Genomic DNA, 550012 nt, shown 5'->3' with positions numbered 1-550012 from the left:
ATGGCCCTAGGACAAAAATGCTGTAACAGTTGGTGATATCCAAACTATCTCTTAGGATCGTTATCAGCTGGGTGGAGCCGTCCCTCATTTAGGCCCAGAAACAACAAGTCCTGGAAGCAGAGTAAAAGTCCCCAGCTATGTGGCTGAGTGGAAGGTTAAACAGCAGGGAGGTAGCAATGTTAATGCCTGGAAATGTGGGGAGCAGCAATGGCTTGGGTTGGGGTGGGAATGTGAACAACTGATCTCATAAGAGAGCAAAGACAGAAATGAGTGGATGAAAGGAGGGTGGATCAGAAGGACTCAGGTTGGTTTGTGATCTGTCAATACAAAGATAGAATCTGAAGATGTAGCATCAGCTGAAATCACCAAAAAGTAAAGTGACGGAGCTAAGATCTTGTTAATTAAGAGATTAGAATACTGCAAACATAAAGCACCAAGTTCATCTAGAGCCTAGCTCATTTCCAGCCTTCATTGATGTTCATGAGATTACAGTATATATTCTGTCCTGAGAGATGTTTAATCAGCTCTTTTGTTCAAATGATTTAAGCACTATGCTGTCCCTACTCATCAACCTTTGTACAAGATTAATCCTGTAAGCTGCTTCACCTGGGAGAGAATCTTGGGGATGCAAACTAGATGGACTATCATCTTGGGGATCTGGATTTCTTATTAGAAAACATGAACAACAAAACTAAAATCCATGCTGGACCCAGAATGGCTCTGTATTTATTGCTGTGCAGCTTTATGCCTGGCTTTTCAGTCACATGTCTGACATCCCAGAAAGATCCTTGGCCCAGGCTTTATACAGAAAAACAGAATTCATACTTTGCATCTAGATCAATGTTACTGTAACATCATCCCTGTGGGCAAAGGCAAACAGGTTTTTGAACACTGGGTGAGCTGCAGGAAACTAATCTCTAAGTCCTCAGCAATTGCAAAGCAATGTGACTTAGCCTAATTTTCTTTCACTGTAGGCTGAGCTTATATAGATATTATAAAGTTCGTATATTGGAAAAGCAAGGTTATGAGGTTCACAAGTAATACAACCTGAACTAGCGTAAAAGAGGACTACTAAACCTCTGCTACTGCAAAGATATACCCATAAAGCCAAAGAGCAGGATTTAAAAATCTCTCATCACATTACAAAACAGAGTAATCACTCCTTGAAGTGAGTAATAGAAGATGTTGCCTCTTGCAATCCTGGTTCAGCACAGCAGAGAACAAGGTGTTTGGTAGCAGCTAGAAATGCAAAGGTGAAATTTATTTTACACAAATTGGCAAACTCCAGAATAACTCCAGCTTCTTTGTATGGATCACTGTACACTGTTTCTTCCAAAACAAAAGCCTTTTTAGTGGATCAAGAATTACATTGGGAATGGTTCAAAGCAGGGGAGGTTTGGACTGGACATTAGGAAGCATTTCTTTACCAAGACGGGTTGTTGATGCCCCAAGCCTGTCAGTTTTTAAGGCCATTTGGACAGGCTTTAACTTTTGGTCAGCCCTGAAGTGGTCAGGCAGTTGGACTAGATGATAATTGTAAGTCCCTTTCAACTGAATTACTCCTATTCTATTCTATTCTATTCTATTCTATTCTATTCTATTCTATTCTATTCTATTCCTATTCTACATCACTGATTTCACAACAGACAAAACAAAAAACACTGTTGCTTGTCAGTCTAAAAAAAGTATGTAAAATCCCTTTGGTGTACAATGTGCTCTTTCTCCGGATTTCTTTCCTCAAATCCATCCCAGGAAAAATCACCAAACACAAGTCCACAGAATTAGGAGAAATGCTACAGAGAGGCTAGTTTCCAATGGGCAGGGACAGATATTTGTGAAACGTTTGAGCATAATGTTGCCCAACACAATGTGTTGCAGGTTCATAACTGTAAGTTTTAGCTTCTCCACTAGGGATAAATAATAGCCACGCAGTATACCCAGAGAAAAGATGTGTGTACAAGTTACAGTATAATCAAAAAGCCAGGCTTTTGCCTATAACCATTCATACTACTCAGTAATATTGAGCCTACATGTCTGCTTTAGATCAGACAAAGGGATTCATATATGCCATGTCTCATCCCTTCTGCTGCTGTATCATTTTTTTCTAACTCAACTCTGGGAATTTTAGTCCCACAGAGTAAAATCTGCTTGCATTGTATAGGAGATTTTCCACTAAGGTTGGGGTCCTCTGCTTCCAGGAGGAAGCTCAGGGCACTGAGCACGCATGGTTCATACAGTGTAAGGAGGAGAAATGGGCAAGCATCACTCCCAGTGCATGCAACTCACTGCATTAATGGTGCCTTTTGTGGAAAATCTCACATGCTTCTTTCCTTGTGCATCTGCTGAAGAAAATAAATGCAATTCCTTGGTGTCAAAATGTGGTAGTTAGACTGAATGTTGGTAGACAAAGCTCTCCTTACCCAAATCCAATGCAAGCACCACACAAATAACCAAAAGTACAGGAAAATCAGCAATGCGGATCTACTTGTTTTATCGGTCTTTCTAGTCAAAGGGTCCTGCCACTAACCGCAGATCACTATAACTACAGCCCCTGTGCACACAGAGAAGACTAATCTCATGCTGTGGTAAATCCAGGGACATTTGGGCTGAAACAAGATACAGGGTAGTATGTTCATGCTACAGGGATCAGAAGGTCAGCTGGCATTAGCAGCTTCTTAGGAACTGCTGTCTCTCAGGCTAGAGCTGGGTCAGGCTCTGCTGCTCTGCAGTTAGTGAAGCTCTGAGCATTCAACAGGCCAAGCAAAGCTGATTAAAAGTAAGGAAGAGTTGGGGGAGAGCAGAGAGATGAGAGGACAAGTGAGAAGAACATAGTCAATTCTGGTGCAAAGGAAATTTCCTGCTGGCTTTAGCCCCAATGGTAGCCATGGTCCTAGTGTTCAAGAGAGGATACAGTGGACAGAGGCAGCAGGAGACAAATATTAAGAAAAAGGAATGGTTGCCACTGAGAGAAATGTTTATTTTGGTCTACTTTTTGCACTAATTACATCAACTAAATCATCTTTATCTGAGTTTTTTTGTGTAATGATGTTAAGGGCTCTTTCCAATAAGAGTTTAAAAGCTTCCTGGTTCTAAGGTGTTGGAGGGTCAAAGGCAGATTGTCAGATTTGGTCCAAATGAATCCAACAATCTCAAGACAGTCTTCCAAAAGCTCAGCATTAGGGCAAATACTAGGATAATTTTTTTTTTCCAATTACATCTGATGCAACATTGCTGGGTTCCTCCGCCTATCTTGCCTATACTCTGGAAACACATCTATCAGTGTAACAGAAACAGGTAGAAAGAAATTACTTTGCAAGACTGAAGCAATTACAAGAAATGGGAACAGACTTGCCTTTGTCTCTCCCAGAAATGTACGGCAACTTTATGGCTATTTCCATTATCTTCAGAGTTTCAACCTTTAAGGACATCACTGAAAGTACTCTGGACAGCACAATGATCTCTGTTGACTTTGCACGTTGCAGTCCCTGTGGCTGCTCATTGCAAAGGGAAGCCATGAGCCCACCAGAAGCCCTGGACTGGTGCTCATGTCCTCCATCAGTGCATGGAAGCATTTTGTTCCTCTACCCGCAACGAGGCTCTGCAGACAGTATCTCCACTGGAAAGATATGTGGTGACTGAACTGGTGGCTAGAGAGACCCAAAAGAAGGGTAAAACCCCTAAATATCACTTAAGTCTGCTGTTCTGCATCCTCCTGATCTGACCGCAGGCACAAGCATCCTGTGACCTTCACCGTTTTCTCTAATTTAAAAGTCAAAATGGAAATCTTTTCATAAATGCTGGTGAAAGAGAAATATCACTAAAAAAATCCTCAAAAATAATGCTTTGTGATATAGCACACTTTACCAGTTTTAAGAGAAATTATAAATAATCCAGTGAGATTTCTGCTAAATTACACATTAATTTTCATTTATATTTAGGAAAAACAAACTAGCTTGCTGTGTTCTGTACATAATACCTGAAATTTGTACAAAACAGTGGTGGCATCTTTTCGATCAGTGCTAAGATCAATGTCAGCCTTGTCTGGCTGCCTTGATGGTTTAACTTTCATTCCCAGGTGGACTTTTGGGGGATGATTCTAGGAGCCAGATGTTTTGAAACTCTTCCATGCTCCGATATGTTTAAACCCCACCACTTGTGGTTCTTCTTTCCAGAGAAAAAGAATAAGCCACTTCCTGGAGCAAATCAGTTATCTTAAAATGCTCAAGAAATGCTAAGAGCAATAAGACAGACTGGCAACATACTGCTTGATGCTTTAATAGAAAACATTTATTAAAAAAAAATCATTTGAGGATGTGACTTAATTGGCATATATGCAAATTTGCAGTTCCCTGTGACCTAAGACTCCATGCCAAGAACAATCTTAAGGCTGGTTTTAGTTATTCCTGTCTATGACTTATCTTCTCCACTTTTACCTAGCTGGAATAGCCAGTGGTCAAGTTAAATTTCTTCTCTACTCATCAGATATTGCTTGCAGCAAGAACATGAAGATCTTAAAGAACAAAAAGCTGGCATCGCAAGATCACAAACCAGGTCACAGGATATTATGTGATAGATGCAGCGTTGCCTGCTCTGAGTCAAGCTGCAGGGGTCCCGTAGAAAAGGAGGAAGCAAGCAATACTACCTGCACACTGCCTGTCCCCTGTGAAGGAGCCCTGAGTCAGGCACAGCAGGTCACAGCTCACAGCCCTGCTGGAAGCAGAAGGGGAGGGAAGAGCAGTTCGGCACTGCATGAAAGGCAGGTAACACATCAAGAGGAGAAGAGGTGGGAGCCACTGAACTGCACCTCTACATCCAAAGCAGGAGTTTGACAGGCTCATCTACTTCTGGGAGAATCTCTGCACAGCGGACAATGACGCTTTCTCCTTTCATAGCACAAGCAAGAAAGAAACAACGTGTCAAAATATGGCCTATTACTGCTAAGTGTCTGTACGCACTGAAGACCAATATTACCCCACTTACACATAATCATGGTCTGCATATGGAGGCTGTTAGTTACCCTAAGACATGATGAGAAAGCATGGCTTACACTGGACACTTTGCCTGTACAACATGAAATCTCTTCTTTTGGGGGGAAGGGAGAGAGAAGCAGAGGGTTTTACTTCAGCTACAGGTTGTGGGAATGCTATGCTAGAGAACAAAATGGCACAAAATTATTTTTTTCTCTTATTTTTATGAAGTAGGCAACCAACTGAAAGCGGTGTACTGATGCAGATACAGAACCAGTAACACTGAGAGTAAACTCATGCCAAGTAATTTGAATCCAACTACAAGACAAAATTTTACAGATTGAATAATTAGCAGAAAATTCCACTTTCTTTTCTCACAGAAAGTAAAGTAGGTAATCTGCTTAAAGGCAGGGATGCATGCTCCTAGACATTTGTGTAGAACCTAGTGTATTTGAGGAGCTTCATGCCATAATAAGGAACTGCCATTTGGTGAGGAATGTGGCACATTATTGTTGATTGTTCATTATTTATTTCTGTTTATACATTCTAGTAAGGTACAGGTGGGCAAAAGGTTCTAGGTAAAATAAAACAACTTAGAATACTGACCTTTTATTCATATGATCTGTAGTGAGTTCTCCATGAGAGTGGAAATCCATCTGCAGCAGATAGATTACTGAAATTTCTAGCCCTTTATAAAAATGGCACAAAGCCTTCTCATTATATCTATTCATGTTTAATTGCAAGCAAGCATGTTGTTTGTGCTTATCAGAAAGGATGACTATTTTTGTTATCTTGGTCTTTAAAATTAAATTCCCTCTTCTAAAGCATCATATTGGAAAAGCTCTAGGACAAATTATTGTACTGGAAGTTTTTAGGACAGTAAAATTATTACAGGCTATTTCAAACTTATTTTTGCAATTGTTCCAACCAAACTAATTTCTATCATTTGAATGATTGTGTATTCAACCAAAGCAGAAAATGCTGACTAGTTTCACATTGATATTGAACTGTAATATCATTGCTGCCTTAACTGGGTTTTCTCCAATTAATTCCTCAAGGCAATGTTTTCCTCACGATGTAAAAAGTATTTTAAACTACCAATTCATACCACCAGAGGGCAATGTAATAAGGTTGATTTTACAAGGTACTAGAAAGTGGGCTCTAAACGAAACCATCTTGCATTTAAAGCATTCAAATTTTATAAATATAAATATTAAAAAACATTTTTACAAAACTCAAAATACATTATCTCATTTCTTCAACATTTTCATCATTCTAATTTTCATAGAAAACAAGAAATGGGATTTTTACTTTCATATACCAAAGAAAAAATACCAAGGAGCAATGAGAACATGTGAAAGAAGGCATTCTGAAGAAAATGACAAAAACAGAACAATGCATCAATTCGTTTTGTTCTGACGCTCTGAATTTGTACTCTGAGGTGGTGTGGGATGCTGGGGGTCTAGAACAAGACAGAACTATGATCTCTTCAGTACATTTTCAGGCAGAGAAAGGTGTTTAACTAACTGGGTAAACTTCAGTTAATTTTGAACATCTGCTGATGTGCAACAGTCAGCGCATGATGCCTTTACTACTGCTGGCATGAAATCTATATACAGAATCTCTTCCAATCATGTATATGCAAATACTGCCTTGTAGAAGAACCCCAGAACTGTGTTTATGGTAGAGCTGACTATTCAGTTAAATCTAAGGAAGCTGATGATTAAACTACTGATCAAAGGGGGTGGGGGGCAAGGGGCAGAGGGGAGGGGGGCAGGGAGAACTACAGAGAAACTGATAGCTAAAAAAGAGTAGACAATTTCAGAGGTTATATTTCTTCTTACAAAATTGAGAGTGGACTCTTCATTTCATGTCATTTGCCTGCAGAGTATTTGGCTTTCCACTTTAGGTTTTAAATAAAACTCAGACTTGAGTAACAAAGAAAGGCCATTTAGAGCATAGAAGGTGCTTCTAAGCAAGACAAAATTACTATAATCCAGAAAACAGGATTTTATGCAGAACCAGTATCTAGACAGTATTGATGTCTATTTAGGATCACCCAGGTCAATGAGGACAGGAAGACATTTACCTCAAGACCCATGACACTAGGAAGTTCTAGGCTTCTTACATTGAAACCACAGGGGTAACAGCCTAGGAACAAAAGCCCCACTTAAGAGTTCTTCAAAGTTTGAGATTGTTTAGTTCCAAAAGGAACTGACTGCTTTCCCAGATATGAAAACTGTTACAGAAATTAAACTCTCCCTGGTTTCAGTATGGTAACATTTATACTAATGTAATTAAGAAGGCCCAAAGACCACACTGAAACTTAAGAAACTGTAACTTGCAGGTATGCAGTATAAAATGAACAAAGCAAGATACAGGAATAGTATGTTATCAGTGATGATGGAAGGCACATTCCATTCATGGGTTTGCAGGGTTCCCAAAACCTGGGAAATCAGCTACGTTTTATAAACATCACATATAGTAAGTGCTTATTTTGTACAGACAGACAGGAGTTTCTAGAAAATGGCTTGTCAATCACAAGAAAGATAGGTAATTAAAATGACTGCAAGCTTTGTGCAGTGGAAGTGTGCTCACCAGAGAGAATCAGAAGAGAAATAGCTCAGAAGGCAACAGAACTGCAGCAGTGCTAATACTTTGCTTTTAGATTTTATCTAAAAAAAGTTGGGAAAATACCTGAGAAAATGAAGGGGTAGGATCTGATTTAGCCTGGCCACACCATGAATTAAAGACTTAGAAACAGAAATCCACATCTGCAACAACCTGATTTGCTCCCCAGACAATGTTTACTACTTATCTTGTTAAAAGCACTGTTTTCACGTGAGACTCTTACTTTCCTGTTACTGAGACAGGCTAATTCTACTCAAAGCAGAGCCTACTGGGCTCTTAATTACACTGAGAGGTGAGTGTTTTCAATGCTGCTATGTTACATTTAGTGTGTTGTGCTTTGTAATCTGAAACTGCCTTTTGCACAAGCTGAATTCACATCCATCAGGAGGTTCTCCTTAGCCATTAGTTGTAATACATGCCCACTGCATATTCCAGTCTTCTGTGGGAGCAGCACAGGTGCATTCGGCTTCTAAAGGGGTCATCGATACTCAGAATCTGCCTAGGCTTCAGCAGATTTGCACAAAACTTGCACGCACTAATACCATGTTCAAGAAAGGAAATATATAGGCAAAATAGAGCCAAGATACATCTTTGGGACACATTGCAATGAGAAACTGCTGACACATCCAGCTGCTTTCTCACTTAACCATCAGGCCCCACTAGTGATGGTTTCACGAGCAATGTAGTGGCACTGGCAGCAACTAAGTCCTTTGTCCTGGACAAAATACACTACTTACATTAATTCTCAAATGCAAAACCAAGTCATTCTATGGCAAGACACAGAACAGTTATGAAAGATCAGAATTGTGCTAGATGGTGCTTAAAATGAGCATTGAAGGCCAAAATGGTACTGAAGCATTATGCTTTGGTTTCTTTCATGTCAGAAAGTTGGCAATGCTCTCTTACCTCTGGGGTGCAGTATTGGACAGTTAAAGTAGACTGGAATCCTCATAACACAATAGAGCAGAACAGATGCTCCTTCTAAGTGTTGTTGATTTTGCATTAGTCAAGTTTGACAGGTGCTGCTTTTTATTATTTTTTAAGTCTGTTTGGAGGATAAAACTGTAAAACTATTTACAGTTTCTCAACCTGAAGCACTCAATTCTCCTGAAGTATGTGTTAGGTTTCCTATAGCCTGGACACCTAGGCATAAGTAAAGATATACACAGTAGACAGTTAATACATAAATGTGGTCTGGACCTTACATCATTGTGTGTTTTTTCCATATAAACAGTCCCTCACCTGGATGGAAAAGTTAGTCACAAAAGTACAGGATTTACTAGCTATAAATACAGGCACAGTTCTGTCACATATAAGAACAGTTCTTCCCAAAAGTCAGCCTGGCAGTAAAGAGTTCCAGTCATATCACCAGCATGAATAGAGGAGAGTCCCACCAAGATGGATTACGTGTTGGTAACAGAAAAACTGTCGGGACAGCAGGAAAGGAAAATTAGCCAACACTTAGAGCCATATACAAACATTGCATATTTATGGCTCCGAGTTTAGAAATTTCCCAGGCACTGACTCAACTGTCACCTAAATGGTGCTGACCTGAGGTGAGCTATGCATGACACCCAGCAGTTAATACGACTGCAGAGGTAGCTCAAACTTGAGTTTACGTACCTCTCTGGACTGCACTTCAAATCAGAGAACAACTCAGAAAAATTATAATAACTGAACCAGAAGTACAAATAGCAGGACCAGGAATACACAAGTCTTCAGCTGCTTTTTCACTTTGGAGTCCAATTCTTAATAAGATTTATGTCTAATTTTGAAATCCTATTTTTATAAATAATAAATCCTAAACTAGGAGCCTTTCCCAGATTCTTCTCCCCAAAACTAGTATTATAAATCTACAAAGATACTCTACCTGCAGCCCTAAGGATGAGTTAACTCAGATTTTAACTCCTTTGCTTGAGGTACCAGTTGGTGTGTAAGTCCCTTAGTATTGCTTACTCCTCCCAATCTCTTCTTATAATCTTGGCAGAATAGCCACATCTGCCATGGGACTGACCCTAAAGGCTACTTGAGTACGAGTTTAAGAACTACACTTTTAAGGCTCTCCAATGCTGTTAATTTAGCTTAATTACACTTGGACAACCTGACTGTACCTATTCGTTCTCAAATCTCTCTCCCAGTCCTAGCCTTAGAACTTCATGATGCAGAGTTGCATTGTTGTAATCATGAATGATACGAAAGAAACAGGAATTGGAAAGAGATGACACTCAATGACCTCCAGGCAAAGACATCTTTGTGTGGAATCTGTCACATAGGCCTGGTCTATAGACCTCTCTGTTCAGAACATTACATAAAGAGAAGAGTGGAGGAATGAAAAAATTATCCAGATCACTGTTCCTTCTAAAATGACACATTTTCTAGCAGAACCTCTCTGATGTAATAGCTTTGAGCTCTGCAGTGTAATAGCATATCTCTTTGTTACTTTTCATTAGCATACAACAGCAGCAAGCCCCGGCATTTGATATTTCAGGTAGTATTGCTCTGTACATGCCTACAAGCTCAGAAGCTTCTCCTATAAATGTTTCCAGCACATTTACACTGCTGCAGTAAAGTACAAACAATCGGATTCCCCTTCCCCAAATCAGTTTTGCAAACTTTTCATTATTTAATATTTTTAATGAGAAATTGCTGACCTAAATGGAATCCCAGATTATGGGTTTTATAAAACTTAATATTACAAACTCTAGCAGAGTGTTTCAAGGTATTTTTTATTCCAAATGGAATAACAGTGTGTTAAAGAAGACAAACAATCCCTGCAGGGTTTGCAATCCATGCAACGGATTTTTTTAAAGTACATGGTTTCTGAGGAATTAAGCTATATCCAAAACAGAACAAGCAAGATACAAAAACTCCGTTCAGTTCTGATCTTCTAAGTAACATAGTTAAAGGAATGTTTTGCACCTTCCAGTTTTAAAATTTCACCTGTGCCTAAAATAACTCTCAAAAGTCAATCAGTGGCAATAACTTGAAAAGTAGGAAAGTAGATGTGACCAACATAACAGATCCTTTTGCTTATCTAGAATAAGGTGGAAAAGAAATGTGGGGCTCCTATTTAGCATTCTTGCTTCATTCTCCTTCTGTTATCTTAGTGTTTTCTCAGCTTAGCCCTTAATTAGTCCTTAGACAAACTCATCCTGAATATGAGCCTCAGGCTGCAACACAGACATAAACACAGTAATGAGCTTTTTGGTCAACCTCTTTGCAGGGGTAACAAGGCTGTCCAGCTTCCTCTCATGGCAGGTAATAGAAAATCTTTGGTGCCACAGCAAAGATTTGTGATTTGAAAACTGAATTCTGAATAGCTGAATTATGCCCAGAAGCTATATGAGCTTCTAGGCCACCTGAGCAGAAAACTAGACCACTACCTTCGAGAATTGCTGGGGTCTTGCTACAAAACTGCTTTTATTGCTAAGCATTTTAGAACAACCTGTTAGTATCAAGGAACTATTTAATTTCTTTTGCTTATCATTGAAAATGGACATTCTAGCACCCTTTTTAAGGTTTAAACATTCGAGTCAGCATCCTAAGAAACACTGGAAAAACTTCCTAGCAACACATCCTGCCACTGTGGTAATGTGCAGGAACACTGAATAGTGAGCTGTCACTATGCAACAGGATGGTATTTTTCTGTAGTTGCAAGAGATTTCCTCTTCATAGCATAAAGGAAATATTTAGCTCTGTCTAGAAAAAATAATTCTGTAAAGTGTAGCAGAAAGGGATATACAGTCTGTATGAGAGTGAGGGAGAGGGAGAAAGTACAGAAAAGGTTTGCCTGAGGTCTCAGAATTTCTAAGGTTAATCCTGTCTGAAGACTCATGTGATGTGTGGTAGCCAATGCCTGTTTTTTAATAGATTTTTTTATTTAGAACCCAGAAGAAAGAGATGCTAAGCTTTAGTCAGGTTCAGCTACATGGCCAAGCCTGCTTACAGCACATGCTAATGTAAACACTTGGATTTCATACAGATAGTTTCTCATTCAGAATAATAGGATTTTGAAACTACTACAAAGATGTTGCAAATCCTTCACCTGCCCAACCTGCATATATTTTCCCACTTTTCATATTGTACACTTAAGAACATTTTCATTACTATTTTTCTACAGTGCCAACAAGAGCCATATGCCTTTTTATAGTTGTAAATTACAGCCTTAATTTTCACCTGTGCTTGTTTAAATCCCACAGTGAAGAGAAAAGGATAGAGAGAATGGAAATATTTCTTCTAGATATGCTAAGTAACAAAGAGTGACAATTAGACGTAGCTTACAGGTAGCACTCGTATGTCCTGACAACATCCACTGCACAAACAAAGTATACACTGGACTCCACAAGTTAACAGAGCTGAGAAGCAGCTTAAATACCAAACAGCATGAATTTGCATTAAAAGTTCAAAGTGTAGCCATGCTGTGAATGTGTATTAGGGAAAGACTCTTACTAGGCAAAGGAAGGCTTTTCTAGTACTCTGGAAAGTAAGGTCTTGTGCATATTTAAATAGGGTTTTTTTAGACACTATGAGTGTGTAAACAGGTCGGTTTAGATACTATGAGTCCACATTCATCTTAGTATGTTTTAAGATACAAGGAAAGTCTTACAAAAGTCCACATACTGAACTTATAAATAGCACAATGAATGATGCATTAGATTCACTCTCCTGGCACTGGGGTTGCATGACCAAAGCAAAAACTTCTCTACAGTTGGAAATACATCAAGCCTGTGTCTCAGCACAGTGAAGGGACCAGGGTAATACACTACTTCCAAAAGTTCTGGCAGAAAAGCACAAAAGCACTCCACAAGCTGCAATGTATAGATCCTCTAGGTACTAACCAAGTTCTACCCTTTTCCTACCCAGGCACAGGATTTGGCTATGAAATGTGGTCAGAACTATTCAGCTTTCACTGTTTAAATGTCACCTCTTCCTTAGTGAAGGACCTTCTTTCACAGAGAAATTTTTCCTTCTTTGACTAAAAAGACCCTGGTTACCCAGATTCCCTAATCCACTTTGATCCTGGCAGGTCTACTAGCTTCCCCACCTTCTCTGTGGTTGACATGCAGTCCTGCTTTTCTTCCCTCCCAAATCCTTAGATGATAAGACTGCAATGATACTGATCTATGCTGGTGACCCAGCACAGCTACTAGACGAATGTTGCTCTGTGTCATCAAGTAGAGGCCAACTAAGAAAAGGCAGAGGCAGGAGAAATTAGAGCTTATTATAAAAACACACTATCAAAGTGAATAAAAAATACCAAAGTCAACAGACGAAATTTTATTTAGAGGAATGTAAAATGTAGATTATATCCAAGACACAGATGTGAATTCAGTTGGCTGGACTAGTATTTTAAACTAATTACCAAGTTATTTAGCAACACTGAAGCATTGTAGAGCAAGGCTGTCAAAAGGAGATTAGAATTAATGGAAAATAAAGCTCAGGAAAAAAATCCAAATGCCCCACATTTCCTTTTCCTGCAGAAGAACCTCCAGAAACTGATGGCTTAGTATATTTTTTGACCAGCCCTAGAGAGAAATCAGTAGTTTTAGCTCTCTTATGAATATATTGTCCATTTCTGTTCTTATCACAAATTGTCCTTGCTGCTTTTATGACCTTTTACATACATAAATACAGTAGCTATAAAAATATTCTTCACAGCACATGCAGATGCAGCTGTATAAACAGCTGTGGTACTTGCAGGTGCAAATACAGATGGTGACAACACAAATGACTTCGCATAAAGGATAAGGATCCATTTCCCAGACGCTGCCTAGCCAGCCAGCCCACTTTCCATTGTTTCTAATGTTCTTTCAGTGGATACGGTGTATATGTCCTCCCTGTCCTCATTTGCTTTCTTTGCTAAGTTGAATAATAAAAATCATAAATCTCAGTCTGAACTTCACTATACCTCAGGTTTGACAGGACAGCTTCATTTCTGACCTTTCTGTCTACACCTCAGGGACGGTCTATCCATTATGCTTCTGAGGAAGTCTGACTTCTACACTGAGTCAGCAGGATGGCTATTTAATCAGTCAAGTACCTCCAAAGAGTCAATTCACTCTAGAGCAGCTTGTGGATCATCTCTGCCTGTGAACAGTCTGCAACAGACCAAAGTGTAGCAGTCATGCTGCATTCCAAGTAAAATAAAGACCCTTTGCTCTGTTCAGAACGCATAGACACTGGTTGCAATTAGCCAGCGGAAAATTTCTTTGCTAAGCGTGACTGAACAAAAAGGCACAACAGGGATGAAGTACAGGCCAAACAAGTTTATAGTCACGCCATTGGTTTGCAGAAAAATATCCTACATTTGATAGGCACAGCTTTCTGCTCCCATTAATGATTGTTCAAGCTGCAATATGCTCTTCAATGTAAGTAATTCCTCAAATCACAAGTAGCACTAATTCTTTCCACATCTCTTGGCATCTCTTGTAGGCTTCTCCTGTCATTACAGAGTTCCCTCAGCTCCCCCATGCCTCTGACGTCTGGACTGAATCACTTCAGGTGATTCTGCACTGAATGCATTTTAGGACACTAAAGACATAAATCCACAATGGGCATGACTGAGTGTTTACTACATGAGGGTTTATAAGGAGCAGAAGTTACACCAGCTTTTCAACTGGTTATGCCCTGCTACAATGGTTTCCTCTTTGCTTCCACATTGAAGTTCTGGTTTATAAAGTCCTAGACACAGTCGAAAGAGATCACCTGTCACTGATCTGCATGATAATTAAGGTCAGATAGAACCTTACAATAATTTGCTATTCAGATAAAGAAGGGTGCTGTTATTTATTTATCCTCTGCAAAGTAAAAGACTTCCACTTACAATATAAGCTCCTTCTAAATCGACTAACAGCTTTTGTTGATAACTCAGTGTTGATAAACTCAGTGAAAGACTTTTCCTTTGTTCCTCAGGAGATCATCTTTTGCAGATGCAGGGGCAGGAACTGATTTGGAGAAGACTGATCTTTTCTTTTGACTTTAGAAAAGGGCAAATGTATGGGTGATTTACTTAGATTTCTGTACCCTTTCCTGAAACAAAGGAATAAAAATACATTTTATAAAATCATTAAACAAAAATATTTTCAGATTATAGGCTGATAACATTTTTTTTTAATGTAGTGGAAACTCCTTTAATTACATATCCTTTAGGATCTCTTGGAACAACTAAGTTGCAGTGTGCAGTGTTCCGCAGATTTTATGTTGCTTTTATTACTCTGCATGACATTTGGGTTTTTTTTTTTCCAGACTGCTATTATCTGTTCTAGGTATCTAGTGTTTAATTCAAATCATAATAATAATTAACTAAAAAAGACTCATGTGCATTTTCAGTACTGAGCAGAAAGGCAAATTGGAAAACAGACATTTGCACACATAAAACCACCTGTTACCCTGACCATATCTGACAATCTGAAGTTTGGTACCTCCATCTTCATACCAGCAGCACCTGGGAAACCTGAACTGTCCCCTTTAGTGATCAAGCATCTTGAATCGGTTTTGAGTGATGCTTGCTAGCTGTGGCACAGAGCAGCATGGATCTCCTTAGTCAAAATGAGCAAAGCAAAGGAAGGAGAGGCCTAATTGGGAGCACCTGCATGAAAATGACTGTCTGGAGCACAGGGTAACACCAGGATTTATCTTTACAAACGCACACTATTTAGTCTGTATAATATGCATGTACACACAGACAATAGCAAAATTATGATTCAGCTGTATGTCATTGACCAGGTAGCTTGTTACAGTTCAGAGGACTTTATAAAGTCAGTGATGCAACCATCTTTGGCACAAGAGATAAAAACATCTCCTGCCTAACTATTATAGCTTGTCAGTAAACAACACTTCTATTGATCCACTAACTGCAGTGGACTCTGAGTAGTTACGGTCTTCCAAGTTATTGATCTGCAAACCAAATGTTGTCAAAGTGGACTTTGACACAATTGACTGCAGCAAGTGCTGCTTATCAGCTTCAGTTATTAGTTTGCTAAGTAGAAAGAGATATTCTGATTTTGCCTGTGTCACTCAGAGGCCTGAATAGTGCCATTAACTTTTGTTAGAGTAGTTGGTTTCTGTTTAAATTCGGCAAGGGCTTGAGAGGGTGTTCAACGTAGAAACAGGAGACGTGTCATCTCTGCTCCGCTTTACTGCATCTCACTCTGCTGACTCATTTCCATCCTCTCTACTTTCATTTGTAAACTAAGTGCAAACATCCCAAGATTTTTAAGGCCAAAGGGAGTGTTACATTAATCCCAGTGGTGTGTGTTTGACTAAGCATATCTTCCACATAATTAATTATATCATTTTATTCATCATGCTCTAAGATCTATGGCTGAAAAACGCTATATAAGAGCTACTGTAATTACAGAAAAATTCTATTAAATCAAGAAAGGTAGAATTAAACTGAAAGCCCTTGATGATGTCATCTGTCTTATCCCACTAACATTTTACTTTAGTTTTTCCAAAGTTAAATATCTCTTTGAATATAGAGGTATATAAGATTTGGGTACTGAATGAGGTCTATGGCCAACACAGTAAAGCAAATATTAAAGAACTACATTTATAATAATTTGAATTATTACAAACTGAATAGCAGATAGTAATTTTCAGATATTCTCATCCTGTTCTATCAGATCCTTAAAAAATTTTGAATAATTTTTTGCAAATATTAATTTTACTTTTAATCTAGTATTAGTAAACAACAGAATGCTTATTTTCATGTTTTCTTATTCTCATCTCTTTAAAGAAAAAATGGTCCCCATTTTCTTCTAGAAGGTCTAGAGGTCCATCTGACATCCAGTCACATAACCCAATGTATGAAGACAGGCCCATTTCTAAGCTCTGCTTCCGAAACTTTCTCATGTGTGATTCATTTTACAACAATAAATGTTCCATACAGCTATAATGCTAGTGAATTAATTCCTACTAATTTTCTCTTATCTCTCTTGAAAAATGTTGATGGAATAGTCATGCTGTAATAGGTGGTTTAGAATCTCCATAATATCTTTAAGAATAATTAATTTTATTAAATCTTTGGTTTGAAATTAACTAAGATCCAGATTCTTCCACCCTTCCTCATGAATGCCATTGGAGTCATATATAATAATAAAACAATGTTTAGTTGGGAGCTAACTAGATGAACAGGAAGTTCATTTAAAGTTTTTTCAGCTTGTAATGTAACTTCAGCAGTTTTTAAGTGAGATGCCTGAATTTCTATAGCAACTTCTTTCAACATTTTTTTCTGCAAGAGACAGGGGAGAAGGAAAGAGAAGAAGAAAATACTGAATTCAAAGTTATGCATGCCTTGGACCTCCCTATTTTTAATACTTCAGAGGTAATAAGCAAACTTACAGTTTGATAAGATTTAAAGCATCAGTATCAGCTTGTAATATTTTATGAGGATCCGTTAGTACTCTATCATAAGTGATAAATTTCCTTCGTGCTATTTAAAATTAGTCATTTTTTATCTAGTCAAGCTACAGAATGGTTTAGCAAACTCAGATAGAATACAATAGCACCTAAAAATTAACCCTACTAAGTAAATCAATGAATATTTATTATAGACTATGTAATATTAATGTAACTTATGAAATAGAAACAAAAAAACCCAAGCTATTGAAATATGTAAGCAAAAGCTGATAAACTTAAACCCCTCCTCAGAGCTTAATTATCTCAAGTTCAGACTGATGAAAGGGGTCTGAAAAATTCCAAAAAGCAGCTCAAGCAGTAAACACTGAAATCAAGCAATAAACACTGTGGAACACTTCGTAAATGATTCAGTCACATAGTCAGGTCCTGACTCCGGGTCCTGATGTCTCAGTGCCTGTGCCTTCAGGGGCTGGATGGGATGTGTAGGTTCACTGTTTACCACCTCAGGGCAGGGAGCGAGGAGGGGGGGGGGTGCCTGAGGAGGGGTGGGGAGCCGGTAGGACATGTTGTATATCACTCATCAAAAGCAAACAACTTCAAACAACCACGCTCTTCGGCATTATCTATATTCAGGAGGCAAGGAACTAAGCTAATTTACACTGACGATTTGGTCTGATATGGCTTTTATAAAGCTAGCAAAGGAAAAATGAAAAGTTTTCAGCAGCCAGTTCCAGATTATCTTCCCTGATCACTATGGAAGAAAGAAATATACATTTCTTTCCATGCTGTCTTTGTAACTGCATTGTCAGCCTGTTGCAGAAGATAACAATGCCACAGTCCTTGCATTCTGGTAAAACCACCTCACTCTAGCTACGATGAAAGAGACAACACTGGTAGGAAAACCCATCAATAAACTGTTGTCTCCAGTCAAGATTGAGAGGGTTAGTTTGCGCTGCAGCTCAGTGTGCCAAGGATGTGTAGTATTAGAAATTGCTCATATGGTCTGTATTCCCACCTGTGATGTCTGGTGGGACTTCCTGATCACAGCATTGTCTTAGTTTAGTGTGAGATCTTCAGCACCAACGATTCAGAGTGTTATTTTCAGTAAACAATCACCAGAACCTGAGCTAACTCCTACCCTTTGCATCTGTGTCCTTTTTCCCTAAGGATGTCAAATCTCTTATGCACCAAACATCTCCACTCTTAGTACTGAAACAAGTTTGTAAAGCTAGCTGACAAGATTGTTATCCTAAGTCAAGTGTTGGGAATGAGTCATTTCACACTGAAATAAAATGTTTACGTATTTCTTTAACCATATTGTTTTCATACGTTACACCTGGTACTTGTTTTGGTCCTTGCAGCTCTATGCTATAGAAGTAAAAACCACTAAAAAGACACTCTCTTCAGACCTCCACTCAGATATTAAACATATATGGTAGATGCAGCTGAATCAGTTTATTTTGTACTACAGGTCAAGGTAATTTATTTACATTCCTTCTTCAGTATTACTGAAGCTTTGCTCACTCCTCTTTTCAGAGCTTTTTTTGTCTCCTTGAAATTCAGTGACTTCTCTCATATTGCCTCAAGTGCTTGGAAAAATCTTACTTCCCATGTGGAAGAATTCTCCCCCTCTCTTTCAATATACATCTTAAATCTTACCTCTCTTTTCCCCAGAGTGATAGGAAAAGAGCCATTTCTATTCTGGTTTGCAAAAGCCAACTAGCTTTTAGGAGAGAAGAGACTGCCATTTCCTCCCAAACCTGACTCTTCAGCAGAAAAGTATTGTTCTTTGTTTCACACCTTTCACAGCCTGGAATTGGAAGGAGTCATAGTAAGGATATTAGAATTGGCGAAAATATTTCTTTGCTGCCCTATATATTTCTCAGTAATGTGTAAGACATTCTCTGCATAGCCTGTGAAAGTGCAGGGTAGCTGCAATCACAGTAACAAACACACACACTGTGGCGCCTCTGTTAATGTTCTTCTTTTCATCCAGGTATACCTCTTTTTTTCAAGTCTGCAGGAAACAACACTTAGCGTCGTGAAAGGATTCTGTACTGCATCTCCTGTTTCGAAGTGGAAGGCTATAGTGGCCCTTCAGTTACAGGTCCCACAGCTAGCTTCCCTGAGGCAGGCTGACAGCATTCTTTCCATCTGGAACCTTCAGAGTGTAGTAATATCTGAATCCCACATTCATTTCCAATATGCCTATCCATAACTCAATATATATTTTTTACTTCTTTCTGTTTACAGTAAAAATGCACATAAAGCTCCTCTAAATATATTAACAAGATGGTATGTGGAGCACATTATACCATAAAATCATAGTAATCACAGATTAGAAAAGAATTTTTATGTTCAATGGGAAGAAAAAGAAGCAGCAAAGCAGGAAGGAGCATAGAGTAGAAGAAAATAAGGGGAAGAAGAGGAGAAAATGCTTCAGTCATGAATGCAAGACAAAAGCAATAACATCTATAATCAAATTATTATACCATTAATTTGTCATCTATACAATGTTTTGTCATACAAAGTAGTTTCACTTTGTGTTGTGATCTCTTCTTCCAGGCTTTTTCCCCATTTTCATTATCTCAATATTTTCCATTCATAATGCTTATAGCTATCTATGCTGGATACTGACATAACATCAGTTACACCTGTTTTAACTCAAAACAACCTCCCTCTTTTCTTCCAGAGCTTCTACTTCATTCTTCACATTCTTGCTGCAGGAATCTCTTACTCTTCTAGCAGCCTAAGACTCTCCAAAGACTCTCCCTTCTGACTGCACTGTTTGTAACACAGGCCTTAATCCAGCAAAGTAAAAATAAATACAGTCTGTGATGAATAAGTTAAAGTACATGGAGTTAACTATGTACATTGGTTTCCACTGATTCAGACCTTGCCATATGGTGTCAATATTCAAGACATTATTGCATAGATATTCGCATTCTTCTCCAAAATTCAAATGTAGAAATTGCACATGACTGTTCTTCTGAAAATCTGACCCTACTACAAGTGTATATTTCAAAGTTCAATTTATCATATTTACATAACAGAAGTGGTACAGAAGAGGTGGTGTAATTCTGCAGGTATTTTTATTCTCATGAATCTCTAGTTCTCAATTTTTCACTCAGGTGTATAAAAAAGATAAGTTAAAATGTGAAAATTACTTTTATTATTAGGACTCATAAAAACTAGCAGATTGAAACAACTCACAGATTTTTCCTGTTGCTCCTAAAATATTTTAACTATATAGTCTAATGATATGTCCAACAGATGCATTCAACTATCTAAAGTCCATATTCTCCTGTTCAGACTTCAACTAAATCATGAAATCTTTATTATGCTAGTAAGGAATGATGAATTGTACCTAAAAACACATCAGTTTCACATATTTACTAATTCTACATTAGCACAGAGCAAATATTGAGATAGTCCCAAGATAACAATGAGAGTTAATCTGTTAAACATAGTTTACAGTGCAGTGGAGATCTGTATTACTCTACTGGAAAGAGCAGGAATGCAAAGTGCCCTTTCCACCCCCATCTACAAAAAGGCTGCAACTTTACTTGGCATTTTCATGAGCCGCCCAAAGCAGGGAGAAGTCCTGAGCCATTCTTTCCTCCCCTCTTGTGTAAAACAGAACCTAGCTCCAAGAAAGCACCTGAAGATTTGGTTTCCTAGGAAAGGTACTTTAGCTTCCATTACAGCTGGTAGAAAGAAACGCCTTCCAGTCGTTTTTCAACTCACAAGAAAATTATTAAATAGGTCAACTTTTAAAAGAAAATAAATTGTGTCTTTGAAATAAAATAATAATAATAAATAGAATAAAATGTTGATAGATATTCCATTAAAAAATCCTATTTTTTTCTAAAAGCATATATGGTTTTGCTCTGATACTCAGAGGAAAAAAATATCTCTAAAAAACCAAATCACCTAAGACTTACGAGAAGCTTGTAATTGTGCAGAGGAAGCTTTGTCTATGAACACTGAGTATTAATCTTAGATCTAATCCTATAGAATAGCCTATTAGTATCAAGCAGGATGTTTAAATACTTTCCAATTTCCCTCTTAACAGGATTATCTATCAAGATTACATTTTATCTCTTTCATTATTCACTCTGGTGATGAAACTGCCTTCCTTTCCTATCACAAATGACCTGCAAATATCCGGCCTGGTCAGTGGTGATCAACAGTATGTCATTTCATTGTGTGCAGATGGTAGCAGTGTCTGGAGGAAGAAATTTCACTGCTAACTCTCCCGAGAATAGTGTATTAAAGTGTTGCCTTTGTGGAGGGCTGATGTGGATGTGGTAGACCACTTACCATTTAAATAAATGTTGACATCCTCCAAGTTGTTAAATAAATCATAAATTGAGTTCAAAATTATGGGAGTGTGTGATTCGTACAAACTGGTACTATAATAAACCATGGTTGTGAAAAAGAAAAAGCAGCAGTCAACACTCTATTTGTAGAAACAATATGTCATTTCTGTAACTGCTCCTGTGCACTATGCTATTTTTGTAAACACCTTAACCAAGAAAATTTGCAGGATGCTCTTAATATATTCAAAATGCAGAAATGCTTCCCCACCCTGCTGTCATAGTGTCCTGGTATCCAGAGGGAAGGCATCAGGCAAAGAATAACCTTCTTCAAGAACATTAGCAATTTCTACTGAACAGTTAAAAAATAAGGTGGAAAATTAAGTTGACACTCTGAAGTGCAAACATGACAAAAGGGAGAGGTGCCATATTCAACCACTACCATTGCAAGCAAAAAGTGAGTTAGAGTATTCGCAGTAAGTACCTTATAGCCCAGAATAGTGTCTATGTTCTTTCACTGAATTTTCTTCACTACAGTGTAGATCCCATTTAAATAAATGCAAAATTGTATTTTCACCTTTAAAAAATACAAAACAAACAAGAGGCATTACTAATGACAGTAGATCTTGATGGCTACCATGTATCTCAGCAGGATCAGCTATATCTGTAGATAAACCACTTACGGTATATAAAGGCAAAATTGGGTACTAAAAGGATGACTTTGATGTTCATTAAATCCTCTGAACAAGACACTGACAATGAAAATGACCCTCCTGTTTGTGAGGAATGGCTCACTGCTGTAAAAGTATTGTAGTGGTAATTCTAAAAGCACATTTCTAACACAGAAATGTGCAAGTCAGACTGATTTCCTGAATCCTTCACAAGAGACTGGGTGTGCCTGTTCAGAAGAGCGTGAACTTATATTGTAATAAATAATTAGCAGCACACCTTGAGAACAGAAAATCCTCCTTTCAGTGATACAGTAGTTTTCCAAATCTTGTCAGAAGGGATAAGAATCCATTAGAAAAACCAGTCCAAAGACCCAAACCATTCACTGTTACAGAAAATTTCTGACTTGTCTATCTAACTCTGACAGAAATTAAGTTGTTTGTGAGTGTAACATAGCCTTACATCAATTTCCTGGAAACTGAAATATTAATACTGCTTTGTACACAATGCCGTCACAGGGAGCAATTTCACCTCAATAGCCCAGTACACTTCTCTGCTTCCAGATGCTTGGAAATTTTTCTGTTGAGCAACTATGTACAATTTCTTTCTTAAGATCTTCAGATTGGATCATTATGTGTTTTTCCTTTAAGATTTTCAAATTTTGCTCTAAAAACTTGGAGGTCTTGAGTTACACCCCCTTCAGAATCCTGTTCAAGCAGTTCCTTGCTTTCACTATTTGTAGTTAGTTGAATATATGACTCAGAAGTTCCGGTCCATGCTTGCTTTTCACATTTAACAATCAATTATGTAATGGCAGTATAATTTTCTGAAATGTAGATAATGCCTTACACAAATGTAATGGAACTCCCAATGACCACAGATCCAAGAAGCCACTTGAAAACATAACAATTGCCAGTTTTCCTGTTTCAGCCATTTTTTTCCATTTTACTCAGTGCTCGGCAAACACAAACAATTTGATGATCTTACAAAAAGGACTTCCATGCTGCATGTGCTTACAATGATTAAGATTATATGATTAATTTCAAAAAATATTCAGAATACACTGCTGTTGTTAATTTTTAAAAGTATAGTTCTTCCAGTGTTTCTCTTCCTCACCTCATTCACCTCACTCTGTACACTCAGTCCAAGGAATTTTGAGCAAAACATTTCGTTTTACTGAATATTGGATTAATTAACCAAAATAAGTTAATTAGTATCATGAAGCTTTTATAATCTCTCATTTTCCACGTGTACAATACAATTCACCTTCCTCCTGTGCCTTTGTTACTAAGCACCTCTCAAATTAATCTCATTCAGTCCTGTCTGGCATTTGCTTCTCTTAATTTACAAGTTCTTTCCTTTCATACTTAGCAGAGCATTACACAGCCCAGCGTTGTCATCAAGCTCATCAAATATCAAGAACTCACTGATACTTACTTTCACCCTGAAGGTCTCAGATCAGTGTGCCTTGCTACTCAGGCCATACTGAAGGAAAGTCACATAAATAGAAACAGAGTGAAGAAAATTCCAGTCTGTGTTTTTTTATGTAACTGATGCTGCCAAAACTCTTTGCTTGCATGCACAGCTGAAAATCTCTCCATGAACCATTTTCATGATGTAATGCTCATATTTAAGGACATTACTCTGGTCTATAATAATTCTTAGCTTATCTGGTTTTATCATAATGATTGTCCAGTAACCTAGCAGCATATTTGTTTAATAGCAATCTCATTATTTGGCAAACACAAAGGTGTTTTCATTTCTTGCTGCCACATGAAAATCATGTAATTCATTTCTTGGTGCTATTTAAAAGTAATTTAATTCATAATTCTTTTTACATCCTATTGGGATCCTTGTCAATAGGAGATACCATCTATAATGTATGCTAGTTTACTAAAGTCACCCAGTCCTTAAAGATTATTTTTTGCATCCTGTATAGGGCAACTAGGCAAGTTCTAGGTCTGTTGGATAATACCAGGATAATACTGTACGCTTCAACCTAACGCCCCAGCCTTTCCACTCAAAAGTGTGGGATTTCTCCATTGAAGTCAGGTCAAATCCCTTTGAGATGCAGGTGCCTTTGTGTTACTGTATAAAACAACCCATTTCTTCCTGCGGAACTGTAATCTTCTCATCTCTGCTTATTTTTTGTGGCTGGGTGCCTGTCAGGAAATGCAGGCTATAATTTTATGCATGTCTTGAGCCAAATAAGTCAGCAATGCTGCCAAACAAGCAGTCTTAACTTCTCATTGTTCCCACCTCTGCAACATTTTCTTTGTCCTGGCACAAGTGTTTTCCCAGCCACAAGTGAAACACCTGCCAAAACCAGCACAGGCAAAAAGTCTGATAGGGTTCACTGGCTGCATGAACACCTGCGCTAGAACGGACAGGGGGCTGATAGCAGCAGTGACTTAGGAGAGCAGGACAACTTTGTTTTGGCAATGCTGGCGTACACCAACTTAAACCACCTACCTCAGTTTCAGTTAGTGTTTTTCTGGAGTCACAAACCACTCTTCAGGTAAACTTTCTACACCTGTCAAGAAATCCAACCAAGATATCATTGCTGCAGGCTTATCAGAGCTTTGTCCTATTGCTCAGTAACAATGGTTCTGCAATTCTTGGAAAACCATGGAGAAAAGCAGGTAGTTTATGCATTTGTTCCTTTTACTAAAAGGAGGACACAACCAGCCTTTTGCCTGATGTCACTGATTTGTGTTGTGATCTCTTTGTCTCTTAATGAAAAATGTTTGTCCTTGTATCCAGTCATCTTTCTTTCGTATCCTATTTTAATTAGATGAACCCCTCATTTTTTATAGCTTACAGAATTTTTACTATCCTTGCAAGTATTTGTTATTTCCAAATTCATGTCCATCTTTCCTATATATTATACTTCTACATAATACCTAAGTCTCACAGGAAACTTCACTCAAAACAATTAGTAAGATTTCATCCCCTTCAGCATTTCAGAAATGCAGTTTTCGATTCATTCTGTCTGTATGCATTTCCATTTTGAGAAACCATTTTCTTTCAAAAATCTTAAGGGGTTTTAAATATCAAATAATTTAATTGTTGTAAGAGATCAGGGCAGGAGGGGTCAACATCTACTTTCTGAGGCTACTGCTACTCACGCTTCCTTATACCATTTGGGTGGGAATCATGAGCAGCTAGCACCCTTGAGTATATGGAAGCTTGTCTCTGCCGTAGCATATATGTATGAGGGTACCTTAGACATGTCCAGGTTTGATTCCATCTTTGGAATTTGGATATTTTGGATATTGTTGATTCCAACAGCCACTATATTCTTTCTACACTGGTGCTTCAGCTACATGCATTTAGCTCTAAGATTTCTGGGAACAGGCATGAGGCTCCCTGTGCTTCACCAACTAGAGCTGATTCTCAATATACTGTTGGAAAACTTGTCTCTTCATCCTACATCTCTTAATTGAAGTGATTTCAGCTCATCTATATATTTAGCTGAAAACAAATAGCTTCTAACTTTCTGTGTGAGACCTCCTCTGTGAGATACCACACTTGCTGGTCCTTGCTGCATCTTTACAGCTTAGCTATGAACGTTGAACAGATTGAGAACTTTCTGCTACTTCAGATGCTCCTCTGGAAAATAGATTTGATAGTTGAGACCAGTGGATTGTGGCAGGCGATCTAACATAAAATCCCTAGTTAGACTGAACTTAAACTGGTGTGCTCTAATCTCCTTGGACTGTCCTGACTGGCCAACAGCAACCTGCTGCATAGGAGGGTTGCCAGGATCGTGTCTCTTGAATAGGATTGCATTTGGGATGCTATAAGTGATGTTTAAGAAAATGCATTAAATCTAGGCTCCTGGCAGACCAGAGGCTGGCTCTAGACTAGCCAATCCCTCTGACAGTGAAAAGATGACAATGTGGACTTCTGTGGTTTGGCAACAAGGGTCCTTCCCTTATACCCTTGATTTCCTTGGTGTCAGCTACCTATGACACCCTTTGGACTTTGGACTGTCAGAAGTTCAAGTTCAGCTCCTTGCTGAATATCTCATACAACTTACCATACAATTGGCAGGTAAGCTGAGTTCTTGTCTTCTTTGTAGACACAATACATGAGAGTGTATGACTGTGTATCATATCAGTGTATGAAACAACAAGTTTCCTGAACTTGATATTTGCCAGTTTATGTGAAGATGCTTAACTTCAACCCAGTATCTTCATATTATTGCCTTGGAGCTTTCCCAGCAGTAGACACCTGTATCTAGGCACAGTCCAGGCAAACATTAATCACACGTCAGGTCTCATAAGTTGTACCACTTTGTGCCAGCACTATAGCTCCTCACAGATGCAGGTTATAAATAACTGCTTTGAGGACTGCTAGGCACAGTCTTTTACACACCCCTCTGGAAGATGTGGCCTGCAGATGTGGAGAAGTGGTAAGAACATGGGGACTTGGACATCTAGCAGCCCACAAGGCCTGCAGAGTCAAATTTGCTGAGGACCGTGTGAATAATAAGCAGAGCAATAGAAAACAAGCACATGCTACCTTCTTGTCCCCATCTAGGTTTCTGCAGCCAGGGACCCATTTAATTCCCCTCAGAATAGTGTACTTGGGACCTTAAAAAAGAAACTCTCACAAGTATTACAGATGTCACCCTGAGAGACATGCTGTCCTGGTTTCAGCTAGGATAGAGTTAATTTTCTTCCTAGTAGCTGGTACAGTGCTGTGTTCTGGAGTTAGGATGAGAATAATGTTGACAACACACCGATGTTTTAGTTGTTGCTGGGCAGTGCTTACACTAGTCAAGGACTTTTCCAGCCTCTCATGCTCTGCCGAGTGCACAAGAATCTGAGAGGGGAGGGGGCACAGCCCAGACAGCTGATCCAAACTGGCCAAAGGGATATTCCATACCATGTGACATCATGCTCAGTATACTAACTGGGAGGAGCTGGCCAGGGGGACAGCAATCACAGCTCAGGGGCTGACAGCTTTGGTTGGTGGGTGGTGAGTGGTTGCATCACTTGGTTTTTCCCCTGGAATTTGCTCCTCTCTCTCATTGTTTTCCCTTCCATTACATTATTATTATTATCACCATCATCATCATCATCATCATCATTATTATTATTAAAATTATCATTATAATATCTTATAATAGTATATAATTAATATAATACTATTAAATTGTTCTTATCTCAACCCACGAGTTTTCTTCTGGCCCTCCTGATTCTCTCCCCCATCCCACAGGGGTTGGGGGGAGTGAGCATGCGGCTGCGTGGTGCTGAGTTGCTGAGTGGGCTTAAACCACAACGCATGCTCAAGGCCTCATAAGAAATTGTTAGCAGACACAGGAATAGTCCTTCGAACCAGGATCAGTTCTTTCTCTAGATACCCATTCATCTTTTCTTTGTGGCCTACTTAACCAGCAGAATGCCTTCTAGTCACTTGGTGGGTGAGGAAACTATGACAAACTTCCTTCCACTGCACTGCCAGCTCCTGCTCTGATAGTGCAAATGTCAACAAATGTCACACCAATTAAAACTTTGTAGATTGTATGCACTATAGTGTAACTGAATCAGAGGTTATCAATGTCTGTAAATATTAGTCGAAGAGCCAAGTCCAGATATCTTTAATAGGATTTCTGTAGGAGCATGAGAAAATTAATATTTTTAGTAATATTTTGTCTGAAATTGAGCATAGTGCCTGACTGCAAAAGGGAAAGGGGGAGGGAGATATGAAATATCTTGGATATAGCACATGAAGAATGATGAAAAATGTATAAATGTAACAATAAATGACAAAGAGTACGACTACCTAACAGATACCTTCATTAATTTCTAATATTGGTGAACTAGTTCCAAATACAGAAAAATGAGTCATTCATGGGAAAACAGCTATCCATGTAAACTGGCTGAGAATGCCAAGAAGTTTCCCGTGTTCCATTAGTAAGCTGTGTTTCCTAAGAGAATGATAATGAAGCCTGTATCTTGTAAGCATTTTTATAAGCTCTCAAATAACTTACAGTATACTATTTAAATGTAGATTGCCTTTTTACAGTATGACTTGTGAACAAAGAAAAATTACTGGCCTTTTGATACCATAGGAATTCACTAAAGGGACAATCCTATTAAAGCAGGTTGTCATTATTTTATAAGCTTCTTCTCCCCCCAACATTCTTTAAAAGAAACAGTGACATAATATAAAGTATATTTTAATCACGCCATCTAATTAAAAGGAAGAGTAAATCACTTAAAAACCACATGCAAAGCGTCTTTACCCATGGAACAAAAAAGAGTAATTAGCAATAAAATAGGATAGTGCCATTTTGACAGACTAATGGAGTACAGGGGACTCATGGAATGCTTCTCCCATTGGAATGCATGACAAAGGCAGAATCTTTCAAAGTCGTTACAGGGAAATTCAAAGATAATTTAGTTAGTTATTTAATTTTGTCATATAACAACTTTGAAACTGCCTTTGTCCCCAGTTCAGATGTATTTTTTGAAAGAGATTTCTTTTGTACTTGTACAAGTCTCAGAGATGCAGAAATGCATGGATCCCTGTTCAGTTCTACCAATTTACAGCAATAACTGCTTAAGATGAATAAAGCTTCAGCACTGAAAATTGCTGGGTACATCTCAGGGACATCTACAGAAAAATGACAGCTTCACAGAGACCACAACCACAGTCCAGGCATTAAAGAGATGGTGGTGCTCTTTTAAAAGTATAATTTCAAATTCAGTATTAATATATATCTTCTCATACATTTATCAAGCTCCACTTTCAAAAGAGACAGGTTACTCACTACTGCTTCAACTATTAGAAAGCTGCCATGAAACTTCATGTCCTTAATGGTTATAAACCTCTGAATTTTCCCCTATTTAGTTCATTTTACTTAAATATGGGAGGCCAGTCTTGCTTAGAGTGGCCTAGATTATGGCTTATAAGTGACTTTTATTTGTATAGTAATTATTCCTGATTGCTGTAAGGGATGCTTTATCTGATCCAAGGCAGGCTAACTATTGTCTTTTTCAGGGGTGTAATACATAGTCATAACCAACTTTTACATCCCTCTTTTTTATAATCTCAAATCAGTGAATCTTAAAAGTTTGTCAATCATTTTTGCTATCAGACTTTGTAAGTAAGTTCTCCCATCAGCACTCTCTGACTTTTTGTAACACTAGCAGGCATAGAAATATTAAGCAAGAAAAATCCAAGGAAACAAAAAAAGCAAGAACACTCATCATTTTAGAACTTTATCCTTTAATTGTCTTATTTGTCCCAAACAATATTCTTCAGTCCCTACATACCATGGTGGCAGTGTAGTTATTCTAGTGTTAACTTTATATTGTAGTTCAAATTCACTGCTGACATATGCCCATTCCTGAACAACATGATATGCTGAAGATGAGCTTTTTTGGAAAGTTTCAGATTAACTGAGCAGGTATTTGAAAAAAAAAAAACAAGTATGTAAAAAGTGAAACATTTTTCACTGCTCCTAAAGCCATACTTCAGCAAGTCATCTTCACTTACTAAATCTATCCCATTTTATTTGTCTATCTTCTCTGGGGGAAAAAAATGTCCCTTTGTTTAGGCAATAAAATCTGGAAATATTTGCCATAATTTTTTAAATGTCTTAAAACCATGTAAGCTATCTATTGAGTTTAAAGTCTTTGCTGCCTCTGATGACAAGATGTGTCTTTTTGTCCAATAACAAGAAATCTACAAGGATCATCAAAAGAATTTACAAAATCAGGAGTGATGTCGAACAAATTTCTTAAGTCTGAAATATGGGAGTACTACAGAGCATTAAGCAAAAATGTGCAGTTACACCACAGAGTCAAATCAGACTGACTGACTGCATTTAGAAACACCATGCACAGAAACATAAGAAGGAAATACTAGTCATGTTTTAGAATAGTGAAAGATAAAGTACTTTTAATTAATTGAAAGTTCTTTTCAGGTTACAGGCAGGTGGACCTGCCTCACAACTTTATCACCTACACATCAATTTTATAGTAGTTAAAGCTTATTACAGGTTTCTTGCTTAATGGTACATACTAGGTATTTTTTCCTGGAAACGTCTTTAGAAGAACTAAATAAGTGCTGTGAGAAATCTGAGAGGGAACTGATTTAGAAATTAGTAGCTGCAGAATCTACAAACATCTTCAATTTAGATCCTCTACTCAGAGTCTCCCACAGATTTTATTGCACAGGCCCTCTGCTTTTCAAACGGGTAGTCCAGGATGTCCCACATCATCCCAAATATCATAAGCATATTTAGATGCAATTTCCCTTGAACTTTGGAATTGAGAATGTCCTACAAATATTGTTAAATATTATTTTCAGACGTTAATGATTACACCCATAGTTTGAAAATGTTAATAAGTTTTTTCCTCTCTTAGAACACACGAAATATTTCTTTTCAATCACAATAAAATGAGGCTCCTACAAAAGATTCATTCCTCCTTGTGCAAGTCAGGCATTTTCTTACAAACTGGCTTAAAGATATCACCCACAATATTCTGCAGATGTTAAAAGAGTTCTGGCAAAACCCTACCATTAGTTCTAACGAGACTGAATGCACGTGTACATATATGTTGGATGCTTTATGTATGTATGTGCATATAGACAGAACTGCAATGAATTACAATTTACGAGATAAATATATCTAGAATCTTCAAAGTAAATGGTGAAGATCCAGGTGCTAGAAGCTTGACAAGCACTGTTCTCATATGTAACCCTACTTTATCATACTAGAATACATCTATCACAGTTTCAGTGCAAACCACAAGCTGTGATTAACCACTCTGAAAACACAGTTACACACACTGGCTTTACAAAGCCACATCCTGATTCCTGACTGGGACACCCACGAATTAATTCTCAACCCTGCTCAGCTGGGACATAGTAACAAATCACACACCAATGAATGACACGTGCAAACACCAGCTGCAGGAAATGGGAAAGACAGGACAGAGGAAAGAAAAAGCTAATATAACCCCACATAAGAACTGGGGATGAGAAGAATTACTGACAGAAAACCAAAATGACAGTTTCAAAATACTCCACCTCCAGATAAGGCTCTTCGGCAGATGTTTGTGGTCCCCTCAAACATTTTGCTTTGCTGTTTTGGAGGAAACAAGTTAGCTCGAACTTCTCAGTAGCTATGAAATCAAAGGCCTGTATTGATTTCTGCGCAGCAGCTGCTGCTCCAAAGTGCTGTATTTGGCAAACAGCAAACATAAATGGTAAATATTTTTAAAATGGGAGGTGACCATTACTTATAGACTTACCATTTTCATTTTCTTTCTCCCAAATGAAATGATGATTCACTATGATAGCTATAAGTGCAACAGTCAGATATTTGATGTAATTCTCAGGTGGATCAAAGGCAAAAAGCAATCTTATTCTCACAGTTTATTGCTGTATTCCTTGTAATTAACTCCTCCTTATCACATATAGATATCGAACACAAATGTAAACCGACATTCCCTTATGTGGTATAAATAAGTAACATTATTCCATATAAATACCACAATTTAGAACACACAGCAGAGTTAGCCTAATGTGATTAAAATAAGCAAACTGAACCTCTCAAGGGCTCTTGAGCTTTAACAGTCTGCCTCTCTTCAATGTGTCAAATGATCCCACTCCTAACTATACCTACCTTATACCCTAGCAGATCCTAAAGAAACAAATCTAAGCAAGCAAACAACTGTAAAGAAGCAAAGCACGGAATTTTGTTATCACAGAAGTTGGTTATCAATCCAACTGTGGACCATCAAAATTATGCAGTAAAGCTCAAGGTGGACTTTTTTTCAGAATCAGGGAGAAGGAGATCAGCATAGTTTGCATCACATCTAATTTTTGCAACCTATTTCTCACTGCTGGTGTAGGTTCCCTGCTGTTCATGAAATGTCCGATACTTGCCTCTTTATGAATGAAGATGAAAGAGACATCACTGAGCCGATGTCTGAGGAGGAGTAGAATGGAGAATAGGTATTCTGCACCCACAGAACAGCACTTAAAAAGCAGTTTGCCATTGTTCACATTAGCAGGATTTAGCTTGGATTATAATTGGTAATGATGCAATTATAATGAAGGGAAGAATACTGAAAGGGTGTTGTTCTGTGGCCAGAATAAATAAAAAAGAAAAGAAATAATAATTGATACTAATTTTGCAAATGTGCTTGCGTATGAAAGCATGTTGGGTAGCAGTAACAGAAAAGGGTAGCTGATTAATTTTGGGTCTCCTTTTGCTTGACTGCATATCTTATCTGTAATATTAGTGATGTAAACACACCCAGAAGTCCCCTATCTTTCCACTGCTTTAGTTTAAAACATGGCACTTAACCAGATTTTATGTTTTATCTCCTGCTACATGTTTATCCTGGTTTCAGCTGGGATAGAGTTAAATTTCTTTGTAGTAGCTAGTATGGGGCTATGTTTTGGATTTGTGCTGGAAACAGTGGTGATAATGAGGAGATGTTTGGGCTGTTGCTAAGTAGCGCTTACACTGGTCAAGGACTTTTTCAGCTCCCCATGCTCTGCCGGGTGCACAAGAAGGTGGGAGGGGAGGGGGCACAGCTAAGAGGTGGATTCAAACTGGCCAGAGGGATATTCCATACCATATGACGTCATGCTCAGTATATAAAGCTGGGGGAAGAAGAAGGAAGGGGGGACGTTTGGAGCGATGGCATTTGTCTTCCCAAGTCACTGTTACACGTGATGGAGCCCTGCTGCCCTGGAGATGGCTGAACGCCTGCCTGCCCATGGGAAGGAGTGAATGAATTCCTTGTTTTGCTGTGCTTCCCCGCGCAGCTTTTGCTTTACCTATTGAACTGTCTTTATCTCAACCCATGAGTTCCCTCACTTTTGCTCTTCCGATTCTCTCCCCCGTCCCACCAGGGGGGAGTGAGCGAGCGGCTGCGTGGGGCTTGGTTGCTGACTGGGGCTAAACCACAGCAATGGTGAATCAACTTACTTATGAAATACAAAACCTAGTAATGTAAACATATTATTCTTCAGCAACCAATCATAAAGTGTATGTTTAAGTTTTCTCATACAGGTTCCCTACTGATTTGTAAAACTTCTCAGATTAAATCACTGGTGTTTCTCCTGTACAGCAGAAAGTATAAATGCACAGCATTTCAGCCAATCCACCAAAGAAGAGTGTTCCTTCCCAAAATGGCAGTACTTTATCATCCCAATTCTTTTCCAAAAGAATAACTGATATTGAGAAGTCACAGCATTCTTTTCATAGCTAAGACTGATAACCAGGTTACTCTTCTACCACTTTGGTTTAGTAGTATTGTAACCTGCACTGGTATTTTCCCTCTGCCTAGAAATTACAAGATGTACAGTGAATATAAAGTAGGATCTTCCTTTGAACTTTGACAGAGAGCTGTCATACTTTTTTAATGCAGAACAACAGAAAATTACTAAAATGGTTTTATTTTGTTTCACACTTCTTTGACCCTAGATCAAAGATAACTTTTTACTGGTCCATCATACTTCCCATAGGTTTTGTTTCTTTGTAAACGCATATGCCGGCTACATATAAAAAATCCTATGAACAAATTTTGCTGCTCAAAAATTATTGACCCTGTTCTGTTTCTATTGGTATCAGCAATTATTTTGCCATTGATTTAAGAATATATATAATTACATTCTGTGCAATTACATAGATATTGTGCCTCCTCCTTAAATCTCTTCAGCAGTTTCCATTTCAGCCATATTACATGACTTTCTCAGCCATAATCAGCAGCTTCAATGCTGAACTCTGCCTAATCTTGTCCGATTAGAAAGCCAATGCTCTGTTCTGGTGATAGGATTTATTGTGTTCAAGATTTCATCACGTGAGTGTCTAATGATAATTTCTCCTTTCAATTCTTAAGGTGAAGACCTTTTTACTGCCTGCATCATCAAATACAAGAAGAAACACTTACTAACTGCCTTCTAAATTTTCATGCAGCTGATGAATAGAATTATTTTCTTCTTGATAACAATTTCCTCCGCTGAATTACAGGCCCAGCTACAGGATCTTCAGAAACACCATTATTTGCTAATTTGTATGAGAGATTCTCATAATTGTAAATATCATTGATTTCTCAACAGTATTTCAAAGGACTAAGGTATTTAGAAGATATTAATATTGCCAGTAAATATTTTTTAATGTCACTTTCTTAGCTTACAGAATAAAGATAGTAACACAATGCAATATGTAGTAAGATTTATATTAAAATTATACAAAGTTAAAACTTTCTATCCTACTTGTTTTAGAAGAACTTCTACAAGAAACATCCTACCACATCAGAACAGCTGTCACTCAAAAAATGTGACAATCTATAACATTCTACTTGACTATATATCCTGTTAGGAAGAGTATGCAAGTCTTCAGTGGCATTCAACACAAAGCCGTATTCATAATCAACTAGTACCTTGGTATCCTAAATGTGTTCTTAGGGCCCTAACTTGTATCACTGAAGTTCATGGAGTTTTAGTCATTCTGGTTTGCTTGAGCAGGATCAGAAGCTGTCACAGAGTTTTAGCTCGAAGACAATGGTCTGTCATTATATTTACCTGAAGTTCATTAAATGTTTTGAAATTTTTGACATTAGTATGTTACCAGTGAAAAGTTGGGTAATCAGGGAATATACCTAAACTTCCAGACTGAAAATCGACTTAGTAATTTTAGTGAGGCTAACCCAAATTTATATGAAGATAAACATGTTTATTATTTTTCTTATTCAGGGACAATATTTGCTTTTCCCAGCCTGTAACTTAAAGTGCTTCTCATGTGTGTTATTCTTAATTACCTCAGTCTCCCTAGTTACCCTGCAGTAACTGCTGTAAGAATGGGGAACATTGTTTTGTTATGGTTGTATACAGCATTTCCCAATATGGGAGGGTAGGAAGGAAAGGGACTGACCTGCAACAAAACCAGTAAGCAGTAACTGCAGGAAACTTCAAACTGTTATGTAGAGGTGAAGTGTTGCTATACCCTTACTTTTGGGTCTTTCCCCAAAAGAAAGGGATTCTGGTTTTAGCTTATATTTGAAAAATCATACTTTCTTGAATCAGATGATATTGTCTTTAAAAATAAAAAGGTCATTTCTCTTTTCAGAAGGTGGTCCTGAAGAAATCAATTTCTCAGAAAAAGGTGGTAGAAAAAAGTTAATCCTTTCAAACAATACAAATTCAATTTAATTTGCAGTAAACTCCTTATAAAATATAATAAAATAACTACAGTAAAATTACATTATTGATAAAGAAAAACACAGGAGACAAAGGAAGTATGAGAGCTTTATTAGCCAAGGCATTTGCAAGACATTATCAGTGCTGGCAGTGGATGTCCAATAAAAAAAATATCTGAATTTCTGAACAGATAATATAATCTTTCTGTGTCCAAGCATTGAATTTTGCTTTGTAGAACAATATAGCTTTCATTCACTCCCTGCTGCTTTGTAATATTCATAGTATGTGTAATGTTATGAAACAATAAGGAAAGGCCAAGGACAAACAGAAGGCTTTAAAGTGAGATTTAGTTTTCTGTGGGACAATGCACTGTCACCACTGACATCTCCTCTCTCAAACATGCAAGAATTACTGCGAAGAGAATAAGATCAGAGCAGCCAAGGGAATAAAAACAAATGATGGATACAACATTTGGGCCACGGGAGGGGATCGTTATATAGATTCCAAAAAATTAGTACTCTACAAACATATAAGAGAATTAAATAAACTGGTATGGTCAGTCTCCACAACTAGTTTGTTTCCCAAAATTTAGGAAGGGCTTTTTTTAAGGATTGTTTTAAAGGAAGAACTGTAAGGTTGAAAATAAGAGATAATTATGGAATGAATAAGGACGGCAGCAGAAGCAGAGGTTATATGAATCCACAGATTTAAGCTGTAGTTCAGAGGACAAATAAACAAATATAAACAATGGAGATACTGAATGATAGAACTTTGGGGAATCGATGTCTCAAAAGTATCGTTAATATATGGTCACAGATGAGTGAGAGTAGGGATATAAGAGACCAGAACATTAATTTCTGAAGCACTTTTTAGCAGAAACCTTCATAATATAGCAATCAGAGAAAGCAACAGGGATTAAATAATGATAAGCTGTACTCAACTGGAATGGTTATGTACAAAGAGCACATATTTAGATCTCTCTTATGAAATATGGAGATACAAAGTGAATCACTGCAGCAAAAAATTATGTTTTTTATAAATTAGTGGGAATGAAAGAGATAAAGAGATGTTTTCACTCTCACACTTTTACATTTATCACAAGATTACATGAGAAGTTACATTAGGTCAAGCTGGCCAGCCTTTGAATCGGAGAACTGTCAGGAATATATTTGCTGCAGATACGGTTTATGTTTTCTGTGACATCTCTGTTTCATTTGCACTTAAAGCAAATCCTATCATTAAGAACAGACTGACACCTTCTTTTTGTGATTTTATCAAATTGTATCCTGAGTAGTAAAATGACTTCTACCAAAATTCTTCCTGCAGTTTTTGATGCATGATACAATCATCTTTATTCCCATATTAAAGATACCTAAGGAGCATTACTTCATTTAGTTACATTGTCACATTTCACCCTAAAGGTGACCATATTCATGGCCACTGAACTTATATCTTGTCTATTCATAACAAGAAAAGTATTTTCTGGTTTAATGGTGTTAAATGAAAGCTATATATGATTATAAATGCACACCTCAACTGCCAAAGACTGCCAGATTTAATGAATGGAAAAAGAATCACAGGACAAATTGTTGTTATAATAATGCATGGAACGCTCCTGCAATTAAGGCTGGGTTGACTTTCTATTTCAAAGCCCACTCTACAGCCTGTAATATTCCAACACGCTAAAATAGCCTGGAGCTTTGTGAATAGTATACTATTGGTAAAGATGGAATATTTCTTTTTTTCTTTTCTAAAAAGTGTATAGATTTCTGCTTCTTCCTACTAAGTTGAAAATAATCTTCCCTTGTTTTGAACTTACATTGAAGAAGTAACATTTTCAAGCAGCTAACAGACGGAGCCATTTCACTATATTAAAAATGATAGTATTTGTACATTTGGAAAACCATTATTGGGCATAGAGAGTAATTACTTTCTGTAACCTCATTTGTCATGACATTGCTTCCATCATTTATCTTCAAGGGATTTAGTTTCCCATCCCACAATCCCAATGATGTCACGTACTGGGATGACACTACAGTAACAGAAGGAAAACACGCCATCTTCATTTCCATAGTACTTTTTATGCCAAAATCACTTCAACACACTTTAAAAATACAGTCATCAAACCTAGAAATCTGTTTCATACATAAAAAAACCAGTATTTAAGGCGGTTGTCCTTTGGCATCGTATGTGTTAGTGGAATTAATCTTTTAAATGTGATGAAGTGAAAAAAGTGATGATGGTGAAAATTAATTGATCTTGCATGAGCTACAAGCTTGTGAGTACACACCTGTGGAACACAAGGAATTTGGGAGCTGAAGTAATTTCCTCCTCTCAGTTCAAAGCCTTCTAGTCTCCTCTTTCCCAGTGACTGCCTGTCACACCTTTTTTCTCAAAGCAGCCAGAATTATTGCAAAGATGAAGAGGAAAATGTTGGAGTAGTACTTTCAGACAAAGTTTAACATCAGCTAAGCATCACTAAATTAATTTTTACAGCATTAGGGGAAAAAAGATTAAATACCCAACTCCTCATTCAGGCATTTTCTAAAATACAGCCTTCCTTTTGCCTCTCATTACAGGAGACCACAATTTTTTGTAAACTACTATGTCAGTTGCTTATATCCAACAGTAATAGTTCCTTCAGATACAAACACTTCAAAGAATTAAACAAGTGCTGTCTGTGTTAGCAAGTAGCAGAGGGCAATAGGAGTCAATTTGTGCAGTGAAATCAGTGCTGAGGACCAATGTCCTGTCTGCCTGTATTGCGGGCCTTGGTCCCATGAACTGAATGACCATCAGTGGTGAGACTGCATTGGGTGCACTGGCATGCACGTGCTGCTTCAGCGTTTTCTGAGACTCTTTTGCAATGCAGACCAAAGCTGAGTGAGATAGTTGCTTCAAAACTAAAAAACTAATGAAGACGCACCTTTAATTAATTTGATGATGTTAAGTGAATATTGAATGAACAGCATTGCCTAATGATAGAATAGTGTTGCAGAAAGCAGTTTTTTAGAAAAACACCACCTTAAAGGAAAGGTATGGTGGATATTGAGAAAATCAGGAGATGAGGAGGGGAAATAAAACCTGATAAGATTTACCAAGATTTACTTTTAAATGTGTGTCACTTTTCTACAGGGAAACTAATTCTTTTTGTATGCAAGTTTAGGACTTACATATTAATTTGAATCAAATTTAATTAAGTGCTAGTGCACCCAACTTGCTAACCTTATCCCTGGAAAAACACTGAAGACACCCCAAAAGGAACATGATTAGGTAAGTTCTCAGACCAGAAATTCAAATCATATAAGGCATGAATTGAAGTCCTACTGAAACCAACAAGTTATCTCTTTTCTTGTTTACTGTTATTATCTGGGTTATCTACCACCCAACAGACTTGATCATGGTCCTAAATAATGAGCAAAAATAAAGCCATTACCTGTTTCAAGAAGAACACAGTACCACCTTCAAATACAAGGAAATTAAATAGATAAGGTGCATGCACGGAAAGGGACAACAAAGTAGCAGCTAAACAAGAAAGTTATGTAAAATTATATATATAACTGTTGCTAAAAATGAGCACAATGTAGTCACTGTAAGCATCATGGGAAAAGATTTGGAAAAGAATTGTGAAACAAATTATTTCATTGTTTTTGTCACAAGAGTTTTTCCCAATCACAAGGACAAGAGGAGGGAATGCAAAATGGATGCTGTCTGGAGTAGATGTTTGTTGGGCAGAAGAGATGTGAATGTTGCTGGGGTGAAGACTGAAATTAGCCTTCCTATACATTTGTAACACAGTGGAGCTGGACAGGTGCTAGTAATAAAACCTCTAGAGGACAGGCAGTGGTTGATTTTACTGTAATAATTAAAAACTGAATGTACATGACATGAGAACAGTGACCATTTATTTCACTTTGGAAAATGCAATAGAACTGTGTAGTTCTGTAATCCTCTAGAAAATGTTTCTTCCTGTGCTTCTTCAAGGTGCATCCTCTACATTTCTGAAAAGTAAAATACAAAATAACTTAAATATAGCTACTTAGTCATTTGCTTCAACTGGTCACTGTAGGCACAAACCCCCTGCAACAAATATACAAAGAAATAAAATCAGATCAGTCTGGGTTTCCCTTGATGATCACCCTTCCTTGGAAAATGTTAAACAGCAGAAAAAAAATCATGCACTTGCAAAAAGTGAATTTCCATTCTGGAGATGACCCCTGTACTCTTTGTCTTTCCTAATATTACAAACGTACAAAGGCTGTGTTATACAAACTAAGAGCAAAATTGAAATAGCTTGTTGGAATAAAAGCTGCTTATTTAAGCCATGCTGACTTCTTTAGAGCCTACCTCTATTTCCTTTTAAGTGCATACGAAACTCTTACTGAGAGAATTGGATTTTAGGTCAGGCCCCTTATCATCCCTGAATAATTCACCAAGCAAATGCATCAAATAGACAGAGCAAAACTAAACCACAACCGTAATACATACCTTAACTAAAACACAGAAGACACTGAAATGTGTTATTTGAAATGGAGTCCCCCAACATACACACGAGAAGAAAGCAGACTATCCTGTGCGAGCTACTTTCAATGTTTATGCAGGGAAGTCATCATCACCGCCATTGGATATAAAATCTACAATCCCTGATAACCTTGGACAATTTCAGCTTTGCTTACGTCATTAAACCATCATAGCTATCACACCACTCTTATAATATCTGAATTATAGCTCATGAATACTAAAATAAATATAATAACAAAGCAGAAATTATCAAAAGCAAATCAATTAATCAAAAGCAATTTTTGATAGCAAACTCCTTACTGTTTTCAACTTGAGAAAGATTTGTATCATCTATGAGTTGCTGTAGTCTGTGGAAAAAAACCCAAACAAACAATAAAAAGTTAAAAGAATAGAATTTCTATTCACTAATGTGCATAGTGTTAATGGCCAAAGAGCTTCTTGACTGCAGTTCCATACTTTAAATTGTTTAATATTGTTTAATACCTTAAATGTAGTACCACAGTCAAGACCAGCCTCAAGAGAGCCACTGTGATGGCTAGGGATCAGACCTACAAGTGACACTCTGCAGCTATTGCCTAATGCAGATTCATTAGAAATAAATAATTTCACAATAAATATAATCTGAAGGGTTTTAAATCAAATCAGACCTCCTTGAGAAAGAATTTTGGCTTTACCTCTCTTATATTAGTGTGGATCTACAGGAAATACTTTCAATACAAATCCCATTAGCTCCAGAATACAATGACTTATTACAAAATACATGTTCATCATCAATGTCTCAGTAGAGAGATGAAATTTTACATTCTTTCTTGCAAATTTACATTTCAGCCAGAACCTGAAAATGCAGGTCTCTTGTTTTTAAAACCACAATGCAAATCTCTACCTGCATTAATAGAGGATAATCAGCCAGACAAAAACCCTGTTTATTTACCTTGTCACTACTCTGTGACAGCTGACTTCATTCTGTAAAGTAGATATAAAATCTAAGAACCATAAAGAACTGAAAGCAAACTCATTTAGCCCATTCTTTTGCCCAATGACAAGATCTACTCTATTCACAGCACCTATCCAGGCCATCTACTTCATCTACTTGTATTTAACTACCTGAGTGTGAAAATACTGATGCCTTTTTTTTTTTTTTTTATGCTTAACATAAATCTTCCTTCCTGCAAACTGAGCTGTTACTTCTTGTCCCGTCCAGAGCAAACACTGGCATTCCCTTGCCATTTTCAGATACACTTTGCATATTTGAACACAGTTCTGAGACCTTCCTTAAGCCTTCCTTCCTTTAGCTGAACAACCTGAACTCATTCAGAGTTATCAGGTGGATCATGTTTTCCAGCAGGTTATTCTCAATGATCCTTTGTAGATTTTCTCCAGTCATCCAAAACTTTCTTGAAATATAGGGATCAAAACTGAACAAAACACTTCACTTTAGGGTTTATCAGTTTCAAATACAGTGCACATATTCATTTATCTTACTGATTATATTCTTACTTAAGCATCTAAATATTGTGCTTGATTATTGGACAGGAGCATGCCAGTGCTGATAGATATTCAGGATAGCTACTACTACTCCCTAATTTTACCTTACAAATTTGTCATTGTCCACCCTGCATTTTTCATTTTATCATCCCAACCCCCTTCACTTTGAAATAGTTCTCATTTATGCCCTTAATATCTTTTTTCTAAGTCTCTGATGGCATTCTTGAGCTCTTTTTCCCATTAGAATCCTTTCCTATGGGATTTTGTTTATTAAAGTTATTTTTATTCTCTTCCTAGGAATCATGAATTCTATAATTTTGCTACCACAGTCATCAATGTTGCTTTTCACCTTCAAATTCTCAAATAACTCTATACCCATGATTTCAATGTCAGATGCACTTCACCCTGTTTTCCTTCTTACTGTGGCAATAAAAATTTTGGCCAATGTGTTCCAAGAACTCGTTCATACTTTGCACCCTGCTACATGCTGTACTTCTACCAAAGTTCAGCCTATTGAAATGATTTAATCCACGTCATCACCTTGGAGTGATATTTTATATTTTACTAACCACGAAAGCAACTTTATTATTTTTCTCTTTTATTGCACTGTGGACTTTAAACAGGTTTATCTCCTGACAGATTCTGCTTCTCAGAGCAATCATGTATGCCTCAATATACAGAGCAGTATCATACTTCTCTTCTTCTGTCTGTCCTTCCTAATAAGGTTTAACATTCTATATTTATACTTCAATCATGAGACAACCTATAAAGTTACTGTTATGCCAAACAGATCACAATCTTGATAAGGTAATAAGATTTCCAGCTCTTCATTTTGATATTTCTTGTGTAAGTATACCTTACTAGAAGAAATGACTTAATGTGGTGGTTTGTAAATAAAATACAAACTCAGTCCTATTTGTATTAAATTTAATTTAATTAATCTTGGACAGTTAGTTTTTATCTGATTAATTTGTTTTTGTTCTCATTGAGCAAATGGGTGCTTTACTGCCTAGGTTTTCAAACAGCAAAATGTTAGCATGCTTTTTAAACCTGGCAAACTCATAACACTAAATCAAATTATCCACATTAACAAATATATTAATATTACGGGTAATAGAACTTCTTTAAAATGAGAAAATGTCTGATGCAGTCTTAGATCCACAGTTTTCCAACAGCTAAATAATGCCAGGAAGATGTCAAGCTACGGTAATGTTATTAGCCTATTACCAAATACCTATCCAAGCATCAAAATATATTTATATTATTATGACATTGTTACTTAGGGAAAAAATTATTTTGAATTTATTTCATAGACCTGTAATACTAAAATATATCAGGAACAATGGATGGACTGGCTGGTACAATTTCAAAAGTCTCCTTATATTTTCATTTAGTTTCCCCTAAGATAATTTACAGCCAAATAAGAAAACCTTTAAAGCTCATTGTTTCTTTTTGAGAGTTCCTTTAATTGCTGTTTTAGTAAGATATTTAATAATATAATTTAGAATGTATATTTTGTGGGAAGTGCACCTTAATTTGAATATGATTTTAATATATTGTTCATTTCAATATATTTATTTGTATGTCTTGTTCAATGAATCATTTATGAACATTCTAGGAAGTAAATAATATGATTTGGTAATAATAGCACAGTACATCTGTTAGGTCTGAAGCAATAGCTACTTAGAGTCTTAGGGAAACTTAGGATAATTAAATGGTTGCAGAATTGTAAGCAGGAAATTTCTCTGAAAATCCACATTTCATTCCATCAGATTCCCTAGCAGTATATGCAGTTAGCCAGTGAAACAGAAAGTAAAGCAGTATATTAGCATTTAACAGGCTGTTTTGTTGACCAGACCACAAAGGAATCACATTGTCCATAGTAGCTACCAAAATGTAACAATACAATTTCCAAATAAGCTTTTCCTGGGTAGAAGACACAGCATGTTGTTCTTCCAGATTCTGAGGGCTGTTCATCACTGCAGGTACACAATGTGCAGATGAAACTTTGCTCCAGATGAGGCTGTACTACTCCCACTGAGCATACAAGATACATCTTTGCAGGAGAGCAGGCATAACCATTACCATTAACCTCCACTGAGATTTTACTGGGGGGAAGCTTTCTTCGTTATTTTGATGTGATTAGATAAGAGTCATGGTATGGAAACCACCTAAATGGCAACACCTTTGGATATGTCCTGGCCATGGACCTAGTATCTGCAGTCTTATCCATTTGGGGCATAGCACAGACTTTAAATGATGCTTTAAGACAACTATAAACAGTTTTTACCCTTTCCTGTGACACCTTCTATTATGAAAATGCATCTGCTATGAATTATATTAGCAGAAACTGACACAATTTAAGACTGTACACAAATCCTAAAAAAGTTTATTTGAAAGAGTATGTTTCTTTGAAAAAATGGAAATCTCATACTGAACACAAAAGTAACTGTTGCTCCACTACCAGGTTTCAATACTATAATAGACTGTAGAAGTAAGATTTGTCTGGCATACTAACATCTACAGATTAGTCCTCCAAAATCAAAACAATAACCTGCTAAATAAATCTGGGTTTTCTCCTTAATATCCTTATGCGGGCCTTCAAGGTCAACAGATATCAGATCCCCCCACAATGAAATGTTCACAAACTAGTAAGAGAAAACAAAATATGCTGCATTTTTAAACTTCTGAGGAAAAAAATAGGGAACTGTTGTGGTTTAGCCTGCAACTCAGCCCCTCACAGCCGCTCGCTCACTCCCCCACCGGTGGGATGGGGCAGAGAATCAGAAGGGTAACGCTCCTGGGTTGGGATAAGAACAATTTAAATAATATTAAAATAAATAAATAAAAATAAAAATGCAATGGAAAGGAAAACAATGAGAGACATGAAACGGGGGGAGGGGGGCGGGAGGGGAATGAACCACCAAAACAACATGCACATGACGCAGCCACTCACCGCTTACTGCCCGCCAACCCGACACCACCAGTCCCCAAGCTGCAACTCCCCCATCAACATACTGGTCATGGTGTGTGCTGGTTTCAGCTGGGATAGAGTTAAATTTATTTGTAGTAGCTAGTATGGGGCTATGTTTTGGATTTGTGCTGGAAACAGTGGTGATAATGAGGAGATGTTTGGGCTGTTGCTAAGTAGCGCTTACACTGGTCAAGGACTTTTTCAGCTCCCCATGCTCTGCTGGGTGCACAAGGAGCTGGGAAGGGGCACAGCCGGGACAGCTGACCCCAACTGACCAATGGGATATTCCATACCATATGACGTCATGCTCAGTATATAAAGCTGGGGGAAGAAGAAGGAAGGGGGGACGTTTGGAGCGATGGCATTTGTCTTCCCAAGTCACTGTTACACGTGATGGAGCCCTGCTGCCCTGGAGATGGCTGAACGCCTGCCTGCCCATGGGAAGGAGTGAATGAATTCCTTGTTTTGCTGTGCTTCCCCGCGCAGCTTTTGCTTTACCTATTGAACTGTCTTTATCTCAACCCATGAGTTGCCTCACTTTTGCTCTTCCGATTCTCTCCCCCGTCCCACCAGGGGGGAGTGAGCGAGCGGCTGCGTGGGGCTTGGCTGCTGACTGGGGCTGAACCACGACATGGTGTCACATGGCATGGAAGGAACCTGCCATTGGCCAGTCGGGGTCAGCTGCCCCGGCCGTGGCCCCGCCCCTCCCAGCCTCCTGCCCTCGCTGCAGAGCATGGAAACCTGGAAAGGTCCCTGACCACCACAGGCACTGCAGTGAAGAGAATTAACCCCTTCTCAGCCAAAACCAGCACAGGAACAAACAGCATAATGTGATAAGGATTGAACTGAAGTGCTCCGTTGTTCTACTTTCCTGTTCTTTATCATTCAGCCCTTCTTCCCTTGGCTGTTTATCTAAACTGTAAACTATTTTGGGTGAGGGGGTGTTTTGTGAGTCTCACATATGTCAGTAAACATTGCTGGCTAACTAATTCTGCACTAACAAGTAACTATTATAAACAACAACAAGTATATTCTCTTTCATACAAATTCACTAGATTTCTTAAAAATCAAGAATGAGGATTAGAAAACTGATTCCATACTTCAACCTAGAAAACTAGAAATTAGCTGAGACTAAGTGGATGAATGAGCCAGATCCCAGGAGTTAAGGAAGAGATGTTGATAGTGCCAACAGTGGCAAGGAGCATTGAAAGGACAGAGACGAAGCTCATGTTAAAGGACTGGAAGGCACATAAAGCATTGAAAATCAGACACGAGTGAACCACTGCAGCATGAATACAGCTCTCATTCACAAAGCTGATTGCTTCTGACTAAAAAAAATACATTATATAGCTCCCAGATACTTGAAATTACCCAAGCCAAAATGCTGTTGGGAAGAAAATTCCAAGCTTTACAGTAACACTGTAAAACTGACAACAGTGACTGGGTCTGAAACAAGAGGTGTCCTTTCTCCAGTGTCCAGTCCAGCAATATCACAGAGAGCCAATGACACAGTCATTTTACAGACTCCTCTGTATGCAGCGTAATCCATTTCTTCTTTTTAAATGGAAAAATCTAATATGTGAAGGCTACCCAAAGTACTAGTAAATAAGTGATTTGGTTCAAAATGGAAATAAAGAATATGTGTGTGTTTCTCACTGAAGATACTGCATAATAAATAGATTATCAGATCCCATGAATGGGTCTAAAATTGATTTTGTGCACAATTACATCTACTGAGTCTACTTAACAGAAGCACAATAGGGAGGTTGTTCATTCATGCAAATAGAGAGCTAGATGTAAAACAGAATAGACACTGTATGAGAATAATTAGTTCATAGTTGTATTTATTGAATTTGTAAGAATACATTAAGAAAGTACAATTCACATTTGCCAGTCTTAAAAATCAGGACTTAAATCACATTGCAGAAGAGCATAAACTTGGTTTTAGTCCTGAGTGGCAGTATTCCTATCTGTTATTATAAATATCCTCATTTCAAATATCATGTAGATTAGTAAATTTGCCTTTAAATGCCATTGGCTAAGGCTCAGTTCTCAGTGCATTTCTGTAAAATTTTGTGCAAAGCTGTTATTTCCATCGCTGTAATTGAAATTGTTACCTGCTTTATTTCAAGATACAATTCTAAATAATTTTGCTTTTTTCACATTGTAAAACTCCCATAATTCCCATATCACAACTTAATCATCATCAAATGAAATTGTTATTATCAATTTGCCCAGTATACCTGGAATCTTTATTATTCAATGTACCTATATACCATATGTTATTTTTTCATGGGTGTAGCCTGCATCTCAGACAACCCGCACCCTTTTAGAAGTACCAGGTCTTGAGAATAAGCACTTAGAGAGGAGAAGAAGCTACAGGAAAACTGCTGTGGTGTAAATCCTGTGTAAGCAGCCCACACTTACAAAACTGCTCAAGTGGAGAGGATATTTGCCTGTTTATTTTAAAGAAACTGAAGTTCCACATGTGAGAAAGAAGCATGAGACTTTGAATTGTTACCAGTTACCTTCCATATGTACAATTACTTTCCCACAGCTCTGTAACATCCAGTTGCCTAATGTTTGTATCATGTATTTTTGATACAAGCATGTGCTGTACTAAATACATTCATAGCTCCAACTTCTGCTGCTGCCTTTGCATACACAAGTCCCTGTACAAAAAGCAGTTCCACACACAGCTCGCTCTGATGTAATTAAGGACTTCCACAGAATCATTTATGCTGTATGGATTGATAGATTGCCATGTCCTGAATTAAGCCGTTCTTTTTGAGTTGGGCAAAAGATTGACTGATGCCATTTATAATGTCAAATTTCTAAAATATATCTTCCTTCAAAGTGTCCTAATAAGTTTTGCAGATTAGTATTATCACCACACATATTTACATATTAATTATTCAAACTCAAGCACCTCCTCTCTCCTGATGTTCATCCTTCTTTATGATCCTAGCACAGACTACGCTTTCTACAAAACGGGAAAGTTTGCTTGAGAGTACTTTTAATTGTCTGCTTGCATCTAAGAGACTATAGATGAGCGTGAAGACGTCACTTTTTGCCGGCTGCCCGTCACAGAGGGAAGCGGAGCCGTTCCTTTATCACCACCTAGCGGGGAAGGGGCGCGCGGAGCGCGCGGGGGCGCCTGCCGGGCCCGCACGACGCCCGCTGCCCGCCACTTCCCACTGACACGCACGGGTGGGCAGGGAAGCGGGCTCCTGGCTGCATGCCCTAACAGACGGATTTCATATTATCTGCATTATCTGAATCTTTATGTCCCGAGAACAATTAACTCTGTGGTGGGTGGCCCTGGCTGGACACCAGGTGCCCACTAAAGCCGCGCTATGGCTCCCCTCCTCAGCGGACGGGAGAGAAAATACCACGAAAGGCTCGTGGGTCGAGGGAGAGATCGCTCAACAGTTACTGTCATGGGAAAAAGACACTCGACTTGGGGAAATTAACTAATTTATCAACAATCAAATTGGAGTAGGGTAATGAGAAATAAATCCAAGTCTTAAAACACCTTCCCGCCGCCCCTCCCTTCTTCCCGGGCTCAACTTCACTCACAATTTTCTCTACCTCCTCCCCCCGAGTGGCGTAGGGGGACGGGGAATGGGGGCTGTGGTCAGTTCATCGGTCAGTTCATCACATGCTGACTCTGCTGCTCCTTCCTCCTCAGGGGGGGACTCCTCACTGCTCCAGCGTGGGTCCCCCGCAAGGTCACAAGTCCTGCCAGCAAACCTGCTCCAGCGTGGGCTCCTCTCCCCACGGGTCCACAGGTCCTGCCAGGAGCCTGCTTCTTCATGGGCTTCCTACAGGGTAAGAGCCTCCTTTGGACACCCACCTGCTGTGGTGTGGGGTCCTCCGCGGGCTGCAGGTGGATATCTGCTCCACCACTAACCTCCATGGGCTCCATGTTTTGGATCGAAACAATCAGTGTATTTTTGAATACCATAAATCCCATGCTTGGATGTTAGAAGCAAGAAACTGTTCCCTATCTGCTATTCAGAGTAAACTTTCACTACAAACAATGGGATTCTTGTCAATTAACGAGCCACAAATCTGTTGAGATTATTTTAGAGAAATAAAACAACTGGACATAATTTGCTCAACCCTCTTTGCTGAAACAAAGAAAAAAAGGACACTCTTAGGAAAACATGTCTTTGGGGTAAAAATTCAAATAGAGGAAGACTTCTAACACTTCCTTTCCTTTTTGCAACTTCAAAGCTATAACTCTTAACAGAGTGGTAAAGAAAAAACTGGGTTCCAGTTTTTTTACAAATTTTATATCCAAATTTTATATCCAATAGGGCTTAAATGTAAAAGCTATATTGATATTTCCAGGCACAATAGAGGGACAAGGTAATTATTCAGAAAATTTTACTGGGGCTGGGGTATTTTGGTATACGTGCCTCCAAACTAGATTTCAACTATTAAAGGGTGTAATTTCTCTCTTCACATGTCAATGTAGAGTTCTTTTTCTGACCTAGCTATTTATTTCCATACCTAAATACATTTCTTGTAAATATAATGCTAACACTGAATTTCTTGACATGAGAAGTAGCCAGAAGCTGACAGATGCCATGAGGGGCATTCTGTTTAAAGCACTGCAAAAAAGCATTGGTATGGACAACCTTAAATATAAACTAACAGCTGCCAAGGTGCCTTCTACAAGGAAAGGTTTATGACTGTTATGAAAGACTGAACCCAGAGAAGTTTTATATTATCTCCTTGTTTACTTCTGAAGGAAGACAAACAAGCTGTGGATTTTACCAAAACAAAACCACCCAAAGAATCATAGCTATCTGTGAGCCTGTAGTGTGAGAGTATAGAGGTCCTCTCTAGAGTCTAACTGGAGAGGGGGTGAGGAGGTCAGCAGAACCAGCCACCACTTCAGAAGTTCCCAGTGCTTCCAACGGTTCCTCATATGAAAAGGAAAGCTCTACATTTGACTGAAGAGAAACAAACAACAAAATTCACTGAGTGAATACAGTACCCTATTTTACCCTTTTTTTTTTTAACTTGCCCAAGTTCTCTAAGCAAAAGCAGACTTTTCTCATATGCATTGTATTAAACAAAATCTTACAATTTATTGTTGTTATTTTGCAAAATGGTTTCACTCTCTTTTTACTTTTCAGGGTTGTGGCTGCAGTTGTACACCATGTGTGCCTTCCAGATTAGAAAACTAGGCCTAATGCTGAAATATAAACCAAATGTGCAAAAAAACTTTTCAGACAAGAAAGTATACAGCTGTAATAAATTTAAATATTCTAATGCCTAGTTTGTTATAGGAAATATGATACCACTGTTCATGAATTGTCAGACACCAGCATGAGAAACTCACTTTCCTTGGCCTTAAGCTGCCTAGGAGCTGCAATTGATACATCTGTTCATATAACTTAGGAGGCTTCTGGAAAAAGCTCTCCTGCACTAGCGCAGGGGACACAAACTTCTTGCAGAAGCTCTTCCATCAGAACTCCTTCCACATGTTCCCTGCTACCAAAACACACCTAATAACCTTAATAACTTGGAGTAAAAGTAACAATTTTCCTCAGCATTTACTTTAAGCTATACATCTCCCTTTCTTCCTAAAAAATGTAAATGGCTCCTACTGTAGAGTTCAGTATGCTTCAGAACATTATCCTGCAGGAATTAGAGAATAAAAGAGTATGGAAAGAAAAAGAATGGTCCAAAGAAAGAGCACTGATCTGGAAAAGATGTCAAAGATGGAAAATACAGAAAGAAAAACATTTAATTACAGCCATTAAGGTCGAGAAAACTCCAAAGAGATCCAGTGCTGTGAACCCAGGAGACAATCTGAGGAAGGGAAATGGGGTTTCAAGTGTTCAATACAGCCAAGAGACTGAAGAGACTATGAACTGAGAAGAAGTTGATAGGTTTTTTTACACACTTTTATTCAGGATTACTGAAGCTTTTTGAGGGATTGAATTGCCACTTGAAGTTAAGGAGAAGCAGCAATACAGAGGAATACTTGAAGAAACAGAAATTTGATGTACATGACACCTCACGTTACATTAAGATGTAAGTATATTTACTACAATTTTCTTCAATCCCCAGGAACTGGAATTGGGAAAGACTGTGTATCAAAATCCATACCATTTTACCATAGATACTTAAGTGTTTAGACTGAAAAAAGCAGGTTAGGACCCCAGGTCTCAGGTCAGGACACCTCCATGTCTCCAGTTATTGCTCAAGAGAGAAAAAAAAAGTTGTTTCTGAAAGGTGACTTAGCTCACCTGAGAGGAGCAACTGCTCTCCCCTGAGAGCGGGCAACGCCTGATCTCGGGGTGAGGAGACTGCTGACCCGGGGTGGCAGGCAGGCGCCATGCAGGGTCTACAAAGCTCTCCACTAGAAAACTCAAAAAAAGAAAAAATCAGTTTACCCAATCAGTATTTAAGCATTGTCACGTACTTCCACAACACTTATGAAGAAGAAAACACGTGGGATGACTTTCTATGATGGCATTAAAGTCCATCTTGAGAGTCGTTTCCCCCATTCCACACTGTGTCTATGAGGCAGTTGTCAGAACCCTGGCCTCCATGTGGTGTTTAAGTGGGGCAAAGCATGCGGAAGGATCCGAGTCTCTGAAAGAAACAGCCTTCTACGGGGCGGGGTTGGTAATTGGCGCGGAAGGAGTTAAGAGTTGAACGTAGGAGGGAAGGCATCCAGTGGATTGTTCCATTACCCGGAGAGGGGGGAATCTACATACACATTGCTAATTATTCGCTATAAAATTAATGATACCATTTCAAAAGGAGAGCTACAAGCAGTCATTATAAAGTACGAGGAGCAGATCTATCAATTAAAAGAGGTGAACCTGAAATAAAATCCTGAGGGCACCTCTGTCCTTTCTCCTACGTGGGCCAGTTCCACTGAGCCCAGTTTGAGGGAGGAGGCGACGCGGCACCCCGGTAGGGTGCTTGGGGCTGGCTGGGCGGTTTAGGTGTTCTTGGATCCACTTTGATTTCTCCTTCCAGCATCACCAGAGGTTTCCTCCCCTCTGGCTGCTCATGACAGGCCTCGTTACCTGAACGGGACTGGGAGAAAAGAAAGGGAGGGCAGGGGAGCGGTGATGGGAGAAGCGGTTTAGAGTGACAAAGGCGCGGGAAGCGGCCACCACGGGCAGCCTGGCGTGCCGCTCAGTCCGGAGTCCAGTGGCTTTCTTCAGTGCAAATAATAATATAATCTGACGTGCTGAGCCAAAAACTGTTCAGTAGAAGAGGTGTGACAAACAGTTGTGGCTGCCGGGAGTCCTGAGCACAAATGCCGGTAACTCGACCAGACTCCATGCGAACCGTTGGAGAATCGGGGGCTGAGTGGCCGAGACCCACCACAGGCGGTTCCCGGGCACTGAGGGCCTCTCCAGGCATCTGATTACACCAACATTTTAGAGTACCTTGGGTATACTGATTGTGTTCTTTAGGATAGATTTAAAACGTCAGTGTATACAACAAAGATTTTTTTGCTATTAACAGATTATGCTGTGGCATCTTCGATTTAGACACCCATAGTAAGAATTTCTCAAGAAAGTGAGGAACTGGGTTCTTTGATCTGCACCTAGACAGAAGTAAACTGAGGACGCTTAAAATGTTCATGAAGTAGCTGGTTTAAGAGCAGCTAGTAGTAATAAACAAAAGACAGCTTTCCATCATACTAAAAATATTTATGTAGAATCATAAGCATGTGCAGTGCTTCCCAGGCAACTATAAAATAGCAAGCCCACTTCCTCTGAGAAACTCTGAAACTTAAAGCAAACCAAAACCACACAGAATAAACAAATCAGGAGCATAAAATGAGGTGAATAGGAGGGGTATTGTCTTTGGGAAGCCAAATTAATTTTTTTAACATGGTGTTTTATTTTATATGATTAATAACAGTTTTTGTCTGCCCAATGACACCTAAGTACCAGCTGAGTAGTATAAGCGGTAGTACTGTGGTAACACAGTATATATGGACAGTCCCCATACTCAAGTAAAACATTAAGAGATTGAACTACATTTTAACTTAATGGTGGTCTCTCTTGGGCACAGCAGTAAAACAGCACCAGGAAGTTTGCTTTAATCATTGTTCCTGCGCTGTTTGTTTTTGTGGATAAATAAGGACTTCAGTGCACTAAGCTAGTAATCCAGAACCTTTCTTGAGCTCTACATTAACACTAATTAAGGAAAAAGTTACAGTATGTTTTTGCAGTCAAAGGGAATTGTGAATGCTGGAGAAAACCTCTTAGATTAATAGTACTATAACTTTTTGCTTGGCACATACACAGTACTAAGAACTTGTCCTTTAAATTTCTGCACATGAAATTCCTAAGAGCAATAATTAGCTATTATTCTACAGCTACCTTAACATGTAGTTGTATTCCTACAGGCAGACTGTTACCACTCAATAACTTCCCTGAAATTACATGTGAAAATTTTTATTTCGGGCACTTTGGCATCAGTATATAGCACTTTGAATGAAATTTTGGGGAACTGGACAAATTATATCTATTACATGTGAATAACACCAGCCATAAAAAAGTCTCACATAGGCATCTCTGAACTGCTTTTACAAGAGGGCAAAACTGGTGGAGGCCTGGGAAGAAAATGTTTTCATTTAAATATAAACATTTGTATTTATTGTTGGGAGGCAAGATGATTAAAGGAGTGAGAGGAGAAAAAATGGTCTAAGTAGCTGCTAAAATAAAACCTGATGCTTGCCATTCAAAATTCAAATGGACTAGAAAAAGCTGCATTTACCTTTATCTAGTTTTTAAAAAACAAAACACACACCTCAAACTTCTCTTAGTACTTGCTTAGATTACATATTTTTCATGAAACTGCGTTCTTAAGGAAAACTCAGATAAGGGTAACATCAAAATACATAGCCTGTACATCTCTTACTTTGCACGCCCCTAGGCTGGACAGTCAGCTTCAGCAGTTCTGAAGAGGCAAGGCAACATCCAAGTTTTCGTAGTATAAACAATCTGCTGTTATTCACAGACAACCATAAACAGCACAACATTTACATTTTAAGAAATTAAACATTTGCACTCGATAGTGTAAATGAAGTTTCTGAAACTAGGTGTGAAAAAGTTGAAAATGGATTGTATTTTCAAGTCTTCACATATATAACACACTTTGTGAAATAGTATTTTCATGTAAGTACTTTTTATGCTAGACTATACTTAAAATTTTATGGCATGGGTTTTACAATGAATCACTTCACCAACAGATTATCCCTTAAATATTTAATTGACTTTTTTTTTTAATCAAACGTTATTCAAACACAAATAGCATTAAAATGGCATACCCACCAAAGCAAGTTTTACATTCACCATTTACTCAAAAGACATAGCATGTTCATCTTTTGCCTCTGTAAGAATTTGTCTAGTGTGTAAACATGATTACCAGAAAAAATAAAACCAGTAATGTTATAGAGAGATTGTCTTTTAAGCCAGTGGATTCTTTAAGAGCAACAGGTAGAGATTCATATATGAGATTATTTTTGCTAATGAAGCAGAGTCACAATAGGAAAAAAAGGGAAGTAAGGGCTTTTACATGCTACCTCTATCTTTGGGAGTAAGTAAGAATGAAAGAATCCAAAATATTAGGGAAAACACAGTCTAATGGCAGAGAAAAGATAAATTTGCCCAAGAAAAGGCAGGAGAATGAGCACCTTGACCAGAAAGGAGTCAGGACTGGCTTAAGTTCAGGAAAAGGTCTGTTGAATGAAACTATAAAAAATATTTTATGATGCGTATGTATATATTTTCCTGTCAGGAAAATTCAGATTTTGAATGCTGCCAGGTTATTGTAATCTGTGGATCTATTTAGAAGGGAACTGTCTTTAAAATTGGAAATGTATTCTCACCTGCTTTGACTTGAATGGCTAGTGCATTGTCTATGTCAGAAAAAAAAAAATATGATGGCATCAGAGGTTTAATGCACTCAATTTATAAAGGTTGTTCATACATTCTTTTCCTCCGAAGCCACAGGAAAATGACCTCAAAGTCTCAAGTCCTTTTTGGTTGATAGTCATAGTGAATACCTCTTGCCTGTTTTTCATGGAGCTACATTCCCAGTGATTGCTCAGGCCTGTGCATGGTTTTCTGTGTCTTCTCTGCATCTTTTCTATAGCTGTTTACATCTTTTTTTTTCTCACACAAGCCTGTCCTCAAATATCCAACAAAAGATGTGCCACCCACGTGTGTTTGTTTTGGGTGGTGACATGTATCCTTGTTCTCTTGGAGGCTGTTCTTTTTCCAGGAAGTTTAACTACTTCTTACAGTGGTTTTCATTACTTCTTACAGTGGTTTTAAAGACCACTGTCTATGACAACTAGCTGTAATATATTTTATCTAACAGCAGTATTATGGATAACAGGCAACCTTAATGAATTGAACTCTGCGTAGAAAACATACTGGCAAAAGCACAGGTATAAATATTGCAGCCTCTTCAGGAGAGTCACTGTATCATCTTTCCTATGAGAACCTGTACTGGATTGCAGTCTTCTTTGGGAATATGGTAGAGAAAGTTGTCAAGTCTACAAAATATTAAACAGTAACTCAAAACTATGAATTAACAATGCTGTACACACTAGTGTTCTTTTGTTATAGTCAAGATTTTTAAATAATTTCCATTTACCTGTGAACTTTAAGAAAACTGCTCATGTTTACCCTGTTATTTCTCCAAATATATACCTCTAGGCCAAGATTTTCTATGCTGTTCTCCTCTTCAAAGATGGATTATGTTTAGGGAACCTGAGCGAAGTTGCGTAGGTATTATAAAACAGTGAGAAGACAAATACGGAAATGTAAACATCAAAAACTAGAATTTAAATGTATCATGATACAGAAAAGGACATTTTTCATAAATAGATCATTTTGACTAAATTTTGAAGTTATGGCTATTTGAGAGTTCCTTGCTAACCCTTCCTAAAATGTATAGTCTTTCAGTCTCTTTTTTTTTCTATTGCAACAGAGTTGTACCACCTGGACAGAGACATTTATTTGTATTTAATTGCATTGTAAAGGCCCAGGCAACTTCTCCAGGTCAACAGTTCCATTTTCTGGACCACTTATTATCCCTGTCAAAAGTTCAAAAAAGATTAAAAAAGGCTTTGTGCTTCAGAGCACGTGGCATCTCAAGTCTGTGAGAAATCAAGTCTGAGGCAAGCTAATACTGCTTTCTGGCTCACTAATGAAGCACCCACACAACTTCTGAAGTGCTGACAAAGTAGATGCAGTTTGTCCCTATGGCCACACTGAGAAGCAGATTGCCAACACGTGTCCAGTTACAAAACTGAGTGCTTTTTTTTAAAAAAAGTTCTAAGAGGAACACTCAGCAATCAGAAGATACCTAATGATGGTTTATTTATCCTTACTCCTTTTCCATTCTTAGCTTAAAATCAATCAGTTACTTTTCAGAAGTTATTTTTATTACAAATTTATGTTAACAGCCATAATCTAAAGGAGTGCAAAAGTTACATATGTTTATTTCATTTTGCTGTGCAATGTCTGTTTTCTGTTCCTGTTCTCACTGTAACATCCTTTCATAAGGGCCACAGGATGCCTAAAAGAAAAAGCAACATTTGCTGCAGGTTAGAAGGCTGTTTTAGCCAATGTATAGGACTTTTGAAGTGTCTTCTCATGAGCAAATAGCTAACTTGATAGCCAAATTTCAATCAACTTTCTTTTGTCAGATTTTTGGATAAAAAATTAGGTGATGAATTGCTTCAATAAAGAATTAACTGGAAATATGAACATGATATATCTCTAGGTGGGGAATCACAATTCCCTCTTACCTTCCTTTTAGCTAATCACTGCAAGGAGACTGCTTGCAGTGATGCAAGCACTTGTAAAAAACAGTTTTTTACATGCAACGTAAATGAAACCACCACAAAACATTCACAGACATTGGAAATCATTTGTCCAAAAATAGTGTGTGAAAGCGTTTGAACAGACCTTGGCATAGGCTAAAAGCATGCCAGCTAGCACTTTCGCAAACAATCCCTGGGCACAGCCTGGGAGTTAGTGTGAGTCAGGAACCATTCCCAATGGGCAGTAGATGCGTGTGGCTATCCTGTTTTGAAGAATAAAAGGGTTTAATAGTATAGGCGTGAAAGGTTATGTGGCTACCAGCCTCAGTGCCAGAGAACAGTCCCAGGCATGGTTTTTTACCTGTTCCTTTATATGTAGTCATTGAATCTTTTGGCTGAGGCAGTTAACGCTTCAGTATCTGAAGAATGGAAAATTATTTACGTTACATGATTTGGATAATCATATCTCTGTCTTAAATCTTCTTTTTGCCAGCAAGTTCATTAAAAATGGAGTGACAAGGCATTCTAAGCATGACACGATGTGCTCAGATTTCTTTAATTCATACAGGTATGGCTTTCAGCTTGCACTGCATCCAGCAGTACTTAAGTAAGGACTGTCCTTTGCCAGAAGATGGATGTCCACATTGACTCTCTGTCCCATGAAGCTGTACTGATTTACCTTTACATCTTAAAAAAGTGGAAACAAAAAATAATTGCCTGAATGTTTTTATCTTTATCTCTCAAAATAATTCATAGTGTCCCTCACAGCTTATATGAAATTGCACAGGATTTCTTATGTAACGGCATGCAATTCTGTATCTCTGTTATAACACATGACAATAACTTGTTTTCCAGGCCTATTCAAAACAAGACATTTGAGAGGATAAAGTTATATGTCTCAAATAAAAAAAAAAAAAAAAAAAAAAGAAAAAATTGTGGGAAGTTCAGGAAGTTATAGCAGGAATAGTACCTGCTTCCTTTCTGAAGTTCAGCAATGGTGAATCCACAGAAAAGAACCTAAAGAGCATCTTTGGCCAGATTTCAGATTTATTTCAGTGACAATGCATAACTGATCATTCATTTTCCTTACAAAAACAATTGTTATTAGGTCTGGTCTTACAGCCCTAATGTGACAATACTGGGACAGTCTGCTTGTCCAGCAGTACACTGGCCTCTTTTTCTGTTATATAATGGATTTTATTATTACATGTCTTATAGTCTAAATTACATGTTTTACATTATCTGTCTTCTAACTTTATTATGAATCTCTGACTATAACGTTCAAATGAAAGTACTAGAGCTTTGTCTTCCATCCTTTTTCCTCCACAGAGAACTGTTTTTTACAAGTATACATTCAAGAAGACGTATCTGCCATAGAATTCATATTGTGTCTTCATACAAACAGAAGCACATTCTTAACATGGTAGAGATAGTGCCAGTTTGTCACTTAGAAAAAATGAAAATGTATTATTTAATTTTGTAGTAAATTCTTTTTGGGAAATCATGCTAAATAATTAGAAGGAGGAAAAAAATATTACCTCCAACTGGCTTACCAGGGAAAAAAAAATCAGTAGTCATGATCAAGTTGTAAGCTTGGAGCAAGGAACTATACAAATATTTTACTCCTCAATCTGCAGGCTTTATTTTACCTGTACCACTGAAGGCCACTGATCCTTTGGTTGCTTACTTCTCACAATGAATATTCCCCAGTGAATTAATTACACAGTGCTATTATTTGCTCCTGTGAGCTAACATCAATGCAAAGAACATAACTTTATATTACTTGTCATACAGCATTCATTATTACATTCTTCCTACTTGCTGTTGTGGTCCAGGCTTAACACCAGATTCTAAATAATTTGAATACTTAAATTTAGGATGATAGCTAATGATTGCATTACTAAATTACATTCAGATAATGAGTTCCCAAAATTTTACGGGAAACTTCTTTTCAATTATTGAAAAAATTTAGAAAAGATACAATAATAAGGTTATTTTTTATTTTACTGACACATCACATTTATTTTAAAAATCTGCTCAGAAATACACACTACTTATAAATTACTGAAAGGTAAAATATGACAGTGTTTGTGCATCACATGAACAACTTAAAATGACGGGTACCTGTATGTTGTACTAGCCATTAAAGAGACAAAAATGGAAAAGCATTATACATTCTTCATGCATTCTACAAAAAAAAATCATGACAACATGCAACCTGTAAGAGAACACTGGTGCCAGGTGTATTTTCACTGCAATATAACATGCTGTCCATAATTTATGAAGCTGAATAAACAACATGTAGCTGTCAGGGAAGTTAACATCAGAATGAAGAGGCCAAAGAGGTCTGTTCGCTATTTTCGTGTACACACACACATACACTGCCGTTGCATCTAGAAAGCTTATCTCAGTACGCAGTTGTAAAGAGCGGTAAGAGAGGTATACTTACAACTTAATGTCTGTTCTGTGAAAATGGCTTGAGGAACGAATTCTAAAACCAGTAGTGTCTGTGTGAAGATCTTTAATTCCTGCCTTTCTCTTTGAAGAACAAGAAACGAGTTTCAGAATAGCCGACTGCATAGATAGCTTAGATGTGTGGGACCCCATTCGTTTGTTTAGGGCAAAAGACACATTCGCCCTTGACATCAGAGGGAGTAGGATTAGGTTCTAAAGCTTCACCCTGAAACCTGCAGTCCATTTTCAGGACTACATAGGTGTGGATTTATCAGGGGAATTCAAAGAGCTTTGCCCTCGTCTGTGCTGCCACCGGCCGTGTTCGGTGCCCCGTATTCTCCTTAGTGTACCAGTCATGGTTGTGTGGCTGCGTAGCTCCTCCCATACAGATCAGGACTATCTCCACCCCATGACTAAGGCGTGGAACAGAAATAAGGTTTAAAGTATCATGACATGTTTTCAGGTAATATTCTGAAATACTTGATTTATCCCTTTTTCTGGCCATTTGAACCCCATGTACACTAAAGTAATTTTTAGGAACAGAGCCTCCTTTCTGCAATAAATTGCTGTCAGTGGATCTTTGAAGACAACAGGAATATGAGGAACTGCTTGTCTGAATGCCACTGAAGAATTTGATCTTTCCTCTTAAAAAGTGGATTACAGTAATATCTAAAGGAATAAAAAATACTTAATTTCACGTAAGGGAAAAAAAATCCTGATTTGCTCACTCATGTTAAAATGCCACCTTCTAAAACAAATGATGTAAATTAGTTGTTCTCTTGTGCAGGTAATAACATTGTAGTACTCAGGCCAAATAGTAATTTCTACATATTCTTTCAGTTGAATGGGATATTAAAAGCATAAAATGGTCCAATGACTTTGTCACAGGGAAGTTGTGACTGAAACAGTAGTCCAATAGGTGTTGTGTCTTACCATGGTGCTTGCACTGGCTAAACCATATCTGGCACTGGAACAGGAAAATTTCAGTGTTTGCATTTTATTTATACACTAAGTCACCAAGTAAGGAAAAAACCCTAAATTCACAGAAGGACTTGATCAGGATGAATTGGTAACAAAAAGTCGAATGAGGTAGTGTTGCTGGGCCAACTTTGCCATTTAGAATCACATTTTCCTGTGAATCTGTAGGTGTATGTGCTCACATACGTATGGGTGTGTGACCTCCAAACAGGTAGTCCATTAAACTTTATTACCAAGAGAAGATAAATATTTCCCCCCTTGAGTTACAGATTCACACTGTACTAAATTAAGTGCAAAGACTTAGGAACACTCCATTTACTACTGCAGTTATTTCCCTTTATTTCAAATGGATAACCTTAAGGTATAAATGCATAAATTTAGGATTGGGATCTTCTCAATTAACTTGGAACAAAGGTATGCGACACGTTTTTATCAGAGCCCTGTTTACTCTGCCTCCACCAAACTCACATGATTGCGTACTCATTAGATATTTGTGTTTCCAGTACTGAATTACTGTCCTCTCCAGTGCCGTCTTCATTTCTGTACCGTCACACAACATACTATTGTAAAACAAACTTTGATTCATCCCACATTATGGACTTAATAGTTGTTTAAGCTCGAGAGAGGCATTTTAAATCTGTACTAAAGACAGAGCGTTATTCAAGAAATCCTAAGACCTGGAAAGATGCAAGTGCATTCGTGTAAGGTATGACCCCTTTGTGCAGTGTCCATCCAGAGCCGAATGGGTGTGTACGTCACGGGGTATTTACACCTGTGTCCAACTGTATCCTGAATTCGACAGGCAAGCAGGGTTTCGTCCAGGAAGCACGGGATTTTTGTCCAATTGCTGAGGAGCAAAACGAATTAAGCGACTACAAAAAGGCACAGTTAATTCGTCAGATATAAATGCTTCTTCACGACTGTCCTGTGCCGTCGTTATTCAGTGTTACCTGTGCGGAAGAACACCGGAAAATCTGCCGGACTAGGACATACATTCTCTGTCTCCAAACACTCCTTTACAACCCACAATTAAAATATTTCCAGTAAATCTGGTGGCGGCGGGGAGCGTCTGGCCCCAGCGGGGTACCCTTCACCTCACCCTCAGCATCCTCCCCCGTCCTCGTCCAGAAAGGCTGTTTTTTAAGAGCCGCTCCAGTCCGGCACGTCCACCTGGCGCTCCCTCGCCCCGGCAACGCTTCCCGCATCGGGCCTTTCGGTTCCTGCGGCGCGGCCTCGCTGCACCCCGGGACTGCGCGAGCGGCACCGGCGCCTCCCGCCTGCGCTCGGCTTAAAGGCGCCCTTTCAGCTCTACCCCTGCCAGGCGGCGCTTTGCGGTCCGCCCCGCCATCCCGGAGGAAGACAAAAAATAAAACCCAAAAGGTGTGGGGTTTTTTTTTTTTCTTTTTTTTTTTTTTCAACGGCCGGTTCTTCAGAAATTGCTGGCTGCCGTCCTCTCAACGCAGGCCTGAGCGTTAACTCCGGTCCCGTTCTGCACACCAGGAGGGGGGAAAAACAGAAAGAGAAACTCCGGCAGCAGGCGGAGGGGTGGGGAAGGGGAGCGACAGCCGGGCAGCGACGGCTCGGCCGTGCCCGCCACCAGCCCAGCCCGGCCCGGCCCGGCCCGGCCCGGCCCAGCCCAGGCCAGGCCAGGCGGAGGGAGCCGCTCCAGCTGCGGCGGCGCTGGGCGGGGAGCGGCGGCGGCGGAAGCGGCGCTGGCGGAGCGAGGGAGCGATCGGGCGCGGAGGAGGCGGCGGCAGTGGCGGAGGGAAGGGGGAGGCTGTTGGTGTTTGGCGCCGGTGGAGGGAGTCATTCCTGCAGCTGCACTTCCGGTCGGCATTTTGTTCTGAGAGGGAGCGAGAGAGACACACACAGGATCCTTCCCCCTCCTCCTCCCCCACCCCCCCCCCCCGCTCGGTACCGACTCACCGTGCCCCGGCTGCCCCCTCCCCCGCCCTCCCGCACCCGCACGCACGGAAGAAGGGAGCGGCGGCGGCCCCCGGGCAGCGCTTCCCCCTCCCCCGGCTGCCCCCCCGCCGCTCGGAGTGTCTCTCGGAACCGGTTCGGCGCGGCCCGGCCCGGCGCGGCCCGCGCTGATGTTGTGAAGCAGGCTCAGGGGGAAGGGATTTATCGCGGCCGCTCACCCCCCGGCTCTACATGTTCGCTGCACTGAGGAGGAGACGGAAGAGGAGCCAGCCCCCCTCCCGGCCCGGATTATTGTTGTTATATTATCTCCCCTCCTCCTCCTGCTCCGCGGCGGCGGCGGCCCAGCGGCGGCGGCGGCTCCTCTGAGGAGGGAGGGGGGCGGATTTCTCTCCCTCTCTCTCGGATTCTCGTTGGATTCAGACGCCGATTTGCTCAGGTAATCCCCCTCCTCGTCTCCCCTTCCCCTCCCTGCCCTCTCCAGCAGCGGGCCGGGCCTCCCAGCCCCGGCGGCCCGGCGCTGCCGGGAGCGGAGGGGATTAGCTGTTATCCGGGGTAGAGGGGAGACAGTGGCAACCGGAGGTGTTTATTTCGCAGCCCCCCTTCCTGCTCGCTCGGGTTTGGCGGAGGAGATTCGTTCCTCCCGGGCTGCCGGGAGGCCCAGGCCCGGTGGAGAGCGCAGGCCCGCCGGCCAGCGCCTTTACTCCAGCTCGGGGATTAGAAAGGCGAAGCGGCTTCTCGGTGACAGGCCTCAACCCGGAGAGGAGCAGGAGGAGGAGGAAACAATGCAATTAGCCGCAAATGTGCGCTCATCCTTTGCCATATTTACAACTTCAGCAGGCGAGGAAGGAAGGTCCCGGCGCAGACAGCCCTCTGAAGTGAGGAAGGAGTAAGTGTAGGAATAGGGGAAGAGAGACAATGTAAATACCCAGGAACAAAATTACCACCTCTCTTCGCGATCGCCTTCTCCTTCCAACCAGCTGCCTCCAGAACGTTCAAAAGTTCGAATGCATACGGATTTATAACGTCCAGAGGTTTGATCTCTAAATAGTATAGCGATTGATCAGCGTGTTAATCACATAGTATATTTATAGCATTAAACTAGCGCTCGTGGGATGATTGACACAACACGGACACCTGCAGACCCAGGAAATACAGATAGGCAAGCATATTGTATCAGGTACTCCACACAATCTCAGTGTCCGTGGGCCGTAAACATTACAGGAATGTATACTAAATTCAGAAGAAATACTATTTTATGCTTCTAAAGAACAGAAAAAGGGAGAGGGATCATATGGGAAGTGCTGCATTTGTGACATTTAAGGGACAAAGGTGAAGATGAGATCCTACCACAAAGTACTTGAGAGTCAAACGTAAATTTGATAAAGTGAAAAGTGAGGAATGCTTAAAAAGTGTCGTCCTTTCTGGTCAGGCCATATCACTTTGGGATCCTGAGGCTGTTATTGGCTGTTTGTGCCCATGATGTTTGAATATGTAATTAGGTGTCATTTTAACAGGTCAAATGTGTTTTGTAAATGACTGTTGATTAAGTGTCAGGTCTTTATAAATGAGTGGTAGCTAATTTACAGTAAAGTAAATCTCAGCTTTATGTGTGGTAGAGTTGAAAGTGTTACTAAAAATTGGGGTAGATCTAAAGCAGGCACCTTGTGAACTAATAAACACACTTATACAGAAATTACATAATTGAGGGAAATTTTAAGATACAAAGTTTAATCTTTCATATGAAAAGGAAATTTGTAAATGGCAAGCAAGTATCAACATTACATAATTTGTTTTTCAGCAGGTTTTTTAGTTGTTCTGGCAGATCTGTTGTAATAATAAGGGGTTAATGTATCTAATAGAGTAACTTTCTGATGTATTGTGTTTAGAGTCTTACAATAAAACTGTGCTATCGACCCTCTGAGTGCCCTGATACATGTGTAAAAGGGTGAAGTTAATATAGCTGTCACGTAGAAGGCGTGTTTTTAATGCTGTAAATCCGTGTAGTAGTCAGTAGCGTGTCCGTGATTTGTATTGGTCAGGGAGCAGTTTGAATTTTAAAAAGCCTGAAGATCCTGCTGAGCCCCAATCCCGGCCTCCCTCCCTCCCACTAATCTCCCATTCCTGTCTTTGTGCTGCCTGGTCCTGTTAGACACTGTTTGCAACAGGGCCTCAGGCCTACGTGCGTGGAGACGAACCATTTACACTTCGAAAAAGCAGCTTTTTATTTTTAAACTTTGCGAATTGGAGGGGGAGCCACTAGTTGTCTCTGACTGTCCCCGTCTCTCTGCGTAGCTGCAGGATTGCTGTTTTCTTTTGGTCGTAGCATGTGTAGAGGCCGAGCGTAACTCTGCTTTACAGGAAAGAAAGGACTGTGCAGAAGTAGTTGTAGTTCTTGGGTAGTTTTCGTGCTGAGGAAGCGACATTAGCTGTAGCGTTTCTTTTCGTTGTCTGTTTCAAACAGCTCTCGTTTTAACAAAAATTGGTTTGTTGAGCTAACAGCAGTTAACTTCTCCGACTTATTTTTCATTTAAGGAGGTTTACTTTAAATATGCCAGATACGAGCAGGAAATGAGCTACTGTAGTTGTGTGGTTCCTGTCAAGTTTATCTTGCCAGGGTTGTGTTTACAGCACCTTTTTTTTTTTTAATCAGAAAGCATGCACTTTTCTAGTATGAAAAATAGGTGTATTTGAAAAGGGAAATTTAAGATGCTGTCTGTTTGTGATTTGTATTGAATGTTTTGGTTTTGTTCTTCTAAGCCATATGTAATTAATCCTGAATTAGTTGCTTTATCACAGTTTACTTAGTTGTAAATTTTTTTATCTCAGAAAAATATATTTAGCGTACAGAAATATTTAATGTTGAAATGTATATAAGATGACTTTTTTTTGGTTTAGATTGTATTTTTTAGAACATTTTGGGGTGGGGTGGGGTGTGAAGCAGGACTATGTCACTTTCATACTACTTTTCCCTAACGTTAAGAGTTTATACTGGCCTACTAATTATCACAACAGCTGACTGCTTAAAGAGGATGTAGTTCTTTTATTCATGTTATAGAAATACAAAATTAATTATTCTCAAGACGTTAGTTTTAACAGTTAACTGAAAGAGAAAAATACTTTTTGTTATTTTTTATTTTGTATTTTTGACTACCATGTGCCTCCTGTGCACAGAATTTGTCTCCTGTGTACAGGTTTTATTTCTTTTTTTTCATCTTAACTTCTTAAATATTTTACCTGAAGTTATTCCAACAAAAAAATCTTTCCCTGAAGCCTTTTGCTCTCTTTTAAAGCTGTTTCTATACTTTTTAAAAATAAAGACATAGGAGCAGGCTAATCAGTAAAAGAATTTATTTTTTTACACTCAAAATGTTTATATTTTGATTTAAGAGAAAACAGGATCAGAGAAGCAAAATTATATCCCTAAAACCCTTTGCAGATCCCTATTCTATGTAAGAGTACAGGTACTCCTGTACAACCTTTTTGCATGTTTGAGGCTCCATGTATGTTAATGTTCATGTGAGTCTTCTTGCAGAACCAAGGCAATAGATAGTAATTTCCTTGGGTTAGAACCACTTTTTTTCCCTTTTTTCTTTCTTTCTTTTTTTTTTTTTAATGATGATTAAGGCAATGCGGCCTTAATTCTAAATGTTTCATGTATATATTTCTCTATGATATAAATAAACTGCATTTTGAAGGATACTAGATGCAAAATACTTGAAGTTTTGAGCCAGGGATTGGTATAACAAGTTGCTATTGTAAATTTCTGTCTGTTCAGTGGCAAGCATGATACTTTATGTGTATGTTACATTACAAAGTTTTAAAGTAATGATATTGAATTTATATTAATATTTCATAAATATTGCACAAAAAAAATAAAGTTAGTGGATAATTGCTGTAACTAGAAGCATATTATGTCTTTCTATTCTGAATATCTAGACCTAGGAAAGAAATTAAGTCTTCAAATTCAGAAATTTTTTCTTCCTAGAAATTTTTCTAGGGGAGTGTATAATGTTCATGAATATGCAGACACTTTGACAACAACTGTGGTCATACTTATTTGGAAAAACATGAGTAGTGATAGCTTTGATGTGTGGTAGGTATGAGGTGGATCATCTGGTGTTTGGGTAGCTATTTAGTGTCACAAAATACATTACTAGAAATATTTAACATATAAAAAACCAGTCATTTCAAATGATACTGCTTATTTTCAGTTTTGCTTTTCATACACCTTTACTAGAGGTAGTACATGTTAGGTTAGCTTCTGATATATGAATCATTGGCAGTAACAAACACTCAGTTGCACAGAGATACCTACAAGGAGATGCTTGAAAATGATGATACCTGTCTATTATTGCTAATAACCTGGTACAATAATGATCCTTTTTAATAGCTGAAAAAGGAAGTCCTTCTGAAATGACAGTTGTTAAAGGCTTGTATTCTAAAAACCTTTGATATAATTCATCTCTATTTGTGGCTTTGTTTTCTCAGTGCTACAAGCATACTTCTTAGTAGCTGGTCCTGACCCCAAAGTAGGTGTGAGAGAAGTGCTTTTTATTGACATCTGCAGCACCCCAGGAGTGAGGAAATTGTGTTTGAGGAGATTGTGCAGGACCTATGATTTGTGTCTCACTTCCTGTCCCTACTGTTCACCGTGGAAAATCTCACTAGCAAAAGGGAGGGGAAAAGGGGCTTTGGCCCAGTTGTGTGTAGAACATAAAAGGAATTCCAGTCAAATTGAATGTGGTTGTTGATACTGTACTTGAAGGTGACTACTTGTTTTACACAAAGAACTTTAAAAAAACCATAAACATTGAAGAATATTTTCCATGCTAAATTCAGAAAAAAAATCTAGAAAATATAATTTTTATGGCCTTCAGTATTTGTATCAGTTGGTTTTAAGTGTTTTTTCCATTCAGAAATCTCAAAATTCTTTACATGGGTTGATATTTTAATTTTTCAGACTACTGCTGTGGTTTGAAGCACTTTGGTTTTTGTAGCAGTAGGTATATGTAAACATGCAGTACATTCTAGAGGAACAGTGTAAAATAATGCTAGCTGCAAAGTAAGGGACTCGGATAAGGAAATAGCAGACCAAGGTTACAGAAACAAACAATCCAGCCCCCTTCTCCATACACTGGGCCTTTAACTACATTGTTGTAGTTAACCTACCTTGCATCCCCAGTTCAATGCCTTATACGGTGCATGGGAAATACCAGCTGACTGGTATACTTTTATAATGTAGTTTATGTATTTGTTTTTCTTCATCAGTGTGCAGCCTGCTGCCTTATTACCTGCTGTATACACCCAAAACTTTCATGAATGCTAAGTGTTTTAATCTGTTAATTTGTAGGAATTATCTCAAAGTAAAAATCTGCACTTCACAAACATTAGAGAACTTTTTTTTGTACATCCGTAAAATATTATGTCCATTTTACAGATGGAAGACTGAAACAGAGTCAAAATAGTGAGTTTGAAAGTGCTTATAAATCTTGTGTAGTGTGACGTGCTTTATTCTTCAGATTTTTGGAGTTACTTTACAGCTTGTAGTAAGTTCATAATGTTGTTTTCTTTGACTTTATTTGTGGTTGTGAGTGCACTGCCTTTCAACATATTAAGTGGCTTGCCTGCAATATTGGAGACAGAGATTCAAAGTGTTACTCTTGTTAACTTCCAGCAGGAAGTAGGACTGAAGCATATCCTAATCACTGGTTATTGGCTGTTAGGGTAAAGCTCTGTCTCTTAAACCAAAAATTGTTGTAGTTGATGTAAACGGGCTGAATAGAGAAACCTCTGCAGCCTGGTGGTCAGACGATTTCATTGTGATGTCCATCTGTCTTTTAGCTGCTATATGTCACTGTTACGAAAGCAAGACCGTTCCGAGGTGTAGCAAGTGCATTCCTAGCCAGAACGTTGCTTTTGGGATGTAGGAAGTCCAGGTCCAAATGCCTAATATCTTTCGGCAGACAAGTTCTTGAACTTTTTTCCCCTGATATGGCTTTTTACATCATATGCTCTAGGCCAGGCCCAGAGGCTGTGAGGATATTATGGAACAGGTAGAATAAGTAGTGCTCGGTCTTTTCTTTTTTCCTTTTTTTTTCTTTCTGTCTTTACTTATGATGAAAGTTTTCTGTGAAAATAAGTTTGGTGTGTTTTTTGAAGTGTTGGGGGTTTTTTGTTTTTGTTTTGGTGTGTGTGTGGGTTTTTTGTGTTTTTTTTTTTTAAAGAGGAGTTTATTTTTATAAATGGCAGCTTCCAGCAAAAGATCTCTTGGATGGGAAACTGTTTTTAATCAATCAGCTTTATTAACTACAGTTTATTCAAATTCCATAGTAAAAAAGTGTAATGTCCCACAGTAGGAACGTCCTTTTACTCTGTAACTCTGATTTGTTCTGTGAGATGTGCCATATATGAGGCAGAGATCCTGTGAATAACAAAAAGCAGTATATGATAATTTCATGAATGACTATCATAATGCACAAAGGACTAAACTGAAATTGTAAGCAACCACAATTCTGACATTTCTTAATACTTTAATGCTTGGTTTTATAGTATTAACCTTTTCCCTCTTTTTTTCTTTTTAATAAAATGTAATTTATCAAGCTCCTTGAATGTAAATATGTGTCTGTGATAGTGCAACCCCTATCTCATGTTTGAGCTAACAGTCTCTCCTCTGTGTTGACTCAGAAAGGATGAGGTTACAAATACGTCGTCTCTGAAATATTATTTTTAATCGTTAGGTTTTCATACAGACTGTCCCCCTTTCTTGCATGCTGTTTTCTATTCAGATGTGTTTCTTCCCTTTCTTCTTCAGATATGCTTGCTGGATATTAAGGATGGGAAATAAAATTTACAGAGTCCTCATCAAATGCTATGCACAGCAGCTACTTTAGTGCCTATAGAAAAAAAATCTGGAACCTACTTTTTGTAGTCTAAAAGTTGGGAAAACTTTGGTAAGACTCGAGTAAGACTGCAGTGAGAACTCATGGGGAGTGCTTTGTGGAGATCCAAGATCAGTTCAACTTCGATTTCTCCCCACCCCCCCCGCCCCCCCCCCAAGAAAATTAAAAATCTGCCTGGTTTGTTTGTTAAAGTTCTAGTTCAAGCTAAGGAGATACAATTGCTTTTTACTATGTGGATGCTAGGTTTTCCTTTTTTCTTTTCTTTTTTTTTTTTTTTCTTTTTTAAATAATGGGAAATCAATGTTATTCTACTAGCATGCTAGTTTCACACTACATTGAGGGTGAATACCACACTGGCAGTTCCCTTAAACACAGGTTGAGGCATAGCCTGTGACATAGAAAAACTTCAGTGTATCCTATTAAAATTTGGCAGTTACAACAAATTGAAACATTGTTTAACAGAGTTACCAGTTGACTTTAAGAATGCGTGTTAATCCCTGCTTGTCTTGTATAGATAGTTACTCCTCTCAGTTTCCTGATGGTGTTTAAAGGTGCTGATTTTACCTCTGAGTTTGCTAAACTTCAGTAATCTGGGCTGAAATCTTCCATGCTGGGTGGCTGCTCGTTATTAACTGATTCTTTTAATAAAGCTTAAAGCCAAAGTAGTTCACTGGCTCCTAAGGGTCATGATAGAAAAAACAAATGTTTAAAAATTATTTCTGACCTTTTCTCCAAGTAATTGGAACAACCCAGTTCTTTGGGAAAGGAATTTAAAATTTGAGAGTTAGGTGACTTTTTGCATTAGGGGTGTGCATTTTGTTGCCATTTGAAAGTGTTTCCAAAAACTGGACTGACTGAATTCTCTGATTGTAGGCATTAATGTTGAAAAACTTTGTATAAACAACAGGACTTTCCTGATAAGTACAGTTCTAGGCAGTGAGATGCAGTACAGACTCTTAGTTTTCTGGTGTCCATTCCCTGCTTATCCACAGTGCTGATTCATTTGAATGTGGAAAAGACATGAACTGAGGTTGCAGGTGACTGGAAGGGTGAACACATGGAGGAGAAGTGCTGGACTGGAACCAGATTTATACAGGATGGGGAAGGAATGGGAGTTTGAAGGGCAGGAGTTGGGAGGAGGGTAGGACCTTGGTGTTCCTAAGGAAGTCATGACTGAACTGTGAGGGCTGGATAAAGGAGCTGGAGGGACAGATACAAATGTCCTTAGTAAAGATACAGGAAGAGCTGTGAAACAGCCTTAGCAAGAATCCAAGATAGAGGGGTGCTTTGGAATTGGGTGTACGGTTAAGGGAAGCAGTTCAGGGATGGGAATGGGTGGGAATATGTACTGAGAGAGGCCAGAGAGGGGAAGAACAAATTGCCTGAGAAGCCAGAAGTACAAAACAAGGATTGGCTGGGCAAAGAAGCATTATTTCACACACAGGAATTCATTGTTTGAATTGTCTTTTTTTTTGTTTTAAGCTGAGGAAATCACATACTAAAAAAAAAAGCTCAGAAATACGGAGTACTTCTTTTAAGAGCAAATGATAGGGAGTGCTGTAGTTCAGATTACCTGTGTAGTCTGCATTTGGCATCTTTGTGAATGCATTGTGGTAGTCCTTAAGTCTGCATTTTTTCTTACAACAGGATGCTTATTTCACTGACTATGTGGAATGAATATAGCCTCCTTAATGGAGTGGGTTGATTGGTTGGTTGTTTTGTTTTGTTTTGTTTTTAAAACAGAACATGTTATATTAACATCTTCTATGATTGGCCTTAGATATTGTTGATTCTGCCTTAAGAAAAAGGAATAGACTCTTGAGATAGTTTCCAGTTCCTGTTTCTTATGATTAAGTATTTTGATTTTTCTGTGGTGTTCAATGCATAGTCCTTAATCACTTAACATCATTAAGCCCTGCTGCAGAGATAGAATTCTCAATTTCCTCACAGGCTTTTCTGTGACATGTATTGTAATATTGGAATGCTTCACAAATAGTTCTTTTTTAAAATGTTTTTGAGGAGAGTATGTAATCATGCTAGTTGGGAGCTGAGGTGCAAAAGTTGGTCTCTATAACATTGGAAGTCTAACTGGAGCAACTGTAGAACCTGACTTTTAAGTTAACTTGATTTTTGTAACATGTGTGATAATATCAGAACTGATTTTGTTAATTTGGGTTACAAATATGACTAATCAGTGCTTCAGATTAGGTTTTAGAGCATACAAGAAAAAAGGAACACAGAAATATTTACCGTTAGTAATAGAATGAGATTCCCAAGAGGCATTTTTCTGTTTCCTGCTGTCTGATCTGCAGCCTTTTTCCCTTCATACTTCTCTTTCATTTTTACTTGCAATTGGAGACTCATGTATACAACAGACTGTACAGCCTTATGAATAGCCTATGATTCATTTCCAGAGCAGATCCCTCCTGTAAACTGAATGAAGATTGGGCCCAGGGATGGGAGGGGAGTGCTACACAATTACATAATCCAAGGACTGTGTCAGAATTCTTGAGCGCAAGGGGCATTTATTAACTTCTGGTTGACTTTGCAAATGTGATCTTTCAGCCTGGGGGTGTGGGATTTCCTGGTAGAAGTCTAGAAAGCTTTGAGTTGATACACAGAAAAAGTAATGTTTGAGTATTTATTGATGTCAGCTTTCCTGTATTGAGTGTTCTGTTTTAGATGTTTTTTTGAAGTCAGTCTTCAACATTTTTAATGGTACGGATTTTAACATACGGAAATGCGTTACTGTATCTTTTTAAGCATTGTCTTGTAAACCAGCTGTCACAGTGCAGTAAGTAAAATTTTTAATGTTGAGTTCTTCATGATAAAAAGGAATTGGAGTGAGATCAAAAAGGGACTTTGTTGTTGTGATACTGCTGCTGAACAGGTCAGCCCTTGAGTGTCAGTCAAAAGTTTGAGATGTATGAGCATGCAGAATGGAACTCATAACTCCTGTGGTGCTGAGTAAGGGATCCATATTGGTTAGTCAATAGAAAACAGTGGAGAGATTTTTATCTCCTAAGAGTTTAAATAAATTTATTGGATAATCAAATTCTCTTTTTCGGGCTTTTTCCATTCTAACTAATTTTCTTTGCACTGTGAGGTAGTACTCATTCGACAAAAGGAGGAGGGAATGCTCGCTACCCCATAAAATCTTAGAGCCAGTCAAAGACTCTAAAGGATACTGACAAATGCATGTCTGAACCTCCTGCTGCTGAGGAGGGTTTTAGAATCTGTGTGTCTGATATCCTGAGCAACTGCTCTTCCTCTGTCCTGTTGAGATTTTGAGTGAAGGGGTGGAGGTGGTGGCTAGTATGCGGTGTGAAGCAATCTGTTTTGTGTGTTGGGCATGTTCAAAGCATGTGTATGACTGGACTCTCCTACTCTGAAGATCTTTTCCAGGCTTAGGTGTAAAACAGGTGTTGAGCTGCTTAGTTCTGCAAAAATAGTGGCAGTTCTGACACGTACTGAAGCAAAGCTGTGGGTGAACTTCTCTGCTGATAATTTAGGTGTCTAATGGCTGAGAGAGTTGTAGGAACACACTGTGCACTCTAGGGTCACTATTATAAAAGATTATTTAGAGTTACAGGTCTGCATATTTACTCACTGGAGAAACTCCCTCTGGTTCTGTCTAGCATGATGTAAAGTTTAGTCATGTTATTTACAGAAATAATTTATTTTTACCATAGAAATATCATTAAAATATTTGAGGAGTAGCAATAGAAAATGGTATGGTTTAAAAGTGTTTTGTCCATAATTCTCTAAATATCATGACATGAACAAGCCCTCATAAAGTAAAGGAAGGTAAACATTCTCAGTTTTCACATGACACAGTAATCCTAGCCTGCAACCTGGAGAAAGAATAATAAAAGCTACTTATTTAATTTAGTGCCATGTTAAATGATTGTATTGAATTTGTAGACTTCAGAATAGGGTTTCTCTCTTTTTCTGTAACTGTTTGTTTATTCCTGGCAAATTCTTTTTCTAGGCTCAAAGTAGACCTATGATGTCATGGGATTAAGCGAATTCTTAATCACATCTTGATAAATAATTAGCCAGTGTAGTCTTATAAAAAACTCTCTAGAAGGACTATTGAGGATTCAACATAACTTAAGTCCTGATAATTTGAAGTTATTGCGTGCTCAGCTACAGTGAATGTTGAGTTGTGTACATGTAGCCTGTGGCAATTGCACGTGACTTGATTTATTTTAACCCTGTTTCACTGCTGGCTAAGGTTGAATTAGTTTGCATTTTTCATGGGCTAAGTGTATATGCACAATTATTGAAAGTCAGTACACAGTAACTTGAGAGCCTGGGCTAAGCAACTTGCCCAAATGTGGCTGACACTCCATGCAACCCTGTGTTTTCTGGGAGAAAACAGTATTTAAAACTGTTGAACATCTACTTGCATGTAATTACTGATACAGGTGTAAATTTGAACAAATGTTTTGGGAAGGACATTAAAATTTAGTGAAATATCTCATTGTATAATACACTCATTTTGAAATCCTGTTAGAAGATGCCTTAAAGCTTGTTATAGGTATAAGCAGATAACTATTTTAAAGAAGAACAGAAAAACCTCGTCAGTTTTATGATGATGAGGCTTACATGCTTATGCTATTTTGTAATGAAAAACAAATAAAAATTAGAAGATAGACCTACTCTAGTTTTAAGGTGACCCTATAGAAATAGCATCAGTTACCAAAGACATTAAATTGCTGTAGAGAACTTAGAGGTTTTATTAGTAAAATGACATTCACCTTGATAGAAATAATTCAGTTTAGTTTAACATGGATTATTACGATGAATAAATATCCTGCAAATCAAGTTACACACAGGTTCATTAATGGGCTCATGTGTCAAGTAATGCTTTAAAATTAGACTTCTCCAAATTGGTTGCCTTCAGTGCGTTTATACAGGTATAATTACTTGAAATTGATAGATACCAACATATTTCCTTCCTGAAATAAGATAGAATTTCAGTTGGGCTTTAGATGGCTTAGTCCCTAAACATTAGTGTATTCAAATACAATAGAATATTTATTCACTGAACTCAATGGCTATAGTAGTAAATAGTCTTGCTGCACAGAAGACTATTTAAGAAGCATTTTTGTTTTTCTTTAAATAATTTGTAATCATTTTGTAGATTAGATTTACCCCATTAAAACCAGCAGTAGCTTTAATGGTTCTGTCTTAGTTACTTAGTATTGTTCTGTGGTTAATTTGGGTTTTGTCATAATCATTGTTAAGCATTTGATGAATCTTTGTAAGTTAAAGGTGTTTGTATTTCGGGGAGATGGGGTGGGTGTGGGTTGTGGCCTGGAGTGCTGATCGCTAAGATGTAGTGGTGGGGTCCCACTTGTTGGGATTTCTTTGCAATCACTCTCTGAACTCTGAACATAGTTTAATAAGTTCATCGCTCACGGAGCTTACTAACATACTCATTGGGGTATGTTATAATGTAGATTAATTATCTTCAGATAACTTGAAAGATTCTTTTGTAATCACCTGTGTAAAAGGCTTATATTTGTGATTGGGTGATAACTTGGACATTTGTCCACTGAAAAGCACACAGTCATGTTTGAAAATTTGCCTTAATATCTTTCAGAAATAAGAAATACCTACTTGACAGCCAGTGTCTTAGAAAATCTAGAATAGGATGTTGTGAGAAAACAGTGGGAATAATTAGCAGTGGAGGGAGCTCAAGTTCCTTGTAATATGAAACTGGAAAACACAAATGTAAATGAATATTGAATTATGTGAGATAGCAGTTCAGTACTGTATAGAATACTACTGTCAGTATGAATTCGTGTCTCAGATACAAATATTATCATGTGTGCCAAAGCATGCAGACAATAATGTCAAACATGTGGCCTGGGAAGGCCACTTGTGGTTCTGCAAGCTCTAATTTATGGTCTTCCATGGCAACTGTTAAAGAGAAAAACGGATTATGAATTGAGATGTGCCACTGGATCATGTCCTGTGAGTTCAATGTGAAGAGTTTAAGTTAATTTTTTGCAGAGGTAAACATCCTGTTGCTACAGGAACAGATCTTTTCCTTGTTGCTGCTACTTAGTTGCTCTCCTCTCAGATGCATGCTTTATCACAGAGGTTGATGGTAAGTTAGCATTTACCCTCCTGGACAGCAGAGCAGAAGCTCAGTTGTTTGACGGCCTGGAGGAAAGCTAGCAAAGGTCAGTGTCCCTACCTGCATGGGTGCCTCGGCATCTGGTGTAAAAAGGGAAGACTGAGAACTATCTACTCCTTATTGCTACTTCAGTATATATATCAAATGATGGAAATTTAAGGTAGTTGAGGTCTTGATCCATTTCAGCTGCTTCTGGTTTCTGTTCAAATGGAGTGTGACTAGAACTAGAAGGGTATCATGCTTCATTTCTAATGCTTCTGTATTGCCAGAATATTCCCATAAAGATGTGTAGCCTCTGGGTCTCCTTTGTGCTAAAGTAATTTCTAGTTTGGAAAAAAGGCAAACCAATTCTATTCCTTCTACAATAGGAAAACTGCAGAGAACTGAGCATCTTCTCCAAAACGAGCCTGTAACTTGTGAAATAATGTTACTATTTCACACGAGAAAGATCAAGCTACCTCTCTAAAAGGTGGGTGTTATCACCTGTATCTGAGGGAATACTGCAAAGATCAGTTTTAGTTTTCCCTCAAAGGTACTGTGCTACAAATCTATATTTATAGCAGTGCTGTGGTTTACGTCTTACTCTGTACATACTTATTTTCATTTATCAGTGAATTACGGTAGGCAAATGGCTATAACGATATTTTTCTGATAACAGGGTGACCTGAAATGCATAGCACACTTATTTTAGAAATGTTTTTAAATGTTTAGTTTTTAAGTAATTAAAAGATGCCGTTGTGATAATCCGATTTCATTGGTGTTTTTGTTTTTTCAACATCGGTACTTTCTGGCCCTTCAAATATGATTACCCACATTTTAAAACTGCAAATTGTTCAACAAGTTACGAAAATAAAGTGCTCGGCATGCAATTGTGTAAATTCTATTAAAAATTAAGCATTGATGAGTAATCCAGTCTTCAGTTTATTAATTTATCTGCATGGTCAGTTGTGATTGTTCATGTATCTGTAGCATATGGGCTACAGTTTACCTCTGCCTTAGCAACAGCCAGGACAATAGCGCTCTCTGAATTCTGTAGTAGAAAGCTTTGTATTAAAGCCTCAGAGAAACTGAGGGCTATAATTAGCCCTTTCTTCCGCAGTTGTAAGTTTTAGATCCTTAAGAAAAGAAGATGGTTGTCATTTGGAGTAAGTGTCTGGAGAATAAAGTACATAGAAAATACGCAGAACAGGCAGGCAGGGATGGAAGGATTTAGTGTGGATTGCCTTGGCATGATCCTGTGAGGGCTACTCTAACCTTCATGGAGGAGTTCTTGGGCCTTCTCCATATGCCCATAACATAGTCAGCTTGGCAGTTCAGTCGGTAACTTGAACTGTGTCCCTGGCCTGAGACGTTATTTTAGCATGTCAGCTTAGAATTCAGGGATGTATTTATAAGATACACGTGGATTTCTATTTAATCAATAAAATGATATCTGCAACTCACAGAAATAAAGTTCACAAATGGGAAGAGGAAATTTTTGCTGTCTCAGTCATTAATTGATAACCAGCTTTCTCATACACACAAATACAAGGTGTGACTTACTTATATAAAGAAAAAATATTTGTCATATATTAATGAATACAGAAGTAGTAATAGTACACTTATGCTGAGATTTTACCAGTCACTTCTTTCAAGAAGTAGTTTTAAGAGCACATTTTTCTTTTACTATGTAGTTTTTTTTGCTGTGTTTATTATGTGTCATCCTCATTATCTCCTTGCTTTTGTAATTGAGAGCTTGTATATGTGATGTAGTTAGAATATACTTTCTGGAAAGGCCACATGAGTACTTCAGAAACAGGCTTAACTAATCCAAAACAAGCCGCTCCCATACTGAGACTTAGATTTCTGCATTTCTTTGATGTTATTTTAAACATCCAACTTTTAAAAAAAGTGTAATCCTTTTTCATTAGTAAAGGTTTGCTCAACTCTCCTCCTTCCCACCCTCCCCCCAATATTGAAATTGGCTGTTGAATCACTAACTCTCTTAAGCCAGTGAAGAAGTCACATAATGAAAGACCACTTTGGGGCTGGGGGACATACAAATATTTCTCGTCCTGTTTGACTTTGGAACACTGACACTGAGGAGGTTGGTTGGGTGGAGCATGAATGAGGCTGTCTTTCTGCGGTTTGTATGTTATAACGAATTAACAAATGAGAGCTTTGCAAGCGTGTGATGTGAACAAGATGGAAAGGCTTTGGTCCCTTTCTTACCTTGCCAAATATGAACAGACAGATTTTGGCTTGGGTGAGTTGGGTAGGTTTGTGGGAGCCAACTTGATTTCTGAGGGGGCATGTGTGTTGATTTGCAATAAATTTATCATTTGTTTTACAGTATTGCAGTGTTTGATTAAAAGTATTTACAAATGGTTTAGGAATACAGACTTTTAAAGTTCACTACTGAAATAGGTCCTGAGAAATGTTACGGCCCGTTGCAAGATGTTAACAACTTACAGATTTTAGTATACTAGAACAGATAACTCTGCATGGATTTTTTTTTTTAAACACTTCTTATTTCCTTGGCTTATGGGGAAATATGAATTAGCATCTATGAATATGTTGTCTTTTTTGCTTGCTTGTATTTAGTTTTGGCAATAATGTGAACTAGTGTGAACTTTCTCTCTGTATGGTATACGGTACAGTTTTCATTGACACTCCAAAGCAAAATAAAAACAATGTATGGTGTCTCTGATCAAATTTCTGGAAAAGTTATGCCAGTAAAAATACTTATATTGACATTTTGAAAACAACATAGTGCTGTTTGTGGGGAAAAAAAATCAAATCAAAGTGTACTAGACCTGCAATTAGAATGTAATCGAAATGTTTTATTTTAGAAATAGTGTGATGATATAAAGCTGAAACACCTTAGTTCTGTTGATTTAAAGTAAAGTTGATTTAAATGGAAGCATTTTCTAAGTCACTTTGACAATTGATAGTTAGTTTTCAGTGAAACTTTCTAATTTTAAAAATTCTCGGTTTAATGGACAGCTGTCTGGGAGAGAGGATCTGCATAAATCCTTTCTCTCTAGCCATTAATGATGGGGGAAGTGGGATTTTCACCAGCGTCTCTTCCCTGAACTTTATTTATAGGGGTTTTATATGCTGTAATGTAATCTGAGTAATGTTCTTAAACCTCTGGCTATCAAATGATTTCTCTTTTTGTTCATGTATAAGATAGTAGCTATGAGATATCTTCCAGATCTTGCATGCGCTTCTTGCTGTTCCTGTTATTTTCTAGATCCTATCACAGTCTACTTCAGAGAGCCTTAGACAGCTTTGATCTCATGGATTATTTTAAATTTTGCTCAGTAGGCAGGTTTACTAAGAGGTTACATGAGGTGGCTCGGACTTCGGAGGAGGTTCAGTTATCTTGGTGCTAATGTGATCTTATTTATATACCTTCTGCAAACAAAAATTCTCTGTTTACCAGATGGGAATTTAGAAAATGCAAGATGCAGAGGGTGAAGGTTTCTATAGTTCAGTTTGTCACTTCTCATCCATAACTATATCTACTGTGCGTTTTTTGTCAGGTTCATATGACTGGACAGTGGTCACATGGTTTTACAGCTTCCCATCTTCAAGACTGCTACATGTAAATCACCTTAAGTTTAAAAAGCCACTGTATGTGCAGTGATTATATCAATGCCAGCTAGGGAAATATGGTAGTCAATGAAGTATAACTTTCATAGCTGATTTTTCTGATTTCTTGTACTATAAAATTGGCAGTTTAGTTATACAAGTCTGACAGTATAATACTTGGGGAGCATAAAGACCATTAATACAAGCTTTTGTGGATGTTATTTACATTAATTAAGTTAGTATCTCTCTTCAGAGTATCAGAGCTTATTAGGAGTGATCATGCTTAGTCAGTTCACACCCTATCCTAAATTATTGAATAGTTACTTTGTTTAATCAGTTTGTTTGCCTGAACAGTAGTACTTTCTCCACAATGGGTAGAGCGGGAGTTTTGAAAGTTATTAAAAATAAACTAGTTTAATAAACTAGTTTATTCAAAAGTGTTGAGTTGTAATGAGAAATAGTGCATATACAGGGCCATGATCTTCTGACCTCTAGAACTGGAAAAATAAGGAAAAATGTTTTTATTCAAAATTGATGAATGAAACCTCTCTGACAGGTTTATGTACTTTTTGTGGTAAGAACCCTCGTTAACACTGTGGTTTAGTTTACGTCTGTGAAAAGAACAGTCTCTAAAAAATAGATTAAAGATCTGTGATAGTGCTGTTGCATGCAGTTGTTACATATTGAGTGAAAAGTCCATTCTGGATTATATATTTCCCTCTTCTCTTGTTTTGTATTTGAGGTGGGAAATGTAGAGGCTTGTGTTTGTTTTATATCATGTTACCAAATAAATTGTATGCGAGAGTTTGAGAAAAACAGTAATGGAATCTGAAATTCTCTAATAATTGTCTAGTTTGACGATGTTTCTTCTCTTAGACCTTGTTCAGCTACATCTGTAACTACAGCTTTAATTTGCCTGAACTAAAAGAATTGTTAATTTCTGGGCGTGTTACTGGCTGGAAGTTTTTATGATGGACTTGATAGCATTAACCCTGCTTGTGTTATCTGAGTGTGTGTCTGTATATATAATACAAACAGAACTGACAAATGTATAATACAAAAAACAATTTGAGTACCAGGCAGAAAAAACCCCAACTGGCAGGCAGTCGAGCTGTGACTCTTAACAAAAAATGTCCTTCCCGATTCCTAAAAAATAGTCAGAAAATTTCAGAATATTTAATTATTTCAGTATGATGTCAGTTGCCTTTCAGTCTATTTTCTGAAACTGCGGAGGACATGTCTCAGTGTGTTAGAAATGACTTTTTTTTTTCTCATAAGGATTTCTCTATCTAACTGAATGTATTAAACTACTGAGACAGATAGTGTGAGACCAGACTGTTATATTAACAGTGATCACGTCACTCTTCTCTGTACTTCATGTTACCTGTGTAGTGTAATTTCTTAGCGTTTCAAGTTCCTAGCCTGAGGAGCAAGTGAGTAAAGCGTGGTAAGATGATGTAGAATGTGGTATTATAAAAGGAAAAACCCCAAAGCTTTGCAACTTTTAGAGTTTCCAGCACCTTACCAGCAGAGAGCATTTCTGCACCCTTTCTCTAGTCAGGTATCGTATAGAGCTTACACAGCTTGTGCCCTACGACTAATGAAATTGGATGACCAGTATTAAATTGTTAAGAAATGCCTTTTTCCACGTACTGCTTGGAAGATCTTGGTCACATTGTGATGGAAATCTGGACAATTAAATAGCAATTTTTTTTCAAGTTTACCACTAGAATTGTAAAACACTGTTTTTGGGAAATGGCATACAAACTGATATTTTTAAAGAATGCTTTATTAGAGTCAGTTGGTTAAGCTTTGCCTTAACCCTACATATTGAATTTAACTTTGGATTTGCCATTTGCTTAGTAGGTCTCACTGAATTCCTGTGTAAGGTTATACCTTAGACAAATTTTACCTTGATTTCCAAACACTTGGTGGTAGTTGATTGAGGCAGTCTCAAAGATCCTCTCAGTTTCTTCAGCCAAAGACTGACTTATAATGTTTGCTCATAATTTCTGAGAAGCACCAGGTGCTGGAACATGCAGGCTGGAAATGGTAAAAGAGAGGGAAATCTTTCTTAGCTGAGGTAGGCAATGAAATTACTTTTCAGAGGGATTAAAACCACAAGCATTACAAGTTTAAGAACTAACTGAAAAAAAAAAAAAGAGAAAAGCTTTTGGATATAGAAGGGTGTTTTCCTTTGTGTTGGGCATTACCAAACATGGGATCTATTGTTAATTGGACTCTGTTGCTAGTGCAGCTGTATCTGATTGTCAATAGAAGAAAAACTGCTATGGCCTATGATTCTTACCATTCAGGATGATAAAAATAGTAGAGAAAAATATTGTACTTGAAAATGTCATAGTGTTAAAAATTCAAAGTACTTTCAGTAACAGCAAAATACTGGAAGCAATTCTTAAAGCAATGCTCTCCTGAGCCTTTTTTTTTTTCCTTGTCCAATTTCTACTATGCCTGGGTTTTTAAATCCTTTTCAGGTTTACTTCTGTAAAGATCTCCATGTGACCAAGAAATTCCAGAAACCGTTCTCTTGCACAGGTATTGCAAAACTTCTAGTCACCTAAGCGAGTTTCTACGGGTCAGTTAATGCCTCAGCAGCTTCCATCCCGTACAGAAGGCTGAAGTATGCTTCCCCCATCGTGCAAGAGTGATGAAATACCAGTGGTACACTGGTGCACACCTTTTTTTAAATGACCTCTCTTTTCCCTATGGTATGTCGTCTTAACAGTGCAACAGAAATTCCATGAATACCTACATTAGCACAAAGTATAGTAAGTGTATCAAACTGAGGGCAACTACATTTTTAGTTTTAGTCTCTATTCAGTGGACAATCTGACCTCCAACTCCAATTTTTTTTTGTATTTTGGTATTACAAGTTTCAGATTGCACATGCTGTGTTAAAAATTATGCCTTTGTAATCAAGGGGAAGAAAAGCAACAAAACCAAACCATACGGGAAATTACAGACTTTGAAAGTGCTTGTTCTCACTAAATTTGATCATATGTATAATTTTGTGATGTTAATTTCCAAAAAGATGGAAAGGAGAGAGAAATAAGGATGATGTCATTGTACAAGCCTGATTCCTTGTTCACAGAATTGAAGCATAAGACATTTTTGCTAAAGGCTGGAAATAGCTACTTGCGTTTTAGTGGACAAGTGTCTCTCCATGTCTACCACATGTTATATTGATCTTGCATCTTTGCCTACCACCTTCTAAAACTCAGACAACTTTCTGCTCCTTGACAGGCCAGTGAACAAGTCTGCAGTTATTTCTGAGAAATATTCAATATTTCTGAGAAATATTGCTACTCAAGCCCAGGCTTTGCTTGCCTCTTCATAAAAGTACTACTCATTTTCTAGTATTTAGTAGTGCTCTTATTTGTGAATCATAAATCATCTTGGGTCATTAAGCTTTTTGAAGAGGGTAGCCTGACAGTGTTGGAGGCATTGCCAAAATGTTCCTGAAGTTTAACCCCAAAGCTGTTACTGCTTTGAAGGCATGTATGCGTAATTTGGAGCGGGAGGTCAGGCTGTCTGCTGAACAGAATTCAAGTTAGAGACAAATTTGCTCTGAATATCTGAAATAAGAACTTGTACAAAATGAGCCATTTTCAGTGGACAGTGAGGACTAAATTCAAAGTATGCTGTATATTCATGGGTGTCACTGTTGTGGTTCAGCCCCAGTTGGCAACTAAACACCACGCAGCCACTCGCTCACTGCCCCCACCCCTGTGGGATGGAGGAGAGAGTTGGAAGAGCAAAAGAATAAAAACTTGTGGGTTGAGGTAAGAAGAGTTTAATTATTAAAAATAATTATGATAATGATAATATAGTGAAAAGGGAAAGAGGAAAAAAAAACCAAAACCCACAAATGATATAACCGCTCACCATCCGCTGACCAGCGCTGCCGGTCCCCAAGCTGCGATTGCTGCCTGCCTCCCCCAGCCAGCTCCCCCCAGTTAACAAACCGGGCGGGATGTTACATGCTATGGAATAACCCTTTGGCCAGTTTGAATCTGCTCTCTTAGCTGCGTCCCGTCCCCTCCCAGCTTCTTGTGCACCTGGCAGAGCATGGGAAGCTGGAAACGTCCTTCTATAAGCACTATCCAGCAATAACCAAAACATCCGTGTGTTATCAACATTGCTTTCATAATAAGTCCACAGCACAGCACTGTGCCAGCTGCAGTGAAAAAAATTATCCCAGCTAAAACCATGACAGCCATCTACACAATGTTACGTAATGGGGTAACTAGCTACATGTATACAGATGTTTCAGACCTCAGCTGTGAGGCGTTTCCAGTCAGTCTGTTCAGCAGAGCTAAACTTCCTTCCAGAACTGGTAGAGCTTTGCTGGCAAGTGAAACATCAGGTGGAGTTTGAACTTGGTTCTCCAAATTCTTGTGCAGTATAAAAATACAAATTGTGATAATTTTGCTGACTTCCCAGTCTGCACTAGTAGTAACTTCCTTAAGTCTGAGATGTTTTTCTGTACAGCAGCGCCAGTGAAAACGGCCAGCGCTTGCCATTGTTGTTATGCTGCTGTGCTGCAGAACAGTGTAAGGTGGAGTTTCATGGATTCTGTAGATAAGCATGATAGAAATTCTTTGGTGACCTAAATCTTTTTGAATAGTGGATGTTATACATGTAGTGTGTCTTCATTTTGATGTGGGTGTAGTATGTGGTGTTATTTTAAATCCAGCTTATTTTAACATTTTTAATATACTGATGCTTATTTAATAGTTATCCTGCCAGAGGTACAGATAATGTTAGTATTGTACTGGAATAGCTGAAGGCTTTTGTCATATGTGTGGGACCAAGTAGGGTGTTTGACAGTGGACTGAAATTGAGATTCGAGTGTCTGAAGTGACCAGTTTTCACTAACTCTTGGCAAGATGGTAGCAACAGGTGAAACAAAAGTTTACCTGCTTTCATTCACCAGATAGTCTCTGTAGTACTTGGAGATGAGAGGCCTTTCATTAGAGTCCATTTCATCACTGATGATCAAGTTTTCATGACCTTTCCCTGTTTTGGTTTTTCAGTTTTGTTTGAGTTTGAGGTTTCTTATTGTTGTTGGGGTTTGGTTTTGGGGTTTTTTCTTTGGTTGGGTTTTTGTGTGGGGTTGTTTGAGTTTTGTGGGGTTTCTTTTTGGTTTGTTTTGTAGCTTTTTGCCCATGTATATATGAGGTCAGGTACACATCTCAGGTTTAAGTTGTTGCCATATAACATTTAAGGATTTGGAAGTATTGGTAGACTGGACAGAAGAATTCAGCACATCAATGCTTTCAAAGTTTACACCACTTTCTTGCCGCTGTTTCTACTAATACTTATATTGATATACAATGTTGGTCTCCTCTCCTGAGGGAGTTAGAGGATCAGGATTAATCCTAGTTTTTCTTGGTGTTCCTTTAGTAATAGTTTCTCTTGATCTTCGTGTGAAGCAGTGGGGACAGCATGGAGGGAAACCGGGCTACTGAATAGAACTGAGAGGAATGAAAAGCAGTAAGATAAAGAATAACTGAATTTGAGGAAAGACTTTTGCAAAATAGTATTTTTGAAGATTTGCTTGTGGCAACAGTACTAGGAAAAGAGGCATATTTGGTTTTGATTTAGTGGTTGAAGATACACAGAAGGAGGCAAAGGGAAATAAACAATTAGTATCTTTCTTCTGTTTCTCAATCCAGCTTTTAATTGCATTAGAAATTTAAAGTATAGTTTTCTTTTTGAGTACCCCATTTTGGGATAATATTAGGTCATCTCATTCTTACCCTCTTATTTGTGTATTATATTGTCCTTTCTTGTTGAAATGAATAATGAATCCAAAACAGTGCTGTGGGAGCAGTAACTTTCAGTGGCGGTAAGCCACTGAAACAGTTCGGCTCTTATATGGAACTTTATCCGGTGCTTTATGTCAGCACCTTTAATGTTACTACTTTCAGTCAGCATCTCTGATTCTCAGGTTGTTCTGCATTTATTGTTCTGTATGTTACTTTCTATTTACTATTCCTGTTTCCTGATGTTTTAATCTGGAGAAAGTTGTGGGTCTAACCTGTCAACTGATGATGCTACTTCTTGCTCCAGTTTTTCCGTTTATGTACACATAAGCATTAAGCAGTTTAATTTATATCGTGAATGGTCTAAATTAAAAATATATGAATAACAGTGGGGTGATTCAGAATCCTGCTTCTGTGTCTTTAGTCCAAACTTACAATATGAAACACATATTTTGATAAAATTACCGTGCTAATGGAAAAGTAAAAGAAACAGAATGCTTCCAGATATACAAAACTTATGTTTTCTAGAGCTAAACTTCCATTGTCAAAGTATGATAGCATAATGTTTTTGTATATTGACAGAGGAGTATTTGCACTTTTAATATGTATCAGTTGCAAAGCTGCAGGAAGTCAGATGCCGTTACCACAGCTCAGCTGATGCACAGTAACTTTGAAAAGAGTCCTAAGCCAGAATATTGACAATGTATGGATAAAGGAAATCTTGATGACCACAGTTCTTGTACTGCACTAAATTAAAAGTCATTCAGTGTTTCATCTGGAAAATAATAAAATCCATTCCTGAAATAAAAAGTTTTCAAAAGTGGTGAAAGAGTAGCTCATTACTTCAGCTGTGTGACTGCCTTCTAAACCAATAGTTGCAGTAATATTTCAGTCTTGGGAAAGATGGGATACTTTGTGGGTACATAAAATAGGTAAATACAGATATATTTACAAGTTTATATAAATAGGTTATGCAAGTTGTGGCTTGTGTACAACATTCAGAAAGTGTTCCATGCTTTTCAAGGAGAATATTATTCAAAAGAGAGTTGTGGTGAATCTAGGAAATACATTTTGTATACAGAAGACAGAACAAAGCATTTGGCTGTTGTGCGAAAGGGGCAAATGGTAGAGGGAACTGGCCTTGCTGGCAGTGTGGAGGAGGTGAAATGAAGTGTGATGTGAGACAAGCGTGTAAGTGGTATGCAACATCAAGTGGGAAAAACTATGCAGTCTTGCACCTGTAACATTGTGGGGTAGAGGTGGAAGCTGGTTGAAGATACGAGATGTTAAGGTGGACTCAAAATGCCCTGAAGACAGTTGTAACAAGAAATTACGCCGTGGGCCATGAAGACAAAATCAGTCTGAAACGAGAATGTCAGCAACACAATCAGTTGGAAAAAAAAGAGGTGCTGACAAACTGGAGTGAGTATGGCAGAAGGATGCTGAGATGGTGAGGGGGCTGGAGCATGAAATATAGGAGAATCTGAGGTAGCTAGGTTTGTTTATCCTGGTGAAGAGAAAGCTAAGCAGGATTGAAATGCTGTCATTAACTAGCTAATGAGCGTTTACACAGAAGACAAGACAAGCTCCTCTGAGGTGCACGACAAAAGATGCAACAGCCACTGTTGCAATAAGGGAAATACTGACTGGATTTAATAGGGAAAAAATTCACAGTGAGTCTCCATCCTTGGAAGTATTCAGAACTTGGGAAGGTCCATTGACGTAACCTTGAGGTTGCTCCCACTTTGAGCAGAGAGTTGGTCCAGAGGTCCCTCTAAGCCTCAATAGAACTGATTTTGTGTCAACTTCTGTTTAGAATCAATATCTCTACTTGTAGCAACAGGAATTACTGAAGGAAAGCACTGTTAAAATAGTGGACCAGTTAAATCTTACTTGGATTACGTATTCAGTATAATCCATCATGAATGTAAAGTTTCATTTAGGCACAATACTTGGAAGTTTTTCTCCTGTCTAAGGTGAGTTATATGGTACCTCTCGTGGATTTAATGAAATTAAATATTTCAGCTAGATTAAAATGTTCATGTAAATGGTAGCTTTTAAAATAGATTTTAAAATTTCTATATCTGATTTACTGCATTTGCATATGCAGTTTTTGAAAGTATATGTTGAAATGATAAAAGAAGAGTGGGAATAGTTGTTCTAAACTATCTTGCCTAGAGGTGTTTCCTGCAGGGTGTTACTCAAAGCAATCATATTACAAGTTCAATTTCTTCCTAATATTTTTATTCTTTGTCTCCTGCTCCTATGGATAGACATCTTTTGCAGATAGAGGGTGTTGTGTTTAAGTCCGTGTTCTTTCACAGTAGTGGTATTTAAAGACTATAACTTTTCTAAAGAACATATTCTTTTAGCTACTGAAAAGTTATATGCTGGTACAGGATCTCATTTTGTAGGTAAGTGCAAGAGGGACGACACTTTATTGTAAGGCAGTGTTAAACGTGAAAATATTGTTAATAGTAAATACAAGTTCTGAAGACGGATCTACAAGCTATTTAAAATAGCAGATTTGTTAAAAAGCCATGAATAAAAAACCAAGTTAATTTTATCACGTGTGGATTTAAAGTTGCTAGCTATTGTCAGTAGAAGGAAGGATGGGAGTACCTGTCAGGAAAAATTTGACTTTGAGAGCTGGAGAAATAGAAGTACAATGAAATATAAGTACCAACTGTTGACACATTTAGAGATTCATTGCTAGAATTTCTGTTGTAAGCAGAGGGCTTTTCAGCTGAGTATGACAGAGGAAGCATAAGATCCATGTATATTAATATTATTACAAAATACATAGTCAGTCATCAGTAAAATGAGACTATAAAAAACCATATGCAGTTTTTTAATCTATCAGGAGGGGTATGTCTGTGCAGAGATGTTAAATTATCAGTGTATATGCACTGAGACTGCATTGGTGTGTGGTTCCTTTGTGCTCAGGAAAAAAAAAAAATCAGATGGTATCAAATGTAGAGGTTAGTAAGAAGACTGGGAAAATTTATTTTGTGTGAAAACTTGTTTTGTAAGAGGAGACTCTAAGCATAACCTACAGTGCACCAGTCTGAACTAATTCATTTACATGGCTTCTGGGCTACAGCTGGCTCACGTCTGACTACCTCAGAGTGTTTGCTGAGTGGTACTCTTAATATTTCACCTATTCATGCAATAATTCCTAGGCTTTTTTCCCCTCTTGTTCCATTTCTGAGCTTGTGACCATGTTTTGTTTTGGTTTTTTTTGAAGTGATGGTCCTGATATAAAATTTGTCAAATCTGTAAACTGCTTGTGTTCTACAGCTCCATCTTCAGGGGTTGCTGAGGGATGGTTCAAGGCCAGGTTGGACGGGGCTTTGAGCAGCCTGGTCTAGTAGAAGGTGTCCCTGCCCATGGCAGGGGGGTTGGAACTAGATGGCCTTTAAGGTCCCCTCCAGCCCAAACCATTTTATGATTTTTATGGTACAAATGAGCTCTCTAAATCTGGTCAAATCTGGAAAGGTGAAGAGCTACAGGCAAAAACAGTGCAAGAAAGAGAAAATAAGGTGACTCTGAATAATTCCTGTCTGGAAATTGGTATAAAGCTCTGAAATGCAAAAGAATGAGTTACTGGAATTACCTTCTAATAAGAATGATCAATGCAAAATGTTTAACTGGTTAAGGAAGAAAAGTTGATTAAATTACTAAATGCCCAAAATATATTATGTGATATAAATGATAAGAATCTGGGCTTCATGATCAGAGAAAGCGATGTTTCTTAAGCAAGCAGTGAGTGTGATAATTTTAAAATAATTTATGATGTATTTAATGTGAAAGGATAAAATCTGTAACTAACAAAAGTTACAAGAACACAAAAATTACAGTACAGGACTACTATATTTAGCCATATTCAGTGTCATGGAATTACTGTTACAACTTCAGTTCCTGGTAGTTTTAGACTGTACTTCTCTTTGAAAAGGAACTGTGTATCTATTCAGATGGCTTTCTAAAGTGTGTTTTGAATGTTATATTTTTACACTGATAGCTAAAGTTTCTGTTCTGTTTTTTCTGTTGGGAATGTAGAGTCATTGCTACTAGTATCTCACTAGAAGGTGAGATTAGTTCTTCCCCCTCACTTTGCGCAGCTGGAACTTACTCTTCATATGTAAATCCATTGGTGCTAATAGGATTAAGGTTTCTGGGTATCTTAAGGTGGAAATGAATCAAACATTAATAGTATTGAACTGGTTTCATTGAAGGATTTGTGCAAGTACAATGCAGAATCTAAAGAAATGGTGTGTTTGAAAGGAAGAACCTGATTTGATGCTGCAGTTATAAGTGGATGCTTGAAAAAACAAACCAACTTGCTTTGCATGTTGCTTTTTCTTTGAAATGAATGGGATAAATGGTCGTGTTGATTGTAGTCATACTGCTATAGGAGATATTTGGTCAAGGTATGAGAATGGCATTTTGCTATATGATGCACAGAAATGGATTCAAGACCCTGTTTTGGAAGGCTTGCTTTCTAAATGCGTATGGTATTACTTACCAAAATTCTCTTTACCAAATGTATTTCTGTTGCTAAAGTGCATTTGTTTGTTTCAAAGAAATGGGTATGACTGTTTGTTTCTAGTCCAAAATAGTTTTAGTCTCTCTTCATGACTTTTCAGACAGGACATTTGTTAGTGAATACTTTCGTGAATGACATATTTGATAGGTTTTAGAAATGTGTGTGGAAAGGATGAGGAGTTTTGTGTTCTGTTTCCTGTATATCTTAGGGTAGAAGTACCTAGAACGTTGATCAGGTGTACCATTCCATTTCTGTTCAAATTTGAAGAACAACTGCAGCACTAAGAGGTGAATTTGCCTAGATCTAAATCATATAGCAAATAAATTATTAGCCAAAAAAAGGAACCATGGTCTTTCTAGCCCAATTTGGAGTCCCATTTTTTTTTTTTTTTCCTGTGATTTCAGTCTGAATGCTGGGAGCTAAAGATTGGGTTGGTTAGGATAGAGAAACCTATATTATGTGAAAATTGGAGAACACAAGAGTTTTATCACCACCTTGGACTGCAGCCCTATAAGGGCAGCAAAGGACTTGGTGATGAATCTTCCCTTCTTTCCCCAGCAAGGTCAGAACTCTTCAGCTCTAAAGAGTGTAAGACACTTCTTGCTGGGTAAAAAACTGGCTGGACGGCCGAGCCCAGAGAGTTGTGGTGAACGGAGCTAAATCCAGTTGGCGTCCAGTCATGAGTGGGGTTCCCCAGGGCTCAGTTTTGGGGCCAGTCTTGTTCCATATCTTTATCAATGATCTGGATGAGACGACTGAGTGCACCCTCAGTAAGTCTGCAGATGACACCAAGGTGGGTCAGAGTGTTGATCTGCTCGAGGGTAGGAAGGCCCTACAGAGAGACCTGGACAGGCTGGATCGATGGGCTGCGGCAGTTGTATGACGTTTATCAAGGCTCAGTGCTAGGTCCTGTATTTGGGTCACAACAACCCCATGCAACGTTACAGGCTTGGGGAAGAGTGGCTGGAGAGCTGCCTGGTGGAGAAGGACCTGGGGGTGTTGGTTGCCAGCCAGTATGAGGCAGCAGTGTGCCCAGGTGCCCCAGGTGGCCAAGGCGGCCAACAGCGTCCTGGCTTGTATCAGGAATAGTGTGGCCACCAGGGGTAGGGAAGTGATCGTGCCCCGGTACTCACCACTGGTGAGGCCGCACCATGAATGCTGTGTTCAGTTTTGGGCCCCTCACTACAAGAAGTACATTGAGGCACTGGAGCGTGTCCAGAGAAGGGCAGCAAAGCTGGTGAAGGGTCTTGAGAGCAGATATTAAGAGGAGAGGTTGAGGGAACTGGTGTTATTTAGCCTGGAGAAGGAGGCTGATGATCAGGGGACTGGAGCATCTTCCTTATGAGGAAAGGCTGAGAGACCTGGATTTTTTCAGCCTGGGGAAGACTGAGGAGGATCTTATCAATATTTACAAATATCTGAAGGGTGGGTGTCAAGAGGATGGGGCCAGACTCTTCTCAGTGGTGCGCAGTGAGAGGGCAAGGGGCAATGGGCACAAATTGGAACAGGCTGCCCAGAGAGGTTGTGGAGTTTCCTTCCCTGGAGACATTCAAAACCCACCTGGACGCAGTTCTGTGTGCCCTGCTCTAGGTGTGCCTGCTCAAGCAGGGGGGTTGCACAAGATGATTTCCTGAGGTCCTGTCCAACCCCTACCATTCTGTAGTTCTGTGATTTCTGCCAGCATGGAATAGTAACAGAGGATAGTATTTTGTGCTCTTGACAAATTGTGGCACCCTGTCAGCGATGTCTCAGATCATAGCTCCCACAAGGGAGCAAACCTCTTGTGGCTCCGTCAGGTCAGCAGATGGGCACGTCAGTTCCTTTTAACACCCACTATGAGCAATCGTCTCTTCTTTTTACAGTATCTACCCTGTGCTGGTGGTACAGGTGCACCTTGCAGATCTTGCTCACGAGTGTCTACAGTAATGTTAAAGCTTCGTAACTTGAAATGAACTTTAAGTAAACCTGTAACATTACGTTTAAAAAGACTGTCTAAGGTAACATTTAAAAACAATAATTCAAGTAAACTAGATGGAATCTTCTCACTATCTAAACTTGTATGTACTACATGAAAAAAGTATATACCATTGTGGGTGATGACAGTCTATTTTTTGTTTTGATAAATTTAAAAATAAAACTTTCCATTTACTTGCTTACTATTTTGAAGCCATAATGCATAGGCTAAATATTTTACACATCAGGAAGTTTACACTAATGCCAGCTCACACAGTTCTAGCTGCCTGATGACAAGTCGAATTCAAGGAAACTAATGCAGCTCAAGATTTTAGAAGCTGGGAGGAATCTATGGTAGAAAAAACAGAGAGACCAAACTTGCATACTTCAACCATAAAATTGAAAGTCATTGGCAAAAAAAATCCTCAGTGGGTATTCCAGACAGATTAAAAACTAATGAAAATTATATGTATGGCAAAAACAGTTCAGAATATCAGTAAAACATACAGCCTACACAAAATATTATGATCCAGAAGTCTATTTTTTTAAATAAATATAAAATTATGGCCATTTAGGTATTCTAAGACAACTAAAAGATGGTTTCAAGAATATAGTAGCATAATCATGCTGGAATGGAAGCACAATCCTGCATTTCCAATTCTACCTTACGTGACAGCTAAATCACATTTAAACAACGAATGGTGCAGATAATGACAGTGATGAGTATCTACCAATGATTCTTGAAGATTTTGGGTGTGAGGGGAGCCACTGTTGGAAAACCTACAGTTTAAGTCATCTGCTCCTCCTCAAGGTCAGCTATTGTACTTCTCCATTGCACGGTTAATACATCCCTCAATCTCCTTACAAATGCCACAAAATTCATTCTTGCTCAAGCTGCATGCTGGGAAGTATTTTCAATATTATGAGAACCTGAAACATTTTTACAACAAACACTAGACAAAGCATAGGACAGAAAGGCAGGCAAGTTAAGGCAGTTTACCTTATAAACTACACTTTGCTACCTATGAAAACTGATAGTAGTCACTTCCACAGATATAAAGGAGAATGGAACTTCTGTCATTCTAACACCCATTGAAGAATTTAATGCAAAAAACCCCAACCAGTCAAACAAAAAAAACCATATCAAGTTCAGCAGAACTCTGTATGTAAAGAAGTAACCAGAATAATGGAAATCAATGTCTTCATAATTTGAGTCAGAAATCTGTCTCCATTATAAACTTGATTTTATTACATCCTGGAAAGGATTTTTTTAGTTTTTAGAAGTGAAGCATGTGAGAATTTAAAAGCTGTATTTCAGCTCTGCAAAACTGCTTTCCGGGTAGGGGGACAGAGAATTCTTTAATTCTTTTGATTTTTAACTGTACCTCCTGGTAACAAAGTAGCCTAAAATTGCAAGGTTTGTCCTCTCAAAGTGGTGTCTCAGTATTGCCAGAACAGTTTAAACAACTAACCTTTAAACACATAATCAGACTTCTGGCACACCATAGAGTCCAAATACTTCGCCAGGGATGCAAAGGAGTAAGGTATTATCAGAAGCTATAGATATGACCCATAAATGCTTCCTCTGTTTCTCTAACTAACTCTATACAGGGAGGTAGAAAGAGCAAACCAAGCCGTCCTGCGTGCAGATGGAACTAAGTAGAACTTGTTTCATGCAGCTTTGTATTCTATATTCATACTAAGTTGAACTTTGCCCTTTAACCCTTATCTATCAGGTTATAGATATATTGTATATAGATACACAACATCCTACTCCATATTCAGTGCTACATGGATGCTGGTCAATGCTATAAAGTGAGGTTATGACCGATTTTATTCTGAGGTATCATGGCAGGAGAAGACTAACTAGAGCTTATACCATGTTCAGCCAAGACAGTCTTCATGAAGCCTGCAATAACAAGTTGTCTGAAGGCTTGCACTCCTCTTCCAGATACAGTTGATACTGGCAGAGAAGGTTCAGAATTTCACAGAATCACAGAATGGTAGGGGTTGGACCTCTGGAAATCATCTTGTCCAACCCTCCTGCTTGAGCAGGTACACCTAGAGCAGGGGGCACAGGACCGTGTCCAGGCAGGTTTTGAATGTCTCCAGGGAAGGGACTCCACAACCTTCCTGGGCAGCCTGTGCCACTACTCTGGCACCCTCACAGGAAAGAAGTTTTTCCTCATATTGAGGTGGAACTTCCTGTGTTCCAACTTGTGCCCATTACCTCTTGTCCTCTCATTGGGCACCACTGAGAAGAGCCTGGCCCCATCCTCTTGACACCCACCCTTCAGATATTTATAAGTATTGATGAGATCCCCCCTCAATCTTCTCTTCTCCAGGCTGAACAAACCCAGGTCTCTCAGCCTTTCTTTGTAAAAGATATGCTCTGGTCCACTGATCGTCTTGGTAGCTCTCAGCTGGACTTGTTCCAGCAGTTTCCTCTCCCTCTTAAACTGGGGGGCCCAGAACTGGACACAGTACTCCAGATGTGGCCTCACTAGGGTGGAGTAGAGGGGGAGGATAACCTTTCTCAGCCTTCTGGCCACACTCCTTTTAATGCTGCCCAGGATACTGTTGGCCTTCTAGGCCACAAGGGCACATTGCTGGCTGTGATTCTATAAGCAGAGCCTGGGCAGAACCAAAGATGACTATAAAGCCCTGGGGGAGCAGGTGAAAAATACTGGTGACAAATAATCTCCTCCATTTACCATTTGGAAAAAAATGGGCAGCCAGTAATAGGCAAATAGTGCAAATCAGCTCTTGGCTACATGGCTGGTGCTGTTGTGAGAGTTTTGGCTTTTATGACAATGGGACTTTCCCCAGCAAGCATGGCCTGTTAGGGAGGGATGTAATCCAGCTGTCTAGAAGGGGCAAGGGAATCCTTGGCAGGAAGCTGGCCAACTTGGTGGGCTTTAAAATGAAAAATGTGGGGAGTGGGGTCCAAAGTGGCAATGCTAATGCCATCATGTACAACGGGGGAGTGAGCCAGGCCAGCCAGAGCAGTGACAAAGATGCCTTAGCTGCCTCATGAGTTGACAGTCAGAAGACCAACCACCTCAAGGGTGTGCATGGCTACAGTGGATCCTCGTGCACCACTCCAGGGAAGCCTGCGTGCTCAATTACCTCTCTGAAACGCCTCTACACCAATGTACGCAGCATGCGGAATAAACAGGAGGAACTAGAGATCTCTGCGTGGTCGCAGGGCCATGACCTGATTGCGATTAGAGAGACATGGTGGGATAGCTTCCATGACTGGAATGCTGTCATGGTTGGCTACATAGTTTATAGGAAAGACAGGGCAGCAAGGTGAGGTGGGGGAGTTGCTCTTTATGTGAGGGAGCAACTGGACTGTATCGAGTTCTGCCTAGGGGTGGAAGAATGAGTCAAGATCTTATGGGTGAAAATTAAAGGGGAAGGCAAATACAGGTGACACTGTTCTGGGCGTTTGGTACAGGCCACCTGAACAGGAAGAGGAAGTCCATGAGGCCTTCTACAGACAGCTGGAAGTAGCCTCACAATTGCAGGCCCTGGTCCTCATGGGGGACTTCAACCACCCTGATATTGGTTGAAAAAGCAACACAGTGAGTGAGGCATGTGCAATCCAGGAGGTTCCTGCAGATTGTTGAGGATAACTTTCTGACATAGGTGGTAGAGGAGCCAAGGAGGTGAGATGTGCTGCTAGACTTTATACTAACAAAGAAGGTCTGGTTGAGGATGTGAGAGTTGGGTGTAACCTTGGCTGCGGTGACCAGGAGATGGTGGAGTTCAGGATCCTGCATTATAGAAGCAGGGCAACAAGTAGGATTACAACCCTGGACTTCAGAAGAGCTAACTTTGGCCTCCTCAAAGGCCTGCTTAGAGGAATCCCATAGGTTAGGGCTCTAGAAAGTAGGGGGGGCCCAAGTGAGCTGGTCAGTATTCCAGACCTCTGCAGACCTCCGCAGACCTCCAGACCAGTGCATTCCAGTGAGCAAGAAGTCAAGCAAAGGAGCGAGGACACCTGCATGGATGAGCAGAGAGCTTCTAGAAAAACTCAAAGGTGGAAGAAGGAGGTTCACAGTATGTGGAAAAAGGGACTGGCCACTTGGGAGGAATATAGGAACATAGGCAGGGTATGCAGAGATGCAACAAGGAAGGCCACAAGGCCCACTTGGAACTAAATCTGGCAAGGGATGTCAAGGATAACACAAAGGGCTTCTTCAAATACGTGAGTAGTAAAAGAAAGAGGAAAATGTGGGCCTGCTGCTGAACGAGGTGGGTGACACAGGATGCAGAGAAGGCAGAGTTACTGAATGCCTTCTTTGCTTCTGTCTTTACTGCTAAGGCTGGCCCTCAGGCATCCCAGCCCCCAGCAGAGAGAGAAAATTTGGAGAAAGGAGGACTTCCCCTTAGTTGGGGAGGAGTGGGTTAGAGATCATAGAATCATAGAATGGTTTAGGTTGGAAGGGACCTTTAGAAGTCATCTAGTCTAAACCCTCTCCAGGGAACAAGGACATCTTCAACTAGATCAGGTTGCTCAGAGCCCCGTCCAAACTAACCATGAATGTTTCCAGGGATGGGGTCTCCACAGCTTCTCTAAGCAACCTGTTCCAGTGTTTCACTACCCTTATAGTAAAAAATTTTTTCCTCATATCCAGTCCAAATCTACCCTCCTTTAGTTTAAAACCATTACCCCTTGTCCTGTCACAACAAGCCTTGCTAAAGAGATTGCCCCATTCTTCAAGTACTGAAAGGCCGCAATAAGGTCTCCCCACAGCCTTTTCTTCCCCAGGCTGAATAACCCAACTCTCTCAGCCTGTCCTCACAGCAGAGGTGCTCCAGCCCTTGGATCATTTTTGTGGCCTCCTCTGGACCCGCTCCAACAGCTCCATGTCCTTCCTGTGCTGAGGGCTCCAGAGCTGGATGCAGCACTGCAGGTGGGGTCTCAGCAGAGTGGAGCAGAGGGGCAGAATCACCTCCCTTGACCTGTTGGCCACGCTTCCTTTGACGCAGCCCAGGATATGGTTGGTTGTCTGAGCTGCAAGTGTATCTTGTTGGCTCATGTCCAGCTTTTCATCTACCAGTACCCCCAAATCACTCTCAGCAGGGCTGCTCTCAATCCTTCAATCCCCTAGGCTGTATTGTTAGTGGGGGTTGCCCCAACCCATGTGCAGGACATTGCACTTGGCCTTATTGAACCTCATGAGGTTCTAACAGGCCCACCTCTCCAGCTTGTCCAGGTCTCTGGCGTGTCAGCTGAACCACTCAAAGATCATTTAGACAAACTGGATCCTCACAAATCCATGGGCCCCGATGGGATGCACCCATGAGTGCTGCAGATGCTGTCTGTTAGCCACTCTCCATTGTCTATGAGAGGTCATGGATGACAGGAGAGGTGCCCAAGGACTGGAGGGTAGCCAGTGTCACTCCAGTCTTCAAAAAATGCAAGAAGGAGTACCCAGGAAACTATAGGCCAGTCAGCCTCACCTCCATCCCCAAAAAGGTGACGGAACAGTTCATCCTGGAGATCATCTCCAGGCATGTAGAGAAAAAGAAAGTTATCAGAAGTAGTCAACGTGGATTCACCAAGGGGAGGTCATGCTTGACCAACCTGGTAGCCGTTCATGATGGTGTGACTGGTTGGGTAGATGAAGGGGGAGCAGTGGATGATTTTTACCTTGATGTCAGCAAGGCTTTTGACACTGTGTCCCATAACATCCTCATAGGTAAGCTTAGGAATTGTGGGTTAGATGAGTGGACAGGCAGGTGGACGCAGAACTGGTTGAACAACAGAGCTCAGAGGGTTGTGATCAACAGGGCAGAGTCTGGATGGAGGCCCGTAAATAGCAGTATTCCCCAGGGGTCACCAAGCAAATATCTACTCTGATTAAGCCAAATCCCCGTTTTAGCTGAAGTAGGGACGTTAAAATTGAAAATAGTGGATTTGATTTCTTTTTTGCTTTACACATTCTTCCCCCTCTCCCCTTTGTATACAGAGTTTTTCTGCTTGCTGTATGCTCTTTTTATATGCAGCTTCATTGTCTTGATGAAGTTTGCATTGTTGCTTCCCTATGTAGAGCAAAAGAAGCATACTGAGCCTGGGTGGATCTGCATTATGGCCAGTAACTGTGATGTTATTCTTCAACAAAACAGTAAATTGTGAAAGTTGCCATGAGCATTTGAAGACACCTTGGACTCTATTTAGGAGAGCAGTTTCTTTCCTGCGTAATAGATACTGCAAATTTTTTGCTTGTCTCTTTGCATAAAGTCTTACCTTAAAATACCGTTTGCAGTCAGCAAGCTTTCTGAATCAACACTGTAGAAGTTACACGTGAATATTTTCACTCAGTCTTATGCTGATGTTTTGAAGAGCTGTGCAGTACAGGCACAAGGTAGGAAAGATAGCTGCTGGAGGGTGTTATACCACACATGTGGAGAGACATATAAAGGGCTTACATGGACCTATGCAAGTGTGTTTGTGGCAACATAGTAGGGGCTTCTGGAAAGGAGCTCCTTGTTTTTCCTCTATGCTTGTTGGCCAAAAAAAAAACTTCAGTTCAATACAGTTTAGGTAATGCAGATTTTGTCATGGCCTACACTTACAGAGTATTCTCATGCAGTTTTATCTAACAAAGTGTTTCAACACCTTTGAGAGAACATTGAAATAGTGCTACTTCCTTCCTATTAACTTCAGAAGCTAAATAAGAAATAGTTAAAATGTGCATCCATAGTGGATGCATGTCTTCCATCACTACCTCCTTATACCCTTTACCATTTCTGAAATCAGTGCTGGAAGCCCCCAAACCCATCCTTGGCAGTGAAGAAGAGGCAATTTGAGGCTCTTTATTAGATGCTGGTTTAGAAGGCATGAGTTCCTGTCATAACTGTATTTGGAACTGTGTCTTTCAAGGATTTCCTAACAAACAGTCATTTAGTTGCAGAGAGGTTCTTCATTCGAGATGCTGCTCACACTCATTTTCTGCTATGGATTTGTTTTGACTGTTTAAAATATTACATATTCTAACAGTTTAGATTTTTAGTTTAGACTTTTTTCCCCTTAAATCCACAGAAGAAACAGAACTTCTTTTGCAATTTAATTGACATACCTAATGCTTTGGTTGGAGGTTAGGCATGTAAACCTCTATTCAGGGGATACTGGGTGAATTGCTTAGTGTGACGAGTCATAGCACTTTCAGGTCACTGGGAAGGAAATGAGTCGTCTTTTAATTTTATTTTTAATTTCCTGCAAGGTTAAACCCTTTCAGTTATGGAAAATATGTGTAAATAAAACCTCAAGGGGGTGATATAAGCTTGTATTCTCCAACAGTCAGTACACAGGTACAGTGGGACACATATTCCACTTTAAATGCTGCTCTAGAATTTTACTGTACGGGTAAAGGCATTCCCCTCTCCATCAGAAATCATCCTGTGCTGGAAAGGAGAGAACATCTAGAACTCTCAAAATCTGCACCTGAAAATACATGTTACTAATTTAATTTATTCCATCTGTATTTGTTTAGTTTTGTAATTCAGATCATTTACATGTGAGGTTGAAAACCTGTTATTTTGTGGGGGGAGGTATGAGTATGATTTTCATGCATTTTAACACACAACATAGAAATGTCAAATTTGTTATTGCTGTCCTGTAATGTGCACCACAGTATCCTGTGCTTTTCTGAATGTGCTGTAATCCCTTGTGCAACAGTGTTTTCCATAGCTATTTGCATTACATAGTCCTGCTAGACTGCTGTCATCATTCACAATCCTTTCCCTATCCCTCATGGGTGTTTGGGAAATCCTTGTTATACAGTGGACAAGTAAATTTCATGCTTGAAGTTTAAGGTGCCTCAGCAGAGGTAGAGGGCAGAGAGACATTCTTAAAGTTACCTTTAAAATGTTCATTTATCTAATAACTGTATTTTGGTTTGATCGTCAAGGAAAAGTATCTGTCACTTGGATTGGTGGGGGCCACACAGATCATAAGGTTTAGCTCCTGCAGTAGTTATAATGACACAATGGATGTCTACCTCAGAAGAAGCCATGTAAAACTCACTCCATGTACTGTGTCAGTTTGTCTCATAACTTCATTTTGACAGCATTAGCATACAGACAGTGGGTTTTTTTTCCCCTTTTTTTTTCTTTTATTCTCTCCAGGGTTGAGGAGGGTATCAGTGGTAGGAATTCATCAGGGAGAGGTCTGACACTCCTAAGAGAGGAATAGATGGGAGAACAGAGAGTATTAGTTTCTGTTTCTGAAGGAGTCTGAGACTTGTAGGATTTGATGCCTCTTTAGCTTCTTCTAATCAGTTTGTCCTTTCTGTCTTTTTCTTCCTTCTTGCTTTCCCATGTGAAATAACACCTTGTGCAATATATGTACCATATGATAATTTCAGTGGCACTGGGTACACAGAATTTCTGGTGACGGGAACTGATGATGACATTTTTCTTGCAAAATGAGCAGTAAATTTCTCAAACAAGTGATACTTCAGTGTGAAGTTTTAAATTAAACGATCTTAGCACAGCACATAAATCACTGGCTTGGGAGGAAGAGAGCGTACTTCAAAAATAATAATAATAGTAAAAAAAAACTCAAAAAATGACCCCCCCAAACCCCAACAAAAACCTACCTTGTTTTGGTGGGGAAAAGAGAAGGCTCTTATTAATTAATGCTTTTAAAGCAAGGTACTTCATTAGAAATATATTGTTTTAATTGATTGGAGGTATGCAGTGTGTGTTCATGCTTTTATGCCTTTTGGAGACAACTTGTAAAATACAGATGGTGCATTAGCGAGAGCTGTTTCTTGTAAAACAGTTTTTAAAGTACCTTGATGCTTTCTAGAAAGCACAGCCATACAAAGTTTGCATTTTTGAAATATGCATTCGTTAAAGAAATTGCATGGTTGTGTATTGTAGTGTTAAGCAGGAGGCATCGTAATGCCTTTCTGTCATTTCAACAGAAATTTAAGAGGAAACAAATTGACCTCTTTGTCTTCTTTCTCTTGCTAAACTCTTGACTGTAAGGCTAGTAATATGCATTATTAATTGAACTAAGGACTGTTTTTTATGTGGTGGCTATGCTGTATTTTCTTCGTTGCAGACATATTCTACTATCTGTTGAGGCTGTTTTGGAAAAGTGGAAAAATTAGTTGTATAACAGAGAGTGTAATATTTTTTCCAGTAAGAATTAGTGTAAGAGAGAAGAGATATGTAGACTTGTGAACTGCAGAATGACTGACCCTTACCGATTTTTTTAGTCTTCATCTCTTACTGATGCGATTTATCTTACTTATCTATCAGATCATGTGATATATATCTTGTGCCATTGATGATGACAACATTAACATACCTATTCAGAAGGAGACAACAAGAATGCTAAGGGTAAAGATATACCAAGTATTCAGTTTCAAAGATGAAGCAGCTGTGATCTTCTGGAACAGTGGTACATTCTGAAAAGCAAACTTCTCTGAGAAATCTGATGGTCCTGCTGATCCTGCTCCTGCATCACCATGTCATACATATCTCCCTCTCTACTTAAACTGTGCTTGCTTCTGAAGTTCCTGCACATTTCTCCCTACCACTTCCTCCTCCTATTAACTTTTACAGGGAAAATTCCATTCTCTCTGTCAAACTTAGCCATTTCAGCTGCAAAACAGAAAATTATTAGTAGAGCAAGATATTAAACAATTGGGGATGAAAGTATAAAACAGTGGCTAGAGAGGTGATGATGGATGGCAGTGTATCCTTTGGGGGTTTTTTGGCAGTTTTAAATCTTACTTTCCAGCTCTTCCCTGTAAAAGCACTGTCTTTTCTACTACTTTGCTGCTGAATTGTGCTAGACAGCTATGAAAGGTCCTGTATTTGGTGATTCGTAGTTCCAGTGGCTATTCCAAAAATGTTCTGTGGACCAGTAGGTCTGCACTGCCATTTTGGTGCTCATGTATATGCTGCTGGTCAGCTGAAAGTCAAAACTGGTCCTATTGCAGGTGATTGTTTGAGAGAGACTTTTCATTACTAATTTTCAGGTGGTGTGTGTAAGTTTCTATTTTGGGACGAAACATTTCAATATGTATTTATCCTTCATGTTTTAAAAATCTATTGTAGTACATTGCTGTACCCTAACATTCATTTAATCATGAATTTTGATATGATAATTCTTTATGATGGAAGTATGTGATGGAACACTAAAACACTGCAGATTGAAGTGCAACTATATGACCTTTTTGTTCTTAGCTCTTTACTTCAGTAATGTGTAACATTTGCTTTTCTAACTTAATAATGAATTAAAGCAGCACTATTAGCTTTTAACCCTTTTAACTGATCATCTTACTTGTTGTGGAATAAGCATATTGCAACTCCCATCTGCATTTTGCTTTTCAACTAAGTGGTTACCCCTGCAAAGGCTTATCTACAGACACCGTCTCTGTATATGCTACATTTCTCCTCCTGGTTATAACTTTGTTTATTTTGGCCTTTTTCTTCCTTTACTTTTGTCATGCTTTTAGCTGGGATAGAGTTAATTTTTTTCACTGCAGCTGGCACAGTGCTGTGCTGTAGACTTATTATGAAAGCAATGTTGATAACACACGGATGTTTTGGTTATTGCTGGATAGTGCTTATAGAAGGACTTTTCTAGCTTCCCATGCTCTGCCAGGTGCACAAGAAGCTGGGAGGGGACGGGCTGCAGCTAAGAGAGCAGATTCAAACTGGCCAAAGGGTTATTCCATAGCATGTAACATCCTGCACAAGAAGCTGGGAGGGGACGGGATGCAGCTAAGAGAGCAGATTCAAACTGGCCAAAGGGTTATTCCATAGCATGTAACATCCCGCCCAGTATGTTAACTGGGGGAAGCTGGCTGGGGGAGGCAGGCAGCAGTCATGGCTCGGGGACCAGCAGTGTCGGTCAGCGGGTGGTGAGCGGTTGGATCATTTGTGCTTTGGCTTTTTTCCCTTTTTCCCTTTTCCTTTTTATTATATTATAATTATTGTTATTATTGTTATTATTATAATTTTTATAAAAATTATTTTTATTTTAATTATTAAAATGTTCTTGCTCAACCTACAATTTTTTCTTCTTTTGCTTTTGCTCTTCCGATTTTCTCCCCCATCCCATGGGGTGGGGGGAGTGAGCGAGCGGCTGCATGGTGTTTAGTTGCCAACTGGGGCTGAACCACAACAGTTCTTTTGGCTCCCAACATGGGGCTTGAAGGGTTGAGATAATAACAGTTGCTAGTCACAGCATAGACTCTGTTCTCAATATTAGTTTATCGGATCTGCACCATGCTCTTGTATTTGCTGTGTCTGTTAAACATTGGTGTTGTTTTTGTGGTCTGCTGTGCTCTGCAGTGATTAGTGATGTTTTGACTGGGAGACTTCTTTCTAAAACATTGCCCTTGAGTTTTATTTGGTATTTGAAGTTTATATTGAAGCCGTTACTGTACGTTGGGTACCACCTCATGGATAGAGTTAGCAATTATAGCTCCTCCTCTCAGAGTTTTTTTATGGAGGAAATACAGATTGGCACCTTAGCTACCATCTTCTATAATGCCTCCTCCTTCGTTACAACAACTTTTCAGTATCTTGAACATCCTTGGGTAGTTAAGATAAATCTGTTGCTATTGCTTTGGCAGACCATTTCAGTTCTGTCTAAGGTTAATAAGCAATTTAAGAATATCATCCAAAGATCTGCCCCAAGGCTCAATAGCTATGCGTGGCAGGGTATGTGGGGTAATATGGGCAAATGCCCAAGACGATGGGCACCCCCAGTGTATTGGGACTTCACCCCTGAACAATTGCAGAATCCTGAAAAATTAGTAGAATATTTGGAGGAAGCATGTTGTCACCCAGGCAATTCTAGAGAGATACAAATCACTGCAATGTGCTGGGGCCTGGCCCATGCCTACTGAGTCCTGTTTAACACTATTCAGTGCCCCCAAAGGGAGGAGAAGGCCCCTGGATCTAAAAAGATAAAGACAAAGAAAGCGACAAGCCCTGCGGCCACTCAAACCACCTCAATAGACACTGCGGCTACTCCAACCTCGGTGGCAAGCGTTGCAGCTGAATCAGAGGATCAAGCCGTGCCAGTATCAGTCACCCCTATACACAAGAAGAAATCCTGGAACAGAAAGTCAACTCGTTTAGAAAGACATGATGGAAAAGCAGGGCCATCATGAGGAGAGGAGGAGGAAGAGGAAGAACTCATACAAGAAATGGAAAGTACCCGATCCCTGTCCTTGAGTGAGTTGCGGGATATGTGAAAAGATTTCAGCTGTCGTTCAGGTGAGCACATTGTCACCTGGCTGCTCCGATGCTGGGATAATGGGGCCAGCAGTCTGGAATTAGAGGGTAAGGAAGCCAAACAACTGGGATCCCTCTCTAGGGAAGGGGGCATTGACAAAGCGATTGGAAAAGGAACACAAGCCCTCAGCCTCTGGAGGCGACTCCTGTCTGGTGGGAGAGAAAGGTATCCCTTCAAGGAAGATATTGTGTGTTGCCTAGGAAAATGGATGACCATGGAGAAAGGTATCCAGTACCTGAGGGAACTAGCTGTGCTTGATTTATAATGACCTAGATGATCAACAGTCATCCAGAGATCCAGACGAAGCCCAGTGCACACAACCCCTGTGGCGGAAGTTTGTACGGAGCGCACCATCGACGCATGGGAACTCATTGGCAGTAGTGTCCTGGAAAGATGACGAGGCAGCAGCAGTGGCGGGGATGACTGATGGACTCCAGGAATAAGATTCAAATCTCTCTTCCTCCGTCTTCTTGGCTGTGGGGAAACTGTCCTAGAAGGTTCAGCAGCTCAAAGAGGATGTGTCCTATTCCCCACCTGTATGGACCAGTATCTCAGCCGTTAGGAGTAAGTGTCCCTTTGCTCAAGAGAGATGATACACACCACGGGGCACCCTATGGTTTTACCTGCATGACCACGGAGAGGACATGAGGAAGTGGGATGGAAAACCTACCTCAGCCCTAGATGCATGGGTACATGAACTGCAAGGAAAAACAATCACTCGGGGGTTCTTCCAGGAAAGCTGCTGCTCCAGTTTCCAATAAGCACTTCCCCAGACAGAGGAGTAGAAGCACTGATATTATTTTTGATCCTAATAGGGACACTTGTGATTCATGTTTACAAGAAGTGAGTGAGGAATACCATGATCAGGACTAGAGGGGCCCTGCCTCCAGCTGGGTGGAGGAAAGGGATAACCAGGTTTACTGGACCGTGTGGATCCCATTGCCTGGCACGTCCAACCCACAGGTGTATAAAGCTTTAGTGGACACCGGCACACAGTGCACCTTAATGCCATCAAACTATACAGGGGCAGAACCCATCAGCATTGCTGGAGTGACAGGGGGATCCCAAGAGCTAACTGTATTGGAGGCCAAAGTGAGCCTAACTGGGAATGAGTGGCAAAAGCACCCCATTGTGACTGACCCAGAGGCGCCGTGCATCCTTGGCATAGACTACCTCAGGAGAGGGTATTTCAAGGACCCAAAAGGGTACAGGTGGGCTTTTGGTGTAGCTGCCTTGGAGATGGAGGAAATTAAACAGCTGTCTACCTTGCCCGGTCTCTCGAAGGACCCTTCTGTTGTGGGGTTGCTGAAGGACGAAGAACAACGGGTGCCGATCACCACCACAACAGTGCACCAGCGGCAATATCTCATCAACTGAGACTCCCTGATTCCCATCCATGAGCTCATTCACCAACTGAGGAGCCAAGGAGTCATCAGTAAGACCCACTCGCCCTTTAACAGTCCCATATGGCCAGTGCGGAAATCTAACGGAGAGTGGAGGCTAACAGTAGACTATCGTGGCCTGAATGAAGTCACTCCACCATTGAGTGCTGCCGTGCCAGACATGCTAGAACTTCAATACGAACTGGAGTCCAAGGCAGCCAAGTGGTGTGCTACCATTGACATTGCTAATGCATTCTTCTCAATCCCTCTGGCAGCAGAGTGCAGGCCACAGTTTGCTTTCATTTGGAGGGGCGTCCAGTACACCTGGAATCGACTGTCCCAGGGGTGGAAACACAGTCCTACCATTTGCCATGGACCGATCCATTATGTACTAGAACAGGGAGAAGCTCCAGAACACCTTCAGTACATTGATGACATCATGGTGTTGGGCAACACAGTGGAAGAAGTTTTTGAGAAAGGTAAGAAAATAGTCCAAATCCTTCTGAAAGCTGGTTTTGCCATAAAACAAAGTAAGGACAAGGGACCCACACAAGAGATCCAGTTCTTAGGAGTCAAATGGCAAGATGGACGTTGTCAGATTCCAATGGATGTGATCAACAAAATAGCAGCCATGTCTCCACCAACTAGCAAAAAGGAAACACAATTTTTTTAGGAGTTGTGGTTTTTTGAAGAATGCATATTCCAGATTACAGTCTGATTGTAAGCCCTCTCTATCAAGTGACCCGGAAGAAGAATGATTTCAAATGGGGCCCTGAGCAACAACAAGCATTTGAGCAAATTAAACAGGAGACAGTTCATGCAGTAGCCCTTAGGCCAGTCTGGGCAGGACAAGATGTAAAGAATGTGCTCTACACCGCAGCCGGGGAGAATGGCCCTGCCTGGAGCCTCTGGCAGAAAGCACATGGGGAGACCCGAGGTCGACCCCTGGGGTTTTGGAATCGGGGATACAGAGGGTCTGAAGCCAACTGAAAACAAGATATTGGCAGCATATGAACGGGTTCGAGCTGCTTCAGAAGTGGTTGGTACTGAAGCACAGCTGCTCCTGGCACCCCGACTGCCGGTGCTGGGATGGATGTTCAAAGGAAACATCCCCTCTATGCACCATGCAACTGATGCTACATGGAGTTAAATGGGTTGCACTGATCACCCAGTGGGCCCGAGTAGGGAACCCGAGTCGCTCAGGAATCATGGAAGTGATCGTGGATTGGCCAGAAGGCAAAGATTTTGGATTATCACCAGAGGAGGAGGTGACACATGCTGAAGAAGCCCCACTGTATAACAAACTGCCAGAAAATGAGAAGCAATATGCCCTGTTCACTGGTGGGTCCTGTCGCCTTGTGGGAAAGCATCGGAGATGGAAGGCTGCTGTATGGAGTCCTACATGACAAGTAGCAGAAACTGCTGAAGAAGAAGGTGAATCGAGCCAGTTTGCAGAGGTAAAGGCCATCCAGCTGGCCTTAGACATCGCTGAACGGGAAAAGTGGCCAGTGCTCTGTCTCTATATGGACTCCTGGATGGTGGCAAATGCCCTGTGGGGCTGGCTGCAGCAGTGGAAGCAAAGCAACTGGCAGCGCAGAGGCAAACCCATCTGGGCCGTCACAGTGTGGCAAGGTATTGCTGCCCAGGTAGAGAATCTGGTTGTAATCAGTGTGCTGCTATTCAGTGGACCTCAACATGCTGGAGAACTGGGCAGACAAAAACATCAACGAGTTCAACAAAGGGAAGTGCCAAGTTTTGCACCTGGGAGTGAATAACTCCGTGCAACAGTGCAGGCTGAGGGCCAACCAGCTGACAAGCAGGTTGGCAGAAAAGGGCCTGGGGGTCCTGATGGATAGAGGTGAACATGAGTTAGTGATGTTCCCTCTGGCAAATAAGGGCAAATGGCATCACGTGCTTCATTAAGAGGGTTGCCAGAAGGTCAAGGGAGGTGATTCTTTACTCATCAGTGGTGAGACACATCTGGAGTGCTTGGTTCAGTTCTGGGCTCCCCAGCACAAGACAGACATGGGCATAATGAAGTTAGTCTAAGTGAAGGGCCAGGAATATAGTTAAGGGATTGGAACACGTGGTATTTGAGGAGAGTCTGAGAGAACTGGGACTGTTCAGCCTGAGGCAAAGAAGGTTCAAGGGATGTTGTCAATATTCTACCAAGATATGTGATAGAACCAGACTCTTCTCAGCGGTGTCCAGTGGCAAAATGAGAGACAACGGGCACAAATGGAAATACAAGAAAATCAATTTAGAAGAGAATCTGTTTGACTTAAGGATGATCAAACATTGAAATACCGGCATTTTTGGAGCCTTTATCCCTGGAATTACTCAAAACCTGACAGGACACATCCCTGAGCAGCCTGCTGTAGCTGACCCTGCTCCGAGCAGGGGCTTTGGACTAGGTGGCCTCCAGAGGTCCCTTCCAACCTTAAACATGACAGGATTCTGTGATTTTGTTCCATAAATAATTTCCCTCAAGACAGAAAAAACATACTCGCATTGTAAATCATCACAGCTGATAGGTGCTAGCTAGCTATCACAAAATTCTTTTATAACATTACTTCCTGACTTCAGTAACTTACCTTTCACATATATTTAGCTGCCATGAAATGCAAAATCTGTTTCTTGGCCCATATGAATTTCAGATGTGGCCTTTTGTGCCTAGATACTTTATCACCTTTTTACTTTTAAGGCTCTTGCATTAGCATATATAGGAAGCTTTATGGGATGTGATTTTTAAAAAATATGCCCTTTCACGTGTGCTAATTTTACTAATTAAAAATACCTTTTCCTATCCTCTTATTTTTCCTTAGAAATCCACTAAGTATTCAATAAGTTACTGGGGGCAGCTTTAAAGTTCTTAGCTGCGTTAGTGGAAATTGTGATGACAGCTTTCTGCCACAGAGGAATAAGAGTGCTTTATGCTTAAAGGCCATGTCTTACCACCCTTACATATGCAGTCTGCATTGATACTTCATTCTAAGGAATAAATATGATAACAAGAAACTGGATTTAGATTTATGCCCAGTTTCACATAGTTGTAAAAGATGGTACTGATAACGCATGAAAACTGAGGAAAGTTGCTAAGTGTTTCTCATGTACGACGCTGAAAAAAACATTGCTGTTGAACTGTTTAAACTTATCTTGTGTTTTGTTATATTTCATTGGAGCTTAACATTTGTTAAAAATTCTGCTTTATAAGTGGCTGTACTCTCTAACTTTTGCACTTATTGATATAGTAAGCATAGTCATTCTTGATTTGGGAAAAAAAGATAAGCTAGGTCTCGTAAATGCTTTTCAAAGTAGAACTATGCCCTAAGTGACTACAGAGGGAATTGTCACTTCAGAGACTGGTAGTGTGAACGTTTCCAGTTTCTTCAAACTATTATCTCAGATTCATGTCCAGCTAGAATTTATTCTTGTATGATAATGCAGTGGAATTCAGGTTTCCTTTAATATTAGAAACCCATTTTGTCCATTATGTGTTAATAAGCAGTGAGGTCTTCCTTACAAAATTTACCTCAAAAGAGGTAGACAAACACAATGGAAATTTTATGGGAGTGATTGACTGCTTACAGCTTTCTAGGGTTGCCTGTCTCACGTAATATCCTGGACATTGAAATAGCACTTGTGTTAGAGGTTTTGCATGGTTTGTGAAGGCTGGATACCCAAATTGCCTTCTGAACTGAGAACTTGGAATTGGCTGAAGACCTGTGGCAATTCCAGTCCTTTTTCCACCTAGTTTTAAAATTTGTGGTGAGGAGTAATTCTGAATGCCTTTAATTTTTCCAAGAGGTGTCGAGGTCCAGTAAAGGCATTCATAAGACCCCGTATCTTATGATGTTGTTTTTTGTGGGTTGTTGGTTGGTTTTGTTTTGGTTTTTTTTGTCGGGTGGTGGGGAGGTAGAGGTTGCTGTGGTTTTGGGGGGTTTGGGGATTTTTTTGTTTATTGTTTGTTTTTTAACCTGAAATGAAATTTTCAGCATTGTTCAAGCTTTGGATGATATAGTGTCAAGTTTTGTGTGACAGAGAACAATAATTTCCCTTGGGTGGAGGTACTTGCAAAGTCCTGCTGGAAGACTGAATTGAATTGAGGGAAACCAGGTGGTCATTACAAGCAGCCATATACATTTCTACAACAGTTGTAAAGGCTGTGACAATTGCTTTGAAATTGGCAAAAAAAGTTTCAGGTGTATCACATGCAGTATAAGTTTTTTCGGTAGAATTGAGAAATAAGTCAAAATGTTTTGTTCCTTCAAGGCTTGGGAAGCAAACCCTTTGCTTGGGAATCTGTATGATGAGTGTTAATGATGGTTACTTCAGCAAATCAAAAGCGTTGTATTCAGTGATCTAAGAGAAGGGTTACTGGAAAAGGAGAAATCTTAGGAACAGGTAGATTTTCATCTTTATCCAGCAGTGCACCTTATTGGAAATTATTTGATCTTATAGGAGTGCTTAATTTCTCTTATCCATTGTAGCAAAGTTGCAGGCATTGTAGGTAAGATTCTACCCTTATTATAATTTCATATTTGCAAACTGTATTGCATGTTCTCCAAAAGAACATGGGAGACAAGTACAACAGAAGTGCTGGATGAAGGAGTTAGCTTTGATTAGATAGTGATTGATAACATCTTGTAATGGTAATGTCATGTTATGTTTAAGGCAGCTTTGTAGTGCATTCAGGGTAGTTTATCATCAGTAACACCTCGCAGGTGTATTAAATGAAAGTTCAACAAAATAGAATAGAAGGTTTATATCTAAACTATTGTAATGCAGACTGGCAGATTAGGATAGTCCACAAATATTTTACTACTTTTTTTTTTCCTCCAATTCAAAATGGCATGGCTTTGCTGGTTGAAGGTGTATTCTTCAAGGGTGAACATACCTATTTTTCATCCTGGTTCAATAACTGTAGTGGTTGTACTAAACTATAGTTACATTCTAATTGGGGAAGTAGAAAAGTTAGGTCTTCGGATCCAGTGTTTCCAGTTCATCTGCTTGATCAGGTTGCAGAGGTCTTATTTAACCAAAGGTCATCATATTTGTCAAAGCAAGAATAGGAAGCCTGTGTCTCATATCGAGTACTGGCACTTAAAGCTGGAAGCTGAATCTTTTCCAGTTCCATGAATCTGTGAATAGAATAGGAAAGACTTTGTTGCATCCACTAATCACACAGGAAAAGAATGCCTTTGTCATTATGGATATTTCTAATTTTGTTTAAAAAGACCTTTCTAGTTGGAGATGTTGAGATACCTGTTTCTTTTTGCAAGATGCATTTAAAAAGCCTCTGGTGGTTTGTATTGGGTTTTTTCTTTTGTTTGTTATTCTTCTTACAGTAAAAGGGATTTATTTTTTAAAAAAAAGACTATTCAGTGTACATGTCAACTCTCTTCAAGCAAGTGCTTAGTTTCTGCCTTCCATCAAAGTAATACACGAGTAGGTTAAAAGGCAAAAGTAAAAAGTACAACATGGAATAGCTTTGGGAAACAAGCAAACTTAAGTGTAGACTTTATTCCTTGCAGAATTGAGTGCAATTTCTGGATTACTGGTGCTCTTTTATCTTGTGATTACTTTTTTAGCTGTATGTACTCTCGGTGTGTGGTTATGTGTTAATTGTAACTTACTTGGTCTGAAGAGGTTAATGTGGTGAACTTCAGGGAAAGTTTTTGCTCTGTTACTGTCAATGTCAAGGTTAGAAATGTTAGATGCAACTTTCCTTAGGGCTGTTGTAATCTAAAAGTCTCACTACTGTTCTTTAAAATAAAAATGGAGAAAATGCCTGCTTTTAAAGGAGGAGTTGAAAAAATAGAGTATTCTGCAGTTGTTGAAAATATAAATTTTATTAATACAGTGTTGCTCAATGGATTCTTTACACTTTTTATTTTTGGAATAGGGAGCTTCAGGTTGTGGGAAATACTTTCTTCCTTAGTTTAATAAGATATGTTGTCTAAATGGTTGAATTGTCTTTGGATTTATCTGGTTGTAGAGAAAGTCAGGTAGTTATATGCCAGGTATAATAAAGATTACTGCTAAAGAAAATAAAGTATATAGTCAGTTTGAGTACATAACTATTTTTTTTTTTTAATTCTGCCTCTCCCCTAGTTTCTGGGCAACCTGATCTTGGTGTCTTTGCTTGAGCAGGATGTTGGACAAGGTAAAACCTCCAGAGGTCACTTCCCAGCTCAACCATTCTGTGATTTTTGGGAGGAGAAAATAGTGAGATATGCAAAAACATGGCTGCATAAGCATAGTAGTGGTCCTCTATTCCTTCTGTCCGGCTCAAAGGGTGGCAGGTGGGAGGGGAGAGGGAAGGGAAAATGAGTATATGCAATGTTATTGGTATTTGTTGTCATGGACTATCTACTTCATTGGTACTAAAAGGCATTGTTTAATGCAGTGTAGGGTCGTTGCACTGTTAGCTTGATGGTAATTTTTAGTCCTGTCAAATTTGAAGTGACTTGTTTGCTGTTGTTCTTGGTGTTGCATACTGAAGAGTTCTACAGAAATGTCTGCATGGGCAGACAATGTTTTACAGAGGAATGAGATTAATACATAAATCATGGACACAAGGAAAATGATAAGCAGTTGGGGCAGGAGAAAAGCAAGTCAGGAAACAGTAAGTTTGTGTGTTGTGCCTTCAGTCAGCTCAAAGGTGTGTTCATAAAAGTTTCGGGAAGTGTACATGTTCCTTTTTACTCATTTGTCTCTGTGCTGTCCTCTGAGTCAGCAGAATCCGTATTCAGTGAGAGGATGGGAGTCCCAGTTGTAGATAGTGATTACTTGTATCTACATTCATTCTTCCACCTTCTTCCCCAGTCTCTATATGTGCACATGCATGTATGCATGCCCACCTGTCTGAGGAGCTGAGCTGCAGCTTTCTAACTCTGTGACTGAGCCTCATCCCTGGGAATTGTGAAAGACAACTGGTGAAACATAAACCTAAAGCAGGAGAACAAAACCACACTAGAATACCAAGACATGAACTTTTTAAAAAATTAATCTTGGATGTGGGAAAAAGGTCAGCAAAGGACAACTTCTTTGATTGGTAATCACATTAGTTTCATTGACTATTCTGTAAGCTCTTTGGCCTTCCTTGTCTCCTCTAGCCTTGTGCCTTCTGTCATTGCTGTGGAAGGGGGAGGTAGCCATTACAGAAGGGCAGTGTTTTGTGTTTTTGAAAGTAGTCTGGAAGAGAAGGATGGCATAGGGCGCTTTCCTAAGTAAGCGTATGAATCCATTCCCAGACCTACGAAGACCACACCCCAATATAATTTTTCCTAGATATTGAGAGATACCTGATTGTTACCGTCTAGCCCCAGTTGCTCATGGTCATTTGAGCTTAGTTGATTATCAGTAATTCCAATACAATACCTCTAGATATTGTATGCCGTATGCTTCCAGGGCTTATTACTAACTTTGAATATGTGTGATTTTTCCAGCTGTAGTCTCCATTTGTTTCCTGTGCTGCGTTGCTGAGTTCATTGTGCTCCAGAAGTTCAGCTGACTATAATGTTCATCTGAAGAAAAGCCTTTAGTCACCAGACTGTGTGTGCAGTTGGGAAAAAGGAGTATCTTGGCTGACTATTGATATTATTTTACATGCTTGTTGATAATCTCTTTGTTTATAGTGTTAATGGGAGTGGTAATTAAGAAGGATAGGAAGACAATTTTAAAAAAATGCCTTAAAGAAAAGAGGCAGGAGCTGCTGACACTAATCATACTTTTGTAGTGATAAAATCATGGAGCTCTACATTTTTAGGATTGCTAGGTTGGATGGGGTATGCCAAAAAGTTTATGTAAACCTCAGTTTTAGAATATAAACACTAACTAAAATCAGTTATCAAGAGATGAAAATTTTCATGTTTTAAGTCTCTTACACAATTATTTTATTTATTAGACACTAACTGCATTTTTTTAAGTTTCTTTGCTCTTGTGTTCAGTATTTACAAGCAACATGTTTTTGCAAGATGGTAGTAATCTTAATTAAAATACTAAATCGCATGGTTTATTTGGCTTTTTTGTCTTGTCATGGTTTAGACCCAGCCAGCAACTAAGCCCCACACAGCTGCTTGCTCACTCCGCTGCAGTGGGATGGGGGGGGAGAATCAGTGAGAAAACTTGTCGGTTGAGATAAAGACAGTTCAATAGGTAAAGCAAAAGCCATGTGCACAAGCATTAATAGTTGTACAAATGTGTACAGGACAGTACAGCCAAAGATCTTTAGTTTTCCTGCACATAGCTGGTAAAAACATAGATTTGTTTAATTATTTTCTGCCTGATGATTGTGGCACTTGTTTATCTGTAAGTCCCTCATTCTAATAATTTTGGAAAGCATCAGCTAACTTCAGTTACATTTTACAGGGGGTGGAACTCTCAAGAGAATGTAGTTTATGAAAATTTGTTGTTGGACAGAGGAGATACTCATGTCTCCATTGAGAAAGAGTTTGCAGCATGTGCTCTCTTCCATCTAGCACCTCAGAGGTGTGGGAGTGGGATCTGATGTGAGGGCAGGAAACTAGGTGTGTTACAGAGGGCTGTGGTAGAGCCTTTTGATAGACGAATTGCAGCATTGTGGTGGGGGGATGAGGGGAAATCATATATCAGTCCAGAAGAAAAACACCTTAGCCACCTGCAGTGCTATACAGCGTCTCTCTTAAATGTGCATGGAGCTCAAGCTGAAAAACAGGCAACAAGATGAGTATTAGGACAAAGGGAATAAATAATATATCACAGGTCAATATTAATTCCCATATAAGAAGCCAGTGAGGCGCTTTTAAGATGCAACACACTAAATCTGTTTATATGGAATTTTACATTGGCATTAACTGTGAATCTCTGAAGAAATCTTACACCTGTAGCTCTGCGTTCTTAGTGTGTACTAAAGCTTGGAGGGATTTTAATCGTCAAAGTCAAAAAAGAGGCAAAAATTGTATGACTAGAAGACTTGTGCAAAAATCAGCTGCTGCCTCAACAGGTTTATTTCTTCCCAGTTTTGTTTTATAAAGGCTATGAGTCATCTGAGAGGGTTCAAGGACAGAAATGCAAGATCAAAAATGGGGAAAGACTCCTGAATCAAATAGTTTTTGGTTCAGTGTTTAGTCACTACGTTTTTAGCCTGGTTAAGATCCAACCTAATTAAAGTACAAAAAGTTTTTAAAATACAAGTAAATGTTGCTTCACAACTGTTTTTAGAAAAGGGCAGCACTACCACCAGCTAACATAAATGAGATATTCAAGAAAAAGCTGAAAGAAAACAAGCTGCTACTTCCTCTCTCATACCTGTTACAACTATTTTGTTAAAGATGTGTGTTGCAACCTAAAGTGTTCTCCATTTGACAGAGCTGACCTAACAAACCCTTTTAATTACTCTTGCTCTTCTACACATCTCTTAGCTATTTTCTGTCAGTAAAATGAACTGTATTTAATATCAGCTGCTGTGTGTGCGCCTGAGCAAGCAAAAGGGCTGTGCTCATAAAAAAAGAGCATAATTATAGATGTGCTTGCTTTGTAGGAATGAAAGTTGCATGTGGAATATGTAGTGCAGGTGGGAAATAAATGCATGAACTATGGAAGTAGCTTGGGGTTTTCCCTTTATGTTTTAATTTCTCAGCTATGCTTAATATTGTGGCTGCTGCCAAGCAAAGTTAGGCTTCTACAATTCAATTCTACATTTGCTTCTGCAGGACAAAAAGAATTCAGTAGCTCTCAGTAGTGTCAGGATCTTCAACATGAAAGGAGAATCTCATAAAGAGGGTATTTGTTGCTTAGAAAGATGGAAAAGGAGCTGTAATAAACTTCCTGAATAACTGAATTCTCCCTAACAGAAGTTTTAGCTGCTTTATTTTGCAGAACTGGTGAACATAACTACCCTACCAAGGTATTTAATGTCTAATAGTTATCAGTGTAATTGTACCTGCAAAAATAATGTGTATTATATACAGGTTAACTTTTTAAAACATACCAGTTCCTTGGTTTAGGTTTTGCTACCTTATCAGTAGGACTTGATTTGTATCACTTTTCTAATGAGAAGGAGCCAGTAGTATCTTGTTTTGGAATGAGGTGCAAGATTTGTGTTCCATTCACTTGAATTTAGTCCCCATATTTTAAGACAACTGAGCTGCCTAACAGTAATGCTCTTTAAACAGATTCTGGTTTGCATTAGTTCGCTAATGAAATAGCAGGAAATATACTTTCCTGTAGAACCGTATTGTTAGTTATTTGCAGAGCCCTATTTATGCATTGGTGTTTTTAATGAAAATCAGTCATTCTGAGACTTATATTTTTCTCTTTTTGCGGAAATAAACTACACTTGTTGATCATCACAACACTTTGTAAATATAATTGAATTTTCTGCAGATTTTTGGGTCAGGTTTTGTTGCCTGAAAGAACAGGCGTTTACTTGGCGCTTAGATGACTAATTTGTATATGAAGGACTTGGTATGGGCTCATTTAAAAGAGTTCTTCATGCTAAGGCACCTGGGTTAAATATCTGAGATGTTATTTTTAAGTGTAGAACACTGTTTATAAATGCTTTTTAATTTTTATATAAAATAAAATGATTAAAAACGAAAAGTTTCCTGTGCTTAAAAGAAGGAAACGTCTTTAACAGAAAAAGGTCCTAATGCTGCTGGAGACCTAGAGCTTCTTTTCAGAAAACTGTGTTCTAATGACTTTTCATCCTTTGTAATTGCAAAGTAGCGAGAAAAGTCAGTGTCTCCCGCTAGGTGTTCATGTAGTGTAAATCAGGGAAACTGCATACTAGCCACAGGTATCTGCTCTCTGCACGTGCCTCAGGCTGTTGTTGGTTTTTTTTGTGTGTGTGTGTGTGTGTATGTGGTGGTCCAGTTGTGTCAGTTCCCCTCCTCTCCTCTCCCAGGAAGAGTTATTACAGGTGCAAAGCACAAATCATGCTTTATGTTAGTTTACCCTGGTAGAAATGTTTGCACTTCTGCATTACAGGGCATCTTTCCTTGAATCCACAGACACCTTATATTACGTATGCTTCCACCACCTTCACTGGGCTTTCTCTTCTCTTCTTTCAGTGGTTGTAGTTTGTAGTGATTTGAGTACCTACTATGGAATAGGTTTAGAAAAACACATTATGCTTATATTGGCTTAGGAATTGTATTGAGTAGTTTTTATCTCAAACTCTTTAATTTGTTACTTGCTTTGTCAGCATCCCTGATTCTGCTGGCTGATCACTTTATGAATCAAGCATATGGATTTCACTAGCACACTGAATTTCATCTGGTTTTGTGCTTCTGGGATTTCTGTATCTATTTTCAAACAACTTTTTGTATCCAGTATTGTAGAAGGTGAAACTATTCTGTATGTGCTTTGAACTTCCTGTTTTTATAAATGCTGATGAGTTTTCATGGGCTTTTATTGTTAATAATGAGTCTTCTGGATTTTTGACACCACACTCACACACACACACACACACACACACACACACCCCCCCCCGTTTCTCTTTACCTCCCTCAATGTGCTGCAACCACTACCCCCTCTCCCCTTTTGGTTGTTCAAGTCAGACGCATGCCAGGTGGCTTCTTGCATTACTATTTTAACCTTAGACAGCTGCATCAGTGATTAATTACTGTTCATTTCCAAAGTGACTTTTTTCTGAGACTGAATTATTGTTAAGATGTGAAATGTGTATGCTTCTCCCCATCCCCCCACCCCCACCCTTCAGGTTCTTAAGTGTTAGACTCTGTTTTGGCAACTGTATCTCCTTCCTTTGTATTTTTTGAAGCATTTTTGAAAGCATTTATTTCTGGAAACTTACTGTCATTGTATCAAACTGTAACTCTGGTATGGAAATCAGAAATCTGCCCTCTTGTGGGTAAATCTGTATGATGTACCTTAGTCATGGGATCTTGAATAAGGAGTAGAGGATATTCATTCATTCTCTTTCTGCTTCTCTCCCTCATTCTTGAAGTGATTTTTTTTTAAGGACAGTTTATGGACTGATAACTAACCAGCAGAGTTTCATGTAATTAACAAAAAAAAAGTAGTTAATTGCAAATTGTGGAAGTTTAAAACTGGCTATGAGGCAAGGCTTCTTAAACTTCTAATATCAACTTTGCTGATTTAAAAGAAAAGAAGTCCACTGCTCACCTGAATTATAAAGTAGCTAATACATGAGTTGTACTGGTTTACTCTGAGTGTGCAGCTGCAGAAATCAGCTTTGATCATAGCGCTGTGGTTACATCAATATGATAGTACTGAATATATAAGAAACGAAAACCACTTTTAAAAGTATCTTCATTCTAAATAAAGATTTCATAATTTAAACTAGATTAAAAATAACTATATTTAAAGTATCCTATTTAATGGAATGCTTTAAAAAAGAAAAATATAGACACCTAATACCATAGCCCTTCTTTAAAACTTAACTTTAACCCATCTAATTTTGTCTCTAATATTCTTCTCAGAAATATATTAGGTCAGTCGCGTAAGTTATTTTTAAAATCCAAATATATAATAAGTTAAAGAATACCCTAGAGTATGCGGAATGAAACATTTAAATGTACATAGGAAATTTCTGAATCCTGAGGCTCGTTACTTATCTTCGCATTACTACTGAGCTGGTGTATTACTGCACTGTCACGGTTTAACCCCAGCTGGCAACTGAGCCCTACCCAGCTGCTCGCTCGCTCCCCCCTGTGGGATGGGGAGAGAATCAGAAGACTAGAAGTGGGGAAACTCATGGGTTGAGATAAAGACAGTTTAACAAGTAAAGCAAAAGCTGTGCACACAGGCAACGCAAAACAAGGAATTCATTCACTCCTTCCCATGGGCAGGCAGGCGTTCAGCCATCTCCAGGAGAGCAGGGCTCCATCACGCATAACGGTTACTTGGGAAGACAAACATCACTCCAAACATCCCCCCTTCCTTCTTCTTCCCCCAGCTTTATATACTGAGCATGATGTCATATGGTATGGAATGTCCCTTTGGTCAGTTGGGGTGAGCTCAGCTCACTAGTAGTTAGCTATGTTACTCCGCAGTAACTAGAACATCTCTGTACTATCAACATTGGTTTTAGCACAGATCAAGAACATTGCCCCATACCAGGTACTATGAAGAAAATTAACACTATCCCAGCCACAACCAGCACATGCACATAAACAGATTTTTCCCTTTATTTTGTTTTCCACCATTCTCATGCATGCACATAGGTAAGCTGAGGAAGAACTGGTATTTTCATTAAGGAGACAAGAACATTTTTCAACCAAGAGGAACATTTCGTAAATGCAGAGCTTGAACGTTCATATGGTTACCAGTGGTCAGAGTCCTCTCATCGTTTCATTGATAGTCAGCAGATAGACTGCAATGTCTGAAAAAAATACAATTGCAGTTTGTTTCTTTTTACTTGAATTTTTTGTGGGATAACTTTTTTTTGTTTGTCTGCTTGCTTGGATTGGTTTTTTTTACCCCTTCCCTGGTTGTAGTCTCTCTTCTTTTCTCTGGATGACCGCTGTCTCTTTACCTAAGTAGTTTACAACTTACTTCTATCCTTTCTTCCTCCCTTAATTTTACCCATGCCTGCCCGTTCGCTCTGAAGAGGTAATTTTTTTTTTCTTCTGTTAGTTTTCCACTCTGCCATTAATCAGGTACTATGGTGAGAAATGCAGAATACATGCAGAGGTGGGTTTTAGCGAGGATCCACATGATACTGCCCAAATATTGTGCCACTGATGGCAGACAGCTTGGCTATGCTTCATTATTGTGTGTTATGGTGATAGCTTTATCATGCATTATTTTACATATATGCTGCCATTTAATGGTTTTCCTTTCACTGAGGGGTTCTTTGTATCACTTCCTTTGTGCACTGTAGTTTCTTCCTCCCTGAAACGTCTGTTATGATATCTGTTGTTTCTTATAAAGAAGCAAGAGCCTACATATATATACTGACTATGCAAAACTTAATTTGCATATATGTAAATTTGATATCTACTTCTCTGTTTGAACTGCTACACTACACTTTGATGCATTGTTTAAAAGCTTTCATGTGCAGCATTTCTTTGACTTCCTTAATTCAGCTAATATAGCTAACAGTTTCATTTTTTCAGTCAAGAGGTAGAAATGATGTAATACTGTTAATAGCTACTGTACAAAGCTGATAATGTAAAATTTTCTAAATATTGAAAAATGTTGATTCTTCTTGAGTAATTGTGAGCTGCTACAATGTAGTAGTTTTAACTCTTGTAACAGTTGGGGAATGGAAAAAAAACCACAACAAAACTTATCTGTCAGTCAAGCCATTGATTGTTGCATGTTCTTCTGATGCTTTGCATGAAAGAACCTATCTCATCTTGAGCTGTCTTTTTTTTCCCCTAACTGTTTGATATTTTAAATTCCTTGAATGAGTGGGTTTACTAATGTTCTCAGTGACATCAAATTTGAGTTGTAGTTTCACTGGATCTCAGTCTCTAGTTCTGGAATTGAACCCAACCTTGTTTGCCAGTTGTATAACAGATGCAGTTTTGCTCTCAGCACTAAAGATGTAATATTTGGACCCAGATATTCCTATGTGGTTTCTTCATATTGTGTTTGTTGTATAAATTAATCCCATCACTTAGTCCCATCAGTCTCTCTTTGTCTTTTGTTTACTCTCATATGTTTACTCACATCATCATACTTACAGAAACTTCCTGATGTAAGAGACAGGCTTGTTGAATCGCAGTGCTTAGTTCCCAGCTGGTACAGGCAACCACATCCTGTCCCTTTGTAACATCTGTACAATCCATCTTTAAAGTAATGGTGGTTCTTATCTCTACTACTCCTAATGGAAGGCTGTTCCAGAAAGTGGGAGCTCCGATGGTGAGAAGCAGTGTTCTGATTTTCTTCTTGCTTGCATTCATGCCCCCATTTATTGTTGTGTTAGCATTGCCCTGTACCGTTCTTCCTTTGTAACCATCTTTGCCTTAGAGAGAGCAACTGCATCCCCTCTTGACCTTTGTTTTGTTAGCTAAACAAACCAATCCCTTCTACTCTCCTCTTACAAAGAAAGTTTACTCTTCCCCTGACCGTCCTAGCTCACTGTACATGCTCCACTCTCAGGCCTGGATCTTGCCAGTTCAGGTTTTTTATCATGTATCTGTAGTGAAGGTTTCTAATTTAAGTGTCTAGTTTTGGAGGAATTTTTCACATTGAATATCTGTATAATTTAATTATTGTGGCAGTAATAGCAGGAAAGAATTTGAAGTAGTAGTGACAGCCTCTGATGTTTACAGCTTTCCCAGGTGATCAGGAAGGGAAAGTGAACAGATTTGTTGTTGTTGTTGTTTCTGTGTTACATATAGGATTTCCAATAATACTGACTAGTGACGTAGTCCACTTTGATGCAGTTTCAGTCAGGAGATAAGAGATCATCAGACATGACCTTTTTATTGTACATATAATTCATGTGTGAAAGGTGTTCTTCAATTTCTTTCATTACTAACCTTTCAATTAAAACTTAAATTCTAAAAGTGTTAGCTCATTGTGGGTTTCCTGTTGCAGACTCATTGTGGGAAAAGTTAGGTCCTCTTATTTGCTTTTTTTTTTAAACAATTGTTTATTTATGGAACTAAGAAACCTGAAATTCTGTGTATATTAGTATTTGTTTTGGGTAAAAAAAACTTGACTATTGAGTGGTGTTTGAAACTGCTCCAGGTGTTTTCTCCTGGATTAAAAAACCCCAAATGCAAAAACCCATACAGAATATCCATCATGGCAGTTTCTTTAACTATATTTCTGTACCTGTAATGTACTATATTTTTAATAAACAAATGTAATTTAGTGGTGAGAATGAGACTGTGGCAGGTGCAGCAAAGGAAGTCAACTCATTGTCAGTTCTGTTTAACCTCAGTGTTGGTATCTTTTTTCTGAAGAATTCAGTTGCGTGTATATAGGGAAACTTTGAAAAGTTAACTTCAGTGGCTCATGAAAACTTTGAGCAGGAAAAAGACTTGTAACATTTGGTTTCCTTGTCTTGCTTGGAATCTATACATATTTATTAGCAATGGTGTCATATATTGCCATTGGTGTGGCCTAAGAAAGAATGAGATAACAATTACTAAGGAAATTAGTGGTCTTTTGGTTTGTATGTATTGTATATGTAATTCTCAAAAACATTGGATTGTAAAGTAAGCATAAGCAGATCATGATTTCAGCATCTTCAGTACATAACATAAATGCTGACGGAAGAACTCTTCTTACTGTTTTCCAAACTGTTAACACAGGTGCCTGTCTATAACAGGTTACTGCATATGTATCAAATTCCTTTCCTTTCATTTATTTTGTTTGTCTTCAGAGAATATCATGTTCAATTTTTGTCATTTCGTTAGTATAATCGTGTAACAGTCATTTCATTCGTATAGTAGTGTAATGTGTGATCTTTGTACATTTTTGTTGTTTTGGAACTGCAGTTGAAATTATTGCAATGACCTTTTTTTAGGGTTTTTTTTTTTAAGTAATGTGGACTTTGTTACAGTTGGAATCTTTATAGTTAGTGAAAACCAACTGAACAAATTTCTTTTTCAGTAGTTGAATATAAACTGTGTGCTGTTTTACAGGAAATAAACAGCTAGTTCAGTGGTGGCTAAACCTTTTATTTTTGCAGAGAAGGTGATATACTTTCTGGTAGTAGTTTGACCAGACAATGTTTAATATTAAAGAGTTACTTTTAGATCAATTTTGAAATAGCTACTATTTAAAAAATATAATAAGATCTTGTATTTGTCACTTTTACTCCTCGATTTTTGTAAATTACTCTTCTTATATTAAAAAAAAAGTCTCCTATAAAACTGGGAAGCAAACATAGCAGCTCATTACTTAAACTGGTTATGCATTAAGTGCTATCCATTGTAGTATGAACTAACAGAAGTTTTGTACCAGCACAAAAACTGGTTAACTGTATAACCTGAGCAAATTTTCTTTTGATTGCCTTATCTTGCATCATTTTTGGTGAAGGACTCTACTTCTGAGACCAGAAGCTTGCCTTTTGATTGCTTAATACCATTTGATATTTAAAATCTATATTGTTCTACCCGCTGTGGACAAAATTTACTTAGTATGTAGCTGAGTGTATGGTCTGTGTTTAATTTATGTTACTGAATTTAAGTTCTAAAAAAGTAAACTGAGAATTTTAATTTGGTTTTGTTCTTTAACTTTTTTCTTTTCTTTTTTTTTTTAGTGCTTGGGAGATGGGAAGTAATGATAGCTGGCACCTGAACTAAAATATCTGTGTAGGCACTACTATCCCAGAACTTCAGGATGAATGGGGATATGCCTCATGTTCCCATCACTACTCTTGCAGGGATTGCTAGTCTTACAGACCGTAAGTACTATTCTTTTCCTTGTCTTTGTTATGCTGCTTTCTACCTCTTCGGTAAATACCTGCATTTTCAACATATTAAACTAGTTTTATTTTAAAAGTTCGTAAAGGTAAATCTGTTCAAAATCAGATTTGGCATTAAAAATGTTAATTTCGTCATTGCTTGAATTTTAAAATTCTGTTCAAATAAAACATGCTATTTTAAACATTAAATGAAATGTAGGTTAAAAAAAAACTTAAGGAAACCTGAAACAAAATATAGGGATTCATTGTTTGTTTGGAATATCATTCAGTAGCATATCTGGAAACCCCACAAGTAAAACCATATATATTGTAAAATACTTCTCTAAAGCATACATCTCATCATCTTCACTGAAAAAAGAGAGAGAGAGAGAGAGAGAGAGAGGATTAGACTGATGATCAACTAACTAGAGTGAGTTGTGGAATATGCTGAATATACCTGAAACCTAGTTCCTTAGTCTTGGGCAAGGTCCAGAAAAGTTGCTCTAACAGGTGCAAAGAATGGCTCTTAGAGTAGAAATAAGCAGCTGAACCTATGAATCATCTGTCTTAGCTGTTCAGCCTACAAAAGGAGCAGATGAGGTGTACACTGTCTTTAAATACATCAGGAAAACAAAATGCAAGGAAAGGAAAAGAACTATTTGCATTAAAACCTGATACTGGCACAAACCCAAATTATTATAATGTGACTGTCATGGTTTTAGCTGGGATAGAGTTAATTTGCTTCACTCTAGCTGGTATAGTGCTGTGCTTTGAACTTAGCATGGAAAAAAAATGGTGAGATAACACACAGGTGTTTTGGGCTGTTGCTGGGTAGCGCTTTTACTAGTAAAGGACATTTCCAGCTTCCCATGCTCTGCCGGGTGCACAAGAAGGCGGGAGGGGAGGGGGCACAACTGGGAGAGTGCCTTCAAACTGACCAAAGGGATATTCCATAGCATGTAACATCCCACCCAGTATGTTACCTGGGAGGAGCTGGCTGGGGGAGGGAGGAAGCAATCGGGGCTCGGGGACCGGCAGCGTCGGTCGGTGGGTGGTGAGCGGTTGTATCGTTCGTGTTTCTGTGGGTTTTTTTTCCTTTTTTTCCCGTTCCCTTCCTTTTCCATTTTATTATATTAATGTTATTGTCATTATTATCATTATTATTATTATTTTATTGTAATTATTAAACTGTGCTTATCTCAACCCACAAGTTCTTTTGCTCTTCTGATTCTCTCCCCCATCCCACGGGGGCGGGGGGGAGTGAGCGAGCGGCTGTGTGGTGTTTAGATGCCAACTGGGGCTGAACCACGACAGTGACCAAAAATAAATTTCTAGTGAAAACTAAGAGGAGATTTATTATTACTATAACGAGGTCCTAGAACAACCGTTGCAATAAGCAGTTGGGACAAAGATGCGTCTTGTTTATAAAGTGTAAGAAGGAGTTTATAGCTCAGTTGTCTGTCTCAGGATAATTGGGCTCAGTGACCCAGGTGCTTCTTCTGAGCTTTTGTTTTTATTATTATACTGTTGAAATTTGGAGACTTTCCAAGAGACACTGAAAGTATATAACCAGCAATTGAATTTAATTGCCTACAGTAAAAAAAGCAGATATATCAGAGGAAAAAATACACTTCTTCATGTCCGTCTGATATTCTGAAATATCCAATTGGAAGATGCTGCTTATGTATTTAAATGTGTATATATGTATCATTATGTATGTCTAATAATGACCTTCAGGATGCAAATAATAAGTTTCCGGGTTATGGGCAGTTTCCCAATATTAAATATTTGCAGGTAAGGTTCTAAAAAAAGAGTCAAAATACTTAACTTGTAGAAGTCACTGGCCAGATTCCTGGTGCAAGAGTTTCTTGTAACACTGAACTACCATTGGTGAGATTAGCCCTTGCGTTAGGTGCATTTGCTTCATCTGTTATATTTATCTGACGTTTAGAAACTCAGGAGAAGCTGAAAGAAAAAGGCTTTTAACTGCTTCACCTTATTTTTTCCTGTGCGAAAAGAAGGAGCTGGAATGGGCTAGACCTGTTGCCCTAAAAACATGGAGGACATGATGACTAGAGGCAATAGACTAGGCTAGTTAACTAGCTGAATTTATACTGTTTTGCTGATCTTGCTAATTTTTGCAAGTTTCTGGCGGATGCAAGGTAATCTGATGCAAGTAATGAAACCTAGTTATTTTAATGTATTAAACAATTCTATTTGAATTGTAATTTATTTATCTCTGAATACAGTAATGATATACCTTATATGGGGGGATGGAAATAATGGAATCCCTCCCCCCTTTTATTTTTAACCAAGGGTTTCAAAATATTAAAGAGCCACAAGAGTATATTTCGCTTAAGCAGTTTTTCCTGAAGGCATTTGTAGTGCTTCAGTTAAAACCTTTACCTCAGAGATGTTTTCAGCCTGGGAACTGGCTGAGTCAGCTTGTTTTCGTGGACCCATGAAAGTGACTTTTCTACACAGCTTGCTTTTTGGCCTCCTCTAGCTTACTCTCCTCCTGTCTGTGTTAGCTCTGCCAATCTGGTCAAGGCTTCTTACATGGTACACTTCCTTATTATGTCTATAGACCTAAGAATGCCTTCTGAAAGTGTGGTGTGCTCATTTATAATCTGATTGAAACATTGTGATTGGTGTTATAATTAAATCTTTTTAACAAAATTTGTGAATAGGTATATTGACTGTATTGACATTTTAGTGATCATACCAACCAATGATAATAGCCTTTTCTTGAGAAGTTGATTTACATGGAAATAAATACAGGAGAATAAACTGAGAATTTATGGTTGTTGGGTTGGGTTGTTTTGGTTTTTTGGTGGGTTGAGTGTTTTTATGTTGGGGTTTTTTTTCCATTTGTTTGTTTGCTTGTTTTAATCTACCCTGACCGTGAACATACAAAGTGGGAACACTAATTAAATATGAAGATCAGAGTAAAAAACTTAAATTACATGCTCAATGCACTTACACTACTGCATGCAACTACAAGGATTTTGCATTTCCTTCCTTTATCAATGCTTTTGGCTCCAAGAGAAAGCTGCCATAACATACTAAATAATTTAATATTCTGGAATGATTGAAAATATTGTTTTATTCATAATACTTGCCTTAGCACAGTTAAATATTTACAGTAGTGTAGTAATATAATTGGTGGACTTGACTGCATCACTTAGTTTAAAACGGCGCCCAGCCTTTGGCTGTATGTGTTCATGAGTAAAAAAAACCAACAGAAATCTTCCCTATATTTTAAAGGTAGTTGTCAAGTTTTCTTTCTTAATCACATGAGGGAGTAAGAAGGTATCCATATTTGTATGCTTGTGTTTCATTAAATGATTCTGAACTCCTTTCTGTTTTCTGATAACAGTTTTGAACCAGCTGCCTCTTCCATCACCTTTACCTGCTACAACAACAAAAAGCCTGCTTTTCAATGGACGGATAGCTGAAGAGGTGAACTGCCTTCTGGCTTGCAGGGATGAAAATCTGGTTTCACAGCTTGTCCACAGTCTCAATCAGGTGTCAACAGATCACATGTATGTATTTTGAACCTCAACTGTATCAGATCACCATCCTTAATCCTTGAAATCAAAATTAACTGGATTGAGAAGGATGTTCGTGAGAATCTGAAAATTAGAACATTCAGGGTTTTTATTAGGCTTGCTTAGCAGATGACTGCTAAGAGTCAAATATTTCAGTCAATCAGAACATAAATAATTGTCCGGCAGCCCTTATGCATAACTGTGGATGTTATTTTATAGATCTGCTGCTTATTCCATTTTGTGAGTTAGGAGTGCACATTTCACGGTGTAGGTTGCGCAGTACTCAGTTGTGTTCTACATTGGTTAATAACGTGCACAGACAAATTATATACTCAATATTACAAAAAAAGCAAATTATTTGAGACACTCAGGTAAAACCCATGTCAATTCTGATTAGGTATTGAACTTAAATATTGTAATAATTAAACCAGCAAGTATGCTCATGTATTCTCTTTTTGTTAATTTTTTTTAAATTTTTCCCATGTGTTCTTGGAATTGTCTTTGGTTGACAGCTCTGTGTTTTTCTTACATGTTCCAATCAATTGTTTTGATCAAATGGAGGTAGCTTTTAAAAGTCCTCAAAGCAAACAATAAGTAAAAGCACGGGTGCATTTATAGAAAATCCATTACATTTTTTATGGTTCAGAGGGAATCCTGTGATGTCAAAGATATGCCAATATCCCTTTTTTAAATAAAAGATTCTCAAAGTATTGGGCTGCAACCTGAATATTATATATTCATGCATGTTATTTTCACTCCTACAATAATACTTGCCTGATGTTATGCCAAAGTGTTCTTTTATGGAGAAGATCACGATATAAAAGTGGGCATGAAAAAACTTTTTGTAATAGCATGAAACTGACAGCCAATATATAAGTGCTTAGTAACAGAAAATAATTTTGAAGGCTAGTAGGAACACCTCTTCTGCCTTTCCTTAAAGAAGAGAGGGAAAAGAAATAGAGGGAGGGAACAGTGCTTTGCAAACTTGTTTTTTTTCTATATTTTAAAAGTAAATTGTCTTCTTTCATTTGGTTTTGGTCTTTTTTATTTTGTTTTGTTTTGTTTTTTACTTGACTCATAGTTTCTTATAATTTGAAAATGCATTTGCCTCTTTATTTGCTTACTTCCACAATTCCAGAGAGTTGAAAGATAACCTTGGCAGTGATGATCCAGAGGGAGATATACCAGTCTTGCTGCAGGCTATCCTGGCAAGGAATCCTAATGTTTTCAGGGAGAAAAGCATGCAAAACAGATACGGGGTACAAAGCGGTAAGGATTTTTGATTATTTATTGATTACCTTTTATGTTGTTCTGCAAGTTTAGGGGACTGATACTAACCATAAATATATATGGAGCACAACTGTGATATTTATGCCTTACGTTGTATTTGATAGTGATATAAAGGTACCTTGACATCTTCTAAGAGCGATTGTATTAGAATAAGCATGGAAATAAACTCTACCAGGTATTTTTGTAAAAAGTTTTTTAATTTCACTACAAATTTTAATCTCTAGGATGAGTGATTGGATTTATTCTAAAATATTCTTACTTGAATATCTTTGTGGGTAGGTTCATATATTTGTCAAAGTAAATAATTGAATTTGGAAAAACATGCCATGATCTCACTGAAAATCTGTATGATTATAATGTATCATTCAAGTGGTAGTTCTTAACCTTATTCCCTACCCAGAACTATTGAATGAACCATACTTAACAGCTCCTCCCTGCCATTCCTTGTCTCAGCAATTTGTAATGCCCTGAGATTTTACTGTTTTGACAGCTAATTCTCTTCTGAGGTATAGTGAGATATACTGCTGGAGAGCAAAGGTGAAGGAGAGAGACCAAGCAAAGGGTTAATTGGGCAGATTCTAGTTGTAGATCTAGATACTTGCACCTGAAGTATGTTCTTTAAATACCAAACTATGAAATGAGTAGGAGAATTTTCAGCATTTCTGCAGTGTGAGGATAAAGCTTTGCTAGCACTGTAGAGATATAGGTGGAAGTGTTACAGGGGCTAGGAAGTGTAGGGTGTTTTTGGAGGGGAAAAATAATAAAATGAGATTATTAGGTTTTTTCACCTAGGCTGGTGAGTAAAAAGCCATTCAATATTTGAAAAGAACTTGCTAAGGACAGCACACGAGTGTTCCTTGAAAGAAGGCAGAATTTCCTGGAATCAAAATGTGAAAGGCAGTGCTACATATTTGTAAGGTCATTGACACATTTATCTTGAAACTTAAGCTCTGGAAGTCTCCAGATCCTGTGTTTTGTGGTAGCTGTGGCAGAGTATTTTCCCAGCTGTGGGAGAAGTTGTGACTGTCCTGCCGGTTTGCAGAGAGGTCCCACAAAGAACACACTCTTGAATTAGAGTTTTCCACCACTTTTGTAGAGTAAAATAATTCTTTGCCTGTGCAAAATGGAGACCTTATTTTTGAAATTATCTGTTCTAGCAGAGGCTTTTGAAAGAAAGAAGACAAAGCTAGTTCATTTCTTTCTAATTTTTGCTAATTCTGTGCTTCCCAGGAAGAAACACTTTTGCAGCTTGATTCAATAGGTTAAGAATAATCTGTAATGAAATAAAAGTACCTCTATCTTTAGTTAATGTGCTTTGGCCTATGCTTGAAGGAAAGTATTAGTACAGAATAAAAAAATAATTCAACATGAAACTTAAAAGAATAGCTGATGTTATTTTGGTAAAGTTAACAAAGCCATTTCAGAGAGCCAGAAGAGATCAGACTTTAAAACTCTCCTGAATATTTAATTTTATTTTACATGATTCTGAATACTTGTATGAGTGCAAGCATTGCAATATGAGTGTGAAATCTGAAAACTGGAAAGAAAGGGGGAAGAGGGGAAAAGCATAGCTGTGTACAAAGTATTTTGAGAGGAAGAAGGCCCTGGAATGAATGTTTGGAAAAAAACATGTGAAGTGTGACTTTATTTTCAATGGAAAAAGCCACACTCTTACCTGGAAATAGGTGCATGTTTAAGCTAGATGCTGGCAAATTGTAGTAGCCTTGTTAGCTATTACTAGGTCCTGTTCAGATCTCCAAGATCAAAGGAGGCTATGCTGGTGTGTTGGGCTGCAAAGGTTGGCTTTTGTTCTACTTTCTGAACACATACTGTAATCTCCGTAGAGTCATGATTTGTCGAACAGTTGGGGGTTTGGTAGAGATCTCATGTAATGCATTTTGCCAGCTAGAAGAATGACATTTAGGCTCTTTTCTAGTGTTTCAACTTCATTTCTTCTGGTTTCATTACTGTCTGTCTTCTGAATGTTGTCCTTCTGCCTTCTGTTGAGTCCAGCATGCGGTGAAGTCAGCTCCGGGTACTGTGACCCAGTATTTGTAATACAGTTGAGAAGGAGCAAAGGCAGCGGGACCCCCTGTCCATTTACTCAGCCTGGTGTGGATCTGTGCACCATGATCCCTTGAGTGTCAGTTCCAGCATTAGTATGGACACAGTGAACTCAAATTAATTTCTGCTAGCCTTCATTTCTGAAGCAAGAACAGGAGGATCACCTGGCTAAAGAATTCCATTAATTACATTAAACATAGAATAAAATTCTTGGTTCAGTACAGTCAGGAAATAAAGGCATCTTCACAAAGCTAAATACTGTGTTTTCAATTCTTGTGAATATAAGTTAAAGCACAGGCAGAATTCTGTGCTACTGTTTTTTCCCAAGTTCATATTGATCTGTAGTTTAACACAGAAGTTTAGACCAAGAATTGTGTTTAGTTATGATGAACAAATAGTGCAAGAAATATGTATTATGTGGACACTTCTTTTCCTTTATGTCCTAAGTGGGCACCCCCCATCTTCTCCCAACCCCCATTGCTGGCCTATTTCATTTCTAGTAATGTAGCAGCAATATTCAAACTCTTATTCCCTGTCTTTTGGTAACAGTCCCATTGTCAGAACAGTCTTTATGCAGCAAAGATTTTTAGACTAGATTTTTAGACTCTTTTCTGTTACCAGGTTGTCTGAACAGACTGAGTCACATCACCATGCAGCATCAGGCCTTTGTACAAGGGCACAAGGGCGAAATGTTAATTTTATTTTAGACCTTCTTCATCAGATGGCATAGAAAGTTCGGGGTGCCATCTTGCAACTACATCTGTCTTGCATCTTATAGTGTATGAGTGAAGTGGATTTCTCTACTTATTTAAAGTTAAGGTATTATTTAGTTTCAGTTTTGATAATTTTTTATCGTTTTCTCTCATCACTTTGGCTTTGTCTTTCAGCAGTTATGTGTTGGAAGATCACCTAAAATAGTATATTGCAATAGGTTAGTATTCATAGCATCACTGAGGGTTCAGAAAGGGCTTAATATTCACTTCAAGCTATTTTATCAGAACTTATGAATTTTTGGGGTTAAAATCGTATGCATCTTTCCCTGAACATTAATTACTTGGATAATTTTTTTCATTTATACAAAAATTCAAGTGCCCATGTGCCTGTAAAAGGGAAAAACTTTGCAAACATACACTTTCAATAAGAGCATATATTTAACTGAAAAATCATCTGTTGGTAAGCAGTCCTAGCTTAAGCGTGAATGATGCTTTAATACAGTTTAATCATACAACATTCTGTGACCTTGAGCTGCATTTTTGTGTAGTGCATTCTTCAGAATTTAGTAGAAATGCTAAAATAGATTTATGCATATCACTTTTTTCCAAGCAAAAAAATTACAGTCAAGACAGAGTATAAATTAAGGAAACTCATTCTAATAATATTACTATGAGGATGATGTTTTCTCAAACCTAAACATTACAAAAGTTCTAAATTAAGATTACATTTGAAAGAAAACCATAAATATTTAAGGTATGGAAATGCACAGTGGAGCCATAAATCTGCTGCTTAGTGATATGACGACAATGTAAAAAATGTACAAGAAGATATTCTAGTGCTAACGGCTACAGACCAATTTCAGCTCCTTTTTAGACTAAGTGTTTGGGGCTTATTTTTACTTCTTTCTCATTACATGATTATTGGGCATATTTGTTATTTGTCTGGAAACTTTGGAGGCATTGCTTTTGTTGTTGTTGGTTGGTTTTTTTGTTTTGGTTTTGTTGTTTTGGTTTTTTTTTCTTTTTTTCTTGTAAGTTACCTAGACTGTGTCTCCGATGTCCCATTAACAATGGATTCATGTACATATTTTCTGTCATTCTTTTAAAGCAAAACCCACCATACCTGTGGTTCAAAACGTGTTTTTAAGTTCAGGGAGGAGAAACTAAATAGATATAATTCCAAAGTATTTTAAAAGTGCAGTCTGTGCTTTAAGCATAAAATTAAACTTAGTATGTATAATTCATACTCATACAGGCACATTCTGTCAACTTTCAGCACTTGAATGTTAAGGGTTAGTAGTTTGACTAAAGTATTGTACCTAGCTGCGTTGAGAGTGGCAGTGAGAGGTGAGTGGGCAGGGGGCACGCCAGGCGCTGCCTCCAGCACAAACCCCCCGGAGTTTCCTCCTCCTTTCCTCTATGCAAGGCAATCTGAGTCCATTTAAACGAATTTTGCAGGAGCTGAGGATTCCTCTTCTGTTACTAGGGGCAATGAAACGTCCTCTGTACTGAAGTATGAAGGTCTCTGATTTTTTTTTTTCAGCACAACATGCCACTTTCACTCCTGCTCTGGGCTAGTTTTTGTGTGCTAAGGTACCTGGAATGCAGCACTTCACACCTACCAGGAGGTAGTAACGGCTGCATTCCTGGGGGATTATCACATCTCTTCTCTGCTGGGGAGAGGGAAAAGAGGGTGACAGGAAGGATTTCTGAAACTAGTTTTGCTTGTGTGAATCTTGCAGTAATTGAAATCAGTGATAGCAATTGAAGGATTGACAGCTCCTAAACACTCTGAATTGGGGACTTGCTGTGGATCACTTGCAGTGGCTTCCCAAGCTGTAGTGTGCATATGAATTCTGACACCGTTTTAGCTGCAATTCTGTCATTAAAATAACTTAAAATTCATTTAAGTTTTTGTATTTCTGCATCACTTCTATGTCCAGTGCCATGCTGTTGTTAGGGCAATCTTTGTACCTGTATCGAAGTGAGGAAAAAAAAATTCCTTTAAATTTTCCCTAATAATGATTCAAGTTAGAATAGAATAGAATCGTTCAGCTGGAAGGGACCTACAATGATCATCTAGTCCAACTGCCTGACCACTGCAGTGCTGACCGAAAGTTCAAGCAAATTATTAAGGGCATTGTCCAAATGTCTCTTAAATTAGTTAGTTTCAAGCACATTGGTACTTGGGGCTTGCCAGCTAGTACAACTCCTGAATTTCCAAAGCATGGCTGTGGGGATCTACAGGCTATGGGAGCCTCAGCTGGGTTCTGCTTTGCAATTTAAATACTTCAGTACCTTCTTTGATAACACCCCTTATAAGTGTAGTGGAGGTAGAATGGAAAGCTTTTGTCCCTGGATAGAAAGGAACCACTAAGGCAATATGGGAGTGGTGAGAATATCTTGCAGCGCTTAGCCCAAGATGATTGTTTGCTGTACTTACTCTAAAAATGAGAGATAAGTTTTCTGTGTTCTTCTGACTTGTGAAGTTTCCACATCTTATTGGCACAACGAGTACTTTACAGACCAACCTGGGGTGTGGAATATATATCCTGTTATCAAATGTTTCTATTTACTAGTAGGTTTTGGCTTGGGAAGCAATAAGGAACAGAGGAAAGAACTACTGTTAATATTTATAACTGAATTAACACAGCTTTAAGGAACACTTTGTAATGTTGTGATGTAAAATGGACTTCTTACATGGATTCAGTAATTTCTGATGTTTTCTAACAGTTGTGGGTAGATGATGTTAACATCTGTAAAATTTATAATCTCTTTGTATATAATTCTGAAATGAGAGACTTCATTGATTAAAAAGGAAATGTGTGTAAAGTAATGCTATCTTCTTTTTAATAGGGATGATGATGTCGCAGTTTAGTATTTCTCAGAATTCCATGCGTGGTAGTCCTGCATCTTCCAATTATCAACAAACCACTATCTCACATAGCCCTTCCAGGTAATGCTTTCTTTTAAATGGGGTGGGAGTGGCATCGAACTGCAAATTCTTCCTACAGTGACAGTCAATTCTTGTTGCAAGTATGTGAGTGGAGGGTGATCAGTGTCAAGACAAATTTTGCATTTGCATGACAGCAGGGTGAGTTTCTTCAGCTGGCAAACATCTTTCTGTCAGTGAATTAATCCTTCTATTCTAAGGATTAGTCATGATTCTCTGCTTTTTCTCCCTGCCATAATTTTGGCAAACTAACTTTGCTGCTTAAGGAGTCCCCCTGCCTCCTGCCACCACTTCAGCTGTTTTCTGCCTGTGGCAGAGGCTGAGACGGGTGGGAGGAGTATAGGAGAGAAGAGGCTAATGTGTTCCAGCATGTGTAAGAGTACCAGTGTGACAGGACGGTGGGAAAGAAGGCTTGTAAAATCATGGGAGTACTGCTGTAACAGTTACACAAAAGGCCACTCAGAGGAGGATAGGCCTGGTAGTTTGGCCAGCCTTCCAGCAGCATCCTTGTCAACTTTCTGGTTCTTTTTTAAACTTTTGAGTGTTGGCAAGTAGCATGTACCTGTAGTTGAGGCCTTTATTAATATAATAAAGTACTCTGGACTAGAGGAAAGACTTCTGCATGGAGTTTCAACCCGGTTACTGGGCTCTAACAGATTTCATCTTTAGTTATTAGATATCATTATTAAAATGAACTTATTTCACATTTCACTTCAAGTTACTGTAATTGTTTTGGCAAACGAAATGCTCTGTGTCTGCACAAAAACCAGTACGCCTTTTTACTTTTATATCTAAAAGCGATATTAAGGAAGTTTTTTGAATTATAAATATTACAGTGTCAAATACTTAGCTATTTCTTTCATAGAATTGCTATCTAGAACTGAGGGTTTTAAAAATGTGTCATGTACTTTCTGAAGTATTTGTTTTATTTTTATTTTGAAAGTCTTATGTAAAAATGTACGTTATAATGTGCATGTGTTATTGTCACAAGCCTACGTTATTTTTATGGCTTCCAATCTGTAGGATCAGTCTCAGATAAAGCCAGTGAAAGAGTAAGTTGTATTCAGTGGACCTTGGGTCAGGTCCCCCTTAACTGCCTATCACATTCCCATATCTTGGCAGTATAGTTCTGTTGGATGAAGTTCTTTGAAATCTTACTGGAAAAATCATATTTAGAGTAGATGGCTCCTTGTTAATCCTAGTGACCTAGTTGTTAATGAAAGCTCAGCTGTCACTTTGATTCAAACTTTGAGGACTAACTTTTGGAAATGGCAGATCTTATTTTGGTACGTGTTTGTGCCATTGTTTCCTTTTCCTAGGTGGTGGTCTTATGAATGCTTTTTATTCCGTTCTTTACTTTTACTAATGCAGTACCAAAACTGTGACTCTTAAGTAATAATTGAAATTGGGAAGGTATCAATAGCTTAGAATACGGCTTTTGAGAGAGATTCTTGACTGTGCTGGAATTTTGTATTTTAAAGAAGTTATGATGTTCTGAATGTATAATATTCCAAAAGAAAGAATATATTTGTCTAGATTTGCTTTTCCAACTTTTAAAAACTTGTTTTAATTTTATTTTCAGCCGGTTTGTGCCACCACAGACAAGCTCTGGTAACAGATTTTTGGCACAACAGAACAGTCCAGTGCCTAGTCCATATGCTCCTCAAAGCCCTGCAGGATACATGCCATATTCACATCCTCCAAGTTATACACCACATCCTCAGATGCAGCAAGGTAAGTCTGTGATCTTTGTTTTTCTTCTCCTATCTCATGTCAGCTTTACCTTCACGTGCATGTTTCACGACTTTCTAATTCCTTTGAAGGAGTCACATGCTTAATGCAAAATCTTTGAGTTGGCAGGTGTGTTTAAGCTTTTCTTTCCTGATTGTACAGACTGGTAGTATATACTTTATTTAAAAAAAAAATAAAATAAAAGGGAAGAAGAATAGGTAGAACACATGTTTCTGTTGCATTGCTCCCCTATGTACACCCATTTTGCATAGGTGTCATGTAAATATGACAATAGAAAAAATCAAAACAAACAAAAAACTTTCATTTGTTAGCTATAGCCATCATTTATCTGCACTAGTGAAAACCTCATTTTTGCCAATGTAATGTAAGTTTTGCTGCCAGTTTATTGAGCCTTACTAAACCTTTGTAGTGTCAACTAGCTTAATTTTAAATTGGCTAGAATTACACTCAAGGTATGCAGTAACTGGCAAATATGACCTGCAGAATAAATGGATTTCTTTGTTCTTCCCTTTTCTAAAAACAATCTTGAACAACGTGAACACTGTTAAAGTATCTAGGCATTTTTTTGTTGGTAAGCAGAATTCTCGTTGGATTCTTTTAAATCATTTGTTCTTAAAGTGCTTAGAATTGTGCTTAAAATATAGATAGCTGTTCTCTATGTAATGTTGTATGTTTCATGAATACCTTGGAAGTTATTAAACATAGTGCATACAAATTATATAAAGGAAAACTAAGTTTTCTGTAACCAGTAAGAATATGATACTGACTGTAATCAGGATAGATCTGGAATGAAACTTGGCTAATCTCTGCATGGAGTTGAGGTTTTAAATCCTCTTGAAAATTAAAATCTTAGATATCTAATTTTATTCAAGGTATTTGTGGCTTAATGATTCAATCAAAAAGTTGGATTCTTGTTCAGGTTCTAGACCTCTTGCACCCAACTCATTAATATCCACTATTATGGTGTTTTCTCTGAAACTTTTTAAGAGTCAATGAGTGTGTGAATATATTAGTACAGTTGCATATATTTTTTGTATTTCAGCTTCAGTATCCAGTCCCATAGTCACAGCTGGGGTGAGGAATCTCCATGAAAATAAAGTTTCAAGTCAGTTGTCTGGCAATTCAGCTAATCATCATGCAGATAATTCTAGACATGGCTCAAATGAAGACTACCTACAGATGGTGCACAGACTAAGTAGTGATGTATGTTACCTAAATCAGTTTATTATGGTAAAGCAAATATTTACTGTGAAAAAGCAAGCACGTGTTTAGCTGTCTTAGAAGTCAGATATTTTACTCTGTTGTCATTGATCTATAAAACCACTGAAAATATATTTCCTCTTCAGATGCATACATTCAACTATGCAACTTTAATTTGTGAGATCTAATTTTTTCTAGATCTCTTTCCTTTGGATGCATTTGTAAGATTCACAGAATCACTGAATCACAGATTCATTCTGATTAAATTAGGAAAAGTAGAAAATCTTCACATAATCTCATATGTGACTTTAAAGAAATGGCAGAGTGTCTCTACAATTACTCTAGTAATACGTTGATGCAAACAATACTGCATTTTAGATAGGTGTATAGTTAACTTGTTTCTCCGAAGGTCCCCGAAACTGTCAATTAGACTTGACATATTTGAATAACCTATTGGGTAATATAGTAGTAGTGTCAAAGGCAAGAATTCCTATGGACATTTTTTGTTACTGGTCTATTATGTGCTTTTACGGCCTGGTTTCTTTTTAAGAAGTTTTCCCTTAGTGACTTTATTTCATGTGGGAGAAATTCCTTCTGAAATCTTGAATCTAAAGGAAAAAGCCAAACTTTCTCCCACATTTTTTTGAACTACTGATTGGTTTTCTTCTTAATGAGCATCTCATCCTGTGGATGAAAGTTTCAATTTTATTTTTTCATGAAAACCTGGTGGCAAGCAGGCCTCATTTTTAAATTTTTTTTATTTTTTACTGTGTGCATATTTTATTTAGCTTACAAAAACTGTAGGCAACTTTTGTCTTCCTAAACTAGCTTGTGGGAGCAAAAAAGTGTTGTATTCAACAAGTGTGCTATTAACACCTGGCTTCCTAAATCCCTTGCAAGGATTAATACAGTAGAACTCCAAGAGAGCGATTAGTTTTATTAGTCTTTTTTTTTTAAAATGCAGAAAAGATGCTGATTAAAAATATTAGCTAGGAAATAGTATCTCAAACAAGATAGTGTTGTAATGAAAGAATCTATCAGAATACACAATCATTAGATTTTTTTCTCAGTCTCTGGCTGGTCAGCAACGCATATTCTTCAAAACAGGAAGCTGTTCTTGGCATCAGTGTACCTATATACTCCAGCTATATTAGAGGTACACTATGGAGAGGATCTTGGTTTTGCTAAGACAGTTTTTTTTAAAAACTTTAGTATTAGGATAATTTATTTAATAATTTTTAAAAAGGAAGTATTTAAAAATATTCATCTCTAATTTTGTGATCCAAGCACTGCAGTCTCATCCTAGTTCATGAAATCTTAGAAATTAAACTCTTTCGAAACAGACTATGAAAACATAAAGCATACCCTCATTGATTGGTTTAATTGGAGACTTACTAAAAGTAAATAGCAGTAAACATTATAAACTTGCACTTTTATCCCTTTGTGCATTTTCTTTAATGGAGCAGATGTGTTACATTTATTTTATTTGTAATTATACCTTTAAAAGCTGATTTTAGTAGGTATCTCGCAGAAAACAGTTTGAAGAATTTGGATTAATGAAACTTCTACATCTATGTATGAATGATAAGCTTAATCATAATGTTGCAGCCTTTTCAGAACCAGTGTAACCTTTGTCAAAGATAGTTATGAATGAGGATTATTAAATCATTAAGCTTAAAAACTTCAATTATTTTTTATTCTTTTCCTTAGTTTTAGCATTTTATTGGATTAAAATGTGAATAGTTACAGGGTAGTGTGTATTCACGATATATGATTCTACAAAATCAGCAAATACACCCTTGAAGGCTCACTACACACACACTTGATTTGTGTATCAGTGGATGATTTTTTTATTAACTTGATAGCATTCCTAGAATATAAGTTTGTGCTTACATGTCACCATTTGTTGAAGCTGTGAACTAGGAAGGTGTTAGTGAGCCCTTCTCAGAATTTGTCAGCTATGGTAGGAGTGACGTGTACCTAAAAGGTCATCTACCTAGTCAGTCTGTTAAGTTCATTTAATAAAAATTGCCTTTGCCTGTGTCTTGGCAATCATGGGTAGAGGGCTTCTCCTGTCCTAATGAAACATATATGATAAAAGTTACTAAGCTTTGTTTTTTCTCCCAATATTTTGGGTTTTTTTTCAGATTTATTACAAGCCAAAGATAAGTCAGGCTTGAAAAAAATCAGCTCCATAATTTCAGTGTAGTAGATAAATCAGTAACTAATCAGAAAATTGATTCACTTTGACTTAAAATAACAACATGTAAGTTTAAGATACAATTCTTTCTATTGAATATTAGATTTCTTTGCACATGAGGCTTTCCTCACATGAGGCAAGAAGTCTTCTTGCAAGCACTGTTGCAAAAATAAGTGTAATTAATACCATGGGCATCAGTTTTAGATTCATTATACTGTGGGAGGGGAAAAAAAAAAGTAACAATTGTTTTGTAAGTGCCCATGGATGGTGAAACTGATGAGATATGGTTTCTTAAAGATTTGTATTCTTTGACTTGTAAGCACCTTCAGCCATGAATTTCAAACTCTTTCCTTTTCCCCAAGCACACTAGGCATAGCTTCACAAAGCGTAACACGTACACTGTGTAGCGTACAACTATGCATGTCTAAATTGGCTGTTTGGCTGTTGTCAGAGGGAGTGTGTACTTGCCCATCTATGCGGGCTTCTTACTCCTTGAAATTCCAATTTAGTTTTCTAACTTACTACCAGCTGCTGATATTTTTCATACAGACATGTAAAAACATAATTACAGTTAAGCCATCTAACATTCTATCAATTGGGTTGAAATTGGTCCAAAGGACAAAAGATATTTATCAGACAGATATTCAGGTTTGAAAAAAAGTTATATGAAAGAACTGTGTGTATTCAGATACATCAATAGGAGCCACGATAGAATATTAGCTACTGAAATAACCAATTTAATTAGGAAACAGATTAAATAATCTTAGAACTTCTTTGGATACTTCCGTTGTACGACTTTACTCTTTGAAAAAATGGACTTTTTGCAATTTGTTTATAATTACAGAAATTGTGTTCTCCTAGGTACAGAGGTTGTTAGTTTGTTCTTTCCCAAAACATTCCCTAGATACTGTATAAAAACCAGTGCTAAAAATGGGAAATACTGTTCTATAGAAGTTTAGATCCAGTTAGGGCACTGGGTGAATGAGCATACTCGTGACCAGCAGAGGGCTCCATGAAAGCATTAAAAAATCCATGTAGAACATAAAACGGGAATTTGAATAGTGGGTTTCATATATAATTTTAAGATAGTGTGGGGGTAAAAAAGACACATTTACGTTCTTCAAGATAGAGCATGGACATAATTACATTGTAATTAGTACTATATTATGAAGAAGTTTGTCAGAAATCATTAATTCCATTGAAGCAGGTGGTTCTGTGCAAAACTGAGGAGACAGTAGAACTTGCTTGCCATGTTGGGAGAATGCTTCATATTGCTGTTGTTTCCTATCTAACTGTCGAGACAGGCAAATAACAAGCTAAAGTCACTCCAGTTGTGTTTTACATGAGACTATCTCGGCTGCTGCAATGGGGGTGCTAGAGATTTTGTTCAGCCCTGGTGTGTGTATGCTGGAGGATATAAATACATAGTGTTAATGGTGTTTAGCTGTGAAAGTAAGATGGCATTCTAGATAAGCTGTAAGGGTAGCTTAAGTGAAAAAATGGTGAGTTTGTTTTTAAAATCTACATTTTATGCTCAGTTTCTTTCCGCTGTTATTGTGTAGATGTCTTCAGCTCTTTACTATGACCACTTGTAACAGAAAGTTCTAAATTCTGAAGTGCTTATCTAGCTAGAAGACATGTACATAGATTTATTTATGTGTGCACGTTCTGGTTATAGATTCTTCTTAGGGCTGATTTTGCTTTGGAATATTGCCTGTATAGTAGTCTAATAGTCTAAATTACAAAGATTTTTATGTAAATAAATATTTTTCTAGTATTTCTTGTATACTTTTTGTCCAGTCCCTTTTATCAATATATGTACTAATTTCAGTCTTTATCAAGTGTTCATGTTCATAATGTTAATTTTTTATCATTGTCGCTTTAGGATGGCGATCCATCAATACGGAATGCTGCATCTTTTTCCTTGAGGTCACCACAGTCAGTCTGCTCTCCAGCTGGAAGTGATGGAACTCTTAAAGGTAGTCTAGCAGTCATATCTATCAATGTATTTTTTCTCAATTTTAAAAAAGAGAGTTTAAAGAGGTATTTCGTTATTCTTCCTGAATTCTGTATTCAAATAGTGCTAGCGAGTATGTCACTATGTTTTGGATACAAAATTATTTTGAGTCCTGATCCAGAAGGAATTTCTGAAGGTCTGAAAATTGACTAATCATCCTTCAAAACAAAGCTCAAGTTCATGGAGGACAGAAGGATTTAAAATACCTTCCAATATGAGGATTAAATTCTTTATAAGAATGGTTTCAGTTGCTCTACATAAGAAATGGTTTAAAGGCAGCATTACGAGTATTGACCTCTTAACCAGCTCAAAAGTGTTTTAACATGCAACACTCGTCTTAATTGCAATTATGAAATTTTAAGAACATGAAATTAAACGTAGTTCAATGAACTCAATACATGTAGTGTAAATGAAGCCTGAAAACCTCAGCTATGGAAAGGGAATAGTGTGAACTGTCAGCCAGTTGAGAGGGAACAGAAAAAAATAGGCTCAAAATAATTCTTTATGCTAAAATCTGGAATGCATACTGCTGTTTTTAATATTATCCCTAAGAAGCAATGACTGAGATGCACGAGACTTAGCAAGGTAGGGGTTTGGGCATATTCTTGCTAATTTACTTTTTCAGTGCTTATATATTTACACGGCAGTAGCAAAAAAAGATGCAACAGTTCTTTCTTTTAGTCCCAAAGCAAAAGTAAGTGTTTCTGGATGGTCAGGTTAAATGGAGGGGAAGAAGAGGAGATGGGGGAGATTACAGAGAAGGTGAAGGTATTGGCCTTGTGCAGACTGGACAAGAGATGCCTTTGGCAGGGGTGGACCTTAGAGCAGCCTTCCTGCTGAGATTGTCAGGAAGCCTTGAGTTGAGCTTTTGAGTGTTGTGGAACAAGGATGAGATAAAATGGACTTAAATTGAAATGGGAGGTTGTAACTAGGTCTAAGGAAAAACTTTTTCAGTCAGTCATTCTGCAACGCAGTCAAGCATTGCAAAAGTTTGCCCAGAGAATCTGTGCTTTTTCTGTCCTTGAAGGTTTTCAAGATCAGGCTGGGTAAAGTCCTGCATAACGTGGCCTTGCTCATGCTGCTTTGAGCATAAGGATGGACTAAAGACCTCCCAAGGTCCCTCCTTAACTGAATTATCTTATGATCCTGTGACTGCTAAATGATCTCTGTGGTTCATTTTCTGTAGGCATATACTCTGTTAAACAGTGACAGAAGAAAAGTGGCTCAAGTGGCAAGTGAGAAGTACATGAATAGCATGCCAGCAGCATCAGTATTTCAGGAGGTCTTGTGCTAAAGGACTTGTTGTAAGACTTGTGTAAATGGCGAAGACTAAATGTGGCTCTTTTCTCTGTTGAGCTTATCAGTTTAACAATGTTGTGAATCTAAGCTACGTCCTCTCAAACACATGATTACCTCTTAGCCATAAGAATATTTTAATTATCTTTTGGTTTAAGTTGCTGCTGTTTCAGTTGGTTGTCTCAGAACCCCTCTTTGAAGGGGTACTGTTTCAGATTATTTCTGACAACAATCTGATTGTACAGTTCAGATTGTAATGTTTCAGCATTACAGGGGCTGAAAAAGTGCAAGAGGGGCTTTTTGATTTATTTATCTGTATGTTAGCTTTACTCTTCCCATTGATAAAGCACACAACTGAAATAACTGTTACTAATGGTGCTACTGTTTTACCTTCTTAAAAAGATTAATGAACCCTGATTGAGAGAACCAGTTGTTGGTGTTGCAAGGATCTTGCCGGACATTTTCTTCCTCTAATCTCGTATTTTGGAAATGTATGGAAGAGGTGTGGATAATTACAGTGCTATTTAGAACATGGGATCCCTGACAGTGAGTTTTTGGCCTGTGATTTGGAGTGAAAGTTGTGCTGTTGAATTTCCCAGTGGTGGATAAACCACAAGTGTCTGTCCTGAGCTTTTTGTTGCTACTCTGATTAGCCCTTGAAAGTTTGGTTGATAGGTCTCAGACTTTGATAAAGAAAATTAACAAAATACTTAATTGTTTGTTTGGGAGGACAAAAAGAATGGCACTAATCATCATAAGTCTAGAGAGAGATCTCATGAAGGATGTTATCTAAGCTTTCTTATGTAACATAGAAACTTAAGGCAATTACTGAACGTACAGGTACAGACTGCATTTCTGTAGTTTTGGCACGGAAGTACAAGGTCTTCTGGAGACTTGGAGAATGCGTTGCACAGTCTTGAATTACTTTAAGACTGAACATAGCTGTCTGACAGATCTGAATGAGGAAGAAGTTTTGTTTGCAACTCAGGCAAATGTTTGAGAGATGGCAGAAGTTTATATTTGTTATTTTGATTGGTGAGTCCCTTACTCAGTGGAGTAAAATTTCTCTGTTACAGAAATTTTTGCTTCACTTCTGCTCCAGTAGAGGTACCAGGGCAGCTGAAGTTTTATCTAGAAGTTCTAGGCTGGTCTTTATAGTTTCTTTTTTTATGTAAATTTTTAATTTTTGGCTATGCAAACAGAATAATGGCTCTGCTTTCATACTATCATCTGTTACCACATCTACTTTCTTAAAAAATTCATTTCCAAGAATTCATCTATGAAGAATTAACATGGAATATTTTCCTTTTGTTGATCTCATAAAATATGCTGTGGGTTCCATTACACCATATCAATTACTTATCAAAATCCTTTATCCATTTGTTCCACTTTCCCACTTCTCTAGAACCTCAGGAAAGATTTTGGTTTTTTAAAGACAACTCCTAAAGTTCTGTATAAAGGAAAGCCTGCCACAATGTTTTTAGTCCATTGCTTTCCAAAGAGAAAAGTTCATATAATTTACAGTCCTGTTTCCATACAGTTTCCTAAACTCCTGGGAAAACATCTGTAAGAACTAGCAACAACCATTACGAAACTATATAAATTTTCCCTCTTTTCCAGAAATAAGTTGTATACCTCCAGAAACTGTTAGCGGGTATTGGATTACTTTCTAAATAATTTGGAAAGATTACTTTTATTTTCTTAGGGATTTGTAGGACTTCTCCGGAGAGATTCCTCTGCACTTGGTCTCTGGATATATAGTGGGTGCCAAGAAGAATTAGGAATCTTCTCAAATATATAGTATAGACTTCACTGTTCTCAAAGGTACTTGTTAAGAAAAATTATCATCTCACCCTCTCTACTTCAAGAGAAAGGTGGAAGAAATATACTAAATATGCTTAGATTTTTTCTGACAGGGCCAAAATAAGCATTCATTCTTGCTTCTGTCCTGAAGTCTTAACTTTTTATGCAAGAATGCTTCTGAATACAGCAGTTCTAAGCTAGAACAGCCAAAGCTGAGTTTTTCATGAGGCATTTGAAGCTTTTCAGAAAGTAGTGGGACCCTTCCATGAAAACTATTGAAAGAGTATGTAGAAAGTGAATACAATGTCCTTAATGTTCTTCTTTGTCTCATATGCTGTCCCTTTAAGTTTGAATTTTAAATTAATTTGTGCTCTTTGAAAATGAATGTCAACATTGTCTGTTAATCAAAATAAGTAATAATTTATTTATATCTAGTACAAAACTTGGGAAGCTTTCCGGAGGAAAATGAAGTGATTTTAGAAAATACAGCAGGAAAGGACTTGGGGGCTTCTCATTTTCTCACCCTCATGTTGGATGAGCTGTACCAGTATCACTCCCACTAACTTCCTTTTTTTTTTTTTTGTTATTATTATTATTTAAAAAAATATCAGTAGTGGAGTTCCCTTACTCTTGCCATGCATCGTGTTCAGATTCTTAGTGCTAGAAAGCTTTTGTCCTAGTGCTTATCCTGAATCACTTTTGTTGCAGCTAGGCATGGCTTCTCAACTTCTTTCCAACGGGCAAGGAAAACCAATTCACATCCTTTTTTTAAACGTCATTTACATATCAAAGAATATTATAATGTCTCGTACTAATCTAATCTTCTACAGACTGAACAACATGGTTTCTGTCATCTTTACTTAAGTCATAATTTCTGAGCTTCTAATAGTCTTTGGTGTTTTTATCTGAATTCTAATCGCTCTGCATTTTTGGTGATGTTGCACTGTCCTAAGTCATAGGTACAACTCTTATTTGAAGACTTAGAAAGATGAGTAGTTAGAAAAGTACTGTAGACAACTTTGGATGATACTACTGTTGTATATGACAGTATAGCTGCTCTTTACTGATAACTTACATGCGTATTGCAAGTTGTTTTAAACATATTGCTGTCTTTCTGTAGAGCTTATCTCTCTTCCTCTCATGTTGTTACAATTTCTCTTTGATGGATGAATTAGAAATTTGTGATTCTTCTCACTGAATTTCTTTTGTTTGAAAAGGTTATTCAAATTAGTCAAGAAAGCTGTAATTTTTCATTCTGTTTTTAGGGGCAATTGTGGGCTTCTCAAAGACTCAACATCAAAAGCTGTTATAATCTTCAGATTAATCAAATACTGTCTAATTCTGTTACATGAGAAGTTATTAATGACAAATATTTTAAACTAGTGTTCTTAAGACAGTGCTCTGGAATGCTGGACTTGTTCACCTATACTCCCTTCATCCATTTTTACCAAGAACAACTGATAGTCTATGGACACAGTTTTGCAATAGGGTACACTGCAATCTTACAGTGTTTTTGTCTAGATCATACTTCCTCAGTTTGTTAGTGAAATTTTTATGAGAAGCAAAGCCGTGCTGAAGTCCAAATATGGCACTCAGTTCTCTTTAATCCACACGATCTACTGCTTTACAGAACAAAATTATTTTGATTTGATGATACTTATGAAATCTACTTTAGAATACTACCTCTTTATTATCATCTCAATCCTTACAGAAAAATTGTTCTTCTAATATGTACTTAATTCATACAGACAATGTATAATACTCTGGGCAGTCCTTTACCAACCTGTTGAAGGGACTGTTTTAGCCTTTTTGAGTCTGCTGGAGGCACAGATTCTCAAGATGATTATTACCCATTCTGAGATTGGTTTAGCCATAGTTCCAGGGTGAATTTGTCTGATTCCATTTTCATGAAAACATTCCATTTATGTCAAGGGGGTAAATAGGAACATATTAAATTAAAAAAATGAGATGCTTCCACTTACATGTTGTAACTGCAGTCTCTTAAAATCTTTTGGTGGTAGTGTGTTCCTCAGGTTCTGTCATCAACAGTTTCTTAGCTCCTCCAACAAACATCAGTATGAATGCAATATGGACACTCTGGTTCTTTTCTCCTCTCCAGCTTCTGCCTTTAGGAATTTATTTACTGTATAATTACTTATATGTAAAGTCTAATAATCCACATGTAGCACATATGCATTCCTTAAAGCCTCTCTTTCCAAACACTTTTCCAGTAAAAAGTCTGGAATGCCGTGTCCAGGTTTGTACAACAATTTGGTATCCACTTAAACAATGTTCCTGGAGTCTTGAGGATCACTTTGCTATGGATTTAAAAAGGCGTAGCACTTGAATGTTCCTGAAGTTTCTCTCCTATGTGCTATGAACTAAGTATTAGACATTAGTCTTCATTTGTTCGGTAGCAGTTTTTTTCCAGTTTTCATGCATAGAGAATGATACTTTTGGCTAAAGAGGATGTTGGATGACTGAAAGACTTTCTGTCAACATATGGGAAACTTTACCTGCAAAAGCGTTAAAGGAGTATGAAGATACTGTTTTGAATAACCCTTTGGAAGGTGTGCAGCTGAAAAGCTAATAATTCTTTAAAATTCTATAGAATATATGAATCCTAGTTCCTGGTAACCTTAATAGTTGCTTTTTAACCATGTGGTTCACAACAGAGACTGATCAGTGGTGTGACTTTGGTGCATCAGTTTTGAAAGGCAAGTGGTCTTTCTATGAAGAGGCTCAGAGATGATCAGAGAAAATATAATGAATGCTTAAATAAGATGCAAGTACTGTGGTGTGATTAGAAAGTGTGCAGACAAAAACCTTAAAATAGAGATGTCAGTGATGTGCAGAGTCTTCTGGACAGACGGTTATTTGTTTGCTACCCAAGTTACTGATGCACAGTCAGCAAGCAAAGCCATTCCAGGAGTAAACAAACAAGAAGTGGTTTTGAAACTTCACATTTTTAAGAAGGCTAAGTCACTGTCAATGCAATGAATTTTATAGTTGCTTGCATTGTGAAGAATTTGATAATTATCAGTTAAAAGTCACAGAAAAAAAGGTGTTTACAAATTGCTACAGCGGTTGATGAAACTTTTCCCATACCAGTGCCATCTACCACTAGGAATCAGTAGGAAAACTAATTAATTTAGAGAACCACTCCCAGGATTACCATGGGTGGTCAAGATGACTGTTACTGAAAGACTATGGGGGTATTGTTGATGGGTGTATTTGTTTTCTCTAGGAGCCTCATTTCCTATCGATGTTAACTGCTTCTCAGCTACACTTGGTGTTATCTCCTTGACCATCAGTATTTGCTGTTCAGCAATAATATAATGATCTTCCCAAATCAGTAGACAGTCTCTTTTTACCTCATAAGTTTTACATTATTCCTGCCATATAAAAGCAGATTGCACAAAATTCTTTTATTGATACTATAGAAGATCAACTACAGAAAATCAGAATTTTTTTCTCCTGAATTACTACACAGACTTCAGTTTAGACTCAAAAGCTGCCTACATATTTTTCTGTTCTAAAAGAATATTCTGAAATTCAGTTCATTCCCAAAGATCATTTCCAAAAACCATTGTATGATTTACAGCAATGACAGCATTTTGTAGAACAAGCCTTCTCACCCTTGGAATCTTGACTAGTTCAGCAAATAGATCATACCTGCCTGCCTATGTACTCTTTCCACAAAAACATCTCTTCTGGTATCAGCAAGACTTGTAAGAGCTTTGTTCTCAGACATATAAAGCTCAAGCCTTCTCCCACAGGAAATATTCCAGACTGACTTCAACAGTAATAGGCACAACTCTGTCTGTATAATGTTTTGTCTGAAGTCTCAGCATCCAACAGAATGTGGTACATGTTCAGTGTGTGATGCCTGTTCAAAACTGCTAATGTCTGTGGTAGAATGAAACTGTTCCAGAAAGCTTCATCTTTTTTAATTTCTTTTCACCTCAACACATAGGCATTGTAGCTTCAAAGCCTCCTTGTTTCCATCATTACATATCTCAGAAAAATGTGAAGTTCTTGCCAGAACATGTACTCTTAAAATGTAGCAGACAGGCCTTACTATCAACACCTTTCAGGGATTTCCTTCAGGAGGAAGATACTTTCAAATAACTATTCGTAGTGCTGCCTAGGAGAGGGAAAACTTTACTTTTGTTTCTTCATTTACTGGATTCTAAGTATGTTCAATGGAATGCAATGAAATCCTTCTGACCTCCTCAAGTCTACCCAAAGATAAAAAGAACCATGTTATCTGTTGCTGCAGTGTTATTTTTCATCATGACAAATATCAGATCAGACAATCTTGTCATGTTTACTTAAAAGTTTAGGATAAGGAAGAACCAAATCCGTGGCCTCTATTTGAAGTGTAACTGTGAAAAACAGTAAATGTTTCATTGTTGCAACTTCAGAAGTGTTCATTTAGGACATAATTGAAGACTAATATGTCAGTAAGATCTCTCTGAAAAGTTCTGAGCTGCCTCTAATATTTGTAGAAATAAAAATGCATTTTGTATTTCCTCAGTGGTAGTCATTACCATAAATGAAATGGGTAGCTAATGATTTCTGCTATACATTACACTAAGACAATCTTGTAAATTACTAAAAGAGACAGTAATTGCAGGGCAGGAACATCACAAGAGTAGGAATCTGTGGTGAAAGGCAAGCGAGAGATCTTCATAGGGTGTAGCCAGGAATTCAGTACTGGTGTTTGAGTGTGGTGTCTAATTTGAGGCGGGGAGGTGAAGTAGTGGAAAGATCTTGAGAATAGGGCTTCCCAACATTGTAGATGATATTGGCAGAATATAGAGTTGTTAGTTATGGTCAAGGAGGGTTAAGATAAACCCATTTCATACCCTGCTCTTTATATACAGAAGTTACAGAGCTTCTCACAGAATGTCCTAGGGAGAGAAAATCAGTATAGCAGTCTGTGTACTTCTTTTGTGTGAATTGAAGCTTTGCTAGAGGTATCCAATTTTTTTTTCCATCTACAGGTCAGTACATTGCTTAATAATTTTTAATGTTTCTTAAAATATCTGGTAGAAATTTAAGTTATGGAAAAAAGCTGCTTTCTTGTTTAGTGGTGTTTATTGAACGAAGCACGTAGGGACCTGTATTCCAATTCAGTTTTGATTGTTGTTAGAAGTACTGACCTGTGATGACCTGAGCCAGAATGACTAATAGTAATCTCAGTCACTGCTTTATGAAGATCAGTATTTCCCAGTGGATGAATAGAATCTGATAAATATCTGCTTTAACAAGAGGAGGCTGGCCCTACTGGTCCATCCCATAGGTTTTTCTTCCCCCACCCCTGCCACACCAGTATTCCTTTTTAAGCAAAAAATTGAGCTCAAAATTATAATTGGGACAGGTTGAGAATCTCCTCTGATTTTCAAAGCTTTTTTTTTTCTGGGATAACAGTCATGGGGAGCTGGTTTAATTTGATGAACAAAAAATTTAAATGTGATTAATTGGAGAATGTTTTTAACTAAAAATGTCCTCTTTTAAAAATTTCTCTAGATACACTCAAAGCCCGGAATAAGTGCATGTAAAAGTAACAGTTCATACATTTTAAAAAAAAGGAAAAGTGGGGAGGGGGGAGAGATAAGGCAGGGAATGGTAGGAAAATGCCTTAAGACAATTAGTGTTTTCCAGACAGTAATAACTGGGGAGGTTGGAATGAGTTTACCAAAAATAAAACAATAATTAAAAAATTGAAAATTAATTTTCAGAATAAAAGTTAAGGAGGTTGTGTATGTTCTGATTTTATTTAATTTTAAATTTTTTTTAATTAAAAATGTGTGGCTGAAATAGCTAATGCCTATACACTGATCATTAAGTCTTCATCACTGGACCTTATTAAGAATCTTTTGATCTTTCCTTTTTCTGTAGTCAACTTGCTTTCACTGACCATTTTCTAATAGTTGATATTCTGAACTTGCAGGTACAATTTTTATTTATTCTTTTTTGGTGGTGGGTTTTTTTTTGTTCCATCTTCTCTGAAATGATCCCTTCTCTACCTGCAGTGGTGTGCTAAAATTCCTAGGAAATGCACTGCAACTATCTGGATTACATCTTGATCTAGGAATTATGTACTTCCTACCAATCTTATTTAGACCTTTTGTGAACACAGATATATGTAGAAATACACGTGAAAATTATATAGGTTATATTTAGTGTGTATTTATATAAACATGAAACAACATAACTGTTCAGTTTTTCTGAATTATTATTCTAGGATCAAGACAACCTTTAATCCAACAATCTCAGCCTCCACCTTATTCATCACCTAGAGATGTTCCCCCAGACATATTGTTAGATTCTCCAGAAAGAAAGCAAAAGAAACAAAAGAAAATGAAGTTAGGCAAGGATGAAAAAGACCAGACTGAAAAAGCTGCAATGTATGATATCATTAGTTCTCCTTCCAAGGACTCCACTAAGCTTACATTAAGACTCTCTCGTGTAAGATCTTCGGATATGGACCAGCAGGATGATATGCTTTCTGGTTTGGAAAACAGCAGTGTGTCAGAGGGTGATATTCCTTTTAATGTGCAGTACCCAGGACAGACTTCTAAAACGCCCGTTACTCCACAGGATGTTAACCGCCCACTAAACGCTGCTCAGTGTTTGCCGCAGCACGAACAGACAGCTTTCCTTCAGGCACAACAAGTGCCTGTTTTACAACAGAACACTTCAGTTGCTGCAAAACAACCTCAAACTCCTGTGGTACAGACACAGCAACAGGTTTCGCAACAAGGAACTATAACGTCATATGATGAAGTAGAATTGGATGCATTGGCTGAAATTGAGCGGATAGAACGTGAATCAGCTATTGAAAGGGAGCGATTTTCAAAAGAAGTGCAAGATAAAGGTAAAAGGATTGTGTGTGTGTATACACTATATATTTATATAAATATATATATATGCGCATAGAAACCCCATATATATATATAAAAAACCCTTCCTGTCATTGTCACATAGTTCAATTCCGTTTACTCAGTGTAGGTTTATCTGCGACATTCATCTCCATTCCCCTCCAACAATGAACTGTAATCTCTCATATATGCATATTTTTAAGATCTGGTATTCTTTATTTGGGGTCTTAATGGATGGAAAGTGAAGTTCTTGTGTTTCAAAATTATTTTTTAAGGTACTTTTAGTACTCTTACTTTGAACCATGAGACTGAATGAGGTACAATTGACATTGTTTATAGTTTCTAAAATCCCAGCAGCACCGTAAGTCAAAATTTGTCATAAGTTTTGGTAGTTGAATTATTAATTAACTACCCATGTTGCCTGATTTAAGAAAATACAGGAAAACTCTTTTATCCCAGTTCTATTCATATACCCATTTGAACCTAATGTGAAGGAGGTGTTAGATTAAAATCACATCTATTCTTTTAAAGGCAGTGTAATGATTGGGTAATATATACTACTATGTTGTCTCCAATGTTTGTTCAACTGGATATTCATTATTATGTAGGCATTACAAGCTTTAGGGAACTACCATATATCTATATAGTCTCTAGCACAGAACCAGAAGAGCCTCTGAAATGTTTTCTATTCACTTCAGAAACTACACTGGTTGTCTTAACTGATTTCATTGAATCTATCCTCTTTGGTTTGGTTTTGTTTTGGTTTTTTTTCTGTTGTTAACTTGTTTGAAGGCCTTAGGCTTCAGAAGTCTCAAAAGTGGATGCAAAGCCCACATGTAAATCTTGAAGATAAGTTGTATTTTATAAATTAGATAGTGATAGGTTAACATAAATATTTTTCAGAAGCTTCCTCTGCGCTGTGTTTAACTTCTGAGAAAAAATCTTCTAGTGTATAATGCTAACTTATATAGATACTCCCAAGAAAAATCTTGCAGAGTAGAAAACAGTGTAAATTCTGCTTTTGGAAGTTCATAGGTGAAAATGGTCAATTCTGGGCCTACTTGCATTGATGCAACTGAATTTACATGCAGTTTGGGTCTTTAACCAGCAGAGAGAGCACAAATTTTCTCCCTATTCAAAGATTTCTTTTTTTCTGTTTTTAAAGATGATGGGCGGGGGGGAGAGTGTGTGTGTGTGTGTTTGTAAATGTGATTGTTGCAATTAGTAAAACATTTTAACGTCTTAGATATTTCTTATTTGGTAACTAAATCAAAGTCTTTTCAGGAAACGTTTGTGAATATATGGAGAAAATGTGTGCTCGCCTCCAAAGAAATCTCTACTGTCTTTAATTTTAATGAAATGAGGAGTTTGTTACTTTGCTTAAATCTCTTCTACTACTTTCAAATATATTGAAGGACTTGTGGTTTGTGTCCTAGTACTTCAAAAGCTACTTTTATATCCACACACTTTATGTAGAATCTCAAGCATGTTTTATTTGAGAAGCATCTGGAAAAATGCACTGATTTTTGAGGGTACACAGCACCCTTCAAACACTTGGAAGAAGACTAAAACATGCTTCCTCTTTTGTTCTGGCTTTCAGGAAATGTTGAGCATTAGTTGTAAAGTTTGTTTACCATAATTACATAGCCATGGGCAGACTCTGATTTGTTTCTTTTGGGGAAAGGAGCGATTTTTATAGAATGTGATCTGTCCCCTTCATCACCGCTCAGTAACCATCATTCCAAATAAAGATTCCAACCTTTTGCTTCCCTTCTACCTGCATCCTCTGGTATGTCTCAGCTCTTCCTGAGTTCCTCTAATTGCTATCAGTCAGGTGCAAGAGTTGCTGCCTTTATATTGGGACAAATGATTACCATTTATTCACTGGTGGTAAGTTGCCCCTCTGCTAGACAGCAGCTATTTTCACTTTGGCTGCTGAGGTTTCAGCCATGAGTGAATAGTATGGAGTAGAAGGATTTTTAGCGGTGGTTCTTATTTTTTTGGTACTGCTTTTGCCGTTGCTTGTAAGTTTGTACTATGTCTACAAGTTGATACATTCCGGGATTGTTCTAGTTACAGCTGTTTGGTTTCATGTGACTGCTGGAGGAAGCTTCTTCTATTGTTCCTATGGAAATATGTCTGTTAGAAATACATCCAATAATTCCTAAATACGTCATTCATTTCTGCAAAGCTGCTTACTGTATTTATGCAAAAACCTGGCATTTGTGCATTTTAGTACACATACTGTAACTTCAGATCACATAATGTCAAGAAAATAGTGTGATTGTAGCAAGTACTCAGTCTAATTAGAATGGGAATGCATAGTGCTAGCTGGTGCTTTGCAATAGCAAGTGTCCCTCTAAAGAACTTACTCAGGATGCTAGCACATGCTAAAATCTGTTTGAAAGCATCTTTGCTGTTTTTGTAATCAAGCCATGGGAATATATATCAGTCACACTACACTTCTTGTGTAGCACACATTGTTGTCTTCCATAAATTACTTTGTAAGTTTTCATGGAAGATTAGTGGTCTCTTCTGTCCTTTTTTCAGACGTGAAATCTCCATAGTGCTATGCTTCATCAAAGGTTTGCAGATGCTTTCTTTTCAACAGTGAGGCTTTGGCTGGATATGACATGTTCTTTCTAAGCTTGGAACCAGTAGTGTGGTGGAACTGTTTAATCCAGAGAAGAGGCAGAGAATTTTTGTAGGATGTTCTTGCTAAAAATTATACAACTACTACACTTGCCTAAGACAATGCTAAGGTCTTTTTTTTTTTTTTTTTTAATGCTGATGTCCTTTTATAATGTTTGGTACAGGTGGGGAGCGGAGATTGGAGCCTTTGGTAATTATTGTACTTTCTGTAATAAATTGTTAATTCTAACAAAGCTTAAAATATTCAGCTTCCACCAAACCGTGGGACACAGTCCCTGTTTCAGAGGTGGAACTAACATAGGGTTTTGCAGAAAAGCAGCATATCTTTCTGGAACCTGATTGTCATGCTTTTGCTTTCTGAAAAAGGAATTCTTAGTGCAGAAATCACTAATGCAAAATCTGGCAGATTTGACATAATGTATGTCAGATATGCATAAGGAGTGATTTTGTAATATAGACCTTTTGCCTCATACCTGACTGCTTTTCAGAGCTCTGTTTTAATAATTTTATCCTTTCTCTCTCTTTGGATCTTGGATTAAGTATTTTATATAGTCTTTTCATCATGATAGAGAGGTGCAAAGTTTGAAAAAGTTGGTGTCGTCCTTGTCCTTTATGTGGAACGACAAGAGTCCATCTCCTCTTCCTACTTTTTCCATCAAGGAAGTCTCTCTGTATTGGTTAATTTTGCAAGTAATTTGTCTGTATCTGGTAATGAAAGGAATAGTTGGAGATTTCAGAGGTTAAGGCACTTGGCACCAGAAGTTACATTCTAATACATCGATTATGTTAATAGCCTCAGAACAAATAAATAAATCCATGTAGCATGACATACCTCAGGTCTTCAGTTCCCATTGCCCCCCTCACAATGGCCTCTATACATACCCTCATCAGATACAAGTTGTCAATCAATACTAGATCCTATCTTCTCTTTTGAAAGGGTGTGTAGTATTACAGATAGATCCAGCTATTATTTCTCAAGACTCAGATTATCTGAGTGGGGAAAAAAGTGATTCAGAGGGGCTAATGCAGAAAGGGGTTATCTTTTTCCACAACAATCAACAAGTGAACCATCCTCTGCTTAGGTGCACTGTGATCTTTTGATGATACAGTTTCTTTAGAAAGGTAATGAAGTTTCACACACACTTTCTTACCTTCTAATCACAGTCAGTAGTCACATTTCCTGTGCTACTTGGTGCTGTTGAATACTTCTGAAACAAGTCGAGGTCCATATTCTGAACCTATTTTGTTGACTTAACTGGAGTTGTGCTTTGTTCATGTTCTGAAGTTGACTACTCCAAGAAAGTAAAGGAAATCCGGTTGAGTTTTAGAAAATTATGTCCCAGGAACTTCTGTTCTTCTCAGGAATCTTTTTTTCCTTGCGCAGGGGCGGGGGGATATTGAGGAAGAAATTTCATTTTGGTAACCTCAGTTGCTTGCATTAATTCATGCCTTGCCACTGTTGAAATACAAGTAGGTTATTGTTGTGTGTAATCAAGTAGTTCAAAGCTAGTCAGTCACTTTCAGTCTAAACCTTTCCAAGAATATTATATTAAGTTCTTCTTGTTCTTCAAGTTTTAGAGCTGCTACTGAATTAATTTTCAGATTCAAGGTTTATACCTCAAGATCTCTCATGTATTTATAAAAGCCCTAAATACTGTGAATCAAAAATATTTACGATATTAATGTTAAAAGGAGCTCTGAGTCTTCTAGGAAAGGGAAAAGAGAAGATAATATTGGAAATTACTTGAAAAAACAGAAAGTAACCCATATTTTTTCAGAGACTCTTTTTCATATTGCTTTAGTTATTCATTCAGAGTTGCTAAATTTTCATTTGAGCTCTTCTGTACCGTATTGTGTGTTCACTGTTAGATTTTAGCGTACTTCAAAGACACTTTTATATAATGCAGCTGTCTTAACAGGTTAAGGAGTTCTACTTTTATTTGTAAAAGGCACAGTTCTCTGGAGTTTGTGAGAAGAGTAATGAAATCATTAATCACTAACTATTTTATTGAGAGGCTATTTTTTTTTTAAACTTAAAAGCATTAGAAGCATTTTTCAAACGAGACAAACCTACTCATACCTGTGGTTTTTCTTCCCTATATATTTTACCTCTGAGGATCCATTTACCCACTTCTGTGGAATCTTACTGTGGATTCTTTGAATTAGGAAGAAGTGAAGCTGTAATAACTTTATTTCCAATAATGGGATCAGTTAGGGGGCATTTGGATGCCTGCTGTGGGCCCTTCTTTTTTTAGTCCGTTCCAAGCCCATAACAGCAGAGACACACATCCCAAGAGTGTGAATCTGCCGGAGCAAAACTCTCAAAACTACAGTTATAGGTAAGTAACCTTTTTCTCTTACATTTTAAGTTCTTATCCAGCTCCTCTCCCTTTCTCCCTGTTACCCATCTCCCCCAAAAAATTCCCCAAAGAGGAAACTAATAGAAGAACGCTATTAAGAATGAATAGTTTGTTTACATCTAATTTTATCTAGGGAATGAATTAAATGACAGAATGTGTAATTATAACCAGTATACTAGCATTCATTTCCAAAAATATGTTATAGGGGGTTTATTTCCTTAAAAATGGAGCTACAAGTGTAGTGATTTGTATAGTAATCTTGCAGAAGATGACAGTCACTAATACCAGGAGGTGAAATGAGAGAGTGTAAAATATAAATGATTGTGTCTCTGTGTAGTAGGACAACATGAGAGTTAGGTATCATGTACTTAGTGTATACAAACTTTTATTAGGTCTGCATTTCATAGTGTGACGTAGTGGATGAAACTGGCATCTCATATAGCTTTCCCAAGAAAAAGCAGCTTTGCAACCTCCAGTTCCTAGAGATGACTTTTATAGTGTGTGTGTGCGTGTGTGTGTGCGCGCGTGCGCGTGCGTGTGTGTGTGTGTGTGTGTGTGTTCAGAAGTGTTTTAAGAAAAGTAAGGGGAAGAAATTCCTCTTCTGTCTAGAGAAAATTGCAATGAAGTGTTGCAATGTTTCCATCTATCTAGGAAAAACTACTTTCTCTTATGTTTTTTATAAAGAATGAAGAACACTTAATTTTTTTTAAAAAAGAGTAGAGGCATATTTTTTTAATGGCATTTATTTTGGTGCGTGTGTGTAACATGAAATTAAACTCCCCTGTTTATCCCAGGTTGTGCTTTACGTAGGGCAGCACAGAAGCCTGCTCTTATAAGCAGGCGTAGAAAATAACTAAAACCTAGCAGTTTGGTAAGAAGTCTATCTTTTTTTATCCATAGTGTAAACTAAGATTAGAAAATTAAATATTACTTGCATGTAGTGCATGCCCTTGATTGTACCTGTTAGATGGATGGGAGGATTTGTAACATTACTTACCCAAAAATGAGTTTATTTTGTTCCGAGACAGTCACTTGTCTATTATGCATTTAAGTCTTGATAAAGAAATGGCATGCATCATTAATAAACCTTACTAAGAGTTTAAGCACAGCATTTCTACAGTTCATAGTCAGTAAGTTCACTCTGACACCAACCTAAGAAGACAGAGACTTTCTTTTCATTATCATGCAGTACAGATGTTACTGGATCTAGTTAATTGAAGATATTTTTGAGTGCAAGGCATGATCTCAGAATAAAATCAACATCTGGAAGGGAGATTTCAAACTCATTGCTTATTTCTAAAGTTTGCTGTTTATATAAATGAATTAAAAACTAATTGGATATGTTAATCTGTAAGTGATACATAAAATAAGTAGTTTTCATTAAGTCTACTCTTAGTGTGTTGCATTTTTTGTGTGAAATGAGGTGCTGCATTGTGTATTTCAAAGTAATTGCACTTCAGGTTTTGCTCAGATATCTTAACAACTGAGTTTACAAAATTACAAGTCTTCACAAAGCAATCACATGGATAAAACCCAGCATTTGTGTCAAAAAAATCTATCTCATAAATAAATCATATTGTTCGTAAAAGCAATATAAAATTCAGGGAGGTTAAGTTACAGCATCCAATCTCTAAAAAAGTGTAGATGCCCTATTATACTTTTCTGTAGTTCAATTCTTGTTATTTTCTAGTGGAATGTTACTATAGCTGACAGGGAATAATGAGTTACCAGACATCCTTAAGTAGAAAACTTCATAAGATCATATTTCATTCTCCAGTTACACTGATTTTGTTGTTATATTTAAGAGAGCAAGAAAAATTTTACCAAAACAAAGATCTGAAGTCTGCTACACACTAAGGCATGTCAAAGACTCCTGTAGTCTTTTTGTGTTTTGTCCTTTTTGCACAGTGACCACAAGTTTGATAAGGTCTTTTAATGGATTGCTAAGAACTAGCAGCTGTGTCTCTTTCTCAGCAATCCCTTCCGCTGAACTGCAGCAGCTAGAAGCCATTTGGTCTCTAATTTGGAGCCTTTGGAATTACGTTGTGTTCTGTAAAGCTTCTTATACCAGGATCATGACTGTACTTCCTTAGTTTCTTCTGTAAGGAAGCAAGCAGTGAGAATAGAATTTTTGACCTGTGTATGCTGGGTCTCTCCTTCAAGGGGAGGAGCTAGTATTGTGGGAGTCTCTTCTGCTGATGAGAATAGCTGTCCTTCATTATTCAACTCTTTGTTGGCTTTGGTGGGAGGCCAGGTGAGAGCAGACTCTCATGGTCAGTAATGCTGAATGTTCCTGGAGGAGCGGAAAGATAAGAATGGATATTTGCCCTCACTCCACTGACAGGTCATCCATGAGTACCATTAAAGTAATTCTAAACATTCCTTGTACCCAGAGTAGATTGATTGGTTTAGATTCTTGTGGTCTACAAAACACTGTTGGTTGGGGGACAGGGCTCTTGGACAGCTTTGAAGACATCTGTGAAAAATAACTAAGGAAACAGTTGTCAGTAAACATAGATTTGTTATTTAGATGGATATTTATATGTTACCTGTTGAAAATTCCTAATCTTGACTGTTAGCTTAAATAAGGTAAGCTTGTAATTGGCCTCTGGCTGACTTGTCTCTGTGTTGTTAAAAAATTGAAAGTTTGACAATAAGTAATAACTGCTTAGGACTGATATATTTGGTTTAAATTTATTCATTGCTGATTTAAATAGTTCAAATAAGTGGTATTTCAAATTAGTAGAGGCATATCCCAGTAATCTCTGAGGAGTGTAAGAGCTTTAAAATACAAAGTTCTACCGTTGTGCTTTAAAAAAAGAAAGTTTCTACTGGAGTAATCGAAATGGTTCATCCAGAATTCAGCATTAGAAGATCAATCATCTTTGTGGTTCTGAAACGGAGTCCATTCACTTTTAACCATCTTGGATATGAAGCGTCCACTGAATCCCTTACAAGATGTAAATGGGGAAGTGATAATTTATCTGTTGTGTCTTTTAGATCATCCAAGATCATTCAGAAATCTCTGGATTTGAGAGTCTACCAAACAGTATTAATAGAGTAGGCTGTTACTATTCTGCTAAAATGAAGCTTAGCAACCATGCAAATGGTTATTATTTAGACTTCTTACCTTAGATGTTTAGAAAAGGCCCATTTCAGCTTGCTAGGACAAGCACTTCTAGAAATTTTTAGGCTGTCATCCTATTATACTAATTTGTTGAAAGAGTTTGATCTGGGGTTTAAGGCAGTCATCAGGTTTGCAAGAAAGCAGGAACATCGGAGATGTCAGCACTAATGGTGTTCTGGCTGCTGTTTTGGAAAGATTTCAGGTTAAATGGAAGAATGGAGATGCTTCTTTAATACAGCTCCCCTCATCCAGCTGCTGTCCCTAACACTTGCTCAGCTTCCAAGCATATCTGTTTTCAGGATGGATATTCTTCAAAACATGATTGACTTGCAGTGTCAGCAGAAATGTATTTGAAGGTATCTGTGGTTATTCCAGTGCAATGGTTTTTTTTGCACAAAGCTTCCACAGTAAGTAATTAATTTCTAAATCTGAAAGTACACGTCGTTTTGACAAACAGATATTTCCGAAGATGAAGGCCACAACCTGTCTCCAGGAACACTGTTCATAAGAGGACAGGTGAGACATAACCACTTGGGAATTCAGCTCATCTTTTTTTCCATTTCAAACTTGTGGTTCCTATAATGTTTTGTTTCTTGTACCACAGTGACCCATTTAATTTGACAGAACATCTCTACTATTTTTTAGAGTAAGGTAGTTTTTCATCTTGCTTTGCATACCAAGGTAATGCCTTTGGTGAGTATGTTGCAATGCAAAGAGAATATCCGTGCAGATTTGCCAAGCCAAAAGGATGTATACATAAGAGGAAAACCTGGGATCAGACTGTGCTCTGAACCATCATCAATTTGTTGAAGGGACTGAACAAAATATAGATATATTTTGGATGTATCTTCATTCTTGGGGGGGGAGGGGCAAATAATGTTTCTAAAAAGAAAAGAATCTGAAAACAACAAACTTGGATACCTGATCTCTAATATTGTCAGAAAGCTCTTCTGTGGCTTACTACATATCCTTTTTATTATGAAAACTGTGCAAAGAATGAAGCAAAAAGATCCTGGTCACGCTTTATTGGTCTCAAGAGCTTGTAAGCCTACATGTTCAGAACTGTGGCAAGTTTTGAATATAGGTCTGCATGGTTTGAAAGAAAAACATTAGTCTGATATTTTGGCAGAGTCCTAGATCCTGATAATAAAAAGGAGTTCTACAGTCTATGGAATGAAGCAGATGAAACTTGGATACTGATGCCTTGAAGGATATGAAGTATATTTGAATGAATATTGTAAAAGTTACCAAGTTCATTTGTTCGTCAAAACCCTAAGGGGTCTTGGGAGTCATGCCTTAACAAGGTAGGCATATGCAAACTTGCATATATTTAATTGCAAAAGAGAAGATATGAAGATACCTGTTTTCAGAAGGTAATTACCCTCTCCTCACTTCTCTGATTCTCTACTGATTATTCTCATATGGTTCAAGGTGAGTTCAAGATTTCATAAAGCCCTTGAACCCCAATGGTGCAATTCAGCTTTCAGATTTCTGCAGCTGTCGTGGCAACTTAAAAAGTTTAAGTGCTCAATCAGTGGAGTTTTTTTCATTATGCTCAGTGAAGATAGTGGTGCTACATACTCATCCTACCTTTTATGCCCTAGTTCAACGTGATATATTTGTACACTTGGGATAGCTTTTTTGTCCTAGATCCAGAAATCTCATAGAGGCAAAACAGTAATGATGAAGTCTAGTTCTGAGGATCGCCATCAAGATGCACTGGAAATATGAAGAAATCTGTGAGGAATCTGTAGCTGCAATCAGCTTGTCATTTAGGAAAAGAAAATTTTGAAGGTGTCCCTTTCTTCTCAGATAAGATGTCAACAGGTTGTGGTTATAATAACTTAATAAAACATCAGTATTCAGTTGTCAAGAGAAATGAAGATGGTGCATCGGAAGAGCTCTGTCTTTAGAGGGAATATGTATGCCAAGCTGCGGTGTGGTCATCTGCTTATATGTTCTCAACTTACAGTTTGACATTTTGGATGATGAAGAGCAGCAGCACTTTGAGCCTAGTCAGTTACAGAAGTTCAAGCAAGAAAATACATTCTACTTGAATTGTTTTGGTTGTTTAATCTTGGAGCTTTCAGCATGAGGGCTCTGAAAGGTGAGTTTTGGTTGATCCAGCTACAGCTGTTTAAGGCATCACAGCTCCTGGCCATCTGCCTTGGCCCTATAGGAGGGGAAGCAGAGGGAAACATCTGCTTGGCTCTTAACTGACTTGTTCAGCCTGGTAGGTTAATGCGAACCATCTTCGCTAGTGCCTTAAGGTGATGCACTGGACAATGAAATGCACTTGTGGAAATATGAATGTGAATTCCCTTCTGCTACAGGCGATAACCTCTGTTAAAGGAATGGGGCAGCTAATTGATAACAGTAATGTCTTAAAGGCTACTGTTAGATCCACCATCAGAGTTTTACAGTGTTTTATCAGTGTGGCTGACATTTCCAGGTTAAAATGAAAAGGCTGACTGACTTTTTCTTAAAAACACAGATATCCTAATTCGTGTTTCAAAATTTAAAGAGTTTTAATTGAGAAATAAGGTAATGATGTATGTGGATGTATGTGTATTAATGTATATGTATTAGAGGAAAAAAAAAAAAGACATTTTGAAACTTATTAGTCCAGAAGCTTCTACTTCATGACCATTCCTAAGACCTGCCATGAAGCTCAGTGATGTCAAAGCCCTCTTAGAGACCGGGAGAAAAAGATTTTTTTTGGCACTGCAGAAAGGTTTAAAAAAAACACTTGTTTTAATCATTAGTGTAGGTAAATGAACCGATGTAAGTTCTCATTCCAATCCAACAGTTGCTGTAGTACAGAAAAAGCAAAAATCTCCATGCTAAAAAGCTGCACCTTTGATTTGGCAAATTTATTTTGCTTCACATGTCTATCATAAAGTTGGCAGGCTTTTATTGAACTTTGAAAAGTTCCTTATTTGCAGTTGACCAGTTTCTGCATGGAGTTTATTGTTTCTGTCTTTACTCTCTTTCACCATTAAATGTTGTACATAATCTTGGAGTTTTAGGAAGTTAGAGGTGTAAAAACAGCTTTGAGAATGAAAACGGTGGCAAAAAATCCTGTTCACATCACTGGAATTGACCATGTTAATACTTGTTATTGTGTTCTAAGGCTAATTTTGGAGATGATCCTTCAAAGTTTTTATTTTTCTAAATAAGAATCTTCTACAAATATAGAAGAAATTAGAAGTCATATGTTATAGTTCTGGTTTACAATTTGAGAGGGTGGTGGTTTTTTTTTTCCCTTGGAGTTTATTTCCCTATTCCTTGATTGCATCCTCCTTACCATTCATTCTCTTGTTCCCAGAAAGAGAGCTGGCTCATTGCATCTGGTGATAAAGCACCACAAATCTAGGCACAAAATAAGTTACTTGTCTGACGTCGCATTTGTGGTCTAGACATTTTGACAATAGATCTACAACAGAATTGCCAATCTATGTTTAGTAATTTCTTAGAGTTAGTAATATTCGCTGATTACAGAGAAAGTTATAGGGTTTTTTTGACAAATTATGCAATGAAATGATAGTTGAGAAATGAGAATATAAGCCATAGTGCAGGTAAGGCATTTGGTTTTCCTGGCAGAAATTAATTTTAGATTAGAGTACTATGTTGGTAATATAAATAGGTTGTAGTTTAAACTAATAGAACATACTGTTTTGGATATTTTAATGTGCTTTTCATTTCTATGAATTATGCCAAATGACAGGGTGTGTGGTTGGCTCACTTTATTTTTCTGTATTCTACTCTTAATGATTTTTTCGTATAAACTCAAAGGCTTATTGCAGAGGCAAGATCTTGACACTACATAAAATTATCACTGCACTTTTTATTTCATCCAGAAAAAGCATTATGGTTGCAAAGGGAAAATACTTAAGCTTTTAAATGTGTAGTGGCCCCCCACCTAATATGAATGTGCTATGGTATAGACTCCAACTCTTGCTATACTGCTTAGCTTCAAAGAGAAGCATGGAGTGTTGGAGCTGTTTTAATAATTTTTGTGCATTGTTTGTGTGTTCCCTACCTAAAATATGTGTGAAGTCCAGCTGAACAAATTAGGGAGAACCTCTGTCTTAATCTCTGCAGATCCTTGCTTAGTTCATGTATAATGAAGCAGGCTGAATCTGCAGAAGAGAATCTACCAGAGTAGTATTCCTCAAAGAGTAGTTGTGGAGGTGCACCTTAACTTTGTCTTTGTAGACTTTTGCTTCAAGCATAATTGATTAGTTTGGGGTTGGTTTTTTTTTAAATGTTTTGTTGGTCTTCATGTATTGCAGCTGCTTTATTAGATGGTTTTCATGGATATTTTACAGGGACTTTGGTTTCATATGTTTAGAGGGTGGCTTTTTTTAAGGATTGACACCTGTGGTAGGCTGTCAATGAGTGATAGTCTGAATACATTAAAAAGTATTAGCTAGAGGAGTTCTATTCTTGCTTTTAAATTAAATGGATTTTCTTGTGTGTACACATACATGCTGAGGAGGATTAATTGGCGGGGGCAGAGGGGAATGGACATTCTTGCTTGGACATTTACCAGTCTATGTATATAATTTAATTTTTCTCTTTTAACTTGCAGATAAGCCTCTAAAGAAGCGAAAACAAGAAAACAAACCACAGGAGGCTGGAGGTGCTACTGGAGGAAATAGAGCAGCTTCTCAGGAGACAGGTTCTGCAGGAAATGGGGCAAGACCAGCATTGATGGTTAGTATTGATCTGCAGCAAGCAGGAAGAGCGGACTCTCAGGCAACAGTAACTCAGGATTTGGACACCATCAGAAAACCTGAAGAAATTAAGCAGTATAATGATGGGTTTGTGTGTGTTCCCCAGGAAGACACTGCTGGAGTTCTTAAATTTAAACACGAAAACCATCCTGAGATTTTTAGGAAAAAGTCAGACTTTGAGGGTCAAAAGACGGATATCCAACAAAATGAAAACAGGCAAATGGAATTTCAGCAGAATGAGAGCAGAAGGTTGGAAAGTAAACACAATGAAAACAAACAGTTAGAAGCTAAGCATGAAAGCAGACAAATGGAAGTGAAACAGAATGAGAACAGACAGACAGAATCAAAACAAAATGAGAGCAGGCAAATGGAGATGAAACAAAATGAGGGAAAACAAAATAATGGCAAACAGGACATAAGGCAGAGGCCTGAAACACCAAAGCAGAAGAGTGAAGGCAGGCCCGAAACACCAAAGCAGAAGAGTGAAGGCAGGCCTGAAACGCCAAAACAGAAGAGTGAAGGCAGGCCCGAAACGCCAAAACATAGACATGATAATAGGAGGGACTCCAGTAAACCATTGTCAGATAAGAAAATTGAAATATCTAGGCATAAACTAGATGTGAAATCCGATCCTTCAAGGGTAAAACCTGAAAGTAGATCTGATCCAACAAAACAAAGGCCTGATGGGCGCTCAGTTTCTGATACACCGAGGCGTGACCATGATAGCCTTAAACAAAGATCTGAGGACAGGGGGGAGTCAGAGAGATACAGAGGAGATCCATCCAAGATTAGAAGGCCTGAATATTTGAGATCCTCAAACAAAAATGAACATGATTCTAAGCATGGTATTAAATCTGATGGTTCAAAACCTGAGAAGTTTGAAAGGAAACATAGGCATGAGTCTGGTGAATCAAGGGAAAGGTTTTCTCCTGGAGATCAGAAATCAAGACCTGACAGCCCTCGTGTTAAACAGGAAGGTAAAGGAGATTCTAGTAAATCAAGACCTGATAAAACTGGTTTTAAATCACCCAACAGCAAGGAAGAACGAAGGACAGATGGTAATAAGAGTAAAGTAGATAGTAATAAAGCACATGCTGACAATAAAGCAGAGTTTCCCAGTTATTTGCTGGGGGCAAGATCTGGTGCACTGAAACATTTTGTCATTCCAAAAATCAAGCGTGATAAGGATGGCAATGTTACTCAGGAGTCAAGGAAAAGTGAATTTAGAGGTGAACAGAAGGATAAAGTAGAGAAGATTGGGCTAGTTGAAGATCTAAATAAAGGAGCTAAGCCTGTAGTTGTCCTTCAAAAGCTTTCTTTGGATGATGTGCAGAAATTTATTAAAGATAGAGAAGATAAATCAAGGGGCTCTTGTTTTAAACCTAACAAGAACAAGTCATCCAAATCTAATAAAGGTAAGATTTTTTTTTTTGTTTTAATATAACTGCATTATATCTTTTACACTCCTGTTCTTTTAGATTTGCTATTTCTGTGGTTAGAAATTAAACGCAAACATTTGATAGTCACCTTATATGCTTGCTTATATGGTGATTTTGGGGAACAAAGTGAAACTCGTCCACGGACTGCTTGTTATTGGAAATCCTGCTGTGATGTACCTGAAAAGATTTGTTTACTCCAGTGAAAATAAAGTGAGAACACATAAATGGTCTTAAGCTGTACTTCAGCTACATTAGTTTAACCTGTTAATTTATCCAGTGAAACGCAACTGCTGTATGTATGATTTAAACTGGTTTAAGTGTGTCTGTATAAGGGGCTTGAACTACTGTAACTAAGTCAGTGTAGTCGGAGTGGTGGTGCTTTGTATAGAAGCCTTAAGATTCTTTTCCATTTTTAATTGGGACTGAAATGTGGTTTTCTGAGGCATGTTTTGACATGATGCAGTAAGAACACAGTTACAAAGTCCTGTCTGCCTCCTTTACACTATAAATACAACTCTGCTGGGGAGGCTTCACACTTGAAGATGTGTGACAGTAAGCTTACAGAAAGGTTCTGTCTTTGGGAGAATTCAGACATCATTGTTTGTAGGGACCATTGCATGCAGAAAGAGGAAAGGAACTGGTAGACAATTGGCTGGCAATTTCAACTTAGTAATACCCACAGGAGATAACTCAGAACAGCTTGTAGGTTTCATATTTGGTTGATCGTCTCTTCTACAGATATAACAATTTTTTATATGATTGCTTTTCTTTTTGGTGCTCTAATTTTGGCTTGTTTGGTTTCAGACTGAAGTAGATCATTTCACATTGTGAAACTGATGTCACTAACTGGTCAGGGTTCCTTTCTTTTTTAATGTTTAGCATTTAAAGCATTTAAATATCTTACATAGTTATGTTTATAGAGTTGTCATGTCTCAAAATAGACCAATCAAGTGGCGGGGGAGAGGATTTCAGCCATATGCAGGAATAATTTATGAATGTAGTTCCTGGCATATCATGAATTCGAGATTAAAATATTTTCTTCTGTACTTGATCTGATAAGAAATGGTGTAGAAATAATCTTTGTGAATGTATAACTGTGTTTATGTATACGGGTACAGAGGTGATATCTGTGTAATGAATTTATTATGCTACATCTGTTCTCTATCTACTAACCTGTTTGCATTAATTCTTAAAGACTTAATAATTCAGGAAGTGTATTACTTATTTGGAAAATAATAGCCTCCTTGTTAAGTATTTTCTCTTTATCCTAGAAAAATGAATATTTCCTTTGTACCTTTTTGAGGTTCGGAACAGGCAAAATTGGAGTTCGACATTGTGATATCTTTGTTGTCAGTTTAATCTAAAGATTTCAGATTAAACCTTTATGTTCTTGGTAGGGAATACTGAAAACTTTCTGATGGAACTAAGCTGCAGTCTCAGAAGGATAGATTTTGAGTTCACACAATTCTATGTTATTGTTAGATCCTTCAGAGCCATATATAGTGCATGTATGCTTTCTAAAATGTTTCTGAAGTACTTTTTTTGTGGTTTGTATTGTATGTGGTTATTTATAGACAATGTTTGAGTAATGTGTAAATGTTTTGATGACTTCTGTCTGATTGGCGTGACTCTAGAAGCTGTGTCACACATGAGCAACAGATTAATTTTAAAGTCAGCTTTGTAACTTTTCTGCAATGTTTCTGTGTTTTTTGTTTTCTGAAGTCATATATTTCTTACATACTCTCAAATAACTTGGGACATATTTTCCAGGGAAAGAAAATGATTGAATCTGATATCTGTCTTTTTGCTGTTGTATTCAGAATAAGGTTCTTAGAACAATTCCAGAAATAGGTTTTGTGGAAAGAATAATGTTGTAACTATGTATCTCCTACAAATCTAGTTTTGAGCATTCAGCCAGGCAGATTTTGGGAAAAGTGTCTCTGAACTTCAGATTTTTCATACGTAGCTTAGTTTTACCTCCCACACCCCCCCCCAACTTCCTGGTAACTTACTTCCTAGGAGATATTAGGCTGAATAACTAGGTCAACTCCAATGTTTCAAAAGGTTCATAATTTATTAAGGTATCTCTTCATAAGCCAAAGTATATTTGTCAATAATGGACTGATATAGAAAATACTCATGCCATTGCCACAATGTCCTCACTCCAATTGAGAGCAATAGTGTTCACTGTTTTACTCTGTGCCATTTTTAGATATCAACATTTTCATACACTAAGTGTAATTTTCATAAACATTCTTTATTTAGTTCATCCTGTATTTCTTAACAGATTGTAGCAAATCTTTTCTAGTGTTGCCTTGTAGCATCATTATTCCACTTCTCACATCCATCTTATTCCATGTAGCTTAGTATGTTTTGCTTTATCTTTCTTGATTTTACTTCCTTGTATTTCTTGTCCTTTGATTTTACTTTCTCATCCATTCCTCCCCAAGAAAATATCTTCTGCTGGCTTTGTCATGTACAACATCATTGCTGTGGTTTATCTGAACTCCAGTTTAAAATAGGGTTAGTTCATCTAGTTCAAAACGCCATTTATATAGTCCTTCTGTCTTAAGGGACTAATGCCCATCACTATAAAGCTCAGTAAAACTGACTTAAGCTAAAATTAATGCTTTGCAAACTGCAAGTCTGTACAACTTTTTACATTGTTTCAGTAAATTTTAAACTTGAAAACCACATGTTTATTGTGCATGTGGATAAAGCCTTGCATTGTAGTGCAGAAAGACAGAGTAACATTTTAATCAAATTTTATAGACAGGTTTGAAATATATGAATGTGAGGGATAGCTGTGGTACACAACTGTTAATATTGAATCATCCCAACAGTCCCTTTTGGCATTTACAAGGAAGATGCAACTTTTTCCTCTCTCTCCTGATCTTTGAGCGTTTTTCTGAAAGATTCACTCTAGCTCAGAGGAAAGTTACAGCAATGTTTTTCGTAGTATTTTTGTTAAGGGGTCTTATGGTGTAATTTTGTGGCCTGTCACATCCAGTTCAGAATGAGTTGTAACACTTTTTTCTTCCGGTTTTAACATCTGTGAATGCCTTTTATCCTGGTTTTAATGCAAATGTATGTTGTTGGCGGGATCCACAAAACCTTTCCCTTTGAGTTTGTGCTTGCAATGAGGACTGGCCATCTTTGCTATCCTTAATTTCCAGAGGTTCTGCGAATACCTTCTCTACTGCTTCTTAGAGCTATGCTGATCAGCTGTGTTGGGATGGGAGCTGTTAACAGTTTTACAGTTACTGCATTCCGAACAAGACAAATTTTCTTTTGTTAAAGTATGAAACAGATATAAGTAATGAGAGAAACTCCGTCTGTGTAAAGAGATGTCTGAGTCGATTTATAAAGTTTGAGGGATTGCCATATAGGTAATGCAAGTTTTAGTTCTAGGACAAATGAATACGTGTTTAAGACTTGAGCAGAAACACCTTTTGAGTCTTCCAATGTCACACAAAAAGAGTTTGGTGTTTTAAAAAAACCTAACCAACCAACCAAAAACCAAAAAAAAACACCCAACCCAAAACCTGATCTGCCTGCTACTCCTTCACTGTGTAGTTTGTTACAGAATTTCATTATCTGTACAGCACAGAACTTTAAATACAGGGTTTTGTTGCTCACTAGAAGTATTCCTAAATATTGTCTTCTTACAGGATCAACTGAAAAATTTACTGTTTAATCATCTTCATGTTGTATAGTTACAACAATGCTTCTAGATTTTTCTGTGTTCTGTGCTTGTGTGTTGGGGTTTCTTTTGGGGGGGGGGGGTGTTGTTTCTTTTGGTTTTATTCCATGTGACGTTTTCAGAGCCTATGGTAACTATAATTTGGCGTTTGTGTAACATGATGGTCTGTCTTTTGAGTTCTAGCACTGCTGGAAATAACCTCACTTGTGAAGCAGACTGATCACTGAGGTGCTCATCTTCTGGGTAGGAGTGACAAGAAAGGGAGTATTCCAGGATGAAAAGCTGCATCCAGATTGTGTTGGCTCAGTGAGCCAACTTGTGATGCCTCTCACAGACTTCTAGTTAGCACAGCAGAACTACTCATGAATACTTTCTGGTACAGCTGAAAACTGGACAAAAAGGGAGTATAAATTTCAAGCATTTGTTTAAATCCTTCATGGACAGGACTTCTGTAAGGATAAAATTAGCAAACCTTTGAGGAAAATAAGTTATGGATATTAACATGTCAAGCAGATTTTAGAGTTCACTCAAATTTATATCCAGAATAACAACCTCTTGATGCTGAAACAGATACACTGTTCTACTCACTGAAATCAGTGGGGCAAGCAGCTGTGCTGCAAAGAGATAAGTGGAGTACAACCGTACTCCCTTTGGAAAGGAAAAGGCTGCAACTCAGCTTGCTTACTGCAGATTGTGCTTTTATAAAGATCGCTGTTGTGAAAGTCCATAATGTCACAAATACGAAATTTGAAGTCACTGTCTTGAAGTTCCTGGTAGCAACTGCATTTGCATGTGGGAAGGCCAGAATCATAACCCACTAAGCATCTTGGATGTGCATGCACTGCCCAGTGGGTCAAGCATGTCATAACTTTCTCTGAAGTTCTGCAGAAAATTATGCCACATTTCAGGGAAAAAAGGATATATTTCATGGTTTACAGCAAGAAGTTTATAATGGTTCTTCTCAGCTGAAGTCTTTCAAGCTTCTCTTAAACTCTAAATTTAACTGGAATTTTAGAAAAAAAAATCACTTCCATAATTCTACAGTCTTCCTGTTTTTACTCTTTTCTGAGATACCAGTGACTACCTTTTTTCAACTTAACCAGATTAGAAGAGGAGCTGGCTGTCCCTCATGGCATTAGAAGTGTTTAAAAATAATGTTGGGCTTGCAGAGGATCCATTTTAATATACACCTTGCCAATTTAGCCCTGATTAATTTTTTCCTCCTTTCTGGATTGAACAGTTTTACAGTTCAAAAAATATTCCAAGCAGTGTTTAGTCAAAAGCCAAAACCAAACCATTTATAACCTGTTAAATCCACTAGTCTAGAAAGATCTAATTTCTCTAGCATGCTTTGCACTGGAATGGATCATTCCTACCTGCAGGGATTTTTTAGATATGGTGTATCCATCCTATCCCAGAAGGTATGTTGGGATTTGTATGGGCATTGTACATACTCTCTGGGGCCCTCATTTTTGGTGCTAGTTTTTCAGAAGCAGATGTTGGATATACTGGTATTGGTAGGCAGCAGGAATTCAGCTGTTAAACAGTGGAGTCCTTCCTTGTATTGATCTATTACCAGTACAGTAGGAGACGTTTTCAGCACAGTGCTTTGCCTGGAGGCTGCTGTAGTTATTTCCTACTTTAGTCGTTGCCACTTAGGTAAATATTCAATTCTTGCTCTCGTAGTTGTTCTTAAGTTTTCTCTGGGTAGTAAAAGTGAACTGTGTGTGTTCCACACCTAGTCCGTAGCAGCCACAATAAACTTGACCAAATTGACCAAACCCACTAGTTTCATTGTACTTTGGTTCATCCAAAATATGATGCCTTGTCTGTTTGCAGATTTAGGAGCGCATTGTTTGATTAGTTCATTTTTAAGAAATTACTTTGGCTCATGTAAGTGATAGAAATTTATGACCTAATTTGTTGGAGCAATTTGCTGAAAGTCTGAAACTGCCTTGGGTTGGTGGACATGGATGCTTGATCAGGTTCCTCTAGCTTTTGGGAATCACTAAAAGATATTTTGCATAAATAATTTTTGCAACAGTGCATTGTAATATGTAAAAATATGGGCTAGCAATTTGTCTGACATCAGTTACAATATGTAATGCAGACCTGTTCATGTGTCTAAGTATGGATGTTATTTCTTGGCTTATGTGTAGGAATATGTGCTCAAAATTTTTGGCTTAAATTTTTTTCTAAACAAAGGGTAAATTTGGCAAAATACTAATAGGGGAAAGCCTCACATTGGCTCCTGCTAAATTAATTTTTCTGTTGCTTGGCATTTCCAGGTGACTTTTTGTGTAAGAAAATTTAAACTGTGTACTTGAAATTTGGAATTCATTTTTGCTTCATGGGAACATTACTAATGAACAGAAGAGGATGAGACCTTTTTTGTTCTTTAAATTACTGGACTGTTTGCATCGAATATAGGTTTCTTAAATATATATACTGTTTAATTATCTTCTGAGCCGCTTTCCTGTAGTATTTTAAAATAAACGCAAAAACATCAGCAATCTTTTGTTGTTGTTGCGTATGTAATTAAGTTATTTTGAAGAAGCAAAACAAAAGTAGCTTCATGTGATTTTCAATGATTAAGGCTGAGAATGTTTCCATGATAGAGTGAGGAAAAAGCAGATGTGCCTGTAGTCACAGATCAGATGTAGATCATGGCATTTGTTTTGCTTATTCTCTGCAAAGATCTTGCTTGTATTATATTGCTTATATAGGAGTTTTTCTTTTATGAGAAGAAAAATTAATTTTATTTAATTAAGGTCTTTTTCTTAGATAAGGCCCCATGGCTCAGTTTTTAAATTAATCAGAACACGTGGCTGGGAAAACGCATCAGTCATAAATTTCAGATTCCAAACATTAATAGTAACAGAAAATTACGTGCTGTGTTTTGCAACTGTACAAAACACCGTAACTTTTTAATACAATAAACTGAGTTGGCTTAAATTAAAATGCGTATGTTCAAAAGTGATGACAGCAAAATCCAAAAGCAATCCCCTGACACTGATTCATAAATGTAAGGGGTTTTGTGCAGCACTGCATTTATTTCAGTTGCCAATCTTGGTCCATTTCACTCTGAGTACTGCTAGAATTTTTGTGAAGTATCTTGCAAAAGTAGACTGCTTTAGCCTCCTTTTACCAATTTTTATAAAGACAAAAAAACAGTGAATACCCATAAGAAATAAAGTAACTTGTGGCTATAGTTGCCGCAGCAATCGGTTAGCTTGAGGAAGTCATTGAGGCCAATGTAAATGTGAGTTCTCTTGGCATCTTCAGAGAGTCCATGTTGGGTATATTCCCTGCTCTCTGCTGGGATCTTTCAGGGTGCTCTTTGGAAACCTCTTCACTCCATCCAGAAATTATTCTTGCTTCTGGGAGTATTTTGTACTATTGTAAAATTATTTTTGAATCCATGCTGCTCAGCTGTGGGCAATTAAGACCTTTATTGTATCATGGAAGTATTCTGTTCCCAGATTCTTCTCTGACCCACCAGCCTGACTGGGTGCCATTTTTCAAGGCCAGAGCTAAGAACTAGAGTATAAGCAGGGAGTCTGAACCTCTTACTTTGTTTAGCCCAAGGCCAGGAGCCTTCCCTTTGTGCCAGTATTGGGGCAGATGAGGAAAAATTATTTCAAAAGATGTGTTCAAGCAGGTTCTGTGGAATGATACAGGATGTACTTCTTCCCAACACTACTGCTTTTCTTCCTGCCAGATTCAATGCAGCAGGGAATCCTGTGGGCGCAGTCCCTTGGGTTGTGGTGAGAGCATCTCAGTCGTCTATCCTCCTTCTGTTGGGGAGAGGGGGTGGGGTGTGGGTGTGAGCTGAGCTCAGGAGTTATCCTGTCATGGATGTAGTCAAAAGGTGAGAGTAAGGGGCTCAACAGAGGGTCGTATGCTCTTTATAGGTAATAGTTGAATATCCTTCCGTAAACTTTAAGGTAGAGAATGGGACAGGAAAGCCACTGGAGTAAATGCACTACTTCTCAGATTATTTTCACAAGTATTCATTTGATGGTGTGTTTTCCAGCTGATGATATGGTGTTGAGATAAAAGTGGAACTTCTGTCTGATAAGCAGATGTGCCTTTCTCATACCTTAAAATCCTTTTTGAGAAAAGGGTTGTGATTTCCCTGTGTTTCCTCTCTGTTCTTGAAACTCGCCAGGGCACAGAATTATTTGGAGGAGTGGGAAGTTGGTGGGCAAGGGACTCTGATCACCAGAGACTCAGTGCGCCATATAAAGAATATACTGGAGCATGTTAAGGGAGAGCCTGATGGAAAGGATATCATTAAATTTGCACACACAGAGAGACAAAAATTTTCAGCTTTAACCAGTAAGCTGTTCATCAGTCACAGGTAGTCATGTGGCCCTTTGCACTGTAGTGCCCAAATGCTGTAGTGTAACAGTACTTAACAATTTTAAAAGGGTGTTTATTTTCCAAACATCTTTATAAAGTAGGGAAGTACCTTTATCGTCTCATTTTTCTTTTAGTTCTTTATCTAAAGTAGAACATTATCTGCATGAGTAGTTGTAGTAGAATTAAGCTGCGAGTCTGTGCTGTTGTAGTTACTATGACATGGCTATCCATTGAGAAGGCAGCACTCCTGTTATGGAGTAACAGTCCATTTTATTTGATTTAGCACAGCGTTTGAAGGCTGTTTGAACTAATGCAGAAAGAAATTGCTTTCCTTCCTGCATGTATGTCTGACATAGGAGGTTTTACCAATGTAGTTATAGCAGTGACCCAAAATTACTTGAGAAAATTAGGTAGTAAGCTGGTGATATATAAGGGAGGAACATCCTCTATCAGACGCTCAGGGTGGACATGTAAGGAAGGTGAACTTAGTCTCTGTGGAATAACAGCAAGGCTGGGTATGCTAGTCATCAGCACAATAAGAGGAGTCCAGCAGCAGGTGTAATGTCGTCTGGTGCAGAAAAGGAGCAAGAGGAGGGCAAAATTGGACTGCAATCTGTAGGGTTTTATTTTTAATGTCAAAATGAAGGTGCTTAGCAATTCATTAGTTTTGAATTTTGAGAATGTGGGAAGTGCTTAAACTTCAATTTCTGAATGCTGAGATTCATATCCTTACCCGAAACAACTGGCAACATTCCCTCTTAGTCTGTTCTGTGTTCTTTTATATAATGTCTTGATAGTTGGAGAAAGTTGCACTTTAAAATACAAGATATATAGGGAGTTTACAAATATGAAATTGGATTGAGTGCAGTTTTGTGTATTATAAGCTATTAGCACACATAAATGGAAAATAAAATATTTAGGGGAGTCTAATTCATGCAAAAGACTTTGTTAACGTAAACCTCAGTTTTGAAATGAACTTCAGGGACAGCTTCTCTTTAAGCACTTCTTCATCTGCTACAACAGATGTATGTGCAAACAGGCCATTTCAGTGTCAGAAGTATTTTAAAAGTAACCATATAAGCAAACTGATATGGATTCCTTCCACTGTATTAACTGTCTTTTATAGTTACGGAAGTAGCAATTCGGAGTTTAGGTTTCTAGTGGTATTTGAAACATGATGGCTTGTTAGTTCATAGGAGATTGCACCAAAATGCAAGCTATACATCTGTTTTCTATAGTTTGGAGAGCAAAGATAAATCATTACTGAGAAGATGAGAAGAGTTTTTTAGTGTTGGTTTTGATTTTATGGCAGGAACGGCCTCTCTGATCCTGGAAAACTCACCTAAGCATCAGCAAGCATGATCCCCTTCTCCCATGGCTTAAAGCTTCAACATAGCTATTGAAGTTGTTATATCAAGCCAGTTGAAACTAAATATGAACACACTGGTTGTGTCAAAAAATAATCATGCTGTCCGTATTGAATGGATCCAGTAAAAGTCCATAATGATGTTACCTTTTTTTCCTAATGTTCAACCTTTCTTGAAGGCTTTTATCTGCCTGGATCAGGGATATCTATTTGACTTGCAATTTCAAGACAGAGTGATTTTGGATCCTTCTAAAGATAGATATGTGTAAATACTAGCTAAAGTTAAAGGCTGTTCTACGAACTTGAAGCTACCCATCAAGTTCGAAGAAAAAGCGATGCTGAACTTTGAATCAGATCTGTGCCTTTCCATTCTTTTCTTAAGCCATACATGAAGAAGTAAATACTACATCCACTAGATGTTTGTAGAAATCTTTCTACTATACATGGCAAAACCCTTTGAAAAAGTTTCCCAGATTAAAATAGAATATGGGAAGAGGCTTACAGACTAATTAATTTTTAGCTAAGATTCTCTGGCTGATCTTCAACTATTATATTTTGTCAATAATTGCTTGGTGAGAAAACAACTATCTTGATCAGTGGATATTCAGAAACAGCTGAAGATTCTTGAATACCTCTTCTAAGAAACCTTTTGGTAATGGCAATCAAATGAAACCAAGAATTTGTTCTTCCTTGAACAAGCAACTAGTATGTAAGTCATGGACAGCCTTGCATATGTTTGGAGAAGCACTGAAGAAGTGGCTGTTCATGCATGCAGTTCTTTGAGATTAATTGTTCTTACAGCTACTCTGTGACTTGCCCATTAGTTTCATTAATGTGGAGTTTGTTAGCTTGCTGTTCTTTACAGTAAAACAAAAATTTTGATATGATGGTACTTCCTTTATTTTTTTGTTTAATACTTGCAGCAGCTTTGAGAGTACATGTAGGTGCTGTCTGAAGAACACTGTTGCCTATAGCCTGTTTCAGACATATTGTATGCACTGATCGCACACATTGCAAAAAATTGAGTTATTCTGTTGATGAGGACAGTTCTTTAGAAAGCTAATTTACTGGGGCATTCTTATTAACTTGTGGAGTAACTTTATAGTAAAGTTACTTTCTCCTTAACTATGTTAAAAGCCATGCAAACTGGAGGCCAAAGTAACTGATTAAAGTGAAATACAAAAGTAGGTACCAGCTCTTAGCAAACTTATCAAAGAAATTGTAAAACTGAAGGCAATCTTTGTACATGTTTTGTAGATACTTTCAAAGGGGTTCATGTTGTATGTTCTTGTAATTGTTTTTGAAAACTGTCCCATAAACTTAAAAAGCATTAGCATGGGTTTTATAAGCTAATGTTTGTTCCCTTGTGACTGGATTCTTATGCTCTTAAGTATATCTTTACTATCCTGAACAAATAAACAGTACCTTTGTTATAAAATATGGAGGTATAAAAGAAGGAGTTTAGTAAAAGTTTCTAGTGAAGATTGGGTTCCCCTGACTTAAAATAACATAAATAATAGAAGAAAATAAGTATTAACACACACTTGACTGGAGACCCACAGTATATAATACCCTTGCATTTCTTCAGAAAGTATGGGCAGTCCTTTTCCATGTATACGAGAAGAGTAGATACATATGCAGTCATGCTTAACTCCTTTTTATTGCATGACTAAAACTCTTTTTAGGTTTGGTTATCTATAATCCTTAGCAGTTAGGGAAACTGGCCATGCAGCATACTTGCTCCAGGGAACATTGTGACAGAAACAGAGACTTTAAAGACAGCTTATAGAGGACTTTACAATAATTCTATTTGTTCTCTTTTCTGCTGTTCCCTTCTTGAAAAAAGAAAGCTTTACATATTCCTAGCAAAAGAAAAAAGGTTAGGTTTATACTGTCATCTGTAATATCTGTAATAGGGAGAGTGCAATTCAAGAATTAGTTGAATTTAGCAGTGGAAAACATAGAAAACTTGGAACTTTTGAGAAGGAAATAGGGTTTTTTTCCAAATATTTAAAGTGTTCATATTTTTATCTTTTATTGATTTTTAATTAATACTATAGTATTTGATATCATTTTTAAAGATTGAGTAGTGTTCTGCCCCGGGAACAAAATCAATAGGAAAGGCAAGAGGAGGTATTCCTAGAAGGTATACTTGCCTAGGTGGAGAGTAGTAGCCTGTGGTTTTTGTTTGTTGTTTGGGGATTTAATGCAACTTTTGTTCCTTTACTTGTACCTGGCTTTTGCAATGTCTTTGTTTAGCCAGATTTACTGTAAGCTTTTTGTATGTGTGTAGTCCTGCTGATTTCAATGAAATTATCAGCAGTGCATAAAATTGAGAATACATGTTAGAGAACCAGGATCTGAGGCCTTCTACTGATTTCATCACTGGAAATTGTCTTAAAACTTGTGTGTGTGTATTTTCCTGTAGTCTGGGACTGGATGTAAGCTAAGTCTCTTCAGGCACTGTATAGGTGTACAAAAAGACATGAAGTATGAGTGTGGGGACAGGACTGCTCAGGTGCACAGCTATGCAGCATCCAGATTGAACCTGGCTGTCATCCAGTCAGCTGGTGGTACACACAGAGGAACTGATTTGTCCGTGCTGGCAAACTTCTGCCTGTCTTCAAGCAACTGCCAAGCCTGCAAAGAATAATCATGTCACAGCAACATGGTCAACCACACTGTGAAATGTTTTCTAGCATTTTTGAAACAATACTGAGAATTTAGGTAACTCTGGTGACTATCTAAGGATGGCAACTTAACAGAAATAAGTAAGAGTGACCACAACAAGGGGGAAGCAGGGACAGTTTTTGCTATGAGTTTTACTTTACAGACATTTCCCTACCTCAGTCCAAAAACCCCAGTATCTTAAGTTAAATCTTTTTTAAAAATGCACTTAAATGAGATTACTTGCTGACCTTACTTGAGAATTATAGAAAAATAATTTTCTGATCATTAGTTTCATTCCTTGTAGGCAATTTTAATGGATGTAGATACATGTGAAATCAGTAATACATGATACTTAAAAAAAATTGTTGTTTGAAATTCTTTTCTAATTCTAGGGAAAGGAAAAAAAAGAGAAAGACTGCTTTGGATTAGAGGATAGAATATTAGTGTAAAAATGGAAATAAATTTTAGCAAGTTGTGTTAGTGATGTAGTGAACGCAGTTAAAAAGTGAATTATCATCCAGATGATGATTTTTGGAGGGGGGTATGTTTGTAGCAACTGACAGGTGGTATCCTCTCTGAATGATATAGTATGCCTTGGGAAGGAGAGAGGGAGGCATGCATGACAAAGATGTTTGTTCTGCTGTTGGCAAAAGGTTGACAGTTTAGTCTGATAAATATGTGCAATAGATTCTTTGATAAATTAAGACATCAAATAAGCAAAATCCCAAGAAATACTTTTGAATTAATTTGGTTTCCTTGTGTCAGTCGTAAAAATTTTTCACTGCAAATCTCCTTCATTCTGACTGCATGTGGGTCTAATCATAGTTTCAAAATATGATGAGAATGGTGTGATGGTGTCTTACTATTTACCTCTGTGGAAAAGAAACCTGATGTGGTCCAGCTAGCTGTTTGCTGATATTAAATAAAAATCTTTTGACTTTGCTGTGTAACAAGATCAAGCAAAAATTTGGGTTGCATTACAAAATTACTAGTGGGAGGTAAGAAAAAATCTGAGGCAGAGGTTGGTTTGTCAATGATTTGGCCTGTCTTTAGGGATAAGACCCCAGAGGTTCTGCCACAGATTGCCCCTACTTACTTGAAGAGGCAAGATTACTCTCATGTGTACACTAAATAATATGAATGAAAATAAACAGAACTGTTAATAAGGCACAAAGAATCCTTAATTTACCAACACTGTTAAACCTGTTAAATTCAGAGGATGAACTGAAATAAGTCTAAATTTTGTGGAAATAGAGAAGGGATATATGTTTTCACAAAGGATATTCACCAGTTTGAATATGTTTATATTTATATGCCTGACAAAATATTTTATTGAAGGAGATGTGTATGCAGTTTATTATGGTGATTTCTAATTGTAGTGTTAACAATAAATGCAACTTTTAAAAGGGCTGACAAGTACATCCAGGTATCAACTGTGGTATCATTAGTGGATATACTGTAAGAGGTTCCTGAGAAAGGACTCTAGTGTTGGGCCCTTATTTTTATCTTCAGGTTCACATTTGCTCTTCTTACTCTCCGTTAATAGGTAGCATAGATCAGTCAGTGTTAAAGGAGTTGCCTCCTGAGCTCCTGGCAGAAATTGAATCCACCATGCCACTTTGTGAACGCGTGAAAATGAACAAACGCAAGCGTAGCACAGTTAATGAGAAACCAAAATATGCTGAAATCAGTTCTGACGAAGACAATGACAGTGAAGAAGCTTTTGAATGTAAGTAGTACGTTGTTCTGTTCCTACTGTTAAAGAAAGCTAATATTTTGCTTTTACAAAAAGATGCTCTTTTTTTTTTTTTTTAAGTTGGCTACCCTAAAACGTACAAAAACAAGTTTGCTGTCCTCACAACTGCTTGGCCAAGAACCAGTTTTTTCTCCTAAAAGAAAAATTACTTGATTTCCATTTGTCACTCCGGATGAAAAAGCAGCTTGTTGTTAAATTTCTTTTCCTAATTACCTTACAGGAAACAGTTGCCTAATTTCGGTCAATTTTTAGTCAATTGGATTAAGGAAAATATCCTCTAAAGCAGCACAGAAAACTTGCATACAGAGGTATGCAAAGAAAAATTTCAGTAAATAAATTTTGAATTAGTCTTAGTTTTATTGATAAGAAAAGTGAAGGATTGCCTCTTGAATTTTTCTGACATGATAAACCGAGAATTGTGCTGCCCAGAAGTTTCTTAGAATATTTCTTCTTCTATTATTTCTCTGGCATATGCCTCAAAAAACTAGAGTTGCTTTTGACGGCTTCTCAAAATGCCATTTGCTGATGATGGTGTTCTTGAATTAACTGTTTTCAAAAGAAGAGAGGAAGCTTATAGTTAGAACTTTGTTGTGCAACTGGATGAAGTTCCTTAGTGTCAAAAAATTGTTATTTGCCTCTAAGTTCGAAGGGGTTTCCTACTTGTTAATAAGAGTATGGTTAGTTTGTTTCTATGGTAGTTCAGTTAGCCAACACCGGAAAGAAACTCTATTAACAGAGTGAATCAGTTCAGTCTGAGTTAACATCTTAGCTGTGTTACCATGCAGGGCTACAGGAGAAGTGTCTATTGCTGCTAACCTGAGAAGGCACTTGCTTATAATGATTTTTTCCCAAGTTTAGACTCTTTCTACCTCTGCTTGTATAAATATCTTATTGAACTTCTGTAAAACACAATGTTTTGCATTGTACTCTTTCTTAGGGTCCAAAAGAGAAAGACTTATTTGTTCTGCTCTTTAGTATGTTTCAAGTTCTCATCCAACAGACACACAGTGCTTATGCACACGTACACATAAAAATTATAATAGCGATACCTCTGATCTTTATCAAAGAAACAGAAAATAATGTCTTTCTGTTTGTTTGTGTTTCCTTTTAATTATGACTGAAGAATGCTCATTTGAGTGTGAGTATGAGATCATGAGGTAATTTGTAATCATTCTTGATTATAGCAAAGGATTAATGATGATTTGCTTCATTCAGGATTCTCTATTCTCTGCTTACTATTTCATATCACGTGTTTATGATGTTAATAATCTGGAACAGTGAAATAAATAAATAAGTGAAGCAAAATTATTTAAGTTGGTTGGGAATGGAGAGATTGTCAAGAATTTCACATACTTTAATCTACCTATTGGGCACAGCGACTGTTGAAATTCTTAAATACAAAGTAAAGTAAATTAAGGAAAGGTTTCACAGTAATTGTATGCTTTAAGGGATTCTAAGGTTCATTATTTCCACTCGAGATCTGGCCATCATTCTAAACAGTTCAGTGAGGACATCTGGTTTAAAAATAAGATATTTCTCAAAGGATACTGTAGACTGAATTGAATTAAAATGAGACAAAAGGATCAAGATAATGAAAGATTTGTGACAAGTATGATTTGTATTGTTGCAAATATGTATTTCAGAATTCTTTTGGTTGCCTAAAATGGAACTTTAAAAATAGGGAAGAGTGATTGTTATAGAAATTTAAGTATCTCATGAAGAAGGGGCATTACATTAAACTAAATTATGAGAAATTAAAAATTTATTAAATCATTCTCATACAATAAGTGCTAAATGTGTTATTGCATAAATGTTTGGAAGAATTCAGGAAGAAAACTGGTATTTATATTCCAAATAGTCTTTATTTCTGTATAAAATAAAAAATAACTCTTCAAATATTATTAATATTTAAATCTTCTATCAATTTTGTCTACTTCAAAATAAAGTTTTTATAGCAGTAATTGTGAATAGGTGTTCCCATGTTCATCTTGTTTGCTTTGCAGAGCCAGGACAACTGTAGCATGTTCTGTTTTGTCATGCAGCATTGATAAACTGGTCAATTTAAAATTCTGCTGGAAAGCAATATTGGAAGTTACTTTTCTCACAGAGATGTAGCTGGGGTTAGAATTCATCCTACAGACCTTAAATTGATACTGATAATTTGTAAACTGTGGAGGCAGATGTCATCTGCCTCCAAGAAATACTGTCTCATAGCGGGAAAAGAAACAGTTAAGATATGTGAAGTCCTTTCCCGTAAAACACTTTATTCACCAATAAGCTCACTCCAGGTATCCAAGATGGCCCTCCATTTCTTCAATCGCAGTTAACTCTCAACTATTCAGACAGCATTAGTAGCTCAGACATCATGAACATCACTGTACTGCCTCCAGAAGCAAGTCTGATCCAGAAGCAGTGGAGCTGAAAGCCTGAACTGAGTTAGTCCCTTAAAGACTTGGACCACCTCTCTGCAGAAGTTTTGTACTACATTTTCAGAAGTGGGAGCCCTCAAGGGTACAGTGCAGAGCATTAGTATTGCCTCAGGGTTAATGTTTTGGGGTTTTTTTTTTTCTACTATTATTATTATTATTATTTCTGAGCTTGGACTGATTATTGGTATATGAGGTGTGACTGTATCCTGGTATGTTTCATATGCTTCTCAATAAACTGGGGTTGTGGGAAGAACTTGTCAGTTCAGTTCAAGTTCTGTATAAATGTTTGGAGCAGTTTTGGTCAGAAACAACCCTATATACAGTCATACCTCTCTAAACTTCAGGGGACATTGGTAGAGACACACAGATGTCAGGGCTTTTGTATGCAGGTTCACAAGCATAAATTCTGCTAGTCTAGAATGTGATGTGTTGGCACTGTTTTGATCTTCACAGCACAGTCTTTGTCAGACATCTCTTTGCTAGCCCAGTTATCCTGTTACATTAGATAATGGAGAATTGGCTGGTTTCATGGATAAAGCTACCTCCTGCTTCATATCCTTTTTCTATTTCATCTTAGCACCCCTTAAAGACACACAAAACTTTCTTTGAAAATAACAGAGAACTCTCCATTCCTCTCTCCCACTTTATTTCCACCAAATCTGTTTCTATATAGAACATTTATCCCAGTTTCTTCAACATACACTTCTGCTGAGATTTTTGGTCCTGACTGAACACTAGGTATGATAACTGTCTGTGCTACTGAGTTGCTGTCTGGCCCAGAATTTTGATTCCAGCTTTCTCCTTTACACTGAATTTCCTGCAATAAATATCAAGACAAAATTTTAGTGTCTTGGGAAAACAGAATATCTTTCAGCAACTAGATTTCCAAGTCTCATTGGAACTTGCTGTGTTAGATGGGCAAAGGAATCACTGAATTGGAACATGGACACCCAGTAATAGTCATGATTTAGGTAACTGAAGAAATTATCTCCCTGTTCTCTTCTGAAAGGATGACATTGATTTGTTCCACTTCCCTTACTTTGCCTAAAAGGACAAATGCCCTGTAAATTTGTATTTTTACACGTTTGCTGGTGTCTTTGTCAGTTTCAGTCATAGTTTTCATGTAATTCAAAAGAAATTGTTAGAATAATGCCATAACAGAATTTTATATAATAGTTTTAGAGTGTTCACATGTTTTACAGAACAGCTATACAACAGTGCTTAGCTTAGGAATCAAAGAATCATTTAGGTTGGAAAAGACCTTTAAGATCATGAAGTCCAACTATAAACCTAACACTGCCAAGTCCACCACTAAACCAGGTCCTTAAGCACCACATCTACATGTCTTTTAAGTATTTAAAAATTTTTAATTTTGAGCTATTAAAAGTAGAATTTTGTACATATAATGAAAATGCATTTCACTTCCAGCTTCTCGTAAAAGACATAAAAAGGATAGAGATGAAGCCTGGGAGTATGAAGAACATGACAGAAGAAGTTCTAGTGACCACAGGAGGAGTGGTCATTATCATGAAGGAAGGAGGACTTCTGGTAGTGGCCGTTACCGCAATCGCAGTCCCGATGACTCTGATATGGATGATTATTCTCCTCCCCCTAGCCTCAGTGAGGGTAACTGATAATTTTTTAAATTTTATTTTACTTGATAATACTAGTGCATTTTTAATGGATATGTTAAACATTTTAAAATAAACATCTTTAACTGCAGATTTGAATACAAGCGTAAGAAATTGAAATAATCCTTTATTTCATTTTTGAGAAAGTATTTGTTTCATTCTTTATTCTCTTAATTAGTGGCTAGAAAAATGAAGAAAAAAGAAAAACAAAGGAAGAGGAAAGCTTATGAACCTAAACTAACACCTGAAGGTAATTTTAGAAGTATTTAGAAACATTTTAGAAGAAAGTATTTTTTACAGTTTGTATTTTGTTTTGTATATAAAATAATTATGAATTTCTTTTTTCACCAGAAATGATGGATTCTTCAAGTTTCAAAAGGTTTACTGCTTCTATAGAGAATATCTTGGAAAACTTGGAAGACATGGATTTTACAGCTTTTGGTAATATCTCAGAAATTTTCAAAATGCTTTCCCCAATTGGAAACACAAGAAACAAAAAACTTTGTATCTCAGTATTTTCAAACTTCCTTCCTGATGACTTAATTGCCTGTGATACATGCTAGGGCATACTGCATTTATATGGCTTCCACCTCGAGTGGTGGCCTTTACCTTTCCAATTTCACTTGCTGCTGCAGGAAGAAGATTGTCCTTCCTTCTTCCTGCAGAGTCCAAAAGGGGCATAAATCATAATGAGACAAATAGTAGTCCCCTGGAGTGAAAAGGATACCTCTCTGGCATGTCATTAGGATGTTGTCTTCTGTCAAACATATGTTTGTAAACAACACTAACATAAGATGGTTCTCTTGCTAGTCATGACTGAGGCACATAGATCTGTATCTGTTGTGGCCTTTGACCCAACAGAGCTTGATTCAAGTAATTCAAGCCATTCAAGCAATTCAAGCAGCACAGTCCTTATGCATTTATAGCTGAGGCACTGAATCACTATTTGCTCCTTATCCATTTCGGTGGAAAACCAGCCAGCTTAGCATAAGTGTCTGAGGAGGTAGTTCATGTTGACCAAGGTGACTTTCTATTGAAATGAATAAGAGAGTATTTGTTAATTGTTTTCCTACCATCTTTGTAGAGTAGAACAAGGGGAGGAGCACAGTAAACAAAATATTACAGTTTTTAAACCAATAATATATATAACCTTGGACTTAAATGTGAAGTCATTGGTTCTTTCTGTATGTGGCAACATCATGGGTTTTTTGTAACGATAAATAAGATTAAGGGACAGTGTGTCCCAAGGTACTTAATTTAATATGTGTTTTTAATCTATTGCCCTCCCACAGATTTGAACTTTAGAATTAAAACTACAGTCATTTAAGATTTGCTTTACTGAAATGAGGGTGGTGGCACAAAAGCCGCAATAAATGCGTTTTGCTATATTAAAAATTTTTAGTTTACGCCTTTCAGAAATGGTTGCTCATGTTAGGCTCTTAAATGGTGTTTCAGAAACAGTCATATTTAAAAAGTAATTGTTGTTTTAATAGAACCAAAAGTTGTCAGCATCAGTTTTCATTACATGGAACTATTAGATGCTAGCTACTTGGAAAATCAGTTCTTTTTTTCAGTTAGCATTTTCATATTGGCTGTAAAATGTAGATTTTCTTGAAGTCTAATTAGAAATATGACTGTTAATTTTTAAATTTTTTTTAAAGGTGATGATGATGAGATTCCACAGGAATTGCTACTAGGAAAACATCAGCTTAGTGAGCTGGGTAGCGAATCTGCAAAAATCAAGGCAATGGGCATTATGGACAAGGTACATCTTTATAGTAGTTAACTCTTTTTTAACATATAATTTTGATAAACGTACAAAAACTTATGTCCCCTGTTATAACATTCTACTCTCTTCAGGTGTGCATGTGACAAATACTGTAAACAGTTGTGCTTCTGCTGACTTAGCTGAAGTGGTTAAAAAGTTACCAAATCTTAACCGTTACCGTCTCTGAAGCTGAGACATTTTTGTTGAACAGTCAGTGCTGGCTATATTCCAATTTGTAATACCCATGCCTGAGTGGTAAATGTAAAATAATTAATCTACTTTCACAAAAGCACATTAACGTATAGGCTTTGCTCCTTACAGCCACAGTAAATCAGTAAATCAGAACCCGCTGGCAAAGTAAAAAAATCCACCCTTTTGAATACATGCTATCAGTGCAATGTAAATGTATGATATCCAGCCAGTATCAAACTGAACTGCCTGTTTCCTACATCTCTCCAAAAAGGCCTTTCAAACTTAGAAGATTTAACACCCCAGGTGATAATAAGATTCATTTTCTGTTGACTGCATATTGTGGTTTCTTTGCTATATTCTTCCCGACTTCAGTTCAAAGGAACTTTTTGTTGGTGCAGACTATTGGTGTTATACCTCTAGAAACAATGTTCTTGCTTTCCTTATCTTCCTGGAAGTCTTGGCTTTTTGGCAGTCTTATGTTAAACTCTTACTCTGCCTGTTCGTGACCACTTAAAATGTTTATGTAGTGTCTGTAAAACCACTTGTAAAAGTTATTCTGAAGGGTTTTCTGTAATCCAAAGTTTAGATGTTCTTCCTGGACTTTTCTTCAATCTTCCTACCTTCCGTTGTAGCGTATTGTCAGCCCGAGTGTTTCTCTTTCCTGATAGTTCTCACCCTTAACCTCTGTTTCCTATTTTTCACACATTCATACATACATGGGTACATAAAATCAGAATTTTATTGCTTCTAAAGGTGAGTGTCGGTAGTCTCTGGATGAGTGAAACTGACTCTCCTCAAGTTCTACACATATTCTACAAATTTTGTAATCATAATTCTGTAGAAGATCAGTAAGTGAGTTTAAGTTACTTTTTTCAACATGCTAGTTCTTCAAAGTTAACACTAATATTAACAATACATTTCTTTTTTATTATCACTCAAGTATCAGGCTATTTTATTTCTGCTTGTTCATGGAATTTCGATTTTCTACTAATAAAGCTCTATATGGCCAGTTAGAATTTTCGATTGGTACTCAGATTTGGTAAATTGCTGTTTCTAGAAGCAAAAGTATATAACTATACAACATTAGTGACAGATATGCAATTTTAAATCCATTTCTATGGATTTTGTTGATTGAAAATGCCATTTGATTGCAATCTCAGAATATGTTTCACCTAGTTTAGTTATATTATCACCATTGTCAGTCATGCTGTGTCAGAAACCACAGAAATCAAGATCCGATCCTTATCTCAAACTGCTTACAATTTAAATGTTTCAGATTATATAACAAGCTCTATCCATCATCCATAGACATTCTTTCCAGCGTTGGAAGCCTTTATGTTCCTGCAGTTGTTTGATGTGTTTCTCTTCTTGTTTTAGCTCTCAACAGATAAAACAGTAAAAGTCCTGAATATTTTGGAGAAGAATATTCAAGATGGATCAAAGCTTTCTACATTACTTAACCATGTGAGTTTCAAATTATGTAATTTCACAGCATTGTGTAGAACAGAGTTTCTTCACTTGAGTCCTAGTTAGAGATTGTTTCAAACACTGTGAATGTGTGTGAAAGGAATTTCTGATACAATGTGATTGAGATTGCCAAATTTTAAGATTTGAAGTAAAATTCAATTGATTATATTTTTTCAGGACTAAACATGTGTTACTATAGTAGTAATAACAAACAGGTGTATTGGGAGTAACTGAGTTTTCTTTTGTTTCAATGTTATAGTTTCTTCATAAAATATTCATGGTAACTGGTGGAATTTGCACTCTTGGACATTTCTTTGCTACTTTGCTATGTGTCCATAAAACATCCCTTACACCATGAAAGAAGTACTACAGCTTTCATGTAGAGCATATTCTTCTCCTAAGCATTAAGAAAGGAGGAAGCACTTTGTTTAGTTCTGTTCTTATGCTGCAAAGTTAAAAGTTGTTAGCATAAACAGAATTATTAGGAAGCTTAAGATTTTAGGGTTTCTTTACTGATATACCTAAAAGTACATGGGGATTTGAAGCTTTTGTAAGGCTGATACATGATACTTCTACACTTTCTAGTCAATATTCTAGCAAGAATAGAGTTCTTGAGTTTTATGGGAAAAACCCGCTTGATCTGCAGATGTGGAGAGTTATTATTTATATTGGAAAGGAAGAATTTGATCTTGCAAATGAAAACCAGAGACATACTATTTGCACCTAAATGCTTTTATCTAGGTAGTTTGTAGGGGTTTCGAAGTTTCAGTGTATGGTTCTGAATGTCTTCAGCAAGATGAAAAATAAGTGAAAAGAAGGTGCTGGTTTACCTGTTCTACTTCAGTGTGATTAAGTCTTTATTCTAATGCTTTCAAAGTGGTATTTTTCTTTCAGCTTTTTGTAATAAAACTCAAGATTATTAAGCAGTTAATGAAATTGTCCAATGATTGCAAATCAGAGACAAAGCTTTGATTTAAAAAAGAAGCAACCTTTAGCCAAAACAATTTTAGTTTTTTTTTCTTAAAACCTATTAAACTTGACTCAAATCATTATGGCAAAGAAAGCTTCTGCTAAGGAGTGAGCTTACTTCTTTTACAGTGCAATGAAGATATACTACCTCTGTGTCAGGATGTTTTTCAGAGGCAGAGTGCACTTCCATATTTTTTTTATTTCCAAGGTTAATGAGAAAAAAAAAAAAAGGAAATACTTGAAACTACTTGGAATTTTTTAAAGACTCATTTATGTAAGGAACAAATGACTTAAAGCCATTCTGTGCAAGAACTTTACAGGGATCTCCTGATTTGCAGATTTCTGTTGATTTTACAAATATATATATCATATATATAATGCACTGTGATACTGTTTTAGATTCTTACCCAAAAGGGAGAAAGTTAATATGATTTTACCAACGCGCTCATTTTTTACAAGGAAAGACGGAAGTGTTGAATTACAATGTCATACAGGCAGGAAAGATTCTTTTTCTCTGTAGGTTATGGCTGTACCAGAGATAATTTTATTACAATATTTAAGAGTGCTGGGTCATCATAACTAACCTCATGTAGGTTTGGTTTTGTAACTTGTACAAACACAGAAATACAGAGATTCTGTACCCTATAGTAAATCTAAATAGACATATTTGATAAGGCATGTTTTAAACCCATTGATAGTAGATGGGTTGGTCTATGAAGCAAAGTCATGTACTTAAGTTTCTTGTGACTTGTAACAGTCTTTTTGTGTAAGAATTCCCTCTAGTGGCAAAAATTAGCTTGATCAAAGCAGCAACTGGTGTGCATAGGCCACTGAAGAAAGCACTAGATGAATGAGTGTAGATTTTGCTTAAAGTGCATCAGTCTTAAGTAGAGTATGTGGCAATCTTCCCTCATAGTGCTTCCAAATGATACTCAGAAAGATTCTTTGTGTTCTAGCAAAAGAATACAGTGAAACTTTGAAGACTTGTAACTTAGGGAGACATATTGCAAACATGTTGCTAGTAAAACAAACAGTTGATTTCTAAAACAAACTATTTTTGTATCAAAAAGGAAATGCAACATTTTATACTTACGTGTATGTAAGTATATTAAGGTAAGGTTGCTATCTTTTACTTGGAAATAATAAAAATTTTACTTCTTGTTCTCAAACTCTCCTTTTTTTCTTGCCTGTTACAGAACAATGACACTGAAGATGAGGAGAGATTATGGAGAGATCTTATTATGGAAAGAGTGACAAAATCTGCTGATGCTTGTCTTACTGCCATCAATATTATGACATCACCAAATATGCCTAAAGCTGTATATATTGAGGATGTAATAGAAAGAGTTATTCAATACACAAAATTTCATTTACAGAACACTCTCTATCCTCAGTATGATCCTGTGTATAGATTGGATCCTCATGGTGGTTAGTATGCTAAGAAATTTTTTAAAAAATATTTCCACATTAAAAAATATCAGAACATAATCTACTGTGTGATGATGCAAATGATATGACTTTCTGGAATAAGATTTTTCTGTGCAAGTGTTAAACTGATAGTTCTTCCATATTACATACAGCATCCTGAATTAATGCTTTGTGTTAGTTTGAGGATGATGAAATGTAGAGTAAAAAGACAATGAATGAAATGCGTCTTCTGAATAACTTAGTCATACATCATCTTGGTTTACTGCAATAATGTCAATGTAAATAAAGTATTTAGAAGTTTATCTGAAGTTCAGCTTCTATGTGTAGTTGTATATAGGAATAAGTCATTTTTTTTATTTCAGTGAAAACTATTTAGCATTTAGCATTTTGTTGTCATGTACATACCTTTAAATGCGGGTGTCCAACCTCAAGAATATTTTTAAAAATCTAGTGTCTAGAAATTAGAGCAGTTATGAAAAATCAGTATAATGTGAAATTCTTGCTTTCCAGCTGATGCTGTTAAATAGCTTTTCTTCTGTAAGCAATTGCTTTTACAGCAAGAGCTGTAGTTATGCATTTGTTTGGGGGACACTTTTTGAGGAAGATTATCTTTATAATGTGAAACATTGAAACAATTAATGAAGATATTTTTTATTTTCTAGGTGGTGTTTTAAGTTCAAAAGCAAAACGTGCCAAGTGTTCCACCCACAAGCAAAGAGTTATAGTGATGTTGTATAACAAAGTTTGTGACATTGTCAGCAGCTTGTCAGAGTTACTAGAGATACAGCTTCTTACTGATACAACTATTCTTCAGGTAAGTTTTATTAGAAAAATTTCTGTCTGAGAATGTTTGTTCTTTTCCCAGAGAGAATGTCAAGGATGATTGTCTCAGTGACATGAAGTACGAAACCAGTACAAACTTTTGAATTATTAACATCAAAATAGGTAACCTGCAGAAGAGCATTTTCTGTTCAAATCTTAAATGGGTTTCTTGTACACTTAAGAAGAGTTTAACCTGGTTGTAGTCAAATATAGAGTCGTAGAATCATTCAGGTTGGAAAAGACCCTTAAGATCATTGAGTCCAACCATTAAACTGCCAGATCCATCATGTCCCTAAGCACCGCATCTACACATCTTCTAAATACCTTTAGGGATGGTGACTCAACCACTTTGCTGGGCAGCCTGTTCCAATGCTTGACAACCCTTTCAGTGAAGAAATTGTTCCTGACATCCAATCTACACCTCTCCTTGTGCAACTTGAGGCTGTTTCCTCTTGTCCTATTACTCATCCTGTTACCTGGGAGAAGAGACTGACACCTACCTCCTTACAACCTCCTTTCTTGTAGTTGTAGAGAGCAATAAGGTCTCGCCTCAGCCTCCTTTTCTCCAGACTAAACAGCCCCAGTTCCTTCAGCCACTCCTCATAAGTCTTGTTCTCTAATATCCTTTAATAACTTTATTTGCAAATAATATGAAGTAATACATCTTATTGAATATCTTACCTCCTGAATGAATAACCTACCTGTGAAACTACATAAATAGCAGTTTGTTTGTCAAACATAATTACAATAATTTCTTTCCATCGATAGGTATCGTCTATGGGAATAACACCTTTCTTTGTAGAAAATGTCAGTGAACTACAGTTATGTGCCATCAAATTAGTGACTGCAGTAAGTACATCTTAATTTGAAGTTTCATGTTCCTGTACTTCTGAGAGTTGTTAGGACATTTACATAGGCTGTATTTTCTCTCTGGTAGAGAACTGGAGTTTAAAACTGATTTTATTCTTGCATGTTTTTACGGTTTGGTATCATAATCCAGAAGTAGTATTGAATCTGCCCAAGCTGCCCCTATTTGCAGAGTACTGTATAGGAAAAAATATCCCACTTAAGCAAGGAATTTTGGTTATGTTGTTTAAAGTGTAAACACAAACCCCTTCCTCTTACCTGTCCTTTCTTGTCTTAAGAAATCTTAGCAATGTGGTTTTCCTTATTTCCTATTCTAAGATTTGAATTTATGCAATGAAATAAGGTATAGAACTAGTAGGAAACTTCTATGTAATAGAAGAAATTATGTTCCTCAGAAGAGGTGGCTATGTGAAAAATTTATGGGGCAGGTAGAATATTATTTCAGGAAAAATGCGGTGCAACACAGATGTGCCTGTTCAAGTGGGAGTTTTCCATCTTTGTAATGATGATATACTCCAGTATTCTGCCTAAACAAAAGGAGAGTCAAACTCTACAATCTTGACCCTGTAAATTGAAAGAGTATGTCATGTCAGGCAAACATGAAAGCTCAGGATATGAAGTAAAACTGGTTTCTTAGATGTGCTCTCCAGCCATACCTGTGTTCATGTAATTTGTTACCACAGAGTTTTGCTCTGTACTGGAGTCAGAAAGCTTAGTGTTACACTGTTTGACTTCCCTACAGAGCATATTCTACCATTGACAGGAATTTTTAAAGCATAAGGTATTTTTAAGAGCCATTGCACATTTATGTTATTTGAAGATTTTTAAAAATCTATATTTGAAAAAGTTTTTATGTATTTTATAAAGAAATGCTTGCTTCGAAAAAACAATGTATTAAAAACAAGATGTGCATTAATTATAATTTATTTGTCATGTAAAGTGTATGTTTCTATATATAATTTTTAACAATATATTTAACGAGCGATATTTTATGTAACAATAAATATTTTTCTATCATTCCTGTAACTGTTAAATAGGTGTTCTCCAGGTATGAAAAACATAGGCAGTTAATACTAGAAGAAATTTTCACATCTCTTGCAAGACTACCAACTAGCAAGAGGAGTTTGAGAAACTTCAGGTAATTTTTGACATAGATTGTTAACTTGCAGACAATAGCATTTACAGTTTTGTAGATGTAGGGTTTTAGGCTTCAATATTAACTATTTCTTTAAAAATCTATGACTCCACAAGCTGCACTTTTTTAGAGGTTGATATTTCAAAACAATGCGAACAGTACTGCCTGACAAATGTCTTGTAATAATCACTCTTCCTTATGCCATCATATTTGTGCCTGCTTATGAAAATAATTGAAATATTTTTTTGTCTCACTGAGGATGTAAATGAGTGTAATGTTAGTGTGTATTCAGAGTTGATTTGTTGGAAAATTCTTTGGTTCTGTTTGTATGGAGTTCCATAATTTCTTAATTCTGGCTGAATTTCTTTGAGGACACACTCAGAGCACTCTTACCAGTAAGGAAATCAATGTAGTATCCCTTTGAATGAGTTTAATTTAGGAACTGCTCTGTTGACTTCAACTGTCTTTTAAGCACTTCAGCTGGATTTCAGTGCATCTTCAGAATAATAGTATGGGGTCAAATTCAATCTGAGAAGGAATGCGACCTGAACTGGATTTCAGTTAAATTTGAGGTTGGGATGCTTTAAATGATCCTAAAACATTTGTTATTGGTGTTGATTTTGTTCCTTGCTTGCATACATCTTGTCCCCAGAGACAGACAAATTGTCCAATAAATGTTTTGTCCAATCCAGGGTGGATGAACAGGACCTATCCAGGAAAAGAAATACGCTTGAACTTTGAAGTTGAATTCAGTGACACTAATGTTAACATAAGTGCTTGCTCCTAGTATTTCCTACTGTTTTGGTTATAGACATCAGAGAGATTTAGCAAATAGGAAGGTGGTATGAATAGGAGCATAAATTGTAGACACATTCTTTGAATTAGGACCTGTGCCAGAAGGAAGTCATGGTCTCAAGGCCACTGTTAATCTGCAGAGTCCTAATTCTGATCTGTTAAAGGATTCTCTAACTGTCCATTCTCTAAGCATGGCTACAGTCATGAAGGGTACAGCTTACACAAAATTTTGTATTAAAAGCTTTCCTCTCTAAAATAGTCAAAGATAACTTCAAAAAGATAATAACTACAATCTGTTTTGTGCCCAGTTAATATTTTGATAATTTGAGGAGGATGATGTCAGGGATTATCACCCTTTGCTATTGTAAGGGTAGTAATAGGTGGTGTTGATGTGTGTATGGGTAGTAAACACCATACTATTTCTCAGCTTCTATCATGGGAGAAACATGGAGTGTATTCATACTGGTCTTACCAATGTAAAGACACACTTAAGACACTTGCATGCTGAACTTCATAGTCTGTTATGCTACCTCAGATTACCATAGGTATAACTTTTGTAGAAGTCAGACCAGGTAATTGGTATATTTTTTTTTATGTTGTGTTAGAAATTAATATGGTGTTATATAATAAGCCTATTAGTAAGTGCCTTAGCCTGTAGGTGTTTATTACATATTCCTGTAGATTTTTTGGCTGCTGAACTTCACAGATACTCTGATAGCCCATCTTTGGTCTGTTTCAGTTCGTCTCTGCTGCCTGAGAATAATACTACAGTTTTTGTTAGACCACGTCTTACACTGCATAAGAGAGAATCAAATAAATAGATAAATGTCTAGAACACAGATTTCTAGCTGTGTTAATAATTATAGAAAGATATTATTTAGGGCCAAACATTTTTAGTTTGTCTTCTTTGTTTAGTTTTAGTGTTGATGCTGTCTTTTCTTATTAACAGGTTAAACAGCAGTGACACTGATGGAGAGCCTGTGTATATTCAGATGGTAACAGCCCTAGTTCTGCAGCTTATTCAGTGTGTGGTGCACTTACCATCAGCAGAAAAAGATTCTAATTCAGAGGAGGAATCAAACAAGAAAGTAAGATGTTTTTAAAAAGCCATAATTTTTGTGTGTGTGTGCGTGCAGGAATGACTTTGTGTGTTTGTAGGTATAATATTTTATTATGGTGTAATCAAACATTGTCATTTTATGTCTGCTGTAATTATTTGATGCATGAATGATGTTGATCTGGAAATCATATGTCTGTGTATACTAAAAAAATAGACAAATGTATCTTGTTTTTAGGTGGATCAAGATGTGCTTATTACTAACTCCTATGAAACAGCCATGAGAACAGCACAAAACTTCCTTTCTATTTTCCTTAAGAAGTAAGTACTGTTGCATTCTTTAGTGTGTTGATGAAACCAACTCCAAGTAAGGTCTGTCATACCTTAAGACAAACCTAACCACTTTGAAATGCTAAATACCTACTCCTGAAGTTATTTGTAACAATATTCTTTATAGATCCTTAAGAGAGCTACAAAAATTCTTACGGGCCAGAAGTTCTGCAGAGAGTTCTTTCTACATTTAAGAATCTGTTTGACAGTTCATGTAGGATCCTTCTAGTGGGAGTCTATGACTCATCTGAAGCGTGGAAGACAAGGCTGAGAAATATTTAAGTGGTAAAGCCATATTCATTCAGTCATCAGAATGACAAAGATATTAAAAAAACCCTAAAACTTACTTTCATTTATCTAAAGTTAGGAATGTCAATAGCTCAACAGGAGAAAAAAAAATAAGACTATACTTGAATAACTAAAGGATTTCTAAGAATAAGTCTTGAGGTTTTTATCATGTTATTTTCTGCTTTTAAGCTGAAAGGCTATTTAATAGCCATTTAAGCAATATCTCTGCATACTTCAGGTATCTTTAAGGTTAGGGGTGCCACACGTAAGTGAAGCACTATCAGGTATGTTATCTTTTGGGGTTTTTACCTTCTGATTTTAACCTTTGTGGAGTATAGTACTGAGACATCTTATCACTGTCAGATAAATCAGACCAAGTTTAAGGAATATAGACAGAACACCTCCTAAATACCCCACTCCAGCTTGAGCTTTACAGTTGCACCTGCTTTGTCCATCCAAGTTAATGCAGACTTGAACTCAAAGCAATAAATAAAAAAGTCTTCAAACAAAATTTTGCTATCACGGATTAGCTGCTTTACTTGCAGTGCAGCTTGGAGTGGTAACTGTTTAAAATATTTCTCTGTAAATGAATAAAACAAATTTTCTGCTAATATTTCAGCTATTTTTTTTAGAATTGTATAAAACTATTTTCTGATTAAAAATAGGATTATTTCCATTTACGTCAGAAGAAAAGCTTAAATGACTCTTAAATTTGCTTACAAAATGCATTTTCTTTTAAACAGGTGTGGCAGTAAACAAGGAGAAGAAGATTACAGGCCACTGTTTGAGAACTTCATTCAAGATCTTCTTTCCACAGTCAATAAACCAGAATGGCCGGCTGCAGAATTGCTGCTTAGCTTATTAGGAAGACTATTGGTAAGGGATTCTTGGTTTTAACTATTATATTAATTTATTTCTTATTACAATGAAGACTTGTTTATTTCAGCTGAAACTAATACAAGAATGCTTCCTGAGTGTTGACACATACACAGCATTAAAGGTGGCATTATTTAATTTTTAGTAAGCATTAACTAAGCAAGCATTAAATGTACCACTACTGTGTAATACCTAGATAATAAAATTTGGGTTAGAGGGTCATTCATATGGAACTTGTTAAAGATCATACATATAGTTTCTCATGGAAGTCCACTTCCAGTGTTCCATGACAATTTCCATGAGAAAATGCCATTGTATTGCATCTAATAAGTATAGATTTTCATTTGGAGTAAAGTCAGACTAAAAGGTGTAATTATTCATGTTAAACATTTTCTCTGGACTATTCCTTTGGCACAGAACCTGAAAACAATTAACTGGTTTGGTTTTTTACCAATAAGAGCATTTACTTACAGTATTTTACAGAATGTGAATATTTTTGTTGACCTGCTTTTTGAGAGTTGTTCTTCAGTAGTACAGTGTAATTAACACAGTAATTTGAGCTGTTTTTTGGAAGAGTATTTTATGGTCCTGTTCCTGGTAAAATGTAGCGTTCCTTATACTTGTGTGAATAATGAAGGGTTGCATTATGGTGCATAAGATCTATGCTATTGCAAAGGATATTCTGCTGTACTAGTTGTCCAGGTTATTTTATGAAAATATGTATTTTAAAAAACTCTCACAGGGATATTTAGTGGGAGAGAGAGAGACCAAATAAAGGAAGAAACATTTAAGTAAAGCAAGTGTATCTGTGATGTAATTTAAAATTACGTAATTTTATGCGACATGGAAGTTAGGTGGAATTTTTAATAAGGTCGAGAAGTCTCTTGTGAGAAGAATCTCAGTTGCATAAATAAATATTTGGTTCTAACAGTTTTTTCTGGTTTTCTTAGGTTCACCAGTTCAGTAACAAATCTACAGAAATGGCATTAAGAGTTGCATCACTTGACTATCTTGGAACTGTAGCTGCAAGACTGAGGAAAGATGCAGTCACTAGCAAAATGGATCAAGGATCTATAGCCAGAATCCTCAAACAGGTATGTGAGAGATCCCCTGCCAGCTGGGTTGAGATGTATCCACTGAAATACTTGAAAATTTTAAAGATGTAAGTCAGTTTTCTTGTGACAAGCCAGAGGAAATAATGGAGCAACAGTTGGATTCTATCTTAAGAGGCCTTAAAAATACATATGCATCTGCATTTGCTATTGCAAAGTGGTTACTGAGCTTCTGGCACTCCTATATAGGCTTGAGAGATATAAACTGTTAGGCCTGTTAGGTTAGATTTTATGTGATGTAGCTGGTCATCCTGGGGTTTTTTTGTTTTGGTTTGGTTGTTTGGGGTTTTTTTTTTTTTTGTGAGGAGTGGGGCAGGGGTGGTTTGCTTTGGTTTTTAAACTGAACTTGCATACATCTTTCAGTAGAGAGTGCATATTTGCATTTCTGCTAATGCTGCTCCAAACCTGCAAGGGTGGCAACAATTATCAAAGCAGTGTATGCATTTGGGTGCTATACGGTACATAATATGATGAGAAAATTTCACACCTTGTGTCCTTTTAAAAATGTGGACTTGCACATTTCTTATGGATGCTACACATTTCTTTCTGAACTTCTAACTGTTCTCAGAATGATCTAAAGTTAAGTAGTTTTATCAAGTTCATTTCCCTTTCAGTTACCTGAAAAGACTACAGATCTATTACACGTACTTTATAATGACTGTTACAGATTTATGTTAATGGAAAAACTTCTGCACTTTACAGGTATTCAAATACAGAATGAAAATTCATCTACTCCTTTATGAGGCTGATACTTCCAATAACTTTTGTTGATAAGAATACTCAACAACATACAGTGTCAAATCTTTATGTCTGTGGCTTAATATAATTTATACTTCTATGTGCTAAGGGGTTATAAATCTCCTCTGTTGGCAGTGACTCTGAAAATTCTGCATTAGATTTCATAGGGAGGTACTTTAGAAGGATCCTTTTCTCTTTCCTTACCTCCAGAAGTTTGAATAGTTTTGAAAGATATTCTAAAAAGATGTATATCTAAGTGGTGACCTGAATTTTTCTATTTGTTGGGGGTTTTACAGGATCAGGCAGTTACGAGGCATTGACATCTGCAGAAAATAAAATTGCTCTGGACAACTGAGTGCTAAAAGCATTTTTTCAGTTACTCACGAAGCTTAACATCAGTGATGCTAGACAATACCAGTTGTAGAAGGTGTGTGCTATACAGTACCATCAGTCAGAGGAGACAGTGTGTTGTTTATGATTTGTAACATAAGAACAAATAAATACTTTGAAATGTGTACATGACATCTAAACTTCACTTTGCTGTTCAAATGGCAAGAAAATAAGAAGATCCACTGGTAGACATACTCAGCTGTCGTCATCAGAAACTTAAATTATTACTCCCATTCAGAAATGAATTTATACTTCTACAGATTTTTTTTTCTTGCTGAATTGAATACTTAGACTCTATTGGATATTTCCTTCTACACTCTGATATCATTACCAGGATATTCCCCAATGATTGATGAATGCTTATAACTCTCTCAAATGTGGTTTGGACTCATGACCCATAGAATTAGATTTAGGAGAAAATCTATTCTGTTTTGACTTTTTTAAACAGTAGATTTTTTTTCTTTTTGTAGAAATCTATCATAGATTATCAAGTTGATTTGAACACTTTTGCATGCTTTTCATTAGTTTACCTCTTGATACACTTGTGTTGTGGACTTCTAACTGTACTTTTCTCCACTTGCTGATGTTTGCAAGCATTATGGTTTAGTCCCAGTCAGCAGCCAAGCCCCACACAACTGCTTGCTCACTCCCCGCCGGTGGGATGGGGGAGAAAATCAGAAGAGTAAAAGCGAGGAAACTCGTGGGTTGAGATAAAGACAGTTTAATAAGTAAAGCAAAAGCCACACACACAAGCAAAGCAAAACGAGGAATTCATTCACTCATTGCCATGGGCAGGCAGGTGTTCAGCCGTGTCCACAAAAGCAGGGCTCTACCACATGCGTAACAGTTACTTGGGAAGACAAAACACATTCACTCCGAACATCCCCCCCTCTTCCTTCTTCTTTCCCCAGCTTTATATACTGAGCATGATGTCATACGGTATGGAATATCCCATTGGTCTGTTGGGGTCAGCTGTCCCTGCTGTGTCCCCTCCCAGCTTCTTGTGCACCTGGCAGAGCACGGGGAGCTGAAAAAGTCCTTGACCAGTGTAAGCGCTACTTAGCCACAACTAAAACATCCCCACGTTATCACCACCATTTCCAGCACAAATCCAAAACATAGCCCCATACTAGCTACTATGAAGAAGTTTAACTCTATCCCAGCTGAAAGCAGGACAGCAAGCTATATTATGTGCTGTCTTTGTAGAAAGGTTTTTCTATTTGTGCTGTTCATACAGAAGTTAAGATGGTCATGAGTTACGAGTTTTATTGCTGAAGAAAAATGTTTGTAGCTGAAAAATTTTAAGCCAGAAATTATTCTTCTACTTTTATTATCCATATCAAATGTGATTTGTTGTGGGCTTCACAGTTTCTCTTTGTTTGTTCTGGGTTTACGTGTTTGAAGATAGTTAGGCAGTTAAGGCTCATCAAGCAACCCTTTTATTCAGCGAGTTATCCACAGAATCTAACATTGGTTGAAGGCCTGAATTTTGAATCACAATTTGCACATACATTAGGGTGCCAAATGTATATATAAACCTGTGCCGGTATTATGTGCATTGTAGACATGTTTTGAAATCCTGAACTCATTCATTTTGGGGGAAAAAAAAAATCCAGTTGTCTGCTGTAATGTTAGCAACTGCAAGGACCCGCATATTTCAGTATAATGCTGAAGTTTATGGGTTTGGTTTTGTGCTGTCTTGTAGATGTTGAGCGAGATAGTTTCTGGCTCATGCACAAGTTCATTGGTACCGATTTATTTTCTATAACCTGTATATAGGGAAAAGTACATTGTCTTCTGGTCATATACAAGATCATTGTTTGATTTAGATAGACTAGAACTATTTGAGAGATCAGGATATACATAGAATCATAGAATGGTTTGGTTTGGAAGTAGGCTTTAGAGGTCATCTGGTCCAACCCCCCTGCAGTGAGCAGGAACATCTTCAACTACATCAGGTTGCTCAGAGCCCCGTCCAACCTGACCCTGAATGTTTCCAGGGATGGGGCATTGACCACCTCTCTGGGCAACCTGTTCCAGTGTTTCACCACCCTCATTGTAAAAAATGTCTTCCTTATATTTAGGCTAAATGTACGCTCCTTTAGTTTAAAACCTTTACCCCTTGTCCTGTCGCTACAGGCCCTGCTAAAAAGTCTGTCCTCATCTTTCTTAAAGGACCCTTTTAAGTACTGAAAGGCCGCAATAAGGTCTTCCTGCAGCCATCTCTTCTCCAGGCTGAATAACCCAACTCTCTCAGCCTGTCCTCACAGGAGAGGTGCTCCAGCCCTCAGATCATTTTTGTGGCCTCCTCTGGACCCGCTCCAACAGCTCCATGTCCTTCCTGTGCTGAGGGCTCCAGAGCTAGACGCAGCACTGCAGGTGGGGTCTCAGCAGAGCAGAGCAGAGGGGCAGAATCACCTCCCTCAACCTGCCGGCCACGCTGCTTTAGATGCAGCCCAGGATATGGTTGGCTTTCTGGGCTGCAAGCATACTTTGTTGGCTCATGTCCAGCTTTTCATCTACCAGTACCCCCAGCTCCTCCTCTGCAGGGCTGCTCTCAATCCGTTCATCCCCCAGCCTGTATTGATATTGGGGGTTGCCCTGACCCAGGTACAGGACCTTGGACTTGGCCTTGTTGAACCTCATGAGGTTCACATAGGCCCGATTCTCAAGCTTATCCATGTCCCTTTGGATGGCATCCTGTCCCTCATACAGTTTAGATACTGCAAATCTGATACATAGTCTCCAGCACTAGTTTTCAGATTAGTATTTCATATGTAATGCTTTTTGTGCATCTTAAAAGTGCTTCTCCAGAAAATTAATATTTATTCTGTAAATAGGCTTTAGCAATAGGGGACATTTTTCTACAATATGTGTGTTTCTTCCCAAGATTTTTGACTGATAGAAACTTAGTTGAATCTCAGAAAGCATGGCTCTTCAGTGCTGGAGCTCAGTGGTGTTTGTAAATGACCTCTGTAGGTTCTTTCCTAGATTGAGCATACTTGCTGCACTTTCCCTGTATGGATGTTTTATCCCTGAAAACAGTTATACCAAATATTTTTACAAAGAGACAAGTTATTTTTATTTCTTTGATGTTTCCTTTATCTTTTTACTGTTGTCTGTTCCATATTTATTTTTATTTTACTTTATTGCCTTTTATTACTCTTTCACCTGAGAAGTCAGTGTTATGATATTTAATATTGCTGAGATGGCTAATGGTGGCTTTTACAGGTTAAACTTTGTGTCAGTCTGTTATGTTTGATTTCAGCCCTTCTTTTTTCCTCTGTGACAGAGGGTCTTCACACAAGATCATAGAATGAAAATCAATCAGATCAGTCAGTCTGTTTTAAAACAAGTCTTATTCTGCTGGTTATTTCTCTTACAAATATCTTATATCAGGTACTAATCTTTTTTCAGACTTCAGAGCCACAGTTGAATTTGTTTCAGTCTCTGTGCAGATTATAAATAATTGGTTAAAAAATTAATATTCTGCAATTATCAAAGCAACTGACTTCAGTGTATTTTATATGTGGACATGCAGATTTTCAGATGATAATTACCGTTGTGCAATATTCTGTTTTATAACTATGTTTCTACTTCTGACAGGTTTCAGGAGGAGAAGACGAAATTCAACAGCTGCAAAAGGCTTTGCTAGATTATCTGGATAAGAACACAGAAATTGATGCATCATTAGTGGTAAATTCCAACTTTCTGGTGTCAAGTGTATACAAAAATAATTTCAGTAACGTGCTGAATAAAATCCTTTTCAGTTGTGCATATTAGTGCTTCAATTAAATTGTCACCCTAACATAAACTCTTCTGTTTTCCAAAATATTGTTGATACATTAGTTCACTTAATCTCATTACGAATCTGTTAATTTTCCTTTTCTGTGTCTGTTGTTTTTGTTTTCTCTGCATCCTGTGTATTTCTCCAGTTTTCTCGGAAGTTTTATATAGCTCAGTGGTTCCGTGATACAACTATGGAGACAGAGAAAGCAATTAAATCTCAGAAGGATGAGGATTCATCTGAAGGAACTCATCATGCAAAGGATGTTGAAACCACAGGACAAATCATGCATAGAGCGGAAAGTCGCAAAAAGTTTCTTCGCAGCATCATTAGAACTGCTCCGTCTCAGTTCAGTACATTAAGGTATATTTCAGTACCATGTATTTCTTTTAGCCATGCATTTGATGTTTTAAATAATTTTTGATAGACGTCCTAATTAATACATGGAATTTGTTTCAGGATGAATTCTGATACTGTGGACTACGAAGATGCATGTTTGATTGTTCGCTACTTGGCCTCTATGAGGCCGTTTGCCCAGAGCTTCGATATTTATTTGACACAGGTAAACTGTGCCAGAAGTTAGTACAGTGAAACATAATTGGTTTCTGATTCCGAACACTTTGCGGTAGTGTGCCTTATCTGTTCATAGCTGAGCACAGGTATTTAACAGGCCATGATAACACCATGTGATTTCATATTCTGTATTGATGACATAAGTGATTATGTTTCTTTTTCTTCCATGCATTTCATGTGTCATATTGTACATACATTATTTTATTTGTCCATTTGTCCATGTGTGTGACAAAATCATTTTAATTAGGTGTACACAGAAAGAGGATAATTACAAAATGTTGAAATCGTTTTCACAGCTTCTCTAAGGTGCATGCTCATTTGGTAATATTCACTCATGAAATTGAGCTTAGTTAAATTTAAAAATTTAAGCCAGCAGGTCAGTTACTTTCAGTGCATGTTACTGTCACTTTGGAAGCTGCTGTTTGACCAGTGTAATTTCTTTGCTTTTTCTGGGAGAAGAGCACTAACATGTTGGCATGGTGAAATGCTTGAACTCCACCACTAGTTTAGGTTGCGTTACTTATATTGATCTGCACACAGAGCCATTCTTAAAATTATAATGCCCAAATCCAACTTCCCTGTTAGAACAACCATGGTGGAAGCCACAACTGGATGACAAAAGTAGAGTTTAAAATAGAAGGACTTAAAGTGAACATACGGACCATGTGTAAATCCTGTTTGCACCAGTCTTAGAGATGTGGCAAATCCTAGTAAATATCCATGCTCGGTTTTCAGGGCCATGGAACATCACTTGCATACTTAATTTGCTTAAATTGTCTGCATATTACTCTGCAACATTTTTGCCTGTTAAACGTTGTTTCCTACCTTCCCAAAGCAATTGAATCTTTGTTTTTGTTCTCTTATTAGATTCTGCGTGTACTTGGTGAAAATGCAATTGCTGTTCGAACAAAAGCCATGAAGTGTTTATCTGAGGTTGTTGCTGTAGACCCCAGTATTCTAGCCAGGGTAAAAAAGAAATATCTGTCATGCACATATGTTCTTCTGTCATGCTTAAAATAAACCTTCATTTCTTATTTTGAATCTGTGTTTTGTTTGTTCTTTTTAGCTGGATATGCAACGAGGTGTTCATGGACGGTTAATGGATAACTCCACCAGTGTACGAGAAGCAGCTGTGGAGCTGCTTGGCCGATTTGTGCTCTGTCGTCCTCAGCTTGCTGAGCAGTATTATGACATGCTGATTGAAAGAATATTGGTATGGTGACTTGTGATATTTATGATAAAATAAGTGGCACTGGAAAAATTGTTTTTAACTGAGTTTGTATGTTTAATAATGTGGAATGATGATCCCAAGACTAAATTTTGTTATTGTTTTAATGGGGAGCATCATGCATTTAAGACCAACCTTGTAAAAGGCATCACTTGTTTCCAGTAAGTCTTCATTACATCAAAAGGTAAACATATATATAAAGTTGTACCACATCAGAACAAGGATTATATTCCTTTTGATTCCATTGTTAAGGCACAAATTAGATGAACTGAGGAATTTTGCTACATCTCTGAAACCTGAGATATGGGTCTTTGAGGGCAGCCCAGTAGTGCGGTTGATGAAGAAGGATGTACAACATAGTAATCTGAAGATGCCATTTGTAAGCCAAAAGAAAAAAAAAGATAACACTACTTTGCTTTTCTATGCTATTTTTCATGTTTTAAAAAGCTTCTTATTAGAGTATTCATACAAAAAGTGTTTTTTTCTGCATGTTCAGATAAAATGCAATGTTAATGTAACTGTGAGATAACACTAGCTCTTAGCATCCATGTCAGGTTTTTAGTCAAATACTATTCATTTGCTATAGTTACACGATAAATCATGTTTGTGAAGGGTTTTGGAAATAAGCTTCATGTGTGTATGAGTGTGCATAAAGCAGCTCATCCTCACACGCAGATTCAACAGGTTTTGAATAAGGTAATAGGAACCTCCTCATCCATCTCCTTAGACAAAGCCTGGGAAAATGGAAAAGATTGCTGAATATATCTTATGCATAACCTTTATCTAAAGGCATGAAGTATTACAGTTCAGATCTGCAGAGAATCTTGTGTCTTCCAAAAAAGTAGCTAAAGCATGATCACATCTAGCTTGTAAGCTCTTGAATTAAGAAATGGAATTATACAACATCATGAGCTCTTAGATGGGGGGACATAAATGGAGGAAACGTTTCAGCATTCTGGGGATTCAGCCAGCACCTTTAGATTTGTTGCAAATAAAGTGGTACAAGTTATGCTTACTTCCTCTGTAAATGCGCTCCAGAATATTTTAGCTGCCCTTTCTAAATAAATTTTGCAAGTCAGATTGGGTGATCTTCAAATATTAATTCATATAACATGTAAATTAATTTTTATTTCTGATTTGTTTTAAGAGAGTAATGCTTTTGTCCTCACAGGATACTGGTATCAGTGTCAGAAAAAGAGTCATAAAGATACTTAGGGATATCTGCATTGAACAACCAACATTTCCCAAAATTACAGAGATGTGTGTGAAAATGATTCGAAGAGTCAATGATGAAGAAGGCATTAAGGTAGAATGAAACATATCCTTCAGGATTTTAATTATCGTCATTTCAGTGTTAATATTTTGACCAAAAAAATCAAAGTATTGCATTGCTCCTCTGTAATATTTATGACTTATACACTTCTAATTTTTGAGAGCAAATACCTTAGCTTTCTAAAATGCTCTTTGACTTGTTTTCCTTTCTTTTCTATCTTCTTGAAGTTCTTGCTGACAACCAGAAAATTTTTAAAAGTTCTTTTCTAGAGGTTTTTTTTTTTCTTCTAGCAAGTGTTGTCTCTTGTACTTCTCTTTTCTAACAGGTAAAATTGGCATATACGGCTAATTTCTGCAAACAAAATAAATTTTAAGCCAAAATTAAGGTGAGAGTGACAGAGCAGTGGAACAGGCTGCCCAGACAGGCTGTGGAGTCCCCTTCTCTGGAGACATTCAAAACCCACCTGGACACAGTCCTGTGCCCCCTGCTCTAGGTGTCCCTGCTCAAGCAGGGGGGTTGGATGAGATGATCTCCAGAGGTCCCTTACGACCCCATCCATTCTGTGGTTCTGTGATTCTGTGAAAATTAAGTACTTGACATTAATATATGCCAAATCTGCAAATTCTCATATAGAAATTAATTTTGCCTTAATTCTGAATGTTCAATGAATCAGTTATTACTCCATAAATGTTACTAATGTGATCATACTCTACTCTTCGTGCAGTATGTATGCAGAAGGGCACAAACTAAGATGATGTCTTAAATCATAAACCTGGCAATAATGGTTTTGTATGATTTGGCAAAACAATTTTAAATTAATTGGGTAATTAACACATCTGTAATAATTTTATATCACACTTTCAGTAGATTTTGAAATCTGCAGCTTTAAATCTGCGTCACATATTTTTTACCACTTGAAATACATTAATGCCAAGTGGCCTTCTGAGAAGACTGTTAATCAAGAAGTAGATGAACAGCTGAATTCCAAGGTGCTGCTGGGGAAGGATGACCTTGTTCTCTATTCTCCTTCCCCTTGCCTTTCTAACAACATCAGAAAAAACGAGGCATTATCTTCAATGTATTTTTTATGTTTCCATTAATGAGGAGGGAATTTTACAACCATATGTCTTATAATTTGGGAATAATTTTGTTCACTTTCATTCTTTTTTCTCCATCCAAAAACACTGAAAGGGAACCTACTTCCTTTGTCTGGGTAGAGAGACTTTGCTTCTCTCTCTTTCCCACCTTCACAGAGTCACAGAATCCTAGGTTGGAAGGGACCTCAGGGATCATCTAGTCCAACCTTTCTAGGAGGACCAGAGTCTAAACAAGATGGCCTACCACCCTGTCCAGCCGAATCTTAAAAGTGTCCAGTGTGGCCGAGTCAACCACTTCCCTGGGGAGATTATTCCAATGCTTGACTGTCCTCACTGTGAAAAATTTCCCTCTGGTGTCCAATTGGAATCTCCCCAAGAGCAACTTGTGTCCATTCCCCCTTGTCCTCTCCATGGCACTCCTTGTAAAAAGGGAGTCTCCATCTTCTTTGTAGCTACCCCTTAAGTACTGGTACATGGTGATGAGATCCCCTCTGAGCCTCCTTTTCTTAAGGCTGAACAAACCCAGCTCTCCCAGCCTATCCTTGTATGGCAGCTTCCCAGTCCTTTGATCATCTTGGTGGCCCTTCTCTGGACCCGTTCCAGCCTGTCCACATCCTTGTCACAGCTCTTTTGAAAACTCCAAAGTAACCTACCATTGCTGCTAGTTCTCCTGTAGAAATCATAACCTTATGTTCAGTTGTCAGCTTCTGAGGGTACTGTGTTTTCCTGAGGAATATAAATTAATGCAGGAAGGTGGTAACTCCATTTTCTCTAGCATCAGTTCCCAGCAATCATTTTAATGAAACTTTATTAGAGGTCAGTATAAGTCCTGTAATTGTCCATCTGGGTGTGTCTATGATAACATTTTCTACAACAGTCTCAGGTTGAAAAATTCCATATGAAATGGTACGCATCATCAACAAATCTGTTGTATGGATGTGTTAGAGATAATGCATGTGTGCCAAGATAAGCTTTATTTATTTCTGCTAATATTTTTCTTCCTTCAGAAATTAGTAAATGAGACATTCCAGAAGCTCTGGTTTACTCCAACCCCACACCATGACAAAGAAGCAATGACAAGGAAAATACTAAACATCACTGATGTGGTATGTTAAAGAAATTTTAGTTAGGTTATGTGCAAAATTTGATGTTTTTAGTATCTTTGAAATAGTGTCTGTAGTTTTTTAGAATACAGTAATTTAATTGTCAGATGGTTTTCTTTTTATATCTCCTAGCATTGAATATATGCTCAAGTTATTCATCTGATGGAACAGGCTGTAGGAAACTTTTAAATTCTCACAAATCTGCTGGCAATGATAACTGGAACCACATTATATTCAGGTTGAATAAAACACTTGTCCAGTTAAAACACAACAAATTTGTATTGTATTTAAAATTTTCCAGGAATTGCTAGTAGCAACATACTGTTAAGCCTAGCAAAGAAGTTGTCCTTAAAAGCAAATTTTCCTCCAACAGTTGATAACATTTATTTTGAAAGGTTAATAAGCTATTTTAACAGATACAGGGTCATGTTCTCACTCAGTAAACTAGTATCCACATAATTGTATCTACTTTTTAGGAGCAGAAAATTAAATAGCATGTCTCCAAAATAACAAAATTTGTGTCAAATAAAATACTTTTAACTTGTAGTGAAAATGTGGTGTGTAAAGCCACTGTGCTGAGAAGGTGTTTTAATATCAATTAGACCAGGATGGAAATATCAAATAAAAGTACTCGCTTCATTACTTACAACTATGGGTTTAAACTTCATCCTGCTTTTCAATGTTTTTACAAAATGGTAGTCTAGTGTGCATTCTTCCAGACTGAGAAGTCAGTCAATTTGACTTCAGCTTAACTCTCAGTTCTCCTGCCAGTCCTACTTAGGAGCACCTTTGAGCTGTTCCTGACATATGATACCAGTGAAGGCTTGCTTTATTTATATAAAAATATATAGAGATATATATACACACACGCATGTTTATTTGTAGTACGTCAGGCTTGTATTTGTACTTCAATTTTTGCAAAACGTTCTACAAAACCAAAATCAGGTTTATGGTACAGCCAGCAATCTCAAGTAAAATGTGCAGGCTTTGTGTTGTACGGAAGACAAATTCTGGAGTAGGCTAATTGGTGAGAACTACTTTTCAAATGCAGAGGACAGTTTCTAATCTCCAAAGACATAAAATTGTTGTACTGAATGCATATGAAAATATATCTATGCATGTTTAGTGGTCTTATAAGATGACATCTGTAATGAAGTAATTTTTCCTCAGATGCCTTTTTTATAACCAGTTTATTCTCAAAAATACTTCTAGGTTGCAGCTTGTAGAGATACAGGGTATGATTGGTTTGAACAGCTTCTTCAAAATGTAAGTAATTAATTTTGAATGCATGGTACAATCATTGTTAGAATTTTAACATTTCTTTTGGTACTAAAACACATAGAAGGGGGACTATAAAAGCAGTCCTTTACAGTAGACAAATTCAGTTAGTGCACTTTAGACATCTGACTTTTTTTTTAGTCTTCATTGGTGCAGTTTTCTTTGTCTGACATTGATTTCTGTCTTTCCATATGATCTGTTTTAAAAATACTTTACTACTTGGTTTTGGGAGAGGTTTTGTTTGTTTGTTTTTAAATTTCATGGTCTCTTCACTAATGAGTGACATAACATGAATTCCACAGCTAGGATAATTCTGAAATGAGACATATCTAGTGTGTTATAGATTTTTTTGAAATGGTAGATAAGTGTATTTTCATATCCAGTAGATTTGTTACACAGTTTATAGAAGCAGTGAATCTTCAGAGTATAGTTTACTTCTACATTATGTTTTACTCTGATTTTTCTAAGAATTGAGCTTGCCTTGATTATATCTCTTAATCTGTGTTATCGTTGTCCTCTACATCTTGTATGCACTGGTTAATTTTCAAATGAAAAAAGCCCCTTTTGATTTTACTTTAGCCTGGAGTGCCATGAAAATAGGTAGTCAAGTAAACTAGAGCCTCTTAATGCCTGCACTGGTGAAAGGCTATAGTATGGTCTCAATCCTTCTTAGATATTAAATTATATTAATGGACACAATTTCAGTACCTGAAGTCATATAGAAGAAGGCTAACTGGTTAAAATGTTCATAAAACTGTTTCATCTTCATTTGATATTTTTGCTTAGCGTCAAAACCAATATTCCTTTTGAATTTCCTAAGCATTTTAAAAGCCCTCTAACTGTTAGTTACTTCTGGCAAGTACAACTGCATTTTTGTTTTCTGCATTATTTCATTAAGCACAAAGTTAGCTTTCATCCCAATGGAAAAATCAGTAGAACCTTTCTCTTCTTGGTTTTGGTTTTTTTTTATTGAGACTAATTTTTCTTTACTCCTCTTGCATTTTGGTTTGATTTTCTACTTCGCTTAATTTTAAATTCACTGTGTAACTTTTATGGAGAAGTTAAATAAATACATTTGTAGTGTAAAATCCTTGTGTATCTGTAGTAGTTGTTATAAAACCAGCATGTATCCAATGTAAATGAATGCACCCTTAATACTAAGTCATTTTCCATTTCAACCACTACAGCTGTTGAAGTCAGAAGAGGATGCCTCATATAAACCTGTGAAGAAAGCCTGTACTCAACTTGTTGACAATTTGGTTGAGCACATTCTTAAATATGAGGAATCTTTATCAGGTAATATTATTTACGATCCAGTAGCTAAACTCCTTTGAATTTTATGTGATGCCATAACAATGGTTGTTCAAACTGCTATCTTAAAAAGTTACTGTTACAGAATTCCTTTTACAAAACTGAGGGTAATGAGTTATTGCTTTTAAGTTCATTGTGAACTTTTTAGGACTGTATAATAATAAAGCTGCCCTAATTTTCACTGCCTAACCACAATAACAGAACTACTTTTAAAATAACTTGTTCAAACTTTCAGATCACCAAAACAAACGTGGCAAGTTTTACTTGAATTAGTATGTTCTACAGTTGTAATAGGGATCATTGGCTGAGCCAAAGTTCTGTGTACAATAAGTAATTTAAAAACTAGTGATGTCTTTGAAGCAGCTTTGCTTTTTTCACATATTTTGTGATCACATAAAAATGTTAATTTATTATGTTTGCATCTTTAATCTAGTAAGAATATTCTGTATTGATCTTCAAAGAGATGTAATGAAAGAGATAATAAAATTATGCTTAAGCCATATGTTTTTTATTACTCAAACATTACTTGCACTTAATATGCTTTCTGTATTTTCTGATCTTTTGCAGATTCTGACAACAAAGGTGTGAATTCTGGTCGCTTGGTTGCTTGCATAACCACTTTGTTCTTATTCAGCAAAATCAGGCCCCAGCTAATGGTCAAACATGCCATGACCATGCAGCCATACCTGACCACTAAATGTAGTGTAAGTAGAGAAAATTTCTCTTTTTTCGCCCCCAGATAATTAAGCATGGGAATGATGGCTGTCTTGAATATGTGATTAAAGTGAAGGTAGGAGAAGAAAAATTAAAATTGTGTTTTTATTTCATGGACATTGTAGCTTCTGAAGATAATAGGTGCTGTTGATAACCTCTGTAGCTTCTACCTCCATGTTTTACAGCTAAATGAAACTGAAACCTCTCCTGCCTTTTTCCCTTGAGGACTAAGACCAAGTTTTTCAACTGCTATGAAATAATCTTAAAATTGTTTTGGTTTATAGTCACAGTCTTAAAAGTAGTTAATATTTAACATATGAATCTTAAGGCTAAAGGTATGGCTCCATAAGATAGAGTGTTCTAACATACAGCGAATCCATCAGAAGAAAAATGTACTGCTCCATCCAGTTCTGTATTTCACCTCTCACTTCCCTAGCTCTAGTGTTTTTCTCTTCCTTTGTAAGACAGTTTAGCTCACAAAAAAGGTAGAAGGCTATAATGCTGAATCTCCCAAATCTGCCTAAGCAGCCCCTCTCCTCTGAAACAGTACGTCACTTTCTGTCAGTTTGATCAGCACAGTTGACTCAGTGAACGGTGTCATGAACCCCTGATCTTGCAGAAGGAGCAGGGCGGGATCATGCAGCCATGGCTCAAGGAGGAACATGGGTAGGTGGCAGCTGTCCATTACATCAGGTCAGCTGCCTTGGGCAGACTTGAGAGTAATTGTTATTTATTGGCTTAGGTTGTAGATATAGCCTAGCATTTTCTAGGTTCAGTGCTGGAGCATTCTCTAGGCACATTTAAAACAGACTTTTAGAGCTGCTTCTGATCAAACAGTATAGGAAAGGGTTATCTGATTATTTGCTTGCTACAACCCATTTAGTGGGTTACATTGGTTTTGTACTTAATACAGGTTGAGATGAATTGTAGAATTACCACTGTCAGCTTGAATATGTTAAATAGCTTGATAGTAGCATTTGGGAATTACCCTATCCTGGTTAGTGAGCTTGATTTGTCAGAAAAAGTTGATTTCCAGCAGGGTATATCTTTAATAGATAAATGTTTTCCATAGATTCCTCACTTAAATTATATATACAGTCATGATAATGCAAACCAGTAATAATTTTAATTGTAATTTCTACATTTGTGCACATTATTACCTATTTTATTTAAGGCACATTGAGTCATACACAACTTCATTTTGTTGCTGACACCTATTTCCAAGTGTTGTGTGTTCTCTAGTGTGCACACGTCAGGAAGAGTTCCCAGATTTACTGTAGGACTCAAAAACATTACAAGGACCAAGGGTTTTCAGGTCTGTCACAGCAGTGAAGTTCTGCTTGTACAGATGGGGTTTTATTTCCAGAAGTTCTGTGGAAAACAGAACTAGCTTTCATAATAATGTGTAATTCAGTAGCAGATGTAAACTCTATAAATATTCTTTTAAATCTTTACCAAATATCTTACACGAGTTGGGACTTTTTGCTATCAGTGCTTATTAATAATATTTAGCTTACAGGTTACACGGCCAGAAATGTTAAATGGTATAAATACTGTTGTTTCAGACCCAGAATGATTTCATGGTGATCTGCAATGTTGCAAAAATCTTAGAGCTTGTAGTGCCGCTAATGGAGCACCCAAGTGAGACCTTTCTTGCCACTATTGAGGAAGACCTCATGAAACTCATCATCAAATATGGCATGACAGTAAGCTTTTAATTGCTACTATTCAGTTGATTCCATCCACATTGTGAAATACATGGTTTTGATTTAAAGAAAGTCTGTCTTCAATAGGAAGATTATTTTGAGCCTTGAGAAATTAATGGACTTGGTTTACTGGAGTTTGTGTGTGTTGCTGCTATATTTTAACGAGTTTGAGCAGGTTTTCATCCATTAGATTTTTAGTTTTAGTTCAGCATTGCTTTTTCCTACATAACTTCATAAAAATTTCAATTTTAACATCTAAATATATAATTGGTTTGTTCTTTCTTGCTCGTAGGTTGTTCAGCATTGTGTGAGCTGTCTTGGGGCTGTTGTGAACAAGGTCACCCAGAACTATAAATTCGTGTGGGCCTGTTTTAATAGATACTATGGTAAGTAAAATCACAACATGCAATTGTCACTTTTTGGTTTTGGCTACAAGCCTTATCTTAGGGATACACCACGAATAAACACTGTGATCAAAACTTTTATCCTACTATAGGTGCACTTTCAAAATTAAAAAGTCAACACCAGGAAGATCCCAACAGTACAATACTTACTGCCAATAAACCAGCACTCCTTAGATCACTTTTCACTGTTGGAGCACTGTGTCGGCATTTTGATTTTGATCAGGAAGATTTTAAGGGCAACAGTAAGGTAAAATAACTTCTATTTACTCCATGTCTCAGATACATTGAACGCTCCATTTTAATTTGAAAGCACATTATCCCTAGTCCCACAAAGCTATGTTTTTTTTTTCATAATGCATAAAATATAGCTTTTTGGTTTTTAAATATGTGGTTTTGTAAAGGCCATGCAGTAAGATTGTGTTTCTCCTTTTCTTTTTGATATTTATTCTTTTTAGAAAAGATTAAAAACATCTGTTTCACCCTCAAACAGCTATTATTTTTGTTTTGATTTGCTCAGGTTAACATTAAGGATAAAGTACTTGAACTGCTGATGTATTTTACAAAGCATTCAGATGAAGAAGTACAGACAAAAGCCATTATTGGCCTTGGTAAGAAATATTAATAGTTTTTATTATTCTGCCTCAGTAAAAATCCATGCATATCAGTAGGAATTTATGTATTTGTGTAGTCGCAAGGGAGTTTGTTTAAAAATTTACTGTGTGTTTTATTTGAGAACTGGCTATAGAGAAGTTGCCAAAGGGTTGGTAGTTGCATATTTCTGTAGCAGAGTGGATGCTTTTGACAGTGAATGCTTTTTGATGCGCGACCAAGTCTTAAAGTGCAGTGGATTTCCAAAGTAATGGAGATGTTATTTTTTTCTCCACATGCAAGTATGTTGTAACTCCTAATCTTGTTGTTCAGTCCACAAGATATGGTTAAAGAACAACTAGAAAAAGTGCTGGAAAATTTTTGAACATTTTAAGTGTAGGAACAGGTATTCTGCAGGAGTCATGGGAACTCTGGTAGTTTATACCAGCTGGGGGGTGCTCTGTGAGATTTCATAAGGCATTGAGATGATGTCATAGTCTAGATACTACAGTTTGGGGATTTCAGCTGTATTCCACTTTTAAATAGATCTTTATCTGAAGGGATTAGTATGCTATTTCACTGATTTGCAGTAGTACATGAACCACCATTGAGTGTTTTATATCATGTTCATCCTCTGCTTAAGGACAAAAACAGTACTTGTGAGAGAATCTTGTTTGGGCAGATAAGCCTGGGAAGAGTTCAGTTCATCATTATGGCTTAGCCTAAAGAAAGTTGTCTTCCAGGCACGCGAGCTTGTGTTGTATAGTTTAACTGTGGACAAGAATTTGCCTCTTTGTTTTGCTATGTAGGTGGTTTTTTAGATATCCTGCTTCAGTTCAGGCTAGGGAGGGCTCCAATGATAAGCACCAAGACTGAATCCTGATTCCATATTCTATGAGAAGACATTTCAGACAGCTGGGTAGGATTAATGGCTTTATAGTTGACTCTGTTGCAGGAGTGATGCTACGGCTTTCTGGACTAATTGGAGTTTTCCTAGGCATTACATCAAGGTGCACTTAGCTGTAGCCCAGTCCAATTTAATTGTACGCTACAGAATATTGCATGTGGGATAGGGGCTGTCTTCCTAAGTACAGACATGATTGCTTTGCTCATGGATGTGGAGAATGTTGCATTCGTGAAAAATGTTTCTACATTATAGACTGAACTGTGATAATTTTGGGGGAGGGGAGGAAAATGGGGGTGGCTGTCAGTAGGCATTCTTCAGATTTTTTTTTCCCTCTGCCTGTAAGCAGATCAGTCTTTATTTTAATTTAACCTTGGACAACTGTTTTCAGTGATATATTCACCTCATCTAAGTACCGGTTCCATTTTGAGGGTAGCTGTTGGATGTATGGAGATGTCGTAGACAGTGCAAAGTTCCACCTTACAGGCTAGTAATTGGGCAAAGTTCTCCAAGCCATTCAATGTTTGTGTGTGGCAATGAGGTAAAAGGACTAGCAAGCTAATTCAACATTTATACACGGTGAAGATGTCATGTGAAGTGGTGTACTTTCCTGTCAGCAATTCTTAGAGTGTCATTTCAGTAAGGACACTTAATTCCCTTTGCTTTGGGATGTGTCACTGCTGTTGAGGGATTAAGCTTAACCGTAAGCTTAATGATTATGGTTATGCTTCTCTTCCAGATGTGTACTTGCAAGACAGGTTGGTGATATAAAATTTTCCTAGTAAATTTAGCTTAACCTGTAAGAACCTAACAGGTAGTGTCTTACTCAGCCAAGTTGATTGCTTACTCTTAAGACTCTTTAATAGAGTGAAAACAGAGGTATGAAGAGAAGTGGTGTGAGGGCAGCCCCAAGATGTGAAGTCAGTCTTTAAAAGAACACAGCAAGTGCCTTTTTCATCTCCTATGACAAATTCTTAAGGCAAGTAATATTTCCTCCCTGATTAAAGGGGATGGAAAAATAAGAATTTCCTTGAGAATACTGGTGTTTTAGACTCCTTTATGTACATGAAGGAAAAAAAGTGTTATGGGTTCTTACACATACATGCACATGCTTTTCATTTTTAAAATTAACCTTAAAAAATGGGTTGGACTTGCTCAGAGGTGGTCAAGTTATAAACATCAATATACACCTGTACAGAGTGCACAATTTTACCACATACTCGAAAGACCATCATTATTCCTTTTTCTTTTTCTCCTTTTTCCCCTCCACCTCACCTGCTTCTCTCTGTTTCTTGTTTTGAGGCTGAAATGAGATCTCAGACACACAGAGATCTTGCCCTGGACTTAGCCTTTACCTACACTGTCTTTTATGTGTGTAAGGAGCCAATTTTAAAAGCTTGACTCAAGTTTTTAACTCAACTCTTCTTTTTGTTACAGCAATTTTTATACGTTGCTTTTGCATAATTTTATGTGCTTTCATTTTTTTCTTCCCATTTTTCTTTTCTCTTCATATGCTTTCTCTGTGTTCATTCAGAATCTTAGTTTCCTGTGGTCATTAAAAATACATTTAATGTCTGCTTTTCTTGAACAGTCTTTAAAAAAACCCAAACATGTAGTTAAACATAATTTAAATTGGGATGTTATGTTCCCATTACTATTTTTTTTATGATACTCTGTAAGGGTTTGTCAGCAGCACTTCTAAAGGTACATACATGATCTAAAATGGCATATACTGTCACTAATTTTAAAAAGTTTTTATGAAATACAGGCTAAGAACAACAGTTCCTTAACAAGGGTAAGGCTTCAGTTAAAAAACAGTTCTATAGTGTATGTCTTCTAACAGAATGTAGTCTTGGGAACACTTCAGATAATTTTCAAGAGAAGACCTTAATAGGTATATGAATAATGACAGCAAGAGGTTTAAATTTTACTGTTTTCACTGTTGTTTTTTTCTTTTAAGATTTTATTTTTAACTGCTTGTGGTATTTATCAATTTTTCTACATTTGCTCTGTCTCCATATGAATAATTCTTCACAGTTTCAGCAGAATGTTTTTTCTCCAAATGTATTAGAAAAACAATGAGTAATTCTTAGTAGTGTTCCTCCTTTGTTCTTGTGAGAGCTCCTTGTCATTCAGATGCAGGCCAATACACTGGACATGTTCCAGACCTGTATAACTCTTCACAGTGCAGCTGCCCTGGGTCGACACCCCATCTTTATCCATCAGAGAGAGTCATCGCTAATAGAACTGCCATGGCTAACAGAACTCTTTATAAGCTATGAATGGGGTCCATATGAAAAAGCAATACTGTTTGGACTAGAAAAAGCTATGCTATTGGGAGGAGATAAATTTCAAACCTCTATTTTGAAAAAAGACTTAAAAAGCAGAAATACAATTTCTAGAAGATCATAACATGGAATATTTCCTCTTTTTTTCCACTCTTAGGATTTGCATTTATACAACACCCAAGTTTAATGTTCGAACAGGAAGTGAAGACTCTGTACAACAGCATTCTTTCAGATAAGAACTGTTCAGTAAACTTAAAAATCCAGGTCTTAAAAAACCTCCAGACCTACTTGCAGGAGGAAGATACACGTATGCAGCAGGCAGACAGAGACTGTAAGTGTTGAGTTCTTCCTCTGTGCTAATGAGGCATGCAAAACCGAACTTTCTTGCACACAATTATATATGTGAACTGACTCACTTAAGATTGTTATCAGATCAGTAATATTGTACCCAAAGTGTATCAGGAAAAATTTCTTCACTGACAGACTGGTCAGGCACTGGAACAGGCTGCGCAGATTGGCGGTTGAGTCACCATCCCTGGGGGTGTTCAATAAACGTGTAGTCGTGTCACTTCAGGGCATGGTTTAGGAGACATGGTGGTGTTGGGTTGATGGTTGGACTTGATCTTACAGGTCTTTTCCAACTTCAATGATTCTATGATTCTACTATTATATACTCATATTAGGTATATTATTTACTTTTAAGATGTATAAATCCCGGAAGCAATCCAGAATGCATACCTGCTGTAATGATGGCAGTAGTACTTCTTAGCAAATCTCTAAGGTTAATTTGCAGATAGAAAATAATAAATACAACCCAAGAAATTTTTAAAATGAGAAACATTTATTAAGGACCAAGGCTTTAATTACAGTCATGTCTCTTAGTTTTCTGGAGTATATTTACCATCAGACTATTCTATATTTCATGAGATGATAAACCATTTTAAGGCAGCTGAGATGTGTATGTACTGTAAAGCTTAAAGATAGCTTGCATCAAGTAATGGCAAAGTAAATTATTATACTGTGGTGAGTGTGCTATTGCTTTTGTCCTTTTTACAGGGAAAAAAGTAGCAAAACAGGAAGACCTGAAAGAAATGGGTGATATTTCCTCAGGGATGAGTAGTTCCATCATGCAGCTATATCTCAAACAGGTCCTTGAGGCTTTCTTTCATACCCAGTCCAGCGTACGCCACTTTGCTCTAAACGTCATTGCACTCACGTTAAACCAAGGTCTCATCCATCCTGTTCAGGTATGGTAGGCTTTTATGAGGGGACTTTTTGTTACTCAGGTTTTCAGAGGCTTTCATGCTTGCTACATATATTTCCATTTTTTCTTTTCCAGCTACGTTACAGTAATTTCTATATTGTTGTAGCAAGGAGCCTTTACAGAACGCATATTTTGAAATCTCTTTTATGTTGTTTAGCCAGTGAGATTCCAAATGCTGTATCTTCTATTTTGGGATCAATATACAAAAGCCCAGCCAGTGCCTAAAAAGCATGTACAAATGTACACTGGAGCGTATTTCTCTTAACAGATTTTAGGTGTATGCCAAGTTGTTTTCTTAATTTGGTTCTTTATCCTGGAAAATGTGTTCACTTGCCTCCACCTCAATCCCCATGTCCGCCAAACACTGTAGAATTCCACAGTCAGTGTCAGAACTTCAGTTATCATCTCCATTATTCTTTGCTTACATAATGGTTTTGTAATTATTTTCTATACTGCAGCCACTGTGCACATCCAGTCATAAGTGGTGGCGCTTCTTTTTTTTTAAATGGCATTTTTTGAAGTGTAAATTGACTTTAGACTTTGAGAGAAAACTAAATACTGCCTGAAACCTCACACGACTTCTATCATTTATAGTGCTGGTCTCTTGTGTATTTTGTACTATTTGCTTGCAGAAAGTAGTCAGGTATTAAGTTGCATAGAGCTTCCTATTCTAAATTCTGTAGTAGTCAGAATATAATAAGAACAATATTGTAGAAGAAGAACAAAGACTGAGAAAGAGGAGGTACAATGACTCTGAATAATAATTTCATTTATTTTTCAAGTGTGTGCCGTACTTAATTGCTATGGGCACAGATCCAGAGCCCTCTATGCGAAATAAAGCTGACCAGCAGTTGGTGGAAATAGACAAAAAATATGCTGGGTTCATTCACGTAAGTAATCCTCATTTAACGTTTTACAAAATGCTGTTATGTTCTCTAATGGTTTAACACCTGAATATACCTCAGCTGCAGAAAAAAAATATAAAGTAACAAATAAACAATAACTATAAGGAGTTGTAAAGATGACCTTGACTCTTTCCCCTGTTTGGAGATGTCAGTTCTTAGAAGTAGAAAGGTTATAATAATTTGAAGTGTCTCTTCCAGTCCAAAATTTTCTTTAATTTAATTAATATTTCCCTTGTGGAATAGTACTTAAGAGCATTTTTTGATAAGAAGTAAGGACAGCTGTTTCATAATGCTTAGCAATGATTTCCTGTATCAGTGGACTAGGGAAGAGAACACCTTGTAAAAGTAGAACTCCGTAGTGTTTATGTATGTATTATAATGTTAAGGCATCATGGCTTTATGAATTGTAATCTAAGCAGAAGGAGCATAGGAATCTGTAGATCTGAGGGGCCTTGCCGAAAGGAAAATCTGAGGGCTAAGGGAGGACTTCTGTGGTTGTGACATAGTGCCAAGAGATCTGATTAAGATCTGAAATTGAGCTGCACCACCCTCTCCATATTTCAGAAGGCCCCAGTCTAGGTTCAGTGTTTGTACTACATTGTGGGATTTCTCATATCTGCTTGTATTCCACTGCAGTCGGAGCATTGCAGTGTTGGTGGCATCCAAACAGATACCTAATCCAGTAGGTGAGGTCCAGCAGGTGAAATTTGCTATGTAGGCAGCTGGGATTTAAGACAATGTATAGATGAATAGGCAAATTTGCTGAACAGCAGCAGAGGTGGTATGAGGAGAGCTGGATATGCAGCCTAACTAGAGATTTAGTTTGTTCTGAAACTAGAGCAGGAGCCTTGGAGTACGTAAAATCAGCTGGAAATTACAGGATATATGCAAAACCCCCCTCATTTTCTGTTTGTTAGTCCTATTGTACTAATACGGATTCAATTGTTCGTTTCATTACAAATGACATAAAGCACAGGCATCTGATAAAATATTCTGTTCATGTATGAAAACATTTCTGTATTCTTGAAAATTGTTTAAATTGGAATATCTGGCTGTAGTGGGTAAACAGATTAGCTATGTGCTTCTAATAGAATTTACAGTGAAAGCAGTTCAAAAGACATTCTGATCTCTGCCATCTGATCAAAAATGATTGGTTTTAATCCATTTGCCAACTCAAAAGGTAATATCGCATCAGTGCATGTTTTAAAGTTAAAATTCAGATGAGCATCCACTTAAAAGGACTAAGTTTTACTGCTTTGAAAGCAATGGTTTAAATAAAAATAAAAACATTTTCATTACAGATGAAAGCAGTGGCTGGTATGAAGATGTCTTACCAGGTACAACAGGCGATTAATACCTGCCCAAAGGATCCTGTAAGAGGTTTTAGACATGATGAATCATCCAGTGCATTGTGTTCACACCTGTACTCCATGATCCGAGGGAACCGTCAACACAGACGAGCGTTTCTAATTTCTTTACTCAACCTCTTTGATGATACTGCAGTAAGCATCACATTTCCTTCACTTAAAAAGAAACAAAAATACAGCATTACAAGCTTAAATTCTGCTTTTATAGTGTAGTTTTATGACATAATTATTGATAACTTTATTTCCCTAATGTACTTTCTTTTGCTTTGTAATGTAAGGCATTTACCTGCGTAGTCTTACTGTAGAACAGAATGCATTTGTTACTTTTGCATCGTTCTGTACCTTTCTATACCCAGTTTGGACTGATCAGAAATAATGTATCTTCAGGTATGACTAAATTTTGCATATATAAATGTTGTTTATAGTGGGTTTGGGGAGTATGTATTATCATGTTTTTTGCACTAGACTGTTAGGAACACAGGATAAGTGTATAAATCTAAGCTGTTTGTAGGTGTATTTACATGTAGTTTTTCTTCTAACTTCCAGAAAACAGAGGTGAATATGCTCTTGTACATAGCAGACAATCTAGCCTGTTTTCCTTATCAGACACAGGAAGAGCCGCTGTTTATAATGCATCATATAGACATTACACTATCAGTTTCTGGTAGCAACCTACTGCAGTCATTTAAAGAGGTATGCAAATTTATATTTAAGTATATTTATTTTGGTGGTAACATAAGCTTCTCCATAATTTGGCTGATTTTTCAGTGATACAGTACCATTATTGTGGTATGGACCAGGTGCATTACTTTGTAACCAGTCGGTAAAAACGGGCAATCCTTTCTGTTCTGGCCTGCATCTGGTAGACTCTAGTTAAAAAATTTTCTTACATTGCTGCTTATATTATTAAAAAAAGAATGATGAATTTTGAGATCTTAATATCAAATCTATATCTTTCCCTGATGTGGCTGAATAATAACTAATTCCATGCATCTGGAAGCACATGAACCCAGAATCATCATGAAATACTAGTTTATTGTGGTTGATTGTATAATTTTAATAATAAAATCCAGTTGCCTATTTTATTTTGGTGTGAAATAGCTGTATTTGTTGTATATGTGTTGCTTGAGAGACTTTAAATACACTGTTTATTGCAAGAAAAGAGTGCACAATATGTCTTTTCTTAAGGTAGCATATAAGAGCCTGAATCATGGTATAGTACCTGTTGTTACGCAATATACAACCCTATAAGAAAAAGGCCTCTGCTGCTTAAACACTTTAGCATCTTCGTTTCTTGGACAACTCTAACAGTAGAAGGTGCAAACTGTCAGGAAGCAAACCCATTTCTAGAATGTCCAGTCTGACTAGTAAGTATAAGTCAAGAGCTGATGCCTAGAAAGTACACTGCTTTGAATTCTCAGCCTACCAAAGTGGCTTTTCAATCTGCTGGAAAGAAACAGTACATTCTTCAGACTGGGGACCAGTGGTGCACCCAGCTCAGAAAGGATGAGATCCTGCTTAAGACATCTTAAGTTCTGTTTTATGAAGAATCATACTGTGTGCATTAATACCACACGTGTGAAATTCTGTAGCTCTACAAGTAGTAGAACTGATTCTTATTAATACTTTGTGAGGTGACTTGAGTGTTTCTCAGGTCAGCACTGTAATTAGCATCATAGAATTTTAAGAGACAAGGATTAAAACCAGCTTGGACTAGTCTGTACCAAAGTACATATTGAAATCTATGTGACCCACAGAAATTATATCCAGGTGAAAGAAAACCAGATTTTTCTTCCTGATTTATTGTATTTGGCCTTCTACTGCATTCTACTGTCACTGCTAATGAACCTGAGCAGTCTTTTAAGAATAAAATGCCGGTGGAGTACTTGTTGCTTCGGTTCCTTTTGTACCCACCTTGCAAAAAATGTGTGCTTTGGATCAATTTTCAGCATCTTTTTGCCATTAATAATTTTAATTTTTAATACTGAGTTATAAATTAATAACATTATTCAGGGAATTCTTGCCAGTTAAGCCAGTAATGATTTTGGAAAGATTTTTTAGAAACTTACATGATGCTACTTAGTCTAATTTTGGAATGTGTGTTAACTTCTCTGTCTTGCAGTCTATGGTGAAAGACAAAAAAAAGGAAAGAAAACCTTCATCAGATGAGGAGACTGAGAGTGACAGTAACAGTGGTAGTGAGAGTGAAAGTGAGGAGGAAGCTTCTAAGCCTCGGAGGTTACGGAAACGAGTAGACTCTGATTCAGATTCTGATGAAGAAAATGATATAAATGCTGTGATGAAATGTTTACCAGAAAATTCAGCTCCTTTAATTGAATTTGCAAATGTCTCCCAAGGCATATTATTACTTTTGATGCTGAAACAGCATTTAAAGAACCTCTGTGGATTCTCTGATAGGTAAGGATATTTAGATAATAGGCCATGTTATTATCTAGTGAGTTTTTGGTAAGGATTAAGTTTGGAAGGTTTTTTTTAAAAAGTTGATTGTAACTCATTGTTTAAGCAATAGATTTGTGTAAGATTAGAAACATGAATGTGAGAAGTTGAATGTAATGGAACTTTGGCTTAGAAAAAGCAATAATTTTGTTTATTACCAGGATGTCTGTTGTGTATGGTATGATTAAAATATAACTTATACTGAAGAAAGATTTTAAAAGCTTTTCCTTGAAATTACTTTTGACTTTCCTTAAAAGCTTTTCCCTTTTATTTTCTTTAAACAGTAAAATTCAGAAATACTCTCCATCTGAATCTGCAAAAGTGTATGACAAAGCGATAAACAGGAAGACAGGAGTGCATTTCCATCCAAAACAAACTCTGGATTTTCTGCGGAGTGATATGGCTAATTCCAAGATCACTGAAGAAGTGAAGAGGAGTATAGTAAAACAATACTTAGATGTAAGTAAAGTTGCTTTGCAGAAAACCTGAAATCCTTTCAAACTAGGTAACACAGTATAAACTTGAAAATAGATGCAGATGTATTGGAAGAACATTTCAAAATGTTAAGTTCCTAGGAATCTTATGCGATAGACTGATAACTCACCAATTCCTTTCAGGATATATAGTAGGACTATATTTCAAAGACTTCTGATAAGCATAAACACAATGGAAACTAATGTCAACTAAAGGATATTCATCTTTATGGAGTATTTTCTAATTTCTGGTAGCTATATTGTATACATCTCCCATATAACTTGCTGACTTTATCCCTGACAGTTTCCATCACAGGAACAGAGACTAGATTCTAGTGTATTTACTTCCCATCCTGACACACACAATCTTTAAATAGCAATTAGAGAAAACTTGCTATTTTGGAAACACAGGAAGAAAGTTTTTACATATCTACTAGAAAAAGATAGGAAAGTAAAGAGTTTGTAGAACAAACATAAGCTGTTCAAGCCTGAAGTTGTCTGCCCTGTTTCTTTACCTTGCCATTTGCTTTTTATTTAATATAGTGTGATATAAATGTCCATTTTGAAAGTTACAATGTGGACTAATCTGTTTTTTTAATAGTTCAAGCTCCTTATGGAACATTTGGATCCTGATGAAGAGGAGGAAGATGGAGAGGTGTCAGCTAGCACAAATGCTCGGAACAAAGCAATTACCTCGCTGCTTGGAGGAGGCAGCCCTAAAAACAATGCAGCTGAGACAGAGGACGATGAAAGTGATGGGGAGGATAGAGGAGGAGGCACTTCAGGGGTGAGGCGGAGGAGGAGTCAACGTATTTCGCAGCGTATTACGTAAAATGATTTTTATGTGCTTATAAATGTCAGTCTATTATATTAAATGTACACCAAGTAATGTAATCCACATGAAAGAAAGCATTTTGTAGATAGAGATTCTCTACTTAACCGTTTATACAACTTTTGTAGAAAGTTTAACAGAAAAGACAATAAAAAAAAAAAACAAACTAGAAAATGAGATTTATCCCGTATAAAAAGTTATTAATTTTCCTTTGGAATGTACTGTGTGTTATCCTTTTTATTGTTGCCAAGTTTTTATGTAGCTTTATGATTCATGTGTATATATAATTTTATATATCAATAAGAGATAAAGACACGGGTACAAATTAAGAGTATGTGGTTTTACAAGGATATGTTAACCCCTTGGCGCTGGCGGTCGCGGTGCGTCTCATTGCCGGCAATGGAATGTGTGCCGGGAAATCCCAACTCCCGGCGTCAAGGGATTAAAAGCAATAAAAGCAATAATTTCACTAAAGTTCTTTTGTGTAACACTTGGTCTTTTTTCCCCCCAATGTTTTAGTCATTGAGAAGGTCAAAACGAAATTCAGACTCTACGGAGTTGGCAGCACAGATGAATGAAAGTGTTGATGTCATGGATGTCATCGCTATTTGCTGTCCAAAGTACAAAGACCGACCACAAATTGCAAGAGTAGTACAGAAAACCAGCAATGGCTTCAGTGTTCAGTGGATGGCAGGCTCCTACAGTGGCTCCTGGACTGAGGCTAAGCGCCGTGATGGCCGCAAACTGGTGCCTTGGGTAGACACTATTAAAGAGTCAGACATTATTTACAAAAAAATTGCTCTAACGAGTGCTAATAAGCTGACTAATAAAGTTGTGCAGACTTTACGATCGCTGTATGCCGCCAAGGATGGAACTTCCAGCTAATGAATTTGTACATGCAGCCAAATTTACAGCAATTGAAATAACAGAAAAACTTGAAATACCAACTTTCTGGCAAAAAAAAAAATAAAAAAATAATCAGTTAAATGAAGAGTAAGAATGGAACCTGGGACGCGGGAAAAAAGAAGGAAATGTTTGGTAAACATTTTTGTGGGAGCTTCCTTCGCTGTTGTGCAGCAGAAACTTCTCAGTTCATTTTTACTCCCACTGTATTATAGTTTAACAAAAATTGTTTATATCTTGAAAAAAAAAACTTTCTGTTTAAAAAAAAATAAACAAGTGAATGTTGGAAATTAGTCTGTTAATGTTCTTAATAAAGTGTTCTTGGAGTTTAACCTAGCAGCGGATGGCTTTCTTTAGCTTAGCCCAGTTTCCAGGGAAGCATTGTTTTTCCAGGCTGTAAAATGGCAGAATCTCCTGGATATATAATTTATTCTGTTGAAGAAAAAAAAAGGGAAAAAAAAAAAGCAAAAAAAAAAAAAAGCATGCAGTATCTATGACCTATCTGCAGGAGGAGTTTTTGTAAATGTAGATTTTGATGTATTAGGTCACCCTGAAGTAATACAAGAAAAGGGATCCCCAGCAAATCTGGTGGAACGAATACTGCAATAAATTTTTTTACTTCTCTTTGTTACTTGTCTGTTTCCATTTGAATTTCTTATTGTAAAGATCTGTTTAAATCCATTTATATTATTTTGCAGTCTTTTATGTAAAATTTACTATATCAGTGGTTTTCAAAACAAGACATAAAATATTGTTTATACAGTTTGTATAGGCTGACTTCTGAATAACTGGTATCTTCTTATTTTTATCCCTGAAAGGGTGTAAACACAAGTTAACTCCAGGGTTTTATTGTATCCTGCAATATTTAGTATTAACTATATGAATTAGCACTGTGCCAAACACATTTTCAAGAGTACATTTTGATATAAAAAGAAAATATAGTTTATTCCTTGTATGCTTCAATTTCTTTCTAATGCTGTCCAAATGGTAATTTATAATAGTTAAAATCTGGGGAAAGCTGAATGACTATTCTGCTTGGGCTCGCTGGCCATGTATGCATTTCTGTGGGTTGACAGAGAGGGGTTTGTGTCAAGAGAAGATAGCTGCCAGTACCTGAGGAGTGAATGGATATGAGTCTGGGTAATTACGCTACATTCCTTCACAAATGAATTTTTTAAAAAAGGTTTATATATTAGACTATTTTTTTTACTAATTGAAAGATGTCTTCACGTTTTGTAAATTGAAAAAATGCTATTGAAAGCTTTCAGAACCATTTGCTTCAACTATGTTGCCACAGCCTTTCATAAGCAGTTCACCTTCCTAGAGGGTAAGAAAAGCAGAATGTTTGCAAACAGAATCAATCTAAAACAGCTAAATTTTTTAGGGGGCTGTTAAACCCTGCTGTGTTTTCAAATGTACTTATCCAAAGCCGGTGTTCCACAATAAGTAAATCCTTCTTTTACGTTTCTTTTCTTTTACAATTTTAATTTATGGTAGGAGGCTGCCTTTAAAAACTGGTTTGCAGAATTCTAATACTTTGTTCAATTTGTGAGGAATAGTAACAGTATTCCAAAATATTCTCACGTACCAAAAAAACCATTAAACTGAAATGGTTCATAACTCCTCAGAATCTAGTTAGTAATTGTTCCTGTGGGAAAGGCCTTTTTGCTGTTTCGCCACTGGAATTCTTCTGCAGAGAAATATTTTAGCACCGTTTTGTTTTCACTGTACAAAGAGCCACCTCTCGGGCTGAGATAGGTATTCCTAAATTAGGGAGAAGTAGAAAAAACAGAAGTCACTGCTCTGCAGCTCTGGAAACAGGGCATTTTTGTAGCAAACTATGAAATACTGTATTTCTCAGGGCCAGGAGCAGCTTTTATTGATGTCACATGTTACTACTAGAAAGAGTTGAAAGTACTTCACAAAAAAACCTCCCGAATTATAAAACCAATAACTTCATACAGGTGCAGTATAAAACGAAGTTGTCTGTTAGCCATTTCTGATGCTATTTACATTTAAGCATCTTATTTTTAACAGGTAATACAAATATTTCCTTGTTCATAAACAAATTGTTTCCTGGTTATGTAGCTTTCCCAATAGCAAAGAAGGTTTTTTATTTCAGTTTGCTTGGTGTTTATTGGAATAAAATTGTCAGAAAGAAATCGCAGTTGAACAGTAGAAGCCTGAGGTCTAAAGCTGTCTGAGAGGATTTGGGCCATTACTATATTGTGTGATGTGCCAAAGGGCGCGCGTGCTCCTTGACAGGATGTGTTGGCTGTAATATCATATACACTTACAAAATTAATTATAGATTATTGAATAAGGTTCTTACGAGTTAACAGATGAATTTTCCCCTTCTGTGCCACCCAGAGTAATACCTGGTTTTGTTCTGCCTGTCACAAACATTCCGATTACTTGCTGTGAAAGGAAAAGGTAGCAGCGTTTGTTTTGGGGATGCAGATTCCTGTCAGCTGTGTGTAATGTGGGCTGATGATTTTCGGGGGTGTGAAGTAGAAAGCCCGAGGCTGCAGCTGTGCTCGGTGCCCTGCTCTGCGTCTGAGCGGCAGGTGCAGTTCTACGGGAACCACGTACTGGCAACAGCACATACCGAGATAAGGGGTTTTCTACGTAAAAAAAAAAATAATGTTGTTTTTAAAGTGCTGCAGTGCAGTAAGGGATACAGTGGCAGAATTTTACTTGTTTGTGTTGACATAGCTTTGTAGTATTTTTTCACTGTATCGATATAGATTTTTACATACATAACTAATGATTATTGAATTTTTTTATTCTTACTGCTTTCTCCCTTTGAGTACAGGTTCTGTACTTGGAAACTTGTGGTAGCTTACCTAACAAAGGGATGGTGTCAGACTTTTAGAATTAACATTAGCCATATTGTACTTTTTAGGAAAACACAGACACTTCCACAATCTAAGTAAATAAGAGTGAAATTATTATTTTTAATCTTCCACTTCAGTACTGTAAAATTGCAGAATAATTCTTGAGTATTTTCATTACCTGCAGCTATAAAAGATCACAATAGTTTTTGACAAAACTTTAATTATAAATAAGTATTTTTTTAAATGATTCAGTAATGCCCTTTTGTATTTTTTTGAGGTTCTTTATTGCGTATATTAACGACTCTTGACATGTATAAAGGTAGGCACGGGCAAGATTCGGTGTATGTATTTTAGTGAGGTGTCGCCATTTAAAAAGGTATTTAAAGTTTTAAAATTTGAGCCAATCTTTAGCCTTACTTTTGCTGTTGTGGTGTCACTAGTGGGAATGTTGTTACTGTTGAATAATTAGGTTGTGCTAAATATTAGCTCTAACATGAAATAATTTGTAGCACTGAAATAGTTCTTAAATGTGTTTGTGGCTCATGATGAAAAAGTTTGAAATTAATTCTGACTCATCTGGTGCTAATCAAGCAGCAGGACCGCCTGCCTGAATGCAGGCGTTACTGATGTTCCAGGGTGATGCAAAGCTGACACGGTCCAACTCTGAGCCCCAGACAGGTACTAACAGAGCTGAACCCAAACAAACACCTAATGCTTCTGTTACGTGCCCGACACACCTGAAGCCTCACCTGAAACGGGGAGAGCCCAAGGCACAAGTCCTATATCCTAGTTTGCTCCCGCTCACAGAAGAGCCACACCATAATGATACAAGCGTTTCCATATCCCTCAGAGAATTTGTCATCTTATCATTAAAGTACTGAGTTGTAATGGGTGAGTTCTTAATGTAAGTAGTGAGTTTTTAGATTTCATGGATCCTTGACTAAATATTAAAGTGTTATTGTTATATACAAATAAATTCATAGTATTTTCATATTTCATTTATTTAAAATAAATGTTTTAAGAGTTCAGTTTGGACCCTTCCAAAATGAAACTTGCAAGTTTTTAACCTAGAATGCACATACACTTCATTGATCCCGTGCTCATTGTGCTCACGATGCTCAAATTATGCCTGGGGCACCAGGAAGGCATCCAGAGAATCCATTTTTGGATTCTTGCCAGTTTATATTCAAGCCATCAGAGGTAACTACCTCATTTCTAGTTTCTACATGATTCAGATGTGGTTTCCCACCTAATTTTGGAGTTCCCTGTATTAGGAAGGAATACTTTTCATTGGCATGCATGCAACTGCACACGCTGCCTGCAACTACCCGTTTTTACATGTTTACTCCAAGTGCCCTCCTCTGAAGAAATCCTGAGCCTGAGGGTTGGTCTGGAGGGAACCGAGGGGGTGGGAGAGGAGAGTTTACCCTGCGCGGGACAGCACGAGCTCAGGCAGCTGAATAGCGACATGGTGCTTGTACAAGTGTGTGGCATGCATTTTGGCAGTCGTGGTCCAGGCAAGGGAGTCTACAACACCGGTGTTAGCAGAAGTACGTCACCAAGTAACTGCCTGTCCCAGTTGCAGTTTGTGACACAGGGTGGCAAGTTTCTCTCATTATTTCAGTGACTATTTAAGGAAACTTGTTTTAACTTGGAAAGAGCTTTTCTCCATCACTATACTTAGTGCAGTTGTGTTGAAAGGCTCATATTTTAAAACAAGTATCCTGCTTCCTCAAAGATAGAATGGTGATTTAGCTGACTCCCACACACCCCCCTCTTCAGGGGGGTTATTAATCAGCGTACTACTTCTGTGTTTGTAACGTAGCCTCTCTCTTTTGGAAGCTGTAGTCATGAGCACAAAACCGTGTTGCGTAGGGCACTTCATCTGCTAGCTTTGGCTAGCACTCCCCCAACACCATTTGTCAGTCAGCTCATTTTCAAAGCACTTCCTCCTTTCCCTTCTGCCAAAATAGCTTCTGAATTTGTTTTACCTATCCATGATTTGCAATTCTCTTCACAGCCATAGAGGGCTACAAAATTTGTTGGAAACAGCCCAAGTCTGTCACTACAGTTAATTTATTTTTGAGAAAACTTACAGGGGATCATCTGCTCTCATTTTGACTTCACAAGTACAGACTGAAGGCTTACACTTTCTTTGGGCAACAGCCTTCTTTCTGTCTCTTATTCTACATGTTTAGTTCTTCCGTTACAGTTTATGCTTGTACAGAAATAATACAGAACCTGAACTGCACTCAAATTCCTGGAAGCCAGAAATACATGCGCTGACGAGAAATTAAAATTGTGTTCCTGTTTAGACTAAATGTGCTCCGTAAGCATAGGGAAATGAAGTGTAATGATTCCTTGAGAAAATCCATTTGTTTCAGGTTCACGAGAGCTTTTTTGATTCTGAACAGTCATATGTGGAAAAGGATTTCCAAATTAAAGGCCACCCTTGAACATCTCCTGTCTGATGCATCCCTGCAGTTCTGAATGCGTCATCGCCACATACAAATCTGCAGGTCAGATTTGTGTAATACCAAGTTCTCTGTGATTTGGATCACTCCTAATCCATTCTTCTTATTTGCTGTCCAAAAGTACTGGTTTGAAAAAAAAAATGATGATGCACATAGTGGAGTTTTCTTTAAAAAAAACTAACAGCTGTTACACGTTGTATAGAAGTCTCAGCTCCGATCAGCTCATTAGCAGGTCAGAAAACTCAGAATTTTAACAAAAAAAATTATTTTAGAACTCTGTCAAAATCAGCATCTGTGATGTCATGATTAAACTTGCGTCCAGTTGCCAGAGATTTCTGGAAAGGCAGGAATTCACTCCTTAAATAATTTATTCCTCCAGCAGGTCTACCTGCTATAGTCTCAAAGTATCGGTGGTATTTTAAAACCAGAACACCACAACAGAGGGGGGAGGATTATGTTCTGAACTACAAAGCAAATTTCTTTTGAAGGTATTGCTCTACCTGAGAGAGAGAGAGAGAGAGAGAGAGAGAGGATTCCCTTCCTTCCCTTCGTATTGAGATCCATGTGAAATAATTGGGGCAGAAGCTGTCGCCAGGACTGTGTTCAGCCTTCAAGTCACCCAGACAAAACTTTCCAGACCAACCATGCACAGTCTTCTACACACTTACTGCTTCTCCTTGGGCAACTCTGATTAGTGCCAGGTGCTCCATGGTTAGTGGGATTTTTTCCTACCCTCCTTTTCAGATGATGCCTGAGAAACCCACTCAAACAGGCCGCTTCCTTAAATGGCACGTTAAATATTTTCAGGAGAGTGCACATAGTTGGTCATCGCACGGTGAATATTTCTTTCAGCAGGCCCTTTTCAACCTTGAGTACTTTCTGAAGTTGCCTTCCTTCTATTTGTTGTGTATTTATCAGGGAGAGAAAAACCCTTCCATTATTTTAGCCTATTTGATAATATTCCAGTTGAGGACCAGAGTAGTCTATTGATGCCTTACCTCTTCTGCCCTATGTAAAGCTGTGCAATACAATTTCAACAGCAAGTTTCAGGGTTGTATTTATTGCGTGGGTGGTAGGTATTAATGAAGAGTTGTGCCTTTTTCTTAAGAAGTTTTACACGTCATAGTGCAGACTTAGCTTATGTACATGTTCCAACGCAACACACAGTTTTGAAGCCTGTGTAAGATCTTTAAAGTAGCTCGTTCCGTGGCTGGCACACTCTTGTCCATCTTCAGAAGGTGTGAGAGTGACTTCGAGGTGCTAGGAAGCCAAAAACACAACTGCCTTTCCTTGCATGTTCCCCATGAAATATACCTGTTTCTGTCCTTTACTGAGGCAGTACTTTTGAAAATAATAAAGCATAGACACCATCCCTGTGTATCTTAAGCTTTTCACATAATTTGACATCTCTTAGTAGTCCCTTAGTTTCAATATCTCAGCCAGAGCTCTGACAGAGACAGACTTCTGCTGAAGACATGTATCTAGAGGCAGCCTAGTAAGTACCATTTTCTCTATTAACTCCAAGTCCCTTAATAATCAAGATACCATATTAAAGAATAAAGACTGTCAAAGTAGCATTGTCTTACTTTCCTAGATTTGTTTTTTTCCTCTTTCTGTTCTAATTCTTCTATTATTTCCTTGGTTACTCTTGGTTGGTGGGGGGTGTTGTTGTCAACATCTCTTTTAGGGTTTTGGTTTGGGGGGTGGTTGTTTTGCTTTTGGTTTTGTTTTTTTAAACTTCCTGGAAGAAAGGGTGGGGGGTTTATGCACAAAGTTAATTTTGTGGTTTTTTTTTTTAAAACTTTCTGACTGAAGCTACCAAAGAAACCAAGGACAAAAACATATATTATGATGTAAAAATGTGTGAAAATGAAGTACAAAACATAGAAAAAAAAATTTCAAACAGTCCAGTCATTCTTATGAAAAGGATATCTAAATTCAAGTTTCTAAGTCTACATATATGCTTTAACCCAATAAAATAATCTTATCCTTAAAGGTGTGAAACTTCAGTATCCTTCAGTCAAGAGACAAACATCTCAGTGCTAGACTGCTACAGGAAAGTTAGTTAGGCTCTTTGGGTGGGACTTCTAAAAAAGTGTTAACTATGCTTTAGGAAAATCAAAATTGCTGTAGGTTGTCCCACTTGAGCTGTTAAAAACATTCAACCAATCACTTTAAGATTATTTTCCCCCATTTCTGATTTTTCCATTAGGTTATTCTAACTAAGTATGTATTATATTTTATATATATATATATATATATATATGCCTTCTCTGTATTTCCATATGTATTTACAAATTGCTACATCCATCTTTCTGCAGCTGAGGTGTTCCATGACATACTGTTTGGCTTCTGTGCAGACCCTTTTGGTTAGCAAGCAGGTAAATCAGAAGTTCTCTCGTGACAGCAGGATTGTGTGCTGGTATTAATTTTTCCCTTCCTCCCTCCCTCTGTACCCCCCTCCAGCAGACATTTGGGAAACTGGTGGATGCCACCGTCACAGAGCACAGTAAAACTGAATGTGGAGTTTGCCCTTCAGCCCCAAGGCTCAGCCACCTCCAGGCTGCCACACAGCGCGCTCTGCTCGCCTTCTCACAGGTGGACATTGCCTCTGATAGGTGTTCCGGTAGGACAATGGGACACTTGCTCTGGCTGAGGAGCGAACTGTTGCTGTTGGTGGCTTTGCCAGAAGGGTTCCTATTTTGCTTTCATCTTGTAGTCAGAGCCAGTACACTACATCTGCCACGCCTTTCCGAGTTCTTCCAAAACTTACTTGCTAGTTTCCCTGCTATAAGTCAGAAGAGGAAGACATGCTCCCATTCATCTCGTGGCACTACATTCCTACTAATTCTGGACCTCCCTTTGCTCATGGGATACCAGAGGGAAATCTGCTACATGAACAAATACCATATACGGTTTATTGGAGTTGCTTGTTATTTGCCCTTTTTCCCTCTGCTAAATTGCATTTTACAGGTTATTGAGCTACTTTTGCTCTTTTTAATTTCCTGCCTGCAGAACTTTTAGTCTTGCTGGTACCATTATGGGTCCAGCAAATCACCGGCCACAAAGAAACATCACAGGCTTGGAAAACTACCACGTGGAAGTCGCATTAGCATAAGATGAAGCCAGAAAATTGCTGTTTCCTTGGCTGGTAGATGAAGGGACAGGTCTTTTGTGAGTCAGGATAGGTAATGATGGAATTCATGGGAGGACAGCAGAGGGGAGAAATATAGAGAAAACTGAGGCTAGAAGAAGCTTGTCAAAGGAATATCAGATGGCAGGTGAAGGGGAGAACACACCCACTGGTCAAACTAAAGGGCAAGAAGGGACTGCACAGGCAGTGGAAGCAGGGACAGGTGTCCTGGGAAGAGTATGGGGACACTGCCCTATTGTGTAGGGATGGGGTCAGGAGGGCCAAGGCACAGCTGGAGCTGAACTTCACAAGAGATACAAAGGATAATAAGAGCTCCTACGGTATGTCAGCCAGAAAAGGAACGTCAAAGAAACTGTAGTCCCCTGATGACACAACTCTGTTAACAAGAGACGAGGAGAAGGCAGAGGTACTCAACAGCTTTTTTGCCTCAGTCTTCACTGGCAACCTCTCTTCCCACACCTCTCGAGTGGATGGACCACAAGGCAGGGGCTGGGGGAGCAAAGTCCCATTGTACGAGAGGTCAGGTTCGTGACCACCTGAGGAACCCGAACACACACAAGTCTATGTAACCTGCCGAGACGCATCCCAGCACCCTGAGGGAATTGGCTGCTGTAGCTGCCAGGCCACTCTCCATATTTGAAAAGTCATGGCAGTCAGGTGAAGTCTCCAGAGACAGGAAAAAGGGAAACATTGCACCCACATTTAAAAAGGGTAGAAAGGATCACCCTGGGAACTACTGACCTGTCAGCCATGCCTTTGTGCCTGGGAAGATCATGGAACAGCTCCTCCTAAAAGCTATGCATGGCTTCACGAAGGGCAAGTCCTGCCTTACCAATCTAGCAGCCTTCTGTGGTGGAGTGAGTAATCAATCACTGGACAAGAGAAGAGCTACAGATGTCATCTATATGGACTTCTGTAATACCTTTGGAGAGACATGGCTGTGATGGACTGTTCAGTGGATGAGGAATTGGCTGGACAGTCACATCCAGAGGCTAGTGGTCAATGGGTCAACGTCTGGCTGCAGATCAGTGATGAGTGGTGTCACTCAGGGGTCCATACTAGGACCAGTGCTGTTTAATATCTTCATCAGTGACACTGACAGTGGGGCTGAACGTACCCTCAGCAAGTTTGCAGACAACACCAAGCTGAGGAGAGTTGTTGACACACCTGAGGGATGTGATGCCATCCAGAAGGACCTGGAGAGCTCAAGAAGTGGGCCCACATGAACCTTGTGAGGTTCAACAAGGCCAAGTCCAAAGTCCTGCACCTGGGTCAGGGCAACCCCCAATATCAGCACAGGCTGGGGGATGAAGGGTTTGAGAGCAGCCCTGCAGAGAAGGACTTGGGGGCACTGGTGGATGAAAAGCTGCACACGAGCCAACAATGTGCGCTTGCAGCCCAGAAGGCCAACCGTATCCTGGGCTGCATCAAAAGCAGCGTGGCCAGCAGGTTGAGGGAGGTGACTCTGCCCCTCTGCTCTGCTCTGGTGAGACCCCACCTGGGGTGCTGTGTCCAGCTCTGGAGCCCTCAGCAGAGGAAGGACATGGAGCTGTTGGAGCAAGCCCAAAAGAGTGCCATAAAGATGATCATGGGTTTGGAGCACATCTCCTGTGAGGACAGGCTGGAGATGGGGTTGTTCAGCCTGGAGAAGAAAGGGCTCCAGGGAGACCTTACTGAAGCCTTCCAGTACCTGAAGGGTCCTGCAAGAAAGCTGGAGAGGGACTTTTCACAAGGGCATGTAGTGACAGGACAAGGGGTAATGGCTTAAACTGGAAGAGGGTGGATTCAGATTAGGTATTAGGAAGAAACTCTTCACTATGAGGGTGGGGAGGCACTGGAACAGGTTGCCCGGAGAAGCTGTGGATGTCCCATCCCTTGAAACATTCAAGGCCAGGTTGGATGGGGCTTTGAGCAGCCTGGTCTAGTGGAAGGTGTCCCTGCTCATGGCAGGGGGGTTGGAACTAGATGGTCTTTAAAGGTCATCTTAAAAGTCCCTTCCAACCCAAACTATTCTATGATTCTATTCTATGATCTGAAGTGGTGGGAAGCTATGACAAAAAAAAAAGAAAAAAGAAAAAAACAAAGGTTGGCATATATGAGGCAGATTTCAAAATAAAATTAGCAGAAAGAAACTGAGCTGGATAAAGGAGGAAAATGGTATTTACCGACTTCCTCCTTTTCCAAAGTTTCAGCTTCTGTAGTTTGGCTGTTGTGGAGAATTTTAAGCCTTCAAATTTGAACAAATTTGAGCATTAACTTCTATTTCACCTTTGCAGGAAAGACTTTGATCCTGAAGAGTTAAGAAAATAATAAGGCAACTAAATTGTAAAACATAGGATTTGTAAATACATATACAGTTGCATTTTGACAGGAAATCTTTACTAGGAAATTAGAGGAAGAAAAAATTAAAATTTCTTTAAAGACTTTCCTTCTCCACTCTTAAAATGAACTGGTCATTTGCGGTTTTTTGCTTCCTTTAGCACGAGGAGACACGCCACTTGAAGAAAAGCGGATGACCCACCTTATTCCCACAAGTAAGGCATGATCCTTACTTTCATTTAGATCCAAGAGTGCTGCACCACCCAAAGCAGTAAGATCCGTGAGGAAAGACTGTGAAGGTCCTTCAAATATCCTTTTCATAAACAGCATTCTTATGCCTTATTTTTGCATTTCCTCCTCCCCAGACATATCTGAACATTTATACCTTCAGACATCTACTGCCAAGGTCTGAATTCTTTACAAACAAGTTTCTTTACAAGTTCTTTACAAACAAGTAAAGTCCCTTTAGGGGAGCAGGTACACTGTCTTGATAACCTGTATAACTCAACTGCCAGCAAACTTCCACATTTGTTATCTCTGATCTTGTCTGGAGTGCTTTTTAAAATTATTAATGTTTGTGCATCACAGCATACCCACGAACATTCAATGACTGTGATGCTGTAGCTATCATCTGAAATAAAGGCCGAGTATGACAGTTTTAACAACCCTTTTAGGACAAGGTTTACAAGTCACTGTCCTGTCCCTGAATGCTTTCTCTTCCTGCTCACAGCTGGCATTGATCACAAGGAGACTTTCATACTTGCCCAGAACAGTATTTTTCACATTTTTTCCCACCAGGAACAGGTCCTTTTTGATGATCTCTGCCTCTGAAGGTACTTTTCATTTGGAGATGGTCACTCCCAGCACTCTGGCCACTCCCGTGGCACAAGATGATGCAGATTCTGAGGACAGCTAAAAACACATAGCCAGTTTTGATCTCTGAGCCTACAGAAATCGTCAGTTCTATCCTGATATGTGGGTAGTCCTGTAACAGGCTTTCTTTGAACCATATTTCTTGATGCTTGTCAAGATGCAGCTTCAATTGGAAATACGCTGGGTTTTTTGTTTGTGTGGTGTTTTTTTTGTTGTTGTTTTCTGTTACAGTATTGGCTGACAGTAATTAACCACTGGAACTTAACAGAGATTTGACTTCATAAAAAGTTCACATTTCTTCAATACAAAAAGAAGAACTGCTGCTGTTGGGAAGAGTCACCACAGCTAGCTGATGGCCACTGAACATATGGGAAATTGTTCTACAAACATCTGGGGCCTGCTCTAACACAACAGCATTATGAAGATGGATGAACAGTGGTATTTTTTTTACCTCAGTGTTTGTTCTTCACGTCTTATACTGGTATCTGTTCTTCCCTAACAAAAGCTTCTATCTCATTTATCACTACCTGACTATATGTACCTCTTACTATCATGCATTCAAACTCTTTTAAGATTTCTCTAGACTGCTCTACAAAGAAGCTGGGCTTAAATTACCAGGCTAGTGCATGTGCACATGCATGTGTACTGCCACAGTGGTATACAGCAATAACAGCACTCTCTGTGTAAACCACTTTACAGCAGAAACTAATACACTCACTTTTCTTAAATCAGTTTTTCACAATTGTTAAGTTACAAAAATAACTTCATCCATAATGATGTTAAATATTAAATACAAAGGTAAAACAGTTGTGCAGTGCTCTTACAATAGAATAAAACCTTTTTATTGAGAGGGGCAAGGTAGCTGACCCAGAAGTTCTTGTTTAAGACTGTTAGTCTTCATTTACCAACTATATTTAGTTCTTGTTGACCTGAAGACATATGGGAAGCAAACTACATGCTAAGGAACTGAATTTCATCTGAGCAAGACTGAAAGCAGTGAGAGTTTCTGTGCCGCTTAAGAAGAAAACCAGTGCAAGCCTCAAACTATTTTAAGTAGAACAATGATTATTTGAAAAAATGAAACCAAACACCAGCAACTGTTGGGAAGCACGCAGCAGCTGAGAAATGTTGTTCACTTGTCTTCTACATCTGCTACCATAGCTTCAATTGCATTCCAGTCGAGTTTGCTGAGGATACTTCCTGTGCTTTCAGAAACACCATCAGTATCAATAATGCTGAGAGGAGAGAAACTCACAGGCTGCACTGCAGAGTCCTGTTGGAGGAAAAGAATATGAGCTGAATGCATATCATTCGTGGACAAGACTTCTGTGCAGCCAGTAGAAATGATCCCACTCTTTTTCAAACATGTTCTAATCAAGTTATGCATCTGATTATTCTGCCACAAATGCAATTTATCTTCCTGTTTATGCACTCTCACTAGCGCCTGTGCCTGGACTGACAACATGCCTATACAGTTGTTATAAAGAATATAATTTTCAAGGCTCAGAAGAATGACATGGCTTGTAAAGACAAAATATATTCTGTTGAACCACCGTCATTTATGTCCCTCTTCACCTATCCCACCCATGTTCTGAACAGAGAATTATGTTTTAAATAAAGCAGAAGTAAACAAAGTGTTACATAGCAGGTACCAAATCATTCCTAGAATAAGTAGACATCCTACCTGAAACAAGGAGTCATCAGTATTTTGAAGTATTCTTTGGATATCATCAGGCACAGTCCACGGACTTAGAACATCTCGATCTGTGTCTTGATCAACACCTTCCGTCTGAACTGCAGTGGCAACACGTGGAGGCTTTTGTTTTGATGTTCTGCTGACTCTGCACTCAGTAGCTGAGGAGAAAACAAGCCAATCATAGCACTGTAACATTTCTTGCTGTTTTCTTCTGAATGTCTTGAGACTTCTCCAAGACCAGAAGCTCCAGGTTCTAAGAACTGAAGCTTTGTGTAAACACAGGTAAAAACAGCATGCCCTGTTATCTTGAACTAACGTGGGATTAGAAAATGCTGCTGGTCCCTTCCAGCCTCATGCTCTGAACTGTCTTCCCAGGGCAGAACAAAAAGTGAACAGGACTATGCACGGTGCCTACAGCATCCAGGAGCTGTAGTGCAGTCCCCAAAAAGGGACACTGCTACATTATTTGTCAGAGGAATAAAACTACATAAATTCTGGTTTTGTGCCTCTTAAAAGACATGAAACTTTAGCGAAACCCTTAGCAGTGATGGGATATACTGGAGAAACAGATACAAGAAGGTGATGTGAATCAGAAAGATCAACCTGTATATAGAGATTAAAAAGAGACTGTATGGAAAGGAGGAGGAGAATGGCTTTCCACATGTGTAGAGGTGAGTGATTCAGGGAAAATGCCTATCTGCTTACAACTGCTTCTCTCCCTTTCCTGCACTGCCAACACAAATAAACTGACATTTGACTAGCCAAATAGGATCTCTACTATGCCACCAGTATAATTCTGGTGTAAGGGAGAATGGAATCAACGCACAGTACTTCCTAAGTTTCAGACTGTTTCTCTCCTCAATCTTTTTCTCTCTGATCAGCAATTCTGCTCTTGTAATCAAGTCCTGCATCTGTTAAAGAATTTGATGAGGAGGAAACATTTATGCAAGGAAACTTTTGTGGATCCAGACCTATACAGATAGGCATAGGGCAAAAGGATCAATAAAATCCAAATTTTTTTAAAAAAGTTCAGTCATAAATTTTTCCACTCTAACGTTATGACAAAATGATGTCTTAAATAGATACTGTACAGAGGGATAACACAGACAATTCCTACTTCAAAGAGCTCAGAAAGTAAGCAGCAGAGAAAGGTAAGGGAAAGGCACAATACTTGTGTACTGTACTGCTAACACTCCTTCTGTGGGTTTCAGTTGAAAGACAGACTCAAGTCCTCTGTCTCTCATGACTTCATAACGCCTGTTTCAGGAAATCACTGAAATCTGGCACATTTGCTTCAGTAATCTTGGAACTGCCAACTGGCTAAAATCATTCAGGAGGTAAACAGAGGTGATCAATTAAAACATTTCACAAGTTCCTAATGAAAAGGATTTTTATGTGGGGGAAAACTGATTTTTATTCTTCTAAACTAATGCTGTATCTAAGGTCTGTGTTGCGTGAATTCTACCCAGGATGTACTCTGAAATGTGTTCTCTGTGTCTTTTCTCTTGTATTACGTAGCTGGACAGCGATATGTTGCTGCTCTTCATAACTTACAGTGTCTAGAATTAACAGGACAGTTTGCGGCATTTCTCATTCTTCCTCTGGAATTACTTTTCTGTGGGAGCATACAGGCATTTCCTGGGAAGACAAAGAACGCACCTCCTCTGTTAGGTGCAGTAGATCAAAACTCTCAAAAGGTACTTCAGAATTTTAATCTGTGAGTTTGCTTCCTGGATTACACAGTACTCTGGTTATGGCAAATTAAGCTACTCTGCATTTAGAAAGAGATGATAAGGAAAGGTAACCCTCAGCATTTCACAGGCCAATGACAGTGTGGTTGCAAAAGCCTCAGAAGAGGAAACCTCCAGGATTACAAATCTGACTTTCTACATAGGTATTAAAGCTCCTCCCTCCCAAAACCTGGCCATAACTTGAAGATCATCTCCAGCATGTACCTTCATTAATAAAGTTCTGTTCTTACCCCTGGATGGTGTTAAACCAAGAGCTGGGGTGAAACGGTGTACTTTTTGACCAAGGCTGGGTTTGGCAGCAATTCTGCTCCTTTCTGACAGAATGGGGCTGTTTGGATGCCCTCTACAATAAGAAAGGAAAAAAAAAAACAATCAACAAAGCCCAAATACTTACCAACTGCTACCACATACCATTCCTCCACACAACTTCGAAGTAACAGGGCTTATTCAGACAAGGCAAAAAGGCCACAGAAATCACCTTCAGCCCACTTAGCTGAGGATCAGCATCACACTGCTTGTGGGGCCAATAGCCTCACCAGAATCAGAACTGCTGGCAATCACAGTGAAGACATATCAAACTGGCTTTATAAACAGCCGGTTCAGGTTCAACAAAACATATCACTTAGAAACTACTGCCACTTCTATGGTGGCTTCCTGCACAACATTCTTTAGCGCTTCCAATTCTGGCAGGGCTGATGTACTTAAACTGCCCTTGGACACCACCAGCAGGCTCTGTACAGCACTGACTACATTCAGTTTAATGCTCTATCCTGGAACTTTACCTATTAAAACAGATGCAGAAATATTTAAGTGTGGAAGTTACAGGATTATCTGAAGTACACAGTTCCTCCTATTATTCTGGAAAACATAAAATTGAATGTAGAACAAGAAAAAGCATACTGCAATATATGCCTGGATTACGTATACACATATGTGACATCAACGCCATCAAGTAGAATAAATTTACCAATTTATAATACTAAAACACCATCACCTTCTCAAAAGGCAATAAGCATAAAAGTGCAAAAGAAAGAACAAGTAAAATCCTAGGTAATGAAAAAAAATCAGAAAGGAAGAAAAGTAAATCTAGAATTTGCTGAACTCTGCTTTAAGTAGTCTATATGCATGCACAGTAGTATTTTTATTTGCTTCTTGCTTGTTACTAGATCATTACCTATGTTGCTGGCTATAGTCCAGTGGAATTGCTGTTGAGTGGGATGGGTTAGGACATTGATTACAGCTCTGACTCTACCATTGACTTACTCTCTGCTCCAAAAGGCATTTTTAAGGGTCCCTCCAAGATTTGCACCAGTGGTTGTCAAGAAGACTGGTACAGGAACTTATAAGACTCCTCCGATCCAACAAAGCATATCTTTAATTCTGCCAGAATATAAAGCTTCTCTCAAATTAATCCTCCTGTACCAACTAGCTACAAACTGCAGACTGATTTGAAGTGTGGTAAAAACACCAATACATCAGAGCAGGGTGAATGCTTAAAGTAATTACCCTTTAGTAGATGCCATATGCCTTTTTCTGTACTCTTGAGGTGACCTTGTCCTGGACAATGGTCTATGTTCACTGGCAGGTAACACCACTGTTTCAGATAACATCTCGTTCATCAGAGAAAGTGCTTGTGATATTCTCATACTGTGATGTTCAGATAATAGGGCTCTATGGGGAAATAATATTACATGTCAATTCATGCTATGACTCATTTAATTACAGCTGGCTTGTGAGTCTTGTCAAGGTACACAGTAACCAGAATAGAAGAACATTTTTTGCAATTTCAGAGAAGATATACTAGCCTTTTTGAGGTCACTAGCAAAAAGCTAAAATATTTATTAACAATGAGTTTGATAGAATGAATGTGTCAATGTTGGGAGACAAAAAAAAAAAGAAGAAAAAAAGATACTTGGAAAGTGAAAAAAACAGTAAAGGAGAAAACTTAACTTTACAGAGTTTCCCTAAATGGTAAAGCAAACATGAATTAGTTATGCCATTGGTTGAAATGCCATTTATATTTTAGGTTTCACAGAAAAGACAGTTAAAACTACCTCTTCCTTAAGACTGGAAGATTAATATACAAATAAGAATACCACAAGTTATATTTACAGAAACTTACTTGTCTTTTTCTTCTTTCTTCTTCTGGAAGAATTTAATATCCTTTGAAGTAAGACTACAATGCTGCGCAAGAAAGTGTAATAATTGTTAACTTTTCTGTACTGTGGTCTCATTCCAATCTCTCACTTTCAAAATGTAGACTTATTTGACTTGAAAGTTACTGTTTAAGACATTCTCCTGAATAAAAAACAATATGAAAGCATATGACCCTACCAAGAAATTCAGATAAGGTCATGTCTGCAAACTTCCAGTCTCTAAAAATATACAGAAAGCTTGCAGTCACACCTTCCATAGCTCTTATGCTTAAAATATTAATATTCCTAAGGAGATATCTTCACTGTCAAGCTCGAAGTTTCAAATGCCCTCACTTTCAGTTTCCTAAAAACCAGTGACATTCCTAATAATGAATTTAAAAAACAGGGTTGCACTTTGACCTGTGTTTGCTAGAGTACCATTTGATTTCTTAATGCTTTCTTCAAAAAAAACCAAAACAAAACCCAAAACCAAAACTCACCACCAAACCCAAAAAACTGCTACCTAAGGGTTTCAGGAGAAAAGCCTGTAACAATACATCAAGTATATATTTATGAGTTGGGAACACAGGAGAGGGAGAGAAGTAGGACCCATTTTTCCTGAATCACTTCTCTCTACACATGTACAAAAGAACAGCCAGGTTCAACTCTGAAAGACTGTTTAAAACCAGGGAAAATACCGTATTTCCTAGGTAAGATCTGTATTCTTTCTAAAAGTTAATACAATTGAATTAGTAACAGGAAACTTTTGTGTGTTACATGTTTGCTGCTTGGGAGTTAAAACCAGCAGAGCTTCAGCATGAAAGAATTTACTACATGCCCTGCATTCAACTGATGAGTAGGAAGTATAGGGATGTATTTGCTGTCGCTAGGTCTCATCTCCTGTAATGCTGGACCTACCCCTGACTCAGCAGCATCTTTTCAGGTCCTGAAAGCATCCAGGTGACAAATGCATATTTTAAGTCTTAATATTGTTTGGGAAATTATTTCTGAACTCCTTTTGTACCCTTTTTTTCTCTCAGTTATTTCCAGCACAGTGCAGATCAGAAGAGATGCATCAGGCCAAAAATGTGGTTTTACTAATTAAACTTAAAATTAAAAAATTTCTGCAAGGGAAGGGATTTTTTGCTGAGCTTGTATTGAAACCAGCCTTTAACAAAAAAATTCACCAGATACTTGAGATATATGCCATATTCTAACACCTTTGCTGACCCTCTGTAATTGCATACACTGCTCTGTGTGTGAGTGACAAGGATGGCTGCCCCCAGTATCCTAACGTGTTCGTAAAGAATACTGGCATCTGAACTCTGCTTTTCAAATTCATCAGGGGTTTTGGGGAGGTGTGGGGGACGATGAAAAAAGATGTAAACACATCTTTACAGCTCCTGTAGTTACCACTCCCTGACAAAATATAGCTTTTTATCAGTGAGTGTTACAGCTATATCCCTTAGAGGAGGGGACTAAGCTTCCTGAATCCAGAGCTGGGGGACAGGTCCTAATCGCCACCTGCAGCCAGTTGTCATTACTGCAGCCTGTGAAGAACACTGCTATAATTGCTTACTGATCACTTCTGACACAACTATGGTCAGCTCCAATATGATAAAATTACACATATAAAAAACCAACATCAAAATAGGAAAAAAAAATCACCACGAACCTTTATATTATCTTACCTGAACAATCAATCAACACTTGTACAATATGTAACAGTTATTCTTCAAGATACCCATTATTCTTACCACATTCTTTCTTAGATTGAATGGATTACGCTCTTTCTGTCTTTGTTCATCCAGTTTCTTCACATATTCTCTCATTCTTTCCTTTTGCTTTCTTTTCATCCATGCTTGTAACTCTCTCTTCTCCTTTTCTGTTTTTTGAGAATGTCCAGCAGCAGAATCATGAACCCTGAGAGCAGATGTAAATGGCAAATAATCTAGCACCATCCTTTAAATTGCAAACAATGGCAGCTACACATGATAAATAAAAATACTGCAATTCCTTTAAATTCTGACTCAGCTAAAGGATAAGTAATGAACAATGGGGAAATTAGCTTCTGCAAAATTTTACTTTATGAAGTCCTGACACACAAGTAATTTCCAAGATGTTTTCTAAAATTTTTTCTTCTATTTGTCAACTAGATTCAGATAATAGGACCAAAGCTTTGAGCGTGGACAATCTGTTATTATCTTCAGGCAAAGGAAAGTGTCATTATCAGAAGTATTCACAGTCATATGTGAAAAGAAGTATGTGATACTGAGCTGTCTTTAGGTCTTTGGTCAAGTTTGATTAAATACTACTTGAATACATCAGCGAAATTTTCAGTAATTTTGAAAATATTCACAAAATTGCACAAAACAGTCCCGCTAGCAATATTTACATGTTGATGTAGTCATTGTTAATGTGTTTGGAATCCTCAAAGGATCTCAATGATGTTATGATCTGTGCACAGATTTAGATTTGAAGCTCTTGAGCCCCTTTTACAATTCAAATAAATGTTAGAAGCAGTAAACCAGAGCACTATACTCTACTTAAATGAGTCACTAGAACATCCTGAAACAGGCATCTTAAACTTGTGTGAATGGTTGCACCAACACAACAGGTTGTTTGGCATCCCCAATGGCTGTATTTTTGTCTTGAAAGCAACCCATATCACAAACAGGAGCAGGAAAAATGCTGTAATTTCAACCTATCTATCTCAGGAAGGAACACAGCTGATTTTATAACTGACAGTCAGGAAGGTATAGAGATCTCCAGCAGGGCGGAGAGCACAACAAGGTGGAGTCTGGGGGTGGAAGCTTCTGAAGCTGCTTTGCCACTGACGGGAAATTTCTATTCTGTGTTTCAGAACGGCTTTAGAAGGCTCCAGTCTCCTGGGCTGAACTGAATCTGCTCTACATATGCAGATGTGCTCCAGCCTATACTTGGTAGAAGAAGGAACAACCAAGGAGGAGGTAAAGAATTTTAAAACCAAAGTAATAAAAGAACAATTAGCACATTTGACAGTACTGGCCAGTAAAACAGTGGCTATTAAACACTTCTAATACTAGTCCCATTAACATAAACTCAAGTCACACGCTTGCTTCCATTGTTTACAGGGTGTGAGCTATGAGGAGAATAACCAGGGTTAAAATGATTTAACTAACACATAAAAAAAAACCAGCCGTGGTATTACCTAGTGATTTTCTTAGCTTGTACTTTTGTAAAGCCCAGCTCCGATGGAAAGACGTCACCGTGTACTACAAGATCACTAATGATGTCAGTAACACCGCTCAGGCCAGTAATTTGCAGGGGATCTTCCAAAGAGCTTAAAGTTAGGCAGGGGAAAAAAAAGGTTACTAATTTAAAGTAGAACATGCCTGTAAGAACAAGCTAAAATCCTTCCTTTTATGCTTAAAACAAGGATATTCAGGTTGTTTTACCAGAAGCCTTTGGACTGAATTTTCTTTCCCCTGCATCTCAGTGTTAGTGTACACAAGCAATACTGGATAATGTGTGTAGATGCACTGTCTTTAAAAAACTTACCAGCCATCACCTCGCTGTCGCCACGTACGCTTTAACTGGCTTTATAGCCCCCCAGTGTGAGTAGGACAGAATGAGCAAGACCTAACTAACATCAGGACTATGGCAGCAAAGAGGGCTTTGAATAAACCATCCAGAAATATGGCCCCATCCAGAGCTGAACTGCCAGAGCTCCACTGGGTTGAGTGAACATGACTCATGCAGAGGCTGAGTGTGGCAGCCCAGGCGGTCATGAGCACCCACTGGGTTTGTACTGCTGCCCATGCTGAGATAAGGCTGTGGGATGCCACCAGTTTCAGGAACCCCAACTTTCAATGACCTTCTGAACAAGAATCAGTGTAAGCAAGACAGTAGTTTTACCTGAATTCTGTCCATTTCTTTCCTCTCTTTTAAACAGTTGCTCCCAATAAAAAACAAATCTCAGGTAGTTTACAATTACAAGATACAGTTGTTTCAAGTTACTCCTTTGGGTAAAAACCACCATCTACTGAAGCTTATTGCCTCATCCCCACCCTCAGATTATGTAGTCACTACCTAATCTACTTCAGTCACTAGCAGTTTTTCTTAAAATACATTAAAAATAAACTAAACCATTCAAGTTTACTGCTATCCTTCAAGCAAAACAATAAAAGTGGGTAACTGAGCAGAATGACCAGGAGGAAAGGGAAGCCAGCTACTGTCTTCTGCTCCACAACTGGATCCAGGAGACCAGCAGCAGTTAACAGTAAAAAATATGTATGTCAGATCATTTTATTTAATGCATAGGATCATCCTAGTCTGGAAATCTTCAGTCTGTTGCTTTACACTGTTCATATGGTAACACTTGAAAAACTTTCTGGTGACAGATGGCCTCAGTGGATGACTACTAGCAGCAGTTACATGTACTTGTTCACAGAACAGTGCTTTGCAAACAGGAGAAATAACAAATGCACATAGACAACAGCAGCATCCACATTAACAGCCCTGTTACTTGTAATGAGAAAGCAACTCAGAATGCTTCTGCAGCTGTTGCATAAAGTAAATCTAGCAGGCACTACCGAAGTCAGAGTAAATGCCTGAAATTAACTAATAAAAAGGCTTTCATTCAGTTTGAAAATTAATGCCTGTATTTTAATGTAAGTGACAGATTCATCTTGACAGTCCCCTTATTTGTAGGAGTTCAAAGTAAACACATTTTCAACAAAACCTATGTCAAAATACATACCTATCACATAGACCTCTGCTTGTATGAAAGCCTGAAACAGAAACAGCCTTTATTAACAAAAAAGCCTCGCACTTGTACACAAACTAATAATACATACATTAAACAGACTGTGGGATAAGAAGCTTCAATAAGAAGCATTCAAGCTTCATTTTTAGAAGCTTGAATGCAAGCAATGCAGGCAATATGCAGACAAAGTAAGATACTCTACATTTTTAAACACAGGCAATAGTTGCTTGCATAGTGATTTTTCCTCTTCCTTTTAATGTTACTGCAGTCTTCATAATTGCAAAGATCAACTAACTCTCAGTTTGCAAAATTAAATGAGACCTCACAAAATAACGTTTTATGACGCAGCCAGGAGTTAATGTGTAATGATACAGAACAATCTACTTTGCTGATGTGGGTTGGACTTAACTGAAATCTCACCTCTCTAGAACAAGCGAGGGTGACAGAGATAATAAAGACAGCTTTGGGAAGAAGCTATGACTGTTCTGTGGCACTGTGCTTATTTATATTCACATACACCTAACTAAATAACTACCAATCAGCACAGTGATGGGTTTCAGAAATGGACCCAAAGTTATTAGTTTTCTTTCAATAAAGGTGAATTTGAGTGCAAGTATAATTCACTGCTGAACTGTTTTCAAAACTCAGTGATACTGTTTCATCATGTAACATATAAACTTATTATCAATGCACATCCACGAAGCCATTCTAAATAGTGCAATCTAGAAAGACTGACAACTGACTTTAATGAGCTCATTGGCATTCCATAACATTCTGTCTAACAGCAGTGAGATATTATTACACCAGAAAGAAAAAGTTTACTTACTTTTAAAAGGAGAAAAAGGGAAAAATAAATACTAAAAATTATACCTGGAGATGACTTCATGCCACTGGGAAAGTCAGAAGCAGAAGCTGCGGAGGCAGGAGATTGCACTTCCAATGTAGTATAACTGGGTACAGGATATTCCAAGTTTAAGCCCTCCTTTTCATCATGTGTAACATCCTCAAAAATCACACCCCTCAGATAATGTTCTGATTCAGCAAAAAAAATAATAAATACATTAATTAGTGTAGACCAATGTAAAAACCCCACAATGCAAAACCTATCACTCATATATATGTATTAGTGGCATATTTAGTTTATCTGTCAAACCTAGAACAACCTGAATCTAGATCAGTTGTGCCTCCCTATGGAAGGGCACTGCTAGATCTGTGATGTATGTACCAGTCCTGTACATGTGGACAAGAAGACCAAACCACGAGCTGGTCTGTGTGAGACTAATGAACATCTTCAATATTGTCTTATGTATAAATACAGATATAGCCATGATTTGGCTCTACCACTTGGCTTTGTATTAACTTCGTAAGTAGATTAGACTATGCTTTGGTATGATTGTAAAATGGAACCTGAAATATGTACCGCTAGCATATTCCTTCTTGGCACACTACAGTCACTATAAGTAAATAAGTACTATATAGTCAATTGTTATAAAGCAATAAATTATTCAATACATCAGCTCTAGCGAACAGTTAAGCTGATGTAAGCTTTTATTCAAACCAACAGATATTACAATTAAAAAGCCACCAAAGATGCATGAATGAAGTTTCTTTATATACATAGAAAAAACTGAGGACAAATTTCTCACCCTTTCATATCAGCAATCAAAGCATTTATAGCACCATGTTTTTATTTTTACAATACAATAGAAATATATACTATAATCTTTAAAACCCTATACTCAAGTCCTGCATTATGGTTTTGGAAAATGTCTAAGTATACAGATATTCTCAAATGCATTTTTGTTGAAGCAGTACCCATAATATTCAGATTTCCTACCTTTGATTTTATTTCTCGTATTTTTGATTTTTGGTGCATATTTCAGTAATATCTTTTGGGATTGCATTAAACTTCAGTGGTGATTACAAGTTAGTCAAGTTTAATATTAACTTGCAAGTTTGCTATCCTCCTGTTAACTGAACACATACCATCATCAGTGGTTCTAGCATCTTCAGAGAATGAAGGACGAGCACCCAGGTCTGAATGGGCAGCCATTTCCAAATCTTCTATTATTTTCACTAGCTGTAAATGAAACCCAAAAACTAAGTAAAGATACATTCTTAAAGGTATTTCTGAGACTGACACTGCAAAAATTCTTGCAAAGTTTGCTTTAAATGCCTTTTTTTCCCTCAGAATCCTGTGAACATTTTAATGGAGTATCCTGATTCAAAACAAAGAAAACAGTTCAGGAAACAAATTAGCTCAAGTAAATTAATTTCATCTAAAGAGTATAGCCTTCTGGACCCTTACTCTGAGAAAAGTACGTAGGAACTGTATTATCCTTGTGAACAGTTTTACTCCTATTGATCACATTATTTTTATTTTTAACATAGCTGAAGTTTTCCAATAGATATCTAAAAAACACAGAAATAAAAATATTGCCATATTCTTTGTAAGACAGGAGTTTCCTGAAGTTTAAAACTAGAAAGTGAAAACTAAAACTGACTAACCTAGATTGAGAAATTTTACTGAATATTATTCTTACAACGAACAGGCCTCAAAACTGATGTCTAATACGTAACAGATTGTTACAAAAGACATGACCAATTGGTATGCACTGAAATAAGGGCAAAAAAGAAAATGGGTTTGTCTTCAGGATTTGGCTAGACATCCAGAAGTTTTAAAACACAAATGCAGTGAAATGCTCAAAGAAAGGATATGTGGAGATTTTTTTTCACTACAGGCTTTTTAAAATCTGCCTAGATAATCACCTTGATGATGGTTATAAGTTATTAAATAATCCACCTTAGTGTAGTAACTATGTGTAGGTGACACAACAAGGTCCTTATATTTCTGTGAATATATGGAAGCACAAGCAATGAACACTATTATTATGAATGATTATACAAAAAGTAGGTACTGTAGAATTTACACAGTGCTACTGAATTCATTCTGTATTAATCCAGGTCTACACAAACTGGAGATTGATTTAGTATGCTTGATGTGCAAAGAAAATTAATTTTTTTTTACCAGCTAGGTAAAATCAGAACCTACTGGCTCATTCTTAGATTAGTCACTCCCAGCTTGCTTTAAACTTAATGAAGAAGTCACAGTCATGTGAAGAAATGATTGTCAGCATTCCCCATTTCACATACACCTGAAGTCAGCCACACATGAAGATTTAGACAAATTAAATCAGGATTAGCATTAAGAGGTCAGTCTGCTGAAAATTTTTTAACTTTTTACTGTTAGCTCTGTCAGGCCCTAGAAAATAGTAATTCCTGAATTACATATAGAATTATCTGAATACACTATGTCCAAAATGCATTTATTTTACTTGTGTATTTAGATTTATAAAGTTGTTAAAAATGCAAATATTTTATGAAATAAATATGAACAGGTTCCAGAAATAGTCACATAATATTCTGCAGAGGCACAACTACAGAAGTCTTTGCCAAAAAGGTCTCCTGCTCAGCCTGAACTTTTGTGATATTCCATTTTCCCAGTTACAGAGAAATCAAATATATTCTGCCCATTCACTATGAACATCACCATTCTGGCCAGCATTTGGTCCACTGTAAGTAACCATGTCATCCAACAGATGCAACACTAAATGTGAAAGAACTGTATATTAATCTCACTCAATATATACTAAGCATATTTGAAAATACATCATTCCAAAATGTAAATTTGTCTTTAGCTGAAGGAAGTTAAAAAACAAAGTTTCAGACACAACAGTTAGCAGTCACTACTCACCAGGCTGGTACTTCTAAAATCCTTCTCCATATTTTCTGTTATGTTCTGTAGTGTCTGTAATTGCATATCCATTTCCTGCTGCTTTGTGGAAAAGTATTCTTTGCCAATTAGTTTGGATGGAAGCTCTGAAGGAGGGAAAGTTCTTTCACCTTCATGTACCATGTTCCAAGTTACACTATCTCTAGCAGAATCTGCCGTCTCATCTTCCCTTTGCATTTGGCTTAATATATTTTTCAGATGACTGTCTTGAAATTAAAAAAAAAAAAAGTGCACCAACAGCATTGAACAAACTGCAAACATTTGAGGACTACAAGAAATTAGGCTTAGCTGTGCTATACCTAATAGTATGTTTTAGGAGGCAGGAATTGTCACAAAAGAAGTCAAATGTATAAGTCTTTTAATGAATAACACTAAAAATGCAGTAGGCGAGTTGGGAGAAGGCTGCCGGCTTTCTGTGGGAGGTAATACTATTACAATAAAAGTGTATAGCTGTTTTTCCTGACTTGAAATGGTTTACCTTTCTTCTGAAGCAACTCCGGTGGAATTGCATTAGTAACAGAAGCTGCCATGTGATGAAGTTTTGCAGTAGGTGGAATTTCAAGCTTCTCGTTTTCCTGTGTAGTAGGTATCTCTTCTGCAGACTCAGGTATTGTGGGCAAATTGTTCAGGATGTCACTGTCTTCAATGTCAATCACACTGATATATTCATGTTCACTCTAAACAAGAATAAGATTATGCAGAATTATACAGTATGTTTTGCATACATGGTTTACAGTACATTGTTAACTATTTCCTGTGTTTACCTCTTACCACTTTGACGTGAAAGGCTTTTTGTTTTAGAGACAAAATAACTACAATATTTCCTATGGTATTGTCAAACATCCAGAGATAAAGAACACAAATTCATGAGGTAAGACAAACAGTATACTTAAATGTATTTTAACCATATATATATATTAAACCACTAACCAAATCAGGTGCGTCTGACAGAAAGGATGGTAAAGGTGTCTCAATCACTTCAGTGGGGAATCCCAGGTTTAAATACATGTCTGATGGTAGTATCTCGTGGGCACTAGATGATGCTGTGAGAAAATAATAGTAGTATTATATTTACAGTAGAACCCACGAAACTTCAGACAAACTATTTGGAAAAAGGTCTGTGCTCTCTAAATTATAATAAAAGCCTTGATTAACATTTCTTTTAAAAATATAGACAATGTAGCTTAACAGGTTTCTTTAACGTTTGCTTCTAACTAAATTACTAAAGTATTTGTTCATTTTGGTGATAAATTAGCAGAAAAATACTCAAAATACTGAAATCAAAGCAACATGCTGCAGTCTAAATTGCTATTGATTTCCAATTCCCTCCTGCATAGATTAAAAAAATAAAAATCTGCATCTTCACTTGATCCAAATAAATGACACTACTCAGCTAGAAAGATTCCTAATAAACTATCTGCAAATAAGTCATGTGATGCAGTAAAATAATCTTTGAAATGGAACACCACCGTTAAAGTTTAAAAGAAAGGAAAAATTAATATGCTCACTTGATACCATAGGGAAAATACTTACGTACTGAATTCTATTGTAGTACTGTGTATCAGGGATTTATAAAATGGGGGGAGAAAACGCAAATAAAAATAAATCTTCTTTAGCCCAAAATCAAAGTTATCTTCTACTTTTTGTTCTACAAATTGACCAAAGAGATGACTGATTGGGAATACAATTCCTACTTGAGACTACAACATTGTTATCTGGAAGATAGCTATTACAGAACTTAGGAGGTGCATGGAATAACTTCTTTCATTAGCTGAGCTACTACAGTTTGATTTCATGTGGAGCTGTGATCTGTCTTAACATCCCACTGGTCAATCCATTTCGTCTACATAACGCCAACTCCCCAGGCTTAAGCAGGACTAAAACCAAGCTAAAATACACAAATGTACCTCCTCATACAGGAATAACAAAGCATAGGTGCACTGCACCACGAGGAATTCCAGCCAAGCTTTTAATAAACAGTATTATAATTACTTCACATTTGGTTTCAAGAAGTCGGATAAATTAGCATCTTTTTATCTATATCCTGCATTAAGCTACCTCATGTACAAAAACCACGTTAAAATTGTAATATTTTTATAGACTTCCCAGACAACAAAGAAAGTAGAGAAAGACTAAAGCCATACCTGACACAGGAACAGAAATGACTGACTTTTTATTTTGACCTTCAGAAACCTCATTTCCAGCACTGTTTCCAACATCCTGATATGACTGGAGCACTTGATAGCAAAGCAACCAAAAACAAAATGCATGAATTTAAGGAAAGTAAAGACATAGATGGCATTATCTGAATGTACATTTCTGCGTTCCCAGCCCCCAAATTAAAGGAAAGTCTAGGGGGGAAGATGCAAGGAAACAATGTCAGTCATGTGTGAAATGTTGTCTAAAATGCATTTAGATAAAGTCAAACTTAGTTAAAAGGAGCTTTCAGAAAAAGTCACAGCAGAACTGACTTACAGAAAGCATGTGGAGACTCTTACATAACTGCATCAGCAATATTTTTGTATTTTTATTTAAAATTATTTTAACTAATGTTTTGTAATTTGTACTCCAGTATCTTCTGGAGTATCTTCTTTTTGAAACAAAAAGTTACAGCATAAAATACGATTTTCCCTTTAAAAACTTACTCCACTTTTGGAAACTGACCAAATAACACAATTAACAAGAAGCAGTATCAGAAATAGTTGGTTGCTGTAGGTCACACAGGCAGCACTTACCTGGGTGAGTATTTGTACTTGCATCTTGAGTTTCTGCTGGTTTTTTTCCTGAAGAAGCCATGTAATGTAGATCTGCTGAAGTAGTAATTGCTTCCCCCATTGTGTCTAAAATGTGATAATACACAATAGGTGTCTACAAATAATGCAATAATTAGAAATCTATAAAAGCAAGGACATTAACTCAAAACTGATGGCTCCAACAGATTTTTCTTTGCATTTTAAACAGATAATTTTAACCTTTCTCTAAGCATGCCTCATGAATGATTTCAAGAAAAGTTTGCACTACCTGCCTTATGTGTATATGCACTGTACTGGAACATCCAATGTTACACTGAATTAAAATCAAGACTCATTTGAGACGTGTAATTTTCAAATTAAATATTTCAGCATGTTGTACAATAACAATTTGTTTCATAGTTTAAAAGGGGGGAATTATTTATGAATGATTACCTTTATTTCTTTATTGACATTATATAGAGTTTTGCAAGCCACTAATTCTCTAAGGCCAAATTTCAGAGAATGGATTGTATTTTGTCGTCTGATAGGATTAAATATTGTGCTGAATTAATGTACTAGAAAGTAGCAAATCTTGGTGTAGGCATGGTCTTCATTTTGCAAGCTAGAGATATTGTAAATATACAGTTTCTTTTAAAAGAGAATTAAATATAGTGTAATTAGAATATGCAGGCAAATAAAATTGTAAAAATATAGTTTAAAAACAAATAAACTGATTTAGAATTTAAAAGCATTGTTTACAGCATTCTTCTGATGAATCACATGAACAGAAATCACTGTGAACCCTAGTTACTGAAGTTCATTCAACATACTGTTAGTATTTCGTGAAGTCCATCGTTTATAAACAAATACAAGACAATCACTTATTTTTAAGAAAACTTAAAATACCTCTATAATTTTTAGGAGAATTATTCGGAGTTTACAGGTAATTGATACGAGAACTTAAATTTGCCTGCATCTCTCTCCACACCAATCCCCTAAAAGCTGACTACCCCAAGAAAACCCTATGTATCTGTTGTATATCCTAAAAGATTTTCCTAATTTTTGGGGGGAAAGACCCCACAAGCCATTTTGCTGTATTGCCCACAGACTACACAATTTGAGTTTTTAACATCTTGATGACTACAGAATTTTCCTTTGAAATCTAACAAACTTCTGTTCTTTGGGTTTTTTTTTAATTTAAGCACTCAAAGCATTAAAAGACTTGTACTTGCCCACTGAAATGAAAAAACCATCTTGAAGATAAGGTGTAGATTTTGCTTGTTGATCCTAATATAGGGAGAAAAAGAATTATCTTAAAAAATAGTCCCAATGCCAATTAAAGGCTTTCTTGATGCTGTTAACTTTCCAATATACCTCCTTTGAGTAACGATTTGGGGAAAAAAAAATTGTAACATACTTTTCCTACCCCCTTTTTGAATTCTTCTGATCCATTTCAGCTTAGTGGAATTACTGACTACATAACATTCTTTCCCATATGTACCTTGGGATGATCTGCAGTAACACAAATTCCTCATTCTTCTTCAAGTATATGCTATCTCTGCTGTACCATAATTAACAACTCCCAGGTCTGGTGAGGCTCTCCAGCTGCTGTGCTGGACAGGGAAGTCTCAAAGAAGGTATGTAATCGACCACAAATAGAGCCTGAAGCTCTAGGTAGTGTTCTAGCTTGAAATCTGGTACTTGCAAGAATAATGAGCAAGTATGTCAAAAGACACCAAAGCTACCTAAGCAAACAAAGACTAGAAGTGCATAAATCAAAACCCAGCTTGACAAAGACTTTCTCTTCTCAGTTTCTTGGCCAAGACAGAACTGAGACCTCATGCTCCACATCCTCACTCTTATATTTTCATCACCTAGCCTCATGTGAAAAAAGTAACACTTGGGTTCTTTCTCCTAGCATTACTGCTAGACTAAATATAATTTTTTCTAAGCAATTAGCATTTATGTATATATTTGCTTTCAAAGTACATACAAATATCCTACCAAAATAGACAAGCTCATGCCCCAGGAAAAACAAAAGCAACCTTGTAATACTTTATAAAAATAAATCTCTTGTTTACAGGAAATACAAGTACAAGTACATGAATGAAAGATGTGTACTGTTTCTAGGCTACAGCTTGGAAGAGATTTACATGGTTGTTTTGGTTTACCATTTCCTGCTCTTTCTTTAATATTACTGTTAATAACTGAATGGAAAAAGGAAAAGAAAAAAAACCATTTTTCTATACCCCACTCCCTGATTCAATCACCGTCACTGTATCACTAATACTGATGATGGAGTCATCTGGGCAGAAGGACACACTTGGTTTCTTTTTTTCCTCCTTCTCTTTCATTTGTTTGTCATCACGCCTCTTCTGTCTGTCAACATATTAATTACGAATAACAAATATGAACTGCACTTAAAAAAACCACACCTATATTTATTTCTATTATTTATATATTATAAAATACAATTTATAAATTATATATTAAATATAGAACATAACATATTATTTTATATTATATATATGTATATATTTATAAAAATACAATACCTATTGTTTTGTAACCGCGTCTATTAAGAAGTGTACACTGAAAAAAAGGTGGAAAAGACAAACACAACTGTTGCATACAGATAATTTCAAAGCACTAATTTTACCTACCAGAAATCTACATAAGACTGTTGCAGAAACTCCGAAAAATACTTCAGAATCACACCAAAATATCTTAATTGTCTAAGAAGCAATTTATATCAAATATTACAAACTGCATAACATTCTATATCCATATTTTGTGTATAATAATATAATCATTACTACACAAAATGCCTGTAAGGGATCTCTAAGAAATACTCCAGCAAGAAACAAGCTTCTGTTATTGTTGAAACTTTCTAATTAACTATTTTACTAGAAAGTTGAAAACTTTAATATCTGCTAAGTAGATTATAAGACAACAATTGTAGCATTTCAGCTGATAATATCAAAACTCATATTCTAAACTCCAGCTGCAGTTACTTTTGTATCAATTGTTTTTCATCTTAAGAGCGAACAGCTCATCTTAGAGTCTGTGTTTCCAACAGCCAGAGTTAAAAGCATCACAACCAGAAGCAAGTGTTCTATTCTAGATTCAATGATGCCATTAACTCTTCCATGGAAACCACAGATTTCTGAAATGTCAGGCATCTACTGACATTATATAAGAACTGAACAAAGATACACATGCAGCTTAAACAAACTGTTTGAACTGCTTGTGCAATCAATTAACAAAGAATAAATCAACTTTCCAAAGTCATGAATAACATACCTAGCAAAACAAAATAAAATACCCTTCAGCAGGAATTTTGTTAATGACACTCTGGATTCAGAAACAGAGCCTGTATCTTGAATTATATTTAAAGATCAAAAACCCTTTCACAGAATCACAGAATGGTAGGGGAAGGGACCCTTCTTGAAGATTACTGCTAACAGTGATGATGCACAGTGTAGACAGTAGCCTACAAAGATTCACGCTGTAAGTAGCAAAGCATTTCATTAACAGTATACAGCAAAAAGCCAGATGATAAGACTTTAAACCACAGATAACAGTTTGAAAAACACTTCCCCTTGATTCTTCTTCCTATCAGGCTGGTAACAGCAACAACCCCTTCATGCCCTATTGCTAAAATTCTCCTGCTGTGCCTTTACTAATGTTTACTATTTTATTCTCCTCCAACAGAACTACATCCAATCCCACTTTACTTGAAGCTGTTGTAAGAACTCCCACTGATTTCAGAGCTAGAAGGTATAGGTTACCAGTAAGTCTTTCAAAATGAAGACCCACTTTAAAAGTTTGGCTTGCCTTTTTCTATTACTCTGCACATCTCTTAGTTCAAATGGTTCAACATCAGTTTTTAGTAACTGGATAGGTTCAGTTTGGTCTTGTCCAAAGGAAGTACTGGACACAGTATGATGCTGGTGGTGTTGCTCAAATGCAATGAGATCTTGAAGTGGAATGAGTTTTGGTGCCTGAAAGTGTTCAGAGAGAGAAAGAAGCAAAAATGAAACAATGATAAAGGAAACAGAGAGGGAACCCCAGTCAGACTGGATGAACAGAGCAGGTCCAGTTTGGATTTCAGTTATACAAGCACAACTCCTGTAGCAATTGGTGGAGAAAGTGAAAACGTAGTATTAGGAGTATCAGATCAGAATCTCAGCTAATATGTACATGTTTAAACTGTTTTCTGAAAGTAAACTAAAAGGTATAATGATTTTATCCATAGAACGTATTTCACTAATATTTGCATTTCTAATGTATGTAGTTGAGCATGAAGATAAGAACCATGCAATGTAGACAAGGACTGAAGAAGCAGCTTTCACGAAAAAATGTTTCCATTCTTTTCAACTGGAATGGGCAAGCATATAAGAGTCTATCAGAACAACATTTTTCAAAACATCAAGTTCTCAACATCCAGAAGATTACGTTTCCTTAACAAGACTTTTAGCATTCAATTTCTGCCCTTACAGAAGAGCATTTCTTACCGCATTCTTTGTATTTCTGTAAATATTTTGATTTAAATTTCTGTAAAAACAGAAGTATTTTTTTAATAATATAAATATTAGCCAGTATTTCAGATACTAAATTCCTTACATTCATTATTAATAGGATGAATGTTGATGAACTATGGAATGTGGGATCAATCTAAGGTTGTTAAAAAATTTCCAAGCTTGCAGCTTGCCTTGTATTGACACGCTGAGAAGGAGGTACCTTAGTTCCAGATCCCTTCTGGTAGCTGTGCTGAACACTTCCAAATCTGTACTCTGGAAACATTAACTTATTTTTGATGAATAAGAAACCATGAAACTGAAAAATCCCTACAGCTTAAAAAACTATATTATTAAAATCCAGTACCTTCTTTTTTTGAGGTAAATTAGCATGGAGTAATGATATTCCTGCGCGCTGTAGTATTTCTCTGCAGTCAGTCTCCTTTGTTACAGGTGTAACAGGTATTAAAGTAGTAATGACTGGTTGTCTTACAACTGATGGAAGTCTAGGTATTGGGTCAAGCTGCAAGTGCAACAGTGGAATACCAGCCAGGTTCTGAGTGATTGTTGCTTTTTCCATATTCACATTTGCAGAGAACTGCTGCAGAGGTGAAACTTCTTGTTGACCTTCATACTGATCTGGATTCAGGTGTTTGGGAGGTCCCTTATGCACAGTTTCTGCCCATCTTTTCTCTTCCTCATGCATTTGCCTTAGGATCTCAGGGTCATACCTACTCATGTTCAAATCTGCCGTTGACTTGCTCTTTCTTGGCGTGTATGATGACTGATGGTTCCGTAAGGAATCTGATGAACTCCAAGCTACTCGTGGTACTGGGGGTGGTCTAGCAAAAGCTGATGACATTTCTGTTGGATGTAAAAATGTCGGTTTGAAATTATAACCTGATTCAAGCTTAAGCAAAGGAAATCCGTTTGCGTAATTAATGTTTTTTTCAATAGGGATAAGCTTGGGTGTTTTCTGGATATCTGAGGAAGGACCTAGGAGATGAAGTGGTTTAGCAGATGCTGAAGAATGCAAATCTTGAGATGGTGGCATAAATCCTGCTTCTCTGTTGTGGCTTTCTAATGGGCTTAAAGGAACATTCATATCCAGATGATTCTAAATCAGAAAAGCAAACAAATAGCATTTACAAGTACCTTGAAAGAGGAACCATGCACTAAATATGCACAAAAATGGTGTAAATATTTTTTGTCTGCAGCAATCACTACAAAAACATTTACTAACTTAACAGGACAGATAACATACCAGATATACCGAACAGTCTTCATAAACAACACTTTGATATACCTACTTTTTTATGGTCATTGTTGGTTTCATCTCTTAAACTATTCCTTGGCTGAAAACCAAAGCTCTTTTGACCAGGCTTTCCTTTATGTTCTTGAGTGGGCAGTTGTGTTTTCAGAGTGCTATTGCCTTCCACAGTGTGTATGGACCGGCTTCCTTCCACATGAATGGATTGACACTGCTGCACATTTGGCAGGTTGGCAAAGGATGACTGCACTATTTGCATTAAACTCATGAAGTTGATTTGCTGTAGCTGGATACACACACACACAAAGTTAACGCTATAAACAACTGTAACAGGAACCTTAGCAAAAATTCTATGTCTAGGCTATAACTGTTCGTTATCCTGTTAATATAGGTGATAACAAACAACATCCCAAAGTTTCAATAATTATTTACTTGTATGATTGTTTATTGTACTAGACTTTCTTTTAAGATACATTATGCTATATTTTTTATTATGCTAAAGCGATACAAATTCCTTCACTTTTTTTGTGAAGTTTGAGTAAATGTTAGGTCACATAGAATTCCCTCAATGTACTAACAAAAACTAAATCCTGGTATAGCTGCAAAGTTATTACAGTTTAAGATTTTTTCCTAATCTGTACTATTAGACACACTGCATTATGTGAACTAAAACATATCAAACCTTACTATATTAATAATTTTCTTGAGTCAAAATCAAGAGTTAGGTCTAAAATGAGTTTTCATAGTAGTTTGTGGGGAACTGGAAATCTCTTTCAAAAAAAAACCACAACACAGAATACCTTTAAAATAGCAATTATCCTCACTGTTTTAAATAACACAATTTATACTGTGAACACACTTTTCAATACTGAGATGCTCTCACCTGAACTAATTTAAACATTTCATCTTGGAGCATCTGCCTGACAGTTTCTGATGTGTTTAGTTTCTCTTCTGCAGGGACTTCTTTCTTGACTTTTTGCCTCTTTGCAGAAATGGGAGTATTGGAGGTAACACTTGACATAGTTGACACAAGATCCTGAGAAGGCTGACCATCACTTAGAGAAATCTCTACATTACTTGAGAAGCGAAGGAAAAGAACAAAACTATTAAAAACATTCATTGTTCAGAACACCTATACTAGGTTGTCTTAAATCAATCCAGAATATTTGAAAGGTAACTTCATTTTTCTGAAGCATGATTCATTTTTAGGAACATTTAAATAATTAATGTTGCACAACCTTCATTGGATAGCATGTATGACATCTTTTCCTAATGCTTTCTAATATACTGAATGAAAAAGAGTAGTAAAGACATAAGATCTATCTAATTTATTAGTCACAAGGGTGCCTGAAATGTTATCTTCACTAGAGATAGTGGCAGAAAACAATGATTTGACAGAAAGAGGGCCTGGTTAGTCATAAACCAAACAGCTGATGGAAAATGGAGAAGGACATTATTAGCTGAAATAAGAGAGATGGCAGATTCACTTTCATTTAAATAATTAAATGTGCCTTTATATATTTAGAAGTAAAAAATCAACAACAAAATTTCAAATCAGAAAACAATTAAAATTAAAATAACATGTACCAGATAATAGAATATATTGAATTTTATCACAGATGTTATTAGATCTTATAGTAGGTAAAGACTATTAAGTAGACAAAGTCCTCTGATGAAGAAGAGGGGGTTAGTGTTTACATTAAGTTATAAAGAAACTGAAGAACTTCACCTACATCAACAGGAATTGACCCAAGAGACATTTCTCTAAGAAAAATGCTGACTTTGCTGTGGGTACAGGCAACCTTCTAAGGGATTTTGACAACTGAACAGGATGGCCTCCAAGCATGTTAAGAAACAGAAGCATAAAGCAATGGCTACTAAGTAATATCGAAAAGGTTTTGGATATGGAATAGGTGTGAAGTGGCACAAGAAATCTTTTGGAAGACAACTAGAATGTGTAAGCATGGCACGAAACCCTAGAAGTCAGAGAAATTTTTCTTTTAAAAAAAGCTGGCATGAAAAACTCAAGAATGAAATGAGATGAGACACACAAAAATGGAATCCAAAGGGATGCACACTTCAGATCTTCTCCTAAACTGAAAAAACTCAGAGGACTATTCTAGAATTGAAAGCCAGAGATTAACTCCTGACCCCTTTTCCCAATTCCAACCTCCCTATTTATAGAAATATTATGTATAATGTTTACAGGAATCTAGCATTTGCTGTAGGACATATGCATTTTAATAATTTTATAAAAATATGAATATAAGTTTATAATATTGTTGTTTAGGTATTTATGTAACAATATATCTTCTATAGTAATATTATATAATTATAATGATCCTACCTGGAACCAATGAACAAAAGTAACACTTCTCTTGAAATCTGGTAGCTCTGAATTAACATGTTTGATTCATGTCATACTCTGGACAACACGCAAGAGTACATGATCCTCAAAGGTTAGAGTACAAAAAGGTTTCAGGAAAGGCTACGTAGTACTACAGTTTGCAGGTAAAACATACTATGGCTGGAAATATTTTGTAATCAAATCTACAGATCATGTTATTTCAAACTGAAAATTTAATAGGGGTAGTCCATTTTTTATTATAAAAAATGTTATAGGTTTATCTTACCTGGGAACTTCAGCATCTTGTTCTAAAGAGGATGAGTGAGAAATGGTGCTAGTAACAACCTCGGTCATGCTATAAACAAAGGCAGAAAAAATTAGCATTGTAAATACCACAATAATTTGTTATGCGGTTTATTTTCATTTTATATATACTTATATACATATGGGTTTGTATATATACACACACACATATATATAACCTCCTGAAAAAGTATTTTAATTAGTATGAGACAAAATACCTGAAAGGCACCCAATCAGAGCTACACTGATATGCATTGCTTCAGTTATGGCATTACACTGCAATCTAAGCTGGCAAATGTTGACATTCATGCTTTGTCTCCCTAGCGATCAGACTGATTCAAACAAAAGGACCGAAAAGGTTCTGGCTATTCAACACAAAGAACAGGCAAAAAAGAAGTTGATCTGAGTTGACAAAAGAAGAGAAAATTCTAGTTTAGCAATACTGTTAATATCATTACAATCTGCATTCCTAAAACAGAAAAGCCAGTATCATAAGAATTGAGGCACATTTTATGTGCAGTTATTTTTGTTTCTTTCAAAACAAAAATATATCAGTTTAAAATAGTAGAGAATTCTAAGTCTTTCTAAAATTAAGCCATTTAAAAGTTTTCCACAAACTTTATATATGCACAGGAATATTTATTTATGTGCCATCACAATTAGTAAGACTTTCTAAATATTAAGACATTCAGGCACTGTACCAGATGAAAAGGTTTTGTTACTACAAACAAATTCAATGGATTCAAGAAGAAAGCTAACCTAAATAAAAAAATACTTTTCTATCATTAAAACAAATGAAAAAACCTCAAAAGTTCAAGATTCCTCACGATACCCATAATGAACACTGTTTAAAGAATATAGAGATTCTTCCCTTGGAAAACTTCAGAGAAATCAAACTGACCATTAATCTATTCAAACAGATGAAGTGACAATCAAATTTATGGACTGTTTCTATAATTTTACATACAATAAAGTGTGGAGATATTTTAAAACCCAAAATTTTAAAATGATCATAATTAAGTAAATTTCTTAAGTTGTGTAAAATACCTCCCTGCTTCTTTAGGAGTTAACAAGCTTACAGCCCATATCCATTTTCATCTCACTTCCCGCTTCCTAGAACCACCCTGTCCTTCTTCTATGTTGTGTAACAAATTAACTGTTAAGTTTCCTAGAATTACAGCTCTCCACCTGTATTTAACCTGAAGTTGCTGCTCTGATTTCAAGTCTGGGGAAGTAACTGTATACCCGAAAGCTTTTCCACTTATTCTCTATCTTTTACCCAGACATAAAATACACCTTCCCGGAAACTATGCCTCTGTTATTTGATCCTACTATAATAACCACTCACCCATCCAGCACTTTGCATACGTGAAATAGGAGATGACTGAAATTTTGTTTAAAATATGAGTTTGATGCTACAAAAACCAGCAAGAACACATTGAGATGTCACTGGATACCGTAATTAACAAAACTACTTTACATTTTTAAACAAAATTAAAAGATAAATTAGAACAACAACAGAAAAGTCTCTCACGCATTCTGTTCATCCTTTCCTTCCTTTGTTTTTTCCACCTTTTGGTCTTCCTGGGGACTATCTACATCTGAAATGGAGATGTGCTGGAATACGAAAAGATGCATTTCAACTTCTAAATTTTTGTATCCCCCTTCTGCTTCAATAAAGCTTTATTTTATTAGCATAAAGCAAACATACTTTTGATTAATCAGTCACTTGAAAAAGATGACTGAAAAATAATAAAAATTACATACTTATCAGAGGACAGTTACAGATCAGAAATAGATATTAGATTCATCTAACACCTTTCTAAGTCATTATTATGAGTTTTTATTTACAAATGCATATCCATATAGTACCCTGGAAATATACTCTGCTAATCTCGCATCTCCAAGGTAAGGATGAAAATGTGGAAACAACCCTATTATACACAAAGTACTTACAAACTAAGAAATTGATACAAATGCAGGATTTTACACAAAGCCACACACCCGCTACAGTAAAATGCACTATAGAATTGAACACCACAATACATTTATTGTTCCTAATCCCATTAAGATCACTGAATCTAGAGTACTACAGGCAAGTAAACTGATGGTATTGCAATTCACATTTCAGCATAATAGTCCTTAGCCAATTTCAAAGAAAGGAGACTTATAACCAAAGATGATGCATGAAAAAAGAAGGCTTGTTTACAGATCCAGACTGAGTTTTCAAACAGGAGCAAAATAAACATCTTTAGATATTTAATTTAAAAACAAGCAAGCATGCATGCAAACAAGTGGTAGAATCTTTACTTAACCACCCTGTGACAAAAAAAATAGAAGTTGTTAATACAGCTTTCTAGCATAACAAAATACATGTAAGAATCTGGTCTATTAACCAGAACACCACCTGTTTTGTTTTGTCTTAATTTTCATGTTTTTAAATACATATGTGCATACATAGACTTATATATTTATATGTAGTGCTATACATTATATAGATTTAATGTATAGAGGCATACACACATTTAGTTTTCCAAACAATTGATCAGTTTTCAAAAGTGCTTACAGCAGATCTCACTTTATTACTGTTAAATTAATTATGACTTTTATTACTGATTCAAGCAGGGAAAAAAAATCACTAATCCTAAACACTTTAAGCCCTCATTTTGTGAAGTACATTGATGAATTCAGGATATTTTGAAAAGAGTATTCATAATAACTTCATGCTTCTACGCAAGATGGTAACTTGCCTTTCCTCTTTGATGTTCTACAGGTTTGATCTTGACAGAGCCATTGGAGCTCCTTGGAGTTTCATACGGCTCTTCAAAGAACTCTACAAAATACAAACAATTACTCTAAATCAGAAAACTACATTACATACAGCACTGTTACACGATTTCTGTCAACTGGTCACATTAGTCCACTTTTTCCCTTCCCCTGCAAGAAGAAAGGGGTTGGGAGATCTCTCAGTGAATTCAATAACTGTTATCACTAGTGGTAATGCATGCACCAAAAGAAAAAAAAAAAACACCACCAAAAGCCAACTAACCACAACTTATTTTTCTTGTTATTTTCATGGTAGGAATATGAGAAACGTATTCTAAGCACACTCAGCTCTTATGATTTTCAAAACATATTTTACACAGTCACATGAATATTTTCAGAATGAAAGTAAAGGATTGAATTAACTATGTTAATATATGTTGTCCTATCTCTACAGCAAAAAGAAGTTATGTAAGTGAAAAACTGATAAGAAGGTCTTGAGAAAGCAATTGTATAAAATTTAGTTATAATATAAAATGGATACAAAAATAATTTCAATTGAACAATGAAAACTTATTCCCATTTTTTACTTTAACAAACAGAGGGACTGACTCCTACTGTTTTATATGTCAGACCATCGTAAAATAATATACCATAAAAACAAACCTCCACTTTCTGATGTTACATCTAACTCCTCCTGAACAAATGGTTCCACTTCATTAAGGTCACCAGTCATAGGAGGTACAGAATAATTCCCATGATTAATGTCCTTCTTATCAAAATATCTTGACTTTGTAGATATTCTGGTAATTAGAATTACAAAAGGTAATTAACAATAGAAACAATGTAAGTATCTGACAGTTTAAGAATGCTGTTCCTGTCAGATTGCAGGCTAGTGCATAACTGTGAAATAAACACTGCTATGATATAATCAATGCTCATGTAAATTTTCTTATCACTGAATTTCACTTAAACTAAGATTAATCTTATTTTTTAGTATAGCTGTGATTTTTTTAGTGACATTAATGGCAGTCTTTCAGATAGACCGTTTCCAGAAAAATGTAACAACACATATGAACTACCGAAAATATGACATGAACTGCATCATGACTTCACTTGGTTAAGGTTACATTGCTCTCCTTCACAGAAACTTCCTTTATTTAAAAAAATCTTGTCACAGAAGGCAAACAATAATGTCTCAGAATACTAAGAGCAAAGATCTTTTGTTTCTTTAGTGCAGCAGAAGATGAAGAGAAATGTCACAAAGGACTTCAGGTTAAGGAATCGCCATCTCCAGAACTGTGTAAGATACTAACAAAATATTTACTGCCTTTCCCATCTATCTTTCTGTCATACACACATACTAAGATAGCTAGATTACAGATCCAGGGAAAACTATAGTAATGCTACGAACTCTCACCTCAACATAAGGAAAATTACGCTAAAGAGAATCAAAGTTATCTGAATTCTTTGAGAAAACCATGATATCAACTATTTCAGAAAACCAGATTCCATTTCCACATCATTACGTTTATAAACAACCATGTATGATTCACTTCACATGCAACAGCTACATTGTCTTCTACCTAAAAGTATGTCCGCTGATGGAGAATATTTAATCTGCTTCATGCAGCTGTAAACAACATGCACGAGTTTGACTTTGCACTCAAAATTAAACATGGCTATAATAACAGAACTCTTCACATTGACATACTGCTTAGCTGAGGAATTATGACCAGCTAGAGTTCTTAGGTTAAAAAAAGAAATATTTACCCCAAACTGGTTTCACAAAGATCATCATAGGCTCGTAAACTCTGGACATCAAGTAGAGGATTGGCCACCACAGAAGAGCCTTCATCCACACTACTTACTTCCTCTGTCCTAGTCTGGGCTTCCGATAGAGATGCAAATGCTTTCAGATATTGATTATCCAGACTCTAATAATATCAACAACAACAACAATAATAATTCACTAGTTAAAAAAATATACCTGATACTTTAGAAAACACCCCAACGATTCCATATGTGTGTTCATTATTCCAGTGATACCACAGAGTACATTCACGCTTACCTTCATATCATTTTCTCTATTATCGATCTGAGAAATACTGGATTTACAGTTACCTGTGGAACCTGAGTTTTGTCCCTTTTTTCCATCAAGTGAATCAATGGTCCTTCAAATTACCCAAAGGAAACAAAAGATATCTGTGAGCAGATCTCACAGATCTGTAACAGATGTGTGTGATTTGCTTTACTGGCATAACTCACACTTTTTATCGACACTTATCCCATCCCTTTTCTTACCTTAAATTTTATGCTCTTTGCTTGTGATCCATCTCTGTATAACTGTTCTAACAGCCATAAAGAAGTAAGAACAGCAGCTGCTGACGTTTTCACATGTATCATTGGGAGAATCTCCTCTAAGGAATCTTGTTTATTGGAACCGCAGAGTAGTCTTTTATCAGACCATCTGATCATCCACTCAAGCAGTTTTGCAATACTGCTCAATTTACCTGTCAATTCTACAGCCAGTTCTTCTCGTGGTACAATATCATCTGTATCAATAGTTTTGTAAATGTATTTAGAAGTTGCCTGGGTTTGCAGGCTACAGAAAGCATGGTTAGGAAAAATCTGGCTTGCTGGTGCAAAAGTGACTCCTTGATTGTCACTCTGAGCTCTGTAAATTGACTTGTGTTTTAAACCAAATAATCCTCTGTTAAGTCCTTTCATTACGTTACGCATAGAAGGTTCTGCTGTCTGTATAATGGGCTGTACAGTGGTCGGATTTTCCAAAACATTATGGTTTTCATTATAGACAGATACTGTTTCAGGACTGCAAGATGCCTGGGTGACAGTATAGCAAGACCCTGCTCTAAATACACTTTGGCTTCTAGTTTTGCCTTGTCGACGTTTCAGTGTTGTATGAACATCAAAAAAGAGAGAATTTAATTCATGCTCTCGAAGAAGTTCAGAAAAGCCAGTAAGAAATGGAATTCCATGGTTACTGTACTTTATCAGGTCTCTCTCAAGAACATAACTCAGGAAGAGTTCTAAAAAAATAACATATTCATCATCATCACGTTCAAATTCCCATGCACCAACTACAGGCAAATTACATTGATTATGCTTGTCTTTTCCATATACTTCGTCTTTAGGTTTCGTTCTGCAGTTAAGAGCTTTTATCTTGCATGTGGCATTTTTGTCACCTATTTCTCCTTGTCTCTGATGTTCATTATCCCTGTAAGACAAACAAACAAACACGAAGAATTACATTAAAAGATAAGCAAATGCTACATTAGTTCCTGTTCTTCCTCTGTTGAGGAAGAACAGGAAACTAACAAAACCATATTTACATTAATACAATGTTATGGTGGCAAATTAATCAAATGCAAAATCCAGTTTTTACATAGACAGCAACTCATCAGTATCATGTATGAGCTTGGTCATAGCTGATAATAATTTACACTCAAGAACGTATTAGTCACATAGTTAACTGATAGAACATTGGCAGTTCTAAGATTTGATAAATTTGTAATTCTTTGTTTGATAAATTACCCAAAGTGACAATTATCCTGTTTGGTGAAAAGGCTACTTGAACAGTAAGAGACAACTCTTTTTTAATTTTTTTTTCCTTAAATAGAAAGCTTTCTGCTGCATTTTTTCCATACCTTTGGAGTGAAGGTGTTTGAGCACTCATTCCTTCAGTAAGCAAACCATCAGAAAGTGTATCTGCAGTGCCTGCATCACTATATACCTGAGAAATCCCAAGATCAGTAAGTGTGCTTCTGCTTAAACTAGTGCCTAATGAGAATCTGTCATAACATTGTTCCTCATCATCTGCTGCTCCCTCTTCTGCTGGCTCCCAAATATTAATTTCTATGGGGCCTATGTTCCTCGTTACATGTCTCAAGGCCTTCATCCTCCCTTTTTCAGTAGCTTGTATGACAACTGACATAATTTCTTCACTTTCAGGACCTACCCAAAAAAGAAAACAATGAGATTTTAAATGCAGGCTTCTCAGTTTCTACTTATTCTCTTGAACTGAGACATAAATGAACTTTGAATCATCATAAATTATAGCCATTTAGAAATACAGACAGAAACTGTGATAAAGTGAAAGAACACCATCAACTTACAAGTTTTTACATTCTGTTGGTACAGACATATCAGAAAGAAAATAAAGAATTTGCCACAAAACTCACTCAAAGTTGTCTAACTGAAAACTGTAATAATTGTTTCACATGGGGTATGAAAGAAGGTATTGGCAGAAGTTAATTAGTAAGTAGGGTAAAGGAGAAAATTCATTTACTATCTCCTGAAGAAGGATGTACACTACCTTTAACAACACTGTGTCTGAGTCGCTGCTGAAGACCATGATACTTGTCTCTCAATGGAACTCTTATATCCTCAGGATTAGGAAATGCTTTTACGAAAATCTCTGCCACCTGCACAGAATAAAAGATCTTTTCAAGTGGCTAACACATAATAAGGTATAACTTCCAACAGGACTTACACCACCACAAAGTCTACCCAGCAGCACTTAAAAGGAGAAGAAACATTTGTGATAATCTCTATTGCTTTTGTTGTAGCTTTAATGTTTTTTACCTTTTTCACTGGTGGTAATTCTCCAAGCAGACTTAAAATTACGTCTTGGACTAATTCTTCAACATTCATGAACCTGCAGAAAGGAAGCATTCGACAAGCCCACTCCACTGCATTCAGACAATGCTCAGCTGTGGAGGCATCATATTCATTCTTCTTCAGATCCTAAAAAAAACCCACCTCACTATAGAAATATTGATATGAAAAACATATCAGCTAAATTATTAATATATTGCAAATTGGAATTACTCTTCCTTAGCCAACAGAAAATAAAACCAGCTAACTTAACAGTCAAGCAGAGAAGTATACAATGCTAGGAGACAGATCAAGGTTGTAATGGACCATAACTTATATAAAAAAAAAAAAGGGAAAAAAAGAATTCCATAAACACTCTGCTGAAGAGTCTGTTTGCAGTCATTTAGAGCAAAATGTAAGAGTTTGATTAAAGTAGCCATAACTGATTAAATATACTGAATTACCAGATCAAGTAAATAGTTTTACAGTGTATTAAAGTGATCGTAAGTTATTTCTGTCACTGTCGCATAAAGCACATCAAAATCAGAATATTCTGCTCTTTGAAACAGAACCACCCTGTTCATGTGAAGCTTGATTTTTCTCGTGAAGAGAAATTTGGATTTTTTTTTAAAAAGGATGCAACCTGTGATAAGGACAGCTGAGTTGCTAGACTACATAGGACAAAAAATCAGTATCTGTACTGTTACAGAATATATCACGCATATCATAATGCCAGTAGTTTCTCTCTTTTTCTTCCCTGACCTCTGACATCAGTCAATGAGGGTATAAGTAAAGAAAAAATAATTAAATTTTACTACTTTTCATTACTCTTTTTGAAAAACAATGTATAACACTTTTTGGTGCGTTAAATATACATTGGTTGGGAAACAACCAAAACAACTTAATCTAATGGAAAAAAAAAACGTAAATACTTTATCTAGACAACAAGTGTAGAAACTAGCACTATGCTAATTTTGTCCTACTAACCAAGTAAGAGTTCTCACAGAAATATACTGCATATCTTTAGAATTCTTCTTATAGCTTTATGCAATTAAAATTTATCTTTACTATTTTAGTACTATAATTACCTTCTTATTGTTAATATTTTCCCTTGCAGCTTGGTATCGCCTACAGTTGTCAGATAATCTTTCACGAACGTGAAACATCCAACACAATGCACATAGCTCTCTGAACCAACCTATGACACAAGCATACGATTTGGTGAGATTCTATTTAAATACATGAAATAAAACAGCTTCCGATTTTTAGATAGAAGAAAGGAATTAACATTATCTTAACAACAATGAAAGAAAAAATTACTCATTCTTGAGTCTTCAAGAGTGCTCTGCAGCTAGAGCACTTTAGTCCCACTTAGTGTTCATCATTTTTTTCACATCTGTGAGATCTGTAACACACACAACAATCCAGAACAGCAGCTTTCAGATGAAGAGCTTTTATAACCAACATAAAAGCTGGAAAGAGAACGTGTCTCTGCGCACACTGCAGCGTACTATTTTGTGCTAGTAAGTTTCTTTGCACCTGTGGATTCTCACTTGTGTTCTTTTTTCCAGCCTTAAATTATTCTATTTTATTGCATACAGACCTAAAATTTTACAGGTAATGTCATCAAACTGATGGCCTCCAGAAGATGTAGATGTACAGAAAACAGTCTGGAAATTGGAGTAGCGAAGCAAAGTCTCTGGGAATGGACTCAGTGAAGGAAGAGATCCTTTCATTCGAATCTATACACAGTAAAAATAAATAAATGATTATTTAAATATAACCTGCCAATTTTGACATGTATCAACAAATTTTGTTTGCACGTCGAAGTAAAAATCAGTTAAAGTTTTGTATGTATCACTACTAAATGTACAGCCTCTCAGTTATAGCAGTATATTAACCAGGTAAGTAAAGTTCCCATAAGCTTGCTTTCCATTTTCCTCAAATCAGTATTCTGAAAATTCATCTAAAGGAATACATTTAGCATGAGCTATGGCACAAAAAAATGCTTTTGTCTGCATGGTACTCATAATACTCATACTTTTTTGCTCTTGTATTTCATGGTAGTCATAAAAAGAACTAAGACCACAATTAAGAAACCAGCTTAATCCAGCATAGTCCAGGCTGCTGTCAACCACGGCAGACTAGTTCTCCCTCCTGTTTCGGCTGCTGCTTCTGATCACCTCCCCATGTCAGCATTAAGCATTATGTGTGACCATGTAATGGGCAAAAAGAAGGAAATATCTGTCAGTCAGACCAGTTCCAGATCTGGATCACTGCATGAATGCTGGTGCGGGGAGATGAGGGAAGTAAGACAGTCACACTCGCCCCTTTCTGTAGCAAGTCAACCTTCTGTAAGTGGCTGGGTAACAATGACCGAAGAAAAGCCTCAGGTTATGCACAAAATTTTTATTAGTATATTCTGAGCTTGGTTCTGTGCAAACAAAATGCACGAGAAGAATGAGATCTTACAAGTCCGGTGCTCTGTGCACTATGATGTCCGCTTTGCCGCAAGTATCATGTTCTCTGTTACATCTTCAACCCTAAGTGATCTGGAACACACTTGCAGTTGACAGCTCTAACTCCCAATTAAAATCAGCTTGTTTCTTTCAAATGGACAAAGAATGAGTTTGTATGTTACCAAGTAGATACAGAAAGACATGTAGAAGGAGACACTTCTGTTAAGTGGACACCCTATATTTTTAAGTTCTGGTTTCCTAAAAGAACTAAAATAACATGGAATGTAAAACTAGAAGACAACACATTAAAAAATTGAACATCAAGGGCCAGATGAAACTGAACGCTTCTGCAATGCAATTGCAAGCTTCTCAGTAATATTTACTACTGATAACCAAGCTACAAAAAAACAAGTTAAATGCTTACTTTTTGCATAACTTTTCTTGCCCGCTTCAGTTTTGCGATATACCACTGTGCTGCAGGGCAAGAACAACAAGCAGCCCTGAAGAGCAAGATAATTCGCTGAAGGACTCCTGACACTTTCTGACGACTTTCTCTCTCAATTTTTAAAAGAATGTCATTGCAGTCTTCCTGAAAAATGAAAATTCAAAGACAAAAACAAGCCTCAAAATTAGAAAGGACATAAAAAATAAGGAATCTGACCTAAATGTTGTTTTTCTCCTAAGAATATTTCCCTTCTTTTTAGAGCATCCTTTATGGAAAAAACACAGAGGCACACACACTTTCTTATCACTACGGTGCTACTTAAGTAAACAAACAAGTATGTAAAAAATAGACAGAAAAATGAGCTGAAAGGAACCAGAATAAAGACCGTATTTCATAAATACATTCAAACAAAAGATCCAAGAAACTTCTATCACACATGCTTACTTCACTGAGAGAAGCTGGCTGAGGACAGTATAATGGTGGTGCTGGAAGATAAAGCCCATCTGGAACTAAACCATACAATTTTCTGCTGAGATCCTTGGCAGAATCTATCAAAAGCTGGAATGTGTCTGAGAGAATATCAGCATCTGCCATAACAGCTGCTTTCAGTAGTTCCTGTATTGAACTATAAAGAGCATTTGCATCTTCCTCTTCAATGGGATCTACAAAATATTAAGCACAGAACTGATGAATTAATTGGCTCAATTAATACATGGCCTTCCCTCTGAAATTATGAGGCTACGTTCTTAGAATTTGCATTCACCTATTACAATGTATAAACCACTTCTACTTGCTTTAAGGTAAGATCTCTCACATTTAAAAACAGCATTCCATTATTAATTCTGCCTTTTTGCCACATTAAGGAGTAAGCTATTGCCTTTCTTGATAGAGAAGTGAACTTCTCAGCCATGTATTTTCATGGCATAAAATTCTAGCAAATCATTCTCACCAAGTAGGCATAAACTAGATGTAATATTAGTAATGACTGTAACAACTCTTTTATCGGTGAGCATGGTGATAAAGGGAAATGTATTTGCTTGATCTCTTTTACAAATTACTACATTTTTTCCTCACCTCCTAGAAATAGCAGGACCTTTAACATACCTCATTAATTGGTTCCTAAAATTCGCATATTATACTGCTCTACTTCCATTATTACTCCTCCTCGTCTGCCATGTATGTGCTGCCAAATCTTTCCACTACATATCATACTTACAGATTGTTATATACAGCATATGTGTGTGTGTGTGTCTGAAATAAAATCCTTGGAAATGAGTACAAATGAAGAAGTGAGTACAAGTCAAATGAAGCACGTGATTGGGAAAAGCCAACATGGATTCACTAAGGGCAGATCGTGCTTGACAAACCTGGTGGCCTTCTATGACAAAGTGACTTGCCTGGTTGACATGGGGCGGGTGGTGGACATTGTCACCTGGACTTCTCCAAGGCCTTTGATATGGTCCCCCACAGTCTCCTCCTGGAGAAATTCATGGGTTATGGCCTAGACAAGTGGTCTGTGCAGTGGGTGGGGAACTGGCTGACAGGCTGCACCCAAAGGGTGGTGGTAAATAGCTCTTTCTCAAAGTGGCAACCTGTCACTAGTGGAGTCCCCCAGGGATCGATATTGGGCCCAATGTTATTCAACATCTTCATAAGTGATCTGGATAATGGGATCAAGTGTAGCCTGATGAAGTTTGCTGATGACACCAAATTGAGTGGGGAAGTAGACACTCCAGAAGGGAGAGCTGCTCTGCAGGGAGATCTGGATAGGCTGGAAGAGTGGACCAACAAGAACCTTATGAAGTTCAACAAGGAAAAGTGTAAGATCAGGCACCTGGGAAAACGTAACCCGGGAGTGCAGCACAGACTGGGATCCACCTGGCTGGAGAGCAGCTCTGTGGAGAGGGACGCACGGTCCTGGTGGACAGAAAGCTCAACATGAGTGAACAGTGTGCTGCTGCGGCCAAGAAGGCCAACAGGATGCTGGGTTGCATCAAAAAGGGCATCGCCAGCAGAGAGAAAGAAGTCATTATCCCACTCTACTCAGCGCTTGTCAGGCCACACCTGGGGTACTGTGTACAGTTCTGGTCCCCGCTATACAAAAAGGATGTGTACAGGCTGGAAGGGGTCCAGAGAAGGGCCACCAAGATGATCAGAGGACTGGGAAGCCTGCCATATGAGGATAGGCTGGGAGAACTGGGTTTGTTCAGCCTTGAGAAAAGGAGGCTCAGAGGGGATCTCATCACCATGTACCAGTACTTAAGGGGTAGCTACAAAGAAGATGGAGACTCCCTTTTTACAAGGAGTCCCATGGAGAGGACAAGGGGGAATGGACACAAGTTGCTCTTGGGGAGATTCCAATTGGACACCAGAGGGAAATTTTTCACAGTGAGGACAGTCAAGCATTGGAATAATCTCCCCAGGGAAGTGGTTGACTCGGCCACATTGGACACCTTCAAGAGTCGTCTGGACAGGGTGCTGGGCCGTCTTGTTTAGACTCTGCTCTTCCTAGAAAGGTTGGACTAGATGATCCCTGAGGTCCCTTCCAACCTGTGATTCTGTGATACAAATGAAGAATCTACACAGTACTCAGGATATGGCTTAATGATTAATTAACATCCACCTGCTGACAGGAACTTGAACCATGGTTTCCAAACACACAAAAAGAGAGTAAGGAATAGAGATCATGCCAGTAACCTTTCTGTAAAATGTAAACAAAGGCTGATTGATCTAGACAATTGGGGGAATTTCAGCAGTAAAGTATTAAGTTAGGTTATGTGATAAAAAGCTTGTATACACACACAAAGAAGCACAGGGACAGCAGGAGGTAGGGGAACCCGAGTAATACCTAGAGCCATCTACTCACAGTAGATAAATCAACTCTCATCTCCACACCCAGAGATGCACAACAGCAAATCATGCTGAGGCATGGACACCCTGTCCAGGCCCTTCCCAGAAGAGCCATGAGCCCATGTCCAGGTACGAAACTCAGGAAGATGAGTCAATGGGAGTGGCTCTTTTCAGTACCTTTTGGCTTGAGAGGTGTTACTGTCAAGAAGCATAGCACATACTATAGGATGCAGTGGAAAAGCTTTTGGGGATTGCACAAGGCTCATTATAGGATCTTTTGGAAAAAAACCAGCCTCACCTCCATCAGGCCCTGTCAGAACATACCTATTTTCCAGGGTGAGGGACTCTCTGTTCTGTGTGTCTGTGTATAGGATTTTAAGTGCTAGCAACTGGAGTGGGACCATGGATCAGAAAGCCTGTGTCTGGGATGCTAGCAACTGCACAGACTGGAGTTAAGTCAAATCAAGTGCCAGCAACTGGAGCGGGACCATGGGTGAGAGTGCCCATATATCCAGTGCCAGCAACTGGAGCAAGTGAGCCTATGTAAGGAAATGTGTGAGTGCTAGCAAATATCAACTCAGACTAACCAATGAGTAAATGAAGTGTCCTGGGAGCTAGGGGTGTGTTCGTATCACTCCTGCACGAGTGAGGCCACAGGAGTTGGCAGTGACTGGAGGGACTGGTGAAGACCTGGCCAACTGCTGGAGAGATGACTGGGAGACACGCTTGTGAGTCTGCATGTCTCTAAGGGCAAGACAAGGGGATCTGGATACTGGAGGGACCAATGGAGTCATGACCACCTGCCAGAAAGACTGTGTGTGCACAGGTGTGTGTGTCTCTAAGAGTGAGGCACCTGGAAAGACTGAGGATTCCAGACCCGTTAGCTACTGGATGGACTGTATATTCAAGGCCAGCTACTGTGGGGGTGTGCAGACAGTATGTACACAGGGAGAAGAGGGTACCTCAAGTACATCTGTACTAGAAAATGGAGTGGGGCTGGGACTTTGGGAGCTCATGTATGCAGACACCAGTATTTTGGAAGACTCAGCTACTGGGTCTAAGCACTGCTACTGGAGGGATCCACATTGTACACATAGGTATGCGTATGCAGACCTTCATCCTGACCAACAAGAGAGGGGAAGGGGATAGGAGTGTTGGTGCTGTTTGTGCAATTGCTGAGCACATATGTAGGTGTTGATCTGTGTGGTCAGCAGTATAGAGGTGTTGCGTATGTGCTTACTGGGAATACATTTACAGCTTGGCTAGCTGTTGGACATGCAGTCATGGAGCTGTCACCTATGCACCCCTTCCCCCTTTAACAGAAAGGAAAGGCAAAATTGAACACCATCTTGTAACTATTTTAAGTGTGATGATACTTCCCATAATGTTAATACATTCCCATTTGCTTCAGAGTTTTTTCTGTTTGTTCTAACAAAGCTTCAGTTTTCCTCCAAACTGAAGTTAATATCAAATATAGTCAAATAAGGTTTTGGCTGATATGCACAAAGAAGACAAGATTGATAATGCAGTGCATTTTTAGAATGATCAACGCCCAAACCCAAACCCCTATAAAATTAAAGTGTTTGAATACATTATAACAGTAATGCACACATTGGAGAAGATGAGGTAATTGTTTCTTTTTAAGACAGCATATAACACAGAATATGCAGTGAAATTCCATGAAAAATAAACACAATTATTTATAGTCTTATGTACCTGTAAACTGCTTGTATTTAATACCTCCTGATGTTTCAGAAGTTACCGGCTGTCCTAACAAAGACTGTAACTTTTCCTGAAAAGTCTGCATTGGTGACAAGCTTAACGGCAGGTGACACTCTGTGGTTTTCAGTCTGAAAGTATAAAAAGACACTGTTCGTTAATAAGAAAGTAAACCAAATACATAAGCTAGTGAAACTCCGTTAAACAAATATCTAAGACAAAATAAATCATCTTAACACATTAGGTCTTACACTTACTAGGAGTTGGGGAATATCAATTTTTGAGGCAAAGAATATGTCTTGTAACAAAAAACTTCATGCAAATAACATTAACCAAATACAGTATACTAATTCCAAGCTCAAATTTACCTTGAGAATTCATTAGAGTTCTGACAATACAGCTGGTAGGCCATACCAATTGAAGCAGACAGTTTCCAGTCCCCAAGTCTGTGTGTTAACCACACAGACTCTGGAATGAGTCCACCAATAAAGAACAAATCAAGAGCATATTCAGCCGTCCACACAGATGAAAGGTTCTGGTCCCTGACAGCTCTGGTAACCAAAGAGTGTTGCAGCTGAATAATACGAGGAGATAAATCTATGACACCAAAAACACATTTTAAATTTTAATATGCATGCTATCAGATGAATAATCTAGAAATCATATGTTCACATTGCTTTTGGATTCCTCTCAATGTAGAATTACTCTTTACCTTATTAGAGGCACACTTTGGGGTTTACCTACAGCAGGCAGATGCAGCTCATGCTATCGTATAATAGTGAGGTCAGAGCAGGCTATTCTTCTGCTTAATAATGTGGGATATATGAGCACGTGCAGAACTTGTCAGTTATTCTTACTTCAAAGATTTAATCACACTGATGGAACATTTGCAAGTATGCTACATATGCTTAGGATACTCCAGAGGGTACAGCTGAGATAAATGGAAATTCTGAGTTTTCCTAGTATACCCATCTTGTTTGTGCTCACTGTGCTGCTTATTGGAGAAGACAGAAAGCTACAGTGCATTTTTGAGAAAAAACAGTACATATTTTTAAGAGAGTGTATCAAGACAAACTGAAGACAAATTTAATATCTTCTTATTTCTTGAGGTTTAAATTTGTTTTCCAGGGTTTTACTTCCTGGTTTTCCTGGAGAGGTGCTGATCAACATTAACTCTAAGGAGTTATTTGCTTCTCTCACAGCTTCTGTTTACTGTTGAGGCTATGACATTATTTAGGGAAATATTCACACTAATCCAGCTTATGCAACGCATTTCTTCCAAGATTGTCCATGTACATGGACCTTTGATCAATGCAAGACCTTTGATCAATGCAAGACCTTATTTTGTAGGATTTATCTGGAAAGTTGTCTGATTAAAACATCCAAAAGACCATGAAGAAATACATACCAGTGCATGTTGTAGTACAAAAACATTAAAAATAGTCAATGTATTCAAATATACTGCAGAATATCTAATAAATGAAAATACATTAATATTGTAGGGAAATATCTGGCATTATAATATCAACTTACTAGTACAGCACTTAAAATACTCCTGAGTAACTCTTCATTCCTGTGGACATTACATCACTTTCAAAAATTAACTCTGAAACCAAAAATTTCCTAACAACGACAATCTTTAAACAAAATCTATTGCAGAAAACAGATAAACCACCCACTGTAATAAATACTACTTCTCAGAAAAATGCTGATAAGCAGGACTTAAACTACAGTTTGACAATAAACCAACTTGATATTCCCACTTGTTCTGATGATATGGTGTCTGATGCATTTTGGTTTCCAAGAGCTCGACTGTCAAGTAAGCAAAAAATACTTCCCTCTGGATTTTCAGTTTGGGTCACAAAATACCACAGATCTAATTCAACTCTTCGTTAAGCACTGCTTTTGTCTCACTTTTGGGAGGATCAAAGTCAGTCACAGCTACATATTTACGTAAAAGTAGTGCAAGAACCATGAAATTCTAATGTTGATTAATTTAGGTGAAAAGACCATACAGCATCCTTTTACCTGAGTATCAGATTTAGATCACTAAACTCAAAGCATGGGAAAAACAAAAAAAAACCTTGGGGGGAGGGTGGGAAATCAATATATTGGGAGGCAGCCCTGAAGGGCAAAGGAGTCCAGGAAGGCTGGACATTCTTCAAGAAGGAAATCTTAAAGGCACAAGAGCAGGCCATCCCCTTGGGCCAAAAGATGAGCAGGCAGGGAAGACCACTGGCCTGGCTGAACAGAGAGCTTTGGCCGGAATTCAGGAAACATGAGTTTATGACCTTTGGACGAAGGGGCAGGTAACTCAGGATGACTACAAATATGTCATGAGGTTACGCAGGGAGCAAATTAGAAAAGCCAAATCCCAACTAGAACCTAATCTGCCACATGAGACAATAAAAGATGTTTCTATAAATACATTAGCAACAAAAGGAGGGCTAAGGAAAATCTTCAGTCTTTATTAGATGTGGGGGTAAATACAGCAACAAAGGATGACGAAAAGGCTGAGGTACTTAAATGCCTTCTTTGCCTCAGTCTTTACCAGTAAGACCAGTTGTTCTCGGGGTACCCACCCAGCCCCCTGAGCTGGAAGACAGGGATGGGGAGCAGAATGGAGCCCCCATAATCCAAGGGGAAATGGTTAGTGACCTGCTACACCACTAGACACACACAGGTCTCTGGGGCTGGATGGGATCCACCCAAGGGTACTGAGGGAGCTGGCAGAAATGATCACCAAGCCACTCTCCATCACTTATCAGCAGACCGGGCTAACCAGGGAGATGCCAGTAGCACTGAGGGTAGCAAATGTTGACGCCCATCTACAAGACAGATCAGGAGGACCCAGAGAACTAACAGGCCTGTCAGCCTGACCATGGTGCCAGGGAAGGTTGTGGAGCAGATCATCTTCACTGCCATCATGTGCCACGTAGAGCACAACTAGGTGATTAGGCCCAGTCAGCACGGATTTAGGAAAGGCAGGTCCTGCTTCTGATGGACTAACCTCATCTCCTCCTGTGACAAAGTGACCTGCTTACTGGATGAGGGAAAGGCTGTGCATGTTGTCTACCCGGACTTTGGTAAAGCCCTTGGATGCTATTTCCCCCAGCATCCTCCTGGAGAAACTGGCTGCTCACAGCTTAGACAGGTGTACCCTTCGCTGGGTAAAAAAGCCAGGCCAGGCCCAAAGAGTTGTGGTGAAAAATCCAGTTGGCAGCCGGTCACAAGCCGTGTTCCCCAGGGCTCAGTACTGGGGCCAGTTCTCTTTAATATCTTTATCAGTGATCTGTACGAGGTGATCAAGTGCACCCTCAGTCAGTTTGCAGTGGACACAAAGTTGGGTGGGAGCGTTGATCCGGTGAGGGTAGGAAGGCTCTGCAGAGGAATCTGGACAGGCTGGATCGATGGGCCCGAGGTCAGCTGTACAGGGTTCAACAAGGCTCAGTGTTGGGTCCCGCACTTGGGTCACAACAATCCCATGCAGCGCTACAGGCTTGGGGAAGAGTGGCTGGAGAGCTGCCTGGTGGAGAAGGCCCTGGGGGTGTTGGTTGCCAGCCAGTATGAGGCAGCAGTGTGCTCAGGTGGCCAAGGCGGCCAACAGCATCCTGGCTTATATCAGGAATAGTGTGGCCGCCAGGGGTAAGGAAGTGACTGTCCCATTGTCCTGGGCACTGGTGAGGCCGCATCTTGAATACTGTGTTCAGTTTTGGCCCTCTCACTACAAGACATTGCCCTAGTGAGACTGCATTTGGAGTACTGTGTCCAGTTCTGAGCTCCCCAGTTTAAGAAGGACAGGGAACGCTTGAGCAAGTCCAGCAGAGAGCTACCAAGATGATCAGAGGACTGGAGCATCTCCCATATGAGGAAAGGCTGAAAGGCTTCAGCTTGTTACGTCTGGAGAAGAGAAGACTATTGGGGGACTCTCATCAATACCTATAAATACCTAAAGGGGGTGTCAGGACAATGGGACTAGGCTCTTTTCAATACTGCCCAATGAGAGGACAAAGGGCAGTGGGCACAAGTTTGAACATACAAAGTTCCACCTGGATATGAGAAAAAAACTTTCTTCCTGTCAGGTTGCCAGAGCAGTGGAACAGGCTGCCCAGGGAGGCTGTGGAGTTTCCTTCCCTGGAGACATTCACAACCCAACTGGACGCATTCCTGTGCCCCCTGCTCTATGTCCCCTGCTCAGGATGATCTCTAGAGGTCCGTTCCAACCCCTACCATTCTGTGATTCTCTGAGTTGCTGGAGTGTGTCCAGGGAAGGGCAATGAAGCTGGTGAAGGGTCTGGAGAATCTTATGAGGTCTTATGAGGAGTGGCTAAGGAAACTGGGGTTGTTTAGTCTGGAGAAGAGAAGGCTGAGGGAAGACCTTACTGCCCTCTACAAATACCAGAAAGGAGGTTGCAGAGCAGTGGGTGTCGGTCTCTTCTCCCAAGTAAAGAGTGATAGGGTAAGAGGAAATGGCCTCACATTGCACCAGGGGAGGTTTAGATTGGATAATAGGAAAAAATTCTTCACCAAAATGGTTGTCAGGGGTTGGAACAGGCTGCCCACAGAAGTGGCTGAGTGTTTACAGTTGATGGCCCTGAAACTATATAACATGAAGTTAAAGCAAACTGACAGCACTGATATACATGTAAAAAAAAAAAAAAAAAAAAAAAGAGTTAAGCACAGCAAATTAAACTGCTTTTAGAGAAAATACCTTGTTTGATGTGAAGTGGATGCAGGATGTCAACATTGTGTGGTGGGAAGATATAAAGCAGCTGATTTGTGAAATAAGCCGCCATGAATCGTGCCATGGATCGAATCACAGCCATAGCAGTTTCAGTATGAACATCTATTACCATCCATAGTTCATGCTGAAAATACTTGGTATCTAAAAAAATAGATATCAAATTAAAACATTATGAGGCAAATTATTTTAAATTTGAATGCTGAAATTGTTAATCACAGCTTATAAAACATTTTTAAAAACAAGCAAACTATGGTATTAATTTCTTGACAAGCTCTCAGGACTTAATCTTTTACACTAATTACACATTATATTAATACTTAAAGACTTTTATACACGGTTTTTAACAACTAGAGATGGACCTCTAGTATCTAAATTTATATCAGTCCTGAGTCAAAAAAAACTGTTTAAATTTAGAAATTTACATTTCATACCCTAATTATTAGGAAAAAAGTTGCAAGAATCTGGAAAAAAGAATACCCACTGCCAATTTAGGACTGGTGACCAATCTAAAATCCGCTATTTTATATTGTTGCATCATAAAAAAAAAATTAAATCAATATGAAATAGTATCACATCAATTCCCCCTTATTTTTCTTATCTAAAGTCCTTCCTTGAGCAGATTTGAATCTAACAATATTTAACAGGCCATGCTTTCACTATTAATTATACAATGAAAGTTGTCTAAACACTTACTCCAACTAATGCAGCTAAAAGAACACCCAAGCATTAGAAAAAGATCTTTGAAGTCACTGAAAACAGACTTTAGTCCAGCATAAAGAGAAAAGCATGCTGTCAAGTGTGTGGGATGGCACAGCAATTAAGACACTAGATTATTCGAACAGGTTCAACATTCATGCAATATACAACAACTTTCATGCAATATACACATACCAGAAAATTTTTCCATCTGACTCACTGAGAGCTGTGATCGCCTTAGAATCTCGCCCACCAGATGATCACAGAGTCCCTGAGCCTCGCACAAGTTATACTGATACAGGTGGCAAAATAATATTGCAAGATAGTATCTACTCTGAAGAAAACGTGCTCTTTTTCCTCCTGTATTAGAAGAGAAAAAAAGGCAGAAGTCTATTTGGAAAAGAAACAACAAACACAAACAGATGCATCAGGTTTAAAAGTACTAGTTTCTACCTCTCCAGAAACATGTCAACATAAATATATACTCTGAGAAGGAGTAGAATTCAGGAGCAGCTATTTTTAGGAGGTATGATCCTCCTGCCCCTACATTACTAATGAATTAATGGTCATCCGTAACAGTTTTACTTCTAGCTATCTGGCAGTTTTCAAAATAATACAGCGTGTCATGGTTTAACCCGGCAGGCAGCTAAACACCACAAAGCCGTTCGCTTACTCCCCCCACAATGAGATTCAGGAGAGAATCAGAAAAAAGGTAAAACTTGTAGGCTGAGATAAAAACAATTTAATAGGACAGAAAAGGAAGAGAAAATAATAATAATGATTAAATAAATATACAAAACAAGTGATGTACAATGCAATTAATTGCTCTCCACTCACTGACCAATGCCCAGCCAGCTCCCAAGCAGCAGCTGCACCCCCCCAGCCAACCCCTCCAGTTTTGTTCAGCATGACATCATATGGTGTGGAATATCCCTTTGGTTAGTTGGGGTCAGCTGTCCCAGCTTTGTTCCATCCCATCTTCTTGTGCAGCCCCAGCCTCCTAGCTGGCAGGGCAGTAGAAACTAAGTCCTTGACTTAGTGTAAGCATTGCTCAGCAACAGCTAAAACATCAGTGTGTTATCATCGTAATTCTCATATTAAATCCAAAACACAGCACTGTACCAGCTACCAGGAATGAAATCAACTCTATCCCAGCCAAAACCAGGACAAGTGTATAATTGTTAAGACACAAAGACAAGACAGCTCAAGGGAGCCTAGCTTTCAAAGACAACTGAACTACAACAAAATTGCTTAGATATCCACCAAGCTTCCAGTATTGTGAATTCTCTCTGCATGGGTATCCCTTATCATAATTACCTGCAACAAGTTTTTCTCATGACACCTGGGAAGATAATCTGATTTCTGTTCATCTGTTTTTCATGGTCTCCTTCTTGCTCAGAAATATACTTAGAGCTCTTCTGTACTAACTACTTCATAACCACAACATAACTCTGATATTAAAATAGAAATACATGGAATTTTCTTAGGTAACAAGGAGACTTAAGTTTTGTCTGGTCTCTGTTCAAATCCCAGCTCAATTTCAAAATTCCTTTGTCTTGCCCCCTTTGTCTGAAGAGCAGAGAGTCACAAAAGCTACGTTAAGTGATTATACAACTTACCCCTTTCACCCCCAATAATGACTTTATCCCTTACCTTTTGCCTTGATTTCACAAAGAGATCTTTTCCAAATGTCCACAGATTCTCTATATGAGCCTAGAAGGAACTTCTCCTCACCTACAGAAGTCACATATATAACATAGTAAAAGCTTTGCATAGTTAGTTTTACAGGTGCAAACACACATGCACTTACTTCAGCATTACAGATTTATGAAATGCAGAGCAAAACATGGGAGTCTCCAGCAAATTTCTATTCTCAGAGCTAAATCTAAGTTTTCAGCATCTGAGAGAACATGACTTTGAATACCCCTCCCCACCTTGTTTTTTTAATTGCTGAATCGTTAATTAAATGACAAAATCAGTTCAGTTATAATCACCCCTACAAGGTTTTTAGTAACTAGGTTATTTTTTTCAGCTTACACAAGGTTATAAATGTAACTATAGTTAGAAACAATAATTTACTGATGGGGAAAAGCATTTTCTCTTATCTGTTTTCCTATTTCCTATGATACGGAAGATGTTTTTCATTGTAAAAAGTAGTTGTAGAATTATTTAGCAAGTTGGATATGTATATTCTTTTTCCTTGTAAAAGCACTTTCAAACAACAGGTCTATGGACTGTTACACATTTCATGTCTCTAAATGTCACCTCTGCACCTCTACTCCCATTCTAATTTTTAATCCATGAGTCAACTCCTAAGTACTTGGCAGACAGGTAACTGTAAAACAGCAGAGCTCCTAGGTAAAGGAAAAGGAGGAAAAAACAAAATAGCGCTACAATAGAAGAAAAGACAAGGAGAGATTTGCCACTCTATCCTGCTTAGCAGCAGCTAGCCAGTTCACATATTGGCTGGCCCATCAGCATATATGTTACTCTAGCTCATCCGCAAACCATGCCGCATCTATTTGGCAAACTGAATGTAAATAAAGAACATAAGGAATGGGTGGGAAGTTGCACGTATTGTTAGGATAAGTGAAAGAGACATGAAGGAGCTAGGGTATTGTATGGAGTGATGCAGGAAGAGAAGCCAGAAGTATTACTGAAGGGAGAGAGAACAAGAACATAGAGAGGAAACAGAACTGTGATGGGAGACACAAATGGTATGCTGGGCTTATTAATGTGGAAGGGGAAAGGAAGACAAGAGTACAGGACAGCAGTGTGTAGGAAATTATTTTGCAAACAGTATATGGTTGTAGCCTAAATATGCTAAATTAAGTCTGTTAGATTAGGTTACACTAAATTAGACTCTTAGTTGAGGCTGACTACATTCATGTACCCAACATGCTCACTCCCACAGTGATCACATGGAGCAAACAGGATTCCTTCAGAGAAATGCAGTAAGAAACACATTGTGATGCCCATCTACTTTAGACAATATAACAAAGTACAAATGAGATCAGAATTCAGATCCTGTGGTCAGATTCTCTGGGACATGATTCAAAACAAAGTGAAGTCAATATAGTCTTTTCATTTAGCTCAACAAGCTCTAAAGATTATAATACAGTCTATAGGTGTCCTGGGACAGGAAGTATTTAAGAGAGAGTTCTGATCAGAATTTTAAGGAAAGTCCTATTATTAATTTTTTAAAAATTTGGTGATCAGTCATTGATTGTGGTTAAGTTGGACCTAATTTTCCTATTATTCAGTTAATCATGCAACTAACATTTGTAGTTCTTCTCAAAGTACTAACCAGATACAGAATTAATCTTCAGATGTTGTTCTAAGGTCACTCCTGAAGACTGGATGGTCGCTTGTATATGGCTCAAAAGCAATGAGATAACAGACTTCTCTTCTGCATTCTTGTTCACTCTTCTGTTCAACTGCATCTGATACCAAACCACTTTCTCATACAACAGCCGCCACAGGACATTCAACCTGTAGCTCAAGAAGTATAATAATATGAAAATCATAAAAAGTTAACTAAATCACATCCATTTCTTATCTTCTTAGTTATCCAATATATAATACAAAATATATTTTATGGTAACAACTACTTTCTTAACTTCAATAAGGACAAAAAATTAATCACTTTTTGCCTTGGGTTTTTTTTCATTTTGTTTTTTGACCAAACACACACTGATTTTTCTGAATTTATGTAAATGCAGCAACCTACTTCAAGCATCCAAACACACCCAAAATGAATCCCTTGCTATCTAAACAATGGGGAAATGAAATAACCTAGATAAACCTTAGAACAGTTATCAATGTCTTTGTAAACAAGACTGATTAAAAATACAATTAAATCATAACACATAACAGCAACGACAGGGAAACAGAAGACTGCAGAGCATGTTTCTAGGGCTGGCAAGTCCCTGCTACCCAGCACGGTACTATTACAGGTACCAGCTCAGATATGTAATAAGCTTGCTGATACAAACAAAAATACATTGCCAGGACTTCTTTTTGAAGCTTTTTGCTTAGACAGAACTGCAACACACCTGCACCTTCTTCTCCAGCACTACTGTTTGCATTATTAATACATAGAGTCAGTCATATGCACAGTGATCAGTACCTGGACCATAATTAATCAAAAACATGGATTATTTTCTCAGAGACAACTGAAATTTGCCTATCAAATTTGCAACGGACATTGTATTATATTTTAAGTTTACTGAAGAAATGCATTTTACTGTAGTAAAATTAAAATTGCGAGTTACAATGCTTCTTAGCTTCTAAATCTCTGGGAAGGAACAATTTGCTTGTATGACTGACACACTGACTGATTTGAGTTCTGCAGTAGAGAAATAATCCAGTGATGATAATAAACTTTCCCCTTAGCTGGATTAACTTCAGTTTAAACTTCTTTCATGTTTATCTGTATATCTTCAAAGAAGAAATAGCTCTGTAATAAGTTTCCACACACTGGGTATTTTCTTTTTGCTCCAATAACACACCATATCCATAATCAAGGGCAAACTTTGTTGACTAAATTGACCTTGTAAATATATTGCATACGACCAGTCTCTTGACTCCATAGAGCTTGGAACTTCTGCGTGGGAAGGACTGGAATGAGCAAAAAGCACTAAAAACATCAGCTGCAATAACCTAGACTGATGCTGCACTACCAGACCTAGTGTGAGCTGTTACGCCGCCAATTCTATCTGAACTGACTGGCAGTAATTAGTTAAGTCACCACAACCGAACTATATTTAACTATAGGTATGAGCCCTAATCTGCACACTTTAACAGATTATCATGTATGTCCTTAGAGTATGACACTGAAAAGAAACAAAAGGAAGTTGTAATTACTGTTACAACTGAAAAAGGTTTTTGTTCTTCCAAAATACAGAATCACAGAATCATTTAGGGTGGAAAGGACCTATAAGATTATTGAGTCCAACCATTAACCCAGCAGTGCCAAGTCCACCACTAAACAATGTCCCAAAGCACCACATCTACACATCTTTTAATCACTTCCAGGGATGGTCACTCAGCCACTTCCCTGGGCAGCCTATTCCAACCCCTGACAAACCTTTTGGGGAAGAAATTTTTACTCATCTCCAATCTAAACCGCCTCTGGCACAACATGAGACCATTTCCCTTTGTCCTATTGCTTCCTTTTTGGGACACTGACACTCACCCCAGTACAGCCTCCTTTCAGGTAGCTGTAGAGAGCGATAAGGTCTTCCCTCAGCCTCCTCTTCTCCAGGCTAAACAGCCCCAGTTCCCTCAACCTCCCCTCATAAGACTTGTTCTCCAGGCCCTTCACCAACTTCATTACCCTTCTCTGGACACACTCCAGCACCTCCATGACTCTCCTGAACTGACAGGCCCAAAGCTGAACACAGTATTCAAGATGTGGCCTCACCAGTGCCCAGGACAATGGGACAGTCACTTCCTTACCCCTGGCGGCCACACTATTCCTGATATAAGCCAGGATGCTGTTGGCCGCCTTGGCCACCTGAGCACACTGCTGCCTCATACTGGCTGGCAACCAACACCCCCAGGGCCTTCTCCACCAGGCAGCTCTCCAGCCACTCTTCCCCAAGCCTGTAGCGCTGCATGGGATTGTTGTGACCCAAGTGCGGGACCCAACACTGAGCCTTGTTGAACCCTGTACAGCTGACCTCGGCCCATCGATCCAGCCTGTCCAGATTCCTCTGCAGAGCCTTCCTACCCTCACCAGATCAACGCTCCCACCCAACTTTGTGTCCACTGCAAACTGACTGAGGGTGCACTTGATCACCTCGTAGATCACTGATAAAGATATTAAAGAGAACTGGCCCCAGTACTGAGCCCTGGGGAACACGGCTTGTGACCGGCTGCCAACTGGATTTAACCCTATTCACCACAACTCTTTGGGCCTGGCCTGGCTTTTTTACCCAGCGAAGGGTACACCTGTCTAAGCTGTGAGCAACCAGTTTCTCCAGGAGGATGCTGGGGGAAATAGCATCCAAGGGCTTTACCAAAGTCCGGGTAGACAACATGCACAGCCTTTCCCTCATCCAGTAAGCAGGTCACTTTGTCTTAGGAGCGATGAGGTTAGTCAAGCAGGACCTGCCCTTCATAAACCTGTGCTGACTGGGCCCAACCACCCGTTTGTCCTGTGTATCTTTGTTCCCCCATGCAAAGGTCATTCATACCTTTTTTCTGTTTTTGCATCATAGTTTAATGCTTGAGGAGGCTCTCTAAGCAGAGATTTCAGTGAGCTGAATTGCTGAGTTTTACTCTCATCAAGAACTAGGAAAATAGGCACAGTGAGGGAGTCAAGTTCCACAACACTACTGCCATGAGGAGGTGTAAAAAAATCCTCATACTCTACTATGCACACACTACTTAGAGCATGCGAAACCATTTTCAAAAGACAGAAGCATGCCAAAAGATTTTTTGAGAACAACTGATCCTGTTGCTCTATAAGCATCAGTTTTAAAGTTTGTAATGTCAGCTTTGCCACGTGCCCAGTCAGTCTGGCTCTTGAATGCCAGTGCAAGACATTTAAACACTGCTGAAAATACTTTAGGATACAATGCACCCAATGAGTATTCTTCACAGACTTGTTTAAAGACGCATCCTCATTTAGCCAAGAATGTTTCACAAACTGAAGAAAGTTGAAAAAATGGATAATGCAGTTCACTGTGTAATTCAGCAACGTATCTTTCTCTTCCATATTTTTTGAAATCCCTATCTGCCATGCAGCAAGAAGGTTTTTCTGAATGGAATATAGTTCCACTGATAATTTATTTTTCTCTTCACAATTGTCTTTTGCATGGATAGTATCAAACATAGACGCAAATTCTAAGTGGCCTTGATCAGCTTTACCAACAAATGAATTGATTCTTTGGCTAGAGAAGCTGGAAGGGCTATTGCAAAACTGCTTTTCATCATCTGATTCTTCTTCATAATCCTAAATGAGACAAAAATAAAAAATCAACAGTTTAATTCAAGTCTGTTAAGAGAGAGCACAGTCTGCAAGGAATTGCCATTTAGTCAGTCTCATAAATGAAATCCTTATGCTTAATTAACTTGCTTAGTGGCCGATAAGTTTAATTCACAGCAGTTTCATCTAGATCTTAAACTAAATGTGGCTATTTGGAATAGTTGTGCAGACAGAAATTAAATTACCCTACAACAAAGAAGAAAATTACACTGTAAACACAGCAGTACTTTTTTATACAAGAAAGTGAAACCCTGCCCTTTATTATTTTGAGGAAGAGTTTTTGCCAGATACCTATAAGATACAAAAGCCATTCAACAAAAGCTCAAAAACTTCAAAGAACAAATCAAAAACCAAAAGCATGAAACAGAGTTGGGAAAGGCTGCACAGTAACTTTGATCACAGAGCCATTCTTCCAAAAGACATGTATAAATTTTGGTACTAATGGAAGAATACTCTAAAACTGAGAACAAGTATCTTGTTACTAAGGATAATATTGTAGTTCTTATTAATAAACTTTACAGCCCCAACCCCAGGATATTTAGTAGTGTGATGTTATGTTTTATTACAAAGTGAAGCTAAAATACTAAACTACAGTAAACTTAAGTATATTAGTATGTATTTTTCAAAAAACTTAATGCACTACAGAAAGCAATAAGATGTTTGAAAATAAAAATTATCAGTTGAGAAAAATAACCACATTCCTCTCACCTATACAGAAAATGACAATTTAACCACTATTTACTTTAAATATACCTAGTAAGAGAAAATACACCTATATTATTTGAAAAACAAAAATTCTTTACATTTAGATACCTTAAAAAGAATTCATTTGCATAATTATATGTGGAAAAAATTGCTATAAGTACCAGTAAATCCATGGTTTTCTCACTCATTTCTGTTGTGTCCTCTTCCAGGAATTTTGGAATGGTGGAAAAGATGGAACTTTGTTTTTGAGTGTGTTTTAAAAGACTAGCTTTTAAAGAGAACAGTGATTGTAAACACAGAGGTCTCCCTTTAGGCTAAAAGAAATAACAATAACACAAAACATATTATCTGTCTCTAGGAAGATCAAACCAGACACTTTCTAAACAAGACAATGGAATTAGTCTGTTCTGTAAAAAGCCTCAGTGTAAAAGTCCAGACAGAGAGTGAGAACAGGTCAGCAGGCATATGTTGTACAGAAACAAACTACCATTTGACCATGCTTCAGGAAAGCAGAATCTTCTCAGCACCAGACAACTTTCCTTCATGCTGAAAGAATCTGTCTTCTTGATCCCTCAAATGATCCTACAAGTTTGCCAGTATGTAGGACTTTCTTGCATTCTTACTAACAACATACATCTTTAAATCCTCAAATCTTTGACCACTCTCCCAGCTTATGCATGAATACTCACTTCTCCAAAAATCCAAAATACAAACTGAATTGGAAGATAAGCTGTATACCATCAGCAAATGCCAAAATTCTCACTTAATATCTTATGTGATTGGCAACAGTTGCAGGACCTCTTCCTTCAAAGGTTTCCCTTCTCCCAGACTTAGCTCAATTTAGAAGCGACAGAAAAACAAACAAAAATGCTTTAAGTGAGCTCTAAATTACAACCTCAGTTGAGGACCTAGGGGGCACATGCACACAGCACCACCGGGACTGTTGCTGACTGCTCTAAAACAGCAGCAGCCTAAGAGAGAGAGGTTTCACAGAATCCTTTCTGCATTGCTCTGGAAGGATGAGTTGGTCAGAGTGGCCTAATACCTGTCAACGCTCTGAACCAATTCTACAGATATAGAAATGCTGATATCTTTTACAATTTAGAAAGAATAACAGTGACACTTAAGACTGTCTCCTTTAAGACATTTTACTGAAATGTCACCCAGACATCAAAGGAATAAGATTTCAGAGAAAACTGTGTATTCATTTGTTTTCCAGATCAACACTATTCTCAAAACAACTTTAGAATTCAAAAGGTATTTATACAAATATCACAATTAACTAAACTGAGGTACTTAAGTTTAAAAAGTATGCATTTTTATACACATGAAGTTTTTTACTTAAGGCCTGCAAAATAATTCATAACTGTACCTTGGAGATTAGTAAATTCCGACGGATATTTTCAAGCCGTTGGGTTGAATCAAGCAAAAGGGATTTTATAAATCCTGATGGCGACAGGCTGTTAGGAAATCTAAGCACTGTTATCATGTATCCATCAGAGACAATGAGGTAGGGTAATCTTGGATGTGAAGCAACAGAAAATCTCTGTCTCATAAGGTCCCTTTCAGAAGCTGAAGAACCAAGGGACTGACTAGAGTCTTGACAAAAAGATTGCTGCTGTCTAAAATAAAGATACATCAAAAATATGCAACTATCATAGGTAATAATCATGTCAGAATAGAGAAGAAATAACTTACAAACATTTAATATCACTCACACTACTGTCCCAATAGGTCCACTCAGGAAGTGTCTAAATTTTTACGGGATGAGCACTCTGGATAACACTATTTATGCCGGCAAGATGCCAGTATTTTGCTGCAGTGGCAACTTTTTAAATTTAAAGAAAGAGAAAAAGTAGATTCTAATAAAGCCATATACGAAAAACAAAAAAAATCCCTCAATATCAGAATCTTAGTATTTCAGAATCAGTTCAGACATTCAACAGAAGCATTTTGTATCAACACACGTCTTCTCTTACAAAAGAGGTCTTAAAAGGTCTTTTCCCATAAAGAAATCACCCCTTACAAACTTCCAGAAAGCTGTGTTGTGCATGTGTTCTAATATTAGCCCCATAATACTTTGAAATAACATGTAAAATTACTGTTGGGGTTTTTTTTTCATTTCTTAATAGTCCAGAAATCAGATTATTTGAAACCAAAGTAGCTGCATACATTCAATAAATAACTGTAACTAAGATATTTTAATAGATTTTAGTATCTTATTTTTCAACCAGTGTAGGAAGATATTATAATGCTTTGAATGTTTTCATGAGATACTACATTTACACACTATCCAGCTTTAGTCACTTAGAATTAATAGGATTTTTAAGAAAATATTGATTTTTAGATTCTATTTTGTTTTCTCTAGTTACTCAGTTACTTTTAATAACTTTCAATTTATGCTAACATGTGTTATCAGACATCCTTCTATTCTCCCATGCACCTAGCAGGATAATCACAAAATTTAGATCTGGATTACCCCCAAAAAAACTACTCAAAAAGCTAACCAGTCTTTTTTACAAGATCTGATATGGAAACATAATATGAAGTTCTACAGGTGAAGTTAAACAGTGAGCAGAAAAATACCGTTGTATTAAAATAAATCTGCATTTTTAGTACTTCTGTAAGTTTGCTTCTTACATCATAAAAATATCCCATTTTTATTAACTACTAAATTCAAGCACTTTTAAAAAACCACATCATAATGTATATTTACATTGTCACAATGCCAGTTTTCATCATGACAAACCCATTATAAGAAATAGAAGAGAACTATGAATGAGAAAGATATATTGAGAGGACACATGAAAAGCAAAAGAGTGAATATGAAAGATAAAGTTTATGTAAAATTGTAAAAAATATGTTAGTAAGATAGGATCATATGACAAGAATTTATGAACATTTTCAAACCTTTTTACCTGTATGTTATTAGAGGATGAAATGGAATAAACTCTGCTGGTCCAAATTCTACAGAGCAGCCAGAAGTAATCAAGGTCAGCAATTCACCCATACACGTCAATAAAATCAAAGATCCACGTTTTAACATGCAAGCCAAGAAAAGGTTATCAGGAGTCCAACTCATATCACCAACCCAGTAAGATCTAAAGTGGGCAGGAAAAAATATTTTTCTACGTCAAATTTCTGTATCAAAAGGTTAGGTTAAAAAAAAATCCCAAATAAAGCAAAAAACCCCAAACCAGCAAAAAACCCATCACAACATAAAACTAAAAAATCCACAACAGCAGCAGAAATATCAATTACTGACCTGATAAACTTGGATGAGACTGTGCTGTTCTTGGTACTACAACCTTTAAGGCTACTCAGAACAGTTACAAAATTCAATGTGTTTAAAAACAAAATCTGAGTTGCCTAGAAAAAAGGTACATGTAAAGAAGAGATAAATATTTTTATCAAAATGTCATTATTGTAAAAAACCAATTTCTATTAGCAAGGTACAGTACATTAGCAACATACTAGAAACATTATTATACATCAAAGTGACATTGCACTTCAGTATTTATCACTGTTTAGAGTATTTAGTAATTTCTATACCTATTTCTACATTTGAAGAACAATTAAGGATTATTATATACTCAATATATAATTCAATATTCTTTTTAACATATCTTTTTGTAAGACCCTCAAAAGAATGTAAGATCACTCTTCTCCAGTCTTGCTGATAATAACAACTGGAGCTTTCAAGGACTACATCATCCCATCCAGGCACACTAAAGACGCTGGTCCATATTCCCTGTCATCATTAGCACTAAAAACTACATTCAGATCTGGCCTCTGAGTTGTCAGAAGGAACAACATTATGAAGTGGGAACATAACCTCCAATACATGTTAGTCTGAGGCCTGACTGAGAATCATCCAGAATCTTTGCAGATACAATGCAGTAACTGAAATTAATTGATTGTTGTATTTGTTGGAGATCAGAAATGACAGAGTTTACACTGATTTCTTAACTGAGCAACGGCATTCAAAAATTACTATTTGTGGCAGAATTTTTTAGCTATGGATATCAATATGAATATAATCACATCAATAAGTATTATTATCAGTAAGATAATAAACCTATAAAGAAACATCAGTAAGAATGCTGAAAAATCACTCCTAAAAATTTGTTATTAAGTCCTTGTTACCACATCATTCAAACTGAACTAATAGCTTAAATGATGTACTGTCCATCATTCGTACCTTTGGATCAGTTTGATTAACAGCTACTGCAAGCAGAAGTCCATCCCTTGCAAACGCACACAGCAAAGCTCCTCTTGACTTCACAGACACACTATGAGGAACCAAGTTAACAAGAGAACAAGTCTGCTGTACCCAGTGGATCTGGTATGGCAAAGAACTGAATATAAAAGATAAAACCAAGAGGTTACTCAGTTATGCTGAATGGTAACATTCATATATAGTAAAAAACAATGAAAAACCACATAAAGCATGAACAATTTAAAAAAGATCTATTTTTCTTCAAAAACCTTACAAATGAAAAATATTTTGTATTTACATGAGTTTAAAAACAGTTTCTGAGCACTGAGAATTATTTTTATGGGACAGGAATTTGGACTATATGTATAGAACATGCAAATAAATATGGATGCATGCCATACAATTAAGGCACTTGAATTCTAGCCAAGAACAGCTTCCTCAGATAGTGTAACATCATCCAACACAAGAATACTCAGACTTCTGCTGCTGTTCAGAGCACGCTGCTCTTAACAAAAAAGTTGTGGATGCCCCATCACTAGAAGTGTTTAAAGTCAGATTGGATTGGGCTTCCAGCAACATGATCTAGTGGAGATTGTTCCTGCCCATGGCAGCGGGGTTGGACTAGACAATCTTTAAAGCTCCCTTCCAACCCAAAGCATTCTATGATCCTAAAAAGATTAAAAACATGATAGCAAACACAAGACAGATTCTATTTGGAAGCATGCCAACTAACAGACAAAAAATAAAGCATTAACATGAAAAAAAGAATTAAAGTATAGTAAGCAATTAAACTGAGTGATGGTGTAAAGAAATTACAAGTAACATGGCTGACACACGTTGTTAAAATTTCAGGCTGTAAGTACTATGGTGTGTATATATATATATTTATGTACTTCCACACAGAAAACGTTATCCTCTATTTCATCTTTTCTATTACCAGAAAGGTATTACCATGCTACTGACAAACTGAGCAGACTGGTGCTGCTTATAGGGCAAGGAGGACATCATTACTAAGTTATATCAAAAGGGCATCATTTAACAAAAGCGGTTGTAACACAAGTGTAGGGCAAAATTTTAGCAAGTTACTCAAGTTACACCTGCAGAGAACATATCCATTTCAACTCATATATATGTAAACCTCACTTAGGAAGAGGAACAGACTACACATACTCAGGATTATTATTCAATTGCATTTTAAGTGATTGTATCAGTGTAACTATTTCAGTACATGGTCCCAGCCCAGACAAAGAAATGAACACGCACACTCTTACATAGTCTAGGCATAAGAGGCAAAGAGGGGAACAGAAAACAAGTAAAATATACAAATATGCATAATAAAGAAGAGAAAGAGGTATTCAGGGCATCCATGGCTGCACAGTACACACTAGTAATATAAGAAAAAGAAGAGAAGGAAACTCTACTAGCATGATGCAAAAAGCTGCCTCACACACACACACGTGTGTAGGCATGTGTATATATACATACATAAATGCCGTTATATTCACCACATTTAAATACTTGAAAATGACAATATATGTCTATATATGGATCACATATATGCATATATTGTCCATATCTGTATATATAATGTGACATGCTATGAACATACATATGCAAACATAAGTAGGTGCTTGTAACCATAGGCTAACTGGGCACCAATGTAAACGTGTTCAACTGCAGCTCCAAATCCCATCTCAAATGCATGCCATAATAAAAATCCTCCTCTTAAGCTGATGTTACTTACCTAACATATTTAAAGGTATTTTCATGCCATCGAAGAATCAAAAATGTGAGCACCAAACATTCGCCAGAGTAAAACACAAAAGAGCACAAACAGCAATCACCCAGTATCTGTGGGGAGGGAAAAAAACCACAACCAAACAAAACCAGAACAAACCTAAGAAGCTGGTTTCATACAATTTTCTCTTTAGTGATTTATATATTTAGATCAATAGCTCTTACAATTCAGATAAAATAACATGACTTTGTCATTCAGAAGTTTAAAGGCTGGCAAGAATATTACTGGGCAAGATAAACTTTGATCTAATCCAGTATGGCTGTTCTTATGTTGTCATTACATCTAATACAAACCTAACTATTAAGCCTATACACAACACGAAAAGAGGAAGACATCGCTCTCAAAATTCACTATAGCTTCACTGGTGCTAATTTACCTAAGAGATTAAATGATTGCTTTAGGGCTTATTTTTTACCTCATTTTGTATGAAAGCAGCATGCACGCCAATTTCTTTTTCTTCAGTAGAAGGCACCATGACTGATTCATCAGGCAAAATCTGCGTCCAATGCCCAGATGAATTTTCATAAGAGCATGTATTTTCTTGTTCTGTGCTCTCCCACAAAAAGACACATGCTGTAGGAGTAGTTAATAGTGCCTTTCTGCCATCTCCAGATACATACAAGTGCAATCTCATTAAACACTCTGGGGAAGAAACAAAAAAAAAAACAACACAGCAATGTGCCAGAGTAGCTTCTGCTCCTCTGTTAGATTTAGATTTAAAATGAGAAGAGGGAAGAAATTCCTTTTCTTCTCTATCACAAGAAATCCAAGCTGTCACCTTAAATATCTTTCATTTCCAGCTTCATCACTGATAGTAGACCTTGGGCAGCAGCAATGTCAGATGGGATGCCCATTTTTATGCATTTTATGAATTATCTTTCCCACAAGACTCAACCACTAGAGTTGTTTCCCAAGACTGTCCTTCCTGAAATCAATCTTTCATGAGAACTGTAACAAATGCTTAACTGCTCTACTACATATTATCTTCAGCTCCTAAATACACTACCAATACTCCCTGAAATGACAGAATTGTTCGTACAATACTTCACTTTACAACCTGGTATCAGTGAGATTATTCAATACATGACAATACTCGATACTTACGTTTGCAAATACGTGCCTTTATACTGTTCTCTTCAGTTACCATTTATCATGAAAACCTACCTACAGAATAAACTTCAGATTATGTGTATAGGGTTTACAGAGCAGATGTACATCTGCTCTAAGGCACTGATAATCTAGTAAGGAATGTTGTCCTACAGTTAAAAACTAACCATTTAAAAATATTTACTGTATTTAAAAGTGAATTACTTACAGGAGGTTACTAAACGCAAAACCCTGTACCATTCAAGTGACAAAATGGATATTTGTCAAAGCTTAGCTAGCAAATTATATAAATCCAAACTAATGTGAGAATAAAGCTCTCGCACAATATCACTTAACAAAAGGAAAAACAGTTCCAGTCTATTCCATTTTTCAAAAGATTAATTCAAAAAACCTACCTTGTGCTGCTGCAACTACTTTCCTAGACTCTTCGATTGCTGGCACAATTTTCAAGCAGTCCTGATCTTTATTCCAAAGAAACAGTTCTCCTGTTGTAAGTACTCCTGCCAACCAAGCACCTGTGCTCATCAAGGGAGAGATGTTTTGAGAGGTATTATTGTGAAGTTCTTAGAATAACCTCCCTTCCATCTTAGGCACAGTTCTAAAGCTGACAGTGAACTGGCAGATCCCTTAGATATTTAGTTTATATATTTTTAGCTTATGATATATAAGATACTATACTTAACCATCTCTTGATGTTGTTAAAACAACTACATTCTTCAACAACGACTGCAGCCGAGGGATTTTCTTCTTTGTCTTCCCTGATGCCAGGTTAATTTCATGTATATGTTTATCATCTAGAAGAAAAACAGCCTCTTTTTCCTGTTGAGATAAAAAAGAGCATTTCATTTTTTAATACATTCTTTTCTATGTAAGCCTGCCAAATAGTGCAAAGATAAAAAAATGTTAGGGAAAAATAACTGAAATAAAAATAAATAATGTTACAGCTGTAATTACAACATCAACATCATTCATTGGCGTAGTTACTTTACAGTACAACATCATATCTAACATCAGTCTACACTAATGATGAATTTGGTTCACTATCAAACTGATTTTACGATCATTATTAAAAAGTTCTTCGAAGTACCACAACTGAACTACCTGTCAACAACTAACAACACAACAAATAAGTCACAAGTTATCTCATCTGGTAGCATTTAATTTAGTGAGATTTTTGCCAGTGATTTCAACAGAAGAAGGAACTGGCCTTAAATGGTTATGTACTTAAACTCAAATCATATATTAGAAGAAAAAAAAATTAGCCTCATTTTATCAAAAAAGCTTAAGAAAGCATGTCTTCAAAACATGCAGAATGGAATGGGAAAAAAATTTTTGTTCAGTTTCCAAGAATGGACTTTACACCTTTACTTTAAAGGTTACAAAAAACTAGAACCAGCAAAACAACAATCTCATATAAGGTACAGGTCTTGGGGGCAGGCGGGGGGAGGGGAGGTTAATGAAAAAAAAGACTCCCCATTGTTTAGCTGAGAAATTTTTAGCCTCCAGCCTCAAGTCAATAAGAGAAAACCAAGCCATTTATTTCAATAACTCTTAAGTTATTGAAATTCAAATAACATTCAAATAACTTTCTGAGGCTTCTTTTACCCTCTCCCCCCCACCCGTAAACAGAAATGCAAAGCTTTATATCATTAAAACACCTACTCTTTGCACAATTTTATTTAAATAAAAGTTCGTTACACTTACCTGTCCAATCCATGAGATGCGAGGCCATGGTTTTCTTTGCTTGATACATGTAGAGATGAGAACATCTAGCTTAATCTCCATTCTTATTAAACATCTAGGTAACCATTATAAAGAAAAGCAAACAGTGGCTTTTTCACGTATCTGTAGAGAATCTGAAGAAAGGCAAAACAGACAAGAAGTTTTAATTATTTGGGGGTGGGAACAGAGGATGGGAATCTAGACACAAACTCTTCCTGATACCAGCTTCCTGCTGAACCGGAACAGAACTGATGCTTACCTGTACTCCCACACTAAACCAGCTACTTTCACTCACGTAGCTCACGGGCTATTTCCAGTTCAGCCGTGCAAATCACATGCCTGTTCCAGAACGAGCCGGGAGGAAGGAGCCGCAAGACCAAGTACCTTGCTAAAAGCTCGACTAAGAACGCAGAAAGCGAGAAAACCACGCTTGCAGCCGCTAAGCGGCAGGGCTCGGAAACTGACGCGAAGCCCCAGCGGGGCTCCGCGGGCACAGCGGCCGGGCTGCGCCTCAGATCCCATCGCAGGCCCCGCAGGGCAGGCGGGGGCGCCCCTCCGCGGGCCGCGGCGGGGGGCCGCCGTGCGCCCACCGCCTCACTCCCAGGGGGAGTTCCTCGGGGGGCGGCACAGCGCCCCAGCCGAAGCGGAGCGCGGGCGAGCCGCGTCCCCTTGCGCGGGGAGCGAGGGCGGGAACGGACCACCCTCCCTCCCCCGCGCACCACCCGCAAGGATCCCCCCCCCCCCCCCGCCGCTTCTGCACGCCGCACGGCAGAGAGAGACGGTCCCTCGGGGCGGAGACGGCTCCTCAGGCCAGCTCCAGCCCTCGGGACACAGACAAAGGCGGACGGTGCCTGTCCAAACCGCTGCTCACCACAGCCGGCAGAGGCAGGGCGCCAGCGGCCCTCCTCATCACCCAGGAGCCCAGACCCCGCCGCCGCCCAGGCCGCGCTCACCGCGGGACCACGGCAGCAGGCAGCGGACGGCCAGCGCAACGCGCAGGCGCGAGGGCAGCCCCGCCCGGCCGGCTGCCTCCGCCCGGCGGGCGGCGGGGCCGTGTGATCGGCGGGAGGGGTCGATCAGCGCAGGGGTCGATCAGCGCAGGGCAATGGCTCCCTCTACAGCTGGTCGAGTTACCTCGCCGAGCTCAGCGTATGCCTTCGCGCTGCTCCCCCGCCTCTGCGCCTGCCGGCGCGGCGCGCTGTGGGGAAGGACCATGCGTTTGGAGAGGGCTGACCGGGGAGACCTGGCGGGGACCTCTCCCTCAGCGGGGAGAGCCGGGCCACACGTAACGCTGTGGCGGCAAACCAGGGGCAACAGGGCACACCGCTGAGGTTCCACATGGGAGAATTTATATTGTCATCAGTATTCAGAGATGAGGGAGTGAGTGGTAGTAGGTGACAGAGCTGTAAAAGACCAATGCTTCCTATCAAACATAGGAATTTGGATGAAATACAAGAAGTAGGGTGAGCAGACAGTGTTTCATCACCTTGAAGAAATGGCTTTGATTTCCTTAAAGCGGCTATTCCCTCAAACTGGCTCTTGCTCCTCAAACCACTTTAGACCAAGCCCGTTTCTACCTTGAAAGAGCAGGGCTCATGAGCAGCGCTTATTGAAATAACTGTAAACTAAATTTGAAGGGGAAAAGGGGTAAAGCCAGGCTTGGTGGAGATGAGCTTGGGGATGGCACGCTGGTATTTGAGGGATGGTGTGCTAGTGAGGTCCTTTGGCCTGCTGTCTCAGTGGAGGTAGGGGATGGGGAGCCATGCAACAGAAAAGACGCAAGGCATATGGATGCATTAGAAACCACAGAAGCACCTGAGAAAGGTCACATAGGAATTACAGTTTCTCTCCCCCAGAAAGATGGTGATATCAATACCCCCGCTGAAGTGTATCTACACCAATGCATGACCACGGGCAACAAACAGGAGCTGGAAGCCATTTTGCAGCCAGGAGAAAAATGGTACAGTTCTCATCACAGGAACGAGGTGAGATGACTCATACAACCAAAGTGCTGCAATGGAAGGCTATAAACTTTTCAGAAGGGATAGGCAAGGAAGGAGAGGTGGTGGGGTAGCCCTGTATGTTAGGGAGTGTTTTGACTGTCTAGAGCTTGATGATGGTGATGATAGCATTAAGTGTTTAGGGGTAAGAATCAAGGGAAAGGGCCAATAAGGCAGATATCGTGGTGGGAGTCTGTTATAGACCATCCAACTAGGATGAAGAGGCATATGAAATACTCTGTAAGCAGCTAGGAGAAGTCTTACAATTCTTAGCCCTTGGGGGACTTCAACTTACTGGACATCTGCTGGAAATACAACACAGCAGAGAGGGAACAGTCCAGGAGGTTCCTGTATGTGTGGAAGGTAACTACCTGACACAGCAGGTGAGGGAGCCAAAAGGGAAGGCACCCTGCTGGACCTGTTATGTTGTGAACTGAGAAGGACTTGTGGGGGGCGTGATGGTTGGCGGTTCTCTTGAGAACAGTGATCACAAAATGATAGTGTTTTCGAATCTCAGAGAAGGAGGGGTGTTACAAGAACTGTTACCTTGGACTTCCACAGGACAGACTTTGGCCTGTTTAGGGGCCTGGTTGACAGAGTCACCTGGGAGGCAGCCCTGAAGGGCAAAGGAGTCCAGGAAGGCTGGACATTCTTCAAGAAGGAAATCTTAAAGGCACAAGAGCAGGCCATCCCCTTGGGCCAAAAGATGAGCAGGCAGGGAAGACCACTGGCCTGGCTGAACAGAGAGCTTTGGCCGGAATTCAGGAAACATGAGTTTATGACCTTTGGACGAAGGGGCAGGTAACTCAGGATGACTACAAATATGTCATGAGGTTACGCAGGGAGCAAATTAGAAAAGCCAAATCCCAACTAGAACCTAATCTGCCACATGAGACAATAAAAGATGTTTCTATAAATACATTAGCAACAAAAGGAGGGCTAAGGAAAATCTTCAGTCTTTATTAGATGTGGGGGTAAATACAGCAACAAAGGATGACGAAAAGGCTGAGGTACTTAAATGCCTTCTTTGCCTCAGTCTTTACCAGTAAGACCAGTTGTTCTCGGGGTACCCACCCAGCCCCCTGAGCTGGAAGACAGGGATGGGGAGCAGAATGGAGCCCCCATAATCCAAGGGGAAATGGTTAGTGACCTGCTACACCACTAGACACACACAGGTCTCTGGGGCTGGATGGGATCCACCCAAGGGTACTGAGGGAGCTGGCAGAAATGATCACCAAGCCACTCTCCATCACTTATCAGCAGACCGGGCTAACCAGGGAGATGCCAGTAGCACTGAGGGTAGCAAATGTTGACGCCCATCTACAAGACAGATCAGGAGGACCCAGAGAACTAACAGGCCTGTCAGCCTGACCATGGTGCCAGGGAAGGCTGTGGAGCAGATCATCTTCACTGCCATCATGTGCCACGTAGAGCACAACTAGGTGATTAGGCCCAGTCAGCACGGATTTAGGAAAGGCAGGTCCTGCTTCTGATGGACTAACCTCATCTCCTCCTGTGACAAAGTGACCTGCTTACTGGATGAGGGAAAGGCTGTGCATGTTGTCTACCCGGACTTTGGTAAAGCCCTTGGATGCTATTTGCCCCAGCATCCTCCTGGAGAAACTGGCTGCTCACAGCTTAGACAGGTGTACCCTTCGCTGGGTAAAAAAGCCAGGCCAGGCCCAAAGAGTTGTGGTGAATAGGGTTAAATCCAGTTGGCAGCCGGTCACAAGCCGTGTTCCCCAGGGCTCAGTACTGGGGCCAGTTCTCTTTAATATCTTTATCAGTGATCTGTACGAGGTGATCAAGTGCACCCTCAGTCAGTTTGCAGTGGACACAAAGTTGGGTGGGAGCGTTGATCCGGTGAGGGTAGGAAGGCTCTGCAGAGGAATCTGGACAGGCTGGATCGATGGGCCGAGGTCAGCTGTACAGGGTTCAACAAGGCTCAGTGTTGGGTCCCGCACTTGGGTCACAACAATCCCATGCAGCGCTACAGGCTTGGGGAAGAGTGGCTGGAGAGCTGCCTGGTGGAGAAGGCCCTGGGGGTGTTGGTTGCCAGCCAGTATGAGGCAGCAGTGTGCTCAGGTGGCCAAGGCGGCCAACAGCATCCTGGCTTGTATCAGGAATAGTGTGGCCACCAGGGGTAAGGAAGTGACTGTCCCATTGTCCTGGGCGCTGGTGAGGCCACATCTTGAATACTGTGTTCAGCTTTGGGCCTGTCAGTTCAGGAGAGTCATGGAGGTGCTGGAGTGTGTCCAGAGAAGGGTAATGAAGTTGGTGAAGGGCCTGGAGAACAAGTCTTATGAGGGGAGGTTGAGGGAACTGGGGCTGTTTAGCCTGGAGAAGAGGAGGCTGAGGGAAGACCTTATCGCTCTCTACAGCTACCTGAAAGGAGGCTGTACTGGGGTGAGTGTCAGTGTCCCAAAAAGGAAGCAATAGGACAAAGGGAAATGGTCTCATGTTGTGCCAGAGGCGGTTTAGATTGGAGATGAGTAAAAATTTCTTCCCCAAAAGGTTTGTCAGGGGTTGGAATAGGCTGCCCAGGGAAGTGGCTGAGTGACCATCCCTGGAAGTGATTAAAAGATGTGTAGATGTGGTGCTTTGGGACATTGTTTAGTGGTGGACTTGGCACTGCTGGGTTAATGGTTGGACTCAATAATCTTATAGGTCCTTTCCACCCTAAATGATTGTATGATTTTGTCTTCCATTAACCACAATCTTGATCGATAATGAGTAACATTGGGACAGAAAGAAAAAGAAAAGACTGATAAGCATAATAATCTAATTGTTGGTAATTTTGTTAAGTGAAGTGGTTTATCTTAGTAATTTACTTCCCTGTTTTTGTCACCATTTGTTTCACATACTGCATGAATCCACCCACTCCTCTCCTCTGATCTCTGGTTTCCACATCCCTCTAAGTTTAATTTAGGAAAGAGGACCTACCCTTTCTCTTCCATCTGAGAGCAGAGCAAGTGCTATAAATACAAAAAAGTACTGTCTACATGGAAATTATCTGCAATCATCTGAAAAATATCAAAGATAACTCATGCTACACTTGGAAATACTCTTACTTTGAAAAACTTGTAATATTGCCAGAAGCGTTCTTATTCTATTAACTGGAAAAATAAAAGAAAAGCTGAAACTCAAGCCTGTGTTTTGTGCCTGTTCCCAACCCTTTGGTCACTTCTCCAGATCTGAAAATAGAAATCTGTTTACCTCAGTTACAGAACTGTAGCTCAACACAACATACTTCTGTGCAAGTATTAAAATTCAGAAATAAAAGTTAAATGTATGAGGCAAGACTTGGGACATCACTTGTACAAAGTATGACCAGAACTGCAGTAGCAAGACTGGAATAAAGGTACGTGACATCCTTGGTGGGAAACATATCTATGTAATATCTAAAGAAAGTTTACTTGTTATGGAAAGATTAAAATCTTTTTCCCAGAACATATGGTAGTTCCTCTTTTTAAATACTTTGTGAGAAAATTTCAACAAAACAGAAAAGCCCATATTAAGATTTCTGCTTTATTTTGATCTATCAAGAGGTTAAAAAAGAGATGTATTTTAATTTTTATATTACTTCATTGGGTGCATTCTGACTGAAAATCATCACAATATATCTGGCAATTTCCAGGGAAAGAAATGTAATGACTGTATTTTAAGCAAAACTTTAAAGCATAGTAATCAGATCTGGTAGTAGAGGCTGTAAGTAGATAACTTGCATGTAAATAAATGTCTTAATCCATACTTCTTTTTTCCTCTTTTTGAATACCTGTGATATGTGTACCAACTACTCATTCTCCTGGAAAAAAATACATTTACCTACTCTGTAGGTATAGATATTTGCTTCTTTCCCCCATTAAAAATCTCTCCAAACTCTTTGATCATTTACTTACATGAAGTTATTTGAGAAAGATCAAAGACCAGCATGAACTGGTAATTTCTTGTGCATGTTATATAGTTTATGTTGTTGAATATGTATACAATGCATAGCAGTAAAATGGAGACAATACAAATTTTCTTGTAGGAGTAGATTTTAAAATCTTAGGAAGCTTGCATACAGGATGATGCATAGGCTTTGTTACTTTTGAGGAATATACATGATTTGGTGCTTGTGTGCACGAAATGAAAGTAGAAGTCAATTCTTGACTTCTTTATTTAACAGATACAATATATTTATTAAAATGGAATAGGGAAAATATTTTTATGGGTTTTTAATACTGTTCTTTCACTTGCAATACAAATTAGATTGCTAGTTTCTGCAGATTCACCACAAACATTCTACTTGCAGAAGCAGGCTGTGTTTAAAGTGACAGTTATGAAACAGTGATTATCTTTGTTATTGAAATAACTGCCAATAAACATGTGCAGATTTATGACTGCATCACTACTCCCTGGTAATGACCACATTTACAGTCTGACTCATCTACGGGCTTTTGTCATCATTCTGCCTTCCGCAGTTGTCATTTCTTGCTTTGATACTTGTAAACCAGTAGATTTGACATCCTACTTTTCTCCATTATTGTATGTTAAGAAAAGAAAAATATATTTTCCAAATATTTTTAATCCTCGAGGGAAAAATCAGACAATGTATTTTATTTCAACGGTATAAAAAAAAGCTTTCTATTGTTAAAAAAATTGGCAGTAGTAAAAGAAACCCCATTGTCACATTTACATTCTACAATTTGTAGATACGTTTAACGTAGCAGGAATACCAACTGATAACTGCAGCAGGAGATACAACTTTCTCAAAATTTCTTTCTGAGGATTTGTTCTTCCAGAATTTCAGTGCAGACATCTGAACTTTCATTTCATAATTCCTTATATCTGAGCTGACTCCATTATTAGTCAATCAGTGAAGCCGTTCCAATTTAGCCTGTAGTGATTTAAAATTCCCAACAGTTGTCTGCACCATTAGCGTTGGGCTCATAGACTGAAGTTCAACCAGGTAGCAACTAACAGCATCCAAGCAAACATTTGTAAATCGTCGCCTGTAAAGAAAACAGAATAATAACAAGCTCCTTCTTGTTAATGTATGTTAGAATTCACCTGAAATAGAAAGTGAGCATTCTTTGAGTTTTAATGGAATAACATACCAGCAAGACATCTGTCAGCTACTTTTAAGTATTTAACTACCTGTTAGAAGAACTGATTTTTGAAATCTAATGCTTGTGACTAAGGCATAATGGGAAAGTAAAGGAATAATTACTATTTATATCTGATATTAAATTAAAACAATAAGATACAATAGTTCATAGCAACATGAAATATTTAATATTTAGATATTACTTTAGCTATGAGTACAATCTATGTATAAGATTAATTCAGATAGTAATTTAAATATCTAAAATTAGTATCGAATCACCACGTTTAGGTATTAGTAACTAAGTAGATATTAAAATTAGACAACATTCACTAAAGTTCTACTAACTTAAGAGTATTTAAATCAGCTAACCATAAAACACCAAAAAAGTGAGAAAAGATAGATGTAAACTTTATATGTGAACATGGGATATTTACTGCCTTGTTCGTGAAACAAGATCTATCCCCATGCTTAGTGTTCTCATTTCCAGAATACAAGAACTCCGAGCTTCTAGCCTTTATTTATTAAAGGGTTCACCATTTCATTCACAAAACACCCAACTCTCATTTTCCCCACTTCCCAGATTTCCTCAGATTTGTCTGTAACACTCCTTAAAGTAATTTGCCAAAATTTACAAAATAATCCTCTTGGTTCCTCATGAATCTTCAGTGAAGTGGAGAAAATGATCTTTATTGAAGCAGTTTATAGGGAGGACCCTAAAGTTTCTACCAACTGGTTTGGAATGAGGAGTCTCAGTAATCACTGCTAGGAAAGAAATACTAAATTAACTCAAAAGCAAACAAGAAAAGCTGTGGGGATTGCTGAAGTTCAGTGCTTTAGGATATCTTGCATCTTTCACTCTTTATTAGGAAACAGTTGCCTTTCTTACCTCAGAAGTACTCTGCTTGGATCATGGACATATCCTGATAATAATACATGAATACACTCTAAAAGATGTAAAGGCTTTTTCATTCTGTTCCAATATGGGTCCTAAAACAAGATTCCAAAATGTTAAGGGGACAAATATTAAGGAGACAAGAAAATAAAAGTGTGTGTGTGTGTACACACAGATTGCCAGCTGTGGTAATTATTTATTCATTGCAACAAAAATGTAAGAGAAATGGGAATTCTAACTTAATCTATATGAAGTCTATATTTGAGTAGGTTTGACTTTTGAGTACTGAAACATACATGAATTTAACTCAGTTTCCCATTAACTAACAGTCTGTAAAGTAAGAGATTTTTAGGAATTTCTGAATTCCTTACAATGTAAAGGAATCTGGGGAAAAAGCAGCAATTTAATTCTCTTTGTTTTAGTTCTGTTTAAGCCTGTTCTACAAATCCGGTTAAAAATGTGACGTCTTATTCTTTATGCCTATTGCATCAATAGATTAGACAAGATGCAGTAATATAGCCCATTTTAACCATTAATAGGAAACAAATAAAATTAATATATTCAAGATATGCTGTTCCTTCTGCAACATAGTAATTCTAATCCTATTTAAGCCTAAATCAGCTTTAGGTGAAGTAGAAGGATTAATAATGTTTCTCATACTTCAGGATTGAAGTGAATAAAACTAACGGGGTGGGGAAGCATTAAGAGCCTTTGAGTTAAAAAAAAACAGAACAAAAGCTATGAGGTTGGTATTTTGGTATGTCATGCCTCATGTTATTTTATGTTTCCCACTAAAGAGAGACATTGACAGTAGTTGGAAACAAAATTCTTATTTTGTGGCTATTTTCCTTACCCGTGCCTTAAACAACTGGTCATATACTTCAAGCAGCCTTGGCAATGGCACTCCTATTTCTTGCATGGTGTATGTTACAAAACTTACATCCCAGTTCAAAGTGCAGACCTGTTGCTCTAGAAACTGAACGAGAAAATCTGGAGGACAAAAATAATAGGTTATTTAGATTCCAACTTGTTAATGCAAGTCTAGGGAAGAAAGGCATTTGAAAGTGATTTACTCCAAGTTTAATTTTCTGTCTTCCACACAGCTGGTACCTTTCTCCTGTGAAGCACATGGTAACAGTTTTCCCCGAGTCTGTACTGAGGAAAGGATATGCAAAATATAACTACCTCCAAAGATGGAATTAAGCTATCAGCAATACATGACAGGGATTACTCAGACTGAGTTCTTCATTACAGTTCTGTCATGGAAATAAGCTGTTAAGAAAAGTACATTAAATTTTGTTTCAGCACAAAGGATACACTATCATTTCATTTGCTAGAATAGCCAGCAACACTACTGCACCTTTTATCATGTTTAAGTGTCAGTAACAATTAAAAATTTATTTTTCAGCACTAAATTTAGTGCTGAAAAAGATATTTGCCAGGTTTTTATATAATACCAAGTTGTCAAAACATGTCAGCATCTCAAAAGCAGAAAGAAGCTCCAAAAAGGATCCAGTATCTCCTGAATTCTGTTTCTAGAATCTGCCCCTACAGATAGCCGTGGATACTTCAAAAGACAGCAGATAAATGTGGTTGCCCAAACTCTTATTACATGTATAAATACACATTTTTACTTTGTAGTTTGATACAAACTTCACTACTTTCTAAAATGGGATCTGCGCAGCCATCCAAAAATAACGGTTGCTGCGTTCTAAACTTCATTTACTTCCCATTCAGAGTGAAAAACTGTAAAATCTGGTTAAAGCCCTAGATAAATTCTAGGAAAATCTGGACCTGTAAAAACTGTGGTTTTGTAATCATACAATTTTACTGTATTTACAAAATTAGAGGCCAATAGGGATTCTATTTCTACTGTTTGTCTAACCTCCCTCTCCTCAATCCCTTGTCAAAGTCACTGTAATAATGAGCAAGTATCATAATGGTTTTATTCCTAATTTCCTGGACAAAACTTAAAAGTACTACCCAGCTACCCTCCAGATCAAATCCATCTCTAGCGACAGTTAAAATAATTTGTTACTTCAGCTACTTCAAAAAATTTCACAAATAACTTTAGTAATTATGTATCGCAAGAATGTATGCATCACAAAATTATCAATATCCTTTCCTTTTAGATTTTTAAGAAATAGGCATTTCATAGGTTAAAACTTTTTAAGAAGCTAAAAAGAAAGCTGAGACCCATTTGTGCAATGTGTATATTCATTTACTGTGCAGGCTAAACAACTTGCCTAAAGGAAAGTAACGAGGTGTGCCAGCATATATCTTTCCAAGCAATATCATCTTCAGACTAAGTGCTTGCATTCTGTCAGCAGGACTCAAAGGCACACTATCGCTCAATTCTGAAAGTGAAAAGAAAACATTTAGAGAGAACTTCAGAAAAAAATTTCCACATTTATACGCAACTACACTGAGGTACATAAATTTACTACAAACACAACGAAATCTTACGCCATTGTCAGTGCAAAATCAGCACATGGAAGTGAAAAATACAACTTTTTTCTGGTGTGTATGCATATCTATTCACAGATTTTTATGTTTCATTGCAGTTCCGTGCAAATCTACTTTAAAAACCCACAAACCAACCCCACGCCCCGCAAACCCAACAACAAACCCACTACCACTTAGCTTTTCCCTCAAATCGCTGTCAATGCTGTTTGCACAATGGCAACCTCGAGCACAATATCCAAGGGGGTAAAAAAAAAAACAACCCAAAACCCACCAAACCAGGAAGAGACAGTGAACAACCAACTCATGGTGAAGGGTGAGGCAGATTATCACAGCTGAGTGGCTAGGCTGGCTGAGCTGTGCCCACTACTCTGCTTCTCAGTAAATGGACAGAACCCTTACACTTCCACTCCTGTCAGCATTATAAGAAGTGCTGAACTGCCTGAAGATGCTTTAATCTTTGTCACTATAAATTTAACATTTTTATTATAATTTCCTAATAGTGAAACCTTCAGACAAAATTTCACAGGTATTCTGAAGTCCATATATTATGGCATCTAAGCACAAGAAGGGATGAAATGACTTCTTAAATGTTATCTGGAATGTGATTATTCAAGACATATGTGCAATATGCTCCAACACATATGCAAAAATATTACTTTTCTGTCCTTTAGGCACACAAGCCAAAGGTAATAACATTAATGAATTACTAGTTATTACAGAATAGTCCAGAAAAGATGCATCTCACTTGGACAGCATATGAGTAGCAGCACATAGTCAGTCTCAAAAACTTTAATGAGTTCTAGCTTGTACCACCCCTAGTCCATTGAGACCCACCTTTCTCAATGATTTCTTGCCAGAGAGTTTGCACCAAGATAGGATCAGAATGACCTGCACAATGTATAATTGCAAGCTTACACTCTGAGAGCTTAAATGGGTCAGCAAATTCTCCATACAGCTGAAAGAAAAATTACCAGACTTTACATTTCAAGTAAGATAAAAAGGAAATTTTAAAAATCAGCTTTTCTTTATTTTGTATGGTAGACACCAGACTAGTAAAGGTGCAATTTAAGTAACTGGTCCAACACAAATTTTTTTGTTTGTTTCACTTCTTAAATACAATCCCCAATTTTATATAGTTATAATACCATTAATTTTCTAACAATTTTCCCAATAAATGAAGAAATCTAAGAGACTTAATAAAGGAGATAAACACATGGAAGAAATTAAAGTACTAAAGATTGAAGGAATATCAAAGCACGGAAAAAGACGGTCTAGGGTAACATTCTAAGACCAGGAATGTCAAACTGTCTCTCTATTACTTTTCCTAGTCAGCATAGGACCAATCTTTGCAAAACAATCACCCCCCTCCCCCCCAATATGTTACATTTAGTTTTAATACAGAGAAATTTTAATCACCTTGGTTATGTCCATCAGCTCAGCATCAAGCTGGGAGATTGCATCTTGCACTGAAGAATGATGGGAATACTGCCGTTGTAATGTTTCTTGTATTTGAAGCTGGATCCTTGCAACCTTGTTTAAAAAGAAAAATAAAATATTTAAAGATTGGATTAATTTAATCAAAGCTTAAGAATACACCCAGAATTAACTTTAACTTATTTAAATGTAGAAATGTTACTGTCTTACACCTCAGAGTCTCCCATCAACTGCCTAACTTCGGCATGTTGGGAAGAAAGCACAGAAAACGCTTTTTACAGAATTGGTAACAAAAATGTAATTTGCCAATGAGACAAAGTGAAATAATGTATTTACAATGTAGTTTAGTATTTTTTCTTACTTCCATTTTCTCTTCTAGTTCATGTAGGAATTCACCATCTGCAGCTATAGAGGATATGGCAGTGGAACTTTTGGCACTCAAAATGGCACGTGCAATGTATTCAAGACGCTGCTGAAGAGAAATTTCTGTGCTGCAAAACAAATATTCAAAATAAAATGGGTACTTAATATAGTTATTTGAGGGTTAGTTATATTCTAACTAGACTCTGGGAATTAGTAGGTGACTTCTGATTTTATTAAGGCATGCAGGACATTATCCAACTATGTAATCCTATCTTTGTCGCAGGCTCAGTTCTAGTGTACTTCTCAATCCACTGTTCTGCAGTTACTTTATATATGGTACTTACAACAGGAAATGCATTGCAAGCTGATATATAATACATAAAATAAACATATAATTTCTTTCCAGTAACAGCCAGGATTAACAGCTAATATATTCCATTAATTTAATTTTTTTTTTTAGCAAACATCCTTGGGCATTGGCCTTTTCTTGTCCTTTTCTCAAACTACCTACACTTAAGGTTTTGATTTTAGTTTGTTCAGTTTTCCCCCCAATTACCTCAACATATGCAATAGATCATATATAATCCATACCTATGCAGGTCAGCCAATTTAGCCAAGACTCTGGCTGCATTACTAAAATTTCTGTTCTTTTCAAAATATCTCCACAGTAAATCCATATAACGGACTTTGTTTTGGTCAATCCTGGTCATCCGCACAAGGTAGGGTTCCAAAAAGGGGGCAGTAACCTGCAAAAGTCATAAAGACAACATTTATATTTTTGCTCTCTCCTCTTTTTTGAAGCACCAGCATTATTACAATTAACTCTTCCAGTTCAGTGGAACCCGCCAACAAATTTAGTTGTAGAAAGATGAGGTCACCTGTAACAGTTTGTCTGCCAAGTCAACTTGTATCAACCAGTTGTAAAGCGCAATACTGAAGAGTTCATCTGTTGAACGCTGAGCCAGCTTTAGCATTTGTTCAAACTACAGGAAGAAAAGGACAAAGCCGTTATTCCAGAAGTAGTTACATTGTATCAAGCACTGAATATGTATGTGACAATACTTAGGTTCATGTTATTTGCATGTCATCATTTCTATGAAGAATCTACATAAAGAAGCCAATAATGACAAATGTTAACTTTTATCTACTTTGCTGAACTATTCCACAGTTTTTAAAAATAATAAATTCTACACCCCTTCAAATCACACAATTTTCTGCATTACAGTAATGATTTTTTCTGAGTTACTTACATGGTGCCCTGCTTCTTCGTTGCTTAGCATGTTGGGGTCAGATGACAACACTGGAGGACCTGGCTTTTTGGGTACACTGGGAGACTGCGGAGCAGCTTTACTTTGATTCACTAACTCTTGAAGGGTGTCAGTGATACACTTGTAGCTGTTCAATCTGTAAATATAGCAAAAGAAAATAAAAGCCTTTCAATTTTCATTGCAACTATCTGTGAACTACTCTTCACAAATGTTGTTATTGTATGCCTTGTAAACACCATTACTAAAATCTAAAGGTCACAGATTATTGTCAGCTAGTTGCCACAATCTAGTTTGTTCTCAATCATCTTTCTAACAAATATTTCTGTGATGTTTAGATCACAATGTTTTCTTCATCTACCAGCTTACCCTCCTTTCCAGATTAAGTTGGTGTCTTATTAATGTTAATCAAGGAGAGCATGCTGGGAAAAAACATCTGTATTGTGTCCCCTAATATAAAACTTTTTTTTTTTGTCATTACACTGCATAGCTGCCCCAAAGAGTTACTTTTCTAGTCACCTGAAATAAAACACCCCATACAATAGTAATAAGGTATCCTGAAAACTTGCCTTTCCTGAAAAGCTTGGAGTCCAACAACGTCCTCTTCTGGTTCTCCGTTTTTATAGAAATGAAGGCCAAGACCTTGCGGGTCTTTCTTCTCAGCAGCTGTAAGAGAGAGTTCTACTACTCCCTCATAGAAACGCACTAGAAAAAAACAACAAACAACACTGTTCATTATTGTATTAAATCTATGACAAAAAGCTATGTGATCAAACACTTCCCATTTTAGCAAGAAAGAAGAAAATAAATCTTATTTACTCTGGTCTGTATCATACAAAGGTTTATGCCTTTACCTAACCTGTAGGATTATATGCAAGTCCAAAGTTACGTGTTTGTACAGAGGCTGAAATCTTGACTGTTACAAAAGTTATATCTACATTTAAATTATGCACTAGCGTCTACTGCAGGAAACAGGACTCAGAACCATCTTTCAAACACCGTATTTGGTATAAAACCTTACCTGCAAAAGTAGTCACCTACCTTCTGCTTACATACAGCCCAACAATTTCCCTAAAAACGTTTTTACCACACATATGAAACAAACAGACACTGCAATGTGAAATAAGTGGATGGGAATATTTTTCTACAGAAGTGGGTTTTTTGATTGGTTGGTGAAATCTAGAAAGGCTTTAAACAAGAACAGGTTGACCTATATTACTTGTATGAGTTATTAAGAAACTGTTTATGGTGAAACACTAAAATGAATTGAAAGTTAGTAAACAGAACACAGGAAAAAGAAGTTGGCTTGAAAGGATACTACAGAAACCATTTACCAGACCAGTGACTGCTTCTTACCTTGCCTATATTGTGCACAAACATTAGCAAGATCTACTTGATTGCTGATCTTCTGGTACTCTTTCAGTGACTCCCTTAGCATCTTCTCTTTTTCCAGTTTGCTTTTAGCCTGTCGAGACCGCTGAAGCAATTCATTTGCCTAAAGACAAATGATGGGAAAATGGAAATAATTCACATGAACACACCATGAACAGATCATGGGTATTGTTGTAAATTAATGAGTTGTTATTCCAAACTTTAACACTGAAACAGTAGGAACACCATCCTCTCAAAAGCACTCTCTCATCACTTGATAACACTGTTTCCAGCAGAGGGACTCTCCAATGGCAGTAGAGAGAAGCACTTAAGACTTAAACAACCAATTGGTTCCCCATTCCCATCCTCAACGGTTACTTTTTTCAGATTTTCTTGAAAAGCTTCAGAGCGAAGATCTTCAACACAATTATCTTTCCACAAATTCCATGAAACTAGGCAATGGACTGAAAGCAAGAGACTATGCTAAGGAAAGGCTGAGGTAGCAAGACATTTTATCAACAACAAGGCAGTTTTATTAGCCACCACACTGGAGGCAGAGACCCTATGAAGACTGCAAATAACTACAAATGCTTTGCACCAGAGCTCGCATAATTTTCAGCATTAATCAACTACAAGTCACAAATATGCGCATAACCTGCCTTTGCTAGTTCTTCTGCTCTTGAAGCCATTTGAGCGTAATGATGTACAAGCTGCCCACCCTACCTCATCTGAACATGTTGTAAAGTTGTGTTTTGGTGCTGTAAAATCTGAAATCGCACTTACCTTGGAACACACAGCATCATCAGTGCTATAAAGAAGAGGACAGATATCTTGCAAATGGGCAATGATGCCATCCACAGCAGCATTATCTCTGATATAACAGTTTATGAGAGAAGCAATGAGTGCTCCAGTCAACTCTCTGTCTCTAATTACCAGGTCTTTGAAAGCAGTAATCTTTAGATGTTCTTGAAGTTCCTGAAGATAAGACAGATTTTCATCAGTTTACCAAAGTTTTCACTTCATTCTGTTTAGCAATGTCACAATGTTGCAGCAGCAAAATTAACTGTTTCCAGTAAATAAAAACATAAAAAACCCCAATGACTGAAGTGCACAGCATAGAATTACGTTATTTAAAATACACATCATATAGCAAAATGGAAATAAGAAAGCCCTATCAATGAAGGCACTAGACTCTTGGATGACAAAGGGCAGTAAGAACTCCTCTTAGCAGCCTTCCTCTGCCACCTTCACTATGTGTCACTTTTATTTCAGATGTCTGTGAAGAAAAATGGACTTAGCAGTTCCCCTTGCTTCACGGGCTGCTGTCAGAATGCACGCCCTATAAAATGAGTATGTCACTGTTTCTAATAATGGGAACCATCTGAGTACTGACATAGATGAAAAAAATGACAGATGCATAAACAGGAGGAATTTTAATAGTATGAGGTCTGTACTCTTTATGCTTTTTTGTATTAACTTACATTAAAGGTTATTAATGTTTTTAATTATTAGGAATATTTGCACACAGAGTTGCCAGTAGTGTCTATGGATGATCACTAACAGAATGAAAATACTCTTACAAAAACTCTAAAACTACTGACAACAGAGGAAAAGGTTCTATCTGTTATTAGTTAGCTCCTTGTCCAACAAAAGACAAAAGGTGCCTCTGTTAGAAATGATGCTAACTCCCCAAAGCAACAGTGTGAAGAGCTCCAGCTTCTGCGCATTTCTAAAGTTTAAAATCTTTGTCAGTTTTGTCAGTGGAACAAAACTTCATTTTGAAGTTTTTGTCAACACAGAATACAACTTTTCAAATAACCTATTTTCCTATCAAGTGCCAGGACAGAATGCATAGTATTCAAATTACTAGCTTCTTCAAGGGCCGGGTGCAAATTCTACATTAGCAAAGGGTACACAGCAGTAGCACCCTTAGTTCTGTAAGTTTCCTTGTTTAGAAACAAGGAGAGGCTGAAAGAACTGGGATTGTTTAGCCTGGAGAAGAGAAGGCTCAGGAAGCAGTGTGTGGGATCTCACTAATATTTATCGGAACATGTAAAGAAGGCAAAGCCAGACTTTTCTCTGGGGCACCTAGTGGCAGGACACAGCACAACAGCCAAAAGCTGAAGCAAAGGAAATTACATCCAAATGTAAGAAAAATATTTTTTATTCTAAAGGTGGTTGAACACTGGAATGGATTGCCCAGAGGGGCTGTGGAGTCTCCATCTTTGGAGATATTAAAACCCTTACTAGGCATGTTCTTCGGCAACCTGCTCTAGTTGACCCTGCTTTGAGCAGAGGGGACAGATTATCTCCACAGGTCCCTTCCCACCTCTGTTGTTCTATGATACAATCTGGACCCCTACTTATACAGAAGTGCAAGGGTCAGACTCTACATCCCTATTGCTCTCCACTGTTAAACCTTCACCAACACCACGGCAAAGAGTGAATTCCTCTCAGCTGGACAACAGCTATTCTTTTCGTTACATTTTGGAGAATGTGCTTAAGGTGAGAACACAGTAATTTATAAAACAGATTCATTATTAATTGTCAATAAAAGTAACATAGAATCTATTGTTAGTGACATTTCCAATTTGCTAAAATTGAGTAGTAAGTCCAATACTACACGTTGGTCACAAAAACAAACACTTGCAACCTGAATAAAAATCTATATGTGGTTTAACATTCATTATGTGTTTTTCAGTGAATTCAAGTAATGCTGGTTTGGGACTATTTAGGTAGCAAAAGAAATTCGGATGTTAAATACAAACAAATTAGAATCATAGGATTCAGATCGTACCTTCTGCAGCTCACCTACAACAACACTGAACTGGTGCTCACACAGCAACTTCCATAAAGCCAATGCCTGGCAGGTTTTGCGAACAAGCTGCTGGATGCCTTGAAGTGAGGTCTTCTCAGTTAGCTGTGCCTCAGCTGAAAAAGCAAAGAAACTGTCAGTAAGTAACTGTTCTATGATTCAAATTAGCATGTAAATTTTTTGAGGTTTTACAATAACAATCTCCTGAAATTTCTAATTTTTTTTCTCTTCCATTCTTGATTAATGCTGTCTAGCTCTCTTTGGAGGAAAGTGCCATGCTAACATTTCTCCAAAACAAATATCACCTGTAAACATTTATTTCAAACTATGCAACACAGGAGTACTTTCTGAAAAAGACGTATGTCATGTGAGTGCACTGGATTTTAGTACCAGCCTTAAATTTTGGCTTACTCTTTTCATAAGTAATTATTATAAATGTATTTATGATGAACATGAAAGAAAAAAATAAAACCGTGCATATTCCCTTTTTGTTGTATTACTTGTACCTTTGGTCAATGCTGTCTATGCTATCTTTAAAAGAACAACAATTACCCTGAAAACTAGTAACATTTAAAAATGGTAAGATGTATTTCATTCACTGAAAAAATAATATGGACATACTTATTACGTGGGTAGAACATAATTGCAACAATTTATGTATTTACTTTTGAGTGCTTACAGTTCAGAAATGAGGCAGCAATAATTACATTGTGTCATTTAGCAATCCCAAAGGGTTTATGGGCTATGGAATGCATAAAAATGAAATTATTAAATGTCTATGAAGTTCTACATTACTTTTTTTAAAAAAATTACATTCACACTATTGAATGTGAGCAGTACAGAAAAAGAAGTAAAACCCAGGACCATGACCATCTTCAATTCTGTGTACACATCAGCAACACCTCCCAGCCTGTCTGCAAGCACTGGGCAAAAGCTACACTATAGGAGAGCATGAGTTCAAATGGGCTGTGTGACAGGCCTCTTATTTCTGAACAAAGTTTTGCAGACATTTCACTGACTGTAACTTTGGCAACTTGCATTAGAGTATTTCTTTTAAAAGGACACCATACTCACTTGTCTCACAAATGAGTTGCTTAACAACTGCTATCTGAAAACATAAAGGGGTGTGCAGCTACTAAGTATTGTAACGAGATGAAACAATCTTATGAAACACGGAGAACTTTAGGAAGGAAAAAAAGGGAGACAGGTAAGTGTGCAAACAAACCTCTAGTTTCATATTCATATATTCCCATATAATTTTTAAGACACTTTCGTCCCATGAAACATTTTAATATTTCAACTGTTTGTTCAATTGAAGATGAAAACACAAGTGAAAACACTGCAATTCTGGTCCTCCTTCACTCACTGTGTTTGAGAGTCAAATACACCTCACAGACATTTCTCATAAAGTTAGAGGAATTTAACTTGACTCTGGTGGACTTTCTCCAGACTTCAGCTGACATAAATGAAAGCAAGTTTTGGCCCAAGGGCCAGACCTCTGACTCATCTATCAGCAACTAAATACACTTAATGTGAAAGGACGCAAATCAGTATCAGTGGTGACTGACACTATTTACTTTTGACATGAAAGGTCTCTCACCAGGGATGGCCAAAGCCAGCAAAACAAATCTTGTATTTGCTTTCCAACCCTTAACACTGAAACAATCCTCTTTGTCCCCATTGTCTGAATGGAGAAAATAGGATAAAGAGGACATGTACCTACACAGAAGAGAAATTTAGTTCTTTGTATTAGAGAATTTTAAAAGTGCTTTGATGTTCAACCACTTTTATTTTAGCGTAATAAATTGAGAGATACAACTTGTGTTTTGCGGTGGCTCAAGACCACTAGATGTTGGTGTGCTGAAACACACATTCTCTTCACAGAAAGATATTCTCCTTTGTCAACTGCTTTAATTAGTTGCAATATTAAAGCTTTCAATATGCAACTGAAAGGTAACATCTGCAGTGTGTAACAAATAAAGTCTCTTGCCACAGTCAGCCTAAAGGCTGGAATGTTTATTTAGATTTGAGTTTTCATTCTGGGTATATACTGCATCTCTGGTACAGTTGTATGTAAATGATTTTTTCACATCAATGTCACTGCAGAAGCACTGCTCCTGATGGAACAGTATGGAAGCAAAAGCAAGGTGCTAGCAAAGTTAAGTTTCCAAACTACAGTGCTTTTTCTGAAGAACTTATTATCAAGTAAGGCATATTGATTAATGTCAAATTTGTATGGGAAAAAAGTTGTATTCAGAGGTTTTAACAAACAAGAGAAGTGAGAAAGGCAACAAATAAACGTACTGTTCCCTGATACTTCCCGTTCAAATGTAACTACGTACCATGATATTTCCTCTGGAGTTCTTGCTGGACTTGCTGAGAACTTCCACCATCAGGCCGCATGAAACCCAGAAGCCTCTGTTGCAAATTAGCTGGTGTGCTGAAACTGCAATCCCAAAATGAAGAGAGATGCTAATATGATTTACAAATACTGAATATTTTAAAGATTAAGTCTCGCAACTCATTTTTAGCATCTGAATACTTGAAGCTGGAGACCATGCATACACTTCAACTCAACAATGATATAGGAGGTATAGTTTTTCAAGACCTGGACACTAAATACCACTAATAAATGTAACACAATGAATAATACCTTGGGTTTCCAAGGGCTCCTATTGTAGCAAACTGTGAATTTCTATCCAGAAATTCTTGTAAACCTTTTAGTTCTTGTAATACACATTCCAGCACCTGGGATGGAACACTACTTTCTACCTGCAAAAGAAAGCAGACTTCTTTACAGAAAGCTTAGTTGCCAAACTTTTTTTAAAAAAATTTCAATTTTAAGCTAAAGTCACTAAAACAACAAATGCAAAGAGTACAACAAATAAATAGCATAATAATGCTATCACTAGAACACAACATTATTACACCACAGTCATTGAGGAGAGGACACACATGTGAAGAGGCAGTAGTCCTCTGAAGATATATAGCATTCAAGATGCTACTTTCTTTGCCCCTCTGATAACCAAATCAGCTGTGTTTCCCTATCTCCAGCTATGAACTACAGCAATGATTGAGCACTGCTAAGACAACGGGTATAACTGCCAAGGTCTTCCAGAGCCTCCCAGTTACCTTATAACTGAAGGAGGAAAGTTCATATAGCAGTTAATTTACATTGCTGAAATAACTCAGTTCAGGATTCTATTAACATTTGCAGTCAGAAAGGATTTTGTTATTTTGATCATAGACAAGTGAAACACCAAGATGTTAGTCAGGAAGATGTTGGAAAGTTTTTTTACATCCTTATGTAACTGCAATGCTCATCCTAACCCACTAAAGCATTTTATTTTTAGGCTTTGGCTGGAGGGGTTATGCAGAAATGAAGGAAGTGCAACCACTACACATGGCCATTGTCAGTTAACAGCAGAGATCAAACTACAGTTAGGTTTCCTAAAAAGTAACATTCAAAGTAGTAGCTTAAAAAGATTTGAAACCTACAATTACTCCTCAGTTAAGAGCGCAGCACTTAAGAAAACATTCAAATTAAAATAATGGTTTTTTTTTGTCTGATTAGTTTATAATTGTGAACAGGAGTATAACAAGGCTTAAGACATACTGTAAGAAACTTTTAAAAATACAAAATAATATTTTACATACTGCAACGACTTCTCGATTGCCACTTTTGAAAACTCTCTCCACAACTATACTGCCATCCCAAATATTTCTGCAACACACAACAGTACTGGGTTAAAAGCCAAGTAATTTAAGCAAGTATTTTAACAAGTCTTCTATGTATAACTTCTTAAAGAATGGTAATGTTTTTTACTTCAAGGTCTAAATCAGGATTTAATTTGGATGAAAATTAAACATTCAAAAGAAGTTAATATTATACATTTCTGAATGGTACAGATATAGGTAATTAAGAAAATTTCAAATTTTAAAACTTTAATCAAATGAAGTTTGGTGATCTCAAATACTTTAAATATAGACCAATATTATTCTCTGGAAATAAAGTGTAGGCAAACAAGTGTCATAACAAAAATGTCTTTCCCAACCAGCATGCAGAGAAATGACCAACATATGAAGAGCTCTGTTCTTGCTTGGGGTGTTTAGTAACGCACGACTCAACATCCAAGTAACAGAATCCTCTTTAATCTTGCTTCATTGCTCTGATTTGAGCATTCTGTTTAAAGCTTCATAACAGAAAAGACTTGAAGCCAGGACTTTGACCCTGTAAATCCTTCTGCGTTTGTTTCATCCTTTAGTAGCAGTTTGAAACATCGGTTTGAAAAATAAAAGTGCAGTTATCAGAGTTGTGCATACACACTTGGTTGCAGGATCAATAAGCAACTTTCCTGTCCCAGCCATTCATTGAATTTATTATTATTAATAGAGCTTCAAAGAGAACATATTATATCAACAGGTACTTCATAAACACAACATAAGAATGCATTTTACTAATTTCAAATTTAAATGCTAATAAGATAAAATTCACCACCTACAAGCATTAGGGGAAAGAAAAAACTATGAAACAAATTGAGCAACAGAATGTCTTTTTACGCAAACACCTCACCCTATAATCCGAGCAAAGTATATGCAGATGCCATTGTGTCTTCCAGAAAACACTATCTCAGGACCCATCATTCCACTAATGGATGTACCAGGGTGAGACATGGAATTCCCAGAAGGAAACACAGGAGTTGACACACTAGGAGGTTGTAAACCTAGGGTAAAAGTAGGTAAATATTACTCCTTTGAATGCAAATAAGAAAGCCTCATTGAAAAAAAAAAATTCTCCATTTCTCCAGCAAAGGAAAAGGTGTTACCTTGCCCAGGTGTTGTCAAAAAGCTAAGATTAGGATACGGACTATCAACAGTCAAGGGGGAGACTAAAATGGAAAAGAAATAAAGGTACATTTGTAACAAACAAACAAATAAAAAACCCAAACCAAAACATGACCCATAAAATCCCTGTGCAAAAGCAGCAAAGTTATTAAATCAAGTACTTTATAAAGTTACAGCCATTCGAACAGCTCTTATTTATAGTGAAATACAAAACTGCACTCGTTTCTTACCAATCCAAAACTCCATAAGTGAACCAAACCAAATGGATACACTTCTTTCAAGAGTGGTTATTAAGCTTTTTTGTTTTTCAGCATTCACGTGTCATCTATTGCACACCATCTGTTCCCTCAATTGAATATAATACTCTCTACATACTTTTTCTTGTCCTTCACCTTCTGAGTGCTCCCATTCTCAAAGCACTCACTTTCAGTCATTTAGATCTTTTTGAAGAATATAAAATTTACCTTCAAAGCACTCAACTGCAAGAAACTGCTATTTTTGCTCTTATTTTTTACATAGGGAAGTTGGATAAACACTACAGCAACACTGTTAACTCGGAACATTCAGTTTGAGAACGACCACGGCCTCATGTTCAGCTGTGAAAACTCAACCGTTCTGCAAATTAAGTCTGAATACCTAACCCCAGACCCCAAAATATGAGGAACACATGTGGTCATCTACAAAAATATCCATGTACCATCAGCATGTAGGATGGCATATCACAGAAAGGGCAAGAAAACTGGCACTCTGAAATTTGGCTTTTACCAGTGATTCAGTACTTCTTGCCTCATGCACTACAGTTTTCTCAACCTGGCAACACACAACAGCACAAAGGATAAAGACCTTCACTAACTAGTGCCAAGGCAATCTCAGAGGACATTCGCATGTGTGCCAAGCAAAGCACAAACTTGCAGAAAAGCAGCATGTGAATGCATGACTAGACTTTCAACAGTTAGAAAACTAAGTTAAAGGTGCCTGGCTTTTTAATGCTAACGTTATTGTAATGTAGCTTCATGTGCAAAATTTCAAGGTGTTTTAATCAATTTCTGTCAGCACTGTCTGACCCGCCACATGGGACACCCACAATATCAGAATCTTAATTTCACATGACAGTTCACTACACTTTGAACAAATGGGGTAAGTAGTGGCAGAAGAATGGTGCCATCTTCCACCTGGACCTGTCACTGAAGCAAAATGGAAACACATGCTTTGATACTAGGTTTCAGAGAGGCATATATGAGAGCAAATGATAAAAATATCCAAATATTTAGATTTGGGAAAAATATGCTTACTTCTAAAAGGAGTCACCTTATTGATTACAGAGCTTCCTGTCATTTTCCCATACCTTACTTTCATTCTCCGTTTGCTCCTAGCACCTGTTCTCCCCATACCTGATATCCGCTCTAACTCAGATTTAATTTTCATAGAATCATAGAATCGTTAAGGTTGGAAAAGACCCTCAAGATTATCGAGTCCAACCGCTAACCTATCACTGCCAAGTCCACCACTAAACCATATCCTCAAGCACCACATCTACCCTTCTTTTAAATACCTCCAGGGATGGAGACTCCACCACCTCCCTGGGCAGCCTGTCCCAATGTTTGACAAACCTTTCAGTGAGGAAGTTTTTTCTAATATCCAACCTAAACTTCCCCTGGCGCAGCTTGTGGCCATTTCCTCTCGTCCTATCGCTTGTACTAGGGAGAAGAGACCGACCCCCACCTCGCTACAACCTCCTTTCAGGTAGTTGTAGAGAGCGATAAGGTCTCCCCTCAGCCTCCTCTTACCCACACTAAACAACCCAATTCTCTCAGCCGCTCCTCATAAGACTTGTTCTCTAGACCCTTCACCAACTTCGTTGCCCTTCTCTGGACACGCTCCAGCACCTCAATGTCCTTTTTGTAGTGAGGAGCCCAAAACTGAACACAGCATTCAAGGTGCAGCCTCACCAGTGCCCAGGACAGGGGCACGATCACCTCCCTGCTCCGGCTGGACACATTATTCCTGATACAAGCCAGGGTGCCATTGGCCTTCTTGGCTACCTGAGCACACTGCTGGCTCATGTTCAGGCGGCCATCAACCAATACCCCCAGGTCCTCCTCCTCCGGACAGCTCTCCATCCACTCCTCCCCAAGCCTGTAGCATTGCATGGGGTTGTTGTGACCCACGTGCAGGACCCGGCACTTGGCCTTGTTGAATCTTATACCGTTGGCTCCGGCCCAACGATCCAGCCTGTCCAGGTCCCTCTGTAGCACCTTCCTGCCCTCCAGCAGATCGACACTTCCACCCAGCTTGGTGTCATCTGCAAACTTACTGAGGGTGCACTCAATCCCCTCATCCAGACCAACAATGAAGATATTGAACAGGACCAGCCCCAACACTGAGCCCTGGGGAACACCACTCATGCATGACCAGCCACCAACTGGATTTGACTCCATTCACCACCACTCTCTGGGCTCAGCCGTCCAGCCAGTTTTTAACACAGCGCAGAGTGCACTTGTCCAAGCTGTGAGCAGCCAGCTTCTCCAGGAGAATGCTGTGGGAGACAGTGTCAAAGGCCTTACTAAAGTCCAAGTAGAAAACGTCTACAGCCTTTCCCTCATCCACTAAGCAGGTCACCTTATCATAGAAGGAGACCAGGTTAGTGAGGCAGGACCTCCCTTTCATAAACGCATGCTGGCTGAGCCCGATCCCCTGGGTGTCCCGCATGTGCTGCGTAATGGTATTCAGGATGATCTGCTCCATGACCTTTCCTGGCACCGAGGTCAGGCTGACAGGCCTGTAGTTCCCCGGATCCTCCTTCTCACCCTTCTTTTAGAGGGGCGCCACATTTTCTGGCTTCCAGTTGTGTGGGACCTCCCCGGTTGACCAGGACTGCTGATAAATGATGGAGAGTGGCTTGGCGAGCTCCTCTGCCAGCTCCCTCAGTATCCTCGGATGGATCCCATCCGGCCCCATGGACTTGTGAACATCCAGGTTAAGGAGCAGGTCGGTGACTGCCACCTCTTCAACAACGGGAGCTTGATTCTGCATACTAGCTCCATCTCCCAGCACAGGTGCCTGACAACCCTGAGGATGACCAGTCTATTAAAGACTGAGGCAAAGAAAGCATTAAGTACCTCAGCTTTCTCCTCATCTTTCCTGGCAAGGTTACCTTCCGTATCCAACAAAGGAGGGAGATTCTCCCTGGCCCTCCTTTTGTCACTGATGCATTTATAAACACATTTGTTGTTATCTTTAATGGTGGCGGCCAGTCTAAGTTCCAGCAGGGCCTTCACCTTCCTAATCTTTTCCCTGCATAACCTCACAACACCCTTGTAGTCCTCCTGAGTCACCTGCCCCTTCCTCCAAAGGTGGTAAGCTCTCCTTTTTTTCCTGAGTTCCAGCCAAAGCTCCCTATTCAGCCAAGCCGGTCTTCTCCCTCGCCTGCTCAACTTACGGCACATGGGGACGGCCTGCTCCTGTGCCTTTGAGACTTCCTTCTTTAATAACATCCAGCCTTCCTGGACTCCTTTGCCCTTCAGGACTGCCTCCCAAGGGACTCTGTTAACCAGACCCCTTAACAATCCAAAGTCTGCCCTTCTGAAGTTCAGGGTAGTGGTTTTGCTGACCCTCTTCCTTACTTCTCCAAGAATCGAGAACTCTGTCATGTCATGGTCGCTAAGCCCAAGGCAGCCTCCAATCACCACATCACCCACCATTTTGCATTCTTACGCCTTGCCTCAGCTCCTGCCCACATTGCTAATGTTCCACACCATCAGGCTTGGAAAGTGATGCCACTGATGCATTAAAAATAGCCACTTTCTCAGTGTTCTAGTACTAGCTAGGAATTCTGAAGAGGAGGGTCAACGGTTTTTCCAGAACTTCATCCCAGTTCAGCACACCTTTCTCCAATACTTATTAATTTGGATATATGTCAAAAATAGTACTGAAACAGAATTTCTTTGTGTTCCAGGCAATCAAGTTTTCTTCCCAAGTCTGATGTGTAAAATTGAATGCCACATGTCATATAAGGGAAAAGGATCTTGGAAATTAATGAGTTCCTGATGGAAAAAAAAATAATTCAGTAATTCAGAGTTCCAAATTCATCATTATGAATTTCTTTTTTAAAATCTTTAAGATCTGGAATTGAGTAACATGTGTTAAGGGACAACTTCCTGAAGCCACTGCAGAAATTTAAGTGAACCTGAGTAATACAGAAAGGCCTCCACTACAATAAGCACCAAGTTCTGAGGAGAAAGAACAGGCAATATTCTCATTTGTAGGTGGCACTGACAACCTAAGCAGAAGCCAAATGTTGAAGCTAGAGCTTTTACAGGGAGAAATCACTCCAAACGACTAACCTATTTCTTGATTAAAATTGTTTCTTCTCACAAGCAGTGTCTGCAAAGGTATGACAATGACACTGTAAGAAGATGTTCTGCTATAGCCACACAACGACCAACTGATCTTTGTAAATTTTGAACTATAGTATTGATAAATTTTTCTCTGGCTGCTGAAATGCCTCTGGCAGCAAAAAATGTCTACCTTCTTCAAATAATCTTAACAGATTATATGCAATATCCAGCCATATTTTGAGACCACATCACTTTCTCACTAAATCCAAAGATCACCCACAAGAAATGGAAAAAATTCTGTAATTAATTAGCCAGTGAGTAGAAAATCAAGGACTATTTCAGACAAAAAGAACACATGTACCTGTGAGAAGAGAAAATAAAACACATTTAAGGAAAAAAACCCTGTCCAAAACCATGCAATGCTTGTTACTTACCAGCAGAAATAGGAGAACCCAAAATAGGTCCAACGCTGCTTGGAGGAGGCAGAGCTGATGGAAATCTCATTTGTGCTTCTCCACCATACCTGAAGTTTACACACAAAGACAAATATTCCTCACATTTCATACACAATCCATTTAATTTTCATGTCTTTGAGAATTCACAGCAATTTGGTGGTTCTTTTAAAATGAGGAGGAACAACAAACAAGCGTAACTTCAGAAATATTTGTGACTGTATGATACTTCTGGCAAAATAAGAGAAAACTATCTGAATACATGTTACATGAAAGGCATTAACATATGCAACTGCAAAGATAAGTTAGGTGAACAACTAAGTTTTTTTTTTAATGTTTTAAATTCTGTGGTGATATGATAGCATCAGGCTTTAAAGAGAAATCTACCAATTCTCAAAATCAGGCTTTAGTATCTTTTTAAAGTTTGCCTCTATAGGAATGTGGGGAAAAGGACACACTTGAGATGACCCATGCTTACCTTTCTATCGTCCACAAGTAATTTCTGTTCATCTCGCTCCTATAGTGCTACCTAAGCACTTTGTTACATCTTCCCTTGCTAACACCCACCTCTCCAGAGTTATCATCCACATTTTCTCTCAGAACTTGTAAAGTAATTTTGTTTATCAAAGAGCAACTATTCACTGCCTACTGAGAATAGCTGACTTGATCTAACACCTGCACAAGTTTTGGAAAAGAGCAAGCAAGCTTTTGGGAACATAACACTTGAACTCTAGTGCAAACATACAGTGAAAGCTGCACACATTATCACCGCTCTCAACAGCTGTATCTTACCAAACCGTTTTTTCCTCCAGGCTATGTGCCCTGTGAGAACAGCCAAGAGACCCACAATATACCAACTTGTTTAAGGCAGCTAATTAAAATATGCATATCCGCACTATACCAAGGATATGCAGTACTAAAGATACAGAGATGACAAATTAATCCTCCAGAGCGGAAGCCCATACTTCCTCACTCAATTTGTAGTGGGGGGAAAAAAAAACCAAACCACCAAAAAAACAAAACAAAGAAACCCAGGCTGTCCGGTGGCTGTCTTTTCCTAGTTGTCATGGTTTCAGCTGGGATAGAGTTAATTTTCTTCACTCTAGCTGGTATAGTGCTGTGATTTGAAATTAGCATGGAAAAAAAAAAACCTGTTGAGATAACACACAGATATTTAGGCTGTTGCTGGGTAGCGCTTATACTAGTCAAGGACATGTCTAGCCTCCCATGCTCTGCTGGGTGCACAAGAAGCTGGGAGGGGAGGGGGCACAGCTAAGAGAGCTGACTCAAACTGACCAAAGGGATATTCCATATCATGTAACGTCATGCCCAGTATGCTAGCTGGGAGGGGCTGGCCAGGCGAGGGAGGGAGCAATCGCAGCTCGGGGACAGGCAGCGTCGGTCGGCGGGTGGTGAGCGGTTGTATCGTTCGTGTTTCTGCGGTTTTTTTTCCTGTTTTCCCTTTCCCTTCCTTTTCCCTTTTATTATATTAACATTATTGTCATTGTTATCATAATCATTTATCATTATCATTTTATTGTAATCATTAAATTGTGCTTATCTAAACCCACAAGTTCTTTTGCTCGTCCGATTCTCTTCCCCATCCCACAGGGGTGGGGGGGAGTGAGCGAGCGGCTGCGTGGTGTTCAGTTGCCAGTTGAGGCTGAACCATGACACTAGTTGAGTTGGTGTCATTAAATATATCACTACACACTTCTTTTCAGTAAACTGGGATACTGTGAAGTATAGATAAGCACATTTCAAGCAGATTAAACTACATTTTCAATAACCACCTCTACACGTGGAATACAAGCATCCAAAAGGGAAACTAACCAGAAATCACCATTACCGGAAGCTTCCTTTATTGATGAGCCCTCAATTAGTGCAAAAGCATATTCCACCAGGTTTAACAGTCTATGCTCATTTTAAAACAATGCTAGCTCAGGCAGCACATTAAAGAGCACGTACAATTATTTAGTGGCTCTAGTGATCCTAAGCATAATATTCAGAACAACCTACAGAATTGAAACTTACCTGAAGAATGCCCGAGTAGCCCAGGCAGATACTTCTCTGTCACATGCAGCATTAGAACAGGCCAAGATGAGGCAAGTAGCACAGGCCTGATCCTCCTAGAGCATATTATAGTATTAGTGTGGTAGCTTATATCAAGTTGAGAAGAAATGTACAGAAGAAGTTCTAATGCTCAGTAGCTCAACCGTAAATACTCTTTGCATCATTTTATTTAGAAGGCAGGGAACCATAGACTGCTAGGGAGGGATAGACTCCACCTGTCTGGAAGGGGCAAAGGAATCTTTGGCAGCAGGCTGGCAAACTTGGTGAGGAGGGCTTTAAAGTGAGCACCCTGGGGGGAGGGGGACAAACTGGCAGTGCTAATGCCATCACACACAATGGGAGAATAAGACAGGACAACCTCAGCAGTGATAAAGGTGCCATGGTGGCCTCATGCGACGGCAACCAGGAGACCAACCACCTCAAGGGTTTGTATAGCTGTAATGGGTCCTCGTACAATCCTCTGAGGAAACATATGTGCTCAAGCACCTTTCTGAAATGCCTGTACACCAATGCACGGAGCACAGGGAACAAACAGGAGGAACTAGAGGTCTGTGCGCAGTCACAGGGCCATGATCTCATTGAAATCACAGAAACATGGTGGGATAGCTTCTTGCATGACTGGAATGTGGTTATGGATGGCTACAGGCTTTTCAGGAAAGACAGACCAGCAAGGCGATGTGGGGGAGTTGGTCTTTATGTGAGGGAGCAATTGGAATATATCAAGCTCTGCCTTAGAGTGGACAGGCAGAACAGGCTGACAGCTTGTGGGTAAAAATTAAGGGACAGCCAAATATGGGTGACACTGTTGTGGGGGGTGACACTGTTGTGGGTGTTTGCTACAGGCCACCTGATCAAGAAGAGGAAGTTGAAGCCTTCTACAGACAGCTGGAAGTAGCCTCGCAATCACAGGCCCTGGTCCTCATGGGGAACTTCAACCCCCGTTATCTTTGCTGGAAAAGGAACACCGTGAGCCATGCACGATCCAGAAGGTTCCTACAGAGCATCGAGGACAACTTTTTGATGCAAGTGGTGGAGAAGCCAACGAGGTGAGACATGCTGCTCAACCTTATCCTAACAAACAAGGAAGAGCTGGTTGAGGATGTGAGAGTTGGGATAGCCTTGGCTGCAGTGACCATGAGATGGTTAAGTTTAGGATACTGCAAGGTAGAAGCAGCACTATGAGTTGGGTTACACCCTTGGACTTCAAGAGGGCCAACTTTGGCCTCTTCAAAGACCTGCTTGGAGGAATCCCATAGGCTAGGGCTCTGGAAGGCAGCGGGGTCCAAGAGAGCTGGACGGTATTCAGGGACCACTTTCTCCGAGCTCAAGATCGGTGCATCCCCAGGAGGAAGAAGTCAGGCAGAGGAGCCAGGAGACCCGCTGGGATGAGCAAAGAGCTTCTGGAGAAACTCAAATGGAAGAAGGAGGTTCACAGTATGTGGAAAAAGGGACTGTCCGCTTGGGAGGAATATAGGAATGTTGACAGGGTATGCAGAAATACAACAAGGAAGGCCAAGGCCCACTTGGAATTAAATCTGGCAATGCATGTCAAAGATAACAATGGCTTCTTTAAATACATCAGCAGTAAAAGGAAGACTGGGGATACAGTGGGCCCACTGCTGAGCAAGGAAGGGGCCCTGGTTATGCAAGATACAGAGAAGGCGGAGTTACCGAATGCCTTATTTGCCTCTGTCTTTACTGCTAAGGCTGGCCCTCAGGCATCCCAGCCCCCAGAGATGAGAGGAGAAATTGGGACAAAGGAAGACTTACCATCGGTTGAGAAAGACTGGGTAAGAGATCACCTAGGCAAACTGGATCCCCACAAATCCATGGGTGCTGATGGGATGCACCCATGAGTGCTGAGGGAGCTGGCGGATGTTCTTGCTGAGCCACTCTCCATCATCTTCGAAAGGTCATGGATGACAGGAGAGGTGCCCGAGGACTGGAGGAAAGCAAATGTCACTCCAATCTTCAAAAAGGGCAAAAAGGAGGACCCAGGAAACTATAGGTCGGTCAGCCTCAAACTCCATCCCTGGAAAGGTCATGGAGCAGTTCATCCTGGAGGTCATCTCCAGGTATGTAGAGGACAAGAAGGTTGTCAGAAGTAGTCAGTATGGATTCACCAAGGGGAGGTCATGCTTGACCAACCTGATAGCCTTCTATGATGGTGTGACTGGCTGGGTCGATGAAGGGAGAGCAGTGGATGTTGTCTATCGTGACCTCAGTAAGGCATTTGACACTGTGTCCCACAGCCTCCTCGCAGGCAAGCTATGGAAGTGTGGGTTGGATGAGTGGACAGTGAGGTGGATTGAGAACTGGCTCAGCAACAGAACTCAGAGGGTCGTGATCAACAGGGCAGAGTCTGGTTGGAGGCCCGTCACCAGTGGTGTTCCCCAGGGGTCTGTGCTGGGTCCAGTCCTGTTTAATATATTCATCAGTGACCTGGATGATGGGACAGAGTGTAACCTCAGCAAGTTCGCTGATGATACCAAGCTGGGAGGAGTGGCTGATACACCAGAAGGCTGTGCTGCCATCCAACGAGACCTGGACAGGCTGGAGAGCTGGGCCGAGGGAAACCTGATGAAATTCAACAAGAGCAAGTGCCAGGTCCTGCACCTGGGGAGGAACAACGCCCTGCACCAGTACAGTCTGGGGGCGAACTACTGGAAAGTGGCTCTGTTGAGAAGAACCTGGGAGCGCTGGTGGACAACAAGTTGACCATGAGCCAACAATGTGCCCTTGTGGCCAAGAAGGCCAACAATATCCTGGGCTGCATTAAAAGGAGTGTGGTCAGCAGGTTGAGAGGTTATCCTCCCCCTCTACTCTGCCCTAGTGAGACCACATTTGGAGTGCTGTGTCCAGTTTTGGGCCCCGCAGCTCAAGGATGTGGAACTGCTTGAGCAAGTCCAGCGGAGAGCTACCAAGAGGATCGGGGACTGGAGCATCTCCCATATGAGGAAAGGCTGAGAGACCCGGGTTTGTTTAGCCTGGAGAAGACTGAGGGGGGATCTCATCAATACCTATAAATATCTGAAGGGTGAGTGTCAGGATGATGGGACTGGACTCTTTTCATTAGTGGCCAATGAGAGGACAAAGGGCAGTGGGCACAAGTTTGAACATACAAAGTTCCACCTGGCTATGAGAAAAAAAACTTTCTTCCTGTCAGGTTGCCAGAGCAGTGGAACAGGCTGCCCAGGGAGGTTGAGGAGTTTCCTTCCCTGGAGACATTCACAACCCAACTGGACGCGTTCCTGTGCCCCCTGCTCTAGGTGTATCTGCTCAAGAACAGGGGTTGGACAAGATGATCTCCAGAGGTCCCTTCCAACCCCTGCCATTCTGTGATTCTATGATTCTGTGAAATCAGCTCTCCCCTCTTACAGACAGGAAGTGAATCATAGTGAGGCATCCCACTATAGCAGGTAATTTTCATTATACAGTTTTTGCAAACTCAGTACGATTACTGGTGGGAAAAAATCCCTGTGTCTGTCCACCTAATTGTGACTAAGATTCATGCAATTTCTACAGAAATGTAAATTAACTCTGTTTTGAAGAATATTAAATCTATACAAATAATGGTCTGCATATTCTAATGGCATGTTAAAATACCACTTAATATGTCCTATCAAAGCACAAGAAAACAGATTACAGTGAACATTCACTACAGATACTAATCAGTACTAGTCACTTTAAAATTGTAATCTACATTAGCTTCCTCCCTGCTTGCTATTTACCTTAAACAAAAAAATAGACCAAGTATACACATTTCTACTGGTCTTCAAGATGTAAAATCCTCTTAGAGTAGTAGGAGTTTAACGTTTTTAGAAAGTCTTCCTCCCCTGCTCTTAAGATGAGCTGCTTTCCTAAACTAACAACTGCATTATCCTTCTGTGTACATATAAGACATATAAGAATTTCAGGGAAAGTGAATTACACTTCTGCTTTTAGGTATCATAAAACGAAAAGCTGTTTCTCATCATACAATCTTGTTTTATGTAGACAATACAGGAGCAAAAGCTAATAAGCTAATACTTTCATCTATAAATGAAATGGTAGCTAGAAGCTTACAGCAAGAACAAAAAGATGCTAAAGAATCTGATTTGATTTACGTAAACATTATAAATCTTCCACTTTTCATAACAGGTCAGAAGATCTTACCTGATGCAACTTGAAAAATCTTTCAATCTCTTCTCCATCTCCACCTATATTGCTAACAAGCAGATGCCGGAGCTGATCGACAGGTCTAAGTTTATGAAACATAAAGCTCCCCTAGAAGTAACCCAAAATAAGTTAGAATAAGGTTGTCTTTACTCTGGCTATCCCAACACCTCCTCCCCACAATGCTTATCTTTAGTATTCTGAACTTTCCTTCATTGGACTATTAGATCAAAGTATAACGTGAATGGTGCCCAAAGCCCAGTTCCTGTTCACATGCAGAAAATTCTCTAGGGCGTCTACAAAAGGCAGCAAAAATATTGCAATGACTATAAACTCTCCATAAACTGAGTTAATTTTGCTGTTCTTAGCCTAACGCGAAGCACACAATACAAGCATATACCGAGCATATACAGAAAAGAAAGGTTTTGTGTATCTTGCAAATCCTCAAAACTGCCTTGGAAAAAATGCTTGAAGAATTCAGGATCGAGGGCATGGTAAGACTCTACATTCAATCATCTTGCCTGCATCCAAACTAACTACTGGAGAGAGTCTGACTGCTGCCTTTAACAAAATAACTGCCATTAAACAAATGCAGTTTGAATGCAGAAGTTTCAAGACATTAAAACTTTCTTTTCTTTAAATTGCCTATTGGTTAAGATATTAAGTGCCCCAAAATATTGCTAAATGTGATCAGAAACGAGAAGTAGAGAAGTTAATTTCTTTTCTCTTTTTGTGGGTTTTTGTGGGTTTTGTTTTTTAAAGCCCTTTCAAAAAAACCGTTTTTGTTACTAGTTCTATGACAAAGAAGAAATTATTCATTCAAATTTCAATTGCCAACAATATTTACTCAAACTATATTTTCTGGCCTCTGTTTCAACTTCATATAATCATGTTTATAACCACGGTTAATAGAATTTCTCAGATGATCTGTATCTACAAGGATCTTTGGAGATGAACAAAAAATTCTAATACACTGTACAAGAGAAGCTGGCCCAATACCTTTGAGTAAATCTAAAATAGGTAAAGGTGCTTTCAGCAATTTTCTTCCTTATTCCTTTTTGTGGTCATAATATAATCCTTAAAGCATATCCAAAATGGAGAAACATTTACAGGTTTAGATCAGCCTTCCAATTTTGTACTTGCTCTCCTGATTTTCTGTATTAAGAAAAGTAATACTCACCTGGGCTGAAAGCAAAACAAACTTCTTAGGCGGCAGCATGTGTTGCTGCACAACAACCGGTGAATCGGTTATTGGAATAATGTCTTTATTTAGCGGTGTTACGATCTTCTGAACTTTAAATTCATCGATAGCAGAAAGAGCCCAGGAATGTCCATCAACACGGGTGGTCATCTGAACAGCAGATAGGTATTAATCATTTTGCCACCAAATTTACAGCTATATACATATACTGCTGCTTTTGGGAGACAGGGAATGATATATTGCTTCTTTTGGGGGACAGGGATAGTTGGTTTTTTGTATTTAAATGTAAAACAAGTTGCAAAGTGGGATACTTTAATGCTGCTACAATATAAACAGCAACAATCTGCTAACCATACCAGAACTAAGTACCAAAGGTATCATGAATTTGAATTATTTCTTAAAGAATCAAAAAATGCTGCAACTGAATCTTACAGGTTTACAAGACTTTCAAAGTTGGAACCCTACTTCAAATATAACTCAAGCAGAGACATATGGTAGCGAAGACATTCCAGGAAACTGTGTATGCTAACAGGGAAGAACTGCTGCTCAAGAACAGATTTGGGAAACCTAGCTGCCTGTTACTGTCACATGCCTTGGAAAAAAGAGAGAGGTCAGCACTTGGAATATTTATGTGTAAGTTTTTGCAGGGAAGGGGTCTGGAGTAATTATAAAGCTCCTTTGTCAGTTACTAAAACAGCAGATAATTAAAAACCTGACTTTGAAACTTTCAATTTATACAGTCTCTCCATTCACTCCAACTCTACCACTGCTCTGCCAATAATACTGTTTTTGACATGTCACTCCTCTATTTCAGCAGAAGACTTCAGACTTCCTTGAGAGCTGGGATACATGAAACGTTCTCTCTGAACTGACACGTAAGGCATCTAACCCCCTCTAAACCCCTCTTACAAACTCACTTATGTAACAATTAGGAAAAAGAAAATCAGAAAAAAAAGGCGAAATAATGAAGACATTAATCATGCCTGAAATTTAATGAAGATGTGGAACATCAGTTTAAATAAAGAAACCCAGAGTCTCTAGCACCTGCATTTTACATCTTTGCCAGATTTGATCCTCATCAACAAACATCGCTATGGACTGTGGACCATGCCTTCCCGTGCTTCTGCACAATATACAGCATGCTACAGACAACAATATTTTCAAATATGTTAGTTAGAAGTCAAGTCTCAGAAGTCAAGGCAATTGCTTTTGATACATAGCTTGCACCAAGATAGAAAGCATGGCTGAACTAGGAATTCCGACTAAGACCAAGTTCCAATTCACTGACAAAACTGCCTACTAATTTTTTTTCCTCTGAAGCATATTGATTAGTACTTTTGTAAGAGTTTCCAGACACCCCATGGAAGTTTTCTGTGAAATACCCATTTCTTGCAAATAGTATTATCCAAGTATCTGTTATCAGAAAGAAAAAATAATATCTAGATACCATCAAAATTGTATAAAAATTTGCTTTAGTACCTGTGTTTCCATCATTGGCTTTTGAAAAGGGAAAGAATCATGATTGATACACCATAAGATGTCATTATCCTCATTTTCTGAAGCTGCCATCAGCAGGACACCTAGCAAGAACAGCAATAATAAGTTTGCATTAGAAGCAATAATCATGCATTAGATGCAAATTCATTAATTCATTCCTTACTTAGTAAAACTCAATCTTTAAGTCCTAATCATACAATTTGAACAGCAAATAATATTTCCTGATTTAGTACATCATAGCATTCTTCAGAATGTCACTTTTAACACCATTCGCCATCTACTGTCAAAGGGGTCATCTCCAAGCAGGACTGCACAGTGGGCATCTGCTATCGACCTCCACGATGACAAAGCCGACGACGCGGTATTTGGGGCACTAAAGCAAGCTTCTGGCCAACAGAACCTGGTCCTGATGGGGGACTTCAACTATATAGACATCTGCTGGAAGAACAATACGGCAGCTCGCATGTCATCCACCAAGTTCCTGGAATGTATAGAGGACTGCTTCCTGATACAAATATTAGATGTGCCAACCAGGAATGAGGCGCTGCTGGACTTGCTATGCACAAACCGAGAAAACCTGCTTTGTAGTATCTCGGTCAGTGATAGCCTTGGCTGCAGTGATCACAATGTTGTGGAGTTTGGGATCCTGCTGAGTGTGCTGAAGGTCAGCTCTAAGACGAGGGCTCTGGATTTTAGAAGAGCAAACTTCAGTTCACTCAGGGCTCAGCTGGGAGGGATTCCATGGGAAGCTTCCATGGAAGACAAAGGAGCTAGTGAGTGCTGGGAGTTCTTCAAGAACTCTCTATCGGAAGCACAAAACCAGTTTATCCCCTACAAAGGAAAGGGAAGTAAGTGGAGTAAGAGGCCCCCCTGGCTCAACCATGACCTCCTGGGTCTGCTCAAATCCAAAAGGGACACATGCCAGAGATTGAGAAGTGGAAGATTATCTGTTGAGCTACAAGGGCATTGCCAGAGCATGCAGAGATGCAGTTAGAAAAGCAAAAGCCAAACTCGAATTGAAACTGTCGGTAGATGTCAAAAATAACAACAAAGGTTTCTTCAGACATGTCAACCACAAGCAGAAACAGAAGGAAAACATAGGCCCACCGTTAAACGGAAAATGAGTCAATCACCAACGATGCAGAAAAGGCAGAGGTCCTCAACACTTTCTTCACCTCTGTCTTTACCAGCTCTGTTGGGTCCCAGGCTTTGGGAATGAAATTGCCAATTGGTCCAAACACCGACCCACCATCGCTGAAGGAAGCGTTAGTATGTTAATTATTACAGGAGCTTGAACCCTACAAATCAATGGGCCTGACGCCACCCACCCGAGGGTGTTGAGTGAACTGCCTGACATCATTGCAAGGCCACTGTCCATAATCTTTGAGAAGTTGTGGAGAACGGGGGATGTCCCAGAGGACTGGAGGAAGGCAAATGTTAACCCTATCAACAAGAAAGGCTCAAGGGAGGATGCGGGTAACTATAGGCCCATCAGCCTTACCTCAATCCCTGGGAAAGTTATGGAACGAATCCTCCTGAGGGCCATCACAAGTCAAATGAAGTACACGATTGGGAAAAGCCAACATGGATTCACTAAGGGCAGATCGTGCTTGACAAACCTGGTGGCCTTCTATGACAAAGTGACTTGCCTGGTTGACATGGGGCGGGTGGTGGACACTGTCTACCTGGACTTCTCCAAGGCCTTTGATATGGTCCCCCACAGCCTTCTCCTGGAGAAATTAATGCGTTATGGCCTAGACAAGTGGTCTGTGCAGTGGGTGGGGAATTGGCTGACAGGCTGCACCCAAAGGGTGGTGATAAATAGCTCTTTTTCAAAGTGGCAACCTGTCACTAGTGGAGTCAATATTGGACCCAGTGTTATTCAACATCTTTAGAAGTGGCCTGGATAATGGGATCAAGTGTAGCCTGATGAAGTTTGCAGATGACACCAAACTGAGTGGGGAAGTAGATGCTCCAGAAGGGAGAGCTGCTCTGCAGGGAGATCTGGATAGGCTGGAAGAGTGGACCAACAAGAACCTTATGAAGTTCAACAAGGAAAAGTGTAAGATCATGCATCTGGGAAAACATAATCCGGGAGTGCAGCACAGACTGGGATCCACCTGGCTGGAGAGCAGCTCTGTGGAAAGGGACCTGGGGGTCCTGGTGGACAGGAAGCTCAACATGAGCGAACAGTGTGCTGCTGCGGCCAAGAAGGCCAACAGGATGCTGGGTTGCATCAAAAAGGGCATCGCCAGCAGAGAGAAAGAAGTCATTATCCCACTCTACTCAGTGCTTGTCAGGCCACACCTGGAGTACTGTGTACGGTTCTGGTCCCTGCTCCACAAAAAGGATGTGGACAGGCTGGAAGGGGTCCTGAGAAGGGCCACCAAGATGATCAAAGGACTGGGAAGCTGCCATATGAGGATATGCTGGGAGAGCTGGGTTTGTTCAGCCTTGAGAAAAGGAGGCTCAGAGGGGATCTCATCACCGTGTACCAGTACTTAAGGGGTAGCTACAAAGAAGATGGAGACTCCCTTTTTACAAGGAGTCCCATGGAGAGGACAAGGGGGAACGGACACAAGTTGCTCTTGGGAAGATTCCAATTGGACACCAGAGGGAAATTTTTCACAGTGAGGACAGTCAAGCATTGGAATAATCTCCCCAGGGAAGTGGTTGACTCGGCCATGTTGGACACCTTCAAGAGTCGTCTGGACAAGGTGCTGGGCCGTCTTGTTTAGACTCTGCTCTTCCTAGAAAGGTTGGACTAGATGATCCCTGAGGTCCCTTCCAACCTGTGATTCTGTGATTCTGTGAAATGAGCCTAAAATATGTAGAACATGCCTCAAAAATTAGATGTTTAAACTGATCGCAGATGAAAAAATATCCTGAATTGATTTCAAGGGTAAAAATTAGTACGTACAACGAAAACGGTCAGCAACATACAGAGACTCTCCCCTGCATTTCTGCAGCACTTTTAAAAATTCAGCCTAGGATCAGAAGTGACATAAATCTGTAACCACGTGGCAGCTGTTTGGTATCTTATATTGTACCCGTAGCTGAATGAGTTAAAAAATAAACATATCAACACACAATAAACTGAGCATGAGAGGCTCTAAACAGGTGAGAAGTGTATTCTATCCCCTGCTTTCAAGAACTAATCATACATGGCTAGAGACATGTAGGCGAATTTGAACATTTTATGGGGAGATAAGCAAAAAAAAGGTTGATCAACACAAGAACAGAGTTCTCTGCACAAACACTGCACCTCACAGAAGAGCTAAATACTGAAAAATGACAACCTCCCACTTCCAAAACCACTCCCATTAACACACAGAAGCCATGCTTATTTTGCAGTTATTCAGTTATTTCCACTGCTTCAAACTCCCCAATGTAAAAACACTATGATAGTGACCGTCACAAAAAAAGAAAAAAAATCCATCTCATTTGAGCTATTTCCCACTGCTTACCTTTGCTATAAAGAGCTCTGTGAACCTTTGCAGGCTTCTCCACATTAGACGATGCCGAAAATCCAGGTGGCAAACGGACATGAACCAAGGTTAACATGGAGGGACGAGCTGTTGGATGCTTAAATTGTGAAGTACTAAAATACAGTCGGACACCTGAACAAAAGATAAAAAAGGTCACAATTTTGCTAAACTGTGCAGATGCTATTTATCAGCTAAAAGGGGGAGAATTAGCATTGCTCTTACCTGCATGTGTGATCGCTAGTAGTTGACAGTCTATAGATTCAGAATTTTCAATTACTGCTATTTGAACAATAGGCTTAAATACAGAACGATCTATTGTTCTGAAAAACAAAACAAAATACCACATACACTCTGAATCTAAAGAAATAAGCAAACAACAGTCTTAAAAAATATAGCGTGAAATTATTGGCCTTAAAGAAAGCCTTTTACATTCTAGTTGTCATAAATATACCTGGCAATGCTCCCAGCAGCAGAAACTATAGCATTTTGTGAAAGAGAAGTAACCCTGGTCATTCCTTGACCATCTTGTCCTAAATCGTAAACCTGCAAGACAATAATACAGCTTAGTGATTTATGGTTGAATTAATTAATACAGCCTCACCTATCAAGAAGCAACTCAAACTTGATTTTTATTTCATCCTCATGTTTCTGTATAATTGAGTGGAAGACCAAAAGGATACTCTTTCCTCAGAAGAAGGTGTTTTACGTCTTCAGCACACACTTTGTTACAAAGAGATAAACTGCAATAATATCCTGGCATACCTACAGAGAACTCCCAGCTACTAAGGAAAACTTAAGAAGTTATATAGACATTAGTAACATAGCCAACAGGCATTAGGAGAGGTCACATACTTGCAGCACTCCTTTTTCTGAGCGGGTGTATAAGATATTTTGAGAGTTGTCAATGGCGATTTGAACTACAGGATCTGGGGAGGGGGACAAAAAAAGGGAGAACAAGCAAATCGACACTGGATTTGGTGAAAACAAGTTTAAGACAGAATATCTAGAAAATAATTCATTTTAAATTAACAAAAACTGCAGGAGTCCCACACAGGACTCCTACTGGAAGTGATTTAAAACAGAAATAAATTTTCAGTAAACTACAATTATTAGTAAACTAAAAAACCAAACCAAACCAAAAAAACCAAAAACACCCCAACAAACCAACCCCACAAAAAAAGCCCCATTGTAGAATAATTTCAGGTTAATTTTTCACTAAACAGTGAAACAGGGTAAAATTAGTTACTTAAAGATTCTACCATTTACAGTGATCCCACTAAGCACATATTAATTTTGTACTAGAGAACAAATGTCAAACTTTCCAGGCTTTAGTATCTCTATCCTGAACTAGACATGCAAATAAGTGACCTGGCTTTTATAATCATTAACCACTCCAAGTTTCATTGAAAATACCTACATGTTCTGAATGAGGAAATGGTTTAGTCTGACTTATTAGCAGTATTATTTAAAAGATTACATTACATTTTGGGTTAAGTCTTTAACATCACTACTCACCATCCTCTGAGAATGTGAACTGTAGCAATGAAGGAATAAGGAAAGACAGCGTGCTCTTTGAATGATTTATTTTTCTACAGCGCTGGCTAAACCAGCCTGCTTCAGCCTAAAATTTAAAAAAACAAAACAAACAGTGTTGAAATAAAAACCGAACAAAATCCGAACTATATTTAAACAGTCATTAACAGGACAAGTATGAAAACAAGAAAAAATATAACTAGACACCATGCTTTTAATTGAAAAATATGTAGTATTAAACTGAATGAAATCAGCGATCATTAAAAGGAATATTTTACACAAAAAAGGGTGCAGGATGTCAAAGTTTTTATTTTATTTTTGATATGTACCAAAGCTGCATTGCTATTCCTCATATAACTACTACTTCTTCAAAGAAAATGCACCTACACTAAGTAGTCAGAGCTGTTGTGCACCAAGCCATGCAACATCATTACGGAAGAAAAAAGACAGCAAACCTGACATGTTTTAGAACTCTCAGTGCCCAGATCCCACAACCATGAAACAATGAAAAATGCCTGCATGTAACACCTATAGTCACCTGGTATGCTACTTCATACAGGCAGCCATCTTTTCCAGCCAAAAAGATACGCCCATTATCAGTGGATGTTATTGCCAGGATGTAAGTATTGTCGGTAGGGAGTGAATAGAGGGGGTCTGGGAGCAGCTGCATTCCAGCAGACATACTGTCATTGAGCGATGCAGTACCTTAAATAAATAAATATATCCTCTTTAATTTCTAAGTTGTTGTAATAAATATAGCAGGTCTGTGATAAGAAGCATTTTGGAAAACAGGAAAACACACAGCAAATCTCACAGTCGCTAAACACATTCTGATTTTCTAACGTGAATGGCAGAGTAACAAATCTTCTGTTTTTAAAGAAAGTAAATTCTCTGTATAAGTTTCCAAGTAAGGAAATACAATGTTTTTCATTTGTATACATTGTCATCTCCTCTAAATCGCAACAAGTCTAAAACACAGATTTCTAGTTCTTTTCTCTTTCGCATCAAGATGGTATGAAGAGAGCAAAAGATTGTAATCTTCTCACTTTCTCCAAATAATTCTGTATTTTCTTTATTAATATAAATGACACAAAAATGGTAGCAGGTTCTCAATTCCTGTGGCTGGAATACAAATGTCAACTGAGCTAGTGAACTGTATTCATCTTGGAACTGAGTTCCAAGATCCATGCCCGCCTCTTCTCTCCCTCTCCAACATGCTCTTTAATTAAACAGGAGTACCTGTTTCAAAATCCCTTTTTATGTTAAACAGGTGAATAATACAACTTAATGCTCCTATGGGGGTCCAGGATCCAGCAAGTGCACGCCCCATGTAAATAATTTCCCCCTGCCAATAACATGACTTATAAATTAGCAAGGTGCTTAGCACATGGTCTTTTTTTTTTGTTGTTGTTACGTTTAAATGGCTATTAATGAAATAGCCACCTATATTTGTTAATGCACAACTGAGAATGAAGGGAGAAGAAAGAATTACCTGCTTGTATATTAGCACAGCTGAGCCCTAAAATCACAATATCCACAGGGGTAGCCAGAACAAGTAAGTGTCGTACATGAGGCTGGAAGATACCTGAAGAAGGGGAGGAAATATAATTTTAGTTTGCAGCCAGCCTCTCAGATCACAGTGATGCATCCAGTGTATTTACTGGAAAGACACATCAACTGAGTAGTGAGAATAGTGATATTTAAGCCATAATGATCTGTGAAACTCTAGAATTAGAAAGGAGCACCAGTCAGCAGTTAAGCTTCCAGTTCATGAGATACAGGATCTTTAAAATTATGTTTTCTTATAAACGTGCTTCTTTGAAATTCAACCCTATTGCCAATTCAACTTTGACTTCAATCTAAGCGGTACCTACCAAAAGAACTGGGAGGTTTAGAAACCAGGTTCTCATGGAATTTCTCACTTGAGTGTGTAAATTTATCAACAGTACAAATGTTACACTATGATGTGGCAAAATAATGCACATTTATCGGTGTAAATGATTGTCCACCTATACATTATTTTTGGCTTGTAATTTCATGTTTCTAAAAATGAAACAAACCCATATATCTTGTGTATATAAATATACACACACAAAACCTACTGATTTTCACATACACATATATAAAAAAACATACACAGAATGTTTAGTAACTGCCTAATTCCAGTGACTATCATACATTCCTTACCTCCCTTTGGCTTTACAAGACCCACTGCAAGTATAGTTTCACTAAGGCCATCAAAATAAGCCAGATCTCCCCTGTCAACAAACAAGGAAAATTAAAAAAACAAACAACAAAAAACCAAGCCTTCATAAAACTTGTCACATAGTACCACATAATAACAAAGCAAATAAAATCAAATTCTACATATTTAAAAATAATTAATACTTATCGTAACACTCTGAACCCATCTACATCTTTTACTTCCAGTGAAAGCAGGTCCAGCAGAATGGAATGACAGAGGAGTTTCACAGCAAAACTATACAGGCAATCATCTGAGTGGCTTGGAGCCCCTCTAGCTGTTTCAGACCTGAAACCCAACTGCAGTATTTTATATGTCTAGATTTTGTTAATTCATACAGTCTACTGAATTACATAATACAGGATCTGCAATGTTGCTTACCATAAAGAGAGAGGAACACATATGATTTTTTTCCCCCGTGAAAATTATCTAAAGCAAGAATTCCCAGCCTGCTCCCCAGCACCTTATGATTAACAGCATGCAGTGTGGTTTTATTTGGGGAAGGTATTTAAGGCACTGTGACACAATGTAAATGTATGGATAGGAGCTATGTGAGCCATAACCTGAACTTCAGTCTTCTCAGGAAATGCAAGAATATGCATAAAGTAACTCTTACTAAAAGAATTTTTACTACATAGGCAAATGAAGAAGCAAACCTGTAAATTATAAACACATCACTGCCATTTGAAAAGATAATGAAATTATTTCCAGTTTTAGGCATCCTTAAAATAAGCTAGACAGTAGAGGTTCAATCACAATACTCAAAGTACTAATACTGTATTACTTACCATTGTGGGAATGACTGGCCACTGTACAGGCATCAGAGTACTTACTAAATCTACTTAGAAAAGTTAGGCAATTAGCATAATTCTTTTCCACTTTTTTGGCATAAGCAAAGCCCTTCCACAATACAGCAATAACTTTAGGATATTAACTATGTCTTACCCTAAGCAAATGCATTTTCCTTTCCTTCTTCTCCAGATGATTTGGCAGCAGTATTACTAACTCTTAAAAATCCTTTAACACTTACCATTCAAAAGTTTTAGTTAAACCTAGAAGGAATCAAGGTAAGTCAAACTGAGTAGCACTCCTCTGTGCTACCAGTAAACAATCTCCCACTCTGCGATCGCTTAATTCTGGCACAACACCAATAAAATATCATCAGGAATCTGTTCTCTACAAACCCGTCTTCATAGTTCCACATAAAAATGTCACTGTCGATAGTCAGCCAAGCTCTGCTGATTTCTGGAAATACTCCCATCATACAATTGCACTGCATATCTGAAGTACTGCTGATGTAAGGACTAAACGCATTTTGGCTATCAAAGGCAAAATCCCCTTTGGAGCATTTTAAAAAAAATTAATATTACTCTATATACAGTAGTATACAAACTATGTACCATAAACCTTCAAAGTACTTCATACAGAAACTAATTCCACCAAGGAATCTACAGAAATGGACCTTGTTACCACTTGTAGTCTTATGAAGGGTATGTGAACAACATCGAAGTTTGTTACTGAGAGTCTGACAGGAAGATCGGGGAAGATTATGGAAAAAAAAAGTTCATTTCTAGTATTATGACTTATACAACCTAACACATTACTTTTCATAAGGATACGTCCAAACTGCTCCACTAACTCTGGGGGAAGCGGGACTCTGCGGACTGAGCTGATCTCTGGAAGATTAGGTATTGACAGCAAACCCGGTCCTTGCAAAGGATAATCCATATCTGACATACCAGAAACAGTAGGGCTACCTGCAATTAACAACAACAAAAAAGACCAGGCTTCTTACAAAGCATGAGAAATTGAAAAAAACAGGTTTACATTCTTTTTCTCTATTTCTCTCTCTGAAATCTCAATTAGACCAATTGCATTTCCTATTTTATGTTAGATGAATAATGCAGGCCCTTAGACTATGCAGGAAAAAATGCCTTGATACTACAGATACAGATATTCCTACTCATGAGACACGCGTGAACAAATATTTCTGTAGGAGCAGGACTATAAGCAATAAATCTAAACCTCAAATCAGACATGAGCAAACAGATAGGCAGACAAACTCTTACAATAACTCATTTGGATCCCAGCCTACTCTTTACCCCATTTTTACTGTGATACTCTCCAACTGTTTTTTCATAGTATGGGCAGACATTAAATATGCCACATGAACAACCCAGGAACATATTCCTTTGCCCAGAAAAGCTCATCTGTGCTCCCAGTATCAAGTTAAAATACCCATATATATCCATTACTTTATGTCATGTGTGTGCATGATGCTGCTACAGCAGTTACACTCTGGCCATGCACATCACATTGTGTATATAACAGAAAACAGATACTCTTTGCTTGTATGCTGGACCTATATTAATTAGGTCACCTACAGCTCTACAATGCCTCTCCACAGCCCACTTTGCCAGACACCTGGCACCAATGAAGTAGGAAATGCTGCCTTGATGTTTTAAGGACAATAAAATAAATGTTTGAGAAGAGGTATACCTTACACCATAACTACAGATGGCATGCAGCTACAGACAAATGAGTCACTCAAAAAGAGATTTTCAGGCTCCCTTTAACTTAGTGACTCTACGAGCATTCTGACAGAGAGTTCCCAATGGACAGGACGGAAAGGAAGTGCCATTTCCTCCACCTTCTGGAGGGACACGGGGTCGAGAGAGCAACCCAAGCCCATTCCTCCTGCAGCGCTCCCCCTGCCCCGGCGACATCCCACACCCACCACTTTCACCCACGGACCAAAGCGCCCTCTACACGACACACGCACACACCGGCCCCGTGCCTGAGAAGCAGCGGGGCTCAGCCCTGCCACCGTCCCAGAGGAGGCAGAGTCCGGAGCCGCCGTCACCTGGGCCTTGCCAGGGAAGTGCCCGTCAAGGTGAGGCGGCGGTGCCCGCCACGCGTGGCCGGCCGTGCCGCCCTGCCGACGGTGGCGGGGCGGCGGGGACAGCGGGGCGGCTGGGGGCCACAGCGTGCTCCTCACCGGGCGCGGGGACGGCCAGCAGCTCGGACAGGTCCGGGTAGCACCGATCATCCTGGATCTGCCGGTCGATGATGCGGCCCGCGATCTCCAGCGCCTCCTGTGCGGTGGGCGCCGCGGGGCTCATGGCGGCGGGCATAGCGATGGCGATAGCGGCGGGGGAGGACGGTGGCGGTGTGGGACCGGGGCCGATAAGCGGCTCGGCGTAGGACCGCGAGGCGCGAGCTCGGCACCCGCCAAATCCCGGCAGGCCTTGCGCACGCGACGCAGTTCCTCCGCTCCGATCGCCGCTTCCGCCGGCCAGCAGAGAGGGGACGCTTCCGGGAGAGGCGGCGGGGAGCGCCCGTAGGGGCGCGGGGCAGGGCTGGAGAGGATCTGCTGAAGGCGGGCAGGCTGCGACGGCCGCGTCGGGGCTGCACTGCCTCGCCGGGGGGGCCCCACTGCCTCGCCGGGGGGCCCCGAGACCCGGCGGGCCGCCGCGCCGTCCGTGGAGGCCGGGCGGGGTCGGTCGTGGCGGCCCTCAACGGCACCGGGCGGCCCGAGGAGGGCGGTGGGGAGCCGCTCCTGTTCGCGGTGCGCGGCCTGGACTGCTCGGCGGTCGCTGCACCTCCTGGGCGGGCGGGCCGGGGGCTCTGTGACAGCTCAGTCATAGATACGCGATACTACGAGCCTGGTGTGATGTTGTGGAAAGACTGTGTACGTCATGATGATTCACAGAGATTTTGTGTATGGTGGTGAAAGTGAAAGCTCCGTGGTGGGTGGAAGTGCTCCGTGGTGGAGCACTGGACCAGGCTGCCCAGGGAGGCAGTCATGGCACAAAGCCTGACAATGTTCAAGAAGCACTTGGACAATGCCCTCAGACCTGTGTGAATTTTGGGGTTGTCCTCTGCAGGGACAGAAGTTGGACTCGATGACCCTTGTGGGTCCCTTCCAACTTGGGACATCCTATGATTTTATGATTCATTCTATGCCAAAAGCAGCCAGGGGACTCCCTTCCAAAGGCATGCACAGCACCTCTGGAGCCAAGGTGTGGAAGCAGAGTAAGTCGCTTTTGACCTGGTGTGGGTGCTGTTTTTCCAGAACTTGGGATGCCAAATCCTAGGGAGTGTATCAGATCGTTAACTCACCAGGGCTGGGCCTCTGTTAAGTGATGTGTCTGCTCTGGACAGCATAGGAATTCCCAAACTGTTGTAGGAGGTCTCGGAGGAGGGCTCAGTGAAACTTGGATTTCAGGGAATGGCTCTGGTTTGTAAATCACGTTTGTTGCCCTGGCTGCACTGATTTTCTGCTCCCGGATTGGTCCAGTGCCCATTCTGGAAAGCTTTGTCTAGAGGAGAGGCACCCGGCACGAGAAAGGAGACCCTCTCTTCTCTGCTTTCCAAATGGAGAACCTGAAGTTAAGCCCCAAACCCAGCAGGATTTACATGGCAAAGTGGGAAATTCTCCCTGTGTCTTCTAAACATTGAGAAGGTGGCAGTCAGTCACCAGCAGGGTTCCCCAGGGCTCAGTTTTAAGGCCAGTGCTCTTTAATGTTTTTATAAATGATCTGGATGCAGGAATCATATATACATTAAGTTTTATGATGATACTAAACTAGGAGGACCTGGGTGCTCCCTCAAGGGTGGAGAGCCCATAGAGAGAGATCTGAATAGACTAGAGAGCTGGGCAATCACCAACTGAATAAAATTTAATAAGAGCAAGTGCCGGATTCTCCATCTGAAATGGGCTAGTCCTAGTTATACGTACACACTGGGGGATGAGAGGCTGGAGAGCCACCCTGCAGAAAGAGATCTGGGGCTTTGGGCTGGTGGCAAGTTGGGTACAAGCGCTGTGCCCTGGCAGCCGAAAGGTCCAGCCATGCCCTGGGGTGCATCGAGCACGGCACAGCTAGCCAGGCGAGGGGGTGACTGTCCCACTCTACACAGCACTGGTGTGGCCCCACCTCGAGCACTGTGTGCAGTTCTGGGCGCCTCAGTGTCAGGAGGGCATCAAACCATTTGAGTGTGCCCAGAGGAGGGTGACCAAGGTGGCGAAAGGCCGCGAGGGCAAGACTGAGGCAGGGCGGCTGAGGTCACTTGGCTTGTTCAGCTTGGAGGAGAGAAGGCGAGGGGTGCCCTCATCACAGCCTGCACCTTCCTCGGAGGGGCAGGTGCTGGTCTCCTCTCTCTGGGGACCAGCGACAGGACGTGAAGGAGGTGGAGTGAAGCTGCATCAGGGGAAGTTCAGGTTGGACATTAGGGAAAGGTTCTTCACTGAGAGGGTGGTCAGTCCCTGGAGCAGGGTCCCCAGGGAGGTGGCCAGGGCACCAAGCTGTCAGAGTTCAAGGAGTGTCTGGATGACGGTCTTAGTCATAGGGTTAGCTTTCAGGTGGCCCTGTGAGGTGCAGGGAGCTGGACTCGATGATCCTGATGGGTCACTTCCAACTCGAGATACTCTGCCATTCTAGCTGGACTGAGAGGCGGCCTGTGGAGCAGCGCCGGCAGAAGGGCGCGGCGCGCCCGGCCGAGGGGCGGCGCTGGCGACCGGGCGTCCCGGGCGCTTCCTGCGGGGGCGTGTTGTGGTTCCGGGGCAGCCGCAGCATGGAGCCGGTGGCGGAGGGCGGTGAGCGGCGGGGTGGTGCGGGACGGGACGAGCCGAGCCCGGCCACCGTACCCCGGCTGACCCCGGTGGTGTTCTTTTCCCCTCTTTTTGCAGACGCCGGGGTGCTGGGCGGACCCGACCCGGAGCTGGCGGCCACCATGGGCTTCTCCGGCTTCGGTGCGTTACGGCGCGGGCCGGCGGGCGCGGGGGGCGGCTGCTGGGGCCAGCGGGTCTCGGCGGGGAGCCCCGGGGAGGTGGGGTTGGGGGGGTAGAGGTGGAAGGGAAGCGGTCGTGCCTGCCGCCAGCCGCAGAGAGGCTGTTCCAGTCTCCTTTTTCTTCATTTTCAGGGAAGAAAGCTCGGACTTTCGACCTCGAAGCCATGTTTGAGCAAACGAGAAGAACGGCTGTGGAGAGGAGCAGGAAGGTCTTGGGTAAGAAACGCGAGTCTAGTCAGCGAATGCGTTTTAAAATGTGTTCTGTTTTTCTGTTTTGGGGTGACGTTTAAAGTGTCTCAGGCTGGCTGTCAAGAGAACGGAAACCAAATGCATTTTTTTTTTTCCAAGTAAGACAATCCTAAACAGTTTGGTGCTGGGCATATAGCACAGTTACTAATTTACGTGTGTTGTCCAAGTATGTAAAAGCAGTGAGCATGCATAACGTTCCTCTTATGAGGCATGGATTGCAGGTACAGGAAAAAGGTGGATTTGAACACAAGACTTTTTTCTTTTACTTATATGTGTATCTGTTTTGGGAGGAAAGTTGGTACAGGCAGCTTTAATCTAGAGAGGACAGAGTAACAGGAAGAAATTTGTGTCTTGTACCAAACAGCAGGTTATGTAGCAGCCCACAAATTTGTCTCTGTCTTCTGCTGTGCTGTGTTTGGGTGAGTTTTCAAGGTGGTGGTTTGAGAGTGAGGAATGGAGAAAATTGTATCTTTTGGTGACTGTATCTAAGCAAGCACCATTCCAAAGGAGGTCCTTGGGAGACTCTCGGGTATGTTCTAGTAATCCCTTTGCCAGCCCAAATGTTCATGCTTTCTCCCTCTGCTTAGACAGTCTGTGCAGAATGTGTGGGGATTGTTTTTTAAATGTGATGCCATCGTGGCTAAGCAGCTTCTGTCCTGCTAGATTACACTTAACCTGCTCTCTGAAGTGTTGCAGTTTGTGAACTTAGTAGACTTGAAGCACTGTATCATGAAGAAAGCAATTTTCTCTGAAAGAATGAGATAATTATGATGTTGGTTGTTTTTATTGTTTTGATTCTGTACAGTACTGTAAGGACAGACCTCTGCGAAGGCTCATTGACTTTGTGGACTTTAAGACACTGTGAAATTCAAATATACAAGGGATTCCAAGACTTGTTTTGGACGATTTCTTTGTGTTGGCTGAATCTAAACACAACAGTATGTTTCCATGTTGGAAACTTTTTGATACTGGTTCAGGTTAGACTATCGTTACTTATGAGAGACCAGTTGCTTACACCATTTTTTAGTTTAGGAGAAATCCAGTAAGCAATTACAAAACCATAATGTCTTTAAGTCAAGACGTCTTGAACTGTGTTTTGAATGTGACCCTTCTCTCACCCCTACTGCCAAAGGTTTCTAGGCTCTTACCCATAAAGGAAGCACAATGCATTTTGTTGTTCATAAGGTTGATCATTTTACCAAAAATGGCAAAGCTTTGTGTGTAATTCAGCTGTTTAACTCAGAACAAATTCTGCTGTTCAGATTATAGTAATCAAAGTAGTATATATTTTACAGCTTTTTGTGGGAGTAGGGTAAAGTGAGCGTTTTATTTTCAGATTTATTCAGATACATTGTTGACTTCTAGCTTTTTGGAATACCTTTGATAACTATTGGAAGTGTCTCCTCTGATACCCAAATTATAGATAAAAAGAACTGAGATCAAAATATGTTTCCTGGTTCTGTATCTTGCAGGTGTTTGTATTTCTCTTCAGAGGATAATGTTTCCTAGCTTTGCTGCAAAACTTGTTTTTCTTTTTAGTTTAATTAATAGTGAGCAAAAAAAGAAAGTGATGTTTCTTGTATATAGAGAAAGTAACTTTTCTCTGCTTAATTGAAGTTATTCCAGCGCTTTTAGAAATACAGTAGCTTTATCTGTCACCCTGACATAATCCCACTATTCTTATTTATACTTGGAAGTGGAAGTTTCTGTTTATTTTGATTTTGTTGCACTGTTCCACAGGGATTATTTTTTCAGTAAGTGAAGTGGGAATAAAATCTTAATACAAACAACTCTTTGTATTTATTCTCCATAAATCATGTTTAGTGTTCACTTTACACCCGTGCATACTGATGTACTGATTTATTTCCCTGCACTATGAAAACTTCAAGAACTCTCTGAAGTAATCATGCTGTTTTAGATAGCGTTGAAAATATTAAAATATCAGCATCCTTATATGATCAACTTACTTGCTGGTGTGTACAAACTACCAACTGGAAGGTGTTTTCATTTTCTTTGTGACATTTTGTTTTTCTGAGTTATTGTAGTAGCAATGGAAATTTCATTTATGTGGAAGAGTAATCTATATTCAGGTGAAATCCTTTATTTTCTGTTACCTTTTCAAATATTTTATATAGGTCTGAAAATGAAGAAAACTAGTTTACTGTCCGCAGCAACTCTCTAGTTTTACTATTTTCTAAAAGTCTTGATTTTTTGTCATTTATGTGCTCTCTGTATTCAGAGGCTCGTGAAAGAGAGAAGGAAGACCAGGCTGAAAAGGAGTTTAGAAGTCCATGCACTGATTCATCAGCTTCAGCATCCAGTGCAGCGGAAGCTGGGTCCAGATTAACCCAAAGGTACTTAGATATGGTGGGCAATTCCATGTAAAGCATTCATATCTGAACAGGGTTTTGGGTGGCTTTTTTTTTTTGAGAACATAAGTGTCATTTAACTTGCATGAACGTGTGTATGTTATCTGAAGTGTTTCATTGGAAGTACTGATTTTTCAATTTTTTTTAATCTATGCTTTCTTAAAGATGTGTCAGTATTTGTAAATATCAACATTATGTATATTCAATAATTAATTTTGAAGTCTTCTCCATAATCCTGTTTGGCATGTTTTCTTTTAAAAAAAATAACAACAATGTGGGTTTTAAAAAAATCTATATGTATTGACTTAATGAGCAGCTATTGTTCCCACCTGTAGATAGAATATACTTGTTCACGGCTGCTGAAAAAGAAACCAAGGTAGGTGGAGAACCTCTCTATGCACATTGTATGGAGTAGTGGTGGGGCTGAGAAGACATTTTGGTTTGAGTGCAGTCTGAAATTTATTCTGAAACTTGCCAATGTTTTTTTTTTTTGTTGTTATTGACAAATAATAAATGATACTGCTTTGACAGTTTGAATTCTGAAATGCTGGTAAATCAAAGGTAGCTGAAGGTAATGGGGGGCCCACAAGTTCATTGTGTGGCAGGGATTGCAGAGATCAGCGCACTGTAAATTTTTAGGTTTCTGTGTCTGTGGAAGTCTAGTAACCCATACAAGACTCTAGCAGACCAATATATATGTATCTTATGGGCTGATAGAGTCTATATGTAGTAGTTTATTATAGCCAAAACTTGTAGCGTTTCAAAGCGTGAACAAACTTCTGTTACAAAATTTACTTTTTGCCTGTTGCTTTATGGAAAACTTGAATGAGCCATGCAGCCTCACTGAAATAACTGATCGCACAACATACTGCCCTATAGATCCTGTGTTATGTCTTGTGCACGAGCGAAAAATATTCTGTGCTCCCATTTGCCTTTGATGATCTTAGAATCCTATCTGGTGAAATAAAGAAGGATCACAAGAATTTGAATGTCATGTGATTGTGTATTGTATATGGGTGACTTTAATATAAAGAATCAATTAAATGGTAAGGTGGAAAGCAGTCAGGTGATGTGGAGCCTTTCCGTGATCACCTTATTTCACTAATGGACTTGACAGAAGAGAACTCCAAGGACTCTGTATAAAGGAAGATAAAAAATACCTTTCAGTGTTCTGCTGATATTAAGGCTTCTTTGGTTTTTTTATTTTTTGCTTTTACTAAGCATTGAGAAGGGAAGGCACGACATGAAAAGCTCTCCTGGAATACCTGTATTTCCTCATTAAATATAGTATTTAGTTTAGTACTTAGTGCTAAAAACAGGAAGTTAGTGAAGGAGACATGTTGCTGTGACGCAGCCTTAACTCAGAGGAGCAATCCTACAACTGACAATTTAAGTCTGAAATGTAGGACTCTTGGTAGTTTTTTCTTATAATGTAGATTTTAGTATATAGGTTGTTCTATTCTCTGAAAGTAGCAACACTTTCCTGAATATTACTTTTCTTAAAATTCCAAGTAATATCAGTTACCCTAGTAGACCTCATACTCATTAGTTATTAAAAAGGGGTTGGTCACTCCAAAAAGATGTGAAGAACAGCTACTGATTCTTTTTGCTTTTGAGCTACTTTGCTGTAGAGAAATGTTTACAATAGTTATGGTACTGAAGTATTTATGCGTAAGTACAATAATAATGCTTTGTGAAATGAAAGATTCTGCTACTATATAAAAAGCAAAAACGCTGAGAAATAGAGTGGATGATGTGAGGAGAATGAACACATGGGGGGATATGCCCACATGCTTGTGCAACTCTCAGAATGTTTATTGTTATTTCCTCTGTGTGCCATCCATGCTCTAATGCAGCTTCCCTTTTTTTCCTCTTACAGCTTGTTCCATTAATGAGGAATTAATGAGGAAAGGCAAAAAATAATTCCTTACACTTCTCTGAATTCTGGGAAAGGGGCTGGCAAACTGGCTCTTCTTTCTTTACAGCCTCTGGTAGAGTAAGACTTTAAGGCTGAAAGTCGAAGGAAGTGCCACCTGTTTTGTCCTTTCTGTCAGCACCACTCCCAGTTGCTGTCAGAAGGTGGGCTTTTGGTCTGGCTGCATTGGGATGTTCTTATGTTTAACTTCTTCCAGTCAGGACAGAGGATACCAATAGCTGTAGCTAGAGTACTTGGCTGTGCCTGCCAAGCTTTTGTGGCGATTCATGACACGGACTCCATATTCATACACAAGCAAGGCCAAAAAGCCATTTATTCACAAAAGAGCAGCCTTAATATAGTCTGCCTCCTGAGCTAGTATTTTTCCCTTCTCTCCACCTCTGAATGTGTTCTATCACACTAGCTCCACGTATGGTATAAACATAGACAAGCGTGCTCTCCTGCTTCGGGGCTCCAGGTGTGCCCCTGACGTTCTGTCCCGCCTCAGTTCTGTGTTTTTCTGTGGGTTGTTTTTCTAGCCCATGGCTTGCATCCAATAAGGGTGATGAGGTCACGGGAGGCCACATTCACTTACTCCACAGGCTTGGAGTGTGGTGAGAAATAGCCGGGCAATTCTAACCATTTCATATGCAGAGTGATTCCACTGCCCCTCAAAATACTGTGTTTGATTTGATCGATTTATCCTTCCTAGAAAGTGGGGGAATGATGATAGGTAATTAGGAAGGAAGCTAGGTGTTATCTATAGAAAGATCTGAAAATCTGGGTTTCCAGGATTGGAAGGGCCTCCTTGAATCATTACGTTGTATACATTCTTCTCGCTGGCAGCTAGAGCGTATATTTGGTTCCATTCCAAATCTAATTAAATAGCTTGGCTTTTGGGGAAAAGATACATGGCTTGCTAGACTGGGAATGCATATCGGCTCTTAAAACACAACTCTTGCACATGGTATTGTGAAGTTGTTAGTTCTGGGGATACCTAACTTGAAGAACTCTGAAGGTCCCAACCTGTTCCCCACATGCTGCAAAAGCTTCCTTTTGGTAAAAGGATATTGATTGCCCCATTGTCGCAGAGTAAGAGAAACTCTTTTTATTTGAGTTAGATTTATTAGATAATCAAGTCTTGACCTAGGTCTTCAAATGTCTCTCATCCCTATGAAAACCAAAGTTCATATGTAGAGGTAATATATTTTATTAGGCTAGTAAATATAGCTGGAAAATTAGACAAGCTTTCAGGCATGCAAACCTCATCACTGTAACATCTGAGGACCTAATTCATGTCCATTTTAGTTTGTTTTGATTTCTTCCTAAAATAGAATTTGAATTGCCTATCCAGCACAAATATTTGCTGTGTAACCTAACTACCTGCTTGGTGTACAGCTGGGTTGGGGGCAGTGTGGGGCTGCATTCTCTGTCACAGTTACACAGTTTAGAACATATTTTCTTAATCCTTTATTATGTTCTTAAACTTGTGTGTTTTTTTAATAGTTTTTAAGTGATAATGTAAACTAAAAAAAAGAACAACCAAAAACCTGTACAATAACTCTGTAGTCTTTTTCAAAATTTTCTTTGTTAAACTATCTTTTGCAGTCTGCTTGCTTAAAAACTCAGTTATGCCCTCTTAAAATATAAGCTCCCAAACCAAGTCTTGCCATTTGAGCTTATCTCACTGAATTGGGAAGGAATGTCTGATTTCCACTGCAAGGTATCATAATGATGTAGTCACAAGGCAAGGTTTTCTGCTTATCCCCTTTATACCTTCTGCCAGCGAGAACGCTGCCTACTTGACAACTACCAGCAGAGGGAGCGCATTTATTTTGTAGAAACGACGTGGACTAAATAGTTCTGCTTTTCAGAAATTTTCCATTGCCAAACATAATGTGTTCACACAACAGCAAAATGATAATTTAATGTAACTTTTAGAATCTAGATTTGTGACAGTATCAAATATTTGGTTGGAAGTGCCTTATTTCGTTATTCTTTACCAGCATTACAGGGCAAGTGCCATGCTTTGTGTTCTGACTCTGCTTGTGAGCCTGGGCGATTACTGTTGAGTTCTGTGCAGAGCATCTGCACAAGCGACTCCTAGTAGAATCTTGAAAATGCTCTGTAATAATGTATTCCATTAGTTTCTAAGCAATATTCAAATCCATACTAGTGATGTGGAACTGTAGTTTTTACAATCCAACTTTTTCTTTGTTTTATTTCATCCATTTTTTTGGTCTGTATGTCACTATGGTATTCCTTTTTTGAAGCTTTGTTTATGCTTTCAAAATGATGGTGGGCCTACACTCTGTAAATAAAAATTAGTTTACATTTTGCTGCTAATTTCAGTGTTTACAAATTTACAACAGCACTCAACATCCTTTATCTGAAAATTCCTATGGAAGTGCCGATGTTCTAAAATAGTAATTTTTCAAAATTTTTCCATGCAGGGAGGCAGCCTGTAGTGAAAGTGAAGATAGCTCAGATGAACAGTTAACTGGTCCTTCCATGCAATCTCAGACTTCTGCTCAAGGTCCAGCTGAGGATACTGATGATGATGGTGATGATGATGATGATGATGAAGAAGAAGAAGAATTCATTGGGCCACCACTTCCACCTGGGTTCAAGGATAGTGATGACGATAATGACAATGATGATACAGAGGAGGAAGATAATGTAAGTATTTTGTTCCTCTTTAATGTTTTAATGCTTTGTATAGACTGATTTATAAGCATGCTTTCCTTTATGATTGAATTTTCCAGTGAAGTATGACTTGTTCGAAATGCAGGGTGTTCTTGTCTTTTGTGTTTTTTCAAATGATTATTCAAGAAATGCAAATAATTTCTTTTATTTAAAAATACCAGGATTTTAAAAAAAAGCATGCATGTGAATCTCAAGTGAAATCAATCATCCATTAATATATATTGTTTACTCTGCTTTGTTTTCACATTATGAAAGAACTATATATAAATAAGTGTTTTATATGAATATTTCATATGGTTGTTTCCCAACGCATGTGTAGAATTTTTTTACAAGAAAGAGGAGGCAGAGATGGGCTTGAATCTAGGGAGAACAATTGTGCCCAACTCTTATAAGAAAATGAGCTGTGGTAACTGAGGGCTTTTTTCTTTTTGTTTGTTTTTTTCTAAATCTAAATAAGTGCCAGACTGGTTTGTTAGAGTGAATATGGATTGTCTTTTCTACCTATGTTAAAAGTAATAAAATCCCTAGCAGCCTGACTTGGGTATCACAGATACTCAGTTGACAACTCTCTATTGAATAAAATGTTTAATGGTTTCATGTTCATTCTCCTAAACTTCCTGGTTTGAATATTTTGTGGCAGTGGATTTTGTATGATGGTTTCCATGTTGTTTTGTAGCAAGAATAGAAGTCCTGTAAAAACTACCTATTTACACTGTTTTGAACCATTTGGTAGCAGAAAAAAACCTTGTCCTGTTACATAAATATAAGCCTAATCCTAAAAAAACAAATTCCCAGGTGTCTCAAGGGATTCTTGTCAATTCCTCTTCATTTTTGACTAGGTGTTCAGTTTGTTTTATTCCTATAAAATCTCTTACCTTGCATGTTATGAACTTTAAAGGGTATGTTCAGACTACTCACTTAAAATGAGCGAGAGGAACTTCTCAAGCAATAACATAACTGATTTTTAGAGTGAGCCTAACCTTGTATATTCACTTCCCTCCCCACCCCAGGGTATAAATGACAGGAAATTCTGATGCCTTAGGGTTTTTTATGACTTTGTCTGATCTGTTTGATTCACTGTTGCCTATGGATTTCTTTAATTATCGAACTGTACATTTTAGCGCCATATCTCCTGTGATTACCTCTGTACCTCACATACGACTTGTTCAGTCTTAGGGAACCAACTGCGGGTCAATCCCATGCCATAAGAATGTTGTAAGCCTTAAGTTAACTTATGACTTACTATAGACCTGTATCAAGAATTCTCTTAACTTTTAGCTGTTAACCGTGGAGCGAGTCCATATTCCTGAGGCTGTCATGGAGTCATCAGATTTCAGCCGCTGTGAATCATGTCGTACTAAAGTCACTACTTCTTTTCTGGCAATTTTTATCTGTTCTCCCATCTCAGGTCTACTTGTTCAAATACTTTCAACTCATAGTGAAATCTTAAAATACAGTGCTTTTTCAAGAAATTTTATCAAACGTGAATCTCTCCAGCAGATCATAACAGTCCTGTCTTGAAAAGTACTTACATTTATTGATGCTGAAGGAAATGTTTGATCTTGTTCAGTTTGGCCTGTACTTTGCAACCTATTTTAGTACCATCCAGAGTGTTAGTGTGTACACAGATTGCAGGGACCCCATATGCTTGTCCTTTTGGAAAAAAACCACAATGTGTTACACAAAGAACAACAACTTCTAAAAGTGCCTCTCAATAACTACTAACTTTGTGTATGTATGTTCTAGGAAGTGGTAAATCTCAAAAAATACATGCTTGTTCTGCACAGGTGTTCAGTTCTTTCTTTGGGATCTCATCAGAATGCCCTACTAAATTACAGCTCTCCCTAGCTGTCCCCATTTCTCTTCCCAGAAAAAAAAACCACAATCTTTTGCTCTGCTGTCAGCACTTCTGAAGCTTGTAACTGCCTTATAGCACTGAATAATTGAAGCCACACAAAGAGAATCAACCAGGCTTGGGAATCAAGTCCTGCCAGATATCTTTGGGAGAGTAAAAGTTCTCCAAGATGCTCAGAGAATTTCAGTGTATATGACACTAAAATAAAACAGTGTAAACTTAAAATCGTGTTATATCCTGGCAACTAAACCCAAAGTTAAGCCTAATGTCTACTAATATTTCATTGAATTATTGACAAAAGTACATCAGAAATCTCTTGTAGCTATTCATCCTGATCTTTTCTACACAGATTTTATTGTTCATTGCTTTGTTTCTTTGTTAAGTCCTTACTTATTTTCTTAAGCAGTGGAGACTTGAAAACACTAGAACTATAGGCAGCAGTAGTGGTGGGGGTGGGGAAAGGAAGTTATATTTCTGTGGAATGCCTTCTTGTGAGGGTCTTAAGGAATTAAGTTGATATCTAAACTGAGTATCTCCAGATTGTTCTTCCTAATAATTAAGTGAATTTTGCATGTGTTGGAAAATCATAGAGAATTTTGCTTGAAAACCACACTTAGCAGATAAGCTAAATAATGGTGGTTCATCTTACATATGTAAATTTTTCTTGTAACTCACGCCAGAAATTACTTGGGTTTTCTTCTGCAAATAAGAATTGATACAAGTAGCTTGTGGATTGACAGTAATTTTCTTGTAAGACTGGATTAAAATTTGGGAGAACTTTTCCCCAGGTTCCATGGTCTGTTAGAGATGTCACTTTCTGCAGTTAGCAAAAAGCGTTATATATTTAGTCTGCTGTAATTCCATTCTGAAGTAAAATATAAACCTTTTAATTAAGTGTCTTGGCAACAGTCTTGCCTACTTATACTGAATTAGCAAAATTATTTGGTTCCATCAAAGAAAGTTTTACCACATTTGACAAGTAAGCTATCATGGAAATACACCAGATATTCAACATCAGTTTTACTGCATCATCAGTGGAAGGCTGGCATCCTTTGACATCTCTTGTTGAGTAATTTTAGTTGGGTAATTTTACTAAGTTCACATGAATCAAGTGTCCTATACATACTAGTGTTCCAGTTTATGGTATAATCATGTCTTTTGTCTCAGTAGTGAGTGCTATATGATCCTAAATGTAATCCCATTTAAACTTTAGTGCCAAGTTGTAGCAGACTCCTTCATTTATTCATATTTATGGAATAAATGAGGTCTTTTAGGAGAAGGTAAGTAAATGCTGAGCACTCATTTATGTATCATAAAAGTGTGGGAGAACAGTATTATTTAATAACTGAGAAATTGCAGGAAGATGCCTAACATCTCTTAAGTGTGTATATTTTTGGAGGCACTACATATGTTCCACAGAACAGAGTAGGCCTTTTAGTAGTAAAGGTAGTTTATGAAGAGAGGAGGGGGGTATCAGCAACCTAACAGAAAATATCTATTTCTTTTTTATCCCTCTATGCTATAGTGTGCTGGGTACCTATTTTTTGTTGTCCTCCATCAAAGATGGCTGCGCCTTAGTAGGGCTTTGTGCATTGACTTCTCTAAATTCAGTTTATTACATGTATAAATAATTTTAGAAAAAACTGGATTATTAGTTTAACTTGATGTCTGTCATGTGCCAGTGAGTTGTTTTTTTTTTAATTTGATATAATTTCTTGTATGCCTTTCCAATTTATGTATTCTGAGCACTGAATATAATTTCATTATCTCTCTCCAAAAAGCAGTGGGCATCTTATGTAGTGAAACTCTTGCTTTAGTTCTGTAAACTTCTCTAGAATGCTAAAGGGAAAACAGTGTGTGGAAACAACTGATTTTTACTTCAACCTGTCTTTCTCAGCAGTTGCTTTGTTTGCTGGTTGGCTGTTTTAATTTCCAGCAAGATTGTGGTATTAATTTTTTATTTTTATGTATTTGAATAATGCTACAACTGGCTTGACAAAGTGGAGTTACTGGGAACCAGAGTTAAAAGATCCCAATGAAAAGTTTCAGAATGAAAGGTAGCTTGCATACTGGTGTGGTTTAAGTTTGTCTGAACTTAAGACAATAGTTACAAAACAGTCTAGAATAGATTTGGTTGAGAATAAGCAGAGCAGCAGAAATATGAGACTTGTGGGTTTTCAGTCTAAACAGTTAATTTATGACTGGGAAGATTTTGTGTCAGCGTGGATGCCAGAGGCCTTTGGGGTCTAGAGCCTCCCCTTACTGCTGCTCATGAACTGAGTTATTTTCTTTCCTGTGAAGGGAATCAGGAAGCAGCTGTGCTTTCCTGATTTCCTGTTGATCGATTGGTGATCACAGTATGATCCTGTGAGCCCCAAGGAAGGCAGGTGTTGCTGTTATGAGACTCTGTGGTTCCTTTTTCTTGCCTGTACATTAGGCTGTGGTTGGTACGCGTGGGGGCAGAACTGGGGGAGGAGAAACAGAAAACTGTTGAATAATTCTCTTGTTTTGTTTCCAGATGTACTGTGAGACAGTCTCTCTTTTGTTATTGTATTTTGCTGCTGGAGTAACTTCTTTAAAATACAGGTATCTATATTTTTGACCCTGAAGGAAACACATATTTCTTTAATAGTTATGTAAGTAGCAGTTCTGTAATCTGAAGTCTTGTGAACTTTGTACAACATAAAATCCATGAAAATACTGGCTTTGCCCTAGTGGCTTTCTGCTGTCTCTCAAGCCTGACTTCAGATGTGGTTTTTACTACAGAACATTGTTTTTCCGCCATTGCTTGTTCAGTTGTTTTTGCTTTCTAAGAAAGACTCAATAGAAACATTTGTCAAATTGTGTGCTATGAGGTTAGCATCTTCTGAGTCTAGAGCTGGCCCAGGACTGCCCAGCTCATGTTGGGTATTTTCCTGAATAATCATCAGGTAGAAGGAGTAGCTGGTGGTTATTATTTTTCATGGGAATATTTCATATCTTACTGGTGTTTTTATAGGAAAATGAATAGCAGCAGTTAATTGCTGAACGTCTTGAATCAGTACTGTTAATTTCTGAGTATTATATATTTCTGTAATTTACATTTATACGTGGTACAAACCAAACACATTTTTGAGGAGGGCCATAGATACTGTATTACATACATGAATTCTGACTTGAGTTACTTTTTCCTCTGAATTTATGTAAGTTCATTTTATATACTCAAGTCTCTGTGGTAGCTGTTAAAGCATTTTCCTGTGTTTGATGAAATTCTGTGTTAATACTGATGACAGTTACATTTAACAAATAAATATCTAGATTTAATGACTTACTCATTTAGTATAATTCACCTCCATTTCTGCCAGAAGTGGTGATTCTTAACAAGGCACGATATGCTTGTAAGTACTTACACAAATATTTTATAGTGCTTGTTTTGTAGTAGGGTAAGGAATACTGCTGTATGAAGTGTATTTTAAGGACAATAGGTACACTCGCTATCAGTTCCCTCTGGTATTTTCCTCTCGTTATAAGTTTCCTTTTTTATATGGAAGGCTTGCATTAATTTGGGGAGTGAGGAAAATGAAGAGTTGTCTGTTTGAATTGTGGTCAGTGCTTTTCTTTATTACTTTTTCTCCTAATGGTGTAAAAACCTGGTTGGATTGTCAGTGCCAGTTTTTCACGCGGTCACAAGCTGAGAGGGGGAGGGAGGAAGCAGAGCTTTTCCTGTAGCCTGAAGCTTTTCAGGTTTGGTTTCTATCCCGAAAAGTACGCCTTTCTGGAAAACTTGAAGAAAAGCTTTTTGTTTCCAAGCAGTGATGTTCTAAAAGAAAAAACAACTTGTTTTTCAGAGGGCAGATTCTTAACAAGAGCAGTATTTCATGTGGTAAATTTTGAGGTTGGGAGATATAGTGGAGTCTTTGCCAGCTTTTTTGCCCTGGCAAGGTGTGCTGGTGGTGTATCTGGTGTTTGTACAATCAAAATAAAATCTGATTGGAGGGGGACAGGAGACTAGCCAAAGCAGTCGCATCAGGGTTGGTGGGTGGACAGCTTTAAGTCTAGGACATAAGCATTTTTCAAAGTAATGGATGACACCTATTAAAACACATTAGTAAGACATTTATTTAGTAAGAGTGTATTTATTAGTGTTCTTTTCTACATGTAATTAGAAAATATGCCAAGATCTTTACCAGAACTTAATGGAGTACTAGCACCTTGTGACACGTTTCCTCACCTGAAGCAACAGGTATAGAGGTTGTTGTTGGAAGAATTTGCCAGATGGATTTGCAAGGCTTTATCTTCTATCTGGAGTTTAGTTACAGTTGATTCTTCTTTGGAATGAAGAACTACTACTCTCTGCAATACTGAACAGATACTAATCATGTTGTAATTATGTCCCTGAAAAAAGTACAGCCTTGGAGGGGCCCAAGGCTGTCCTCTGATTTGGGCATATTTCCAAAATGATAGTGTACCCATATTACAAGTTTTAGAACTGTTTTGAGACATATAAATTTTTGCAGAGATTTAACAGGTCATACCAGTAACACTCATTAGTTCGGAATGGAAGAAAGCAATTTCCTGCTGATTTAGATGGAGAATTTAAGTAGACTGTAATTGCTCCAATTAGAATTTGGCCACGGTACCAGGCTAAAAATGTTGGTGTTGTAAAAATAAATAAATGTACTGGGAAATTTTAGTTGTTCTAAGGAGTTATAAAATTTAGGCTAAGGATTGTCTGTCCTGGTAACTGCTCAATCTTATTGACCCAGTCAGGTTTCATCTCGTCTGAAGACGAAAAAGTAAAGGGAGCTGAACAAAGCAATTTTTGTGTTCACAACAGAGACAGAAAAGCATGGGTTTGAGGATGAGAGGCATTATTTTTGGGCTACTACTAGTCATTGATACGTTGATGATGAAAAATAGGTAGCAGTTACCATTGCTTTCAATTTCCTGTTGTGTTGTCTTCATATATAATCAGAAGAAAAATAATTTTTTCATATATGTGCATAATAAGTTCTTAGGTCTTGACAGTATTTCTGCTGTAAAAATCAGAAAAATGTGATTTCTTTATATTAAACTTGGAACAAGTAATGGAATTTTTGTTAAAGATCATTGATGTGGTTACTGGTGTTGCAAAGAATGAGAAAGATTATCTCAAAAGTGAGTTAGAAAAGATTTGCAACTTCACAAAAAAATAAAAGAACACAATCAAACCCCTAAATTTTGTATAGCAAAGATCAGTGTAAGAATGTGAGAGAGTCAGTCAGAAGCTGGAAGGGAAGGAACACTTAGCATAAGAAACTGAGAGCATCATATGGACAATGTACAAGAGGAAGCTAACAGGGTAATTCCCTTAGAGAATGTTTGTCTTTCATAAAAAGGCGTGGGGTATTTGCTCTTCTCCTCTCCAACCCAGTGCCTCAGAGTTTGTGATTACCTCTTGTCCCCAGAGAAAAACTGATGTACTTAAATCTCTGTTTTTCAATTCTGCAGAGTGTAGTAAGGACAAGACTTCTCTGCTGTACATCAAACTATGCCTTTTTGGTGGCATAATGATTTTAATTAATTAGCAATATGACTGAATATGAAAGTCTTAGGATGTTTCCTCCACAGATAGGTACTTAGTCCTATGAGCGTTTCTAGAAATCATCTTATGTGACAAAATTAATAGGCATATATATGTACTTGAAAAGGTACTTAAAAATTAGAGAGGTGACTTTAGTAGTATTAAATAAAATGTGATATAGAACATAATTATTGTTACTCAGCCCTTTTTTAATGAAGTTTAGGGATTTTCTTAGGTCCTGTGTCTACTCTTTGCTAGCTCCTTTAGAGACCCTTTATCAGCTCAGCCTGACTTGAAGGAGCCTGTATGAAGCTTCTTTAGGAGCTGTTGTTACTACTCTGTATTTGGAAAGGGAACTGCTAAGAGGGGTGTAAAGTGTTCTTCATCTCTGGGCTAGATACACTGTGGGTGTAGATCTCCCATGCTTGAAACATGGGATCCTCATGCCTGTTTCTCCTGAGACCATTGGTTTCTTTATAGCCAGAAGATTTTGTTGAAGCTAATGTCCTCTACTGCCCTTAAAGGGAGAGTAGCAATGTTTGGGCTTTTTTCTGCCAGGAATGTTTAAGGCATCAGTAACTGTGAGGCTGTACAGTTCTGTGACCTGCCCCTTAAGAAAAAGATTCTAAGTCCTTCTAAGCACATATTCTACATGCGTATCTCAGTCACAAGACCATACTTTCGGTATAGTATTATTTAACAAGAATGCATAGTTGGAAATGTTAGGAAATTCCATTCATGCAGTAGTGTATGAACATCTTATTCTAAATATTACTTTCTTTATTTCTTTGGACGTAAAGAGACTGAAATCAGAACCTAAATTCTTTGAGAACCTAAAATGCTTACACAATCAAAAGAAAGTGGTGACTACCTTCTTACATGACATTTTTGTTGGCAGTTGCAACAGATTTCCAATGTACTTTTCTAAAGAAGCACAAATAGCATATTGTTTCTATCAGTGTTAGAATATATAAAGTATTTCTAAATTTGGAAAGGGAGCTAACAGCAATGCTAACACTGTACTCAACACTGTTGGTATCACTGTGGAATATATAAATGGAAGCTAGCAGGTTTTCTTTGTGTCTGGCATGTGAATGTTATCTTTTCAAAAAAGTTGTTTATACTCTGAACAGAATAATGAGAAATACAGGTATAGAGAACTCTTGCTCAAATGAAGATGAAAATCAAGTGGATGATAACAAGTATTGGAAATATTTATGGTGGGGATGATTAAATAGTTTGGAAGGGCTATATTTGAAGGAGGAGTGTAGTGACATGCAGTTACATTTCCGTTCCAAAACAAGTCTTCACAGGATTTTCGATTAACAGATGATTTATGTTAAACTGTTGGAACTGCAGACTGCTCCAGTGGTATCCTTGGAGAGCAATTTTGTTGACTCTTGGAATGTCTGTTGTTTGTTTAAAAGATGGCTTTGGATTTTTATGAATGTGAGACTACCACATGTAATACTTTATAACTGCTGCAATGGCATCTCTTATTTGCAGGTGGGCACTTAGCAGTATACAGGGGACTATACGTACTTGATGCTAACACTGTCCAGATCGCACAACAATCATACTGAACTTCCTTCCTTTCCTCCTGCTTATCTTTTTTTGTATTCTAATACCTGATACAATTATTTTCAAATTATTAGGATCTTGAATACCATTTTGCTGTGTTACCTTGTCTACTATTTATAAATGTTTGTTTGATGCATCATTGTAACTGAGGATTGGTAAACTTTCATATACCCAAATGTTATGGGAATACATTACAAGATTTTTCTGATCTCCTTTCATGCACCAAAAGAATTACTTACTCCAAAGGAACTGAAGAATCAAAAAGAATCATTCATAGGAGTTTTCATTAAGCATCTCCTTTCATGGTCCAGTCCTAAGGCTTTTGAAATGTGTTTAAAGCTCTTAGCTGGATTCCAGTGAGTGCACTTGTTGCTTTTTTTTGTAAACTATTTATTCCTTTATTGTATTAGAAGTATTTTATTTTCATTTTGAAAATTATCAAGTTTACATCTGGTTTTTTGTAGAAAAACTTCCTGAAATGTCTCAAAGACTATCTACTTAATGAGAGATAAGATAAAACAAAACTGAAAAAGAAGCCTTTAAGATCTTATATCTATTTATATGAGGACCCTAATGTGAGTTAGGTGAGTTAGACATAGCAGTTGGCTTTCAAGTAAAATATTACTTTGCAAAGCAAAGGTTATTTTCATATTATAAGTATTATATACAAGAATAGCCAAAAGGTCATAAATTATGTAACTTTTACTTCTCAATACAAAAATAAAATTGTTCAGATGGGACCTTTGTAGGGATATTAGGAACTAGGCTACTAGTATGCAGTAGTGATAAGTAACTTTCTGATCAGAGTTTTCTAAAATAGGGCTTAATGCATATAGCTAATAAGTAGCTTTCTCATGCAGCTCAGGTTCACTATTTAAGGTTGTAAGATTAGATCCTTTCCCATGTGAATACTTGCGTTGACTTCAGGGGGACTGCAGACATGGACTTCCAGTTTTGTGAGTGGGACTGAGTATGCATCATCAGTGGAAGTACCAGCATTGTACCTCTGCTTTTACACTATTCATGAAACAGAATATACAGACAAAACATAGTTTGTTACTAACAGAAAAAGGTGATTTGTAACTTCCACTTTTGTTTCCACTTTCCAATTTACCACTGTTAAATAAATAAAAATGTATGGTATTTTGCAGCAAAGTGTGATCTCAAGGTGCAGGCAGGAGCTCATGGAACTGAGCAGTCTTCTGTGTGTCTATGTGGGAGCAGTGAGGACTCCCAAAATAATCTCTGCATTCTGGGCAGCTTGGGACAGCACTGAGCTCCACGCAGGCTAGCTACGAAGGGAGCATGCTGCAGGGGCACAGGCAGGTTATTCATTCTCCGCTGTTGCATCTGCATTGCATTTTATACACGAGTTACCTAGCTGATACACAAATCTGTGTATAAGAGAAGGAGTCAATGTTTGGCTTTATCAGAGAAATAGGACAATTTTTACACCTTAATACAAATATTGCCAGCTAATGTAAATTTATTTTTTTGCCTTCCCCAAAGTTGCGCTAGGGGGCAGTGAAAACATCTTAGATATATACTAGCCTTCCTGGAACTTCTGTTTGTCTTGCGTAGTTTTTGCAGTGCTATTTAACAACTAGCTTGGAACCAGTTTTCAGAGTAAATAGTGCTATGTAAAGATTTTGATTGGGATTATTTAGATGCGTGGAATTCATTGCAGTGAGCACATGTACATTCTCATGTGGTGAAACACAAGGTCTTAAATAAGGGTTGGACTCTGTCACGGTGGCCCTTTTAAAGTACAGAGGCCCCATAGGTCATCTTTCATATCATATTGTGTATGAATGCAGGAAATAAATCCTGGAAGAGCTGTAACAATTAGGAATAGAAGTTATTTTTCTATGCATGGCCAACACTTTTGTAGCAGAAAAATGGTTTTGAAGAGTTTAAATATTAAATTAATTAATTCAAATAATATCTGGAATAAAAAAAAAAGCTAGAGTTCTCACTAATATGCGAGTTGTTTGCATGGAAATGCTAGAAAGCATGGCTTGGTTTTTTTAAGTCAAGTATTTCACAAGTATTACAATATGGATTATATTTCCCTATCACTTACTGCATGGTGTGTATTTGTAGATTAATTTAGGTGTCAGAAAGAGCGGAGAACCTTTATTAGAGTTGCAATGCCCTGTGAATTATGACAGGTTTTGTATTAATGGTTGCTTCTACTAGCTGACACGAATTAGCTGTCCTATCATGTAGTACAGGAAAACTATAGGGCTTAATACTTTTTAATTTAAAGAGAGAAAGAAAAAATGAAAATATTTCTTTGTTTACATGTATAGCCTTTTTCTTTTTTCCTTCTGTTAAAAAATGGAATTGTCAACTTTGGAAGATGAGTTGGAGGATGGAGAATTTTTTAGAATTTATGCAGCAGCTTACATCTTTAAAAGGAGTGGGAAAATACAGCTGATTTTTTAACAGAGGCTTCCCAGGTCCAGTTTATTTTTCTTTTATTTCTATTTATTAAACAAGTGTGAAAGATCTTTTGAGTTTGACCATGTAGCTTTTGCATATTGGAGTGCTTCATTCTTTAGACCTTGTATAGGAGGAAAAAATAAGTCCTGTGGTCAAAATGTAGTCAGTTTCTGTAATACCAAGTGTGCATGTAATGTGGTGTGTTTGACTTCATATTGATCACATGTGAAGTGGATGAGGCCCACAGACTGCATCTTATCCAAGCAGAGGGTTGCAGGCCAGAACAGAACACCCTTCGTTTCCTAGTTTAACCAGGTGACTAAGACTTACTCACCATGTTTGCTGTTTACTTGCTGTCTCTTGTGAAAACAATGATGCTGCTAAATCTCTGGAGCTTCAGAGCAAACAAAATCTCGTGGCAGGACAAATGCAAGCACAATAAAAAGGGGTGTGTAAGTAGTACACTTCTGCTGCTGTGTCCTGTGACCTGGCATTTTCTCATTGTTGAAGGTTAATTAGAAGGACTTAGTCTCCTTGATCCCTCAGTGTATAACTGTGCAAGTGCATGCCTGTTAGCAGAAATGAATGTAATAAGAGACTTCGGTTTTCTTGGGATACACAGAGATTGCCTGCTTATTTTGCTGTTAGTCATTGTCTCCAAAAGACAGCTACCAAAAATGGGTGATATATTTTTTGCGTGATATTGAATCTTCATCTCGGGCTTTATATTTACTGCAGGTTGAGTAAATGTCTTGCTTAAAAATATTGCGGTTGTGCTACGCATATGCAGGCGCAAAGCAAATTTTGTAAAATTGCTCTGTTGACAGGACTGAAAAAGCTGAATTAGGAGTAAAAGATCAGATTTCATTCAAAAAATAAACTATCCATAAATGTGATGGCTGATGCAGACAATTCAATTGAAAAGGCAAATCACGTCAGCATTAGATTTCAAGATGAATTTGCAAATCTTTGGAAGAGGTGAACTCTCATTCTTCGTATTGGGAATATTCGGAGCAGAAGGGGAAAACAACGGTGATTAATTATTAAAGTTTTGAACTATATCTGAATGGCAGAAATTATGGCACTTGAAACAGTTCTTCAGCCTTTCAGATTTTTAGTGCACAATTTTCAGACTGGAATCCTTCAGTGTTTTGGTTCAGATAAAATGTAACAGTTATATATATATCACTTAAAAGGCTTCACTTAAAAATAAATTGGGATGAGAAGAATAATAGAATAGCTCATAGAATAACTACTGTTTCTTTCTCAAGTCAGTAATCTTCCAGGTTTCATGCATAATCAGGATTTATAGAGACTTAACCTGCGTTTTCTGACCAACCTGTTAATTAGGGTGTCTTGGAACATTCTGTTCTCCGCAAAGAAAGCAAACTTACGTATCAGGCTATAACTACATCTGTAGGGATCAGCTGGCTTTCAGTGCTGCCAGACTGGTAACCTTTTTCAGTACAAATAGTCAGTGTATGTATCTTGCAAAGCAGATGTCATGGCATAACTGCTCTTGTTGTCTTAAATATAATAATAAACATATTTCTCAGTGACATTCCTTCTTTAAGTACATCAGTTGTATTATTGCCTTTTCTACTGAGTACCAAAAATATCAGGAATGGAAATTCAAAAGGAAAAATAACTAGTTTAATCATCCTCAGTGTCTACAGATTGCATGTGCGTATTTTACAAGACCACTGTGACACAGAGTGCTGAATCATTTTAAAGGCAGCGCCTTCTTTTACAGTTTTAAGTCTTGGTCATTGTGAGAATTGTGTGTCTTAAGACCATCTAAAAATCAATTGATTGTTAACTCCATTAATTTTCCTTGTGGAAAATAGGAAAAATTCTGGAGAAGGTGTAGACTGCCATGTGCTAGTTGCTTTTTTAATCACTTGCATATTCTTCATATGTTAACTTTTCCTCAGTTTTTCCTTCCTTGTTTAGACGACATACGTGGGTGTGCAGACATATGAGGCGAAATGTTGGGTTACATAGAAGTATGCGATAATTTTGTGACAGACTTCAGTGGACAGAAGTATGTGTGTCATCCAAAATTAAATCCTAGAAATAATGATGTCAGAGTAAACCTTACAATATGTCTTGATAGAAAATAGTTCTCACATGGATCTCATTTCTGCCAGTGGTATAGTAACTTGTTTTAATGACTTGATTTGTTTTAACTCTGAATTTATTACCTTTTTTCCCCCACAGAGTTGTTCCTTTCCTCTGTGATTAAATACTGCCTTATCTAGCAGTTTATTTGGTGAGGGTGGTCAGTTGTTTTGGGGCTTGTCTTTTTTTTTTTTTTTTTTCTTTTTTCCCTGCACCAGACCTATACTATGTTGTAATTGATATTTCTTCCTGAGGTGCCTTGTAGGGATCAGGCATCCTGTCGATCCTCTGTGTCCCCTTCCTGCTTGTATCCCTACCTCTGGTGACTCCATGTCATATTTTTCTCCTTTCTGAAAAGGAATGTCTGCAAAATAGGTTTTTAAAATATCACATAAATATTTATATTTGTATTGTGATAGTGCAAGCCTGAAGTAATAGAGTAATAAAGGCAGTTTCTGCATTTAACAGCTGCAATTTTAAGGGCAGATCCTGCCAATTATCCCTAAATTAATGGTCTATATAGTACCAGGCTTAGTCCAGTTGCTGTCCGTAGAATATTTTTCTTAGGGAAGGCAACTATGATAACATTGAATAGACAGTGAATTTACGAGAAGGCCCAATGGTAGTTTTCTGTGATTTCCCAAAGTGTTGTAGTCCAAATAAGAAACTGCAATCAGTGTTTGAATGCAGAATGAGCAGTAGTCAACTAATTCACTGCATTTTCAGCAAAAATATGAACTCCCCAAAGCAAGATGAATGTCACTAAATCTAAATTAGTTATAACTGTGCTATTTATAATGCTATTTTACATGAGAATCTGCTCAAATCACATGCTAGTTATGAAAACTAGTTCTATCCTGTCAAAAAATAATAGTTGTCAGCTGTAGTTTAATTCTACACAGTTCAATGCAATTTGCATTAGTTTACCTCTTGGGAGTTGTCTCATAGAGTAGGAAATAATGGAAGCTGCAACCCTGTCTGATACTTTTAGGGAGAAACCTCCTGATGGAGTCTGCAACCAAGTTGGAGTAGGAGACACAGTGTCATAGAAATTACCCGGCTTCTCCAGCTGATTAGGAGAAAATTTTGTGCTCACCTGCATCTTAAAGTAGTGCATACATTCAGATTTACGATAGCAGACCTTTTATAACACAGATCATACACAGCAGTGAAATGACAAGAGTTGAGTTAGGAGAATAATAATCAGTAATATGAGAAAACAGTGCAGTAACTCAGTGACATAAGAACCGAGTATGGATCCTCTGCTGTTTGTGAGGGAGGGAAGTGTTAGAAGAAGAGTTAGTATTATTCTAAGTATTAATCTGAAAAGTATGGAGAGAGGAAAAAATAATGAAAATATGGGATTGCAAGGATTCATGTTTCCTTCTGGTAGTTATCTATGTATCAAACCTACTTGCTTCCTAAGTATAGTAAGAAGCTTTTTTTTGGGTTTTTTTATTTTATCTGGAGCCAACCTTGGTACTTCCTGTTTACTCACCTTTTTGGAATAGTAGTTAGTGATATAATTCTACTTTGGAGCATTTAAAACCTAATTTATATGTAGGCAAGAAAGTATCTTTAACCTATCTTTTCTCTGGTGGTTGCAAAACCACTAATGTAATTGGCTCACTTTCAGAACTAAATTGAGCAGGAAAACGTCCTAATAACTGGTTTTGGTTTGAAGCCGTTTGTACATATTGCAGTTTTTGCAGACAAAATTAAATCAGGAGTGACTGAGGCACAGATAGTCTAAAAGAAAGATTATTGGTGGTTATAAGGTTTCTTTGTTAGGAAGTATGTTTTGCAGGCTGGGAGCTGGTATGAGAATCCAAACACGTGCAGAATGTGTGTATTTGAAATAAGATGAATAAATAATATTTAATTTATCTTTAATTTGTAACCACTTATCTCTCATCAAAGAAAACAACCCAGCTTTAGATTTTATAGGTTTTTGGAAATCACTGCGTGGCAGCCCCTGATAATACACTGCCTGACTTTGCTCTGTGCCATTGTTCTTGCTGAAAAGGCATGGAGGAGAACCTCTGAGGCACGCTGGCAATAATTTCTGAGCTTGGCACTTTTACAATGAGAAGGGCTTACTGTGTAAACGTTAGACTTAACATACCATACCTCGTTGTAACTACAAGTTCTAAGGAGGTCATCTCAGGTCTTTCATCCATTGGGATAGGTAGGTTAAATTGCATGCAGTTAACAATATAGCTTTTGGGTTATGTGAGTTCTTTTAAGTGTGAGTTTCTAAACAAGCCTCTCACATGAACAGAAATTATCATATCAGAGCCAATATCTAACCTTATGAAAAATTCCAGTGTCTTAGCCAGAACTCCCCCACTCCCTTTATTGAGCAAAATTTTGACAGTGCAATGTGTATCTACCCTGTGCCTGTCGGTATTAATAGATACTTCTAAGCTCTTGATACTCACAGCCAACTGCAAAAATCTATTTATACGCATTTGCTCACTCTTGCTAGCTTGTTCCCTCACCTGTGTTCCACACTACTGGAATTGTTCGGTATCACAGTGACTGATGATTTGAGAGTGCATGAGTAGCTTATGGTGGGTCTTAATAATTTTTGTACATGCTTCTGTCAAACTGATGATTGTGTTTTAAAAGCAGGATTCTTTTGCTTTCTCTATTTTCTTATTTCTGTATAACACTGAAATTGCAAGGGCAAATGGTTCACAGGAACAGGTTACCATCAGTGTCAGGGTTTTCCCATTTTAATATATTGCCCTCTACAGTGGTTTCTGAAATAATTGTTTTATGAAGGGAGACTTCACCTAAATAAAGTGTCCCAGGATGAGTCACTACCCGTCTGTAGAGGTTTATCAGGATATCATGAGAGAAATCTGAAGGCAAGAGGATGCCACCATTCTCTACTCAGAGGTCCGTTTTTGCTGTCTCAGACTGGATATTACCTGTGGCAGCCAGATGAAGTGAGGATCCATCATATTTGAGTGTATGATACAGAAGGCAAGGAGAACTTAAAAAACAACACATAAAGAAAAGTGCCTTCAAGTCATCTGTACTTTGCACTTTACAGGTAAACAGAATAATGGCATTGAAAAACTCAAGGCAAAACAATTTGTTTTGTAATATTATCTACTGTCTATTTTGTGTGGTTTCCAAGAGGTGAAATATAAACTGTTAAAAGTCCTGGGAAACAGTCAAGCCTGGGACAGCAGTAGCTGTTATGCGAGACAGCATTAGTTTCGGAACTAAACTGGTTAATGTGAAGAATTTGGGCCTAGAGAACAAATTCCCGAAACAGGAGTTAAATTCTGCCCAGGCCCAGCACACTATGCAATATGGGGAATCCTTGTTTTGGCTCCCTTACTACTTGTCTGGAAAATGTCCATAGCAGGGAATTTGAACAAATCTGAGCAAAAATTCTTGGGCTGCATTAGATTCAGGTGATTTTATGGGTTATACAGTCCTTCCCAGAACTTCAACTTTTCCTGCAGAAAGCCAGTAAGTGTTTATAAGCTCTCTGCTTCTCTCTCACTCATTTTTGGCTCATTTTATACTCTTGTTTCTCTTTTGATAGAATAGCAAGTTGGACCTAGGTTTTGGCATTTGCTTGTTACAGGGGAAGAACTGTTGGAGGGCTTTTTTAGCTTGCTTATTTATGTAAACAGTAGTTAGGGAATCTTACATTCCCTGGTAACTTCACCAATCAGTCAGCCAGGAGATATGAAATACCACCATCTATTTTCTCAGCAACTGCTAGATTTCACTTGTAATAGGAGCATTATACATAGAGCTTTTTTCTTTTTTTTTTTTCCTAATGTGGTTTTCTTTTTTTTTTACTTTGCTTTGTAAATGAGCTTGTAAGGAGCTTAGTATACCTCAAAATATGACAAATCTGAGGGATGGGATACCATCCAGAAGGGACCTGCACAAGCTCAAGAAATGGGCCCATGTGAACCTCGTGAGGTTCAACAGGCCCAGTGCAAGGTCCTGCACCTGGGTCAGGGCAACCCCCACTATCAACACAGGCTGGGGGATGAAGGGATTGAGAGCAGCCCTGCAGAGAAGGACATGGGGGCACTGGTAGATGAAAAGCTGGATGTGAGCCGGCAATGAGCGCTCACAGCCCAGAAAGCCAACCATATCCTGGGCTGCATCTAAAGCAGCGTGGCCGGCAGGTTGAGGCAGGTGATTCTGCCCCTCTGCTCTGCTCTGGTGAGACCCCACCTGCAGTGCTGCATCCAGCCCTGGAGCCCTCAGCACAGGAAGGACATGGAGCTGTTGGATTGGGTCAAGAGGAGGGTCACAAAGATGATCTGAGGGCTGGAGCACCTCTCCTGTGAGGACAGGCTGAGAGAGTTGGGGCTGTACAGCCTGGAGAAGAGAAGGCTGCAGGGAAACCTTATTGTGGCCTTTCAGTCCTTAAAGGGGGCTTTTAAGAAAGATGGGGACAAACTTTTTAGTAGTGCCTGTAGTGGTAAGAGAACAGGGTAGTGGTTTTCAACTAAAGGAGGATAGATCTAGACTAGATCCAAGGAAGACTTTTTTTTACCATGAGGGTGGTGAAACACTGGAGCAGGTTGCCCATCCCTGGAAACATTCAAGATCAGGCTGGATGGGGGCCCTGAGCAACCTGATCTAATTAAAGATGTCCCTGCTCACTGCAGGGCGGATGGACTAGATGACCTCTAAAGGTCCCTTCCAACCCAAACCATTCTATGATTCAGGAGCTAGCAGGGCTGATTGGCAGAACTTTAAATTAGATTGGAAGGGGGGAAGGAGGGAAGAGGCAATACTAGGCTGGTCAGAGATGGGCAACGGGAAGACATGCCAAAGCTGGAGGAGCTGCATGCTAGTGGGATTCTTCAGACTGCTCCCCGTGGTGATGGGTACAATGAACCGCACTTGAAGTGTTTCTACACAAATGCGCGTGGCATGAGGAACAAGCAAGAGGAGACAGAAGCCTTGGCCCAGTCCCAGAGATATGACATCACTGGCATAAGTGAAACCTGGTGGGATGAGTCCTGTGACTGGTGTGCCATGATAGATGGTTAGTAAGGCCCCCTGGGGCAAAGCTTTTGAAGGTGCTGGGGTTCATCAGTGCTGATTGCTTTTTAAGTACCACCTCCGAAGAGCACAGGAGGAGGCAATTCCAAAGTGTAGGAAGTCAAACAAGCAAGGCAGAAGGCTGGCTTGGCTGAGCAGGGATCTTCTATAAATAAGGAGAAAAAAGAAAGCATGTGGCCAGTGGAAGTAAGGTCAGACAATATGGGACGACTACAGGGATGGCATTTGCCACTGTAGGGAGGAAATTCATGTGGCCAGAGCTCAATTAGAGTTGTCCCACACAGTACAGGACAATAAGAAGGGCATTTTGAAATACGTTAATAGCAAAAGGCAGGCCAGAAATAACATTGGCCCATTGCTTGATGAGCATGGTCACCTCACAAACAGGGACATAGACAAGACAGAGACATTTAATGGCTTTTTCGCATTGGTCTTCAACACTGATGGTGGGCTCTGGGAGCCCCAGAGCTAGAGAACCATGACTGGGGAATGATAACTCCCAGTCAACCCCAAACTTGTGCAGGAGTTGCTGCTCCAGCTGGATCCCTGTAAGTTGAGGGGGCCTGATGAGATTCATTTGAGAGAACTTAAAGAGCTGGCTGATGTCTTAGTGAGACCTGTCAGTGATTTTTCAGTGCCCTTGGGAATCTGGAGAAGTCTCAGTTGACTGTAAGCTGGCAGATGTCATCCCAGTCGTCAAGAAGGGCAACAGGGATGACCTCAGTAACTACAGGCCTGTCAGTCTCACTTCTGTGCCTGGCGGAATTGTGGAGAAGATTATTCTGGGAGATACTGAAAAACACCTGTGTTGTGGTTTAACCTCAGTCAGCAACTAAGCCACACCCAGCTGCTTGCTCACTTCCCCTCCCCACCCCCAACCCTCCCTGGGGTATAGGGGAGAGAATTGGAAGAGTAAAAGTGAGAAAACTCCTGGGCTGAGATGAAGACAGTTTAACAGGTGAAGCAAAAGCTGCACATGCAACAAAGCAAAACAAGGAATTCATTCACTGCTTCCCATGGGCAGGCAGGTGTTCAGCCATCTCCAGGAGAGCAGGGCTCCATTATGTGTAACGGTTACTTGGGAAGACAAATGCCATCACTCTGAATGTCCTCCCCTTCCTCCTTCTTCCTCCAGCTTTATATACTGAGCATGACGTCATATGGTATGGAATATCCCATTGGTCAGTTGGGGTCAGCTGTCCCTGCTGTGACCCCTCCCAGCTCCTTGTGCACCCAGCAGAGCACAGGGAGCTGAAAAAGTCCTTGACCAGTGTAAGTGCTACTTAGCAACAACTAAAACATTGCCACATTATCAACACTGTTTCCAGCACAAATCCCAAACATAGCCCCATACTATCTTTGCAAAGAAAATTAACTCTACTCCAGTCGAAACCAGGACAACCTGAAAGACAGTGCAGTCATTGGTCCCAGCCAGCATGCGTTCACAAGGGGAGAGTCCTGCTTAACAAACTTAATTTCTTTCTATGACAAAGTTACCCACCCAGTTGACCAAGGGAAGGTGGTCAATGTAATCTTTTTGGATTTCAGTAAAGATTTCAGTACTGTCTCTCACAGTATCCTCCTGGACAAAATGTCCAGCATACAGCTGGGTAAACACATAATGCAGTGGGTGAGCAATTGGCTGATGGGTTGGGCTCAAAGGGTCATAGTAAATGGGGTTACATTGGGCTGGTGGCCTGTCACTGGTGTGGTTCATCTTAGGGATCCATCTTAGGGCCAGTACTCTTTAACGTCTTCATCAGTGACTTGCATGCAGGACTGGAAGGAATACTAATTAAGTTTGCTGACAACAAAAAATTAGGAGGAGCTGTTGAGGCTCTCAAGGGCAGAGAGGCCCTGCAGAGAGATCTAGAGAAATTAGAGAGCTGGGTAATCACCAACTGTATGAAGCTTAACAAGGCAAGTGCTGGATTTTACACCTGGGGCATGGCAACCCTGGATGTACAGACAGACTGGCGAACGAGAGACTGGAGAGCAGCCCTGCAGAGAGGGACCTGGGGGTTCTGATCAATGGCAAGTTGAACATGAGCCAACAGTGTGCCCTGGCAGCCAAGAGGGCCAACCGTGTCCTGGGGTGCATCAAGCCCTGCATTGCAGCTGGTTGAGGAAGGGGATTGTCCTGCCCTGCTCTGCACTGGTGTGGCCTCACGTTGAGCACTGTTCAGTTTTGGGTGCCACAGTATCTTAAGGATACAAAGCTACCAGGGAGTGTCCAGAGGCAGGCCATGAAGTTGGTGAGGAGTTTAGAGGGGAAGCCATATGAGGAGTGGCTAAAATCACTTGGTTTGTTCAGCCTGGAGAAGAGGAGGCTGAGGGCAGACCTCATCATGGTCTGCAGCTTCCTCACAAGGGGAGGAGGTGTGGCAGGTGCTGATCTCTTCTTTCTGGTGACCAATGACAGGACCCGAGGGAATGGCAGGAAGATGTGCTAGGGGAGGTTTAGGTTGTATATTAGGAAAGGATTCTTCATGCAGAGGGTAGCGGGGCGCTGGAACAGGCTGCCCAGGGATGCAGTCATGGCACCAAGTCTGGCAATACTCAAGAAGCATTTGGACAATGCCCTCAGAGACATGGTGTGAATTTTGGGGTTGTCCTGCGCAGGGACAGGAGTTGGACTTGATGACCCTTGCAGGTACCTTCCAACTCAGGACATTCTATGATTCTGTATTAATAATAGGCATTAATAATTGCTTTTTTCTTTGGAGAATCCCAGCAGCTCAAATGCATGAACAAACCTACCATACTTAGTAATGTATCATGGTAGCACACCTACAAGATGGGACTTTTTATTCCATTGAAGACCTGATGCTTAGATACACAGCAGTTGTTTGATTGAAAATCTCACAGCAGATACATAGTAGATAAGTGGTCTAAAATATGGAGTTCCTTGTGTCTATGGACTATGCTTTTCTTTCCTGACTGCAAAAGAAGGTACCTGTAGAGCATCATCTGAACATCCTGTCATCGTTGTACTGTGTTAAAAATACATTGCCAACTATTATGACCAAGTTGAAGATACATGTTGCTATTAATCCCTCTCACTTCAGTTAACAAGGTTATTGTGTACATGATTATTAGTGGCTTAATTTGAATCATATAATCTAAACTTAGATTTTATATTGTAGAAGAAAGAAGGCTTTTCTGGTAACTCAAGTAATCTTTGTGTAGTATGGAGTATCTGCAGCAGCTCCTAGTGAAGAAGATCAGGAAGCCTATTGAATAATTTAAGGAAAGATCTCATTGGATGTATCTAATATCCTACATTTTCTAACAGTTACAGAGTAAGAAAAATATACAAGGTCTTAACATAATATCTGTAAAAGTCTGTGAAATGAGGCATTTCAGTAAGGCATGATGTTCTTCTAATTTTTGCCTTCTTTCTCCATGCACACAGCTAAAATTTTGTCTGTTGTCTAGACAATGGTTCTTTGTCTTAGTCTGGGTTAAAAAGTGCCTCTGTATGCTTTTATACCTCAGGCTCCTTGAGGAATGACTGGAATAAGTGTTGGATTTGACGTATGGGCATCATTCCACTGCAGGATGTGTTGGGGTCTTTACTGCCTTCCTGTATAATCCACAACTAGGCAATACTGAATAATAGTTGTTTAATTGCTATGTAGATATCAATATTTCTCTGTTTAATTGTGTGTCTTGTCAGGTTTAATTGTAATAATTTGGACTGTTCAGGCTACATTATGTATATAGAAATGGGTATTATTGATATGGTGTGCTGGAGGGGTCTCAACATTTATAGATACTGTAGTAAGACATATCATATAAATGCATAGAAGATAAGCATATTTTACAATTCTTTGGCACAACTTGTAAAAATATGGGTTTTATGATTAAAAATAAGCCCAAGATATTCACACTGGCTGTGATTTTTAACCTAGTGCTTAGTATTCACCCTGAACGTTTTGAAAATTATTTGCAGTGTTGGGTATTACAACAGTTTTGACAGTGTGAGATACATCATCTGGCCATAATGCACTACCTTCTTCTGACATAAGCTTTAGTTAAAGGAATATACCTGAGTGAAGCCTGAAGAAAGGTGTATTCTTCCAGGCATGGACCTCACATGTGAACAATGTAAATGTATCTCTTCCTCTTTCCAGATGCATAGTTAAAGTCATTTAGCAATTTATTCTCATGTCACATTACATAAAATTGTGCTGCTATAAGACAGTTTAAATGTTAATGTTTGGAAGGTAATTTATGGGTGGCATGGGAGAAATAGTAATCGAAACAGTAATAGAATGGGAACCAGCTGTGGGAGCTAGATAGGAAATTGTCCTTCCTTCCTGCAGTAACTTAGACATGCTGTAATTTTTAACCCCCACCCCCCTACCTTCACCCTGTGGTTGTAGATCATCTTTGCATGACTAGCTGATGACTCCCCCCAACCCCTCATTTTTATTCCTTATCCTAATTGATCAGTAAGTTTGTAGACAACTGGAATACTTGTCACTAAGTGGATGGTATGCAAAAATTTGTATCTCTCTCAAGATAGTGGAGTAAACACTTGAGTGAACACCTTTTTAAAATCACAACTGGAGAACTGTTGAAAAGTATAGTCTGTGGACGTCTCTCTGTCTAGAGATGTGATTTTTTAGTTTGCTGACTGTAGTGTGTTTACTAAGAATAACAGGATGCCTGAGGAATTTGAAGAACTTCACCAGCTTTGCTGAATAAAACCGTGTAGCATATTCCTTATGATAGATATTAGTTATTGCAATTTTTCAGATGGGAAACTGGGATATACAGGGATGAAATAAATTGCACAAAGTCAAAGGTCAAGGATTGGTCTATCTCAGTGGTGTACTGTTTTAACTTTGGTCATTAAAACATGTATAATTTAAAAGAGATAGCTCACTAAAGAGGTTGCTATTATACTGGTATAGAGTTTCCTATTTGTATCGCCTTAATGCTTATGAAATCCTATGCTAAGAGGATCATCAGAAGTCTTAAGGTGAACATCAGGCTCTTATCTGAAGAGAGAAGAAAAGCATTTTATTTCAAGTGTAGTAATCTCCATGTGTGTTTCAGATAGCGGTGTCAAATATTGAACATCTGTTATTTGCATTGGCTTTTTAAGTTTTGATGAGTCCAAAATTAAAATTTAGAGTGTAGTGCTACTGCCGAACTTAATTCCGCTGCTTACAAAAATTGCAAAAGAAACAGTAATACATATTCTACTGCATATATTATTTTAATGTAATTCCATAGAAGTGCATGTAACTAAAATTACCTTTTGCTTCATGAATTACAAAGGCTTAATAGTGCCACTGACTTTTAAAATATATAGAGGCGATGATTTTTTTTAAAAAAAAAATGCTAAACTTTGTCTATGTGTGGTTTCTAAATTCTAAAATACTTCATGAATAATTTTATTTTAAGACAGAAGGTAAATCTGGAGAATAGTAAAGCTATTTTAATGACTGAAAAATATCTGAAGATGTTTTAATTACTAACAGGCAGGAAACTGCTCCTGGAATTCTTAGTGTAACCTTGGTTTTCATGTTTTGTCTTGATGAGTCAAGTGAAAGAACTTTGTGGATTTTTTATTCCTAAAGTTTCCCAAAAGGTGATAATGATTAAGTGTATGCATAGTTTAGATAAAGGAAGTTTTAGAGCGAATTTAATGTAAATAATTAAGTGAACTGGCTAGCAAGCAGAAAAATCACAGAATGGCAGGGGTTGGAAGGGACCTCTGGAAATCATCTCGTCCAAACACCCTGCTTGAGCAGGCACACCCACAGCAGGGGGCACAGGAACACGTCCAGGCAGGTTTTGAATGCCTCCAGGAAAGGGCCTCCACAGCCTCCCTGGGCAGCCTGTGCCACTGCTCTGTCACCCGCACATGAAAGAAGTTTTTTCTCATGTTTAGCTGGAACTTCCTGTGCTCCAACTTGTGCCCATTGACCCTGGTCCTGTTGTTGGGCACCACTGAAAAGAGTCCAGTCCCATCCTCCTGACACCCACCTTTTAGTTACTTGTAAGTGTTGATAAGATTCCTCCTGAATTTTCTCTTCTCCAGGTTAAACAAACCCAGGTCTCTCAGTCTTTCCTCATAAGGGAGATGCTCCAGTCCCCTGATCATCTCCATAGCTCTCCATGGGACTTGCTTGAGCATTTCCCTCTCCTTCTTGAAATGTGGAGTCCAGGACTGGACGCGGTACTCCAGATATGGTCTCACTAGGGTGGAGTAGAGGGGGAGAATAACCTCTCTCAACCTGCTGGCCACACTCCTTTTAATGTACCCCAGGACACCATTGACCTTGGCCACAAGGGCACGTTGCTGGCTCAGGGTCACCTTGCTGTCCACCAGAATTCCCAGGTCCTTCTCAGGAAAGCGGAGCAGCTTTCCAGCAGGTCAACCCCCAACCTGTACCGGTGCGTGGGGTTGTTCTTCCCCAGGTGCAGGACCTTACACTTGTGTAATGTTACACATTAATGAAAGTTAGGTTGAGTCTGGTCCTGCATCCTAGTTGTGTTCTTGGACTTTTTCATGTGTGTCTTTTAGGGCATATTCGCTGTAGTAGAAATCCCACATGGAACCTCTGTGGTACAGAAATTCTTACCAAGGTGGATGTGAAACGCATTTCATGTGGATGTGAAACGCATTGAGGCCTGTATGACTCTGAACTATGCATTTGGTACTCAAACATCAAACAGTTGAAAGTTCGCAATTGTTTGTCCTTTCTGATTTCAGAATTAAGCTGTTCTTTGGTTACCTGCAGGCTGAGCAGAGCTTTCAGATTAGTTGTGTGTTTTGTTTCTCCTTGTTGTCAGCTGATCTATGGTTGTGTATGCCATTTTACTGTTTTGGAGTAAATGAATGTATTCCTTTATGTCAATATGAAATACTCTATTAATCTCTAAAGAATAATCTTAATAAAGGGTATATGAGACTGCAAATGCTAGTGATTTTTTTCATTCTTAACATTGTAGGTAGTAGTAATTTTGTGTATCTTATTGCTGCAGTAAAACTGTCTTGTCTGAACATGTGTGCTTTTTGGTGATATGTGGCAGTTGTGCATACTCTTTTAATAAATATGAAGTGTTTATACATGTTTGAAACGGAGATGATAAAGATGAAATAGGTAGGTGGTTATGTGAGCAGAATCTAACCTATCTGAAGTATCACCAGAAGTCTCAGCTTAAGAAAATTGGTCTCCCAGAAACTGCAAAGGAATATTGAACAACCATAGGCAATTTTAGATTTAAATCAGTTTTATCAGTGATTACAACTCGCTTTAGAAAAGGTTCAAGAGAATTTCTCTGGTATACTTTGTGAGAACAATTCCCGGGTCATAAATATTAATATAAACTATTACTTCATAAATCAAGGGCTTGTTATAAATTCAGAAATTATCTGAATGAGATTTTAGAATCTAGGTGAAAAATAGTAACCTTCTGAAATCTATCTAAAACTATCTCCCAGAAGACATCAGGCAGGCTCTTTGCTGTACTTTAGAAATATGATGTTTATATCTAAAAAAGATACTTGCAAACCATGCTGAGAGTCTTAATTGCAATACCTTTTCTACATTTTTAAGCCATTGGAGTCTTTTCAGAAGGGGACATGCCAGTAAGTGGTATAAAAGGGAAGAGGAGATTTAATTCATGTTACCTGTTGTGCCTGTGAACACTTTCTGAATTACTGTTTGACCTATCATCTAATAAAATATGTTGTATCTGACCTGTAATAACATCAAAAATTTATTATTTTTAGTCAGTCATGTGTTGGAATGAAGATTTAATCTAAGGTCTTTTCCCTTGCTGGTTAAACCTGACAAAATGTTCTAGTTCAGATCATAAGAAAAAATTTTGTGAGGCTGTGAATTAGATGATGTTGAGAGAAGCTAGCAACAGTACTGTTTCCAAATTGAAAAAATAAATTTACCTCCTTTAGGCATTCAAAAGGAAGTTCATCTACTTAAGCATCTCCTTAATTCTTGAATGCACCCTGGCGTAATGAATTTTAGCTCACAGAAAAAAAAAAAAAAGAATAACCCTTCCTTTGTCTTCCCATACTTAAAATTGAAGACATAAAGTGCGTGCTGTTTTGAGTGTTACCCAAATTAAAGGATAACTGGAAGACAGAGTATTTTGTAGGGCCCTTCCAATATTTCTGTTAATTTTGAAGGTTTTCTGCATTTGTTGTGGAGTTACCTACATTTTTCCATGAGTAACAGATATTGTGGGTGTTTCATGGGAATATCAGCCAAGATTATTCATACCAGTGTTTTCATGCATCCTTCTGTTTTCTGTAATATTTTCCTTTATCTTTTTCGGGCCAAAATTTTAGGCCCTGATTCATCCAACCTAATCAAGGCACCTAGATTAGGAATTCAATTGCACTCCCTGAATAATGCTTGCAGAGGAGAGGTCTCCAGATGATTCCATTTTTTTATACACCGATTCTTCTTCTTCTGGAGTTACCTGTTTCTTTTTGAAGGCTGTATAGGAAGTCTGAGTTAAGTGTTTTCCATATTTAGATGCATCACATTCAGAAACTCAGATTATATGAACCTGGGCCAAACTGAGTTTAATAACGTGCAAGTTCGCATCAGAATACATCTGTCAACTCTAACACCTAAAAGAGAGGAAATTAAAAGTTGTTGAAACATCCATTCAGATCTGGATGCTTCCTTTTGCATGCAAGTTTGTGGATAGTGCACTCCTATAAACCGCCAAATGTTTCTACCCAGCACCTTACCCATCTCGCAGATTGTGGTTTTTCATACTCCGTCTTTCTCTTGAGTGTACAGTTGTGCAACCTGAGTGTATATCTTAGAGATTTATTTTCAGTTTAAGTTATGGAGGAAAATAACAAAAAATTGTGACTTGGAAAACCTGCCTATTTTATAAGTAGTATGGTTTTAAGCAGTGCATGAAGAATAACTTGTGGAACAGAACATCAGTGTGTATTTGGTTGCAAAATCAGTTTAAAAAAGAACAGAAGAAAACCAATTTAAACTTCTATTCCTGTCTTCAGCTTTCACTGCTGTCATGGATAATTCAGCGGGTGCCTAACAGCTTAAAACATTTTTCTAGTCTGAAAAGAGGAATGAGGCATGTTTTCTTCCAGATCTGTGAAATACTCCCCTCTGCACCCTTTTATCTTTCTTCTAATAGTGTTTCAGTCTCTATACTGAAGGATGGAACAAGATTCTCTTCTCTCTGTTTATCATCACTGGGATAGTCTCTTGATTTCATTAACTTAGACAGAAGTAGTGTCTGTCAAAGTTGGATGTGAGGTAGGAAGGAAAAACTGCATGTTTGTGGCTCTGAAGGCAGTACAGGGAGATTGTGCAAGTGTCCCCCTGTTAAGTTTGATGGACTTCTGTAACTTCTTTCCCCTGAAAAGATAAGCGTTTGGGGTGGGTTTGGGAGAGAGAGAACACTGGGACCTGCAAACCGAACACATTTGATAGAGAAACTAGCAAGTAACAATAAGCATGAGTTGCTTTTTTGTTCTAACTTCTAAAATAAAAGTAGTGTAAACCCTTCTGCTGTGTGCCTAGATACTGCAGCAGTTGGACTGACTGGACTTCTGTGATACTGTTCTAACAGTTTATCTGCACAACTCAGTGGTTTTCTGTAGTGCTGTGTCTGTCTAAACTGAAGAGCTTGTGGTGTTGTACCTCTCTGCTTTGCGAAGTACCATGTCAGAAATCCCATCCTTTGTGTTGTGATCGTTGATGAGTCTCCCCACTTGTTTTACTCTTAAAATATCGCAAAAAATTTTTATTTCAATGTGTTACAGAATTTACAGCACAGAACATTTTTATTAGAAGACATTACATGTCTCTTTTTAACTACTCCTGCCACTCTTGGTTACTCTTTTTTTTTAATCACACTTATTACTTTGAACTCTTTTGTGGAGAAGAATGGAAGATGTGGAAAATTGTTACTGTGTGGTCACAAGGCAGATTTCAGTTAGTCTGTATGCTGGAGTCTAAAATAAAAGCCTTTCAAAGACTCTCAAACTTTCTTGCTCCCCCACCCTCACCCCCAGCAGTGTGGCATTTCCTTTTCCATGCAGTACAGTCATTTTGGAGGGGAAGAGAGGAGGCTTTAAAAAAACTTAAAATATGAACACAACATGTTTAAACAAAATGCTTGAAAAGAGAAAGTTATTTTTTCTTAATTGCCAGAATGCCTGGGATTTGGATGATTAAAGCATGGTTTTCTGCAGGGAGTCCTTCATTTGGGAGTTTGAATTGCTGTGGTTTCTTAAGTGGTTGAAGGTAGTTCCATCACCATTTGATAATAGGGATTTTTGTTCTCCTCCCACTTCTACCAGCTATTCCTGCTGTCCCTTAGGAACCCCGTTATTCGGTCTGTCTTCTAGTGAGGCAGGAATGATCTGCATCAGACTGCATTAAATCTATCCTGTGAAACCTGCAGTTTCACCAGAAATTGAGAAATCTCTGTGAAGTGTAGCTCTTGCCTCCTCTTCATTCCTGCCCATGAACAAGCGGTATTTTCCACGTGTAGTGTACCAAACCAGAGGTGCGAAAGAGCAGGGTGTGAGTGTTTACACTTCTAGCAGAAGGGATTTTTTTAGTATAGCACTTAAGGTATTTAAAGTAACTAGTAGCCAAGCCAACATTAACCTCTTCTGCTCAAGACAGGGAAAGTGCTCATCTTTACTTTAACTAGGTGTAGTTTTGCATGTTTTTTCTTCATGCTGCACCATAGCTCTGCTCCCACAAATGAGGAGTCTCTTCAAGTCTCCATCAAGTGTAGCATTTTGGGGGACCTCTAAGAACACAGGAACTATCCAGAAAAGGAAAGTTGTATTTTCTTCCAGGGCAACATACGATCTTGAAATCCTCAAGAAAGGCAAGATCCTCTGTACTGGAATCTAAGGACAATTGCAAACAGAGAGGAAAAAAATTTATTGTTTCCTCAGTTATATTGTAGTCTTGTGGGTGCCCAGAAAAGGTCCCATTTAAAGGCCTGATGTGTGAAAGATTACCTATAGCTTGCAAGTCTCTTTCACACAGGATAGTTTCCATTTAGTGAAATACAGACCTCTGCAAACAGAGCAGTAGAGGTATTTTTAGGCATAAACGCATCATTCTGCCCTTCTCTGCTTGGGCCATGAAAAGGTAAATCATTCAAGGACCTATATTCTAAGTTGTAGGGGTATTTTTAGGATGGGGAGAGGCTGGATTCTAGTGGATGGATTTATTTTTCACCAAGTGCAGTTTGCAGTTACCATGTATGTGAGAACAGCAGAATATGTCATTGTGGAATTTACGTTTTGTTTTCATAGTCTTTGCTTTTACCCGTTTAGGCCTGTGAACATAATCTAATGGTCATACTAAAGTAATTCTAAAATGACTTTTGGATGGTCAGTCTATTAGAAAGACTAAGAGATGGTAAGGATTGACGTATTTTTTAATTGTAAACTCCTCTGATACTGTTTAGTGAATTTTTTTATTAATTCTGTAGGACCTAACTTTCTCCTCAAGCTAATTGTTTAACATAAAGATAATAGCCCATTCTTTTCCCACCTCCTGTATCACTTTGTCTTCTGCCAAGTCCCAATGATTATTATTGCCTATTTCACAATTCCAAGGATATTGAAGGATATCTTGTAATATGTAGAAATCTAGATTTTTAACTAATTTTTCCTCTTTGTGTCTAATCTGTCACTTTTCTGGCTTGCTCTGCATCGTGGGTTTATTGGATTTTTTGGTTTTGTCTTTAATTTTTCTTAAGAGATCTTGGAGACTCTGACCTAGTTTCAGCCTGTGTTTTTTTAGTGGCATATTTTCTGAGTGTTGCTTGAGGATAAGGAAGCTCCCAAAAGGAACAAGAAAAAAAATCCACAATATTTAGGGACAGCGGTGCAGTGAATAAAGAGTGTTGTCAGGCACAGGAGCTTAACAGTCAACTGCGGCTGGAGTTCCCTGAAAAAATGTAACTGCAAACTGCAGATGTGATGCCTGACTTGCAGTGTCCCTTTGCAGAAATTTTTTAAAAGGTAAGACTTTTCGTTTTTGAGAAAAACTGTGAACTCCTAGAATACACTCTTTCACAGATTTAACGTTAATAAAACTTATGTAAGCCATGGAATTGAGAATTTTTGTAAAAATATTAGGAGATATGCCAACACCAAAACTTTTTCTTTGGCTCTGCTAAAAGAGAAAGAAATTTAACATATTGCCTTTTCCTGATATGGTTTAAAAAGAGGGGGGGAAAAAAAGGAAAGAAAACCAACAAAAAATCCTGTAAAGATTTCAACTCGTCTGGTTTTAATTACAATACAAATTTTCTAGAACTGCATTATTGAAATATTAAAATCAATTTGTGTAAGCTTAACAGCGGAAATCAAAGCAACAACTGGAAAACCTGGAAGTGCAGGTAGACTTTGGGCAAAATCTACCTTTTCATTCTTTTCAGACGCAGTTATACTCCACTGTACGTGGGATCCTTGTGTTCAAATCAGCATAGAACGTATTAACTATATTTTCCAAAGCGAGCGTGAAAAAAGGGTTTTATGGCATTCCTTATTCTTTGGAATGTAATAACTGGAGAAGTGGTAGTTGCATCTGATTTTTATGTGTGCATATAGGAATTTGTTGTAGGCAGGTTAGAGATATTTATAGCATTCTCAGTCATTTGGGAAGTTCATAGTTACTAAAATAGAATAAGCCACCTTGTTTTTTTGTAAATGTTTGGCTGATTTGAAGATGTTATGGCAAGATATGTTCCTGGATGTTTTTGTCTTCTTTTTTGTGTTGAATAGTCTAAATGGTTACTTTGTCAGGCATCCCTTGGACACTGCAGAGCGTAGCACCACTAGCACTTGCCAAATGTCTGACTTTTACGCTCAGGCTGTTTGATTTATCAGGTGGCAGAATGTATTGCTATCTGTCGTTCTCCCTCAGAGATAAGTAGCCAGAACAGTTTTTATGTGAGTGGTTTGCTTCTCTCATTAAAAGAGGGATTGGATTATTGTCATCTGGAGGAGCTAGTAATTAAACAAGTTTGTTCCAGCACATTTTGCTTATTAATAATTTAATTATTATATTAATTATAGAAAGACCTCTTAAAGTTGTAAAGATACCCTTCCAAAATCAAATTCAGTGCGGATGCAACATAGATGTATAATACCTGCGTTTGTGGTAAGGTATATGAAATGAGCAACCATATAATATTCCAGTAAGTGGATTGGAATACAAAATATCAACCTTGCAGTGGTTAAGATGAAAATGACCAAAATGCTCTTTCTCCTTCCACTAACGGATGGTTTCTGTGAAAGCCTTTGATTCACACTCGTAGTACATCTTCTGTTGTGGGTGATGGCAGTATGAATCTTAGAAGCTGTTTCCTTTTCATACTTTCGTTTTTATGGTATGTCCTTAGATGGTAAGTACGGGTGTAGGGAATGATGAGGCATGGGAAACTTAATTCATATTGCAGGGAATGATGAGGCATGGGAAACTTAATTCATATTATAATTATACCTTTGGCTGCGTGCCTTATAGTGTCAATTGAACAATAAACTTATTCGCATAATAACATCTTCACTTCAGAATTTTGGGTTACATGTGCTTCTCAACTTGTAAACCACTGAGTCTGTGGAAGTCTCTCAATGCTATGTGGGTTATACCTTTCACAATATCACGTGTAGCTATTTGTAAACCTTTTCTGTTACCTTTTCAAACCTAGCATGGACCAGAGTGCCATAAACATTTTTTTACTCACGTGCATATATGATTTCCATGCTAATATTTGCGTTCCCCTTCAAACACCTGTGACGATCGAAGATGTGCCTATGCTGTGAATGTGAAAACGGCATGAGCCTTCTGCTGGCTTATCTCTGTGTATATATGTGTGAAAAGGGAAAGAAATTACACAGGTATTTTGGGAATTGGAGCTGCTGTTAGTGGCAAGAAGTAAAGTTAAAAGAAGCGTGGGTTTGGCTAAACCAAAGATAATGAAAGTTTCATTTTTATTGGAGAAATAAAGCTGATAGAATGGCAGGATAAAATGAGTATAAAGTAAGTCAGCCTGATGCTAGAGACTTTGTGGCAAGCATGGAAAAAGGGGAAGGAATTGTCCCAGATAGATAAGGAAAGAAATATAATGTATAATATAAATTGTGCTTAAAAATTATTTTAAAATCAGACTTTGGCAACAGAAAACTCTAACAAAGATGTTGGGCATCAAATTGATAGATTACATCTGTTTTAGGAAGCTTACAAATGAGCTTTTGAGAAGAATTATTCAAATGACCTTTGTAGAACCTACAATCACTTGAGTACTTTCAGTACATTTCTTTCTGTGTAAATTAAATCATTTTGTATTTGTGTTACAGCTGTTAGTGTGATGTGTTAGATGTTTGAAACTGTAATTGCCTTCAATCTGTATGTTGATATTAGATAAAATTCCCTGAATTACATTGACTATGTTATTGTTGCCATCAAAGTGGTAGTTGTGAAGACCCATGAGAGCTGGGGATAATGGCACAAGTGGGAGTGGGAAGCCAGTCCATGATCTTAATAAACCTCATAGATAACTTAGCTCCTGTAATGAACTTATAGATTTTTTCATTGATTTCATTAACTTCATAGAGTCTGTTTATTTGAAAAGACATTGTGTAATAATGATGGGTTGACTAAATCACAGTTCAAGATTGTTAAATATTGGTGATTAAGAATGAATGTTTTCTAAAGAAGGAATAAATAGGAAATATTTTCCTGTTTTTGTTCTTTTTTATTGTAGTCTCATATTTTTTTAACAATTATTCTTCATATTTTTAGGGGTATATCCATGAAAATAAAAATGTGGAATCAGTTCCTTGTTTCTCATTTCCCCCTGCTTTTTCCTCCTCAGGTTATGGCTGGTGTGAGAGAAACCTTTCTTATTTTTATATATATTGCAGTATTGGGGTTTTTGTTTGTTTGTTTGTTTTTCCTGTCATAGCCATATCTTCACAGAGGTGGATTTTAATTTTTTTCCAGAACCCTGTCAAGAAAATTCCAGATTCTCATGAAATTACACTCCAGCATGGGACAAAAACAGTAAGTGATAACACATTTTCAACACTTCTTGTTTTTCTAGAACTGAGACAGTCCGTGAAATAAGTTAAGAAATACTTATTGTTAGCTAAAGTTCAAGAAGCTAATTATTTTTCTTAATTTGTTATTTTAGTCTAGCTTTTCTGTTATTGCAGTTGGAAGTATGTTTTAGGACTGCCTCTTCGCTTTCTTATGATAACCCAAATGTGGCTCCATTTGACTCACTTATAGTCTCATTTTTCCTTCCTCCTTGTCAGATGCACTCTCTGCAATTGTTAGAGTTCCTCTTCGAGGCTAGACCTTCCTAATCCAGTGTCGTGGTTTAGCGGCAGCTCAGCCCCACACAGTCGCTCGCTCACTCCCCCACCGGTAGATGGGGGAGAGAATCAGAAGGGTAACGCTCGTGGGTTGGGATAAGAACAGTTTAATAATGAAAATTAAAAGAAACAACAGTAGAAATGCAATGTGAAGGAGAACAACGAGAGGCGCAAAGCCCCGGGGGAGGGGGGAAGGGAGGGGAGGGGAGAGGGGGAACGAACCGCCGGAACAAACCGCACGCGCCGCAGCCGCTCGCCGCCCGCCGACCCGACGCCGCGCCGCCCCCCGCGCTGCCACTGCCCCCCCTCAATATACTGGTCATGGTGTCACATGGTATGGAATGAACCTGCCATTGGCCAGTCGGGGTCAGCCGCCCCCACCATGGCCCTGCCCCTCCCAGCCCCCCCTGCCACGCCACGCGGCAGAGCGCGGGAAGCTGGAAAGGTAGCTGACCCCCACAGTGAGGAGAATTAACCCCTTCTCAGCCAAAACCAGCACATTCTCCACCCCTTATTCCATACCACTTACACCATGCCCAGGTCCCATATGATGCAATACAACCGTACCAACCACCACCCCTCCCCTTCCCATCCTTTAACATAATACACAGACATCATTCCCTTAGTTCATGGATCTTCCCTGTAAAATGTCCATTAAAATGTCCATTGAGTTCACGCAGTCCATGACTCTGGGCTCCATCTGTTGTATCAGTCTTTCCGGGTGGGAGAGATGGTGTGTGGCGTTGGGTTGCTGCATACCGAGTCAGTCATCGTTCCATCACTGCTGCACGGCTTGTTTCATAGTTGATCTTCCATGGGTTGGGAGGCTCGTACTCTGATATCATTGATACAACACAGAGGTGACACACAATATTATATAGCAGTTCACATTGTGCCATTCAGTTCATTGACTGTTTTCACCCAAAATCAAATCCCCTTGAGGCACACATCGGATTTCTCCATCCTCCCGCATCACCCACCAAGTGCACCCAGGTCCTCGAGCAAAAACAATCCCACGAATGGGTTTGCCTTTGCCAGAGGCAGGAAGAACCCAGACTGTTTTGCCCAGCATACTTTTTGTGTGCACTACAGGGACTCTATCCCCTTCCACAGTATGTAGGATTTCTGACTGGGCAGGGCCAGCTCGGTTGGCAGATCCCCTCGTGTTGACTAACCACGTGGCTTTTGCTAAATGTGTATCCCAGTGCTTGAATGTCCCACCCCCCATTGCTCTCAGTGTGGTTTTTAACAGTCCATTGTACCTTTCAATTTTCCCAGAGGCTGGTGCGTGATAGGGGATGTGATACACCCACTCAATGCCGTGCTCTTTGGCCCAGGTGTCTATGAGGCTATTTCGGAAATGAGTCCCATTGTCTGACTCAATCCTCTCTGGGGTGCCATGTCGCCACAGGACTTGTTTCTCAAGACCCAGGATAGTGTTCCGGGCAGTGGCGTGGGGGACAGGATATGTTTCCAGCCAGCCAGTCGTTGTTTCTACCATTGTAAGCACATGGCGCTTGCCTTGGCGGGTCTGTGGGAGTGTGATATAGTCAATTTGCCAGGCCTCCCCATATTTATATTTCAGCCATCGTCCCCCATACCACAGAGGCTTTACCCGCTTCGCTTGCTTGATTGCAGCGCATGTGTCACATTCGTGGATAACCTGTGCAATAATACCCATGGTCAAGTCCACCCCTCGATCACGAGCCCACCTGTATGTTGCATCTCTCCCTTGATGGCCTGAGGTGTCATGGGCCCACCGAGCTAGAAATAGTTCACCCTTATGCTGCCAGTCCAGATCCACCTCAGCCACTTCAATCTTGGCAGCCCGATCTACCTGCTGGTTGTTTCGATGTTCTTCAGTGGCCCGACTCTTGGGGACGTGAGCATCCACATGCCGTACCTTTACAACCAGTTTCTCTACCCGGGCAGCAATATCTTGCCACAATGTGGCAGCCCAGATGGGTTTGCCTCTGCGCTGCCAGTTGCTTTGCTTCCATTGCTGCAGCCAGCCCCACAGGGCATTTGCCACCATCCAGGAGTCAGTATAGAGATAGAGCACTGGCCACTTTTCCCGTTCAGCGATGTCTAAGGCCAGCTGGATGGCCTTTACCTCTGCAAACTGGCTCGATTCACCTTCTCCTTCAGCAGTTTCTGCTACTTGTCGTGTAGGACTCCATACAGCAGCCTTCCATCTCCGGTGCTTTCCCACAAGGCGACAGGACCCATCAGTGAACAGGGCATATTGCTTCTCATCTGCTGGCAGTTTGTTATACAGTGGGGCTTCTTCAGCACGTGTCACCTCCTCCTCTGGTGATAATCCAAAATCTTTGCCTTCTGGCCAGTCCATAATCACTTCCAAGATTCCTGGGCGACTGGGGTTTCCTACTCGAGCCCGCTGGGTGATCAGTGCAACCCATTTACTCCATGTAGCATCAGTTGCATGGTGTGTAGAGGGGATGTTTCCTTTGAACATCCAGCCCAGCACTGGCAGTCGGGGTGCCAGGAGCAACTGTGCTTCAGTACCAACCACTTCTGAAGCAGCTCGAACCCCTTCATATGCTGCCAATATCTCTTTTTCAGTTGGAGTATAGCGGGCTTCAGACCCTCTGTATCCCCGACTCCAAAACCCTAGGGGTCGACCCCGGGTCTCCCCAGGTGCTTTCTGCCAGAGACTCCAGGTAGGGCCATTCTCCCCGGCTGCAGTGTAGAGCACATTTTTTACATCTTGTCCTGCCCGGACTGGCCCAAGAGCTACTGCATGGACTATTTCTCGTTTAATCTGTTCAAAGGCTTGTCGTTGCTCAGGGCCCCATTTGAAATCATTCTTTTTCCGGGTCACTTGATAGAGAGGGCTCACGATCAGACTGTAATTTGGAATATGCATTCTCCAAAAACCCACAACGCCCAAGAAAGCTTGTGTTTCCTTTTTGCTAGTTGGTGGAGACATGGCTGCTATTTTGTTGATCACATCCATTGGAATCTGACGACGACCGTCTTGCCATTTAATTCCTAAGAACTGGATTTCTCGTGCAGGTCCCTTCACCTTACTTTGTTTTATGGCAAAACCAGCTTTCAGAAGGATTTGGACTATTTTCTCACCTTTCTCAAAAACTTCTTCTGCTGTGCTGCCCCACACAATGATGTCATCAATGTATTGAAGGTGTTCTGGAGCTTCTCCCTGTTCCAGTACAGTCTGAATCAGTCCATGGCAAATGGTAGGACTGTGTTTCCACCCCTGGGGCAGTCGATTCCAGGTGTACTGGACGCCCCTCCATGTGAAAGCAAACTGTGGCCTGCACTCTGCTGCCAGAGGGATTGAGAAGAATGCATTAGCAATATCAATTGTGGCATACCACTTGGCCGCCTTTGACTCCAGTTCGTATTGAAGTTCTAGCATGTCTGGCACAGCAGCACTCAACGGTGGAGTGACTTCATTCAGGCCACGATAGTCTACTGTTAGTCTCCACTCTCCATTAGACTTCCGGACTGGCCATATGGGACTGTTAAAGGGTGAGTGGGTCTTACTGATGACTCCTTGGCTCCTCAGTTGGTGAATGAGTTTATGGATGGGGATCAGAGAGTCTCTGTTGGTGCGATATTGCCGCCGGTGCACTGTTGTGGTGGCGATTGGCACCTGTTGTTCTTTGACCTTCAGCAACCCCACCACAGAAGGGTCCTTTGAGAGACCGGGCAAGGTAGACAGCTGTTCAGTTTCCTCCGTCTCCAAGGCAGCTACACCAAAAGCCCACTTGTAACCTTTTGGGTCCTTGAAATACCCTCTCCTGAGGTAGTCTATACCAAGGATGCACGGAGCCTCTGGGCCAGTCACAATGGGGTGCTTCTGCCACTCATTGCCAGTTAGGCTCACTTCGGCCTCCAATACAGTTAGCTCTTGGGATCCCCCTGTCACTCCAGCAATGCTGATGGGTTCTGCCCCTATATAGTTTGATGGCATTAAGGTGCACTGTGCGCCGGTGTCCACTAAAGCTTTATACTCCTGTGGGTCGGACGTGCCAGGCCATCGGATCCACACAGTCCAGTAAGCCCGGTTATCCCTTTCCTCCACCCGGCTGGAGGCAGGGCCCCTCTAGTCCTGATCATGGCAGTCACAACTCACTTCCTGTAAATGTGAATCAGGAGTCCCTCTATTACACTTAGAAATAAAATCTGCGCTTCTACTCCTCTGTCTGGGGACTTGCTCGCTGGAAACTGGAGCAGCAGCTTTCCTGGAAGAGCCTCCCTGAGTGACTGTTCTTCCTTGCAGTTCATGTACTCGTGCCTGTAGGGTCGAAGTAGGCTTGCCATCCCACCTCATCATGTCCTCTCCGTGGTCACGCAGGTAGAACCATAGGGTGGCCCGTGGTGTGTATCCCCTTCTTTGAGCCAAAGGACGCTTATTCCTAACAGCTGAGACACTGCTCTGTCGAGGTGGGGAGTAGGACAGATCTTCTTTGAGTTGCTGGACCTCTTGGGATAGTTTCTCCACAGCAGAGACAAGCGAGGAAGAGATATTTGTGTCATAATCCCGGAGCCTATCTATCACCTCTGCCACCGTTGGTGTCTCGTCATCTTTCCAGGACATCACTGCCAATGAGTTTGCATGCGAAGATGGTGCGCTCCGTACAAACTTCCGCCACATGGGTCGTGTGCACTCGGCTTCATCTGGATCTTTGGATGACCGTTGATCATCCAGGTCACCATAAATCACCTCAAGCACAGCTAATTCCCTTAGATACTGGATGCCTTTCTCCATAGTTGTCCATTTTCCTGGGCGATATGTAACATCTTCTTTAAAGGGATACCTTTCCTTCACTCCAGACAGGAGTCGCCTCCAGAGGCTGAGGGCTTGTGGTTTTTTTCCAATTGCTTTGTCAACGCCCCCTTCCCCAGAAAGGGATCCCAATTGTTTGGCTTCTTTTCCCTCTAGTTCCAGGCTACTGGCCCCATTATCCCAGCATCGGAGCAGCCAGGTGGCAATGTGCTCACCTGAACGACGGCTATAATCTTTTCGCATATCTCGCAACTCGCTTAAGGACAGGGATCGGGTGGTCTCTATTTCATTTATTACTTCTCCCTCCTCTCCCCGCGATGGCCCTGGTTCTTCATCATCCCGTTCTAAACGAGTTGATGTCCGCTTCCAATATTTCGTCTTGTGTATGGGGGCAACTGATACTGGTACGGGTTTATTTTCTGAGCTAGCTCCGGTACTTGTTGTGGGGGTTTGAGTGGCTGCAGTGCCTGTTGTCAGGGCTGGATTGCCTACAGTGCCAGTCACTTTGCATTTCAATCCAGAGACATTCTCTTCCCCCTGGGGGCACTGAATACTGTTGAGCAGGGCTCGGTATGCATGGGCCAGACCCCAGCACGTTGCAGTTATCTGTGTCTCTCTGGAGTTCCCAGCGTAACAACATACTTTCTCCAAATATTCTACTAGTTTTTTAGGATTCTGCACTTGCTCGGGGGTGAAACTCCAAAACACTGGGGGTGCCCACTGCCCTAGGTATTTGCCCATGCTATCCCACATGCCCTGCCACTCGTAACTATCAAGCCTCGGGGCAGATTTCTGGGTGATATTCTTAAGTTGCTTAGTCAAAACCAAAACAACATGCCCAAAAACTAACAATGACTGCACCTTAACCACCCAAGGATGTTCAAGATACAAAAACGTTGTTGTAACAAAGGCACAGACATCATAGAACAAAGTTGCAAAGGTATTATTCTGTATTTCCTCCATATAAAATCTCTCAGAGGAGGAGGTATAATTGCTAATTGCCTCAACAAGGTGGTATCCGAAGTACAGTAACGGTTTCAGCAAAAACCCCAAATACCAGGTAAAGCTGAAAACGAGTGTTTGTATAACAAATCTCGTAGGCAAAACATTACTAATCACAGCAGAACACAGCAGACTCAAACAACCAACACCGATTTTTAACACCCACTGCAAAAAGGACAACATGGTGCTGTGACCAGCAGCTGTTGTTATCTCCAACCCTCGAGCCCCACGTTGGGCGCCAAAAAAGACTGTCGTGGTTTAGCGGCAGCTCAGCCCCACACAGTCGCTCGCTCACTCCCCCACCGGTAGATGGGGGAGAGAATCAGAAGGGTAACGCTCGTGGGTTGGGATAAGAACAGTTTAATAATGAAAATTAAAAGAAACAACAGTAGAAATGCAATGTGAAGGAGAACAACGAGAGGCGCAAAGCCCCGGGGGAGGGGGGAAGGGAGGGGAGGGGAGAGGGGGAACGAACCGCCGGAACAAACCGCACGCGCCGCAGCCGCTCGCCGCCCGCCGACCCGACGCCGCGCCGCCCCCCGCGCTGCCACTGCTCCCCCTCAATATACTGGTCATGGTGTCACATGGTATGGAATGAACCTGCCATTGGCCAGTCGGGGTCAGCCGCCCCCACCATGGCCCTGCCCCTCCCAGCCCCCCCTGCCACGCCACGCGGCAGAGCGCGGGAAGCTGGAAAGGTAGCTGACCCCCACAGTGAGGAGAATTAACCCCTTCTCAGCCAAAACCAGCACATCCAGACATAAGCCTAAAGTAGACTTTTCTTTGACTGGTCATGGATTTCAAAGAGAGTGTTATTCCTGAAGTTTCTCAGACTTCTTTGTAGCTGAATACAGGTCTCATTCATCCTTGTTAAATCTTTTAAGTGCATAGTATACACCATTCTTAATTTCTTGAAAACTTGTTCTTCCTTGTCTTTGACTGCTTCTAGGTTTCACCTCCAATATTGTTCCTTCACTTTCTTTTAAAGAACCACTGTCCGACCTGGAACTCTCAATTCTTTGTACTCAATATTTTTATCTGTGGATAATCTCGTCTTCCAACACAAATTCAACTGCTTTTATATGCTGATTGATCGAAGACTTTTACAGAATGGAATTTATTTTCCGGCCACTAATAGCCCCCAGTATATTCCCATATCATTTCCCCATATTCTTGTTTTGTCACTAAAAAAAAACCATACTGCTGCTGTTTATCATCATCAGTTTGGGCCATGACTTAGGCTTCAATAAGAAAATATTACTAGAATTTCTTTTACTGGTATTATATCCCCATGAAAGCACTGTCAGGTAGTTAATGGAATTCTCACTCATGACATTCCTGAAAGTTTCGGGGGGGGGGGGGGGGAGGGGGGCAGGGAAGGAAAGAAAAAAAAAAAAAATGTTTTGAGAAAAATGCTTTTTCATGACATTTTAAACAATCTAAGGAAATGTATAATTTTCCTGTATTGGGTTTTTAGAAAACTCATGGATTCATTTTCTGTTTATGTAGTTGCTATAATCATACGCTTAATAATTTAACAGCCAACAATATTAAATAATTACTTTAAATATTAAACTTACTAAATTAATGTGTCTCTGAAATGAAAACATTCAACAGCAATAATTTTTTATTTAATATTTGAATTTTAAAGAATTATTTTATCAATATTTATTGGGCATTTTAAATGAATTTACTGTTAACAATAAAGGTGATAAATTTGTTTTTAATAAGCTTCCAGAAATAGGTATTTTCAGAAGTGTTTATTCATTGATCTGGCATCAACCTTTCTGGTCTTGGAGTGTGGAGGGGTAATAAGGCTTACCCATTTGTTTTATCATAGTGCTAGACATAGGGACATGGAGGAGAGAAAAGAAGTTAAAACTGTGTTACAAATGAAAATAGAAAAATATTCTTTTAAGGCGTGTACTGTAACTTGTGTTACAGTAAACAAAAGTAAATTTTTATGCACACAGTGGATGGAACTTCTTCACATACTGATTTCTATGCATATTAGGATTTGCATACTAGTGTACTAGTGCAAACCAGTTTCCAATTTTACATGTGACAGTAATTGCTTCTGCAGTACGTTTCTTGAATACATTTCCTAACATAATTTATTATGAAAAATCTTTTGAATTATTTTCCTCTATATTAAACCCATAAATCTCCTGATGTCGTCTTAAAGCACAAGGTCACGTTATTTCTAACTAAAAGGCTTTGTAAAGTGGAAGTTACAGTTTTGTGAGACTTCTGAGGTATTTTGACTGCATGAGAATGCAGCTGTCATCACCTGGAGCCCAGGTGAATTATAACGTGAGTATATACAGTACAGTTGGATGGGACTGGATGCAGTGAATGAAACATATCACTGAAAAAAAACAGCTTTCCTGTAGGAGGACTATAATTTTGTTTTATTTGTTTGTTTTAGAATAATGAAACTACTTAACCATGTCATTGCACATGTAGGAGGATGGGAGCAACTTGTTATTTTGATACCAGTGTTTCACCCCAATGTTTTAAAATACAGTCTTCTCATTATGTTCATACAGTGTACTGTATTTCAGCTAAACTTCTGTATCCCATTTGTACCTTTTCAATCTAATGAATGTGGGTTTGATGATGACTCTATTCCTGTGCAGCTGAAAAGTCTCAGAAAAGATTTCCCGAGCTGGAGAGTCTTTCCAGAAACCTGATTAATTTCCTGGTCACCTTGCTTGTAATAGGAGTTACTGTTCCCAATGAAACTTCAGGGTTATATATATATATTTTTTTTTTTCCTCCTGCCATTTTTATGCATAGGTGGGTATAAGAAAGAACACATAATCAGAGGTATTCTGAACAGTGCTTTCTAACATCTCGTATCACAGCTATTCCTTCCTATAGCAGTTATTGTAGAATAGAACACCTGAGTCTATTAACTGATTAATCTGGAGATGTCCAGTTTTTCTGCATGTTAGAAATTATGAATGAAATGAAAGGGGTTCAAAATTTGCATTTAAATGGTAAAAGGGTCATTTTTTTTGGAAACACATAAGAGATTGCATCTGTTTAATTTAAAAAATTAAGTATGTCACAATGACATAATCACTAAGTGGAGTTTAATTCGTTCTTAGGGATAGCACAAAGCAGTACACTTAAACATTTGATTCAGGGAAGTAAAAAGGAAAATGTTGAATATATTAGTAACTGTAGATTAGAATTTTTTGGGGGACACTGGATTAGGACATCTGATGATCGTTTGCATTCTTTAGAAAAATGATGTTTGAGACCTATGCTAAAAGATAAGATTCCTACAAGTGAATGCCTCTAAAATAGAACAGGACAATTAGATTAAGGAGTCAGTTGCCTGTTGAACAGCAGCATCATTTCTGCAACATCCTGGTTTTCTTGAAAGTACTTTTTCAAACTGTTGGCTGTATGATGGCACCATATATTTGAAATGGAGCGAGGTACCAGCATGAAGAGCAGCATGAGCATTAAGGAGAAGATGACTATAAAAGAGTCTTTGATTAAAAAAAGAAATAACTAAGTAAACCTTTTCTACATGAAAGTGGAAAAAGAAAACTCAAAAGAAGCCCATATACTTTCATATAAGGAAACATTAATTTTTGCAAAAGAAATTGATCATCTTAAAAAATAAATTCCATTCATAACTGGTGTTCTTATTGAAACATTAATTTTATGTAAGTTAATTTTTCAGCTGGGCATGGAGGACGGAATATCTCATGCTAAATTCCATTTTTTAAACAATATTTTGTGTGGGAACTATTCAACAGTTTACGTAGGTTTAAAATGTCTCCATAACACTGTGCATATACTAAAGCTTTAAAAACAAAGTACAGTAGTAGACTGATACATTTTTTTGAGACAAGGTTTTTCTGGTGGTACTTGTGTCTGCGTTAAATCATAGTGACTGTCACTACTTCTCATGTATACATGTAAAGAAAATAAGACGAACATCCTTACATGCAAATTAGTGTAATTTTTATACATCAATATCTGGCTTTTTAATACAGGTTTAGGCATTTGAAAGTAATTGGCGTGATTCCCCCATCCCTGGCCCCGACGAAGTTCAGCATTGCTAGCCTATAGCCAGGACACTATTCTCAAGTGTTATCTTTCACTCAGAAATTAAGGCTTTTCCTTCTTCTTTTTATAGATACAGGGGTTTTTTTTGTTTGTTTGTTTGGTTGCTTGTCTCCCCACACAGTCTTCTATAAGTCTGAATGTTCTTGGTGGAGGATAAGATTAATTTTTTTCCTTTAGAGCTTTCTGACTCATCACTTCCTTTCCAGGCATTTTCTAGAACTTTTTTTTTAATTATTATGATTATTATTATTACTCTTATAACTTTATTTTCTTGTGTTGAAGACAGTCTTCATTGTCGTGAAAGGGTTTCTGAACCTAATGATTACCTATCTTATGTACGTGGCATGATCCAGGTTTATCCAGTCGTTAAAAGTCGTCTTCTGGTTAGAGCCTAGGTTTTGTCCATGGATAACTTGAAATGCTTAATAGAGTTTAAATTCTGTTCCAGGGGTTAAAACCTAAGCATGCATTTCATATGACTTTTATCTTCTCATGAAAACTTTTTCAGTCATTTTATCATTTTAGGTTGGGTATAATTTTAAGTAATTGTATAAATACTTGTTTTACAGTTTTTGACATAACTTTTCAACACTATCTCATGTAGATGGCTTAATTTTGGAGAGTTAATCTCTTTACTTGACTTACAAATTAGCACATTGTCAGCTAATCTTGTATTAATGCTTGAAATCATGGTAATAGATAATATTTTCACAAATGAGAATAGAGAAGACATAATTTTGAAGGTAAATGAAAGGATGTTTAGTCAAAGAGATGCTTTCTGTTATTCTCACTTCTCCAAATGGTGAACACTACTATAATAGAGTTCTTCAAATAGAGTATTAAAGTAGGATTTTCACTAAAAATCCCATTTTAATCAACCTTTGATTTGAGGATAACAAATGAGAGTAATGAGCATTATGCATTCTTTCCTCAAAGTTCTGAGTAGCTTTAAGCAGCTAGTTTTATATATAAAACAAATGGGGTTTTGTAAGGTTTTTTGGGCTTTTTTAGTAGAAATAATATATTTTTTTCAAGTTCAGATTTGTTTTTTAATCAATTTTATACTTTATGTATAAACTTGTATGTACATTTATATGTATATACATATATGTATATAAATGTATATACATATACATGTATACATAAATATACATAAATGTATATACATTTATGCACATGAACTGCCTTGAATAAACTAGCACAAAATCTTAAACTGATGAGCATTAAGTGGCATTTCAATATCTTGCTAGAAATATTATTTGTACTTTTGAGAAAAGTCTAGAGTACAGTTTTCTTCATGGAAATTAAACATCCAGATTCTGCAATGAGATGATTAGAAAGCAAACACTGTACGCTAACTTTCCTCAGCTGTCTTCAGTGGTTTATTCAGATTATGTAATTTCCATTTCCATTCTTCCTACCCCTTCCAAAGTACTCAGACATTGTACAAGGTAGTGGAAATTTAAAAACAAAATATAGCTGACATATTTTATGAAGAAACTAGCACACTGCATTATATTGTTTATGTTAGTAGTATTTTGTATTTTGGTGACATCTGAAAAACTGCAGAAAAAAAATAAAAAGTTTTTTTTCTATTTAGGTTTCTGCTTTGGGGTTGGATCCTTCAGGTGCCCGTTTAATAACTGGTGGATATGACTACGATGTTAAATTTTGGGATTTTGCTGGAATGGATGCTTCTCTCCAAGCTTTTCGGTCACTCCAGCCTTGTGAATGGTAGGCATGAAGACTGCCTTCTTCACCTAAGAAAATGCTTGTGTTAAGCTTCTGACAGAATGCACAAAAGCCTTGTAAGATAGCTTGTTCAAAAGGCTTTTGTATCCCGTTGTACTTATTACGGTAAATGGAGTGTGAACCTCAGAAATTGTCTGCTTATGTCTTTTCATGCTTTTTCCAATGACTTCCATATTTTGCCCTTTTAGAAAGCTACAGGTAAATTTGCATATGAAATTGTTAATGGTGTATCGGCAAATAGATTATGAACGTCTCAGAGAAACTGGTTGACTTTCATAGTTGTAATCAAAATTAATGGAATGCACTTTCCATATGTACTCTGCTTATTATCAAATTAATGGAGAAGAAAGTTAAAACAGTTGCCCCTTTTGTGGAGAGCCTCTGTAGTTGCTGCCAGTATTTCTGACGGGAGAGTTTCTAATTTTAATTAAATCCTCTATTTTTTGAGGCAGTGGTCCTTTGCATTGCACTGATGATTGAATAGCTACGTAGTGTGCATTTTAAAAAAGTAAAAGTGTATTGCCTTTTTCAAGAAAAGAAAGCTGTGTATTTATTTACATTTATTTATGTATTAATATATATAAAGAAATAAAAAAAATACAGGAAGCATATTTAAAAGAGTGATTTCCATACTGTACATATTGTTCATTTTAGTTCAGCAGTAAATGAACTCTGTTCATTTACTTATTCCAGAGAACTGGAATACGGATCTCCTTCAAAAGGATTGCATGTCTCATGCACAGTGAACTTTTAGATAAACACATTCATAAATTAATAACACAGTTGTTCTAGCAAGTTACCTTCTAATGTGGTGCACTTTGTAAGATACTTTGGTACACTTAAAAAGGAGATTGGAATTAATTATGTGCAGTAGGTAGTCCTTAGAATGTCTATTTTTAATCATTATTGTTTTAAAATGCTACAGCTGAGTTTTGGTCAGTTTGGAAGGTTAGAATGTGTATGACTAGTTACAGATGTACCAAGAGTCCAGATAATGGAAGATGAGAAAAAGTTGGGGCTGTTAGTCTGAAAAGGACCAAAGAGAAGAGGGTTCTACTGATGTTCTAAACTGTGAAAAATCAGGAAAATAAAAAGTGTGCTTTGATTTGTTACGCAATTCTGATCTCTTTGAGAGACTTGTCTGGTTATAATAAACTGATGAATGGCACAATTACTTTGAAAACATAACTTAGTAAACATGCTGCTTCGAAATAAATAAGTAAACAAAATTATCCAAACGTGAAGTCACATTCAGACTTTTCTGGCTTGAGTTTCATGTACATGGTTAGTTAGCAGGATACAAATGGTATTTTGCTCTCCTCCGTCATAACTGAGCAGTAGGAAGGAGCTGACAGTCTTTACTCCCACAGTGGGAGATGATTTTGACTAAAGCATTTCCAAACTGAGCAGAAGAGTGCATTCAAATTTAGTAGTACTTGGTATAAGACATAAGAATAGTATAGTATAAAAATGACAAGTACAGTGTATGTTAATGTCCCATTTAAAGGAAAACAGCTTGCAAATATATTTGTCACCTCCTTTTGGCTAAAACTGATAAAATATGAGCTTAAAGTGATTGTTATCCCTGACACTGTTCATTTAGTATGTTTATAAGTATCCCGTAAGTATTTTTGTATTAATCTTCTTGGTGAAATGTACATTCTTGTGGTTTGAATATGTTCAAGTATAAATTAAATACATAAAAATATAAATATAAAATAATATTAAAAATAGAATTGACTGGTGAAAAGTTAGGGAATTTCACTTATGTTTCAAATCTCTTGTACTGATTTTAGGTTTTTAAAAATACATTATTTAAATACCCCTTCTGTATCTTTTTGTAAACGTAAAACTGGAACTATAGCTCTGTCTGGTAAAAAGATCCAAACTCAAGAAAAAGTTCCTTCATGCTGGCATTGAGGCATGCTGGTGAGCACTATGTGGAGTAGTATATAACTTACACCCAGGTGTGTATGTATATTCTTATACATTTTTTTTTTCACTGTGGAATTTATTGCAAGGACTGTTAGCAGACACAGACCTTACTTTCAAACAATTCTGAAGAGTTCTGGTATGGAAGCTTCAGGTGTTAGCAGAAATCCGGTTCTGGAGCCATAAGTTTAATTTCATTTTAAGAATAAGAAAGCCTCAGAACAATTCAAATTTGTCCAGGCTCCATTTTGTAGCATAATATCAGGTTACTGTGTTAATTTCTCCTTGGATTTGGGACATGAGGAAAAAAAAGAGCCTGACAAAAACCTAGTACCATCAAACCACACTTCACTGTAGAAGGCGAGGGCAAGGGTAAGGCAAAGCTGTGTTATGTGTGTCAAAATTATTTGTGTGTCACAATTCTACCCATCTATGTAGCTGTGTTCTGCAGGTCTTGGCAGAAAGTACTATGGACGTTTGGCAGCTCTAAATCAAAATTACTTGGATTAATGCTATTAAAGGGAATTGTTTTTTTAAGTTTCCCAAGACTTCTACTTTAACATTAATAAAAGCCAAAAATGTTTTCTTTAAGAACTGCCTCTGCAGAGACTTCTGGTCATACTCCAATAAACTTCTGAAAAGCAGTAACTTCTGGGGCTTTGCAATTAACCTGCTTGTAAAATCAATTTTTGGACATGATTTTAAAAGTGGTATTGCAGAGTCACAAAGGTTTGTTTTTTTTGCCTTTAGATAGAGGTTGTGGAAATGTTTTCTCTCAGACTAATGTTTTCACGACTGATCTGATGAATTATTAGTTATGTTCCCATTGTGCTAGGTGGTGTAAGATCAGTTGCTCTTCCTTGTTAGAAGACACTTCAAATCTAGATCTAAGATGAAAACAAAGTCTGTTCAAACACGTTGATCTAGAACTATAAAGAAGCAATGCGATGATATTGGTCAAATTATGAACAGTGCCATGTTGATCTGTAGGTAATACAGTGCCCGTATTAATCTGTAATTTTAATTTCAGTCCTTCAGTGTATGAAAAACTGTTTTCTCAGAAGCCTCTCTGGGCATCTATATGTTGTGGATTCTCTCAGTAATCAGATTTTACTTCTAGGCAAGCTGTTTGATCATATCTACCGGCCAAATCCTCTTCATATATGAAGCAAACATAATCTCTTAGTGTACATTTTAAATGCTTATTTTTGTTTCTTACATTTCAACCATGAAAAGTGCAAAGATTCGTATCTGTGCTTTGGAGATGTGTTTGGTATTTTCTTTTGATGATTTCAGCATCAGAGTGTGAGAAATATAACTAGATAAGTACTTCATTCTGCATGCAGTGCTCAGGTGGGGGCTTTGGAATATTTTGGGCTTTGTGTGAATCATGTGATGTGGCAAGGGAACTTGGAAGTACAACTGGGGAAGGTTTTTTAATTCCTAAGATATGCTTGTTACTCTAAAGCTGAATCTGATGGATTCTTTAGTCTAGTTTTATCAGCTGTCTGCAGAGAATATTCTAGACTTTAGATATTGTTTCTTTTGTGGGGGTTTCTTTTTATTTTTTTCAGTGTTTTCTCTGAGCTTAATGTGGCTGGCCTTCTTTCCTCTCTTCTGGTCAAGTATCCATTTTCGCTCTTGAGGCTCAGGATACTTTTCCAGACATCGCCCGTGATCTGTTTTGGAAATTCCCAGATTTGAGTGTCTCCTTTCTACTAAAAATCAGAGTTTATAATACTTCGGCCAATTTGGCTGCCAGTTTGTATTACATAATAGAGTGCTGGAAGCAGTTTTTGCTCTTGAATCATAATGTAATAAGTTTTGCCAAACATTTTTTGAATGAGAAACTTATGCTTAGTTGACATTACTATGATCAGTGCAGAACTTTTAAAATATGTATTACAGTGGTTTATGTATTTTCTGTAGTAAGTCACAGTTTGAGGACAGACTTAATAGCTACTGCTGAGTCAGTCATGAAGTCACTACCATATAAGATGTGGAACATGAAATCTAGAAGTTGCATAGTCAGTCTTGTTGATCATCTGAGTGTTAATTTCACTGATGTGAAGTTGTGTTAAAAAGTAGTTTCCTTAAAGTTACTAGGATTAGAATGCACGTGGTTATCATCTTCACCAAAAGGAAGATACTCCCTTGAGGACAGTTTGGGTGCCATGCAAATCCATATCTAGCTGGCAAATGCATTCCAGACCTTAATTTGCGGTTAATTTAGCTGCAGAGCTGGAGCATTGCTATAAAGTAATGTTATTGTGCATGTTCTGTTAATGTGCCAGGGTATAAATTCTGGCAGGCGTGGAGTAGATAGACTGCTTTGTATTCTTTGCTGGGTAGAGGATCAAAGGGATATCTGCTTCAGATATAGCAACTTTATGAACAAAGTGAGGTCAAAAACCCTTTAAAAGGTAAGAAAACCTTTACAGCAAATGAGCGAACCTCTAAGACATAATAGACTAGGCAGATTGTTATCTACTGTCATATTTCCAGGGTTGATGGAATATTTAACTTGAAGATTCTGATGAAACTGTAGCCCTGAACATAGAAAAACATGCAATAATGGTGACATATGATGACTTTCCTGGTGTAAAATGTACACTGGAGTTTTATATAGGCCTACAACATCCTTATAGAGTAATTTCTAGATTACTGTAAATCCACACTTTGCTTTTGGGAAGATTAAAAAGAATTTTCAGCCCTGAAGTGCTGAATCTGACACATACTATTTTTCACATGGAGTTTTATGAGCTTTCTTAGAGTTAAGTATGTTTGCCAGAAACGACATTTTAGGTGCGAACTTTGTAAATAATATTGTTTCACGTGCTGTGTGGTTGAAGAAGGAAATATGGCATGCACACACACAGAGAGGAATAAAAAGCTTTAATCCACTAATCTCAGCAATTTTGTTCCACCTTTTTGATAAAGGAATGTATATGTGTCTATTTCTGCAGTACCTTTTCTCAGTATTGACACTTTTGTTTTAGGGTGGACTTACAGGAACTGTAGTAATTGAAACATTTTCTTTCTTTTTCTTTTTAGTCACCAAATCAAGTCTTTACAGTATAGCAGCACAGGAGATGTCATTCTCGTTGTCTCTGGTAACTCTCAGGCAAAAGTTCTTGACAGAGATGGCTTCCCAGTAATGGAATGCATAAAAGGAGACCAATACATTGTGGATATGACAAACACGAAGGTAAAGTCAGAAATTAATTGAATGCTAGAAGACTGACAATATGGTGTATTTTTGCACTCAACGAGAAACCTCGTGAAGTTCAGTAAGGAAAAATGCAAAGCCCTCTTTCTGGGATGTGATAGTCACATGTATTGATACATGCTGAAAGTTGTGGGACCTTCATCCATGGAGGTTTTCAAGACCCAGCTAAACAAAGCCATGGCTAATCTGATCTGGTGTTGGCTATAATCTGTCTTTGAGCAGAAGGTTGACCTAGGTGAACTCCAGAGGTCTCTTCCAACTAATGTATCTATGATGCTACAACAAATTCATCTATTTAAAGGTGTATCTTGTAAAAATTGTCAGCTTCCCCCATACACTTGTCCAGCCAACCAAAAAAAATATTGGAAACTATTTATCTAGTCTAGTCTTTTGCTTTCTTCTACCCTCCACTGCTTTCCTCATAACATTTACCTCTTTCAAGGTAAAGTGTAAGACTAATAAGCAACAATGCGTACATTTTTAATGATAGTTAAAAATGCACATGAAGAAGGGCTGATTGATAGTTTTGAAGTATATTAACAACGGTTGGGTTTTGACCACTTTGCTTTCGTATTTCCACAAACTATATGAGACAGGGATTCTGTTTACACAGGTAATTTAAATTCAGGCCAGTTTTTAAAATAGCTTAAGCCTAAAAAGTAACGATAAAATCTACAGCTCAAACTGCTGATAAAGCTGATTTATTTATTGCTTGTAAAGTATATTGCCAAATAACTAGGCTAAATGGTGTTTTGCCTAAAGTTGTGTTTGTCAGATGACTGTTTCTTTTGGCTAGTGATATGTATGTAAAACCATCAAGTAGTAACAACTGCTTTAGTTCTTGTTTACATAAAAATAATTCAGATTTTCTTTCTCTTGTAAACTTCTAGAATTCCAGTGTATTGTGGTCCAACAGTAAAAATGCGGAAATATTTGTTATATCACCCCGTTAACTTTTCAGTATTTCTCTCCATATTGGTGCTTAAAGCAAACTGAATTAATTCAATGTTGCAAGAGTAGTTTCCAAATTTCCCTTTGAATGTAGTCAATGAGCATGTGCCTGTACTTCAAAGAAGCAAAGCCAACTGGCCAAAGACATTTTATATTTGTAGTCACCCTAGTGGCAATTGCTTACTTTCAGTAAAATCCTTATTTTCTCTTTTTTCCATCCTAAAGAAACAGGGCTGACTACTCAGTTTGCAACTTGTAATCTTTTGTGAAAGACTCACCTGAGGTTAAATCCATCTTGACTCTCGAACTCTGTTTTCTCAGTTTTCTCCAACAAGGTCTTTAGCTAGTGTAGTTTGGCATTGAGTATGTATATTGGGTCACCCTGGTAATTCTTGTTATTCCTGTTATTTTTGTGTAGCTTGGAACAATTTGCGTGTCACCATATTGATTCCGACTGTTTCATCCTTTCTCTGCATTACAGTTCTCCCAAAAGAAAAAGGGGAAGTAAGATTCCGTGCCATTTTCTGAAAGAAAAAAATATAAATAGAAGAATGGCAGCATTTTTATAATTCAAAAATGAAAACAAATAAGGATGAAATGGGTTAGAGTACATAAAATCTGTTACATCGTTGTGATGTCACTCAGCCATTGCTGTGGTGGGAAGGGTCTGGTTCAGCCCTCAGCTCTCTTGAGGGATTTGGAGTAAAATTTATAAAACCTTGTAAGACCTCTTTGTGTTTATTTCCGTAGGGTCACACAGCAATGCTCAATTCAGGCTGTTGGCATCCAAAAATAAAGGAAGAATTTTTGACATGTTCTAATGATGGGTGAGTATTGAGGTCTATCTTTGTCAGGGTTTTTGAGAGGCTTGTTTGGCTTTTGTATTTTAATATTGTGCCCTAATTTGCTTTAGATATAATCTTTTTAAATCCTGAGCAAGTGCTGAAAACAACGTTAGGTGAGATCTGGAAGCAAAAATTTTATTTGTTTCAGCTCTAGATAATTAATGGATTTTGTCTGTATTATTTTAGTTTTGTAATTTAAAACGACTTTTAATGACATTTCATCGAAGTTGCTTAAATATGTTTTTACAAAAATTCTTAGACAAAATTTAACTTTACCCAGTATATGTGTAGAGTAGAATAATTCCTGTGTAGAGACTTAAATGTAACTGAATTAGCTGTGAAGAGAGAGTATTTCAGGTGGAAGTTGCTAGTAATCGAATATTGACGGATATCATTTGACAAGTGTCAAAGAGACTGTTAGAAATTATTTTGTGGCTTCAGTCTTCATCTTTGTGGTTAGAATCAAACTGGAAAATGTAATTGTGGCAATTGTATTAATTAATAAAGTTACTGCAGCTGTCAGTAGCAAGACCATGAATGATTTTTGAACTGATGTTTCAAATATGTGACCTTTACTTCAGAGTGACAGTGAGTGGGCAGAGCCAGTTGCCCCACTAATGTATCTGTAGTGGTCCATGGTAAACAGAAGACTCCAATTACAAATTACTTTAAACATGGGTTTTTTTCCCAACAGGGGTGAACTTACTGTTTAACACACAGGTACATGAAAAATGAATTTAATAGGAAAATTAACAATTTCTGATAAAACTCTGGGAGAAGGAAAAGAATTTGAATACTACAGTGTGCTTTATGGAGTAGTTTGACGGTAAAATTACGTGCAGGTTGAGCCAACTATGTATGTTTCCTGGCTTTTAGAGGCAAAGGTTTTACTTCCATATTAGAAATATTTATTAAATGGTAAAATTTAATACTTCATATACTTTACTTCAGATACTTTAAATGGATTCTTTAAATGATAGAATAAATACTTAAGACATTATAAATTATGAAGATTGTGTAATTTTGTCCCATCTAAGCAAATCTCTAACTAATCTGCCAGTTTTGTATTCAGTGCATCCCAGATGCTTAAATTGCTGTTAACTGAAATGGCCTGGTCAAGTAATTAAAATACAGATAAACGCTACTATAAATGGATCCATAATTGCATTTTGAAAGACACTGCATGGCTGACTTTACAGGAAAAATATTTTAAACCCATCTCATTTTGTTTCATGCTAGTGACAGGTCTTTCCAGGATTTCGACATGTCATGTAAAAAGAAACAATTTGGATTGCTTAATTTGCAATACAGGACTTAAATGTTAAAGAAAGTATTCCATCTGTGAAATTTAATAATAACAGAAGCTATAAAGTCTCCAAAGTTTAATCAGTAATTCGTCTTAAGACTGGAGCTGTAAACTAAACTAGAATAGAATAGAATAATTCCAGTTGGAAGGGACCTACAACGATCCTCTAGCCCAACTGCCTGACCATTTCAGGGCTGACCAAAAGTTAAAGCATGTTATTAAGGTCACTGTGTAGACGCTTATTAAACACTGACAGGCTTGGGGCATTGACCACTTCTCTCAGAAAGCCTGTTCTAGTGTTTGACCATGCTCTCGGTAGAGAAATGCTTCTTAATGTTCAGCCTAAACCTCCTCTGGTGGAGCTTTGAAGCATTCACACACATTCTGTCACTGGATCCCAGGGAGAAGAGACCAGCACCTCCCTCTCCACTTCCCCTCCTCAGGAAGCTCTAGAGAGTGATGCAGTCGCCCCTGAGCCTCCTTTTCTCCAAACTAGACAAGGCCAAAGTCCTCAGCTGCTCCACATAGGACATGCCCTCTCCACTTCACCAGCTTTGTTGCCCTCCTCTGGGTGCATTCAAGGACCTTCATGTCCTTCTTAAATTGTGAGGCCCAGAACTGCCCACAGTGCTCAAGGTGAGGCTGCACCAACACCAGATACAGAGGGATAGTCACATCTGGTTATGCTGTGCTTGATGCACCCCAGGATGTCGTTTGCCCTCTTGGCTGCCAGGGCACACTGCTGACTCATTCTGAGCCTGCTGAAATAAGAAAGTGGGAGCCTGAATAGGAAAGGTCATCAGATTATGCCAGTGTCTAATGAGCTTGGAAAACTTAATTAATTCAAAGAGATAAATAAAAGTGTTTTTTTTCCATTATTTATGTTTTGTGAAAGTTAGTTAGTGAGTAGCGCACCTTTGAAAAACCTGTGTTTCATTAGTAAATGACAGCAGTTGTTGGTATTATAGAGTATCGGGTGAATTTCTGGCTTCTTTTGGGTGGTGAGTCTTGCCACTGCTTTTATAATGTGCAAGAATGCTGAAGTGGAAATATGGCTCAAAATAAATGAAGGTACTGTCTAGTGATTTTTGAATGAGGAAAAATAACTGCTGTGAGATTGCTTTATTATGGTAATTTCAGATAGTATTTTGCTTAGCAAAGTAACATCAGAATACGTAGGTTTCGGGGCAGCAATGTTTAAAGCTAAAGAAGGAAATGGGCCATACCAGTGAGACATAATTGAAAACTGTTATCGATTTGTGCTTGAAAGAAGCATGATTTCTGAATTTCAAGTGAAAGCAATTTAAAAACTTGATTTACACGAAGCATTCCAGAAACCAGAGATTTTGTATTTTGTTCTGATTATTCTACATATTGCATAGAATGTGTTTATGGCGTGTGTATGGATGTGATTAAATGACAACTGTCTATTTATCAGCCTACCTCATGTTTTACATTTTGTTCAGTATTTACACACCTGTAAATGTGTGTAAAGGTGTTGGAGAACTATACTTCATTGACTTGTAAAGCTGTGTTTCTCTGAGTGGATAGATTTGCACTTAGTGAAATGCTTGCAGAAATATGAAACTGTAGAAGAGTCTATGTAAAAACTTGGTTTATGTTGCATGCAAAGCAAACAAGACAGCTGTAACAGAACTTGAACTTTGGAGACAGCGGCCATATCAGGTCAGATCAAAAGCCTGGCAGTCTTTAGTCTAGAGAGAAGAGGTCAAAATAGGGATAGGAAGCAATTAAAGTTTGCAAAATGTTCAGTATGGTAGATGAGCTGAATGTGGAACTGTTGTTCACCAAAATCTTTTATGCTAAGAGGCGTTTGTTGAAAGTGGCTAGAATTAAATTTAAAACTAATAAAAGAAAATACTTCTTTTTTGGATACTGTCCAGATGTGTCACAGGAGGTTGTGGAGGCAGGTTTAAAAAGGGACGGGACAATTTCATGTTTAGAAGATCTCATAAAGAGATAGGAAATGCAGGAGGCGTTGTAACATCTCTTACATGACAGTTGTGGATAGTGAGGGTAAATGAAGGGAATAAACCCTAATGGCCAGACTTGGTCAGCATTATTATTGCTGTGATCAAAGACTGAATACAGGGCTAAATGAATCTATGGTCAGATTTGGTGGGATGTTTCTTATATTTTTATATGTTCCTCAGTGATGGTTAATAATGAATTTCATGCTGTACTACTGTTGGAAATGTAGTGTGTGGATTGTTCTCAAGATACGATGCCTTTGCAGTGGTTTTATATCTAGAGTTGGTGTGGGTTTTATTCAAATAAGTTAACTGTTGGTAAGGTCTCCTTCCTTGAGGAAGACATTGAGACAAAGCCCAATATATCTTCATGTGGCTTTGGTACATAAGAGATTTCAGGTGAGAATGTTTCACCTAGTTTAACAAAAAACAAAACAAAAAGTCCCCCAGTGCTGGATCAGTCTTTCTGTAGTGCAGGAAACCTGCCTGTACTCAATTTTGACATTCCTGACATTATACACAGATGTGATTTAGCATTCATAGTCCTTGACATATTCCTCTCTGTCATAGCTTATCAAGAAGATCTATATCCCTATGAGGAGACATGAAAAGCTTTATAGTATTGCACATCAGAGGAAAAGGTGAAATCAAACACCTACTCATCTCAAAGTTTTTTTTATCCTGACAGTGCACTGCTGCTCTTGTATACAGTGAAGATGAGTTCTGGAAATTTTGCAGATATTTCTCTTAGTTTTGTTCTAAAATTTGTACTAGACATTGATGTAAGATCAAATTACTTGAATTATGATGGCTGCTCTGGAGCTTCTAATAGGGAATGTGGTGCTATCTGTATCTCTAAATGTTGAGATTTAATCCTTACATTGGAAAAGGAGCTGCAACAACTGGCATGTGTGGAGGACACCTAATACAGAACACCAAACGGACCCGTTCAGAGGGTCAGTCCTGAGCCTATGGATGTAGGAGAATGAAATCAGTTTGTTGCCTTTAATAGGCATGAAGGAAGGCTGAACATCTTCCAGTTTTGCTGGCTTGTACTTTCTGTTAGAAATAATGCAGAACACTAAAACAGTGCAGTATTAGCTCTTAAATAGAGACTTCTCCACTCACTTGATCAGTATTTCTGTGCTGAGAGCTTCTGTGTACTCCAAACCTGATTGCCAGAACTAACACCTGTTTTTAAAGATGCTTGAAAGAAAAGGTGGAAGGGTTTTCAGTTCATCATCTATGCATTTGGAAGCTGATGAAAGTAACAGCTGTCATGCTCCTTGAGGCATGCTGAACGGCAGTGTCAGAGGTTGAAGGAGAAGAGGACACAAGGAAGCACCTGAGGGGTGTTAATGTACTGTTAAACCCAAATCTGTATATTCTGTGCTTGTAGATAACATTCGCAACACCTCCAGATAAAACACTGATTAATAACCTGAATGTTAGAGCTATTTACAAATTGTGGAGTATATTTTATCTAGCTGCTGTAGCAATTGGCATTTTCTGTCTCTTTAGTTGTATGATTGTCACTCGTGTACAGTTTAAAATAAAGTAAGGAAAGAGGATTGCATTTTCTGGTTGGTATGTTGAGAGTTTTCATGATGCATACAGAAGTTAAAAAGCAGACTTTTCAAGTAGATTTGGGGAGTCAAATGAAAATAACACATTTTAAATACAAGTTAAATAAATGCTTTTAAAATATTTTAAATACATATTTCTTTTTGTGTTAACCTGCTATTACTGAAATTCTTGCTTGGGGATGGTCTTTATATGCACTTGAGAGTTTCTTTTGATTCCAGGTGGTTAAGGTTGTAGTAGTATCCTGAACTAAAAAGTAATTCAGATGAAGGCTCTTAGAGTAGCTATTGTACAAGAAGTATTTTGAGAGATAGCCTGTTTCTCATGATTTATTAATGGTATTCAAATTCGATCTACATTCAAAAAAATAAATCCTATAATTAGGTTTTGAAAATAATGTATTTTAATTTGTGGTTATTAGGCTATTTGTAAATGTATTACTTCAGACTGCAGATATATGGCTTACCAGCAGGGAGTCTCAGTGTGTTTTGTATGCCTGTTCAAGGACACAATTTTGAACTGAGGAAAGACTACATAAGAAACAGACACAGTTCCTTCTGACTCCTATATGAGAGAAACAGAAGCTGGTCAGTTTACACACTGGAATGAGCCAGATCCTAGACCCAGCAGTTATAGGATAAGTCTGAAAACTCCACCTCTTAACTTCTATGAGTTCGTGTCCACTTATGTGATTGTTAGTGAGTACATATAACTAACAGTAGCTCACTTCATTTTGTTTTCCGTGAAAATATTCCAGATGATGTCTTGTTAAAACATGTAATACTATTGTTTCTTTTTTTCATGTTAGAGTAAGTTTCAAAAAAAACCCCCTTATTTTTAAACAAATAGTTTAATTATTCTTGAATCAGAGGTGAATAATAATTTTGTTTGGGTGTTACAGATTGTTCAGAGTTTGTTAGCTTCTAGTGGCAGAAGAAAGTAAGAAATTTGTCAGTGCTGTAAGTAATCTGGTGATTAAACTTAAGTGTATGGATGAATAACACTAAATAACCTAGAGGTTTAGCTGAGAAGTTCTTTACTTGAATGTATTTTTTTAACCTAGGTTAAATCTTGTGCATATATTCTCAGAACTGTGTACTGTTGCTTTTAGCTTTCCAACATTTCAAGTGATTTGAATAAAATTGTTTCAAAAGAAAAGACATGCAGAAACTCAATGGTCTTCTCCATGGAACTGCAGTAATTCTGTCTTTAGAAGTTTGCCTTAGAGTTACAATAATTTCAGTTTTCACTAACTTGGCTGTTGTTAATTCCTACCAACATTTCACTGTTTTTAAAGCATACATACAAAGCTCTTTCAGTATTGGTATTAAGTTGATTTAAACTGTCTTCTTGCACAGGCCATCTTTTCATTTATGGCTATATGTTGCCTAGAACTTTAAGTCTGCACAGCTATTCCTGAAAGATTAGTCCCTTTTAATTGCATGAACACCTTGCCATTCTAGGTAAGGTTCAGATATAGTGTGCGATCAACATAACCTTTATCTTTTTCATAATACCTTTACCACATTTTTCAGGCTTATTCAGAACATACACTTATTAAGGAAAAAGGATCTGTCAATTTATCAGCAGTATGTTGAGCATGTGTACAGAACTGCAGTAAAGTTTATAGTAACAGAAATGCCAAAATAAATGCATTGCCTAAAAGTGAAAGAAAATTTTGAAAATGAGAAATACTTTAAAAATTATTTTTCTCTCTGGAAATACACCTGTGCAGACTGACCTAAAAAAATACCCTGTGTTTTAAGACATAACTAATTCCTTGTTTATTTAATTCCAAAATATCAGTTGACTTCTCTGTTAAAACAAAGGAGGAAGAGGAAACAGATTTTTTTTTTTTTTGTTATTTGGATGTTTTCTTATCACAAATGTGATAGGTAGTGCTGTATGAATAAGCAAGAGGGGTCAGTGATATTAAACGTTCCAGCAACAGGTGTTCTACATCCCTACTCTCATATATTTTTTCCTTTTAGGAGTAGAATCACAGTCAAACTTGAAATTTAGCAGTCCTGAACTTTGTGATTTGTCATTGCGGCTGGGGCTGTCGTTGCTAACAGCTGGTTTACTGTAGAAAATTCCTCTCACAAGTCTTCCCTATCTCACCCTCTAGTAAGTCAATGTTCATACTCTTTAAAAGGTATCTTAGAAAATATTGACTTCCATTACCAATGACCCTTGTAATAAGTTATTTAGGGATAAACTGTTTCAGTGTAGATCTATCTCCAGTTAAATAGATGGAGTTATTTCAGCAAAGTATCTTCAAAACTTCAGAAATAAAAGTTTGCATTTAAGGTACAATTTAATCCTTGGACTTTTGTCAAATGTACATTTGAAATATGAAGATACTCTGCTACATGGGATAGGGTGTTAAATGTTTTTTTTTTAATCATATACTGTTGCGTAGTAAATGCTGTCTCTGTCTTAATGAAAAACAAAGAGACAGATTTCTGCCACTTGTGTGAATTAGAAAAAGTGATGACTGTTGATTCAGAAAGGAAAGGTGAATACATTCTTAAAATCCTTCTTTTCAGTTTTAAGACTATTAACTGTTTGACAATGGTAGCTTTACCTTTTTTAATGGAACAGTTGACAATAAGCTTAAGTAAGTTTGCAGATATGATTTGTAGTTTCAAATGAGCAAAATAAAATTTGTGAAGAACAAGTGGTGTAGACAGTAGTTATGCATCGCTTCCATCTAATGTTTGCAAGTATTTCTCTTTAGAAGAGTGTTCTCTCCTTTAGGACATCTGTTATGTCCTAGATACTACTTGTGGGGACTTTTGAAATTTGATACATTGTAGTGAACAATGCTGTTTCATGATCACATCTATCTCCACTATGTTTCACATTTAATATGTTAACCAATTCCATCCTATTAACCAGGTTCACATCAATAATAGGTGCATGTCACCTCACTCACATTAGCTGCCTTGTTTCTATGTCTGTGTGGGTGGCAGCTATCAGTATATGACTTCTCCTTCATAACCATTGTTTTCTGGCAAGTGTTCCTTTAGTTAGGCCCAGAGCTGCATAAAGGCTTGACAGAGAAGTGGTTTGAACAAGGTCTGGAATAGTACTGTTGAAGGGGGCCAGCAGTCTGGCCAGTTCCTCTTCTTCCCGTGATGCCATTTTTCTTGTTTTGAACTGGCCAGCTCCAGTCAGCCCAGATGATTCTGTTTTCATTCAGTTGATGAGGTCTGTGCGCTTTAGAGACAAGACACATACAACAGCTCCTACTTGCTCCTTAGATTCCACCCACTGTGGTAGTATGGTTTCAGGAGAGCATGATATTTGGTATCTCCAGTCTGCTTGGGTGTGCACTGTGAAGGTCAGCTCCACTAGCTGTGAAACTGGGATTACATGGCATTTCTCCTGGATTTCTAGAATCTAATATTCAGGTCACATACTGTCTGCTCATTCTAGGTTGATAGCCTATGAGCCTAATCTGATTACACTTTAAGTGAATACACTCTGTTAAGGCCTGGAGTAGCTTGGTTGACAGCTGGAGAATGGAAGCTATAATTTTACTTTTCTTGAAGGTTTTAAGTATCAGTAATACTGTGCATATGAAAACATAGCTGAGAGCAGAATCTGGACTTGTGCAGTTCAGTGTAAGTGTCTCGCTGTTATGCAGAATTTGTAGATTTTGTGAATAACGTATTTGAAGACATAGGACAATTAAACTTGTTACATATACTGACCTTTTTTGTTTAAAAGCACAAACAAACTACAACACTGAAGAAAGCTTTTAGATAAATATTATCAGTCTTAATGCTTTCAGTGTGTTAAACACTTCATGTGTAATAAATACAGTTAACACTGATCAGTCTGCAGCTTTAAAGACTGCTGAGAGCATTAAGATAGCAATGCCAAGGCTACTACCAAGGTATTTGTATAAACTTTCATTAGAACCTAAGCTGCAATGCCGCATCTGTCTTCAAAAATTTGAAGACTAGCTGGCAAAGCATACTTGAAGAGAATTACTAATGTTTCACCTTTATCTAGAGAATAATTTGAAAATCTTTGTTTAATTGAAAAGTCTTATGCTTGTGCTTCTGTGCAGTTTCTAGATTTACTTCTTAAAACAAGCTGCATTCTATAGAACATAGGACCTGCTTTGGGGTCCAAAGTTATCACTCCCCAAAATGGTCACCCAGAATTACATCTAGTTGCATCATACTGCTTTATAGGTTGTGCTGGTTTGGCTGAGAAGGGGTTAATTCCCTTCACTGCAGTGCCTGTGGTGGTCAGGGACCTTTCCAGGTTTCCATGCTCTGCAGCGAGGGCAGGAGGCTGGGAGGGGCGGGGCCATGGTGGGGGCGGCTGACCCCGACTGGCCAATGGCAGGTTCCTTCCATGCCATGTGACACCACGGCCAGTATATTAAGGGGAGCATTTGCAGCTCGGGGAGGCACGGCGTTGGGTGGGTGGGCAGTGAGCGGCTGCGTTGTGGGTGGTTTGCTTCGGGAGTTCATCCCCCTCCTTCCCCCCCTGCACTCCCCCGCCCCGGGTTTCGTGCTTCTTGTTTTTCTTTCCATTGCATTTTTGTTTTTGTTTTTTGTGTTTTTGTTTTTGTTTTTGTTTTTGTTTTTTAATTTTCATTACTAAACTGTTCTTGTCTCAACCCACGAGCGTTATCCTTGTGATTCTCTCCCCCATCCCACTTGTTGGGGAGTGAGTGAGCGGCTGTGTGGGGCAGAGCTGCTGGCTAAACCGCAACAAGGGTAGGAAACGCAAATAATACTGCGGTGAAACAAATGAATTTGCCAGTGGTGTAGTATGACTTAGACTTTCATCCTAGAAAAAAACCATAATTCTTGCCAAGTCATTTCAAGCACATAGGTATATAGGTGTGTATACACATACGTATTCACTTCATATGAAATATTCCATATGAAGATGAAATTTTGAATTTTGAAGATTTTTCTTCAAGGCTTTTATGAGATACTTTTCTCCCAGGACAATATTACAGGCCAGGCAAATGTTCAGAATTAATTTAGAACATAAAAGAATACAGTTCTGTTCCAAGATTTAATTTTAGCCATACCAAGGTAAAGTCATTTTTATTATGGCAAGAAACTTTAAAGTCAGATGAAAATATACTTGGTTGGCTTATCTGGCAAGCACAGAATTTAAATATTCACAGTACTTCAATGCTTTCTGAATAATTTGCTCCTTTTAGAACTGTAGAGTGAGCAGAGCAAGAAGGGACAGCCTTTTGAAAGGAAGTTGGCTTTTCCTAGTCAATCACAATGTTCTTAGCTCAGCATGGGAAGGCAGTAGTTTTGGTGCATATATTTGCTTCTCTTGTCTCAGAACACTTAGTATTTCACTTCTCACCTGTATTGTGCACAACTTAGGTTATACGGATAAGCTTTCCTTGGGTTTCCTTACCCCTTCTTGTCAAAATGAGACAGACTGGGAAAACAGTTTAATTGCTCCGTCTTTCGTGGTCTTGGCTTACTGTGACTGAGATGGGTTATACTTTTGAGCGGTCCAATTAGCAGATATGAGTAACTTCTGGCAGGATAGAAATGATGGGAGACTGGAAGTTGTAATATTTCCAGCAGCTCAGCTTGAAATCAGATAGGGAAGAAGACAGGAATTGCTGTTTTTAAAAATTATAGGAAACTTCCCATGTTTTTGGGTCATACACAGATTGTTGACCAAACACTTCTGTTGTGATGACTTTGTTCCACAAGTATCTTCTACACTGGCAATTTCCTTTACTGTTTTCTGCCATGAAGAACTGATTATGCCTGTTGTTATATGAAGATGAAATCCTTTCTCCTCAAGTATACACTGGTTATTTTAACCTGTAACTCAGTTTAGAGGACTATTTTCTCATGAGATTTCCATCTTATCTGATTGACCAGAGTTCTCTGATTATTCTAGTAATAAGGGGAAGTAAAATAGACTAAGTAAACTGAACTCAAATGCTTTTGTTTGATAATGAGAAAGTAAAGTAAGTAGGGTGGACGAGAATTTATTTTGGCACATTTGCTTACAAAGATAAAATATGTATTCTGTCTAAGAAAATAAAATAAAATTGCCATGATTAATGTTCAAATCGGTTTCTGTTTTGAAGTTACGCAGTAATGACTAATGATAGTTAATATCCTTATACATCAAAATTCTGGGAAAATATTTGCTTTGGGTTTTTTGACATTTGGAATTGTAAGTAATTTCGTGGTTGTGTAATGAAATTTACAATTGTTCCTCTTATTGGGGTCCTTATCTATATAAATACATGTTTTAGTTTTAATCCCACTGATAAATTATTTGTTTAGTGCCTAAGAGATATATTTCAGGTGGTTTTTGTTTTTCATAAAATTAATTGGAAGAAGCTGAAGTTGCATTTCTCACGCGGTAGTCTTTTCAAAGGTGTAAAGTTGCACTGGATGATGGTTGGTCTGGAAATGCCTTCCGTTCAGAAAATTGTCTTTAAGGCTGATATATCCCATTTCACAAGTGGGATAGAATATAATGGAAATTCTGTATGGGTTTCTGTGGGAGAAACTTCTCTTGTTTATTTAATCAAACATTTTATAAATTTTGTATAGTAACCATTAGTAAGTTACAAGCAGTGAACTACAATCCAAAATATGTTGACTTTTTTTTCTGTGAATTCCAGTGAGTTTTGTTTATGACTTTTAAAGGATTAGTCTTGTAAATACATGTGAGACATTTGTCATAGATTAGCTGGACTGGCTAATAGGAAGAGATCTTAAAACTGGTAATCTGAAGTAATCAAAACATGTTTCTAATGCAGTTTCATAAGATTGGTCTACTGCCTCAAAACTTATATTTTTATAAATCATTTTAATTAAAGCATATTTATCAGAGAAAGTGTGAATCTATTTCTAGTAAGACCTGAACACTAAGTTGGTAATTGATAATAAAAACAGATTTGTTAGCGAACTGGATGAAGATGACAGCATGTGAGGTCATACATGGAGAAGAGTATTTTCAAAATTAGACCTGTTTCCTGAAACTTATGTAGAGTGAAGTGTGTATAAGCTCTTAGTATGAAGCTATGGAAGAGCAGATAGACATCTTTTAAAAATACACACACAGAGAAAATCAACTTTTACTAATGACATTGGGAAAGGATGTGATGTTAATGTTTTGTTTCAGTAATTACCATTGAGACTGCAGTTGAGTTCTGTGTCTAGTTCCAACAACAGCAGCCTAAGAAGGATGTTGAAAGACAGTGAAAAGGAAAAATGTCAGAGAAGAATCCTGAAACTTCACTTAATAGAGACTCAAGGAGCTGAATATGCTTCAGTTTATTGAATAGGATATTAAGACACTTTGCAATAGTAAAGAAATGTTGAAATGGAGATAAAATGTCTGACAGTTGCTATTCCTTTAAACTGTTAAAGGCATAACTAGATTCAGTGATCAGAAGTTAGCAAAGTTTGAACAGCAAAGAAAAAGTATTTCTTTGTCAAGAGAGAGATTATGTGACTGTGGAACTGATTATCAAAGAAGGAATGCAGTAAATTCTTTACCATTTGTAGCCTTCACTTAGAAATTGGTGGATGAAATTTATCTTTTAATCATCAAGCAAACCAGTGAGCTCAAAATGCACCAGTTAATAAGCCTAAGATTGGAATGGACATGTAGATTTCTTGGTGGTAAAAACTCTGATCAACTCATACATGTGACTTAGTTACTTATGGATAAGGGTTTTGGGCCTGAGCTGTGACTTTCTGAGGCTAGGAAGAAGTCCATACATAGTCCTTCTGAGCATGGCAGAGCTGTCCCTGTGGAACTGCTGGTGGGAAATGGATCTAATAGTTTTCTGTTGCACATTAATTACAAGATTTTTTTTTCCTTTTTAGTTGCATGTTATGTCTTCAAAATCAATCTGCCTTCACAGTGTTATTAACCAATTCCTCATGACTTTTTACCTGATTTATTTCCTACCTTGCTGTCCCCAAATCATTCCCCAGTAGATTGTTTTACAGTCCTTTTATGGCAATAATGTTAATTTTTTCAGCTAATTTTACTGTTTGAGTATTTGCTAATAAATCTTTATATTAAATGCATTTCTCTGGAGAGGGATTAGTTTGGTTTTGGAAACCTTTCATCTCCTTCTTGAAATTTTTCCATCCCTGTGATTTGTGAAATCTTCTGTTTGCTTGGACAGAAAACATCTGATCAATATTCTTCAGTTTAGCTCATAATGGTAGTAAAAACTTCTGGTCAGCTAATCTCTACAATTAAGATCTACGTTCATTGGTGTCTGTGTGATTTAGAACCTTCTGGCAAACATTTCAGTCTCCTGAGTTTGAACTTTTGGTGAGATAAGATGCAGAACTTCTTTTGCCATCGTAAAGTTACTAGACCATGTACGTGCCTCCCTTCAAAATAAATAATTTACTTATACTCGTTTGTAGCCTCCTTCTGTTGTGTTAATTCACAGTGAATGAAATGGATAGTAGAATAACAGGTACTGAAGAGCTTCAGAGAAGAAAAAAGGAGGCTTCGCTTTTTTGGTGCTACACACTTAAGCTTTAAAAATCAATTATTCTATTAGCATGTTTATTGTAAATCCTAGAAAATAATTTAACTTTAAACAGAGTTGGCTTAAGTTAAAATTTGCCTTTAGAACTTTTTCAGGGAGTGGTTTTTTTTTAAAAACCACATTATTTTTTCATCCAAATTACAGTAATTCTGAAAAGAGATTTAATTACTTGTCTGTAAGTTGAAGTTTCATCAAAGCTTGTGTCTGTCTGCAGCGTGAACTGTTTTTCCTTTGGAAGTTTTTTTTTTCATTGTTAAGGACACTGAGTAAGTATAGTGCTAATATAAAAATTCATTTTTGTAGTTGTCTTTTTTAGACAATTATATCAAGATTGCCATTGAAATACAGTGTGGAATATATGTTTCCAATTATTTCATGCAGAGAGACTACCTCAGAGGACCAGAGTGGACTCATAAAGTCCATGGCCAGGGCTTGTTTGCTCTAAAAACTTTTCCAAGTAGACAAAGGGTATCTAGTATATTTTACATAGCTCACATTTATTTACATGAAATTTAACCATTGAGTAACAACTCTCTCAGTGACTCTAGAATGGGTAATTTTTAAACCCAGTGTCACCAAGAGCCAGGAATAAAACGCCTTAACACTGGGCATGTTAAAGACCAGGCATTACTTTATTCAGGGCTGGGTGCACAGGCATTCCTTCTAGCGCACACGCCTACTGGAGTTCATTTTTGACATTGATACGTGACAGCACACTACACCTATCTAATACATAATCATTGGCCTGCCTGGGCATCCCCTTCTTCCACTAGTCTGTATCTTCTTTGCTTAAGTTTAAAGCTACAGTGTGATTGTAATTCACTGCGCATGCTTAAGTGGAGTGTGTGGGGGTAGTCCTTTCGTCCCTCAGTTGAGTCAGTGGTCACAATCTACCCCTGCCGGAACTACTTACCCCCCCAGTTACTGTGACTCACTGTTTTTATTGTTTCGTTGTGGCATCCCTCTATCTTCCTTGCAGGAGAATGTTTCTTGCTGTTGTCAGTCCCTGAAGTTTCTCAGCTCCTGAACCTTGAATTCCTTTCAAAAGTTGTCGCATCGAGACGTTTGTATTTCTCAGGATGTGGGTTTAGGTTATTCATGGCTCAAGCTGCAAGTTTAACCCGTTAGTTAATTACAACACCAGTACCCATGTTCAGGAAGATCTAGATGACATTAATAGTCTCCTGAGCACTGTAAATGAAATATAATACCATACAACATTTAGTTTCACAGGTTCTGATATTTTGGGCAACAGTCCATTTGGCTGTAAAGTAGCCGTTCCTCATGCAAACTTCCAAATTGTTTTTCTTTTTTTGTCCTTTGCTGAAGGTTTGCACCCTTATAACAGAATTGGTGGGATGAGAGATGTGAACAGTACTCAGCTGCTTTGGTAGAAAGTTAGTGGCTTGATTTAAAGACCCTCCTCATTAGATTACATTCAAATGAAGAAACAGCCAGATGATAACACCTTCGACGCTCCCAGGTAGATTTTCAAGTAGATACATAATAACATCAACTTATTCAAAATACAGATAAATTAAATATTTAACAGGTTGCTTATTTGTTTCCTTGCTTCTGAGATTTTAGTCTGAACTTCCTTAATATTAAGATTTCAAGCTCTTTGTGGTTCTTTTAAGTGAAAGCTGAAGTACTCACGCAGTCTACCAATTTCAAGAGTGTAAGGTCTTGGGAAAGGACAAAATATTACAAGGCTTCCAAAAGCTGTGCAGATGTGGTAGGTCTGCCCACTGTTTTTTTGGAAATGCATGTAATTACATGAAATGTAACTTAAAAGCTTGCCATGCATATTCAGTGCCAGAAAGTAGGAAGACTTTAAGACAGTGAGCCCTACAAGCTTTATTTCTTGTAATGACTATTTGTGAATCAGAAGTTAACTTAAATAAGGCACTCTCAAACTGTTGCAGATAATATTGTTTAGAATTAAATATCAAATGTATGTGACTAATGCTGCATTCATAAAATTCAAAGCAGGAGGAAAGATAGGGGTACATTTAGTAACAAAACTTTATGGCTTCAACGAAACCAGATGTTTGTGCTCATGCATGCAAATAAACACAGAAAGTAAGGAACTGCTAGTCTGGTACCTGGTCCCAAGATAATTTTTTTTAAATTTTTTTTTTAAAATTCCTCTGCCAGTTACAGAGATTTTAGGTTGGTCTCTCTCTCAGTTTTTATCTGTGTAAAATATAATTTTTTTTGCTTTCACCCAAACCTGGTTTAACCAGTGTTTTATATACTCTCTGTGCTATAGAGTTATTGCTTGAATATTTATATTGAAATACCATGCAAATTATCTAAAAACTTGTTCTCAAGGGTTGCATTAGGTAAAAATAAAGCAGAACCAGCATTTATCAAAATCAAATTATGCAGGAAGATTCCTCATGTAGTTGTTGTTTTATTTGTTATTTCAGCCGTGACAATTCACTGGTTTCCAATAGTGAGGCTTAGGAATTGCGTGTGTCAATTCTGTTAAGTTCTGGTGACTTTTTTCTTTCTTCTGTCTCTGGAACAGTGTTAGTTCTCATCCTTTGGCATAGGAGCATGGTGTTTTGCAGTAAGAGAGAACATTGTGGTTGTGTAGGTTGCTCTTGTGAAAACGTCCCGATCGGTCAAAATTATAAGTCTTTGGAAGAATCACCTCTGGAGACCTGTTAGTAATACAAGAATGCCTTCATCAAGAAGTTGCTGCGATCTCATGTGTGTGTAGTAGTTTGCACTGCACTGGCGTAGTAGTTTGCCTTTTGTCTTGACATGTGTAAAGGTGTGAAGTCCACTCCAGATATGTGAAGATGGATTTTCCTAGGCTAACTTATCTATTTATAGGTACATATGCAGTGCAGAGCTGATTAAGAGCAGAGCAAATGAGCGGGCCTGGTTAAGAGGAGTTTGAATAATGACTGTGCTGGCCCTTGCTGAAAGCTGTATGTTTACAAAAGGGCTAGTAAAGCTATTTTCGTCTTTATAAACTATGTACGTTTACAGTAATATTTTTCTGAAGCTTTTCTTGATTAAAATGTTAGCTGCTGTGATAAAAAAATGCAGTCAGTTGTAAGAGCTTCCATTTGAGAGCTTTTTCAACTTATATTTTTATTATAAACCTTAATTTTTAGAGGGTTCGTACAGTTTCAAGTAGATTTTAAGAACTAAAAATTAAAATAATCAAACTTGCTGCTATGCAGAGAAAACAGAGGACCAAAGCACGCTAAATTGTGCCAATTCTTTTTCCTCATTTATTTAAGCAAGTCTTGCTATTATATTGTCCATGGCTCAGAAGAAGTGAATAGGGCTTATGCTTTGTTCCTAGACACTATGGAATGGCTTTAATTTTAAAATCCAGATGCATTTACGCACATAGACGGGAACAGAACTCTACTTTCTACATAGCATGGTTGAATTAAAATTGATTAATCAAGTGGTTTTTATATTGTAGCTCATGTAAACACAAACTTTTGAAGACTAGTTTTTCAGTTGTGTTGTGCTTTGATCTTTCAATTTCATTTCTAGATTCTGCCCCATATCTCATATATTGATTGCAAGACTAGATCAGTTTATTTTTCTGAAATGATAAGTTTAGAATTTCACATTATCCACAGCTCCCAAGTTTATCATATATGAAATAAGGGGGTTTCATTCTGTTTGTCAATGTAAGACAGAGATACTCACACAGGAAAAGCTAGGGGATCCACCCTAAAGAATTTGTACTTCTTCACAGTAGTTTAAAATAACACATACATGCACATACATCCAGTGCATGTATATATGCAGTGACTTTAGTAAGCACGTGAAGTTGTTCATGTTGTTCACCTGCAAACCACAGATGTGACATGAAAATACACTTTTTTTTTTTCTCCATTTTGAAATGGAACTGGTTTTGTAAACTTAGTTTACAACTTAACATGATTTTACCAAAGGCTGGAAGTTGCTGATAAGCTTACCCTCTGAAAAAAAACTTCTCTGCAGCTACTGTACACACTTTCAAACAAGATGGTTCAACTTTTTCAGTGGTAGTAACTGAGTGGCAGCTTGGGAATGTCAATCCTGGGATGCATAAAATCAGCAGTAGCTTGTGGGTCTGAACAACTGGTTATAGGTATGTGCAAGAGGAGGTTTTGACATTTCATGCACTTCCAAAAGCTGTGTTATCTTTCCACAAAATTAAGGGTCCCAGGAGTGATGAAGTTGTGTAAAGGGCCAAATTCAGCCTGCGATGACCAGTCTGCACTGTTTGCATCTATTATTAGTGGCTCTCTTCCTTCAAGAGAAAACACATTTGTATTTTAAACATAAAAGTGTACAAAAGTTAAAAATTGTATTTCAGAAATGGTTTCTTTTTTAAGAACTTCGTTAGCTGCATTTTGCCATAGTAGGAAGGAAGTAAACATAAAAAGCATCCTGAACTTGCTTTTCACTGATACCTTCCAGTTAAGTGGAAGCTGGCAAATGTCCCAATTTTCAAGAAGGGCAAAAAGGACGACCCTGATAGTTACAGGCCTGTCAGTCACACCTGGTAAAATTATGGAGAAGGTTGTTCTGGGAGTTACTGAAAAACACTTGAGAGACAATGCGGTCCTTGGTCACAGCCATCACAGGTTCTTGAGGGGAAAGTCCTGCTTAACAAACTTAATTTCCTTTTTTGACAAGATCCCCCATCCAGTTGACCAAGGGAAGCCAGTAGATATGTGGTTTTTTGGATTTTAGCAAAGTTTTTCATACTTTCTGTCACAGTATCCTTCTGGACAAAAGGTCCAGCACACAGCTAGACAAGTGTATAATACATCGGGTGAGCAATTGGCTGATGGGTTGGGCTCAAAGAGTTATAGGAATGGTTACATCATGCTGGTGGCTAGACACCAGCAGGGTTCCCCAGGGCTCAGTTTTAAGGCCAGTGCTCTTTAATGATTTTATAAATGATCTGGATGCAGGAATCAAATATACATTAAGTTTTATGATGATACTAAACTAGGAGGACCTGGGTGCTCCCTCAAGGGTGGAGAGCCCATAGAGAGAGATCTGAATAGACTAGAGAGCTGGGCAATCACCAACTGAATAAAATTTAATAAGAGCAAGTGCCGGATTCTCCATCTGAAATGGGCTAGTCCTAGTTATACGTACACACTGGGGGATGAGAGGCTGGAGAGCCACCCTGCAGAAAGAGATCTGGGGCTTTGGGCTGGTGGCAAGTTGGGTACAAGGGCTGTCCCCTGGCAGCCGAAAGGTCCAGCCATGCCCTGGGGTGCATCGAGCACGGCACAGCTAGCCAGGCGAGGGGGTGACTGTCCCACTCTACACAGCACTGGTGTGGCCCCACCTCGAGCACTGTGTGCAGTTCTGGGCGCCTCAGTGTCAGGAGGGCATCAAACCATTTGAGTGTGCCCAGAGGAGGGTGACCAAGGTGGCGAAAGGCCGCGAGGGCAAGACTGAGGCAGAGCGGCTGAGGTCACTTGGCTTGTTCAGCTTGGAGGAGAGAAGGCGAGGGGTGCCCTCATCACAGCCTGCACCTTCCTCGGAGGGGCAGGTGCTGGTCTCCTCTCTCTGGGGACCAGCGACAGGACGTGAAGGAGGTGGAGTGAAGCTGCATCAGGGGAAGTTCAGGTTGGACATTAGGGAAAGGTTCTTCACTGAGAGGGTGGTCAGTCCCTGGAGCAGGGTCCCCAGGGAGGTGGCCAGGGCACCAAGCTGTCAGAGTTCAAGGAGTGTCTGGACAATAATCTTAGTCATAAAATCTTAGTCATACAGTTTATGCCATAAATATGCGGCCCCGTGAGGAGCTGGGATTTGGACTTGGTGATCCTGATGGGTCCTTTACAACTTGAGATATCTGTGATTCTAGGAAGAAAAGAACTATAAACCCTGCTGGTGCCCCAGGTAGAAAGGAAGGGTAGAGCGAGGTGTTTACGCTCATTTAATTAAAGATAGCTGAATTATTGAGGAGGCATCCATGAGTTCTTACTGGGGTGGAGGTGGGGGTGGGGAAGAAGAGTTGAGAATTTTCCTACTACTTGGCTGACCTGTGCAGGATGGCTTTCAGCACTGAGTTGAACCTCTATGATGTGGGGTATACAAACAGGTGTGGGGATAGGTGCTTGTTAACTACACATGGGTGCAGAAGGGAGTGGAGAAAACAGATAAGTTGTTTTGAACAGGTAGGAGCAATGGATGTGGGTCACCAGCTGAAGCTTCTGTACTTTTCCAAGTATCCATCTCCCAGTAGCTCTTAGTCAGTGATTTTTATGCTATTTGTATGTCTTCTGTTGTGATTTTGGACTTAGTTCTAGTTTTACTAGCTTTTAAATAGATTTATGTTAGTTGATAGAGTTTTAGGTATGAGAAGCGTGGGTCCCTGCCAAGGATATTCATATAGTCTAACTGCATTGTAAAGTCAAGTTGTCTGGGGTCACAGAATAATTTAAGTTGAAGAGGACATCTGGAGGTCATCCGTTTTGATTCTCTGCTTAGTGTACAGCCAATCGATCAGGTTGCTCAGGTAGCAGCCCACTGTGCAGTGAACTAAATGAATTCCTTAACAGGCTGAAATTTCAGGGCTTAAGGCAAACAGAAGACTAGAACACTACAAAGTAATGTGTTCATACTGTAGAGATACTTGATTTTATTTTTTCAATTGCACTGGGCTATGAAGCAACTCACCTTTCTGGTCTTTGTATTTAAAAGGAAAAACAGATTGTTAAAAATATTTTCTTAGTTGTTTATGTCCTGCCTTTACTGTTTTTAAATCTATGCACTTTCAGCTCCAGCAAAACAATAACATTTCCTCCCATGTGCATAACTGATAAGGGAGCATAAGTCCCTTAGTTTTCATCTTCAGAAATAATAAAATTTAATACTAAGTTGTCCACTAACTTTTCGCTTTAAATTTTTAGCCTTCCACAATAGTCAGAAAGGAGTATAGGGGCTTTTTCAGTAGCAGCAATAATATGATGTGAGCAGACCATGGTGACAAGTATATGAAAAAATTATGCAGTGCATGGTTACCCAGATAGATACAGGACTGTATCATAACTCTTCAGAGACTGACGCTAAGAACCATATTTCTTCTCTAAAAAAGGTACCATATTCCTTTCTGAATTTTTGGGATGAGGAGGGAAGTATCTTACACTGTGGTGTGTATTCCAGAAAATATGTTAATTACATAAATTTGTATTTACTTACACTTTATGTGCTGCAGTGTGGCCTGGTCTTTTTAAGCCTTTCTTAACTTTTTATGGAGGTTGTACTACAACATGCAAAATTTGTTACTTCATGCATCAATACAAAGTAAAACTGACTTGTAAAATTTTCTGTACCCCAAAGTGTATAGTTACTCTGCACAGCTAAGTCAAGCTTTGCATTGTTTAGAATAGATTCTGTAGCTTTAAAAATCAAAATCTGTTTAAGTGTTACAGTTTGCACTCTTATGTTACTTGCCTCTGTTAAATGGTGGTTCATTGCTAATAGAACTGCCAAAAAGTTGCTATGAGTGCGATCTAAGACAGAAGCAAAAACAGTTAAAATTTAGTTGTCATGCATATAGAATCAGCTGAGGTGTTGCTTCAGAGAGCTTTTAATTACTTGACTGCTTTAATTTATCTTCAGTTTATTTTTGGCTTAATGGAGAGTTCTGCTGAGTGTTAGTTCCAGTCTAAGTTATTTATTGGAGTGCAGAAGAACTTGAGATCGAAATGGACCTTAACTATTTTATAACCATGACTAATCAGCTTTTTAGAAACCATCCTGTTTTCCTGGTGATTTACTCTTCCTGCTTTTGCAGTGTCATGCACGACTGCTCTTGTGTCATTTCAGTTCATGCAGGTGACAGTAACTTGAACTGTTGAGATCTTCTTTACCAGAAGTCTTCCCCTTTGATCTTATATCAGATTGATTATGTCCCAGTTTTATGTTTATGAAGTGGGAGAGGAGATCTCAGTTCTTTGCCTTCTTGCCCCATTTGGAAAATGACACAAAATTGTATCGCCTTTTACTCCCACAGCTTTCAGAAGTGTCAGTCACGTAATAGCTCTAATTCATCTAATGTTCTATATAGAATTATAATATTGAAGTTAGATGTTGCTGGAATAGTAAATGAAGGATGACTTATGTGTAAAAAGTGCTACATAGTCTCAGGAAAATCCCAGTGCTCAGTTTTTTTAAATAGCACAGCATTAACATAGACTTTGAATTACTATTATTCAAAAGCATATTGACTCTTTACAGAGCTCAATATACTTCATTAAAATGACTGTTACTCATAGGATGAAAAGGTCTTAGGGGGATGATTCTCTAACCTACGCTATGGATGGTTTTCTGAAGGCTTGCTTAGACACTTTGCTGATTTGAACTGAAGAAGTAATATGCTTTGATGCTGACACCCGTGATTGCCAACCTAATGGCTGATGCAAAGGAAAAACACCTCTTTCTTCAGTCAGATCCGTATGTGAAGTCTTCACCAACAAGAAACAAAGCAAATTAGTTGTCAGTGCCAGGAACAAACTAACAAGCTTTTTCGCTCTTAATGCAGTCTAGTTGCCCAAATACTTATCACTAATGCAATCAAATATACACAGTGTTTTGGGGAAATACAAGAGGTAATACTTAAATATTTAAGGAAATACTAAGAAAGGCTTGTAGGAATTCAGGTACAATGACGTGTTCAGTTTTTGCCTGTACATTAGCCTGTGGAAGGGGTTTTGTCAAATAGACTGAATCTATTGTAATTACCTTGAGTTAAACTTGAGAAGAAATTCTTCAGGGAAGAAACCATCACAACCACGCAGTTTGGAATGCCTAAATGAATTATTTTTTTGTTAACCTATGAGCCCTGCAACCACTGTTTTCAGTACAGTGTATGCCTTTAATTTGAAGACCATTTTCATAGTCTGAAGAGGCATTTTTCTGTATCACTCTTTTGGGAATCTAAATAGTGTTCTGGAGCATGTTTGTGTTTGTTTTGTTTTGGTTGGGTTTGTTTTTTTTTTAAAGCCTCAGTGATTTGCCTTCCAATTTATCTTCTACAGATTTGAATGTATTTAAGATAGTGGTCAGTGCAGGATATTGTCCTCCCAATAATACCTATAGCTTTACTTAACATAATTTTTCTTTTATGTAATGTATTCTTGTGTTCTTGTGTATTGATTCTTGAAGCTGTTTGATTTGGTGGGGGGCTTTGTGGCCCCTGCCTCAAGAGTATCCTGTCTTCAGCATGTGATCACTGTTTTTAGATGTCTTCTATTTTTCTGTATTCTAAGCAGCATTGAATATAACATGTATGTGGAATCTTAATCCTCATTCCTTAGAAGTACAGACTCTTACTGGTGTTACAATTGCATGCCTGCATATCCTCTACTACTGCTTTCTGTCCAGCAGTTAGCTTAGTTAACCTGTTTTGTTTTTACACAATTGATCTGTTTTTCACTTCCATATTCCTTCTTAGGTTTTTTCCCCTACTTGTGTGTTTATTCCCATAATATTTCTCTTCACATCTTTTCTTCTGAATTTGGAAAGTTTCTCCCACCAAGCCTTTTGTTTTACTTATGTTCCGTTTGCTTTGATATGAGGAAAATTCTGCTGAGCATTAGTAACTACATTGGAACTAGCTTATCTTCCCAATAACTTAATGGAAAAGACTTATAATGATACTATTCTTTTGATTTTAATCAGAATTTTCTCTCATTTGCTTTCCTCTTGATCCTCAACCTTTCTGTATATGATTTATGTTTTAATATGCTACACTGTCTTCCAGGGTAGTGATTACATTCCAAGCAGATTTACATTACAAATAACTATTTCAAGATCTATATGTTTAGCAAAAAGAAATCAGATATAAGAAAGCAAATTTATTTGTATTTAGGTATGTTAAGAGCAAGTGTAGTTTAAAGTTTGAGGTTCTTTTGAAAATCTGTGAAGAAGGTGTAGATAAAAATCTTTTTAGAAAGAAAAGTGTCTTGTAAAATTTTTAGGTCCCAGGTGAAGCTTACTGGTTTGAATTAAAACATTCATGATCTTTGAAGATAAAGACTAGAGGTAGCAAAGTATTTATCTGAATTTTGCATTGCACAGTATAGTTCAGTGGGAATTAATGGATGGATCGAATTTTTGGAGTTGGTCATTTTGATGAGCTGATCTGCAAATACTTTGCGGGAATTTTCAGGTTCTGAAGTAACAATGTACTTTAAAAATTTTTGTGTGAAATTCAATGGAATGGGTTTTCCCATCGCTTTGGATAGGCCCTTAGAAGGAAATAGCTGAAATTGACATGTAATTTATATGCAAATACAATACAACTCTACATATAGGATCTGCCGATTCAAAAAATTACTGAGAAAACATAGATTTTTCACATTGGCTTCCTTTGTGCATTAGTTTTGTCTCCATCTCTGCTTATATTCTCCATGGGTGCTCTTATTGTAATGCGAAAACTGAAGCAAGGAAGAGATGCATAGATGACGTCCCCTTGTTCATCACTGCATGGTCAAGGGCCTAATCAATTGTATGGACTGAAGATAGTTGTTTCTCTTATTGATAGCGTTGGGGAAGGAAAGAGCTGGATGGCTGAATGACTTAAGCAAATAATTTCTAAATCTGAGTTCTGTGTGGATGATATGTGTCAATACTAAATTGGTAAGATTTGTAGTGTGTGAATTACTAGCTTATTTCTAGTAAGCTTATTGCTACTCTTAAATTTTTACCGTTTTGAAAAATGCTGTTTTGTATTGTTAGCCTGACCACTGGTTTAATCTGGGAAAGCAAAAATTACTCCATCTGGAAAGCTTGTGAGCTTTGCATTTTAATAAAAACAGACTTCTTATGCATAAAATAAGATGTTCTGTTGTCAAGTATTCTACTGAGTCTTTACAGCTGTGTGTTCATTATAACCTGAAAGGGGTTCTATAGACATATTGATGGGTAACTGTATCTGAATGCATCTGTTGGCCAGTTTGTCAGCCAGAAGTGATTGTATGTCAAAACTTGCTAGCGTTTTCTGCTGCTGCTGTTTTCCTTTCGTGAACATGCTGCACAGTTGACTTGAAATCAGTCATGCCAAATCTGGCGTGACATTATCTGGCATAACTGTTGTATTCTGTCCTCACTTTTATTCTCCTTATCCAGTCTGCCTCTTTCTGTCTCTACTCTCCTCCCTAACCTCCATTAGGAGTTCTGGTTCCTTAGTTCAGTTAATATTCATAATCAGTTTTTCTCTGTCTCCTTTTCTAATTCAGTTTTCCCAAATCTTGCATATATTGGCCAGTAGCAGGATTTTTGCTCAGTAATTCAGAATGTCTACTCTCTATGTTCTCTTAAACATGCTTGTGTGTCATTTCAATTTTGAGTTTGTTGCTTTTTAATTCATTCAGGCTGGACAATGGGAGTACTTCCCATTTATTGTTACTAGATTTTAATCTATTCCCCCCCCCCCCAATAATTATAATTCAGCTGTAATTACCCAAATGGTGGTATTTCTTCTATCAAAAAAGGTTTACCAATTTTATTTGGAAATATTAAAAAAATACAGTTTCATAGTTGCTTCATCCTATTTGCTGCATATCACATAATAATGAATTTCAGTGTTTTTGTTTGTTTCTTACTCTGGTAAAATGTTCTATGTGTTAAAAGTTCTGTTTGTGCTTTACATTTAGGGATTATTTACGTAACAGAGAAGCTGAAGAATTCTTACAAATTATTGTGTCAATTGTTTTGGCAGTTCCTTCCATAGTTACGATTTTATTCGTGTTGGATGTGACTTTTCTTGTATTCTGGTTTAAATTATTTTAACTCTGTTCAGATGCTGGGAGTAGGTAGCTTATTTAGAAGTTGTTATGCCAAACAAGCATGGAAAGTTCCTCTGGATTTTTTCATCTGTGTGTGCAAATTTTTTCAGTATCTGGCAGGTGATTCAACCTTCATTGGGTCCCATGTGCTCAACAGAAGAAAACTATAACTTACTTCTGCTGAAAGAGGGCAAAGAGAATACAATAATGAAAGTTTTCTTGCTGACATAGTATTGTACCACCATATGCATGAAGTGCATCTTAAGAGAACTTTCCAGCTATTTTTTATCTATCTATTCTCTTTATGTATTCTGCTTCAGGTAATTTTTCACCCTAATATATAAGTATATTAATTTCATTCCTCTCTAGTTAAGGTTGGTTGATGTCATAAAAAATATGGAAACTTGCTTTAAGATCAGTTACTTTTTTATAAAAAGGCTTAATGCAATATGTTTAAAAATTTGTTTTCTATCATTGATAAGATGACTTGGAATTCTGTGCTCTGTTGACAAATTCCATTGCAGCAGTATTTGTATGATGATTTTAAAGTATGTTGTAGCTTTCCAAGGTAGTCTTTTTAGGCAACCTTATATTACAAAGGTAAGCATTATAATATATTACAAAGATAAGTATTATAATGTAGTTACTAGATGTACAACATTAGCCTGATCAGTACTTTTAACAGTAATGTATTCTGTTGTGCTTCTTTGTATTTTAAGTGTGACAAGAATAGACTTAATTATTAGACTAGATTTAATATGTTTATACTATATTAAATGCCAATAACATTCAATGTTATGCAAGAGAGTTTTGCAGTCCAGTAGGAGCAGAGGAGGTGGGTTAGGCAGAGAAACTTAGTGGAATTTGACAAGTCAGGCTTTTAATGTTTGAATTGGTTCACTCCTTGAATTTCAGCAGATTGTATTAGAATAGTATTAGAATGGGCAGCAGCATGCTGAATTAGGGCTTAGAGAAATTTTCTGTGCTTGCAGACTGGGAAATGCAGTGACATAATGACATAAATACCTTTAATAACTTGTATAATACAATAACATTGCCAATAATTAACTTTACTAGAAATTTTGATTTAGTAATAACATTATAAGAATGTTAGAAAAGGGGGGGGGGGAAGGGAAGAAACGATTGTGGGGAAAAACAAAAAAAACCCTAACCCTGAGGCCTAGTAAGTAAATTAGTTTTTTATTATGGGTTGTTTAATTTCTCAGTGACCAGGAAAATATCCATATTACCATTCCAAAACAACATTTCCATCTTCTTCTAAGTTGCTCTGAATTGCTCTTGGCAAATATAAGAACTTTGCAAAAATCTGTTTTGCAGATGTGGAATCCACCATTTAAAAAGTTAAATTTAAATTTGTGTGTGTGGAACCTTTTTCACGGAAGTTTTCTTTGAAAATAAATTTATGAAAGAGAAATTAGAAATACATACGCAAATTTGATGTGATGAAAGAATGACATTATATGTTGGAGGGATAGTTTAAAAAAATCCCTATATGTTGTTTTTACTAAAGAACAAACTTTCATTACACAGTTTTTTTTTCAGGTGGAAAAAGTCTCATTCAGGAAATGTTTTCCTTTTATTTTCATTGGAGTTCAAAAATATCTTGGTTATACCTATCAACAGATAAATATTAGTATTATACATCTGCTAAATGCTGCAACACAGAGCGTAAAACAATGTTATTCTTTCATCCCACACGTACTTAGGCCTAGGAAGATTGTAATGGTTTTAGCTGGGATAGAGTTAATTTTCTTCACTGTAGCTGGTACAGTGCTGTGTTTTGGAATTAGTATGAGAATAATATTGATAACACACAGATGTTTTAGTTGTTGCTAGCTAGTGCTTATACTAGTCAGGACTTTTCCAGCATCTCATGCTCTGCTGGGTACATAAGAAGCCAGGAGGGGAGGGGGCACAGCAAAGACAGGTGATCCAAACTGGCCAAAGGGCAGTTTGACATCACATGGCATCATTCCCAGTATATTAACTGGGGGGAGTTGGCTGGGAGGGAAGCAACGATTGTGGCTCAGGGGCCAGCGGTGTCAGTCGGTGGTAGTGAGTGGCTGCAGGTTGCAGCACTTATCATTTGGGTTTTTTCCCTCCTCCCAAGGTTTCATACCTCTTCCCACTCTTCCCCCCCTCCCCGCCCTGCCTTTTTCCTTTTCTCATTTTTTATTATTATTATTGTTATTATTACTGCTTTATTTTACTTATTAAACTGTTCTTCTCTCAACCCATGAGTTTTCTTACTTTTGCCCTTTCGATTCTCTCCTCCATCCCACTGGCGTGGGGGGAGTAAGCAAGTGGCTGTGTGGTGCTGAGTTGTTGACTGGGGCTGAACCATGACAGAGATACTCTTAGTATGAGGATTTTTTGACAAAAGTAACTCTCCTGGAACTGATCTGATTGATCAAGGGGTACAATTTTTTATTCATTTCAACAGAAGCATTAGATTGGACGCAGAGTAGGTTAGGGAGTGAAAATGGGACTTCTGTAATGCAGTCCTAGTTACTCTTCCATTATCTGAGGAGGAAGAAGTATCATAAATATTATAAAATATTCTGCTAAGAAACAAAGGCATACTTCCATATGGTGCTCTCTAAGCTGACTGTGATGTGGTATGGTGGCTGAAGGTCAGTAGCAGAAGAGGAGACAAAATATAGAAGCAGCCTTAGTTAGCTTTTTTTTTGCAAAGGTATATTCTTTGAAGGTAAATTGTTCAGGTTTTGTGCTTCCTTTCTTGTTTATCCTCTTCCCTTCTGGCTACAATGGGAGAGTTAAATATTAAGAAGTATTAGGTGTTATGAGGTAAAGGGACTGGAAAAAGGCTTCACGTAACTTTCAGGTGTAAACAGTAGATGAAGGAAAAGCATCAAAATGCCTGCTGAAAGAAGAAACAGTATGCTTAGATAGTTATTGATGGAGCGTGGAGGGTAAAAGGGGGATGTCAGAACAAATCAGTCTATGTCATACTCATACTGCATGAGGAAGGCCCTTAGAACGGGATAGTAAAAGTGTATCTCTGAGGTCCTTCACCAACCCGTATGTTTCCAGTCCATCACTGGTTTGAAGGAAAATATAAAACACATAGTTTACAGATGACTTCTAATGTTTTGATTGGTGGTGATTCAGTCAGAAATAGTGGGCCAATTGATTCATGTGGTAAGCTGAATTCTTTTGTCCATGGTATTATGAGATGTGTTTGCAATACTATGTCCATTTTTTAATAAAAATTGGAAACGCTACCATAAATAATAAAAATACTTAAAAGATCTAATGTGAAAGAAGAGATTAAAGAGCTCAGTCTTAGCTCAAGAGTAAAGGACTCTCTGGGAATGACTGATCAATTTGTAAGTGATATATAGATGATTTCTTATTTCTTTTATTTTAGTAGAAAAGTTTTATAGTGAGATCCAGTAGCAACAAGGCAACAGAAAACACACATTCAGTCTGGGGACATTAGGAAAACACTGAGAGGACATTAAACACGTACTATAGGCTATGTGGTAATTTTTAACAGGGCATGTAACCTGTACGTGAGGCAGTTTGGCCAACTATCTGCAGCAGAAGCACCAACCCAGGAAGCTTGGATTTTTCATCAGACCTGCTGATATTACAGTTGATTTAGGGCTCACATATTTTTTTATCAGTCTTGTAAGAGATAGAACTAGACGAGGGTTACTTCTTCCTTTACAGTTGAAAGGTAAAATGAATAAGAAGGTTTGAATATGCTCTATAGTGTCGTGAAGCGATTGAGATTTTGATAGGATATTGAGCCCTCAAAAGAGGAGACTGAAGGCTTTAAAAAAGTCTTTCTGTGCCATCAGAAATGAAGAATTAGGATGGTGAAGGATTCTCAGACGTTGTTTTTGGAATTGCAGCTGAGATGCTTGTGAGGCTTCTTAGATAAAAAGCCAAGTAGAGGGAGGCAGGCTTTATACTTCCCTGCACTTAACCATGTTACTAGTTACACCATCTGAGAAGTATACCAAGGATGTACCAAGGCAGTCCTGGGAAACTTGCACTGTAAGAGGGGAAGCAGCTTTCCAGCAGGCAGTGGTCATCACAAGAGGAAGAACAAAAGCTGGAGGTACAGGATATTCAGATGAGATTCTGGAAGGATTGAATATGATGAGGGAAAGGGGTTTGAGTAAATATCAGAATGGGAGAAAGTGTCAATGTGCCTGTTGAAAGGTAGGAGACTGAGATGGTTATTGAAACACCTGGAGAGGAAAAGGGGAATCTCAGAATGCTTGAGGATGGAAGCGACCTCTGAAGGTCCTCTAATCCATCCATCCTGTTCAGAGAGAGATCACCTAGGCACCTAGCACATTGAGACAGGTCGAGCAGGTTTTGAGTAACTTCAAGAAGGGTGACTCTATATACTTGCTGGGCAACCTGTTCCATATAGCAGCATGGATTTATTTAAGTGACCATCGAAAACGCATCATAATCTAATGTTTCATTTAAAAATTAAAACTAACAAAACAAAAGCCCCCCAAACCCAAACCAGCCATCAGAACACTTGAATGTCTTATGGTAGAGCTCCAAATAAAGCAATGAAACGGTACCTTACAGATACAAAATTTGAAAACTTTTAAAAATGAGACTAATCTTAACTTTATTATTGACAACTGGAGATTTGTTCTACTTCAGCTACTGATTTCTCATTACTGTCATTAAATGTGTGGTTAAATATAACTTCTGTGAGCTATATCCAGCTCATTTTCTTGTCTGTTTTATCCTAAAATTATATATATGTCAGCTCTGTAGCCTGTCTGGAAGTTCCTAACATTATGCTACAGTGTCTTGTCTTTTCCAGAGAAATGGCAGCCCTTTTTTAAAGTGGTATTTGCTTTGCTAGAGACCAGGGAATTACATGCTGTTGGATCATAGGCAATGTTTGTATAGTCTAAACAAATGAGGTTGTCTTGAGAACTCAGTGAGTTTTTTTTCTTTCTTAATTAATGATCTTTCTTCCATTGCCAAATCCTGAAACTCTAATCTGCAGTAGACTCCAGAAGAGTTTTGAATTTTTATCTGGGAAGAACTCAACATATTAAATGGACAGAAGACATTTGTATCTAAGACGGTTTAAAGAGTCCACCTGTATCTCAGTGTTTTTGTTTTCTCTTATTTGGATGTTTTTGTGTATCTAAGGAACACTGAAGTCAGATATTCTTTTTCCATTAAAAAGAAAAAGGATGTATTTATTTTGCTAACAATGTGGGAAAAACTCAACTTGAAAAACCAGTGTCATATAAATGAGTCTTTGTGAAGTATATGAAGAACACTTTTACAAAAGAACTCTAAGACCTTCAGGATTATTGGAAGAGAACTACAATAATATTGCAATTAATTGTTTAAAATGCCTTTTTAAAATAAAGAAAAGTCTGATGAATAACCAGCCAGCATGCAATACTGCCAGTTAAAAACAGGTTTGTCAGTTGTTGTAATGTCAGAACAATTAAGACAATCTGTTTACTTAATGAATTTTTATAAGATTCATGCCTGTTTCCTGACCTCTTCATTTTTGTAAAGGACTGACTACTTTCATCTTCCTGATGACATCCTCCAGTGACAATGGAGACTATGTGTAGTATCTGCATGTTAACTCTAGGTCATTTGTCCAGTTTTTATTTTATGTATTTACACGAGAGTTTGGGAAGAACTTTTTTCTTTTAACCTTCACATACATGTTAGTGAATGTGATGTTTCTTACTTGGAAAGTTGTCACACTAGTTTCATGACTGCCATATCTTAAATTCTATTTTGCAATTACAACTTCATTTAAACAATATTATATGCCATTTATGCTGAGAAAGGTGTTTGATTATATCATAAGGAGAATGATTTCATATGTATTAACTTTATCTAAAACAACTTTTATTTAAACCTTGTTCCAGAACTGTGAGGACCTGGGATGTTAACAATGAAAAAAAGCACAAAAGCGTATTTAAACCACGATCAGTTCAAGGTAAACGGGTGATACCTACAACTTGCACGTACAGCAGAGATGGTAAACTTATTGCAGCTGGCTGTCAAGATGGCTCCATCCAGATCTGGGATAGGAATATGAGTGTAAGTCAAGTATTTGATAACAATATATGTTTCTAATATATCAAGTGCTGAATGTTGAAGCTGATAAAATCAACTTTGGTACTTTTATATGCTTATATTACACCCTCACCCCCAATAACTTATAGGCAAAATTTAATATTTCTTCTGCCTCTTTAAATTATTCAGTTAAGATGTGATACTTGTGGAAGAAGCTGTAATGTCTTGTTGGTGATCACCTAATTAAAAATACAAACTTCCATGTTTTATTAGAGATATTGACTACATTAAGCAGTAACTCATAAAATTTCATATTGAAATCAGTTATTCATGCAGATAACAGGCAGAGGAGAATAGCATCCAAGTGGATGAGGATAAGGGTAATGCTGCACATTAAATATCAAATGTTATGTTGTCCAATGTGTAGAAATTAATACTGAGGCAAATTTGAACAATTTATGTAAATGCAGTGTGGTCAGAAAGAGAGGATGGGAATGATTTCAAATTCTTTACAGTTATGAAATATACTCTGTAATTTCTTTGGTTCTTACTAAACTAAATATTGAATTTCCAGTAGTTATGAATCTGACAAAACTACATACAATTCTTGCTACTACTTTGTAATTTGAAGCTTAGAGCGATCAGCGCTCCCTGTTGCTTTGTGTAGTATAGTTTACAAACCAATCTAGTTCCAAGAGTTTAATTTTGCAATGTCAATGTCAAATTCGCCAGGCAAAGCTTTACTGCTTTTAAAATTAATCATCCTAATAATCATCCATATCTCCTTTATGGTCATCTCATCCAAAGAATTGATGCCCAGTCCCTTTCACTTCAGTTGGATAAGTACTTACGGCATGCTTAGGAGGAGAAAATGAGAGTAGGGTCAATTTTTTGTGGAAGCCAAAGTAAGATTACAGTGGAAAGGGCGGGGGAGGGAGGGGCCAGGATCCTTTGAATCAAACTGACATCGTAAATCTTTGAAAGCAGTACAGTTCCAGTAGGATGGCTTTGGGGAGGTAATACTGAACTAATACAAGTTACGTTAGCCTGTTCAACTTCATCTTTCAAAATATTTGGTTTTAAAAAGGAAAACAGGCAATTTAAGCAACTTCATGAAGACTGAATAATATTTGATTGCTGGAGGCAAGAGGAAATATATAGCTGTAAAAGGAAAAGAAAGCCCATTGATCATATTCAAAGTACAGCCCGTATTTTGGGATTGTAATCTATTTTTATTTCTGTTTTTATTTCCACTATAAACCCAGTAAAACCTCCTAATGGCACAAAGCTTGAGAATTCATCCTAAGTGTAAACTTGTTCTAACAGAACAATAAATTCTTCAGAGACTGGCTTTCATCACCTGTGTATGTTGTTTATTTTAACATATACAGTATTGAAATATTAAGCTTTCTGGTGTAGTTTTAACAATAGTACTCTTGGTAGTCTGCTTTTTCATGTGCTTTTCTGTTTGAATTTTTGTGTGTCCATAAGATGACATATTGCAGTGCTGATTGAGTGCAGTTTAAGGTGATTATGAATAATTTAAAGATATACCCTGTGTATCTTGTGCAATTTCCAATTTGTGACCCCTGTATAACAATGCAAGGCTAAGGTGATTTCCTAGTTGAAATGAAGTTGGTAGTGTCCTTGGATTTGTATTTTTAAAGCGTAAAGAATTTTTGTCTTTGCTTTTTTTGTTGTCATTAAGAAATGTACAAGATTTTTGTGTAATGGAGAAATGTAAATTGTTTTTTTGGTGTCATTCTTACCTAAAACTGCTGGTACCCTCTGGAAATCTCTGTGTATAGCTAAAGTCAGGTGTTTCAAAAGGCATCCTGATGAAATAATTAAAAAAAGAAAAAGCCTTCAACTTACATTTGGGTGTGGGGGAGAGATTAGAAAAAAAATATTAAAATAACGTGTTCAAAGTAGGATTTAGAAAGAGGAGGATGGGATTGACTCCTGCACTGGAATGGTGAAAGCACTTACTGGCTTGACAGGATGCAGAGATGCTTGTAAAGGCAAACAAGAAAATGTTAAGTCATGACAAAGTGGTGCAATTTTGGGAGTATGAACTGTAGGTGACAGGAAAATAGGTAAAGCTGCGGAGAATCAAGACACAAGGGTTAAGCTGCTTGAAGAAATGTATATAGTAGAAATACTAACTTCTGATTTTTGAAGAAGAAATATTTTAATTCCCATCCAGCAAATATCATCTGACTTTGTTGAATCAAGTATAGCGCTGTATACACAGATTTTGCTGTACTACAGTACTGTTCTGTTTCCAGTCAAAATTAAGACAGCATTTGTGTTTAACTTGGGAAGGCTCTGTTGAGTCTGTAACAAAAATCACCAGTGTTTGAAAGCAGAAAATAGTTGCTAGAATTTCTTGTACTTGATCAGTTAGGAATGATTCTGGCATCATTATTTTAGACTATGGAGTTGGTGGACATGCAGCAGGAAGGAGGACAGATTCAAGAAGGTGTTTGAAGTTAACTGTAACTGAGTTGACCATATTGTGATGCCAGAACTGATCTGATAAAGGCCTGTTTTGACTATCTGAATTAATTTTTGGATTTAAGCAAAAATATAAATTACACTTCAACTGTGCTGTTGAATGCCCATACCACTGTTCCTGCCTATGGCAGTAACAGCACACAGTAAATCCATGATGATGTTCCTACCAAATATTATGGTCCACATTACATACAATCCATAGTGCCTGTTATCCTGGTGCCTTTGAAAGGTTTTAGACACCTTTAGTTCTGACAGGAGTAGAAACTCCTGTCAAACACAGAACCCACTTCAAAGAGAGGGAAGTTTCTCTTTGCTTCAGTGAAAATGTAAAACCCTTGCTTTCCCACTGGAGGAGGGTCATGAAAACAGCAGTACCAAGGGCAGAAGTGGATACCCCGATAGGAAGGAGGGTCTGATAATGCCCTTTCCTAGAGCAAAAGGGGCACTTGTTAAAGGTAGGCACACTGCTGCAGTGCTGGTAGGAAGCCAGTCTTCCTCTGGGGGTTCACAAAGACCATGCCACTTTACAAAGTGGCAGAAGATCCCTGACAAATCCCCCAGAAATCTTCACTGCCACTGTAGCCATAGTGTCTGACTGCTGGTTTTAGATTTATTAGCTTCTGCTCCACACATGACTTGATAGCTTTACACCTGACTACAGGAATCCTACTGAAGTGTAGGCAAAGGGCAAACAAATCAGAAATTAATCTGTTGTGTGGTAGTGTCCTCATCACCACTGTGGTGTCATTTGTGTTTGCGGCTCAGTAGTGTAGAACTTGGTCTAGAATGGTGTGAATAAATAATTCTTTGAATATTTTCTTTTATTTAGAAAGAAGCAAGATCTTTTCTGTCTCATGTTTTATCATCCCTGCTGAAGTCAAAGCAGCTGTTTGTTGTAAGTTAGGGTCACGAGTTAGTTGTTTTTTCCAAGCCACTTAGAGCCACCTCAGTACCTGCTTTTAAAAATACTATTCTTGTGCCTAGGGAGTGATTTTGCTGTGTGATCGATTCCCTTCTATGGTTCTGACTAGTAACGCACACTTCATTCAGTTTTCTGCTTCCACTCTTTCTTTTTGGTGCAATTCCAAATCTCCCAGCTGTATGTAGTGAGAGTAAAAACACTTTTGGAACTTTTGAGAGAAAGATTTTTTTTGTCTTCATGACACTAACATTGGTACTTGCGAATGCAGAAGTTAGCCAAATGCATTCCAGCTCTGCCTTGCCTTTCTCCAAACTTCCTCAGCATGGTCATGATCCATTATAATCACCTGCCTCAGAGGATTTTTTCATTTTGTCATAAATGCGTGTTATTTTCTCACGTATGTTATTTTGTCAGTGCATGGTTTTCCTTTAAGGTTCTTGTACATGTGCATTTATAGTGCACATTAGCAGAACGGTCTGTCAGCTTGTTTGAAATATTATGAACACTGTCAAGTTGGCTTAACGTAACAGCTTCAAAGGACATAAAAAATAACTTCCTTCAAACTTTCAATGAACAGTGGAAACAATAGTGTGAAATAGTCATGACATAAGACATTAGAACTGTCTCAGTTGAAATGTTCTGAGACATGGAGAAGTGTCTGGCAAATACGGAGAGTTGGAGAGTGTTAGTGGTCAAAGTAAGACAGGACCTTGAAAATTATTCATTCACAGTACAGTGCAGTAAACCCACTAGATTTATCTGCAGTTCAGATAGGTTCAAATTCCTCATCTTGCCTGTGCTTGCATATTCAGAGCCTTTTACAAGACCAATAGTAATACATATTGCTGAACAAGCTGATCCACGGAGCCAGTCTTTAGTATCAAGAATGAAGTGTCTTGGAATCAGTAAACCTCTGTGCCCAGTTTTCATGTGTAGAAGTGGGAGTATCTCATTTGTAGAGATATGGAAAGACTGAAGTAATTTTTGTAAAGGTTATTAGTACACTTGGTGGGTACGTTATAAATGTGAGTTAAAATTAATAGACATGTCTTTAATGAACAAAAAAACTCCCCTCATTCTCCATTCTAAACCAGAAAGGATCAAGATATATTTCATGGATTACAAATAGGTTTTATAAGGGTGAGAAAGCTAAACTTCTTAGTTAGCCTCTCTTAGTCTTTCAAACCACCTGATGAGGGTACCTGTTACATGAATTTTCCCTCCAGCTTTTCCTGGGCGCATTTGGCCCAGGACTACATAAACAACTTCTCTGCATATTGCAGCCTGAATCATGTTTCTCAGTTTCACACATCACCTATTTTATGGTAAATCATTGCAGCTGTGATACAGAAATATTGATAAGGATGTCGTGGAGGCAGAGTTTGTAAGCAGTCTTTTAAATGCCTTAAAGAAAACAGCTTGTACACCCAAAATATTTTTTTGTCTTTTTTTTCTAGCTATATTAAATTGGCTCTGTTTAGAAACCTTGAGTAATTTTGATAAGCTTTTAGGTATCTAATGGCTGCATTGTAAGTAGTAAAGAATTATTTTTGACAGATGTATCTGTAATAGGTTTGTCTTTTTATGTAGTGTAAAGCTGAAAAGGAAAGATGCAATGTTTTATGATTTTCAACATAATTTTCATTAAACACAAATTGATTTGGTGGTCAGGGAGAGATTTTTGTAGCTAGTGATTAACTTCTATTTTTTTTGTTACTTTCTTGTTTCATAAAAGACCTAGTGGTATGTTTAACTCAATTCTTCAGCTTGAAAGTCAGCATCTACTACAGTATTGCTGAACTACTGCTTTGCTAGTGTTTTCTTTTTTCCTGGTTTTAAAACCTTACTTTGATTTTAAATTGCTAGAATACTTTATGTATTTTGATCAGTTTTAAGTTACTTAGCTAAAGCTCAAAGTGATTTTACAGAACTTAAAATGCACAATAATAATGAAACCCAACACTATACTAATATACAGCCCACATGAATATGCCCAAAAGTGGTGTGATCAAGCAGTAATCCCAAAAACCTGTTTTCCAAACTCCCTTAAGCCACCCTATCCTCAAAATGTAAGGGGAAAAAGTGGGATATCACACTATGCACTGAAATTAAGCAGATCTAAGTGCTATACATTTTAATTACAAATACTCACATTAAAAGTATCTTCCAAATATTCCATGATTTATAGATGTAAGGTAAATACAGAAATGTATTTAGAAATGGTTTGCTTTGAAAGGGTTTTTGTAAGCTTTAATTTTGTGGTGTGCAGTACAACATTATAAGGTAGAGTTGTCAGAGATGAAAAGTTTTACAAGTGTTGGAGCCATTTTGAAGAAATACTGTACAACTAAGGACACATATTTAGATCATGCAAAAAGATCATGTAAGATACTTTTTTTTTTTTCTTTTTTGGCCTAAATAGTGTGACCCTTTTGTTTTGGAATGTGAATCCAAGCCCAGATCTTACCTGGAAATTTTCTTGTACATGTTATTTTGCTGTTCTTGATGGATTTTACAGCTGATGCTGCCAAGACAGGGTAACGAAAACTACTAGTACTATCTGAGGCTTGCTATAAATAGTTTCTTCATTAATTGGAAGGTCCTTTGAGGGGATCTATACCCATGCTTTGGGAAGTTGAGATTGTTGGATCTTTGCACAGTTACAGGATGATTTTTTGCATATGCTGACATACGCAAAAGACATAGGTCTCAGTACTGAATTCTTAAAAAGTATGTTTTATGTCTGTCTACTAGTGTGCGTATGCCTTTTTAGATAGTTTCTACCAGGCAAAGATCATAGTGTGTCTTTGGTATCTGAGCTATCACAGCATTCCAAGATTATGCTCTTTTCACACCAGCTAGATTTTATTAATTATTTTGGCCATGGAATATTGACATGTCTGGATATTTTGTTTTGGTTTTGCTTATATAGAATTTGGGGTTTATACTGATACCTTCAGAGGATTAAAATTATTCCAGTGAAATGTCAATATTTAATAGAAATTATTTGCAGTGTCTATTCTTAAATTTGCTGAGTATCACTACCACAGCCAAAAGGCAGACAAATCTTCCATGTTCCCCCAGGTATGTAACATGCTTCATGCTTTGAAGAGGGCATCTGGCTACATCTGGAAATTTCTTGTGTAAATACAAGATGAAAGATATCCAAATATACTATATTCCCCTTTCAAACTTACCTTAAGTTTTCCATATCCATAATATCCCACCCTTTCATTCCGTAAGTATATGTGCCAGACCTCTGCTTCAGAAACTGGAAATCACACACAAGCTTGCCAGCAGCAAATATTAACAGATTCATATATTATTCCTTTTGTATACGTCTGGTTTAGCCAGTACATCACTATCTATACCCTGAAGCTAGCTGCAGTAAAGAATCTGACAATCATATGCTAAGATAAAATGCACCCTGCTGTATTTCTAAGTGCATTTCTCTCTTATGTAATAAACAGTTTATAGTTAAGAGCTATCTAAATGTTTGCACTATCTAATATAGTGATGAAAGGCAATTCTAAATCTTGAAGTCTGTCACACCCCAATGAAAATAGCATAAAGGATTTTACTTTGGATTCATATATGGTTAAAGGAAAAAGGCTTATCCCACAAGCTTTGTATATCTTTTGTTGATTTACTATTTAGAAGAATAGCAGTAGAGCTTACAGAAATAATTTAAAAATGACAATTTGGGAAGAAAAGAGTAGGCATTATAGCAACGTGATTGGCTTTAGTAATATTGTAGTGTTATTAACATTAAAGTAACATGAGGAATGTTACAGAAATAGATAAAATAAAGAAAAATAATGAGACCGAAATAGAAGAGCCTTCTTGAGCTAGCTTTGTTATTTTAGAGACAATTTTCCTTTTATGTAGAGGCAAAAAGTTAAAAGTACAGGTGCTACCTTTCATTATAACAAGAAGTGAGGTCCAGAGTGGTCTGGCTTATTTGAAAAATGGGGTTCAGATACTGTAGTGTATTCACTGCTCAAGCAAGATGAACACTTAATTGGTCTAGAACCTGATAGGTTTTGTAAACTACAAAAATAATTTTGTGCTTGATATGTATATTAGGAAGCTAGTTTTGCATCCAAATATTTCTCATTGTGGTTCATAGTATGTCACTATTTCTTGGAGCTAGTGAGGAGATGAACAGCAGGTTTCTACTGTGAATTTCATAAAAGCAATGAAAAGTGTAGTTCTGTACAGCTTTTGGTCATTAGATTTGTTTTATTAGAAAAGCCTAAACCTCCCATATTTTAAAATGCTTACAAAAGGAAAGCTGTTACAGTGGATTTATTTAAGAACAAAAAAGGTAGGAAATAATTACTTCTGATCTGTGGAACATATTGACTTAATATTAGATGCTTTCTCTGCGTGTATGCTTGCTCTATCTCTTGGGTTAATTTATGGGTCCTTCGCCCCCTTCCAGCTTCATATTTGGATGTATCTCTTGCAGGTGTCACTTTTCCCATCAATTCATAACTTTCAGAAAGCTTTCTATTTTGCAGTATTAATAGAGAATAATGTGAATTTTAGAAAATAATTTACTGAGAGCTAGCTGAGTTGGGCTTTTAGGTTCAGGATTTTTTAATAGAAAAGGAAATTAGAAATAGGGTTTTTCTTTAATGAAATGGTCATTTCAGACAATACAAAATTCTCAAAACTAAAACAATGATTTGGAATTTTTAAACTTTTGAAATATATTTTATATTTCCCATCTCAATTCTTCTTATTACTACAGCAGAGTAAACTTTTCTTTTACTTCTTTTTTTTTCTGCTCTCATTTTAAATTTTAAGTGTTACCAAATTTCTAACTTTTCCAGAGGTCTGATGTGGAAGATGTGTAACAAATCCTTCCCATCTGAGAGCTGTGGGATTTTAATGTATTCCTGTGTCACTGACCACTATCACAAAGTGGAAAATGGTAGTTTAATGTTGTGCGGTGCTTATGTATAACCTTTTTCATAACTGTTTAATTTAGAAAAAATAAACTTATCAAAGAGAAACAGAAAAGTATTTTAATTTTTTAGTTTGAGTAAGAGTGATTAATTTTGAAATGTGCTCAGTTTTATGACATGAAGAAACATGATTTAACACAAAAATATTCCCCATTAATCTGTTAGAAATTGAGAAGCTAAAGAAAGAAGATACGTTATAGCTTTTTTATGTAAAATTAGGTTACATACACTTGACTCAGAGGAAGTCTGATCAAGAACAAGCTGTTTCTGTGTAGAGAATGATTGTTTCATGGCTGCATCCATTGAAAGGTGCACTTCTGTGAGGATACAATTTTAAATGTACTTAAATAGTTGGCCATAATACACTACAGACTGCCCTCAGTTTCTAAAGAACATCTGTTAAGTCTAGTCAACTTTTAATTAAAAGAAGTTTGCATGGCATTTGTAGAAAATTCATAACAAGATTATAAGCCAAAGAAGCTGTTTTTGTGTTATCAGTGAGAAGACAAATGGCACAACTACACCATCTCTTGGCAGCAGGTACAGAACTAAACCAATCATACAAAATGGAAGGTGTTTGTAATAATAATATATTTTTGTAAGGCAGCCTTCAGTCAGCAAGTTTCTTTCAACTCTAGGTATAAATCTCATAATTAAAACCAAATTGAATATATGTGAGGCTTTCTTTACAAAGAAGTAAAACTTCTTCCAGTGCAAAATATTTTAAAGGGTTTTTTTCATGATCTCCCCATTTCCTAAAGTTTGTTTTCAACAGATGTTAGTGCTAAACAGTTAGCAGAGAGGGTGGTGAAATAGGTGGAGCATTGTCCAGCTGTGTTTTATTTAATGTATGACTGCAGTGATACTACACAGACTGAAATCAGATACATCCATGGAACAGCTGCCTTCCTTGAACCAAGTTCTAAATTTCTCATGAGATAGAGAATGAGAGGTTTGTAGTTGGATATGATTACCTATATATTTCACACATTATGTGTAAATACATATATAGTATGTCTCTGTGTGTCTAAGTAAGCCCGGAAACTGACAGTGAAATTCTAGTTTAATAGAATTTCTGAGTAGGTACAATCAGTCTAAGCTCTAGTAATTTAGAAAAGTTGCTCTTGGATAATTCAACATATGTAACTTTCATTCAGATTAAGCAAATGTAGGGTTTCAAAAATATGCCTTTATTGTTACTATTTCACTTTTTACCGTGTATGTGTATCACTTCCAGATTTGGCTTGTGACTGTTTTGTACTCAAAGCAGTCACCTGTAGTCACCACTAAAACTTAACGCATTACACCAAAAGTTAAATATAAATTTTATTAAGGTTGGGATAGGATGGCCAGATTAGAAAGGACTGTGCTAGTTCACATACAAAGAGTGAAATACTCTGAAAACATCCAATTCATTGTATAGTCATGGTTCATGTTTTTTATGGTCATTAAGAGCTCCTGATGAAAGTAGCTGCTGTGATCAGCACATACTGTGGTAAGAGCATATAAATGGCACTGTATCCTAGCTCCCTAGCCTGTTTCTTGACCTCGCCAACGTGCAGGTCTGTGGTCTCATATGGAGAGCAGACTAAGCCTGAGACCTGTAAGCCATCTTCATCTTCTGAGGTCACCAGAGTATATTGCTCTGATCTTTATAGAGACTGTTTCACCAGGGCTTGCAAAAGCATGGCTAGTACAGGTCATAGGTTCCTGCCCTTGTAACAGGCGGACTGGCTTATATTCAAGATCACCCTCAGGAGCCTCAGTGATTTTTCAGAAGTAGGAACACCTGTTTTCGTCAGCAGAAAGCGTTGCATTGCCAGCCATTGGCTTGTCACTTGTCACAAATGTGCAAATGCCTGGTTGATTTTGATGTTTTTTGTGTGAAAGTGTGGTGCCAATCTGGGTAGGAGTTGACAGGGATGTAGGAATGTTTTCTGTACTCCAGACAGGTTACTGTTGTTTCTTGGCTGTTGCACTGTGGTAGGAGAGCAAGGCAGGTCTGTGCTAATGCATGCTGCTGTGTGTCTGCATGTATAAAACAAGCTTCAGTTCTGATTGTTCTCTGAAAAAAATGTGGTTAGGTCAGAAAATTAATCCTTTGGTGTAAAGTTGGTAAGAGGTTTATACCAATGAACAAAAGCAAGGCAGTGTGCAAGCTCAACTGCTACTTGTCTCTTTTTTTTTTTTTTGGGGGGGGTCATTTTTAATTGACAGTTTAGATCTGTGTGTGTTACGGAAAAGGGAGTGGTGGTTTTGTTTGTTTTGCCTTTGTTTTTCTTTATGTGAGAAGAACACAGATGTTCTCAAGGGTTAATTGAATGTTCTGTAATTGCTATTATTGGAAGAATATATAAGTCATTGGTAAAATACAGTTCTTAAAGAAGACAAAATGAGGCAACAGTGGTTCCTAAAAGTGAAGAACCATTATCAGGGAAACAAAGAGATAAAAGACATCAAAGTAATAATACTGGCAATGGATTATTGATTGGATTTATTACAGTGTGTTCTACAATATGTGACAGAAAGTAGATGACACATTGTGATGCATATAACAACATTTTTCTTATAATGAATGGTTAAAAGAGGCTAGATCTTCCAGGGAAATTGGGGAGATCTGTCATCCAGAAAAGAAAATCATAGAATCATAGAATCGTTAAGGTTGGAAAAGACCTTAACATCATCGAGTCCAACCGCTAACCTATCACTGCCAAGTCCACCGCTAAACCATATCCTCAAGCACCACATCTACCCTTCTTTTAAATACCTCCAGGGATGGAGACTCCACCACCTCCCTGGGCAGCCGGTTCCAATGCCTGACAACCCTTTCAGTGAAGAAGTTTTTCCTAATGTCCAACCTAAACTTCCCCTGGCGCAGCTTGAGGCCATTTCCTCTCATCCTATCGCTTGTTACTAGGGAGAAGAGACCGACCCCCACCTCGCTACAACCTGCTTTCAGGTAGCTGTAGAGCGATAAGGTCTCCCCTCAGCCTCCTCTTCTCCAGACTAAACAACCCCAGCTTTCGTCACGTTGAATTTAAGTTGCCAGTTAAACATTCACAAAGTGATGTCTAGATGAACTGAGATGTTCAACAGCCAAAGAATTATGGACCTTTTCTTGGAAGGTAGTTTAATGGTATGAAAGTATTGGTAGTAATGGTTGTGAAGGTTTTTAAAAATACACTGTAGAGTGAGAAGTTCAGTGACCAAGGGGATTTAGTAACGGTGAATAGCCAGTGAAACAGAGAGAATCACACACCAGAGGGAATAGAGAAGAGGGGAGCCAACATGTAGAAGGTGTACAGAAAATACTGGACCTCATAAAACAAAGAAGGAGAATAGAAGGTAGGCACTTTTTTCCCAGGCTGTTGAGAATGAGGATGGTGTACCATTGTTGGATTTGTCAGGGATAAATATTTGAGTCTGAGGAAGGAATTTAAAAGGGGTTGACAAGGAATGAGGGTGGAGGAGAAGGCAGTATTAGATGAAAGGGCCAAAGTGTGAAAAAGAGTAATGGAGAGAAAGAAAAATTGAGCTATTTGGTGAAAAGTGGATGATGTAAATGAGATTTCTGAGATATGACTTTCACATGTATCCTCCTATCCTCTGAAGATGCCACTGCTGATGGAGAAGAAATACAAAGTTGCCAAGCATGAGTGTGAAACATTGTGCTGAAATAAAACTGGAAAGCTAAGATGAGAAAATGGAAAGAATATTTTTGTTTGATGGAGAAGAATTTTAGGGATGCTAGTAGTGAAAGAGAACTGTAGCCAGGAGAGATACTACAGAGTATCATTAAAAAAATGGACACAGGAAGAGACAAGAAAAGGGAGTTTGGAAGCAACATTAATGCTAGAGGAGAAGGCTAATTGCAGTATGAAAAATTCTGTAATGATTCAATACTCCTCAGAGACAAATTGGTATGGAGGTACTGCAGCCCAGTTGAGGGAGTCCTGGGAATTGATTAGGACATTTTTACATTATCATAGCTTTAATAATCAGATTATTATTTATATTAAATGAGACAGAAGAGATTAATTGATTTAAGAACATTAATTCCAAAAAAAGGAATTCTCCCCTATCATATTTAAACAGTAATCTATTAAAAAAGAAAACTCATTTTAAAAGCAATCCATATTTGAAATATATTCAGAAATCTCACTGTAAAACAGCAACCCACATTTTTCTAAAAGATATTACAAGGTCTTTTTCTATCTACCTAATGCTTAGGTACTTGATTGCTGCTCTATAGGCTAGCTTGGAAACTTGATATGACAGGGTATAGTGCAGTGTAGAGGGATAAATATATGGTGTGTTTTAAAATGGAAACATTCATTTTCAAATCATTTCAACATTACGTGTCAGAAGGCATATCCAAGTATAGCAGAGCCTCATCTGGCAGAAGCAATGAAATCTTGGTTTTAAATTTAACTTATTTTACAAAGTATCTTTAATTATGAAAGATTTTAAAGCATTTTTTGGGGTTAAAATTGATGCTACCAGAAAACCTGAACTGCCAGAGTTATTTAAGATAGTATGTTATTTCTGAGCTAAATGCTGAATGAATTCAAATGCAGTATGCAGTTGTAATTTGTTGTATTTGAACAAAACCACATTTTGTCAAAGAGCTTTCAAGAAATTTGTATTGTACAAATGGAGACAGTGATTAACACTGTAATATTTTGCTTGTAAAACCAGTAAATTTTTTATGTTACTTTGAGTTTACAGATTCTGAAGCTAAGTGGGAATTTGTTTCTTTTCCCTCTGGAGCACTGTATTCAGTTAGCATAAATTACTTGCAGAAAACAGTTTTTGAAAACTTTTTCCACTTTGCTAGTTTTTTTCTTACAAATATGTAGGGTTTTTTATTTGCTTATTTAGCTAGTCAGTTATATAAAATTATTGGGAGGAAAAGAAAAAGCAATGTCAAAGAAGTAATCATGAAACTGGGATAGGAAAACTGCTTGAAAAGAAAATAAAGTTTTCTTGAGTTACATTTTTTCCCTTTTTTATCCCAGCCAGCTTCTTACTTTTACATTTTACTTATACATAACTCTGAGGCCTAATTCTGAGGTTGATGAACTCATGGGGTAAAATTCTGAGTTAAAGTTAACTGAGGTTGATGGCATTTAACAACACTGTGTCTTGGGGATTAATGGCAACGTATCTTTGCTAATTAAAAAAATGTGTATCCCCCACCATCCACAAGTACCTGGCTGACCTGTAAGAGAAGAAGAGGTGTTTTCTTTAACTTCTCAAAAACAGCTTCTCGTGACAACTTACTTTGCTGAATGATGATGGCATTTTTTTTTGCCTAGAGGCTTTTAAAAAAATTTTAAATATGTATGGTCCTTGAAAATCAGTGTTAAATATATTGAGCTAATAATCTCAGCCACCTTATGCAACATTACATATAAACCACTGAGGCTCTGAGTTAAGAATGCTCATTTTATCACTGAAATACTTCATGTGGCAAAATACCACTTATCCTTTTAAATGAGTCATTCTTCCTTTTTCACCTTTCCACCTGAATAAATAAAACCAAAAACATGTTTTAAAAAATTTGTATTAATTAATAAGCAGAGAAAATACAGCATGATGGTTTGCAGTACATTTTTATCAGAAAATCAAATAATGTAGTAGAAATAATAGTTCACTGTTACAAGAAGTTTAGTGAAAGTGACGTTCATTAGAGAAATATACCTATCTTGTTGGAATATCATATTTTACCTACTTTTTTTTCAACAAGTGAGTAAATTTATTACACAGCCACCCTTGAGAACTCATTGCAAACTACACCTTTTTTGGCTCAAGTATGAGTGAACCAGAAATGTTAGCTCTATGTGATTTTCAGTATATTTTAAATTGTATTCCACTTTGTCACACTGTACCTCTATAAGATCACTAAAATGAATCTTAAGCTTTGGAAGCACTGAAGACTGAAATAATATGAGAAATTATATTGAATTATGGTGGGAATAACTTCGTGGTAATTGCTTTTTAAAGATATCTTTGTAGCTTCTTTATTTTTTTCTGTTTATATATGTTTGGTTATTGCCAATAGGCAAAAGGCTACTTCTAATTGACATGAAACATCCAGTGTTGGCATAGGTGAGTTTGAAGCAATCTGTGGACTTTCAGTGGGGGTCTATCTTAACTAAATTTTTAATGAAAATTTTACTGAATAACTCTGGTCAGATTTTCTTCTTTTCTGCTGGAAGGTAAAGGAACCTTCAACAGCTGGGCAAGTGTCAGAGTCATTATTTTTGAGAGAGGCAAAAGGAGGGGGGTTTTGGTGTTTTGGGGTTTTTTTTGTTTACAGAAGCCATATTTATGATAGTAAAAAGGAGGAAAATCATAAATTTGCTAGGATAGCGTGAGATGGGTTATATAAATTATGAAAAGATACAAAGGAATGTTTCTTTTACATCCTTGTATGTTTTTCTCATGCAGTGTAAAAAGTCCCCAAAGGAAGCCAACTGAATAGTTTCCAAAAGCTATTTTTATTAGTAATATTTATCAGTTTTGTGGCCAAGATAGATTATTTTCTCAAATGCAAAGTTTAACAGTGCAGCCAAACATTCAGCTGGGGTTTCATTTTCAAACCATTAGGCAAATATTAAGCAATGCTGTTAAGAAGCCATCTTTGTAAAATAGTGTTCTAAAATCTTTCTTGATGAATTAACTTAAACAAGAGGAAATTGTTTCTGTGGTCAGCAATATTCTTAGAAATCAAATACTCTAAGTGGTGAAGGAAGTATGGGCAGATAGGAAGGTCTTTCTCAAGACTCTGCAGTGGTTCAGAGACATCTCTAAGGCAAGCCAGCCTGCTTGCTTCCTTGTTTTGTCTAAAACCACATATAGTCAAATGCATCGGGTACCTTGCCTCATTGTCTTCTGTGTGAATGTTAGAGGTTTGGGTTTTTTTTTCAGTAGGAATCAACTTTTTCTATCAATTGCAATTGACAGATGCTAAATAATTTTTCACCATGACTGGCTATGCTGCTATATGGCTTCTCTTCTGAGAATGCTGTTTTCCATAACAGCCCAACATTTTCTGACTAAGCATTTCACAGTTGTGTTTTTATTTTCGTTCATAGCACCATGAATAATGCATAATCCATTGCAAGGGATTGAAGATTTTACAAACTTTAAAAATAGCTACAGAGCTGTTATCTTTTAATATATTTTCCCTTTTTTTCCCCTGGTTATGTAGGTTTTTCATCACAAAACAGTTGCTCAAGGAAAACTGCAGAATGTTAAAAAAAAAAAAAAAAAGCCAAGTGTCTTATCTGTTCAGTAATTGCAAATAACTGGGAAAACTTCTCTATGCAATACATGTGAAAGATTATTTGAACCACTGCTGAGTATGAGAGAGAAAGAAATCCCAAAGACTTGCCTCCCCTTGAATATCATCCCTCCACCCAGAAAAAGGCCTTAGTTGCAACACAAGAGAATACAATGGGCATGCAGGACAGTGAAATACTATTGTCGGTCAGATGTCCTGATTATGGCAAATAATGTTACATTACTGTATTCATAATTGGTTAATTAGGACTGAGAGTAACAAAGGAGTGTTTCAGGTCTGCTAATGATACATGTAGATGTCACTGAGTTAGAAAATCATGGTGAAGAGCAAATCATATAACAGTTTCATCATGTAAACACTAAAACCTCAAATTTCACAAGTTAATCTTGTTTTGCATCAGTATGGCCATTACTGAAACAGCATCTATTTCTACACCACGGGAAGTGGTATTGAAGAGATGTCATATAAATTGTAAGCCCAGGGATCATGTTTACAGAGATTTAAGAAAAGCATCTGATATAGTCTGCAACTGCATGCTCAGGGCAAAAACTCAGAAATACCTGAATTCAGCTGGCCTATGTAGACCTGATAATTTGTAAGTGATATACTAAACCCAGAAAGTACAGTATGTTTCTTTTCTGGATTGTAAAGAGAGCAAAGCAAATATGCTTCCTTCAATAGAGATGACCGAAGGGGGGATGGGGAAATAGCCATTTGGAGAGTGTAACTTGTGCTGTGCCCACCTGTCGGTCTTGTCAGCTGTGCTCACGGCTCTGAGATTGCTGGCTGTCTCTGATGAGATCACTTTCAACAAAGACCTGGACAGCTTTGCTCAGTTGTGACTAAAAAGAAGGTTTCTGGCTGTTTGTTTGTTTTCTTCTTGCAACTTTATAGTTCATGCCTTTGTCACCTTGAGACTGGCCTATGATAATATCTTGTCTTGGAAGGCTCCTATGTTTACTAAAAAATATAATTTTTGCAGTCGCATATTGTCAGTGTCAGCTAATTTTATTTTGCTGAAAGTATCTCAGTTGGGTGAAATCACCCATTTAAGTCTCAAACAGCCATACATAGCTTGGAACTTGCCTGTCTGGCATCTCTGCCCAGCTAGTCCTGCCCTTCTGCCTCATGTTTTAAACCATCATAAATCCCAATATCCAGCTCTCTCAAGGAGTGTTAGAAACACTCCTTTATGTGGAAGCGGGGGAACAGCTGGTAACCGAGCATGGGAGGCATCTTTAGAGATGAGCTTCCCTGTTCAGAATTCACCTTCCTTGTGCTAGAGCAAACTGGAACAGATTGCATATTGCTAGTGGCGCAGTCTGTACTGGATAGAGTTTCTTTTGTTGTACACACGATTATGGTTGCATGCTTGACACTAATAAATGAGTAAAGTTTTGTACACATCTGTAATACAGGGAAAGGTTGATATAGCAATCTCGCTTTCCTCAAGGCCTTCCTTAATTTAGTGCCTCTGCTTTTAAAAAAATATTGGAGATGTTACGAACAAGAAGGAAGAAGAATGTTTTGGCTGGAACATTCATTGTTTCATTAAAAGAAAAAAGGCAGATGGGGAAGCATTATAATCTTGGGAAAGTGTCATCTTCCTGTGAAATATTGTATCCTAGAAACAATGTGGAAAGTTCAAAAATTTCATTAGTTAAGTGCATTGTTGTTTTTCTCTTGGACGTGGCTTGGATTTCTGAGGTGGACAAACTGACTAGGTTTATCTTCTGCTTTTCCTAGAACATGTTTTTTTCAGGATTCTGGAGGAGAGCAGTTGTCAGATGCAGTACTCTAACCATGCAGCTCCGCTGTAGGTCATTCATTTTTGATAAACACTTCATGTGGCCACTGTCTTCTTCACTTCCCATATTGATCCCCTTCAATCCACTCAGATTTTTATACAAAGCATATTCATTACTGACACTCCAGCCATGTACTTTCCTTCCACACCCTCCACCCCCTGCTTCCCAATCCTTTCTCTGGCTTCCTTTTATCTTGCGGTTCTCATCCTCTCTCTGAGGACTTCAATGATATTGCAAACCCTGACATTTATCTGTTACCCTAGTTTTTTTGGTATGTGCAACTCTATCCTTTTTCACATGCGCTTCATGTTTTCTGCCTGTCATTTCATGTTGCACACAAGTCCAGTCAGCTGTAATTGCTTAACAAAAATATATGTGCTAATACAAAGCTAGAAAGTAAGTGCTTACATTGCTGGAGTTATTTGCTACAAAGCCTTTAAACAAGTTGCAGAACATGGCCAAGCGCAAGGTCCTGCACCTGGGTCAGGGCAACCCCCACTATTAATACAGGCTGGGGGATGAAGGGGTTGAGAGCAGCCCTGCGGAGAAGGAGCTGGGGGTAATGGTGGGTGAAAAGCTGGACATGAGCCAACAAAGTATGCTTGCAGCCCAGAAAGCCAGCCATGCCCTGGGCTGCATCAAAAGCGTGGCCAGCAGGTCAAGGGAGGTGATTCTGCCCCTCTGCTCCGCTCTGCTGAGACCCCACCTGCAGTGCTGCGTCCAGCTCTGGAGCCCTCAGCACAGGAAGGACAGGGGCCTGTTGGAGCGGGTCCAGAGGAGGGTCACAAAAATGATCTGAGGGCTGGAGCACCTCTGCTGTGAGGACAGGCTGAGAGAGTTGGGGTTGTTCAGCCTGGAGAAGAGAAGGCTGCGGGGAAACCTTATTGTGGCCTTTCAGTCCTTAAAGGGGGACTATAGGAAGGATGGGGGAAACCTCTTAGCAAGGCCTGTTCTGACAGGGCAAAGGGTAATGGTTTTAAACTAAAGAAGGGTAGATTCAGACTGGATATAAGGAATTTTTTTTTATTATGAGGGTGGTGAGGCACTGGAACAGGTTGCCCGGAGAGGTGGTCGATGGCCCATCCCTAGGAACATTCAAGGTCAGGCAGGTTGGGGCTCTGAGCGACCTGATGTAGTTGAAGATGTCCCTGCTCACTGCAGCAGGGTTGGACTAGATGACCTCTAAAGGTCCCTTCCAACCCAAACCATTGTATGATTCTGTGATTCTAAGAGTGTTACTGCAGAATTTGCTGAAATAACAGAACCTTTAAAAAATTTTAAGGAGTGATGAACTTCTGAAATTTTTGGTGGCACATTACTAGTACTTCATAAAGCAGGCACGTCTGCAATAAAAGGAGAGGGGCAATACACTTTGCCCTAATTATGTTTACATCTTTATCTAGTGTTTCAATGCTCTCTCCTTCTCTTCCTGAATCAAACTTTTGAATTGTGTAAATTAGTTGTTTTGTTTCATGTCTTTCCAGCAAGAAACATTCTGATAACCATTTTTTTGCTAGTGATTTGTTAGCAAGATTAGACATCTGTTAAAAATGTCAAGCCAGAGGCCAAACACATTATTTTCTTTGAAAACTGCAATGAACATTTGCCAGTATATGTAAAAACTTCTTGTTCAACCTTCTATCAGTTTTAGAGCAACCTTCAATCATTTTAGAATATTTGATTTAGTAATACAATTCAGGGTTATATTCCTTTGCAGAATAATATATGGAGGGCAAGCTTCCAGACCTCAAAGTTAGGAAAACAATCTTCCTCCTGGTAAACAGAGCAAATTTTTTTTAAAGACAAACAGAATTACAGATGCAATCTTACTGTCCCTTTCAGATGAGTCTCATTTTGCATGAAGTCCTAAGGCATCAAAGCTGGATAGACTTGGGCTAAATTTGTTCAGTTGTTTCCATTTCTGTGATGAAAGGGCAAATAATGCCTGAGTCTTGGATAACTATATGTTGCTATTTCTATATGGGACCGCTGGAAAAGAGTAAGAACTGTTCAAAGTATAGGTACTTCATTGAGAAGGCTCCATAGTGGGTGGCATAATTTAAGGTGAGCTGTTTAATTCCTGAAACATACAGTTTAGGTTTGATTAATGGAATCATAAATTCATGCTAAATAAAATCAGTATCTTTGACCATAGAAAAGTAACAAAACTGAAACATTATATGATTTTCTGTCTGCCTCTCTGCCTCTCTGCCTGTCTGCCTACATATATATAGAAGTTCAGGTTTTTACTGGTAAAACATAAAAGGCATTGGTTGGACCCCAAATCTTTTTCTTTATTTTAATTTGTATCCAAAACAAAACAAAAGGAAGGAATTTCTGATTGATTGAGGATGCATGCAATGAAAGAAAAAAAAAAAAAACAAGCAACCCACCCTTGGATTAAGTTAGACAGCAAAACATAAAAACTGTTGTTATTTTAATACATGTATGTCGGTGTGACGTTGCCAGCGAGGGATGGGAGTGTTGAGTAGACATGTGTTGTGGAGCCCTAAGGAAGTTTTTCCAAGTTATTTGAAATAGCTAAATACCATGTTGTAATCTTTCTGTCATTTTTTTAGGTGTCGTTATTAACCATTTACGATGGTTTTGCAACTGTCCATGGTATTTCTTAGACAGAGAATACATAATTTTAATTGCTTGTTATTTTTTAACATTTTTTAACATTTTCTGATAACCAATTCACAGTTTATATGTTACCACATCCTTTGAAAATTTCATGTAATTGCATGCATAAAATATGTTTCTTAGTATTTATAAACACGCCCACCAAAGAAATACAGTTATAAACTGCAACTGTTCATAGATGTTCTCCAGGATATGCACGATTGGCTAGAAATGACCATAATTTCAAAGCAAATACTATGGCTAAATGTAGGCTATTACATTCTATCTCTAAATAACATAAGAAGCATTTACTTGGTGTTTGAAGTCCTCTGTTGTTTGTTGAAGAGTCATTTGCAGAGTAAATGACTGATGGGACTCCTCTCAAAACTTTAGTAAATCTGCACACAGAAATAAGCTTGCAATAATTTTTAATGTCATACACAAAGATTCTCTAGCTTTTGGACAAATTTAGAGCAAATATTTGAAAGGGTAAACAACATCAATTACCTCACTAGTGTGGGTCTTTTATTTAAAACAAGACCATAAAAAGAGCCTTAGTAATGTGCATAGACAAAAATTAGGAGATACAGTAACTAAGGATTCCTGTGCAAGCTTAATTCAGTCCATGTGTTTGCATTTTGTGATCACATCCTCCTTTTCTGTTCTGTAGAACCGTGATTCTTTTAATATCTAGATTGCATAGTAATCACTAACCAGCGGCTCAGTATTTTGTCCTCTTACTGTTTGGGGTGTGATTCTAGATCTGACTTACTGCATGCTGTTCAAACCCTCCTCTGGAAATATAAGTTTCAATGCATATTTTTCTGTTTTTCTCATCACTATGGTAAATAAAGGACTTTAAGGTCACTAATTTGTCTTCTTCCTCTCCGTATGGCAAAGGGCATGTTTTAGTTCTCGTCCTACATATGGGAAGCTGCGATATAGTTGCACAGGCAACCTATATGAATTAGTTTTATGTTAGGAAAAGAGGGTAAATGAGAAATGTAATTTCCTAGGTGTTAAAAAAGGAGTCAACCTGTCTCAAATTCCTTCCTCTGTTTCTGTCTCCCTTTTCTTCCAATATCCCTTCCTGTGTATGAAAGACATCTTGTTATCTTAGCTGAGACCTTTTGTTTTGGTTGGGAAGTAGGAAAGCTTGATTTTACAAAAAAATTTAATTTGAGGTTCCTCTCTTTTCAATAGCATTTTTAGGGATTTTACTGAATAGCGACTTAAGAAGTCAGCTCGATACAAGAACAAAACATTAACTTGAAAGTAATTTCTGCCTTTCTCTAGGATTGTTGGCAAAATAGAAAAAATTAAAACTAAAGGTGTATCGTTCCCAAACTTGGATTTTATTGCAGCTAAATGGAACACAAACCTCAGAATATATAAGCTTTGTTCTAGTATATAAGCCATGAATTTTGGCAGGGACTAAATTTTGGTAAAAGTGAATTCTTCCAATCCTTCTTTTAAGTTCTTTCCAAAGTATGCATATTGTATTTTGGTATTTTATATCTATACGCCTGCTTAGGGGAGTGTTGAGAACTGTCTTAAAATATATTTTTATCTTAACCAGACGTAACTACCTTTATTCAGTGCTAGTGGGAGTTTTCCAAGGGTGCTGATGCTATGTAAATGTGGACTTTATAATTAAACCTATGAAAAAGTCAAATTTTGCATGCAAGCTCTTCTTATGAAAGTCTATTCTGAAACATATATGACATTTTTTAAAGGCTGTAGAAATATTTAGCTTCTGTACTTGCTAGAAATGCAGGGCTTTCTGTTTAAATTTAGGAATAGCAGCAGAGTATACAAAATGCTGTAAAGAAATGTTTGTCCCATCTTGAAAAAGAAAATTTTCCAATGTTTGATTTGTTTGACAAACAGGTACATACAAAGTTCCACTGCAGGCAAGCCCATGCTCCAGGCACTGACACTTCATGCTTGACATTTTCCTATGACGGTACTGTCCTTGCCAGCCGGGGAGGTAGGTGATTGAAGGAACCGTTTGATGTGTTGAATGTAAGGCAGTTCTAACTTTATTAAGTGAAATGGTTTGGTAAACAATTTCAGTTGCATCATTATTAAACGTAATTGTTTATTATGAAGGTAAGATAGTGAAATCAGACACTAGAGATTTAAACCTGAATTGTTTCACAATTTGCGTCTTTTATTTTGATACACCATACAATACTGTGTTCCTGAAAGCTCATTTTACAGCAGTTAAGGAATATTTTAAGAGAGCATTGTTGTTTATATTACACGGTTCCTGATCTGTTTTCTTTTCTAGCATTAATAATACAGCAAAAGGAAATTATTAGCTTAATGAAAAATAAAGTGAGACCAGTTCTGTTACTTAGCTCTTTCCAGGAAGATTACTGCTTCTCAGTAACAGTATCTATGTTCTGGAGTTAATTCCACAAGCAGCTTTCTTATGCAATGTCCTTTTCTGTTCTAATTGGAAGTGTTATCTAATTTATGTGACAAATGTCAAGAGGTTATGAATGGAAGTGAGTGGCCAAGATGTACTTGAATGGTAAAAAATTTTGAAATGTCTACAGAACAGGAAATAAACACTTGTTTTTTAAACTTCAGATAAAACTTTTATTAAAAAGTCTCAGATAACAGAACAAGGCAAAAATATATTTGAAGACTGATTTGCTCCAGTATTAGATATATTGATAGGATGGTGTCTGCCAAAGACAGCTTTTCATACAGAGATTTGTCTACCCAGTGTTTTGCAGGCAGGTGCAAGCATACAATCTGAGCTGTCTGGATGGAAACCAGCTGTAACCAGAAGCTATGTGTATGCATTAGCATGGCCCCAAGGCCAAATAAACAGGCCTAGGGAGAGGCAGTATATGTTAATGTCGGCTAACATTGTGCCTAACAGATGTACAGGACATCTGGTCAGTTCGGTACGTAGACAGAATGAGATTACATACACAACATACCAGGATAAGAGGTATTCATAGATGGCAAAGCTCTGAAACAGGGGATGTGCTTGCAAGCCAAGGGCTGTTGTTGCAACTGCTTTTTGTCCTCCCCCTTCCCCTGTCCCCAGAGTAGAGTGGCATTGGTGGCTTTTACAACAATATGCAGCTGCTATTGGATGCTACATCTCTGTCTGCTTTTTATGTCTTGGCCACGTTTCTAAGATTCCAAACATTGTGTTCCCCAGATCACATCTTTCAGAGTGAGATGATGGTAGTCTTGTCCTTGATAGCCCAAGGCTTGTTAGGGCATGCAAATGGAACTTAGATTGTTTCTTAATTGCTGTTCAGGCACCTGGATCCAGAGTCCTACTGCCAGTGTACCCATCATGAATGAGTCCTAAGTAATTGAGGTAAAAACTCTCAGCCTTGCTGGTCCTTACTGATGCAGACAATTACTATGTGAGAACCTTCTCCTCCTTGGAAAGTAGGTGAACCATCTATCTTTCTGTTCTGGGCTAAGTGAAATGCTGCATCTGTCTGCCAGTGGTTTTGCCCCAAGAAATTCACACGGGCATGCTTTATAAGATCTGAAGAGAAACCTCAGCGTGCTAAATATAACAGCAAACAAGGTTAATTCTTATGTGAAGAATATTCACTAGTGCTGAATGAAACCTCCATTTATGTAAATTCTGTTATGTTTCACAGTTATGAATGTAGATCACATAAATGACCTTTCCTTATTTTTATTGCATGTGGCACTTTTGGTTGCCTGCTTTTCTTCATCTGTCTCCAGATTTTCTGTTGTGTTGAACAGACTTTCACTTACTTATGTTTAATCTACTACACTCTGCTCTAAGCTATATAAAACGTTGATTGATTGTTTGCAGAATGTAAGGCTGTACAAAAATTTGACCACTCAGAGTAGATAAAAGTGCTACCTTTGTCTAGTGTATTAAGAAAACAAAAAGGTCTGTGTGTGCTGTGCTAGAGAATAAGGATTCATACCTTATTTTGACTTGTTTGGTTAGTGCTTTAATATGAGTATTGCTTTGGATCTGTACCAACAAAAGCAGATGTGGATCCAACATGCATAGATTAACACACCTGCCAAGTGCTGAGGATCAAAGAAAGGATAGTTGTTTGGGGAATGGGAACTTTCATCGAAAGCCTGATTGACTCTCCTGCATCTGATGTAGATTCTTTGTTGGATATGAGAGAGATGAGAGAGGGATCAGCTGCAAGCACAAGGGAAACTGAAAAGCTAAGGAGCTGCTTTTGAGAGTTCCCAGTCTTACTGTTGTTGGGTATTAGGTAGAAACTTGACAGAAACTTAAGAAAGTGATATTTTGGCACATTTGTAACCATGAAAGTATTTTTTTTCTAAATACAGTGAAGATAGTATTTGGGGAACATTTTCTTTGTTTAGCAGTGAAGAGGTAGGCATTAGGACTGTACTTGGGGTCCTATTACAGAAAAAATTTTTTGGACTCCTGATATGTACAGAATTTATGGAGTTAGTTTTTGTCATAATATGAAGCAATGACTTCATTAATCTCATGCTAGCTATTAGTTTAATGGTTCATCCATTGTTCATACCGCAAAAAGTGTGCAGACTCTGCCATCTTAGTAATCTTATGTAGGAAAATAAGTTCACCATAGTTAAACCCAAGAAAAAATATTCACATCTAAGCCTATCAGTTTATGCAGATACATGCTATTTTTTTAGCTCAGAAATTATTTTGTGTGTTTCCTTTTGATGGTGGATTTTGGGGTTGTTTTTTTTTTTTTAGTTTCAGCTATATTTCTCTTCTTACAAAATAAAACATTTAATTTTGAAGTTGGTTTAAAAAGTAGAAACACCTTGATCATGGTTCCCGGTATAGTCAGGGATTATGCATGTATAGTGACTTTTTATTTTCTGGGGAGAAATAGTACATTGCTATTTATGGTAAATACAAACATTAGCACTTTAAAAGTTGAAGTTTTACATCAAGTAATATTTCTCAGGAGGTGAATGCTGATGTTCATTTCAAACAATGCCAAAAATGCATTCATTAGCTTTAATAGGCACAGTCAACTCTTTGTAACACTTGGAACTGAAATGGCTTTCTTAAATTCTTCCAGTATCCTTCACTTCCGTATGTTTAGAGAAGATGATGCACTTAAATATTTGACCAGGCTGGTATGGATGCAGGTGATGGTGAGAGCTGTTCCAAGTGTAAGTGCAGGATCCCCAGTTTGTGACTTCCCTCTCAAGGCTTTTGGTTTAGGGTAGTGTGGTCCTGACCTGTGGTGCTTCCAAAAGACATTCTTTAGCTGTTGCAGCTTCTCTTGGAGAGCCAGTGCAGAACGCAGAAGCATATACCTTGATCTGTAAGGTGCCTCTCCTCACACATATCGTACAAGCCTTCACAGAAAGGCTTAGAGTTTATAAACATTATGTATTCTGGTGTTCTGTTGTGGTAAGCCTCGTTACGCTCTACCTTTCCTATGCTGTAATTTCTAGTTTTCTCATTTAAATTCTCATTTCATATGTTGCTGGGTTGTGGTTTAGCTGGCAACTCAGCCCCACACAGCTGCTCACTCACTCCCCCACCCGTGGGACGGGGAGAGAATCAGAAGGGTAACGCTCATGGGTTGAGATAAAACTGTTTTTATTTTAATTATTAAACAACAGCAACAAAAATGCAATGGAAAGGAAACAATGAGAGGTGCAAACCTCAGCGATGGGAGGGGGGAAGGGGAATGAACCACCAAAACAAACTGCATGTGATGCAGCCGCTCACCACCTGCCGACCTGACACCACCAGACCCCGGGCTGCAACTGCCCTGCCCTGGGCACCAGCTGCCCCCTTTAATATTCTGGTCATGGCATCACAAGGCATGGAAGGAACATCCCATTGGCCAGTCGGGGTCAGCTGCCCCGGCCGTGGCCCCGCCCCTCCCAGCCTCCTGCCCATGCGGCAGAGCATGGGAACCTGGAAAGGTCCCTGACCACCACAGGCACTGCAGTGAAGAGAATTAACCTTTCTAAGCCAAAATCAGCATTTTCCACCCCTTATTCCATACCATTTACACCATGCCCAGGTCCCATACCATCCAATACAACCGTACCAACCACCACCCCTCCCCTTCCCATCCTTTAACATAACACACAGACATCATTCCCTTAGTCTATGGACCTTCCCTGTAAATTGTCCATTAAAATGTCCATTGAGTTCACCCAGTCCATGACTCTGGGCTCCATCTGCTGTATCAGTCTTTCAGAGTGGAAGAGATGGTGTGTGGCGTTGGGTTGCTGCATACTGAGTCAGTCATCGTTCCATCACTGCTGCACTTTGCTTGTTTCACAGTCTATCTTCCATGGGTTGGGAGGCTCGTACTCTGATATCATTGATATAACATAGAGATGATGCACAGTATTATATAGCAGTTCGCATTGTGCCATTCAGTTCATTGACTGTTTTCGCCCAAAATCAAATCCCCTTGAGGCACACATTGGAATTCTCCATCCTCCCACATCACCCACCAAGTGCACCCAGGTCCTCGAGCAAAAGCAATCCCACGAATGGGTTTGCCTTTGCCTGAGGCAGGAATAACCCAGACTGTTTTGCCCAGCATATTTTTTAGATGCACTACAGGGACTTTATCCCATTCCACAGTATGTAGGATTTCTGACTGGGCAGGGCCAGCTCAACTGGCAGATACCCTGGTGTTGACAAACCACGTGGCTTTTGCTAAGTGTGTTTCCCAGTGCCTGAATGTCCCACCCCCCATTGCTCTTAGCGTAGTTTTTAAACAGTCCATTGTACTGATCAGTTTTCCCAGAGGCTGGTGCGTGATAGGGGATGTGATACACCCACTCAATGCCGTGCTGTCTGGCCCAGGTGGCTATGAGGTTATTTCGGAAATGAGTCGCATTGTCTGACTCAATTCTCTCTGGGGTGCCATGTCTCCACAGGACTTGTTTTTTGAGACCCAGGATAGTGTTCCGGGCAGTGCCGTGGGGGACAGGGTATGTTTCCAGCCAGCCAGTTGTTGTTTCTACCATTGTAAGCACATGGCACTTGCCTTGGCGGGTTTGTGGGAGTGTGGTACAGTCAATTTGCCAGGCCTCCCCATATTTATATTTCAGCCATCGTCCCCCGTACCACAGAGGCTTTACCCGCTTTGCTTGCTTGATTGCAGTGCACGTTTCACATTCGTGGATAGCCTGTACAATAACGTCCATGGTCAAGTCCACCCCTCGATCACGAGCCCACCTGTATGTTGCATCTCTCCCTTGATGGCCTGAGGTGTCATGGGCCCACCGAGATAGAAATAGTTCACCCTTTTGTTGCCAGTCCAGATCCACCTCAGCCACTTCAATCTTGGCAGCTTGATCCACCTGCTGGTTGTTTCCATGTTCTTCAGTGGCCTGACTCTTGGGGACGTGAGCATCCACATGACGTACCTTTACAACCAGATTCTCTACCGGGGCAGCAGTATCTTGCCACAATGCGGCAGCCCAGATGGGTTTGCCTCTGTGCTGCCAGTTGCTCTGGTTCCACTGCTGTAACCAGGCCCACAGGGCATTTGCCACCATCCAGGAGTCAGTATAGAGACAGAGCACTGGCCACTTTTCCCATTCAGCGATGTCTAAGGCCAGCTGGATGGCCTTTACTTCTGCAGACTGGCTCGATTCACCTTCTTCTTCAGCAGTTTCTGCAACTTGTCGTGTAGGAGTCCATACAGCAGCCTTGCACCTCTGGTGCTTTCCCACAAGGCGACAGGACCCACCAGTGAACAGGGCATATTGCTTCTCATTTTCTGGCAGTTTGTTTTACAGTGGGGCTTCTTCAGCATGTGTCACCTCCTCCTCTGGTGATAATCCAAAGTCTTTGCCTTCTGGCCAGTCCATGATCACTTCCATGATTCCTGAGCGACTCGGGTTCCCTACTCGAGCCCGCTGGGTGATCAGTGCAACCCATTTACTCCATGTAGCATCAGTTGCATGGTGTGTAGAGGGGATGTTTCCTTTGAACATCCATCCCAGCACCAGCAGTCGGGGTGCCAGGAGCAGCTGTGCTTCAGTACCAACCACTTCTGAAGCAGCTCGAAACCCTTCATATGCTGCCAATATCTCTTTTTCAGTTGGAGTATAGTGGCCTCGGATCCTCTGTATCCACAACTCCAAAACCCTTGGGGTCAACCTCAGGACTCCCCTGGTGATTTCTGCCAGAGGCTCCAGGCAGGGCCATTCTCCCCGGCTGCAGTGTAGAGCACATTCTTTACATCTTGTCCTGCCCGGACTGGCCCAAGAGCTACTGCATGGACTATCTCCTGTTTAATTTGTTCGAAGGCTTGTTGCTCAGGGCCCCATTTGAAATCATTCTTCTTCCGGGTCACTTGATAGAGAAGGCTTACAATCAGACTGTAATCTGGAATATGCATTCTTCAAAACCCCACAGCCCCTAAAAAAATTGTGTTTCCTTTTTGCTAGTTGATGGAGACGTGGCTGCTATTTTGTTGATCACATCCATTGGGATCTGGTGACGTCCATCTTGCCATTTGATTCCTAAGAACTGGATCTCTTGTGCGGGTCCCTTGTCCTTACTTTGTTTTATGGCAAAACCAGCTTTCAGAAGGATTTGGACTATTTTCTTACCTTTCTCAAAAACTTCTTCCACTGTGTTGCCCCACACGATGATGTCCTGAAGGTGTTCCGGAGCTTCTCCCTGTTCCAGTGCATTATGGGTTGGTCCATGGCAAATGGTAGGACTTTGTTTCCACCCCTGGGACAGTCGATTCCAGGTGTACTGGACGCCCCTCCAAGTGAAAGCAAACTGTGGCCTGCACTCTGCTGCCAGAGGGACTGAGAAGAATGCATTAGCGATATCGATGGTGGCCTTGGACTCCAGTTCGTATTGAAGTTCTAGCATGTCTGGCACGGCAGCACTCAATGGTGGAGTGACTTCATTCAGGCCACGATAGTCTACTGTTAGCCTCCACTCTCCGTTAGATTTCTGCACTGGCCATATGGGACTGTTAAAGGGTGAGTGGGTCTTGCTGATGACTCCTTGGCTCTTCAGTTGGTGAATGAGCTCATGGATGGGAATCAGGGAGTCTCGGTTGATGAGATATTGCCGCTGGTGCACTGTTGTGGTGGTGATTGGCACCCGTTGTTCTTTGACCTTCAGCAGCCCCACAACAGAAGGGTCCTTCGTGAGACCGGGCAAGGTAGACAGCTGTTTAATTTCCTCCATCTCCAAGGCAGCTACACCAAAAGCCCACCTGTACCCTTTTGGGTCCTTGAAATACCCTCTCCTGAGGTAGTCTATGCCAAGGATGCACAGAGCCTCCGGGCCAGTCACGACAGGGTGCTTTTGCCACTCATTCCCAGCTAGGCTCACTTTGGCCTCCAATACAGTTAGCTCTTGGGATCCCTCTGTCACTCCAGCAACGCTGATGGGTTCTGCCCCTATACAATTTGATGGCATTAAGGTGCACTGTGCGCCGGTGTCCACTAAAGCTTTATACTCCTGTGGGTCGGACGTGCCAGGCCATCGGATCCACACAGTCCAGTAAGTCCAGTTATCCCTTTCCTCCACCTGGCTGGAGGCAGGGCCCCTCTAGTCTTGATCATGGCATTCGTAACTCACTTCCTGTAAATGTGAATCAAGAGTCTCTCTATTAAGCTCAGAAATAATATCAGTGCTTCTACTCCTCTGTCTGGGGACCTGCTCACTGGAAATTGGAGCAGCAGCTTTCCTGGAATAACCTCCCTGAGTGATTGTTCTTCCTTGCAGCTCACGTACCTGTGCCTCTAGGGTCGAGGTAGGCTTGCCATCCCACCTCCTCATGTCCTCTCCGTGGTCACGCAGGTAGAACCATAGGGTGGCCTGTGGTGTGTATCCCCTCCTTTGAGCCAAAGGACACTTATTCCTAACAGCTGAGACACTACTCTGTAGAGGTGGGGAGCAGGACATACCTTCTTTGAGTGGCTGGACCTCTCAGGATAGTTTCTCCACAGCAGAGACTAGCGAGGAAGAGCTAATTTTTTCGTAATCCCAGAGTCTATCAATCACCTCCACCACTGTTGGTGCCTCGTCCCCTTTGCAGGACACTACTGCCAATGAGTTTGCATACGAGGATGGTGCACTCCGTACAAACTTCCACCACATGGGGTGTGTGCACTGGGCTTCATCTGGATCTTTGGATGACTGTTGATCATCCAGGTCACCATAAATCATCTCAAGCACAGCTAATTCCCTTAGATACTGGATGCCTTTCTCCATGGTTGTCCATTTTCCTGGGCGATATGTAACACCTTCTTTGAAGGGATACCTTTCCTTCACTCCGGACAGGAGTCGCCTCCAGAGGCTGAGGGCTTGTGTCCCTTTTCCAATTACTTTGTCCCCTTCCCCAGAAAGGGAACCCAGTTGTTTGGCTTCTTTTCTCTCTAGTTCCAGGCTACTGGCCCGGTTATCCCAGCATTGGGGCAGGCAGGTGACAATGTGCTCGCCTGAACGACAGCTGAAATCTTTTCGCATATCTCGCAGCTTGCTCAAGGACAGGGATCGGGTGGTCTCTATTTCATTTATGACTTCTTCCTACTCTCCTCGTGATGATGGCCCTGCTTTTTCATCATCCCATTCTAAACGAGTTGATGTCCGCTTCCAAGGTTTCTTCTTGTGTATGGGGGCAACTGATACGGGTTGATTCTCTGAGCCAGCTCCAGTACCTGCCATGGGGGTTTGAGTGGGTGCAGTGCCTGTCGTCGGGGCTGGAGTGACTACAGTGCCAGTCACTTTGCATTTCAATCCAGAGACCTTCTCTTCCCCTTGGGGGCACTGAATACTGTTGAGCAGGGCTCGGCAGGTGTGGGCCAGGCCCCAGCATGTTGCAGTTATCTGTGCCTCTCTGGAGTTCCCAGCGTAACAACATACTTTCTCCAAATATTCTACTAGTTTTTCAGGATTCTGCACTTGTTCGGGGGTGAAACTCCGAAACACTGGGGGTGCCCACTGCCCTAGGTATTTGCCCATGCTATCCCACATGCCCTGCCACTCGTAACTATCAAGCCTCGGGGCAGATTTCTGGGTGATATTCTTAAGTTGCTTAGTCAAAACCAAAACAACATGCCCAAAAACTAACAGTAAGTATATCTTAACCACCCAAGGATGTTCAAGATACAAAAAGGTTGTTGTAATAGAGGCAGAGACATCATAGAAGCAAGTTGCAAAGATACCATTCTGTATTTCCTCCATATAAGATCTCTCCGAGGAGGAGGTATAATTGCTAATTGCCTCAACAAGGTGGCATCCAAAGTACAGTAATGGTTTCAGAAATAACCCCAAATACCAGATAAAGCTAAAAATCAGCGTTTGCATAACAAATCTTTTAGGCAAAATGTTACTCATCACAGCAGAACACAGCAGACTAAACAAACCAACACCAATCTTTAACACAAACTGCAAAAACAAGAACATGGTGGTGTGACCAGCAGCTGTTATTATCAAGCTGTTATTTGGCACCCCACATTGGGTGCCAAAAAAGACTGTTGTGGTTTAGCGGGCAACTCAGCCCCACACAGCCGCTCGCTCACTTCCCCACCAGTGGGATGGGAGAGATAATCAGAAGGGTAACACTCGTGGGTTGAGATAAGAACAGTTTAAGAATTAAAAGCAACAACAACAAAAATGCAATGGGAAGGAAAACAATGAGAGGCATAAAACCCCGGGGGGAAAGGGGAATAGACCACCAAAACAAACCGCACATGATGCAGCCACTCACTAACCTGGCACTGCCAATCCCCAAGCCACAACTGTGCCCTGTGTGCCAACTGCCCCCTTTAATATACTGGCCATGGTGTCACATGGCATGGAAGGAACATCCCATTGGCCAGTCGGGGTCAGCTGCCCCGGCCGTGGCCCCGCCCCTCCCAGCCTCCTGCCCTCGCTGCAGAGCATGGAAACCTGGAAAGGTCCCTGACCACCACAGGCACTGCAGTGAAGAGAATTAACCCCTTCTCAGCCAAACCAGCACACTCTGCTTTCCCCAATGATCTCTGTGAATATTTGTGTTTGAGCTTTGCTTTCAACACAGAGCTCCCTGTTTAAAATAGGAGCTCCTTGAAGGGTGTTGCTGACCTTTTTATGTTTTTGGCAGCACTTTTGCTTCTTTTGGACCCATTTGCATCCATGTACTTGTGTTCCTGGTCAGTATCCTCTGAAAAGAAAAAAAGAAAAAACAAACCACCAGATAAAATCTTTGTAGTATCAGTGCATTGGCCTTATTTTGACTAAAAGCAATTTGCAAAATGCCTCTTCTGGCTCACCAAGGACTTTTTCTAATTGTTACCTCTTGATAAATCCAGTGCTCAATACCGTTGGCATAATGGTGTCTGACCTGATCGTATCAAACTAGAGCCTGTTTATTGGTATCTTTCTCACTGAAATGGCAAAAAACAGAGTTTGAAATGCTACTAAAAATACTATAAAATCTTTAAATAATCCTGCCAGGCTTTGGAGAAGTCTGCCATCAAGAAAAAAACTGAAAGATCTGAGTGAACTATTTTAGATGCTTCATACTGAACTGCACAAATTCTGTTAATATGTTTTTGTTTAAGCATAACTCTCTTTGTCTGTATACAGAGTAATTAAAAATAGATCAGTACTGCTACAGCTCTTGTAAAGGAGCCCCTTAAGCATTGATGGAAGGATCCTACTGGAAAAAATCCCTGGTATTTTTGAAAGTTAACATGTCTGTTCTCTTAGTGACAGTGAATTCAACTCCAAATGCAGATTAGATTCAGGAAACAATATTGTATTTGCAACACAGAAAATTTTAATTAGAAAAAGTGAATTTGAGGAAATTCTTAATGATGGTAAGAGTTTCACAGCATTGGCCAAGTCGTTCGACTAGCATTTCTCCCTTTCCAAATATTTAATCATCTATTTCTGCACAGTGTAAGACAATGTTTATTTGCAATTAACCAGAACTTTTTGAGTCCTTCTAGAGTCTTCTAACTTTTTAAACCAGGAGATTACATTTTCTTTTTAGTGGGAGAGCTATAGCTAAATGTCTGCCTGCATCTCTCCTGCTATAGCCTGGCAGGACTACAGCTTGAAGATCATGTCAAGGCTCATTCCATTGGGAACAGAACAGCCTTGGCTGCTAGCCTTAAGTCTGTCCCTATCCAGGAGATCTGCAGAGTGGCCAAATGGTATCCTTTGCATATATTTATAACGTGCTGGTGCTTTAGATATAACATCTCGCCGATAAGTATTTTTTTGTTGGGGGTTGGAGGGAAAAGGGAGGGTTCACATTAAAAGACCAAATGCTTTGAAGTGCCTGGGATGGAGTCTACTGGGGAACAATAAGAAAACAGAGTTTCCCAAAATAGGAACTCAACATTTTTCTTTCTTGTCATTTTTGAGCTTCCCAATGAACAGAAATATACTCTGCTCTAGACATCATTTATCTAAGTTGTCCACTTTTAAAAAATATTTTGTAGTAAGGAGTTATCCTAGTCTTTAATATAAACATACATGATGTATGAGGTCACACGTTACTGCTTTCTCTATAAAGAGTACTGCTGGCCTTGATTTCTTTTGTTACAGCATGTTACTTTTTTTTTTTTTTTTTTTAAATTATTTCCAAGGCCTCCTTTAAGCTCTTGATCTCAAAGGCTGTGAATCCACAAAATATTTTTAGACAATAAAATTACTTCCCTGCAAGGTTTCTGCTTTGGAAGGAAGCAGGTCTGTGGATTACCAGTCACTTGCCTCCTTTTCCTCCAAGGTCAGGAAGATTTTGTAACTTTTTGTCTAAAATTAATCTCTGGATATTTTTAAAGAGAATTGTTGTTTGAAAGTCCTTCTCTTCACCCCTGGAAGCACTGAGGCACTGATGTCAAATGCAATGAGATGTCTAGGTGTCCAAGTGAGGTGCTTCAAAGCTCAAATTCTGTAGCTCGTCTCATGCTGGAAATATGTATCCCAGAGGGATGATCAGCAGAGGTGTAGATCTCTGAGAATAACTAACTAATTTTTTTTTTTTTTTCCTCATGTTCTCACTTTGTTAATATGCCATAACTTTTCGAAAAAGGAATAAACAGCCTGACTTTTACTGGCCTACAGTCACATCATGTTTATCAAACACAGATGAGAATTGCTATAAATGTCTTGCTATAACCTCAATTTTGGCTTTTATGGCCAAAGGTGGTGTGAAGGGGTGTGAAAAGTGTCGGTTCACTTGCTTCCCTTCTCCCCTTTCCCCAAGGATTTCTGACTGATTCCAGGGCCTGTTCTCTGTACTGAGATTGCAGTTCGTTGTGGTTTGCCTCCTAAAGAAGGGGGAAGACTTCATGTGCCTTCCATTCTTCCTGATCATTTTTTCAGGGCAGGTGGAAATCAGACATGTAAAATTTGTTTAGTTTTTTAATTTCTTCTGATATCTTAGAAGTTAAATTTACTCGTAGTAGCAAAGCACCAACGCTCACACGCACAGAATAAATGTATTCAAGGAACCCGATTCCACTGTGGGTAATGGTTCTTGGCAGGAGGGATTGCCATGATGGAGTTGAGCAACCGAGGAGAGGTTTCTGATCAACTGGAGTGCAGCAGGTGGAACTTCTTATTCTTGCACTTTCATAGTCATCCCCATTTTGAATGCTTCTACCATATCATTATGTTCTTTTTGTGTCCGAATTAGAGGACGAATTTTCTGCACGTCTGAATTCGTGACTTAAAATCTTTATTGCTAACCTTCATCCCTTTTGTTTCATAGGAGATGATACTTTAAAGATATGGGATATTAGACAATTTAAAAAGCCTCTTAATTCAGCAGAAAGACTGCCCAGCTTCTTTCCGATGTAAGTATCTAACTTACTCCAGCTAGTAGAAATACCAGTAGTTGGCTGAGCAGGATGGGGTCTGCCAGAGTTCTCTTCCTCAGTTCTCACTAGGTCCACACCTGTGCAGAAAGGACTGCACTGGGAGGACTGTGCCATGCAGATTCTTGTCTGGTTTAGGACTTCACATTTCTTTAAAAGATGTCGTTTGTGTGATAATTCATAGCTAGCTTTGCTTCTTTTATTCTATTTTGCAGTCCCATATGTCTTATGTCCGATTAGATTAGCAACTTTTCAGGTAGAGGCCAGTTCATTGCCTTATGTTTGTGTAATGATATATATAAGTACTCCTCATTCTTATTTGGTCTATGATTAATAAAAAAATCGAAAAGTAGACATAACATGAATGTGCATGGTATGAATTCAAGTTATGATGTTAGATGTGCTGATGACAGCATTCTTTGGTACTAAAATACTGTGTTGTACTGCACAGTGCTAAGTATTGTATTTAATATTTTTATTGGTATTACCTGCATTTCTATCACTGTAGCACAGCCAAATCCAACTCTAAGGACAATTTATTCTTTTGAAATAAGATCTTAGAAAGGCAGTTCTTGGACAGCTCAATCTTGACTGCAATTTGTAGCACAGAGGAAAAGTAAACAGACAAATATTTTTGGCTACTTTATAAACACACTGACTTGCATCACTGAAGAATGTATTATCAGCAAAAACAGATTTCATGATTGATTTATTTTTATGGTGGTAATCAGATTTGAAAATACTTTTCTGTTTGTTTCTTATGTTGAAAAGTTTACTAGACTTTTGAGCGGAGTATAATTTTGTTGGGAGGAGGATTTTTCTTGAATCTGCCAGTTTTGCAGATTCTGTGCACAGCTGTAATTGTACATGTGAACTGTGTCTAATAACTATAGTAATAGTTGACAGCTGGCAAAAGATTTTTCAAAGCTTTGTCTTGAAAGGATTAACAAATAGAAAGGATTATTTTTAAGGAGTGCAATTTATATATAAGTTCCCTATACATTAATTATTGCTTTGCCCAGAATAATGATTTGTTTTCTTCAACAGGACAGATTGTTGTTTCAGCCCAGATGATAAAATACTGGTCACAGGCACCTCTGTTAAGAAAGGTGGTGGCAGTGGGAAGCTTTTTTTCTTTTATCGGGAGACGTTCCAGAAGTTGTATGAGATAGAAGTTACAGATGCGGTATGTATTTTAGTTTTCTTTTGTCAAATATTCAAAATATAAATTAAATCTTAATCATATGCTTTTTTTCCCCCCTCATACAGGTAATGAGTTACTAACACTACTGTAATTTTTCTACTCGATATTTAAGGGGCGGAGGTAGAGTGGCCTCAGTAGGTGCTATTTTTCTTTCAGTTAAAAAAAAAAGATAATCTTGGGACAGGTGTTTATGCACTAGGAGATCCCTGCTTTGGTGCTACCATTGCATTTCTCAAGGATTTATGTGAACCCTTCTAGATCGGTCAAGTGTGGCATGAATCCTAAAAATCTTACTAGTTTATGCTCTTTACTCCACCAGTTTTCATGATGAAATACCATATTGTGACAAAACTTCTACTTGTCCTTGAAGCTAGACTTGTGATTACTATAGAATTATTTCAATGGGCTCTAGCTTGTGTAAATGCAACAATTTCATGGCAAAAAGAAGGCATCATTAAGTATTCTCCATCAGAAATACCATTCTAACCATACGGAGAGAATAATGGAATAATATGGAAACCTAAAATTTTGAATCTGTAATACAGAAGAGTCTGTGTATGACATGAACTGCCTAGCTGTTCTCTTGTACAGAAGGAAAAAACTTAATAACAGAGTTGAAAAAAGGCCGTTTCACTCTTGAGGAGTACACGCAGGCTTATAAATTGTAACAAACAACAGGGTCAAATATTCAAACAGAATTGCCATTGCTTAAGTATGGCAAGGTATGCTTACCTCCCATTAGTTGTTGCAGTCAGTCAGATAGCAACTTCTTTGCTTTGTTTCAGGATATTTTCTCCTTCTGCACTTTTCTTAACCCAGCACAGCAGTCTGTCCTGGGACAGCAAACCAAAACAGTGTGCTGGAGATAATTTATACAGCATTTATGTTTGTGTTTACTTTTCTTTTCAAATCCCATTTTCTCTTCTAATTCATCCTAAAGCAAAATCTGCTTATGGATGAATTTGTTTTATCCATGATTTTTGTGGCAGGAGTCTTGCAAATTGAAAATTCAGAATTCATGTCAAAGCAGAAAGGAGGAGAAAACCCTCTGGTTTTATTTTAAACATGTATTCTAAGTACGTTTTCATTGGACATTGGAAGTTTCATTTAGTACTAAAGAATTTCTCCAAAGATAATATAAATTGGATTTTAAATTTTTCTCCTATGGAACATACCAAACCTCAACTTAACTCATGAGCCTTTGTAGTGGATTTTTATTTTCTGATACAAATATTATAACCAAGTATTTATAACCTTTTTCTGAGACAAAACATGAATGCCTCAGTATCCCCTCTGAAACTTCATGACAAACAACTGCATAAGATAAAGTGTGAGAGGTAGGTTCTTGTAGGACCTTTCCTGTCCTTAGGCACAGGAAGCAAAATAGCTTAGCAATTCCATTTATGATGACTTTTGAATCCTCAGAGCTAAGTGTCTGGGTGTGGACATGACGGCATCTCCATTTAGTGGTGGTGAAGAATGTAACAGTGTACAGAAACTTCACTTGAGCTTTAAGACTGCAAGAATGAGAACCTTGTCAATGGTGGATCCTGTATTTCCAAAAGACATTAAATAGTGAGAATTTTTGCTCACCAACCTCTGTTTTGCATTCAAAGGAAATATAATTTTCATTTGCTAACTTTGTCTCCCAGAAAAATCGTTCTTTAATTCTCTGAAATAGAGGGTACTTTTACCTGCTGAGGTAGATGATGCTACCGGAGAGTCCAGAAAAGATTGTTCTGCCATCAGTTTCGCTTGGAATTGAGAGGTGTATTTCTGTTCTTCTGCTTTAAAATGCAAAAGAGATGTGGAGCTGAGAACCAACAGTAGGAAATTGTTGGAAAAACAAAGTTAGGGGTCAGTAAGCGACTTCACTGGGGCCACTCGTGTAAAATTTTAAGTGTATGTACAAATCTCAGCAGGTTCATAATTTTATACTGTAAATTTGTACAGGTGGTGATATTTTTATGGTACTTTTTAAGACTGTAGTAAATCACTTTTGTCTATAGAGTTTTAGTGCTGCTGTTTTTCTTCATTTGTAGTTAAAAAAATTTAAGACTGTCATTCTCCTTTGAATATAATGGATTGAATGAAAATAATGGAAAATAGGTAAAGAGTTGAGATTTATAAATGCTGATTTTATGACATGATTTTTCAGCGAGTCAGCACTAATAATACCTCTACAATCAGTCTGTCTAGCTCTCAACTTCAATGCTACACATCTAAGAACAGCACAGATAAGCATATCAACTTGAATCTAAGAGAATAAGGATTACTATAAGTGGTGTTATAAAATAAAAGCAGTGTATTTTTTCAAGATCTTTCTATTGTTTGTATTTTTTGCTTTTTCATTAGTGTTCTGTTCTTGTTCTCAAATTGCAGTGTTTGATGAAATATAAATGCATAAAGACATGCTAAAACCAAATGAATTTTCAAGAAGCTGGCTTTTGCATTTTGTAAGCAGTACATGCAGTTTGTTGGAAAGATCATTGGCCTATAAATTGGTAGATTAATATCTTGTGTGTAGCTTACCACAGCATTTTTTCAGCAGTGCAGTAATTGCTTGCTTTCTACAGACTACTTTCCTAGTTTCCATTTTTCCCTTATACTCTCTCAAAAATGCAGATAGCATTAAGTTGTAATTAAAGATAAACACACAGTGTTGTCTAGGACTTCAGTTTGTCTTCTGTAACTAAAAATCATTCTTTTCCTTTTGTACATTTTCCAGAGCTTAAGTATGTAACTTCAATTTTGTATTTTCGGGGTTTTTTTAGGCATTGCGTAGATGAAGTTACACTATGCCAATATGTGTAGTAAAAGCACAAATACACCAATATCTGTCTCTGCAATGAGCTTGATCTGCTCTCATTCCTCATTAAAATAATTTCAGTGTTTTCAGTTGGATTTAGTCCAAATTGCTGAAGCAAAAGGGTATCATTAGTCATTTATTTCAAGTGTAAAATGAAAATAATAATAGGACTTTTTGAGGGCAATTGTATACCACTTTAGTGGTAGAACATATATAATCAGAATATCTACTGTGAAGAGAAAACAAACTATTAATGCATTATGTTTTTAATTTCACGAGGGTTTTTAAAAAGGTATGCTGGTAAGGTTAGAAAATTGAAAAACACTAAAGATCAGTAAACATTATCTTAAACCTCTTTGGTAAATAGCCAGTGCAGTTGGCCTGTGAATGAACCCAGGGGGTAATGGGAAAATATTTAATGGGAATGTTTGACCAAAGCTGTGTCTGGCATTCCTTTCCATCATACCACACAAACCTTTTTTCACCTTTTCTTTCAAGTTTTCATGGGAAAACCCATTACTGTTTCAGAGCTGCTGGAGTGAAACCTTGTGGTTTTACTAATGGACTAACAGTCTGATTAGTCTCTGATGTTGTGGCTGCATATAGAATATTAATTTGCTTTTCATTTCATGTATTAGTCTTTTTTTCTAAGTCACAATCTGTGGCTAAACTAGTGACTATGTTGTTGTGTCCACTATTTAATGCCATCCCACCATGTAGGCATTGGGACTTCAGTAGAACTCAAGCTTCTTGGTTAAGTAGCAATATTTTTTGAAGAAAAACTAAATACCAGAAGTGGTGCAGACCGTGGGCTCCATCTCTGGCCAGTAGCAGCGTGCCGCAGGAGGAGGTGTGAACAGGGCAAATACACATGATGCTTCTCTGACAGTACTGTTCTGCCTCTAGTGATCTGTGACTTAGAGATGTCTCATGCAGATATAGGAATCTTACAATTAATAGCACTCAGTGGATTTTTCGTCCGTGAGTTTATCAAGGAGTGAAATTACCCATGTTGCAGGTTGCTGGCAGGGTCATTTACTTACTGCAGATTAGATAAAACCTCAGGAGTGGGAGCTCCTGCCTCTCCCACTCTCATAAGGAAGCTGATGCTCTGCGTGCAGTACTTCAGCCTCACACTGAATCAGTGTGTGCAGGTGCGACTGGGAATTATGAGGGATTTGTACTGTGACCATAGTTACGTATGCTAAACTTTACAGAATTCCTCTTTCTGTAGCAAGAACCAAACTTTTAACAATCCTGTTATGCATGTGCACTTTTTCATAGTCTTTCTGTCTCTGTTCTATCTTGACAGTATTATCTATGAATGGTTCTTTTGCTCTCACCTCAAATATCCACAATAAAATATTTATATTAAGCTTTCTCAATTTGAGCATTTGAGGCTTATTTGATGTGAAAGATTTATAATTGCTTGCAGGATATTTCTTCACTGCGTTCAGATGGATGAGAAGACTTAAACAGATGTCAGAAAATATAACTGCCAGAAGAAGGGTACAAAGTGTATGCACAGAAACTCAGAGGCCATTTCCCTTTCCTTTCCTCAGGTACCGTGAGGGGAAGGAAGACCTGTAGCTGCTTTAGGATGAGGTCTCATCTTTTGGGATGTCTGTGACTGCATCTCTTTCTGGAATGGAAGGGAGTTGTCATTGTCAGATGCAAGTCAGGGAGGTTTTATTCCTGGTTCTTGGTTTGATTATGCAAGTATGAGATCTTCATGGGAACCAGTTATCAATATGTAGTGTATGGGAAATAGAGTTGGGTACACAGCATTTCCCCCAGTGCCAATTTAATTTAAAATAGCTGTGGATAGCCACACAAATCACTCTCACATGTCTGTCATTCATTTGGATAGTTCAAACAGATCATCCAGTAGCTACCCTTATTACAGACAAAATTGATTTTGGCAGCAGTACAGCAATCATTTTCCCTATATTGAGAGGAGAGGTAGTACACCCCCATTACTGCCAAGCAAGAATCTGCACTGAAAAAGAAAAAAAAAAGTTTTACAATTACAGAAATTGCTATTTTTAAAAGAAAATGTATGTAATGATTTAATATAAAAATAAGCCAAGATGAGAGATTGTGTACTTTATAAAATGAAAAGTGCAAGTTTTTAAAGTATCCTGCAGGTTTTTTTAGATAAGTGACAATCCAAAACCGTAGATCTTTTGTTGTTTTAGGAAACTTTTTTCTTTTAGGAGGATTCTTCAATATTTTCTTAGTTTGTCAAATATAAGCAGAAGTTAAATTATTAAATACATCTGAAAATACCTTTAAGAGATGTTTCAGGAAGGTCTTCTGAGACAAGCTATAAATAAAGCTTCTTTTTAGATTAAAGAGTGAAAAGGAAAGGAGGAGTAAGGAATATGAAACTTCCAGCATCCTTTATGCACAGTTGATATAGGATTGCAGTATTTCTTTCCTTGACCTCAAACGACATCATTTACTATTTATAAGGTGCAGTAATATAGTAAAGGTCTTTTCCACTGTGGCCCATTTCACTAAGATTTAAAGCTTTTGAATTAAAGAAAAATAAATTCTTTTAACTTCTGGAAGAGATCATCATGCTACTTCTGGGTTTTTTTAAAGTGTTTTATTTTATTTGAAAGGCAAATCCACATTTTCCACAATAAGGAAGTAAACACAATAGTTAAGGTCCAGTAAATTTTTGTGCTGATTAAAGCAGAAAAGGAAAACTGGTATAAAAGGTTAATCACAGGAGTATGTTTTCTTTTACAGTGAGTTAACTTGTCGATTTTTACATTCTGTTTTCATATATGTAACAACACTGTGGTCCTTCCCTTTGTATATCCTTCAGCAGCATGTACTTTGTGTTAGGGGAGCTGTCTCTGGAGGTTTGAGGTATATGACAGAAATAAACTGTGCAGGTTTTCTCACTGTAACGGGGCGTGGGGTGTGTATCTGAAGGTTATCTCCCCCCCCCCCCCCCCCCCTTTTTTTTTTTTTTGTTGTTGCAGTGTACTGTGATAAAAGCATGGCTGTAATTTTAACAGAGCAGGTGCTTGGAAATGCCCTAGCATACTATTACAAGAAAAACAGTTTGCCACCTCGATTAAGTCACTTTTTCTATTCAGCAAAAAAGCGAAGGGTTGTTCAGTGGCTCAATTAAATTGTAAGAATATAATCTATAGCTGTACCTTGAAAGGTAAGTGATAGAGCGTTGCTAACCATATGTTCTACACTGAGATCCTGCTTTAAATTATTGGCCTCTGACAATGTTTTTAGCATATTTCTGGTTTCTACATAGAAAATTGTAATTTTTTTCTGTTTCTGGTCCCTTTTCTATTGAGTGTTTCCACACATTTTCTAAGTCATGTTTCACAAGAGAAAAAATTAGTGTTGTTTCCTCTAATACTGTATTCGCATGACATTTTAAATCTAATGAAAACTAGTCAATGCATTCTAGATATTACCTAACATCCCACCTTATTTATTGTAGTTGTCTCTTTTCCTTGGAAATGCTCCAGAGGAATCTCAAACCTAAAGATGTTTGCAATTGGGGTTTAAAGTAGATTTTTACTATAATATTAGTATATTTTCATTGTGTGAGCAGTCCTTTTTTGGATCAGAGCATGCATAGTATCAACATATAAGTGTTAACCATCTTTTTGCTCAAAAGGAGAAACAAGGTGGAAGCAAACTGCTAGCAGTTGTTGTTCAGCTTCACAGACATTTGGAAATGGCACAGTTCTAAATCTGTTATTTAAATTTTATTTTTTTTTTTTAATTAAAAATACAGCAGTTTTGTAAGAGTTACTCAGTCTACGTTTTACCCCTTCTCTGGTCAATGGGTGCATCCAGGAGGAAACTAGCCTTTCCCAGGTAGCAGTATGGCAAGCCAAGTTGTTGGCTTTTGGATCACCACTGTGTGTAAGACCCCAGTGGAAAGAGATTACAGAATGTGCAGTGGAAATTAATGTTGTCCCTGAGCAGCATTATCTTTCTATGATTCTTAAGGCGGAACTTCTGTTCTTGGAGTCTCTGTCTCTGGACACAGTTAATGCAGCTGATGTTTCATGCAGATCTCCTGCAGAGAAGTGAAGGTGGCTGTAGGAGAAGGAAAGACCTATCTATATAAAAGCCTTTCCTTACTATGTCTAACTTTATCAGTTGGTATAACATCCCACTCTGAATGTCAACCATGATCATTGATTATTATGTAGAAATAGTGGTATTTCTGGAGGTAAAATTGCCGTTAGCTTCAGATTAGAATGTTGAGTTTCTGGGGTATTTTTGTCTTTTTAACTTTTCTTATAAAGTCCAGTTGCATAGAATCAGAGAGAAAATATTTCTTGGTACATTTTGGGGAAAAATGTGCTGAAACATTTGCTTAAAATTCTTTCAGGCCTGTTTCTGAACTTTATAGAGAATGAGGGCATGAGAGGGAGGAAATAAGTGTTTCGTTTTGAAGCTTTGATGTCTTGAAGACAGGCAGGAGTCACTCTGCTGCCTGTAAGTTACAACACTTATGGGCCTTTCCTGCAGCCCAGCGTCATGAGACTTTTAGTGTATTCTGAGGCATTTTCCTTTCTTTTAAAAAGTAGCATATGCATTCTTACTGGGATGTATTTCACAATCAGTTGCCAAGAAGTTTTCAATCCATGAAAACCATGGGCCACTTCAAACATGTCCATGAAGATTTGTGCGAAGATTAGGTTTGTAACACCTGTACAGCAGTCTAAGTATCTGAAGGTTCTAAATGGCTCCACCCCTTCATTATAAAATGGAAAAGCTTGAAAACCACTGTTCTAATATCTTTCCTAATTACAAAAGTTGTTTAAAAGGTGTAGTAGCCAAACAGGGATGGGGAACATTTATTGAAAGATTTTGTAGTAGTGGGAAGCTGTCTTTAGATGTTAACATCCAGTTATTTTAATGTTTTATTTAAAGACATAGAAATCCTTTGAAATAAGTATAGTTTTTTTCTGAAATAACTTTTTACATTCCTCTTGTCTTCTGTGAAGGTGTATCACTAAAGTCATATGGTATTAATGTGCAATTTCCACAACTATAGAAGATAAAGCTGGAAGGCAGGCTGAGATTTGATCCCTCACTCCAGCACAAGCTTGAAACTGCTTACCCCTCTCAAATGTAAAGATAATGTAATATAACTATAGACTTGAGTAACGGGTAATGTTAATTTGAAAGGTAATTACTGTTTCATTAAAAAAATACTAAGAAGTAGTTAGGTTTCATAAGTAGTATTGCTTAATTGTGTTTTAAGCTCCTACGTTTTTGAAAGATATTGCATTGCACAAGCAGTTTTTCACCATGAATATGTAGGGATTTTACAGGAGGAAAGACAGAATAGATGTGCTAAATAAACTAGTTGTATGCATATTTGCATGGATTGACAGACTTCTTTTTTTTCAGCAGTGCTGGAATTTGTAAAAATTACAGTTAAGATAAATATTCAGTTCAGTCAGAAAAGCCCCATTTGGCCACTGCTGTGGTCACCTGTTCTTACAGAGTCCATGACCATAGTCAGAATGTCATTTTACACATTCACTATCTTCCCTGCTGATATGCCACTTACCCGGTTGTCTGAACAGCCAAGTGCAGCAAATCCGAGCAGCGCTCTTCAAACAGAGCCCATTACATACCGTCATGGCCACTGAAGCAAAGCATGCATGTAGAAAAGAGAGGTTTGTTTAAGTTTTTCTTTTCCTAAGTGAAAATATTTTCTTACAGCAGCAGCTCTTGCTGTCACTTTTTTATTGTATAGCTTTAGAAGAGATTCTGAAGGAATTATTTATTAGATTGTAGGTTTGGAAAGGGGTAAGTAATGCATAGGCTGTGTTTGTTTCTGGTTTATCACCATTCAGTTTCTAAGTATCTCCAGAGCAAAACCTGATCTTTCAAGCTAAGATTCTAAAGATTTGTTGGACGGTTTTAGGAGCTTATATCTGCACAAGGAGTATTTAATTTGGCTTCAAGGATTCTTTATCCTTGAACTGGAGAGCTTTATATAAGTAGCACAACATGCTGTACTATAGACACTCCTTAGTTTTCTGTTCTTATATAGTTATTTTGGCCGTTGTAGGCTGCAGGGATTCACCTGACCAAATACAGATTCTACAGCTGATCCAGTCACCCTAGGCTCCTTTTCTAATCATCAGAGAAAAATAAACACATCAAGACAGTAATTTTATCTAATCCAAAAATAGATATCTAAAATAGGTTAGATGAAGGCAACCGTAAAATGCTTATTTCTCTCTGCTAACTATAAAGGAAAGTGAAAGTTTATAGGCATTTAAAGAGTAAACCTCTAAAGATGAGAGATGTAGACATCTTAAGTTCAGTGAGAGAAGTCCCACCTAAGATAATTCACTTCCCTCTGTTGGTGTTTATTTTCTCCTGCTAAAGCACCGGGATATTTCACCTCTCATGCTCCCACCTTGCCAATAGCAAAGTAGGAGGCAATGGGTTACTTTTGCATTTATTTATATTGATTTAAGGATTTTTGACTGTAGGCACTTTACAAGAGAAAAGCCTGCCACTCTATGAAAGGATTGTGCTGGCTGAAAGTCAAGTCTGCACACTCTTAACTTGCACCTGATTTCCAAACATAACTGTCAAAACATCAGCAACTTCACCTTAGGATTACAGAACTTTTATCTAAATTTTAACAAGCTTTTTTTTTAAAAAAAAAAAAAAATCAGTGGAAACATTACATGAAGGAAACATCAAAACCCCGGGAATTCTTGTTCCAACAGTTAGAGATGTGTGAAAGCCTAGGATTAGCATGTTCCCTTTCCATTTTAAGTATTTATCTGGAATTAGTAGTAATTTTTTCTAGTGGTAATTTGCAAGGAATCACTTTTTCTAGTTTACAAGTGGGATGTTGGCTGCACACTTACCACAGAGGTAGTATGAATATTAGTTGTACATTAGCATCCTTCAGTAGAGACTTCCACCCTCTCACAGTAGTTTTCTGTATATGTGGAAGTAGACAGATGCATCTTTTCCATTTTCCAGATTTATTTGTCTGTTCTTTAGTTTAAATAGTTTTCACTAATAGCCATGGGAGCAGACATTAATTTAGTGAACTTAACCTAAAAGTCTGATAGCTGCAGATAACTGAATAATTAATCCTGGCATTTTGGAGCAAATGTATAAGCACACTGAAAGTTGAGAACTGTCAGAGAAGTGAAGAGAAAGAAAACTTGAAAAGGTTTTTTCCAACAGTGCATAACTGATATGGAAGCATGTTTTTCTTTCTTATTCCCTGCATGGCATGAGGAGCTTTACTAATGAGCTTGAAAAAGCTGATAAATTGTCATGCATTATCTGAAAATACACTCCACATGAAGTGTTCATTTTTGAAGACAAATCTATGGTATTAAACCTCAAAACTTAACTGTCTTTAGGGAGAAGGGGTTGTTTGCAAAGAAAACAATACCTGACTGAGAAGCAGTAAGACCTCCTGAAGGAGGGAAAAGGAATTAAAACATAACTAACATGTGCCCCCTCTAATTTACTTTTCATTTTGCAGTAGTAAGTAGAGAATATAGCCCAATGACCTAAGTGCTGCAGAAGTGTATGGTGATTACCATTTTCGTCAAAAATATGAAAGTCCTTGGGATTTTGTGGAAAATGGTGAAACTTGGTATCATGCCAGTCTTGCAGCAAATTATGACCTCTGTACTCCATTAAACAGGTATATGCACACACACATACGTGCCTGTTTAATAAAATTTTGCTAACAACAAAAAATTTGGCTATTACCTTGGAGTTTGTGTATGTATAAAGGTAGTTCATTTTGTTTATCTATCTATCTATCTATCTATCTGTCTATCTATCTATCAATCAGTCAAAGTTTCAACTGAAATGCAAATAATAAGAAACCAGTGCTTTTGTACAGCTTCAGCTCACAGACATGTAAAATGTTAGTAGAGGAATACAAGAAGACAGCAGTGAAGGGAAACCTTAATTTTCCCTAGCTCTCTTGCAGCAGAGTGATAGAGGATAGAGGGAGTAATACTTTTAAGAGACATTCTTTATATAAGTTTTCCTTATTTTGTTATGTAATGGGCAACCTTACATTCTGGTAGATTCAAAAGATATTAGTGAGATTAAGTGACTACTCAGGCCCTGGAATGTGTCAGAAAAATAAAGAACATTAATGTGAAGGCTATACATACTCTATAATATGCTGTACTTACTCAGGTTTTCTTCTTAATATGTTTTATCTATGTTTTCCATGGTGCATTCCCTCTGAAGCTTCTCACAACTCCCATAATCTCTGCCAGTCCTTTTTCCCAATGTGAAACGTCTCTAACCCTCCTACTCCCTCTTTCTAGATTTTATCAAGCTTTCCTTGCCTTCCTGCCTTCAACCCGTACTGACCCGCCTAAGACTGCTCTTCCCATCCTCGATCCACCTTACCCATGCTGTAAAACTAAATGTTTTCACCTGAAGCATGGGCCAGGGAACTGAATTTTGCCTTTGCTGCTGCAGTCTTGAACCATCTTTATAAGCAAAGATCCAGGACAATTCTTTCAATTCTTGACATTGTAGCTTTATGACCTTACCAGCTTCATGGTTTCATCTTAGGGGTAAATTTTCCATTCCTATGCTACAAATAATTTTAATCTTTTCTTGCTGACCTTGTAAAATGCCCTCCCTGCATTGTTTACTCCTGTCAGGGTGTTACCCAAGTGCTCTGGACAGTTTCAGTTGAGGTAATTACCTTTTGCTTGCTGAGAAATCTGCTTCAGTTTTTTCTTCACTTTGCCTGTTAACATGGGGGGTATATTCCTAGGCCAGAATAAATGTCCCATTCTGGGTTACAGAAAATTATATTTCAGGCTTCAGTTTCTCATTTAGAGGCACTGCTATTAAATCCTGTCAAAGCACTGTTACGTGCATACTACCAGAAGAGCCATGTGTGTAAGTTACCTAGTGAGATTACCCAGATGGAGAATAACTTAACAGAAAAATTATTTGGTGTAGTTTACTGTTTACCTGCAGCAACAGCTCTGCTTATATGATACAAAAGGAAACATACAGGTGCGAACAGGCTGTTAGGGGTGAGACTATTACGCATGGGAGTTCTGGGAGTTCTGGGACTGCACATGTCTAAGAAGAAATACAGGTGGAAGAGCACATGAGGGAATAGTGATATCATCACTTTTGCCTGTCACCTTTCTTTGTATTTATGAGTTTTATGGTTTAAGATTACCACATATTATTAAGCTTTTAAGTTGTTACAGGTAACCTTTTCTAAAACTGCAGTTTATTTTAAAAGAACTGAGAAGCTGAAGTGAGTATAGTGCTTAATTTAAAAATAAGGTAAAAATTATGTATTTTTCGGGTGATTAATAATTTTTATCTAAAACAATAGTATAGCAACTTTAGAAAAAGGTATGGTGAGTTTCAAGAACAATCAGTAATATGTTCTTATTTTATAAGGCAATTGTTTAAGAAGATAAATATTTTTGTCCAGACTGGAACAAAATATGTCTTTAAAATTGTGTAGATAATTTTTGAATCGACCTTCAATTTAATTCAGTTTTACAAGGCAATCTGTTACCTGAAAATAATTACAAAGGCCTACTATCAATAAGACCCACTGAATCTGTTAGAACCTCTTGCACAGTGACAATGAAGGAGGTAAATTTGGAGTGTTTCTCTTCCTGTTAACATTTTTAATGTTTTCCCTGCCTGATGTCACAAAAATATTTTCACAATCTTTTTCCAGTATTTCCCAACACAGGCTACCGTGTTTGTATACGCAGTAGGCATTGACAAAGGCTTTTCAGATTGATTTCATTTGAAGAACGTAATGCTTTTGCAGCAGCAAAAGTACCAAACAGCTTTTAAATTGTTACTAGTAACTTTCTCTTTTAAATCCTCTATTTTAAGAACTTACGGTCATGAAGCTGGCCACATCAGTTCCATGGAAAAAAGTATTTTCAGGATTTTTATGACAGGTTTCCAGGATTTCATGTTCCAAAGATATACTGGCCAAAACATCCAGCCATTACAGAAATCTTTTTTCAGATGTTGAAGATGTTTATGTGATTATGCATTCTGCATTTTATAATTCTTTTTTGTTATAATAAGACATTATTTTCAATTTGCAAAATTAAGATATGACCTGGAACTTTTTGGATTTCAGAATCTACATAGATTTGTCTTGTTTCAGCTTTAAATGTTACAAGAAACAGGTTAAGTCTTTCTGTGTTGAATGTTTGAATCTAGAGTTAGTTAACTGAACTTTGTTGTTCTGGTGTCCTATTTTCTGACTTTTGAAGCTGTCATCCACAGGATTTCCTTACGGCCAGTACTTACGGTTAGTCAAGACTTATGTGCTAGGTTTCCATAAAGCAATGTTAGGCAGTTTAACTCCCTGCTCTTTTACTTCTCTTACCAAGTGTGAAACCACCTTGGTAAGCAGAGTGAGTGAGAGCTTGCAGTTTGCTCTTAACTGCTGAGGTTATTGCTTCCAACCTGAACTCCTGTCTCAGCTGCAATTAAAACTGAAGTACCACCATGTTTGTGTTGGGTGCCACTGCAGGGCACAACCTTAAAATGAAACAAGTTATTCTTAAAAAGTGATTGTGGAATAGCAAATCGCCTTTTCATCTCAGAGGAACAGAAAGTGGCAGCAAGAAGCCCATGGGCATTTGCATTAGGCAAAAGAGTGTTGCCAGCAAGTCAAGGGAGGTCCTTATTCCCCTGTACACAGCCCTGGTGAGAGAGACATCTGTAGTGCTGGGTCCAGTTCTGAGCTCCCAGTACAAGAGAGAGATGAACATCTAGTGAGCCCAGTGAAGGACTGCAAAGGTGATTAAAGTCTTGGAGTATCTGGTACAGAAGGAAAGGCTAAGAGAGCTAGCATTGTTCAGCCTGGAGAAGAGGGGGCTCATGGGGGATCTTCTGTATAAAAGCTTGAAGGGGGACAGGAGGGTGAAGCAGATAAAGCAAAGCTCATTGGCGCCCAGTGACAGGACAAGAGGCAATAGGCACAAAACTAACTATAGGAAATGCCACTTAAACATAAGAGAATAGTTTTGGGTTTTTGTGTTGTTGGTTTTTGGTTTTTTTTATGGTCCAGGTGGTCATACATTGAAGCAGGTTGCCCAGGGAGGCTGTAGAGTCTCCATCCTTGGAAATACTCAAAACCAAACTGGACAATATCCTGAGCTACCTGTAGTAGTTGACCATACTCAGATCAGGGGGATTGAATTAGATGATCTCTAGAGCTTTCTTCCAACTGCAACTGTTCTATAATTGTGTAAAATTCAGTATCAGTAGGTGGGTATCTACCTAGGCATATAGGTAGATGAAGCGAGGAAGACACTTCCTTTCCTGCTATCAACGCACATATTTGCCTGGACCCTGAGAGGTAGAACCTTCTTTGAGCTGGAATTCAATGTTTAACATTTCCAGTGATAAAGTTGTCCACCTGAGTTATTCTACGTGTAAACAGTAGGAAAGTTAGAGGCATTGAAGGATAAATGCACTTTAAGAATTAATTATTTTCAAATGACAAAGATTCCCCTTTCTCCCTCACTCCCAATGTTAAGACCCAATGATCCCTTGGATCATTAGACTACATTAAGATTACGGTGATCCACTTGTTGTATAGTCATTTAGAATTTTTACTTCTTTAGGATTATATGATTGGGAAAAATTATTAGGATTTAGTTCAGGAATTCAATATTTTGGTCTTTTAAAAGTATTGCCTATTTCTAAAATAATCTGAAAATCTACATAAGTGGTTTTTATTATTATTGTAAAGTAGGTTTATATGCCAGTGGATTAATAAAATTACTTGCATGTTCAGAGCTTGTATTTGTTTAGTTTTTAACAGGTTATATTCTGGAGACATTTTACGGTTTCAGAAGATTTATAGGGCTGCATCTAATGGCAGTTTCTTTTGCCTGCTCCGGAGCACGTGCCATGGTGGTTTTAAGCGCGCTGTGCGTGTTTGACAAGTTAGAAATTTAGCAATCCCCATCAGTGCTGAGCCACACTGTGTCAGGCTTTGTTTTTGTTGGCTGGTATCCAGTACCATGCTATAAAATACATTTACTTGACAGTAGAAAGTGGAGAGCCACATTAACTACGTTTAAAAAGGCTGGCTAAACACACGCAATAAATATTAATAAAAGAAAAGGCCACCCACCTTTGACCTTCAATACTTGTTATTAGCTTTGTGTGTTTTGGAGTTACCGTAGCATTCTGCGCATTACATAACAGTATGTAAGAATCTCTTACTTATTCAGACACCTTATTAGCAACCCTGTATTGGTTATTTTGGTTGCTTGTGGCAGGGATTGTGGACATAATGCATTATTAGAATTCTGCTTTATACTTCAGAGTTACCTGTAAAAAGCTTATTGTCCTCTAGTTGTCTTGTAATAAGCAGGCCAGGTTTATTTGTACCTCTGAGTAAATGGGAAGGTATAATGTTGTGTGTATACCTATGTAGGAGGAGGATGTTTTACAGAGGAACCTTGTAAAGAAAGGTCAAGTGATTAATCTAAACTCATCTCAGTCAATTTTTCTTCTTAAATAAGAACACAAAACAGAAAAACAGCTCAGAAGAGAGTCATCCATCATTTTGTAGTAAAATGAAGTTCTGATTCATGATGGCTAAATGGGCTTCAGAATTTTTTCGATGTTACGTGCCTCATAACATTCAAAAAGATGGGGTCTGGACCAAACCAGGAATCGTATAGAATATGAAGTGGGAAGTGATTCAGGAGACGCTAGAGCTGTGATATGTAACTGTTGTCTTCCAAATTAGATGGTTCTCATTTCCCAAGTTACAGGGCTGTATGGCACCCCTAATGATATTTTAGCTTAGCTGTATTTCTCTTTGTTAAGACACTAGTGGTTCGCATTTTGTGAATTTCACGCACTGTGTTATGTTAAAAAAAATGTGTTTGTATATATATGTAGATACTTGAATGATAGATGGATGATAGTGGTTGAATATTGAATAATTAATTCACCTTGCGAAGAGTCTATTCCTGGTTTTTGAGAAAAGAGTAGTAGTAACCTTGGGGGAAAAAGGAGGCTAGAAAATTAGGAATGTTCAGTGAAATACTAACTGTATGATGCATCCTGCTAACTCTGGATATGTTTATTACATAGCTAACACAACACTGTTAAGACCTGTCTTCAGTCTTGGGACAGTATCCCTTTAAGGAGTTACTATCTCTCAAAAATAGATACTTCTTCCCCCCACACACCCCGCCCACACCCACCCCCCTTGGTCATGTGCACATACAGGTTTTGTATTTGTGTTAAGATGTGTTGTCCTTCATGACAGAAGGTGCCCACTTCTTTGGCTCTCTCAAGTCAGAAGCTCTTACAGAGTTTCTGTGCTGGCCTGCTGAATCAGCCTGAATACAGTAATCACATGGAGATTAAAAGTCACATGGAGAACAACACTGTGTGTATAAAAGAACAATACTCTTAATGTCTGAAAATTAGTTTATCTGCTGACCAGAAGGGTGACAGAGCTGTGAGACATTGGTTTCAAATACCAAGTTCTTCTGGGTGTTGTGAGGAAGAAAGAACCAAGAGTGAAAATCAGCTACTCTTCCATTTCCGCAGTGAGTGAGTGAAAGGTCAGCACTGTGTGAGAAGGGAAAACCAGATAAAGAACAGGGTGGGAGAATTAAGAATAAAAAATAAAAATGCAGAAGTCATGAAGGCCTGCATTGCTATATCTGAAGCACTTTATTGTTCTCCTTCAAATTCCCCTTTAACTTTCCATTTCCATTATGCCCACAAAGACCCTGGAGCAGTTAGCCTGTGGAAGCCACTTGTTATCACACTGCCACCCATTTGTACTTTCTTCTCTGCTTACAGCCATGTGTTGTCACTGCTTTTACATTGTATTCTGCTCGGGAGAGGAACTTCTATTCATTAACGTATTCATTTGTATACTTAAGCAGGTTCCTGATACAGTGTGACTTTGATCCACTTTGACAATATGAATATTAATTCTAAGATCTAGATGAATAACCAACTAACTATCAATATGTTGCTTTCTTTCAGAGTGTTGTGCGTTGTCTTTGGCATCCCAAGCTGAACCAGATCATGGTTGGTACAGGAAATGGTTTGGCCAAAGTGTACTATGATCCTGTCAAAAGCCAGAGGTATGTAATTATGATTAACGATTAAGAACATTATTTTTTTCTCAAATTTAGCCTGATTCTGTGTTTCTGTAATTATACTAAGAAATCAGAAAAACTGGCTTAGTAGCATTTGTTTTGCAGAGTTTTACTTATTTAGTAACACTAGAAGGAGAAAAAAAAGAACCGTTTGTTTCTGAAAAGTGGCGCATTTTCCTCTGAGCTTTTCATGGTGGCTGTTTTACCTGAATTTACAGACATTTTCGGTTTTTCATTGCATGAAGTTTGGAGTAAGAATAACCAACTTTTCATCTGATCTCTTGGAGGGTGCTTGGAGTTTGCTGATGTGGTGTTATTGAATGGATGTTTATTGTATTTAGTCATATTTTTCGTGTCTTTTGTTTTTTCCCCTGAAGTAAAAATCTTGTTTAAAAGCATTAGTTTAAACTTCAGTGTTTGTGAAGTAATACTGAAAGACCCAATTTGAGAGGGGGCAAACCAAGGAAGCACATTCCCATCTTTCTGCTGGTCTTCTCCCTCAATCCCCCCTATCGTGTGGATTTTGCCTGTATATCTAATGGAAAGGTGGTAGTGATTCATCAGAAGGTGACTTGTGAGCCTGGAATGAAGAGAAGAGGACTTAACTAGTACATAAATACTTCTTTTGCAATTAATTTGATTTTACTGTCTGGACTGGCTGGCGAACTGGGGCGTGCTTCCTTCCTGTCAGCGGGGGGAAGTGTATACTTCATCTGTACTGAGTGCTATGAACAAGATGTTCTTCCCATTATGTGCTCATCTTTGTTTCACTGGCACCCAAAAACATACTGTGTTACAGTTCACAGTTTCTGGATACTCACTCTGACCTGGACACTTGGATGTAAAGATAAACTCTGGTTTACAAGATTATCAGAAATAGGTTTTATTTTTCTGGTCTTTGACAATTTAGAGAACGAGACAGTTGGTCATCATTGGAGCTCTCTGCAAAGGGCAGCCGGAGTCTCCCAGGCGCAGACCACAAGAGCTCTAGCTCAGTTTTGTGCCCAATTTGTTTCCTGGTACTTATCATGAGGAGGAAAATACCACCAGTTTAAATCAGTCTAGCTGCAGCCAGGCGCATGCAGTTTTTACTGCTGCAGTGTTAGAGACACCTCTGGTCAGATAACTGCCACCTTTGCTGCTTAGGAAGAGTACTAGGAGCAAATCATTGCCCATGTTTGGAGAGGAGCACTTTCAGTGTGCATGCTACAGGTATTGTACACGAATGAAGTACAAAATTAATCTTCCACCCTTATTTCCGCATGTCATATAAACTGGTCTATAACAGGAACATTAACCTCTCTGCCCTGCTCCACATGTGCATAAACAGGCAAAGATATACACATTCATGAATATTTGAAGTGTTGTATAGGTTTTTTTGAGAGTGTGTCTTGCATAAAAAATGTTTTCTGTTTGATGTAAACAGACCAACTGAACTGCTCTGTGTTTCCTCCTAGGGGAGCAAAATTATGTGTGGTCAAGACAAAACGAAAAGAGAGACAAGCAGAGACTCTTACACAGGATTATATTATAACACGTAAGGAATTTAAACATATCTTTATAGCAGCATCCTTAGCTCTTTCTCAGGTTTGAAATTATTTGCAGATCATTTAGCTTTATTTTTTTCCTTCTAAAAGTTGCGGTCTTTCATTAAGTATTGATCATCAGTGTGCGATGTTAGCACTCTTCATATAGATTTTTTGTAGCCTTGCACAACCAGAAAGATACATATTCTGTATGCTCTGTAAAGTTAATAGTGGTTGATTGCTAGATTCTGATGCTCCTGGTAGGACAATGGCCTTAAAAAAAAAGGCAAAAACCCACAACAAAACTAAAAAAAACACCCAAAGAAAAAAAAAAAACAAACAAAAACCCACCAGAACCCTCCAAAGTTTTGGAGCTTTCTTAAATATTCAGTTTTGCCTAAACTGAATTGGTGAGTGTAGATGGGTTCAGGAAGTGTTTTGCCACTTGGGAACATTAACAGTACCAGTGGCGAAATCAGAGACATTAGGGATAAGTCTTTAACAAATTCCAAGTGATTTTTTAAAATTTAGGACTTGCCCAAAGTTATATAGGGGTTTAAATAGCTTAAATATCTCTCTAGCCTCAGGGTTATACTTGTATAAGACCTTATGTTCATATCAAGGCTCACTGATGCATAAGAAATAGTTATTGTTACTATAGTCACTACGTTTAGTGATTTGCCTTTTCCTAAGGGAAATTTTATAAGGGGATGAGGGGATTGACTGAGAGATTTTGTGCCTCCCCATTAGCGTTGCCCTGTGTAGTGTTTGCTCATGTGAAATGAGAACAGTCACACAGTTGTGCTGTCCTGCTTCTCTTCATCCTCTTCCAGTTCTGTGGTGTTTGGATTCAGCTCTGTTTTCCAGTAGTCTTGGTCTTAGAAATACTAAAACCATTTCTGTAAAACAAAGAGTTGTTTGGCAACATAATAAATAAAAAAAAAGTTTAGAATGAGAAAGTCTGAGCAGTCTTGGTATCCAGGCCCATATCAAGGCATTTTGGTTCTGGGTTCCTATCTCAGGTACTTTCCAAGAACAGCAGTCTCTTGCTTACCTCACTGCTGCACATGTCCAGCTCCAGTTTTTGGGTAGCAGTGGGTAGAGTAGCAACTGGCAAAGTAAGGATATTTATCTCTTTTGGGAGATAAATCTCAATCCATCCTTACTATGGCTTTCACTATATCAGCACATGGTCTATTATCTAAATACTTTGTGTGCACTGTCTGTCGATAGTGTTTATACTGTAAAGAGCGTTTGTGATTTTTAAAAAACTTTCTGCTTAAAATAAATGAAACTTGTGTATGCAATGGCATCTATAAATGCCATTCAAAGATATAGGTCCCAATTGTGCTCAGTTTTGGAATTTTATCACTGAGTTTTAGCTTTTTAACTGTGTCTTCCACATAATTTTGACAGTAAATAAGGATACTTCCATATAAAGCAATGCAGAAAAATGTTTTAGGAATTTGTTTTGCAAATTCTTAAGTTTGTTGCATATTTTGGAAACTTTTCAGAGGTTAGGTGTCTGTCTTCTAAGCTTACAGATAGAACTGGAAAGAACTGAAGATCTCAGAAGTCGTTTTGCAAAGTGAACTGACCAAAACCATTACTGTGATACTTTAATATGTTCATGAGGAGGTAGAAGCTTTAAATCCTGATAATTTAGCCAGATTGTCTCGGTTACAGGTATTCTTCCAACCTTGATTAATCTCATAATTTAAGAGAGAACATGATTGTGACTTCATTTACAGAAACATTACGTTTTGGATCACTGAGGGGATTCCTCCCCTCTCTGTTTCAGATCCAGGAATGCATGTAGGGTTTTGTCATGCTGTTAGAGTGTTATAAAGCTGTAGAAACATGGAAAGTTCAGAAAAGAGCAACGAGTTGGTCACAATGCTGATGTTGAGAACTGAATGACAGAGAAATAAATTAAATATGCATAACCTATGCAAACAGTATTTCAGATTAAAGGCCTTTGCCTGAAGGAACCCTGGAAATCTGGCTGCTTTCATCTTTGAAAAATTCAGCAAAGCAGCCATCTAAAATACATCTCCATAAACCAATGCTTGGATACAGAAGAACTGTGAGGCTGCTTCTGCCACCTTTTCCATTGCAAGGAAGAATCCCAGTCTTCGTCTGTGTAATTAAAACCCTAAAAAGGAAGTGGAATTTTTAACACTTTTTTCTCCAAATTGTGACCCTTCAGCCCATGCACTTCCGATGTTCCGTGAACCACGACAGCGAAGCACCAGGAAACAGCTGGAGAAGGACAGGCTGGACCCCATGAAGTCTCACAAACCTGAACCTCCAGTAGCAGGACCAGGTAATCTAGGCATAATCATTTCAGACTGTCGTATGACAAAGGGACCGTCATGCTTGGGTTCTACACTCATTCGGCTTTGCATTCAAACTTTTTTGGGTGGCGACTCTACTATATATGGGCAGTGTCCAGCACTGTATGACATTGGCCTTTGATTGGAGTTCTTGCCTGGAATAAATTAATAATCACAATGACTTACTTTAAGTTATATAATCAGTAAAACATGTAAATGAAGCTCTAGATTAGACTCTTCCTATAGTATTAAATAACTTCTTTGTATCAGATCACTGTTAGCAAACACAATACAACTTTTCTGTGTTTATTTCTTAACTATCTTTCTGTCTGTCTAAAATACTCTTTCTTTTCCTTTTTTTTTTTTTTGCTACAGGTCGTGGTGGGCGTGTTGGAACTCATGGAGGTACCTTGTCATCATACATAGTCAAGAATATTGCACTGGATAAGACAGATGATAGCAACCCTCGAGAGGCTATTTTACGTCATGCAAAGGAAGCAGAGGAGAATCCATACTGGGTTGCCCCGGCATATGCTAAGTAAGGAAACGATTAAAAATAAAAGTAATATTTCTACGGGCCAGTGGGAGTTCAGTTAAAATAGAAGACACACATTTTTAATTATATACTTTGCCTTTTCTGGATTGCTGTCATCAATATGTAACCCAAGAATATGCCATACTCTTTTACAAAGATAAGAGTTTCTAGGAGTTTAAATTGTTGAAATTCAACATTTCCGTTTTTAAAATATACCTGTCAGTGCTGGACAATGATTTTAAAGCTTTCTAAGTTGATAGGAATTTAGAATCTTCTCTAAATCAATCTCGGAAATTGCAGTATACCTTTTAATGAGGCACTGTCCCATTGACAGACTGGGATGATAAGTTTTCCAATATGCCCTCTAGTTCTGACTGATCCCTAGGTTAAACCTTCAAAATTTTTCTTGGTGTTATGACAGCATATTTTTAGATGATTTCTCAAATTTCATAAGTTTTATTTTAATTATTCCTATATAAGGACCTGAGTACCTGCATGAATTAACTTGGTATTAAATGTATAGCAATATTAAAAATGGCATTGGTGAAATCTCCTACCAAAAATTCACTGCAAAGAAATTAAGTGTTCGGTTGTTAAATAAATTAAAGAGCCTCATCAAGATTATGGTAGTAAAATCCCAGCAATCCAAACATGGTAACTTACTCTGTTTAAATTGTATGTGTGAGTGTGGTATCTGTGTGTATGTGTTACTCTGAAAATTGTGCAATAAGCTTCTTGAATGCTTTCTACCAAAGATTTCTTTCTAAAAATAAATACAATTCAGACCATTAAATAAACACATTTACAACAGTACTAAAACAAATACTACATAAATGCATTTCATAATAATGAATAGAAACAACTATTTCAAAAATTGCTAAAATTTTCACATTTTGTTATTATCATTCATGTTTCTGTTACATGAAATAATCTACCCAGTGTATGGAGTATTTTCAAAATGCATAAGGAAAAGGTTTTGAAGAGATGAAATAGTACACAACAGTCTGCCAATAACAAACTGTTTTTTCTTTTTTCGACCCCAGTGTTTTATCTCCCAGGCTGTATGTTCATTACTATTTTACTGACTGTACTTTCTTTATTAGTGTTTAGCTCTGTAGCGAAACAGTCACCACCTCTCTCCAGAAACTCAAAATATATTAAGAATCGTTGCTGTTTTGAGTGGTGACACTTGTTTTCTGACTTGACCCACCTGTTCACACAGATAACTGAATAGCTGTTTCAAAGAAGCTTGAGAACATCAGTGACCCAGCCTGGCTTTGACTGGGTAATTAATAAATATAGCATACTGGTAATTAACAAGTGTGACATTTGATGTTGTACATCAAATCAGTGCATTATACAGTATCTTGGTACCAAAGAAGGAATATTTGAAAGCCTGATTCTGTAACAGTTGTTATGAATGTGCTTAAAATTGATATTTAATTGTTGGAAAGTTCACATTTGCTAGAGGTGAAATTTACTTTGAATGTGTAGGCACCTGGTTTTATTTGAGATATGCAACTATCCGTTCTCAAAAGTAAATATAATCACACGTTCCATAAGGTAAATAGATATCTCAGTTTATTTTTGGCTCAGTAACTTCATTGATTGTATATTAAATTTCATCCCTGACACCTGCAATGTAGTAGACATGAAAGTTTTAAAGCATAGTTGTATTACAGAAAGCTTACTGTGTCAGGTGGGCAGATCTCATTACAGTTTCTTGTTAAAGATGTAGCTGCAGGGGAAGAAGAGAGCTGGCTGAGAAGTGGGGAGGATGCAAGTCCAGACTGCTATTAACTTACACACCAGACGGTGACATGTATGTGGGGGAATTGGACTGCAGCCAATAGCACGCTGCCTTGATCGTTTTGTCAGCTGATAAATCTTATGCCAGTGAAACTGCTGTTATCCTTGTTTTAAAAGTTTGACTTTAAGATGTACTCTGTGCAAAGAGCATTTTACAAATTCTTATTAATATTATTATTATTGACTAAGACACTGAAATGCAAAAATTTTTCTATAATTGTGTTATATTCTTAATTTTTTGAAATGGAGGTCTATATTAATAGCTGCAGACCAATGGCAGTCTTAGGTTTTGTTAGCTGCTTGCCTGCACACACAGATAACATACAAAGCTGTGTTAATTATATCCTATATCTGACTTTATAGGACATGTATGTTTACCCTGTATATAAAGCATCTTACAATTGTTCTTATAGATGCATATTTAATAAAATATGCAAATTACAAGTAATTGATACAAATTGTCATGTAATACTGGATTGTAACAGTGTCCCCAGTGGCCCTGTTAAAATCACGAGTTCATGGTAATGAGCAGTATACAAACCTAGGGAAACTGGCTGCTTTAGCTGTAGCATAAGACATACTATAGATTTAGGAAAGATGAGATTCTGATACATACTTAAGATTACCTAATGTCTTGAGACTAAAAAGCATACATCTAGTACGTTTCATTTTTTTAAGTGTTTATTCTTTTTGCTACTTTATTTCTCTGCCATCAGTTTTTCCACATTTCTCGTAGTAAATTTTCTCTTAAAAATGATATTAAACTATCCACTTGGTATATCTCGTGTTTGACAAGGCTTCTGGTTTTGTGTTGTCTAATGGATGGTTATTCATTTACAGTTTTTCATTCTCCTTCTTAGGAAAATGTTGAAGGAAACTATAGTTACTTAGTTTTCTTCAGACATGGTTATTAAATAATTTTAGACTGAGAAGACTAAGAAATGCTCTTTTTCTGGTTGATCACAGTTTTCATAACTCTGATTGTGATGACTCAGTTAGAGTTTGTCTTGTCCCAATTCATATTGATTAGGTCATTCAGAACCAGATAACTGGTTTCATGCTTTTTTGGTTTTATTTTCACTTCAATAATTCTTAGAAGAAATACCTGCAACATGACTTTTGCTGTTAGTTTATACATGGTATGTAAAGATATTTCCTTTTTGTGGGCATTAAAGGTGCCTAATTTATTCTTGAAGCCAAATGGTCACTTGCATTATTTATCACTTGAAATTTTTTTCAAGCTTGTTGTCATTAGCCTGACCTTTCTGTTTCTTCTAAAATTTGAGCCAGAAAAGGAGGGGGAAGTACATAAGAGGCAAAAGGATGGGCGAAAAAACATGCTGCTGGAAAGGATACAGTGGATAAAAAGTAGTACATGCAGAATCAGGAGATGCATGTCACAGAAGCCCAGTGTCAATAAAGTGTCAAAAAAGATGCAGTCAGCACAGGAAAAAAGTCATAACGGATGAAGGTAAAGAAAATATCTTAGGATTTTTCAGGAAAAAGCTTGTTAGAGGTGTTAGCAAGAGCCATTCCAGTGGAGTGAAAGGAAAGGAAGGACAGATTGAAGATTTCAAGTAAAGGACTGCAGGAAAGGAACTTGAGGCATCACTTGTAAATGTTTGAAAATTACATTCTTTGTGAGCTGTTTGCTTTAACACAGCGGTACAGAGATGCTGTAATGACTTCAGATGTCCCTCTGAAACTTCAGCAGGAATTACTAAGTATTGTAGCTCAAGGCCTAATCAGGCCCAGATGTAGCTCTCTTCTGTACCATAGGGAAGGTGAGGGTGAAATATCCTTCCCCATTAAGATAGACCAGAAGTCTTAGAAAATACCTTTTAATTCAGTGATATTGCCCCTATTTTGCTGTCTTTGTAATTGCTGCTTGTCACAGGCAAAAGGGAATGACTTGAAGCAACAGCCTGTAGCTGTGCTGTGTTCACTGAACTTTTCCTCAATGGCAGTACCAGTGTGTTGAAGTGTTAGTCAGGTGGTGGCTCAAGTGTCTTTAGTTGAAGAAGCAGGACTGAACAGAATGTTTGTAACAGTGATATTGTTGGCATCTGCTGGTGTATTTAAGCTAAATCTTCATTGGAGATTGTTAATTTTGAAAGGAAAGCCCATGAGATTCAGAGAAGAGTCAGGCTGGTTGGTGAGGTAAGGAATACAAAGGGGCCTGATGCTGAAAACCTTCACTTTTCAGTCCAGAAGTAGCCTTTACAATATTCTAGGCTGAAAGTCTTTTTTCTTTGTTTCAGCACAATATAAACACAAATTTCAAAAGTTACTGTGACATGAGTCACATGCTATGATACACAATTATCATCTCCAGCTGGTTTAGCTGTAGCACTATTTTTTAGCTGCTGGTCTAAGAACCTCAGATGTCAATGATATAATTTACTGGATCCCTGAAAGGTAACTTAACAAAAACAACCCATAACCAGAGGGATTACGATGACTCTAAAGCAGTTTGCATGGCCCCTGGACATTATTTAGTGGTCTGCATCTTTGAATATGATGAAAAACACTGAAATAGAGAAGCATGCAGTATGAATAAATCATGTTAGTTTGTTTTCCCATTTTTGTTCATAGCCTGTTAGTGTAACCCACAATAGGAATGCATTTATTTGTCAGTGTATGAGATACTGGTTTCAGCTGACAGTCACTGGAAACACAAGATCATAGAATAATTTAGGTAGGAAGGGACCTCTGGAGGTCATCTAGTGCAGCCTCCTGCTCAAAAGCGTGTTCACTTAGATCAGGTTGTTAAGGGAATTGCCCAGCCAAGTGTGAATATCCTCGAGGATGGAGACTCTACACCACCTCTTTGGGCAGTCTGTTCCAGCAGTCTGGTTGGCAGGCACAGTATGCCCTTGCTAAATCCATGCTGCCTGTTCCCTATCGCCTTCTTATCCTTCAGGTGCTTGGAAATGCCTTCCATGCATTTTTGTTCCATAGCTTTCCCAGGGACAGAGGTTAGGTAGACCATCCTGTAGTTTCCCAAATCCTCCTTTTGCCCTTCATAAAGATGATGTTTGCTTTTTCTAATCATTGAGAACCTCCCTCAGTCACCATGACCTCTCAAAGATGAGAGAGTGCCCTCGTAATGACATTAGCCAGCTACCTCAGTACCTTTGGATCCATCCCATCTGATCTCTTGAATTTGTGTGTGTCCAATGAGCTATGTACTCCCTGTCTCTGTCGTCTTCTTCTTCTGTTGGTAATGTCTCCCTCCCTCCCAAAGACTCTGCAGGTAGTGTTGGGGTCCTTGGAGACCTGAGGACAGACCTTCTCAGGGAAAACAGCCAAAAAAACCACTAAATATTGTGACCTTTTCCATATCGTACATTAGTTGGCTACCTGCCCCATTGAGCACATTTCGCTTAACATTCCTTTGTCTGTCAGTGTAGCTGTAGAAGCCTTTAGTGTTGCCTTTCACGTTTCTTTCCAGTTTCAACTCCAGCTGAGCTTTGCTTTCCTAAATGTTCCTACATGTTCATGTAATGCTTCTGTTCCTCTTGGCTAAGGTTGTCCCTGCTTCCTCAGTGTTCTTCCTTTTTTGGGTTTGGGGTTTATCTCAGTCAGGAGGTCCCTGTGCATCCATACTAGGCTTCTGCCAGACTTCACTTTCTGCACAGGGGATGTAATGTGTTTTTAGGAGGTTGTCCTCAAAGATCAAGCAGCTCTCCTGGGTCCCTTAGCCTTCCATGGCAGTCTCCCATGGGATTTGCCAAGCCAGATCCCTAGCAAACTAAAACCAACCACCAAAGTCAAGGATAAATAAAATTGAGAAAGTTGACAGGGAAAAAGAAGACAGCTTTCCACACGTATTAATTAGCCCTCAGAAAGAAAAATATTTTGAAGTAGTAAACCTGTTTTGATAGTTTTTGTATAAATACTATTGTGCAGCAGACTCCTACTACACTAGCAATCTTGAGTATAGTTGCTAAGCAGAACAATTTGGTTTGAAATTGAATGATCACTGCTGATAATGCTGTAACAAAACCAGTGATTTCTGTGCTTATGTTCTGAAAATGGTCAGGCATATGAATCACCATGGGTGCCCCAGTTACCGTTGCATGGAGGTGGAACAGTTTACATTTCAGCTGAGCTGAGGCTACAGCCATTTCATGCTAATTTTAAAAAACCAGATAGCAAGCAGACTTGATTTCCTCTGTATGTTTTTGCTTTAGCTGGTTACTGCTAGATGATGCTACAGTTTCTTTTTTTCCTCCCTTCACCCTCCCCCAGCTTTACTGGACTCAGTAGCATACTTACATTAGCTGAAGTCTATAACTTTTTTTCTGTGGCACTCCTAACCCAGAAAATACGTAGGTTCTGCTGCTTGTTTCACAAATTAAGTCATTCTTCTTGGTTGGAAGTTTCTAACCAAAATTATGACAGTGGCAGGTTTTGTGGTCAGAAATGATAGTTTTACACTTGATTAGTTGCACCTTACTATCACAATACTGACCTGGTCCTGTTTAGGCTCACACTCAGGACCTGGTGTGATCCTATATGGCATTTAGATACCTTTCATCTATTGTGAGAAAAGGAGGGTACACTGTTAAAAATGAGCTAAATAAACTCTGTCACTATGTTTTGAAAAAAGAGAGGAAGATTCCATACATTCCACCTCTTCAGCAGCTAACAAAATCCAGCATTTTGGCCAATAAAACCTTCATCCCTGGTGTCTGTTTTGATTCAATGTTGATTTTTTTTTTTTAAATACTCCTTCAGTCATTAGCTAAGTAGAGTTTATGTAACTATTTTCTAAGGAAAATTTTAAATAGAAAAATTTTGTTTTAATCTTAGTTCTGCTATCCATAGAGAACAGAATGACTCATCTAACTTCCAGTAGTGTAGGTCCTCATCTGGGTACAAGGTCTGCTTAGGTGTAATGAGGCGTACGGCCTACCCCCTGTGGCCATGTGCCAAAAGAGTCCTGCATTAGGACCATCTCTGGAACATCTTAGCATACTCCAAACCTTGATGGCAAGTTTGGAGGATGGAGGAGAAGGCAGCCTGGTAGAAAGATCCTGTATATAGGGGAAGTTTTCTTTGACTAGTTTTGGTGACTTTAAATCTATTTTGTGCTACATGTTTAACAACTGGAGAATCCTGCTCTTTAATAGCCGATTGTTTGCTAGTACTCTTTTAAAAGTCAGTGGCAACATTGAATTGTGCCTATTGTGTAAAGTAAGGCAGACACAATTTTGTTACGGTTGATGCATTTTGTAGAGTGTGCCAAATAACAGTTGTTATAATAATAGTGCTTCACATCCTCAGACTGCTGTAAAAACATTAGTTAATACACTAATGAGATTATGACTGCCTTGGCTGCTTTTTGTACTTTGTCATGTCTGTTGTAATCATAAGTCAAGCACAGACATCATCAGAAAACTAGTCTTTTCAGCTCCACAGTGATGGTACTGAGAATTAGTTTGGAAAAGGGGACCATGCAGTGATTAAAGTGTAAAACAGGGGAACTGAATGTCCAAACAGTTTATTGGAATGCTACTTGATACTGTGTTCGTTTAAAAAGTAATCAATAATTATTTTTATAAAGTTTAAGTGTTATTTAAAATGCAAGTAAACAATGGAGGAATAGATACCATCAAGCTTGACTCTAGGACACACTGTGTTCTCATATGAGGATCGTTAGGCCTTTTTATGTTACAGTAGTGCTGGATAAAGTCTCTGGAGTAGAAGCTGGTTTTTTCATGCGTCGGCTAAGCCAGAAATGTTGCTCAGCTGTTCTGTTTTCACTTACTGGCTGCTGTCATACTACAGTCTATCAAAATGGAGGTTTCTTTTTTCAAAATCAGGGAATGAGAAGACCTGTGTTTCCCTTTTCCTAGCATTGTATTAAATTGATTTGTTCCTCTCTTCTACTTTAATATTATTCATGGAATACACAGATAATGATTGCAAGCTGATAAGGAAATAATACTTGCAAAAGATGTGTGTTTGTTATGCTTGTTCTTTGCGTGAGAGCTGCAGGTTTCTTCAGCTCATAGAAGGGTAGTTGATAGGTTTATGTTGAAAATTCAAAACAGGCAAGTCTAGGATGCTCTTTTTTTAAGTATAGAAAGGATGTCATTTGTGTCTAGTGCATGTCTAATATATTTTCTGATAAAGAATTGTAGTCTGACTATTATTTTAATCTTTTTAATGTTTTCTAGAACGCAGCCAAAAACAGTTTTTGCAGAAGTGGAACCAGAAGATGATGAAACAGACAAACCAGAGTGGAAAAAACGTAAAATTTGAAAAAATTGGTTTAAAGAATAATTTTAGAGCATTTGAAACTAAGTGCAGCTTTTATTTCTTTGTTTTGGGTAGCAGATCAAAATTTGAAAGCAAAAATTACTTTGGTTCATAAAACTTGCTGCATTGTAAAAAGGGATGGTTGTATTACACTGGATTGTAATCCCACATCTGAATTTTGTAAAACAGAATGCATTATGTTGTGCAAAGAACTCCTCTCTATGTCAGTTATTTAGCTTCATGATTTTAGTGAAAAATATTTCTTTATAAATAGAACTCTAGTGAATTCATTATATTGCCAGATGTTTTTTTTAAGTAATGCCAACTTTACAAATTCTGTGTCATGACAGTGTTCATTGATTTTAAGTATATAAATAAAATAATACAGTTTCTCAGGCTCCTTTTTATTTTTTCTAGTTAAGATTTAACAAATTACCCTCTTGTTACAAGTGTAATGAAGTTTACACTTTTATTTAGATAAATTAACATGGAATAATTCATTTTAGTTCACAAGTTGCAATTTAGTTCACACTTCTGTGGGAATCTTTGAAAACATATTTTCTAGTGTCTGTCGTTATTTGAATGATGTTCCTTCTAAGTATGTGTAGCATCTCACAGTAGTATTTTATACAGCTTTCATTTTTCAACAATGTCAAATTAGAATGGACAATTATGTATTTTGGTTTAATAAAAGGAACAAGTTTATTGCCCAGTTGATGCAGAATTTTGTTCAGGTTTCCTATCCCTGATAGTTTGTATTGTCAAGTGTTAAGATAGAACAGAGCTGTGTATTTATTACCGGGTCTTTGTATGTATTAAGTTTGTTGTATGTCTCAATTATCTATATAATGGCTCATACTCTCTGAAGACTGATAATATTCTTTATAAAAGTGGTTTCTTAAATGTGGAAAGTTTTCCTTGTTTAACACAAAGTTGCAGTTCTGAATGTCATAAGCTAAATGTCATAAACTAATGTCCTCTAGAGAAGGAGAAAGGAACCTAGGCTAGTTTTAGACATTTATGTTGTGATTATAATAATATACAATATGCTAAGTATTGTGATTATAATAATATACAGTGTAGTAAGCACTCAGCATTTCCACTAAGAGCAGAGAGTAATAGACATCATAAACAATCAAGCTTTCTTAATTATTAATAGATTCTGAAGGCATGTTTTAAGGCTATATTTAGCAAAGAACTTAATCACCTTCTTAATCTCAAGCATGTGGTCCCGATAGTCAACAGAGCTTAGACTTTTTTTTTCTAAGCATTGTTCTGCACCACTATGTCATTGTAAGATTTCCTTTCCAAGATTATCTTTCTTTTTCAATTATTATTTTTATACTTTAGGGAAAAGTCAGCCTGACTTTGAAAGGTATAATGAGCATTGGCATTACATGCCCACAATGAAATATTTCCACTACTTTCACTCAATTTAGTCTTTTGATAGGAGTGGAACTTCACTAAATAATCCACAATTTGTCTTTGTCCCATGTAAAGATATTTTAGTACATACTTAGGTAGAATAGCACATCAATGGTTAATTTACAATTGCATCTGTAATATGTAGAATGAAGAACTGGATACCTAGGTAGACAGTAAACAGAGAAGTACCAGATGAAGAGCAGCCGTTGTTAACAAGACCTGCTCAAGACCTCCCTCTGCAATGTCCCCCTCAGCAAATAAGCATTAAAGAGCATTGTTTCATTTAAGGCTACTTTTTGTCTTTTTAAAATCCAAATAATGCACTACAAAATAAAATATGTTCAAATAAATTTCTATAACATCTTGTGTAAGATTTTTAAAGGATTAATATGTCCTTGCTTTTAGGCTGACTATTAAGAGTTTATAATTTCTGTTGCTAGTTATTCACTGAGGCAGTAAAGCTTAGGGAGCAGAGCTGCAGGGAAAGTCTGATGAAGAAAAATGCTGCAGCTGTTCTCTGAGCTTGAGGGGAGCTTCTCCTTTATTTATTCATATCAGCTAGATCTTGTTTCCTAATTCTTAGAAGAATGAGTTCAGTAAGTGAACCCTGCAAAGGATCTGTTAGAATTTCTCTAAGAGTTTGTCATTGTTACTTACAGTGATTAATTGTCTTGAACGACCGTTTTAGCAGCCTAGAATTTAAAACAGTGCCTGTACAGATATGTATTAAAAAGATGTAAAACTAATTTAAATTGTACTTATTCTTTAACTCTTGGCTTGGTTTGTTTGCCATAGTCCTCACACTGGATTTTCAGGCATGTTCACCAATAAGGCAAATCTTAACACAATTTTAAAAGCAGTTTTTAATCTTGAACAGCTCAATGGCAAGAGTTAATCCAGTCAGGAAGGAGATCTGAACAGTCTGCTTGACCATACTTGGGACAGCAAACTCTGGCTCAACCCTTTGAATTGTCCAAGCAAAATTCTTAACATTAAAAATATTAACATGTTTACATATTTGGTATGAAAAATGGAACTCTACATGCAAATTGGGATATTAGAAACTGTATGTGTGTTAATTTATTAACCTAATTTTCTTTTAAACTTCACAAAGGACCTAGGTTTTAGTAATTGCCAAGTTGTAATACTTGTCCTCCATGTTTAGTGTTAATGTGGCCAGAGTCCAGATGGGCCTTTGCTCCCATATTTCTGAAACAAGGTGGGCTTTTTTTTTTGTTTGCTTGCTTCCTTAGAAGACTTGCTTACAGAGGTACCACAATCACCACTAGCACTTTAGCATGCAGAATGGCTTCCATGGTGCTTTCTCGTAACCTGGATTTTTCTCTCCATGTTTTGTGCAGCTTCTAGATCTTTCTTTATAGCAATTTATGGTCTTTTGTCCTATGTGCTAATGACTCGTTAAGACCAGCTGTTAAGTACTACATGCTTGTCCATAGACCAAGGCTTTTCCTGCCAGATCATTGCAGCCCACCAGCTAGTGGTCAGCCCAGTTTCCCATTCCTTGTTTGTGTTGCTGCCACTGGTATAGAGGTCTAAATTTAACCCTAGTCCTTTGTCCTGTCCTATCCTCCTTACTCCTTTGTCCTATCTTACTTTTTAAGTCTTCTGCAACAGCTGAGAATATTGCTAAGGCTGTCTTTGAGTCCTGGCACTTTTCCTCTCGCTGTTCGCAACTACTTTATGATTAAGTTCCTCTCTGGTCTACTTCTTGTGACATACAATTTACTGAAGATGATACTTCTGCCTCAGGTTTTTGTGATTGACAGCAAGAACTGTGAATTTGTGCCAAGGCCTCCAGTCATTGGCTCCTTGCTTATAATTAGATGCCTAGTTTGATGTTCTTAGTCATGCCTGCCTTTTCTCTGTTGGTCTATAGAAAAATATGTATTATGGGAAAAGAAACCATGAATCTTTACCCTATCAGTTAGATCTCTGCTGGACACTGAGGAGTGTTTTGCAGTGAGTGGTATTGCTATGCCAAAGCGCCATCCTCTTGGTTAGATCTTTATCCATTAGTTTCTTTGACTTCTGATGCCTTTGGGGGTGTCCAGCTTGAGATTTTTGTAGCTTACATCCCCCTTTAATACTGAATGATCTGAACTTTGATGTGGCCCATTAGTCACAATAGCATTGCAAAATCCCTCTTCTGTTTCCTCGTCATGTTAAATGCCTGCATGTCCTCCTGGGCTGCCGCTCAACAATGGGAACTTACTGAAAGACCTACAGTTACCTCATTAAAAATTAGCAGTCTTGTTCTGGCTTTTTACCATGTGTAGGCTAGGATTTCATGAGGATCTGTCCCCTGTTGCTGATCCCTGAGCTCTTCTCACCTGTTGAACTGTTTCATGTGTACATGTAAATGAAGAATTGGATAGTTGGCTAGCAGACATATCCTTGTGCTTGCCTGTCATTGAAGCATAGATGCTTCTTATTACATCTGTTTTTTTTATCTGCTAGGATTTTTGGATAATCCCATTTAAACACAATTTTGTATATCATATGCACTTCATCCATTCTCTGGGACTCCAGCATCTAACTGCTTCATGCAGTCCGGATAGCTCTGAAGCATAAGACATTTCTCTGTCTGTAGCACATCATCCTGGTTGAAATTTGCTTTGGTTGTCAAAGCTTCCCATCCTGTAGGCAGAGGTATTAGAGCATGCTGACAGTCTCCCACTTCGGCAGCAGTGTCTTATACTCAGATCAGCTTGTTGGAATCTCCATAACCTATGTGTTGCTTGAGTGCCTTGGAAATAGTTCATGTTGGTTGGTTGTTGTTTTTTTTTTTAATGGCTGATGATCAGACAATATGTTCATCTTGTACTCTGAGACATGGTTCAAAAGAGGCTGATTCAGAAAGCTTTCCAGTTAAGTCTCTTTTTTTTTACCTTAGCTATAGTGCAGGGCTGTTATATGTCAGGGCTAGTACCTATGATTTTTCTTACTCTTCCAAAGAAGTATTCCTGCAGGCCCTGGCCTTTTTCTCTTTTGTATGATGAAATAGTAGATGCAACAGATTCATACCTGCAGTAGATAAACTGGACTAGATGGGTCCTTGAGAAATTATGTAGTCCATCCTTGACTCAAGTTAAAGCTATACCTGAACCAGTTCTGGCATATTTATTGGATCAGCTCTTTAAACACTCTCACTGTAGACACTACACAGTCTCTCTAAACAATCTGTTCCAATGCTTCATTATTCTTAGCAGTAGAAAATTTTTCATAATCTCTAAGAAAAACATTCTTGCAACAATTTAAGCCCATTATTTCCTATCCTGTTCCCAGCAGCCATGGAAGTCAGTTTATGATGTTCCCCTTTGCAGCAGCTTTTTATTATTCTTGAATTCTACTTTTTTCTCCTGTCTCCTCTTATTCTTTCAGTTTTCCTTTATGGTTTATGTTTTCTGGCATATCGTCATTTCTTTGCTTTTCTCTGTCTTGTTCTGATTATCCACATTTCTTGAAGTGTACTGCCTCCAGTGTATTCAGTGTTTCAGGTGAAGCTACTTTTTTAGCACTTCCAAGTGAGCAGGCAAAATGTTTGCATGTTTCATTACAGTCACTTTTTTCTCTGCGGTTTGGCATTATGGATTTGTGTTCAGGTCTTAATCCCCCTAAAACACCAGAACCTCCACTGCAGAGCTGCTGCCCAGCCGATTCAGTGGTTATGTATTATTCTCAAGTATTGGATTTTGTCCTTTGTACTGAATTTCATTGCATTTTCTCAAAATGTATCACCATTTTGTTCAGATTATTTCAGGTTTTTTCTTGGCCCCAACATGCCTGCAGGTTTTTACAGCTTCTAGTTGTCAGTGGATGTAATGAATGTATTCTGTGTTTATTCAGCTAAGCCACTATTGAAGTTGGTGGTTGGTGGCAAATACCTAAGGTTTCCCATATGTATGGGAGCGAAGTGTTTCATACAGAGTTAATTTTCTTATGGGTTCATAAACTTCTAGTTATTGTACTGAGAATTTTTTTTTAAAACAATTGGCTTTCCTAGAAATTGCTGGATTCCCTTCATGTCCTTTGGTTTCAAGAGTTTTAATGGTGCTGTCCCCTTGTGTCCAGCAGGAATCCTTCTCACATTAATAGTGTTAGATGTGGGAGACCTCAGGACCTTGTGTTCAGCATTTCAATACTCCACATTCTGAACCATGTTTCCAGCCTGTCCTGGTTAGGTGTTTTGATTCTACTGCTCTAATAAAAAATGTCATATGCTACAATCTTGTATAATCTGCTATAATCTTGTATAAACCTGTGTATTAGCAGTAGGGCTAGCCATACACCTATAGATGTACATCTGATCTGATCTAGGCTAAGAGTGAATTACTATGTTCACACCTGCCAAGAGCTGTGATACTGCAGTAAGATCTGTGGTTGCCTTGCTTGTTGTGATTGTGTTGCTCACACACTGATTTCCTGAAACTCCAAGCATGATGGCAGCAGCAATGTTTCTTGTTCCACACCTTTCCTGTTCACCATCTGCTCTTCCAGTGGCCTCAGGAACATTTTGCTGAAAATCATCATCTCTAGGCATTTTTCTAGCTCATTACTAATACTTGTCAAGATCACTGGGACTGCATTGCAGCTGATTTAAGAACATAGGAGTGTACATGACACTTAGATTGCTGGTGCTAGGTGACACTTAGTGTGCAGGTTTCTGTAGCGCGCAAATGCTGAGGAACTTGGAGCTCATTAGAGATCTTCTCTGGAAGTCTCTGTCTTCAGGCACTGTCTGTACTTCCATTCCTTGCATGCCACTGGCCAGCCAGTATCTCACATCTTCAGGGGCAACGTTGTTCCTAGACTGGAAATCTTCTTGCTGTTCCTCTTGGTGTTCCTCCTTGACTGCTGCAGAGTGTGCACCTAACAGTGAAACTTGCATTTCTGGGCCATCCTGTCTTAGCTAGCTTGATTTTGTGGATCTGTTGGGCAGCCTAGGATGCCCTTCAATACTGAGCTCCCATTGCTAGTAACAGGCCATGGCTTTGTATGAAGCTAAGAGGCGTCAGGGCTTGCCTGGGTTTGGACCTGCTGGGGGCCGCTTGCAGCTTTGTCTGAGCTTCTTTGGCTGCTAACAGCCAGGTGACTGCTGCTTCATTTGTTTAAGGTTTTCTTAGCTTTGTACAATGATGGGGAAACCGGTGTTATCATTCATGGCTTTATAACTGTTAAGTAGTAATTCCATGTGGTTTTTCTGTGTTGAATGAACTATTGATGACCCTAGGATTAAAACGCAGCACGGAGGAGGACAAGCAGGGGGCTGATAGCAAAGGCTTTGAAGGTGTGGACTCAGGACTGTACCAGCAGCCCTGGGGCTAATAGGAACTCGCCAGTGGTAATTACTGATCATTCAGAGAATGCAACTTTGGGAGCTGGATAAGCTGTTTTCAGGGTTAGCAAAGAGAAAAAAAATCAAGTATCTGACAGATATAAAGCAGGCCATATATAGTAAATCTGACCATAACGTGGGACTACAGAGCAGCAAAGAGCAAAGGGTTGCTATGTTTTGCGAAATTTATAAAAATAATCCTCTGCAGATTCTAGAGTGAGGAGGAAGAACGCTCTCCCCATCAACATCAATCTTCTGGCAAAAATCTAGGGGTGCTAACAACTTGTCACAACACCCATCTCTCCCATTGCCCCACAGGCTTAAGCCATCAGCATAGGGCCCAGAGGGATGGTGGGTGGGTAAGAAGGGGTACCTACTGGGGATTGTTGTATAACAATCTTAACTGTAGTGTTGTGCAGACTTTTTTCTGTGTAGTACTATTTATTTTTGTGGTGTTGGATCCCACATAAACTGGTCAAGGTGTAGTGCAGCCATTCTGTGCCAGCTGGGCGTTATTATTTTTCTGTACTATTAACTTCCCTTGTCACTTGGTGGCATCTCTCTAGTGCAGTGAAACCTAAGTTTGCAATGGTTATGCAAGCAAAGGACTCTGAAACTTAGGAGTCTGCATGTGATTATAATAAAAGAAATCTCTTAGCAAAGAAACTTCAGATTTTCTAACACTATGGCTTGTGGCGTCAGCAAGGGGGCCACTCTGTGATGACGTTGGTGTTTGCAATTGGCTCTTTGTATGAAATTGCCTGACTAAGCAGAGGCAAACATCAGGAATATTCCTGAGGTCAGCATCTTCAAAATAGCCTTTGCAAGCAATGTTATCAACAACGGCTCTTGACTTTTTATGGCATTTTCCAGTAAGACCTCCTTGATTATTCATAGAATAATTTGTGTGTTTTGATACATATTTTAATTAAGTGGCTGGGTTAATAATAAAGGCATACATTTATTATAACATTTTTGGAAAATTATTAAGTTTCCATTTTGTTACAGTAATACCAGTATGTAACAATAAAGTGCCTACAGCCGTGTCTCCATAGCTTACTAGGGCATCACAGAATTGGGGCAAAACTGCATTGTTACTGTAATGATTCAGGGAAATTTGATTCAATCCTTAAAGGCACAATGTAGCAGTCAAAGGAAAACAAGAAGCAATTCCAGACTAAGAAACTAAGGCCTGGTGACTCAGGAATTTTTCACTTGAAAATGGCACGTCATACAAACACCGCATGAGCTCTTGCAGAAGACAAGGAAACAGGTCATGATAAATAGAGCACAGAGGTGAGTGGGAGGTGATCAGTGGGATGCTGCAGGAATAAGGAGTGTATGTCCGGTTTTATGTAACATCATTTTAAACTACCCCCTTCGAGATCATTACACAGGATGTTAATGAAATTAACAGATGATGCAGATGAATACTGCAAACAGTACTGAAAAAAGAGAAGCAGGAAATAATAAGAAGTCACCCTGAAAAATGCAAGATAATACATCTGGAAAACAATAATTCAAAATGCAGATTATTTTTTTCCCTGTGGTGGGATGACTCTCAGCTACATCAGACTTGGTGGATGGCAGTTTGTGTTTCTGTACTTCCTCTGACAAGGCACATAGAGCTTTTTCCAGAAGGATTGCTCCCGACTGAGCAGCTTCAGTGACACCCGAACTGGGAACGTGGCACGTTCTGTCTCGCAGCAATTGAGGAGTACAAAAGTGGTTGGGATGGCTTTCATCTGAAAACTGGCTTGGTAAATACAGCATAGAGGGATCTCCTTTTGCAAGCACCAGATGCTGATGTCACATGTGCTACAAGTTAAAAGTGCTCCTTTCTATTTGCAGTCTTGCGTCTCTGAAAGGCAAACTTTTGTCTCCTATCAGCTTTAAAAATCGTTCTCTCCTGCTTGTAATTGCAGCTCTTTGCATCCTTAAAATCCTAGACTTTTCAAGGGAAGTTGCAGGAAGATAAAGGAGTTTTTATCTCTCTGTCTAGTTTGGAAATTTTCACATTTCAGAAAGCAATTCTGACGATCTCTTCCCAGTCATGTTGTTATCCATACGGATGTGGCTCAGGTGCTCTCTTTTAGAGTTTGTCATGAATGTTAAGTTGCTGGGAGAGACATTTTTCCCTTGTGAAAACATTTTGGGTTTTGACACCCCTCCCCCCTCATGTAAACAGTATATAGAGATGTCAAGGAAATACAATAATGAAAAAATAAACCTGATATTGGACTTGCCAGCCCATTATAAATTGTCCGTATGTAGTAAGGTGGAAAATACTTTCTGGTTTGTTAATTTACTAAACAGTCCACACTTAACTTCCAGATCCATGATCCTTGTAATATTTGGTGTTCAGACAATGCCAGCACAGGAAGTTCCTGATTTACAGTATGCTCTTCCTCATCCTGCAGTGACACCACTACTGGTGACTACCACAAGGCAGATTATCCTTGAATGCTAAGGATTGCCTAGAAAATTATTCTGAAAGGAGTCTTCTCTGTTACACTGACAAAAAATACATGACAAAACCTGAGGGTTCAAACTATAGTCTTGCAGATTAACAGGGCACATGCCAAGGTAACTGAGGTCAGCTTTGTCTTTAATGTGACAACCATTTGTATACACATATACGTGTTCATATATTGTTTCTTTTATTAATGCTATGCAGGGAATTATGCCCAAAAAGTAGCATGCTACATATCTCAAGTGGTGCATTAACTGTGCGGATGCGCAGTTATCTTGGGGGGCATTTAGCTTAATTAAGGCAGTATCTTGGGTGAAACAGATGACCAGAGAAACTGAAGCTGGGCATGTAATCAATGAGGGAGACAGCCAATGAAGGAACAAATGGAAGAATCTGCAGTATTTTAATCTGAGAAACATGAGTCTCCCTCACCCCAATTGGGGTATGCTTAAGCAGAACACTGATATTAACCCTTTGCAGAATGGAACAATGCACTGATAGAGCCCAGCAAGCCACAAAATGGAAAAAGAAAAAGAAACTTAAAAAAGAGGAGTTAGACTGACATGGTGCTGAAAATTACCTTCTTGGTGAAATTTTCCCCAGTGCTGAGGCACCCATTTTTCATTATCCTTAGTTCTATCCTATTGCACTGACACTTTTTAGGAAAACCTTTCCAGGAGTGGTGGGGCTGGCAGATGACCACCTCAGGCCAGTTCTAAAATGAAGGTGAGGGATGAAGATGATGCACACCCATGCATCACAGCCCATGGTCATAAAAAAATTAATCAGTCAACTTCCAAAGGTTCCATAATATTTTCTGAGAACATTGTAAAATCATCCTGTAATGCAAGAAAGATTACAGGAGAAGAAGGTTTCAATGAAGATGACAGCTGTCACATTCCCAAATGCAGTGAGAGATTTTGCTGTTCACAAGGTGATAATCTTTTTGGCTGAGGCTCTATAAAATATCCATTTGTAGGATGCTTTTGTTAATTTTTACTAGCTTTTAACTTACACTAAAAAAAAAGGGAAGCTTTAATTCTGGAATTAAGTATCACAGTGGTATATATTTTCTCTGCTTCTTTTAACCACTTGTACTATCCAGCATACTGTCCTACTCTGGTGGGCAGCAGAATTTAAACAGTTCTCTAAGAGAAGTTGTTAAATGTTTTTCTCTGGGGTGGTGGGGTGGAGGGAGTAACTTAATCAAATTCTAGACAGTATCCTCACTTCCCACATTTCCTTTTTGCTGTGCTGCAAGAACCCTTGCTCAAGTTCAGGCTTTTATTCTGTTAGGTACTTCTCAAACTTATAATCAGAAATGGTATCATCTGCTCTAAGAATCTAAATGGGAAAAACAACTATTACTGCAGGATTGAAGAAACAGAAATACAAGATGAGGAGAGTTAATCACAGTCAGATTAGTGGCAGATCTAGGAGTATAGTTCAGCTATTTCTGTGTCCCTTTGGTGTCTTTACCAGCATCTCTCTGCTGTGGGGAAGTCTGAAAGACATCTCTTTGGACCAGGGAAATACTTTTATCTTGTGGTTGTAATTTAACTTTTGTGGTTTCTGTCTGTAACCGAGTTACAAACAGCACTGTGTAACTGCATCAGCAGCCGTTTGGTAGTCATGAGAAACTGAATCCCTCAGGTTGTGGGCATATCACACTGGTAATTTAGGTTGAAATGGTTCCTTTGGAAATATACCCTAGCTGACATGTTGCTTAATTCTGCTTTGTGCTTGTCTCCCTTCACTCTGCTCCTTAACTTGCTTCTCCTGGTGCGCCATTCTCTGCACGCGGCTGAGGAACATTTCACTGTCTTTGGGAAGTGAGGGTGCTGCGCTGGGCTTCCACAGCCCAGGCTTGGCATTGATGATGTTTATTCCTGAATCACGCAGCACTGCTTGAGAGCCAGTTTTCTTTTTTTTTATTAAAACCAATCAGAACCTCAAACATAGAGCCCTCTGCCTGCAGGAGTGAATGCAGGGGCTGCAATCCGACAGTCCTGGGCAGAATCAAACCCTGCTATTTCACTTACACTGTTTTATAAATGCCTGGACAAACTGGCAGGACCCCAGTGGGAGAGCTAGGCTGCCTTCCTTGTCCCAAGGCATGATCAGCATTCCCATTTGCTTTCCTCAGCATTCCTGCACACGGTTGGGCTTTAATTTTGTTTTAATTTTGTTATAATTTTTAATCTATTGATTACATGTGAATTTTTACAGGGAATTTTAGAATCAATTTTTACCACATAGAGAATTTTTATTGTTAATTACCACAGTGTCAATAGGCAGAGTAGATGCTTGCAGGGGAAAACTGTGCACAGCTAGTTGCCCTCTGCAGCACAAACAGCTCCCAACATCAACATGATTTGTTTGACTCCTACTAACACCAGAATCAGATATATTGTGCCAGTAGCACAGAGCAAACTGGAGTCCAAGAGCTATCACCTCTGCAAATGGAAATGAGTGCTAAGGAGCTGCCATTACTTAAGCCAGCAGAAGATGTTGCCTTGGGTTTTAGTGTGTTTGTTTTTCCAGAAATTGTCACAAAGACACTAGTTCTGTTTCAACTAGGCAGAAAGCTGGGCCAGAGTTCTGTCTGCAGATTGTAGTGCTGCAAAGTGGAAGAAGTGAGTCTGCGCCAGCACAATGTGAGCATATCTCCGAAGTGAGCTAGTTGATTACACAAGGGATGGGGACTGGCTGCCAGCAATCCCGGCTGGAGAACAGCTCTGGGCAGCAGCAAGGGAGAGTGTGCTGAGAGAGAAAGTCAAATGTCCACTACAGGGATGGGGGGAATTAGCAGAACTGTGGTTTTGGGGATCATAACATATATATGTGTCGGCTTTTACATGTATCTCCTTCTGCATGCTCCATAATAAAGTGTCTTAGTGCAAGCATTGTGGATAGTCTTCTATCTTTACTTTTCTGTAATTAAGAAGTAGTCTGTCAACCTCTCTTCAATAAGTTTCTACAGGCAGAGGAACTTTTGAGCAATTAGAAATTCTAAGATTTAGTGTGTTAAGTCATTTAGATTAAAACCACTATAGAAATAGGGAGGTTTTTATAGCTACGATTCTTATTTCTAGAGGATAGTTATGTAAAAATATCAGACAAAAAGCTGAAGAAAGTGAAATTGGATTGAAGAAGATCATTGATTTTGTGTGTGATATGTGGAGCCTGTATAGACAGTGTGCATAATATGCAAGCAACTTACCTGGAAGGTGTACACAGTGCCCATATGCAAATGGCACGTGGGATTCCTGCAATGAAAGCCCTGCTTTCTTACTTCCTTTTCAGGAATGAAACGTCCATCTGAGGGATTTCCAACACTATCACTATCACTTCTAAGCTACCACACTTAATTTGTATCTGGAGTTTGTACCTATAAATGGCATCAAATATGGGTGTGTCTGCTGTTAACTGATTGCAGGGAATAGGGCTTGCAGATGCTGCTGTTGTAGCATGTACCAAAAAGAAGTCCTTGCCCCAAAATATTTCTGGTTTAAAAAATATTTTCATAGATATTTTGTAAAACTACAAGAAACAGCTACTTTTAGCAAACCAGGTGCCTTTACTTGAGCATGTGTGTGGCTGGTGCTTAAATTAAGGCTTGTATCGTCTTACTCTTTTCTTAGGGCTGTTCTCATTGACAGTCATAAAATCCCGGGGTCCTGTGCCATATATTAGTGCCATGAGCACCATTACAACGCAATGACCAGCTAATGATCTGTCAAGGTGATCAGGAGCAGCAGGAGCCTTGAACATGTTTTGAAGAGAGGGTTTACTCAAGGGGAAATAACACCTTGAGATTTGCATAAAGAAATAATTTTAAACCAGGAAAATGAAATAACCTTGGAAAAAACATCTGGATATTATACAGTTATTCAGAGCTCATAATACATTGTGGTACTGTATATGGCTCACTCAGTAGCTAAAATTAGGTGATTATGTAAGGAGGCCACATTGTACATCTGAATAGCTACTGTATTGGGTTAATGATGTCACTCATCTTTATTGAGTCTTTAGCTATTCTATGGCTTGGCCGGGGGGCAGCATGAATTCAGGAGTCGTGAAATCATAGCCAACTTAAACTTTAGTGAAGTAAACACAACAGACCTTTTACAAGGGAAAGCAAAACAACTCCCAACCAAAGGTCTCCTGTCATGACTCCCATGTGATGTTGCTGCCAGCTGTTATTCTCTGTAAATGTTCAGGAAAGCACATTTAAAGCCTTAAACCAATGACAACAGAAATGCCATGGTGAATCTATCCATTTGCAATTGGTTTGGAGAGATCAGATGAGCTATTGATTTTAGCATTTTCATTGTTGACTACGAAATTAGTTATTGAGGTCCTATCGCTAAGACAATTTATGAACTCTGTACTGTTGACATGGATGCCAAAAGTACAGTGAGAATTAAGTTTTATTCACACATATGCCTTATCTTTCACAGCAGATACAATCCAAATCAAATTGAATGTCCTATCATATTTTTCATAAAAGTGGTTTATTTGCTTACTTACATTACTTGCTGTAGCTTTTTCACACTTGGCAGTGGCATAAATGCCATACATTTCTCCACCTAGTTGCTGAGCCTTTTTCTGAATAGTTGCCAATCTTACATCAGAGAAGATCAAGTAAAGGCATGGATGCAGAGACAGTGAGGTTGGTTTCCTCAAGTTTTGTGTAGCTAAGCAGCTCTGAGCCGTGCCGGCAGTTACTCGCTGTCATGGCTCTGGTGCCTTCATCTGGAACATCCCTGTTTAGACGAGCTTTGGGGCTGCCCTTTAAAGTTTCTCCATGGGTTTTCTCTTCCAGTGTCTTTGAGTGCTGGTATCACAGGCCCTGGCAGACAAATACTCTGCAAGGAAGAAATCTGGAAGCAAATGAAAGCCTGCATATTTCACAGAATGTGCCCAAACCTGTAGAGTCATAGGGATTGAAAATGCCAGAATTGTTTTGGGGATAACTTGGCAATGAGTGACGAGGGCTGACGCTGGGGGCAGGGCATTGATGGTGACCATGGTTTGCAGTCCTGGCAGTGCACGAGCGAGTGCTTGTGCTGGCCACAGGCAGAGTTCTGCTCTTCCAGAGCAGAAAGCAAAGGCTGCATTTGGAAACGTGTTCTTTTCCTAAATATCCACTCCCTTCTTTGAAGTAACCATTCCCACGCATTTCCTGTCAGGGGTCCCCTGGGCCGCCCCCCCAACCCTTTTTACTCCCTTCTTTTTTAGTCCAGAAAGCTGCCTGCTTTGAGAAAGTTTGCCTGGTATTGCACTGTACTCATTTGTTTGCAATGAATGAGAAGCATTTTTCATTTTCTCTGAATTATTGTTGCCAGATACCATGTGTACACATGTTGCAGGCCATCTTGCAGAGGGAGCTGGCAAAACTGCAAAGCTGATGCGCACGGCTTCGGCAACTGAAATGGGCTCCTTTCAGCCAGACCCCTGCTGAGGTCAGGAAACACACATTTATTGCTCTCTGTAAGATGTAAAAAAGAGTTTTTCTTCAGCTGAATTGAAATAGTGATATTGCAGCCCAGCCTCCCAACTCCAAGCACCTTTCTGCTTTCTCACTGCACCCATCCATCTCATCTGCTGAGCAGTTTTGGCAATTCTTGGCAGCACAGGAAGCCTAGACCAAGGGTTAGGCTTTTGGGGAACACTTGGAAAGCACATGGGTGATGAGATTAAAATTGTGTGACTTAATGCAGTATTAGGACTCTCTTTTCAAGTGATTTTGCTCCTCTTAAACTGATGATGTGAAAGCTGTTGCTATCTTCTGTTGTCTTCAGCAGGATGGTTCTGTAGTGGTTAGCTATCAGGAGTGGTTTATTTTCTGCTTTGTTTTTTGTTTCACCATGTCCCAGAAAGTGTGCATATGTATGCCCTGATTAGCATCCTATCAGCTGGCTGATCAAAGGACTTGTCAGGATGGACACAACCTACTTGCAGACCAGTATTGGAAGTGAGGTGCCAGGAGAGGTTAGCTAAGGATTTCTTTCAAAACCTGGTGGGATATTTCATTTCTGCAATGCCAAAGTGCTTTGTTTCAGCTTTGCTGTATAGCCTGATGTGCTGCGAGAGATCCATGGGAGAGGTGAGCTGAGCTCCCTTTATTGCTTGCCATAGGAAGTGTTGGCTGAACAGGTGAGTTATTACAAAAGGTTTCCATTTTCCTGAGCTGACTTCTTCTGATGGAGAAACAAACTGCTGAGTTTGAAAAAGCGTAGGAAAAACAGTCAATCTTTACTGTTCTTCTTAAAATATTTGTACATGGAAATGTATAAAAGTCCAGGAAGCATATTATTTGGTTCGTTCCTCTTGCTAAACAGTTGTCTGTATGAATCCCTGTAGGTCTAAAGGAGGCTGGTAACTGCTGAAGCCACAGCCATTCCACCTGATCCTTGTGTGCTATTCCCTGGACAAGGCTCAGAGGACTTGCTTTAACTTCATCAGCCCTGAAGTGTTCAGGCAGTTGGACTAGATGGTCATTGTAAGTCCCTTCCAACTGAAATAGTCTGTGCTATTCTATTCTGAGGCTTTGTATGGACACAGACAGCCCCATAGTGGTGGTAAGTCCTGTACACAATGGAGGCCACTACACATTTACATACCACCAGTTTGCAGTGTCATGCCACTGGTAGTAGACTTCTGTTGGATCTGTATGTGGGCAAATGTTTGCATTTCTCCATTGCATTGTCCTTGTTGCCCACGGTCACAATGTCTGTGCACAGGGAGGGTGGCAGAAGGCGGGCATGGAGGGCAGCAGCCCACTGCAGTGGACCACAGTGCATCAGGCTTCTGCATTTGTGTTACTGAGCAGAGCAGGAAACGGATTTTCCAAGGGGCCTCCCAAAGAAAGGCAAAATCAGTACACACAGTGAGTTTTCACTGCTGCTTATGGCTCTTGGATAGGGATGGATATAAAAATCAAGACATCAGCTGGGCCATTTCTAGTGTGTGAGTAATTATTGAGCCAAAGCACTAAAGAGTGAAAAAGAGGCCCTGCTTTAAAAATACACTATTTCTTGGAAAAAAACGCCATAAATGTCATCAACAGGCTAGAGAAAAGAAAGGCAATAGTACCAAATGATGAGTGTGACTAGGCGGAATGTGTGTTACAGAAAGCAGGTCTCGCTCTCATAAGGAACAACGCTTGACAGTTTGAGAAGAGCTGACAATAAAACACATGATTAAATGAGCACCAGAGAGCATACTCAGTCATAAAACTATACATTTAGTGGCTGTCCTAGTTAAACTATAGCAGTATTTTTTGAGTTATTACACTGGAAGAGGTGAATAAACATGACTGAGACCATGAGGGCTCAGAGGGATTACCTTTGTTTTTAAGAGAGGCTTTACCATATTTGCTCAAAAATCTTTACACAGTGTAATTTCAAAGTACACTTCTGAGTCTGTAGTTAGTGTCAAAGAAGATAGAGGAAATCTGTGGTTTATCATGAGATAGGTAAATTAAACCAATACACAAAACTTTTAATTAACTTTCTTGTTCTAAATACAACAGCATCTCTGTGGCCTCTGATTCTGGGCACTCCTGTTTTCCATTTATCCTTCAGATGGGGGGTATTGGGAAAAAAATTTTAGGCTGTGCATTCTTTCACCTTGTGCAAAAAAGCATGTCATATAGGGAGATGTCATGACATGTCACCGATGTCATGTAGGAAAAATCTATGAGATATTTATTTACATTAATTATGGCCAATATCACATCTATTCTAAAAGAATAGGTGAAGATTTAAAGGGATTTAAAACCATCTTACCAAAGCAGCTAGCCAAAGAGATATCATGACACAGAGGTGCTTCATCAGTTCATGCTAACACAAAATATACACACTCACTCACAGTCAAATATAAACTGGCGTCTACTACTGAGACTTCCTTGCATTGTCCTGTAATAGTCACATATTACTGACACTAAGAAATCAGCCTAAGGTATTACCAAGCCTTTCTTAATATATTAACGGAACAAATTCCAAGGTTTTGGAGAACACTTTAACTATTCCAAATTTTGTTCCATCAGATGTCAAATCAGAAAGGGAGGGTTCTGTACTCCTTGCAAAAATGCCTCCTTATCATTGACTTGCTCCGAGTTTTTATATGTTTTAGATTTCTCACTTGTGGCTGAAATGAAACCAGATATCCTTGGTAGGAAAAGATTTGCTATTAGCAGAGTTTTACCTCCTAGATATACACCAGAAAAAGCTGCTGCAGGACTTTCTTCAGCTCCTCCCAAACATCTGCCCCTTGGGTCATCTTCATTACTTCATTGTGGTAGGCACCTAGTCTGTGAGAGCCACAGAAACGTTCTCTTTCGGACACATTTTTACATTTACCCATTTGTTGCCCAGTCTGACAGAAACCCTTTTCCACTGATCATCACAGCTTGGGGGGATGGCCTGTGCCACATTTCTGGTTATCCCTGAACCCCTTGTTTGCAGCAGCACTTGGTCACTGTTGCTTGTCTTTGGGCAACTGCCATGTCCCTTCCTACAGTAATTAGTGTTTTCAAGAAAGGCCAATGCATTGTCTATGATCCATTTTGATTTAAGGCAGCCCTCTGGGTAGCTCCCAGAAGGCAAGATCCCTTTAATTAACTTTCTGTGAGCAATGAGACGCAAGATTTGTTCCTAAGTCAAATGGGTGCCTCAAACCTGGAGACCTGGGGTCTCCATACTTTGACAGCTCTGGGAGTTCGGATTCTGTTGGTACCACACAGTGGCCCAGCCCTGGGGCAATGCTTTCTGGCTCCACAGCCACTGCACACAATGATTTCACATCAGTAAAACAAAATCTTATTTTGGCTGCCACATGACATGACTGAAACAATTAGAGTTAGTCAGGTTCAGACCCAATATTTGGCAAAAAGTTTGGTGTTAAACGAAGGGGATTCCCAAAAGAATGTAACATGTTGCCTCTGAAGTCATGGCTCTGATGAGTTCCCCATCCGGCACCTGAAAGGAATTATTGGAAACAGAATGGAAGACAGAACAGAAAATATCAATATGTGCCTCAGTGGAAATTCAGGGTTTGCTCCTATCGAGCACCCTGATGGGAGCACCTTCCCCTCAGGAGGAATGTTGGCTGATTGGAAGAGAGAGCAAAGACATGGATGGTGAGAGAAATGAGGGCTTCTCAGATTGGACAGACTCACATGGACTATGAAGGTGGAGGGGGACTGGCAACCCATCAGGACATAAGAATAGTGGGCAGTTGATGAAATTGAGCTTTAGTTCCAGCAGAGAAGTACTTGTTCACATTGCACAGAATTAAATTGTCCCAGAGCACAGGGGAGCCCGAAAGAATAAATTCACAGGGGAGGATGTTGGGTGTCTTCCCAGGGAGACAGACCTGCCAAGGACTATTGGACACTGATAAAACATCTGGCTCAGAAAGTTCCTGAACTGCAAATTGTTGGAGCTGGGGTGGGGCTTCCAGGGAAAACACCACTCCCATTTTGCCTTTTTATTCTACTCTTTTCTTTCCTAGCTGAGGGCTGCTACCAGAGACAGAGTATCAGGACATCTTCAACCTTGTCCTGGCTGTGCAGCCATTCTCACCCCCAGAGAACCTGCCTAGTACTGAGGGAAAGAAGTCTATGTATCTTTTGAAACTCTGAGTTACCTAAAGTTGATCTTAAAGCTGTGGGTTTTTTTAAAGGAAATTTTCATCTCCAGATTAAAACTGCTATTAAAAATAATACCAAATGCTAACAAGGAGTGCCTGTTGACCCCTGTTTATATCTCAGAGGGGAATAATTTTAACCTGAAGTAAGGGAATATTTGGACATGTTTACAGCATCTGTGATGGCAGAGATTAATGTGGGAGTGATGAGAGAGTCAAGGAAGAGAAAGATGTGGGAGAGCACCAGTGGAGAGGGATAAAAGAAGGGGGAATTAGCAATATGGAAAGAGCACAGTGAAACGTTGTCATGGTTTAACCCCAGTCAGCAACCAAGCACCACACAGCCACTCACTCACTCCCCCCGGTGGGATGGGGAAGAGAATCAGAAGAGTAAGAGTGAGAAAACCCCTGGGTTGAGATAAAGACAGTTTAACAGGTGAAGCAAAAGCTGCGCATACAAGCAAAGCAAAACAAGGAATTCATTCACTCCTTCCTGTGGGCAGGCAGGCGTTCAGCCATCTCCAGGAGAGCAGGGCTCCATCACGCGTAACGGTTACTTGGGAAGACAAACGCCATAATTCTGAACATCCCCCCCCTTCCTTCTTCTTCCTCAGCTTTATATACTGAGCATGACGTCATATGGTAGGGAATGTCCCTTTGGTGAGTTGGGGTCAGCTGTCCCAGCTGTGTCCCCTCCCAGCTCCTTGCGGACCCCCAGCCACTCGCTGGTGGGGTGGGGTGAGGGGCAGAAAAGGCCTTGACTCTGTGTAAGCCCTGCTCAGCAGTAACTAAAACATCCCTGTGTTATCAACACTGTTTTCACACAAATCCCAAACACAGCCCCATACTACCTACTATGAAGAAAATTAACTCTACCCCAGCCACAACCAGCACAAATGCCTTGAAGTTCTGGAAATCCCAGGAGATGCAAAATAAGTGAGAGAAACTTAAAACAGAAACAGAAAGACTAGGGGGCTTGTACAAGCATGACCTCTAAAGGTCCCTTCCAAGCCAAACCCCGTTCTATGATTCTATGATCCAGCCCGTGTATTTGTATGTGAATATTGCCAAGAAAATCAACAGTTTTGATATACTTATTTACACTCATGGAAACTGGAGTAACCCCACAAGAGCAGCTCTGGTGAGAATGCTGGTGGCTTTAGACCTGCTAGGACCACTGGGGGTTAAGGTGTGCAGCTCTGGACCAGGGACTGATATTTGTGACTTCCCTGGGGTGACAGAGGAAGAAGCATTCCTCATCCAATGTGCTGGCAGACAGGAAACCAAAGGTTCGGGGCAGTGGGGAAAACCTGCACCCACAGCCCAGAGCTGGGATTGCTGCCAAAAAGCTAGAGAAGCTGTCCACAAAAGTTCAGCCCTGAGGGTAATTAGAGCAGCCCTTTGCAGCAGTCAAAAGCCCATCATGTTCTCTGCAGTTTTTTTCAGCTGCAAAGCAGAAAGGTTTCCACACTTGTGAGTGACTTTTTTTGGGAAAAGTGAACAAAACGCTGCAGTTTCAAAGTGAAAAAGCCAATGGCGAGTGAAGATGTCTCAGGGCTGACCTCGAGTACTGGTGCTCGGTGCCTACCCAAGGAAACTTCCCAGCATCAGGCTGAGCTGAGCACCATGTTTCTCTCACTGGCTCCTGGTGCAGCTTGTTTGAAAGCCGCTGGGATTAAAACTGCTAGAATATATGGTTTGTTTAGCTATTTTTATTGACCCGTAAATATACCTACTGTATAATTTATTGTAACATTAGTAGTTCAGTCCTGTGATGTTTGCTATAGAAAATTTTCACTTCAAGCCAGTGGGAAATTTTGCTAGGGTGAGGACTGCAGACCTGGCCTCTGCTTTGCCTTTTTTCTTTTCCATTGCAACACAATTAACCTTTTCATTAGAAGAGCTCTGTTCCAAAATAGCAAACTTCTCAATGTGTGTTACTGAGCCATTTCAAGCTGTCTCTTGCTTTGGAACAAAACATCTTTGTTCCAGCCATGCATGACATTTGAAGACCTATTTATACAATGTGTCAGCTCCATTTGTTTTCTTCATCCTGATATTTTCCTCTGTATTTTTGGTTAGCCATCCAGATTGTAAGGAGCAAGGCTGCTGCTGGTTTCCTCCTGCACTGTTCCAGACCAAGGCACTGGCTGCCTTTGGCCTTTCTCCCCTTTTACGGGCAGAGGTGAAACAACCCAAAATCAAACACAGTTTTGACTACTTCATCCTTTCTGCACTGAAACCAGCACCACCAGACAGCTGTGGAATGGATTGCACGGAGGGCTTTCAGAATGACCTGGTACTACTACAATTTCTCCCTTGATGCCCCGCCTGTGGGATGTACACAGCTGCAATCCCTTCTGCTGAGGGGACTCTCTTAGGGCCAGATTTCCAAGTTGCGTCACGAAATATGCTGTCCTGCAAAATACCTGCTTTTTCCTTAGATGTTAATAATTTGTCCCAAGTCTCTAATCAGCACTTCTTGTCTGTACGATGCTAACTGATGCAACAAAACCCAATGTAAAATTAAAAAAAAAATCCTTATCAAGATGTCGAGGAATAAAATTTGATGTCCTCCTGATTTTAGTATTAAGTGTAAATAATTACAGGGTTTGGTCCATCTTCTTCCTTGTAAATGATTTATCTGACTTGGGACACATCTTATTCCAGAAGGGAAGCAGGGTAGTGCTGACCCTGCTACTCAATCAGTGACATAATGTCTGTCCCAGTGCTGGCACTACCTAGTGACACATGAAATTTTAAGTCCATTTTGAAATTTTTTACACAGCCTGCCAGCTGAAGGTTTCAAGCTGCTTTAACACATGCAGGATGCCAGAGAAATTCTGCAAGCCTTAATTTCACCAGAAAATGAGGCTGAAGGTGCCAGCCCAGCAGTGGTGAGCCTGGAGACGCAGTGGCAAAACCCCATCTGCTCTCTCCACACCCTCACCAATAAGGTTGGGGAAGGAGGGTAAAACAGCTCTGTGCAAGCAAACCTGCTTCTGCCAGCTATTTCATTGCCCACTCAAAGACTCTGATAAGGCCAGGCAGGACTTCAGCGCTGGCCTTGTGCTTCCTCATCCACGTAAGAGGAGACAGAAAGTTTGGGCTATAAGATCAGAGAACAATCTTCAGAGCACCTCACGGTTGTGTTTTACGTAGACACTCCCTCCAGCTCTTGGGAAAGTGCAGGATCTCCGTTGAACCTGAAGCGATAGGTCATTTTCATACCAAACACTTAAGGTGTGCCGTATTCAACCAGCCTGCAGTCAGCAGCCTTTGTGCATGGCGGATGGCTTCTGCTGCAAGGAGTGGATGTGGTGGCATGCAAGGAGGAATGCCTTCAATACCATGTGCTTCAAAAGCAGTGCTTGTGAGCTTTGCTTTGCATTCCAGCGGCTGGGCTAGAGCTGCGTGCATGGCCTCGCTCAGCACAAATGAAACCAAGGCATCCATATGCTGCACATTAAGAGAGTGTTTGATGTCTCGCTCACTGCTCAGATGCTCCCTCTTCCTCTCTGTAGCAGTTTCAAGCAGTACAGAGGCTGGTGTCAAAACTTGTAAGTCTGCATGCGTTTTTCAGCTCTATGATGGGAACTGCAGCACTTAACACAAAACAGTTGAGAAAATGTTGCTGGCCACAGCCACAAAACCTGCCCTCATCTTTTCCATGATGGTGGCAGAAAAGAGAATTCCTCAGGTTGTGTTTTCCTATTTAAAGATGAAGGGAAAAGGACTGCCAAAGTGGATGGTATTTAGTCCAACTGATTTAATGCCTGAGATAACAAAGCAAAATGCAAACCTCTGAGCGCAAGAATTGTGGGCGTGCATAGCCAAGGCCAACATGAAGCCACTGCAGCCCTGCATGGGCAAGGGACAGCTTGGGTAACACCAGTCTTCAAGCCTGCCACTGGGTTGATTACTGTGTCACTGCTTACTGTGTATTTTTGAGCCATTTATTGCAGTAGCCCATTAAAGTTATGTTCTGCTAAGAACCTACGGTCATCTCTAATCGACACTGAAGATGCTGGTGAGATTGGAGAGGAAATCTCCACTGCACAGAGGACTTGCTGGCTCTTCAACATTGTACCATGCGGGTTGGGAACCGGGCAATACTGTAATCTGGAAGTGGCAGAATGGGGAAGAAGCACAAGCAGCAACCAGTAACAATAGAAATGAGTTTTATTTTGTAAAAAGTTATAAAATGAATATTGTACAAAAATAAAGTCTGTAGAGAACTTTGGTTGATTAACACAAATGACTGAGACATAAATCGCAGGTGAAGTAAAAAACTCCAGAGAAGCACACTCCTGTCTTCAGTAAGGTCTAAAAAGTAAAAAAAAAAAAAAAAAATCACAAACTTTACCCTTTTGTATTTTGAACATAGTGATTTGCTTTGGTTGCAGCCTGTTCAAGCTGCGCAGAAAATGCTTTGGGGCAAGTTTTCAACAACCGGGGCAAGTGAAAGCACACCTCTGAGCACTGCGCCTGGTAAACTGCCCAGCAGCACAGCTGACCCTCAGATTATCTGGCTTTTACTGCCCAAATCATGCCAATGCTGGTGGTGGTATCAGCTGTACCACCCCGCCCAGCACGGCGGGTAAGGTGCCCTCATGGCAGTGCGAGAATGGACGCTGTGCGCGGGCTCTGGGGCTGCCTTCTATCCACCCAGGAAAGCAGCGGAGATCAGGGCTGAATTACATTTCATACACCTGGTACATTTTTCTATGCCTGTTCTGGATTTTTTGACCTCTAGACCCTTCTCCTGTGGCACCCCGAGGGTCCAGGGGAAAATGAGTATGGAGAGCCATTGCATGCACAAGATAAAAGGTTGGACCATCGTTTTTTGGTTTTCAGTAGGGATTTTTTTTCTTCCTGTTTTTCTTGTGGGAGCTGATGCTTCACTGGCTGTCAGGTATGTCTAGTAACCTGCACTGCTGCTCCTTTGGGAAAAAAAGCCTCCAGAATGAGAGGTTGTGTTAGCAGTCAGGTATGAACGCCTTTGCTGTACAACCTCCCTCATCCTAAGGAAATTCATACTGTTCTGCTGTGTGGGTATGATCTTGCAACATTTCATTAAATCATCCAAAGCACTTTGGTTATTTAACACAATTGTTTACCTGCAGGCTATATTAAATCCAGGGATAACTAGTAAGAGGGATTTAACCTCTTCTATATGGAAATATGGAAGGAAAAGCTTAAATAAATATAACAAGAAATAGTAAGGCTAAATGTTATTATTTTCCATTTGTCAATAGTTATATGAGGTCACTTGGCAAAAAGTGTGAGAAAAAAATGTGGCTACATTTAAAATATTACTAGAATTAATTTTTCTAACAAATTGCTAATGTTGAGCCAAGTCCTGCAACCCTCACTCATCCAGAGCCATTGCTGCTCCTGCGCATGCATGACTGCAGTAATTTTCAAAAGTATTAGTGAGCAAAAGGAAGGGCTGCAGGCTTCAGCACTACATTTTGTGAACATAATCATGATTTTTTTAAAAGAAAAAAGGTAAAGTAAGTGATTTTTTGCATTCAAGTTAATACTTTCAATCAAAAGCATGGACGGTTGTTCCCAACTTCATTGTCTCTCTGTATCTTCCAAGCACCTTCTACTTTGGCACCTTTGAAAAGAAACTTTAATAAATAAGGAAAGGAGACTCATTACTGAACTGTAATAAATAACAATAACTTAATCTCAATAAATATCTTCTGTATATTTATGTCTCTGAACGGATGCATTGCATCAAGTAGTCTCTGCTTACTCACAATGACCAAACAGAAATGTAGTTACGCAAGTGACATTAGTCCTTTGTAAACCAAAAGAAACATGTTTTGTGTAGACCGGGCTTGTAATTTCTCTTATTATACTAGGAAGAAGTGCTTAAAAACTCAACTTGCTTTCATAGGTAGCAGAAGAATGAAATCCTACACTCTTTGAAAAAACACAAGATAGACAAACTTAACCAGTAAGTGGAACTGTTCTGCTTCGTATCAATACTGACCCTAGACCACCTGTGCCAGGGAATTTTGATATTTGTCCGATGTCATCTTACTTACAAGGTTAATCTTATTATAGCTTAGAAGGAACTAAGCTATAGGAACTGCCCTTCAATTAGCAGTAGCACAATGTGTCTTTCAGTAAAGCTGAGGGCACCGAGGATGAGTAAGGTACTCCTACTTCTCAGCTAAGCTTTCTGGCATGGATGGTATAACTACAACACAGCGTGGTACAGCAGGGTTGTGTTTTTAAGCACATTCCTCATGGATCTGAGTCTCACTGATCGTGGACTGCATCAAACGGGAAAGGGAGCGCGCATGCCATCCAGCTGTCGGCATCTCCACCTGAGCTTTTATTCACTTTCCCGTAGGATGTCAAAAAAGCCTCCATTTTCCTATGTCACCTTACGCCAATCCCCAGGCTCTCACAACCCCTTGTTCTGCGTTCTTGGTCCTCTTTCCTCTGCTCTGAGCAGACGCTTCCCCAGGAACCTTGGTCCCTCTCCTTGCATTGTAGCAGGAATGCAAAACTGGCGCTGCCTCTGGAGTGCAGCCGTCAGACACATCCACACCTTTTTGCGGAATGTTTTTTCAGTATGTGGTAAACCAGGTTATCATCCAAAAAAGACAGGTCATCATCAAAGGCTGTGGGTCTGCAACAAGCTTGCCTCACTTTGTCAGTGACTAGTTTTTTCTTTCTGGTTAAGTTTTTTAAAATTTTGTCATAAGTGGTCTCGGCTGCATCACAAGATCCACTGCAATACCGGAAAATGAGCTCTTCTTTGGTTTCGTATCCCAAATCCAAGTCAGTCACATTTAAATGTATTTCTGTTAAGACACATCCTCGATTTTTGCCCTTTTGATTCCTCCTTCCTTTTTTGCTGGAATTCTCTATGTTTGTGGCTGCGTTTTGCCTGTTTCTCTCCCGCCTAGAAAAAATTGGAGTCTGTTTATCCGGCGACCTCCTCAGTCTTTTAATGGTGGCTTGAATAAAGTCCACTACCTCATCAAACTGATCTGGATAATCCTCTGGCATATTAGCTGTTTGGGAAAGAGAGAAAAGTCTTTGTCACATGTCAGTTGTCATTAAGTTTGTCCATTCGTGGCTCAGAAACGTTAGACACATGCAAGCTGCTCCACCTATCACTTCAGCACATGCGCCCAGGACCCTCAGAAATCAGGGAGAATTTGGAATGGTTTAGATCATCATGGAAACTCATTTGGGGAAAAGTAAATGAGATATCTCTGTAGGTGTCTGCTGATGCTTGGTAGCACTCCAGCACATCTTTCAACATTGAATGAGCCCTGTCAAAATCAAGGGAAGGAAAAGCATGTCATGATACAAATATTAGTTAATGGGTGGATGAATCTACTGTAGAGACATTATACAGGCTCTTACCAGCAAAGCAGCATGAGCATGAGGTTTCTTTAAAGCAATTTTGTGATATATTTGTTAATTGTTGTCTTTTCACAACAGCAGTGGTTAGTATTGGCAAAGCCAGCTATCAATAAGATTTTTGGGCAGGACAGAAAGAGGAATTTCCTGGGGTACCAGACTGAGCTATTATTCCTGGCTGAATGTCTGCTTTTTTACTGCTACTAGGGGATAATTATTATCAGAGCTTTTGAAAAATTTCTCATGGAAGTATTTTGTATTGCAAGATGCTGATACGACTGAGTAGAAGTAGGTCAGAATAAATGTATTGCATTAATTTTTGAGGGAAATGTTATTAAAGCATTTTCTTTCTATGAAGTTAAAGTACCTATTTCATTTTTCACTTGATATATACTCCACCAGTGATAAATTATTGAAGTAAATTAAATGTTGGAGTGAATGAAATGTTTTGATACTTGTAGAATGAACCTCTTCAAGGGTGAAATTGAATGTGTTCTGAAATATTCTCAGATTTCAGCTTTTTGGCATGATTTGGAAAAAATCTCATTTTGAAATCTTTAAACTTCCCACGGACTAAATCCCTCAGTGTGATCTGCTTCAGTGAATACAGTGATTTAACGGAGGGTCAGGCTGTCAGGACCCTGAGTGTAGGTGCCCTTATGTTGTATTATTAATGACTGTCTCTTAAACACATAAACTACATTGCAGTATTGAGATTTTTTTCTCATTCATTGTGCCAAAAATCAAGACTTGAGGACTCACTTCCTTTGCACTATGACCAAAGAGGATGCTTCTTTCTGTACTTAACTCCTAAGTGCCCACCCACATAACAGACCAGTGTCACACACCTGGCCCTGCACATACAGGAGCTCCAGCTCCAGAGGACCCCTGCAAACATCCCAGGAACTGCAAACTTTGGGAAAGGCAATATCCAACACAGTGCACCTGTCCAGGAGTTGGTACCTCCACTGGGCCATGAAGGCTCTCACCTGGTCAGGTGCTGAGATAGGAACAGCTCCTTAGTCAAAGGCCCAGTGCCACATTTCCCTAATAAGCACTGTAACAGACAGGAGCCCTGATGGGAGACCAGGTAGTGTATGTACCCAGCCCTCATGCGGTGGCATAGACTCTGTGTACAGGAGGTAGGAAGACATGAGGCAGCCTCCCATTGCCTACCAAAGGTGCACCTTCATATCCTCAATAGAAGCATCAGCTACAGAGGAGATGGGGGCAGCGGGATCTTAACTCTGTCAGTGCAAAAAGCCTGCTGAAACACAGTGCACCTGCATGTAAGGAGGAACATGGACCCCTGCCTGAAGCAGCCACATCCTAGATGCCCCCCTCCCTGACAAAATAGTGATGGATCACAAGTATACGGTTTTTCATGCACAGCTCCAGCAAACCAGTCTACATTAGTAGACTCATAAAAGAGTGATGAAGACATAATCTTGTACCTTCACATAATGAGGGTGGCACATGGGAAGTGGGATTCTGGAAACTGTGGCGTTTGGGACTGGGAAAAGTGAATTACACTTTGTCCTACATATATCCATGCTAAAGGCAACAATCTTGCAGACCAGTGACTGTCAAAAGACATGAAGGGAGGATGGCTGCTATCTTGCAGATGACACCAAGCTGAGCGGTGCAGCTGACACACCAGAAGGACAGGATGTCATCCAGAGAGACCTGGGCAAGCTCAAGAAGTGGGCCCACATGAACCTCATGAGGTTCAACAAGGCTCAGTGAAAGGTCCTGATTCTGGGTCGGGACAACCCCCACTATCAATACAGGCTGGGGGATGAAGGGATTGAGAGCAGCCCTGCAGAGAAGGAGCTGGGGGTACTGGTGGATGAAAAGCTGGACATGAGCTGGCAATGTGTGCTCGCAGCCCAGAAAGCCAACCATATCCTGGGCTGCATCAAAGGAAGCGTGGCCAGCAGGTCGAGGGAGGTAATTCTGCCCCTCTGCTCCGCTCTGCTGAGACCCCACCTGCAGTGCTGCGTCCAGCTCTGGAGCCCTCAGCACAGGAAGGACATGGAGCTGTTGGAGCGGGTCCAGAGGAGGCCACAAAAATGATCTGAGGGCTGGAGCACCTCTCCTGTGAGGACAGGCTGAGAGAGTTGGGGGTTGTTCAGCCTGGAGAAGAGAAGGCTGCGGGGAAACCTTATTGTGGCCTTTCAGTCCTTAAAGGGGGACTATAGGAAGGATGGGGGAAACCTCTTAGCAAGGCCTGTTCTGACAGGGCAAAGGGTAATGGTTTTAAACTAAAGAAGGGTAGATTCAGACTGGATATAAGGAATTTTTTTTATTATGAGGGTGGTGAGGCACTGGAACAGGTTGCCCGGAGAGGTGGTTGATGCCCCATCTCTAGGAACATTCATGGTCAGGCAGGTTGGGGCTCTGAGCGACCTGATGTAGTTGAAGATGTCCCTGCTCACTGCAGCAGGGTTGGACTAGATGACCTCTAAAGGTCCCTTCCAACCTAAACCATTCTATGATTCTATGAATCTGTACAGCTCTATGGGACCTGAACAAGGCAGGACCCTGCACCAAGCCCCATATTCCTGTGACAACAATGGAAGCTGCACCCTTCTTGCACTCATCTGTCATTACCTCTGGAGCAGGTACCAAAATACTCACTGTGAACCATACCTACTGGAGGGGGAGTAGCTTGGATAGATGTGTCCATTGGATGCACCACCCAGGAGAGGCTGGTCTGCTTACACCATTCAAATACTGCCCTACTGAGCAAGGTCCAGGTCAAGGTGACAGGTGGGCTACATTCCTTAAAAGCAAGAAGGGGTAGACACCTTGCTACACTCAAGCAAGATGACCCACATGGAGCTGGTGTAGCCCCCACTGCTGAAGTACAAGGTTGGCCCTGGCACAGATACAGATGGAGAGAGGTTTGGAAGAAGGCACTTGTTGCTGTGGGACCGGGTGGTTTCTAGGTTTCTTAGCTTATAACCCAATAAAGGAAGGATGTGGCCTTGAGGAGATGGCTCTAGCTGTGCCATTCTCCACTCTCACCTTGAAATTACCCCTTTCATACTACTGTGACTACCCCTGCCCACACCTCTGCCATGTACTCCTGGCCCAACCCTTGTAGCCACAGTATGATGTCATGAGACATTGGCTATAGAGAGTGAGATACAACTGTCAGGGAAGCATACTAGGGTTTAATGAAATTCATGCAATGGTCAACCATCAGGAAGGGGATGGGAGATTGTTACAGGGAAAACCAGCCTATACATGGAGATTCTTGTCTGCCACCTTTGGCCTCATACTGATTCCAAGCCTGGTACACTGCCAGTGCAGTGAGGGGAATAAGTGTCCCCCACCTAAGAAAGGAGAAACAAGACTGTGTATTATGTGAAGAGATAACAACCCAACTGGGTATGTACTTTTTAAACTGCTTGCAATTCAGTTGCAAAAATATCACTTACTCCTGTGACAGTGCTATATGCAGGAGTCTACTTTTGTTAAATATTAATCAGACAGTAACAGGATTCAAGCACTGTCCTGCCCAAGTCAATCCAAGTATTCCCTGGAGGGTAGGTAAAGACGAGGAAAGGCCATGTTGTGGACTATGTCTCTGCTCAGAGCCCACACTGACATCTATCCTGGTTCATGCATTATCACTGCCCCACCTGCACCAAGGGAGTTAATGTTGCTGAGAGCCTTCTGCACTGCAACTGGCATATGATATTTAGGGCAGAAGAAACACACCAGAGAAGAGCCCTATGCAACACTGCTAATACAGGCATGGGGTGTCAACATTGCAGAAGGTGGAACAGGCAGGGCAAAAAGTAGGTCAAGTAATCAAGCCAACAGCATATCCAACTAGAGAAGCCCTACCTACATGCATGGACTTGCTGCTACCAGAAAATAGGGTAACTGGCAGCATAACTGATCCCACTAATCTCACTGGGGCTCTAACAAAAACCATACAAGAAGCACTCCAAGCTGTAACATGGAATGAGGTGTGAACGGCTAATACGTCTAATGGAGCTGGGGATCCCTGATCAGCTCATCCCCTATGGCAACATCAGGCCGCTTGGGAAGCTCACTACAAGGGATGCCAGCACTATGAGTAAGATGATTGCCAATTTTCTGCCTCCAGGGTGGACTTCCCTTTCAGCCAGGGGGTTGAAAAACATCCCAAGCAGATATCCAAATCTGTCAAGAGGACTCCTGCACTGACACCCAGTATTTGGAGATTACATCACATTACGTTACAAGGCACGTGGGTGATACTAGGGAATCAGTGGGAAGGGTGGACACAAAGGCTCCCTTCAGAAAATGTGCTGGACCTTCTGACCCTGGTCAGTGTCCATCCACCTACAACCACACATGCTGTTACGCGGCTATGTGGGTACACCACATTAACACAATGGCAGTTGCTGTAAGCAACAACACCCTCTGCCTGTGGAGCTCCAAACTAGTCATGATCAATGCAATTATGCTCTTTTTGGCAGCTTCCAACTGGACTGCCAGTGTACCCCAAGTTTGCTTCCATGATTTAGCACTGTTCGAGGAACACCTCCAATTTGTACCATCAGCCAGCCTCTGGCTGTCACAGCTCTGAATTATTATACAACCCCACAAAGCCAAGTTTCAACACATACTCAGTGATGTGGGCCTGTGCTCTCACTAGTGTGTCAAGCGTGGCTGGACCCAGCAACCACTGAACCATGGACCCCAGCAATGGGGCTCCTACTGATTGGATGTGCCTGGGTGCTAATTTTCTGCTGCTTAATGAAGCACAGTCATCAGTGTGACTACAAACAGTACCAGGAGTGGCTCACAGGGGTTTGAAGGAAAGCTTGACAGCCAGCAGATGAAGTGAGAGTTGACTTAGCAGCCTATGCCAAGATGCCAGTCATGACTCAGTAGGGATGTTCAGCTGTCCAGTAAGTATGGGTGTGAAGCCCGAGAGCCTTAAACAAAATGCTGTAAAAAATCTGCTGAAGTAGGACCTTGGGCAACCAAGCAGAAAGAATTAACACCAGGCATGACAGGTTGAAACAAGGCACTAGAGGTAAGTGCAAAGGAAGCTACCACCAGACATCATACATGAATAAGCAATAACCACTGACCAAGGGCTAAAGACTGTAAAAGGCTAATGGACAGAAGGGAAGGTGGAGAAGACTGACAGCAGGACCACCCCACCCTGATGGGCACTTGGTATATGTGATCCAGGGATGACGAGACCTCTCTACACCGCAGCCACTACATGCCGAGCACTTGCTTGGTCTCTGCACTGTGGTAAGTGCTGCTGAGGGCAAAGGGGCTGCTGAGCTGAGCTGTGGTGGCCAGGGAACAGCACCAGACTCATGGGCGCTGCCTTGGCACCAAGTGCTGCTTTGTAACCTGAATAAAGCCACTTGATTAAGGGGTACTTAGTTACCCCTCTGCCTCCAACACTGTTTAGAAAACGTTTAAAGTCTCAGAATGAAGGTCAAGAGCCTGGCAGCTTTGCTTCTCTAATACTGCATGGACTGCATTGACTTGACTGTGCAGCAGACAGTGCTTTCTGTGGGGATCTCACACGCTTGGGGGAAGTGCATATTGTTATCCCTTCCTGTAACAGACACAGTTTGCATGTGTGTGTATGTGTGTTGGATTTACACATACACACATACAAATATATCTAATTATACACATGTAATTTTTCAAAACAAACTAGTTTACTGACAACACTTGCCTTCTGGTGTAAAAGCTGAGAGAACAAACATGACAGATGACTGTCATACTGTAAAAAGTGCCAGCAGAAAATGCTCAGATACTGCAGCAATAAAAGCAGAAAAGATCCCTGAGCAGTAGTCCCTGGTCCCGTTCCAGGGTGTGAAAGAATTAGAATTAAAAATCCAAAGCCACCTAGGGTCGGACATGATGGGATGGGACGGGACAGGATAGGACAGGATGTGATAGCCCACAACAGCATATGCTCAATATAGGTTAGCGAAGGTTGGCTCACATATGTGACGCACTTCAAAGCAGGTGTCCCCTGAGGGAAAGTACCATATGTCCTGGAAATGTAAAATCCTCCCTCAGGGAACACAGGGCCTCTGTGTATCTTGTTCACAGCGTGGGAAAGGGCTCACAGACCCCACTGGGGCAATGTGATGGGCTGAGCCCCACCACTTAGACTATGGTGCCCTGAACATTCACAAGACTGGTGCAAAGTCATGAGGTTTTGTTTGGGTGTTATGTCATGTTTCTGAAAGCTGCTTCCTGACCACCCAACTCCCTGAGGAAACCCCTTGAAGGCAGTCTGCGCATGGGCACGTGCATGTGTTTTTGCATTGCCTCCTCTGCCTGGCATCCCACTGGCAGGAGCATGGGGCAGGCAGTGGTGCCTGGAGGAGCTGTGGCCAGCATGTGTGTCCTGCTCCTGCTCATCTTGCTCTCCTGCAACTCTCTTCCACTGTCCCACATTCAGTACCGTGCCAAAGACATGACCACCCAGGCAGGAACCAGCAGAGCCCTTTCCTCTGGTAGCAACCAGAGCATGAGTCTGCTTTCTCGCACTTGGGTATCAAGAGTAGGGGGTATGGATGGCAGTGCCAGTCTGCCTCTAGGCACCTCCTCTGTCTTCCATGTCCAACTGAACCAGGGCTCTTGACCTGCCAGGAGCTTCTCACATGACCGGAAAATGAAATAAAAAGCAAAGAAGGAAAGAATGAAACATCAACAGACTGGTGCACATCGAAATCTAGAAAAGTGACCACACTGGGGTCACAGAGTTGGTGAACACCAAATATCCAGAACTCCAGGAGTCAAACAAAAAAAGAAGAAATGAGGCTCATTTAAAACACTTATTAAAAATCCAAGAATAATTGTGTCTTCTGCTTGCTTTCTGAACCTTTAGGGCACAGTCAGATCATAGTTTTGACACAGCCTCTTGGGTTAGGAACATTCCTCCTGAATGTGAACTGAAATTCTCGCCTCACTGCTACTCTCTGGAACCTGAAGCTTTGACCTGCTCATCCCCGAGCACAGTTCCTGTCCCCTGGGCACTGCAAAAGCTGGCAGCATGTACAGGCTCTGGATCCTGCAGCCAAACACCCGCGGCACTCCCCACTGGCCTCTGCAGAAAGCCACCCCGGAGCTCTGCTTTGGGCATGCAGGGAAACGTGCCTTCCTCAGGACATCTTCCCCACTGGAAACCTCCTTTTGCATTTCCAATTAATTAGAGACACTGTGTGCTAGCAGGACCGGGATCTGGTGTGTGTGCTGTTTAGAAGAATAAATTATACAGTGTTCAGATAGACTTCTACATAAAATAGGTCTAAATGGATTTCCAGACCACTCATCACATTCTCAAGCAAACAGTCTCCATTAAGGAAAAATGGACAATTTATTTCTATCTGTTCAAATGTAATCACAATTACATTTTGTAAACTATTTCTTTGATTTCACTAGCAACAGATTTATTTTGAAGCCAAATATTCCCTCGCAGTGGCAGTAACCCAGCATGGTAGAGAAAGAAATCCTCAGTTTGTACCTGACCACTAATTGATTTCAGTGGGAACAGATGGATCTTCAGCTTTTGAGAAAAAAGAGCCAGTTATTCATTTTGGTGCCTGCTTTGGATTTAAAAGGCTAACTACAGTCTCTTCTGACCATGCTGTGTATTATAGTTTACAAGAAAGGCTTAAATTCTATTAATTGCAAAATAATTGTTTATGTAAGTGGGTATTGCTTTTTTTCTTTTTTTAATCTCCTAAAACTTGACATTTTAAGTTATTTGAAACTGTTTGTACTTTATAGAATAGTTTTCCATACTGATCTCAGGAAAATGTAAACACATCACTGCAGCGTCATTTGGCACTTTGCACAAACTCAGTTAAAGTGATGTAACTGAAGTCACAGAAGGTATACTAAAAATAATAAAATTAGATCTTTGTTTTACATTGCAGCTTGTATGCATGGATTTGTGGCAGTGTACAGTTACTACAACAACATGTCACACCAAACATTTAATAAAATTACCAGGATATTTGACTCACACACAGATGTCTTCCAATTAGAGAAATTCAAAGAGCAGCATTCAGACTCTAGTTTAAAGTATGATTTCAAAGTCCAAGGGGGTTAATCCAGCTCATTGTAATGGTAAGCATTATTTAGAAAATTCAGATCCAGATCTGTGTTAGGATCAAATGGCCCTTTTTCAAAAACATTTCTGATACTTTAATCTGGGCCCTTGAAAACTCAAATATTTTCATTTCCTCTCTTTCCCGGTTATTTTTTAAGTTTCCTCCAAAGTTATACTCACAAAGACATTTCTTCTTAGATAATTTGCTAGTGGGAAACAGACAATTAATGTACCTTTAACAGTAACTGCAACGCATCATCCTCATTTTTTTATTCCTTATTAAGATTACTCTGTAATACCATTTATTCATTAATTATTTTTGTATTTAGCTTGCTTTGCAGTAGAGTTTTCAGATATTTATTATAGTGGACATACCCTGTCTGAATACAGAGTTCCTCCGTCTCATACCACACAGACTTACTTTAGGAGATGCTCAGAGCAATCTGCTTGTGGAACTGCAACCTTAGCGAGGTTAAAATGACTAATGTGATGATCATTCTGCTTTGCAAAGCAAAAAAAACATCAATTGTGGGGGGAGATAATTCATTTTATTGAAAATGAAATATTTTTCATCAAAACCAAAGCCTATCATGCAGGCATCAAAGCAAAGGCAGGAGTTAAAAATAGTTGTGTTGAAAGATTTTCAGGGTTTAAAAAATTAAGGTATCACCTCTCTGAGGCACACCTTTGCTTTCATGCCTTGCATGAAAATATGTGGGGCTAAGAGTGAAATGAAAACCAGTTGGTTGTGTCCATTAGGAAACAGAGCATCAAACACACCAGGGCCAGCTCATCTTTAAATGTTTAATACAGTTCTGGTTCCCTACCTCACTCCCTCCCCTGACAGTTCCCAGGACATGCTGCATCCTCCCCTTCAACTCAGAGAGCCCTTAGAAATGGAGCCTCTCACCAGTGTCACTTGTCTCCCACCAAGGTAAAGGACTAAGTAACCTGGAGAATGAGTCTGGGGCCACTCGCACCAGTCAGGTATGATAAGGCAGCACTGAAAAAAGGCACTGGATTAAGCTTCCTGGTGTGCTTGCTCCTGATGGACCAGCCAAGTTTTGTGTTTGTAGCTCACTAGCTAACCCTGCTGCTCCCATGTGTTGGTCATAATGGCATATATGCAGAGTCCTTTGTATTTTCACACTGCGATGCACTGGCAGTGCTTCCTGTTACATCCTTTGCCTGCTTTCTCACAGGTTTGAAATGCTGGTTCCCACCAGGAGAAGGAAGGGGAGAAACAACAGGACCACCAAAACTGCTGCCAGCTGGGGGAATTCTCTGGAGCAGGGGGGAGCAGCAAGGTCAGAAGAACTGGGTAACGGAAGATGCCTTGTGAGCTGACCTGTCCACAAGAGTTTCTTGTTCTTCATCCAATCCAGGCAGGGTTGTTCACAAGATCCTGCCTAACTTTGGGCTGACGCCCAGGGCCAGGCCCCTCCTCTGGCCTCGCTGCGGTGGGCAAAGGAGTGTCTCACCTGGCAGTCAAGCAGCAAAGGAGCAGCAGGAGGATGTGGTCTTTTCTGATTCAGAGCGTTGAAAAAACAGCTCTGGGGCACATGAGGAGCAGACAGCTTTTCAGCAGTTGCTCTTGAGGTTTTGTGACAGCTCCTGCAGCAGCTGCCAGGAGCCTGTCTGCACTAGGGCTTTATTGCATGAGGCTGTGTGGGTACTTGAGCATCCAGGAAGTAGTCACTGCATCTGAAGAAGTTACCGCATAAGGAGTGTAAAAGGGGAAACAAGAAAAAGTGGCAGTGCCCTGCCTGAAGCCAGTGATGGAGCAGGAGCTAAACCTGGATAAGGCACATACTTGCCTGTTGTCTCCTCACTAAGGCCTTGTACCCCTCCAAATCCATGCCATGCTGAGTAAATAATGAGCTTCCCAGTAAAACCTGGGTTTACGCTTAACATTTGGTTCTGTCCCAGCTCTGTGAGAACCTCAAATGGCTATGTATGAGTGGGACCCGAAACCTGTAACCTCTATTAGCAAGAATGCATGCATCCAGCTAACAGGCATGCGCTGAGACTTTATTGGAGGAAATACTCTCAGTGATAAAAAGAAATTCTCTTTAGCATCCCTGGTGCAGAAGGGATCCAGCCCAGCCTTTGCACATCAGTAAAATCCCACATCGGTCACCCAGCCCCACTTTAGTGCCAGTTGACTGAATGGGAAGTGCATTCCTAAATAAATAACAGCAATAGTTCATGGGCTGCCTGTGCTTTTACACAGCATCTCCTGTTGGGTTTTAGGGGCATCCCCACGGAACAAGCACAGGCAGCAAAGCAGCAGGAAGGGACCCTATCCCAGCCTCTTCCCTGCCAAAACCTCATCTGCCAAAACCATGGCCGATGCCCCTCCTGTGGCAATCTCTGCTGCTATCAGATTTTGACCTGACCTATAAATAGTAAGTATCTTTCCATTGTTGCCCTTCACTACCTGCATTTCAATGTGTTTACAACAGGAACGATATGAAAAGTTTTAATATTGAAGTTTGGAAAATGTTATTATAATAATAATCACTCCCTGGCTTTAGGGCAGGTGCTACGTGCTCCGCTGCAGAAGGTGTCACATTGAGATGTGTGGACCACAGCCTGCCAGACGGTGCTGGCATGTGCTCAGAGGAGCAAGCTCCTTCGCAGCTGCTACACTGGATGCCCACCTCCCTGTCAGAAATTTCCCAAGTAATAGCTGGTTTTGCCAAAGAAAACTTACTCACTTGGGATAGGACCAGAGATAGTCCAGATGTTTGTTTGTAGCTTGTTAGTTAAAGGGGATACAACCAGCTTGCCTCTAAAAACGTGGCCACGTGAGAAGTTTTGGCATACCTGCTGTAACACTGCCTGGCCCCAATGCAGGAAAAGATGTATTTTGATTTCAGTGCTTGCTTCTTTTGAAGACTATCTCTGTTCAATAATCACTAAAGCATTTGTACAAGTCCCACTGCAGGTTTCAGTTTAAGTGCTGTACCAACACATACAGCCTAAATACCTGCTGTATCATACAATGTGCCTTTACTCCTTAAAAAGAATGCTGATATTTGAAATGCCTCACATACTTAATTTTCTGTCATTGATCTTAAAAACAGATATACTGTAATGTATATTTCATGCCTTAATGCTTTGTTTGTACCTGTCTCAAATAAATCTTTTTTATTCTATTTTCTTTCCTCTCTTTCTAATTAGGAACAAATTTCCAATAATCTTTGCTTTGGTTCCCCCTACCATGCATTACTTGATCAGAAACTACAACTGGTTTTGTCAAAAACGATCATTCTGCAATGTCAACCTTCCTACCAGCACTAATGTGGCAGTGGCCTATTTAGATGTCTGATATCCTCAACATGGTTATGCTGTAATATTTAGTATTCCTCATTTATTACTTCTCATTAATTTATTATCTCAGAAGTATAACAATCCACGACAAGTGTAGCTGTGTGCAGTTCAGGCTATGTACTGCAAATTTTAAGTTGCGGCTGCTTTATAGTGTGCATGGGACACGAAGACTGGATATTTGCATTAGAGGTCCATCCCTGATCATCTGCAGTTGTGGGGGATGGGACTTAATGACCCCAATGGCTTCTCTTAGCCTCTGTTAACTTTAAATATTTTAGACCTACTTTATGCAGTACTAGTCAGGAACAGTATAATTTTATAAAGACATTACGACCTATCAGTCTGAGGATCCTCTTCTAGTGGACAAACAATGTTTCCTCCATCAATTAACCAATAGTCACTACACAGCTGAATTCTTCAGCCTTTCAAGAAGGGTTTTGCAGCTTGTCATCTGCAGACCCTGAACATGGGGTTTTCTAAAATATATTGAAAAGACCTATAAAAAGTGACTAAGAAAAGGATGTTCAGGTATGTTACCTAGCAGCGCCCATCTGTGAAACATCTAAAAGGATCCACACTTCCACTGGGAAATTTTTGAGGTCCCTAGACTGAAAATCAGCAAAGACACAAAACTTGAAAGAAAGGGTAACTCTTAAAATGAGAATAAAACCACATTCTTTTGCATTTCAGTCCTTTCCTCCTTAAGTCTCAGAACATCCTTCACAGGATTATATTCAGTATTTATACTTGAGACTGCGGAGAAATTGGCTTGTGGGACTACATGCATCTGAATTTAACCAGATATGTCCTGTTCTTTCTTATTCTAGAATTTTGCTCATGAATGGGCAAACTTGAATGCTTGAGATTTCTAAATGCCTAGATAACCTGGGCGCGCCCATGCAAACAAACTTAACTCCATGTATGCTGGCCCAGGGACACAGGCACGCTCCGTCTGACACCGGCTGGATGCACTGGCTGTACTGGATACACATCCACCGAGCAACGCAGTGTGGCACCTGCTCGGTGTGGCAGGTACCTCTCCGATGCATTGGATTTACTCTGCATGGGCAGGCTACCTCTGTAGCTTCTCGGTGTCTCAGACTAAAGTGCATACGCCACACCGTAGGTGTGTTGAGCAGGAAAGCCTGGACAGAAACATGAGAGTTCTGGTTCGTAACACTGAATGCACCTAATAAATATTGCAGGGAAGGAAATGCATTCAGTTGAAAGTATTAAATACTGTAAATACTTAAGAATTCCTACAATATCACTGTTTGTTCTAGATGTTTTCCATCGTAGTTGATAATGTTGCAGCTAAATGCAGTAACTTAACATCAAATACCCCTTAGCAGGGGTATGAAGAATTTTTAACAGAGGTAAAACGTGCACACACCACAGCGGGTTATAGCATAACAAACATACCAAAGGAGTTCCAATAACAAATGACCATACGGTGGCCGTAGAGTAACTCAGACATTACAAAGCAAAAATCCACCTTTTCCTTCTATTAGGAGGGAAGAGCCTATAGTGAGATTTTTCATTTTATTCTACATGCTTACCGCTAGTTCTCAACTAAAGATGCTCACTTGATCAAGAGACTATGTATCATATCCTGGATATTAGGCTACTCCAGTCCTCACATACATGTTGATTATGGCCACACAGCAGCAGGCAGTTCCAAAATGTATTCGCTGAGAACTGTAAGTCAAACAAAGTGTTTGGCTCCCTCTGCACTGTCACGCTTCTGAAGCTGCTGACTTAGAATGTAGTTTATAATAATTTGGTTTATATTTGTTCTGTTTGCAGTTCCTATTTAAGCTAATTGTGTCTTTACCCCAGGAGACTGTAGCATGAGGGAAACAAAGAAAGGGTTTTCTAATCTTATGAACCCTGCAGCTATTCTTCTCTGTAGAAATAAGCTATCCCATGAACACTAATGCCTAAAACACCTAGAAACACTGGATTCATCACAAATGAACTGCATTTATGGAGGCTACTCTCATTCCAATCTCCAGTCCACTAAAAACACAGAAGTCTCTAATTGCCAACACCCTCTGCCATCTCTAATTACTGCCCTGAACAGCAAAGGTCAGCACATTACACCTGATCAGCCCAGGAGGTTAGGACCTTGCCTGTAGGTTAGAACGAAGGAAGGTTTCAAATCAATCTGAAAGGGATGGGGTAACATCAGGTGACCTCAGGGCACTTTGCAGAGAAAGCAATGCCATCAAATGAGAACATAAAAAGGAGTCAAGGGCCTGGGAAAAGAGACCTGTGCTCCAACAAGGTGTTTGGTCTGCTCTTAGCAGTGGGACTTGATCTTGCAACCCTACTAACCCTGCTGCAAGTGGCGTATGGGAGACCTGACCTCTCTGGAGAAAGAGCAATGCACACCTTGGAGTGCAACTGCTACTCCCCACCCAGCCTGCATGGGGATCACTTTAGGGGAGACCAGTGCACCCCCCTTTGAACGCACACAGCACCCAGTCCTGCTCAGCACCCACATGCTGCCCTGTGCAAATGAGCCAACATGGGTGATGACAGTACTCCTACCGCTTTGTGCGCTGCCTCCTGCAAAGGTCCTCAGCGAAGCCACTGAACAACAGTAGCCACAGAGATATTAATACACAGCAGGTCCACCAGGAGATGAGCTGGGGAGTTGCAAGCACGCATGCTCATGGCACACTGCCCTCTGTTTGTGAGAAAAACCTCGAAGAGAGGGAAGTCTAAATGGTGTAGACGTAACTCCTCTTGAGTACGTTGTTGTATGTCTTTCATGTGTTGGAGGGTGCATGCCACCAAATGGTAAGTGGAGAGAAACAAATATGTCAAAGACACTGACAGTGACTTGAACAAAGCGCTGCAGGAAGGCAGCGATGTGCTCAGATAGCATCAGCCTTGCGGGCTCTGTGTCTGCAGACTGCTCTTGAGACACCACACACTTTTAAATCAACTAAAACTGGTATAAAACTGGATCAAAGTATTTCACTATTCATTACAACTGCCTTTCTGCAGGTTTTTCCTGGCTCATCCAGCTTGGCAAGGTAGCAAAGAGTTTCTGACTTTTGGGCATGGGCACTGCATAAACCGCTGCCATGCAAAGACCACAGGAACTCCCTGGGTTTTCCCCAATTTCTGTTGTGAACAACAGCACTGCCTACTTTCCCCTTGCAGCCGAGCCTGTCTTTTTGTGATCCGCAGGGTTATGAGATTGAGACCAAACTGTCAGCCCCTTCTCAGGTGACTATCCTGGGCAATAACCTGCGACCCAGCTCTGCTTGGCAAATCCTACATCTGCACCCGGGAAACAGATCTCTGGAGGAGGCTGCCTATATGTCTACCATAGCTAATTTAAAACACAGGTCATCTTCCTTCCCACTTCTTGTTTACCCAATCCGCAGGAAAAAAAGAGGCAACGATTAGAAGTTTTGGACACTAGGAACAGACAAGACCGCTACTGCTGCCTGTCCCCTTGGTTTCTCCTTGTGAAGAAACCATCTCACCAGTAATCATGTTCCCAGAAGTAAGTTTCAAGATAAAAGCAGGCATCGTACAAATACTATCACCCTGGAAAGATGGAGCATTAATGCTCTCCCACCCCGCAGCTCCTGCCAGCGCTACAAACTGACCAGTGCTGCTTCCCCTCTAATGCTCTTCTTGCCACCAGCGCTGCAGGAAGCCTGTGCAGAAGGCCTGAAAAGCTGATCACTGCCTTTTGCAGGACAAGACCTATCCCGCCACACAGCTTTCTGTGGAGAAGACCAGCGTGTGTCATGGCCCAGCAGACCTGGCAGCCTGGAGCCCTGGGAGGAAGCACTCTTGGCCCACCTCCCTGCGCGAAGGGGCTGGAAGGACATCAGGGGCTGCTGGTCTGCAAGCAGCAGGAGCCCAAGCTGGGATGCGCAGAGATGGCAGCCTAGGCAAGATTCCAGCAGGGGGGAAACACAAGCAAGAAAAGGAAAGAGAGAAGACTAAATGGGGAAGGACATAGATGTATGTGTGGAAGAGGAGACGGGTGTTGGGGAAGGGATGAAAGTGGAGTCACAGCACGCAATTCCCTGTTCAGTGCCTCCAGGCTGCATTAGCCCGGCTGCTCCTGGAGAAACCAGAGTGGGGCAGCCCATGGCTGGAGCTGTGGCCAGCGCATGGAAAGGACATGCCTCCAGATAAGGAGATAAAAATGAATCCAAGTTAAAGGATACTGCCTGCATCCTGCAATGAGCTAAACAGATAGGGCTGAGCAAAGGCAAAGGGAGCAACCTCCAAGCTGTGTCTGTGCCTTTGCTAAGTGAACATCTCCATAATTCATGTGAGTATTGTCACTTCTTACTGAGTCATATTAACTCTCACTTTAAAAAGCCAACAGAGTTAGCGTAACACTCACATACCACTGTGAAAATCCTGTATCTGCTATTGTAGGAGACCTATTATTAGCGAGGCATTAGTATTACCTGTCATTTGGATTGTAAGCTGTCTTACTGTGAGCTGGTTCATGTGGATTGCTATGCATCGAGCTCCTAACCCTGCTGCTGCTACTCTCCTGTAAATTTCCATGCGGACCCACTGATTTTGGGATCAGGATCCAAGGAGGATTTAATGAAACTCAGCAGCACTCCTGGATGTGCACAGTTCCTCCCACCATGGAGTCCAATCTCTGTCAGGACTTGCACCCACCACAGACAGCGAGAAATTGCATTGGCAGGTCTGAGCAGTGAGAGGAAGCTGAAGCAGTGGGGAAGGAGTTTCAGTGCCTGCACTGCAAGGTGCATGTACCTGATCCTCTTCTCAGCTCCTCTGCATACAACTAACTTTCCCATCCCTCCAAGTTTTTCAACCAAAAGGATCTTATGACTGCCAGGAAGGTAGGGTTGGAAGTGGGGGGGAAGTGGGGGCATTGCCGCTGCAATTGCCAAGCTCGAGGTTTGGAGGATGACTTGGTTTGGAGTTGCTGGAGCCAGACCAGAGCCAGTGACACTGCCTGGGGGAGAAGTGGGGGGCAGAAAATGGGGGGGTCCTTTCCTCATTCTGATGCCTGAGCAAGGGGAAGTGGGTTTAGCAAGACAGACAGCAGTGGCTACAAAGGGGAATGTTTCTTACAGTCACTGTGCACAGCATAGGGAGGCAGCAGGCTGATGGGGGAGAGATCGTCTTCAGGCCCCTCTACCACTGAAGGGGACCCCTTGGGAGGCGTCTTACCGGTGGGCAGGGGCGAGGTGGAGACCGTGTTGAGCAGCACCACGCAGACAGCCACAACATCCCATAACTTCATCTTAGATTTCCTTCCAACACGGGCCCCTGGCAGAGAGGAGAGTCAGGGTTAGCCCCCACTGCTGCACTTCCCCAGTCCTGTCCCCTCCCTGCCAGCCCTAAGACAAAGCTGGGCAGCCTTGCACCCCAAATCAGCCTGGTCCATGCTGGTCAGGCCTCAGAACACAGCAGGGGGAAGCAACCTGTGCCCAGCTCAGCCTCTCACCCCTATTGCCTCATAGACTGAGGGAGGTGGGCTCTCCCCAGCAAGAGGTGTGGGAACAGATGGCGCAGGATGGCCTCCAGACCCTCTATGCCCAAGTGAACTGCTTTGGACCATGCGGGCAGGCAGGTCCCAGAAGCCTGTGCCCAGGGATGTGGGGGTGTGACTGTGTCCCTGTGCTGGCAGACGGGTCACCTTGTGCTTGTCCTGCTTCAGCACCGGCCGGCAACAGGGCACCTGCCCTCGGCCTAAGCCAGGGCTGACCAGGCTGATCTGGGGTGTGGGGCTGCACTGATTTGTTGTGCTACAGGCAAACCTTCCTTTCCCTTTCCCTCTTCTCCTTCCCTCCCCTCTCGTTTTCCCTTTCCCCTTTTCTCTCTCCGTTTCCTCTTTTAAGTTCCCTTCCCCCTTTCCTGTCCCCTTCTCAGTCCCCTTTCTCTGTCCTTTTCCTATTTTTCATTTTTCTCTCATTTTCTCTTTCCTCTTCACTTATTACCTTTCCTTTCCCTATATTCTTCGTTTTTCCCCTTCCCTTTCCCTTTCCCCTTCTCTTTCTGTTTCCCTTCCCCCTTGTTTCATTATCTTTTTTCCTTCCTCTTCTCTTCCCCTTCCCATTTCCCTTTCCTCTTTGTTGCCATCTCCCTTTCCTTTCATTTTTCCTTTCCCCTTCCCTTTCCTTCTTGTTTCCTTCTTCATTTTCCTCTCGTTCTCTTAATTTCCCTCTCCTCGTTTCCTTCTCCTCCTCTACTTTTCCTTCTTTTCCCATTCCTCTTTCTTTTCCCTTCTCCTTTTTCTTTCCCTCTCTTCTCTCTCTTCCCTTCTTTCCCCCTCTCCCTTCTCCCTTCATCGCTTCCCGCTCGCCCCGCCCGCACTCAGCCACGGCACGCACCCGCCGCCCACCCCCGGGGGTGACAGCCGACCCCGGCCCGGCCCGGGGGTGCAGGGCACACGGCAGTGTCCGGCCCGGGGGGCGCAGCCTCGCCGGGGGGTCCCGCGGCGGCCCAGGCTCCGGCAGCGGGTCTTGGGGCGCGGCTGCCGCCCGCTGCCCGCTGCGGGCTGTCCCCGCTGCCCGGTACGGAGTGTCTCCGCCGGCCACCGCCTTCGCACCTCGCCGGGTCCGGGGGGCTGCGGGGGGTCCCTGTGCCCCCGGAGGGAGTGTGCCCGCCCCGGCCCACCCGCCCCGCCGCGGCCCCCGCCGCGCCCTCACCTCTGAGCTGGTCTCGTCGGACCCGAGATGGACATTAACGCCGGGGAGCCGAGCGGCCGGACGGGCGGTGCATGTGGGCCAGGTCGGGGTCCGGCCGCCGGGACCCTCTTTGCGCGTGGTGGGAGCTGGGGGCGGGGGGGGGCGGGGGGAGACGAGACGTACGGAGGAAGGGTGGGCAAGGTCTCAAGTCTGGATGCAGGCAGAGGGTAGCCGCCGGCACAAGCCTCGGCAGCCTCTCCCGCCGCCGCAGGTGCGGTGGCCGCAGCAGGAGCGGCGCCGCGGGGGTCTGTACCGGCTCCGGCCCCGGGGCCGCGCTTAGCAGCGGCGGGAGCGGCCCGAGCCGCGGGGAGCGCCGCCTGGCAGCGGGAGCTGGCTCTGGGTGCTGCTCTTGGGACCCTGCCTGGAAATCTGAGAAAGACACTCCATCAACAACTGCGGGGAGTCAGATGAAGACATCAGGGCTCCTGTAACGCCAGCTGGTCCAGCACCGCGGTTAGCCGCGCACCGCTCGGACACGGACACGCAACGGCGGGAGGAGGAAAAAAAAAAAAAAAAAGAAACCCACGAAAAAAAACCACCCCAGCTGAGGAGGGGAGGGAAAAATAAAACTTAAAAAAAAAAAAATCAAACCACCGCCCTCAGCCTGCTGGGAGAATCAGAGGCCGGCGCTGGGATTTGTAGAGCCGGTCGCAGCAGCAGCAGCAGCAGCAGCAGCAGCAGCGAGGTTTCCTCCTCCAGATCGGGGGTCCCGTCGCGGCGAAAGCTTAGATCCAAGCGGGGAGCGTGGCGGGAGCGGCCGGGCCGGCGCCGGGGAGCGCTCACTCCGGCTGCCCCGCGTAGGCCTGGGCGCCCCCGGTTCCCGGTGGGCCGGGTGGGCCGGCGGGGCCGGGCGGGCGGGGGTGCGGGACTGGAGGAGGCGCGGGGGGCTCCGCACCCGCGGGCAGAGGGGAGCGCGGAGCCGGACGGGCGGACGCGGGGGGTTTGCCAGGGCGACTCAGCGCCGCAGATGGATTTATAGGGCCCTTTGGCAGTGACGCGCCCTCCGCTGATTCGCTTTCAGACCCAAACACACGCTGGCCCCCCGCACCGGACCCCGCGGAGCCTCCAAATATCTCCCGGCTGAAGTCACCGGCCCGACATACCGTGGGCTGCGCGGCCGCCGGCGCAGACCCGCGGCACCCCGGTGGCCCCGAGGCGGCGGCGGCGGCGGGGCCGGGGCCGGGCCGGGGTAACCTAACACCGCGTCCCTCCCCAGCGCCGCTCCTCCGCGCTCCCGCGGACGGACGGATGGGCGGACCGACCGACGGACGGCGGCCGGGGAGGCCGCCCCCTCCTCGCCCCTCGCCGGCGCAGGTGCCGCCGGTGCGGGTCTGCCCCCCCCACCCCGCCGCCGGCAGCCGCCCTGCGCTGCGGGGCCCCTCCGCGCAGCCAGGCCCCTGCCCGGGGGGCGGCCGTTTAGGCTCGCCGGAGGCCGCTGCAAAGTCGCTGTAAACATTCTCGGCTTTCAGCCCTGCGCCGTGTATTTATGACTCACCCAGTTGTCCGGAGGTATGAGGTCCTCATGTCGCCGGTGCTATGAAATTAACGCGGCGCAGCCCGGGCGGGCGGAGGGGGAGCGCGCAGGGCGTGCGCGGCGGCCAGCACACGGCTCCGTCCCTGCGGTTTTTTGTAGTATATTTTTTGCTTTGTGATATTTTTTTTTTTGGGGGGGGGGGGGGCGCTGGGGTATGGGATGGAGCAGCGACCCCCCCCCGCCACCCCGCCCCAGGCGACCAGCTCGCTGCCGGTGCAGCGCCGGGCACCGGAGCTGCGGGAACGGAGGGACCCGCGCTGGATACGGCCGGGCCGGCGGCAGAGCTGGCCCGAAAGTTGTACCCTGGGCGCGGGTTGGTTTCTATACTCCCCTCCCCGGGGTGTCGGGTTGTGTGTGGTTATGGCTGTGCGTTCACACGTGTGCGCACCGGCTCGTCCCTCTCCCCCGGGGAAGGCCCGCAGCCACGGGCAGCCCCGCTGCTGCTCGCTGCCCGGTCCCGGCTTCCCCGGGGCGCGGCTGCCTGCTGGGGCGGGGGCAGCCACGACTGCCGGAGGGTCCGGCAGGGCGGGGAGGGGACGCCGCGTCCCGCCCGGGCACCGCCACCGCCAGTGGCTCCGTGGGCTGCTTCCCCCCACTCTGCCTCTCTTGGCACCTCGTCTGCTGTATACCCTTCCCCGGTACCATTCCCTCTCTCCTCCCCGTTCCCTTTCCCTTTCCCCTTCCCTTCCCCTCTCCTCCCCTCTGCCCACACCCCGTCTATGTCCCAGCCAGGGCAGGCCCCACAGTGAAAGGATGCAGAAGGCAGGTGGGACCAGTTCCCACTGCCTGTCCTGGGCATTCTGCACAGACCTTGCTGCACCCCTTGCACCCTTTCTGCAACCCTTGGCTAGGAAGTAGGATGAGGACTTAAGGCATGTGGACTCCAGAGCTAGGCGTGTGTGCATGCCAACAATACTTGCTTGCTCTTCTTCATCAGTGTGAATCTTGCAGAAAACGCAGACTCCTCCAAGCAACCAGTTCTGGAGGAGATCTCAGGCCAGGGGCTGTAGGTCTGTAGAGGGTATCATGGTCACCTCACTGGGTGTAATGCGAGTGAGGTGCAGTCCCTGTGCTCTCCACAGTCAGAGCAGTGAAGGCTTTTAAGATGTGTTTATTGGAAATTTGGAAGGGTCTGCTGTTGCCATCTGGATGGGCTGCCAGGACAAATATTTCTGCAGGAGGCATCCTTTAAATTTCCACCAGATGACAAGACAGAGACATAAACCCGAACCTCCTCACGAAGGCCATTGAGCAGCATGGCTTACCCATCACCACCGTCATCTGCCTGCTGAGGGGCAATTTCACAATTATCTTCCATGAAATGGGGCATTTGTGATGAAGGGGACAGCCTTCCTTGGGAACATGTCCCCCTCTCTACTGGACCAACAGATTTGCAACTCAGAAATAATGTCTGAATGAATTACTTAATTAGATTTTTTTTTTTTTAATTTCAGACTATTTGTTTTCGTAACTGTGCCTTTTGGCAGAAGACTAATTTGCACAAAAGAGGTATCTTGTAGGAATAGCAGAGTAAAATACTCCCCAAAAGTTATCTCCCATTATAAATTTGAAACATTATTATACATCAGTAGTCACTTAGCCTTTTTCAGTACAGGCAATCCAGTGATAGGCACCTGGAATAAAAGTTTCTAAAGTGCAGCCTCTTTACAAACAACACAAATGAGTCCAAAATGACAGAACAATCTGTAAAAAAGAAACAGGGTATAGGGTATCTGTACAATAAAGACACAGGTATCTGATAAATGCACGCCAAAAGGGCATAGGAGAAGGCATTGCAAGAAGTGATGGTTGGTTTGGCTCAGAGATACCATTCAGGTTGTGATACCTCTGCCACAAAGTTATTTATGTGTTATGAGATGGGTGATGGATACAAGTGCCATATGCACAAAGTGCCATATACGCCGAGTGCGATATGCACAGTGCCGTATACGCTGAGTGCTGTACGCACAAAAAGCCATTCCTGGCTCCCAGCCTGTACAAAGCAGGCAGAACAGTTAGAGGGTTGGATACAACATGGGGCCTCCATTAGAGGTCAAGCACCGAGACATGTTGAAATGAATGTCTTGGTTACCCCGTTAACATGCAGTGAGATGGAGTCCTGGTGTTTTAGCTAAAAGACCATTAACTAAACCTTTACTGCACATATTGGATAAAATGAGCTCAATATGTTATTCCTTTGCATGGGTTTTGTCAGAGCAAAGCCACTAATTTTCTTCAAATAACACCAGGTAATGAAGCCAAGGCAGACATTGTGTATCTGTAATACTGCAGGAGTTTATTCTTCGTTGCTATTAAAAGCCCCTGAAAGCCTGTTTTTCAAC

General features: G+C 38.8%; 5 protein-coding genes and 1 long non-coding RNA gene across 18 annotated transcripts; 2 read left to right on the top strand and 4 right to left on the bottom strand.

Moving 5' to 3' along the window:
• Positions 1-59580: 59580 nt before the first annotated feature.
• On the bottom strand, positions 59581-61599 carry LOC142050768 (uncharacterized). Its single transcript, XR_012658129.1, has 2 exons — positions 61512-61599; positions 59581-61213 (listed from the first exon to the last, which is right to left on the bottom strand). It is a non-coding gene; the product is annotated as an uncharacterized LOC142050768 (long non-coding RNA).
• NIPBL (NIPBL cohesin loading factor) lies at positions 61211-222487 on the top strand. Of its 8 annotated transcripts, none has more exons than XM_075079886.1 (48): positions 61211-61729; positions 74712-74812; positions 121058-121201; positions 124581-124746; positions 125891-126021; positions 131676-131775; positions 133355-133506; positions 134567-134727; positions 138810-138903; positions 148294-148926; positions 161664-163223; positions 176898-177080; positions 180965-181162; positions 181346-181417; positions 181519-181608; positions 182829-182932; positions 184505-184591; positions 186760-186991; positions 187654-187805; positions 188582-188662; positions 189718-189818; positions 191560-191698; positions 191906-191988; positions 193029-193161; positions 194112-194255; positions 199008-199097; positions 199337-199551; positions 199648-199750; positions 200629-200727; positions 200828-200974; positions 202161-202295; positions 204367-204465; positions 205675-205728; positions 206928-207036; positions 207619-207755; positions 209331-209471; positions 209764-209857; positions 209968-210122; positions 210393-210483; positions 213813-213986; positions 214712-214902; positions 215702-215809; positions 217126-217326; positions 217738-217884; positions 219314-219609; positions 219933-220107; positions 220723-220908; positions 221473-222487. In XM_075079886.1, exons 3-48 carry the CDS (start codon positions 121138-121140, stop codon positions 221836-221838), a joined length of 8373 nt encoding a protein of 2790 aa, XP_074935987.1. In that variant the 5' UTR covers positions 61211-61729; positions 74712-74812; positions 121058-121137; the 3' UTR covers positions 221839-222487. The 8 variants fall into 8 exon arrangements, with proteins under 8 accessions (XP_074935987.1, XP_074935989.1, XP_074935986.1 ...); XM_075079888.1 differs by lacking the exon at positions 74712-74812 and having other exon boundaries at positions 61608-61729; positions 161664-162302; positions 162336-163223; XM_075079885.1 differs by lacking the exon at positions 74712-74812 and having other exon boundaries at positions 61608-61729.
• Positions 222488-234333: 11846 nt separating this feature from the next.
• On the bottom strand, positions 234334-296606 carry CPLANE1 (ciliogenesis and planar polarity effector complex subunit 1). 2 transcript variants are annotated; one of them, XM_075079998.1, is made up of 53 exons: positions 296517-296606; positions 295628-295779; positions 294607-294742; positions 294319-294438; positions 293232-293458; positions 292763-292869; positions 291001-291157; positions 290065-290168; positions 289718-289900; positions 288172-288421; positions 286961-287113; positions 285301-286061; positions 282408-282592; positions 280754-280834; positions 279296-279460; positions 278372-278545; positions 274029-274257; positions 273658-273791; positions 269536-269753; positions 269071-269235; positions 267791-267929; positions 267276-267385; positions 266176-266337; positions 265907-266015; positions 265239-265545; positions 263875-264808; positions 263344-263507; positions 262237-262373; positions 261558-261640; positions 260342-260424; positions 258791-258859; positions 257041-257233; positions 256198-256443; positions 255255-256004; positions 254187-254371; positions 252617-252746; positions 251600-251654; positions 250371-250475; positions 249780-249872; positions 248566-248678; positions 248114-248312; positions 247597-247841; positions 245829-245922; positions 244713-244874; positions 243837-243867; positions 242286-242417; positions 240853-241018; positions 239083-239144; positions 238467-238631; positions 237191-237303; positions 236764-236847; positions 235198-235367; positions 234334-234786 (listed from the first exon to the last, which is right to left on the bottom strand). In XM_075079998.1, exons 2-53 carry the CDS (start codon positions 295706-295708, stop codon positions 234646-234648), a joined length of 9561 nt encoding a protein of 3186 aa, XP_074936099.1. In that variant the 5' UTR covers positions 295709-295779; positions 296517-296606; the 3' UTR covers positions 234334-234645. The 2 variants fall into 2 exon arrangements, with proteins under 2 accessions (XP_074936099.1, XP_074936101.1); XM_075080000.1 differs by having other exon boundaries at positions 254205-254371.
• A 4548-nt stretch (positions 296607-301154) lies between these two features.
• On the bottom strand, positions 301155-342440 carry NUP155 (nucleoporin 155). Of its 2 annotated transcripts, XM_075079537.1 has the most exons (35): positions 342162-342440; positions 340783-340920; positions 340348-340444; positions 339109-339179; positions 338414-338506; positions 337460-337626; positions 336904-337009; positions 336241-336314; positions 335840-335931; positions 335611-335708; positions 335368-335520; positions 331883-331983; positions 330383-330553; positions 329203-329313; positions 325009-325103; positions 322957-323045; positions 318167-318229; positions 317914-318064; positions 316998-317064; positions 315994-316112; positions 315683-315786; positions 313323-313456; positions 311309-311500; positions 310511-310649; positions 309724-309859; positions 309140-309293; positions 308768-308872; positions 308481-308635; positions 307888-308017; positions 307509-307622; positions 306927-307047; positions 305873-305983; positions 304480-304616; positions 303621-303721; positions 301155-302639 (listed from the first exon to the last, which is right to left on the bottom strand). In XM_075079537.1, the coding sequence occupies exons 1-35, from the start codon at positions 342295-342297 to the stop codon at positions 302501-302503; spliced, it is 4164 nt and encodes a 1387-aa protein (XP_074935638.1). In that variant the 5' UTR covers positions 342298-342440; the 3' UTR covers positions 301155-302500. The 2 variants fall into 2 exon arrangements, with proteins under 2 accessions (XP_074935638.1, XP_074935637.1); XM_075079536.1 differs by lacking the exon at positions 318167-318229 and having other exon boundaries at positions 342162-342400.
• WDR70 (WD repeat domain 70) lies at positions 341969-502074 on the top strand. Of its 3 annotated transcripts, none has more exons than XM_075079540.1 (18): positions 341969-342056; positions 344853-344915; positions 345086-345169; positions 347442-347556; positions 351940-352165; positions 385803-385862; positions 397642-397775; positions 402780-402933; positions 404656-404732; positions 435890-436064; positions 458085-458184; positions 470906-470990; positions 472059-472197; positions 489086-489186; positions 490659-490738; positions 492937-493053; positions 493439-493601; positions 501596-502074. In XM_075079540.1, the coding sequence occupies exons 2-18, from the start codon at positions 344897-344899 to the stop codon at positions 501678-501680; spliced, it is 1914 nt and encodes a 637-aa protein (XP_074935641.1). In that variant the 5' UTR covers positions 341969-342056; positions 344853-344896; the 3' UTR covers positions 501681-502074. The 3 variants fall into 3 exon arrangements, with proteins under 3 accessions (XP_074935641.1, XP_074935640.1, XP_074935639.1); XM_075079539.1 differs by lacking the exon at positions 341969-342056 and adding an exon at positions 342885-343198; XM_075079538.1 differs by lacking the exon at positions 341969-342056 and adding an exon at positions 344543-344759.
• Positions 502075-524752: 22678 nt separating this feature from the next.
• On the bottom strand, positions 524753-547468 carry GDNF (glial cell derived neurotrophic factor). Of its 2 annotated transcripts, XM_075079066.1 has the most exons (3): positions 546098-547468; positions 544518-544715; positions 524753-527628 (listed from the first exon to the last, which is right to left on the bottom strand). In XM_075079066.1, the coding sequence occupies exons 2-3, from the start codon at positions 544687-544689 to the stop codon at positions 527144-527146; spliced, it is 657 nt and encodes a 218-aa protein (XP_074935167.1). In that variant the 5' UTR covers positions 544690-544715; positions 546098-547468; the 3' UTR covers positions 524753-527143. The 2 variants fall into 2 exon arrangements, with proteins under 2 accessions (XP_074935167.1, XP_074935169.1); XM_075079068.1 differs by lacking the exon at positions 546098-547468 and having other exon boundaries at positions 544518-545192.
• Between the last annotated feature and the right edge of the window lie 2544 nt (positions 547469-550012).

Source organism: Phalacrocorax aristotelis, chromosome Z (assembly GCF_949628215.1).
Source record: "Phalacrocorax aristotelis chromosome Z, bGulAri2.1, whole genome shotgun sequence".
Taxonomy (NCBI): domain Eukaryota; kingdom Metazoa; phylum Chordata; class Aves; order Suliformes; family Phalacrocoracidae; genus Phalacrocorax; species Phalacrocorax aristotelis.
Note: the sequence above shows the minus strand (reverse complement) of the source record. Positions and strands in the feature narration are given on the sequence as shown.

Coding starts and splice junctions, on each gene's coding strand:
- WDR70 (XM_075079538.1), top strand. CDS start 344,558: ATGATCCTGATGGGTCACTTCCAACTCGAGATACTCTGCCATTCTAGC. Junction 436,065..458,084: donor TCTGGGATAGGAATATGAGT/GTAAGTCAAGTA, acceptor TTTGACAAACAG/GTACATACAAAGTTCCACTG. Junction 458,185..470,905: donor TGTCCTTGCCAGCCGGGGAG/GTAGGTGATTGA, acceptor TTTGTTTCATAG/GAGATGATACTTTAAAGATA.
- CPLANE1 (XM_075079998.1), bottom strand. CDS start 295,708: ATGGAGATTAAGCTAGATGTTCTCATCTCTACATGTATCAAGCAAAGA. Junction 264,809..265,238: donor CAAACACCTTCACTCCAAAG/GTATGGAAAAAA, acceptor TTTGTCTTACAG/GGATAATGAACATCAGAGAC. Junction 237,304..238,466: donor CATATGGCATCTACTAAAGG/GTAATTACTTTA, acceptor TTCTTATTGTAG/AGGGCATCCAAACAGCCCCA.
- GDNF (XM_075079066.1), bottom strand. CDS start 544,689: ATGAAGTTATGGGATGTTGTGGCTGTCTGCGTGGTGCTGCTCAACACG. Junction 527,629..544,517: donor CTATGCTGTGCACAGTGACT/GTAAGAAACATT, acceptor TTTCCCAAACAG/CTAATATGCCAGAGGATTAT.
- NUP155 (XM_075079537.1), bottom strand. CDS start 342,297: ATGCCCGCCGCCATGAGCCCCGCGGCGCCCACCGCACAGGAGGCGCTG. Junction 335,709..335,839: donor GCTGCTGGGAGCATTGCCAG/GTATATTTATGA, acceptor TTTGTTTTTCAG/AACAATAGATCGTTCTGTAT. Junction 315,787..315,993: donor GGAGCCCTTGGAAACCCAAG/GTATTATTCATT, acceptor TTGGGATTGCAG/TTTCAGCACACCAGCTAATT.
- NIPBL (XM_075079886.1), top strand. CDS start 121,138: ATGAATGGGGATATGCCTCATGTTCCCATCACTACTCTTGCAGGGATT. Junction 210,123..210,392: donor ATTTTAAGGGCAACAGTAAG/GTAAAATAACTT, acceptor TGATTTGCTCAG/GTTAACATTAAGGATAAAGT. Junction 220,108..220,722: donor TAGTAAAACAATACTTAGAT/GTAAGTAAAGTT, acceptor TTTTTTTAATAG/TTCAAGCTCCTTATGGAACA.